Source organism: Dasypus novemcinctus, chromosome 7, assembly GCF_030445035.2.
Source record: "Dasypus novemcinctus isolate mDasNov1 chromosome 7, mDasNov1.1.hap2, whole genome shotgun sequence".
In the NCBI taxonomy this organism is placed as follows: Eukaryota; Metazoa; Chordata; class Mammalia; order Cingulata; family Dasypodidae; genus Dasypus; species Dasypus novemcinctus.
The window spans coordinates 4,378,906-4,921,999 of record NC_080679.1 but is presented as its reverse complement, the minus strand read 5'-3'; the positions used below and the strand labels follow the sequence as shown (position 1 = coordinate 4,921,999).

The 543,094-nt window shown below is 53.6% G+C and overlaps 2 protein-coding genes, 1 long non-coding RNA gene and 1 pseudogene across 9 annotated transcripts; 2 read left to right on the top strand and 2 right to left on the bottom strand.

Moving 5' to 3' along the window:
* Nucleotides 1-38,239: 38,239 nt before the first annotated feature.
* On the bottom strand, nt 38,240-63,059 carry LOC101426523 (glycoprotein endo-alpha-1,2-mannosidase-like; annotated as a pseudogene).
* A 54,740-nt stretch (nt 63,060-117,799) lies between these two features.
* LOC131279330 (proline-rich proteoglycan 2-like) lies at nt 117,800-125,918 on the top strand. Its single transcript, XM_058301296.1, has 3 exons — nt 117,800-117,892; nt 118,329-118,475; nt 125,484-125,918. The coding sequence occupies exons 1-3, from the start codon at nt 117,800-117,802 to the stop codon at nt 125,916-125,918; spliced, it is 675 nt and encodes a 224-aa protein (XP_058157279.1).
* Nucleotides 125,919-132,028: 6,110 nt separating this feature from the next.
* HDAC4 (histone deacetylase 4) lies at nt 132,029-457,588 on the bottom strand. 4 transcript variants are annotated; one of them, XM_058299783.2, is made up of 27 exons: nt 457,354-457,588; nt 415,111-415,358; nt 300,522-300,593; nt 254,918-255,162; nt 235,036-235,186; nt 221,044-221,164; nt 215,680-215,801; nt 204,559-204,690; nt 201,279-201,391; nt 194,666-194,782; nt 194,388-194,586; nt 186,593-186,816; nt 180,438-180,692; nt 177,128-177,314; nt 172,148-172,281; nt 168,568-168,688; nt 164,370-164,416; nt 160,866-160,973; nt 160,046-160,101; nt 158,316-158,403; nt 156,673-156,792; nt 155,768-155,865; nt 146,266-146,384; nt 144,767-144,900; nt 137,800-137,884; nt 136,325-136,466; nt 132,029-136,036 (listed from the first exon to the last, which is right to left on the bottom strand). In XM_058299783.2, exons 2-27 carry the CDS (start codon nt 415,130-415,132, stop codon nt 135,997-135,999), a joined length of 3,252 nt encoding a protein of 1,083 aa, XP_058155766.1. In that variant the 5' UTR covers nt 415,133-415,358; nt 457,354-457,588; the 3' UTR covers nt 132,029-135,996. The 4 variants fall into 4 exon arrangements, with proteins under 4 accessions (XP_058155766.1, XP_058155768.1, XP_058155767.1 ...); XM_058299785.2 differs by having other exon boundaries at nt 168,583-168,688; XM_058299784.2 differs by having other exon boundaries at nt 221,050-221,164.
* A 476-nt stretch (nt 457,589-458,064) lies between these two features.
* On the top strand, nt 458,065-466,383 carry LOC101424418 (uncharacterized). 4 transcript variants are annotated; one of them, XR_188084.4, is made up of 4 exons: nt 458,316-458,507; nt 459,732-459,779; nt 460,711-460,851; nt 462,848-466,383. It is a non-coding gene; the product is annotated as an uncharacterized lncRNA (long non-coding RNA). The 4 variants fall into 4 exon arrangements; XR_001118456.2 differs by lacking the exons at nt 458,316-458,507; nt 459,732-459,779 and adding an exon at nt 458,065-458,276; XR_009186421.1 differs by lacking the exon at nt 459,732-459,779 and having other exon boundaries at nt 458,352-458,965.
* Nucleotides 466,384-543,094: the final 76,711 nt, after the last annotated feature.

Here is a 543,094-nt window from a genome sequence, read left to right as displayed (position 1 = left end):
GGCTGTGCCTGTTCACCTTTTATAACACCTTTTTACTTTACTGTTTGTCTTGTTCCTGTTTAATGTGAAATGTAGAATCCTTTATTTTCCTTACATTAGAGTTTGAGTCGCCCAGTCTTATTTTGAATCATTCTTTGTCACTTTATGTTAAGCATGTCTTTAATAGAATAATTTGTTCTGCTGCATATTCACTTGTCCTTTCATTATTATCCTTATTTCTTGATTTTATATCTTTTAAATATACTTTTGGCTCCACAGATTTCAGTTTGATTTTTAAAATAAAGTTGCAAGGTGATGTTTCTCTTTAAAGGCGAATAAGCAGGTATTTAGTGGGTAATGTAAGCACAGACCTAATTTGCAGGACGGAAGTACTTTACTTGAGTGTTTCCGCTTTGTCCTCCTCCTTCCCCGCCTTCCCATGCCTGAAGGATTTAATTCGCAGCCTCGGAAGCCGGGTCCTGGTTCTGCATTTTGTCTGCTCCGGCGCGCACACCCACGAGCTTGCCGCTGGGGGCGCTCCGGGGCTGCCTCGGCGGCGCCCCCCTCCGTGCGAGGGCTGCCGGGAGCCGGCAGAGGGGGCCCGCTTCCCGGGGCCGCCCGCATCCAAGAACCAGGCCGCGCGGGGCGCAAGCCGGGCCCCTTGCCTCGCTTTGCCCCTGAAGGGGCTTCCAGACCCCCGCGCCGTCCCGCTGCCCGCGCGCCTCGAAGCGGGTCCCCAGCGGGCCACCTCCGCGCTCGCGCCGTCGCAGCCGCGGTCCCGGCCCCGGTGAGGGCTGGCCAGGGGTCCGGAAGCTGAGCCCCCGTGGGGCTGGCGCGCGCGCACCGGGATGTGTTACTGGTGGTGGGTGCAGGGCAGTTGCAGAAGCTTCCAGGCGTGGGGACCTGGGGTGGGGGCGCGCTGGCAGGCGCCGGTTCTCGGGGTTTGGGAAGGGGATTGGGAAGAGTCCGTGTAAGGATCTGGCATCCGCGGCCGGACGGCTCTGGGGGCGCAGGTAGACAGCGGCGGGCAGAGGCAGCGCGGGGGGTACACGTGCTTCGGGCACAGAGCCCCCGGCGGGCTGGGGCGCCCCGGCTCGTTGGTGGTAGGGAGGGCTTGCTCCCCAGACCTGGCTTCTCCACCAGGCCGGGCTTCTACCTGAAGGTCGGGGGAGCTCGGGGTGGGACCTTGGGACGGTGGAGGCAACGCCCTGGAAACCCAGAGACCGGCTGGAGGGGCCAGCGCCTCCCTGCTAAAAGGATGGCCCCAGCGGCTGTCCTCACATCACCCTGGCCCCCATCTGCCCCTGGGCTGGACTCCCACCCCACCCCCGATCCATCCCCCCAGGACCCCCCCCCCCACCTCCTGGCCTCCAGAGCACGACTGCGGGCAGGTGGCGGGGTCCCCCACCCCCGTCCTGCTGGGACCACAGGAGGAGCTGCCACGCAGCCAGGAGAGAAGGAGCAGGTGCATCCCGAGGACGCGGCCTCGAGGAGTGGACTGGCCAGTCGGTAGGGAGAACTCATCGCTCAGGGAGCACTCAGGAGGCGGTGGACGAGGCGTAGCCTTCCAGAAGCTTGGAGAACCCCTAGCCACACTGATTAAGAAGCAGCACCTCTGCTGTGGCAGGTGGCGCAAGAGGGGCCCAAAATCTCGAAGTGTGTCAGGCCAGCAGCCCGTAGAGAGGCCGCTGCGGTTGTCGTCGAGGTAAAGCAGCGGGCAGCCAAGGAAGGAGCTTCCCGATGAACTCACCGTCCTCACCTGGTGTCCTTGGTGCTCAACAAAGCTTCAGACAGGCGGAGAACTCGAAAGAGACAAAACGGAGCCCATGTGACCTGGCTTTGCAGCCTGTGCCTGCCTCTGCCACTTCCTGCTGGGGCAAACTCTGGCCCTCAGTTTCTTCATCAGAATACTAAGGTAGTAACAACAGCCACTTACCTTTCTCACACGGTCTTGTGAGACCCATATTCGGTAATCTATGAGACAGTGTGATGGTCAGGACCTGACCAAGCCCCACGAGGCCCTGCTGGCCCAATGCCCGCCTGTGTCCTTGGGCCCGGCAGCTCAGGGGCCTCACCTTCCCGGTGACAACAACCCCCTTGGCCTGTTGTCATCTTAACAGGAGGGCTGCCTGTTGGCTGGAATCGACCTCCCCCGCCCGCACCCCACTGCGTGGAGCAGGTTGCAGACTCGCAGAAGGAGGAGGCTGGGGTCCCACCTCCTGCCCTTCCTCCGTGCACACTTGGTTCTTGACCCACTCCTTCCTGGACATTAGCCTCGTGGAAGTCTCCAGAAGAACTCTCTTCCACCAAGCGCTAGTGCAAACTCTGGAAGATTTCGTAGGTAGAGACTTGCACGGCCTTCCTTGTGGTGAGTTCTCGGGTCCCTGTCCTGCCCTGCTCGCCAGGGTCCCCAGGTGGACCTTCTGTGCCTTCCCTCCTTGACCGAGGCCTGCAATTTCCATCATCGTGGAGTAGGTCCTGGCCTCCAACCTGCAAAACCCAGGGGCAGAATGAAAGCCCTGGAGTCAACGAAGCACTGCCTCCGAGACCTGGCGCGGCGGCTGGAAGGTGAGTTCGGGTATCAGCCTGGAAGGAGGAAGCAGCCCCCCGAGACTCTGCTCGGGGCAGTGAGAGTCACCAAAGGTGGGGGTTAAAGTGGGGGGCAGTGGGTCAGGAGAGCCCCACAAGGGAGAGCAAGGGCCCCTGATGACGTGTTCTAGTGGGGTGCAGGCGGTTCCGTTTGTTGGTCTAGCGTGTACCCCTAGCGATAAACACCCCCTTATCGACTCGCTAGTCCACTCCTTGGCGCCGCGTCCTCAGGACCCACCAGCTCCTTCTCTCCATGTGGGCGCTTCCTCCCACAGTCGGCCCTGCAGGGCCCTGGAGGGTGCTGCTGCCTGCCCGCAGTCTTGCCCTGGAGACCAGAGGGCAGCGGGGTGGGTGCTGGGGGGATGGATCCTGGGGGGTGGGAGGAGATCCTGGGGTGGATCGTGGCACTCACTGACCCCGAGTGAGGTCCCGGTGGGCTCCTTCTGCCCACCAGGGCTGAACTGAAACTCCCCTTCCTACCTGCCCTGCAAGTTCTCAGAGTTGGCACTTTGTTGTCACCTTAACTAGAAGCTTAACTCGGGGTCCCTGGTGCCACCACCCAGATGGTGTCCAGCAGTCCTTCTGCCAGGCTGCCCCCTCCCCAGCACTGCCCAGGAATGGCGGGACCCTGGGAATGGCTGGCCCCTGGGAATGGCCACGCCCTCTGGGATGCTTGAAAGCCTGGGGGTTTGAAAGGCTACCCGGTGAGTCAGGGACAGGAAAACTTCCAGGCCAGGGCTCCCCAGAGCAGCTCCCCAACAAGACGGCCACTTGCAGCTCCTCCCCTGGCAGTCTGGGTGGGGGTCTGCTGGCAAACGGTCTCGTTCCCCCTCCAAGGGCTCTAAGAGCACCCGGCCAGCTGGGGGGCCCAGGCAGGGCGGCTGCCGTTGCCGGGGTGCTTTCCCCTGCGATTTGGCTGACGTGACCCTGGTCGCAGCCCCCGGGTCGTTGGGTGTCTGCTGAGCACCTGGGCAACACCTGGGCGCTGGGGCTGCGAGTTGTGTGGAGCCCTCCTCCGGAAGCCACGCCTGTGGGGTGAGGGGGACCCTGGTTCAGAGAGGGGTGACGCCGGGCCGGCCCCTGGGGGCCCCTAGGCCCTCTGCCCTGGTTGACCTTCTAAGGTCAGCTCTGGCACTGAAATCCTGGCGGCCGCTGCTCTTGGGTCCATTTCCTGTCATAAAGACGTTTCTGTAGAGGACAAGCTTTGCTTCTTTTGTTTCCAGCTGACATGATGTTCAAAGAACACAATTTTTAAAAAGCACCTTCCTTGGGATGTGGCTCGAGAGTCTGAGTGCCCACCTCCCGCATAGGAGGTCCCAGGTTCAGATCCTCATGCCTCCTGGAAAAAACGAAAACAAACAACAAGCAAAACAAGCTGAAAAACCAACTCAGGGAAGCCAGTGTGGCTCAATGGTTGAGTGCCAGCTTCCCACATACAAGGTCCTGGAATCACTCCCCCGGCTCAATAAAAAAGTACCTTGCTTTTGATTTCACACATTTAACATCCATTTTCCCATCCCCTTGGTGCCCACAGGGGCAATCACCGGACATTGTAAGTCCTCCCAGGGCCCACTGGATGGAATGGGGGAGAGTGTGGGCTATGATGTGGACCAATGACCATGAGGTGCAGAGATACCCAGAGATGTATTTACCAAATGCAATGGATGTGTCATGATGATGGGAGTGAGTGTTGCTGGGGGGGAGGGGTGCGGTGGGGGTGGTGGGGTCGAATGGGACCTCATATTTTTTTAATGTAATATTTTTACAAAATCAATAAAAAAAAAAAAAGTACCTTGCTTTTGAAAATGAAAATCCAAAAGCAGCTCTGTAATTCCCTTGGGAGATAATGAGTCAGGCTCTTTTTGGCGCTGTTTCTACCCCCGCCTTTCCTCTCAGATTGGAAAAGTGTCCCCTCTGAAAGGGGCTACTGCTTAGAAAAGTGCAGGTGCCCAGACTGGATGTTTTCCTCGGTGGTTTCCATGACGTGGCCCTTGGAGACCCAGAGGCCCTGAGCCCAGCGTCCCCTCCCAGCGCGTCCAGCCTCCGGGACCCCGCCTGGTTCCGAGATGTCTTCGCTGGAGCAGCCGGGTGCGTGCCGGGGGTGGGGCGGGACGGGGTCCGTGCCCACCCGCTGGGCCGCCGGAAGGCGGGGTGCAGAGATGGGGGCCTCCGCAGCGGGGATCTACTTGCTTGCCAGCTCGCAGCTCTGAGCCATGCGCATGTCCACATCAAGGCTTCCCCAGGCCGTCTTTTCTCTCTGACGACCAGCTCCAGCGGCCCTGGGCGCTTCGCCCACGTGGCCAGGCGCTTGGCGAGTCTCCCTTCTCTTCGGGATTTCACTGCTCTGGCGTCCGGCTTCCTCTGGCCTTGTCCTCGGCGTCTGTGGCTTTCCTTCTGCACGTTCCTCCAGATTCATCCCTAGGATGGGCAAGCTATTGTGTCAACTCGGCCAGGTAACTGCGCAATTGTCTGGTCAAGCAAGCACTGGGCTAATTGTAATATAAGAGCATTTATGGACTTCAGTCACCATTGACTTTACTGCAGTAAATCATAGAGAGCTGGTTATAATTACATCAGGGAGATTGCCATCAGCAACAAGGGACACTTACCCCATTTAATCAGCTGAATCCCTTAAAAGGGGAAGTGATTCCAGCATTGAGGGTGAACTTCCCAGCTGGTCTCTGGACAGCCAACTTCTCCCAGCACTCGTCAAGAACCTTCACTGGACTTTCATCAGAGCCCCTGGCTGCAGCCTGCCTGCGGAACCTGGACTTGTGCATCCCCACGACTGCGGGAGAGACTCTTATCAAATCATGTACTGTTGATAGGTATCCCTTGTTGATTCTGTTTCCCTAGAGAACCCTGACTAATACAATCCCACTTATAAAGGACTCTCGTAAGAGGATTAAGATGCAAAGAGAAAAGAGTAAGTTGCTATAAAGTGGGTGGAAAATGCCCCTGTCTGAGGAATATTCCTGACCTACATGAGCCTGCGCAGACCTGTGGCCACAAGGACAGCCCCAAAGGACGGAGGAGGCAGCGCCGATCCACTGTCCCCACCTCTCCACAGAGCCTCCTGCGGGCGTCTGAGCACGCCCTCCCTCAGGCTGCCCCCTCCTCTGTCCATGCAGACACAGCACTGGACACACCTGGGCTGAGGAGCAGGGGTTGGATCCAAGCTCCTGGCCGCTCCTGACCTGAGGGAGGCCTTAGAGGCACCTGGAGGGAGAAGGTGTCAAAGGCTCCCACCTGGGAGAGGTGAGCTCTCATCTCCACACCACCACGATGCTCATGGGCTACCTGCTGTATTAGCCAAAGGGGTGCTGAGGCCAAATACCAGAAATTGGTTGGTTTTATTTGGGGTAGGAGCTTACAGATACCAGGCCATAAAGCATAAGTTACTTCCCTCACCAAAGTCTATTTCCACATCTTGGAGCAAGATGGCTGCCGACATCTGCGAGGGTTCAGGCTTCCTGGGTTCCTTCCTTCCAGGGTCTTGTTTCTCTCTGGGCTCAGGGTTCCTTTCTTCCCAGGGCTTGCTTCTTCCTGGGCTCAGGTTCCTCTCGTCCTGGGGCTGGCTTCTGTTTCCTCTGTGAACTTACTTCCTGGGGCTCCAGCTTAAGGCTTCAGCATCAAACTCCAACATCAAAACTCCAACATTAAGAAACTTCAACTCTGTCCTTTGGCATGTCTTTTATCTGTGAGTTCCCGCCCACCAAGGGGCCACGTCATTAGGGTGTTGAGTCTCCACCCCTTGGTGAGTGGGGACTCACAGATAAAGGGCTTGGCAAAGGACAGAGGGGTTTTCTTTTATTTTGTTTTTGTTTTTAGCATTTTTTAAAATTAAAGTTAATAGATCACAAAGAATGTTACATTAAAAACATAAGAGGTTCCCATATAACCCACTCCCTACCCACCACCCCCATCATTTTTGTAAATATATATACCTCTCAAAAAATGTTACATTGGGAAACAGACTTTGGCCCAGTGGTTAGGGCGTCCGTCTACCATATGGGAGGTCCGCGGTTCAAACCCCGGGCCTCCTTGACCCGTGTGGAGCTGGCCATGCGCAGTGCTGATGCGCGCAAGGAGTGCCGTGCCACGCAAGGGTGTCCCCCGCGTGGGGAAGCCCCACGTGCAAGGAGTGCGCCCGTGAGGAAAGCCGCCCAGCGTGAAAAGAAAGAGCAGCCTGCCCAGGAATGGCGCCGCCCACACTTCCCATGCCGCTGACGACAACAGAAGCGGACAAAGAAACAAGATGCAGCAAATAGACACCAAGAACAGACAACCAGGGGAGGGGGGGGAAATTAAATAAATAAATAAATCTAAAAAAAAAAAAATGTTACATTAAAAACATAAGAGAGCGAAACTGCCCCTGCAGTGCGAGCACCCCTGGCAGAAAGAAGTCCAGGAGAAAAAATCCCAATTCTATTGTGGACCACAGAGATGGGAAGGAAAGCTCCACACACACGGCCTGGAACCATAGGTGCTCAATATTTATTGATTGAATGAATGAAAAGAAAATGAAATCATAAAGAAAAACAAACTTGAGAAACTGCTTCCACTGAACAGGAGAACAGAGATAAGAATTATAAGAACACTAAACACTTAAGAGAAGATAAAGATCTAAATGACAAATAATAGAACTTGTCAGGAGAGTGCTTTTAAAATTCCCAAGGGCTTGTGCATTTTTCCGTCTTTTTTTCCCCTCCCCCATCCCCTCCTCTGCCCCTGCCCTGCCGTTTTTGCTGACTGTGTCCACTCGTTGTGTGATCTTCTGTATCTATTTCTCTTTTTTTGTCTGCTCTTCTTAACTTCCTTCTCTGGGATTCAGAGGAATTTGTTCCTGGGGACCTCTGACATGGAGAAAGGTTCCCTGTCACTTGTGCCACCTCAGTTCTTGGTTTCTGCTGCACTTCACCTTGACTCTCCCTTTCATTTCTCTTTTGTTGCGTCATCATCTTGCTGCGGGACTCACTTTTGCACGCACTGACTCACCGTGCAGGCACTTGACTGGCTGTGCGGGCACTCGGTCCGCCACACGAGCCCTAGCTCACCATGCGGGCACTGGCTCCCACGTGGACACTCACGCGGGCGCTCGGCTCACCACGTGGGCACCCACGTGGGCACTGACCCACCACGTGGGCACTCACGAGGGCACTCGGCTCGCTGTGGGAGCACTCGGCTCACCGCACAGGCACTCGGCTTGCCACATGGGCGCTGGCTGGCTGTGCAGGCACACTCTCTCTTCTTTTTCACCAGGAGGCCCCAGGGATCAAACCTGGGTCCTCCCACGTGGTAGGCAGAGGCCCCATCACTTGAGCCATATCCGCTTTGATTGTTTCTTTCTTTTTTTCTATTTTTCAAATTTATTTCTCTCCCCTTGCCCCCATCCCCTGTTGCCTGCTCTCTGTGTCCATTCTCTGTGTGTTCTTCTGTGTCCGCTTGTATTCTTGACAGTGGCACCCAGAATCTGTGCCTCTTTTTGTGGCGTCATCTTGCTGTGTCAGCTCTCTGTGTTTGTGGCGCCACTCCTGGGCAGGCTGCATTTTTGTGTGGGGCGGCTTTCCTTGCAGGGCGCACTCCTTGTGCGTGGGGCTCCCCTACTTGAGGGACACCCCTGTGTGGCACGGCACTCCTTGCATGCATCAGCACTGTACATGGGCCAGCTCAACATATGGGTCAGGAGGCCCGGGGTCTGAACCCTGGACCTCCCATGTGGTAGGCGGACGCTCTATCTGTTGAGCCAAATCCGCTTCCCTCGATTGTTTCTTTATTGCTAGTAATTTCTGATTTGCTGAGGTCTGGTGAAGAGTTTCACTGTAAAATCTTGTTTTTTGACATTCATTTAGTTTATTTTCCCTTGGTGTGTGAAAATTTTTGTGAATGTTGTATGGATGCTTGAAGAGAAAATCTGGGGTGCACAGTTAAGTGTCTATTAGTTAAGCCTTGCTAATACTGAGTATAATTTATTGACGTTGATTATGTGCTAGAAAAGACGTCCTCCACATCCATGCTTTCAGCAGATACCTGCACTGCCCCGTGTGCCTTGGGGGGCTGCAGTGAACCAGAAAGGACAGACCCTACGGCCTGCTGAAGGCTTCAAGAGGCCGCGCCTCCGTTTGTCACAACGACTCCACGAGGAAGACAGGTGGGAGCCGAGGTTCAGGTTAAAAGCTCGTCCAGTGACACACGAACTAAATGACAGAACCGGGATCTTCAGTCAGGCCGTCAGCCTGTGATGCCACGTGATTCCCTGCCCCTCAAGGCCCTGCTGACACCATCGGCAGAGTGCTGGACAGAAGTGTGTGCCTTCTTGTTTTTATCTACTTCGTCTGACATAATTGAAAATGTGTTAACGTTTATAATAAAAATTGAGCTTCTATTTCCTTTTGCATTCCTAAGAGGTTTTTTTTAATCTATGATGCTTTCCTGTTTAGCACAAAAAGTATAGGATGAGCATTCGTTAGGGGTTGCTGCAATTAGTAGGGATTTCCCCTTGGACCCTGTCTTAGTTTGCTAAAGGCTGTCAATACAATATAGCAGAAACGAGTGGGCTTTTATATGGGATTTATTAGGTTAGAAGCTTACTGTTCCAAGACTGAGAAAACTGTCCACATCACGGCATGATCAGAGACGCTTTCACACTGAGCCGCAGCTGGGGCCACCTTGCACCAGGGGGCATAATGGCGGCGGCGGTGCCTCTCTCCCCTCTCCTCCAAGCCTCGCTGCTCATTCTGCCGCAGGCTGCTCCATCTGTGGCTTTTCTCTTTCCCAGGTTTGTTGACTTCAATTTTTGGAGGCTTCTCTGTCTCTGAAGCTCTTTCCTCTGTGTCTGCAGCTTTTTATTCCTCCCTTAAAGGACTCCAGTAAGAGGATTAGGACCCACGCTGGATCACGCAATGTAATCAGAGGCCATTTAATCGAAAGGTCCCAGCTACAATAGGTTTACATGCATAGAAATGGAATGGCTCTGAGAACACGATCTTCTGGCGTCCACCCAGCTCAACCTGTCACAGACCCGTTTAATATTTTCTACCTCGAATTCCATTTCATTTTATATTATTTCTCAAATTCTTATTTGTTTGTCTGTACTGTGTTAGTTCCTTCTTGATATTTTATATTTTAAACAGCATTATTGAGTTATGATTTCTATGCAGTATTTTTTTAATATACAAATTTGGCTTTTATTAAGGCAGATGAGAGGTTTAATTTTTTTTAAGTTTTTAAAAATTTATTTCTCCCCCTCCCCCAGATGGTTCTCTCATCTGTCTGCTCATTGTTTGCTCACCTTCTCCAGGAGGCACTGGAAACTGAACCCGGGACCTCCTACATGGGAGGCAAGTGTCCAGTGACCTGTACCACATCCACTGGCCTGCTGGCTTGTGGCATCTGCTTGTTTAGGCATCTGCTCTTTGAGGTGGGTGTGGCATCTAGCTTGTTGCAGCATGTGCAGCATCTCCTCTTCTTCTTTAGGAGGCACAAGGACTGGCACCCAGGACCTCCCACATGGTAGGTGGGCACCCAACTGGCTGAGCCACATCTGCTTCCCTGTATGCAATACTTTTGAGTTATAATTTATATGCAATAACATTCACCAATTTTAGGTACACAATTGGGTGTTTTGGTAAATGTGTACAGATGTGTAGCCATGACCTTGATTGAGCTATAAAACATTTCTTTCATTCTAGAAAGGCTTTTGTACTCCTTTGCAGCAAATCACTTTCCATCCAACCCTGGCAACCACGGGTCTGCTGCCACCAGCATTTTGCCTTTTCTAGAATTTCAAAATGAAATCACTATGACTTCTTTCTGTTTGCTAATACCTGTGAGATTTATGGATATGGTTTCATGCATCAGTAGTTTGCTCATTTTGTTTCTGGATAGCATTCCATTGTATGAATGTTCCACAGTTTGTTTATCCATTCATTAATTGACACTTTGGTTGCTTCCAAGTTTTGGCTGTCATGGGTAAAGCTGCCATACACATTCACCTACAGGGTTTTTGTGGATATGTGCTTTCATTTCTCTTACGTACCTTGGAGTGAGGTTGCTACATCACTCAGTAAAAGTATTATTAACTAGGTAAGAAACTGCCAAACTCTTTTCCGAGTGGATGAACCATTTTGTCCTTCCACAAGCAACATTTGAAGGTCAAGCGCTCCATGTCCTTGTCAATTCTTGGTAATCTGTCATTTTATTTCTGGCCTTTCTGGTGGGACCATCATGGAATCCCATTATGGGTTGTTTTTTGTTTTCCCTTCACTAATGACTAACAACATTGAGGACTATTTCCATGTGCTTATTAAACATTAAAATACCTTCTTAAGTAAAATGTCCATTAAAATTTTTTGCCTATTTTTATATCAGGATGATTGCTTTCTGACTTTGAGTTGTAAGAGTTCTTTATATTCTGGATAATAGATTCTTAATCAGTTATACAGTGTGTAAATATTTTCTCTAAGTATATGTCATCCATCTTATGTTTTTAAATGTCTTTCTTAGAGCAAAACTGTTTAAATTTAATGAAGTCTAATTAATCAAATTTTTCTTTTAAGGTCCATGCTATTTTTTGTCCTACCTAAAAAAATCTCTGGCTAATTAGCTGTCACAAAGATTTCCTGTGTTATCTTTTAAGAATGTTATCTTTTTAGCTCTTATATATAGGTCTATTGCTTACTTAAAATTAATTTTTGTATATAATGTGAAGTAAGGATAGAGGTTCATTTTTTTCCAGCACCATTTTTTTTTAAAATGTCCTTTCTCCTAGTGAATTATCATGGCACTTTTGTTGAGAGTCAATCGACCATATACATGTGAGTCTATTTCTGGACTCTCTATTCTCCTCCCTGTACCTATCTATGTCTCCTTATGCCAATGTCACATGGTCTTGATTTCTAGCTGTACAAATAAATACTAAAAATCAGGTAGTATAATTCCTTTTACTTTTTCTCAAAATTATTTCACCTGTTCTAGGTGTATTGGTCAGTCAAAGGGGTGCTGATGTAAAATACCAGCAATCCGTTGGCTTTTATAAAGGGTGTTTATTTGGGGTAGAAGCTTACAGTGACAAGGCCTTAAAGAGTAAGTTACTTCCCTCACCACAGTCTGCTGCCACGTGTTGGAGCAACATGGCTGCTGGTCTCAGCGAGGGCTCAGCCCTCCTCTTCCTCCCGAGGCTCTGTGGTCTCAGCTTCCTCCGATCTCAGCTGGAGGCTGGCACAAGGCTTGTCTCTCTCCTTGGGGCTTGTTTCTTTCGAGGCTTTCTCAGCAGTTCAGAGCTCTGTTCTCTTCAGCTGCAAACTATCAGGTGAACGGCTCAGCCCTCTCCCCAGGGCTCCAGCATCCAAAACTAAACTCTCTGTGTTTTCCTTCTCTGTGTATTTACTTCTCAGTCTTTGATTGTGCATCTGTTTATATAGCCAACAAAGGAGGGGGAGTGTGTGTGGCAGGGACTCAAACCAAGTCACCCTATTGATGTGGTCAAATAAAAGCCCTAATCTTAATTTAATAAAGTAAAAGTGAAACCTCTGAATCTAATACAATCTAATATGCCCAGAGGAACAGACCAGTTTACAGACACAATCCAGTATCTATTTTTGGAATTCATACACAATACCAAACTGCCACAGTAGGTCCTTTGCATGTACATAAAAATATATAAAACCAGCACTGATCTTGCATATTTTTGTTAAACTTATTCCAAAGTATTTCATATTTTTATGCTACTGTACATGGAATTTTTATTTCAATTTCTATGATTTTATAGCATATACAACTGACTTCCGAACATTGACCTTGTGCTCTGCAACATTGCAAAGACACTTATTAATTCTAGTAGCCCTTTTGCAGATTCCTCAGGAATTTCTGTGTAGATGGTCTTGGTATCTGTGAATCAGGATGGTCTTACTTCTTTCTTTCCAATGCAAATTACAAGAATTTCATTGCTTTTCATTGCCTTATTGACCTGCCTGGGGTCTGCAGGACAACGATAAGTGGAAGTGGTGAGTGCCAACTTCCTTGCCTGGTCATAGACAGAAAGTGTTTGGGTCTTTACCATAAATTGCATTAGCTGTAGATTTCTAGTAGATGCAGTTCATCACGTTGAGAGGTTCCTTTCTATTCCTAGTTTGCTGGGAGTTTCTTATCTGGCTGAATTTTGCTGTTTCCTTTCCCTACATCTATGGAAATGTGCCTATTAGGTGCCCGGGCAACCCCTGCCTTCCCTCCTCTTGCTAACCTGCTCTTCTTCACTGCCCTACAACACTCCTCCCCTCTCCTGATTTGAAAGGAAGGGTCTGTGGAATGTGGGCCATTGTCTGACCTGAGGTACCCAAGCATGGAAAGGGCCCCATTTTCAAAGGGCAGGCATCCAGCTAGGAAGGACAGAAGGACAGCAGCTCTCAGGTGCTGAAGACTTCAGGGAGAAAACGTGGCCTTACTGATGACTCGCCTACAAAACCATGAGACGGTAAGTTCCTGCAGTAGGTCAGCCAGTGCATGGTATTTGTCACAGCAGCTCTGGCAAACTAAGACAAGCTCATCCCCAAATGGCGCCTGCTCTACAATTAATCCAGGAACCATAAAACCTTCATAAAGCGTTTCCCAGCCAGGTGCATGCTTCTGTGAAGGGTGATGCTTGGGTAGGAAGGCGCTCTTTAGGATGCTATGAATGGGGTGGCAGGGTGAAAATGATTTGTTTACTGACCTTGCTGCTTCCATTCCCCAGTCAAAGTCAAACGATACCTTGACACCAAGGAAGAATCCAAGGAAAGCAAATAGGACATCACTAAGAATACTGGAAGCTAAAACTAGCATTTATCCCATACACAGAAGCTAAAACAATTAAGTAGGAAATGTCGCTAGAAAGGAAGACATCTTTGAATAGCTGAATGAATATGAATTAGTCATGTTGATTCTTTAAAATGCAACTGGAAAGTTTTCCAGGTCGACAAAAGACATCTGTGGCATCTTCTGTTATCATGTGTAATTACTCACGCCCTCCTTCCTGGTAGGCAGACTAATTGGCAGACTGCTCTGTCAACTTCAGACGTGGTTGTGAAACTTGCTCTGGACACAGAGCAAAGAGTCAGCCTCCATGGAAATGAGCAAGAAATAAAAGGGCTGTGAGCTGTTAAAATTTTTAGCTTGCATGTTAAGTGGCATGAGCTAGCAAAAGCTGACTAATACAAACATTTAGAAGTGTCCATGGATAAACATTGAATGAGATTTCTTTCAGATGGGGAATTTATTCTGTAATGAGATAGTTAAAACTTATTTTTCACAGCCTATCTTCAAATATTTATCCCAACTTCAGTTGATCCTCATCTTATTCACGTTAGAAAATAGTTAAATTTTTCCGTTAACAATTTCATATTAACAAAAGATGATATAATATTCCAGATGCCAGACCAATTAGTTTTAGTAACATTTATCTTCCTTTTATTAAATATATAGAAAAAAGTCTGAGCAAAATTTGTAGTAAAATGTTTTTATGTTTAAGCATTATCAGTATTTGCAATATATCATTGTGATCATTAGCAACTGTTCGGGATTGAATCATGCCCCCCCACAAAAGGCACACTCAGGTCCCAAGCTCTGGTCCTGTGGGTGTGGCCCCTTTGGAAATAGGGCCTTTGACGGTGCTGTGAGTTGAGGTGTGTCCACTGAATGAGGATGGCCTTCATCCAATATGGCAGACGTCCTTGTAAGCAAAGGCAATGGGGCAGAGAAGAGGAACCCCTGGGGAGCAGCTGGAAGCTGGAAGTCAGTGGAATCCGGAAGAGCAAGGAGAGGACGCCACCATGAGCATTGCCATGTGACAGAAAAGCCAAGGTCAAAGAACCTCTAGCGCCTTTGGGGAGAAAGCATCACCTTACTGACTCCTCGGTTTTGGACTTCTCCCAGCCTCACAACCATGAGCCAATAAATTCCCATTGTTTAAACTAATCCATTGTATGGTATTTGTTTTAGCAGATGGGAAACCAATATAGTAACAAATATTATCTGTAATGATATCTAATCCAGAAGAAAAAAGTTTTAATACTTGGAGTTGGTCATAAGAAATAAAGCAAATTTTAAAATTAAAATTATATAAATGTATTTGTTGTTGATAAAGATAGTTGGGGGAATAATAGTATGATCTACAAGAGACTTTCAAGTATGAAAAGATACTGCATTAAGATAAAAATATGTGCAGGAAGTAGAATAGGATTAGGAGTTAAAAGGGAAAAAAGGAAACATGCAAAATTTCTGATAGTTAACGAGCAGTCATGTGTTTCCTAAGTTGATATTGGTAGGCATTGATTCATGAGGATACTTAAATTCTAGTGGGTACATTTATAAGAGTAAAGGAGCCATTTTACTTTGATGTCTTGTATTTATAATACCCTAGAAATTACAGACCTTGTAACATTTTACACATGAATAAATATTTAGATGTAAACTTAAAACATGTAAGGAGTATATCATTTTCCAAACTCTTTAAGAGAAAATCTTGAAGAGACTGATCCAAAGCATGCATGCCACATCAGAGGAAAAGGACTGCAGTGGGCCGACCTCTAACTTCTTTGAAAGCTTGGCCTCCTGAGTCAGAGTCCAGCCAAATGTCCTTGAATCTGGCCTCAGCCTTGGTGGATGACCTAAGGGTGATGAGGTGGAAGGAAGGAGCCTGGAGAAGTCCTCAGGATCCCTGGAGGCCATCACCTGCTCCTGGAAGACCACGGCTGGTGCCTCGGTCCCCACTGCCAGGCTTCCCCTCTGACCCCTCTTCAACCTGCATCCAGACATAAATGTGATGGTGCCAGGCCCTTGTTTAAAGCCCTTCACTGGTCTTCCCAAAGGGAAAACCTTCCCTTCCAAAAGGGGCGAGAAGCCCCTTTTGACTGTGCCCTGCCTGTCTCTTCAGATGGATCTCCTCCACCCCACCTAGTTGACATTAAGAGAAAGACAACAACAGGAGTCAACAAACACTACGAAGGTGAGAAAAATGTATACCTTGAGAGAAAGGTAGAAGGTGGGTAGGGACATTAGGGATAGAGGTGGGTGAAGGGAAGAGGCTGTGGGAAGAGAGAATGGACAAGGAGCTCCCTTCTGTTGTCTTTCCGCAGCCTGACCGCATGGTCATCCAATGCCCCATGAGGCTCTTCTTGCTTCCATATATTCCTTAAGCAAAACCCCTATTACTTGACGTGAAATAAGCCCTTGCAAAAAACCAAGCAAACAAAACAACAACAACAACAACAAAAAGCCATACTGCCTAACGAATTTTAGAACCATCAAATCTCACCCCCTTCCCAAGCCCATTTGGAATTAAATTCAAATGGAAAATCTGTTGGTTAACGTGGGCAAAATTTTTCATGTTTCAATACATTCTTCCCAGATAGGGACATGGTATGTCTCTCCACTGTTTAGATCTCCTTTTACCTCATAGTACAGTCATGAGGTTCTCTTCATAAAGGTTTCACACATTTGTTAATCATTTTGTTCTTGGCTTCTCTGTCTATTCCATTCTAAACAGATTCTTTCTTTATTAAATTTTTCCTCTTTGATTTACCAAATAAAAGGAAATGGTTTATGGTTTTTCTAATATTAAACCATCTGTATTAGTCAGCTAAAGAGGTGCTGATGCAAAATACCAGAAATCGGTTGGCTTTTATAAAGGATATTTATTTGGGGTAGAAGCATACAGATATCAGGCCATAACGCCTAAGTTACTTCCCTCACCAAAGTCTTTTGCCATGTGTTAGAGCAAGATGGCTCCTGGTCTCTGCAAGTGATCAGCCTCCCTCTTCCTCGTAAGGCTCTGCAGTCCCAGTTCCTTCAGGCTTTGTCTCTCTCCCTGGGGCTCAATTCTTTCCAGGCTCAGCTGCTGTGCTCCTTCCACAAGGCCAGTGTAGACTATCAGGTGAACAGCTCATCTCTCTTCCTGGGGCCTCTGCTGCATCTAAGGAAGCCTTCTCTCCTTCCTCACATACCTGCATCTCCAGGTATTTACTTCCTGGGGCTTCAGCATTAAAAAACTCCCTCCTCCCTTAAATGTCTACTGACGTGGCCCAGTCAAAGCCTCAATCATTATTTAATCAAGTGAAAGTGAAACCTCTGAATCCAATATAATATAACATGCCTGGAGGGACAGACCAGTTTACAAACCTAATCCAATATCTATTTTTGGAATTCACAAGCAATATCAAACTGCCACACCATCCTTGCAGTTCTGGATTAGATCCTTCTTGATGAGGATATAATATTCATGTAAGAGATGAACAGTTTGCTTTGCAAGTATTTATGTAGTAGTCATGGACTTCCCTCCAAAAGTGATAAAGTCTTTTTTACACTATCTTTGTCAGTTTTGAGAATTGAAATTATGTAAGCTTGTAAAATACATTGGGAAAACTTTAAAATTTTTTTCTATGTTTTAAATCATCTTATAAAATATAAGAATTTTATGTTCTATTAATGTTTGAAAATAATTCATACCAAATCCATCTAAACTTGGTACCTAATTTGGAGAGAACATTTTGACAATGTTTATAATTGTTAAATGCATTCTGGTTTATTTAGCTTTTCACTGTTTCTTAAGTCAATTTGAAATAATAAATGTTCCTTTAAAACTGTCCATTTCATTAAGATTTTACAATTTTAATATATCATTTTCCATTATTTTATCATAATTCACTGTCTCCTCCATTCCTAATTTTGCAGATCTGGATTTTTTTTTCACTCTTTAATAATACTTGGTTGGGAGGGAGTTTTCCAGGGCATGTATATAGGGTATATAAAAATGTTTGGATATTCATCGGGTGTTGTCATAGTAGGTAGAGTTACACATGACAATTGAGGGAGTGCTAAGTTCCTAACCAGGGGAGCTGTATTAGTCAGCCGAAGGGGTGCTGATGCAAAATACCAGAAATCAGCTTACTTCCCAGGGCTGCAGCTTAAGGCTTTAGCATCCAAACTCCAACATCAGAAACCCTCGCATCAAAAGCTCCAGCTCTGTTCTTTGCCATGCCTTTTATCTGTGAGTCCCCACCCACCAAGGGTTGGAGACTCAATGCCCTAATGACATGGCCCAATTAAAGCCCTAATCATAACTCAATCATTCCCAGAAATAGACCAGATTACAAACATAATCTCATATCTATTTTTGGAATTCATAACCATATCAAACTGCTGCAAGCACAAAAAATCTTACATTAAAAAATATAAGAGGTTCCCATATACCCCACACCCCACCTCTCACCACTTCTCCCACATAACCTCTTTCATCATTGTGGCACATTCATTGCATTTGGTGGATACATTTTGGAGCACTGCTGCACTGCATAGATTATAGTTTACATTGTAGTTTACACTCTTCCCCAGTCCATTCAGTGGGTTATGGCAGGATATATAATGTCCTGCATCTGTCACTGCAATATCATTTTGGATTGCTCCAAGTTCTAAAAATGGCCCCCATCACACCTCTTCTTCCTCTTTCTGCCCTCAGCAACTCCCATGGCCACTGTCTCCATACCAATGATACAATTTCTTCCATTGCTAGAGTCACAATAGTTCTATAGTAGAATACCAGTAAGTCTACTTTAATTCATATTTTATTCCTCCAGCCTGTGGACTCTGGGATGGTGATGTCCACTCCACCTCTATATAGAGAGGGGGCTTAGAGCCCACACAGCTGATATATGTGAGTCTCCTGCTTGCAATTATAGACACTCTTGGTGTGGTGGTTGACCATCTTCACCTTCTTGTTAGTTGATCTGGGTAAGTCCAATGAATCAGAGAGTAAATGTTGCAACTCTACTGAGGCTCAGGGTCCAGCTGGCACATGGATAGTCCAAAGATTCAAGTCTCCTGAGTATACACAAATCCCAGCACCAACCACAGGTTCAGTAAAAGAGACAGAAGAGGCATGTGTGGAAAGGTCACATCTGAGCCCAACTCCATCACACTCAGGAGCATAAATTCCAAAATAGGGCCCACTGGCAAGGCACTGAACTCCAGAGCCATCTGCCATGACCATAGAACCTGTGTGTCTCCATTGCCCTCAGGAGCACCTGGGGTTGTATCTTCTTTGGCTGTCTCTGGGATCCTGCTGAGATGTGTGTAAGAGTGACCCCTCTGATGACCTTCTGACTCATTTTGAAGTCTCTTAGCCATATAAACTCATTTGTCTTTACCATTTCCCCTTTTATTCAAGGTCTTTTTCTAGTTGTATCACCAGCTGGTGATTGGCAGTAATCCTTCGCTGCCAGGGAGGCTAATCCCCTGGAGTCATGTCCCATGCTGGGGGGGAGGTAATGTATTTACTTGTTGAGTTTGGCTTAGAGAGTGGCCATATTTGAGCAAGAAGGAGGCCCTCAGGAGGTAACTCTTAGGCACCCTTCAGCTGTAGGCCTAGTTGAAATTTCAAGTACACAGGCTCATAAGCAGTCATCAGTATCAAGAACTCATCATTGCACCATCCTTCTTTACTGGTCTTTGCCTTTGTATTTGCGGGATTGTTGCTGTTCCGTTGGGAAATGTGAGAGAGCTCCTGTAGCAGTTTGAACTGTACCTGGGCATGATTGAATTATGATTAGGGCATTGATTCCCCACCCCTTGGTGGGTGGGGACTCACAGATAAAAGTCATGGCAAAGAACAGCATTGAGGGTTTCTGAAGTTGGAGTTTTGATGTTGGAGTTTGATGCTGAAGACTTAAGCTAGAACCCTAGGAAGTCAGCAAGCAGAGGAAAGAGAAGCAAGCCCCAGGAAGAAAGGAACCTTGAGCCCAGAGAAAAGCAAGCCACAGGAATGTAGGGACCCAGGTAAGCCTGAACCCTAGCAGATGTCGGCAGCCATCTTGCTCAAAATAGACGTTGGTGAGGGAAGTAACTTATGCTTTATGGCCTGGTTATCTGTAAGCTCCTACCCCAAATAAATACCCTTTATAAAAGACAACTGATTTCTGTTATTTTGCATCAGCACCCCTTTGGCTGATTAATACAGTCCTCTATGTATCTTTTTAAGAAAAAGACAAATAAAAATTTAAATCTAGCCAATGATTTGTCAATTTTGCTGATTTTATTAAAAAATAACCAGCTCTTGAATTTATCTATCAATTCTTTTTTCAGTTTAGAACTCCTAAATCCTTAATTTTCTTTGCTTATTTTTCAAGTGTGGTTTTTTTCTTAGTACAATGTTCAGTTCCTTTATAGTAGGTCTTTCTTATTTACTAATTAAGTTATTTAAGCCTATGGATTTTCCTAAACTTACAGCTTTGATCTCAGCACCTAAATTATGGTATATACTGCACTCATTTTGTTATTTTTTTTTAAGTAGTCTACAATATAACACTTCCTCATTCTCACCAGGGACAAGAAAGCATTTCCCCTTCTCAACACCCAGAATGACTTTTCCATACACCACTGATCTATCTACCGCACTAAGCTCAGACCTCTAAAGGGAAGAGTACACATTCTGAGCATTGCTGAACCTTCAGTGCTTGGCACAGTGACTGGAATATATCGTCATCACCATCATCTTGTTCAGGCTTTACCAGGCACTGTGCTAAGATTTTACATGCATTATTAACACATGCATTGTTTAAGCTCCAAAACAGTCTTCAAAAATCAGAACTCTTATAGTCCCATTTTACAGGTGAGAAAATTGAGACTCAGAGCAGGTCAATTGCCCAAGGTCTAACCTGGTGAGTGGGGAAGGTGGTAGTAAGCCCAGGTGGGGTTCAGCTGCTTAACCAGTACCAGTTCATAGTGTTTAGTGAACCTGTGAAGGAGTTTATGGTCATAGTGCCTCCCTGCCACTGTGTATTCTCATGGAAAGATGCTGTTTCATCACTATAATCATTTAACCAATTCTTTCCCCATGTGCAATCACAGGATGTCATTTATCCTCACTCTATACAGTGCTTGATAGAAGACACAATTAAAGGTCTTTATTCTCTTCTGTTCCCAGCCTCAGATAAGATAAATAAAAGCCAACTATTTTTTAACCTGTGAACTTTTTTCCCTCGGTCTCTTTCAGTGCTTTCTTTCCTGGCTATTAGGAAGTAGATCTGCATCTTCTCCAGTGAGGCCTACACGCCGGGCATTCTTTCCAGGACCCCGGCCCTCTCAGACCGCCTCCTGACCTCCCTCCGCCGAGTGAGTTGCCCTCTGAACACAGAGGGGGCTGAGAACTCTCTCCACGTTCCAGCGGAAACCAGAAGGCCCAGGTATCTAAGAAGGAAAAAGGGACACCTCGCTGCAGCGGGTCTCCTTCTCCCCCACTTCCTGGGAAACCCCCTGCCCCCAGGAGGCAAGCGCCTTGCGCAGGCGGGTGCTCCGCGAAGTCGTTTGCTGGGCCTCTACGGGCTGACGACAGGCTTAGCCCAACGCGTCGGCCACGCTCGCCTGACGCCCCCCAGGTCCTCTTCACGCCGGGGTGGCCCGAGCCCCACCCCTGCCCCGCAGGCTGCCCGAGCCCCACCCCTGCCCCTCTCTCCAGGGTCACACCCACCGCCCCCGGCTCACTCTGCCCACGCCCCCAGCCCTGCAGGCCGCCCCCCCAGCCCTCCTGTGGTCCCAGCCCTCACCTCTGCTTTTCGCCCACAGACTCCACCGCCCACCCCGTCCCTCTCGCCATCCCACTCTCTCCTCCCTCCCCTCTCCCAACCACCACCTGATGGCGACAGCCCCGGCGCCTGGGCCTCCGCGAAGCCCCCGCAGCGCCACCCCCGGGCACCCGGCTCCCTCTCGCGGGCCTCTCCATCGCCGGCCTGGGGCCTGGGCCTCTGCTGGACGGGGCTGGACCTGCACCTGCTGGGAGCAAGGTGGGTGCTTGCCGGTTTGGAGGAAGACCTGAGTGAGCGGTCTCACCCACAGCAGCCCCCGGGTCCTCTGCGAGCAGAGCATGGCCTGCTCTGGGCAGCAACGGCCAGCAGCTGGCTCCTGGGCTCGCTTCGGGCCCGTCCAGCAGGGGTCCCGGGGGCAGTCCCCGCCGTAGGTCCAGGAGCCCCCCAGCCTGCCCATAACACCGCCGCGCGGACTCATGACCTGGAGAGCCCTTCCCAGGCCCTCCGCGGCCGTGCCCCCCCCCCCCCGCCGTCGCCCCCTCCCCTCGTGCCCCTCCCGCAGCCCCCGCCCTCCGACGGGCCTGACCTCTGCCCAGTCTCTGGAATGTTCCTCCCCAGAGGTTCACACGGCCGGCCCCCACCCCACCTAACAGGTCTCCACTCAAACGTCACCTTCCCGCCGAGCCCCGCCCTGCCCGCCCCGCCCCCGAATAGCAGACCCCCGGCCGCCCCTCTCCACCGCGCGCCCCATCTTCCCTGCACTCGTCGCCGCCCAGCACCCGAGCCAGCCGCCAACGGACGCCGCTCCTGAGCCCGGCCCCTGGCCCCGACGAGAGCCCTGCCGGCGCGGGCCCCTCCGTCCACTCCACGACGCCTCCGCGGCGCCCGGGCCGGCGGGCGCTCAGTGTGGATTTGGTGACGGAGCGACTGAGAAGTTGAAGGTCACCGAGCCGACCACCCTGACGGGGGCAGAAGGGGGAGAGGCGGCCGTGAGCAGGCAGCGCCGGGGAGGGGTCGGCCACACGTGCCCAGGGGCCAGCGGCCCGCGCGGGTGGCCTGCCCCGTGGCCAGCCGCCCCGTGTCTGCACGTGGACCGGTTGCTACTCAGCGCAAGAGCCGACGAGGAGGCTCGGGGCGTTTTCCCAGTGAAGGCCGAGCGGCGGGAGCGGGCGTCGTGCCCGCTGAGCTGCCGGGCCCGCCCGCTCTTCACGCTGGAACGACGCGCTGTGACCCGCTCGGGGTCTGGCGCTCTGTGACGCTCTCCCTGTCCCGTTACTTGCTTCAGCCGAGGGAGCGTGGTCAGGCTCGCACCGAGGGAGTTCCAGGCTCCTGGAAGGCGCTTTTCTCACCCAGCCATCACCTGTCTGGAGCCAAGAAATTCCTTTCAAGGGGAAGGAGGCGAAGGGCGCCGAGCGGGAGAGAAGCTGCGTCCGGAGGCGTCCCTGAGCCCCAGGCGAGGGGACACGCGGCGGCTGCCGGGACCCCTGGACTGCTCGGCGCCAGGTCCCGTGCGTGACATGACGGATGGGGGCTGGCAGAAGGGGGCGACGTGCCCGGGGCGTCCTGCCCACAGCGGCGGGCGCAGAGCCAGGCTGCGGCCCAGCGGACGCCACAGCGGGCACGGCCCGGGCCAGCGGCCAGCTCCGAAGCGCCACGCCGCGCTGCGCGGGCCCCGGGCCCTGGACGGGCGCCGCCCCCGGTTTGGGCTTCCGGGGCCGGCCTCGCTCCCGCCTGTGCCGGCTGGTCTTTGAGCCCTGGGACCCGCAGGGTCTGGCCGTCGGCGCGCAGTGACCCGGACGCCCACCCAGGGTGCCGCGAGCAGCATTCCCGGCCGCAGAGCAGCTGGAGACGACAGGACGCCCGCCCGGGCCGCGGCACCCCGCGTGTTTCCTGAGCGTGACTGTTGCCGCGCTGGGCCCGTCCCGCAGCCGAGCCCCCGTCCGAGGGCGTCGGCTGCCCATGCCGGGGCGCGGGGCGCGGGGCACGGGGTCCAGGGCCCGCCCTGGTGCTTGGTGCCCGCGCTGGGGCCGCGGGGCCAGGCCTCCCTTCCTGGGGGCCGCCCTGGTGCTTGGTGCCCGCGCTGGGGCCGCGGGGCCGGGCCTCCCTTCCTGGGGGCCGCCCTGGTGCTTGGTGCCCGCGCTGGGGCCGCGGGGCCGGGCCTCCCTTCCTGGGGGCCGCCCTGGTGCTCGGTGCCCGCGCTCCTGCGCCCTCGCCCCCTCCCCCGCCCACGCCCCGCTCCTTCCTCCCGTGGAACACGCCCCGAGGGCCCCCACTTTCTTCCCTGTATTTTCTTCCTCCGGGGCCTGAGTCCGCCCCTGTACCCCTCCTTGTGGCGGGTGCTAGGCCCCGAGCCAGCCGTGAAGACGGTAGAGTCTACGCCCTTCTCCTTTGCCTGCCCGTCCCCCGCCAGAACGACGAGAGCACCTGGACGGTTCCGTTGTCCAGGGGAGACGCTGCGCGACGACTGTCAGAGCCGCCCCTTGGCCTGTCCCCGCGGGCGCGGAGCCGCGGGAGCTTCCTTAAACCCGCTGGCCGCACTCTCCCGTCACGCAGCCACGCCTGAGAGGGTTGCAGCGGCGCCGCCAACACCCACAACCCTCCCCGGGCGCCGCCGTCGGCCTGGCCCTGGGTTCGCTGGCCGCCCCCACCTTGCTGCCCGCCTGGCTCCCGTGGCGCCTCCCCCGGGCAGCCCTCCTGGGATTCCACAGTCGCTCCGTCTCCCGCCGCTTCCCACCGCAGGGTCCTGCTCTGCCATCCTCATCCCCCGCTCGGGGGGCTCAGCTCCAGGGGTCCGGTCTCCTGGGCGGAAGTGGAGAAGAGCAGGGGGGCGCGTGGGCAGAGCTGACGTCTGAGCGAGGCGTGCTGCGCGGAGGCAGGGCCCGCAGACCCGGCGGCTCCCCGCCTGTGTCGGCACCCGGCACCCGAGGCGGAGCACGGGGGGCTGCGGGATGGAGTCGAAAGAGCCTGCGCCCTGGCTCTCAGTCCGGTGGGGTTTCCAGACCCTCGTGCTGACTACGTGCCCTCCAGCTTTGCTGGTCCCATTGTCTTCGGGGACCTTGCGGGGCCGTTGTACGGTTTCAGCTACAGCCGTGCCCTGTGGCCAAGGGCGGGCACCGAAGTCAGGACCTTCCTGCAAGACGGCCGGGGTGGGGAGTGAGACGCTGCCGGCGCCTCTCAGTCCTGTGCCCTCCGGAGTCCCCTTTGCCACTAAGGCCCAGTTGCCTCATCCCTAAAAAAGGGGACACTGGCTCCTGTCCTCTCAGTCTCGTGGAGGTCATGAGCAGCAAATATGATAAGGTGTGAAAGCTGCTTTTGAAATGGAAACGCAGATGAGGCACGTGCTTCTGAGTGTTGGTCTGCGGACCTTAGAGAGGACCCAAGGAAGTCCTCGTGGCCCTTCCTTCCATGAGGCTGGACACTGAGGGGACGCCTTCCAGGCCCCCGTAAGAGAACCACAGCAGCCACATCTGGGCCAGCTGGGCAGCCCCGGCCTGGGAACGCGGCAGCAGGAGCCCCGGGAGCGCCATGTCCAGGGTCCCACGGCTGGGGGCTCCCCGGTGCGCCACGCTGAGCTGTCACCAGCACGGCCGCTAAAGCGTGACCATCTGACCTCCCAAATCCTTCTCAAAATATCCCCGACAGTTCCCTGGATGGGAGCGCAGCGGCACTAAATGAAAATTTATGTGACGAGGCCTCCGAGGAAGGAATTGGGGGCTCGACGAGTTTGTTTAAAAGTGGAGCCGCCCGGGGGGCCCTGCAGCCACCTCTCCGACCCTGGCCTCCGGGTGGGGGGCAGTCAGGCCAGATCAGCAGGTCACAGGGGAGCCTCGGCGCTCGGCTTGGGTTACCCCAGCCTGCCCGGGGGTGGGAATGCCGACCCTGGCTGCCCCGCCAGCCCCCTGGGGAGCTGCTGGGCGAATTCCACCGGCCTGGAAAGCAGCTGGCAGTCCCGGCCTTTCCTTCCGGCTCCAGAACTTTCCCCACTCAAAGTTCCAGGGTTCTTCATGCCCAGAAGTGCACCTCGCCTGAGGCCCGGGGGCAGCCCTGAGACAGGCGCTTCTGGGACCCCGGCGGGGGCCACGGTCTCAGACGCCCCCTCACGACACGTCCCCAGCTGCTCGGCGCGATTGCCAAGCTGCCTCCCAGCAATCCAACGGGAAGGTGACACGGCCACCTGCAAACCAGGAAGGGTGCTGAGCGTGGACCTGACGTGCCCCACGCGCGTGCGCCACCCACACCGCTGGAAAACACGCGAATCGGCCGCTCCTGGAGAAGGACGAGCACAGCGTCGAATTGTCAGACTCGAAAGACGATGACTCCTAGCAAGCACAGTTCGTATCTTTTGTCACCTTCCGTTGATAGAATCTAAACGGCCGATGCCTTCCTTAGCGTAAGAGGGAGGAGCAGGAAAGGGCCCCCAGATCCCGGCGGCAGGAGAAGCCGCGCGGCCCTGCGCGGCCTGGGGGCGCCCCCGCAGCTCCTGGGGTCCTCTTCTGAGGGTTCTAGTGTTGGGGTTCTCCATCGGGCTCCTCTGCCCCTTGCCTCTGCTCGTTGTTCCCGCTGCTTCTCCAGGATCCCCCACGGTCCAGGCTTCCCTGAGCCGTTTGTTCATTCATTCATTCATTCATTCATATTCATTCATATTCATTCATTCACTCATTCATTCATTCATTCACCTGGCCCTTCCTCAGCACTTGCCTCTCCTGGTCACGCCTGGATGAGTCAGATGCCCCGGGTGTGCAAAGGGTCCCTCAGGGGGATGGCCCTGGTGGGTGGGTGGGCAGCAGCCGGGGCAGGTGGCAGAGGCTGGCGGGGGGGGGGTCTGGGGCCCCAGGCAGGTGGGGTCTCGGGTGGGGCTCTGATGGTCCAGGTGGGCGCAAGTCCCCGCAGAGGGAAGAGGAGTTTTGGGGTCAGCCAGAGCCGGAGCAGCAGGGACAAGGGGGAGGAGGGGGGCGAGGGGAAGAGGGGAAGGAGAGGACGAGGGGACAAAGGGCCGCGGGCCGGCGGGACGCCAGCGTGGGCGTCCCTGGCCCGGGAGGCGCTGTCTCTCAGGGCAGGTCCTGCCTTCTTTGCTTGGCCTTGTCCTGACGTGTCAAAAACATGTTCCACTTTCCTTGTGCTCAGTTGTATTCTAAGTGCCCTCGCTGGGCCTCCAATAGCAGTGAGTGGTGTGTGGTGTGTGTGTGTGATTGTGGGGTGATGGGAGGTGTGTGGTGTGCTTAAGTGTGTGGTGTGTGTGATTGTGGGACTATCAGAGGTGTGTGGTGTGTGTGTGATTGTGGGGTGATGGGAGGTGTGGTGTGTGTGTGGTTGTGGGCTTGTGGGAAGTGGGGAGCAGGGCCACACACGGGGGTCTCCCGGTCACCCTGCCCTGGGAGCACGGCCGCAGGCAGAGGCGGTCCGAGGGAAGAGGGGTCTCCTGGCAGGGGGAGGGGATCCTCCACAGTGTGAGGGCTGCTGGGGTGGCATGAGGGGCCCTAGGGACCCCGTGAGCACCCCTCACCAAGCAGCAAGAGCAGGGCCTGCGGGCGGAGGGTGGGGTGTGCTGGGGAGCCCCAGGGGGCAGCGAGGACCAGGCGGGGGGCTCAGGGTGCCTGGGGCCTTGGGAGGGCTGGGGTGGCAGCAAGGTGCCTGGGTGTGCCCCCGGCTCATCCTGGGCGCCGGCTGGCAGTGCAGGTGGAGCACCCTGACGTGCAGAGCTTCGCGGCAGTCCCCGGTCCAGGCAGAACAAGGACAGGCTGCAGGCGGGGGCGGAGGCGCAGGGTGCTGCCCGCCTGGGCCTGGGGTCCAGCGCCCGCCTGCTGGCACCCCCGCCGCCCCTGGCGCGTCGCCCCAGGGCCTGACCTGCCTGAGACCAGGGGCGGGCAGGGGGGTGGAGGACGGCGGCCCCCTGGGGGGGTGGCCCGGGCAGGCCCAGCCCCAGCTCTGACCTGCTGCACCCGCGCAGAGATGCCCGCAGAGGACACAGCCCCGAGCCGGGCGTGCTGGGCTCCGCTGCGCCACCCCGTGGCCACTGCCAGCAACTGCTGCCGGCCCCGCCCCGCGGCCCAGGGGCTGGCCACGGGGGTCCCCCAGGCAGGTGGACCAGGGCACCCCTGCTCACCCCAGCAAGGCAGCTGGCCCCCCACCCCTGGAGCTGCCCACAGTGGCCGCGCTGTCCTCTGCCAGGCTGAGCCCCCCAGGGTTCAGGGGTGGGGGAATGGAGGGGGCTGGGGAGAGGGCTGGCTTGTCCCTGGTGTCTGCCCAGAGATGCTCTTTCCAGCGTCTCGCACGGCCCCTGGGGTGCCCTCCTGCTCGGCAACCCCCCGTGGGGCGCGTAACCCTGAGTCCGGCTGGAGCACCCCGGAGCCCATACGTCCCCCAGGGCAGCAGTCCCCGGGCTCAGGTGTGCCCGTGCCCCTTGGCCCTGCAGCCGCTCGGAAAGCCCCAGATAGGGACCCCGTGTCAGCCTTGGGACCCCGTGTGTCCTCCAGGCCCAGCTAGTGCCCCGGGAACAGCGCCTGGAACACGCCCACGTGCCCCCATGGCTGCGCCGTCTGTGGGCCTCACCATGTCACCAGGGGTTCTTGTCCCGGGAGGCGAGTTCAAGTGCAGCCTCGTACAGCTGGTCAGCGAAGTCCTGAGTCCAGCCACCGGCAGCCCCTGCCCAGAGCCCGGGCGGCCCACGCCGTGCCTGTAGGGCCACTGAAGCAGATCTGGCGTCCCCATTCTGGCCCCCCATAGAACCCCGAGCTCTCACTGGCCACCTTGCCAGGCTGGGCGAGGGCCCCGGGACCCAGATCCCCGTGCTACGCCCAGGAGCCCGGCGGAGGTCAGCAGCTGCTGGAAAGACGCCCCCGCCTGGCTCAGAAGCCCTCGTCGCCCGCGGCTCCCACCCCAGGCTAGGCGGGGACGCCCGAGCCCCTGGACTGTGCTCCTTCCGAAGGGGCCACGAGCCTGTGCCAGGCTGTTTCCTGACCCTTGGAAACGTTTCCCCACAGCGGAGGGGCCCCCAACTCACAGGCCAGCCCGTGTCCCCGTCCTGCACGCTGGGGGGGGGGGCACCAGCCCCAGCCCCAGGAGCTTTCACACCCGTCATGCACCATCTCAGAGGACGGCAGGGAGAGCGCCTCGGTCGCCCCAGGAGCTCCTGGGGCCCCTCAACCCTGGGGGGCTGACTTCCGGTCCAGGAAGGGCCCTGCGCCCCAGTTTTGCCCCGGGTCCTGGGGCAGACGCCTGCCCCATCCCTCAAAGCCCCTGTGTGCCCCCGTGCCGTGGAAGCTCATGGGAGGGGTTGGCACGGCACTCCCCGGTGCTGGCTGCCGCCGGGGGGCCCCCGCCCGCTCCCCTTTGCAGCCCGGTGGGGGTGTCCTCTGTCCCTGCCCCAGCTGTGGGCGGGAAGACGAGCTGCTCGTAGGGGCCCAGCCGTGGGCTCCCTGCGCTGCTCTGCGGCCCCGCGTGAAGGCGGAGGGAGCCGGCCCTGAAGCGTGAGGGCCCGCGGGCACCCCCGGGGCCGTCCTGGGAGAGAGGGGCAGCGCGGGGCAGCCAGGCCTCTGCCCAGCCCCCCACCAGCCGGGGCCGTGCCCTTCCCCGAGCCTGATGGGCTGGCGGCCGGGACACGCTCCAGGGTTCACGGGCCCGAAACCACAGCCCTTCCAGCACCCCGCCGCGGGCCAGCACAGCCTTTCCCCTGCCTCAGGGCACCCCACCCCCGGGCAGGTCTCAGTCACCCGGCCCCTGAAAAGAGGGGAGTCAGGTCTTGACCTGATCCTTTCCAGAAGACCCCAGGCTCCCTGAGCACCTCTGCCGAAGTTTTCATCTCATATCCATGTTGATATGGATATCTCTGGGCATATTCCATATTAGCATGTAAAGGCCCTGACAAGTCCTGCTGCAAAAAGTTGTTTGACTTTGTTCAACGCAGTGTTTTGCCAACCTAGGAGGATCAAGGAAACGTTTTCGTGAAATCCTAACATCCTACTGAACTAGAGGCTCCTGGACCTTAACCAGCTTGCCCCAGTTCCCCAGGACTTGCCTGGTTTTAGCAGTGAAGGTTTTGCATCTTGGGAAACGCCTCCATTCCTGGCAAACCAGGACAGCTGGCCACCCTACATGGAGCCCACTTGGGGAACACTGCTCCGGCAAATGATTTCCAAAGCACATTCCTGTTAATACTTCTTTTCCTTTCTCAGACACTTAAAATAAGTCACAAAGCAGGAAAGAAAACCAGGATGAAAGCTGCTGGACATTGAGCCAAGCTAAAAGTCCCAAAATTCAGGGGGAGGGAGTGGAGTGGGCGTGGGGCTGAATGGGGTGGTCCCTTCCTTACCCTCAAGAAGGGAGTGGCCCCCTAGGGGAGACACGGGCATCCGGGAGAAACCTCTGTGACCCTGGCCAGACGCTGAAAGATTCCTGGATCCCAAAAGGGCCAAAAAATTCAGGAGGCTTATGTTTCGTTTTGAGACTTCACAGTTATTTATTGGAAAAACATCATCTCTATGAGGAGGGGAAGGGAAGAAAGCCTGCCTCCTCCTTTTCTTTTTCTCCTCCTCCCTGTCTCCAAGCACTTGGCAAGGAGCAGCATTCCATCTTCATCTCAGGTCCCCCGGGCCTGTCCCCAGAGCTGACAAGAGAGTTGCATCGGCAGGTCACTTCACAGAAGCATCGCCCGGGGCTCTTGCAGTCCCCACCACTGCTCACTCCTGACCTGTGCCAAGTCCAACATGTTTTTTCTCTCTTAGACATGCTGATCTATTTTTTAAACTTTCAATTGATTGCCCTGACCTTAGTATAACAATAAGAGGGCAAAAAATCTAATTTAAGAACACCCACAATTCTCTCCCGCTTAACAAACTGTTCCTTTTCGGTCTTCCCTCTCAGACGTTGTGCATGCACATAGAGAAGCATTTCAGAGTTAGAACCATGGTGCAAGTACACGTTTGTGTTTGGCTTTTCTCGATAAACACATCCTAAAAAGTTCTCCATGTTACTATTTCGTCTTCCTAGTGATTTCAGAGCACGGGTGCATACCATTCCAATGAGAAAAGGCAGAGTCGGCTAACTACCCTTTCCCCTAATTCAGAGGTTGGTTTTGACTTTTTGTTTTGTGACCAACATGGTAATGAGCATCTTTGTGAGCACAGCCTCTCCGTCTGGATGGGCAGAAGTCTCTAACAGTGACGTTTGCACCAGCTTTCCCAGGGCAGCTCAGGCTCGTAACGACGACGACGTCATGCACTCCAATGGCAGAAAGACACTACGTATTCATCGCTCTTGGGCACAAGAGGCCACGGCACTGATTGTGTTTTTATTTTTCTTTTTATAAATACAAATGTGTGTATGAACCGTATGTAAAATCAAGATAACTGCAGGGCGACATTAGTGGGGAGAGCTGAGAAAGGACTTCCCCAAGTCCCCTTCTATATGTGAGCAACGAGAGCACGGGCAGACATCGTCAAAACCAACATTTTCAGAACTTTGGAAATTAGTCAAAGACTTGCAGCCATCTGGGGAACGATAATCAAGGAAACGATTGGATCTTGGTAAGAGTGGCGAGCTTTGTGGCTTTCACCTGCCCCGCTCCCTCCTCCTCCCCCAGCTCAGTGGGGACCGGACCGTGGAAACCAGCCTTGAGATCGCCATGAACAGCAGCGCTGCAGCCCCTGGAGGGGGCAGAATGGGACCAGCCATCCTCCAAGGCCCCTTCCCAGGTAATTGTCATTACTTGACATGACTCAGCATTTCCCAGTATGAACAGCCTTTCCCCTGGGAGCATTTTTTTTTTAAAGATTTATTTATTTGTTTCTCTCCCTTTCCCACCGCCCCCCCACCCCGGTTGTCTGTTCTCTGTGTCTATTTGCTGCATCTTCTTTGTCCGCTTCTGTTGTTGTCAGCAGCATGGGAATCTGTGTTTCTTTTTGTTGCGTCATCTTGCTGTGTCAGCTCTCTGTGTGTGCGGCGCCATTCCTGGGCAGGCTGCACTTTCTTTCATGCTGGGCGGCTCTCCTTACGGGGCGCACTCCTTGCACGTGGGGCTCCCCTACGCGGGGGACACCCCTGCGTGGCAGGGCACTCCTTGCGCGCATCAGCACTGCGCATGGGCCAGCTGCACACGAGTCAAGGAGGCCCAGGGTTTGAACCATGGACCTCCCATGTCGTAGGTGGACGCCCTGACCACTGGGCCAATTTATTGACAACAGTCCATGGCAACTGCTTATCGCTGCTGCAGCCTGAGGCAGGGACAACAGTTGGCGCACCAAGGAGAAGACCAAAAAATTTAAAAGAGAAAACTGGGAATAAGACGTCCAGAGGGGACCTTTAAAACCTCCAACATATTCCTGAGACTCTAGAAGGCCATGCGTGCGCGTGAGGCCTGAGGTCACAGCACAGGCTGGTCTTGAGGTTCTGGGCAAGCAGATGGGGAGAGAACAGTCTTCAACAAATTGTGCTTGGGAAACTGGATAGACACATGCCAAAGGATAACATCGTACACCTAAATCACGTCCTCTACAGAAGTTAACTCAAAATCGACCAAAGACCTAAATGTAAAAGCTAAAACTATGAAATTCATAGGAAAAAACCAAAGGCGTAAACCTTCATGACCGATCACAGAGTTCCAAGACGGCGTCAGAGTCGCTTGGGCAGGGCACAGTTCTCTTGCAAAATAGGGGAGGAGGCATAGAAGTCATGCAAGAGAGCTGCTTTGGGGATCCCTGCAGGCCAGGAGAGTGCTGCATGCATCGTCCAGAGGGACTGGGGAAGGAGAAATGGAGACGCCAAAGGAAAACCGGGAGTTGATGCCCCCCTCCACCCTTGACTGGAACGCTACCCATCCCCCACCCGTGAGGCGAACGGTCTTGGTAAAATCTGTGTGAGCGGCCAACGGAGAGGGGAAAGGACAGATTCCTCCCAGGGAAGGGGGGTGTGGCACAGGGCTGACCAGCTTCTCTTTGGTGAATGTAGCTACCATGACATGCTGGATCAGAAGAGGTAGTGGAAATTGAAGGATTCATCTCCATGGAAGGGTTTTCTGAGGAGCACCATTTGCTGGCCAGCTGGGAAAGTGAAGTTTTCCCAGGACTCTCTTGATGTTTTTCCGGGAATGGTAGACCTGGTCGGGCCCCCTTAGTGACTCTCTGTCCCTGTTTTGTCTACTTAAACAGGGCAGTATAAACATTTTCAAAAAAACTAAACTAAAAATCAAAGAAAAGCTGTGAAAGAAAACCATTAGGCAAGAGAGAGAAACTGATCAACAGCACAAAATCACCAACATCAGCGGATGCTGAGGCATCAACCAATGATAAAAACTCACACTAAGAAACAGGAAGAGATGGCCCAATCAAAGGAACAAGTCGAGAATCTAGGTGAGATCAGGATTTAAGACAACTAGTAAATGATGTTTACACAAACCTCTTTAATCAGTTTAAGGAGATGAAGGAAAATATGACTGAAGTGATAAAAGATATTAAGATGACACTGTGTGAGAATGAAGAACAATTTCCAAGACTGCAAAAAAAAGTAACAGAGCTTATGGGAATGAGAGACATAATGGATGAGATTAAAAATACATTAGAGGCATATAATAGATTTGAAATGTTACAAGAATGATTAAATGATTTTGAAGACAAAATATTTGAACTTGAAAAGATAGAACAGAGCAAAGAAATGTAAAAATGTGAATAGGGTCTCAGGGAAGGGTTAAAAGAGAGACAATAAAAAAATATGACAAAGAAAACCAAGGGATTAAATGGACGAAGTAAGTAATGCCTTTATAGTAGGAAAACTGAATGTTAATGGCTTGAACTCCCCAATTAAAAGACATAATTGAGGGAGCGGGTGCAGCTTAGTTGGGTGAGTGTCTGCTTCCCGTGGTCTTGGGTTCAATCTCCAGTGCCTCCTTAAAAAAAACAAAAGACATAGATTGATAGAATGGATAAAAAAAAACATGAGCCATCTATTTGTTGTCTACAAGAGACTCACCTTAGATGCAAGAACACAAACATTGCCCTAATACCAAAGTCAAATAAAACATTAAAAAATTTAAAATTACAGATCAATTTCTTTAATGAATATAGATGCAAAAATCTTTAACAAATTATTTGCTAATTGAATCCAAAAGCACATACAAAATTATACATCATGATCAAGTGAGCTTTATACCAGGTATGCAAGGGTGATTAACATAAGACAATCAGTGTAACACTCTGCATTAATACATGGAAGAAGAGAAAGCACATGATCATTTCAATGATGCAAAAAAGGCATTTGACAAAATGCAACACTCTTTCTTGATAAAAAATGTTCTGAAAGGTAGGGATAGAAGGCAACTCTCTCAATATGATAAAGTACATATATGCAAAACCCACAGCTAACGTTGTTCTCAATGTAGAAAGAATGAAAAGCTGTCCCACTGAGATTGGGAACAAGACAAGGATGCCCACTCTCCCCACTGTTATTCAACATGGTGCTAGAATAGAGCAATTAGGCGAGAAAAAGAAATAAAAGACACCCAAATAGGAAAGGAAGAATGGAAAACTTCCATCACTCGCTGATGATATGATCCTATACTTAGAAAATCCTGAAAACGTCACAACAAAGCTATTAGAACTTATAGACAATTTCAGCAAAGTAACAGGATGCAAGATGAATATGGAAAAATCAATACTGTTTGTATACACTACAATGAGCAATCTGAGGAAGTCAGAAAAAAGTTCCATTTATAATAGTGACTAAAATAAACAAATATTTAGGAATAAAGTTAAACAAGGACCTGTATTCAGTAAACTATAAAACATTGCTAAAAGAAACCAATGATGTTCTAAATGAATGGAAAGATACTCTGTGCTCATCAGTTGGAAGACTAAATATCATTAAGGTGTCAATTCTACCCAAACTGATCTACAGATTTAATATGATAATGATAAAAATTGCAATATGCTTCTTTGTAGAATTGGAAAGGCCAATTATCAAATTAATCAGGAACAGTAAAGTCCCTCCCTGAATAGCCAAAATTATCTTTAAAAAGAAGAACGAAGTTGGAAGACTTTCACTTCCAGACTTCAGAGCACATGATCTAGCTACAGTGGTTAAAACAATAGCATGGTACTGGCAGGAAGATAGACAGACTGACCAATGGAATCAAATCGAGAGTTCAGAAATAGACCCTCACATCTATGGTCAAGCTATTTTTGACAAGGCTATCAAACCCCACTCAGCTGGGTCAGAACGGCTTGTTCAACAATAAAATTGGATATCCATGTCTAAAAGAAAGAAAGAGGACCTTTATCTCCCACCTTATACAAAAATTAATTCAAAATGGATCAAGGACCTAAGTATAAAAACTAGAACCATAAAACTTCCAGGAGAAAATGTAGGGAAACATCTTTAAGATCTTGTGGTTGGTATTGGTTTCTTGGACCTTACACCCAAAGCATGAGCAACAAAAGAAAAAATAGATAAAGGGACTGCCTCAAAATTAAAACACTTTTGTTCTTCAAAGGACTTTACCAAGAAACTAAAAAAGATAGCCTACTCAATGGGGAAAAAATCTTCAAATATATCTGATAAGGTATTGATCTCCATGTTATAGAAAGACATCACACAACTTATCGACAAAATGACAAGCAGTCCAATTTTAACTTGGGCAAATGAATTGAAAAGACATTTTTTTCTGAAGTAGAAATACTAATGGCCAAAAGACACATCACTATTAGGGAAATGCAGATCAAAATTACAGTGAGATATCACCTCACACCATACAGAATGGCCATTATTAAAACAGAAAACTACAACTGCTGGAGAGGATATGGAAAACTAGTAACAGTCCCTCATTGCTGGTGGGAGTATAAAATGGTGCCGCCTCTGTGGAAGATGATCCGGCAGTTCCTCAGGAAATTAAATATATAATTGCCGTATGACCCAGCAATCACCCTACTAGGAATATATTCAGAAGAACCGAAAGCAAGGACAAGATACTTGCACACCGACATTTAGAGCAGCATTATTCACTGTTGCTAAAAGATGGAAATAACCTAAGTGTCTGACAAATGAAGAATGGATAAAGAAGATGTAGTATATTCCTATGATGGGATATTACTTAGCTGCAAGAAGAAATCAATTGGGGAAGCATATGACAGCATGGAGGAACCTTGAGGATATTATGCTGAGCGAAATAAGCCAGATGCAAAAGGACAACTTTGTATGATCTCACTGATAGGAACTAAATACAATGAGTGGACTAATGGAGCTGGACTGGAAAGTGTAGGTTGGTGGGAGATGGAATGTGGAAGAAGAAGGTGGAGAAGATGCTGGGTGTATGTAGAAGGCTTAATAAGGTCAAATGTAAATATGTGGTAATGGTTGGACTTGGTAACACATTATAATGAATGTAACAAGCTGTTGATTTATGGATGTGATTGTGGCTGAAACGAGTAATCTAGGAAAATTAATTTTAGTTGGAGGACAGCTGGAGGATAATATTGGAATTGTATAACAATGATTTTGGCAGTAGATGAGGATTGTGGTTAATAATATAAATACAGGAATGTTCTTCTACAGGGTGTTAAGAATGTGGTGATACATGGGAAAAATATGACTAATATAATTTATGGACTATAGTTAACAACAACATTGTAATGTTTTTTGTAGCAAAAGCAAAACTGGTACTATATTAATGCTAAAGTTCAAAAAAATAATATGGTGTTTGGTTTTATGAGATTCGAACACGATTAAACATTTTTTTCTTTTTTCCATTTTTTTCATTAATGAAGAGACCTTGACTATGTTATTTAACTAATCTGTGTTCATCTGTGTATCTCTCTGAAATTAGAGGAACAACTGAGTTGGTTGTTGAATTAGGTGGCATAAAAGTACCTGGAGAGAACTTTTTTAGGAGTAATGTTTCCATAATTTGTTGAACTGCCTTTCCTATTATTTTATTTTTTGAATTTAAAATAAAGTTATTAAAAAACAATAAATCTTCATGACTTTACATTAGACAATGGTTTCTTAGATATGACACTGAAAGCACAAGCAACCAAAGAAAAAATTAGATAAATAGGATTTTATCAAAATCTAGACTTTTGTGTTCAAAGGACACTATCATGAAAGCAAAAAAACCACCCATGGAATGGGGGAAAATATTAGCAAACCTTATATCTTATAAAGGACTAGTATCTAGAATATATAAAGAATACTTACAATGAAACAATAAAAAGACAAATAAACCAATTTAAAAACTGGCAAAGGAATTGAACAGCCACTTCTCCAAAGAAATGTACGAAGGACCAATAAGCACATGAAAAGATGTTCAACTTCATTAGTTATTAAAGAAATACAAATCAAAACCACAATGAAATACCCCTTCCCACCTACCATGATGATATAAAAAAGATGGACAACAACAATATTGGCTGGGATGTGGGGAACTTAGAACCCTCATCCATTGTTGGTGGGAATATAAAATTGTATAGCCTCTGTGCAAAACAGTTTATTCATTCTTTAAACAGTTAAATGTTTGAACATTTAAAGCCATGTGATCCAGCAATTCCATGCCTAGGTACATACTCCAGAGAGATGAAAACAGGGACTCAAACAAATACTTGTATGTGCATTCGCTTAGCAGCACTCTGTCCAATAGCCAAAAGGTGGAAACAGCCCCATGGCCATCAAAGGATGAATGGTAAACAAAATGTGGTGTGCCCATATAGCAAATTAGTATTTGGCCATAGAAAGAATGAAGTACTGATACATGCTTACAACATGAACTTTGAAAACATTATGGCAAGTGAACAAAGCCAGATACAAAAGGCCATATATTGTATGATTCCATCTATGTGAAATGCCCAGAATAGAGAAATCCATTTAGGGCTAATAAAGGAGTTCTGCATTAGGATTTGTGCTTGCCAGAGGGAGAGGAATGGGGTGTGACTGCTAATGAGTAGGAGGCTCTTATGGGGCTGATGAAAATGTTCTGGAGTTAATAGAGGTGATGGTTACACAACTTTGTGCACATACTAAAAACCATGGAATTGTACATTTTAGTGAATAAAAACTTGATTTAAAGTATGGTCTCATTTTGGTAGAAAATGCATATATGTATCATGTTCTTAGAACAAGATCTGGAAGGACATATAATAAGCTGTTAACAATGGCAACTGCTGCATGATAGGAGCATCATGTTTCTGTTTGCTTTTTTTTGTTTGCTAATTTTCTACAACAAATGTACACTGCTTTATATAGGTTAAAAATTATTTCTCTGAACAGGATTTTTGAAAGGAATGCAGCCATAATTTGCTAAGCTGCCTTTTGTCTGTAATTTTGTTTTCTGAAGTTGAAATAAAGTATTTTTAAGAAAGTTATTTCTAATTAACAAAATGAAACAAGAAGAATTGCAAAGCTAATTCCTGTGCAACCAAGAATTGGATCATTGACAGCCTTCCCAAACCTTTCTGGGTTACAACTTTTTCCCACTCCTCCCCCTTTGAGTGGCTCAGTCCTCTCTCTTAGAGAATCCCTTGCTTTTCTTTATTCGAATCCTTGTATTCACCCCCAAAAGTGTGTAGTTTACCCTGGTTTTGAACTTTAGGCCAGTGGAATTGCAGTGTACGTCCACTTTTGGATCTTGCTTCTTTTTTTTTTTTTTTTATGGTTTAAGGTGTATACTTTTATTTTTCATTCAAATTTTATCATTGGAGAGTCATCCAAAGCTTGAACACTAATACAATAAGGATGACTGAGTCATTGGACAAAATATTAGAAATGAAATGTACACTATCACAAAATCATTCATCCTTTTAGGCCTTTATTCTCAATAGTTATACCAACTATACAAATAGTCCTATTTCTTTAGGCCCAGAACACAAGTAGGATTTAACTGTGTATAAATACAGACATTTAGCTACTGCAAAATCAAAGTTAATTTGACATCAGACTAGAATATCAATATCAGTCAGAAATGCAGCAAATTTTCCTCAGGGCAACATTGTGAAGGCTGACAATGACAGTAATATCCCTTCTAAAGAGTACGTACTTTATCGAGATAACGGTAACAGTACATACTGATTTGGACAGTGTTCTTTCCATAATGCAAAAGGGATGTATTAAAATTTATTGACATCAATAATTACTAATCTTTAATCAATGCATTAAGAAACAGGTGGCTGGTGAGCTAATGCATAAATTGCCTTTCCTTACTGTATTTTTCAGACCACTTGCGGGTCAGTTCTAGATAAAGACCTGGTTTGTGAGGCTGGTAGTCCAAGTACACTGTAGGACTGTTTCTTTTGGGAACAGCTTTTTCAGTCTGAGTTCCTTCGTGCCACTCATTAAAAGAGGTGATAGGAATTAAACTGGAATGGGCCTGCAGGGCAGCATTCAAAGCAGCTTCGTAACACTTCCCATTGACTCGGTTCCGAGTGTTGTGAGAATTCCATGGACGGATGCTGGTATCTATGTATCCTGGGCCCACACTTGGAATAAATATTAAGTTGTAGCTTTCACAAAAGTGTTTTAGGCCGGCCCAGTTCTGATGTGATGAACCATAAGTAAAGCCATTTGTGGCAAAGTATGTATAAATTCCATCAAAACCACTGTGAAGAATTTCATATTTATGTTTTTCTTCTACTAGAAGTGCAGTAAACAATCCATCATAAGGAGAATTGTGAACACTCCGAGACCCTGAGACGGTTAACAGATTGGCCCATTTTTCAGGCTTCATGACATGAGAATCATAGACATAAAACATAGGCACTGCCAGTGCTAGTCTTATAACTGTAAAAGGCTGGATGATTTCCTTATTTGTCTACGATGTATTTGACATTTTTATACATGTTTTGATCATCTCAATTACTGGATGGTTCTATGCAAAAAGTGACCTTCAGATTATATTTATGGGCTTTATCCAAAATAGTTGGTACCAGGTCATCAGTTGGGTCTCCGTTTTCATCATTCGAATCAGGTGGGTACCCAGGCAGGGCTAGGACACCTACTGAAGCTGAGCGCATTTGTCTCATGTGAGTTTGGATGACAGAGGATCCCGAGAGCTGCAACTTCCCAACTCAGGGTAAAAGCCGGAGCCAATGTCTTCAGTGGCACTGTGTCTTCCTTGTGGATGATTCTTGGCTATTCTAGGATCCCAATGCTCCAAGACTGGATGGTTCCAATGTACGTATTTACCATCAGCTTGTGGACTCCATACCAGCAAGGCCTGGAAGTGCTGGCCAGGAACTGGGGCTTGGTGGGCAGAGCAGCGAAGGCAGGGAGTGCTCTGCAGGCGGCCGACCACGCCGGGGACCCCAACCCCACCGCCTCCCGGAAGGGGCGCACGGGGCGCTCCCCGGATCTTGCTTCTTTAGCTCATCGTGTCTGGGCGACTCGTCTCTAGTCGGGGCAGGGACTGTAGGTCACTGGTTCTCAGTGCTGACCACTGCTCCGTCGGAAACGTATCTCCATTTTCCATCAAAGGGCACTTGGGGTGATTGTGAGGGCTGGAACATTCTAGCACCCCCAGCCTGGATGGCTGGCTCACACGCTGCATCTCCTCCACATTCCCAGGCCGTGCCGCACTTCCGGTGGTTAAACCTCGCGCTCCACAGCAGTTCCCAGCGGCCACGCCTTTGGCGACACTGGTGGGTGTGAGAGGGTTTCTCGTTGTCGTTTAATTTGCATTTCTCTGACCACTGGTGAGGTGGAGCACATTTTAACAGGTTCATGGGTCACTTGCTCATCTTTCTTTACGAAATGCTTCTTAAAAGTCTTTTGCCCATTTTTGTCTACTAGGTTTTCTGGTTTTTATTATTACTTTGTAGGAAGTCTTTATATATTCAATACATGTGTCTTTTGTGCGTTATGTGTGTGGCAAATGTTTTTCACTCTGTGGCTTATTTTTTTTGGTCCCTTAACAATATTTCTTTTTTTTTTAATGTACCAGGGGCTGGGGTTTGAACCACCAGTGCTCAACCTCTGAGCCACATGAGCTTCCCTGAGTTGTTTTTCCAGTTTGATTTGCTTGCTATTTGTTTTTGTTTCTTTCAGGAGGCACTGGGAACTGAACCCGGGACCTCCCATGTGGGAGGTGGGCGCTCAACCGCTCGAGCCACATTCACTCCCCAACAATATTTTTTGATGAACTAGAGCAAGGGTTCATAACAAGAGGTCCGTGAACTTGAATTGAAATTCCAAAAACATGATTCTTGTGGGGACGTGTTGGTGGTGTGGGTGTGATATGTTTATTAAATAATACACAGTACAGTGTGGACTTAGTAAGGGGTCCATGGTTTCCACCTGACAGGCAGAGGGGTCCATGGAACAAAGGTGAAGAGCGCCTGAACTAGAAGGTCCTCAGTTTATTGTGGGTTTGTATAAAAAACTCCCTTTTCCTTCATGCTTAATTCTTTCTCTGTCTTTTTTAAGAACTTCTTTTTTACACCGGGGGCATGAAGATAATTTCCTATATTATCTTCCGAAAGCTTTATACCTTGACTTTTGCTTTTAGCTCTTTGATCTGCCTGGAATTGATTTTGGGGTGTGACATGAATTCTTCTTGGTGGTATAAAACATCCATATATTATGCTCCCAGAGTTTTGTGGGCCAGTAGTTCAGAAAGGGCAGAGCAGGGGAGGTTTTTTAAATGTTCTGCATTGTTCTTGGTTTGGAGCTGGAATTGGTGGAGGCTGAGAGCTGGAACCCCGGGGCTGTTCCTCAAACACCCGCCGGTGTCTGACGCAGCCGAGCAGTGGGACCTCAGCTCCTCTTCGCGTGGGCCGGGCATTTCCCCACTACCTGGTTTGGGGTTCCTCTCCACGAGGAGGCTGGATTCCAGGCCCGAGTGTCCTGGGAAGGCAAGGCCCAGGTGGAAGCTGTGCCGCCCCTTCCGACCCAGCCTCAGCAGGTGGCCAGAGCCTCTGCTGCAGGGCTGCGGCACAAGGGGAGAGAATGTGGACCCCAGCTCTGGGGGGGTGGAATGCCAGCGTCACAGCGCACCGGCAGAAAAACACGTGCAGTGGGAGCTACTGGGCGGCCCTCGTAGGAAAACATAAGCCACCAAGGCGTCCAGGGTCATTTTTGCCCTGTGCATGTCCATTGCCCCAGGACTTTCTATGGACAAATTCATCCTTTTTGCACTGCTCTGAAATGCCGCACACCTCTGCAGGTGAGCTTGTGCTTCAAGATGTTTTATTCTGCTTCATTGCTCTATTTGTCATCTCCAGGCCAGTGTCACACTGTCCTCATTTTAGAGCTTTCTCGGAAGTGTGGATGTCTCATAGGCACAATAATGTGGTTCTTCTTCAAAAATGTCTTGAAACTTTTTGACTTTTCATGCTTTTATATAGATTTTAGAATTGGCTTACTAAATTCTACAAGAAAAGAAAAGAAAAGAAAAAGCTATGGACATTTTGATTGAGATTACACTCAATCTATATATCTACTTGGGAAGAATTTACATCTTTACATACTAAATTTTCCAACCCATGGACATAATGTTTCCTTCCATTTGTTTTTGTCTTTTTGAAGAATGCCTTTATAAAAGGTTTTCCCTCCTCAGGGTTTTTGTGAATTTTGCTTATTTATTCTTGAGTACTTCATTTTTTTGATGCTATTGCCAATGATGCTTTTCTATTCGTTTCTGATATATGTAAATGCAATCGATTTTTGCATATTGGTTTTGTATCCTGCAACTTTGTCAAGCTCAGAGGAACTGGAACCAGTTTCTCTTGACTCTTGCATGTGCTTTTCTATGTGCACAGTCCCAGTGCACCCTCTGTGCACAGCCCCAGCTGGCCTCTTGCTTTCCAACGCTGCTATTTTCCCTCTAGTTCTCCCTCTGCCCCACTGGCAGGGTGATACTGGCCCCGAGCGGTCTGGAGAGCCTTGCTGTCTTTTTCACAGACACAAGGAAGAAACTTTCACTTTTTCACAGTTAAGAGTGGTGTTTCAACATTGGTCCTCTTGCAAACATGTTTTGAAAAGTTTCCTTCTATTCCTAATTTGCTGAGAGTTTTAACATGGACAGAAGTTGGGTTTGACCACATGATTTTTTTGAGCTGGTCCTTTGATGCTCTCCTTCAATCTTATGATTAATTTTCTACATAAAAGCAACTCTGAGATAAGCCTGACTTGGTGTTCTCATCGCAGACAAGCAAATCATAATGAGACGTTCCCGGGGCTCTGTGTCTCTGGTCAAGATTTCCCCACGACTTCCTCAGCCCACCTGAGCGTGTTCTCAGGGCGGCCGTTTGCACTGGAATTCCCTTCTGACCTGTCGACTCTGCCCATACATGAGCCAAACGGTGCTGCCCTTTAGAGGCAATTCGCCCCTGCTTCCTCCCAGCCGGTGCTCTGCAGCAGGTGCCTCGAGAAAGCCTGGCACCCACTTAGGCTTCCAGCCTGGCTTGTGTCTGTTCTTTCCTTTTAAATGAAGGCAGGACGAGGCGTCTGACTCAGAGATGGAGCCATTATTATTAGATGATTCATGATTGCGCATGGTTTCCAAGAAAAGGGCTGAGTGGAGAGTGGCTTTTCTTTATTTTTTAAAAAAATTATTTTAAAATAATGCAGTTCAAAGTTTGAGGAAACCAAGCATTCAATGCCTTTTGCTTGATTGGATTACACTTGAACATGGTACATTTTTATGACACAAGCTTTCCCTTTTGTTAAAAACAAAACAACAAAAAAGCAGCTATTCCTAAGAATTAAAGTACGGGAAGCTCTGTGACTAGTACAATTCAGGTAAATGAGTACTTAGCCATAATTTTTTAAAATACATATTTTGATTTGAGCAAATACCTTTCCTCCTTAGGTCCTTTCTAACCATCACACAACATTTTCCGATGAATTAGGTGGGTTCATCCACATTAGCTTTCATTGACCTTTCCTGGTGTTTATCAGCCCAGAGAAGGTCCCCAGGTCCCCCGCAGGGCCCTGCAGAGCAGTGACCACATACTAGCTTGACTCGAGAGCGCCAGACCCCGAAGAACTGCTGGCAAGGCCGACTTCATCTCTTCTTCAGGCAAAAGAAACATTTCCAGAAGGGAGCTCGCCTGGCATCAGACCCTCCGCTACGTGGCGGCTGCGTGGGAGGTATTTATGTATACATATTGGAGGGGAAGAAGTTATAACGTACGTGGCACGTGGGGTGACAACTGGAACGAGGAGTGTTTGTAAGGACTAGTTTGAGTTGGTGTCTCTCTCTCTATAAAAACAGAGAGCATCCGCTTCCGAGCTCCGGCCTGCTCCTGTCCAGCCATCTCGTGAACCAGGCTGTGGGAGGCTGGAAACCGACTGGTGAAAGACAACCCAGGAGCTGACCTTGGGGCACAAGGTGACAAACCCAGAAACTGACCTTGGGCATGAGTCCCCCCCACGGGGCTGGAGCTCAGAGAGTGGGAGCCTTCGCCCACCAAGTTGTCCCCCTTAGGGCCTCTGCTCAGCCTCTGGGTCCCTGTGGGCTGGGGGCACCCAACACCCCAACACTGTAGTGGGTTATCGGGGGCCCGGGGAGGGGCAGGAGAACTCAGGGTCCATCACAGGTTGCGGGGGGCGGAGGCTGCTGCTCCAAAGGCAGTTTCTTAGTTTACCCCTCTGGGGGTGATGGAGAGAGCAGGGGCTGCTGGCGAGGTTCCCGGCGTCCAGCCTGCAGCGGGGTGATGGGAGGCCACCCCGCCCGGGACTCGAAAACTCACTGAACCTGGGCCAGGGCTCCCCAGCACGCCACACCCCTGTTGCAGGAGCGCAGCCCGAGGGTGACAGGGCCCCACCGAGCCTGCCTGCCCTGCTGCCCTGCTGGACTCCAGCCCACAGGCCTCGGGCCAGCTCTCCCGGGAGGCTCCTGGGACCCAGGGCAGGGTGCTCCCAGCGGGGGTGGGGGGTGGGGTGGGGTGTGGAAGGCCTGCCCCCAGGCCTCCTGGCCTATCCTGAACAGAAGCACCTGGGGGCAGGTAGCCTTGCAGCCCCTCCTCCTCTCCAGGTGAGGCCCTCCCCTGCCATCCTGCCCCTGCCTCCCCTCCCAGCTCACTCCCCCCTTTCCCCTCGACAGGCCCTCCCATCAGTCAACGGCTCCAACCTCTCCTGTTAATAAAAAGGCAGTGGGGGAGCAGCGGGGGGCGTGCCGTGCTTGGCTAAAGCCAAGCTCTGCCCGTCGTCACGGTCTCCTCCGCCGCAGGTGGCGACAGGAGGGGAGTCCTGCCCAGGGCACCCACCTCTATTCCAGCTCCCCTAAGGGACTGGGCCCCTGGGGACTCATGGGGCCATCTGGGCTGGTGGGAAGTGGCCTCCAGGCCCAGAAGCCCCCACGCCCCGGGGCTCGAGTGTGGGACCCTGCTCTGAGCCAGGAGCCGCCTGCCCTAGTCCCAGCGCCTCCGGGTGCTCATCTCCTCCACGGCCCGGGATGTGCCCAGGGTCCATCTTTCGGGTTATGAAAAGTCCCCAAAGTACAGCTATCCCAGAGGACTTGGGGAGAAGCGCTCTGGCTCCTCTTGGGTTCCAAGCTGAGGGTGCGGGTGTCAGGACGGGGCCTGGGGCAGGGGCAGAGCTGCAGTCCCAGCAGGGCGGGGACAGGGTCAAGGGGTCCATCAGGTCCGGGCAGGCTAGGCTGGGGTTAGGGTGGTGGCCGGGTCAGAGCCTTTAGCAGAGGAGCCTCATCAGGAGGGCGGGGTGGGTGGGCTGGAGCTGGGATCAAGGGTCAGTCAGGGTCAGGGCGGGGCCTGGGTCTGGGCAAATCGAAAGTCAAGGTTGGGGCGGGGCCTGGGTCTTGGTCTGGATGGGGCCTGGGTTAGGGCATAGTCTGGGGGGGGCCTGGGGCCTGGCGAGGCCTGGGTCTGGGAGGTCCTGGATCTGGGGGGACCTGGGTCTGGGGGACCTGGGTCTGGGCAGGGCCTGGATCTGGGGGGGCCTGGGTCTGGGTGGGGTCTGGGCGGGGTCCGGCTCTGGGCTCCCCAGGGGCAGAGTCAGGCCAGGAAGGTCCAGGCAGCCCGAAGAGCTGACTCAGGGCAGCACCGCGGCACCCCCCTTTGGGCACCTGTGGCTCTTCGGTGAAGGACAGGGTCGCCCCGCCCCGGGCACCCGCACCCGGGCTGGCCTGCGCAGGTGGAGGCCGGGGCTGAGGCTGGGGCGCAGCCGTCTTGCAGCTCGAGCCTGCTCTGCAGCCCATCTGCGGCCCGCAGGGGCACCTGCCGTCCTCCCAGGCTCACCTGCGGAGGTGCGCTACCTGGGAAGAGCATTTAGAGGCAAGCCAGGCTTCCGAGGCCCCGCCCCGGCGTGAGCCCCCCAGGCCAGCCCTGCCTTTTAGGGCTCAGAGTCCTCCTGAGCAGGCTCAGAAACCGGGGCGCCTCACCTGCCCCCTTCAGCGTGGAGGTCGGCGGGCCAGGGGCCCCGTGACCCCTGACCCTGAGGAGCGGGCGACCCTGGATGAGAAGAGCAAGTGCCCCGAGGGCGGTGGTGAAGCGGCACAGGCTGCTGAGACACAACCTTAAACCACACACGTAAAACAATTTGGGGTGCTTTCTCAGCATGCCGAGGGAGCGGAGAGAGGGTGAAACAAAACAAACAAAATCAGGCAAAACAGCTCTCCCCAGGGGAGGGGGACGCGGCTTCACGGCCCAGGGAGCTGCTAATTAGAGACTTCAGCAGGCCTTGTGCACAGGAATTATTTACTGTTCTTCAGCGGGAACTGATTATAATAACAACCTTTCGATTCCAAGATTAAGCTGATTATGCTCCTTCCTTCTGCCCTAGAAATGCTCCGAGGTCTGTCGTGCCGCAGAATTCAAGGGGCGCAGCCAGCCCCGGCTCGGGGTGCGCTGCGAGAAGGGCAACCAGCTGAGCGGCCCCATCTCCTTCCCTTCTGCCTTCTGTCACGTAAGGATGCCCTGCTCGGGTCAGGGTTGGAAAAGTGGTCGTGGCTCGGAGAAGAAACCAAAGCATCTCACCTTTTCCAAGGCAGACCCTGGAAGTGCCACATTTAAATAAAAGAAGTGGTTGCAGCGGCGAGAAAAGGGAGTCGGCCGTTAAGAAGGAGCCACCACCGAGGACCTGCAGCCGCCTGGCCCCTGGCCTGCCACTCGGAAACGAAGGGCCTGGGGGCCCAGGGGCGTTCGCTGCGCAGTCGCCCAGCAAAGGGGGCTCTAAACTGCCGCTTGATCCTGGCTCCTTCCAGCGGGATGCAGAGTGAGCCCCAGCCCCAAGGGGTCGCCGTGCCCCCAAAGGGCAAGCCTCGCCCTGCGCTCGGCAGCCCCGTGGGCTGTGCCTGCAGGCTGCTCACTTGGCCCTGGACGTGGGCTGGACAATCTCCTCCCTGCGCTCACTACGCCCCCCTCCAGGCACACCTGCGCCTGGTCATCATTTTACCATTTTACTCTGCTCCCCACCTGTTGGGTTGCATGCTGTGTCGTGTCCCCCACCCCAATATATGGCCCTGTCCTGGAACCTGTGAGCATAGCCTATTTGGGAAAAGGGTCTTTGGGGATGTAATTAAGCAAAGGATCTGGAGACGAGATTGTCTCGGGTTACCCAGAGAGCCCTATATCCCATGGCAGGTGTCCTTGCAAGAGACCCAGAGGAGAGACGGGAAGAGGGAGGCAGAGAATGGGCGGAGGGCGGGGGTGGTGTCCAGAGTGAATGCCTGGGGCCTCCAGCAGGGGCAGGAGGAGAGGAAGGGGCTGGGAGGAGCGGGCCCTGTGACCCGGGATTTCACACTCCTGTCCCCACCACGGAGCGGTCCATTCTGTCACTTTCACCCCCAGTCTGCGGCCATTCGTCGCAGCAGCCCCAGGACACATTAGACCTGGAGTGACCCCTCCTCTGCCCCTGCCACGTGCCCCTCGCCCCTAACAGCCCCCCCCCCCCCGCCGCCCCTTCGCTCCACATCCTCACTGCCCTCTCCCCGGGGGCTGGTTTGGGTCGGGACAGAACCAGCACCAGGCAGCTTCCGCACCAGGCACCCTTTACTGCCCGCACCCCAAAGGCAAGCAACCAGAGCTGGAGACACCTAGGGCCTCTCCCCAGCTCAAGCCAAGAAAGGGCGGGCAGGGTCTGCAGTGACCAGCTTGGGTCACACGCTCTGCCCTGGTGCCATACAGGAGGGGGCAATAGGGCTCTGTGAGCGGCCTGGTCGTACAGCAGGTGCACCCAGAAGAGGGAGTGGCAAAGACAGTGCTGGGGCTGCCTCCGGGGCCAGGCCCGGGCTCAGCCCTCCCCCCTCTGCCTTTTTCTGTTTTCTCCGTTTCCCTGCAGAATCGCCATCCCACCACCCACTCCCCATCTAAATCCCCATCCCCTCTCCCCTGCTCTCATGTCCTCTGGTCTCCCCCAGCCCCATTCACCCTGAGCAGACTTGGGGAGCAGACCTCCCTGAGCTCATACCCCGTGCCTCTCCATTGTGCTCGCTTGCTCTCTCTCTCTCCCCCCACTGCTGGCCTCCATACCTGCGTCTTCCTCTTGAGCAAACGTGTAGGCCATCCTGACTCAGAGACTCCAGTCCTGCAGCAGCAGCTCTTCCACACCTCTCCTTTGGGTTGGCTGCTGCGCCCCGAGAGGGCAGGGTTTTGAGGGACCCCTCCCCTTCCCCTCTCCTGTGCCTATTGGAACTGCTCCTCCTGGATGGCCCCACCTTCCCATTATCTCTTCGCAACACTGTCCCCAGGGGGTCTGAATTGTGACCAGAGAAGAGAAGCCCTGGCTTGAATCCAAATTGCCCTTCTGCAGAAGCCATTTGCGAGAGATACACGGGATGACCACCGTTGATAAAGGCTTGGGATAAGGGCGCAGTCAAAGAGTGGGAGATGAAATGGCACTTATACGGTGACCATGACCATCTGAAAACGATGCCCTCGTGTGGACGAGGATTGGTAGAAGACATGAAAAGAGTCAAGGGAGTGTTTTCCAGTTTGAATGCCTATTATTGTTGCTATAATGTTGTTAGTATAAAAATAAGGCTGAGCTCGTTTATTCCTTGGCTTTCCAGCTACGCAGCTGGCAGGGATTGCTCTCTCACATATCAACACCAAGCAGCTTGGCTTTGTGGCTTTGTTTTGTTTGAGTTTCTTCTTTTCTCTACAAGCCTCAGGTCTGCCAAAGGATACTCCGGAAAACTGGCACTAAGGAGATTAAGGCCAAAACCCAAAATGGCGGGAAGAACATGGAATCAACAGCTACAACCAGTGCTACGTCTACAGGAAAGCAGAGTGGGGGCCCTCCTCTGTTCTTCTAGAATGTTCTGCAATGGAGATGTGTTGTAAATCGCTGAGCTTCCCCCACTTTCAGAGTTAAAACTTTGATGCATTTGGTGGAGATCTTTCTTTGAAAGTGGATTACCACTGCTCCAGCCTCTTAAGGGAAGCCAACTCAACAATCTCCTTTTCTCTGAAGCCTCAAGTCATCAACACAAACACGAATCCTCTCTTGGGCTCAGACACACAGCGGACGGGGGGATGTTCGCTGGTGACCTCAGGGTCAGGACCCCTGACATTTAAAGTCTTCCCTCCATTGCAAAGTGCTGATGCTTATTTAAGCAGAGCAAGAATACCGGAGGCTGGTGGTATTCGCTACCCTTCTATATGTTTGAATAAGGAAAATCTCTATTTTCTGCTGTTCTATATAATTTTTCCTGCTCTTTGCAGAAAATCTTGGTGTCAGACTGGTCCAACGTCATGACCAGCTGTTTCTGGAGCACCCGCCTTCCAACCTGCTGCCTCTCGTCGGCTGGGAACCAGCCCTGTAGACACTTTGGCTGAGAGCATTCCAGAGAAAACACAAGTCCACAGGTGCTGCCTGAAGGGTGGAGGGGCTCCTTGTACTGCGTGGATTTGTGACATCTGCTCCAGGGCTTTCCCCAGTTCCAGAGGGTTCTGACTGGGTGAAGTGTCCTTCAAATTCCTTCTTTGGACTGGGAGGGAGGGTAGAAAAGAGGGAATGAAAAAAGCAAAAGTGTCCTGGAAAAAAATACTTGTGGCCTCCTTTGTACCTGTGGGTGGGGAAAAGCTTTCTAGCTGTGACTGAAAATCCAGATGGCAATTAAAGAAAAGAATCAATTCAATTAAAACAAAGTAAGGAAGATAAATGGCAAACTGAGAGAAACGATTGCAAGATATATCATAGATAATGTGATTTTAAAAGCTCTTAAAAATCCAGGGGGACTTTAGGAGTAGTCTTTTGTCCCACAGATCTGTCAGAAAAAGGGACAAAGACATGAAGAGATAATTCACAACAAAATAAATGGCCCTTAATCATGTGAAAAGATGTTTAGCTTCACTCAAAACAAGTGATAATTAAAGCAAGACTAGATACCATTTCTCATCTATCAGATTGGCAAAGATTCCAAACAATACACACTATTGGGAGGCTGAGGGGAAACAGACACACAGGCTTTGTTGGAGGGAAAGCAAAAGAGCACACCCTTTTAGAGGGAAGTATGGCAATATTAACAGAACCACAAGTCCATTTGCCCTTTGACCCAGCCATCGTCTTCTAGGAATTTACCCCCAAAATATACCTATGACAAAACAAAAATACATTTACACAATGTTATTCAATATGGCAGTGCTTTTGGGTCATTACAAACTACTGGAAATGACCTAAACGCTCACACATAGAAAATGTATTGAATGTCCATCTTCCCAGTGGAGAACAGCACAGCTGTGTAAAGAAAGACACAGTGCACCACAAACGAGCATGGGATGAGTGTCAAGATATGTGCAAAGAAGAATATATAATACGTAGACATTTGTGTGAGAAAAGAAAGGAAATAAGAAAAATAAACTTTTATTTGGAAAAAGTAAAGATAAGACAGAAACTAATTAAACTGCTTTCCATGGGCACGGGTGAAATTGGGAGGAATTGATACTTTGCTGAGTATACCATACTCTTTCGCAGAGTTTTTGAATTTTGGAACCAAGTTAATGTTTTACATATTCAAAGAAGTAAGTTAAATCAACAAAGAAGAAAGGGAAACCTCTAAACTAGATTCCAACATAAGCAAATGAAACTAACTGTATCTCAAACGGCTGATATAACCATGGCAGATGGCATTTTCCAAAGATGAGAACAACAGTATCTTGGATCCCACATGTTCTTCTGCTATGTGACCTTGACATGTCCCATCAAGAGGTCAAGACTATTTCTCTACTTCCCCTTGAATCTAAGAAGTTCCTGTGAGTACTTGGAGGGGTAGAACACGGCAGAAATGATGCCGAGCCATTTCTGGAATACTCCTTGATTGATCTGGCAGGCTGCACTTCCTCTGTGTAAGAAGTCCAGGCTCCTTTGCTGGGGGGAGAGGCTGTGGGTGCGTGAGTGGTGCGTGAGTGGTGCGTGAGTGGTGGTGCCAGCTTGACCATCAGCTCAGCTGGACCTCTGAGGGGTTTTCACCCAGCGCCATCTGACCACACCTGCATGAGACCCACACATAAGAACCACCCAGCTGGGCCAGTCAGCCCACATAACTCTGCAAGGTAAGAATAAATGGTTGTTTTGAGGCCCTAAATTTTGTCATTGTTTTTATGCAGTGATAGATAATTGGAACAGGTATTGATACCTAGGAGTGTCATCCAAACAAAACCCTAAAACATGCAAATGGCATTGACTTTGAAAACGGTGAGTGAACGCAGGGCAAAAGGGCCCAAGAAGGTGGTTGATGGAAGCTGGAAGGATAGTGATGAGATTATTGTTGGAGCTGGGAACAATCAGCCCAATTTAGCAAAACTCTGAGCTGTGGAGACATGAAAAACAGAAAATATACTAAATTAACTGGTGGATCTGGCTAGGGAGATTAAAAGCACTGAAGGGCTTCTTTTATCTGCATATGATAAGGTATTACTAGAAAGAGATCGCATGGGGAAGAAGCAGTTCAGTTTGTTAACAGAATTTAAAGAATTTAGGACCTGGGACTTCCTGGGTTTAAAAGTAGGACGTTTTTTACCCCTAGTTTGTCCAGCCAGCATACATTTCTAAAATGATGAAGTCCAGGGTTCTTCCCATAAAATGTGGCTTCAGGGTAAAGCTCAGATCAGGAGTCAGTTCTAAGACCCTTGGTTAATACTTCTATGGATTTTAAGGTTCTGCCCCAAACGAGCTTTAGAGTCTCTAAAGGGTCTCTAAGAACAGTAAAATCATTGGCCCACACTGCCCTAAATTGTGGCCAAAGTGCAGAGGTCTTGTTTTAAGGACATTTGTAGATTTCTAATGGAGTTAGCTCCAAAAAGATTCATAGAAAACCAATGATATTCAAAAACAGTTGTCACTGAAGAAGCATCACCAGCTTCAACAGAAAGGGACAGGACCATTCAAAATGGGAAGAAGCTTCTAGGCCACCAACATTCTGCAGGCAACAGAGAACACTACTCATTTCTTATGAACCAGAAAAGATGATCCAGACTCAGGGTAGGACCAAGCGTCAAGGGCACAGGACCAGAACTGAGTAGAACCACTCCCAAGGGGCAAAACTAGGTCCCATATACATCCATGCCCCTACAGAAGGAGGACTGGCAATGTGGATTTCAAAACTGCTATGGAGCAGTGAATGCTATGCCCCTCCCACCCCAATACCTTTTTACTGTGGCAAGATCATATAATATAAAATTTGCCATTTTAACCTTTCTTTAAAAGAGGTCCTGGGGATTGAAACTGGGACCTCATATATGTGAAGCAGGTGCTCAACCCCTGAGCTACACCTGCGCCTCCATTTTAACCAGATTTGAGTGTACAATTCAGTGGCATTAATTACATCTGCAAGGTTGTACAACCATCACCACTATCTATTTCCAGAATTTCTTATCACCTCAAACAAAAACTTTATCCAGGAAGAAATAGCTTCCATTCCTCCCTCATCTTAGCCCCAGGACACCTGTAATCTAGTTTCTGTCTTTGTGAGTTTGCCTAATCTGAGATATTTCATGTGGGTGGACGCATAACAATATTTGCCCTTTTGTGCCTGACTTACTAGCACAGAGTTTTCAAGTGTCATCCATGTTGCAGTGTTTCAGAACTTCATTCCTTTTTATGGCCAAGTGATATTCTGCAGTATGGATGTGCCCCATCACCTGTGGGTAGACGGGTTGCCCTCCCTGCCCCCTTTAGAATGACAACGCCACAGCGGTTCACCTCTCCCTGCCGCACCTTGTCTCAGGTGTGTGAGGTAAGAGAACGTGTCTCTTTAGCGCACAGTTCCCTGGCTGAGAAGAGTGATGCTGGAGCCACATCCACACCTGGGCGTGACTTGCACGAAAGGACCCTGGGATTCAAACTGAGGCCACGACGGAAGGAGAGTGTAGTGGTTCCAGGAGGGCGGACTAGCGCCTTCTGCATGTGGGACAAAAGTCAGTTGAGGCTCGAGGGAAGAGTCTAACAGACTGCGTTCTTGAAAGGTGGCCACAGTAATAACCCCTCCACATAGCCCTGTGCTGTGTGGTCTCGCTGGTCCAGCATCAAGCGTGTCATTTATTTCTCTACCCCCTTGAATCCTGGAAGTCCCTGTGGCTGATTAGTCCCATAGAATGTGGCAGAAGTGATGACTGATGTGCTCTGCTGGATGTAGCCTTCTACTTCCTCCCTGTTAGAGCCCAGAGCTGCTACATGAGAGCTCCTGGCTGGCCTGCTGCCCAGAGAGGCCAGCAGAGGGTAGACGTGCAGAGAAGCCACCAGGACCGGCAGCCCAGGTGAGACCCTGGGCGACTCTATCTGACTGCAGGCACACAAGAGGGCCCAAGCAAGAGCCACCCAGCCGAACACAGTCAACCCATGGAACTGCAAGGGAGAATAACACATTTTTTTTTTGCCTCTAAGTTTTGGGGTTAGTTTGTTATGCAGCAACAGACAACCAGAGCAATAACCAAAGAGAAGGGAAAAAACAAAACAAAACATTTTCAAGTAACTTTTGCAGATAACACTTTGGCTATACATTCTTAGTCTAAAGCAAAAGCGGTCATTTTGCTGGGTAGAAATCTTGATCTCTACTCACTACATGTGTGGATAGTAGTGATGTGGGTATAGCTGCTCTAAAGCTATTTAACGTGCGCTATATGATTATGTGAATGAGTAATTTACTTTACAGTGGGAGTAGGGAGAAACAAATACCGACTAGTGGAAGGAAGGAAAAACCCTCTGGTATTGGATTCACATAAGAAATGTCAGTATGAACCCATGATTTTAAAACTATACCTGGGAAGCGGCCTTGGCCCAGCGGTTAGGGCGTCCGTCTACCACATGGGAGGTCCGTGGTTCAAACCCCGGGCCTCCTTGATCCGTGTGGAGCTGGCTCATGCGCAGTGCTGATGTGCGCAAGGAGTGCCCTGCCACGCAGGTGTGTCCCCCGCGTAGGGGAGCCCCACGCGCAAGGAGTGCACCTGTAAGGAGAGCCGCCCAGCGTGAAAGAAAGTGCAGCCTGCCCAGGAATGGCGCCGCCCACCCTTCCCGTGCCACTGACAACAGAAGCGGACAAAGAAACAAGACGCAGCAAGTAGACACAGAGAACAGACAACCGGGGGAGGAGGGGGAATTAAATAAATAAATCTTTAAAAACAAAAACAAAAAAAAAGTACCTGTGTGTGTTCATATTTACGTAGTATCGTGTCCTGGCTCTGTCCACTGAAAGGTCCTCGAAGCTGGACGCCAGAAGCAGTGAGCACTCCTAATGGGCAGCCCTGGCCCCTAAGCACTCTTCTCCCCAAAAAAAGGAACCAGGGCTCTTTGGAGAAATTGTTGATTCCAGGGGTGAAGCAAGTAAGCAAGATGAGCCTAGAATGTCTTGTTTTACCAAAAAGTTAAAAAAAAAAAAAAAGTGCTCAAAACTGCTGAGAGCATATCAGAAGGAAGGGGCTTCCATTGGTCACACTAAGACAATTTGAGCATCGGAGTGAACAGCCACCACAATGGACTGCATTGCACTGACCTGGAAAAAAGTGACCTTGTGTCCATGTTGTTTTAGGAAGCCAACAGAGAGGAGGGGAAGGGAAAATTCTCCTTTACAGTCAAATATCAACTGAAAAATGTGAAAAGAAAAGAGTGAGAAAGTCATCATTTTCCCACCAACATAGTAATGAATGATTCAAGCAAGAACCACAGTAGGTGCTAAACCCAATGCGTCACAGCATATTGGAAAACAGCGTATTCCACAGGGCTAAAGCATCCCTGACAGAGGAGTGACTAGCTGCTAAGGGAGAAGGGCATTTTCACAGTGCAGAAATCGAGTCAATACCACCTTAGCCAAAACATCAAAATGGCATCACCAGCTGCAGGACAAACCGACTTCACGTGCCTCCTGGTGTGATGGACTGAGAAGGACACAGTGTCGGGCATCGTTTCATACGCCTGCCCAAACTGCGTAACATAAACGTACACCTACAGTGACCACCAGACAGACCCAGGTGAAGGGACGTTCTAAAAGCACCTGCCCTGCCCCCTTCAGACACGTCCGTGTCATAAAAGACAAAGAAAGGTTGAAGGAGACCGACTAGAGGGACGCGCAAGCATTGTGCAACCCCGGACCGGGGAATTTTAAAAAGACGCGGCAAAGGACAGTGTTAGGACAATTGGTGGCATTTGATTACCAGGCTGCCTTTTAGGTAATAGCATTACATCGTGTTAAATGTCCAAATTTGGTACGTTTATGGTGCCATGTTAGAAAATGTCCTCTTTCTTGGGAGATATGCACTGCAGTGTTTTGAGCTTATAGGGCACGAAGCCTGAAACTTGCTGTCAAGAGTTTCATCAAATGATGAAAATCCTAAGTGTGTGTAGATACATGTGTTTGTAGACACACATGTAACATGCACACACGCGCAGAGCAAATGTGGCAAAAGCATTAGCCATTGGTGAGTCTAGATGAATGGTACATACTTGCTTATTCCTGTGAGTTTTCAATTGTTGGCCTTTTTTTCCCAAAATAAACAGTTAAATGAAAAATAAATCAGAAAAGAGAGAGAAAGAAGACAAGGAGGGAGGGTGGGGAGGTAACCCCGCCTACTGTCGGTCCACGGCGTGCCGCTCCCTTGGCCTTCCCAGCCGGCCGGGCCAAAGCTGTGCCGCCTCGGCCACCAGGCCGCGGCCTCCTCCCAGCCTCCCTGGCCGGCTGAGCTGAGAGCTTTGCCCCAGGCCTGGCGGGCGCCCTCCCAGGTGGAGAGGGGCGTGCGTGAATCTCGGCTCCCACCACCGCCGACGGTGCACCTTGGCCTGGGTTTAGTTTCACAGCCTTGACTTGAGCATTCGCAGCCACCAGCGAGGCACTCGAGGCTGATTTCCTGGGGAACTTGCCCAGGTCTCATGTGGCCAGTGAGGGAGCCGCGGCGGAGCAGAGCCAGGGCCCACTCCACGGGGTGGCCACAGGCGCACTCCACGTCCCCCATGGGCCAGCGGGGCTGGCAGAGGCGAGCTGGAGGGCCACGGGAGGCCCCGGAGCAGATCCCGCGGGCTCGCAGGGCTGCAGGAGAAGGGACGTCAGACATTCCGGCCAGCTGGCCCAGACACCACCGTCCTGAGTGGAGCGTCTGTGGTGGGCAGCTCCTGAGGCAGAAGTGGCCCAGGCTTCCGTCATGAGCAGTGTGTGCCCGGGGTTTCTTCCTTACAACACCCCACCTCTGAGAAAGCCACCACCTGCCCTGAGCCTGTGTGTCTGCCAGCCTGCACTGCCTTCACCTGCCCTGCTCCCTCACCTGCCTTTGCCTGCCCTGCTCCCTCACCTGCCTTTGCCCGCCCTGCTCCCTCACCTGCCTTCACCTGCCCTGCTCTATCACCTGCCTTCACCTGCCCTGCTCTATCACCTGCCTTAGCCAGCCCTTTCGCTCACCTGCCTTCACCTGCCCTGCTCCCTCACCTGCCTTTGCCCGCCCTGCTCCCTCACCTGCCTTTACCTGCCCTGCTCCAGCACCTGCTCCCTCATCTGCCTTCGCCGCCCTTTCCCTCACCTGCCTTTGCCTGCCCTGCTCCGTCACCTGCCTTCACCTGCCCTGCTCTATCACCTGCCTTCGCCCGCCCTTTCGCTCACCTGCCTTCACCTGCCCTGCTCCCTCACCTGTGAGCACTCAGCTCCAGCTCTGGGCTGGCCCCGCCCTCAGCCCGCCGCCTGAAAACCTCAGCGTGGAGATTCCTCTCTCCCAGCCGGTGCCCCACTTCAGCCCGTTTTCATAAACAGTTCAGTGAGAGCTTATTTGTGGGGCACGAGGCTGACTTTCTCTGAAAGGACTGAAAGGGGAGAAAGGTAAGATAAAGACTTCGCAGGACCGAGTGCTGCCCCCAGCCCCCGTGGCTGCCTGTAAACACGGCTGACCAGCCTCGGCAGCCCGTGCAGGGGAGAAAAAAGGTTCAACCCCATTTAATAGTCAAACTCTCTGAATTCACGGAAGATCTCCTGGGGCCTGCCCCCCAAAGCAGGCTGTTGGGGGCTGGTCATGCACAACGAGGAGATTTCATAACAGTTTTATTGCTTTGGAAAGGACGAAGCTGACCTCTTGATGACCTATAATTAACACCAAGAAAGCTCTAACTCAAGCTCTTTAAAATATTGCTTTTCTCCCGCACCCCTGAAACCTTTGCCTGCTGCCAAGCACCACAGTGGACCTGGAGCGAACCGGGCTGCGCCTTTCCCGCAGGCGCGCGCCACCACCGCCACGGCCATGGCCCTTGCGGGCCGGGGAGGCCTGTGGGAGGAGCCTCCGTGGGCCGCGCTCGGTGCCTTTGCATTCCCTCCAGTGACACCGCAGCGATGAAAACTGAATCCCACCCTGGACCCAGCACTGTTGCTCTTGGCTCCGGGACGGCAGCAGGAGAGTAATTAATCAGGGGCCGGAGACGTAGGAAAACAACAGCGGGTTTAACCGGGCCAAGGGCCCCTTTACGAGCCCGGGGCCCCACCCACCTCGTCCTGCAGCGGGGTGGCGTGGGACCGCGTGCTGGACCCGGCCTGGTGAAGGGCAGGGCGGGGCCCGGCGCGCCCCCGGCCGTCAGCTTGGGGTCGTGCCCCAGGGACAGAGGCCCGCGGTCAGGGCTCGGGCAGCGTCTCCTTCTCGGCTCACCAGGCCAGAGTCAGCTCTCGGGAGGGACGGCAGGCCACCGCTGGGTGCTCCGTCCCCGAGAGGACGGCCTCTCTGCGCATCTGCCCGTCTCCCCCCGAGAAGCCAAACCCAGCTGGGAAACCCACGCTGCAGCCCCCCGCTTACCAGGACGCGGGGTTCTCCGCTAAGACGGGCCGTGTTAAACAGCAGCTTCTCCGCGGGCCACGTGGGCTGTGACTGTGGCTTGCTCAGCCAGAGCCGTGGCCCGAGGCGAGACCCCCTGCGAGCACCAGCCAGAAGGCAGGGGACCCGGCGGGCCCCGGAACCCAAACCCGCCCCGCGGGGCCTGGGCAGGGCCATCCGCACCCAGCCAGCAGGTCTCCCAGGCTCTCAGGCTGGGAATGTATTCTCTCTCTCTCTATTATTATTTTTTAATGTTACGTTCAAAGAATATTAGCGGTCCCCATATACCCCCCCCACCCCTCACTCCTTCCACATCAACAGCCTCTTTCATCATCGTGGCACATTCACTGCATTTGGTGAATACATTTTGGAGCACTGGGGCACCACATGGATAGTGGTTTACATTGCAGTTTATACTCTCCCCCCAGTCCACCCCGTGGGCCATGGCAGGACATACAGTGTCCAGCATCTATCCCTGCAGCACCAGCCAGGACAACCCCAAGTCCTGAAAACGCCCCCATATCACATCTCTTCTTCCCTCTCCCCGCCCTCAGCAGCTGCTGTGGCCACTTGCTCCACATCAGTGCTCCAGTTTCTTCCATTATTAATGGCTGTTCAAGGTCACAGGGCTAAAATCTCATGAGCAGCCACTTCTCCAAGCCCCGGCCCTGGGCTCTTCCTGCTGCAGTATTCGGGCTTCCAGGAATCTTCCACATACCAAGCAAAGGCCCTCCGAGCAGCTCAAATATCGGTCTAGGCACCCCCGCCCCGCGTTCCCAGAGGTGCGCTGAGTGTGACGCGCAGTGCCTGCGGGCAGGACGCTCCGTCTGTTTGCTCAAGGTAGCGGAGACAACGAGGGCCGACGCTGGAGAGACAAGGGGGGAGAGGATGGGGGTCCACCCAGAGGGCCCAGGACTCGCCGCGGTCCCTGCCCCGGCACCGGGCCCATCTGGGAGAGGCGGTGACAGGGCTTTGTGTCTAACGCGCCAGGGCGGGGCGCGATGGCCTTGCCGGGTGGGAGTCCAGCTGGGCAGGGCTTGCCTGCCAGCCAGCTCCGCCGTCCACGGGGCGGCCTTGGGTATGTTTCCCGTCCGTGGTCCCGGGTGATTCCGTTATGGGGGCAACTCACTCCGAAGGAAGCTTTGGGCAGGGTCAGCACGCAGACGGCACTCTCACCTGCCCATCACCTCTGGTCCCTGACCCCCGTTTGCTGAACGACCTCTGGCAGGCAGCAGAGGAGCAGGCGGTGGCTGCCGCCCGCGCCTGGCCCCTTCCAGGCACACAAGCTGACGCCAGGGAGCGCCACCCGGGGGCGCTTCCGGGCTTTGTCCACTCCTCGCGTGGCCGCTTCCTCTCCCAGGTGCAAGGGGCCCACCTGGTGAGTTCTGGGTGCCCGTGAGACTTGCTCTGAACCGTGCGAAGCCGTGCGATCACCTCCAGCAGGAGCAGAGGAGCCAACCGGGGGTACTGGCCTCCCCCTGACCCTCCACTGCACACCAGCCACGTCCGGGGTGGGGGCCACGGCAGGGTGGCCAGGAGCCGAGCTGCAGCCCACCGGGCGGGCACGCATGGAGCACTGGCGCCTGCTTGTTGCCTCGGCGTGACTCGGCCCGTCCCAGCCACGAAGCCGGTGAGCATTTTGGCCTTCTATTCAAACATTTTTATTAGCAAACACATCAGCATTCTTTTGTTTGTATTTGCTTTGCTCTACCTGTTCATCTTTTTTTCCTTCTTGTCCTGTCTCTGTCACTTGTTATGTGTACTTCAGAAGCAGCATTGAGCTGGATTTGGGGGATGCTGGTCTCATCCTCTGTTCTTTGTTGTTTTTGCTTGAGTTTAACCCCTTCATACTTGTGGTACATTCTAACATAGTTAAAATTACGCCTACTATCTTATGTCATATTTTATTTAACATGACTTTCCTTTGCTCCCTTTTATGTTTTCTGCCTCTCTAGGTTTGATAGTTGTTTTTTTTTTAAGGATTTTTCTATTTCTTTATTCTTTCATTTAAAACATTTAATTTAAGGCAAAAGTAATATAGTGTGGGATTTATAGCAAAAATGTAAAATTACATGATAAAATATCAAAATGACATGCAAGGAATGAAAACATAATGTAATATTTTTCATTAACTATAACGTGGCATTCTATTACTTGAGGAGAGACAGTGTAAAGTTAGAGAAGCATGTTGTATAACAGAACAAGCATTTTTTTTTTTTTTCCCTTTTCCCATTTGGGTCTTTTTTTTTTTTAATTTATTTTTTTTAATTATTTATTTATTTTTTAAAATTACATTATGAAAAATATGAGGTCCCATTCAACCCCACCGCCCCCGCCCCCCACTCCCCCCACAGCAACACTCTCTCCCATCATCATGACACATCCATTGCACCTGGTAAGTTCATCTCTGAGCATCACTGCACCCCATAGTCAATGGTCCACATCATAGCCCAGACTCTCTCACGTTCCATCCAGTGGGCCCTGGGGGGATCTATAATGTCCCGTAATTGTCCGTGAAGCACTATCCAGGACAACTCCACGTCCCGAAAACGCCTCCACATCTCATCTCTTCCTCCCGTTCCCCACACCCAGCAGCCACCATGGCTACCGTTCCCACACCCATTCCACATTTTCTCTGTGGACATAGGATTGGTTGTGTCCATTGCACATCTATGTCAAGTGAGGGCTTAGATTCCATATGGGTACTGGATGCACTCCTCCCGCTTCCAGTTGTAGACACTCTAGGCTCCATGTTGTGGTGGTTGACCTTCTTCAACTCCATGTTAGCTGAGTTGAGTAAGTCCAATAAATCAAAGTGTAGGAGCTGAAGTCTGTTGAGGCTCTGGGCCTGGGTGTCATATTATCAGTCCAGAGATTCAAATCCCCTACATATATCTTAAACCCAGCACCGACTACAATTCCAATAAAGTAGCATGCAAGTCTTATGAAAAGAGATCCCCTCTGAGTCCAATTCCATCATGCAGAAACACCAGCTCCAAAGAAGGGCTATCTGTCATGGCAGTGAACCCCTTCTGCCATGACCATAGAACCCGTGGGTCTCTTTATCCCTCAAAAGAACCAATACCTGGGGTTGTATCTACCTTATCTGTCTCTTAGACTCTGTTCAGTTGTACATAGGGGTATTCCTTCTGACAACCTCCAGACTCTTTTTTAGAGACTCACAGCCTTATAATCTTATTTCTCCTTTCCATTTCCCCCTTACATTAGGTCAAACAGCTTCCTGAAGTCATGTCATTATATGTAGACAGGTATATTCTGCTGTTCCGCATTGAATCTTTAATTCAAGGTCATTTTCTAGTTGCTTCTTCAGCTGGTATGTGGTAGTGATCCCTTGGTGCCAGGGAGGCTCATCCCCGTGTGTCATGTCCCACGCTGGGGGGAATGCATCGCATCTACACGCTGAGTTTGGCTGTGAGAGTGGCCACATTTGAGTAACATGCAGGCTGTCAGGAGGAAACCCCCAGGCACAATGCTACTCTAGGCCTTGTTCTTATTGCAGGTGTATAGGCTCAAAAGTGTAACCATTAGTATCACGAGCCCACTGTTGGGCCCTCCTTCCTTCCTGGTTCTTGCCGTTGCACCTGGAGGATTGCCGCTGCTCTCCCAGGGCCCACAACAGTGACCCCCCGGCCAGGAGCCCAGTACCCCCCCAGCTGTTGTTTTTGTTTCCACTATGAGTATATATAGACATTACCATATACCCTGGGCATATGCCCTGTATAACTCCCTGTCAACTATATATATCCTGTCAATAACATCCCATATCAGTATTCCTCCGCTGCCATTGTTGAACCACTCTGTGATCCAAAACTTCCAGTAAAGTGAATCCCAACATAATGTCAGCTTCAGAAGAGTCTTAGATCACCGAAATTCATATATACAATATACAGTATTTCCCCAGATCCACCATAAAACCTTTTCCCTTGCACAGCAATAATCTTTTAACTTATTCATATCATATTTCCTGAAACTGATGTACAGATTCCAACACTATAGTTTTCAAACAAGGTGACATTTGTGCTTACTATGTGGTCCATATTTTAGGCTGTACAGTTTTCTAAATTTTTTAGTTATCCTATGTTTTGTCTTATGGTTTTCATTATTAGTCTGTCGTCCCCTATATGTTTTTGGTGTAATATTAGCTGTTTTATATTCATCCTCATGTACTCTCACATAACTCCTCTTTTGCCCCCTTATTTACCTTTGTTCCATCCATTCCACATCCATTTTCCCCTCCCCTTAGGGCCCACAACGCCTGCCAATCTAATACCCTGGGAGCCGTCCTTTCTCACGAGAGATACAGTTCTCTCTATTCAACGGCATTAGTCTTCCGCAGGATATGGGTCCACCCCACCCAATGGTAGAACCCACCTTAGCAAAATGAGCCTTCAGCTGTTCCCTCCGGAGTCCGTCACGCATCAGACCATACCCCCTGAGCGTCCTAACCAGGTAACCCTCCTACTTATACTTTGATACGTTTTACTCAACATTTAGTTCTCAACGAACTTCTGACACTCTCCCATATTCGTATGTTGCCCCTCCCTCCCACCTATTTCTTGGACAATATTACCCCTCTTCCCATCCCCAGCCCCCCTTAAACCCAGAAAACCCCACCCGAAGGTAACCCCTTGCCCCCATTTTGTCCCTTCTTTGTGCTCATACTTACCGCCAGCTCATCACAGATTCCACCCCTGCAGACATTAACTCATATCCTTCCTCCACCCCCCGATTTCCTATAAGCCACTTTTCCAGACTCTAGCTCTCTGAGGCAGTTAACTTATTACATATCATTGAGGTCATATAGTATTTGTCCTTCAATGCCTGAGTTGCTTCACTCAACATAAGATTCTCAAGGTTCATCCATGTTATCACGTGCGATTGTAGTGTATTGGTTCTTACAGCTGAGTAGTATTCCATTGTGTGTATATACCACATTTTATTGATCCACTCATCTGTTGATGGACATTTGGATTGATTCCAACTTTTGGTGATAGTGAACAATGCTGCTATGAACATTGGTGTACATATATCGGTTTGTGTCCTTGTTTTCAGATCTGATGGGTATATGCCCAGCAGTGGTATTGCTGGGTCATATGGCAAATCTATGGATAATTTTTTGAGAAACCGCCAAACTGTCCTCCAGAATGGTTGGATCCTTCTGCATTCCCACCAGCAATGGATGAGTGTTCCCCTTTCTTCACATCCTCTCCAGCATTTGTATTCTACTGCTTTTTTCATGGCTGCCAATCTTATGGGAGTAAGATGGTATCTCATTGTAGTTTTGATTTGCATTTCCCTGATTGCTAGAGATTTGGAGCATTTTTTCATGTGCTTTCTAGCCATTTGTATTTCTTCTTTGGAGAAGTGTCTGTTTAAGTCTTTTTCCCATTTTTTAAATGGGTTGTTTATCTTTTTGTTTTCAAGATATATGAGTTCTTTATATATGCAAGTTATAAGTCTCTTATCAGATATATGGTTGCCAAATATTTTCTCCCATTGTGTGGGTTCCCTTTTTACTTTCTTGACAAACTCCTTTGAGGTGCAGAAGGCTTTAATTTTGAGGTAGTCCCATTTATCTATTTGTTCTTTTGCTGCTCGTGCTTTTGGTGTGATATTCATGAAGCCATTTCCTATTACAAGGTCCTGTAGATGTTTCCCTACACTGCTTTCTAAGGTCTTTATGGTCTTGGCTCTTATATTTAGGTCTTTGATCCATCTTTGTTCCCCCTTTCTCCCCCTTACCCTCCGCCATCTTCTTTGACCCTCTCTCCTTCTTGCCCTCCGCCATCTTCCGTGAGCCGCTCCGCACGTCTCCACCCTCTTCCTGTCCTTCTCCCCCACTCTCTCACCGCATCCTGTGCGATAAACAGCCCTTCATAAAGCACCCCTCTGCCGGCAACTGCTTACGGCATTAGTCCCGGGTCTGCCCATGCTCACGCAGCCAATCACCCACCCCAACGTCACCCCCACATCCTCCGCCCCCTCCCGGGCTCATATAAGCCCATTACTTCCTCAATAAAATCAGACCTGCGCATAGACCTGGTCTCCGTAGTTTCTTCCACCTAACCGTGCGTCCCACCAAACCTGAAGGCCGCCGGCTGCCGCCCCGACCTGGCCGTGGCGTAAGCTAAATCCCCGGCAGCCACCCTCAGCTCTCAGTGAGCTCGAGAGCGCCCTCAGCCGCGACACATCTTGAGTTGATCTTTGTATAAGGTGTGAGATGGTAATCCTCTTTCATTCTTCTACATATGGCTATCCAGTTCTCCAGGCACCATTTGTTGAATAGGCCATTCTCTCCCAGTTGAGAGGGTTTGGTGGCTTTATCGAATATTATATGGCTATATACATGAGGTTCTATATCTGAACTTTCAATTCGATTCCATTGGTCTGTGTGTCTCTCCTTATGCCAGTACCATGCTGTTTTCACTACTGTAGCTTTGTAGTATGTTTTGAAGTCAGGAAGTGTGATTCCTCCTATTTTGTTTTTCTTTTTCAATATGTCTTTGGCTATTCGGGGCCTCTTTTTATTCCAAATAAATTTCATAGTTAGTTTTTCTAGTTCCTTAAAGAAGGCTGTGTTGATTTTTATTGGGATTGCATTGAATGTGTAGATCAGTTTTGGTAGGATAGACATCTTAATAATATTCAGTCTTCCTATCCATGAACAGGGAATATTCTTCCATTTATTTAGGTCTTCTTTGATTTCCTTGAACAATCTTGCATAGTTCTCGATGTATAAGTTTTTTACCTCTTTAGTTAAATTTATTCCTAAGTATTTGATTTTTTTATTTACTATTATGAATGGTATTTGTTTCTTGATTTCCTCCTGATCTTGCTCATTATTGGTGTACAGAAATGCTACTGATTTTTGCGCATTGATCTTATAACCTGCGATTTTGCTAAACTCATTTATGAGTTCTAGGAGCTTTGTTGTAGATCTCTCAGGGTTTTCTATATATAGGATCATGTCATCTGCAAATAATGAAATTTTGACTTCTTCCCTTCCAATTTGAATGCCTTTTATATCTGGTTCTTGTCTCAGTGCTCGAGTAAGTACTTCCAAGACAATGTTAAATAGGAGCGGAGACAATGGGCATCCTTGTCTTGTTCCTGAGTTTAGAGGGAAGGATTTCAGGATTTCGCCATTGTAAACAATGTTGGCTTTCGGTTTTTCATATATACTCTTTATCATGTTCAAAAAGTTTCCTTGTATTCTGATCTTTTGGAGTGTTTTTATCAGGAAGAGGTGCTGTATTTTGTCAAATGCCTTTTCTGCACCTATAGATATAATCATGTGGTTTTTTTCTCTCAATCTGTTTATATGGTGTATTACATTGATTGATTTTCTTATGTTGAACCATCCTTGCATACCTGGAATAAATCCCACTTGGTCATGGTGTATAATTTGTTTAATGTGTTGTTGAATACGATTAGCAAGTATTTTGTTAAGTATTTTTGCGTCTAGGTTCATTAGAGAAATTGGTCTGTAATTTTCCTTTCTTGTGGTGTCTTTGTTTGGCTTTGGTACTAGGGTAATGTTGGCATCATAGAAGGAATTAGGCAGTGTTCCTTCTGTTTCGATTTTTTGGAATAGTTTCAACAGGATTGGTGTTAGTTCTTTCCAGAATGTTTTGTAGAATTCACCTGTGAAGCCGTCTGGCCCTGGGCTCTTCTTAGTTGGGAGATTTTTAATGACTGATTCTATCTCTTTGCTTGTGATTGGTTTGTTAAGATCATCAATTTCTTCTTTCGTCAGTATGGGCTGCTTATGAGTTTCTAGGAATTTGTCCATTTCCTCTAAATTGTCATTTTTGTTGGAATACAGTTTTTCAAAGTATCCTCTTATGATAGTCTTTATTTCTGTGGGGTCAGTGGTGATATCACCTTTCTCATTTCTTATTTTGTGTATTTGCATCTTTTCTCTTTTTTTCTTTGTTAGTCTCGCTAAAGGTTTGTCAATTTTGTTGATCTTCTCAAAAAACCAGCTCTTGGTCTTGTTTATTTTTTCAAGTGCTTTCTTAATTTCTATTTCATTTAGTTCTGCTCTTATCTTTGTTATTTCCTTCCTTCTTCTTCCTGTTGGGTTACTTTGTTGTTGTTTTTCTAATTCCGTCAAAAGTGCAGTTAGTTCTCCAATTTTTGCTCTTTCTTCTTTTTTGATATATGAATTTATGGCTATAAATTTCCCTCTCAGTACCGCTTTTGCTGCATCCCATAAATTTTGGTATGTTGTGTTATCATTATCATTTGTTTCAAGGTAGTCATTGATTTCTTTTGAGATTTCCTCTTTGACCCACTGTTTCTCTAAGAGTGTGCTGTTTAATTTCCAAATTGTCGTGTGGAGTCTGGGTCTCTGTCCCTTGCAAATTTTCAGCTTCACTCCACTGTGGTCAGAGATATTGTTTTGTATGATTTCGATCTTTCTGAATTCATTAAGCCTTTCTTTGTGGCCTAGCATATGGTCAATCTTGGAGAATGTTCCATGTGCGCTTGAGAAAAATGTATATCCTGCTGTGTTTGGGTGTAATGATCTATATATGTCTATTAGATCCAGCTCTTCTAATATACTGTTCAAATGTTTTGTTTCTTTAGTGATTCTCTTTTGAGATGTTCTGTCCAGAGTTGATAGTGGTGTATTAAAATCCCCCACTATAATTGTAGATGCATCTATTCTTTCACTTAGTTTTTCCAGCGTTTGCCTCACATATTTAGAGGCGCCCTTGTTAGGAGCATAAATATTTATGATTGTTCGATCTTCTTGACAGATTGTCCCTTTCACTAAAATATAGTATCCTTCTTTGTCTCTCACAATTGTTTCGCATTTAAAGTCTATTTTGTCTGATATTAATATAGCTACTCCTGCCTTTTTTTGGTTGTTGTTTGCTTGTATGATTGTTTTCCAGCCATTCACTTTCAACCTCCATGAGTCTCTGGGTCTAAGATGTGTCTCTTGTAGGCAGCATATAGATGGGTCATATTTCCTTATCCAGTGTCCCAGTCTGAATCTTTTGATAGGTGAGTTTAATCCGTTGACATTCAGTGTTATTACGTTTAGAGAGTTATTTATGGTAGCCATATTTTGGTTGGATTTGTGTTCGTTATATTTTGTTTGTATTATTTTATTTTCCCCTTCTATTTTTGTCTTTCTTGTTGCTTTTACACTCTCCTCCATCTCTGGCTGTCCTGTTTTTTCCTTTCTTCCTGCTGAACTCCCTTAAGAATTTCTTGAAGGGGAGGTTTCTTGTTGATATACTCTTTCAGTTTCTGTTTATCTGTGAATATTTTGAACTCTCCATCATTTTTGAATGCTAGTTTAGCTGGATAGAGTATTCTTGGTTGGAAATTTTTTTCCTTTAATACCTTGACTATATCATACCACTGCCTTCTTGCCTCCATCGTTTCAGATGAGAAATCAGCACTTAATCTTATGGAGTTTCCCTTGTATGTGATGGTTTTCTTTTCTCTTGCTGCTTTTAGAATTTTTTCTTTGTCTTGAGCATTGGATAATTTGACAAGTATATGTCTTGGGGTGGGCCTGTTGGGGTTTATGACCAGTGGAGTGCGCTGTGCTTCTTGGATATGTACATCTGTCTCTTTCAGTAGATTTGGGAAGTTTTCTTTCATTATTTCCTGCAACACTCCTTCTGACCCCTTTCCCTTCTCTTCTCCTTCTGGAATGCCTATAATACGTATGTTTGAGCATTTTGCGTTATCATTCAGGTCCCTAAGTCCTATCTGGATTTTTTCTACCTTTTTATTGACCACTTCTACTATCTGTTTGATTTCCAATGCACTGTCTTCCACATCACTAATTCTCTGCTCTGCCTCTTCTAGTCTGCTGATATTTGCTGCAAGTGTATTTTTGATTTCCTGAATTGTGGTGTTCATTTCCATCATATCTTTTATTTTTTTGCGCATGTCTGCAATTTCCCCTCCAAGTGTTGTCTTCATGCTGTTAACCTCTTTCATTACTTCATCAAATTTGTCGGTGATAAATGTTCTGAGATCTTTCATTGCTTGTGCGAAGTCCTGCCCCCCTTCCTGATTGGATTCAGCCATGTTTTCCTGATTACTGGTTTGGTTTGTAGATTTTTGTTGCTGTCTTGTCAACATTTTTTCTTGACGGGTTTAATCAGTTCCTTAGCTTCTTTGTCTAGTCTTGGAGATTAATTAGCTATTGTTTTTGCGTGTTATATCTTCTCTTTGTCACTTTGTTCTTCTTATTCCAATTTCTTATTGCTAGTTAAGCTCACTTTAAAGGAAAGTATTAGTGCCGGGGAAAGGCAATTGTGTAAGGGAGGAAAAAGTGTGAAGTAGTATTGGTGATATATGTTAACAAAGCAACAATATGAGTTCTGGGAGGATGGAGGTTAGATCATGTAAATTGTGTAGAGTTATAGTAGTAGGAAAGTACCTATAATGAAGTAGACGACTGAATATGAGAGGAATGTGGTACGTACTAAGAGGCTATTGTTTTCATGAGAGAGGGAAAGAGAAAAGAAAGGTAATAGTTTCAGGGACGAATACCAGATGGAAAACTAAACAAAGGTATTAGAAATTAAGAGTTAGACAGTTTGTGGATCAAAGAAAGGGAGATGGAATATAGGAGAGATAGCAGATGGTGGAGGATATCAAGTTGTAGGGGAAAGGGGATAGTGTAGATAGGTTAAATCTATTCACAGAGAAATGAGGCAGTGGAGGGTGAGGAAACCCAGCAAATGTGAGGTATTTCCTGTAGGACCTATTGTACTGTTAAGATAAAATAGTATAAGAAGAATAATGGGGACAGGAAAGAGAGGATTAAAAAACAACAACAACAACAACAAAAATAAAATAAAATAAAATAAATAAAAACAAAGAACAGAAACCCCGCCGCCAGGCTCGGCTGGGCTCAGCTGGGCTCGGCTGGGCTCCGGTCCCCCACCCTCCACGGCTCGGCTGGGCTTGGCTAGGCTCGGCTGGGCTCGGGTCCCCCACCCGTCGCTGCTCAGCTGGGTTCGGCTGGGCTTGGCTTTCCCGCCCGCCGCACGCCGCGGCACAGCGCGGCTCGGCTCTCCCGCCCGGCGCGGCGCGGCTGGGCTCGGCCAAGCTCGTCTGGGCTCGGCTCCCTCGCCCGCCGCGGCTCGGCTGGGCTCGGCTGGGCCCGGCCGGGCTCGGCTTCCCTGCCCGCCACCCGCAGCGGCGCAGCGCGACTCAGCTCTCCCGCCTGCCTCCCGCCGCCCGCCGCAGCTCGGCTGGGCTCGGCTCCCTCGCCCGCCGCCCGCCGCGGCACAGCGCGGCTCGGCTCTCCCGCCCGCCGCCCACCGCGGCGTGGCTCAATCCCCCGCCCGCTGCCCACCGCGGCCCAGCTAGGCTACCCTGGCCGCCGCCCGCCGGGGCTCGGCGGGGTGCTAGCTGCCTCGGCTCTGCCTACCCAAGGAGGGAATCCTTCACACGTAGCTGGGATCTCCGTGTATATTTCACAGACGGATCCTCTCTGTTACCTTCCCTCCAAATCGATGTCCAAACACCTTGGGACCAGGAAAAATCCCGAAACAGCCCGGTCCCAAAGAGTCTCCGACGCCTCCCAGCCGATTCCCTCCAGGAGCTAGTAACCGGGAAGTTCACTCAGCCGCCATCTTGCCTCCTGTTTCAGAACCAGTTTTTTTTTTTTTTAAGATTTATTTTATTTATTTATTTTTCTCCCCACCCACCCTGGTTGTCTGTTCTCTGTGTCTATTTGCTACGTCTTCTTTGTCCACTTCTGTTGTCAGTGGTACGGGAATCTGTGTCTCTTTTTGTTGCGTCTTCTTGTTGTGTCAGCTCTCCATGTGGGCGGCACCATTCCTGGGCAGGCTGCACTTTTCTTTCGCGCTGGGTGGCTTTCCTTATGGGGCGCACTCCTTGCACGTGGGGCTCCCCTACGCGGGGGACACCCCTGTGTGGCAGGGCACTCCTTGCGCGCATCAGCACTGCGCATGGGCCAGCTCCACACGGGTCAAGGAGGCCCGGGGTTTGAACTGCGGACCTCCCATGTGGTAGACACATGCCCTAACCACTGGGCCAAGTCTGCTTCCCTGATACAGTTTTTTAATCCTTCTTTTTACCCCTGCAGTAGTTCAAAAGGGACAGATTTTATGAGTATTCTTTTGTGGCTATCCATTTTTAACCTACTTTCCCAACTCTAAACTTTTCTATTGGCATCTGGAATATCTACAAGCTCCTTCTGAACAAGAAAAGATACTTAGCACATTTTACCTTATGTTGTTATTATTGCTTATAAACAAAAAATAAATGAACAGCGTTCTCACAGGCAAGTGTTACTTTCAAGGATATTCTACCCAGTGAAGAAGCCTGGAGAGGGGCTGACCCGCCTGCGCCAGGGGCTGGGGGCAGGCGTCCTGCCGGAGGGCTCGCGTCTCGCCTCGTTTCGGATCAGCCTTGGCCATCTTCTGTTCACGGCTCCACTCAGCCTTGCGCTGCTGTGCTCTGGACGCCTCTCAGAGGTCCACACGCCTCTGTGCTGCCCACTCTCTCCTCCACGTCTCTTAGCTGCTCTTTCACACGGGTTTGTTTTTAAGTCTCTATTCCTGGCTAATTCCTCACGTCCCTCTCCCAGTTCACCAAATACTCCTTTGGCTGCCTCTGTTCCAGGTGGCATTCCATCCAGCCACCTCCTTTCATTTCCTTCACGACCATTTTCATCTCCGGGATCTCTAATGCATATTTTTCATTTCCACCAGTTCTGACCTTCTTTCCTTTCTGCCCTTTTTTGCGTCATAAATTAATTGCTCTTCTTTGACTATTACTTGCCCTTTCTCTTTGAGATGTGTGTTAGTTTCTTTGGCCTGACATCACGAATTACCACAAACAGGCAGCTTCCAGGGACAGACCTTCATTATCTCACAGTGCTGGAGGCCAGAACCCCAAGACCCAGGTGAGAGCAGCGCTCCTTCTTTTCCAGGCTCTGAGGGGAGCCCTCCTGGGCTCTGAGCTCCTGGTAGTTTCCAGCAGTCGGTGGTGTTCCTGGTTTATAAATGCATCGCTCCTTCATCACATGGTGTTCATCCTGTCTCCACGGCTGGTGGGCCTGGCCAGGTAGGTGCCCACGGCTGGTGGGCCTGCTCAGGTAGGTGCCCACGGCTGGTGGGCCTGGCCAGGTAGGTGCCCACGGCTGGTGGGCCTGCTCAGGTAGGTGCCCACGGCTGGTGGGCCTACTCAGGTAGGTGCCCACGGCTGGTGGGCCTGCTCAGGTAGGTGCTCCGCAGCTGGTGGGCCTGGCCAGGTAGGTGCCCATGGCTGGTGGGCCTGGTCAGGTGCTCCCTGGTGGAGGTGCTCCAGGGCTGGTGGGTCTCATCAGGTGGTGCTCCACAGTAAGCCCCTCCCTGCCTGTTCCTCTCCACTCAACAGAAGCTGAGGCCCAGGAAGCACTCGCTCAGTTGGGACTTTCTCTTTGCCTCCTTTTTTGGGGGGTGGGCTGTATGAGCAGGGAGCAGGTGGGGCTCTTATGCTCACTGCTGCCACCTCTGGTGATCCAGACTGGGAACCCTGCGAGCCCCAGTTTTTACCACCCCCCCCAACGCTCCCAACCCCCTCAATTCCCCCAACCGCCCCCCCCATGCTTTGTTTCTGAGATGTGTATCTTGTTTTGCAGCTTGGCTGAGTTTCTAAGCCATGCCTTATCTGGTGTCACTAGATCTTTGGAGCAGAGAAGAGGCCTCAAGGCACGAATTTACAATGCCATGTTGACCAGAAATCCAGAAGGCTCATTTCTTTGTTTTCTTAAATCAACTTCAACCCAAGGTTGCTGGCAGAAGATGCACCCCACCCCACCCCCAGTCCGTCCAGCATCCAGGAACGTTCCCAGGGCCGTGAGAGCCCCAGGGCCTCGAGCCACCGTCCACCTTGGTGGCGTTCACTGACCTCGTCAGCAGCCCGCCGCCCTGGCAGCCCTGTTGGCCCCGCCTGGTGCTCCGGGACCCTCCCCAAAGAGCAGGGGGCCGGGCCCCAAGCGGTCAGCCCTCCAGCTCCTTCCTTCCTGGGTGGAGCCCAGATCCGGGCTCTGGGGACCCCCCCAGCCCTCTCCTCTCCCCAAGCTGGGGGAATGGCTCTCTCCCTCCCACTCACCCTGGGATAAGGGCTTTACGAAATGGGTTTAGGTTTTTACAAAAGGCAGAAAGAGCCTTTGGCTTCCAGCCACTTTGGCTTTCTGCCTAGAAGAAGAAAAAATCCCTGAGGCAAAAAAAATGTACAAAAAGCCAGTGATCTGCTTGAAACTGAACCAGGGAGAAATACCGAATGCCGAGGGGAGATGAACTCCCCCGCCCCTGCCCAACTATCCCAGCGCTGGTGCACATCCAAGAGGACGTGGCGAAGGAGGGGACGAGCTGCCCTTCCGAGGTCTTGGGGGACCGGTCCACTGCCGGCTCCAGCTGCCTGGGAATGGGGTGTATTTGGTGAGGCAGCGTGCAACCCAGAGGCGCCGCGTGAGCCCAGCTTACTTACCAGGACACAGAGCGATGACCTTGCATGGCCAGCAAAAGGTCGACAGATTTTTTTTATTACTTTCTGTCTAGTAAAGTGGGGTGTGGGTGGGGAGTGTTTATATGGATTCGAGTGCCTGCCATCAAAACAGGATTTTTAAAATATTGGTCTCTTAAAGAGCTGAGTGCCGATTAGCTGGAAAGCTCAGGGAAGCCCCCTGTTTTTGCAGCAAAGCCACATGAACGCGGAGCTGCTCTAGCCATCCTCTGCGTGGCGGAGGGGCCGGGGGCCCAGACACCAGGCCCTCCCTGCAGGATTTCCTCACAACTCGCCGGGGCCACCTGGGCCCAGCTCCCTGCACGTCCTTGTGTTCCTGGGTCAAGAAGGAGCTCTCCACGTTTGCTTATGAATCCACAGCCTGGAGCTAGGACACGGGGCACGTGGGCGCGGGCCCTGGAGGACACGAGCGCGCATCCTTGGGCTCATCGCCTCCACCGCACCTACAGGCTGCGCGGCGGGGAGCGGCTGCCCCTTCCCCGGGCTGCGCCAGGGGACCGAGCTGCTTCCTAGAAAGGGCTGCAGGATTCGAGGGTATGTAGCCCGGAAAAGAGAAGCTTCAGGGGGTCACGGTCAGCGCCCTCCCGTGGCCGAAGGCTTCTCATCTGGAAAAGGGCTTCGCCTTATCTTCTGGCGTTCCATGGGAAGCACGCACGGGGAGGAGGGCAGTTCAGCTCGGGTAATTCCGATGGTGCCGGCAGCAGGTGGGCAGCGAGAGGAGAGCCAGGGGCCAGGGAGCGGGCAGGGGGGTGCGGGTGGTGGGTCCAGATGGCCCCAAGGGCCCCTTTCTACCTGAGTTTCCCAGAGTCCAGTATTCCTTCAGCTCGTAAACCCCATTCACCCTAGTTCAATCCCACAGAGCAGAAATCGCTGCCCGCAGGGTCCAGGAATCTGCATTTTCACCCCGGAGCCCCAGGGCTGGTGGCCCGACAAGGGCCAAGGACCGGCCCAGCAGCGGAGCGCCTCGCCTCCCCCAGGCCCCTCCGTCCAGTAGACGCCCGTGGTGGCTGCGGCAATGGGCGGGTCTCTTCCTGATTCTGAATTTTGACCCGATTGGCAAGAGGCGACAAGGTCTTAGGCGTGCCCTGGCCTCCTCTCCCCATCTCTCCTGGAGCCCGCCTTCTTCAGGACCCTTTCCTGCCTGCCCCTGCTCTTCCCCAAGGTAGCATGCTGTGTCCTCCTTCGCTGATCCGTCGGCATCTGTGAGAGTGCTCGTTTGTCAGCTGGTCTTTATCTGCCCTCTGGGGCAGGAACCAGCTTGCCTCACTCATTTTTACGCCCCAATCCTTGGCATAGGCTCAGGTGCAGAGCAGGTGCTTATGTCCTTTAGGATTAGGTTTGGAGCAACTAACTGAGACCCCAAATTAGCTTAACCACACACAATTTTGTTTTCTCAGGTAAAAAAAAAAAATCCCAGTGATGTCACATGTGGGCTGTTGCGGCAACTCAGCTCCAGAGTCTCCAGCATCCAGGCTCCATCTGCTCGTGCTGCATCACTGGCCCCGAGTTCTCTACGTTCTCTAATGCGCTTGTCTGTATTCAGGCAGCGGGGAGGGGGAAAAGGTGATTTAGGACACAGCCTTTTCTCCCTGGGACACTTCTCCGAAGCAGCCCTTAACCCCCCTGCTTAGCCACACCTGGATGCTGGGCCGTGGCTCCCGGCAGCCACGCTGTGATTCCAAGAGGATTCCTTCTCTAGGAAATAAGGGGACAACTGGCAGCCTCTGCAGTGCTGCTCAGCAATTACTAGTGGAGTAAATAAACGAATCAGAGCCCGTGCCGGAGCCCGCGGGTTCTCCAGGTAGGGCAGATGCGCTGACGTTTCCTGTGGTCCGTCTCCCCGCACAGGTTTCTCTACCTGGCTGGAAAGCCCCTGGAGAACAGACACGCCCTCTTCTCCTCCCCCACTAGTTGCTCGTGGACCCCTCCTCCTCCTCCTGTCCCCGCAGCACTGGCCCAGTGCTTTGCACACGGCAGGTTGATGACATGGAGGAGGGGACGGCCGTGCTTTCCTCGGCCATGAAACGATTTCCAGACGGGCTTTTGCTGCATGGGGAAGTCCGGTACACATACTGGAGAGAAACAGGCAGGGCACTGGCGGGGTCCAGGCGGGGAGAGGACTTGCCTGCAGTGGCAGCAGTGATCCACTGTAATTGCTGGATCAGTAAACAGCCTGTGGGGCGCGGTGGGCCCTCCGCAACGCTGAATTATTTTTTGCTAAGTAAGGGGAACGTGGGCCCCGGGCCCCTGACAGCCCTCTCTGATTTCAGAATGCCTGCTCTTCCATCCTGGCTGGTGAGTGTGTCTTAGCCCCTGTCACAGCTATGCTTTTTATGAATCAAATCTTGTTTTGCAGCAGAATTAGTTATTTGCCCTGCAGTGGACTTATTTGTCCATTAGATGTGCTTGGGATGGGGGCACATTTGAATTTTTATTGACTATATAAATATCTATGTAAAGGCTTTTTGACGTCTTCAAGATGAGGGACGGCCTGCCGCTGACCAAGGCGGAAGGAGCCCTAGGTTGGGACGAGCCTTGGCCCTGGATGGCAGGTGTCCCTGCGCCGCTCCTGGAGCCTGCAGAAACTGCCCTCGCCCCACTGGGCGGGCCCGGGTTCTTTGGGCCTCTCTCCTCCTGGGTGCCCACACCAGGCGCTGGCCCTCCCACCATGCCCCTCTGCTAACTTCCTCCCAGCGTCCACCCTGACCCAAGCCAGCATTTGTCCCAGAATTCCTCCTTTGGGCAGCAAATAGTTTTTGAGCATCTGCTGGGGGTCAGGCAGGATGTCGGGCTCTGTGGGGCACAGCAGGAACATTCCAGAAATGGCCTCTGCCCTCCCGGGTCCCATGGTCCAGTGGGGAGGAAAATACACAGATAACCCAGCTGACCGTAAAGGGTGTCCGATGCATGCAAGGGAGCGGATTCTAAGGAGCAAGGAAGAGAGCGAGCACAGGATTTAGGTTGGGGTGTGTTCAAGAAAGGCCTCCCCGGGAAATGCCGTTGAAGCCAACACCCAAGTGTGACGACCAGGCAAGGCGGACTGTGGGGTGGGGCCTGATTCTCAGGACCCCTTCTGGGACCTGAAAGGTCACCCAGGCACTGGTGCTTGGCCATGGTGGGCAGGCACAGCCCGAGGTGGCCAGAGAGGTGGTCGGAGGCCCACTGGGCGGGACCTGTGGGTGATGGAGTCTTGAACGGGAGAGGGACAAGGTCCCTTGGCCAGTGACACTGCTCTGAGTGTTGTCACAAGGGGTCCAGGCTCCTGGCAGAACAGAGAGGAGTGGGTTACAGGAGCTCCAGGAGGGAAGGCCCTGCTCTGGGCTGCCCGAGGCCCCGCCATGCCCAAAAGTAGCCGTTAATCACGAAGGGAAATGAAGCACCTATTACATGATTTCGCCTGAAAACGGGCCTCCATGGCTCTCAGGGCCAGCTTGGCAGGACAGCCCGCGAGCATGTCTGATCTGCATCACTCCCTGGTGGTCCCAGGAGCTCTCCTGAAGTGTGTGTTAGGGATACCACGGGATGTAGGGTGCACTTGGAGGACTGGTTCATCGCCTTTGTACCTCATCCTCAGATGAGAGGGTCAAAGAGCAAAGACGACGAGAACGGCCACCAGCAAGTGCCCATTCCATACCTCCCCACAAGTCGGCTTATTTTTGGAAGGAATCTCAGCCACTTGAGAAGTGTAAAATAGCATTCCACTGCTTTCCTCTGCCAGCACTGACCAGGCGAGAGGATGTCAAGGCCCCACGGGCCCTGGGCCTTCCTGCTTTCTGACCAGCTGTGCTAAGGGCCTGGCCAGGGTGGATGGCTGCAAGTATTATTTGTTGACTTTGTCTGTTTTTGTTGGAGTGTGTTTTTAAATTAGCATTCTAAAGCTGATTATGGATTGCCTGTACTGCCTCTTTGTCGATCATAAATTTTACAAATAGTTAATTCCAGTTTTAAGCTTGACTTTTCATTTTGTTTAGGTGCTTTGAGAGCTATAAGAGATTTTTGTTTGTTTTCCTATAGTCAAATGTAACAATAGTTTCCTTTAGAAGAAGGCTGAAAACCTTATAAAGGCTTTTCTACCCTGACACCAGATAAACATTCACTTACATTTCCTTCTGGTTATTTCAGACTTTCAGAGTTGATGTTAAACTCTTTAATGGTCTCTGCACCATTTGTCGAATAAGCTAACCTTTTCATTAATTTATCAACAGCTAGATTCAGACAAGTTATGATCAATTTCAGAACTTTCTCTGGCATTCCAGAGGTACTTCTGTCTAGTTGTGCACCAGTACTACTAGCATTTATTGTTATCATTCCATAATATATTTTAACATGTAGATTTTCAATTACTATTCCTTAATTAACTTGACTTAAACAAGTTTAAATGCTGTGATTCCTGGGAAGCGGCCTTGGCCCAGTGGTTAGGGCATCCGTCTACCACACGGGAGGTTGGCGGTTCACACCCCGGGCCTCCTTGACTCGTGTGGAGCTGGCCCATGCGCAGTGCTGATGCGCGCAAGGAATGCCGTGCCACACAGGGGTGTCCCCTGCGTAGGGGAGCCCCACGCGCAAGGAGTGCGTCCCGTAGGAGAGCTGCCCAGCGCGAAAGAAAGTGCAGCCTGCCCAGGAATGGCGCCACACACACAGAGAGCTGACACAGCAAGATGACACAACAGAAAGAAACACAGATTCCCACGCCGCTGACAACAACAGAAGCAGGCAAAGAAGAAGACGCAGCAAATAGACACACAGAACAGACAACCGGGGTAGGGGGGAAGGGGAAAGAAATAAATCTTAAAAATAAATAAATAAATAAATGTTGTGATTCCTCACTCCAATTTTCAAGCCAGCTGTCATTGAGAATCATTCAGAAGTATTTTATAAGGTTCTCTGTAAAAAAAAAAGAATGAATTTGATAATGTTTTATTGATATTTAATCAAACACATACATTAAGAAAGGAGTTTTACATCTTTACAATAATGAGTTATCACATCAAGAACATGGGCTGATCAAATTTCTTTTGTATCCTTCTTAGACATTCTGTAATTTTCTTCAAGACCTACATTTTTCTAATGAAGCAAATTCCTATCTATTTTTTAATATTATCTTTGCTATTGCCAATAGAATTTTTCATTATATTTTATAAGTGTTTGTTTCCTGATGTAGAAAATCAAATAATTTTTGTTTATTTTTTTTCTAACATTCTAAACTAATCAGATTCTGCCCAGTACATATAATAAATTTTAAATAACTTTTTGGAATTCCTAATAGTTAAAGCAATATCAAATAGTGATTTTTTAATCTTCTATTTGTTACTATTTATACTGCTTCATTTTTCTTGTCTTGTTGCATTGGCTAAGATTTCAAAACATACCAAGAAATAGGCATTCATGTCTTGTTCTTGGCTTTAATAGGAAACCCCTACTAATGCCCTATCTTTAAATATGATGTCATTTGTGGATAGGAGATAGAGCTTCTTCATCAGATTAAGGAAAAATACATCTATCCCTAGTTTTCTGAGAATGTCTACATTGATAGTTGTATAAGTTCAGAATGCTTTCAGCTACAAGTAACAGAATATCTGAATAAAAGTTCCTTAGATAAATTGGAACTTATTTTCTCACATAACAAGAAGTCTAGGCATAGAAAGTCGGTGGTGTTGGATCAGTGCCTTAAAAACACCGAACAGGCACCTCTGTGATTCAGCCTTTCCTTGGGTTCACAGTTGGCTGTCCCAGCTCCAAGCACCATCTATATTCAGAGCAGGAGGAAGGAAGAAAGGACAGAGACAGAAATGTATTTCTCTCTTATCAAGAAAGCCAAAGCTTCCCAAAGCCCCCCAAAGAATTCTGCTCCCACCTCATTCTCCAGCACGGAGGCATAGGGCCACATCTGGCTGTAAGACCGTCTAGGAAAATAAGTATTTCATTTCTCCACTACCTGCAGTGGAGACAGACAGCAGAAGGGGCTCAGTCACGGCCTCGGGGTCTACCACTTCACTTCGGACAAATGCCCTCATAGGTCTTAGACTCTGTCCTGTCCAAACAACTACTTATGTGCACCACACACATGCCTGCCTGCCTCTAATCCGTTCACCGTAGCATGACCCACGGCAACCAGGTGCTTACTTCCGTCACCAGCTTCCACTGTTCTCTGATGCTTCTGCCACCTCTGAGTAAAAGCCAGTCCCTGAGTGACCACTGCCTCTCCAGCCTGGACCCCCAAAAGGGACACGTGGGCCTGAGCCCCCGCAGCCAGGACGCACTGTTCTAATTGCCCTCTGCTGCTCTGCAGAGGCCGAGCCTGTCAGAACACTTTCACATCCTCCAGGTTCATCACTCACCACCATGTCCTTTTCATTTTTCTTCATCTTGAGGTCCCTGTTTTTTTAGATATGTTGTTTAACTTGAGCCTCTCTCAAGGCTTTCCCTAGATGAAATACTTAGATGATAAACTGTGATTTTTTGTGTATCTTCAAATATCTTTCACTCTGACCATTGAGCAATATCATTTGTGGATCATGGTTCCTGGGTTGTGGTCTCTTTCCTCCAAGGTCTGTAGATACCAGTCATTATTTTCAGCACTCAGTATTGTAGATGAGAAGTCTGATACTATTCTGTTTTCCCACATATTTATTAATAATTTGCTTGAGAAGTTGTTGGATGTTTTTCTTTATAGAAAAACTGTAAAGTTTGTAAGATTTTATTCAACTGTATTCATGTTTGTACATAATATGTAAAGTTTACATACAATTAAATGGACTCATTTTAATTGTACATGTTAATGAATTTTAACAAATTTACATACCCATATATGCACCATTACAATTTCCATCACCATCCCAATGGTTAAAAATCTAAAAATAGGGAAGGAGATTTGGCTCAACTGATAGAGCATCCACCTACCACATGGGAGGTCCAGGGTTCAAACTGCAGGCCTCCTGACCCATGTGGTGAGTTGGCCCACACACAGTGCTGATGCACACAGAGTGCCCTGCCATGCAGGGGTGTTTCCTGCGTAGGGGAGCCCCACACACAAGGAGCGTACGCTGTAAGGAGAGCTGCCCTGTGTAAAAAAAGCACAGCCTGCCCAGGAGTGGTGCTGCACACATGGGGAGCTGACGCAGCAAGATGATGCAACAAAAAGAGACAGATTCCCAGTGGCACTGACAAGAATGCAAGCAGACACAGAAGAACACACAGCGAATGGACACAGAGAGCAGACAATGGAGGGGGGGGGAAGGGGAGAGAAATTTTAAAAAATTATTTAAAAAACCTGAAAAATATACCCATTTGTTTAAAATCATAAAATCTAAAAGAATATCCATTTGTTAAAACACTAAAAAGACAACTCCTCCTAATTAATTTGCAATATCATTTTTTAGTGTCAGGGAAGGTGGACATTTACTAGACAAAGTTTAAAAATCTGTACATACTTGGTAGATAGGTCTGAAAATTGAGTGCACGATTTACTGAGGAACTTAGAAAGAGACCTTCAAATCTCTAGATCACAAACAATTAAGCCAGGCATAATCGATAACGCTGCTCACACTCCGATATTTTTTTTTCCTGTTTTTGTGTGTTTCTAAAGTGCATTAGCACAGGAGTGTAGTCACATGGATATAGAATACCTGTATTTGCTGTGCATCAGTTTCCTGCCTCTCAGCTCCCAGTCCACACCGCTCCACCTGCTCGGTGGGGATAATGGAGCGGGACCCTGTCAAGTGTCTCCTCCGCCAGCTGGAGCGATGCGCGGCTTTGTCCGTAGAGGGCGCTGGAGGGACACTGGGGGGCCGGCAGGGCGGGGGGGGGGCTTCTTCTGGCTTCTTGCCTGCTCCTGCCCAGTGCTCCCGCGGTGGGGCAGCCCGCAGGCTCGGGGAGCCCAGGGGCCCTCGCCCCGTGCTGGCGGGTACCACCGTGCGGAGCTCCGCAGATCTCCAGCCGGCCTTCTGGGGCCCTCACTGGGGTCCCAGTGGGCAGCCTGAACTGGCCAGTACAGTCTATTCACCCAAGGACCGAGAGAGCAGGAAGCCCCGGAGAGCTGAATGTGGCCGCTGACCGCTTGTCTCACGGCGCTTTCCTGTTGTGCGCAGCGTACGGCTCTCGCCAGCACGTGCCTGCCCCCGGCGTCCTGGGGCCGCCCTCAGGTCTCCGTCTGGGGTCATCTCTTCGGTCGGGGGAAAGGCTCTTCCCTGACTCCTGATGGTTCCATGTTCTCGGCTCTTGCTGTTCCTCCCCAAGGCGTCTCGCGAGCTCCGTCTGGCTCCTTGGGTGGGATCCTGCCCACCTTCAGGTCCTCCCCCGTCCTCGGGGCGCGTGGCTCTTGCCCGGCAGCGGGCGCTACCGCGGCCAAGCAGCACCCTCCAGGCTCCTGACCTCCGCTCCAGGCAGGTACCACGTAGGACCCTACCAGCCGGGGTGCGCTGGCGCCCGGGCACCTGTTTCTGTCCCCCGAAGCACCCTGTAAAGCCTCCGTGCATGCCCTGGTCTTGGGGTGTTGCCTCTGGAATGGAGAAGGGAATGGGAGAGGGCAGGGGCACAGGCCTGCCTGCTGGGAGAGCAGGGCCAGGCTCAGCACAGGCCTGGGTCTCCGCCTCCGTCGGGAGCCTGCAGGAGCTGCCTGGGGAGGAAGTGGGCCTGCTCCTCGCCAGCCTCCTCTTCCAGCTGCCTCCACGCTGCAGCCACCCTGGTGTCCCCCTTGATGTGACATGGGCCCACCTGTCCCCTCTGCTGGAAGCGGCCGTCTTCCAGGTTCCATCCGGTGGCTCAGCTCTGAGTTCACCTCGCCCTCAGGTCTCTTCAGTGTGTCCTCACCCCTGACCACCAGATCGTCTTCTGCAAACTCACAGCCCTGAGTATCAGGGCACCTGGGTGCCTGGCCAGCAGGTGGCCTGAGGCAGGCCCCTGCCATTTTCCTGAGCCTCAGTTTCCTCAGGGGGAGGTTTGTGGTGGGGCCTGGCAGGTGGGGGTGCCACACAGAGGGGGGCTGGCCTCCCACTCCTCTCCAGGAGCAGGACCTGACTTCGCCGGCAAAGCCCAGCCAAGGAAAAGTTTTAGAACTGAGGGTGACCGTCGGAGCCGCTCCCGGAGGCCACAGCAGAAGCTCCCAGAAGCCCAGGCCGGCCTTCCCCGTGGAGGAGAGCTGCGGTGAAGACGTGGCCCCGAGGCCACCCCTTACTCGCCATGCGCAGATGGGAGCTCATTCTCGCTGATGCACGTTAATCTTGAATCATTTTGATCTGCTCAGCAAAGCGTTCCCACCTTTGGGATTTGGATGATTCATAAAAGAGACAGAATTCCCTCCTTTCAAAGGAGCGCTAGGCAGTTAGAATTCGACTTATGGAGGCAAAACAAATGGACCTAATTTTTCTGCTAGCATTGGGAGGTGAAGAAAGGTTATATGTGACCTCAAAACGGCTTCATTTCAGCCATCAAGAACAGAGGCGTAGATGGCCGTTTTTAAAGTCCTTTAAGAAAACAAACAACAAACAACAAAAATGGGGAAGCATGTAAGTACATTTATAATGCTTCAATAAAGTGTTCCAAAAACATAATGGGAAACTGGAAAACAACTTAAATTTTCAGCACTAAAAAATGCTTATACAAATGATGACATGTCTGTGCAAAGGAATATTACACAGCCCCTAATAATAAATATACTTAGTACAACTGGATAAATGCATTTTGAAATAACGCTACCCACAAGCACCGACAGTAACGTCTAGTGCTGGCTGTGGTCACGGCCACTGGCCACTGGCCTCAGTGTGGGTCAACGCCAGGCTGCTTTGTTTAGATGGTGAAAATTGAGTGAAACTTTTCTTTTTAATTTCCTTTTGCTTTTACTTTATTTATTTTCAGAGGTACCAGGGATTGAACCTGGAACCTCATATATGTGCAGCATGGGCTCAACCACTGAGCTACACCCTTCGCAATTTTTTTAGGCGGTGCCAGGAGACAAGCCCAGGACCTCGTACGTGGGAAGCAGGTGCTCGACCACTCGAGCTACATCAGCTCCCCTGCTTGTAATATTTAATTTGCTTTAATAGCAAATGAATGAATGGCTTTCCTTTTCCTTTTTTTTTTTTTCTTAAGAAAAAAAAGTAACATGGCGATGATCCACTGCAGCACCTCCATAATCAAAGTTGCTTCTGGTTGTGCAGCACAACTGGCTCTTGAGAGTAGGTTCCCACGGTGCAGCCCCCTCCAGCCTCGCCCGGGAGAGCCTCTGTGCGGAGTCGGGCGTGTGCACGGAGCAGCGGGCACACCCGTGGCCGTAACTGAGGGTCAGCGGAGGATGCACTTCCTGCTCCGGGAGGACGAGGCCGGCTGCTCTGCCTTCGCAGCCTGGGGCTTCTCGGAACAAGCTCCTCGGGCCCCTGCCCAGTCCGTGGGGCTATTTTGGGGATGTGAGCTAGGGACTGGGGCCCGTGGCCATGGGTGCCACTGCAGTCCCACTTAGCACCTCGTGCGTGGCGCGCTTTCCATCGAGGCTTCTTTCCGAGGAACGTGCTCGGGCTCTGCCGCTGGGAGGAAATCATTTCCGCACCTGCTGGAGTGGGAGGGAGAGGGCTTGGGGGCAAACACCCGAGCTGCCCCTGGCTTCGCGCTTGCAGCAGTTTGGCCTCGGGCTGGCCACTGCCCCCTTGGAGTCTGGCAGTGGCAGGTGGACACAGAGACGGGTGTCGGGCGCGTGGGTCCCCGTGCGTGAACACACTTTGAACCTGGGAAACTCCTCGCTGATGGCCTTTTGAGGAACTTGGGGTGGGGCCGCCAGGAGCAGTGGCGAGAGGGTGGGCCCTCCAATGGGAAAGCAAGCCCAGAAAAGGGGAGCCCCTGCCCTGAACAGCCAAGGGGCAAATCTGGTTGAAGCTACGAGGGGGACAAAGTTTTCTGGCGTTAAACAAACCCCGACAGCCTGCGTCTCGCAGTGAGAGGTGCTGGGGGGCCTCACGGTCCCGGCTGATGCCAGCTGGGGTGGGGGCCGGGGAGGTGGGTCCAGGCCCCCTGCCTCCGCCCCTGGCCTTGGCATTAACGTGTAACCGTGGAAACAACAGCCGAAGGAAAAGCCTCCTCCCGGGTTGGGGGCGGCCACAGGGGCCTTGGGAGCCCCAGCTCCAGCAGGCCTGGAGCCCACTCGCCCCGTCCCTGGAGAAAAGGAGGGCGCAGAGTGGCGGCCGGCGAGGGGAGGCGCCCACTTGGCAGCCGTCCACGGGGCCCCGGGAAGGGCGTCCCCCTGCTGCCCGGCCCCCGCCCGCCCCCCGCCCGCCCGCAGCTGCAGCCCGCGCTCGTCGAGGGTTTGATAGTGCCCCCTCCTTCCTCGTCCGGAGCCCAGGGTGGGCCCGGCGCCCCCGCTGCGGCCGCACACGCAGCCCCCAGGTGGTCCCGCGCCCTCCCGCCTCCCCCGCTCCCCCAGGAGGAGGGCCGCCTCCCCCCACGGCCGCTTTTCACCAGGATGTCAGAAAGCTGGCCCTGCGCGGCCGCCCGCCCGCACCCCGCATTCCACCGCGGGGCGGCTCGCCTGGCCGCGGCTCCTGGGCTCTTCCCGGAGGTGCTGCACGGGGAGGGCCCCACGCGGGTGCGTGAGGCCGCTGCCCACCTCCCAGGGCCCTGCGGCCGTGCCGGACGCAGGTGGAAGACAGACCTGCAGGCGGCTCCAGGGGGCTGCTCGGGCTGGGAGGTGATGGGGCGGCCAGGGCTCCCGGGAGCTGCTCCAGGACGGCCTGCAAGTGCACCGGCCTCAGCACCGCAGCCGGGAGCAGCCTGCAGGGGCCTCACCTTCCCAGGGCCCTCACCTCCGCTGGCCAATCTTACCTGTACAGGTGGCCTCACCTCCGCAGGGGCCTCACCTCCGCGGTCCAGTCTTACCTCTGCAGGCCAATCTTACCTCTGCAGGTCGCCTTCTTCACAAGGGTCTCACCTCTCCATGCAGATAGCCTCACCTCCACATGGGCCTCGCCTCTGGGGGTCAGTCTCATTTCTGCAGGCGGCCTCACCTCCACAGGCTGGTCTCACCCCTGCAGATTGCCTCACCTCTGCAGGGGCCTCACCTCTGCTGGCCAGTCTTACCTCCACAGGCCCCCACTCGGGAGGGCCGCCCTCACACGAGGGAACCCCACCCCCAGCCCACCTGTGGGCTGTCCACCTTCAAAGGCCCAGGGCCAGCAGGGGTGGCCCCGTGGGTGGGGGTGCCCAGGGAGCCCCCCACTCCCCCAGCTCCAGGGGGCGCTGACTAGCACACCTCCACCTGCACACGCGCTGCACACGCTACTCATGGTGCACACGGCGCACACGCTAATGCAGCTTGCACACACGTGTACGCGCACACAAACACGTGCCACAGACCACACACAGGCGCGTGCACACACTCGAGCACACACGTGTGTGCGCACACAGACACGTGCCACAGACCACACGCGTGTGTGCACACACTCGAGCACACACGTGTGTGCACACAGACACGTGCCACAGACCACACACACGCGCGTGCATACACTCGAGCACACACGCACACTCGCCTTCATCCGCAGCCGACAAGCCCCTTCCTGAGTCACAGACCACCCGCGCTCATGCCTGTCCCCCCTCCCGCCAACCACCCTCCCTCTTCCCTCTATCCCCCCTCCCACAGTCCTCCCCTTCGCAGTCACCGCCCCGGACGGTCCCCGAGAGTGAGGAGGCGCAGACTCTGCCTTCCCGGTGGCCTCACTTCCTAGCCAGGCAGGGGAGCCGGGGAGTCAGGTGCTGCCCCCCTCCCCAGGGTGCGCTGCCTCCTCCAGGCCCATCCTCGGGGGAGTCAGGCCTCACGGGGAGCCCGGCGGGCAGGGGACAGCCAGTCAGGGGGGCGGGGTGACAGGGTGCTGCTGAGGCGGCCTGCGCAGCCCGCCCAGGGGCCCCCCCGTCCCAGCGCAGGGCCGCGGGGAGGGCTGCGCAGGATGGCGTGGGCTCCAGGCCTGCGGACCTCCTGGGCGGTTGACCGGGCAATCTCATTGGGCCGGGCCGGGGCCCCGGGCCACGCCCACTCCCCTGCTGCGGGCGGCGCCGCCTCTGCACCCTAGGGGCACCCGGCTGTTCTGTCTCCCCCCAGAATGGCAGCCTCGTGGGGTGGCTGCACCCCTCAGCGCAGCCGCGCTAGGGGCCCGGGAGGCCTCAGCAAACCCCCGTTCCTGAGCGGAATTTTCTCGAGGAAAGCCCTTAGACTGCCCGAGCCCCCAGCCACGTGATGAGAGACCCTCACCCGCCGCTGCAGCTTTGGATTTTGCGTGTGAACTTGGTCAGGTCTTACTTGAGGTCAGGTCCCTGCTCTGACATTGACTTCTTGTTGAATTTTAAAATTAATGACCTTTTATTTCCTTGTTAAGAAACAATCCGCAGGGATTGCAAGAGGCATAATTGGATAAGCGAAAATGAGAACATTGAAAGAGACTCATCATCTTACCACACAGAGGTGGGCACTGGTCATGTTTTGGTGATTAAACTTTCAGATCTTCGTCAATTCATAAATCACTAATTATTTTCATATTCTCCCCAAATCTTATCATTCATTTTATTTAAGCTGCTTCTTGGTTTTTTTTGGTATTATGAACAGTGTTTTGATAAATATCCTTTGTATTAGTCAGAATTCTCTGGAGAAAGACCCTGCAGGATGTGTGTGTGCGTGTGAATGTTAAGAGGTGTCAATATAGGAACTGCGTCGCGGTGGTGGGTCTGGGCAAGTCCGAGTTCCGCAGGGCGGGCTGGGAACTCCGGTGAAGGTTTTGGTGAAGGCCCAGGAGAAGTGGCAGGCTGAAGGAGAGATGCAATCCCTCCTCGCCCGGCCGGAGCCCTCCGGGCTCCCCCTCCGGCTTCAGCTGATGGGATGACCCCTCTCACTGCTGAAGGCCACTCCACTGTTGTAGAGGTCATCAGCCACAGGTGCAGTCCACTGAGGACCCAAACCCATGGAATGCCCTCATGCTGACAGGCCAGCGCTTGCTTGACCAAACACTGGACACAAGGCGACGTGTGAACTTGGCGCTCAAGCCCTTCTGTGATGTGTTGTACAACTGCCCACAAGTAGAGTTGCTCTCTGCTTTCTTGCAAAGGGCGGGGTTTGCACCAGCTCCTCCTCCCCGTTCCCTCTGCCTTTCAAAGTGTCCCTTTCCATGAGATAAGACTGGAACGCTGCAAGAGGACGGACTTTTTAAAAAGTTTAGTAATATAGTCTAGCTAGCCTGCCATAAGCAAAACATTACGTGCAATTGGTGTAAAAATATTCATGAGATACTTGACATTCCTTTCTTCACACCAGGTCATTGAAATCTTGAGTGTGTTTTACACTTAGCAGCACTCTCAGGGCGGAAGCAAAGCTCATCAGAAAAGCTCACTCTGTAATTAGTTTCCATAAAATTTACAGTTGCAAAAGTAGAGTCACGTACCCACGTGGTCCCAAAATTACTTAAAAGGTCTTCAAGAGCTGCATCAAGCACCAGTGCTTAAGTTCAAATTTAGAAAAAATTTTAAAAATAAAAAAGAAACTGAACAAAAAAATAAAATTAATAAAGGAAAAAAAATAATTAAAATGAAGCAAAGTGAAGAATTCAGTTCTTCTGTCTTCCTAGCTGCATCGCGAGCGCGCAGAGGCCGCGAGCCGCGCAGCGCAGGGGCCGGCACAGCAGCCAGGGGCTGAGGTGAGGCCTTTGTAGGAACGGGGCCGCCAGCCGTCCGTCCGGGAAACACTCGATTACCCCCTCACACCGTCTGTTATCCTGTGGGGTTGGGATTTCCCTGATGACCTCCCAAACATCTTCTTCTGCAGGTGCAAGTCCTGAACCCGGGGCTCTTGACTTTCGGCAGGACCCAAAGGCTGCTGCAGAGCTGGCCCTGGTGGTTTCACGCAGGCCGGCCCAGGGCCACGAGGCCTCCGTGTTCAGGGACCCGGAGCTGAGCGGCGCTCGGTAGTCACAGCCGGAAATCTGCCGCCGCGACGGCGATCGAGACGGGGCTTCCCTCTTAGACGCTCTAATACGATTGGCTGGGATCTATTTAAGCACCGTGGGGAGTCACCTGGGAGCTGTTCTAAGTGCCTTCCGCAGACTTGACTCCACCGAATGCCACGACGGCCCGAGAGGTTGCCAGGCCTGAGCAGAGGTGTGGACACGCAGCCCCCGGGCTCGGCGGGCGGCCAGTGCACACCAGCGGGGGCCAGGCCCAGGCAACCCCCCTTCCCGGCCCCATCGCCACATCGCCTCCTCTTAGAAGCTGGGGGTCCAGGCCGAGTCGGGGGCCTTGCCCCAGGGGTGGTCCCCGGCCCCCTGTATTTCCCCCACCAGCCTGGAGCCCCTGGAGCTGGGCCCTGGTGGGCCCCCTGGACCTGCGCTCTGCCCGGCACATGGAGGGCCCCGAGGAGCTCCGGTCAGCTCATCCACCACCGGTCGCCTGAGGGCTCCAATGACCAGAGCACCGAGCCACCAACCCAGTCCTCAGAAGAACCTTCCGGAGTCAGTGTGGACGCCGCGCCCACAGGTGCTTCTCCGCACTGGGCCCTGGGAAGCCATTATCACAGCTGGACACAGGGGGTCCTGGGACCGCCTCCCAGGGTAGAGTCTTCCCATTCTGCAGGCGAGAAAGCTGAGGCCCCGGGAGGGCAACCGTCCTCTCCCTCCTCGGATCAGCCACTGCCATCTTCTCAAATTGAGCTTTAGGAAGCTCTTTCCAACTGCCTCTCGGGCAAGGCTCCAGGTGAACCACAACCGCCGGGATAGCACGTGTAGGGGGAGCAAAGGCCTCGCCTTGGACGTCGGGATCGGGACGCCGCACTGGTGGGACATGGGCGTGGGGTGGAGGGCAGCCTGACTCGTAGCCAAGGCCCGCTGAGAGGAGGAAGGATTCCTGGGCTATGGGGTGCTCTTTGGGGACCCCTCCCACTGCCTCCACTTTGGGGGTCCCCGCCCTTCTCTGTCCCTGCCCAGCCTCCCAACTCTGTCGTGGGTTTTCTCCCCGGTTGTTGGCCTTGTTTATTACAAAGTCATAAGCATTTCCTAGAATTTCTTGTGAATACAAAGATGTGCAGGAACAACTGGGCTGCTGGGCGCTGGCTCACCGCGGCTGGGTGAGTCACACGGACCGGCCTCGGCCACCCAGAAGGCAGGTACGCCTCCCAGAGGTGACACATCTCCTTGTCCTGGGCCCTTGGAATTGCTCACACAGAGCCCAGCTCTGAGGGTTAAACGCCTAAAAAACGCCCAGGATCCTTTGCTCTATTCCCTGGAAGTCAGTCCACGGGCAAGAGGAAAGGCTCACTTCTCATGGCCCGTTTGCTCTCTCTCGCTCTCGAAAATATTCTAAATATACTTGTTTCTACATTTGCATGGGTGCGTCACAAATATGAAAAGCGCTCACTTGGGAAGAGCTGGGCCATCTCCAGTTCAGGTTTCACTTCTCGCCGCAGACCTTGGCTGACGATCAGAACTTAGCAGCACCAAGTAAATGGAACGCACTGTAGCAGATGAGCGCGCCGTGAAACCACCAGATGACAGGAGGCCCGAGGGGGCCGGCATCCTCCAAGGGGGGCTCGACTGGTCAGCCAGCGCTCCACAGCCAGGCCCATCTCTCAGCAGCTCCCCAGTTCCTTCGTGAGACCAGATGCTCTCCGCCAGCTGGCAGCGCTCGCCAGAGGTGGCGAAGGGTCCAGGGGGGCCCCATGAAGACGCTTGCCCCCTATGTTCTCGCTGATTTGCGTTGTGAAACTTTGCCCGGAATTCTCCAAGTCACGATTAGATAGTGCCTCTCTTCGTCTTTGCAGTCATGATTTAGAAATGCAAACTTGACACAAAAAGTGATTTCAACATGTTAAGGAACAAGACGATGACAAATAAATAGATGTTGGATGCTGAAATGGGTCGGGCTCGTGGTGAGCCTCCTGCTGGCGCGGGATGGACCGGGGCGTCCCCTCCCGGCGGGCATGCGCCGTGGGCTGCTCGCCTCTTTCCCCCGTCGTGGGCAAAGCAGCTGTGGCAAGCTGTCGGGGCGGGGCTGACATACTTGACAGTTTGGAGTAAACAAATCATTGGGAAATTAATCACTCAGCAAATTGGCCGTCAGCGAGGGGACTGATGGCAGGATGACCCCGAGCGTGGGGGGTGCTGTCGAGAGCCAGGGAGACGGCAGTGGCCAGCCAGGCCTTGCTCTCAGGAGCTTGTGTTCCCTGGAAGCAGCGACGCACGTGTGAACGCACGAACGAGAGCAATCCTGTTGGGGAGGCGGTGAAGGAGGCGGGCGGTGGGGGGCGGCTCAGCTGAGACCTGCGAGGAACGAGGTGCAGCCACACACGACGTGGGGAAGTCACTGTCGCTGTGGGCAGATCCAAGCCCCAGGGCTGGAGAAGGCACGTGAGGGCAAGCGCAGAGACGGGGGCCAGCTAGGCTTTGGTGTAGCCATGTGGAGTACAGGGGACGCTGGCATGAACTAGGGCATGGCAGAGGACACGGCGAGAGGCCATTCACTTCCAAAAACATCCATCCATCCACCCCTGTTTTTGCAACACCGTGCCATGATACTGTGGGGTAAAAAATAATCAGGAAATGTTGCCTTTTCCCCAAAGTAGTTCATCTTGTTTCCAAGTTAAGTAACTTCTTCCCTTTCCCTGCCCTTATTTTACCAAAATCCAAAGGACAATAAGCCAAGACCTCAATGGGTCTCCCTGGAGGCTTCCAGTGAAATGGGGCAAAAACTTTGTTGTTATCTTAAAGTCAGGCTTATTGCCATCTTCACTCTAACTACTAGGAAGCTCAGAGTCTACTTTGCAACTCTACAGGATCTCATGATATGTACTTTGGATTCTTTCTTGATTCTTTGGCTTCATCTTGTTTTCCTCCTCTTCTTCCCTTTTGCCCCAATTTCATTCTTGGTCTCTGTCTTGGTGACTGGCAGGGCCAGTAAAGCCTGAGGCTGCAGACTGGACCTTGCCCAGGACCCTGCAGCTGCCTTGGAACCCCCCCTCCCCCACACAGGAGGACGTGGCCTCCCTGATGCTGGATTCAAATCAAGGACCAGGGACACACAGAGTTTGGTAACATTCCCCCAGTGGAAGTCTGCGGATTACCTGCCTACGCTCTTCCAAACGGTAAGCTGGTCGCACATTAAAGGGCAGGTGGGGTGGGAATGCCACCTTGCGCTGAGCTCCAGCAGCTCCTGCACGCTCTCCTGCCTGCGCAGCGGCGGCCGGTCTTGGCTGAACCATCGAGAACTTGGAACGGAGAGGGGCCGCGCTCCCTCCTCAACCCCAAGGTGCCCCAGCGACGCTGCACAGCCAAGTCTGGACCATTCCCGACCTGCAGGGCTGAGGTGGGCCTAACTGATGAGAATCCACTCCGTCTCTTGGCAGGGGTATCAGTCAGCCAAAGGGCTGCTGATGCAAAATACAGAAATGGGTTGGTATTTATAAAGCGTATTCAGTTGGGGTAGGAGCTTGCCGATACCAGGCCATAAAGCTAAGTTACTTCCCTCACCAAAGTCTATTTCCACGTGTTGGAGCAAGATGGCTGCCGACATCTGCGAGGGTTCAGGCTTCCTGGGTTCCTCCCTTCCTCAGGCTTCTCTCTGGGTTCAGGTTTCCTCTCTTCTTGGGGCTGGCTTCTGCTTCCTCTGTGAGCTTACTTCTCAGGACTCCAGCATCAAACTCCAACATCAAAACTCCAACATTAAGAACGCTTAACTCTGTCCTCTGCCATGTCTTTTATCTGTGAGTCCTCATCCACCAAGGGGCGGGGACTCAATGCCCTACTGACATTAAGTAATCGAGTAAACTTCTGAATCCAATATAATCTCATATGCCCAGAGGAAAAGACCAGTTTACAAACATAATTCAATATTTCTTTTTGGAATTCATCAATGATATCAAACTGCTAGACTCTACCCTCTGAAATCCAAAAAGAAGTTACAATATTCAAAAAAACCTTAAATCAGTTACAACGCAAGTACTAAATCAAATCACAATCAATTTAAAGAAATACGGTTTGTGCTAGGGCAAAGTCCTGTCTGCTAAAGACTTCTGAAATTTATAAAATAATTCATCTACTTCCAATACACAAATGAACAGACAAAGGATAAACATTTTCATTACAATAAGGAGAAATTGGGAAGGAAACTTGTGTCAGGGGTCCTCTACAGTTCAGTAAACCTGCAGGGCGTCCTCCATTCGATTTCAGTCTGAGAGTCATTCTTAAGATGATGGGTTCTTCTCCTTGGGGCCTAATGGGGCCCACCCTTTCCACAGGCTTGCCCAATGGCCATTTTCTTGGTTCCACCCTCATCAAGTGTCTGGGTGTTGACCAAGCTCCAGACCTCCCCCTCCAAGAGTGTTGGGGTGATTGCCACACCTTACCCCATCTTGGGTTAGTCTTGGGTTAGTCTTAACCCTACTTGTACTGTGATGTGAAGACAACATTCCCCCTAACATTCGGCAAACAGGCTAAACCCTCTCAGAGCAACAGGTTGGTCACCTGGCCTTCCCTAAACTTTGGGGGACAGGTCCACCCCTCTCAGACCTGTGGGGTGCTGACCTTAACTGCCCTAATCCTTGGGGAATGTGCCCCACCCTCTCTGCACCCTGGGGCAGCACAACTCTCCCAGAACGTCATACAGGAGCATCCACCCTCTTCAACTGCTGGTACAAACTCACCCTCTCTGTACACATGGTGGGGTTCCTCTCTTGGCCCAAGGTGATGTCCTAATTCCAGATCTCAGCTTCCATGGTTTTCCTCCTATAGCTGTTTCTCCTTCAATCTCTGCTTTCCATGTCCCTTTTAGTCCAAGCTGACAGTGGCTTTGTTCATACAACTCTCTCAAAAACCTTGTTGGTTGGTCAAGCCATCAGACAGTAAAGACTTTCCACAAGTCTTTCCTAGATTACTGCATGTTCAATCTTGATTTACCAGTTCCAAGTTTAGATAAGTTCTCCAATGGGGCAATTTCATCTGGGAGCTTGATTTCCAGAAGCTGGGAATTTCCAGAATCGGTTTCTGTTTTCTTTGTATCTGACAGTTCAGTCCTTAGCATGTCTCTCTTATCTAGCATTTTGCTATAAGCTGCAAGCAGAAGCCAAACTGCATTCTCCAGGTTTACCTTGCAAATTTCTTCAGCTAAATGCCCAGGCTCGCCGTTTTCAAATTCTTCCTTCCATAAAACACCAGGAATGAATATTTCTAAGTTCTCTGCAACTTTAAAACATGGATTGCCTTTCCTCCAGATTCCAATAATAGTTTCATCATTTACTTGTAAGGCATCTTAAAAAGTCTCTTTAGCATCCATATTGCTATCAATGTTCTCTTCAAAGCACTGTAGGTCTTTTCTTCTAAGCATCTCCCAATTCCTCCAAAAAATACCCCTTCCCATTTATAAAACCATTCCAGCATTTTGGTAATTGCAAAAGCACTTCCCCACTCCTCGGTACCCAATTCTGAACTAGTCAGCCAAAGGGGTACTGATGCAAAATACCAGAAATGGGTTGGTTTTTATAAAGGGTATTTATTTGGGGTAGGATCTTGCAGATACCAGGCCATAAAGCACAAGTTACTTCCCTCACCAAAGTCTATTTTCATGTGTTGGAGCAAGATGACTGTCGACATCCGTGAGGGCTCAGGCTTCCTGGGTTCCTCCCTTCCAGGGTCTTGCTTCTCTCTGGGCTCAGGGTTCCTCTCTTCCTGGGTTTGCTTCTCTTTCCTCTGTGAGCTTTCTTCCTGGGGCTCCAGCTTAAGGTTTCAGCATCAAACTCCAACATCAAAAACCCCTCAACTCTGTCCTTTGCCATGTCTTTTATCTGCGAGTCCCTGCCCACCAAGGGGGGTGTTTCCAACGCCCTACTGAATCCAATATAATCTCATATGCCCAGAGAGAAAGACCATTTTACAGTTTACAAACATAATCCAGTATTTCTTTTTGGAATTCATAAAAAATAGCCAACTGCTACAGCTGGTTAGGAATGGGGTCCTGAGATGAACCCCAGATTCTTCATCACCGGTGCAGTTCACAACTTGTCAGTCTGCAGAGAATCAATCAGGATGTTCTGAAATGCACCCACAGGCCGTGGAAAGGAGGCTTTGGAGTCTTACGGTGCTTGGTGAGGTTGGCCTGTCCGTGGTCCTTATTTTCTGGAATCATCCAGGTTCTGCTGCTTCTTTCCGGCTGGTTCCATGGAGGCCAGCAGAGAACTTACTACAGCCCCAGGGTTCCACAGAGGGACCCTGCAGCCCACAGCCCTTTTGTCTCTAAGCTGTGCACGTCTGCCTGGGGCCAGGGTGATGGAATGCGCCAGTCCCTGGTGCAGAGCCCAGGACTTCCCGGCCACTCAGGTCTGCTTGTTCTGGCCACAGGACGTGGCCACCGCTCCAGCCACGGGGTCTACTTCTGTCTGCCACAGGATCTGAGACAAGACTGTGCTGTAAATAAGTGCAAAGAGCGTTTGTAAAGCCTTCTTAATATCTGTTTTTTCATGTGCTGTTTTGGAAATCTGGTTTTTTTCCCCACCCCGAACCAGAGCTTCGTAAGCGCCCGTGAATTACTTTTGGATCTTCATGAGAGGCCGTGCCTGTGTGGGAGACGTGCAGATGTGCATTGCTGGGGACCCTGGCCTCAGAGCTGTTCATCCCCAAGCCCACGAGTGCACACTCTCTGAAAAGAAATGTGCCTTCAACTTTGGCACAAATCCCTAACTTATAGAAATAGAAGGAAACCCGTATCTCTAATTGCCGGTCATAAAACTGTGTCTTAACTTTATCAGCGGGCTTAAGAGTTATGTTTGTGACCCACTTTCACAATTATTCCAGATAAAGGCAGCAAGATTGATGCAAGGAGACGGAGCCTTTCGATGAGACAGTTAACGTTTCCCCCCTTTGCTACGAGACACTGAGTCATGAGATGACGAATCGAGTCAGGGGAACTTTGGCTCAGATACGATTCATCAGGATACAGCTCCGTCACCTCTTCAAGGCTTTTCCCCAACAGGCTTTTCTGGACAAATATAAAAAGGAGCCAGAAGGCCCTGCCTCTGCTTCCAGAATCATTAGCAATCAGTCTGGACCCGCGCCCGTGTGCGCTGCCGCGTCTCAGCGCCCAGCGACGTGGGGGCAGAACCCAGAGCCGGGGCTGCTCAGGGCCCGCAGGGAAGAGCTCGCGGCCAAGACGAGCCACACCCGGGGGCCCGGCGAGGAGACCCGGCCCCTGCGGGCAGCCGCCCCCACCCAGCCGGCCTCCGGCCTCCGCTGCCCGAGCTCCCGCTCCACCTGGCACACCCCTCACCTGGAGGCCTCACCTGCCTGCTCCGTGGCCTCGCCTCCATAGACAGACACGGAGCGCTGGGCTTTCCAGGCCTATGCAGACCCCGGCCGGGCCCCCCGGCTGACACTGAGTGGACGTGGGTCCCTGGCTGCTCGGGCACCTGAGGGGGGGGGGCTGGGGAGGGTGGAGGGCAGCGCAGCAGCTCCCTCTTGCTTCCTGTGCTTTCCATTGCAAAAAGAATCATCTTCATCTCCATCTGTTTTCTTTTCCAGATAAAATCTATTTTAGGACAGAAGTATGCGCTGCGCGTTGCCCATGCCGGCCTCCCCCAGACCCTGGAAGCGGCCTCCCTCCGTGGGTGGCTGCAGCTGCGGGCCCTTCGTCCCTGTGCACGCTCGGAACCAGGCGGGGGCAGCCCCCAGGGCCTCCGGCTCCCCACGGCCCCGGGAAGAGCCACGAGCACGAGCGGCCTGCCTCTCTCAGGTGGCCTTCGGGGGCGCCGGCCCCGCCCTCGTTGCTCCGGGACCCCCGGGTGCTGCCAGGCCAGCCTGCTGGGGGAGCGGCCTTAAAGGGTGCTGGCTGGGGGAGTGAGGACAGCCAGTGCTCTGGCCCCTCGGCCCCCGCGGCAGAGCTGGGTTCGAGTGTCCCGTGGACTGGACCTGGGTGTCGTGGAGCGGGCTCACTGTCTGGCTTCTCGGCCAGAGGAGCTGGATCTGCTGGCGCCCCCGGTCTACACTGGCCGGTCCTTCTGGAACACGCCCTCGGCCAGGGTCCCACAGCAGTGCACAGAGTCACCAGGCGAGCTGACGGGACCTCGGGTCACGCACGATTTTTCCGTAAGCCCGCACTCCTCCGAGGGGGCGGGCCAGGCGGGAGGCCGAGGTAAAGGGCTGTGTTTGCCCACTTCCGGGGCCGTCAGGGCGCATGGCGGCCCACCAGGAGGCCCCTCCGTTTGAGGCCCTGGCCCCCTCCCCAGCGCCCGGAGCCCTGGCAGCTCCACACACAGCACGTCTGGGCCCAGCAGGAGCCAAAGCCCGGCGCAGCCACCCCACCGCAGCCCCCCAGGTGGGCGTCACGGGGTCACAGCTTTAGGCTGCAGGAGGACACACGGCTGGTCGACGACACGCGCTCATCCCGGCCCGAGCAGCGCGGGGACGTGCACGTTTCCCCTGCCGGCTGGTCCAGCGCACTCCTGGGGGGCCCGACCCTGGAGGTCTCAGCCTCCAGGAACGTGGCGCTGGACGCAGCAGGGCCTCACGTTCCAAAGAGTGAAGCTGTGGGGACCAGGGCGTGGGGGGCTGCAAGCGCGGGCCGGCCAGCGCTCTCCCTCTTTCGTCCTTCCCCCGCTTTCCAGGGGCCTCGGGGAGCGCCTGACTCCCACCCGGCTGGTATGTTTTTGCACGCTGGCAGGATTTCTAGAACACTAAGAAAAATAAGGAGAAACAAAAAGAACAATGGGTTAGACAACAATAATAGAGGGAAAAATAACTGATCTGAGCGACTGGATTTGAGCGCTGGTCTGACGGCGGAGGGCAGCTCTGCAGAAAGTCCTGGAATGCCACGCCCTACAGACCCCTGGGCCCTGGCGTCTCTGTTTAGACACCAAGTACGGCCAAACGCGGAGTGTTTAGGAAACATCTTGGAATTTTCAGGATGACGCCCATGGAGGGGGGACAGCGCCCTCCCACCCGATGAGGCGCCCCTTGTCCCAGGAAACCTCAGCACGGCGCGCCCGCCGCCGGTCACGTCAGCACCGCCTCGGTGCTAAGTGTGTGGTGCGAGTTTGTGCGTCCGAATTGTTCAGACATCTGCTTGCACAGGCACTTCAGCGCCCACACTGCGGCTGAGGTCCTGCCAGAGGGGGCCGCCCGCGCCGTGTCCCCGCTGGTGGGCTTTGGCGGGCTGGAAGGCCCCATGGCCTGGGAGGGGCGGCCGGAGCCCCCGACCACCGAGTCCTGTGCCCCCACCCCACCCCCATCTCCCCCAAAGGCTTTTTATGTCCCGGGAGTGCAATCGGAACCAGATGTTCCCAGGCAGGGGACGGCCCCACACGTGCTCCCCAAGCTGCCGCTTTGTCGCAGCCTGCACCCCACGCAGGGCGGGGGCCCTGGGGCGGCCCCTCTGCCAATGCCTCGTCCTCTTCCTCGCCTGGCACCCAGGGGCACTCAGGCTGCCCCCAGGGCAAGGACGTTTGCAGGCACAAACGCCCTGGAGGGCCTGGGGCTTGGCCCCCAAGGGGGTGAGGGCCGGCGGCTCGCACCCCAGCCACCCCTCCTGGCGCCCCACCCTGCTCCCCAGCCCCTCCGTCCCCGGTCCCCTCGCCTGCCCGGTGCCTGCGGAACCTCCCAGCTCCAGCCAATCTCATGACCGCTCAGCTCAGCCCCCACGGCGCCTGACTCAGCTCTCGGTTTCCCAATTTCAAATTCCCAAGTCCAGCTAATCATTTTGAGCCAGGTCCCATAGCAGGCTGCCCTGGGAACTCGGGCCCGCGGTGGTGCAGGAGGGGTGGCTCCGGGTGCCACAGCTGCAGCAGCGGGTCCCTCGGGGCAGGCGGCAGGAGCGCAGAAACCGGCAGGTGTGTCCTTCTGCTCGAGTCTTGGCTGGAGCCAGAGCGCGGCCTGCCGGCACGCTGACCGCTCACCCCTGCGCAGCAGTGCAGGCCCCATCTTGCTTCATCCATACCCCGCAGGGCTCCCATGCCTTGGGGCACCGCTGACAAACCCCCGTGCCATGCCCACCCAGGTAAGACTCACAGTCCTGGAGAAACTCCCCTCTCCAGGGGAAAAGAGCCGTACACGGCCGGAGGGTAACGGCCGCTGCTTCAGCCCATGGGTGCAGGGGCGAATGGGTGTCCAGTCCACTCTGTTTCCAGCAGGGACAGCCCGGGGCCTTCCTGTGACAGTGCCCGGCTTCCGTCGGGGCTACAGCCACTAGCACGCAGGGACAGCCCGGGGCCTTCCTGTGACAGTGCCCGGCTTCCGTCGGGGCTGCAGCCACTAGCACACGCCGCCCGGAGCCAACAGGGTGAGGGCCCGGCTCTACGCTTCATTCATTTGAACTAACCTGGGTGTCAATCTAGCCATCGTGCACTGTGGCAACCGTGTGGGCAGAGCTGGCCCAGGGGACCAGGAGGGCCTCGCCCCAGAAAGATCAGCGTCCAGAAGCCTGAGAACATGTGGGGGGAAATATGCGCACCAGGGAGTGAAATCGATGTCTGGAGAATGATGTGGAAACACGCTGCCAACAAGACCAGGTCTAACCCGACCCCCTGAAAAAGGGCACAGAGTGGGAATCACATATACAGGTGCCTTGGGACCAAGCAGGCAAAATGCCCCGCTCTGCCCATCTGAGACGGAAGGGCTCTGAGGACTCATGCTATCCCTAGGATTTGAAAACCTAAGCACAGACCTGAAACCCCAGCGTCACCGAGGCCCCGGGGCCAGAGCTGCACAAGAGCTGTCCTCACAAAGATGAAATCATGAGGGACGCGTGGGCGCCGAGGGCTGGAGGCCGTTCTGTGCAGAGGTGTTTTTCAAATGAGCAAATGCGTGATGAATAAACTGTCATCCATGTCCTGCAGCGGCTGACAGCAAAGCTCTACGGCTGCACGCCCCGCTCAGAGGCTCCTCCCTGGAACGGCAGCCCAGCAGCGCCGCCGCCCGCCCTGCCGCGCTCCAGGTCCCCCCTCGCGAAGGGGGTCGTGCGCCGCGCGCGGGCTGCCTGGGAGCGGGGCCTGGGCGTTGGCAGGGCGCCCGGCTCTGCCCCTGGCGCGGCCAGCTGTCCCGAGCCTTCGTTGTGGGGGCTCGTGCGTGTGAGCGGGCTGGAACGGGGAAGGCACACGTAAATGCGGGACGTTTTGCCTGAGGCAGAGGCCACGTGCACCGGTCCTGTCACCGTCAACCCAGCGTCCTTCTCTTGGAAGAGGTGGGGATGCTAAAAGCCTCGTGCCCTGGCCTCTTGGGCACTGGTTGCAATTCCCTGCGAGGGGAGCACAGCTGTAGACATGTGCTGCAGCGGCTTGCAGTCCTTTCTCCAGCTTCCTGGGGTCGTGCCTTTCAGGGGGGTAGGGGGTGTCCGAGAGGGCAGGCGTGAGGTCCGGCGGGGTGCCTGCTGCTGTAGTCCTTCCGACAAGTACGAGCCCCAGACTCTTCCTGCTAAAATACCTAGAGCCCGGAGCTGTGACGCACCCTTCAGGAAAAGGAAGCGAGCTGTAAATTAGCCCACGCAAGCGTTCAGACTACAACAGGTTCGAGAATAACGAACACTGATTTTGTTTGGATTTTGACCTTACATGTATTAGAAAGATTCTCTAGGGAAGCAGGACCAACAGGAGTTATCTCTATGAGAGTTTATAAAATTGTCTTTTGCAACTGTGGGGGTGCACAAGTCCAAATTCCACAGGGCAGGCTGCAAGCCAGGGGCTCCAATGAAGGTCCAGGAGACACTGCCTCTCTGAGTAGAGCTAGGAATTCTCTCTCTGAATGCTGAAATCACTTCTCCTTTTAAGGCCTGCCGCTGACTGGTTGAGACATCACTCATTGCTGATGGCAGTCTCCTCGGTTGGTTGTAGATGTAAACAGCCATCAATGCAATCAACTCATGATGATTAAAGTCCATGAAATGCCCTTGCATTAGCCCAGTGCTTGCCTGACCAGACAACTGGGCATTCCCTGGCTGAGTTGGCACATTAGACTAACCAGCACAGTCCACCCTTTGTCAAGTTGGCAGCCATACAGATCACCTTAAACCATACTTAGTCTCCAAACACAAACACATATATTTTTTTTCTACCTAACAATACTCAGTTGTCCTGCATACAGAATAGGGGTGCAAGTCCTGGGATAATATTTGCTCTTAAATTTGACATCCTTAAATACTACACCATAAAATTAATACAACTTATGTCATCTGGTAGTGGGAAAGGATAGGGAAGAAAAGAAAGATATCATTTTATATACATGTGCAAACATAACAAAACAAGGAAGAAATATTCAAGACCGTTAGAGCCCTTGTTTCTGTAACTGGTCATGTGGTTGAAGTTCGAATTTATCACCACCTTCTTCCACTACCCATTCCATGTTCCTTTATCCTCAGTAAGCACTTCAGCTGGCGGTGATTCTCTGCCTGGTGGGGCGACCCAAATTCTCATTCCTGAAGATTCTGGGCCACTGTTAGTCCTACTTGAACTGAGTTGTTGCAATTTTCCATTGACTTTAATCACAGGACATGGCAGTACTGGGAGATGCCCAAGAGGATCTCCTGTATTCCAGGCAAACTCTTCTTTACCCCATCATGTCGATGCAGTCCTCTTCCCGCTTGATAATCAGGATCAATCACCCCAGCCAGTAGAGTAATTCCCTTCTTTACCTGTTGATATAGAGGTACGAGGAGCCCAAAGTGGCCAGGTGGCAGTCTTAACTTCCAGTTCAATGGAATCATTATTGTGTTCCCTGGTGACAGCACTCCTCCTTTTGGACCTAAGACCTGTAGACCAGCAGAGCTTAAGGGTGAAAGGACAGGAAGCAAAAATTTTCCTAGTGTATCACTAGGGGTAATAATGAGTGGGGCCACTCCCATTTCCACCACTTGATTCCTGGACCCATGAATCCTGGCTATGGGAGAAACAGCACCATAGAGTGGACGCTGATGTAGAGCACACACAGTGTCCTGGAGAACATTGCCCCAGCCCTGCTAGGTATTGCCACCTAGTTGGTGCCATAACTGACTCTTCAAAAGGCCATTCCATCATTATATCAATCCAGCTGCTTCAGGATGATGGGGAACATGGTAAGACCAGTGAATTCCATGGGCATGTGCCCATTCCTACATATTATTTGCTGTGAACTGGGTTCTTTGATGAGAAGCAATGCTATGTGGAGTGCCATGGCAGTAGATAAGACATTCAGTAAGGCAGTGGATGGTAGTTTTGGAAGAAGCATTGCATGCAGGGGAGGCAAACCCATATCCAGAGTACATGTGTTTTCCAGTTAGAACAAATCACGTTTTTTTGCTCGCTCAGAAAAGTCTATCCACATATGTCTTCCCCTGACCTCTCTGTCACCAGTTCTCAAATCACGTTCCTTTCAAGCCCCTGACATTCCAGCCAGACCATTGGCAACAGCCCATGAATCGGTAGAGAAATGCACCTTCAGCCATTTCTCCTTCCGAACAAAATGAACAACCAGGTGCACTGCTCGAAGTTCTGCCCACTGGGAGGATCTGCTCTCACTGTCCTTCAGTGGTGCTGGTATCCACTTTCAGGTGCTGAAAAATGCATATCAGGCAGAACTTTCTATAAACCAGGCCTCGAGTTTTCTCTTCCTCAGGCAACTATAGGAATTCCTCAAGAGGCCACAGCTATGGACTAGGAAAGAGAAGGTCATGTGCTGTAAGTGGTGACCATGGGCATTTGGGCCACTTCCTCATGTAACTCTTGTGCCTTTAGGACCTGCTTGTACCCTATCTCATACATACCACTTCAACTTTATGATGGGGAGCTGCTGTGCACACCCAACTTTATGGTTTGGTGGGTCAGACAATACCCAGTTCATGATAGACAACTCAGGTCTCATGGTAACTTGGTGGCCCATGGTTAAGCATTCAGTCTCTACTAAGACCCTGTAGCATGCCAAAAGCTGTTTCTTAAAAGAAGAGTAGTTATCTGCAGAGGATGGCAGGGTTTTGCTCCAAAATCCTATAGGTCTATGTTGTGATTCTCCTATAGGGGCCTGCCAAAGGCTCCAGGCTGCATCTCTATTTGCTGCTGGCACTTCCAGCACCTTGGATCTGCTGGATCATGTGGCCCAAGTGGCAGTGCAGCTTGCACGGCAGCCTGGACTTGTTGCAAAACCTCCTCTTGTTCCAGTCTCCACTCAAATGAGGAATATGTTTTCTCCAAAATCCAAAGAGAACAACTAAACATGATGCCTCTTTTTGTGATCCTAGAAGGGGCCAGATGCAACAGCTTATCCTTCACTTTGGAAGGGATATCTTGGGAGTTCTGGGAAAATGGAATTTGAGTAGACAGACAGGGCTCAACTCTCTCACAAAAACAAATGAGAAAGGGCCAAAAACTGTCTGAGGGACCTGCTTTGGGGGTCAGCAGACCAGGAGAGTGCTGTGCAACCCCCAAGAGGGCAAGGGACAGAGAAATGAAGAACTCAAACCAACAAATGCAAGTTACCAAACCCCTATGGCAGCTGGAAAGGGCTCCCATCCCCCACCCTCAAGACAGTAAGCCTGGATAAAACCCCTAGCTCACTGCATCCAACTGAGTGGGGAACAGACATCCCCCTTCCTTTCAGCTGTTCAGAGAGTAAGAGGGCTTCTCTTCAGTGAATTGGGCCAGCAGAGCCCATTTTGAATCTTGGCTCCAGCCAGACCAGAATCACAGGAAAGTGGAGGTTGAAAGAAACATTTCTATGGAAAGGTTCACCAATGAGCACCATCTGCTGGTCAGCCAGGAAATTGCAATGACAAAACTTTGTTTAGGACTCTCTTTAGCTTCAACCCTGAGAGAAAATCTGCAACCCATTAGTGAGTCCCTGGCCTGATTTTGATAACTTAAACTAGGAAAATTTAAAGACTTAGAATAAGTTGAACCAAAAACCAAAAAAGAACTGGGGAAAAAACACTAGTCAAGAGAGAGAAATTGACTATCAGTAAATTTACCAACATATTGAGAGGCCTAGACACCAGCAAAAAATTATAAGCTGCACTAAGAAACATGAAGAGATGACCAGCCAAAGGACAGCAATATTCTGAATAGATACAGGATTTAAGACAACTAATCAATGATAATCATGCAAGTCTCCTAAATCAACTCAAAGAATTGAAGAAAAATATGACTAAAGACATGAAGGATATTAAGAAGGCACTAGGAGAGCATAAAGAACAATCTGAAAGCCTGCAAGGAAAAGTAACAGACCTTGTGGCAACAAAAGCCATGATGGGTGAGATTAAAAATACATTACAAGCACAGAACAGCAGATTTGATTTGTTCAAAGACAGAATTAGTGATCTTGAGGACAGAACATCTGAACTGGAAAACACAGGAGAACAGAAAGGGAAAAGAATAGAAAAAAAATGGAGCAAGGTCTCAGGGAATTAAATGACAATGTGAAATGCACAAATATATGTGTTATCAGTGTCCCAGAAGGAGAAGAGAATGGAAAGGAGACAGGAAGAATATTTGCGGAAAATGTCTGAAAACTTCCCAGCACTTATCAAAGATATAAATATGAATCTCCAAGAAGTACAACACACCCCAATTAGAAGAAATCCAAATATACCTACTCTGAGACAACTACTAATCAGAATAACAAATACCATAGATAAAGAGAGAATTCTGAAAGTTGCAAGAGAAAAGCAGCAAAACATCATATACAAGGGAACCTCAAAAAGATTAAGAGCTGACCTCTCATCAGAAACGATAGAGGTGAGGAAAAAGTGGTATGATGTATTTGAGGTATTGAAAGAGAACAACTGTCAGCCAAGAATTCTGTATCCAACAAATTATGCTTAAAAAATGAGGATGGGTTTAAAGTCTTCCCAGACAGACAAAAAACTGAGAGAGTACGTTACCAAAAGGCCAGAATTGCAAGAGATACTAGAGGGAGTGCTACAGCCTGAAAGGGAAAAAAGGATGAGAGACTTGAAGAAGAATGTAGAAATGAATATTATTAGGAAGGGTAAATTCAAGGGTAAAAGGATAGATGATAGTAAGATATGACAACAGAAAGCCAAAGGATGAAATGGACAAGGTAAATAATGCCTTTAGAGTAATGGGCTCCAACTCTTTAATCAAAAGACATAGACTGATAGAATGGATCAAAAAAATTTATGAGCCATCTGTATACTGCCTGCAAGAGACTCACCTCAGGCATAAGGACACAACTAGCTGAAAGTGAAAGGTTGGAAAAAGATATCCAATGCAAATAGCAATCAAAATGGAGCTGGAGAGGCAATTCTATTATCAGACAAAATAGATTTTAAATGCAAAACTGTTAGACAAGGTGAAGAAGGTCATTATATATTAATAAAAGGAGAAATTCATGAAGAAGAAATAACTATAATAAATATTTACACATCTAACCTGGGTACCCCAAGATACACAACACACACATGGCAAAACTGAAGGGAGAAATGGAGGTCTCCACAATAATAGTTGGAGACTTCAATATATCACTCTCAGTATTGGATAGAACATCTGGACAGAGGATAAAGAAAATGAGAGCTTGAATAATATGATAAATGAACTAGACATCACAGATATTTATAGGACATTATACCACCAAACAGCAGGATATACATTCTTGGCCAGTGCTCAAGAGTCCTTCTCCAGGGTAGACCATATTTTGGGTCCCAAGACAGGTTTCAATAAATTTTAAAAGATTGAAATTATACAAAACAAACAAACAAACAAAAACAACCCTTCTCTGATCACAATGAAATGAAATTGGAAATCAATAATGGGTGGAAAAGGGGAAAATTTATAAATACATGGAGAATAACAATATACTTAATCTATGGGTCAAAGGAGAAATTGCAAGAAATTTCACTAAATATCCTGAGGTGAATGACAATGAAAACACAACATATCAAAACATATGGGACACCACAAAGCAGTGCTGAGAGGGAAATTTATAGCCCTCAATGCTTACATTAAAAGAGAAGAAAAAGCTAAAATTAAAGATCTAACTGCACACCTGGAGGAACTAGAAAAATAACAGCAAACTAATCCCAAACGAAACTGAAGGAAAGAAATAGTGAAGATCAGAGCAGAAATAAAAATAATTAAAAACAACAACCAAAAAAAAAAATCCAATCGAGAAAAACAACAAAATCAGAAGTTGGTTCTTTGTGAAAATCAACAAAATTGACAAACCTGTGGCTAGGCTGAGAAAGGAAAACACGGAGAAGATGCAAATAAATAAAATTAGAAGGGATACCTCTACATGACCCACATGGCTGGACACATAGACATTTCACCAAGGTGAAAGCTCCCTATTTTTTTTTTTTTTTTTTTTTGGGATATGTGTCTCCCATGCCCTCTCACACAGATGCCTTACCAACAAGTCAAGAGTAGTTGCTACTTCTTGCTCACTAGGTCCAATCAGTGATATTGTCAACATAATGGACCTGTGTGATGTCCTGTGGGAGGGAGACACAATCAAGATTCCTGTGGACAATATTATGAGCTAGAGCTGGAGAGTTTATATATCCCTGAGGTAAGACAGTGAAGGTATATTTCTCATCTTGCCGGCTGAAAGCAAACTGTTTCTGGTGATCCTTACTAATGGCAATTGAGAAAAAGCATTTGCCAGATCAATAGCTGAATACCAGGTACCAGCGGATGTGTTGATTTCCTCAAGCAAAGGTGCCACATCTGGAACAGCAGCTGCAATTGGAGTCACCTCCAGGTTAAATTTATGACAATCCACTGTCATCCTCCAAGAGCCATCTGTTTTCTGCACAGGCCAAATAGGAGAATTGTATGGGGATGTGGTGGGAATCACCACCCCTGCATCCTTCAAACCCTCGATGGTGGCACTGATCTCTGCAGTCCCTCTAGGAATCCAGTATTGCTTTTGGTTTACTTTCTTGCTAGGTATGGGCAGTTCTAGTGGATTCCACTTGGCCTTTCCCACCATAATATATCTCATTTCACAAGTCGGGGAAGCAATGTGGGGATTCTGCCAATTGCTGAGTATGTCTGTTCCAATTTTGCATACTGGAATTGGGGAAAGCACCATAGAATGAGTCTGGGGACCCACTGGACCCACTGTGAGAAGGACCATTGATCACCTGACCTCCATAAGCCCCTACTCTGACTGGTGGACCACAGGATGTTTTGGGTCTCCTGGAATTAATGTCACTTCTGAGCCAGTGTCTAATAATCCCTAAAATGTCTAATCATTTCCTTTTCCCCAATGCATGGTTATCCTTGTGAAAGGCCATAGGTCTCTTTGGGGAAAGCTGGGAGGAAGATTAACGGTATATTTTTGGAGTGTAACAGGATAATTCTCCAAGGGGATCTGGCCTTCCCTTCTTTCAAGGGGCTCTGGGTCTGTAAATGGCCTCAAGTCTGGGAATTGATTAATGGGTTGTGACTCTCTATTTCTATAACTCACATTAGGGTTTTGTTCACTCAAACTAGAACTCTTCTGCTTGTACATATCAAGTAGGAATTTAATAGACTGCCCATCGCTTTTACTTCTAGGTATCCCCTCATCTATTAGCCAACTGCATAGGTCTATGTGTCCATCATCTTCATCACAATCTAATTTTAAACCTTTCCCTAATTCCGGAAATGTTCCCTTGTCTCCATTTGCAGGCAATCTCTGCCTCTGCCTCCAGCTGCAGGCATCTACTGATGTGCTGTCTCCATAGATTTGCTGTTTCTAGACCATTTCATATAAATAGACTCATGCAATAGGAAATCTTTGCATCTGACTTCTTTCACTAAGCATAATGTTTCTGGAGTCCATCCACTTTGTAGCATGTATCAGTACTTTGTTCCTTTTTGTTGATGACTAGTATCGAATTGTATGGATAGACAACTTTTTGTTCATCCATTCATCAGTCATTGGACATTTGGATGGTTTCCAGTCTTTGGGGAATAATATTGCTATGAATATTCACATACAAGTCTTTGTGTGGGCATAGGTTTTCTTTCTCTTGGGTATATACTTCAGTGTGAAATTGCTGTCTCAAATGGGTAACACTACGTTAAACATTTTGAAAAACTGCCAAACTGTTTTCCAAAGTGACTGTACCATTTTCCATTCCTACCTGCAATGAAAGCAGCTTCTCATTTTGTAACATCCTTGCCAACACTAATTATGTGTGTCTCTTTGATTATAGCCATTCTAGTGGGTATAAAGTGGTATGTAGTAATTTTAATTCACATTATCCTTTGACTAATGATGTTGGACCATCTTTTCACGGGTTTATTGACCATCTGTACATCTTCTTTGGTGAAATATCTATTCATACTTTTTGCTCATTTTTAATTGGGTTGTCTTCTTATTGAGCTGTAAAGTTCTTATCCTGGTTGCAAGTCCCTTACCAGATACATGTGTAAATATTTTCTCCCAGTGTGTATCTTATCTCTTCCTTTTCTTAATGGTGTCCTTTGAGTTAATTTTTATGTATTTTGTGAGATAAGGGTCTAAAGTTACCTTTGTTGCCTGTGGATAGTCAAATGTCCCAGGTCCATTTGTTGAAAGGCATAACTTTTCCTCATTGATCAACCTTGGCAACTTTGTTGAAAACTGAGTGAACTTAAATGTGTGCATTTATTTCTGAGCTCCTAATTCTATTCCTTTAATCATTATGTCTTTCCTTATGCCAGCAACGCATTGCCTGATTACTGTAGCTTCATAGGAATTTTTAAAACTGGTAGTATAAGTTCTCCAAGTTTGCTTTTCTTTTTCAAAATTGTGTTGGCTATTCTGAATCCTTTGTATTTCCAAGTAAACTTTAGTCAGTTTGTCAATTTCTAGCAACCTCCCCCCCCCCCCCCAAAAAAAACAAAAGAGCCTGCAGGGATTTTTACAGGGATTGTTTTGACTCTATTAATCAATTTAGGGAGAATTGCAATCTTGACACTAGAGAATTTGTTAATCCATGAATCTGGAAGTCTTCTCCAATGATTTAAATTTTCTTTAAATATTCTTAGCAATGTGTTACAGTTCATAGGGCAAGAGCCTTGTACTTCTTTTGATACATTTATTCCTAAATCCTTTCTTCTTTTTGATGTTGTGAATGAAATTATTTTCCTAATTCCATTTTCTGATATTTTGTTGCTATTATATAAAAATACAATTGGTTTTTTTGTATTTTGACCTTGTATCTAACAACTTTGCTACTTATTAGACTTCGGAGTTTCTGTGTATTCCTTAAGATTTTCTATCATGTTATTGACAAATAAAGATAGTTTTTTGTTTCTTCTTTTCCTGTCTAGATACATTTTCTTTCTTTATTTCATTGGCTTTGACCCCAGTAAGTGTTCAATACAAACTGATAGTGTGGATGCTCTGGTCTTGTTTTCAATCCTAGCAGGAAAGTATTCAGTTTCTCACCATTAAGTACAATGTTAGTTATAGGGTTTTTGTAGATGCCCTTTATCATATTGAAGAAGTTCCCTGATATTCCTAGTTTAGGTTCACTTCTATTCCTAGTTTGTTGAGAATTTTTATAATGAAGAGGTTTTGCAAAATGATTTTTCTCTGTATATTGAGATGACCATGTGTCTTTTTCCTTTATTCTATCAATACAGCATATTACATGAATGATTTTCAAATGTTAAACCAACCTTGCATTCCTGGGATAAGTTCTACTTGGTCAGGGTATATATATACTCCTTTTTATATGTTGCTGAGATTCTGTTTGCTAATGTTTGGCTAAGGATATGGGGATCTGTGTTCATGCATGATATTAGTCTGTATTTTCTTTCCATATGGTATCTTTGCTTTCTTTTGTATCAGAGTAACATTGGCCTCACGGGATGAGTTGGGATATGTAGCACTTTGGTATTATTTATGAATTCCAAAAATAGATATTGGGTTATATTTGTAAACTAGCTTGTTTGCACATAAGATTGTATTGGATTCAGAGGTTTCACTTTTACTTGATTAAATAATGATTAAGGCTTTGACTGGGCCATGTCAGTGATAAAACTATACACCAGAGCAGAGGAGTTAGTAGGAGTTTTGATGCTGGAGCTTTTAAGTGGAGCCTGTGGAAGTAAAAACACAGAGGAGGAAACAAAGAAGTCTTTGAGCTGGAGCCTGGGAAGTAAACACACAGAGAAGTAAACATGGCAGAGGTCCCAGGAAGAGAGATGACTGTTCGCTGATAACCTATAGCTGGCCTTGTGGAGAGAACAAGCAGCTGAGCCTAGAGAGAAGCAAGCCCTGGGGAAGAGAGGAAACCAGGAAACCTGAATCCTAGCAGGTGTTGGCAGACATCTTGCTCCAACATGTGGCAATAGACTTTGCTGAGGGAGGTAACTTGTGCTTTACGGCCTGGTAACTGTAAGCTTCTACCCCTAATAAATTCCCTTTATTAAAACCAACCGATTCCTGGTATTTTTCATCAGCACCCCTTTGGCTGACAAATATAGGATGTGTTCTCTCTTCCTCTATTTTCTGAAAGAGTGTGTGAAGGAGTAGCATGTTTCTTCATTGAACATTTGATAGAATATACTGGTCAAATCATCTGTGCCCAGGCATTATGTATGATTATGGAAAGATTGTTAATCATTAATTCAGTTTTTTTTTCTCTTGTTATAAATCTAGTATAAGTTTAAATTTTTTTGGTAACTTCACTTAATGTTATTATATTCATGTTGTGAAAGAGGTTTTTGAGGGTTTTTTTTTTTTGGAGAAATTTTAAACATGTAAGTAAATACATAAATATAACAAATATTATTTCCCACCACTCAGAATATTCAACTGTTAACATTTACTTATATTTGTTTTCAATGTTTTCTTAAAATACATTATTGTTTTTATAAAAATAAAAATCAGAAATATGCAGATATGGGAATAAATGAAAAAAGCAGACCAAATAATACTGAGTCAAATGAACTGAACACTAAATAGCACATACCCAAATATTGGAAACCACTTAAAATATTGCATAACAGGTATTCCAAATAATATGGAGGAGTGCTACTCAACAAAGAGAAATCAAAAAACCCTCAGAGATTCTATGGAGCTGGTGTAACAATCTGAGAACTATAGGAACCTCATGATAAGGCAGCCACTCTCCCACATGCTGATTTGTTCAATCCCGAGGTTGTGGGAAGGGAGTTTCCAAAAGGTGCCCTGGAGTAGCCTATATCCTTGAAGTATTTGGAAACAAAGTCCCACTCAAGGAAAGAAGCCTGCCTCACACATGTGTCTGATCTGTTCCTCTCTGCCAAATTTTGGAAGCAGTGGGTGAGAGACTAAAGAGCACCGTTCCCAGCTGTTTGTGAAGAGGGTGGAGGGGCAGGTTCTCCATGGCTGAGGCCATCTCCTGGGCCACCTGCAGCCATCACGGCCAAACAGGAACTGTCAGGCCAGAGCATGGTTGTGCTCTGTGACGGCTTCAACATTTCTGGAAACTTCTATAGACAGGAGCTGAAGTACCTGGTCCTCCTCCACAGGCACACAAGCACCAACCCATCCCATGGCTCCAGCCACTCCCAGGTTCCCGGGCACATCTTTTAGTGGACTCTGCAAAGCATGCTGCTCCACAAGACCAAACGGGGCCAGGCTGCCCCGGCCCACCTCAAGGTGCTTGATCCTGCCCCCGACAAGAGAAAGCAGAGAAAGCAGGTGGTCACTCCCACGCAAGGCTGTGCATCTGAATTCCAGGTGGAAGTTTGCCCACCTGGGGCCCCTGGCTTCCAAGGTTGGTGAAAGTGCCAGGAGTGACAACCGCCTGGATCAGAAGAGGAAGGAGAAGACCAAGAGCCGTTACAGAAGAGGCAGCAGCTCACGAGCCTGTGGAAACAGGCTGAGAAGAACACGGAGAGGAAAACTCACCAATATGCAGAGGTCCTCAAGACCCAGGGACTCCTGGTCTGAGCCCAGTAAAGACTGTTTATTCCTCCCGGTGTCCTGGTGCTGCAGGAGCCTGGGGGCAGAGAGGGCTGGGGAGGGAGAAATGCCTTAGTGGGTTCTGTGTTCCTACTCCAAAGAGCAACAGCTAAGAGCTGCGAAGGCACGATGTGTCTCTGACATACTTGTTCTTGTGAGAATGTTTTAAAAATAGATAGTAAGGACAACCAATTAGATGGGTTTCAGTATTTTTGCCAAAGTCAACTGGAAAATTGTCCTAGCAGGGTGGACCCTAAACTGTGACTGGGCCTTTGGTACAGCACTCCTTACGGTTACGTGTGTGTGAGGTGACACACTGGGCTCTGCAGCTATTAGAATGTTATGAACTGTGTGTGTCCAGGGGCATCCTGCGGCTGTAGGAAGGCCACCTCTAAACGCACAGGCAGGGAAGGCACACGACCCTTGGGCTTACAGGTTCCACCCTAATTACTTCCCTGTACTTTGTGATCAGAAATGATTAAAGGAACCAATGAGGGACGAGAAAGCAAAACTCACAGCTATGGAAGGATAGACTGGGTTCCACCCCGACTCCTAAGCCTTCTAGGCAAGGAGTTAGAGGCCTGGCTGTTCTCATGATCAGAAGTCCAGAAGGGTCTCCCCTCAAAACACTGAAATCAGAGGTGAGCGGAAATTACCTAAAGCTGAAGCCCAGACCCGGCCCAGGTCACGTGCCGATAGATAAGGTGAACAGAGGAAAGAAGGCGCCCTCGGAGAGAAAGCCAGTGCCTGTCTTCCCGATTCTGTATATAATCACACTTTTAAAAAAAATTTCTCTCCCCTTCCCCCGCCCTGGTTGTCTGTCTCTGTGTCCATTTGCTGCGTGTTCTTTTGTCCGCTTCTGTTGTTGTCAGCGGCACGGGAATCTGTGTCACTTTTTTTTTGTTGCGTCATCTTGTTCTGTCAGCTCTCCGTGTGTGCGGCACCATTCCTGGGCAGGCTGCACTTTCTTTCATGCTGGGCGGCTCTCCTTACAGGGTGCACTCCTTGTACGTGGGGCTCCCCTATGCGGGGGACACCCCTGCGAGGCACGGCACCCCTTGCGCGCATCAGCACTGCGCATGGGCCAGCTCCACACGGGTCAAGGAGGCCCGGGGTTTGAACCGTGGACCTCCCATGTGGTAGGCGGACGCCCTAACCACTGCGCCAAGTCTGCTTCCTATAATCACACTTTTGACACAGATAAAGCTTCAGGAAGATGGAGCTCACAGTCAAGACAGGAAAAAAATGAGCCAACAGAAGACGACACTCTAATAATTTATAAACTTCATCATAACTATGTTAAAAAAAATAAAGGAAAAGATGAACAAAATGCATGACAATAGAATTTTAAGAGAGAAAGCTAACAGCTGTTTTCCAAAACTACACCAGGCTGGGAGGCAAGGCACGGCAAAGAGTCAGGGTAAAAGATTAAAGCAGGCCAACCCTTCCTTCTCCCTGGCCCTGCCCTGGGCCTCTGAGGCTCCCCCAGGCTGCTCAACGCCCCTCCTCCGGGCTCCAGGTGGGGTGAGGCCTGCTTTCACATTCCGAGGGCCGCCTGATGCCCAGGTGGCTAAAGGTAAGTGCTCATCCTCCCCATGTACCTGCTGGCCCTCCGGAGGTGCCCGCTCTGCCAGGGCTGGGACATCACTTGCCTGCTTCCCATTCTACAGCAATCCCCCTTCCTGCTCAGGTCAACGTCTCTTCCCCTTCCCCCGCTAGAAGCTCTTTTCACTGTGGATTTTTGGCCTTCCCTCTTCCTCTCTTTCCCCAGAGAATGTGAGCTTCCATTTCTCTACATGCCCAGACTGCATTTCTCATCTCAGCAGCATCTATCCTGGAAAACCACACTTCCCAGACTCCCTTGCAGCTGGAGCTCGGCATGCAATTTGATGGTGAGCACCAGGCTCGGTCTGGAAGCAGAGGTGAGGTGGCAGCCAAGGAGATACGTGGGGTACCCTGGTGGCCGGAGTCCACATTTTGGTGTGTGGGTGCACGAGGCAAACACGGTGGGGGGGTGGTAGCCCTGTGTTAGACCCCCGGGCGCCCTGTCGCTGGGAAGTGGCTGCAGGGGTGTGGTGCCTACACCAGCGCTGCAAGCAAGCCTCTGACTTTTGCTCTGTTAATTTTTCAATGGTGACTTTTAAAACCTAACTGTGTACACTAAATCCCCGTCTGCCTCGAATCACTGAAATGTTTTCTCTGGGCCCAAGGGGTCATTTTATCTCCCTTTAGAAAAAGCTTGGAAACACCCTGTCTTAGCCAGAGGGGTGCTGATGCAAAATACCAGAAATGGGTTGGTTCTTATACAGGGTATTTATTTGGGGTAGGAGCTTAGAGAAAGCAGGTCATAAAGCATAAGTCACTTCCCTCACCAAAGTCTGTTTCCACGTGTTGGAGCAAGATGGCTGCCGACATCTGCGAGGGTTCAGGCTTCCTGGGTTCCTCTCTTCCAGGTTCTTGCTTCTTTACAGGCTTAGGGCTCCTCTCTTCCTGGGCTCCAGCTTAAGGCTTCAGCATCAAACTCCAACATCAAAAACCCTCCAATCTGTTCTTTGCCATGCCTTTTATCTGTGAGTCCCCACCCACCAATAAACCTCTGAATCCAATATAATCTCAGGGCCAGAGGAAAAGACCAGTTTATAAACATAATCCAGTATTTCTTTTTGGAGTTCATCAGTAATATCCAACTGCTACACACGCCCTCCTGCTTTCATACCATTGGCCAGAACTAGTCGCGTGAGCACAGGGAGAGCTGGGAAATGAACCACGACCCTGAGTAAACAGAGGTTCTGTCAGTGCAGGAGGGGAGCAGCCTCGGCCCCCACTTCCCGGCCAGGGCCCGGAAGGGCACATCTGAGGTCCGCCCAGGGTTGCCCTTGCCCATTCTGTTCTTTAGCTTGTTTGCTTGTTTTTTAAGCTAAAAACATGATTTAAGACACTCAAAGGTTTCTTTTTCAAATGGCTAGGTGGCAGAGGTTGGTAACAGTTGGAAAATGAATTCAGATCCCAAAAGATCTCAATAGGCTGGAATGGAAGCCTGAAATAGAAAGCCAAAATGTCACAAGACGATGAGCAGATCCTGCACCTGGTATCCAAGGGAACAGCTCAGTTCTCCTCCCCTGGCTGCTTGAGGACCTCGATTCCTCCGGCTGAAAGGAGGGCTCAGGCGAGGGGCCGACTGTGCAGTGGAGAGGCACGCCTGGGTGGAGCCTGGCGGGTCGCCCTGCGTCTCTCCAGCTCCACGAAGATTCACTGAGCCTCACTCTTAGGCACCAGTGCGAGAAACTGCTGATTCTACTCTTTTAAGTGCAACACTTCAGAACATTCGTGAACATTTTGCTCCAAAGCTGCTGACGAGGCGTGCACCTCCCCAAATAGTGGTAGCACTGGGGCTGCAGCCACGCGGCTTGGAATCAGCAGGCCCCGAGGCTGCTGTGCTACGGAAAACCACTTTGTTAAACCTGGTCACATTCTTTACCTCTTGGAGCCTCAAGCCCTTCATGTATGAAAAGTCACACCTGCTTCCCAGGGCCATTGTCGGTTTAACAGAGTCCAACAGCTCCTTGTGGGACTCGGAGTCCCAGTCTCTTCCAATTACTCTCACTCCCTTATTGTGCCGTTTGGTTTCAGCAGCTGAGGACCGACACGCTCCAGAGCACAGCTCCAGCTGTGTCTATAGCGCACGAGCTCCAGATGGAAAATCCGATGATAAATAAAATCTCATAGGCCTAATAACATGGAGACGCCACGCCAAGTCCCACATCGGTGAAACCAAAACCTAAGCTAGCATCTATTTCCCGTACTGGCTGGCCCAGAAAACCAAATATAAATATAGCAGCTCGGTTCTCGCCGGTGAACTTCCTCGTTCCTGGCCACCACCTGCTCCCCAATTGCCAAGACCCCCAAGTGAAACGGAGGTCTCATGCCGGCCCACTGGAACATCTTCTCGCTGGCTCCCGTGTTCCCCCTATCAGCCTCCTGGGCCGCCCCCTTGGGGGGCTCGCCTCCACTATCTGAGTGGGCTGCTGCCCGACGTACAGACCCCTGAGGAAAGCCGTGAGCGGCCACTTAATATCTCCAATTGGAAACGAAACCCCTACTTCAGGCTCAAGACAGCCGGAGCCAGGTTCCGACCGCCCCACACCGGCACCTCCCGTCCTCCCGTCTTGGGGCCCGAGGAGTGGCCAGGCGAAGCCTCCAAGACTCCCGGTCCGAGTGGCCCCCGCTGTGGTCGGGACACACTAGGAGCCCCCGCCTGTTGCTTAGCTCCTCCACCTGCCCGTTCTCCACCTAGGAAGCTCAGGGATCCCTCTCGACCAGGGGTCAGCTCGGCCTGACCCCCCAGTGCCCTCCCATCGCTGCCCCTCGCATCCTCTCCAGCCTCACCCTGCGGCAGGTGGGCCCCGCCCAGCCACCCATGCCTCCAGCACCACGCCCTCCTCCACGAGCCTCCAGCATCGCTTGGTGCTGCTGATGGCCCCGCCGACTCCCAGCCAGCTGACGCTGCTTGGCATTTTGGCTTGGCCTCTCCCCTTCTAGCACATTCTAGGCATTACTCTCGTTCTGCTAGAGTCTGCCTTCCCACCCCATCTGGAGGGGAGCCCCTTGGCCTGCCCAGCTCATCCGATGGCGCCTGGCGCCAGGGCTCGGTGGGCACTCGATGAGCACACACTCAGCGGGGAAGGTCAGCGGCCCTGTGTGCCCGTGGGGGCAGCTGGGAGGTGCAGGGGCGTGAAGATGGGGCAGGTGAGCTAGAACTCAGACAAAGGGCCCCGAGGCTGCTCCCTTAAGTGGGGCCACTCTCTTCCCCCAGGAATCTGGACCTCGTCTGAGACGCCCGGCACTTGCACCCCACCCTAAAGCCACCCTGTAACCCGTGCCTGCTAGTCAAGGACCAGGGCTTGGGACCCCCCTGGGCAGGGGGCCTGCGTGTGGGGCTGCAGTTCTCAGCAACACCACCAGGTGGCAAGGGACTGCACGAGCCGCCCAGGAAGGACCTGGGCAGGGTGGGGAGTGCCAGAAGAAGGGGTGAGACTTCTGGGGAGCACAGACTCTGCACCCCTCCCCCCCAACCCCTTCTCCTGCGGCGCCCTCTGGTGGGTGAATGGCCCCAAGTCTAACCACCCAGGGAGTTAAGGCGTCCAGTGTCCAGCTCACAGCTGCCCTCTTGCTATTTGGAGAGAAGGAAGAGGGGTTTGATGAGCCCTAACCCAACCCAAACCCAACCTTAACCCAACCCTAACTCAATCCTAACCAAACCCAAGCTCAACCTTAACCCAACCCTAACTCAATCCTAACCGAACCCAAGCCCAACCTTAACCCAACCCTAACTCAATCCTAACCGAACCCAAGCCCAACCTTAACCCAACCCTAACTCAATCCTAACCAAACCCAAGCCCAACACTGACGGAACCCTAAATCCAAACCGAACCCTAACTCAACCTAACGCAGCCTTAACCCAACCCCAACCCTTAATGCCCCACCCCCAGCAGAGAAACCTGGAGAAAACACGCATCCGCTCATGGCAGTGACTTGTGAAAGTCCCTTTGATGAAGTATATGTGTACAAGTATTTCACGTGTGATCAAAAGGAACGGGAGAGGGAAGTGGATGTGGCTCAGGCGATTGGACTTCTGCCACCGGCCTGGTCCATCCCGGGTTCAGCTCCTGGTCCCTCCTGGAGAAGGTGAGTTGGTGAGGTGGGCAGGTGCGGTGGGCTGATGCAACAAGATGACACAATGGAAGAGACACAAAGAGGAAGGACAATGAGAGACACAACAAAGCAGGGAGCTGAGGAGGACTCAGGTGAGTGAGTGCCTCTCTTCCTCATGGAAGGTCCTGGGTTCAGTTCCCAGTGCCTCCTAAAGCGAAGATGAGTGGACACAGAGAGCAGACAGCAAATGGACACAGAGAGCACACAGTGAATGGACACAGAGAGCAGGCAGCAACTGCAAACAACGAGGGGGGGATAAATAAAATAAATCTTCCAAAAAAGAAAAAAAAGGAACTGGCCAGGTAATGACAATAAAGGGTGTACTTCCCCAGAGCCTCATTAGCACTTCTCTTCACAGCTGCTGTTCAGGGTGACCAGGTGGGACCCAGAGGGGAGCAGAGCCCAGTCCAGGGAGGGGTCTGGCTCTGGGGAGGCTCAAGCCCAGGGCAGAGGCAGCCAGAGGCCGAGGTGCCTAGAGACGGGGGACGGGGACGGGTCCAGGACGTGTCCTAGTGGTGGCCTCCTCTGCCCGGGGCCTCTAGTTTCAGAAATGGAAGAGGACAAAGCGTGGTTCTGCCAGGCTGGCCCCACGCCCACGGTTTCTGTAGGTCCCTCAGAAAGGCCCTCGGCAGGTGTCCTGGCTTGGGGAGGGCCATGAGGGGTGCAGCTGCCTTCTCTTGGCAGGGACGGTCCAGATGGGCCTCAGGCCCCCCGGGGGGCTGGCAGCATCGAGGTCCCAGCTCCTCCCCTGGTTCCAGGCTGGCTTGAAGGACCGGGGGCCACTCAACGTGGCTCAGGGGACCTGCAGCAGGGGCTCAGGGCGCCACGAGCAGGGAAGGAGGCACGTGGGTCCTGAGGAGGGGTCTGCCCCCCACTGACCGCCCTGCTGCCTCCCATGGTGCCTCCTGGGCTCCAGCCCTGCCCCTCGATCCTTCCTCAGATCCCGTGGGGACAGGGCCCAGCCTCGCCCGGTGGCACCTGAGCTCACGCTCCCCTGTGGCCTGAGCACCGAGCCCGCGGGAGAGCGCGGCCTGCCCCCGGGCGCACGTCCAGCCAGGCCACAGAACCCCCGCCACACCGCGTGCCCGTGCTGGCCGCACCCTAGCCCCAGCCCTCACCCCGCGTGTAGCCCCACCCAACGCTAAGCCTAAGCAGGTTTGTAGCAGCATCACTCATTACAGCCAAGGCCTGGGAACGACCCAGACGTCCGTTGGCCAGCAGACGGTGTCCCAAACCTGGCGCACCCAGCCACGGAGCAGGACGCGGCCACGGGAAGGCAGGGACCCGTCGCGTAGCCCGGCTGGGTCCACGGGGCCTGGCGCCGGGGGAGAAGAGCCAACCCCGCTTGGGCCTCGTTCCTGAAGTGACGACGCCGTGGACGTGGAGAACAAAGCGGGGGCTGCGGGCTGGGGGCAGGAGGGAAGAGGCGTGGCCGTCGGGGCCACGCGAGGACGCCCCACCTCGTGGGAGCCCAGGGCCGGCTTCGAGATGTGCCGCGGGGGCCGTGAAGGTGTGTGGAGCCTCCGTGCGTTCACACCACCGCGTGTTCCCTCAAAACAAACCAATTTAATTCAAAGAACATGGCAAAACACTAGCAATGGGGAGCATGTTTCAATTTTTAAAAATCAATGCAGTGACTTTTCAAAATAGGGGAAGGAAGGAAGAGGGGGCAGGCAGGGGAAGGCTGGCCGCGGCGCTAGCGTGGCCGCCTCGCGCCTGCCGTGTCCTTCTCCACCTCTAAGGAGACGGCGGGGTGCGGCCACTGTTGAAGGACACCCCCCCGGTCACACCTGGCCCCTGACCGCAGGGCAGGCCACTGCAGCCGCGCTGACCCTGGCGCAGCCAGTCGCGCAGGGGCGGGAGGGCGGTGTGCTTCCCGGCCTGGCCGCCTCGCCACCCGCCCTGCAAGGCCCCCCTCCAGGCCCTCCTGGGTTCCGGTCTGGGCTCAGAGGTCAGCAGGCCGCCCCGTCGCGCCCTCCCTCGTGGCCGCGTGATCTGCGCCGCGCAGCCCTCCTGAGATCCCGCGCCCCCCTGGCGTCTGCGTCAGTCCTCTGTTCTCACACTAAGCATCCGTGTCCCCCCTGGAAAGGCAGCCCCCCGGGGGTCAGGCCCCATCTCCTCCCCCTCTGTGTCCCCAGCCCTGTCTCCCGGCTGCAGGATCCTGCTTAACACACACCATACATTTAACGAGTCAAGCAGAAAGGCTGGCGACGGGGTGAGGAAGGAAGGTGGTTTGCAGCCAGGAAGCGGCGGACGTGCCTGGAAGAGGAGACGCGTGATAACCGGGACCAAGTGCGAGGGCTGGCCGTCCAGCAGCCGGGACCCTGGGGGCACCTGCGACCAGAAGGCCCCAGGCCCGTCCCGAGAGCCGCCCGTCTGCGCTCTCCGTTCCCCGCTCTCCCGTCTCCCCGCGTCCACGTGCGCCTACGTGTAACACGGGAACCGCGCCCGAGCTGGGATAATGTGCCCTCCCGTGGCAGCAGCTCGAGGCCGCCCCTCACCTGCCCCGGCAGTGACCGAGCAGCGGTGGACCGAGCAGCTGGACCGAGCAGCGGTGCGCGGGGGGCGAGAACTCCTGCTCAGCACCCCCCGCCCAAACAGGAGGCCCTGGCGCCCGACGGACAGAGGAGAAGGCGGGTCTCAGAGCAGAGGAGGGGTGGGGGGCAGCTCCCTGGACTCTGAGTTGGGGTCCCCCAGTACAGCAGAGCTGCCCCCGTGTGCTCAGGGGCTGGGGGCACAGGGCGGGCAGCAGGGCCCATGTGTGGGGGCCCAGGGCCCACGGGCTGGACTCTCCCCGGACCCCACGGCCATCTCCAGAGCCTCTGCTGACGTGGCTCTGGCCGGGGCCACGAGGACCCAGGGCAGGGCGGGAGCTGGGGGGTACCACGCCCAGCCCCCTCCCCAGGCCCTGCATCCCAGCCACGTGCCACGGGGGGTGGGGACACCCTGGCTGCAGCCACCCTGACCCCTGCCCCCCTCCCACGCTCCAGAAGCTGGGACTTGCCCACAGCCCCAAAGGCCCCCGGAGAGCCCCGGGTTCAAATCCCAACCTCACCTGGCACGCGCCCGTGCTGCCCCCTCTGCGACCCCCTGCCAGCTGCCCCGGGGGGCCAGGACGCGGGGAGCCGTGGCATCCGGTGCGTCTGGGCAGGCCTGAGCCAAGGCCGGTCTGCCCCCTCTGCGCTGAGCCTGGCTCGACGCTGCCGTGTGGGCCTGCCCCCCTCCCCAGGGCGTGCGGGGTACGGGCGCCTGCTTCGGGTCTGCTGGCAGGCGGCGCGGCCCTCGGGCTCCCCAGGAGGCAGCTGCAGCCTCAACAGCCGCTGAGTTTAAGCCAAACCCGCGAGACCCCGGAAGGAGGCGGCGGGGCCCGTCCCAGGAAGGCTGCGCCAAGGGAAGCTTGGAAAGGGGGGCGGGTGACCATCCCCTGAGGCCCGGGGCTCCCCTGGGGCCTGGAGTGAGCTCAGGTGCGGGGCGCAGACAGGGCCCCGGTTAGCAAAGCTGCCCCGGCAGCCTGAGCCCTGCCCGGGGTCTCCCCAGCAGAGCCGTCCCCCAGGGACCCCGAGGCTGGGATCCCCAAGTGTGACCCGCTGGCTGCCATCAGGGCCACCAAGAACTCGTTACAGACGCGGATCCTCGCCCCCGGCCAGACAAGCTGCCCCTGAAGCCTGGGGAGCAGCCTGCAGGTGACCCCAACGCTGGGGATGGGGGGCCCGGGGAGCAGCCTGCAGGTGACCCCAACGCTGGGGATGGGAGGCCCAGGGACCTGCCTGCTGTGCACGTCCTCCCACGGCCCCGGGTGACCAGCCGGGAAGGGGGGCGAGCCCACCCAGCCCAGGACCCCGGCCCAGAGCCCTTCCGGCACCTGTGGACGCCCCTCCCGTTTGACCCGCGTCCTGGGGCGGGCAGGTGGCGCACGCCTGGAGGCACCCTATAGACGGGGAGGCCGCCGAGCTGGCCAGACCCGCACGCTCGCCCACGCCGCTGTCCTCCTGGTCAGCCCTGAACCCAGCGCTGGCCTGGCCTTAGCACCCCAGAAGGAAGGGGGCAGGACCGGGCTTCCTTCCTTTCCCATCTCCGGCTGCCCCCATGGTCCAGACCCGAGTCCCACAGCAAGGGGGGTGGTGAGTGGCCCCAGGGCCTGGCTGCCGAGTCGGGGTCTGCAGAGCCAGCTGGAGACGGGGCGAGAAGGTCTCAGGCACACACGGGCAGCTGCTGCCCCCCAGGAAAGAGGGGTCTTGCCTGGGTGCCTTAGCGCGGGGTCCCCTCCGTGCTCGTTCTGCATGCAGGAAACCGGGGACACCGCTGACCTCTTGGGCTCGGGGCAGAGAGCGGGGGGGAATGTTCTAGAAAGTAGTTTCCCTGCATCTAACGTTTTTCTTCGGAATAACTATTAAATACCTTGCAAAAACTGTTCTGTTGGATGGGGCCTGGGAAAGGTGGTTTTAAAGTAAATCTTCACTCATGTTGAGAAGACTATTAATAATGTACATTATAAAATAATGCATATGACTTTTATCACAGAAGGAAAACGCAACTATCCACAGTCTATCAGGTGAAGACTGCAAATGCTTTGGATGTTTTCTTCGCGGCATTCTTGCTTTCCCATCCTACAGATTCCACGGAGCCGCGAGCCCTCCACGAATCTCATTTCTCGTGGCTGGTGATGGCTCGCCTCTCCATTTCTCAGGGGCTAAGTAGCTCCAGGTGTTTCCAAGTTTTCATTAAATAATGCTGAAATGAGCGTCTCTGTACATAAAACGTTTTCTGTAATTAGATTTATGTCCTTGGAATAGAATCCCAGAAGTGTAATTACCAGATCAAGGAACAGTCATTTGTAGGGTTCTTAGTAAATATTCTCAAATCTGCCTCTAGCAGTGACTTTCCTACCGAGGAGTTTGAGAGTCACACGTTTTGACACGTACTCACCAGCATTTAGGGGATGATTCGTTTAAACACCGATAGGTCCAAAACGGTGTTTCTTTTTAAGTTCTTCTTAGAATTTTTTTCGATTCCTCACAAGGTTTAATAGCTTCCCATGTTTATTAAACATATCATGTAACTTAACTGTTCATGATTTTTTAAAAAATTTGCATGAGCTTTATATAGGTTGTAGTCATTGACATTTTGTTGGATCGGCTTCCCAGTGTGTTGGGTAATTTCAGTTTATTTAGGTTAGGGTTAGACATATTTCTATTTCTATTTAGTCAACATTTGTCAAGTTCTTCCTCTTTGATTTCCTATATCTATGACTTCCTTTTAACTTTTCATTATGGAAAATTTCAAAAATACACATAAGCAGGTAGAGAATAAAATGAAACCCCATACACCTATCTCCCAATTTCAACAGTTACCAACTGCTGACCAATCTCATCTCATGGAACCTCACCCGTCCCTCCCGCCCCCCTCCCACCTGGATACTTAGTGGAAGGAAATCCCAGTCATCAAGCTTCCCACTGGCTGAAACAGCTTCCTTCTTTCCAGTTTAATTTTCCTACTACCCCACCACCAAGTACCATTATTTCTTCGTTACTTGTAACCCATTTTCAGCTCTGCCATCACAGGAGAGATGAAAACCACATACCTCCACCGTCTTTCAGAAAATATTTATGATTTCATCTGATGTATTTAATCCATCTGGAACTTATTTTGGTATATGGTGTTGTGGTCGTGTATTAGGGTTCTCTAGGGAAACAGAACTGACAGGAGATACCTGTAAATAGTATGAGATTGACTGTGGGGAGGCACAAGTCCAAATTCCATCAGGCGGGCTGTAAGCCAGGGGCTCTGATGAAGGTCCTTGCTGAGTTCCCAGGAGATGCTGTCAGAAGCAGAGCTGGGAATTCTCTCTCTCTGAATGCTGAAATCACTTCTTCTAAGATCTTAACTGATTGAAAGAGACATCACTCATTGTTGATAACGATTTCCTCGGTTGATTGTTGATGTAACAAGCCATCTGTGCAGTCAACTCACTGATGATTAAAGTCTATGAAATGCCCTTGCATTACAATTAGCCCAGTGCTTGCTTGACCAAACAACTGGACACCATTACCTGGCTAAATTGATACAGCAGATTAACCATCACAGGTGGTCTGGTAGTATGTACCCCAGAAAAAGACATGTTCATAAATCTAATCCATTCCTGTAGGTGTGAACCTATTGTAAGTAGGACCTTTTGATGAGGTTTCTACAGTTAAGGTATGGCCCAACCCAATCAGGATGGGTCTTAAACCCATTACAGGAGACTTTTATAAGAGGAATGAAATTCAGACAGAGAGAGAGAGAGTCACAGAAAGCAAGAAACTGAAGGTCAATGGCATCTGGAAGAAAGGGAGAGGCCACCATGTGCAGTGCCATGTAACCAAAGAGCTAAGGGCCGTGGATCATCAGCAGCCAACCCCGCAACGTCAGTCTTCCAGGAGAAAGCATTGCTTGATGACATCTTGAGTTCTCCTCGCCTCAAAACCATGTGTATTAGTCAGCCAAAGGAGTGCTGATGTAAAATACCAGAATTTGGTTGGTTTTTATAAAGGGTATTTATTTGGGGTAGAAGCTTACGTTTCCAGACCATAAAGCATAAGTTACTTCCTTAACCAAAATCTGTTGCCATGTGTTGGAGTAAGATGGCTGCTGACATCTGCCAGTGTTCAGGATTCCCCCCGGTTCCTCTCTTTCCAGGACTTGCTTCTCTTTCCTCACAGCCAAGCTCCTCTGTGTGCTTATTTCAAGGCTCCAGCTCAAGACTCCAGCATCAAAAACTCCAACAGCAAAACTCCAACTCTCTTCTTTTGCCATGTCTTTTATCTCTGAGTTCCCACCGACCAAGGGGTGGGGACTCAACGCTCTACTGACATGGTCCAATCAAACCCTAATCATAATTTAATCACACTCAGGTACAGACCAGTTTACAAATGTAATCCATTATCTATTTTTGGAATTCATAACTATATCAAACTGCTATAGCATAGGACAAAACAATTCCCGTTGTTTAAGCCAGCCCACTGCATGGTATCCATGTTAGCTGCCAGGCAACAAAAACACCACGATACACAATGAAGGAAAAAACACGTGATCATCTCATGGATGCAGAAAAGGCATTTAACAAAATCCAGCACTCCTTCTTTATAAAAACACTTAGAAAACTAGGAATAGAAGAAACTTCCTTAAAATGATAAAGGGGATATATGAAAAGCCCACAACCAACATCATAATTATTGGTGAAAGACAAAGTTTTCTCCCAAGATTTGTGAGATGACAAGGATGCCCACTGTCACCACCGTTGTTCAACATTGTCCTGGAAGTCCCCGCCGGAACAATTCGGCTAAGAAAAAGAAATAAAAGGTTTCAAATTGGGAAGGAAGAAGTAAAACTTTTCCTGTTTTCAGATGACACTGGAAATCTTGAAAAATCCACAACAAAGATACGACAGCATATAAACAAATTCGGCAAAGTGGCAGGGTACAAGTTCAACATGCAAACTCGGTGGTGTTTCTATACATTAGTAATGAACATCTGAAAAGGAAATCAAGAAAAAGAATTCCATTTATAATAGCAACTAAAAAAATCAAATATCTAGGAATAGATTTAACCAAGGATGTAAAGGACCGTACACAGACAACTCTAAAGCTTTACTGAAAGAAATTAAAGAAGACCTAAATAAAGGGAAGGATACTCTGTGTTCATGGATTGGAAGACTAAATATTGTTAAGATGTCAGTTCTACTCAAAGCGATGTACAGATTTACTGCAATCTCCATCAAAATTCCAATGGCCTTCTTTGCAGAAATAGAAAAGCTAATCATAAAATTCATGAGTAAGTGGCCCCCAATAGCCAAAAACATGTTGAAAAAGAAGAAAAATGTTGGAGGACTTACAATGCCTGATTTTAAAACTTACTACAAACCTACAGTTACCAAAAGTGCATGGTACTGGCACAATGACAGAAATGTAGACCACTGGAATAGAACTGAGAGTTCAGAAATAGACCCTCATATCTATGGTCAACTGATAGTTTACAAAACTGCCAAGACCACTCAATAAGGAAAGAACAGTCTCTTCAACAAATGGTGCTGGGAAACTAGATACCAGCGTACAAAGGAATGAAAGTGGACCCCTACTTCACACCATATATCAAAAATGAATTAAAAATGGACCAAAGGCCTAAATAAACATATGAAAATTATAAAAGTTCTGGAAGAAAACAAAGGGAACATCTCCTGGGTCTTGTGTTAGGCAATGGATTCTTAAACTTTACACCGAAAGCATGAGCAACGAAGAAAAAATAAATCAATGGACTTCATCAAAATTAAATACTTTTGTGTATCAAAGGACATAATCAAGAAAGTAAAAAGACAACCTACAGGAAGGGAGAATATTTGGAAAACCATGTGTCTGATAAGCATTGAATGTCCAGAATAAATAAAGAATACCTACAACTCAACAGCAAAAAGAGAAACAACACAATCATGAAATAGACAATGGACTCATATAGTATTTCTCCAAAGAAGATGTACAAATGGCCAAAGAGCACATGAAAGATGCTCAATGTCATTAGCCATTAGGGAAATGCAAATCAAAACCACAAGATATTATTTTACACCCCCTAGAATGGCTACTATTTTTTAAAAAATTGAAACATGGAGAAATGGGAACACTTGTCATTTTTTATGGGAATGCAAAATGGTGCAGCTGCTGTGGAAAAGTTTGGCTGTTCCTCAGAAATTAAATATAGAATTATCATATGACCTGGCAATCCCACTTCTAGGTATATACTCCCCAAATTGAAATGGGGACTAGAACAGATCTTTGCACACCAATGTTTAAAGTGACAACATTCATAATTATCAAAAGGTGGAAGCAACTTGTGTCCATCAACATATGAAAATTAATTAAAATGTGGCACATACATACAATGGAGTACTATTCGGCCGTAAGAAGAAATGAAGTTCTGATACACATGACAACATGGGTGAAACTTGAAGACATTAGGTTGAGTGAAACAAGTCAGACACAAAAGGACAAATATCAGCTGCCTGAAATAGCTCAGTTGGGATAGCATTAGACTGAAAAGGACAAATAGTGTATGATCTCATTTAAATGAAATCATTAGAATATGCACATTCAGAGAGTCAGAAATTAAAATACAGGTTACCAGGGGCGGGGGCTGGGGGTAGGGAATGGCGAGTTAATGCTTAATCAATGCAGGGCTTCTGCTTGGGGCATGGAGGAAGTTTTGGTAATGGCTGGTGGTGATGGTGGCACGATGTGGTGAATTTATTTATCACCACTGAGTTGTACACTTGACAGAGATTAAATGATTAATCCTAGGCTTGTATAGATGTTGCTAGAATAAAAGTAAAACAAGGCAGAAGAACCACAATATGCACAGTATGAAAAGAGAAGCCTAGTGTAAACAGTGGACAATGTCAAGAACACATGGCAGCAATTAAGTGCCACATGAATACCAGACATCTCTAACAGGGAAGAGAGTTGGGTGGGGTGTTATGTGGGAACTCTGCTTTCTGCATTTGTTTTTCTGTGAACCTACAACTGCTCTAATAACTTAAAAACAAGTTTATCTGTAACAAATTGTTCCTCTCCCAGGATGCGCCTGCCCCCCTGCAGGGGCCGTCGAGGCACGTGGTCTTTGAACAGGTATCTAACGTTTTTCGGAAGGCGGCTGCTGTTACTGTCGATGAACTGAGGCGCTCTCTGTGCCCCCGCCCTGCCCCTCTGAGCCCGCCTGGCTTCTCCCTGAGTCCCTGGACAGATCCAGGCCGAGCTGGGTCTTCCCAGCAGGCTCCAGGCTTCCTCGAGGTAACTGGACCTGTCACCAGCAGCTCTTCTCCCCGAGCGGAGTGCTGCCTGCCCCACTGCAGGCAGGGGTGGGGGCGAGGGGAGCGGGCGCAGGAGGAGCAATGCTGGGGGGTGTTAGTGGGGAGGTGGAGGGAGGGAGGGGGAAGGAGGGGTGGGAAGGAGGGGCGCCTGTGACCTTGGCCCTGGCGGAGCCCCCTCGCTGGCGGCACAGGCCCACCCACCCACTGGGAGGGCCTGGCTCAGGGCCGAGCCCTGCGAGCCTGGGAAACAGCCCAGCTTGGGAACCCCCGCCCCTTTCGGGGCAGAGCCCCGCCTTCCTGGTGGCTCCCACAGACCACGGAGACGCTGTTTGCCATGAGGCCGGCCCAGACCCGGCCCCAGACCCCCACCCTGTGGGGACGGGTGGGCACCAGCGCAGAGGGGCTGCTCCTTCCTCCAGATGTAGCGCAGGACACGGGAGCCTCGCCCGGATCCCCTCAGAGCCCAGATCCCCCCAGAGCCCGGATCCCCCCAGAGACCAGATACCCCTGGAGCCTGGATCCCCCCAGAGCCCGGATACCCCCGGAGCCCGGATCCCCCCGGAGCCCGGATCCCCCCAGAGCCCGGATACCCCCAGAGACCAGATACCCCCGGAGCCCGGATCCCCCCAGAGCCCGGATCCCCCCAGAGCCCGGATCCCCCCAGAGACCAGATACCCCCATAGACCAGATACCCCCGGAGCCCGGATCCCCCCAGAGGGATGCCCCCGCCCCTGCCCCCCCCCCATAATCCCGGAACTGAAGTCTGTCCTCGTCATGCCTGGATTTGCTTTTTATTCGAGTTTACTTGGTGGAGGGAGGGGGTGGGGGGAGGCCTGGTCCCCGCTTCGTCCCGCTCCCCCCACTAAGGTCACGAGCGCAAGAAGCGGGGCCGGGGTCTTGGTGCAAGGCCAGAAGCCTCCCCGCCCACCCCCCCCCACCCCTGCTCGTGCCCGCAGCCTGGACCCCCCTCCTCGCTGCCACTGGAGCCCCCAGTGGCGGCCCCCGCGCCCCTGTCCCCGTCCACTCCCTAAGCCCCCAGCCTCAGCCCCGGGGCAGCCCCTTGACAGCCAGGGGCCGGCAGTTCTGCAGAGCCCCCCCTCTTGCCCCCGCCTGCTCCCAGGGGACCCCCCCCCGGCCCCTCAGCCCGGCGGCCCTTTTCCTCTGCCATAGGAGCCTGCAGTTCTCACCCCTGCCTTGGCCTGCGAGCCCCTAAGCGCACCCCGGCTGCACTCGGGGAGCTGGAGGGGGCCCGGCAGGCGGGCGCGGAGCCCGCCACTTTCCCGGCGTGCTGGGAGGCGGCCTTGGAGACGGCCGCTGCCCGCTGCCTCCTTCACAAACGAGGAAACTGAGGCCGGGGAGGTGGAGGGATGCTCAGAGCCTCTGGGTGGGGAACCGCAGGCGCAGGTGCTGCTCGGCCCACCTGTGCAGCAAGGGAGCCTGGAAGCTTTGTCTGGGAAGGAGGAGCCTGAGAGGAAATGAAAACACGAGGTTCACAAGGGGGGTTTTGTGGGAGGAATGGTGGGCTTTGCTCCGTGCAGCCAGAGGTCCCGGAGGGCTGCAGGCCTCACACACCTCCTGCACCTGGCCCTACCTGCCTACACCTGGCCTCACCTGCCCACATCTGGCCTCACCTGCCCACACCTGGTCTCACCTGCCCACACCTGGCCTCACCTGCCCACACTTGGCCCTACCTGTCCACACTTGACCTCACCTGCACCTGGCCTCACCTGCCCACACCTGACCTCACCTGGCCTCACCTGCCCACACCTGACCTCACCTGGCCTCACCTGTATGCCTGCTGGGGCTCCACACCGTGCTCCTGAATGGACGACGGAGCCCACCTGGCCCCGCGGGGAAGGAAGGGAATTCTCCTGGCTGGGCTTGTCCAGTGATGAAATGAGCCCCGTGTGGTAGTGAGACCCTTGGCCCCCCAGGGCTTCAGAGGCTGGACCCCCGACTCCCAGGTGAGGGGCATCTCGCTCTGAACGGGAGCTGGGAGGGACAACTCCGGGAGGGACGGTTTTCCTGATTGGGTTTAACAAGGTGGGGACGGGCTGGGCAGGAGAGAAGGGACGTCCTCGTTCACCTGGACCGGACCCCAGAGCTGCGGCCGGGAAGAGCCAGCTCCACCCCACCCAGCGCCTCCATCCTCCTGGAGGCCCCCCCGCCAGCACCCACCCCCACCCCCTTCGTGCTCAGTGCTACCAGGGTCCCAGGCCGAGCAGCCCAGAGCGTGCACAAGTGTGGGGGCCTCGTGTGACCCCGGGGGAGGCGGGCAGCTGTGCTGTGGGGTGCAGCAGTGAGGCACCCAGAGGGGCCCCGGGGGGCCGCCTCAGCCACGGCCAGTCCCCAGGTCTCCTCCAGCCCCCCCCAACCCCCGCTGCTCCTCGGGGTCCGCGCCTGGCTCGGGAACCCCTGGAGGCTGCGACCTGATCCGCCACCCACCCTCAGCCTCGCCTGCCAGGGACGAGACCGCCCCCCGCCCAGAGGAGGCCCAGCTAGAGTGAGCCCCATCCTGCAGGAAACCGGGGGGGGCTCCCAGGTGGGGGCTCTGACCCCAGGGGTCGCTGGGCAACATCTGGGGACATTTGTGATGGTCACTCCTGGAGGTGCTGCTGGCAGCCAGTGGGCGGGTCCAGGGAGGCCACCCCACCCGCAGTGTCCAGGATGGCGCCCCAGGGACTCAGTGGCCCCTGGGCCATGGTCTCTGCTAAGCGGCCCAGTGGACCGGCTGGGGGGCCCGTCTCTGCTGGGGGGCCTGTCCCTGCTGGGGGGCCCGGTGGACTGGCCGGGGGTCCGTCCTGCTCCGGCAGCACCCGGGGTTCACAATGCCAAGTGCTGGCTTGGGAAGAAGTAAAGAGCAATTCAAAAGGAGGGACCCTGGGGTCAAAACGTCCCGATTCAGAGCCCTGTTCTGCCGCCCCGCGCACGGCTCCTGCTCCTGGGGTGTCGGGGGGTCAGCAGTGCAGGCCTGCTTGGTGGGAGGCTCGCTGCAGGGGGCGGGGCGCGGTGGGCCTTGTCGCTGTGGCGGCTCCTGCGTCCTGCCGTCTCCGGGTTCAGGGGTTTCCGTTTGTCCCTCCAAATGTCCCTCCCCGTGGGCACACGGGTGGCCCTGGCTGGCCCACTCCGCTTGGGACTCGTCATGACAAGCACGTCCACAAAGACACGGCTTCCGAATCGGGTCCCACTCACAGGTCTGGGGTTAGGGGTTGCCCTTTTGGGGGACAGCGGGTCTTTAGGAAAGGGTATTTGCCAGGGTTGGGGGCAGCTTGCTTTTCCGCACTTTGCTAACCTGATGCAAAACTTCTAAGCGCCTTGGCCACGGGGGCCTCCACCGGCGCTTCTGCCCGGCCCAGCGGGGCCCTGTCCCCCACGGCCCGTCTTCATGTTTCGCTGCCGACTGCGGGGGGCTGTCCGAAGCCCTGAAGCTCAAGGGCACGTTGTCGGTTCCTTCGTTTCTCTGTTAGTCACAAGCCCCAGCAGCCCCCAGGGACCACACAGGCTTCAACAGGCAGCCGCACCGCTGCCAGGTCAAGGGCACGGCCGGGAGGGGATTCCCCAGACCCTCCCCGAGAGCTGGGCGGGGAACAGCTTTCTGGGTCTTCACAATGTGCAATATTTTGCGTTTTCACCAGAACTGGATTTAAAAGACATTAAACAGTGAAATCGTAACACAACCCAATCGCAAACCCAAGCCTACAATTTCCTACGCTCAGCTGTCAGATAAAGGGCTTTGACACAGCATAAGGAATTTAGTGTTGTGCATAAATCCAAACACTCGTGTGAATTAAAACGCCACCCTTTTGACCATGTTTTCCAAATCAGAACCTTGCACTATCATGGGAGAACGAGAATGTGTTATTTTAAAATTCAAACCAACAAAATGGTTCAATCTGCCAAAGTGTTTATTCCAAGTAGTAATATTAAGTGCATTTAAAAATAAAAATTTGACTTGCATGTATTTATTTAAACCATATAATATTACCACTCTTTGATTCTTGGTTAGAAAAGTCCAGTTTCAATGGGATACTGAACAGGAAGCCTTTCCCATTTTTGACCATAACCTTTAAGTGCTTGTTTTTCCCTAAAAGGTGTTGGCTGGCCGAGGAGCTTGGCTGCACCTGCTGACCTGTCGACTTAGAGTTTAAGCACCTACTGTGTGAAGGAGGGGGTCTGCGGAAGCATCGCCGCCTCCGAGCCCTGATGGTCATGGGTCTGGGGGCAGCAGCATCGGGCAAAGGCTCGGGCCAGCCTCCTGGACCTCGGAGGGAAGGGTCCCGCAACGTGGAAGCTCCTTGTGGGCCAGAGCTCCCGCCTCAGAGCCTCCGCAGGTGGGTTGGGGGCAGAGCGCTGCAGCGAAGGGCCTTTGATTAGACGGCAGGGCCGGCGGTCCCGGGGGGCTCGAGGGAGCCTTCTGTAAGCGGAGAGCTAAAACACTGCGGACACACGGGAAACGGCGCGGCCAGAGGACCCCCGAGAGGCTGAGCGTGGTGCTGGGGCCCCGAGGCTGGGGTCAGCGGCGTGGAGGGCATGGAAGGAGGCCCCGGGCGGCTGAGGGAGAGCCTGGAGGACAGAGAGGGGCGGCCCGGCGCTGAGCGCTGCCACGTGCCTGTTGCCGTGGCTGCGCTTGGGGAGTGGGCTTGGAGCCCACTGCATCTCACTAGGAGGGCAGGATCGCCAGCCGCCAGCTGAAGGCACAGCCCGAGCATGGGGGAGTGGTACACACACCCCCGTGCTGGCTGTTACCTGCTCAAGCTTTCTACTGTCAGCCTGTTCTAGAGATGAGGACCCCTGTAGAGTAAGGTCCTTTCATTTTGGGTAAATTGATAAACAGCCTCATAAATAGTAACTAGTAATAGTAAGCATGGAAAGGCTCTGCTTAGATTCTTCAAATTGTCTGCATCAGTCAGCTACTGCTGCAATGATGCTGCATAACAAATCACCCCAAACCTCTGAATCCCTCGCCTTTCTCCTTGTACTCATAGGCTTGTGGGCTGATGGGCAGCCCTGCTTTGGGCCATCTGGGGGTCAGTTGGGATGGCCTCAATCTGGGGATCATGCAAGGGACAGTGGCCACCTAGGTTTCCTGGGAGTTTGGTGTGTAAGATGCTCATTAAAGAGTGTCCTGGGGCGTGGCCACTGTGGGAGGCAGAGGAGGGACCTGAGCTGTGCAGCAGGCCCGACCACAGCCTCAAACTCACGGAGAGTTCTGGAGCTGTAGTGGTGGTGGAGAGCTGTGCTGAGTTGGCTGCGGTGGCCACATCTTACGCCCTCCCGACAGACTGGTCCCCGGGTGTGGGATGTGGGAATACACCTTCGCAGCCGTGCTGTGCTGAAGGTGCTGACAGCTGAGCCGTGGCTTCAGACCCACCCAGCCCTCCCCTTGGGCCTCTTGGATCCCTTGTTCTAGGTGCTTGCTGGAAAGTATCAACTCTGGTGCCTGCCAGGGACTTGAACCCAAGACACTGGGGCCAAGGGCCTCGGCGCTGTCCCCTGAGCCAGCAGATGAGTATGGACGTTTTCTTGGGAAGGATCATGTGTTAGGATGGACGTGTTAGATGCTGCAGGGCCGACCCACTGGGCAGGCAAGTGGCTTCCTTGGGTGGCCCACAGTGTCCTCGCTTAGTGGGGGGTCCTTGATAAGTGGGGGCCCAACAGATGGCCAACGGGGGGGCCAGGAGCTGAGACCCAGTGGGCTCCACCCAGTCAGGCAGAACAGAGTGTGGGAGGGGAGGAGGAGCCCTGAAAGCGGTGGGTGACTCCCACCCACCCAGCACCCACCGCCCTGGACTCTGCCGGAAGTAAGCTCAGCAGCTTGAGCCCGGGACCCTTCCTCTAGGGGAGCCGTGTCTCAGCCACACAGCAGGCGAGAAAAGGGGACGTGCTGGGACTTGTTAAATTCTTCAGGAAGCTCAAGTCCACCCCCAGCCCCACACATGCCCAGCCACACGCCCGGTGGTGGCCGAGTGTCCCCGCAGGCTGTGACGGGAGCTGGTGCAGTGAGGGCACGGATGCCTGTGCCCTAGAAGGCGGGTGCTCGGGAAGCCCGGGGGACCCCCTTGGGCCTGTGTAGGTGCCCCAAGCCCTTGAGGCGAGGCCATGCCGGGGCTCACCGGCCCCTTTGCGAGTGACAGCCATGCACAGGTGCCACCTGCTGCCGCCTTCGGGAGGCACACGGGCTCAGGCCACCCTGCAATCCTGCAGGTGAGCACGCGGGGGCCCCACAGCTGCCGGGCGACCGGGCGCGCCCCCTCCTACCGGGGCCTGCTGAGGGGAGGGGCGCGTGAGGTTGCGTGTCCGCACACTTAAAGCGAGCACGCTCGTCCCACGGAGGGTGATGGGGCCACCCTCTTGGTTCAAGCCCCTCAAATGTGGAAGTCGGGGACCTGGCGGAGCTGGCGGGCCCGGCACCGGGGGCGAGGCTGAGTGCACAGCAGGGGTGCAGAGCTGGGGCCATCGGGCAGGGTCTGCTACGCCCGGGAACCAGGCCTTGACATGGCACCAGGCAGGGCAGGGTGGCGCTCCAGGGCCGGGGAGACGGCCTGGGGAACGGGTGGGGAAGTCAACCCCAAGCCCGCAGTGCCCCCAGCCCGGAAGGAGGCCCCGGGGGGCCCGGCCAGCCTGGGGGAGGCCGTCTAGTCGAGGAGGAACGCGGCGGCGGCCGCCAGCGTGGATGTGGACAGCACGGGGCCGACCGCGGGGGGCTCTCGCGGCGCCCCAGCAGGTGCTGCGGGGCCAGGCGCGTTTCAGCCCGCCCACACACACCGCATCCACGCGGACGGAAGCCCGTCCCAGCGGGCCTCCACGGCGGAGCGCACGCCCCGACGCCACGCAACAAACCAAGAAGGGCTCGACGGCTTCTTTCAATAGGAGACTTTTAATCAATGTCAGAGACAAAGCGAGGCCGAGCTCGGGGCTAGCGTGGCTTTGTCACAAGGAAGAAATGGTTTCCTTTCAATGCCAAGGAGAAGTTTAAACCACAGTGCTCGTACAGTACACGACTGCTCAGTTGAAAGTGAAATCTTAGCCATACGTCATCGAAAAGTAATTAAAAAGTCAACACGGCTGGGCCGGGAAGGGGCTCTCTGGGGCCGAGTCCGCTTCCCGGGCTGGAGCGGCTACCCGTGGCTGCCGCCGCGCTCGCCGTGCCCTGTGAAAGGAAATAAAAGGAAACAGAAGAGAACAGAAGAAAACAGAATCCTCCGCATCATCCCAAGTGAGACAGGCAGTTTACGCTGAATTCTGCGTAGTTTCCCTAAAACACTGTTTCCACATAAATACAATAAACTCTATTATTGGTATGTCACAAGTGCTAGATAAACTTTTTTTTTTAATATGACAAATGTTTAAGTAGTCCTTTTTATTTTTCTTACAATAAAAAGTACAATTTCTTAAGAATAAGTTCAATAAGATGCAAACCTCCCCCCCACTCTCCTTCAAGGTTTTGTTTTACAGAAAACTTCCATCTTTCGTATCTGCAAAAGTCATGAGAGGGGAAAGGAAAAGGCATTTTTTTTTCCTTCCCCAAAGCTGCCAAGTGTGGCGTGCAGACTCTGTATACAATATAAAGACATGCCGACCGTACGCCCATGCAACCTCCAGGTGTAGGAAACTTAAAAAAATATATTCATATGTATTTATATATATATTTATAGATATATCAATGCCCATAAAACACGCGGGCCCAAAAGTTTACAAAAAGAAGAATGGAATGAGTACATGACTGTGACCAATAAAAAAGGAATGTTCTGGTCAAAAATAAAAACAATAAACTCCATCGTTAGTGCTGCAAAAGATCAGGCTTGCTGTTAGGTCAGACCAGGTTAAAACGGTCCTTCTTCTCAAAACAGATTTTTTTTAAAAAGTAAAGAAAAACTGAAACATGTTGACAAAAGTGGCCCTTCCAGACTGGGGCCACGTTAGGCCAGGGAGGGGCCCCAGGGATGGGCTGCTGTCCCAGCCCGGGGCAGGGCACCGTGCCCCTCGGCGCGCCGGGCAGGGCACCGTGCCGCCTGCCTGCTGGTGGGCGTGGGCTGGCGTGGCGCAGCGGGGACCGGGAGGGCAGAGTCCCTCATGGGACGTAAAGTGCTCGCTGGCTGGCTCCCGGGCCGGTGCCCTGAAGGCCTTTGCAAAAGGAAAAGGCTAAAGGTCCGAGGCCCGCGGGGGCCCATGGGAAGGGCCCGGGGAGCCCCGGATCTGCCCTGTGGCGCCGGCCGTGCAGAGGGACGAGGGACTTCAGAGAAAGAGCGCAAAGGCCGGGGCACATGGCACCCCGTGACGCTGGCGCGGGCCAGCGAAAACCGCTCCCAGGGCCTGGCACTGCCCACGCCCTGAGCCCCTGCTGGCAGTAAGAGGAGGCGGGCGGCAGGGGCCCGGCCTGCGGGGACGGGCTGGGGTGGCCGGGCACGGGCGGCAGGAGAGCCAAGCGCGCTCCCGGCCGGCCCCTGCTCTCAGCCGCCGCCTACGGCACCCGGTGGCGGCAAACCCAGGGCTGGCGCCCTGCGGTCAGGCCGGGCCGAGCTGCCCTGTAAACGCTGCCCACCCGGCTCTGCTCGGCCTCCCGCAGGCCTGGGCTCAACGCGCTGTGGAAGGGATGGGTGGCTTCCACGCTGGAGACTAAGGTGCCAGTAGAAAAGGAGCTCTGTCAGTGGTGGTCAAGGGAGGCAAAGGGCACTGACCGCTGTCTCGGTTGGGAAATTCCGTCTTGCCAGGTTCACGGGGGGGCAGGAGCCCAGCGCCCGCCCAGCGGCTGTGCCAGAAAGACCTGGAGTGGGGGCGAGCCTGCTCCGGCCTGCGCACTGCGGCGTGCTGGGTGATGCTAAAACTCTACCCGGGCTCGCGGTCAGGGACATGGAAACGCGAGCCCCCTGCGGTGTCCCCGAGCCGGGTGTGACCCCGCGGCCCTGCTGGGCAGGAGGTAAAACGCTGCCGGGCGTGCAAGTGCCACGAGCGTGTCAGGAAGCCCCCGCGCCCGTGCGCGGCGGCAAGGCAGAGCTCAGGAAAGGTGCAACTGCAGGAACCGCTGCGCGGACCCCCGGCCCCTCCTGTCATTCCATCCCCACTTTCTGAAAATAAACTGACGGCAACTGTTCTGGACGCCCCCAGAAGGCTGCTCATGTACAAAAATAAAACCAAAGTAAGAAAAACAACCAAACAAACATCTTTGAAAGTTAAAAAAAAAAATGTACAAGCAAGAATTTAGAAAAGAAAAAAGGTTTCGACATCATGACCATTCAGAAAACTGCCGAATGGTAAGGAAAAATGTAAAACCCACAAAACAAGGCTTATTCGGGATCTTTTTTTGTGAAAAAATTCATACAAAAATCAACAGCAAATTTATATTCTTTGCTATAAAAACTCATTAGGTACATATGTGCATGGAGGTTTGGAAGGCGAAAGGGTTCCGTTAGAAAATAATTAAAATTAAAGTAGAAACCTGTAGGGTAGTTGCCCAGTGGTGAATGCGTTGGCCATCTGAAAACGATCCAGTCAAAAGTTCAAAAATCCATGAGTTTCAAACTAGATTCCTTTCCATAAGCACCTTTTATATTCTAATTCACAAGTGGATCATTCTGCAGGGACCTTTACAATCTGCATTTATTTTATATATATATATATATACTTTTTCTATAAATGCATTATAAATATTTTTATCAAGATTTCATAAGAATCAAGTTTCTTAGCTTGGAATACATTGGAATATATATTATACATATATATATATATTTATACCTAAAATTGAAGCAATACTTCATGCTACTTGCTTTTAATAAAAAGCATTCCGATCGTAACACTGCAAGTGCGCCGAGGACATGCTTTACGACCAAATGGAGACGCTCAATTGTTCTATGACGTATGAGAAAAGAACACTTTGGATTCATTTAAAATTTGTTGGACTTCAAAACCCCCAACAGTACTTGCCACTTTTTTGGCAACTACCTCCATTTTTCTTAAACAGCACTAAAGCCAACAAGGCGAGGTGGGCGCGGCCCTCTCCGGGCGTCCGGCCGCCCGCTCTCCGGAGGCCGCGCCAGCTGGCCCGGGCCGCTCCTCGGCTCGGCGGCCAGGGGTCACGGTCCCACCCATTCCTGCTGTTCATTTATTCTTAAGGCATTGTTCCTTAGACTTCAGAAAACCCAGCCACACAACTCCATCAGAGCAGTAAAAAAAAGGCACAAACTCGCATCTTCCGATGGCTTCGAGAAGCTCAAGCCGGCCCCCCGGGCTCACACTTCTGGTTTTGTCCAGATGGTTCTGCAAGGTCCGTCCACTCCGGCCCTGCCCGGCTGCAGGCCTGCCGCCGCTCTGGCTTAGTGGGCAGGCCAGAGCCAGAGGGAGCTTCCTCTTCAAAAACAAAAAAGCTACAAGATGAGCTGAGTGGTTTGCACGGAGATCGTGGAATTGTGGGTGATGATCAAACTTTAAGCACCAGTTTTGTCAAGTCTGTTTTGTATTATTAGATCTTTGATTTTGTGTCCTTTCTCTCGTGTCAGCGGAGCGGGGCGACTCTGCGCCAGCTGCCCCAGCTTCTTTCTCTCGATGCTCTCCCACTTGGGAGCCGAGTGGGCGCTCAGCCTCTGTGTCTGTGTCCGCCCGCTGCGGCGTCTGTGCCGTGTCTGTGCAATGCTGCCACACCTCGGTGTGCACGTGCGCCTCGAGACCGCGGGGCCGGAGGCAAAGAGGCTCCTGCGAGCTGCTCGTCGCCCGGCCGCACCTCTTGTCCTGGAAGGGCACCCCTAGGACGCAGGAGCAACGTGGGCAATTTTCTCGGCTGAGCTTCAAGACAGAGACAGACAAACAAGAGAACAGCAGCTTCCGGAGAAAGGCTACAGGGGTGGCTCCTCTTCCATCGGCTCCTCGTCTGGCCTGCGGGAGGATCCGGGGGGATCCCAGGAGGGGCCGTGCGCCGCAGAGGGGGGGAGACAGGGGCGAGCAGGGTTAGAGGAGACCGCTGGGTGCATGGCCTCAGGCCCCGCCGCCCGTGCCCGCATGCCCCAGGGCCGTCGGGGCGGGAGAAGAGGCCCCGTAGAGTGGGCAGGGTGACCGTCCAGCCCCCGGCACCACAAAGAGGCCGAGGCCCCAGGAAGGAGCGCCAGACGCGCGGGGCGGGTGCCAGGGCCCCCGTGCCCTGCGGGGGGAGGAAGGGGCGCTCACCTCTTCTCGGCGGGCTTGACGCCGACTGACAGTGATGCCATGGCCGTGACCGTCTCGGCCTCCTCGTTCTCGCACTTCTGCGCCTCGACCAGGGAGTAGCCGGCCGTGGCGGCCGAGCGCTGCAGGGAGCGCCAGTACTTGCCTGGGGGAGGGGGACGCGTGGTCAGCTTGGGTGCTGGACGCTCGCTGACGAGGCGCCTGAGCGTATCCTGTCTGCAGCGGGAAGAGCGCGGCGGGCACGGCTGCCCCCAGGAGCCGGCTGCCCTGCACACTGTTGTGTGCAGGCCACGGGTGGCGTACCTCGGCGTCGGAGCCCGGGGCCCAGCAGAGCGCCGAGGAGCCGCCTGCACAGAGGGGCTTGGTCCGGACCCTCCGGAGCTCAGGCCCACACGGGCTGCGCAGGGTGGGACTGCATACGGGGTGGGGCACCCCCTCGTACTGGGCCCTTCTCGCCAGGGGACCAGAGCAGAGCCCTGCCTGCCCGGGGACCCTGAGGTCCCTGTGCTGCACTCTGGCAGGCGTGGGTCACCCAAGCGGCCGTGGCCCGTGGGCGGCCCGTGGCCCGAGGGCGGCCTGGACCTCCACAGGGGGCCCCAGGGTGGCCTGTCGCTGCCCCTGCGCCATGCCCGGGGGCCGCCTGGACGCCGCTCCAGGCCACTCCTCTGCAGCGAGGGGCCTCCAGGTGCCCCAGCGCCACCAGGGCTGCCCCTGCGGCTGCCTCGGAGCCTCACTTCACTGGCCACTGCCTTGAGGACTATTTGCACACAAGGTGCAGGCGGCCTAAGAACGGGTGGAGCAAAACTCATACTGGGGGCAGAAGGAGGCCGCCCGGCGGCCGAGGGTCCCAAGCGGCTGTGTGCGCTGACGGAGCTCCCCACTGCTCCCGTCACACAGGTGGACCGCCAGGGGGCTGCGAGTGGGCAGCCCGCGCGCAGAGGCTCCTAGGGTCCCCTCCATGACCGTGCTGGCCTCCTGGAGCCTCCCGGCCCCGGCCTGGCCCGAGCCGCCCTTGCCCGCTGCGGGGGGCGGGCATGGCCGGCTGCCTCCCCTCGGGTCTCGGTGCCTGTCCTGGGGCTCAGAACAGGCTGACAAATCCCCAGTGCTCCAGAGACACCTGCAGGGCTGTGCCCACGACGAGCACCCGGGGTGGGGCTAGGGGTGCCCCGAGGGGCTGCCGGGGGGCTCTGTGCTCACAGGGAGGGCTGTCACGGGGCCCCCAGCGGGGTGGGATTCCAGGGTCCAGGGCAGGGACCTGCGCACACCCAAGCCCCACCCGTGGGGGGCTGGGGGACCTGGGCTGGGTCCATCGGCCCGTGGGGAAGCCACTTGGCAGGGGCTAAGGAGATCCCCGCCAGCTGTCGAACGCTGACAGCCAGGACTGGCTCTGGACACCGGGGGGGCAGGAGCAGGGGCCTGAGGAAGGCGCCGGGGGGCTGGAGGGGCGGAGGGTCCCGCGACGTGGTCCGGTGACTTACTATGGATTTCGATGACTTTCTCCATGGACCGGACAGCGTTGGCGTTTGGTCTCTGCTGTAAAACCTTTTCCGGGAGAGGATCAAGCTGGAAGAGAAGCAGCAGGTAAAGGAATCAGCGCAAGGCCCGCGCGGGTGGCAGACGGCAGCTGTCGCGCGCGTGGAGAGCCGTGTGTTGAGTTGTCTTGCTAAAGCCAAGTGAAAACCATACAGAAAGCCCACCTCGACGTCAACCCACAGACCCAAACGTGCTCAAAATGGGTCAAGGCCCTACACGTAAGAGTTAAAGCCAAACAACTCCCAGACGGAAACAGAGGGAAACCTTCGTCCTTGGATTTGGCAGGGAATTCTCAGATACGACACCAACAGAAGAGCAACAAAGACAAAACACGGGAACTGGCCTCACCACAATCAACAGCTCCGTGCACCCAAGGACCCCGGCACGACAGTAGAAGGAGCAGCTCCGCAGTGGGAAGGTCGCTGCAAGTCATACTTGTGCGTATCTGCTCCGGGTTTAACGTCCAGGGTGGACAGAGAACTACAACGCAGTGACCAGGCAAAGGGCAGCCGAGCCGCCCACCATCATGCCCAGGCCCGGCAGGCAGGACGTTCCGGCCGTGTGACCACAGGGACGGACCCTGAAGGCTTCATGCTGAGCAAAATAAGCTGGCGCAAAGGACGGGGCCTGCGTGGCCTCACGAGCATGAAACACCTTAGGCCGGTGACAAAAGACATGCTGGAAACCCAAGAGGAAGCTGAAGGTCAAGGAGGAGGAAGGAAGCGCCAGCAGCCCTGGCAGATGGGGCCAGAAAGGCTCCTGAACCACAGCAGGCTCAGGCAGAAGCCGTAACTGGACCTAAAGGCCACCGCACCACGATGAAAACGTCAATCCAAGTGATATAATGATTTTAAATCTGTATAGACGTAGTGAAATGGTTTAACAATGCACAAGGTAAAAATGAACAACTGGAAGGAGAGATGGCTCACAGTAGATATGGGCACATCTTTCTTAGATCCAACGGACAAGCAAAAAAAATCAGGAACGAAAAATCAAAACGAGGCCCCTTGGCAGCTTGTGGACAGGCCCAGGGCCTGCGGGGCAGATGGAGACGGCGGGTCGTTTCAAACCCGAGGGACGTCTGTGCAGGCTGAGCATGCGCCAGCCCGAGACGCGGTCTCCACGGGGCCACGGTGCCAGGTGGGCTTCCGTCTCTACCACAGTGAGATTTGTTAGAATCAGTGGCAGAGAGAGAACCAAGAGACTTCATGTTCTGAAATAAAACTAACAGACACGCCAGCTCAGGGGTCAAAGATGCAATCACGATGGAAATAAGAAAATGTTTAGAACCAAAGAAATAATGCAAATGTACACATCACCCCACGTGGGATGCAGCTAACACGGGCTGGGGCACAATTACTGCCTTAAACGCACGTGTTAGGAAGTAAGACTAAGTAGGAGGCATTTTATTTAAGGTGGCAGAGAAGAGATCGTTAGGCCTGATTCTGATCCGACGTACGGGCAGGGGGCAGAGCTGGACACAGGGGCCCAGGGGGCAGGAAAGGTGGCTGCTGGGAGCTGTTGCCACACCTGGGCACTGAAGGCCATGACGGGATGATGTCCCCGAGGGAGCCGGAGCAAGCGGGCGTTCCCATGAGTTGACCACTGGTGGAGCCCACGGAGCCCTGGGGGGTCTGGGAACCCCCAAAGCTGTCCGGGTTGGGGGTGAGGCGAAGCCTGCCAGGCGAGGGATCGAGAAGCCCCGGGCGAGGGGCGCAAACAGCAATTCCCGAGTTCAGCCTTAGCACAGAGCGGAAGTGGGGGACGGCACCCCCTCAGAAGAGCAGCCTGAAGGAAGAGAGCTCGCCCAGGGCTGGCCACGAAGAGCCGACGCAGAGGTGGCAGAAGCATCTTCAAGAACCGGAGACCACTGTGGCCACAGCACCGCAGCTCTCGCCCTGCCAGGAGCAGCTGGGCTCCGGCACAGGGTCCTGGAGGGCGTGACGGGGAGACAAACCCAGTTAAGCAGCCCCCAGGGCTGTGCCTGGCCTCCGTTTCTTTTTTTTTTTTTTTAAAGATTTATTTTTATTTATTTCTCTCCCCTTTCCCCTCACTGGCTGCTGTCTGTCCATTTGCTGTGTGTTCTTCTGTGTCCGCTTGTGGCACCAGGAATCTGTGTTTCTTTTTGTTGCATCATCTTGCTGCGTCAGCTGTGTGTGTGTGAGGCCACTCCTGGGCGGGCTGCGCTTTTTACACATGGGGCAGCTCTCCTTACGGGGTGCACTCCTTGCACGCGGCAGCACTGCGCATGGGCCAGCTCACCACACAGGTCAGGGGGCCCCGGGTTTGAACCCTGGACCCTCCAAATGGTAGGCAGGCACTCTATCAGCTGAGCCACGTCTGTTTCCTGGGCCTCCTTTTCTGTGGGAAGGGGCAGCCTGTCTCTGGAAGGGGCCTCCGAGGCCGCCTTGGTTGCCAGTGTTTGCCTCCTCACGGTCCTGTCAGACTTTGAATCCACATCAGAAGCGACACTAAACTTAAACACACCCTGTAAAAAGGTCGCCTTGGCAAAAGGATCCGGAAATACCCCGGGAAGGACCTCGGACTTCCACGAAGAGAAGGCTCTGGACCGTGGCGCTCGCCTTTCCCGAGTGCAGTCTCGGCGCGCCTGCTCCGTCACGGGTGGAGGCAGCAGCTCTCCTGGAGTGGAGTTCTCACCCGTCGATGGAGGAGAACAAGAGGTTACAGCGCCCGAAGGACACAGCCCCCTGGTGGGAGGGCCGCGTGTGCGTGCTCTTGGAATATCTAAAGCTGCTGGTGGGCACGGGAGCACACGCCCTCCACCCGCTCCACTCCCGGGGGCATGAGCCCCTCGGGCACAGGAAGGTGTGTCCTCTGGGTCAGCACCTGCCATTGACCGCGGCCGGAGCGGCCAGGCCCACAGGCCCTGCCGGGGACCCTGTGCCCCTCTCTGCTCCCCTCCATGCGGACCCTAGCCCACCTCTCCCGTGGCCGTCACCTGCTCTTCCTCCGGAGCTGGGCAGGAAAAGGAAAGGCTCCTTTAAGGACGCGGGCCGGGCCGGGTCCTGGGCCGCGCCTCCCGGGAGAGGCCCCTCCTGCCCGTGGGCCACGGCCCACGCGAGCAGGGGCCCGCTCCACTCTCTTCCTCCCTCGAGGCAGAGCGCTGCAGGGCCGTGGTGGAGACCTGGCAGGCCAGACACGGCGGTTCCGCGGCAGTGCTGGGGCGCGTCGGTGGGCGGCGCGGGTAGGCCGCCAGCTCCCGGTCGCTGAAGGCCCACACTGTCCCTTCTGCTTCTGCCCTTGCTGGACGTCTGCCAAGGCCCACCAGCCGCCGTCCTCCCTGATGCAGTGCCCCTGCGGCACAGAGGCCATGCCACTCGTATTCCCCGAAACGCCGTCGGGCCGTGCCACTGCGCCTCTCTCCCCGTTTCATGTCCTCATTCCCAGAGGGCCGAGTCCTGCGGCAGAGCCCGGCTGGGGTCCCCGTGATGCTGCAGTCCTCTGGAACGGGAAGTGGTGTTCAAAAACAAACAAGCGGCCCTGAAGCCGAGCACTGTGTGTGAACCGGGGGTTTTGTTGTCGACTGGTCACCGCTGCGTGAGCCAGGACATCCCGGAGGAGTGGGTGGGAGGACTCCTGCTCCACGGGGGAGCTGGGGGGCGAGTCCCTCGCTTCCTCCAGGGGAGCCTCAGCGCCGGCGAGCCAGCGGGGACGCGCACTCGGCGCCACTCCTCTCCGGCCCCGCGTGACTGCGGTGGGAGCCCGACGGGCTGCGCGGCACCGCCTCAGGCCTGGGGCCCGGTCCCCCAACGCCGCAGAGCCGGGGCGGGCAGCCTGGAGGCAGCGATGCCCCCTCGCCGCAGCCCCTGCGTGGCCCAGAAGCGGCGGCACGCAGGTGGGCGGCTGTGGCCGGAGGTGGGCACACATGTGAGAGACAGAGGGACAGAGAGACAGAGCCCAGGGGTGCGGGGAGGCGGCGAGGGGCCAGGCTGGCAGCTGAGGGGCCGTTCCCCCACGCTCTCTCAAGGACACACACTCAGGAACGTGTCTTGCTGTCCCTTCGTGCCTTTCCCCAAGAGCTCAACTCCAATAAATCTTTTATTTTTCAGCAGCCGGGGCAGCCACGTCCTCCGTGAGTGTCCTCTCTGGGCCTGACGTGGGCTCGGCCCTAACGAACAGGTTCCCATCTTCAGGAAGTTCCCGAACAAAACAGGCCTCCAGGAGATGCTGGGGGCGAGACCCCCAGCCGGCCCAGGGCTCCTCTCCAGGGAGGGCACAACGGCCCGGGGCCCCCAGCCGCTCGCCTCGTCCCGGTTTCAAACTATTTCCGCCGCCACCTAGAGCTGCAAATACCTCGGCGTTGCGGCCTGAAGCAGGATGGTCTGGGGGGCGCTGCCGCCCTCGGACCCACCCGTGTTGAAGGTGGAGCCTTCACTCGGGCTCGGGGTCCCATGCTCTGCCCTCCGCTCCCCCCGGCACCGGCTGTCATGGCGCCCTGGGGCAGCGCAGCCCCCTGGCGTGTGCTGTCCACACCGTGCTGCCCACGGGCCTGAGCGCCAGCGCCCCACACGGGCCTCGCTTGTTGCCTTGTCGCTGGTTCCTCGGGAGCCAGTGCCCCCCACGCCTGCTGCCTGGGGCGGGAGCCCCGTTGCTGACACGGCCCACCCCGAGCCTCCGCGCCCCTCGACTCACCCCAGGAACCGGCCCCTCGCGAAGGCATCAGGAGCCACTCCCGCCTCGCCCGGGTCGGGCAACATGGTGGGCCGGAGGGGACGGGCACAGCACTCCAGCTCTGAGGCTCAGCCGGGCGTGTGTCCATCACTACCTCCTTCCCGGCTTGTCGCACGACTCTGCTGCCCCTTCGGGCGGCCGGACGCTCCTGCCCGAGGTGTCCTCTGCTTCCTTGCATGTCACGTCCTGCCTCCTCCTCTCTGGGGGCACGGGCAGCTCTGTCCCCGAGGGTGCCAGGCGCCCCGAGTCCTCTCCACTCAGCACGGGGCACCTGTGGCAGCCCCCCCAGCCACCTGCCCCCCGACCCCAGTCCGGTGACGGACTGCGGGGCAGCCCCCAGAGGGCCTTGTCGGCTGAGCGCGGCCACCCAGCGGTCACTGCAAGGGGGTGACTGCAGCTGTCAACCACGGCTTCACCCACGGCCCCTGATCTAGAGTCACCAGGCAGAAACCAGAGGTCTCTGGGGACACCCACGAGTCTGTTTTGGGTGTTCGCCGGGTGGTCTGGGGCACAGGCTGGAGCTCCTGGACGTGCCTGAGCACCAAGGACCCGGCAGCCCGGCCAGGGTGGGGCAGGCTTGTTCCAGACATGACCCCTGGAGGTCAGGTGGCGAGGGGTGGCTGTGCTGCAGTGGGCAGGGCGGGCCTGGGCCCATGCTGAGGCGGCTGGTCCTTGCCAGCTCCTTGGCCCAGCCCCAGCCCAGTCGCCCTCCCTGGCCTGCACCCATGGCAAGAGCCCTGCCAGCCTGGGCGTGGGCCAGAGCCTGCAGCGGACGGCGCCCTACGCTGCTTTCAGGAGCAGCCCCGCCTCCCATTGAGGGTTGACCGCAGCGTGTGGAACCCCCGAGAAAGGAGCCTGCGCCCATGCGCTGGAAGGGAGCCAGGCTGGGAGGGCTCCTCCTGCACCCTGTGCAGGCCCGAGACGAAGGCGTGCTACGGCCCCAGGGCACGGAGGTTCTGCCCGACGCCAGGGCAGGCGAACCACGGGGGGCCCTGTGCGTGCTGGGTAGCGAGTGTTCATGGGGACCTGGGGTCTCAGGCGCCGGCCCCGCCTCGCTTTTCCAGACCCCTGTGGGCCACCCCCGAGCACAGTGGAGCCCGTGTGGCCTGACTGGGGGGTGGGGAAGGGCGAATCTCCGGGGACCGTCCTGCCGTCCGGCAGTGGGATCCTGTGCCTCCAGACCAGACGCCGTGTCCAGCTGCTCCCAGGCCACGTGGCCACGTGGCCACGTGGGCTCCTCACCCTTCCCTGCTCACTGGCTTGGCCACTTCAAGTTGAAGCCAAAGTCCACAGTGAGTGGGAGAGGGCTTTGTCGTGTAGCCAGAGCCCCTGTCCCTGCCCCGTGATGGAGCCAGGAGACGAGGACCTGAGGCAGGGGCCTCTGGATGGATTTAAATTGGAGAAAAAGCACATCCTGCAAAGTCAAAACGAAACTTGCAAACCAGGTTTGTGTTGTGCACGTTAGGTGCCCGGGCTGGACACTTGGACGTTTCCAGCTCCCCCGGCCCCAGCCTGGCCCGACGGGTCCACAGTGCTCTCTCTGCTAGCAGCACCCAGAGCCCTGACGCCACGCTGGGGGAAAGCTCCGGTCTTGGCTCCAGCTCTCCTGCCCCTTCAACTACCCCTCCTGCCGCTGCCCGCTGAGGCAGGCGGCCCAGGCCCCAGCGTCTCTGCTGCCCCATGGCGTCCGGGGCGCCGTGGCGCTGAGCCTGGCCCCTGGCATGAGCCCGGGGGCTCAGGACGCCAGAGCGGCTGCAGAACAGGGGGGCTGTGGGCTGAGTGGCCGGTGTGGGCAGGCCCACGCCCCCTGGTCTGCTCAGGTGTCACCCCCACCTGCTGACTGTGTGAAATTTGTGTCAACTCCATGCATAAGATCCATTTTAAAACTTTCTATAGAAACTTACTGTCAACAAGAGATCAAGAGATTAAAAATAGGAGTAAGGCCCTTCCGTCATGATGCCCCTCGAGCAGCCGCTTGCTCTAGGTGCAACGGCCCCGTGGGAAAGCAGCGCACCCAGCCGGCTTTCCAGGACACGGGGCTTCTGGCCAGTCCTGTCCCAGCTTCCTCCAGCCACAACCCATGAGTTCTGCCCAGTTCCTAACGGCCCTGTGGCTTGGGACGGCCGAGAATGTCAAACGCGGAACGCAGAACAATGCGGAGCAGGGTCTGCCGAGAGCGCAGGCTGCCCGGGACTGCCTGGCGGCCACGGGGTCAGGTACCTCGTTGCCCAGCAGCGCAGAAACACACGCCTCGGAGGCGTCGCAGATGGCGGTCAGGTCGTGGCCTCCCTCGAGGGCCAGCACAATCCGCCCGCCGGCCAGGCCCATCAGCTGCTTCGTCAGGTACCCGAAACCTGCAGGAGGACAGAAGGGCAGCGGGTCATGGTGGTGGCAGGGCCCGCGCCTGCAGGGGTGAAGCACGCGGTGCTGCTGCGGCACCTGAGATGGGGCCGGGCTGGCTACACGTGTGCCGGGGGCCAGGCCCTCAAACAACTCCCTCTGAGCTCAGTTTTAGATTCTGTGTTTGATCTGTATCAAGGGAAGATTCACAGGTTCAATGCTGCAAATTTCAAATGCTCCAAATAGCGCACTTGGTGGATGGGGCAGGGATCCAAGCAGGACGCCTTGTTCTCAGGCCGAGACCACAGGAGCGCCGCAGGAAAGGCACCATGGCGTGGGCCTCCGCCTGTCAGCTCCCCAGGGGACCCACGGCTGCACCCACCCCCAGGGGTGGGCATCTGGCGTGTTCTGAGCGCCGAGGCCCACGCGCACACTGCACACAGGCTCATGTGAACAGGCTCCCGCGCACATGCTGTGTGCACACACTCACGCACACGCTCTGCGTGCACACCTGCACACATCCCGCACGTGTGGGCACACACACTACTTTCCGCTCGAGGACCAGCACGGTTCTTGCTCGCTTGCAGTTCGTGCACCCCAGGCTGCTCTGACCAAGAGCCGCAGCCGCCCCCTCTCCCTACCCCCCACCCCCCACGGCAGGTGGGGTGACCGCCCTTAGCGGGAAGGGCCTGACACTCCTGAGTGGCTGGACAGGCAGGCTGGGGGCGCAGCAGCGTGGACGCTGGGGCCCCTCCACGCCCGGCTCCTCTGTGACGGGAACAGCTCTGCCCTGGAGACTCCGCAAAGCCCGGGACAGGGCAGCCCTCGGCCGTGCTCCCCGTCAGCCACATGGCCACGGGCTGCGCCTCCGTGCGGCCGCTCTGGGGCGGGGCCACTGCCAGGCGCGCTTCCTTCCGGATTGGAAACACAGTTGCACCCTCGGTAAACCTCGGGCGCACACACAGGATCTGGCTCTCCTCAATGCCGAGGGGAGCCTCGGTCTCGTCTCCCTCTTCCGGGGTTGGAGGGTCTGCTCCTCCCCGCCAATGCAAGATGACGGGGAACAAAGGAGCGGTGCAAAGCGTGCACCCGCTCCAGAGCAGGCTCTGCCTCCTGGGGCTGACCTGGCAGCCCGCGGGCAGCGGGCTGTGGGAGCGCCGGCCTTGGCGTGGCGCGGGCTGGGGCAGAGGCTCCTCGAGTCCTCTCAGGCCGTAGGCCCGGCTGCCAGCACTGCTGGGGCTTCAGGGCGAACGCGGGAGCGTTTCCTTCCCTTGCTGCTTAGAGGGGACCTGAGCGCGGTTTAGAGAGCAGACGACAGGAAACACGAGCAGCACGTCGAGGCGGGGGGTGGCCCCTCGGTGACGCCCAGCCCCACTTACATTTGGCGGAGAGGGTGTAGCCTCCGAGGGGTGTGGGGTGGCCCTCCACGGCGTCGAAGCCTGACGACACCAGTACGACGTCCGGCGCAAACTCGTGGGCGACTGGCATGACCACGGCCCTGCAGGGCAGGAGAGGGTGCGTGGGTCAGGGCCACGGCCAGGGGGCAGAGGCGGGCCCGGGGTCAGAGGCGCAGCCCACGGCCCTGGCCCTCTCGAGGGCTGTTGGCTGAGAGCTGGGCGCAGGCGCCTCGTCACAAAGCCAGCCCAGGTTTGATCCGGCTGAGTTCAACAAGCCCCGACACGAAGATGTGGCCAAAGCTGGAACTGCAGGGGTTCCTCGCCCACACTGGGGCCCGCTTCTCAGGGACCCGGCCCCCACCCGTCAGCTACACTGGCTGGGGGGTCCTCACTGCCCCCTCCGCTCCGCCGTCAGGCCTGGACTCTCAGCTGGCAGGTCCTTCGAACAAGTACCACGGGCACGGTCCACTGGCCACGGTCACTGTCAGATGTGTGGACAGCGCAGCGGGGGGCCAAGGCCAGCCCTTGCCACGGGGAGCCACAGCCCCCCACCCCAAGGTCCACATGTGGGAGAGGGACGCCTCGGGTTAAAGAGAAACGCTCGTAAGAGGAGTTAGAGACGGGCTCACTCCGTAGTGAGTAAAGGTGAGACGGAACCCAACTCGACCGATCCTTAAGAAAGTGCAGACGCAGCGGCGCGGTGACGCCCCTCTCCAGCTCCTCGGGAGGGGCCAAAGCTGGCGGTGGGCCCTCTCTGGGCATTTCGGGTTGCCAAAGGGCAAAATGATGACCGCATTCAAGACAGAATTAACTGGGGCAAGGAACAGGTTAAAACACGGAGAGCAGGAGAGAGGCCCGGTGGTCCCTCCTCAGGGTGACGTCCTCCTGGGGAAGTGGAATGGACGCTGCGTAACACAAGCGCACCTAGCGGTTCAGAGCTGGCTGGCGCGTTGCACCCGCGCGCCCTAGAGACAGACGCTTCAGGGAGAGGCTGAGTCGTTCTAAAACGCCCAACGTTCAGCAGCTTCGCTTGACGTTAAGAGCACTTTACTGCGTCGTGAGTGAACACTGTGCCACCGCGGTGGGGGAGCAGCATGTGCCCTCCATGGCCCCGGGGGACGGGGGTGGGTGGACGCCAGTGACCAGAGGACGGGCTGACACCTCCCGCTCTGGGCACCGGCGCCCGAGCAGCCTGCAGGGACGGGCGTGAGGCTGCACGTTCCACTTCCAGCCCGCGGAACAGGTAACACTGTCACTCACGCTGTGGGCCCCTGATGGCCTCGCCGCCCGGCCCTGCCCAGGGTGTGCAGCTTTGCCTGCCCGTTAGGGAGCCTCCGAGCTCCTCAGCCGCTCTGCGAAGGCCCCCCACGCCAGCCTGCTACCACCCAGCTCCCGCCGTCTGCACCCGTGCGCAACGCACCCTGTGAGGCCCCGGGGCCCTGCCAGGGGGCGCCGACAGCTCCTCCCTGGCCTCCTCCCCGGCTGTGGTGCTCCAAGAATCCCACGGCGGAGCCGGGGCAGGCCGAGCAGGCCCCCACCCTCCTCACGCAGCCCCCGTCCCAGCTGGGAGTTCACCACCGAAGTCAGCGAAGGAAGCTCGTACGAACGTTGGACTTGGCCAAATGAAACCAGACTGAGGTGTTCAAAACAAATGGTCCCTGTGCGGCTTGGGAGCTGCTGAAGTGCTGCTCGCCTCGGTGGGGGCCTGACAGAAACCCCAGAGCTGGGCTCGCTGGCCTGGGAGCCTGCGGGGGGGCTGGGGGCTCGAACGCCTGCGCCCTGCCACGAGACAAAGCACAGCCGTGCTGCCTCGGCCTCTCCATGCGTCAGGCCGCGCAGAGCCTTCCACGACACGACCGCCTTCCACACTCGGCTCTGCGCCGGCTGGGGCCTCGACATGGGAGGCCACTGTGGGCCGTGGGTGGGCATGCGAGCACGGCACCGCTTCCTGCTGATGGCATGCCCAGTTCACACGGTCTCCTCTGCAGCTGCCTTGTGCAACAGGATGAAGACAGGAACTCTGGGTGGCCGGGGCAGCAGTCAGGGGCCGAGGGCCGTGGCCTGGGACTCCAGGCCAGGGGAGGCGAGCCTGCTCTGTAAAGGGCCCAAGAGAAGCATCTGGGCTCTGTGGGCTGTCATACTGCCCAGCAGCCAGCATGTAAACAGATGCGGTGTGTTCCAATAAAACTTTATTTACAAAACCCAGGCGGCGGGCGCTCTGGCCGGCGGCTGGGCGGGGTTTGCCAAGCCCTGCTCAGGATTTCCCTACGCCCTTGAAGGCGAGGTACCGCTCTCGGCTCAGCACTTCCCGGTGCCCCCCGAGCCTCTGCAACAGAACTACACCGGCTTTGTCGATGCTGTCACTGAAGACAGGGCCTTCGTGCTGGCGCACACGCTGCACTGTGCTTTCCTAATCCGGCACGAGGGCCAGAGGTTGGCAAGTCTTCGCCTAGTCGGGGCAGGGGATGTGAGCCTCGCTTTTGTCTGCACAAGGCCACGCTCCGCCCTGCGCTTCAGGTAAGGCAAACATGGCCTGTCTCCCCAAGTGCCAGCTTCAGGCACTAAAAACTTACCTGAGGATGTTTTGTTGGGATTTTAGCAGCAAAAAATATGTAAGGTAGAAACTAACTAGAGACCTCACCTTTAGCACGTTCGTTGTACCTTCCCAGGCAGCCTGGAGGCAGGTTCCTGGGGGCCCTTGGGTGTGGGGCCGTGAGCCTGCCCTCTCTGCCAGCTGCTCTCGTCGTTCTAGGGAGACCGTTTCTTAGTTATGTTAATGAAGTTCTTGCCACATAAGCTTCTTCAGGCAGAATAACAGTTTCTGCCACATTTTTGGTACAGATTCCAAAGCCGAGACGCCTCTCAATGGAAGCCGCAGGCATTTCATGTAGACACCGTCTCCCTCACCAAACGCTCGCGGCAGGAGAGCCCGTGCGTGTTGTGGATGTCTTCCTCCGCTTTGAAGTACGGCTGAGCTATTTAATCTTTAATTCCTCCCAAAAGGAAAAAAATAAAATCATCCTGGAAAACCTTTACCACCAAGCGCTTCCCTGGTATCTGTGTTTGATGGGTGGCATCGCCCCCAACCCCAGCAGGGCATGGCCCCAGCCCGGGGGCAGAGGGCGCCGGGCAGGCCGGCGAACAGACACGCTCTCATTTGCGCGTCGCCAGGCCTGGCCCCTGGGCACTAACCGCGAAGGCCCTGAGTCTGCCCGGAGCGCAGCGTGAGCTGGAGCGCCTCGCGGCATTGGCCCGTGCCACCTGGAGCGTCACCCCCTCGGTGGGCCTTGGTCTCGTCACCTGTTAAAGCAGAGGCCGAGTGAGGCGAGCCGGCAGGCCACCGAGCCAGCCCGGACCGAGCGGCCGTGATGACAAGTCCGGCCACTGAGTGGGCGTCCGAGAAAACGGGAATTCACGTTTCATCTCCAGGACTAAATTCTTTTAATAACGGGCTTTGTCTCTGAACACAGTCAAGTCTAAATGCTTATTCGTCATAGGCCTCTTCTTAAATCATCACTTCCAAGCGCGAGCCCCTGTGAGGCCGCCTCTGACCTGCAGGGCCACCTGAGGGCGGTTCCCATGACAGCAAACCAGCCCGCTGTCTGCTTGGAGGTGAGAGAAGCCACAGCACCGGGCGGCTTTCCGGGGGAGAACTCCAGGACGGCCCCCTTCCAGCATGCCCTGGGAAGTAGGACGGAGCACGCCAGGTCCTGGAGTGGTCCTACGCCCCCGCGGCCACAGGGCGGGCAGTGCGCACAGCCCACACAGCACAGCAGAGCAGCAGCAGGGAAGGGCCAGGATGGGCCACGGCTGCCGCCGCAATTCCCAAGTGGTTGCACGGGGAAGCCACGGAACACTGCGCTTTGGGTGCCGGGGCCTCCTCAGGGCAGGCTCCTGCCACTGCCCAGTCCCAGACTCGGCGACACACTCACGTCCCATCCTCGCGTTTCTGCTGGGAAAAAGCCGGGTCGTAGCTTCCAGGCTGGTCAAAGCCGGAGCGGCAGGTCAGGGTCGTTTGGGCTCAGTTTCCTAGCTTCCAGACCAGTGCTGTTCACCTGGCGCCCCTGCCCACCGAGCTGGCCCGTGGTAGAAGATGCTGGGCCACGTACGGGCACCGGCAGCTGACAGAACCATTTTGTCTTTTTCCAAGTAAACTCTTTATAACCACAGATCATAGGGAAAGGACCAGATGTGTGATCTCCACAGCCCACAAGTGGCCCTAAATGCAGTAACTTACACAACAGCTGGCCCTGACATCTGAAAAGAAATGACATTTCAGTTCAGCCCCAAACAAAACCACGGGCAATGCGAGCTGGAGAGCACACCCAGCCGGCACCCCAGCGAGCCCCCGGCGCTGTCACCCAGCGGAGCCGTGGCCACCCCGGGCCGTGCCCGCGCCTGGGATCTCACCTGGACCTTCCCGGCCCCTGCACGCCTGGGGCAGGTGTCCACAGAAGGCCCCACGAGCTCCCGGTCATTAGGTGCCTTGGCCCTAACGTGGGTCCTCACGTGGCCTGCCTCCCTTCTCACCAAAACCTCTCCCGTGGCCTAATGGTCCAACGTGGCAGCCGCGAGGCTCCGTGGAGCCGGGCCTGCAGGGAGGGCCAGCAGCACACCCAGCTTTCAGGGGTGGCTGGGTACCCAGCAACCACGCTTCTGGTCGTAGCATTCCATAAGCTTCAAAACTCCTCACGCGCCACTTGGGCTCACGCCTGGAGGACAAGGAAGGGCCTGGGTGTGTCCTCCGAGGACCGCCGGAGCCTGGCCTCTGCGGGCCCAGGACCACAGGCAGCTGAGCAGTGGTGCTGCGGGGGTCCTACCCGCATTCTCTCGAGAGTCCCCAAGGCCCGTCCACTCCCCCTGCTGGCCTGGCCAGGCTGTGGCACCAGACCCACTTGCTCCGCTGCCCACCCTCCAGCCCGGGCACTGGCTCCCAGGAGGGCCCCTAGCTGGGGCCGCGTCCAACAGCTGAGGTGGGCCACCCCCTTCCTGCAGCCCTTCAGGGCCAGGGCAGAGACCTGCCCCACTGGCCCAGCCCACCCCTCAGCCGCTCAGAGAGGGGCGGAGGGCACTGTCCTGGAGAGCGGGTGGGGGGCGCCGGTCCTGGAGAGTGGGCAGGGGGCACTGCCCCTGGGGAGCGGGCGGTGGGGGCACTGTCCTGGACCACAGCCCCCACCTCCCGAGGAGCCCACACTCCACCTGTAACTCCCGGCTGCGCCTGTTGGTTATCTGCGCAGCCACAGGGTGCAGGCACCAGCTCTGCGGCTTCTCCAGGCCCCCAGACTCCCCGCCCTGGGCCTCTGTCCACCGCTGGGCTGCCCTGTCTCCTCGCCAGCATGGATGCGCTGACTTTCAAGTGTCCTCAGGCCACGTACAGGCTGGAGGCTGCAGGAGCCCACGGCTCCCCACCCCAGAGGCTCCTGTCTCCCACCAGCACCCTTCCCTCTCATCTGCCCCCTGGGAGCCCACTGAGCCTGTGGGGCACCCCTGGGCCTGCAGGGGTCTGGGGAGCGGCCTCTGCTGGGCCTGGCCTGGCTGTTCCCCCACCCCCCGCAGGGCACGTGCTCCTTCCAGCTGCCCTTTGTCACTTGCAGTCTTCCTGCTCTGCCCATGACCTCTGCATCCGCCTGTGACCCCTGCATCCACCTGTGATGCCTGCACCTGCCCGTCCCCGCCCCACAGCCTCCCCTGCTGTCCCACCGGACACTTGCCTCTAGGGCTCCCGTGTCTCCACCGGCCCCGCTCCCCCTTCCCGCCTCCCCACAGGCCCTCAGATGCCACTCCGCACCTCCTCACTTCCTCCCAGCTCAGAACTTTCCGCCCTTACATCCACTGGTGCGTCCCTGCAGGCCCACGGCCTCCTCCCGCCAGAGCAGATGACACTCCAGCCCAGCTGGAAGGCGAGGCACGAGGGCTGAGACGTGCCTGTGCCCACGCCCACCCTGTGCCTCCCGGGCTCTTGGTCTTGGGGTGCAGTGCCACCCCCCGGACCTCACTGGATGTCCCCCTTCCGCCCATGCCCAGGGGTCCCCATCTCTGTCACCTGGCTCACTGGAAAACTGTTCCTGAAACGCCCCTGTCCCAGCCACCACTGTCCTGCCTGCGCCCTGTCACCGCTCCTGGGTTCGCCCCAGGGACCACCCAGCCACCTGGCTCTGGACATGTCGGTGGCTTCGCTGCCATGGGACAGACCGTCCACAGTGCAGACCCAGCCTGCGGGCTTGCCCAGCAAAGCTCCTCCACTGTGCGCTCGCTCCTGCACGGCCAGGTAAGGCCGTGTCCCCCGCTGCTGGCCGGTGCTCGCTGCGGCTGTCCTTCTCCGCTCCTCCTGCCAGTGGCACCTCTGGGACAAGCGCTGGGTGCTTACCACCTGTATATCCTCAAGTACTTGCCCAGGATGGTACAATGAACGTGCTAAAGATGAGGTTTCTAACTAGTTCTTAGCTTATTTTTTGTTGCTAAAATCCCAACAAAACGTCCTCAGTTAAGTTTTTATATTTCGCATATTTGGATACTCTTAAGAGACAGATTTGCCTTTAGGAAAGAGAATCCGACACTTTCAAATTCGGATCGCCTGCCTTTATGATGACTCCTTAAGTATAAAAACCTTTGAAGGGCACCTGGGCACTCGCTTGGCTGCAAGGGTCACGTCCAGGTGCTCAGTTTATGTGCCAACGTCGGTTCCCTCAGGTGAGTCACCGCTGCTCCGGCACAGCCAGCGTCACGAAGGCTCTCATACTTTATCATGCCACATTTACATCTAAACTGCATTTTGAACGTAAACAAGTTTCGTTTTCAGGGCTGCTCACAGGTGGACACTCCGACCCGAAACAGCAGGTAAACGAGCGGTTTCAGGAAAGCAGCCTTACCTCCAGGCCGCCCGCGCCCCCAGCTCCTCCGCGCACTTCAAAGCCTGGTGGGCGCTGGGTCTGCCTTGAATTAAGGCCCTTCCCCTCCTGTCTCCAGGCCCGGGGAGAAAGTGCCTGCTGCTCCTGGGTTTCATTAGGGACAGTTTTCTTATCTCGGCTTCATCTTAGGCTTGATCCCCTGAGAATGCAACGTGGCAGGCCACGGGTCGCGAGACACGGTGCCGCCTGCAGGCGGGCATGGTCCCAGGAGCCCCCACGAGGGGGAGAACACACAAGGAAGGGGGAAAAAGACCCGTGACCCTGCGCCCCCCTGCCCAGGGAACCATAAATTGTAAACTTCAAAGTGCTATTTTACATTAAGATCAATAAAAACAACCCCGGAACAATTTCTCTTTTCAAAGAGACTATTTAAGCTTTGAAAAGTCAGCTTGATAAGGTATCATCGTGTAGTTGCCTGGCAGCAGATTAAAAGAAAGTTTCCAGAGCAACTTGGAAAGGAAGGTTCACCGTAAAGGCGGCGCAGCAGGAATGCGGCGGGTGGGGAAGGAGGGACAGTGCCGGCGGGCAGATGCGCTCCACGCGGCCTCCCCTGCTCCGCCCCTGCTCCGCCCCTGCCCCTGCCCTGCCCCTGGTCCTGCCTCTGCCCCGCCCCTGTCCCTGGGACTGGAGGTGCGGGCACACTCGCCTCGGGACCTGAGAACTGAAGGCACAATTGAGAAATGCCCCGAGGTGAGGACTGACGCAGGTACAGGCTGGCGAGTGCCTGGGAAATGAGCGAAGAAGGGAGGACCCACTGTCTATCTGCTTCAAGCCACCTGGGAGACAAGTTCTGTTTCCTCGTTGACTTCAGAGCGCTGTGTCCAGTCATCTGTGTCCTGCGCAGCGTTGAGCTACTTTAGAAGTCACCTGGGAAGGTTTGTCTGGGACGTCCTTTCCAGGGACACCTCTTAGGCTGGGGCACTGGCCTGGCCATGCCGGCCAGGGAAGCCCCTGCCGGGCGCAGAGTGGCTGTTTGTGCCCATTGGCAAAGTTTCAGATGTGCGTATCTGGGCAAGGAGAAGCCCTTAGGTGGGGCAGTTGTCAAAATTACCTTGTATCTGACCAAAAGTAAGAGGAAACATCAAAGTCAAACCAACGAGATCAAGGGAGAAAGCGATTCCAGTAAGAACCCCTGGGAGCCTTGGTCCAGGCTGACAAAGCCCCAGGGGCATAACCGCTTGCCCTGTCTGAACGGCTGACATTCGGAAGGGGATTTATTTTCACTGAGTGTCGAACCCTTCCAGGGGGAGGGCTGAGAGCCCCGTTTCTGAGTTAAGCAAACATGCTGCCAGCGGTTGACTTATCCAGGGTCCCCGAGAGCCAAGGGCAGAGTCTGGATCAAAACCAGGAATGCTAGCCAAGTGTGAGCACACTGATGCACACAAGGCACGTGTGTGTACTCAGATGCACATCCGTACAGACCCGCACAGGCAAGAGCGCACAAGCTCACACGGAGAAAAGTGCACACACGCATCTGCCCAACACCCCCACACGTGTCCTGCCAGAGACGTGCACACAGGCACACCTGTGCAGGGACACCCACCCACGCACTGACAAGTGCACACCCATGCAGGCACAAGCCCATACGTGGACACATGTGCACGCACACAGCCGTGAGCACACGCCGCTGGAGAATAGTGCACTTGCACACACGTATGTGCATGTCCCTCACATTTAAGCCAGGGCACGGGACATGCTGCCGGAGAATGAGGTGGGCCCTAAAAGCCCCGGAGGCGCGCCAGGGCTCGAGTCCCCTGTCACCGGGAGTCTGACCTGGGCCCACGGCCCGAAGGCTCCGCGGCACCGCGCTGGCTCTCCTCACCCGGCCCGCGGGAACGTGGGGGGTGGCAGGACCACTCTCCAGGAGCCCCCCGACCCCACCAAGGCCGGCGGGAGCTGCCGCTTTACAGCCACCACAGCCACTGCCGCCGCTGCCTGGACCCTGCCCTGCCTAGCACCCATTTCTGGTTGCAGGAACGAATTCAGGGTGAGCAAGTCCTAAAGAGAAATAACCACGAGATGACCAGAGCCAACACGGCGTTTCGGCAAGCGGCTGCGGCTCTTTCTATGGCACTGAGGAAGGCCGAGGACGCGCTATGGACGTTGACAGCGGCTGCTCGATTTCTACGTAATAAAGGAGGAACAGTTCCTGCTCCTTCACGTCCTCTCACAAAGGGTTTGTGAAAGAAAAACGATAGTTAGAGAAGCTTTACGAACCCGGCCTTCACTTTCCACTGCCATGACGCTGGCGCTTCCACAAGCCCTGCCTCTCCCCGCAGGACCGAGCTGCACGCCTGGCCCGCTGCGCGCACGAGAGGGGGCGCTGGAAGGCCAGAGGCTGGGCCCGACCCGAGCCCCCCACGTGTGAGGAGGCAGCAGCCTGGCCTCCGCGACGCGCCCCCCGCAGGGCTGTCCGCCGGGCTTGGTGGGAGACGCGTCTGCCCTGCGCATCAGGACGTGCCGAGGAAGGAAAACACGGGTGAAAGTGGAGAGGAGCACCAGCAGAGGCTGGGGATGCGGCGCGGGCGCCCTGGCCGCGCCGTGCAGGGGACGCCGCCCGCCGTCGGGAGCCTCACCTGAAAGCTGTCAGGTACTCTGCGTCCCCCATGGGGGGGTCGAGGCCGCCAGTGAACGCCATGTTGACGTTGAAGCCCACGCCTGGCCCCGTGCCAACCTGCGGCCAAAGAGAAAGGGGTGTCACGGGCTGCCCGGAGCCTGCCGAGTCGGAGCCCCGGGCCCCGGGAGAACTTGCGGGACATCAGTGTCCCCCGCAGGACCGGCTGGGGCACGGAGCTATGAATCCAGATGGACACAGGTGTGAACGGAAAGCCGCGGGCTGCAGGTGGCTCTGGCCCTGCGGGGCCTTTTCCCTCGGCCAAACTGAGGGGGCTCGACGGGCCTCTCTGTGTTTGTCATAAACTAACAGGGGGCCACCAGATTTGGGTTCCTTTTCGGCAGAAAACGTCTATGAGTGATTCTGGCATCTCCGACGTCCTCTGCAGAACTAAGCCAGGCGCAGAGACTGGCGGGAGGGGGCTGCTGTCGCTGGTCCTTCCGGGGAGCCCCCTCCGCTGGTGTGAACGAGCCCACTGGAGGCGCGGCAGCTGGGCCCCAGGGCCACCACAAGCTGGGGGGTTGGGGGCAGCACAGCCCCTGGCCCGTGAGCCTCTCCTGAAGGGACGAGGCATTCCGAGCACTCTGTCGTCAACAGTCCCGTTGGCCGGATTAAATCCAGACGCCACCTTGGCCGCTCATTTGCACTTCAGACAGGATTGGAGCACGTGTGCCCCCACCGGATGGGGCCAGCCCTCACGTCTGGCAGAGATTTCAGCGAGCACAGAGCCCTTGCCTCTCCCTGGGTGCTGATGCCCCCTGCATGGCCCTGGGAGTGCTGCCCCAAGCCTGCCCCCCAAGGCTGCACCCCTGTAGGGAGGTGTGCACGGGGGCCCCGGGCCCAGGGGCGTCCCCAGTGGCCTCTTACCTCATCCGGGGCCCCACTGCCCGGGAAGAAGTTGCCATCGTCATAGCGGTGCAGCGAGATGTAGAGGACGTTGGGGTCGCTGTAGAAGGCCTGCTGGGTCCCGTTTCCGTGGTGCACGTCCTTGAAGAACAAAGAGCAGGCCTCATCCCAGGGCAGGGCCTGACACAGCGGTGGGGAGAGGTAGGGGAGGTCTGGGCTGTCCCCAGCACTGCCGCGGGCCCACGGTCCGGCAGTGGGGAGGGGGCTGGCTTTTCCGGTCCCTGGAGGCCATTTGTTCAGCTTCCTGCACCTGCCTGGCCTCTGTGGCAAGCGGACCGTGTCCTCGGCCTCCAGGGACGGAGGCTACTGAGCGGCCCATTCACCTGCTGGCACCTACCCGGGCCGACTCTGGGCCAGACCTCGTGAGATGGCTGGAGACGGCTCCCCGCGGCTGGAGACGAGGGAGGCAGTCGCAGCCCGGGGGATCAGGCCCCAGGTGAGGGCCAGGTGTTAAAGGCAGGGGGCACCTGGGCCTTTCTCTCCCTGCTCCCGCCGCGGGCGGGCACAGTCCTGTCACACAGCAGGCAGGTCTGGGAAAAGCGCCGTGCCGGCCTGTGGTGTCAAATGCTCGGGGAACATGCAACTCAGGATCTTTTTCTTTTTCCTAGAAGTTACCTGGGCTCATTTAGAAACCGGAAGTTCAGCAATATGTAAATAGTGAGAAGGCCTGCGGCCCCGGCTGCGGGCACAGGGGGCTCTTGGCTGCGTGCCTGCAGATGTGAGTCGACGCTGGCCGCTGTAAACCGTCCGCAGGAGGAGCTCGGCCGCGCCTAAACTGCCCGGGCCAGCACCGAGAAGCGCGGCCTGCTGACCCCAGGGCTTCCGACCAGCCTTACTGCCTCTAAAACGCAGAGGTGCTTTCCGGTGTTAGGCACCGCGGCCAGGCCGGGACCACCCTGGTGGCACTTGCTTACGGTGTGCAGGAGGCGCTCAGCAGCGGCGCATGAGCCCCTCGGCCGGGTCACCCCAGGCCCGGGCCCTCCCTCTTTCTCCTAAGCCGAGGTGGACGTGTGCAATTCAAGTCGTAGCCCTGAGTTACCTATTTTCCCCTTAAAAGTCGTGAAATAAACATGAAATAAATAAACATCAAATAAATAAACACCAATGGATACATGGCTCAAAGAACTTCCGCCTCTGGGTTAAGAATCAGCGCCCGTGTTTTTGGGATTTAGGTACCACAGAGCACTGTTTAAAAAGAGAATGTGCCTTTTGGGCAGTAGCATTTTGAGCAGGGGTACCTCGGATAGGAAGATGGAGGAAGGGGTGACGTCGCCTCTGCTCCCCGAGCAGCAGGGGAGGGACCCCCAGTTGCCTGCGGAGCTCCCCCAGGGGCCTGGAGCTCCGGGGGAGCCGAGACGGTCTCCTGAACTTGGCCCCCCCAGCAAGCCGTTGCCACGGTTGCCCTTCGGCCGCCCTCCACAAAGGCACATTTCCCAACGTGCCTTCGGGGGTCAAGGGGCTAGAGCTTCGCTGCCCCTTTCAGAGGGTCTCCAGAAGTTCAGACTCCAAAATCCGAATGTCAGCGGAGGCGAAACCCCTCTGCCTCTCCCCAGACTCGGCCGGCTGCTCGGGCCGCTGTGGGCCGTCGGGCCTCGGCCACTCACCCAGTCCACGATGAGGACCTTGCTGACGTTGAGCCTCTGCTGGAGGAGCTTGGCCGCGATGGCCACGGAGTTGAAGTAGCAAAAGCCCCTGCGGTGAGAGGGGGAGAAACGGGCACGGTGGGTCCCTGGGTCCCACGGGACGAGTGGGGCCACCAACCAGAGGCCCCGGGGTCCCAAGGGGTTTGGCGACACCACAGCTCCTGGCCGAGCAGGTTGGAAATCATGTCCACACTGCACGACCCACTTACACTCGCGAGTGCACACACCCCACCTCCTGCTTGGAGACTTCCAGTGCTCCCATTTTAATTAACTACTGCTTATCTTTCCATATTTGAAGGTCAACATTAAACGATTTAAATAATCCCTCTATTGATAAAACTGTAATTCTTAGAATTTCACTCAAAAGACTGATAAAACAAGATGAGCACTCATACCTTTTTTTATCAGTCTTCTGAGAACTGTGACTCACAAAACAAGCCAGGAAAGTGGCTTAAGTAAAAATGAAAACTCCCCTGACTCCATTTCCTTTCTCCTGACTTCCCATGAGAACTGAGCCCCTGGCTGTCCTGGCTTTAGAGCCCTGGCAGACGCAGAGCCCAGTTTCCGGGGCGCTCAGAAGCTCTGCGCTCTGGCCCAGCCCTGCAGGGAACTCGTCCGAGATGCAGGGAAGCAGGAGCGTCGGCAGAAAGCACGGCCTGTGGTCCACCTGGAGCCCACTCAGGTTTCTTATCTAAACATGCAACACCTAGAAGCCAACTAGACATGGAACTTCAGCGACACGAAGCACACAAAACCCCGCGTGGCGTGGGAAAGCTGGGGGCGGGCAGCCGCCGCCAGCCCTGCAGTGCAGCTGCACGTCCTGACTTAACCCACCGAGGCTCCTGCTGGCCTGGGGGCTGAGCCCAGCGCCTCCCGGAGCCCCTTCCAGGGCTTGGCCACGGTCCAGCCGTCCGGGCAGCTCTGGGCCCTGCCACGTCACCCCACACACCTGCCTCTCCCCAAGGTGCTCTGTGCTCCTGCCGGCTGTCCGACTGACATGCTGCCACCTCCCTCCAGCACCCTGCCATGGGCGGCCCCTCCCAGTGGCACAGCCTGCTTCCACGGCCACGATGGTGTTACTTGGGCGTGTTTCTCCCATCCCACGTGGCAGCACATGCTTCGAGGAGGGCATGTCCAATTCACCCCGGCAGCAGCAGTTGCCTACAGGTTTCCATGTGCTGACACCTGCTCGTGCCCTCGCCCAGAGCCGGCAGCGTCCGGGGAGCTGGCAGTGTGGGGCTGCCCGTGGCCTGCCTCGTGGGCATCGAGCGCCATGGCTCGGCTGGAAGGGTGTCTGCGAGGCCGCAGGGCTGGGCTGGGGCTTGGATACGGGCAGGTCAGGCTCCTCTCCCAGGTGTGTTCTGCCAGCTTAGCCCCTGGAACGCCTGTTCACACTGACTTCCTAACTTCCCTCACTGCGGGCTGCTGTCGTGACGCTCGTCCCGGGGACAGATTGGCCTCTGCGCTCAGTGGCCACCCGTGGGGCTGCGGGGTCTGGCCCACGCCCGGCCGGTCAAGCAAGGGGGCCGAAGCACAGCCAAGGCACCGTGCACACCCGGCAGGGCCAGCGAGGGCAGCCATGGCTACCATGTGTTCCCGGGGCCACGGGCCCTGCAGGAGGAGATTCAGAAACCAGCGCCTCCTGGCCGCGAGGGATGGCGGGGCCGAAGCACACCGCGCCGTCCACTTACATGGGCGTGCTCTCCTCGGCGTGATGTCCTGGGGGGCGCACCACCGCAAAGCCGTTCTGCAGGGGGCGCCGAGTGGGGAGACAAGGACCAAGACGGGTTAGAGCACCGTGCACGAGCGCTGGAGCAGCTCGGGGCAGACTCCAGACACGCGAGGACACTGCCCGGGGCGTGCAGGGGCTGGCTGCAGGGGCCAGGGGAGCACTGCCCCTTCTGACGGGGCCAGGGACCACCCGGTGGGGCGCAGCACGGAGCAGTTCTGTTCCCAGTTGCGGGGGCAGGCTTGGACTGCTCGGCCGGGCACCCAGGGGTGGTCTCCCACCTGGACCCTGAGCCTGGCATGGGGGCTCTAAGGGCTCTCAGGCTGGAAGCCCCTTCCTGGGAACCTGCTGCCACCCGAAGGAAAGACTCCTACAGGTAACTGGGGAACGGGGCTCAAACATCAGAGGGCACCTGCCACTCTCAGGGAAGCAGCAGTGACAAACTTGAGGTCTGGGTGAAAAGTGAAAGCCTGGAAACCTCACACCTGCCGCTGCGGGCCGGCCAGCTCTTTCCGTCATGGGCCCTGCTGGCGGCCGGCGCCACGCTGCCAAGTGTGGCAGAGTGCGCGGCACGGGGAAGGCCTGTGGACTCAGCCACCCGTGCGCGAGGAGCCCGAGCGCGGGGCAGCGTGGCGCAGCACGGCGCAGCTGCAAGGACGGGAGGGAGTTGAGCAGCGCGGCTGTCCACTCCAGGCCGCACCTGCCCGTCCACTACCTCCTGTGGCTGGGGCGAGGCGTGGGCGGAACCAGCGCTGGCTGTAGGGGCTGCGCGAGCCACTGACCTTCAGCTCCCCCGTGGCCACCTTGAAGACCAGCTCCAGCACGCAGCCCACAGCCAGGCGGGTGGCTCCCGACGAGTGCACCTCGTTCCAGACTGTGTCGCTGTCCACCTGCGGAGACAACGCCCGCGTCACGCCCGCCTCCGCGCTGCCCCAGCCCCGCTGCGCCTCATCAGTGTTTGCTTTCTTTAAAAAAAAAAAGATATGCCCAAAAACGGGAAAGGAAAAGCGCGTGTGCCAGAAGTAGCATGAGCTGCTCCCTGGGTGCCACGTCTGCAGCTCCTCAGCTGCTCCCGTGGACGCGCAGCCAGGGTGGGAGGCGGGGGGGGCAGCAGCTCTTCTCTTCCCCTCTTCTCCTTCCTTTCGGCAGCAGCAGTCACGCTGACGCTTCACGAGATGGGACGTAAGGGCGACTGAATCGTAACCACGGCTCACCCTGTGCTGAGTCTAATCAGACACGCCCGTATCTGATGGGGGTTAAACAGGAACGGGTGCGTGGGGCAGGGACGAGGGCACCGTCCCTGCAAATCACGGCGTGAGCCACGCCCCAAGACGCTGCGGCAGGGGACGAGTCTGTGTGTCTGCTGTTACCACTCCCAGCAAGAGAGCGGTTCACGCAAATGTGTCCAGCAACATTGGTTTGCATGTCCGTTTATTTATTTTGACCACACAGACTAAAAAAGCAAACAAACTGGCTAATGTAGGGGAGAAAGCCACAGGCCCTGGGGGCCGATTCCGGAAGAGGAGGCGTTCTCTGGCCAGAGCAGAGGTCAAAAAGGCCCCTCGTCCTTCAGCCCAGGCCCCGGGGCAGACTCGGGGTTCCTGCCCCCTTTCGGTGTGCCTGTGCCTGGTGAAGGTTCTGAGGGGCTGTGCCCCAGCAGCGAATTTAGCCTCAACACAGTGTACCCTATCTGAGAAGCCCCTTCCCAGGGCCCGGGGGATGCTGGGAGCACACCTGCACCTGGCCGACCCCTGCTCACGAGGACACTTCTCCCCACACGGAGCTGGGTTTCTTTAAGAAACCCTGACGCCTCGTCTTCAAAGCAAGATGATTTAAAGTAAATCTGCGAGGGGCTCAATCCATTTCCTGACGAGTGTGATTCCACATGGTTATTTTTTCCAATGACCAGATTGTGATTTTCTTTAAATAGTTTCCAAATGTCAGAAGAACTTTCCCCCTCCCCTCCGCTGCGCAGCACCAGTATTCGACTTCGTGAAACTGGCTCCCATTCTGAGGGTACTACGTGGCTTCTCGCTGAAGCAGCCAGACGCGAATGGCGCTGGGCCACGGAGGAGGAAGTCCTGTCCCACTCGCGCAGTTCCTTAGGCGGGGAGAAGCGAGTTGCTGACTCCAGGAGCCCGAGGGTGGCGGGAGGTGCCCCTGCTGCCCTGAGACCTCCGGGGGGTCGGTGTCCTCGGGAGGCTGCGCCCACAGGCTGCACCGCGGGGCTGGAGGGTGGCGTGGGCAGGGCCGCTCAGCGGCGCTTCTCTTCACAGTGCGCGGCCCGGGGTTTCAGGGGCGAGTGAGCGGCATGAGGAGGGAGCCGCAGGGCAGCACTCATCGCCTGGCTGGGGGCGTGGGCTTACCTTCCCTGGGGGACCTTGGGCTCCGAGGCTCCCATTGCCTGCAGCTCAGAGTGGGGGATAGGCCCCAGCTCCTGCCCAGCTGCAGGACCCCTGCTCCTTCCGGGTCCCGTGCTCCAGCCGCTGGCTGGCAATCCCCGTGAGGTGGGCTGTGTGAGGGTGAGGAGGGGGTTCCGGGAGAAGCATGGGGCTCCAGCTCGCACGCTGTGCTGGTGACGGGCAGCCCTGCACAGAACCGGGTGGCCATGACACCATGGAGAGGGGAGCTGGACGAGTGCAGGAAGGGGAGCATGGCTGCCCCTGGAGGGGCCTGGCCAGAGGCCCGAGGTAGCTGGGGAGGCCTGGCCTGGGCGCTGAAAGGCACTGGGTCAGCAGGGAAGTGCAGGGGTGCTGACGCCTCACCGTTGGAAACTTGTCATCATCAGGTGAGTAAAGAAGTCGCTCTTTTATGTGGTTTGAAAAGAAGGTAAAAACAAGTTAATGTCCCTCTTCAGCAGAGTTAAGGGAAAACGAGTTCGGAGCCTTAAACGAATCAGCTGTAGAACTTAGATGCCAACTCAAGGTAACCTTCAGGACAAGCTGGTCCCGCCACCACGACGGCCACTCTCTGACCCACATCTGGTCCATGTCTGATTTGCTCCTCGTGGCACCCCAGGGGCGGGGCCTTGCACCCCAGCTCGGCCCCCTGCTGTGGTGGGAGTGGCGACAGTGGAAAGTTGTACCCCGGGCCTGGGCCACGCTGCCCACGGGGCTCGGTCAGCGAGGGCACGTGTGTGTGCGGTCGGCCCCCCTGCAGGCGCAGGGCTGGCTGGGCGGCTGGGCCGCTGGGCCTCGGCACCGGGCGCCCGCAACAGGGAGGCCGAGCTTGCCCCACGTCTGACTTCCCATCCAGCTCGCACGTGCAAAGCAGAGAGCCTGCGGGGAATGCACCCTACTGCAGGCAGGGCAGGTCCAGCCTTTCGAGTTGGACAAGAGTTTGCCACGAATTAAGAGACTGAGGCCCATTTTCAGTAGAAAACGAGACAACTCCAGGAAGGCTCGGCGGTGGCGCGGATAAAGGCTGCTGATTCTCATTCCGATGGGATAGTTTTCAAGGCGGCACTTTTTCTGAGGCCTCAGGAAGCAAACAATTTTGTCTCATTTCCATAACAGAATCCAGATGTTCAGCTTTGCCTGCAGCCTGTAATAACGTGCACACACTATCGCGGGCGGCTTCAAGCGCTGGCATCCACGGGTTGCACGCCCCGGCCAGGCGCACCTCTCCCGGGGGCCCCATAGCAGTCTCTCCTTCAAACTGCGTCCTCTGCATTCTTGCCCACAGTTCGCCCGTCTCCTCGAAGACAAGGTGAGCGGAGCCAAGGCCTCTGTGAGTTCCAGGAAGGCTGCGCTCTTCGGGTGGAGGGCCGGGTCCAGGAGGGCGGCGTTCCCGGCGACAGCTCTCCCGAGGTGCTCAACTGCTCACGGAGAGCTGCCGATGCAGCTCAGCTCGCAGCTTTAGCACTGCCCACACTGTCAACGCCACGCTCGCCGCATGAGAGCCTCCCCTGCAACCCGGGCTGGAAACTGGATTCAGGGTGAATACACGCCATGCTGGATGGTGGGTTCACGGCCTGAGGAGGCCAGAGCACGGCTCGGTATACCTGGAGGGACACCCTGGCCTGCAAACAAGGCCCCGTTTCTTACGGCGAGGGCTGCCACCCACCGGGGCCCGAGCCGCCTGCAGAACGACCTTCTCCAGAGAACGGAGCACAGGTTGCAAGGACCAGGATGGTTTCGGCTCCCACAGGCCTTTGAAGCAGCACGTGACGCTGCCGGCAGCCCCTGCCCCAGACCCTGCTCGTGGAAAACACCTGGTAGCAGTTACGCCCCCTGTGAGCGACTTGAGACCAACAGGATGTCATTTAACGAGAAAGAGATACTTACCCCGACACCACCGCAAGGGAGCCTGACGAAGACCGACGTGAGGGAACCTGCGGGCGGGAGGAGGCCAGTCAGAGGCGCAAGGCCACCCGCGAGCCCGGCCACGCGGCGGCTCCCGGCACGGCCAGTGCTGAAGTGCTTGCTCTGCGGTGCTCATCTGGAGCGCGCACGCGAGGGCAAACCAGTTCCAAAGCTGCGCCTGCCCCTCCCACGCGCCAGCAGGGAAGGCCTCTCCTTCCAGCGCCAGGGACCAGCCTCCCCAAGTGTGGAAGGGGACAAGTCACGCCTGGGTGCCGGGAGGGGGCACCTCAGAGGGGGCGGGGAGGGCACCGTGGTGATGCTGGCGCCCGCTGGGACAATCCCGCTCTGGCCAGCTTGCCTCGGCTCCTCCAAGCCCCGCCTACTAGCTCTGGCCCAAGGCCCCCAACAGCCCCCGCTGGCCACGCACTGCAGCGTCCAGGCTCAAACACCTGCGGCACGGGCCCTGGCACCCACCTGGCCTCCCGCCCCACTCGTGTCCATTCTAAGTTCCTTTGGACAATGCACGCGGGAAAACAGCCGGGGGCAGCCCTCCGCGTCTCTTCCCGAAGAGCCTGCCCTTGCCCACAGCTCATGCTTGTCTCCAAAGGCCGGACTGAACTCTGCCTCGCTGTGACCCGGTGCTGGCCGAATACAGGTGAGGCCCACCCCAGCTCAGTGCCCGCCCCTCACAATTGGGCCTCCAGGAGCTTTGCTGAGCTGCCGTGGCCCCCAGATGGGGTGCTGGACCTGGGCTGCATGCTGGGATGCCAGACCCTCCAGCGGGACTCGGGCCGTGCGTGCTCGCTGCTCAGCGGCGCCCTGGACCAGCTCGGGCCCAGCTTTCTGGATCTGGCCAGGCTGTGTCCACTGCTAGGGGCCCCGCTCGAGGCAAAGTCCTCTGCTGGACCTGGAGCCCTTGCTCCCGGCTGGAGAGCCTGGGGCTGGCGGCCCGGCCTGCTCTGCCTCCGCTGCGCACTCTGCCTCCGCTGCCCGTTGCCGTGGCTTGGTGGGGACTGTAGCATCTTCTCTGGATGTGTCACAGGGTGGAACAGCCGTGACGGCGGAGCCCTCGAGTGTCCCGCAGACGGCATTCTCTTCCTGAGCCCCCGCAGTGTCCCGATGGGTCCTGCTCCAGGGCGGAGGCCATGGGGTGCTGGGCCTGGGGCTGCTCTCTCCAGGCCCTGAGGGGCTGTGCCGGCAGGGCAGGGGGCAGAAGGGGCTCGGAGTCCCCAGACACACCTTGCAAAGGAAAGCCCTTCCTGCAGCCTGCAGGCAGGCGGGGTCATTCGGGCCCTGCTCCTCTGCTGTCGGGGGTCGGCCTGTGCACCCCGACACTCCCTGTGCGGACAGCACCCGCCGCAGCCTCCCTGCCTCTGCTGCCTCCCTGGTGCTGGGTGACCCTCAGCTGTAGCCTCCCGTCCTGCCTCCTCGTCCACAGCAGCAGCGACAGGGAAGGAGGGGGCAGAAGCAGCTGCCACGGGGCTTGGGGCGCATCAGGGCCGTCAGCTGCCTGGGCACAGAGGGTGGGGGGCTGGGGGAGCCAGGGCAGGGCAAGGAGGAGGCTGCGCCCACCCACCGCCTGGTGACAGACTTGTCAAATGGTGTGTTTCCTGCGAACCACAGCGAGCTCCGTTCCTGCAGCTTCTGGATGGGAGTTGGCCTTGGAAAAGCGGCTGCTGGCCAAGATGGCCAGCAGGGGCCCTGGAGGGTTCATGGCCAGTTCTCACGTCACAACTTCTCCAGCCCATGGGGAGACCCGCGATGGCCCGACAAAGCCCTCTCTTCCCGACAGCCCTTGCGTCGGTGCATGGGGTCCCGTCCATGCAAGCGTGGACCTGGAGATGGTGGGCTCGGCCTGGGGGAGACCAGCCTTTCAGCACAGAGCCAGTGCTGTCCAGTGGAAACACATCCTGATTACTTGACTGCTGGTGTCCGACGAGCACGGCCCGAAACCACGGAAGAGGGAGGTTGTCCATGTCCATACGCACTGCCAGGGGCTGGGGTGGCAGTGGGGTCCAGAACAGGGAGGCGGGCCCTGGTGGAGCCTGCCCTGGCGGGGGGGCGGCAGCCCCTCTGCTCGCACCTGGCACCAGCTGGGCCCCAGCAGGGGTGGCCTGTGCTTGGCCCACACCCACTGGACCAGGCAACAGGCCCAGCCGCTGCCCCAGCCTCCCGACTTGGGCAGGCTTTGTGGCACATGCCCGAGGACGGGCTGGGGAAGAGGCTGTCTTCCTGACACACTCGTGAGCGCAGCGGGATGACCCTGTGGTGTGCCCCCCGCCCTCACTGGGGGTCCCACCCAGGTCTTGCCATTGTCTGCTGCCGTCAGGGGACGTGCGGCCCCAGACTTTGGGCAGCAGCCGGCGTGCTCTGCCAGCCCTCGAGGGCTGGAGGCCCCTGCAGCGGCTGTGCGTGCTCATGACCCCATCAGCCACCGCCAAGGCCTGTGCGTGTCGCTTAAATAGCTTTAAAATCCACGGCTGCAGTTAAGAGGAAGGGACGTCACTCAGCAGTGTCTAAACACCTCAACAGGGCTGGGCCTGAGCTGGAGATCACCAGCCCCCGTCGCTCTATCCGAGGCGTGTATCCGAGGGTACCCTAGTTTCTTGGCTCGGGCAGTCGCCAGGATGTTACAAATACGCCTCGAACAGACAGAAGGCCATGGATCGGCGTCCCGGGAGCCATTGGGGAGCGTGCCCACCCGGCGCCACCCAAGGCTTCTTCCCGGGTTCTCGGCTCTTCTTTTTCCTTTCTCGCCTCCCAGCGACGGCTCTTTTGCAGTACCACCAGACCAACCCCAGGGGCTGTCCTCTGCGCTGTATGGCTCGGCCTCGCTTGTGTCCTGCCTCCCGCAGGAGCTCTCCTCTGGTCCTGATAACCCCACGTGCCCATGCGGGCGGGCTGGGGGCTCTTCACTGGGGGCCCACGGAGGCCTCCGGGGGCTGGTGCCACCTTCTGCCTGGAGGGTGCAGGTTGGCGTGCTGGAGCCCAGAGGGAAGGGGGCAGGGCGGGAACAGGGCCCACCCTGCCCCCATCAGGGCCTCTCAGTACCAGGGTCTGGCTTGCCTGGGCCCTTCCCCCAGCCCAGGCCTCTGTTGCCGCCTGCCCGTGCGCGCTGGAATCGAGGGGTGCAGGGGTCTCCAGGGGCTCCTGCTACATTCCGGCCGTCCACAGCTCCACTGGTGCTCGCCCAGCTCGTCCTCCCCAAGCGTGTGGGGTTACGTCTTTCTATGAAGCCCCGTGACTACAGGGTGCTGGGGACGCTGGAAGCAGCCGGCGCACCCCCGGCCCGGAGCCCACGGGGCCTCCTCGTGGCCCACACAAGCTGGGGTCCCCCACGCTGCTGGGAGTCGGCACAGAAGACCTCAGTGCGTGAGGCACGCAGGCCACGGCCCCCGGATGGTCAGACCTCGGTCCAGAGCAGGGCGCGGTGTGGGGCAGCCCCTGGTGGTGCCCGCCTGGTGGGATGGCCGCAAGCGAAGGAGCCGGCCCCCCTCCCACGGCCCTGGCGAGTGTGGGTGCCGGCCCCCTCTACCTCTGCTGGCTGGTGCTGGGCACAGCCGTGTGGGCAGAGGCCAGGAAGGTGCCCGTGGCTGCAGCCGGCCCAGGTCAAGGCCAGGGCTGACCCTGGCTAGCGGAAGCCGGCAGGCCGCTGCGCCCCAGTGCCTGTGCGGGGTGCGCGGGTGGCCCCTCCACACCCTGTCCTGTGGGGAGACTCACCACCCTGGGGCAGGAAGGGCCCTGCTGGAAAGCCACCCACTCCCCGGGGCTGCCTTCTGCCCTGAAGCCAAGACCCTCCTCCAGGAGGGTGCGGGGTCCCTGTGGGCCACCTGTCTTGGACCTCCTCCTGGCCTCGCCCCTAGGCCTTGAAGGGGCCCAGGCAGGAGGCCCCGTGGGGAGCGGCGCCCTGGGCTGTCTCCCCGCTTGCCCTCCGGCACCCAAAGCGCAGGCCAGGACTCTCCTAGGCCACGGCCGCCCGGTGGCCTCTGCAGCGGCCCTCGCCCGCCCCTGCCTTGACTGGGGAGGGCTGGGCTGCCCTCGCCGGCCGGGCAGCGCCTGGCTGTGGCCACAGAGCCCCCGTGGAGCCTGAGGCCGTCTTCTCCCAGGGTCGAGGGTGACCTGTGTGCCCGCCGGCGCAGGGCGCACGGACCCCGAGCCGGGTGGAGAAGCTGTGGAATACCTAGAAGTTTCTTACTGTCCAGTTTCTGCCTGTTGAGGGGGTTGGTGCCGTAGAGCAGCGCGTGGGCCTCCGAGTGCACGGCCTGCAGCTCCTCCAGGGTGGCCTTGCGCCCGCGGATGCACTGCAAGAGACCAGGAGTCAGGCACGCCACAGAGGGCGGCGCGCGGGCACGAGGGCGTGTGCTTCCCGCCGGGTCGCAGGATGTCACCTGACGCTGAAAAAGGACCCCAGAGGGCCTTCCTCTAACTGTGGAGGGCCTGACTAACTGTAGAGAGTCTTCCTCTAACTGTAGAGAGCCTTACTCTAACTGTGAAGGGTCTTACTAACTGTAGAGGGCCTTACTCTAACTGTAGAGGGTCCTACTAACTGTAACTCTAACATTGGAAAAGACCCTGCAGCCCCCCTTTCACCACATGGTCACACAGACGATTTGACTCGAGCCAGGACTTCCCGGTGACTTCAGGGTCTGCTCTGAAAGCAGAGAGGAAGGCCACAGGCGGTGGGGGCTGCTGTGCCGGGCGCTGCCCCGCGAGGCCTGCGGCCTGAGCTGCTCCCACGCGGCGGCCTCGGCGGCCACCCGAGAGCCCTTTCGCACTTGCTTGGATTGGCAGTAATCCAGATCACGACTCCTGGGCTGTCTGCAGGTTTCTGCTAGAAAGGAGCGTCAGAGGTCCCACTCCTTAGCTGACCTACGTTTATTCCACCTTCTAACAGCGCAGTGGCTTGAGAAGGAAGACGGGGCCAGCGTCTGCTCTAAGGGCCTCTGTGGTCGTCAGCACGCCGTCCCTCGGGGACACTCAGCGCACCTCCCACCTGGCGCTCGTGCCCCGGGGACACCTGGCACGTGAGCACACGCACGGGCACGCACGGGAGGGAGAGGCCCGGCCTGGCGGGGCGGCCTGCCCTGGGGTCAGGGCCAAACGTGGTCCCCACCAGCTGCGGGTCGGGCGTCCTGCCCTCCTCTGAGTGTGACGGCCCCTGCCTCGTCTGGGTGGGCTGCCCCGGGATGGCGCTGGGAGCAGGGCTGCGCGGCCTGCGCGGGCTGCGGTCGGGGCCTGCCGTGGGGCAGCCGCAGGGCTGGGGGTCTAAGGCCCGAGGGCCTGTGGGCGGGGAAGCACCGGCCGGCTTAGGAGGGGCCTCTTCAGGGTCACTGCAGCCGGTGCCGTGTTGGTCGGGAAAAGGTGGACAGAGGGCGCGTGGGAGGGCGGCGCGGGGCGCCAGGGGTGCCCCCACAGAAGCCAGGCTGCAGGGCTGGCGCCAGCACTGCAGCGAGAGGGTTACGGTTTGGCCAAAGGAAGAATTTCTAAGTCAAGGTGGTGTCAGAAAAGGCCAGGTGAGGCGAGGGCCATCTACCCTCCTCGGACGGGCGACGCGAGGGTGGGGGCTGCATGGGCCGTGGGCGCGCGAGGACGGCAGTTCCCACTGGAGCCCCGGAGCCCAAGCGACAGCCACCCCTGTCCTGGGCCCAGGCCCCTCCCCCCTCGGCTCCCTCCGATTTCCGGGTGAGCGCTGGGTGGCTCCTCATGGCAGCAGCACATGGCCGAGGCAGTGAACGCCCCCCGGCCACGCCCCTCCCCCTGTGCCCCTTCCGATGGCCGCAGCAGAGGCCCCGTGGGGCAGAGTGGCCGCAGTGCAAGGGCCTCCGGTGCCACGGCCGTCTGCAGCCCACCCCTGGGCGCCCAGGTTCCCGCGTGCTGGCCGGAGGAGCCCTGTGCGCCTTCCCAAGCAAGGCTGACCGGCTCAGGGCTGCGTCAGGGCTGCCTGGCCCATCGCCCTTCCAGCTGGAGAGGCCCGAGTGCCCAGAGAAGATGCCTGCCTGCCTCCCCCTGCCCCGCCCTGACATGCCGGGCCCTCTGCCCTCTGCTCTGTCCCCGGGCCCTTGCTCAGCTGCCTGAACTCCTCGGGAGGCACGAGGTTGCCAGATGGGGCGTCCCCACCCTGCGCAGCTGCTCCGGGGGGCCTTGGTGGGCCGGGGGGCAGCAGGACCAGCCACTCTGCGCTAACACGCCACCCCCAAAGCAGGCCCTCCGCAGTGCTGCCATCACGGGGTCCCCTGGTCGACAGACCCACCATCCCGTGGGCCTCCGCCTCTCCACATCCTGGGGACCCTGTGCTGGTCATGGGCCCCGTCTCCTTCCTCCTGGACAAGGGGCCTCTGGGACCCCCGCCCCCGCACCTGAAGACGGCAGGGTATGTCACCTGTGCTACTCCCCTGCTTGCTTTTCACCTCTTCCTTCCACTCTTCCTGTTTGCTGACAACTACCCCAAGGGCCCTGGGCTGAGAGGATACTCGGGGGAGGTGAGAGGGCACCGGGCGAGGGGGCGGGTGCTGCCCCGGTGGGGAAGCTGGCAGACCCTGAGCCTCTGGCCATCTGTGGCCAAAGATGTCCAAGCAAAGGGCTCTTCAGGAGAAGGCTCTGGACCTGGCTTTTGTGCCCCTCCCCCTAAAAGCTGCCCACCGCAGTCCGGAAAAGGGAACTGCGCCGTCCTCGATGGTGAGCAGCAGCGCCCGCGGCAGAGGCGGCCCCCCGGGCCAGGACTGCCCCCAGACACGGCCCCCGGCCACCCGCATCGCCCAGGCCCGGCCCGGGGGGCGCCCAGCCACTGTCCGAGGAGTGGGTGTGGGCAGCTCAGCTGACCTCAGGGTCTGCTTCCCCAGGTCCCTTGGCCGAGCAGAGCACGACTGCCGCCGGCCTCCAACCCGTCCTGTGGGATTCCCAGCGGGGAGGGGGCCCTGCACAGGTCCCCACGCGGGGGGCACTCAGCACCGCCTCCAGCGGAGGAGGCCGGGGCCGCAGGTGCCCGTGTACCCGGGCAAGGCCGCCTGCCCCCAGGGTGGACCGCTGCCCCTCCCCTGGCGCGCTGCCGGGCCTCCTCACACGGGCACAAGCCCCTGTGGGCGCTCAGACCCCCGTGGCTGCCGGGCTCCAGGCAGGGAGGTGGGGTGAGCGCTGTGTCCTGAGGACGCGGCTGCCTGGGGCAGGGGCTCGGTTGCGTCCTGCCTGCCCCAGCACTCCACGGCCAGGACCGGAGCCCAGCGTGCCTGAGGGCACCTGCGGCAGTTACCAGCGCTGGGGGGCCGGGCACCTCCCAGGAGGGCAGGGCAGGGCAGACGGAGGCCGCTGCGTCCAGGCACCAACTTCAAGCCAAGCCCAGACTCCCGCCAGGCTCGGCCCTGGCCCTGGCCCCAGCCCTCCCGCCTCCCTGGAGCTCGGGTACTGCGAGGCGCCCCAAAGGCGGCAGGGCGCCCCCATGTTCTCGGGGAATGCTCTGAATATTAAAGTAAAGAAACAAGCAGCCAAGAGCCACCCGAAGAGGCCTGGGGGCCGTCCCCGGGCCTGCGAACCCTGCGTGCGGGGGTCAGGGCGACAGGGAGGCCGGAAAGAGGCGAGGGGCCCGGCCACAGCAGGCCGGACAGAGGCCGCGGCATACGCACCCAGGCAGGGCGGCGGCCCTGGGGGCGACAGGCTGCGGGGCCGCCTGGGGCTGCGCCAGCACCTGCCCGGCCCGGCCTGCCGATGGCCCTGAGCCGGGGAGCGGGAGCGGGAGCGGGGCAGGTCCACGCCCGGGGCGGCGTTACCTCGCACTTGCCACGGAGCCCGGTCTCCTGCAGGCGGGACCAGATGCTCTGGATCCTCCCGGCATGCTCGGGGTGGCTGTTGGTGTTCCCGCAGGCGCACTGGTGCTTCAGCATCAGCGTGTCGTACACGAGGCCTGCGGGCGCAGGGCGCGGGGCGTGGGTTGAGGTGGCAGCTGGCCATGCCAGCCAGGCCACCTGCACCCCAGGTCACCCGCACCCCAGGCCCACCTCCCACCACCTGCACCCCAGGCTCAGCAAGCCACCAGCACCCCAGGCCCACCTCTACCCGCACCCCCAGACCCGCCTCCCACCACCCGCACCTCAGGCCCACCTCCCACCACCTGTACCCCAGGCCCAGCAAGCCATCAGCACCCCATGCCACCCCCACCACCCACACCCCCAGGCCCACCTCCCACCACCTGCACCCCCAGGTCCACCCCCTGGAGACGCCTGGAGCCTGGGCACGGCTGCTTGCTCAGAAGCTGCCCTGAGTTGAGGCAGAATGGCCACTTCCCTACAAGTGGAGGCTCCCATCTGGTCAAGACACGTCTTTTAAAAACTGAAAAGTTTGCCAATAGCCACGTGACAACTGAGATTACTTTATGAATCCCAAAAAGAGAAAGATCACGTCTGTAAACGTGTCTGCTCCTCTGGGTGGGACGCTCCTTGACTGCATTAAATGCGGCTGAGGGCTCCTGCTCTCATTACTTGCCAAGTCTCAGGGCTTCTGCCTGGCCTGTGTCAGGGAGGGGAGACCCAGCTGAGTGCCCGTCCCCTTGCTGGGTCTGATACCAACGGACTGAGACAGGCCCAGGATGGGGGAGCTGCCGTGTGCACGAGGACCCCAGTTCTGTCCCCAGCTAAGATGCGAGAAGCCCCAAGAACCAAGCCCTCTGCCGAGAGAAGGACTGTGGGGTTGCTCAGGCAGAGGCCCCGAGAGGCGGGGCCACGGAGCAGCTCAGGGGGCCCCGGTGAGCCCGAGGGGGACTCGCAGGGATGGTGCATCCTGCTTCACCCCCTCCCAGGCAGCGGGTAGCCAGGAGCAGAGTCTAGCGAGGAAGCAGCGCTGATGGGGCCCTGCTCTGGACCTTTTGTGGCCTTGGAAACCTAAGCATCTCCCCCCAGTAAGCCCCCTTTATAAAGCCCGCACCTTTCTGGCATCTTGCACTGGCAGCACTTTGGCACACTAGAATACCCGACTGCTGGGGGCAGAGAGCACAGGCAGAGGAAGGTGAGGTTTGGCGGGGGGCTGGTGGGCCACCCACTCCCAGCCTTGCCCACGGGCAGGACCCACGCGGGGCCCAGGTGCCACGGAAGCAGACGCCGGGAAGGGCAGGCCCACGGCCGTGCGGGCCGCGCCTGGGGCTCTGGGAAGGGTCCTGGTGGACCAGGCGCTCGCCAGGTGCTGCGGGGTTCAAGACCATGAGACCTGGCTGCTCCTTAGAAACCATCAGGCGGGACATGCGCCTGAGCCCACACACGCACCTGAGCCCATACATGCGTGAACATGGAAGGAGAGGCCAAACCGCGTGCTCACCACCCCGTGTGGGCACGTGTACTCTGGCACCGACGGTGCCCGGCCAGGGGTCGCCTCGGGGGGCTGCAGCCATGAGACCGCCCTCGGAGGGGAAGACCCCGCAGGCGGGAGAGACCCCAACGGAGCAGGGCAGCCGGGGTCAGCATCCCAGGCTGAAGATGGGGGCTGCTGTGAGGAGGGAAACGGGTCTGTCCGGGGCGAGGCTTGAGAAGGGGGCAGGGGGCTCTGAGACACTTCCCCCACGGCTTGGCCCAGGGCCCCGCGCCCCTCTTCCACGGACCCTCTGCCTGCCTGACCTGTTGCTGTGAAGGGATGGGCTGGGGGTCTCCACCCCGGGGTGACACCTGCTGGGAGGGCCCCCGCTGTCCCCACCGTGACACTCTCTGTGCTCCTAGGGCGGTGGACACCCTGGCAGGCAGGTTGTGGCCGTGTGCTCATTCAGGTTGAGCAGGTGGGCACTACGGAAGGAGCAGGGGCTCCCGAGGCAACACCCTGGGCCAGCCAACTGGTAGTCCAAGTCACCCATCACAGGACGTGCTCGAGTGACAAGGAAACAGCACCATCTCCCGCTCAGCCCCTCGTGAGGCGGGCTAGTAGGAGTCAGCCCCTGTCACCTGAAGAATCCTGGGGGCACTAGCAAGACTGAGTTCAAGGGTACAGGACTTAAAAGAACAAGGAAAGAGACAGATGAGAGGCAAGTTTTGGGGAAGTGCACAACTAGCACACTAAGGCGTGTGGCCAAGAGGATGCATTTGAGTTTTTAACAGCAAAACTGTAAGACATACACTGTAAAAATTATACACACACATGCATGTACATGAATAAACAACCCAACTGCCCATCAGTACACAAGTGATAGTCTCCCCACCCAGTGGGGGCCGAGCACTGGCTTGGGGCTAAAGGGAGGACACTCCACGGGTGCCCTTCCAGGTGGGCGGATGCACAGGCACAAAGAGGTCACGGTGGTCTGCGTGGCTGATCAGGGCAGTCAGCCAGGATGCTGTGCAGCTGAGAGGTGTAAACAAAGAGCCACACCTCTGCACAGAGGGAAGACACCATGATGGTGTGAAATGTGTGTCCCAGAAGGTGGTATGAAGCCGTGTGCCCCAGGAGGTGGTGCGAAGCCATGACTCCACAAGGTGGTGTGAAGCTATGTGCCCCAGAAGGTGGTGTGCAGCTGTGTAATCCAGGAGGTGGTGTGAAGCCATGGGCCCTCGAGAAGGTAGTGTGAAGTCATGTGACTCCACAAGGTGGTGTGAAGCTGTGTGCCCCAGGAAGTGGTGTGAAGCTGTGTATCCAGGAGGTGGTATGAAGCCGTGTGCCCTTCAGAAGGTGGTGTGAAGCTGCGTGTACTCTAGAAAGTGGTGTGAAGCCATGTGCTCCAGAAGGTGGTGTGAAGCCATGTGTAATCCAGAAGGTGGTGTGAAGCTATGTAATCCAGAAAGTGGTATGAAGCTGTGTGCCCCAGAAGGCAGTGTGAAGCTGTGTGCCCCAGGAGGTAGTGTGAAGCTGTGTATACCCCAGAAGGTGGTGTGAAGCCATGTGTACCCCTGAAAAACAGGCTCTTAGAGTCAACCCTCTCCTGTGGGCATGGACCAGGGTAAGCAGGACCTTGGGGTGAGGCCACCGCTTCATGAAGGGGTGGTACCCCTCAATCCGGGTGGGTCTTAATCTCAAGTCCTTTAAAAGAGAAAGAAATTCATAGAGAGAAAGCAAGCAAGCCCCGGAAGCAAAAAGCTGGACTCAGCAGAGTCCACAGGAGGGGCCGGCAGATGTGCCCTGTGCCTTGCTGTGGGGCAGAGGAGCCAGGACTGCCAGCAGCCATGGTCTGAAATGGAGCATCGCCTTGACGATGCCTTATTGGGACATTTTTCTCTGTCAAAACTGTAAGCTAATAAATTCCCATTGCTTAAGCTAAACCATTTTATGGTATTTGCTTAATTGGCCAAAGAAACTGAAATGCCACCCGAGGTAGAGGGTGACGTAGGAGAGAGAAAAGCACATTTGAGCACCATACCACCATTTTTGTAAAGTAAATGCCACCCGCGTCTGTCTGTGTGTAGAAGGAAACCTAGAAGATTTACATCAAAATGCTGGCAGTGGCTCCCTGGGAAGAGTGGGATTGCGGAAGCTTTTACTTCCTGTCTCTATCTTTTAGTTTGTTTTGTTTGCTTTATAAGTGTGCGCTCTTTCATAAATTGAGAAATAAAACAAAGTAGAATGAAACTAAGGGCATGAATGAAATAAGAACTGCTGGTGGGGCCTTCCTAGGGACCTCAGGCTGACATTGAGATGGCCTTTGACCTTCAGTGCTAGGCACACTTTTGGGGCAGAATTGTGGCAGCTGGAGCCAGGCTCTCCACATCTTTAAGAACATTCACTTCAATAAACGACCCTCTACATTCTGGAAAGGGCCACTGGACTGATTTGGTTTGTGACCCTTTACAGTTCCCTGGTTTTCTTTCTGAAAAGCAACAATTTAGTTTCTGAATGACTGCCACTTAACTTTTTCTCTGAATCTGAATAGTCCTTCTAAGACCTTAAAAAGAGAACCTAATCTTCAATGTACAAAACAATAAGATGAGTCATAAGATGCGAAAAGACGGCGCCAGTCTGTACTCAGGTAACTTTTCTTGACCTGTCATTACAAAGAAACAGTAACCCCAAGAGGCTTAAGAGCCATCCGCTGGTGCCCCCAGGCAACTCCCCCTGCCCATCCATGCCTTCCTCCTTAGTGCTGGGCAGCTCGGGCGAGGGGGCCTCAGGCTGGCCAGTGCTCCTCAGCTGGGTGGGCCCCTGCCCATCCACTGGGCCCTTGTTTCTGCCTCTGGGAGGTGCCCTCTACCCAAATGTAAATGTGCTGCCAGCAGATTCTTGTGTGGCCCGAGTGGAGAGAGGCGGAGGGGAGGGGTAGGTGGTGGGGAGGGGAGGCGGTGGGGAGGGGTAGGCGGTGGGGAGGGGCAGCGGAGGAGGGTGGCGACAGCACGGGTGGAGCAGGGTCCCTTGCACCCAGGACCCAGGGACGAAGAAAGACAGGAAGGCTCCCTAAGCTCCGCCTATCATTTTTGTTTGTACGTAAGTTCCTGGTCCTCAGGTCACTGGCCCCGCCTCGACCTCAGGTCCAGGAGAGGAAGAGAAGAGCACGTGCCCAGGCACTGCTGCGTGGCACAAAGGCCGCCCCGCCCCTGTGCCTCGCTGGTATGCGAGGTAGGCTGCTCTCTGTAGGAGACGAGTCTCCGGGCTTTTGACCCCAAGACAGACCCAAGCACCGGGGGTGGAGTGAGCCCCCGGGGTCCAGCACTGCCCCGGCTCCCGGCCTCAGCCAGGTGCAGCGCTCCTCCGCTGCTGCGCTCAGCCGGGCCCCGGGCGCCTCCGGACCGTGCAGCCCTGGGCCTGGCCCCGCATGCGCCCCCGCGCGCCCATCACGGCGAGGCCGCCGGTACCTGTGGTGAACCTCGGCTTCGCGGGCGGCTCCTGCACGGACATAGGGAAGGTGGCCGACGCCGGGGAGGACTGCGCCCGCGACAGGGGCCGGTGGCTGCCGAACGACACGGGGATGCCAGCCGCCTCCATCGACGCCTGGTAGTTCCTCAGCTGGTGGATCCGCTGCTGCTCCAGCAGGAGGGCTTGCTGCAGGGGACAGGTCAGCGGTCACGGGAGAGTCATGGCGGGGTCAGGGGTCAGGGCAGGCCCATCACAGGGCACCCCAGAGCCACGCCCACGCCAGAACACTGGCCCTTGGCTCTGGGGCTGCCGGGTGCCTGCGAGGGGCCCTGCCCAGCCGCCTGGCCCGCTCCACGCTGCTCCGTTGAGGGGCTTCCTCCAAGGGGGCAGTGGACACACCTGCTCCCTGTACCGGGCCCAGGTGGGGTCACAGCAGGGACCCTGCCTCCAAGGACGCCACGTGCCGCCGGGAAGACGGACCTTAACGGGGTTCTTGAGCAAACCCAAACTGCGCGACAGCACTCCTGAGTCCTGAGTCAGGATTTAACAGGAAGGCCTGCGCCAGGTCGGGCATCCGGGGGGCTTCTTGGAGGAGGGGTGGGATCTGGAGGAGCAGGGCAGCCAGGACGAGGGCGCAGGCCTGGGAAGCGTGCAGGCAGGACCTGGGCCTCAGGGCCCACGGGACCAGGAGCTCAGGCTGCAATGTCGCGAGCTGGAGCCAGTGGGCAGGGTCGACGCGGGGAGCCCGCCTGGCCCGGGGCCCACCAGCAGCACGCGGTGTGCGGGGCAGGGGGCGGAAGCGCAAGCCCTAAGCCTAGCTCACTTCAACTGCCGCCTCTCGGCACTCTCCAGCCCCAGGCTAGGCGGAAAGAGCTGGCGGACAGAGAAACAGCCCCTTGGTCCCGGGGCTCGAGGCCAGGCTCGGGAGCCAGGCAACCAGGTGGGCTCGCCCCGTGGCCCCAGCCAGAAGTGCCAGGGGAAAGACAGGGCAATAAGGGAAACAAATGCTTCCACAACAGCTCGGTTCCCAAGTGCAGGCTCTCGGGAGGGCACCGCGCGGCGGCCTCAGGCGTGGGCACTGAACGCCAGGCTGCACGTGGTACCATGGCCCGTGCTCAGCAGGGACGAGGACTGCTGGCGCGGCCACGGAGGGCGGGCAGTGCGAACGGCTCGCTGCTCTCTGCTGGGGCCCAGATCAAGGGAGGAAGATGCAGAGCAAGTTTCGGGAGGGCTGATGTATGGCACCTTCCGGAATGCCGCAGAGGCAGGTGGGAGAGAGGGGCCTGGCCAGGGCCAGGGCGAGGAGGAAGGCAGAGGCTGTGTAGCGTGGGCCCCTGGGCAGGGCTGGAGGCTGGGGGCCTGGCCGGGCAGGACCCACGGGTCCAGGTACCTGACCCTGGGGCGGGGGGCGGGGGGAGTGGCAGGCTGCAGAGGAGCCAAGCCTTCTTCCCTAGGTGCCCCGACGGCGTGGCGGGCAGTGGGCCATGCCCCACCCTCCGTGCCTACAGAGCCACCTTGTCCAGGACTCAGGTCTCATGGACACTTTGCACTTGGGAAGATGAAGCCCATGGGGGTCCAGTTACTGGATGACCAGCGGGGGCTCGGCAGGAGCTGGGGACAGGCCGGAGCCCGGGAGAGCGCCTCTCTGTGCAGACTCCAGACCTGCGCCGTGAACAGAGCGGCACTAGGAGTGTCAGGCCACCTCCTTCCAGGAGAGCCCAGGTCAGGCAAGGGCACCGCGGCACCAAGGCCACCCTGCTCCGGAGTCGGCCACCCTGCTCTGGAGTCCACTGCTCTGGAGTCCCCTGCCCTGCTCTGGAGTGGCCGCCCTCCACCCTCGCACCCAGCTTAGTGAGAACCTAGAAGTCAACTGTAACTCTCCTGATACAAGCAGTTTAAAAAAGGGGGGTGCTGCGTCTTACGTTCACCTCTGCCAAAGGCTAAACAAAGCACTAAGATTCACTGGGGTACAATTCATTTATCGTTCTTAAAAAAAGGCAGAAAATGACTATTTTAAGTAACTTTTTCATGCTTGGAACACAAGGCTAATTTGCCAAGAACTGAGGATGGCTGTGCCTTCTACCAGACACCAGTCCTAACAATCACCCCGTGAATACCCTGCGCTCTCCACTCAGTGTGACAGCAGCGTTTAGTGATGATCTAGCGAGGACGAGGTGGCTTCCTACAGCTCCTCTCGAGGCCGGGCGTGGCACAGGAGATGGTGCCCCGGGCCTCATCGGGATATGCCAATAGGTACGTGCCACTCAGGGTCCCAGGAGTCCGTGGAAGGCTGCCGGGGTCTAGAAACGTGGGTCTATAGCGGGCCAGTGGGAAAGACCGGCCGCCTGTGGAAGACAAGCAGGAAGAGGGGGCCTGCTGGCGAGAGCAGCCTGGGGGGGCAGCGCGGTCTGTGTCTGAGCAGATGGTCCCAAGGAGCACGAGACGGGAGCCAGGGGCCTCGGCGACGGCCCTCCTGAGGGCTGAGCACAGGCCTGCTTTGGGTCAGCGCCCTCGGAGGCGAGCACCGACGTGGAGGCGAGCACCGACGTGGAGGTGGGCACGCAAGGCAACGCTGCCCATTTCCCAGGGCCCTCCCATCCATCTTTAGCAGGGTCACATGCCTGGACAGTCACTGAGCAAGTCCAGGGAGAAGGGAGTGGGACGGGCAGGGGCCCCTGACCCTGGATCGAGCTGCCGCTGCCCGAGGAGGCGTCGGATCCCGCCCCTCAGCCCCCTCGGCTCGTTCCTGCCGCGCAGCTGCCAGCGGCGTCCTGGCGCCCGGGGCTTCTAGGACAGGGTTTCCTGCTGGCACCTGCCGACCCGGGGCCTCTCCTCTCACTGTAAACTATTAAGGTGTTCGTCCGAGTTATGCCTCTGGCTCTCCTGAGCTCGGCTGGGGTGGCCACTGCTCTGGGAGCTGCCAGCTCTGAGTAGCCACGTGGTGCCGCTGGCACCACGGGACCCATGGGGAGCTGGAGCCTCACCCGCTCCCTCTCAGGTCAGCTAACGATCAGCGCCCTCCCACCACCCTCGGCGGTTATGCCGCGTTCTCCCACCCTGGATTTTGTGTTAATCTGCAGGCTGCACACCTGCAAGGAAAACCACCTGCAGGGCACAGGCGCTCGAGTTGGGCAGGAGGACAGGTGAGGAAGCTGCACGGGGACCAGCGCCCGCACCCGTTGGGCATGGCCAGTGGGGGACAGAGGTCCCACCGCGTCTGCCCCCCTCCCCGGGCACGCCTGGCAGGAGGCAGGCCCAGAGGCCGCTGTGGGGCCCGCCGCCCGGCCCGAGCCCCTGCCGCAGGCGCACCTGCCGGAAGAGCAGCTCCTGCTCCGTGGCCTGGCGCGGGCCCAGCTCCCCCTCTCGCAGGGGCTCCGCCACCTCCTCGTCGCTCTCGACGGGCTCCTGCTTGACCTGCACGCCCAGCGCGTGCGCCTCCTTCTGCCCGGGGAGCCGGTCCAGGTAGGGCTCATCCAGGAGCGCCTGGTGCTCGCGCAGCTCCTCCTCCGTCTCCTCGGGGTGGCTCTCGGGCTGCCGCGTGGGCTCGCTGGCTTTGGGCATCATCTGCGGAGGCAGAGCGGGCGGAGGGGCCAGTCATGCGCGCTCGCTTTGGAAAGCAAGGGGGGAGGACGCAGCCGGTGGTGGGCTTACCCCTCCCAGGCTGCTGGGTCGGGAAAAGAGATGGCCTGGTGCTCTGCGCCCATTTATTATGCTCCCACTGTGTGCATGCACAGAGGAGGGCAAGTCATGGGTGTCCCAATCCCAGGTGGCACAGGCCAGGGTGGGGCACGGTCTGCGTGCCCCCTGCTCAGGCGAAGCTCTTGGAAGAAACGTCCTGGGCCACTGCTCAAGACGCCACCTCGGCCTCCCACTGGCCCAGCGGCCAGCGCGCAGCCATGGCACCTGGTGCCAGCCCCGACGGACGCCTGGTGCTCCTCTACTGGCCTTGCGGCCGATAGCCGGTCCTCTGGCGCCTCCTCCCAACCTGCGCACCGTGCCCGCCAACCCCCGGGCCCTCCTTGGCTCACCGCCGTCTCTGGGGCACCCTTGCCCCTTCTGAAGATTTTGAGAACCAACGGCTTCAAAGCCGGGTGGCCGGCCGGACCTCCCTCCATCTTGACCCGAGGCCTGCCTGGCGATGACATGTCGCTGCCATGCTGCTTGGGACGGCGTCCTCCACAGCCCGCCCTCCTCTGGGACTCGCAGCTGATGGGACCCCCGCTCCGACGTCCCCAGTAGCCCAGCCTGGCCCACATACTGTAAAAGCCCCAATGCCTCTGCGGTTCGCCCCACGGCTCCAGCAGCACCTCCGCACCCCCGGCTGCCTCTCTTGCCCAGTGGGCACCACGGCCCTGCAGCCAGGTGAGGGGGGCGCCCATCCCAAGCCCTGCACGGCTCCCCTGCCCTCCTGAAGCCACGCACGGGCTCCCCCAGGATCCTGCTCACCCCAGCCCCTCCCACCCCCATCAGCCACATCGCCCGCTCAGCGCTGCGCCACTCGCCTGCCCCTTGTGCTCTGCACTTGGGGCTCCCTTGACGAGCTCCCGCCCCGGCCCCTGCGCTCTCTTCCAGCACCCTCGTCCTTCAGGTTCCGCTGAGTTCTGCCTCTCCCGGGAAGGCTACTTTGGCCTTCCAAATGGGGGTCAGGGCGTCCTCTCGAGGCCTCGTGCCACGCGGCTTGAAAGCACCACGTACCGTGGGTCCTGCCTACAGCCCGGGACCCGCGAGAGGCCAGGGACTGTCTGACCCACCAACTCGGCACACGGTTAGTGGCCTTAGATTTTTTTAAGAGGACAGGGCAGGTGGGACAGGGACTTGCTCATTCCTGGAGGAGCCCGAAGCTTCTAGAAGCGTGCCTCTGCAGGAGGCCGGCCGCCCAGCCCAGTGGTGAGATGAGGGGCCAGCCCAGGCCACAACTGTAGGGTGGGAGGACGGAGGGCGATGGGAGGCGGTGCAGAGGGTGGCACCTGTGGTCCAGGCTCGGGGCTGCCACCCTCGTGCCTGGGGCTCAGGAGAGGGACAGACCCGGGGGAGGGCGTGAAGACAGATGGAGGACAAAGGCTGAGAGGAGGGAGAGCAGAGAGACGGGGACATGCCACGCGGGCTCCCCATGCAGCTTAGAACCTGGCTGAACCAGGGAGGGCCTGGAGGCCCTGCTCAGAGCCCAGGCCCACGAGCGCTCTGCGGCCTGCGGGCTGTGGAAAGGCGCCCCACGCCCTCGTCTGAGGAGCTGGCGGGGCAGGCGCCCTTGGGGCCTCCCGTGGCAGGGGCAGGCTCCACCGTGAGGGAACTGTTCCTGGATGGCAAGAGACCCAGATGGTGGCAGACGGCCAGAGACAGAGGACTGACAGATGACAAGTGACAGACAGACGAGGGGTGGACGGATGGATTGTGAGAGATACAAACGACAAGCAGACTGACAGGGATAGAGGACTGACAGACGACAGGTGACAGGTGACGGATGGACGGATTGTGAGAGATACAGACAGATGATCGGGAAGACAGGGAGCCAGGCCTGCCTGTAGACCGCGGCTCCCTCCTCCTGCGGGTGAGCTGTAGCCGCCGGGCACGCCCAGTGCCCGCGTGAAGCCGGCTCCCGGCAAGGGCTGCCTCTGACTGCACTCGGGCACCCGCCACCCCTGGCAGCTCTGGCATTGTTACATTTAACGACTCAGTCTACCACGTGGCACATGCAAACGTCCCCAGTGGTTCCCTAACATTGTTCAAAGTCCCTTTAAGACGCAATTCGGGGTGACTAAGGAGCGGGCCGGCGTTCAGGTGAGGAGCCGTCACGTCTCCTTTAACCTGCAGCAGCTCCCGGGGGCTCTGGCGAGTTTTTGCCTCTGTGAGGTTGTGCTTGTTGAAGGGTCCAGCCAGTTGTTACATAAAACGTGCCCCGGTGGGGACAAGTGACCATTTCCTCCCGAGCCATCCAGCAGGTCAAACTGCGTCTGTCTGGCGTGGTGCGTGCCGAGGGGCTGCCCGCAGGGTGTGGGCGAAGCTGCCAGCCCAGCGTCCAGGGGCTCTCCTTCCCGTGACTGATGCCGGGGGCTTCAGGGCTGAACTTGGAGGGCCTCTGCCCAGGTCGGCCGCGGTCCTCTTAACTTCATGCTCTCAGGGAGCCCCCCGAAGCCTGCTATCCTCTGAGGGTGCTGGGTGGGAGGCGCTGGGTGGTCAGAAGAGAGGAGCGGCTGGCACGGCAGGGTGCGCAGAGGGGACCTGCCGAGTGGGACAGCTGCACAACCCTGCTCCCACCACCCCAGCTCCCGCGGGAGACGGGGGACGCTGTGGCATTCTGGACTTCCCTGAGGGCATCGCCATGGGAGCAGGGCCACCGCGCGGGCCCATGGCAGGCGCTCCAGCTCCACTGACGCAGGCAGCTTGTGCGAGCAGCCTCCTGGGGCTAGGGCCTCGCCGCAGGACCTGTCTTTCTTCTCCCTCTTCCCTTTGAAATCCAGCTTTGCTTTTCACTAGCGAGGCTGTGGGCTCTGGCGACGAGCAGAGCTGGCTTCAGATGGCGGCATTCACGCAGGGGACTGGGACAGTGAAAGCGCTGGCAGCGAAACAGCGGCAGTGCTGACCAACAAGTCTTCCCACGGCCTTTTGGACATTCAAGGACCCTTCTCACCAGTTAACAAATGCACCTCCCTATCTGGAACAAGAAATTTTTTAAAAGACTAGCGTTCAGGCCAAGCCAACTTGTAAACATCTCAGTATTTAAAGCCTGGGACACACTCGAGGTTGGACCACCCAAATAAACGAGTCCGCATTTTCATACTCAAAACGGGAACGAAAGTTAAGAGGAAACACACCCAACGCCCAGGGATGCGGGCCAAGCCTGGAGCTCCGCGGGGTCCAGATGACCGGGCGGTGCTCAGAAACCCCGCGAGGACTGACGTCCAAGCCGCACCACCTCAACCACAAGGCCCTGCCACGCAGACGCCCCAGCTCTTTGCTTCTCACGGAAGGCCCTGCCTCGGTGCACGTCACCACCACACGCAGACCAGGCCGCCCTGCGGTCACACCCGACGCCCAGCCGATGCAGACCGGGGCTCTGTGGCCACAGTGCAACGCTCCCCTCCTCTGTGCAAGGCACGGATTTTCCAGAATGTTCCCCCACCCTGCAAACCGTGACCGAGCGCTGCTGCCTGAAAGGCTGCACTCTAGTGTGCGCGGACAAGCTCCTGGGCGGCCCTGGCTCCGGCACGGCAACCCCTGGCCCCTTGGCCTGGGGTGGTCTCTCGGCTATAGGGTCAGTGCATGTGGCTGCCGTGGTGAGTCACCACCCCTGGGCAGAGGCTGTGTCCCACGGCGCTGGAGGCTGGTCTGAATTAAGTTGGGGGCCGTGCTCCCTTGGGGGCCCAGGGGCTCTGTCTCGCCTCCTCCAGCTCCTGGGGCCGTGCGGCTTGGCCTTGCCCGCTGCTGCGTGGCCTCCTCTTCTCATCTTTGGTGCCTCTTCTCATCTTAGGATGCCAGGCGCACTGGACGAGGGCCCGCCCCAAAGCATGCCCATCTGCCAAGGCCCTACAACAAACAAGGCCACGTCCTGGGGAGGACATGGACGTGTCTTCTTGGGGACGTGAGTCAGACCCTCCCAGCCGTGGGCCTCGGGGACAGGTGCGGGCTAGGGAGGGGCTGGGGAGATGGGCACCGGCCCGGGGGCTGAGGCGGAGCCGGAGGAGCAGGAAGCCGAGCAGGCACAGCTGCAGCCCCAGAGCGGGCGGGGCGGAGCCTCTCGGCCAGGAAGGGCGGCTGACATGCGGCCATCCGTCTGTCCGCTCTCCCAGGCACCCGAGGAACACTGGGAAGCATCAGTGACTCATTTGTTGCCCTGAGTCCATCTTGTGGCAAAATGCAGGGAGACTCCGCAGCTGCCAGGTCGTTCCTTCCGCAGGCCGCCCGCCAACGGGGGTTCCGCTCCCTCAAGCTTGGCCTCTCAGACAGGGACACGCGCGTCCACAATCTGTGCCGGCTGCGGAGGCAAGTGTGAGGGTTTCGGCGGCACTGGGAGTAAAGACTCTTGACAGTGCCTCACCTGTGGCCAGACGATGGCCGGGCCGAAGGAGCTGGGGCTGCCAGCCGCTCCCGAAGGCCGCGCTGAGGCCGCGGGGGCTGAGAGGGGCCTGGGCTCGGTCTCTGCCGGGTCGGGGTGGGAGCCGGTGACGAGCAGGTGGAGCGCAGAGCTGAGCGTGGCGGGGACGAGGGAAGGCAGCGACGGGCTTCCACGCCGACCAAGACCTAACAAGGAATCACGCATCGCCAGAGCTGCAAGTTCTTGAAAAGGCTCCTTCGGAAAATCGCCACCAAAGCTGCCTTCCACCGTATCCTCTCGCTTTCATAGCGACTTTATTGAGGTGTTACTCACGCACCATAGAAGTTGCCCTTTTAAAGCGCACGACCCAGCAGGTCACGGCCCGCGGAGCTGTGCGGCCGCCACCTGCTCCGCGTCCAGCTTCCTCACCTCCTCAGCCCTGCCGGCCGGCCCCTGGCAGCCGTGCACTTTCTGGCTCCTCGGAGGTGCCGATTCTGGATATTCCGTATCAACGGAGGAGACGAGTTGCAGCCTTCGGAGCCTGGCTTCCCTCACCCGGCACCTCACCAGGCTCAGCGGGCGGCGGTCCTTTCTTCCGGGCTGTGGCTGAATCACTGCTCATCTGGCTGGACCCCTGCCACTCTCTGCTTGGCCTCAGGGGGCACCTGGGGGGTTACCCTTGTGGGGAGTGTGAGTGACGCTGCTCTGAGCGCTTGGACAGGTGTGTCGTCTCGTGGAACGGACGGCTGGGTCACACGGCCAGTCTCTGTGTGGCCTGCCGAGGGGCTGCCAGCTGCGTTCGGGGCTCCTCCTTCCACGGAGATGCTGCCAAGCCCTTGTCTGGACAAGCAGCACCAGGAGGCCCCTTCTGACACCTTCCTCCTGGCATCACACCTGAGCACCTGTGAAGACGGTGCAGGCGTGGACACCTCCAAGCCGGCCTGGCTCAGAACCTCCTTTGATGCTTCATGAACAAGTTGGCAACTGCGAGTCCCGGCGACCTGGAAAACGGGCCTTCGGGGCTCCATGCTAGTGGAAAGGGGTGCTTCCTGCTGCGTCCACTTGACCAGGACAGACTTTGGGACAGACCTTGGGGCTCCACACTAGTGGAAAGGGTGCTTCCTGCTGCACCCGGGACAGACCTGGTCAGTGTCCTTCTAAGAAATCCCCGGGCCAAGCAGCCACTGGACAGAACCACGTGCGTGCTGGCACCATTGCTCCTGCGCTGCCTGGGCCTGACCCGGGCTGCAAGCCTGCCCAGTACCCGGGCCTGGGGCAGCACTACCTCCTGCCCCTTCACCTGCGCTAACTTGGCGCTGTGCCAGCGCCGTGCCCCTGCGGCTTCCTGGCCTCTCTAGGTTAGGAGGGGCTGGTGCTGGAGGGAGGCGGCATGGAAACCTGGGCACCCTGCCACACCGTGTTCGCAACCTACCTTGTTGAGGTGCAGCTGCTGCTGCTGGAACTGCTGCTTGTGCTTCTCCAGGAACTGCTGGTGCTGCTGCTGGATGACCAGGTGCTGCAGCGCCTGTGCGTTCTGGGGCAGGGGGGCCGACTGGGTCCGCCCCAGCGGGCGGTGCTGCCGCAGCTTGTGGATGGATGGGGACACACGGTCGGCCCCGACCAGAGGCTGCGTGTGCAGAGGCAGCGCGCCCAGGCCTGGAAGACACGAGCGGGGCGGTGGCAGAGGAAGGGGCAGTGGGGCGGGGTGGAGGGCTGCTCAGTCACAGGGGAGGCAGCGGGGGCCCACCTGCAGCCCCTTCTCCCTGGGCTCCTGAGGGGCCCCTGCTCTCCTGGAGGCCTGAGGCTGCCGCAACGGCTCCGGGCGCGGGAACTCGGGGTTGGGGTTTCTAGAGCTCCGACCTGGAGGTCACCGTCTGCTGGAAGGCAGCTCGGCAGGGTCATCTGGGCCAGGCCCCAGGAGCAGGCTTGCCTGCGCCAGGAGCGGCCCCACTACAAGGGCCCTCAAAGGCGTGCGACCTGAACAGCTCTGTGGGGCTGGGCGGGCGCTACTCTGCACTGAGGACGGCATGGCAGCTCTGGGGGTCTCTGGGGTGCCCCAGAAGAACATCGAGACGGGGGTTCCCTGACTGCCGCAGAAGGGACAGAGTGGGAAAATATGTCCTTGGGGTTCCAGTCCCCGGGCCCTTTGCAGGGCACTGCCCTATGTGCCCAGGGGGCACGGACGCTCCCGAGGGCCCCGGTGCTCCGACAGCCTGGCTTTCCGAGGCGGCTCTGCTGGCCGCCAGGGCACAGAGCACCAGCTTTACCATGCCTTGCTGGCTGGGGGGTGAAATGAGACCCCCTCTCCTGATAGGAGAGGACCCTGCTTTAATTGGCATTTGCATCTTCTTTTAAAACACAATCTATCCATGAAAATGACTTCATGTGAACTCAGCGGTCAAATGTTTTTCCTCCTCTATGCCCTTCATCCACCTGCATTTTGCTCCTTTACAAATTGTTAGCTGAGGTAGTTGGCCGTTTTTCCACGGTTCTGGGGGAAAGGCGTCGAGCAAGACCCCTTCCCACGAGTCGAGGGTGGGCCTGGCAGCCCGAGGGGATGAGCCTGAGCAGCGGCAGACACTGGAAGGAACGCTGCCTGGGTGGACGCAGCAGGTCCTGGCGGCCCTGGGGGCCGCTCTTGTCACCTGTGCACCCCTTGTGGGCTCCAGAAGCCCCTCTGTTCTGAGACATCGGTCCCCACGATGCACGGGACGCTGTGGCCGGGAGCCCCACACCTGCTGCGACAGCCACCGCAGGGGGCTGGCCCGGGGCTGCTCCCGCCCCTGCTCTCCCTGGGACCTGAGCTCAGGGGACCCGAGGCAGCTGTGAGGCTCTAATGCTGGGTGGTGCCTCGGCAGCGCCCGGGCACTACGAGGTCCCATGCCTTTCCTGTCCTCGGCGGGTGCGACCTCTAAAACAAAACCGATGTGCTGTGCAAGTAGGGAGAGCGCGCAGGAGAGAAGACTCCCCGCTAGGAAACGGTGCCCTGCTCCCTCTTCAAAATGCGCATCGACGTCAGCTCCCTAAAGCCCCACCACGCTTCAGCCAACCCCACAGTTCTCTGAAGGAGAAGTTGCCCTAATAGTACCAGCTACCACTTCAAAGTAAAGCCTCGAAACTAGAATCAACTTCCCCAGAAGAAATGTAACAATCCTCAGAGGGACCTCGGCGCTCATCCACGTTGACCTGGGGCAGGGGCTCTTAACCGGGGGCCCTGGACCCCCACAGGGCCCGTGGAAATATTTCAGGGGGCCCGTGAGCTTGGGTTTTAAAAGATCAACCTCTAATCGTCACCTCCTCTGGCCGCCCCTGGAAGTCGGCATTTCCTTCACTTAAGAACGTGTGCCGCGAAGTACAGGAACGTTCGTTTCATACCACGTTACAAGACGTGAGGCTGCGATCTCGAGAAACCACTTGGGTTCACCACACTTTGGAACGCCGGCAGCTGTTGGACCCACCGCTGGTTGGGAGCCCCTGCTCTGCGCCGCTGCGCCGAGGCGGGGCCTGCAGTGAGCACCTGCCTGGCAGGGGCTGGGGGAGGTTCGCAGCCCTGCGGGGGGGGCCTGTGGCGCAAAGCCCACCCGCTACTGCGGAGACCCCTCCTCAGGACACGGGCGCGGCCGGCGGCGGCTCCCGGGCTCATGTGGCGAGCACACGGCGTGAGGGCCGGAGGGCGGCCTGCGCCAGGCCTGACATGCCACAGAGACGGGTCTGGGCCCCGGGGGGCGACGTGCTAACTCCACAGAGGTTCGGAGTCCGGGCTTGACAAAGGAGCCTCGGTTACAGACGCACAAGCCTGACTGTGACCTCCGACCCCACCCTCCTGGGCAGGAGCGGTTTCCAGACCACCAGCCTTCACCCCAAGGGGCACCCCTGGGGACACTGTGGGCAGGGACGAAGGGGCTGGACGTCAGGCCGCAGCCTCTCAGGGGCCCCTGCCCCCACCGGGTGGCCTGGGACGTGAAGGTCCCCGCGGGCCGATGCCCGGCGGCTCCACCCCTGCCGCCCGTGGGCGCCGCCCCAGCTCGCCCCCCCACTGTCCCAGGGCCGACGAGGGACGGGCCGAAGGGTCAGTGTGCTGCTGGGAGGAACTTCCCGGGCCCTCAGCAGACGCGAGACGAGCCCTCAGCCCCAGGTCAGGAGAGAATTGGGCGGTGGACACCACGTGGTTCAGGTACGCATCGCGGACACTTTTCAGCATAAATCCCCAGTACTTTAGAACAGCTTCTGGGGAGGAAATGGTGAAAAAAGCCCAAGAAAAAAAGGCAACAATACAAATTTTGGACTGATAAGTATCTTGTTCTTATGTTTTTAAGGGATAACACTGCGTGTCAAATTGCTACTATCTCATTTCCACTGGCTAAGTTTAAAAGAGCAGTATGACTGCTGTGAAGTACCAATAAAAACACACGAGAAGATACAGCCTCTGCTGTGACACGTAAACTTGGAGTGGGAATTGCAGATATCTGTTTAAAATGGAAGGGGACACGGGGTTTTGAACCACATGTAAGGGCGTGAAGACTGCTGGGGGGTGGTGTCCAGAAGGACGGCCACTGGTCAACAAGGCTTCCGAGCGCCTGAAAAGCGGCCAGCACGATGGGTGAAAGCCATTTTACCTTGTTTTAATTTTAATTACTGAACAGCCACAGGGGCCAGTGGCCCTGTATGGCCAGCACAGGACTCAGTGATGACGCCGTGGCTCCCAGGGGGCTGGAGAGCCGGAGGCCTCGGCTGAGCAGGCGCCCAGTGGGCAGGGTGAGCATGGCGCTCCTGGGGCACGGGCCGAGGTAGGGACGCCACCGTGGCTTACACAGCGGAGGAGAGAAACACACACGTTCTCATCCGTAGAGAGGTCTAAAGGAACGCGCTGAGTGGATGTCTCGGCTTTTTGATCTTCTGAGACCCAGATACAAAAACAGGGCTCTCGAGGCGGCGGGAGGTGCCCAGCCGGCCCCGCTCAACACCCACCTGTGTGTCCCGTGGTGTGGGGCCACCTGCTGACATGCGCATCTCTGGGGAAGGACGCCACAGCCCCCGTCTTAGGGCCACGCTGCGTGTCCTGGGCCGGGGCTCGCTGGGGGGGGGCCGTGCCTTCCTCCAGCAGCCAGGGTGACCCAGCTGCCCGCAGCAGCGGCGGGAGCCAGAGCAGGGACTGAAGGCTCCTCCCAGGGGTGGGTGCGGGCTGGGCATGCTCCGCACCGTCGCCCTCACCGGCGCCTAGGCCAGCACTCCCCGGGCTGGGCGGGCCACCTGCTGGGGCCCCCTGGCACCCTGAGCAGCCCCTCCGTCCTCGGGGGCGGGCGCAGCCCTGGGCTGGTGGAGGAGACTGTGTGTGCGCTCCACAGCTCTCGCTCCCCGTGGCGGGACAGAGCGCGGGCGCGCACTGCGCTCCGGCGGCTTCCGGGGCACCCCAGGGCCTGCTGCGCGCTCTGGAATTCACTCAGCAATCCAGACTTGGAGTCTGACTGTGCCCAGTGCTAACGGATGGGCCTGCAAACACAGCGTCACTAAGACGCACCCCGCGAGATGTGGGGGTGAAAAAAGGAGGTGAAAAGCGGGAGCGTGCTAGCGGTCCAGCCCCGCCCTGCGAGGCGTCCCTCCCGGCCTGACTCCAACTCGGCGTGGGGGAGTTCACGCGAGACGAGCAACCTCCGCCCAAGCCCGTGAAAACCCGCTCGCTCCCTCCCAGGGCCCTCCTGCTGCGGTGAAATTCTTCCCGAGCCTCAGGTGAGAACTGAGCCAGACACGAGGCAGGTCGGCACAGGGGCTGTCAGCCTGGCTGCACAGGGGATGTGGGGAGCTGGCAAGCCTCTGGCAGCCTCTGGGAGGCCTCCCAGTGGGACGGGACGCCGGGGACAGGCCAAGGGCAGCTCCAGGACAGCAGCTCGCAAGTCACGCCAAGTCATGCCAAGACACGTCAAAACATGTGTCATGCTGAGACACGCCAAGTCACGCAGAGACACACAAATCACGCCAAGTCACGTGAGTCACGCAGAGACACATGAGTCACACCGAGACATGCCCCGCCCCACTGGGGACTTGTCTTTGGGAGACAGTGGTCGCCTCCTCAGTGAGTGCAGCGGCTGTGGGACAGACGGACTCACGTCCACACGAGCAGGCTCGCACTGCCTGCACCATCCTCACGAGGCAACGCCCACGCCTCCCCCCTCTCCCTGGGTGCCACCCCGTGTGGCGGCCGCTGCACTGCAGAGGCTACGGGCGGGCGCAGGCCTGCCAGGCCACGGCTGTGCACTGTGCTGCTGTAGCAGCTCAGAGCTCTGTGCAGACAACGTCTTCCTTGTTTGCAAAATGGCAGCCTGCGCTCCAGTCCTGCTGTGGCAGGCCTCACAGGTGGACTGTGGGCCCAGGAGATGTGCTCAGGGCTTGACCCCAGAACCCAAGAGAGGGCCCTTCTTTGGAAACAGGAATGCGACAGGTGGAGCTAGTAGTCAAGATGGGGGCACGTGGAGCAGGGCGACATCCTCCAATACGACCTTGGAAGAGGACACGGAGACACGCACGAGGGCAGGGTGCCGGGCGACGACGGGGGCAGGAAACCCCGTGGACCGCCAGGTCCAGGTGGGAGGCGCGGGGCGGAAACACCCACGGGCTCGAGGGAGCTGCCAGCCCTGCGCTGAGCTGCGAGATAACCACTTCCTGCTGTTGGGAGCCCCCAGAGGGCAAAGCAGCTGCTCAGAGACACAGTCCCTGGGACCATCACAGCACTCTGCCCTTCCCAGGAAGAGGTTCTAGAAAAGAAGCACTTTGTATGGGGCCACTCATGGGGTAGCGCATGAGCTCAGGCCTCCACGAACCCCTGCGACGGCGTCTCGGGGGCTCGTGGGGTGGAGCCCAGGGGAAGCTGCCGTGCTCGCCACAGGCCTCCTACTCTCCCGGGGCCTCTGCTGCCTTCGCCCGCGAGGGCGCGGGTCCAGCGCTAACCTTCGCACACCGAGGTGTGGGGAGAAACCACCAGCACACCGCCCGCAAGCCTTCCCCGTCATGGCCGGACACCAGGACAGCTCGGGAGCCTGACCCCAGGCTCTGACGTGTCCCTCCCCGGTGAACACAGCAGGGGGCTGGAGCGAGGGAGGACTGCAGCCTTGTCGGAACTGCAGGAGCCTGTGGGAGACGGAGGCGCACACTGAAGCAGCAGGTGCAGCAGGCCGAGGCGGCAGGTGCGGCCAGTCCCCGCAGGGGCAGCGGGAGGAGCCGACGGCCAGCCACCTCGGGGCGGGCACGGCTGGGCTCGTTGAAGCGAAAGGGCCTTGAGGAAGGGCATCCGCTCCGTAACTCGGGGCAGTGGCCTGGCAGCAGGCGGCGAGGGCCAGCCCGCCGGCACACGGGCGGAGCAGAGGGCACCTGGCCCGAGAGCGGGCCTCGTTTCTGTGCCGAGGGCTGGGCCCTGCTCTGCTCTGGGCGGCCCCGGCCATGGGGCACGTGGGGCGCTGTGCCAGGGCTGCGGAGCAGAGTTGTACTTTGCGCCTTTGTTTCAATGTAACTGCCCCTTGGGAGTCAGGGCTCCCACATCGGGCAGCACAGCCGCCAACGATGGAAAAGTCTTGAGGCTCGGCAGGGAGAGCACGGGGGTCAGCGGGAGGCCAGCATCCGGGACTTTGTCCACAGGAGAAGTGGGACCAGGCCCTGGGATGCTGGGAAGAACCTGCGGGTGCCGGCTGGGAGCGGGGGAAGTGAAGGGCAGGAGAACACCCAAGCACGGAGACAGACCCCAAGGCGCACCGACCAGAACCTGGACCAACGGCCCTGAGGGCTCCCTGGGGCCGGGCGCCAGCGTGGACCCAAGCAGCCCAGGACACGCTATAAAGGTCTTCTCACCCCACTGCAGATGGGGAAACTGAGGCACAGGAGAACATGATCCGGGGCCGAGCTGCCTGGGCCCTGCCTTCCTCCCAGACCAAGGGCTGCGGCTTGTGCCATCGTGGAAGTCGGGGTGACGGCTGTGTTAGCTGCCGGGTGGGGGGCAGTGGCCACCCTCCCCACCTCTGCCAGGGGCAGCGATTTTACTCTCAGCATCTTGGGAAGCCAGCAGACACCCTCCAAAGACCCCATGAGGAAGGTCACCCCCAAGCAAAGACGGCTTCCGTGCCGACCACTCCGAGGCTGCGGGCATCCCAGCAGCAGGACCCCGGAGACGCTGCTGCTGAGGGCACGGCCTGAATCAGGAGGCTGAAGCCCCAAGTCAGAGCCCGCCCCAGGGGACAGCGAGGACGTTGCCGCAGCGGAGGACGGTGGCACCATGTCTGCCACGTGTGGGAAGGCGCAGGGCCTTGCTGGCACGCGGAGGGCAGACCTGCAGGCTGCAAACCCGAGGCAGCAGGCGCTCGCTGTCTAAACCAGCCCACTGTGGGCGTCCGTCCCAGCAGTTCCGGCAAACTGAGACCCGAGTGGGGAGAAGCTGGCCCGCATGTGCCTGCAGTTCAACACCGTTTGCTGGGCCTCACCACGGAGGGAGCCCTCTGCGTCAAATCCAGCCCAGACGGCGACGAGAGTGCAGGCGTGCTCCTGCCCGGCCTGGCGTGGCGACTCGAACTAGCTGAGTACTCAGAGATGAGCCCAAACAGCACAACAAAGCCCCAAGACCACACGGCCCGGCCAAACCACAGCGAAGCCCCCCGTGCCAGCCCTGCCAAGGTGTACCTGTACACACCTTTTGATGAGTTAACGTCAGAACATTCAGAACAGGTACACAGCGCGGAGGCTAATTTAGCTTTTAATTCTGAACAAATAAATATGGTTTCCAGGAAGCCAAACACAAATTCAGGATTGTGCACAGAGATAAAACGGTCTAAAGAATGGAACTCTTCCTCCATCAACAGCCAATGCCACGAGTTCTGCCATCCCTGAAATAACACTTTTTGACTGCTGTCGCCCTTTAGTAAAACTAAAATTCCCAATTCTTCCCCGAATTACATTTTTCTAAATATAGCCACCCCTCACAGACAGTGCAGTTTCTTTTTTCGATGCTGCTGCCAACAACTTGACTATTCCCCCGTCAATTCCCCATGTCTGTTTTATGTTCAACATAATCCAAACCAACATGCAAATTAGGAGGGCCAGAAATCCTTTCCCCGAGAGTTCAGCAAAGGGTCTAAGTGGCCTCCCCTTCCAGGCTGTCCCCCTCGCCTGGCAGGTTAGCGCCGTGGAGGCTGCAGGTGCGTGTGGGAGGGCTGGCCCTCCTTCCCGCCCTCGAGCCCGGCCAAGCTCACCTGTGACCAAGGGCGCCTGCGCGGCCGGCTGCTCCAGGAGGACCATGTGCTGCAGGAGGGGGCTGTGCGCCGCTCCGCCGTCCCGCTCCAGGGGCGCGGTGCTCAGGTAGGGGGCGAGGTGGGTGCCGGGGAACAGGGAGAGCCGCTGCTGGAGGGCCGGGAGCGCCAGCCGCTCGGCTTCCTGCTGGCCCGCTGTCCCCTGGGGAGGCACAGCCCGTGAGCCAAGGCCTGAGGGCGGGGACGGCCACCCCAGGCCACGGAGCGCGAGGCCTACTCACCGCGGGCGGGCCGGCGGCAGGGAGCCCTAAGGTGATGTTGGGCAGGGAAGGCGAAGTGTAGAGGGGCAGAGGGGCCACCGAGCCTTCACGGGCCGCGAGTCTGTGCGCCAAACTGGCCTGCAGGTGGAGAACAAAGGGAAGAGAAAGTCAACCGTGGCCAAACAGAGGGGGGAGAGAAACGCCCAAACACACACACTTAAGGGCACAGGGTGCTGCGTTGTGGACATCCTAGCACACAGGCAGATCTGACCAACTGTAGCACACGTGGGAGCGTAACATCTCAGCACACGCCCCGCACAGAGGAGCTGCTTCAAAATGCTGGATTCGCAATCCACCAAGCTCGGGCGTGATTTTACTTGAATTTCTTATTCGTCATGAAAGTACCAGAAGTTGTTCTAGAATATATTCTTGGAATTGGGAATGTCTTTCCAAACATGATATCTAAGGCAGAAACCAAAGAGGCAAATATTTGAAAAAAACCTCCCCAAACAGAAAAGGTAAGCAGCATGAAAACAATCTGGGTAACGCACATGGGGGAGAGGTGACGATACAAAGAGCTCTCAAACTGACGGCAGTTAAAATTGAGAAAAGCACACAGCAAAGGCATGTGACAAATGGGGACAAAAACTCCTGGAAGAAAGATTCACCATCAGTGGAAACCTAAAAACTTATCTAAAATCTACCGAATAGGCAGAGACTTATAAAAACTGATAGTACCACCTTGGTTCAAACAAACACAGAAGCACATTCTTGGGAGGATGACAAACTGGTGGGCGCTTTCTCAAGACAGTCTGGCAACCCATGTCGAAAGCTTTCAAACCTGATCTAACTCTGACCCTCAACTCCACTTTTGGGAATTCATCTTAGGGAAACTCTACAGAACTCACCTTAGATACACACAAGGCCATAGGTCCAGGATGGTGGATGGTTAAACAAATGAAGGTGTGCTGAGCCACCAGGACACTCGGGGGACCGGGAAAAACCTTGTCAATGATTCCTTGGAAACTTGTTTATGACAGATCATTAAGTCTGAAATTCTACTTACAGAATCATATGTTTGAATGCCAAGAATAAGGACTAAAAGGACAGCCAGAAAGGGCTGGAGGTGGCAGTCCCTGAGGACAGGAACTGCAGTGATATTTACTTTTTTTTTTTGCATCTAGACTCGACCTTGTTGTATCTTTCACACAGTAAACCCTCAGTATATATGTGCAGAAGGAATAAATAAATAAACGAAGGACAGATGAACCCACGACAGTGAATGAAGCCTTAGCTAATAGGGTTTTGGCAGAGAGAATGCTGGTGAACAGAAAGCAACGCTAATAATGGAAGACATGAATTGATTTCTCCTAGCTCTTCTCATAGTGCATGATATAATTAAGGATGAGAAGAACATAACTGCGGTAAAATTTCATTTCCAAGAAATGAATTCAGAAGCTGAATGTTAGTAAACAACAGAACACCGTCTGCAGCCCTGGCTAGGTGGTGGAGGGCAGAGTGAGCAGGGAGTGATTACAATCTTGTGGCTTATGTTTGCATATTCTATATCCCGCACAATTCCTTAGGCACAGATCTTATCCAGTGTCATATTTCAGAGTCACCTGGAAACACATACCATACCTCCCACAAACATTTATCTGCACACCGAGAGGGCAAAACAGAGAGAGACAGTTTTCATTTCTTATGAGGAAACAGTACATCTTGTCCCAGAGAATTTCCTCCTACTACCTTTAGGTAGTGCATGTTAATTGCACAGTAAGGATTAAAGGGCTGCTGGGAAGACAAAAGTTGACAATTTTCCTAGACCACATTCTTTTTTGGGGGTCAAAAGTAAAAGCAATTATCAGCAAGTTATCCATTAGAAAAGAAGATAAGAGAATGGCAAGTGAAGCATGACTCTACGGTATTATAATTATCTGGAAACAAAACACATAGACAATTTAAATGTCTACAAAGTTCTAATTTCCTCCTTAAAAATCAACACTAACGTTCACTGTATTTGGAAAGAAAGCAGCCTTTTGACAATTACTTGGTCAGGTCAATTTGCCCATGTGAAGGGGAAGCGTGGGCTGTGGTTTTGCCCTCCGTGGGCAGAGCCTGGGGGAAGCTGCCCCGGGGCAGGAGCCCGTTCTGGGACCCAACCGCCCCTGCCATGGCCAGGGGCCTCCTGCGGGGGCCTGAGGTCAGAGCGCGTGGACGGCCGTGGATGACGGTGTTTGAGACCAGCAGAGGACACCGTGCAGGGCACGTGCAGACCGCCTCGGCCTAGCACGATACACGTCTGGTGTAGGGCATGAGCTGCACTCTACAGCTCCTGGGGATCCTTTTCATGTGTTCTATTAATTTACAGAAGTTTAGTTTACAGAAAGTGAGATTTGTAAAGCTTAAATGCATAATTTAAATCTGTGCCACGTAATCTAACAGAAATAACGCATCCCTATAATGTTAACTGTTAAGCAGATAACTGCCCATGTGCAATAAAAATAAGTCTCTATGACCGTGCTCAACAAGATATAACTAGCAGGAAGTAATTTCTAGGCCAAATTCTAAGGCTAAGTAAAGGTAGAGCTCAGATATGACCTCGGTCTTTCAGAAAAGGGCTGTTAAAACTTTCAGTAATCTAAGTAAGTACTCAAACTGGTAGGATGAAAAGCAGGATATTAGTCAAAAGGGGTGCTGATGCAAAGTACCAGACTCTGCTGGCTTTTATAAAGGGTATTGATTTGGGGCTTACAGTCACAAGGCCCTCAAGAGTCCAACTCGAGGTACCGTAAGAGGTACTTTCTCACCAAAGTCATTTGCCATGTGTTGAGCAAGATGGCGGGCAACGTCTGTGAGGGTTCAGGCGCCCTCTTCCTTGTAAGGCTCGTGGTCCCTGCTTCTTCTGACCTCAACTGTCGGCTGGGATAAGGCTCATCTCTCAGGGCTTCTCAGCTGCTCTGTTCTCTTTAGTGCAAACACTCAGGCTCATCTCTCTCCCTGGGCCTCTGCTGTGTCTATGGCGCTGTCTCTCCTCCTCCCTGCTCTTCTTCTCTGTGTACCAACTTCCGTGTGAGTCTGCTTTATCAGCCACCAAGGCAGTGGGGGCTCAACCCTGCATGCCCTAATAATGTGGTTGAATCAAAGCCCTAATCTTGATTTAATAAAGTAAAAGTGAAACCTCTGAATCTAATTCAATCAAAGGGGTATCACGTCCAATGGAACAGGCCAGTTTACAAACATAATCAATATATTTTGGGAATTCATAAATAATATCAAACTGCCACACTCCACCCTCTGAATTCCAAAAAGACATTACAATATTAAAAAAAAAAACACCAAAAAACCTTAAATCAGTAACAATGCTAAGTACAAAAATCATATCACAGTCAGTTTATAGAAATAGTTTGTCTTGGGGCCAAGTCCCCTCTGGCTGTAGACCTGTGAAACCAACAAAACCATTTACGTGCTTCCAATATACAGAAGTACAGAGATAGGATAAACATTTGCATTACCACAAGGAGAAACTGGGAGAGAAACATGAGCCACTGGTCTCCTACAGTTCTGAAAACCAGCAGTGCACACTTCATCAGCTTCCAAAGTCTGAGAGTCCTTCTGAAGATGACGGTTTCTTCTCATCCTTGGGGCCTCATGGGGGCCCACCCCTTCCCACAGGCTTGCCCAATGGCCATTTTCTTGCGCCTGAATAGTGGGCTGGAACATCCACCCTCTTCAACTGTGGGGCAAACTCACCCTCTCTGCACACATGGGTGGGGATCCTCTCTTGGCCCAAAGCGATGTCTTAATTCCAGACCTCAGCTTCCATGGCTTTTCTCCTAAAGTCATTTCCCTTCCATCTCTCTCCATGTCCCTTTTAGTCCGGGGCATCGATGACTTTGTTCACACAGTTCTCTCATGAAGCCTGCTGGGTTAGCATGCAGGAAGCAGGGCTCCAACCCATCACACAGTAAGACTGTCCACAACCCCTTCCTGGATAAGTGCATTTTCAATCCTGACTTAAAAAGCCCTAAGTTTAGTTAAGTTCTCAAATGGGGCACTAGTGTCTGGGGGCTTGATTTCCAGAAGCTTGGAATTTCCAGAATGAGTTTCTGTTTTCTTTGTGCCCAACAATTCAGTTATCAGCTTATCTCTTCCCTCTAACATTTTGCTATTAGCTGCAAGGAGAAGCCAAACGACATCCTCCAAGACTCTGGAAAGTTCTTCAACTAAACGCCCGGACTTGCCATTTTCAAATTCTGCCTTCCATAAAACATCAGGAGTTAATCGTGCTAAGTTCTCTGCAATTAGGAAACACGGACTGCCTTTCCTCCAGTTTCCAATAATAGTTTCATCATTTACTTCTAGGGCCTCATAAAAAGTCCCTTTAGCACCCACATTGCTATCAACAGTCTCTACAAAGCAATCTAAGCATTCTATCAAGTACCTCATAATTCCTCCAAAAAGTACCCTTTACCCATTTATAAAACTGTTCCAGCATTTTGGTATTTGCAAAAGCACCACCCCACTTCTTGGTACCAAATTCTGTATGAGTCAGCCAAAGGGGTGCTGATGCAAAGTCCCAGAACTCTGTTGGCTTTTCTAAAGGGTATTTATTTGAGGTAGAAGCTTATAGTCACAAGGCCCTAAAGAGTCCAACTCAAGGTACCATAAGAGGTACTTTCTCACCGGTCATTTGCCGTGTACTGAAGCAAGATGGCCAGTCTTGCCTCAAGGCGGCAGCGTCTGAGGATTCGGCCTTCCCTTCCTCTTAAGGCTCCCTGGGCCCAGCTTCTTCCTACCTCAGCTGTCGGCTGCGCAGGGCTGTCTCTCAGGACTTCCCAGCTGCTCTGTTCTCTTTGGCTGTAAACCATTAGGCTCATCTCTCTTCCCAGGACCTCTGCTGTATCACTGGAGCCATCTCTTCCTCTGTGTTCTTCTTCTCTGTATTATCTACTTCCATGTGAGAGTCTGCTTTCCAGCCCCCTAACGTGGTGGGGGACTCAACACTGCACGCCCTAAGGACATGGTCAAATCAAAGCCCTAATCTTGATTTAATAAAGTGAAAGTAAAATCCTCTGAATCTAATTCAATCAAAGGGGTATAATGCCCAGAGGAACAGACCAGTTTATAAACATTATCAATATCTCTTTTTGGAATTTGTAAGTAATATCAAACTGCCACAAGCAGTAATAAAAAATATGTAGGTATAAACTAAAAAGAATAAGAGTAAATGGAATGAAAGAACCCAGATGCAGCAGCACAGAACTCTCTCCTGGCCATAATATTCATCTTTAATCTTTTTACTCGTAAAGGATCTAGCCATTTGTAATGAAAATGCTACGCACTTGTACTGGGTACCCAAATTAAGGTCTGTCAACTCTTGGAAGGGCAAGAATTTCTAAATGTTTAAGAAGGGAAGTAAGTAATGATTTAAATTATGGTTTCTTATAGGGTAGAAAGAACGCAAACAGAACTCGGCTGAGCCTCCTGCTCTGGAGCTCTCAGTCACGTGAATGGCCAGCCTCTCTGCGGTCACTGAGCCCATCACATCACTCGACAAGCACAAGGGTCAGTTGCCTCTCTCCTGAGGGTCGTTCGGTGCTAGCCTCTCCTCACTGGCACGAAGGGGCCTGGAAGCACGTTCTCGATGGCCCCAAGCTCATTTACTGGGGGCTGGCCCAAGGGCTGGCTCAGGCAGGAGCTAGAGCAACACCTGCCTGGTCAGCAAAGGGCATGGACAGGGCAGGGCTGAGCCCTGGGGTCAAGGCCCTGCAGCTCACTGTCCTAAAGTCACCCTGAACATGGTCTAGTCAAAGGGTGGGCACCCAGCCGGCCCTGGTACCACCCACCCTGGATGCCAGGAGCCCCCTCTTCTCAGCTGAACTTCAGTGTCTTTGAAATCATTCCTGCCAAATGCTTTCTGGAATCTTCTCTGCCCTGGCAGCCCCTATGAACCCATTCCCATTTGTCAAAGTCCCTCTCAATGAATGAATGAAACTCTAGCCAGCATGACTTGCGGCCTGAGGGGACTGGGGGCAAGTGGTGCCAAGGCCTGTGGTCTGAGGCTTCCGATACCTGTGCCACCGTGGAGGCAGCCCTGCCCTCTGTGTTGGCAGCCAGTGGCACTGCTGACCACTCTCACTCCAACCTGACCGGTGGCCTGGTGGTCCCGCCTCTCCTCCCAGCAAGGACGAGGTACAGGGTCAGCTGGTTGGCCAACATGGAGCCAGAGTTCCTTAAGCACAGCGGATACCTCCTTTCTTATCTGCACCTGTTCCTACGTGCCAGCTTTCTCCCAGACCCTGCGGGGAGCAGCGGGACTTTGGGAGCTCGCGAGCACACGGGCTCTGTGCTGATGCGGCCTGCGGAGACGGGGCTGGGCTTGGTGCACTGGCACGGACCCTCGTGCCTCGAGGTAACAGGCTCACGTTTAGAGTGTGTGCAGCGAGCGGGCAGAGGAGGAGGAAGTCCACAACAGTGACCTTTTTAGGGGTAACTCCCCTCTCCCCCCAGCTTGGAAAGTCAGGATGGGGAGGGCAAGAGCAAACGCGGGACATTCCAAACAAATCACGGGCCCGAGTCGGATCCTTGGGACTGGGGAACAGACATGGGGAGCGGACGGCTTGGCACTGACCTCGGCGGGCACGCTGGGGACCGCGGGCGCGATCCCGTTCTCGGTGCTGACGTTGCTGGAGCTGTTGTTGGGTGAGCTGGGCCCCGAGCCTGGAGCACTGCTGCACGCGGAGTCTGGGGAGGCGGGAGAACGGCTGTTGTGAGCACGAGCCTGCGTGGAGGCAGCGGGCAGAGAGGGAGGCACCCCCGGCCCAAACAAGGGGTGCCTGCCAGGGATCTCGGCCGACTGGCAGAAACCCAGCAGGGAAGGGCACAGCCGCGGGCCCATGCCAGGGAGCGTGACGCAATGCCCCGCTTTCTGTTTTGCACTGACTTCCACGTAAGCCCACAAGACGGAGAGCTCTGTGCATGGCCCGCCTCAGCCTAAGATGCATGTTATTGATTTTATGCCTCTTTTGAACTTCAAGGTGACCTTCAATGCCCGAAAAGCAAGCCCACTAATAGGTGCTGATATTTTAACAACAAAAGACTAGAGTGCACAGAGGCCAAATGCTCTCGAAGCCGGCGCTCACACAGAAAGCAGGCAGGGCGGCCGCAGCCGCTCTGAATGGGTCTTGGTCTCCGCCGCGCGAGCAAACGTCCTGTGGTCGATGAGTGTGACTTCAACACCCCGAGATATTCTCAAAGCGCCTCCAGGTGCGGCAGGGACTCCACTCCGCAGGGAGCCAGGCTCCCTCTGACCCGAACTGACGGAGGAGAGGAACTGTCCAGGGCTCAGGTCCCCTTCCAGAAGTACCAGTGATGCTGTTTCATACACACGCTTGGCCGTCTCTACGGGCTAGTGTAGCTTCCTGTCACCTTACCTTCCAAAGAAAACCCCGCGTGGCCCATTTGCCACTGGAAGTCAACGCGTCTCTTCGGTCCTAACTCTGAGAAGCAGCGCCCTGCCCCAAAGCCACACTCACACGCGGGCCAGCAAGAGCGGCCCTGGCAAGGACGCGCGAGGGGGGGCCCAGACGCCAGCAGCCCCAGGTCTCAGGGCACGCTGGGCCTGGGTGAACACATCTCCCCGCAGTAACCCGGGAGAAAGGCACAGAAAGGGAGACTGAGGCTCAGAGTGGCGATGTCACTAGCCCCAGGCCCCTCGGCTTCAGGGAGATGTAAAGGGCAAACGCAGACCTAAGTTAGCTCGGCCCAACGGTGCCACTTGGCCCCCAGCTGACCCCCAGCCGCCCAGCTGCAGGCTGGCCCGGCCCTGGTCCTCGGGCAGCGGGGGAGCCTGCTGGGTGCAGCTGGCCTGTCCCTCAGCGAGCCCCCTCACTGCGTCCCCCGCCCCTTCATCTCACTCGCTCACCCGTCACAAACAGCAAACCCAGACCCGGGCTTCCGGTTGGGCCAAATCTCGCTGACTGGCGGCCACTAACTGGAACTGGGCCGAGCACGCGCTCCCGGTTTACAGGGCTAAAGGCGGCTCTCTGTCTCCAGCCCCTGCCCTCCCCGCCGCCCCCCTCCCCTCCCCTCCTGCTCCCCTCCACTCCCTTCCTCTCTCTTCCCTCCCCTCCCCTCCTACTCTCCTCTCCTCTCCTCCTGCTCCCTTCCCCTCCCCTCCACTACACTCCCCTCCTGCTCCCCTCCCCTCCCCTCCTGGCCCCTCCTGCTCCCCTTCTCTCCCTTCCCCTCCCCTTCACTCTCCTCCTGCTCTCCTCTGTTCCCCCCTCCCCTCCCCTCGTCTCCCTTCCCCTCCTCTCCCCTCCCCTCTGCTCCCCTGCTCTGGCAGTGAGCCCATCACCTGCTGGAGGGCAGTACAACGTAGCCCTGACCCGGGGCCTTCTTGGCCACCTGCCCAGCCCCTCCCGCTCCCTGGACTGCCTGTCCCCGAGGGTGCCCCAGAGGAGCCGCACAGCAGGGCGTGGGGACCCAGCACGTCTCTGCGGGACCAAAAAGCCCCAGCACAGCCGCCCTGCACCCGCTCCTCACCCCCGCGCTGCGCCTGCTCCTCGTCCCCCTCTAGGAACCCAGCCTAAGGGAGAAAGACGTTCTTCACATCGGCACGGCGCCCGGCTGACAGCAGGTGGCGAGAGGAGAGCCCCTGCGCACGTGGACGGGGGGACGGGGCTCGTCTGAGGAGCGAGCAGGACGGCACCTGGACGGGGACACCTGCAGCGTGCGCAGGTGGGGAGAATGGGGGCCGCGCGCGTCTTCTCTCAACTCCATGCCAGTCACGCACCTCATCAGCGCCCGGGAAGGAATGGAGCGCGCCAAGCTCATTTCCCTGAGCCTCACTGCACAGCTGTCTGGCCAGGGCAGCCCTCGCCTTCTCCCTGCACGCACTCAAGAGCCTGGCTTCCTCAAGGCCCTCTCCCCTCTTCTGCTCAAGAACCCTCACTGCCTCCCCAGTACCTCGGGCCCAAGGTGCTGGGCTTTGAGAGCCAGGCTCAGCATCACGGCCAGCTCGCAGCCCTTGCCGCACCTCTGTGTGCCAGAACGCAGCCCTTACCGTACCTCTGCAGCCAGCTTGCCGCCTCTGCTGCACCTCTGCGTGTCAGCTCACAGCCCTTGCCACACCTCTGCAGCCAGTTTGCAGCCCTTGCTGCACCTCTGCAGCCAGCTCGCAGCCCTGGCCACACCTCTGTGTGTCAGCTCGCAGCCCCTGCCGCACCTCTGCAGCCAGCTTGCCGCCCCTGCCGCACCTCTGCGTGCCAGCTCGCCGCCCCTGCCGCACCTCTGCGTGCCAGCTCGCAGCCCCTGCCGCACCTCTGCGTGCCAGCTCGCAGCCCTTGCCGCACCTCTGTGTGTGTCAGCTCGCAGCCCTGGCTGCACCTCTGCAGCCAGCTTGCAGCCCTGGCCGCACCTCTGCAGCCAGCTCGCAGCCCTTGCTGCACCTCTGCGTGCCCGCCACCAGGTGGGGGTCGAGTGCAGCGCGGGGACTGGGAGGCGGAACAGCTGTGCGGCTTCCCTTGGCTCCTCTCTGCCCGAGTGTGGACGCTCTGGCCGGGAGCTATGACCACAGCAGCAGCTCAGGGCTGGGGGAGCCGACCAGACCTGCCCCTGACCACTGAGAGGGGGGCGGGTGGGGTCAGTCTTCCGAGAAACCTCAACCCCAGTCCCTCGTCGACCTCTCCCTGCTTCGGACCACGCCTGTGTCCAGCGCACATGGTTCTCGGGCCTCGCTGGGGTGTAGACGGGCTGCCAGGCCCCGAGCGGAGCCTCCCCGGCCCCACAGGAGCAAGGCCACGCTGGCTCCCGGCAGCGTCGGGGACGTGCAGAGACAGGCTTCCGTGCTGCTGGGGAGAAGAGCCTCCTGGAGAAGGTGGCAGCTTTGGTCTGCTTGACTACTGTACCTGTGACGTCCAACGGGCGCTTCTTCAGAGCCGTGACCACGGGCCCATCTTTCCTGCGTAACAGGGGGCTGCTCCGTCTTTCAGCCACTTTCTGTTTTAGCCGGGACCGTAATTTCAGATTGGGTTCAGAAGCTGCACAGAAAGAAGACACCACGTCACTACAGCCACACAGACACGATGTGGTTCACGACGCTCTTACTGGCGTTAAAAGTGGGTACACGAGGTGAACAGTCACGGAACGCTGACGTGCCGCTTAGGGGAGGCACGAGGGCAGAAGTCTTTCGGCCCCACCCATCAGTGCCGCCCGGTGACAGCAGCCGGGGCCTTGGCGGGTTCCTGTGGGCACGAGGCTCCGTGCGTGCTAGAGGAGGCCTCGGAAATCAACACCGCCGCTCCCGCGTGCTGCCAACACCAGGCAACGAGACTCAGTGATCTACTGCGCGTGGCAGAAAACGGAGAGGTGTGAGGTCTGCACAGTGGTGAGGGTGGCCGTTCTAAGTCAGTCACTGGTGCCCTTTACGGCTGTGTCGTTCTTAAGGCAAACAGGGATGGTGGCTCTGTGCGGTGACAGTCACGGGCGCCACCCTGTGCATCCCAATCCCTCGTCTCCAGGGCGAACTCCAGGAGCCACCTGCCCACGCAGCCCTGGGAGTCCTCCCTCACGGAGCCGGAAAACCCAGAGGGGCCACGGGAGACCCTGAGAGGCCCGCAGGGCTCCCTCGGCGCGCCGAGCACCAGGTGGCACCGTCTCCTCCCGCGTTCACCTGGCCGCGGGCAGGCGCTCGGGGACACTCCGCTGGGTGGGCGGGACCGCCACACGCCTGCAGGCTGTACCCACCTGGTTCCCGAGCGGATCGCCCCACCCAAGACCATCTAAGTCAACCTCCAGGGGTGGCAGGGACAGCCCCCGAAGCGCAGCTCAGGGGCTCCCTTCCTGGGAGCGCAGGGGGCCCTCCGCCTGGGGTAAAGCGCGACCTGCGCACAGGGATGTCCACGATGTGGCTCCACCTCCGTGGCACATGCTCCGCTCGAGCCTTCGGGACTGAGGCTCGCCCCAGTATTTCTGAGACCACTTATAGAGTTCAAGTCAGTAAATCTGATTTATTTTTTTATCAACAATTCTGCTGTTTTCAATCCTTCTGGAACGACAAGTTCACTGCACTCCACAGCAACAGGCGATATAAATGATTTTTCCCCTGGAATCGGACCCAGATCGGTTTGGGTTGTAAGAAGCGGGCCGCTGCCTGTCGGGGCTCGTACGACACCGTGGCTGCACAGCTGGCTGCTCCAGCCCCTGCGCAGGGCCAGCTCCTGGGGACGCCTTGCTCCGAAGGCGGCTCTGAGGCCAGCACAGTTGTTCTGAGGCCCCCAAAGGACCTAAACTAGAACTGCCACAGAGATCGAGGACAAGCTTCAGAAAGGGCCAGAATTCCCCTGATGCTCAGCCGAGCTGGAGGGCACCGACCCGGGGGCAGCTGCCCCTTCTACTGCGCAGCACTCAGCACCCACGCCGAAAGTGCTGGTTCACTCGCAAGACGTCGGCGACGTGGGATGCAAAGGGTTCAGTTACAAGGGCCTTCTCCAGGGTCTACAGGAGAGCATCCGCTTGTATTTTTTAAAAGCTGTTACTTTGAGAAAAGCATAAATTCACATGCTCCACTTGTATTTTTAAAACAGGTTTCTTACTGTTACGTAAAAACAACAAAAAACCGAAGCCAAGGCAAATAAAAAACCTGGTCAAGAGAAACAGGCCAGAGGACACACCTGTCCTGCCGAGAACTCATCCCAGAGCAGACGTCCCCACGGAACCCCCAGGTGCCAGCCCTGTCTGTCAGAAGCGGGTGCCGCATGCTGTGCCTTCCTGAGCCTGGGGGAGGCCCCGCTGGGCGGCTGCCCCGATGCCCACCAGACACCATGGAGGCGTCAGATGCGGCGGGTGGGGCGCTGGTGACGGCCGCTGATGGCCAGGCTGTGGACCGGCACCTGGCCCTGTCCGTTCTGCCAGGTGAACTGAAGGGTGCTTCCCATGCGGGCACCCAGCCCCGTGCGGGCCGACAGGTCCTGTCTTAGATGGCCAGGGGACTCTGACACATGGCCAGGTCCTGCCCACCACTGCCTGGAGACACCAGGCCCTGGTGTGCCTGGCGGGCTGCACCCTGCTGCCCTCTGCCTTCCACTCCAGACCTGGCCTCACGCGCTGGCTCCTTCTTGACCCCAGGTCTCACCTCCGAGCCCCCGCAGGCCTCCCCCCCCCGCCCTGTCCCTTCCACGCCCGTGTCTCTGAGTCCAGAAGAACTGGAGCTCCGCCCCTCGCCGGGCCTAGGGGAGCTCTTCAAGGCTCTCCTGGAGGCAGCCCCCAGCCCCTCGTCCTGCCAGGGTGGCCGAGGCAGGACGTGCCCCCGTTCCCTTGGCTGTCCCCAGTCTGTCCCCAGGACCGGCCACATCACTGGCAGGAACCAGTGCAAAATTGAAACAAGGGGCCTCTTGTCCCAAAATTATTTCAAGACGCAGAATCTCAAACTGCAGAGCGTGGAGCCCGGCGTGGGGCCCGCTCGTGCGGGGGCGCTTTGTGACGGACGACACAGGCCCAGGCGCTGCTTGCCTGGGACGCCGCGGCATAAAACCACGAGGAGGAAGAGTGTGACGGAACCAGCTGACGTGTCATGAGAACGGCCCGAGAAGGAAGCTGGGACAATCTTCAAAAATGAGCCTAAGAGTGGGAAAGCAGGAAAGCTGGGAGGAAAAAGCCAACATGAGATTTTATAAATCTCAGAAAGGGACTAGAAAGTCAGGGGAGGCCAGAGCACTGACAACCCGGCGCAGGGCCCCTCCACGGGGCCACGGGCAGACCCGCCACGCCGCAGGGCTCTAGGGACAGGGCTGTGCCCTCAAGGTCCCAACGAGGCGCTTTCTAACCCAGGACCGACCCCAGCCGAGCGACTGACCGAGTGTGCGCCAAGAACGACCCCTGCTGGCACGCGCGCTTCCACGGCCTGATGCTCCCCCAGCAGCGTGCCAGGACGCGGCCGGAGGTGTGCAGGCAAGATGCAGTGGGGGGACCGCAGCAGGAGCACATGGGCCCAGGCCAAAGTGCCGCCTGGCAAGGCAGGGGCCTGGGGGTGGGCAGGGAGAGCCCGGGCTGTGGGGGGGTCTGGAGGGAGGGCCGGTGCGGAGGAGAGCCGGAAGAGACCCCACGGGAAGCACCATGGCTCGGCCAGATCAGGCCAGGACCCGGAAAGGGCACGCAGCAAGGCGAGCAGAGGAGAAAAGATCCACGTCGGGAAAGTGGGCGTGCAGCTCGACGGGAAGCGCCGCCACGCTTCTCCCTGCGGCTGAGCTGTGGCCACCAACACCGTCACAGGCAGGCGCGTGGGCCGGATCCCCCCTGCCATAAGCCTGTGGGGCTCTGATTGGATGGACACACATTTATTGACTTGGAGAAAAGTCAACAGGAAGTTGTAAAGAAGACAACGGATTGGACACAGCCTTGTCCCACACGCGCCAGACGCAGGACTGTCCAGGCTCCAGGAGCGCCCGGCAGGCAGCAGGCGAGAGCTCAGCAGAGGACGGCATCTGGCCCGTGCCCAGCGGTCCCCACACAGCGTGGGCAGACCCGCTTCCAGACGCCGGGCCGTGTTGGGGAGGACGGCCGTCACGTGAGGCAGTGGTGTCCAAGGATGGTGACCTGTGGTGCTGCGGCACGGCCGCCCATGTCCCTGCGTCACAGCGCTTATGTTCTAGCAGAGCAGACCAAGTAAGCAGGAGAGACGGCGACGGAAGCGCTCCAGCAGCATAGCGGTCCTCGGCCAGCCCCACCACCATTAGTGGGCATGGGGAATGGGGGTGAGCTGCTCGGCCTTTATCAAGTGTGCCCTCTGATGGCACCCATTGTTGGGGTCCTGTCCTACAGGTGCACGAGCACAAGGGAGCCAACATGCTGACCACAGACAGTATGCTGTGGGCTTGAATACAGAAATTGAATGACGGCCGCGACAAAACAAGACCCAAAGTGAAGTTTCAGGACAAACTGCAAAGCAAGCGCTTCTGTTACAAAAAGACGACTACACATGCACGTCACACACACACACACAGATACACAGGGTGGAGAGTGTCTGGAAGATGCGTGCTGGCCCAGCCACAGCAGCTTCGTGGGGGACGCAGGTACACACGCAGGCCATTAACTTAGTAGGAACTTACAGGCAGGTGTTACTTCTGTGTTTAGGTTTTTAATCAAGGACATAAGCTTTCCGTACAATGCTTAAAGATGGTGGGTTTTCTATGTCCTCTTCCTGCCGGGTCGGTTCTCTCAACAGCGCACATTCCACTTGTCCCCCAGTCTTAGGTGCTTTTACCATTTGAGCACAGGAAGACTGTGAACTTGAGAAAGACCAGTTCATGACCCCACTGGGCACTTTTCATATTAGAAGGAGCTCAAGCTTGAAATACGTCTAAGTTAGCAGGATGCGACACCCAAAACATGTGAACAGTCCTTGATGGGTAAGCTGCCTAATTTTCAATCCTACTTCCCGTCTCTCTAAATTTCTTACAGAGAGCAAACAGAAGTTTTTTTTCAAAAGCGCATGTGCATTCTTAAGATGAAGTCAGGAGGACCCCCAGCCAGCCCCGATGCCCTACTCCAGGGCTGGCTGCTGGGGAGGGGGGCGGTGTGGCTGGCCCAGTGCCGGAGCCACCTCCACTCCGTTCACAGGCAGCTCATGTGAGCAGCTGACAGGCCCAGGTGACAACAAACACAGAACTACCTCCATGTGACACTGCCGGCCGCAGGGCAGTGGGCACCCATCTGTGGGTACACCAGCACACAGAGGTAAAGGCAGGCTGCCGCCCACATGCTGCTCACACAGGTGTGCACACGTGTGATCTGATGCAAACCTAAGAGGCTGTGCACATGTGTGCCTGTATCCACACCTAGGAGGCTGTGCATATATGTGCCTGGATGCACACCTAGGAGGCCGTGCACACATGTACTGACGCACGTCTAAGAGGCTGTGCACTCATGTGCCCGGATGTACACCTAGGAGGCTATGTACACATGCTTTGATGCACACCTAAGAGGCTCTGCACGCATGTGCCTGGATGCACATCTAAGAGGCTGTACACACATGTACCTGGATGCACACCTAGGAGGGTGTGCACACGTGTGCCTGGTCGCACACCTAGGAGGCTGTGCACACGTGTACTGATGCACATCTAAGAGACTGTGCACATGTGTGCCCAGACATACACCTAAGAGGCTGTGCATGCGTGTGCTCTAAGGCACACTTAAGAGGCTGTGCACGCGTGTGCTCTGACACACACCTAAGAGGCTGTGCACATGTGGGCTTGGATGCACACCTAGGAGGCTGTGCATGGGTGTGCCTGGAGACACACTGGCTCCATTTTGCAGTGCTGCAGGTGGCCCCACACACTGGCAGCAGCACTGGTTCCTTTGCTCCTAGATGTCCTGCAGCTCCTGACGAGAAGTCATGTGCGCGGGGCTGTGCCCGGCTCCTGCCCGCCATACCTCCTCTCCGGTGAACACCGCCTATGGCCGAGGCGGGGGTGCGGAGCCGGGAAGCAGCTACAGGACAAGACCCTGGTTGCCATGGAGACTCTCAGAGCAGGCTGGAGGGAAGTGACGGGGCCTCAACCCACCTCATTCACACTTGGTGCAAAAGCCAGCCTCGCCTTCCACGTGCCCAGGCAGCCACTCTCTCTCCTCCCGACACTCCCCCAGGTGTGTCTGGGCCCACTGGGTTCACCTCGATCCCACGCCACAGCAAGCTGCTGTGAATCGTACCCTGCCTACCACCCAGCAAGCCAGTTCAGGGCCCAGCGCACAGGGCACTCTTCATGGTCACGGAGCCCATGGGACAACAGGAACCGATGGGAAGTACCACGGAACGCATGGCACGATGGGACAGTGACGCGTCACAAAGTGCCTGCTATGGTGGGAACTCACAGCAAAGCACACTAGGAAATGCACACTGTGATGGGAACAGATGACGACACACCACAAAGTGCACACCGTGACTGGAACACATGGGAAAGCACACCACAAAGCATACTCCACAACAGGAACAGTGACATGGCAAAGCACACCACGAAGTGCATGCCACGACGGGAAGAGATGGCGACATGCCAAGAAGTGCACGCCGTGATGGGAACACATAGCAAAGCATACCACGAAGTATACGCCACAATAGGGACAGTGACATGCCACAAAGTGAATGCCATGACGGGAACACATAGGAAAGCACACCATGCAGTGCATGCCGTGACGGGAAGAGATGGCGACACGTCACAAAGTGCACACCATGAAGGGAACACATAGCAAAGCATACCACGAAGTTTACACCACGACAGGAACAGATAGTGGCACGCCATGAAGTGCACGCCGCAAGGGGAACACACAGGAAAGCACACCACAAAGTGCACGCTGTGACGGGAACAGCCAGCGACAACACAGAGTGGACGCCATGATGGGAGGAGACGGCCACGCACAGCCTTGCAGCCCAGCACAGCCCGGATCCAAACACACTGTGGTCAACCCCAACTGCACCCCCGGGCTAAGGGCGGGAAGCTGGAGCTGCACTTGAGCCTGCATCTCAACTTCCTGCCGTGTGACGTTAGCCCGTTCCCAGCTCTGTAAGTGGCCGCCCCATGTCCACCACAAGGAGCCCGGGGAGCTCCGAGGAGCTGGCAACGCTGCTCCTTCAGAAGTCCACCTGGGGCTGCGGACGGGCCTGGCTGCACGCCGTGCCCCACTGGCGGCAGCTGAGGAGGCACTGAATTAAGGCGGGTCCATGCCCCCAGCACCCCATTGGGAGCAGGAGGGGTGCAGGTGAAGGGGGTTCTGCCCACCTCCCGGCTCACAGGCACACGCGGGCGAGTCGCCAACAGCGGCCAGCTGGAGCCGGCCCTCCCCGCGCAGGCCCCGAGAGGCAGCGGGCGCTCTTCTCTCTCCTGAGCACGGCGGCCTTGACCTCTGCCCTCTCCACAGAGGTAGCAGCAGCGGCAACAGCAGCAGAGCTGATGGGGCTAAACTCTCCCATGAAGACAAGCACTTGGCACCCGCTTCACGGGTGAGCTCGTTTTGCCCAGGAACGTGGCAGGGAGCGGCAGAGGCGCCGTACTGTGCATGTTGATGGCGGCCAGGGCCTGCCCTGCCAGTGGCGTGCCGGGGTGGTGCGAGGAGGGGCAGGGCGCGAGGTGCGGCTGCACGGCCGGCTCCAGGAGGAGCTCGAGGACCCTGTGACAGCAGAAGCCGACCCGGGGCGGGGGCCGAGAGCCTCCCGCCAGCAGCCCAGGTCACGGGGCGGGGGGCACCAGCACCGGTTCCCAGGCCCTGCCTGGCTCTCTCCAGCTCCCAGCCCCGAGGAGCCGGGCCTAACGCCAGCTCAACCATCCTGGACAAGGCCGAGGCCTGCAGCTTCTCTCCGAGGGGCAGCCCTGGAGCTTGCTTAGAATGGGTGATGAGTGTCACCCGGCCAGGCTGGGGCTGGTGGCATGCGGGGACCACTGATCAGGGACCTGCCCGGGCACTGGCAGGGGCGCAGGGCGGTGCACCCCGAGGCTGCTGGGCGCGTGACAACCATTGGGTTTGTTTAGGTCTCTTCCACTGACTGGAAGTCACAGAAGGGGACGGCCTCCGGGTCACTATTGACAGCTACATGGCGGCTAATACCTTTGAGAAAACCAAGATGAAGACTCTACAGGAGGAAAAGCAAAATCCCTAAAAAGCCTCAACAGGCTAGAATGCAGCTTTGCTTCCTGAAGTCTCGGGGTGAGCAGAAGTGAACACCCGGCTTTGGGGGGTTGCCGGTGAAGCCCTCTGGTGCCGCGCGCGCCCCAGGGAGGGCCTGGGGGAGGTGGAGGCGCAGGAAGCGTAGGACGTCTTATGTCAATCACCCAGGGAAGGGTGGGCAGCAGGCAGGAAGCTGGCACTGGGAACTGGGGCCCTGGGCTGCGGTGAGCCCAGAGCCCGGGTGGGGGAGCCCCCAGGATGGGGACGCTTGGCCAGGGTGAGGAGACACGTGTGCGGCCAGGCCGGGGGTGGTCCACTCAGGCGTTCTGACCACGGTCTCTCCCCAGTGGAGCTGCGTGGCGGGGCCTGCGGGGAAGGGTGGGGGCACATGCCGAGGCAGGCGGGAAGGGTCCAGAGGTGAGGGCAGCGCCAAGGGCCCTAACGGCGTTGAGAATGGGAACGGGCGCTCACCCCATGCCCAGGCCAACACGGCAGTCCCCCGAAGTGGCGCCTCAGAAACAAGGCACCAACAGCTTCAACGAGATCTCCTGAAACCCTGCATCGCTGGCAAGGCTGCCGCCCGTCGCCGCTACCCTTCACGTGCCTAGTGTCACTCTTTCATGAGGACATAAGCCCCCTGGGGTGGTACGGGTGGTCCCACCACCCAGTGCCACGAGAGACAAGCAAATGCCGGGCCCGTGGAGTAACCGCAGAGGAGGGCTACTCTCCTCTACCCTTGGCCCTCATGTGACTGCCCCAAAGGCCGGGGGGCCAGCAGGCCTCAGGCCAGGCCGTGGAAACCAGCGCATGGGACGGCTGAGTGCACCGCGGTCAGTGGAGCTTCCCATTAATTCATCCAGGCCCCGGTAACAGAAGCTTCATTTGGTGAAGACCTGCACGTTACTGATTCCTGCGGATATAATTTATTTAGAATTAGCCACATCCAGTGATTAAAACTAGATACTTCTAGAAAGGATAACACAGGACATCGAACTACACTAACCTTTTAAGAGCTTTAAATACTTCCTATGAATTCTTCTCAGTCACATGCTAACAATGCTTTCTAAAAGACTGATAACACGATGAAACCTGGAGCTGTGCTGGAGCATCTCTGCGTGGAAGGAGGCGGAGGGTATGGCTAACAGCAGGTTTAAAGGCAAACTTCAGAGCCGGGCACTCTGCTTCCTTCAACCCTGAAAAGCCCGGCTCAGCGCAGCAAGGCGGCGAGCGGGAGGCACACTGAGCTCACCTGGCCACGGCTGCAGGGCCCCGGCCTGGCACCATGCCCGCCCTTCTGCATCCTGAGAGGCGCCCGGGGAGCCCCGTTCCGGGCTAGTCCTGCAGAGGCTGCTCTCCAAGCTTGGGGGAGGTGGCCGGCGCCCGAGGAGGCCATCTGTGGACCATTGAGCTGGGGACTGAGCACATGGGGGGTGGGGGTGGGCCCTGGAACTGCTCAGGGGAAGCTCCAGGCCAGTGTGGCAGGGGACGCCTGCTGTCCCTTCCTGTGGACCTCAAATGTGGTGCTGTCAGCAAAGGCTCGGGGCGGGGGCGGGGGGGACACACAACTACGGGCAGCCAGGCTCTTCTGACCCAGGACAGGCAGGGCCCCCTTCTGGGCTTACATCACACCTTCTAGGTCCTTCCACCAGTCTAAACTGGGAGGATGGGAGTGTGTTTGGCTCCATTTCACTGATGTGATGGAACTGAGGCCGGGTGGCCTGAAGTGACTCCAGAGACCCAGCCCAGGGTGTCCGCCAGGCCCACGACGTCTGCCGGCCAGGCCCACGACCACCCCCGCACGGAGGCTGTGTGTTCACCCACAGCGCGAGCGCCACCACCACCAACTCCAACTGGGCAGCCTTGAGCCCGTTTAGAACGGTGTCAGCACTCAGAAAACGGGCTGAGGGGCACCTGGTAAGAAGAGACCCGCGGCTTCAGCCTGATATAAATGGGCACGTACTTCTGGAAAATGCACCTGAACCCGTTCCTTCTGCGAGGTCCTGGGCTTGCTCTTGGTGACACTCAGCACACGCTCAGGAGGCTGATGAGCGAGTGCCATGAGCTAGAGAGGAAGTGACGCGCAAGCGCCACGCGCTAGGGCGCTTAGAGAGGAAGTGACGCGCGAGCGCCACACGCTAGGGCGCTTAGCGGCAAGGACAGAAGCTGTGCATTTGTCTCTTCCAGGAAGGCTGACGCCCAGCATGAACATCTGCCCGCGCAGGCGGGAGCCGGGAGCTCCGACTCAGCAGGGCTCCGCCAGCCCCCCTCGACCTCCTGGAGATGTCCTCCTCCTGACGTGGCCCACTCCCTTTCACGGGCCTCAGAACATCAGTGAAGTCCTACTTCGAGCTAAAATCACCCACCCTCTGACCTGGAGCATGTGATCCTGGTGTCGGCCCCAGTATGCCACCTCATACCTGGCACCCCTTTGGGGCCCACCACACCTGCCCGATGACCTTGCAAGGGTGCTCCCCGCCATGCTGTCCCTGGCATATGGCAGCAGTGGCCCCGGCACTGCCCCTCCATGCCTGGTCTGTGATTGTGCAAAAGCAGTTCCATGCAGACTTGCCCCAAATCCTTTGGCCAACGTGGAATTTGTGTTTACCCAGTTGCAAGGGCCGCCCCATTCAGCAGGTGCTGCTGGAAGGTGGCGCTGGCCTGCAGTCGTGGGCTATGCCCTGCGCGCGCTGGCACAGCTGCCCGTCCTCGGCAGCCTGGAGTGGTCCGGGCTCACCTGCAAGCCTCCGAGGGCAGGGCCCTCTCCAGGCGCCCACGCGCTGCTTGCCACCCACCTTTCTAAAAAGCCACAGCCTCCCTTAAGCCATCGCCTCCGGATCAAGTCTGAGAGAGCCTAGACTTTCATGTCAGGTTCAGCACAATCCGCCTTCCCCTGCTCCTGGAATGTTCCACGCACTCTGCTCGCACCTTCATGCCCTTCATCCCGGGCTGTACCAGGACCGCAGCACAGGATTCCAGGCCACCGGAGATGTTCCCTGCAGGCCACCGCGGGCCTCCCCCCTGCACTGGGCATGGCTCCACCGCCACACTGCGCAGAGTGCAGCGCGGGCCGGCACCAAGGCCCAAACGCACCCTCGGAACCGCTTTGTGTCTCGTAGCCCCCGGCGAGGCTCTGCACTGTGGCCAGCCAAACAAGTCACCAAAAGAAAGGCCACCTGAATGTTTTTCAAAAACGAGCCAGTGCTTCTGCAAATAAAAAGCAGTTGTCCATACGGGAAGTTCACTTCCTTGTGGTCAGAGCCATAAAGGGGGCTTAGGAGCATCTTAGCAAAATGAGGGTCTAAGGAAAGAGCAAATGGTTAGGGACACAGGGGCCGCGGGGGCCCAGTGGCGGGTGGGCGGGCAGCCCCGGCACTGACCTGTTTTCCTCAGGGGGAAGTCATCTTTGGCGTCGTACATCCCCAGGACCGGGTGGGTGCAGGCGGCCGACAGCCCGCTCTGGGGCGGGGAGCTCTGCTCCAGGGAGCTGTGCTGCGTTTTCCTAGAGGCAAGAGGGCAAGGACAGCGGGTTAGCGTCCCCTCCCGGGCCACCTCCGTTCTCAGCCAGCAGCGTGGCCTCTTCTCCAGGGAGAAGGCGCCTTAACAGAATGCTCTCAAGGGGCACGCAGGCAAACCGCCTCCCCGCGCCGACCCCCTGGCTGCCGGCGCTGCGCCTGAGCGCCCAGGGGTGACAGGACACTTGGCTGCCCTAAGTTGTGCCTGCCCTCGGGGTGGAGAAGCAGAGGGGGACGTGGGGGCTGCAGGGGCAAGGAAGCAAGGAAGGGGTTCCTTGGGCACACAGCCCCCGACTCGGCTGCCCCTGGGCGTCCCTCCAGCAGGGGACATGCAGCAGCTGCCAGGTGCCGTCGCCAGGACAAAATCGCCCGGGGCTGCTCCCTCCTTGGAAGGTGCCAGCTGGCAGCCAGCGCCACCTTCTCTCCTGGGGGGGGTCTCGCTCTGAACTTTAACCCTTTATCATCAGCCAGGCGCTGTTCAAAGCCCCGGAAGGCTGAGGCGGCAGCAGCTGCCCCGGAACGCTCAGGAGGGCAGGGGGCCCGCTGGGTGGCCCCGCACGTGGGGCTGGGGGTGCTGCAGCCACTCACGGGGAGCCCCAGCGAGGCCTTGAGGGAAGGGTCCCCCAGCAAGGTCTCGCTCGGAGCACCGGGGACGTGACGGACTCTGCGAGTCTCTGAGCTGGGTAACGCGCCTAACGACTTGAAACAAGTTTCCTACTTGCTTATTTGGAACTTGTGAGGCCATTTACCTGACTACACAGCGCTGCATGTCCATGCACCTGCAGTGATTGGAATGGAGAACGTGAGCTCTTAAATGCTGACAGGTGTGTCACGGAGCACAGGCTAGTGCAGAGAAAAGCCAGGGAGCGCTGCGCAGGCCCTGGCAGCTTTGAGAAGCTGAGTGCTGCCCGGCTCCGACGACAGCCGAAACCCGGCCCCCAGGACACAGTGCCGGGGGGCACCTGGCCACGACCTTGTCAGGGCACCCCTGGCTCAGGACAATGCCCTCCGTGGGTTGGAGTTCCACCTAAACGGCCCTCGGTCTCGTCCTGGGAGGTCAGGGTCACGTGGGGTCACGAGCACAAGATTCCGCCCCCATGCCTCGTTTCCAGACTGTTCCTATGGGGACAAGGCTTGCGCCGCCTCCGGCTTGTCCTTCAGTGTCTACTCATGACCTGGAACTTCTTCGGCTTTCACCTCTCCTTCCTAGGAAGCACGGGTTGGCCCGGGCACTGCACTGACCACTGGAACGGTGCTGCACGGCAGTCATCATCACCGTGATGCTCCCTGCCAGCGGGCCCCCGAGGGGCCGGCGCTCGCGCTGTCATCAGGCCGCAGCTGCAGCAGCAATGCCCTTCTCGGACCCACAGCCCTCCTCGCCTGTTCTCAGCTCCTCAGACGCCGTCAGTACCAGCTGCTCCCGCCCCGCCCGGCCCCGAGGCTCCCGTGGGGAGGCCTGCACTGCCCCGTGGGCCCAGCCCAGCTTTGCCACCTTGTGAGGAGTCGAGCCTCCGCGAGGGTGTGGGTGGCACAGGTGCCTTAGCGCAACACGCCCGGAGATGCCTGCCCCCGACACTGCACGCCTGATGCCAGTCAAGCCAGCACCAGGGCTGCCCGTGGGCAGAGGCCAGCAGGCAGCTGAGCGACCCGAGGCCCCGTCACTGGCTACACCCCAAGCCCTCCAGACAGCCTCCATCCCCAGGATCGGGAATTATCTTCTACGTTTGCAACCTTGACTTTTCAGCCTGGGGATGGAGTGGCCAGGGACGGGAGCAGCTCTGGGCCTCCCCACCCGGGACCGTGGGAGATGAACCTGGCACTTAATGGCAAAGGCCATCCCTGTCCTGCTGGTGAAGACATGGACACAAACAGCACTTTGTTTTCTTTCTGAACAGTACCTTTGTTACAGCACAGAATAGGGCTAAACACAAATTCAACCATGGACACTTTATCAACAAATGGCCTTTCTCATTACATCAGATTTACGCAAGTGGCCTGAAGTAAATAAAACCCTTAATCGCTTCTACCAGCACCATCCAACAGAAATTCAAAGTGAGCCACATGTGTAATTTGAAATTTTCTGGTAGCCACATTAAAATGAGGAAAAAGTAATAGGTGAGATTATTTTTAATATTCTATTTAAGCTGGTACTTGTGAAATATTATCATTTTAACATGTAACCAATATAAAAATAACTAATGAGAAACTACACATTCTGTTTCTCTTTCTATGAAGTCTGTGAGATCTGCTGTACCTGTTACATTTATTTTTCTACTGTAAACTTTTTTATTTACTTATTTTTTTCCTTTATTTTTTAAATATTACGTTAAAAAAATATGAGGTCCCCATATACCCCTCAACCCCCTCACCCCACTCCTGCCACATCAACAACCTCTTTCATCATCGTGGCACAGTCATTACAAGCACGTCAGTTTGGACCGGCCGCATTTCAAGTACCCCCTGACCACAGCGTGGCTTGTGGCTCCTGCCCTGGAGAGCACAGCTCGGCACACAGTGGCAGCTTGATGGTTTTCCCTGCTGAGCAGTATTACACGGTACGGCTGTACCGCAGCTGAGGGAAGAACCCCCACTGACGGGCATTTTGGTTGCTTATACTTTTTGACTCTTGAATAAAGAGTTCTGTTCTGAAGAGTTGAGTAAAAGTGTTGCTGTGGACAATGGTTTGATTTCTCTTTGGGCAATTCTAGAAGTAGAATCGCTGGGTCATAGGGCAGGTATCTATTTAACTTTATTAAAAACTGCCAAATTGGCCCATTTAAATTCCCAACAGCACTGTATGGAAGTCCAGGCTCTCCCCAGCTTTGCCAACGCTCGGTGCTTCTGATTTCAGCCCTCCTGGTGGGTGTAAAGTGGTGTCTTGTGGTTTTAATTTGCATTTCCCTGATGACTAGTGATGCTGAACATCTTTTCCTGTACTTACTGCTTACTTCCCTATTTTTATATCTCATTTGATGAAACACTATTCATGTCTTTGCCCATTTTTTTCCCTAACAGACTGCTTATCTTTTTTTTTTGTCCTTTTTATTGAGTTGTAAGAGCTCTTTATATATTCTGGGTACAGGTACTTTGTCAGATACATGCACTTTGAGTACCTTTTCTCAGCCTGTGGTTTGCCTTTTCTTTTTCTCAATGGTGTCTTTCAAAGAGCACAAGTCTTCAATTTAGTCTAATTTATCAAGTTTTTTTATAGCTTATGATTGTCATAATTAACAGCACTGAATTATATATTTGAATGTGCTAAAAAGGGAAATGGGAAAATTTTAGGTAGTGTATGTTTTAAATATTAAAAAAAAAAAACTCTTTGCCCACCCCAAGGCTGTGAAAGGTTTTTCATGTTTTCTTCTGAAGTTTTAGGTTTTCGTTTTTGTGTTTAGCTCACGACCCCTTTCTGACTAGTCAAGGGCACGCTGTGGGTAAGGGCAAGGCCCGCTCCTTCCTGACAGTGCCCGGCTCCTGGCGAAGCTCCCGCTGTCACTCAGCAGGTGGCGTGGCTGTTCACTTGAGTGACATCTGCCTGGGGGTCCTGCCTGGACAGAGCAGCAGACCCGTCCCTGGTTGACTGCCTCAAGGTCAAGTCCTCCCCTCCCCCGGCACGCACACCCCCAAACCACCCCGAACGAGGGAACCACCCGCCAAGCCTGTGACCCTGCGCAAGCCAGCCTCCTCCAGACTGGGGACCTGGGCCCTCGGCCAGCTGGGAGCAAAGCAGCCTGCCTCTCCACCTCGGCGCCTGCAGGTGAGGAGCCAACTACCTGCTCACCAGCCAATCCTGGGGAGTCGGCCTCTCCCCAAGAGCAGCCGCCTTCCTCCTGCTCGAGCCTGGCTCTGCCCAGAGGCCGCTGCACCCTGCAGCCTCCCGCCCCGGCCAGGTACCCTGAGTGCCTCCGTGCCACCATCACTCCGCCCCTCTCTCCACCCCTCCACCCTGGCACCCTCTGCACCCATCTTCCTCCATGCCACTCTCTTCCTCATCCACAACACTCAACGCAAACAACCACAACTTCCCCGGGCCTGCGGTCTTGGTACCGCTGCCCCCAGACCCCTTACTAGGCCCTGGCTCCCCCAGAACTGCTCGTCTCCGGAAAGCATTCGTGGCCTCCACACTCCGAATCTTCTAAACGTGCCAGCCTCCCTCCCAGGCAGCAATGGCTGACCCCATGGGGTCTTCCGATCCCAGAGCACCTCCCACCCCGACTTCTCTTCCTGCCCTTTCTGGCTTGAACCCATCTGAACGACAATCCTCTGCTGTACCTGCCTGGCAAAACCCCACTCCAGCCCAGTGGGACAAGGGGCTTTGACACTCCAAAGCCAGGTGACTGAGCACCACGGTGGGGAGAGGAGCACCTCCTCGTCCAACTGGCCACCAGAACCTCCAAGGACTCCCTCTGTTCTCATAGGTTTGCCTTTGGTTCGTAGCTATTGTCTGCCTGATTTTCATGGTCCATCGCGGCCTTTAGTCTTCTGAGTTTTTGTGTCACTGGTTGCATTCCCAAAGCACAGTGAACACGACAGGATTTGGTGTGAGCACAGCTGAGCTGTACACACACTGTGCAGGAGCTACAGAAGGGTTTTTCAAAACTGAAATTGCTCTTGAAAGCAGCTGAAAACTATAGTTCAGAGCAAACATGCCGTATGTCCTTGATAAACGTGCAGAGCCGCCCGACTCGGCCACTCTGTTCTCACCCTAGGGGCCAGCTCATGTGCGAAAGCAAGTGCGTGGGAAAGATCTCCCTGGACACAAGACTTGGCCCTGAAAAGTCCCGAGACCCAGGCGGTGGTCCGTGCCCACGGGCCTCTCCTGTTCTTAGCATGAATGAGATTCTTTCCTGGTTGCCAATTGCACGGGCTCTGGTGAGGAAGTCTTAGCATAAAAAGTCATGAAGATGCCCCTGGCACTCACTGAGTTTCTAATGACCGGTAAGCGCTGGGCAGGGCGTGGTGCACACGGGCCACCCAGGGCAGAGCTTGCTCCAGCCCCTTCTCTGTGGCTGGAAAGGGGGTACGAAGCCACAGGCCGCAAGCCCACGAGCACTGCCCGCGGCCAGGCCGCCCCGCTGCCCCAGGCTGGGTGACTGCTGTGCCGCTGTCCCCAAGGCCACTCGCTGGCAGTTCCTCTTCTAGGCCACAGGTGAGTTTGAATCCCAGTGGGCCCCCCCACCCCGCTCCATGGCACCCCCGGGTGAAGGCTTGATGGCACCCGCCACGTACCCGTACCAGTAGCGGGGGTCGCTGGACATGCAGTGGTTCAGGTTCCGGTGGGCCAGGGCCTTCTTCTTGTTGAGGACGAACTCCTGCAGCTTCATCTTCACCTCCGTGCTGGCCACCGCACCTGCCGGGCGAGAGAGCAGAGAGGCGGCTGATTCCCGGCCCCGCGGAGGGGGCAGGGGGACGGCGGAGCCGCGCGCTGCGGGAGGGAAGGAGGGCGGAGGCGGGCTCCTCAGGCCGCTGCCAGCCAGGAGGGCTCCCTCCAAGAGGGGCAGGACGGGGGCTTCCAGGGGCGCCCTCCTGCCACAGCCTCTGTAACGGCAACCTGCCTAAAACGCAGACCTCGTTGCCACACAGACTCACTGTCACCTAGCACGGAGCCACCTCTGGAGGAAGGCGGGGCATCCTTACCTAAAGGGCATTTGAACTAGCCACTTGGGTGGGTTCATTCTTGATAGAGCAAAAGAAGCAAAACCTAAGGGCGGGGGCTTCGTGCACATTGAAGCATCCCACCACAATGGAAGGCGGACAGGACAAAGCTCCCGTGGTGGGCTGGCCAGGAACATTCTCAGACAACGCAGCCCCCTTCCTTGCCAGCGGCCTCAGAGCTTCTGTACTTGTCACCCTGCGGCAACTTACGTGAGCAGAACGGGTTCTACCTGGTCGGGCTAGAGGTGTCCTGGCATGCTGGGGGGCTCTCAAAGCCCCCTAAAGAAAATCGGCACATTGGAGCCACACACACACACCTAAACGCACCACCCTCACACGGCTGTTGGCATCTGATGTGTTCCCCACAGAGCTGCCATCGCATCACTCAGCTCCTCAATACGCACAGCTCTACCTGGAAGTACCACCAGAACCCTGTTACTACACAGTAACCAAACAGCTCTTTTAATGTTGCACAGCCTTTCAACAAGTGACAGAAACGTAGTTTTGGGCGCTTCTGGTGATTCCTCTCTCGCTCTGAGCTGCTGTGCGCCTTGCTGCTTGCTTGGCGTGCGCGGCTGACCTCTTCCATGCGGAGGATGACCGCCTAGGAATGTCAAGGTGACCGGCTCTAACGCAGTGGCATTCCCCATAGCGCCTCTGAGTTCGCCCTCCCCCTCGCAGCGCACCTGAGGGCAGGCACCAGCATCTTGACCCCACCCAGGATCCCCGCTGGGGACAAGCCCGCAGGCCCGGCGGCGCTGCGCGGCCACACTTCCCGGACGGCCACTGTGGCACACGCCTGCTTCCTCTCATGATGCACTGTCCTGTCCCGTAGGGGCCACGTGGCGGGGGCAGAGCTGTGAGCCTGGGCGCGTGTGCATTCCCTCCCACGCAGCTTTGTGGCTTTTTATCATCATACACCGACTGGCACGAGCGAGCCTCGCAGTGCACGGGTGAGCAGGAGCCCCGGGCCCTGGGTCAGAGGTGGAGGCCGTGGGGGCCTCAGAGCCAGTCCCCGGCCCTCGCACCGCTGCTGGGGCGAACGTCTTAGCCCCTTCATTTCCCTTTAAGTCTGGATTTTATCCTGATGTTCAAATGCTTTGTTTTCCCGTTCCAAGGTCTTTCCTATTTCCTTGAAGCTTTGAAGCTGGTCTTCCTTCCAGTGGTTTGATAAACAGCCAGTTTCCGTTCTCCCCTGGCCGCCTTTGGTCTACTTATCTGCTCTGGTCACCCGCCCGCAGGCCAGTCGAAAGCATATGAGATGCCTCTGGGGTAGGCGGCAAGCTGAGGCTCAAGGCCCTTCGACCAGGTGCTGATAAATTCTTAACGTCATTAGAGGAACCAGCTTTCCCCATCACCCCTCACACACCAACACGCGGGCTGTCCACCCCAGGCGGCGCTTCTGTGGGGCCACGACTCCCGAGTGATTCAGGGTAGAGCACGTGTGCGGCCGCCTCAGCGCGGACTTCAGACTTGGCGTGTTGGGGACAGGCCCCCACGAGCACTGACGGTGCCCAGGCTGCACCGGCGTCAGGAGAACACGAAGTCTCACGGCTGCGCTGACAGAGAGCGGGCGGCCCCAGAGGGCCCCGTGAGGCCCGCTCTGACCGCGGTGCCCCCATGGGGTCGAGGGAGCAGCCAGGCTTCAGGGGAGAGAGCACAGAGACCCCTGAGCTCGGCCGCTGCCCTGCACACTGCGGGGCCTGGCGGCGGTGCCCTACACGACCACGCAGGACAGGCCATGCTGCAGACGTGGCGGAGCAGGGCCGGGAGGGTGGGCTCCCGACAGCACCTCACGCCTCCCCTCAGACGGGGCAGACTGAGCGCCTGGACGGCGCTGCCTCGCTGGCTTTCCGTCTGTGAGGACCGGTCAGAAAACTAGTGAAGTCCACTCTAAGCCCCAGACCCATGGTCACGTGCGTTCCTAGAAGCCTGTCCACCCAGGAGGCCAGCTCCGGAAGGACCACAGCCGGGCACGAACCTGCCCAAGGGCTGCCATGAAAAGTGGAGAAAGCGGCCAAATCTGGAATAAGAAGGTGCAATGCAAGGGCGGGGAGCGCATGTGGCTCAAGCGACTGAGCGCCAGCTTCCCACGCGGGAGGTCCTGGGCTCCGTCCCCAGTGCCTCCTGAAAACAGGAACAAAAACAAGCAACAAACAAGCAAATGAAAAAACCAGCCCAGGGGAGCTGGTGCGGCTCAGTGGTCGCGTGCTGGCTTCCCAAGGACAGGTCCCAGGTTCACTTACCCGCCCAAGTACCTCAAAAAAATAAATAAATAAAAGCAGCAGCGCTGGGAACATGAGAGAGGGAGTGAGTAAAGGACACAGAAGAACAACTGAAAAAAGGGAAATGCAAACTCGCCACTACACATCCCATGAGTTTAACTCCACTGATAAGAGGTAAAATGCAAGGAGCTGCTGGGATTTTCCTGCCCCTCACTGAGGAGGGTGCAAGGCCAGAGCTGCTGGCAGTGGAGAGGAATGGCAGCGCCGGTGGGGCCGACGGACGGTGCGGGGGCACCAGGCTGAGGCGAGCCCTGCAGGGTCCTCCGAGGCGGCAGTCCTGGTGCAGTAAGCGCACCCAGGGACCGGGCAGGTACTGGCTAACCTCACCTCCTCAAGACGTTTCCTCTGAAAACTGAGATGAGAGCCCTGAAGGGGCTGCACTGTCCCCGTGGGCAGGGGTGACCCCAGTTGCCTGTGGGCGCTCGGGGGCCGGGGGCACGCAGGCTCGGGCGCTGACCCCTCCTTCTCAGCCGGGCGGCGGTGCCTGGCCCAGAGGGATGGGATGGACACCCCCTCATAGCCGGAAGGATGAGAGGAGCCAGGGCCAGGCCTGGCCGCGAGGCGTGGGGTGGGTGGCCACGCGCCCCAGGGAGCGCTGGCCCTGTCACCGGTCGGGCTGCGGCCTTTCGAGCCGTCCACTGGGCCGGGGACACGGAGGGCATCCTGTCCTTTCTGAGCTGCTGCAGGTGGCTCAGGGACAGCAGAGGGTCTTACCAGGCTCCCACGGAACCAAAGGAAAACAGCCCGCCTCCCCGCAGCTGGGGCGACTTCATCTTTAGGTCTGGAAGGGTCTGTCCAGACATCAAGGACCATCGGCGCCTCCTTAAGTGTCCGAAAAGTCCACTTGCCCTGAGGTGGCTGGCAGGGACGCGGCCATCACCGGCCCTCCCTAGGGAGGCGGGGAGAAGTGGCGGAGGCGCACTCGCCCGCACACCTCACGGGCCTGGCCCTCGGGAAACCCCAGACCCGAGCCGGAGGCAGAGCCTTGGCCCGAGTGCAAAGGGAAGGCCTCTGCTTTGGACTTTAGAGGAGAGCATCTAAAAGGCAGGAGTTTCTCTGAGCCCCACCCCGTCCCCTCAGCTCTGGCTATGTTCTTGTCCATCACCAGATTTCTCCAATTCAAATGAAATTTCCAGCAATGGTAGAACACACTCAATAAATGAACACCACTGTTCTCTCGCTGTTCCTTTTTTCCCTTAGCTCACGCTGGTTTTTCATGCACTCGGGTTTTTACAGAGCCCTCCCGTGCCCAGCCCTGCTTCAGCCGGCGGGCTTCAAGAGGCGAGTAAGAGACCACGTCCCTCACGTGCAGGGGAGAGAGGGTTGAGGGGCAAGCCGGGAGCGAGAACGGGCAGGGAAAGCGGGATCGCTGGCAGGGGGCGGCAGAGGCCGCGGCGGCTCGAGCCGAGCTGGCCACAGCCCGAGGTCCTGCGGCCTGGGCCTTGGAGCAAGGCCGCCTGCTTCGCGGCGTTTGGCCTCTTCCTGAGTTTCGCTCCTTCCTCTCGTCCCCGCTCTGGGAAGGCAGGGCTTCTCCATTCCCGCCCTCCTCTCAGCACTGGCCTTTGGGGGCCAGCTCATGCGGCGTGGACGGTTTTCCTCCAGTGGCGCCCTGGATTCTCAGCCCGCTGCGTGGGGAGGCAAGCGTGAAAACAAACATAACCGCACACTGGGCAGTGCTCCCAGACTTGCCTGCCTTTTGGATTTTTTCCTGTGATTTTACTTTACAAGACAGTGTACCTTAGATTCCCAAACACGGTTAACCTAAATAAAAATGTATCTGAATAGAGAACGTGTTCATGCTAAATGAGATTACACCTGCAAATTCTAAGAATTTACTCTCATATCAAATTAAGAGCATTACTGATGTCAATAAGGAAAACGGCAGAAGCATTTAAAATAAAAAATACTTTAAATATATACAATCATAATAAAACTTTTCATTAAATATTTAATAAGAAGTTCATTTTAAAAAAACTAAGACATTAAATAAGACATGTTTCACACTGAACTTTAAATGTCTAAAAACTGGCCATGCTCAATGCCATCTGCATTTCCCCCCCGACGCCCCTCAGGTGGGAGCGCACGTAGGCCCTTGGGGGCAGCGCAGGGGCGGGAGCCCTGCCAGCCTGCCCTAGCACCATGGAGCCCACACAATGAGCCACAGTTGATTGGTCATAACCACACGACCACCCAAACCCTCAGTGGGAAAACCACGGGGCCTGCAGCGAGGCCACGCTGGGGGCAGCGGAGGCCCAAGCCCCAGCAAGGTAGGCCAGGCCGCTCCCAACCCTGGCTGCACCACCACATCACCCAGGAGCTTGAGAAGTGAGGATGCAGACACCAGGCCAGTCCAGGTGCTCGGTGGCTCGGCTGCAGCCATGTGACAGGACCACCGCACCGCTGGCCGCTGGCCGGAGCCCGGGTCTTAGAAGTCTATTCTCCATCACACGTGGTCAGCACCCAGATCTAACATAGGTACAAATGGGGTATCACATGGAGAGGAAGGAGCAACTGAGCAGAAGCAAAAGCTTTTGAAATGAAGGCTGAGAATAATCAGTTCTGAGAATTTATAAAAGTATAAATTTATGGACTATGAATCTCAAAGAGAATAAATGACAATAGGGAAAGAGAAACGAACAAAAAGCAAAAGTTCTGAACACCGAAGAAAAAAGAGCATTAAAAGTAGCCAAAGAAACGGTATTATCTCCAAAGAAATGAACATAGGACTGATAGCTGACTTTTTTAGAGATTAATGATGGAAGCCAGAAGACAATGGAATGGTATCTTGAAAGTACTGAAAGAAAATATATACAAACCTAGAATTCTGTACCTCAGGGAAGATATCCTTCAAAGACTGTTGTGAACTAAATTACATTTCAGAAAAAAAAAGGAGATAATCCATCACCCATGGCCTGCATTAAAATGAATAATGAAAGAAAACCATACTAGATGAAACTTCAGACATGCTGAAAGCAATATAAGAATTAGAGGGAAAAAATGTGTGAATAAATCTAAAGGAATACTAACTATATAAAATAGTAACAACAATGTCTGTGAGTTTTAAATGTAAATATGGAGTTAAATATAGGTCGAAGTAATTTGTAAATTGAGAGTTAACATTCTCTGGGATTAGGAAGAAGTACTAATTTAGATTAAATTTTACTTAAATAAAGATGCTGGTTGTAAGCCCAAGGGTAAGCACTAAAAGAATGATAAAGTAATGATTAACTACCAAGATGGTAGAAAGGGAAACATAAATCATTAAGAAAATAAATCTAAAGGAAGAAAGGCAAGAAAGGGAAACTAGAAGAGCTGGGATAATTAGAATGCATATAGTACAACATATATATAAGATATAGCAATAATTTTATTTATATTAAATGTAAACAGACTAAACACTCCAATTAGAAGACAAAGATTGTCAGACTACATATCGAAATGTTGGGATGCAGTTAAAGTTGTAATTAGAGGGAAATGTAGAGCTATAAATGTATTAGAAATAAGCTTGAAAATCAATGATCTAAGTATCTGTCTCAAAAAGCTAGAAATAACCCACAAATCAAACCTAAGGAAAACAGAAGATAGACATTAACAAAACAGGAAAAAAAAAAAAAATCAATAGAGCTCACCAATAAAGCCCAAAGCTAGTTCTTTGAAAAACATATTAAAATTGATAAACCTCGGAAGAGACTGACAATGAAAACCAAGAACATTCTGAAAAGGCACAAATAACTAATATCAAGAATGAAAAATAGGATAACACCATAAATCAGAGACATCAGAAAGACAAAAAAATGATATGCCAAAAAAACTATGCCAATTAATTGTATTAAAAACTAGTAAGTTTCTAGAAAAATATAACTTACCTAAATTTAACTTGGAAAACAAATATTCCTGTAAATGATTTTAAAAGTTAAATCTGTAGTTAAAAACCTCGGGCCCAGATGGCTTTACCAGTACATTTCCCAAAGCATATAAGGAAGAAATATACCAGTGTTTAATAGCCACGATACCAAAACCTGATACAGACATTACAAGAAAGGGAAATTATAAGACAATCTCTCTCATGACCATAGATGCAAATATACAAAGTAAATATTAGAAAAATAAAGCCTACACAACATAAAAAGCCTGATTCATGACCAAGTTTGTTGGAATTATTCTAGAAATGCAAGTTAGAATTTATATTCAAATAAATAGATGTAATTCGCCACATTAACAGAACAGAAAAATTAGATCACCATTTCAATAAAAGCTGAAACAGTACCTGATAAAAATGAATATCCATGCTATTGAAACTATCGGCAAACCAGAAATATAAAATAAACTTCTATAATCTGATAGAGGGTATCTAACAACGATAAATAGGCAAAGTACAAACAAAATCACTACTGCAAACATCATACTTACCAGGAAACCGGGAATCAAACAAATATGCCTGTTACAGCTCCTTTATCTCTGTGCTAGAAACCTAGCCAGTTCAATAAACCAAGACAAGAAAAAGAAATAAAAGGGATAATGATTAGGAAGCAAGAAAAAGTTTTCATTATTTATAGATGATGTGATTACATATGTTGAAAATCCAAATTATTTTCTGCAGATAAATTACTAGAATATGTGAGTTGGGCAAGGTTGCTGGACACAAAGTCAATAGTCAAAAAAATCAACTGCTTTTCTACATACCAGCAACGTACACTTTGAAAGTGACATTTTAAAAAACAAGCCATTCACAATAGCATCAAAATCACCACATGACTTTGTGGGGGATTGAATCATGTCTCCCCCACTAGGCACGCTCAGGTCCCGACCCCTGGTCTGTGGCTCTGAACCCGTTTGTCAATGGGACCTTTGAAGATGCTATTAGTTAAGATGTGCCCAGACTGGAGGAGGGTGAGCCTTCATCCAATACGGTGAAGTCCTTATACGCAAAGGACACTGGATACGGAAGGAGGAGCCATGGGGAGCAACCAGACACTGGATGTCAATGGAACCCAGAGAAGAAAGACGACACCGCCACGTGAACAGAAGAGCCAAGGACCGAGGGTCGCCAGCAGCCAGCCACAGAATGCAAGTCTTTGGGGAGAAAGCACCGCCTTGCTGATGCCTCAGTTTTGGACCTTCTCTAGCCTCAAAACCATTAGCCCAAAAGTCCCATTGTTTAAGCCACCCCATTGTATGGTATTTGTTTTAGCAGCTAGAAAATTAGAACAGGCCTGAAATAGATCTAATAAATAAAAGAATGGCTTTTGCACATAAAATTATAATACATTATTGGTAAAAATTAAAAGAAGATGTAAATAAATATTTAAGATTAGGAATAAGTGATGTAAAAATTTCAAGTCTTCCCACTTTGATCCATTAAGTCAATACAATAATGAACAAAACCCCCATAATATTTGTGGAATTTCACAACTGATTCTAAAGTTTAAAGGAAAATACGAAGGGCCAAGAATTGCCAAGGCAATCATGAAGAACAGTAAAGTGGAAGGATTTACACTTTGGGGGCATAAGACTTATTTGAAAGCTTTGGTAATGAAGCCATGTTGTACTGTACAAGGAAAACAAAGACAAATACAACAGAATGGAGCGAAACAGGCACACGCAGTACAGACCCTTGACAGGCTGCGCCCTGGAGGTGCATGTGGAGACCAGGCACACACAGGTGCAGGCTGAGCACTGGGGGTGCCGTGGAGACCAGGCACACACAGGTGCAGGCTGAGCACTGGGGGTGCCGTGGAGACCAGGCACACACAGGTGCAGGCTGAGCACTGGAGGTGCACGTGGAGACCAGGCACACACAGGTGCAGGCTGAGCACTGGAGGTGCCGTGGAGACCAGGCACACACAGGTGCAGGCTGAGCACTGGGGGTGCCGTGGAGACCAGGCACACACAGGTGCAGGCTGAGCACTGGAGGTGCACGTGGAGACCAGGCAGACACAGGTGCAGGCTGAGCACTGGAGGTGCCGTGGAGACCAGGCACACACAGGTGCAGGCTGTGCACTGGGGGTGCCGTGGAGACCAGGCACACACAGGAGCAGGCTGAGCACTGGAGGTGCCGTGGAGACCAGGCACACACAGGTGCAGGCTGAGCACTGGGGGTGCCGTGGAGACCAGGCACACACAGGTGCAGGCTGAGCACTGGGGGTGCCGTGGAGACCAGGCACACACAGGTGCAGGCTGAGCACTGGGGGTGCCGTGGAGACCAGGCAGACACAGGTGCAGGCTGAGCACTGGAGGTGCCGTGGAGACCAGGCACACACAGGTGCAGGCTGTGCACTGGGGGTGCCGTGGAGACCAGGCACACACAGGAGCAGGCTGAGCACTGGAGGTGCCGTGGAGACCAGGCACACACAGGTGCAAGCTGAGCACTGGGGGTGCCGTGGAGACCAGGCAGACACAGGTGCAGGCTGAGCACTGGAGGTGCCGTGGCGACCAGGCACACACAGGTGCAGGCTGCGCACTGGGGGTGCCGTGGAGACCAGGCAGACACAGGAGCAGGCTGAGCACTGGAGGTGCCGTGGAGACCAGGCAGACACAGGTGCAGGCTGAGCACTGGGGGTGCCGTGGAGACCAGGCAGACACAGGTGCAGGCTGAGCACTGGGGGTGCCGTGGAGACCAGGCAGACACAGGTGCAGGCTGAGCACTGGGGGTGCCGTGGAGACCAGGCAGACACAGGTGCAGGCTGAGCACTGGGGGTGCCGTGGAGACCAGGCAGACACAGGTGCAGGCTGAGCACTGGAGGTGCCGTGGAGACCAGGCACACACAGGTGCAGGCTGCGCACTGGAGGTGCCGTGGAGACCAGGCAGACACAGGAGCAGGCTGAGCACTGGAGGTGCACGTGGAGACCAGGCACACACAGGTGCAGGCTGAGCACTGGGGGTGCCGTGGAGACCAGGCACACACAGGTGCAGGCTGAGCACTGGGGGTGCCGTGGAGACTGGCTGAAACCCGTGCTTCAGGCCATTCACAAACCACCTCCAGGCAAATGTAAATCTCAATGTGAAAGGGAAACAACTTAGCTTTTAGAAGATAGTAAAGGAGAATATATTCAAGGTTTTAGAGTAGGGAACACAAAAAGCATATAAAAGACTGACCAATTATACTACACAAGAACTGGGCACTTCTGTTCTTTAAGAGACACCACTGGAGAGTGAAAAGGCAAGGTACAGAGTAGAAGATATCCGTGACACAGAGAAGTGACGGAAGGCTTGAGTCCAGAACACAATTTCAAATCAAGAAAAATACAATTTCAAATCAGAAAATTGAGCAAGGGACCTGAAAGAGCACTTCACCAAAAGAAGTATCCATTTGGCCAAGAAATATAGGAAAATGTGCTGAATCTCAATGGTAACTGTAGAAATGCAGCTGAAGTCACAGGAGCTACCACGACATAGCTGAATTTAAACCTCTGACAGTAGCAAGTGCTGGTGCGGCTATGGAGCCGCAGGAATGCGCGGACACAGCGGGGAAACCTAGGTTGCTTCACTACCTTGGAAACTCGTCGGCAGCACGCATTAAGGTCGCACACAAGCATGCCCCAAAGACCCAGTAATTCCACTGTGCATATGCCACAGACACCAGGAGACAGACAAGAACGCAGCATTATTTGTAACAGCTTCGATTAGGAAACGATCCAAATATCAACCCTAAAATGGATTCAATAAAGTTGTACATTCACAGATGGAACACCATTTAGCAATGAAAATGGACAAGGTCCTGCTATGTAAAACAACAGGATGAACTTCACAAAGATAATGTAGAACGAAAGATGCAAAATGCAATTATATATTAATGGTTCCATTTATATATTTTAAATATATAAATAATTTCCATTATATATTTAAGATCTTTGGAGTTAGAGCTTTTAAGACGAATCTTTGGGAAGGAGGAAGGGAGTAGAGACTGGAGAGGAGCAAATGGTTCCTGGCTGCTGGTGCCAGCCTCGTCCCAGAGGCCCAGCTGGGAGGTCACACGTGGCTACACTGCAGAGCACGCACTTCGTGTAGGGACGCCGTAAGGACAATACGCAAATTGTGCTTCTAGGAACAGGCTCTACAAGGGTGCTTTAAGAATACATCTTGTGCTGCTGTGCACATGTAGATATCAATTTTAAGAAGCGTTAAGATCAGGAGCTGAAGATAAAGGACTTCCTGCGTTCGTCCACGTTCTGGACCTTGAGCATGCAGTAGAGGGAGAAGCTCTTCCCTGCATTATTTGCCAGTTCTGCTCTGAAAGCCTGGGGCTCTCCCACGGCAGCCGAAGGAAGTAGCAGCTCACGCTCGTCGCACGAGCATCGATGTGACTGCAGGAGCAACACAGCAGCTCACAACACTAAGTCAAACATTTTGGACAGAAAATATACAAAAGTCTTTATTCTGCTCCTTCCACGGACTTTTCCTTTCAAAGACACCAGCACTGCCTCCCCGGGGACATGGGGTCGGCCCATGCCGGGGCTCAGGCCTCCTGCGAGTCAGCGTGCTCCCAGCCACCTGTCTACCCCATGGATGGCAGGGCCCCCCAGCAGAGCTGCCACGGGGTGCCCTCAGAAGCGTCAGACCCCGCTCGCCGCCCTCGCTCCTCCCCAGCTCTTGCCAGGGCTGCAGGGCCACTCCACACTGGCCCTCCCAGGCATTCCTGGACAGGGCCAGGCACGGCCTTCCTCCCTTCCTCTGCTTTCCACTCCCTTCTCTGCATGGAACGCTCTTCTCCCAAGCATGTGCCTGCCAGGCCCTCACCCCTGCTTCCTGAGAAGCACCCACACCGGGCTCATCCGCCAACACTCTGGAGAACAACACGGCATTACCTCCTGTGACGGCCTTCTGCTCTGCCCCCTGGCGAGGCTGCAGCCCCCAACTAGCCAATCACAACAAAGCCGGGGCTGAGATGCAGGTATTTTGCAGGTGTACTCAAGGCCATGCTCAGCTGACCTGAAGGAAGGGTGACAGCCCAGGCGGCCTGGGGGCCTGGTCCCATCAGCTGAAAGGCCCAAGGGCAGGGCTGAGGCCCTGCGGGGAGGAGGACGCGTTACTTCTGGGGAGTGCGGGCGCAGCCAACCTCTATCCCTGGGGCCGGAGCCCTCCGGCTTCAGGCTCGCCTGACCAGGCCCACAGTCACGAAGCCAGGTCTCCACAACGAATCTCCTGAACGCTGCCTGCCACTGGTTCTGCCTGCCTGGCCCCTGATGGGCACATCTAATGTGCTGGCAGTGCACACATCTCGCGGCCTTGCCCTCCCAGAGCTGGGGGATGCGTTACCAAGAGACACCGGGGTAGACTCTGCATGGTGCCTGCTGATCACATACTGGGAACAAACCAAACAGGAAACAGCACTAGAAGAAATCAACAGATTGTGAAAACAAATGAATCATATTACATTCAGCCACGTTACAATATTGATGAATATCAGAAACAAAAACTGAGCTAAAAAACAAGCTACAAAAGAAGACATGTTGTATAAATAAAGAGCATATGAAAGTAAGCAATACTGTTTTAAGAGTCAAAGTCAATAAAAGCAGAATGAAATATAGTAGGAGGAGCCACAAGATGTGGCTAGTGGCCACCTCCACGGGGAGGGCAGAGGTCAAGATCAAGGACAGCACGTGCCAAGAACCACACAAGTCGTCGGAACATCCTTCTTGAATGATGAGTAGGGACCGGAGTATTCTGTTTCATGATCCTGTAGGCCTTACAGATATTTTGTGAATCTTTTATATCTACTCGATATTAAGAATTTTAAAGAATGAAGTTTTCTGAAACACTGTAAGCGTGAGTTGAGAATATTTTCCTGGGATGGACTGGAGGTCACAGGTGAGGACACGCCGTCTTCTCACGGAGCGACGCAGAGGGATCTAGGGGCAGCAGAGCCCACGTCCCCCGAGGCAGAGGAGTAAGTGAGCAGCCTGCACGGATTGCGGTGTGGCAGCTGCCGAGGGGGCTGCAGAGTGGCTGAGTGCCCGGTGCCTGCAGGCCCCCTCCCTCGGCAGAAGGGTGCGTGAGCGCCTGAGCAGGACGAGAGCGAGTGGCCCCGTGCTCATCTGGACCAACTCCAGTTACCTGACTGAGAGCCACGCCTTGACTTATTTTCAGTGTTACCAATGAACAGATCATTTCAACCAAATCCTGAAGCCTTTGGCAGAAACTACCAGAAGAGAATCAGCTATGCATGGACACAGGGCCCGTGAGGGTCCATTCGTTCTGTTCATCATTTAAAACAAGGTGTCAAAACAAAACAAAAAAGAAAAAGATAAAATAAAACCAGCTGTCAGCAGGAAGGAGCACAACCACCCAGCCAAGTGTCCTTTTGCGTCAAAACCTGCAGGAATGAAGCCTCACGTAAACCGCACAGCAGCACGTTCAGAACAGCATTCGTTGACCAACTACAACAAACGTACTGCACAAACACGAGGTATTAAGAATGGGGGATATGTGGGAACTCAATATTCTGTGCATGGCGTTTCTTCTCTAATTTATAACAAACAAACACAAAACCACAAAACCTGGGAGGGAGGCGTGGAGCGGCCGGGGCAGCCCCGCCCAGCACCGGGTGGAGGGCCCGCCGGGGCCACTGTCCTTCCTGCGCCTGCCCCAGTGCGCCCCCACCCCCAGCTCAGCCGGCAGAGGAGGCCCTGCCGCCTCTTCCCACAGACTCTCCTCTAGTTGGCCAAAGGGGAAAAGGAGCAGATGGCACAGGCTCCTGGCTAATGCCAAGTCAGGCCATTCCTTAGAAGGTACCAGATGGGCCTGGTGGTCAGAGACACAAGCACGGCCACTAGGTGAGCAAAAACTGAGGTCAAAAGAGCAAACATGAAAACCCAGCTCTCAGCTGGCAGGAGCGGCGCCACCCTTGCAGCTCCGGGCTGGTGCTCCAAGCTAACTCCAGGTTTCTACAAAATGCTCTAAAAGAAAAGGACTCCGAAAACATTAGGAGACCACTCAGGTGAAATTTGCCATGCATCCAGTATGCTTTATCCTTTTTAAAATAGTTTTAAATCCATTAGGAATGCTGCCAAATATTCCCTAAAATCCTTAAATCTAACCGGGAGTCGCCGTGTCCTTGTTTACTGCTCACGTGGCGCCCCGCAGGCCTCAAAGGCACATCGCGCCGAGGACGGGCGTCCGCTTCGGGAGCGAGGGCAGCTTCGTGGCGTCCCTCGCTGCGGGGCTACCGGCTGGCACACCAGGGAGGCCCGCTCCCGGCTGCTGCTTCTGGGAAGCCCCCAGGGAAGGCCCCCCGCGAGGCGCCCCCCGTGCACGCCAGGCCGGCCCCCCGCGCCCACTTACTCTCCTTGCCCTTCTCCTTGTTCTTGAGCTGCTGGAGCTTCTGCTCTCGGTGCTGCTTCTCCAGCTCCTGCTCCTGGCGGTGCCGCTCCAGCTTCCGCTGATGCTCCAGCAGCTCCTGCTGATGCTTCATGGCCAGCAGCTCCTGCTGTTGCTGCGAGCAGGAAGGGGAGACAGAGAAGGTCAGCGCCTGGCCCCACAGCAGAGGCCACAAGGGCCGCGCGAGCAGGCCAGCCCAGGCCGGCGCCTCCCCGCCCGCAGCGGCGCCCCTGCCCGCGCGGCGGCGGTGCCTGGGAGAGCGCGAGGCTAGGAGTGGACCCGTGCACATGCTCAGGCTGAAGATAAAAGCCGTTCCAGTCGGTAGGCAGAAAACACACTGGGTATGTACGTGACCTTGCAATCTGGGAACACCTTTCTAGAACCACACAAAAGAAGGTGTGAAATGGCACATTTTGGAAAACTATTTGACGCTTTTTTATAAAGTCAAACACACACCCACCCTAAGGCCCAGCAATTCCACCCCAGTATATTTACCCAAGAGAAAGGAAAAACATTTGTCCACACAAAGAACTGCACGAGAACGTGCACGACAGCTTTACCACCAACGGCCCAGGGGGACACAACGCTGACGTCCCTCAGCAGGTGACCACGTGAACAGGCCGTGGTATATCCACTCAACAGCTGGCGCCTCAGCCACAAAACAAGCTGTTGATGAGGTGTGTGGGAGAGCGTACAGTACGGAGGCAAAGTGTGGGGTTCTACTTGTACCAAGTCCTACCTAAGATGAGAAACACCAGGAGGCTCCCTCTTAGGGCAGGGCAGGAGGAAACTTTCTGGGGTGATCAACTTATTTGGTTCCTTGGCGGGTAGTGTTTAACATGGTGCACACAACGTCGAAACACACTGAATGGCACACGTACTATCTCTACACTTTGCTGTGCATAAATTATCTCAAATTTTCAAATATGACAGTTAACTACATTAAAAAATTTTTTAATGTCTTTATTACTGCTAATACTATAAATGAAATTAAAATGTAAAAGTTACGGAGATAAAGACTTTCAACCTTATATCATATACACTTTATGTACAAATGGTTGTTATAAAATAATAAGACCATGATAAAGAGTCCAATAAAAAAGATGAGCGAAGAACAAAAGATTCAGATAAGTGGCTAAAAATAAATGGGAAAGGGAAGCAGATGTGGGTCAAGCAATTGGGCTCCTGCCTACCACATGGGAGGTCCCTGGTTCAGTTCCTGGTGCCTCTGCAAGAAGAGAGAGAGCTAGTGCAATGGGCAGGTGTGGCAAGCTGACACACACACAAAGAAACATAACAAGAGACACAACAAAGCAGGGAACAGAGGTGGCTTAAGTGATTAGGTGCCTCCCTCCCACATCAGAAGTCCCGGGTTCGATTTCTGGTGCCTCCTAAAGAAACAAGGAAGATGAACAGACACAGCAAGAGCAAACAACAAGGGGTTGGGGAGAAATGAAAATGAAAATGAAATGAAATGAAATAAAATAAAATAAAATGTTTGTCCTCACTTGTAGTCAAACACCATTTTGACCTTTTGTTTTGGAAAAGATGGAAAAGAAACAAGCGTTCTGGTGCTGACAAGGCTGTGTGGGAAAGGATACAATTAATGCGACATGCCGAGAGTGATTCTCCTCACACGCAGGTCAGTCCTGGGCTCCTCCCCAGACTCCCCTCCCGCCAGGCCACCTCCAGGGGTCGGAACGCCGGTCCACCACGTGGACCCTGCCCCAAGGGTTCTGTCCGTCACACTTGGAATTCAGTCATGGTTTCCCTGGCTGCGTCACTGATTTTGTTTGCCTCTCCCACCAAGGGACGACAGGAACCCGCTCTAGCACTGTGGTGGCCCCGCGTGGGCCTCAAATACGTGTGGAAGGAAGGGGGGGTGAGAGGAGAGTGGGCCAGCAGGCGATCCGGCAAGAAGAGCCGCTGTCGCCACAGAATTTCCACGGATAAAACTTAATATATAAGCATCATACCCCATGCCCCAAATGTAAATAATCAAAATATCCAATGAGGAGACTGAAAAAGCCTCATTTCCACCACACTCAGACAGGCATTGCCAAGAACAATGGGGTGACGACCATGACGCTGTAAGTACTACATTTCCAAGAGAGAAACTGAGGCACAGAGAGACTAAGGAACCTTCCAGGGCTCAGATGGGAATGGGAGGGCAGAGTGCTCACCCAGACAGACCAGCTCCAGAGCTGAGCTTTCAACTGTGGGCTGGGCCGCTCAGACAAGGCTCAGGTGATGAGCTGGCGCAGGGGGAGCAAGGGAGGGGTGTGACATGCCGACATGAGGCACCCACCCAGCATGCGCTTGTGCTGGATGTGACCTAGCACGAGCACGCACGCCACCACCTGAGGGGTACCGTACACACGCCACCACCTCAGGTGTACCATACGTACACCCCGCACCTGAGGGGCACCACACACGCCCGCCCCTCAGGGGCACCACACGCACGTCCTCCACCTCAGGGGTACCACACGCACGCCCTGCACCTGAGGGGCACCACACGTGCTCAGTACCTCTGGGGCACCACACACGCCCACCCCTCAGGGGCACCACATGCACGCCCCCCACCTCAGGGGTACCACACGCACGCCCTGCACCTGAGGGGCACCACACATGCTCAGTACCTCAGGTGTACCACACACGCCCACCCCTCAGGGGCACCACACGCACACCCCCCACCTCAGGGGTACCACACGCACGCCCCCCACCTCAGGGGTACCACACGCACGCCCCCCACCTCAGGGGCACCACACATGCTCAATACCTCAGGTGTACCACACGCACGCCCAGTACCTCAGGTACACCACATGCACACACCCCCACCTCAGGGGTACCAGATGCACGCCCCCCACCTGAGGGGCACCACACATGCTCAGTACCTCAGGTGTACCACACGCACGCCCAGTACCTCAGGTACACCACATGCACACACCCCCACCTCAGGGGTACCACACGCACGCCCCCCACCTGAGGGGCACCACACATGTTCAGTACCTCTGGGGCACCACACACGCCCACCCCTCAGGGGTACCACACGCATGCCCTGCACCTGAGGGGCACCACACATGCTCAGTACCTCTGGGGCACCACACACGCCCAGTACCTCAGGGGCACCACACGCTCGCCCTCCACCTCAGGGGCACCACACGCACACCCACCCCTCAGGGGTACCACACGCACGCCATGCTAATCAGGAGGACATGGGAACTTGTCAGAAATGGCACACATGGAAATGTTCACATTTTTAAATTGTTGCATAACAAACATTTTTCTTTTATGGCAGGAACAAGAGATTCACCAAAGGAACATAGAAGTGGCTTGAGGTAAATAAGAAGGGAGCAGGAGTGAGTTAAAGGCATTTGGAAATTGGGTCAGGGGCCAGAGGCAGTGGTCCCACAGCACTGCTGCACGCACTGCCCACCTGCCCGCGGAGATACTGATGTCAACCCAGCGAGAGAGCCCGCTGACTCGCCCAGCGCATGCGGGCATGCGATGGGGCCGCCCTCCTGTGGGCACTGACCCTCGTGGTGGCACCTGGCTGAACAACCGAGGGGCAGTAAGGGAGCAGGGCCCCAGGGAGGGCAGTGTGTTTTCAGGACCCGTTCCCGAATCTAGCGGGTCCCCTCTTCAAGAGCAGGGCCTCAGCCAAGCGCCAGCACTGGGCCTCCCGATGAGCACCCCAGTTCCAGGAGCCCCCCCTCCCCCAGCCCAGCCCCCAGTGCCGGGAGCTCACGCAGGCCTCGCACACACCCCGCTTCCAGAAGTGGCTGCGGCCCCTCTGGGCATGTCCTCAGTGATGTCACCTGAGGCTCACCATCCATGTGAACAGGCTGGGCAGCCACCCAGGAAGGTTCTGGAAGGGTCCAGGCTGTAAAGAAGGCCTGGCTCTTCTCTGGCCGGAGACCCTTTGCTGGAAAAGAACATGGTCCCCACTGCAGTTGCCACAGTGTACCTCAAGCCTGATTTCCCAAGATAGCCTTTCGATCTTGATCACTGGAAAGCGCAAACCTTCCATTATCAACTAAAGCAACGTGTAAATTAACCTAACAGGATTACAGATTGCTTAGAGCTTTTGCTGGCTAAAGACGCAATATTCACTTAGACATGTCATGTCTGTGACTTCTGTGAAATGCAAATCATACCATATAAAAATGTTAAAGAAAAGTACTACCCATGATGTTCCTTTTTTTCCCCATAATATAATTTTAAAATACAAAGTTCTCATTCTACCATTCTCTAAGTAAAGCCGACAACCCAGGTGTGGGAGCACATAAGCTGTCCAATAAAAATAACACTGAATGCAAGAGTAACACGAGGGCCATGGCAATGGGTGCACCAAAGGAACCTAACCACCACCCTGCAGATGCCCTCTGCGTGTGGAAGGACGAGACGATGCCCCTTCCAAGTCAGGGACTCCATGGAAGGAGGCCCCAGGCCCCCCGCCTCCGCCTTCACCAGGTGACTGTCCAGCCGCTGTGCTGAGGCCTGTAGCCACAAAGACCCAGAGGCCACAGCTCTGGCCCCCAGCAGAGGCCCTGGGCTGGGCCGCGGCAGCCAGGGCGCCGGCCATCCCCACCGCACGCACCTGAGCTGGCTCCGGGGAAGAGGCCTGGGACCGCGGGATCACACGGGCGTCACACGGACGCCAGCGCTCACCGCGCGCAGCAGACCTGCCGGCCCTGTCCACCAAGGGCTTGTCTGCCCTTCAGGAAGAGGACAAGCAAGCGCTCACGACCACACTCAGCTGCCGCCCTTCACCAAGGAGGACGACTCCTTCCCGCTGGGAACACGGGCAGGAAGCTCCGGAGGTGGGCAGAGCCAGGCCCCGAAGCCACGCAGGAGGCGGTGGCGGGAGGGGGTGGGTGAGAGGGAGCTGGCTGGGTCTGCACCCCTGGGAGGCGGCTGGGTCCAGGTGGCCGAGGGTGCCGCAAGCTGGGTCAAGAAGCCCAGGCATCTGCTGTGGTGGCGGCGGCGCGGTGGCGATGGCGCAGGCTGGGGGGGGCCAGAGGGGCCCACAGACGCCGAGCCCTGCGCTCGGTGCTTACCTGAGGGGGCATGGACTTCTGGGGACAGGTGGGTTGGAAGGAAGCAAGCACTCTCCACAGCCGTCTTCATCGTCACACCCTCGTTCGCGAGGTGGGCAATGATTCAGGGGACTTTCTGAGCAGCACGGTGGTTGGGGGGCAAACACTGATGGCGAGGCCCACGCTGGGGCCCTGGCCCTGGCACTCCCACACTTGAGCCACCCTGGGGCTTGAATACGCAACTTCTCTGTGCCTCAGTAGTAGCAGTATCAGGGCTCCCATGAGGACTAAATGAGATGATACTATGAAACAAAGGACATGTGCAAAACATGCCTGGCACCGAGAGTCATACTTGTGTGCCTTCACCTTCCTCATCGTTGTTGCCATTATCACCGCCACCAACCTCCACCAATCCTGCCACCCTCGTTATCGTCATCGTCATCACAACCACCGTCATCATTGCCATCCTCATCATTATTGTCACCACCACCACTGTCATCAGCCTTATCGTCATCACTACTGTCACGGCCATCATCACCATCATTATGTCACTGTCGCCATCACCACCGTCACCGTCACCGTCACCGTCATCGTGAGACCCTCCCTTTGGATGGACGGCAGCCAGACATTACAATGTTTAGGAGTAAATGTCACACAATGAACTATGGAGAGACAATACAGATTAAATATAACACAGGAATGAATTCCAAGAATATTACATCTTAAAACTGGCTTCCTAATTTTGTTTGATGTGTTGCCACCAGCTTTTTTTTTTTTTTAAAGATTGATTTATTTATTTAAATCCCCTCCCTCCCCTGGTTGTCTGTTTTCTGTGTCTATTTGCTGCGTCTTGTTTCTTTGTCCGCTTCTGCTGTCGTCAGCGGCACGGGAAGTGTGGGCAGCGCCATTCCTGGGCAGGCTGCACTTTCTTTCGCGCTGGGCGGCTCTCCTTACGGGTGCACTCCTTGTGCGTGGGGCTCCCCTACGCGGGGGACACCCCTGCGTGGCAGGGCACTCCTTGCGCGCATCAGCACTGCGCATGGGCCAGCTCCACACGGGTCAAGGAGGCCCGGGGTTTGAACCGCGGACCTCCCATGTGGTAGACGGACGCCCTAACCACTGGGTCAAGTCCGTTTCCCTGCCACCAGCTTTATAGGTGAAGGTTCCTAATGTCTGTACAGTTCATTTCCACCACCAGCAGGACTTCTATTACCTCCAAACTGGTATAACCACACATGTATGTAAGTTCAGCCCAAGAACTCTGCTAACATTTCAAAATAGTGGTTTCTTAACTTTTAGGAGGAAAAACAAATGACCCCACCGAGACCAAAGAACAAATGAAGTGGGGTAAGAGAACGTGCCTTGAATTATTCAGGGGGTCCCTCCGGGGGGCTCTGCACACAGAGCTGGGTCGTGAGGAATTTGTTCTCGCTTGCTGCGGAGAGGGCCACACACTTCAGTACGTATTTTTGCAGAACACACGTTTGTTGATCTGCACAGATTCAGAGAAGGCCACATCAGGGTGCGGCACGGGGGTGTCCACCAAGAGGCACCTGAGAGCCTCCTGGCCGCTGCCCGCAGCTCCAGGCCTCCACGTGCTTTGCTCATCTCAGGACTCGGGCACCCGAGAGGCCTCCTGGCGTGGCACAGTGCAGAAGACAAATACCCTAAGGGTGCCCAGCGGAGGCCATGGTGACTGTCCTCGACGGCTCAGCATCCACACACACGCACACAGGAAACGCACTTCACGCAGTCTCACAACATTTACTTTTCAGCCTGAAGGAAGGAATGATCTTTCAAGGACTGTTACAAAAAGACTCGGAACACCAACCCCGGACCCTGGAGATGAAAATTAGCAGCACAACTAAATTCCCAGGAAAACATTACCATGGAGTTTAAATGAAACTAGCAATCACAAGCACCCTGAGGCCCCCAAATGCCCCCAGAGTAACACTGCAGGAGCTGGCTCTTCTCTGACTTTAGAAGCGCTGACACATCACATTCACGTGAGATGGCAGCGGGTACCCAGCTCTCACTCGTGCTGCCCCACCCCACGCAGGTCTGCTCCGGAGCCTAGAACCAAAGGCTCTGGAAACTGAGATGGGCGATGACTTAAAGAAGGCCTCCTTTATTTTTCCTCACTCCCTCCTCACTGCAGCATCTTCAATGCCTGCTTGTTCGCTGCACAGCCACTGCCTCACCCCAGTCACAGCGCCTGGGCAGCTTCCCCTGGGTCTCAGATGGTGAATGAATGAATGAATGAATGAATGAATGAATGAATGAATGGGCTATGAATGAATGGGCCTTCAGGGTGTGCAGTGTGGAGGCTATAAAAAGCAGTATTGGGAAATGTGCTGATGTGTACATGAGGCAAAGCCACAATGGAATTTGCAACTAAAACCTCACTACACCTGTAAGGAACAACAATATTGTATGTGGGAAGAACCCTTGAGAAGCTATTTTTTGCATTCTGAAACTGTAACAAGCAATTTAAAATGAAACAACTATTCTCTAATTTTTCTGAGAAGCAAAAATAACAACAGACCCCATTACTCTAAACAGAGTTTAACATTAAATTTACTTTTAAGCCGCTGTTGGGATTTGAATCAAGTATTAGAACCCCTAAATCTAGCTTTTTGAACTCTTCTATTGAGGCTTAATATACAAATGTTCGGGGGGTGGGGGGCAACGAAACCAGATTTTAACCTGAAAAGAGTAAATTAAACACCCCGCTCTACTGAAACGGCGGGGGCTGGCGGGGGAGGGAGGGGTGTTCTGCCACCACTGCAGGTGTCCCCACCGGCTCCAGGCCTCTCCACTCATCCCAGTAGTTAACGGCCAGCAGGCTCAGTGCAAACACACTCAGGCCACCTCCCACTAAATGACGACAGGAGGGGACTCTGCGAGCTCCTCTGCAAGCTCCGCGCCCAGGGCGCTGGCCTTTGCAGAAGTCAAGGCCCCTGGAGCCCTGGGAGCACCCGGGGCAGCCCCCTGCACGTGACAGGGTACAGGAGACATAGGCCGCCTCCCGCCTCTGCATGGGTGACTGATGGCCGTGCAGGATTTTCAAGGAAGATCGTGTTTCCGATAAATGAACCATCAGCTCATGGGAGAAAACGTGAAAATGAGAACCGTGTGGGAAAAACCACCACCAACCCCCTCACTAGAAAGATACCATGGGAGCTGGGTGCTTTCCTACTGGGCGAGGCGTACGGCTGAATCTTGAGTTCACAAAGCCAAACATAACATAACAAATATAAGCGTTTTTCCACCTCTCTTATGGTAAGTGGTCTCAACAGAATGACTTTTTTTTTTTTTAACCCAATCTAAGCCCTAAAACCTTAAGAATTTTTCATTTGGAGACACTATTAAAACTCAGCCACGGTGGTAGTCTTTCTTGGTGCCATAAATCTATTCAATAAACTCAGCTTTGCTTGATCGAGAGCTTACAGGATGGTCTTTTGGGGGCCCCACTTGACAGTGCACTTTAAGGGTGTCACTTCCCTCGGCCACTGACAGCACTGGATGCTTTTGCAGTGTGTGAAATTCTGTAAGACAGGCAACAAGTGACATATTGTTCTTTTTATTTGCAATTATCTGATTATTAATGGTATTTAATAACTAGAAATGCCATTTTTATCTTATGTAACAGAAGCATAAAACCACAACTAAATCATCATCGTTGTCAGAAACTGGAGAGGTCTGTCCACGTCTAAGGACTTAATTCATAATGCTACGCGGGGCAGCAAGCACGCTCCAGCTGGGACTTTCTAGGTGAAGTGGTAGCCTTTAAAGAAAGAAATTGTTCTGTACTGAGCCCATTTATTATAATTTTTTTTTTTAATTTCAAGATTTCTAGAATTTACGAACACTGTATCCACCAAGGAACAACTCTCCTTTCCCCACCCCGGTAGCCTCTAACCCACTTCGTTTTCAGCGTATGCATTTGTTAACCCTAGATCTTTCAGCTAAGTGGCCTCTGGCTTCTTTCACTTAGCATGTCTTCCAGGCCTGCCCACGGCACAGCAGGGGTCACACCCGTGTCCCTTTTGAGGGCGGGACGCCTCCACCACGTGGGCAGACCACACGCTGTCTGCTCACCCACCGTGGCTGGACACTCGGCTGTTTTCACCGTGTGATGACTGAGTAAGGCCACTCCGAACATCAGCATGCCAGGACCTGTTTGAGTCCCTGTTTCCTTAAACTGGATTTTTATTGAGCATTACAATTCCAACGTTTCTCGTGGACACTCCCTCAACGTTAACTAATTCTGAAATGAAACTCTTACCCTCCCTCCCGGGTGACAAGCGGCCCTGCTCAGGAATTCCACGACCTCCTGCCCCAACAGCCAAATCCCCAGAGAGTCTCATTTCAGCCCCGGCTCGACATGGCACCAGATCAGAGAGCAAAGGCTGCGGCGAGCGAGGAGTGGAAAGGGCTCTTGCCTCGCTGTGGTTCCCCTCCTGCACTGGCCAGCAGAAGAGCCTGAGGGGGGCTAGGACTTACACAAACGTCACGGGCAGGGACAGGGAGGAGGCGGCCAGAGGAGCTGAGGCAGCCAAGGGGTAACCTGCTGCTGGCGGAGGGGGAGCTGCCCTCGAGCCCCCCCAGGTCACCAGGCTGGGCAAGGGACCCCTCGGGAGCCAGGCCGTCTCGCCCCACTGGCCATGGGACCCACATCCAAGCTCAGGGAACGAAGCACGGGTGGGCCCCTCTAGTCCATTTCTAACAATTCACGTGAACTTTCCAAAGAGGAACCTTTCAAACAAAGGGGGTGCAGGGAAGGTGGGGGCTGGCATCTGTCCCTACAGGTGCTCCTGCCCTGACAGGGGCCTGCCTGTCCCCACGCACAAGGGCTCCTGGCCTGTTGTCACTCGGTTGGGAGAAGAGACAGGCAACAATGGCTTTGCCATGTCACCTGGAGAAGGTTAAGCTGAAAGTCAAACAAGCAGATCCTAAGTGCCTTCTTAGAGAAGAGGCGCCATCTTAAAGGCCTGCTGAGGTCCGAGCAGATGACAGGAGCCCGTTACGCTGTGCCAGGCCATGGCCAGGAGAAGGGCTTCTGCCTAGAGCTGGCCTTGGTGCTCTGTGGGCGAGCCTGCATGGGCCTGCGGACTCTGGTGTGCAGCACTTTTCAGAGGCGCTCCAGGAGCTCTGAAGGCCATAGCCCACTCACCTCCTGAAGTTCATCCCACCACACCCAACACGCTGCAGGGACAGGAGGCGTCTCACTCTCCAGGGCAGGCAGCAGTGCAGCTGAGGGGGCTGCAGCAGCGCTTGGGCTGGAAGCCAGCTCCTGCAAGCCAGCGAGGCCCTCGGGTGACATGGGATGCCAGAGGCCCCAGGCAATGTGCCTTGAGCCACCTGGGACAGGTAATAAAAAGAAAGCAAACACCGAGCCCCAGGCTCTCGCTGCCATAAACCAGCTTTCGTTTTAATTTTAGCCTCTCCCTGGAAGGAATCCAGCCACACTATTAATTAAATGGCTCTTAATCTCTACCCAGGCAAACAGCTCAGATCCCACTAACAAATGCATGTATACACGAAGTTCAGCTTTTCTAATAACAAAAGGCACGCAAATTAAAGCCACGTGAAGTCCCTTTTGTTTTTTTCACCCACTGGCTCTAGGAACGGCAGAGGGGCCTGGACCACTCCCAGTACCTGGCTAGTGGAAGCGGAAGGCGTCTTAAACTGCGGGCACACGTTCAGAGTTTTTCACACGGGGGGAGTTTAATCTTGGAGAACAATCGGACGCGTGCGCTGTGACCCCCAGTGGGGAGTGCAGTCTACGTGCAAAGCCACGGGGAGAGGCAGGTGCTGCCAGGACAGCCCCCGCTGGACAGACGGACAGACGGGAGCCTCCCAGGGTCTCTGCGCCTGGGGGTAGGAGGACGATGCAGCCCCAGCTGCTGCCCCCGCGGCCTCTGGGAGGGCCGAGGGCCCCGGCCAGCTCCTGGGGTCACAGGTTCAGCCCCAACTCTGGCCACTCCTGCTGCCATCAGACGCCAGAGTGCGGGGGTCTCGGCCGGCCCCCACCCTGGCATTCCCAGATCCTCGCCCTCAGCCCGGTGGCCGCTGCGGTGCTGGTGCTGGCGGGACAGGGCCTGCATGGCAGACAGTAGGACGAACGCCACGGGCAGGGCTGAGAGCATGCCCTTGACTCAATGGTCACGTGCTTCCTACCTGGACCGTGGACCCGCCGCACAGCAAATATCCACCAGTAACCGCTGCAAGGGAGAAGAACGAACTGAGGGTCCACTTAGTAAGTGGAAGAAGGGCTGAGCAGAGCTGCCGAGCACAGGATAGGTGTGCGGGGGTCCAGGGGCTGATGGCCACGGGCGAGCCCCCTGTGTGTGCGGGGCGGCCCTGTGCTTGGACTGGGCCTACCTGCACCCAAGACCAGGCAGAGCCAGGGCCGGCGCTGAGGCCGCCCGCGCCCCCACACCCTGCGCATGCACAGGAGAAGCTCGAGCTCCTGCTCCTGCGCAGCCTGTCACCAGGAGCAGGGCAGAGGCAGGAGGGAAGCTTCCAGAGCCGCCCAGGGCCTGCCACCAGCTGACACCAGACCCCCTGACCCAGGCTAGAGAGGGGGAGAGTTGCCTGGCGGCGCTGGGAGGGGCCCGCGCAGCCACGGCGCACTTCGGCCTGCCCCAGCGCTCGCCTGTGCGTGGCGCCCTGCTTCCAGCGGCAGGTGGGACGAGGTTTCTAACGCCCAGCCCGCACCCCCCACCTGGGCTGCTGGCGGGCCTGAGGCAGTTCACTACCCCAGCTCACTTGTGCCTCTTTTATTAAAAACACCACAGAATGACTCATGCCTAATTACAGGTCAATTGTTTCTGTGCTCATGTTTAACCACCGGTTTACTTATCAAGACAGCTTCCATCTGTATTTTTAGAAATGCCCCGAAACGGGGTTGTTCTGCGGGTGACTCCTGAACAGAGCGCCCGGGAATTAACGGCGCCCACCGGTTCCCTCTCTTAGAGGGCCTTGCCCGGCAGGTCCCGACCCCAACACAGGTGCAGTGCTCCTGGCCAGTCCTCGGACTCCGAAGATGCCACGTGTCAATACGTAACCAACTAGTTATCGGCGAGACAAAAGCAAGCATGTTCTGGGGTCCCTGGGGCCAGCTGGTGGCCGGTCCTGGGAGGGCGGGTGCAGCCCCGAGGCTCTGGAAGCTTCTCGCCAGCCCCTGCGCTCTGCTTCCCGGGGAAGGGGAGCACAGGCAGTGACTCTGCCGAGACGTTTATGGGCACACGAGAACACCTGCTGCTGACGGAGGACTCTACCTTTCTCTCCGGGCCCCTCCCGGGTGAGCGTGGGTGGTCGGGGCCTGCCCTGGGGTGGCACGGCGCTGAGCCCCTTCCCAGGACAGGCTCACGGAACCCTCAGGACCACGCAGCCACGGTGGGAGTGAGGGCGAAGCAGGGCAGGGCCCACGTTCTCAACCACGGGTGCTGACAGCCCAGGGGCAGCAGGCGGCCGTGCTGTCGCCGAAACAGAAAGCTGCCCCGCGCGGGAGGCTGGTGAGGAGCGCGACAGCACCGGACAGCTCCAGGATGGCTCGGAGGAGAAACTGTTCACCATTGCAGCAGCAGCCACTCTGTGCACAAGCTCTTTAAGAGATGAAGGCAGGCTCTCCACAGAGAGGAGCCAGGAGGCGCTCTCTGCACCTGGACAGCCACCTGTGCCACCTGTGTTTACCTGCTCACGGGGATGCCTGCTGCAGGATCACGCAGGAACAGGGCAGGCACTGTGGGTGGGAGGCTCCCCCTGTGGATGCCAAGAAAGGCCCGAGTTTCCTTCTTCAAGTCGCGAGGCCAGCAGACGAGCACGGGCCCTTCAGGGGAGGTAGCTCAGGGGCAGCTGAAGACGGGGCACCTCAGCCAATGGGCTGTGGTGTCAGATCAGCACATCCGGGCAGTGAGCCCTGCACCCCCAGGGCTCAGACACCTCATGGCAGGAGCTCCCAGAGAGGCATGCACAGATAACCATGCAATGACCTCGGTGTGGTTAGAGGAGACAGTGATTATCTGCAAGTGACATCACTGTCTACCCATTAAAGAATTAATTTGAAAGTGATTAGAATTACTAAAAAATTCTATACATTGATTGGTTAGCAAATAATGAAATCAAGAGCTTTCCTGTATACTGACATAGTAGAAAATAAAATGAAGAAACAGCTTCCATTCATTATAGAAACAAAAATATAAAATACCCAGGAACAGTTAGATATAAAATCTATAAGATACATGGAAAGAAATAAAAAGTACTACTTTTGGAAGGATATAAAAAGCCTCAAACAGTCAAACAGTAGCACCATGTTCCTAAATAGGAAACTTAATACTAACAACTTATTGGTAGACCCCATGCTAATTTATTAATTTGATGCAATTCCAATAAATGCCCCCAAACAATTCTGGGATCTTTATGAAAAATGATTCTGAAATTTATCTGGCAGAATAAACAGGCAAGACTAGAAAAATTGAGGCAGAGTGTTTGGAGAGAGAAGGCGTGTTCCCAGAGACTACAACAGGCTGACCACTGCATGGAGTGACCATTCCGTGAAGTGAGAAAACAAGGGGAGGACTTTGACACAGGGAGGTGCTGATTAGGGGTCAAGTGGGCATTTCTTGTTACTTAAGAGAGGATGCTTTCATTCACGAATGAGGACAGGGCAAGCTGATAATAAGCTGATTACAAACAGAATTAACTGCCAAATGCCAAAATATGGTGGACAGTGAAACAATGCTGTTAATTTACAAAGAACACTGCCATATTAGAAAGCGACCAGCATTACAATAGAAAGACAGCAAAGAAAATGATGGTTAGAAAAAATGCAAAGAGCAAATTAGCTTATAAAATCATGATTAACTGCTAGCAACCAAGGATGGGCAGAAACACAGGGACACGGAGAGAAAGTGCTGTCATGGAGACGTGGAAGTCCGGCCGGGATCTGCGGGCGTGGGTGTGAATCCACCTCCACCTGCACAGGCCCCGGGGACAGCCCGTGCCCGTGCCTGGCTGCCCCTCTTGCCCGCCAGAGCCCACAGTCTCGTCCCCCTCACAGGGCTGGGTTGAATGCCAACGTGGCCACGCTGTGGGGCGCCAGCAGGGCGGCCGCTGCTCAGGAAGGCTGGGGATCGACTGTCACGTCGCCACTATTTGCTGTTCTGCCTGAGGTCTAGCAAGGGTGTGTGACAGGTACACACGTGGTCCAGACCGTGGCGACGGGTAACAAGAACCAGGGAGAAGCACAGCCCTTGGGTGGGCCGCAGCACGCGAGCCACGCATGAGGAAGCTCAGACGGACCGAGCGCTGGACATGGTTTTGACGTTCAGCTCCTCGTGGTTGTTAAATGCACTGCGGTTCATCCGTAAGGCTAAAGGTACAAGCCGATTAAGCTCTCACTTAATGGTAAAGGGAAATGTCAGCAGTACAGTGAGTAAAAACACGCCAGAGCATGACCCCAACTTTAACAGTACACACACAAGAGACATACACAGGGGCACACCATTTACATAATACTAGATCACGAGAATAAAATTCAGTGTAACTTCCCGGAGGAAGAGCACTGCAGTAACTCTTCCTTTTAACGTCCAATTACTCAGGAATTACATTAATGATTTTTGTAATCAGAAAGGAACATCTATGGAAATGAAACAATCCATGTGAAATAAGTCTGCCTGGACTGAGAGGCTCGCCCCTGAATCTCGCCTAGACACCCAACTGCAGAGCCCCGGGCCCCGCAGCCTCCTCCCTCTGACAGTGGATGCTGAGGCCATCTGGCTAGAGGCTGGCTCCTGGGAACGGTGGCTTCACCCCTTTGCAGGGCCTGAAAAAGGCTCTGCGGGAATGGCACCACAAAGGCTGACTTCTACTTAGACACGGCAGTCTGGACAAAGACATTGACCTTGATGCTTCCCTAAAAACCACTGAAAGGACAGTAAAACCATGTTTTTAAAAAGCTGCAAATCCACAAGAACAGACTGCAAGAAAGGCTGGACAGCAAATTTGACTTCAGAATTTTGGAAGATGAAGAGCAAGTGGGTGATGGGAATGGATTTTATAGAGGAGGCCATGGCTACACAGCAGGGGACAATGAATAAGCACCTTATGTTCTGGGGTATAGGCCTTGAGGTTTGCTTTCGCCAGATGGACAACAGCAAACGTAACCTAAGCTGAGCCTTAAAAACTGAGTGTGAAGCTCTGAAACCAGCAGGTAATGCCCCTTGTGAAAAGAACGCTAACCACCAGCCAGGACAGGAAGGCCAGTCTAGGTCACCCATCGCCTGGGAGATGGTCCAGACCTGCAGAAATGCAGAACAACCCAGCAATAAGCACGTATCAGTTGTTTTAAGCAGCATATTTGTGGTGATTTGTTATGCAGCAAAAACTAACTGAGACACTCCTGTACCAGGGCTTTGCGGTCCCATAAAACGGCTGCCATCTGCCACCCAAAGCATGAGGGGCCTTCTCCAGTCTGGTACACTATAACGCTTTCCTTTTTACAAAAATGAATGCTAAATCATTGATCCCGAACTAAATACGTGAAGGCTTCAGATTTCAGACACTTTGAAACACATAGCTTACATTAGTACGTCATATACTTGAAATAGTTTGCAGTGCAGGAATACTAGAAGACTGAAAACCACTGGCACAAGACCAGCACTTGACCACTTGAGGAGCGCACATTAGCCGACCAGAGGGCTGAGACTAGCTCTTTCTCGAGCACAGGAAGCTAAGCAAATGGCAAAGAGGAACTTATTAACTCTAGGTGTGGCAGTTTGCTATTATTTATGAATCCCCGAAAGGCAGGCTATGTTTGTAAACTGATCTATCCCTCTGGGTGTGAAACCTTTTGATTGTCTTAGATTCGGCTGAGAGGTGTTTGATTAAATTATGTGAGGATCAGGGCTTTGATTGGCCACATCGGTAGAGCATGGCTCTGGTGGAGTCCTGCCCCCTTGATGGACTATATAAACGGGCACTCACTCAAGAAGACACAGAAAAAGATCCACAGGAAGAGAGAGAGCACCACAGAAGCCAGAGGAAGAACTCCATCAGCTAAACCCGAGAGAGGATCCATTCGCCTGACAGTTCTCAGCTGGAGATGAGAGCCCTGAGGAGCTGGGAAGCCCTGAGAGAGGAGCCCTGTGCCAGCCTACAGCTGCGATCAGAAGAAGCTGGGCCCACGGAGCCTTAAGAGGAAGAAGGAGAGACCCGGAGAGGTCGCCCGCCACCTTGCTTCAACACGTGGCAACAGACTTTGGTGAGAAAGCACTCTTGAGTTGGATTCTTGAGGGCCTTGTCACTACAAGCTTTTAACCCAAGTAAATAAATACCCTTTATAAAAGCCAACAGAGTTCTGGTACTTTGCATCAGCACCCTTTGGCTGACTTACACATTAGGGAAAACAAAGAGCTGTACAAGAAAGGATATACGTGGTCATTTAATGCTCTGAAACTCCGGGGTAAGCGACCTGTACACAGAGCTAAGAACGAAGACTGTGAGTACTCCTTTGTCAAGTGGCCACGTAAGGGCACCAGGAATTGGCAGTGCATGTCTGAGTGTGTGGGGGGGGGGGGAGAGAGAGCTCAATCATCACTGTGCAGAGTGGAAAACTCGACATGAAGTCTTAAATGCCGAGACAGCGCTGGCGGTCAAGAGCGGCCATCAAGGCAGGCCGAGCACAGCAGGGGAGAAGGGCTGGCCTGGGAACTGGGCGGAGGCGGGAGGAGGGCGGGCCTCTGCTGCCTTGTGCTCCTCGCATGCTACTACTGGACTTGTGAAAGAGCAATGTGGATTTTTTGGATAAAATTAGAAAAACACTGCACAGCAAACCCGAAAGGCATTGCCTTTCAATCCCCGTGCTACCCCGACTGGCTGAACAAGCAACGACATTCTGGGTCCAAGCCCCTCGCCCGCCCGACGCCTGGTCCCTCACTGCTGCGGCCCTCTGCCTCGCCGAGGGATGCTCGCCTGGGCCCACTTCACGGGAGCAGAGAAGCGTCAGGAAGGGGAGAGGCGAGGCGCTCCCTGAGGTAGTCACAGACAGGAGACTGAGGAGCAGGCTAAGCAAACACCTCCTCACGGAAGGTCGTATGTATTGACCCAAAATTCACAATTTACCTCAGACACTACAATTAGTTTTTAATTGTAAAATTCTATTCTAATCCACTGATGATTTAATGACACTAATTAGATTGCGTGCCCAAGAAATCTGTCTGACAAACACCACCGCCAAATGTCAGCAGCAATATGGTGACTCACGCAGAGAACCAAAATCATCCAAACAAAAGCTGACTAATGGCATGATACAACTGCACAGTTTAAACAGTTTTTATGTTCTCCATTTTGAATGAAAAAAGAAAACAAACGACTAAAATGGAAAGTGAAAACGTAGCCTTCCTGAGGCCAGACCCTCAGCCACCCCGCAGGGGCTCCCCCGCACGGCCACCTGGTGCCCGCTCCACGCTGCAGGGGCCGGGGTGAAAGCCCCGGAGGGACAGCACCCTCCCCCAAAGCAGGGAGACGCCGCGGAAGGCGGGGGGGGGGAGGCCCAGCGGGCTCCAGCGAGCAGCCCGTGCCCGCGCAGGCTGCCCGGCCTTGCCTGGAGGTGCCCGGCCCACCACGAGGGTCTCCGTCTCCTGCTTCCCAGCGCAGTGCCAATGACACCTCCAAGACCTGCTCGATTCTCAATGGCGTCCACACTTGTCTTTTCTGGTAAAGGCTGAAGTTCAACTTACACATCTGCAAGATCATAGGAAATGCAGCCGTTCACCTGCAGACACCCACCAGACACCCACCACTGCACGCGGGGGGGGAGGGGGGGTCTTTCCTCACCCCCGGATGCGGAAGCGAGCGCCGCCTTGACAGGGCCAGTGGAAATCCAGGTGGAGTTCGGCAGAAGGTGCCGGGCGCTCTCTCCAGCAGGCACAAGCGGCGCAGAGCCCAAAGCGAGAGGGCCCCGCGTCACGGGACAGGCGGGCACAGGGCGTGGGTGCTGGCAGGACAGAGAACAGGGGCTGGGGTCTCCCAGTCCCCAGGGGCTGCTCTAGAGGAGGGAAACCTCCTCAGGATTTCTAAAGTGAGACAAGATGAGGGCCGGTGGCATCAAACGTTCAAAAAATCCCAATGAGGAGAGAACCGCACACTCCACCTGGGCTAGCCACGCACACTGGACCAGAGTGCACAGGGGCGAGTTCTTTAAAAAGCACGTTGTGGAGAAAAGGGTCAACTCAGACCAGCAGAATCTCTCAGCCTACATGTTGGATCAAGTGTTAGAAACTGCTCTTTGACCTTGAATAAAAGGGGGAAATGGCAAAGACAAATGAGTTGATATGGCTAAGAGTCTTCCAAAAAGTGTCGGAAGGTCATCAGAAGGGTCGTGCTTACGCCTCATCAGGACCCCAGAAAAAGCCAAAGTAGATACAACCCTAGGTACTGGTTCTCCTGAAGGCTACGGAGATCCACACGGTATGTGGTCATGGCAGATGGATTTGGAGCTCTGTGCCATGTCAGAGGGCCCACTTAGGAATTTGTGCTCCTGAGTGTGATGGAGCTAGACTCAGATATGACCTCTCCACACATGGCTCTTTTGTCACTTTTACTGAACCTGTGGTTGGCGCTGGGGATGGTCCATACTGAGACTTGACTCTCTGGACTGCCATGTGTGTGCCAGCTGGGCCGTGAGTCTCAGCAGAGTGGTGGCTCCTACTCTCTGGTTCGTTGGACTTGCCCCACTCAGCTAACATGGAGGTGAAGAAGGTCAACCACCACACCAGGGAGCCAAGCGTACCTACAACTACAAGCAGAATTGCATCCAGCATCCATGTGAGATCTAAGCCCCTCCTGATCTAGAGGTGGAGGGGACATCACCCTGCCAGGGTCCACAGGATGGAGGAATAAAATATGGACTAGAGTGGACTTAACTGATATCCTACTATAAAACTATTGTGACGAGTAATAGAAGAAATTTTAGCATCGAGGTGGAGAAAGTGGCCATAGTAGTTGCTGAGGGCAGGGAGAGGGAAGAAGAGATGTGATCTGGGGGTATTTTGGGGATTTTGAGTTGTCCTTAATGATATTGCAGGGTCAGATGCTGGACTTTACATATCCTCCATAACGCACTGAATGTACTGGGGGAGTGTGAACTACAGGGTAAACTATTACCTGTGTAGCAGCAGTGCCCCAAAATGTGTTCACCAAGTGTGATGGGTGTGCCATAGTGATGAGGGAGGTTGTTGGTGTGGGAGGGGTGGGGGGTGGGGTGGGAGGTATACAGGAACCTCTTATACTTTTTAGTGTAACTTATTTTTTTATAATGTATATAACTTCAAAAAAATACAATTTACAAAAATGATGTGGTGGGCGTGGGGAGTGGGTTATATGAGAACCTCTTATGTTTTTTGTTTTTTTATGTTTTTTAATGCAACATTTCTTGTGATCCATTAATATTACAAAAAAAAACAACACGTGGTGGTGTCACAGAGATGGCAGGCTAGAGGTTCGGAGCAAAGCAGGCAGCCTGCTGAGGCCCCGCCGGTGAGGGCCGCTCTGGGGGTGGCTCCCTGGAACAGCGCACGTGCACACCCTGTGCCGTCCCCCAGGCCAGAGCCACGGCCCATGCCTTCCCCCGCCACGCTGCCGTGCTCGTGGCCAACCGTGACGCCCTCGGCTGGGCGCGCCACCCAAGGCTCCGGGGCCACGTCCATGGCACCGGTGCATGACTGGGGCGTCGAGGGGACGGCGTGCCCTGAAAGGCCCCTCGGTGCCCCAACTGCCCGTGCCCCCGGCCGGCGCCTCACCTTGATGTGCTCGTGGAGCTGGGCCTCGTGCTGCCGGGACAGCTGCTCGTGCTGCCTCTGGAACTCGGCTATGAGGATCTGCCGCTGGATCTGCTGTTTCTGCTTGAGGGCCAGGAGCTCCTGCTGCAGCTGCTGCTCGCGCAGGCTGGGCTCCGCCACGGGCAGCGGGAACGGGTGGTCCAGGCGGAGGTCCATGGGCACCGCCGAGGGCGGCACCTGCAGAGGCAGCGCCGCGGCCACGTCCACTGGGGAGAGAGCACAGCACAGGAGAGCGGGTCACTGCCAGCACACGCGCCCCGGCTCCCGCCACCCTCCCAAGGGGCCCGGGGACTCTGCATGTCCCAGGCCACTTTCCCCTCTGGGGCCCCGCTCCACACGACGGCACCCTCAGGCCAGACGCAGAGGCCACCGCAGGGCCCCATTTCTCAGGTACAAAACCCCCAACGCGTGGGACGGCCACTCCAGGTCACGCCAGGACACAGGTGCTCGGACCCTCTTCCCTGCGCCTCCCAGCCCCCAGGAGGGAGGCCCTGCTCTCTCCAAGGACCAGCGCAGCTCAACGGCCTTCCTGACATCATTTCTTAAAGTTAATAGAAAAAATAGAGGAAAAGGCTCCATTTAACCAAGCGAAAGAGCCAGAGGCCAGCGGAAAGCCACGCCACCCAGCCTGGCCTCTTCTTAACGAAACCCCTGGAGTGCTGTGCGCCTTAACTGTCAGGACAGCGCGTGGCACAGACGTGGCCGGGTGGACGCGGGCCCCAGAGCCTGTGGCCGTGGTGAAATCAGTCCTCTTGGAGAACGTGTTCACCCGACTGCCACAGCACCACGCACCACGGCCAGCGCGGACCGCTCCCCGGGGCCCCAGCGCTTCGCGGAGGAGGGGTTTCTGCACCGCACGGCGGACCAGCCAGACCACTCCCCAGCGTTCTGATGAGCAGCCAGCCAGGCCAACCCCAGTGCTCCCGGATCACCCCCAAAGCCAAGTGAGAAAGCCGCTGCAGGAAGAAAGGCACGTTTCAAACCCTGAACTCACAACCGAACCCCCGCACGCAGCGCTGAGGACAGGTGCGCTCTTTGGAAAGTGAACAAGCGCCCGCAGGCTCTCGCGCAGGCAGCGCACTGCTCGCAGGGCCCACGGCGCCTCCACGGTGCGCTGCTGCCAGACCCACTCCAAGGCCTCGGGGCTGGCGCAGCCCCTGCTCCCCAGCAGGTCCCAGCAGGGCCGAGAGGCCCGGCCCTTCCAGGAATCCTCCCGCCTTCCTGTCTCTTGGGCAGACCTGGGGGCTGTGGAAGGTGGCTGCGTGCCTTCCCTCGACGTGGCTCCGGCTCGGGGCGGCAGGGCCCGGGAGGAGGGAAGGGAAGACGGGCGCCTCCTGGCCGGGACCGCTATCGAGCTCGCCCACAGCTGGTCGTGCTGTGCTTCACCCTGCCCTGAGAGTGGCCCCACAGCCCTGGACCTGACCCTGAACAGCTCCGCCCACCCCGTAAAGGGCACCTGTAGGTCACCACTCAGCGCAGGAGTCGGCGTTCTCCCAACCAGGCAAGTCTGGCGGGAGCCGGCTGAGGGCAGCAGGCACCGGCCGTGACCCAGCGCCGGGGTTCCACCTCCAGGGCTATGCTGGGGAGCTGCGAGCTACCGGCACAGCCCCCAGACCCTCTTCATGTCAGCGCTGCCGGCTGAAACACGATCAGGCGGCCCGCGGGCATGGCTCCTGTCGGTAGTGCCCAGCATGGAGTGGGAGGTTGAGCACAGCGGCCCTCACGCCCAGGACAGAGCAGGTGGCCGGGCATGGTGGTCCTCACACCCAGGACGGAGCGGGTGGCTGGGCATGGTGGCCCTCACACCCAGGATGGAGCGGGTGGCCAGGTACAGTGGCCCTCACGCCCAGGATGGAGCGGGTGGCCGGGCATGGTGGTCCTCACACCCAGGACGGAGCGGGTGGCTGGGCATGGTGGCCCTCACACCCAGGATGGAGCGGGTGGCCAGGTACAGTGGCCCTCACGCCCAGGATGGAGCGGGTGGCCGGGCATGGTGGTCCTCACACCCAGGACGGAGCGGGTGGCTGGGCATGGTGGCCCTCACACCCAGGATGGAGCGGGTGGCCAGGTACAGTGGCCCTCACGCCCAGGATGGAGCGGGTGGCCGGGCATGGTGGCCCTCACGCCCAGGATGGAGCGGGTGGCCGGGCACAGTGGCTCTCATGCCCAGGACGGAGCGGGTGGCTGGGCATGGTGGCCCTCACACCCAGGAAGGAGCGGGTGGCCGGGCATGGTGGCCCTCACACCCAGGAAGGAGCGGGTGGCCGGGCACAGTGGCTCTCACGCCCAGGACGGAGCGGGTGGCTGGGCATGGTGGCCCTCACACCCAGGATGGAGCGGGTGGCCAGGTACAGTGGCCCTCACGCCCAGGATGGAGCGGGTGGCCGGGCATGGTGGTCCTCACACCCAGGACGGAGCGGGTGGCTGGGCATGGTGGCCCTCACACCCAGGATGGAGCGGGTGGCCAGGTACAGTGGCCCTCACGCCCAGGATGGAGCGGGTGGCCGGGCATGGTGGTCCTCACACCCAGGACAGAGCGGGTGGCTGGGCATGGTGGCCCTCACACCCAGGATGGAGCGGGTGGCCAGGTACAGTGGCCCTCACGCCCAGGATGGAGCGGGTGGCCGGGCATGGTGGCCCTCACGCCCAGGATGGAGCGGGTGGCCGGGCACAGTGGCTCTCACGCCCAGGACGGAGCGGGTGGCTGGGCATGGTGGCCCTCACACCCAGGAAGGAGCGGGTGGCCGGGCATGGTGGCCCTCACACCCAGGAAGGAGCGGGTGGCCGGGCACAGTGGCTCTCACGCCCAGGACGGAGCGGGTGGCTGGGCATGGTGGCCCTCACACCCAGGAAGGAGCGGGTGGCCGGGCACAGTGGCCCTCACGTCTGGGACGGAGCGGGTGGCCAGGCACAGCAGCCCTCACGTCTGGGACGGAGCGGGTGGCCAGGCACAGCAGCCCTCACGTCTGGGACGGAGCGGGTGGCCAGGCACAGCGGCCCTCACGTCTGGGACGGAGCGGGTGGCCAGGCACAGCGGCCCTCACGTCTGGGACGGAGCGGGTGGCCAGGCACAGTGGCCCTCACGTCCGGGACGGAGCGGGTGGCCAGGCACAGTGGCCCTCACGTCCAGGACGGAGCAGGTGGCCGGGCTAAAGGGGTGCCTCGACGCAGCAGCTCTCGGGTCCTGGACTGAACTCTGTCTTCCCCACATCCCTGGCCCCTGCGGGGAGCCCTGGCTTCTAACCACAGGCTGCCCCACCTGCCACTCCTGCTAAGGCCGAGGTTTCTCTAGCTAAGTCGACAAAGGTGAAGGCAGAGGAAAGGTGACTCGACTGGTGAGGAGATGCAGCCCCGCCTGCCCGTCTCAAGGTGGTGGACGTTACGCTTCCTGCTCTCACAAATACGACGATGCGAAGTGTGTAAAATAAATTACTGTGTGCGTTTGTTGGCTTTACCCTCTCCTGCATCTGCTGGTGCCATCAGGTCGTTTTCCTCCTTTCCCCCTTCAACGTGTTTAGCTACTTACAGACAGCAGGCAAGTTCCTGAGGCGCTCATCTTGGGGGAGCCTGCGTCCTCTCCCCAGGAGAAGCCCACCTTTACCCGCAAGGCCACGTGCACACACGCTCTGCCGCCACCCTTCCGCTCAGGATGCCTGCGTCCCTCCTCACAGGTGAGACCGGCCCACCACGTCCTCACACTCTTCTTGTCTCGTTAAGTCATGTCATTTCAGCTTAAATAAACACGCACGGAAACCCAGGGAATAACCGCACGGCCTCGCACTTTCCCACGTATCCATCCTCTGGCTCTGTGAGGAGGGATGTCACCCGTGTCACAGGTGAGAAATCTGGGACTGAAGCACCATTAGAAGACGCGCCAAGGCCGGTTTCTCACAAAGTCGGGTGAAGAGGCACCTACCAGATGCCCTGTGGGTCCATGGGGCAGTTTGAATTTGATGAATCCCCGAAAGAGAAGGGTTATGCTTGAGCCCATGCCCGCGGCCGTGAGCCCTTTCAACGGGACGTCAGTGAGGTGTGACCCAGGCTGAGTCTCCTCCCGCTGCTGGGTCTGGTGAAAACGGGGACCCGGGGAGAGACCCGCACTGACACAGAGGAGGCGGCCGCCGTTCTGTCCTGCGAGTGAGGCACCAGAGCACGGCTTCATCACCACGCCCCAGGGGCTGGGCCATGGCGCAGCTCTGGAGGAGGCGTGCCCTGCTCTCCGCCTGCTAGCTCACGGCTGAGCTCAGGAAGAAAGCGGAGCAGCCGAGCCTGGCGGAGGAGGCTGGGAGGAGGCAAGCCCTGCGCCTGGGTGCTCAGAGCTGAGCTCGGGGAGCTGCGCCTGGGGAGACAGCAAGCGCCAAGGCGAGGCTGAGACCTCGCCGAGACGGGCAGCCGTCGGGCGCTGCCACGCGGCAGCTGACGTTGGTGAGAAAGCATCTCTCACGGTGCCTTGATTTGGACTTTTCACAGTGCTGGGAACTGCAAGCTTTTACCCCAAATAAACGTCCTTTAGAAAAGTCAACCCACTTCTGGATCTTCGCCTCAGCAGCCCTTTGGCATCTGGACCAGCACAGAACCAAAAGAAGTGAAAGCAGGGCTCACACAGTTATTTGCGCAGTTATGTGGCGCTCAAAGCAGTGCCATTCACAATCGCCGGAAGATGGAAACGACCCAAGTGTTGTAACTGGTCCATGGATAAAGGAAGCGTGGCATATGCATACAACGGCCCATTATCTGGCATAAAAATGAATGAAGTCTGATGCACGCAACAGCATGGATGAAACTTGAAGACAGCGTGTGGGGTGAAATAAGCCAGATGCAGAAGGACAGATAGTGTATGATTTCACCGATACAAAATAAACAAATTCATCGAGTCGGAAACCAGAATGCAGGTTCCCAGGTGCCGGGGTGGGGTGGGGAATGGGGAGCTAACGCCTCACTGGAATGGAGTTTCTGTTTGGGGTGATGGTAGTGGATGGGGGTGAAGGTAGCACAACATTGTGGATGTAATTCACACCACTGAACTGTATATTTGAATACAGTTAAGGGGGAAGTTTTAGGTTTTTCGTATCCATATATATATATGATATATATAATGAACACACACAGGAAAAATTTTTAGAAAGACCCCATAGGACTGCACCACACAGTGAACCCTAATGTAAGCATGGCCTGTAGTTAATGGTACAATCATGACATCCTCTTTCATCAGGTGTAACAAAGGTGCCGCACTAACGGAAGGTGCTGTAACAGGGGAGCTTTAGGGGAACTCTATCTTCTGCAGGATTTTTCTGTAAAAGGACAACTTCTCTAACAAACCACATCGTGAGGCAGCACGACCGCAGCGTGACCTGCTCTGGGCAGTGCCGGGGCCATGGCGCAGGCAGGCACAGCCGCCTCCGCTGCTCCTAGCGTGGTCCTTGTTCCTCCCGGTGCGGGCGTGGGGAGCACCTCGGGAGCCTGCGCACGGCGTAACTCCCACAGGCTCCTCCGCAGGAGCCTCACAGCGTGTGGGGCCAGGGTGCCTGGCTCGCTGCTGGCTGCGGGCGCTCCGGGGCACTGGGGGGCGTCGGGGAGGCTCCGGCGGGGGTGAGGGGCAGTGGGACGGGGAGGAGCCCCTGGAGCAGGCCCAGGGCCCCCTGCCAGGAGTGAGTGTGGGCGGATGGTGGAGGGGCTGGGGCTGAGGACACGCTGGCTCTCCTACTCGGGGGGCACTGGGCCTTGGGGGCAGGGGCGGTGACGTGAAGGGCCCCAGACGCCAGGGTGTGCGGGCAGAGGTGCCAGGAAGCGCCGGGCAGCGCCTGCGGGCAGAGGCAGCAGCACCGGGCCAGGCGGCTGAGGCGAGGTGGGCTGGAGCAGTGCAGCGCCAGGGCTCAGCCTCCAGCACTCTACAGGGCAATGGGGAACGCGGCTACCACTGTCAAACTCAGAGCGCCCCGGAGCATCTCGGAGTCAGAGGCTAAACCCAGCCCCTGACCTCCTCAGGCCTCACCCCCCCCCAACGAGGGCCATGCTGGGGGCCTGCAGACGGGCCCTCCCCACCAAACTCCACAGCTGGGGGGAAACAGGCCCCCCGCGCCCCAAGCCCCCACCTGAGAGTTCCCCAGAGCATAAAGTGACGACAAGCTTCTCCAAAGATGTCCCCCCACGTTTATCACCGAGTGTGGCTAAGACATACTCAGTGGACAAAAATACAAGGAAGGAAAAGCACGTTAAAGGCTATTATCAATTTATCACTGGACGTAACCTCATCTCACAAAACTAAGCTTTTGTGGTCGGATGAAGGGGAGGTAAAGAGGATTTTACTGCTTGATTTGCTTTCATTTTTTTTCCATTTGACAATGCCCCTTTTCTTCCAGTCCACTCAAGCTATTAGTGCTTTAATTCCCAGCACATGACTTTGTAAGCTGTTTTCTCGCAGATTTGTAAAGTTTCCCCAAATCGATGCAGTGAGGGAAGGCGGGCAGTTCAGGGCGGCACACCTGCCTTGCTGCTGGAGGCCAAGGCGTGGGCCCCTGCGCCCACCCTGGGGGTCTGCCAGCCCTCCCTGGGCGCGCACCTGAACTGCTGGGAAAGGTGCCGCCTGCTGGGAAGGCCACAGTCCGCAGGGGTCTTCTCCTAAGCTCTGGCCGCACACGAAGTTGCAGGGGGACCTGGGTCCAGCCCGGCCTGACCCCTCACCAGCCCTCAGTGACCTCCGCACGGCCCGGCAGCTCCTGGGGGCCGGTGAGAGGCAGCCGTTCCCGGGCGGCTCCTGCGGGTCACAGGGCAGGACGGGCCAGCTAAGAGCGCCCGGGCCGGGAGGCGGCGTGGACGCGCCTCTCCTCCGCCACGCAAGGAGAGGCAGGCCTGCAGCTGGCTGGGGCAGTCCACGTCTGGCTTTAGCAGAACATCCTGGCCGGCCTCAAGGCAACGCTTCCTCTGCACGGACTGAAACGCGCATGGAGTGCTGCCTCGGTTTACCGTTTTGAGGTAACACATAGAACTTGGTTCTTCTGCCAGAGGAAGTTAAAAAGCAAAGTAAGGAAAATTGGAAACAAAATGTTACCCAGAGCGAATGCACCACAACCAGCTTCACCACTAAAAACAGAGCTGCATTTACAGCGAAACACAAATGGGAACATTCACACTTTCTTAGGGCAAGGAGACCCCCCGGGGCTCCTGGGTTCCGCCTTCTCTCTCATGCCCTCCGCGGTCGGAGCCAGGTGGGGTGAGGGGCTGAGGCTGCCCCAGCTGCGGAGCCCGGCCCCACGACCCCCATTCATTCCGGGCGGTGGGGTGCGTCAGACGTGACTCGCACTATTTCTGTATCAAAAACTGTTTGAAATGCCATGAGCCCCCCACAGAAGCTGCTAGCGCTTTTGACCCAAGGGGCCTTGAAGAAAACAATAAAACTCTCTACTTAAAGAATGTGGCATCAAAACAAAAAGGCCTGTATTCTCATGAATATTTTATGGTAGAGTAGGAAATTGCCTTTATAGGTTGTGCCTTGAGAAACATATTAATACAACCGGCCTCATGACGTTAGTAAAGGCACAAAGGCCACATTCAGAGTTTCAGTGAGAAATGGCAAGTCTGTGTGGTGGACTGGAGGCTCTCAATCACTAGCAGAAAAATCTGCTATCTTTTTAGAAAATTTTATTCAATTAAATGATCACAGAGAAGCACTGTAATTTTCCATTAGAGGGCTGGGGTAGGTCCTCTTTGCATGCCACCATTCCATGCCATCATATAGATATGGAATAAAAGCAAACACTAGTCTTTACAAAACACAGCCAAATTTGGGGGCTCTTCAAGTGAAGAACAACTTTTTCAAATCTAGGGGAAAAATAATAGAAATTTCAACTATTTAACCATGATTCCCTCTTATTTAGGAAATGCTCAGTTTATTTTACATTTTTTCATTTTTTTATTGTGAGATGCCTCATACATACTGAAGACATACGCTAAGTTGTAGGAATGGAACGTTTCCAGGTGTATAAGGACCTGGGGACTCCCCGTTAAGCCCCTCCCCAACCACCTGCAGCCCCAACCCCAGGTAAACAGCATTCGGAATTGGTTAAGCATCCTCCTGATTTTTCCTAATGGTTGTAAGGTTGACATAAAACTCTTAAAATTTTTTCCTTTTACTTTTCTAAAGCAGCACACAAAGTAGCCTATAAGGAAAAGGAAAACACAATGGCCTGAAATTGTCATGATTGCTAGATAAAAGCTCCCGGGAAAGCTGGAGTCTGGAGGCCGAGCATGCCAGAAGCTCCACGCGGGTCGGTCAGGAGCAGCCTCAGGAGACCGAGGGCCCCTCTCCCTCGGCTCCTGGTGGGCCATCGGCGGCATAGGGCTGGCCGGCCAGAAGACGTGGCCTGCGAGCCAGCTACCCCGGATTCCTGCTGCTCTGCTCACTGGCCCACCGCCAGCAGGTGAGCCAAGCAGAAGACGCCTACCGCGGGCGAGCAAAGCAGGCAAGGAGGGGAGAGCAGGAGCGTCACAGTCAAGATGGGGCTGCCAAACGGGCACCAGGTCCTCGGGTTAAGGCCACGGGGAAGGAACAGCAGGCCGCTGGGGAGGCCAGCCGTTGACACACCTGCCCTGGGGACAGAAGCGTGCATGGTGACCCCGGCTTCCTCTGCGCAGCCACCCTGGGGCCCCTCCTCCTCCTCTGGGGACTCCCTGCGCGCGCTCTTGGACTCAGTGCCTGCTTCCTGTATTCCACTCTTTCTCTTTCTCCGCAAAGTCTCTTGTTTTGCTGGAAGTCAAACTCCAGTTATGTATTGAGGAGGAGGGAGGGGAAGTAAATTCTGCATGTCTGAAAAACATATTTATTTTACTCAGTGTATTAGGATTTGGGGCATGGAACTCTGGTCTGAAAAGCGTGTCCCTCGGAATTGTGCTTCCAGTGCTGACGCTGAGGCCATTCTTATGCCTGATCCTTTGTATGTGACATCACTTTTCTCTCTGGAAATTTATCAAAACTTCTTGTTCACAATATTCTGAAATTTCGAAATTATGTGACTTGGTGAGGATCTGCTTTGTTTTCCATTCACTGTCCAGGGCACTCAGCTGGCCCTTTCGATCTGGCAGCTCAGACCTTCAGTTCTGGGAAATGTCCTTGGGTATTTCATAGATGATTTTCTTCTATTTTCTTCTTCTAGAACTTCTAATCTTTTGATGTTGGAGCTCCTCGAATGGTCCTCCTTCTTTTATATTCACTCCCACCGTCCTTTCTTTTGTCTATGGTCAACTTTATTTGAGATTTCCTTAAATGTATAACACTGTCCTTTTCATCAAGTTTTTCATATTTTGTTATAGGATTTTTTTTACCTTTAAAAAAATTTATTTATTTTTAATTGTGGCAAAATACACAAAAAATCATTTTGGCCATTTAAAGTAGACAATTCTTTGATATTAAGTACACTGACAACATTTTATAACTTTACCACCATCTACTTCCAGACAATTTCCATCAGGCCAAAGCAACACTCTTACTCAGTGAGCTGTAACTCCCACCCCGCCCCCTTCTTCCCTCCCCGATAATCATTATTCTACTTTCATCTCTAAGAATTTGCTTATTCTAAATATTTCATATAAGAGAAACCACACAGTATTTGCCCATTTCTGTCTGTCTGGCTTCGGGCTTATTTCATTCAGTGGCATCTTCACGGCGCACCCAACTTGTAGCATGGACCAGTACTTCATTCTCTTTAAGGCTGAATAATAGTTCACTGTATGGTATAACACATTTCCTTTATCCATTCTTCTGCTGATAGACACTTGGGCGCTTCCACCTTCTGGCTATTGTGAAAAAGGCTGCGATGAGCACTGGTGTACAGTATTATTCTGAGTCCCTGCTTTCATTTCTTTGGAGTACACTTAGGAGTGGAATTGTCAAATGGTAATTTTATGCTTAACTTTCTGAGGACCACCGAACTGTCTTCCACAGTGGCTGCACCATTGTACCTTTCCACCACCAATGTACAAGGGCTCTTATTCCTCTGCACCTTCTCCAACATGGGTTATTTTCAGTTTTTTTTTCCCCCCCAATAACAGCCATGTTAGTGAATGTGACATGGTATCTCACTGTAATTTTAATTTGCCTTTCTCTAATGGCTAACGATGTTGAACATCTTTTCATATACTTACTAGCAATTTGATTATCTTTGGAGAAGTATCTGTTGGAATCCTTGGCCCATTTTTAAATTGGGTTGTCTTTCTCTTGATACATTATTGGAATTCTTCATATATTCTGGGTGTAAAAGCCTTATCAGATATATGGTTTCCAAATATTTTCTACTATTCTGCATGTTGTCTTTTCACTTTAGGAGGGAAAGATTTACTTGTGACATTTAGCTATTTGTTTTCTGTGTCTTATATGTTTTTGTTTCTCACATAGTCATTACTTTTTTTTTGTAGTATCCCACCATTTTGATTCCCTTTTACTTTCCTATTTTTTATTTTCTTAGTGGTTACCTTTTGTAATTCCAGTTAACATCTTAAGCCAGTAACAACTCAGTTTGAATAGTACCAATCCAGCTACAAAAGTATACACACACCCTATTCTAGGTATCTGCCCCTCCCCTTTATGCTGTTCTTATCTCAGATTGCATCTTTTTGTCTTTTTACTTAGCACCAGGGACTGAACCCAGGACCTTGTACGTGGGAAGCAGGCTCTCAACCACTTAGCCAAATCCACTCCCCTCAGATTACATCTTTATACATCGTATTTCCATTCAACCAAAGTGGTGCTGATGCAAAGTACCAGAAATCTGTTGGCTTTTATAAAGGGTATTTACTTGGGGTAAAAGCTTACAGTTATAAGGCCATAAAGAGTCCAACTCAAGGTTGATTTCTCACCAGAAGTCATTTCCCACCTGTTGAAGCAAGATGGTGGGCAATCTGAGAGGGTTCAGCCTTCCTCCTCCCCCTAAGGCTCTGTAGGCCCAGTTTCTTTCCATCTCAGCTGTAGGCTGGAGGGCTCATTTCTTTCCGGCTCAGCTGCTCTGTGCACTATCAGGCCAATGGCTCATCTCTCTCCAGGGTGCAGGATCAAAGCTCTCTTCTCTGCTGTGCCTATGGAGCTCTCTTCCTTTGTGTATTTCTTTTTTGTGTGTGTTCTTGATTGAGTACCCATTTATATAGCCCATCAAGGGGCAGTAACTCAACCCTGCCCACTCTAATGACCTGGTCAAATCAAAGCCCTAATCTTGATTTAATCAAGTAAACATAAAGCCTTTGAATTTAAATCAATCAAAGGGTATCACGCCCAGAGGAACAGACCAGTTTACAAACATAATATCTCTTTTTGGAATTCATAAATAATATCATACTGCCACATCCACATAAATTTTAAATGTTATTTTACACATTTACCTGTTAAAGTCACATAGAGGCAAAAGCAGCTATGAACCCGAAGTGCAATAATACCAAATTTTACATTTACCTCAGCGGTTTCCTTTCCCAGGGTTCCTTCTTTCTCCTTAAAGTTGAGTCACTGGACAGTGTCCTTCTACTGCGCCTGCAGGACTCCCTTTAGCATTTCTTGAAGGACTGGCCTTCTGGTAAGAACTCTTCCTGTTTTTTGTTTTTTAATCTGTAAATGTCTTCATTTCTCTTTCCTTTTTGAAAGATCATTTTATCTGATATAAAATTTTTTATTGACAGCCTTTTCTTTAAGGACTTTAACTATGTCATCCCACTGTCTCCCGGTCTCCATGGTTTCTGATAAGAAATCTGCTGTTAATATTACAGGCACCTTTACATGTGACAAGTTGCTTCTCACTTGCTGCTTTCAAAATCCTCTGTCTTTGGATTTTGACAATTTCACAATGTCTTGGTGTGGATCTCCTAAAAGTCTATCCCTGTGAGGAGTTCACTGAGCTTCCTGGATATGTGTATCCATGTTTTTCAGCAGATTTGGGAAGTTTTCGGTCATTATTCCTCCTAGCACTTCCTCTGCCCCTTTCTCTCTCTCCTGCCCTTCTGGGTCTCCAATGCTGTCCCATAGGCCCCTCGGGCTCTTTATAACTTTTTGTTTCTGCTCCTAAGGTTGGATAATTTCAATTGTCTTGTCTTCAAATTTGTTGATCCTTTCCTCTGCGTATTCAAATCTGCTACCGAATCTCTCTAGTTTTTCATTCCAATTGTTCCAAAATTTGTTTCATTCTTTTTATAATTTCTATCTCTTTATTCTATTCAGACAATGTTTTCCTGATTTGTTAGTTCTTCCTATATGATTTCCTTTAGCTCACCAAACATATTTAAGAGAGTTGATTTAAAGTCTTTAATTAATGTATGATCTTTCTCAGGGATGGTTTCTGGAAATTCTTTTCCTCCTGTAAATGGGCCATACTTTCATATGTCTTTGTGTGTTTGGTAACTTGGTCGAGAACTAGACATTCCAAGTTCTATCTCACTATAACTGAAGACGCAGCTCCCCTCTGGGACGGTTAAGATCCCTGTTGCTGCTGTTGAGGGGCAGAGGTCTGAAGGAGACACTGAAAAGCAGTGACCTGCAGTTAGAGGACGCCTCCGTCCCCATCCCCAGGTTCTAGAGGACTGACGACCTGCTCGGCACCCGCTGCAGCGGGAGCGCAGGCTGCAGGCACCACTGCTGCCGGCCGTGAGACTGTGCAACAGGAAATGGTGGCTGCAGCTTGGACGGTGAAAGTCACTGGTATTTGCTACAAGTTTCCAGCCTCTTCCTCAAGTTCTACCCTGGATGCTGCACAGTATTCCACTAGAGTCCAGAGTTTTAGAAAGAGTGGATTCGGACAGCTCCAGCCAGCTCAGGGCGTGTTCTGGTGGAGGACCTGATTCCTGGAGCTTCCTGCTTGGCTGGCTCCATCAACGTCTGTCTGCTACGGGATTTTCATCAGCAAATCCAAAAGCCACATTCAGAGAACATGCCTCTTCTGTAAGCCATCCCGTTGTCATTTAATGGATGCAGGATCTTCTCTAACCTGAGAATAGCCATGTGAACTCCTTACACGTTTCTTTTCTCTGCATAGTCTGCTTCCTTCAAGCGTCTTCCCCGCTGGACCTTCCTCAGTGCTGGCAATCCCTGGTATATGTGCTCCCGACCGAGCGGGACAAAGAAGAAGCTGGCTTGAAGCTTGATGCACAGTGAGGCTCCTCAACTTTGAGCTTCACTGCAGGGGTGTGAAGCAAGGCCCACAGGCAGAGCTTACAGAACTGTGCCTGCAGGCTGGCCTCATTTCCAGAGAAGAGCCTTCTCATCTCCTGCCTGGAGGGTAGAGGCTACGCCTCCAGAGTGCGGAGCGAGGGCACTCTGCACTTGGCGTTCATCCCGGGCACGGGAACGTGGGCCCTGCTCGTTACCACGCCCATGCCCTCCGCTGGCTCATGATCCCAAGGTCAGAGGCCCTCTGGTTTACGCGCTTCAGAGAATCAGCCTGCAGTCTGCGACCCCTGGCTGGAGAGAGGCTCAGTCCCCAGCGAGTGCGAGAGGGAGGGGGCTAGAGACCTAAGGGCTTCTCCTTTGCCCCCACTCTCCTTTCACTGCCAGTTTCACAGGGAAACGGTGCTCACTGATGCTACGGCCTCGACCCAGGCCTTCTTAGCTGTGCCCACGACTGGCTTGGAATCTGGTCTGTGACATCATTTGCCACTTAATCTCCTGCCTTCCAAAGAACCACCTGTTGCTGATGATGCTTTGTTGTTCATGTTTCCTTTTCTTTTCTCCCCATTTGCTTTCCTCTGGAATATATATATAAACTTCAAAATCACGCACAAGCAGATGGGACAGTACAAGTGTCCCATGCATCCATCACCCAGGTGAATAGTGAACAATTACCAGCACACGGCCCATCTCATTTCTTCCACATATCCTAGGTTATACTGAAGCAAATCCTAGCCATTACAGCATTTCATTCATTAATACTTCAGTGTCTTTAAAAGAAAATATCTTTCAAAGATCATAATCAAATATCATCAACATACCCATATAAATGAACATTCCCCTCATATTATCAAGTATGGAAAGTGTTCACATGTTTTAGATAGTCTCATAAAGGTTTTTATAAACTTCGCTCAAATCAAAATCCAAATAAGGTCCATGCATTGTAATTGGCTGGCTTGTTTCTTACGTTCTTTTTCATCTAGAGGTCCCCTCCCTTCCCTGCCTCAGTTTACCTACTGCAGACACCTGTGCTGTGGAGTCGGCCACAGCCTGTGTTCTGCAGTCACACCCCACGGAGTGCAGTGGCGTGGCTCCCCTGTCCCTGTGGGGCCTGGAAACGAAGTTGACCTGGAGTCCGGGCGGGATGCAGCTCTGGTTGTCCAGCAAGACTACCTCCACAGGAGAGCTTTGTACTTCCAAGGGGAGCCCACGACAGGCCCGGCATTCAGCAGCTGGAGGTGTCCAAGCAGCTGCAGGTACCCTGCCGAGGCTGAGTCATCAGGGTTGTAAGAAGCACAGACTAGCTCTCCCATGCCCTCTCCATTTGCTGGCTGGACTATGTCTCTAAGGAGGAAGATTCCCAAATCACCTATTTTGGTATTCTGGCAATTTTTGTAAGACAGGCAAGGTAAAGGTTTGATCGCTTTCTTTTACTTTCAAGTTTGAAACAATGAGTTGGTCCCCTAGCCACCCCAAATTTGAGCGTTGGTTTGTTTTTTCAGCATCTTAAGGAACTCAGTCCTCCACAGTTACTGCGCAAAACGTCTGCCCCTGTGGGCAGCGGGAGGCCCCGGGCTGGCTCCCAGGCCCCCTGGGCGCCCATGGGCGGTCTCCAAGAGCCCCTGCCCCGCTGCCCGGTCAGGTACTTGGCTCCTGCTCCACGGAATGCTTGAGAGAAACTGGGTTCCCTCAAGTGGAGAGTAATCTGGGTGTTGGGGTGAGCATTTCTTCTGGATTGGGCTTGTGATGTTTCTATCTTGACTGTGTTTTTTGTAAATTTCAGAAGTGAGTGAAATTAGATGCCTGTGTTCAATCTGCCACCGTGCCTTGGAACTTGAGAATGCATAACTGACAAAAAACGTCATTTAAAAGGACTTAACAGTCACAATCAATTTCCATTCAAAACACCAACTCAGATGCGATATCATTTTTCCAATGTTGTTTTTAATTGAACTACAATATTCTACTTAACATCTTGGGGGGGCCTCTTGTGTGTGTGTGCACATGTGCATGCGTAGGTAAGGAGATGAGGTGGAGAAGACAGAAGTACTTTTTAACATAAGACTGCATACAGGTAGCACCTACCTTGGCCTCATATATAAATAAGTATAAACTATTGAAATGAATAATCTTTTCCCTTCGCCACATTCAGATCTATATAAGCAATACCGAAGAAATAAGGTTTTGTTAACAATTCAGTATAATTTAGGTCATGCTTGAAATAATTTAAAATAAGGTCTAAAACCCTTTTGAAATAGTAATTATTACCCAAGTGCAGCTTTCCTTTTAAATGGGTTTTCTAACGAGTTCTTGGTCATTTGGGGGTAGCCTGAGAGATGAGGGCAGGAAATACACCATGGCAAGAAGATGCTGGTTTGTTTTTGTTTTCAACCGTGATGAAACGTAGAGGAATAAACGTAAGTGTAATCCAGGAAGCTGCCCCAGGGTCTCCTGGAACGCACCGTGGGCAGGGAGAGGCTTGTCTCCCTGAGGGCCTGGCTCCAGCCGCTGTTCAGAACAGTGAGTGCCACCCTAAGCTGTGTTTTGTATTTTTAGTGATTTCTATGCACAGTACTAGAAATCAGAAAAGCAGCAGCACGTGATCTGAGGGCCTACTGTACCCCACACTGTTGTGAGTTTTCCCTGTTTAATAATCAAATTATTTCTAGCAAAACCGACTTTAGATTCATGGGCACACAGGGTAAAAGCATCATTGCCCGTGCTCAGGTTCTGGAAAATCCCATTTTGCCCTCAATTAGAAAGTACAATAACGAGTGATACGTTTTCAGGGTACCAAAAAGAAACTGAAGGACCAGCATATCTTCCCTCTCCTGGAATCACGAGACGTTGCACATTGTTTGCTCTTAGGTAGCATTTGAGGCCAAGTCTTGAAGCGAAAGACTTGGAGTTTTACAAGCATCAGACTGGGGGTCTCAGAAGCACAGGCTGCAGCTGCCCCTCGGAGGAACGCGGGCACTGAGCCAGCGCGGAAGGGGAAGAAGGCGGCCTCCACGCCAGGGGGCACCCGGCCCGGTCCTGACCCGCGCCGCCGTGATGCCCCTCCCCGCCCCTCGGACCCCACCCCCGCACTGCCTCCGGGCCTCGCCCCTGGGCCCAAACCTCTGCAGAACTTTCTCTGTTGAAATAGCACAGGAAAGGGACCCCACGTACGAACCAACTCGCAACCCAACTGGAGTTCTCGGCTTCAGGTGGCAGCAGGAACACCAACAGCACCAAAGAAGTGACAGTCAACTCATTTTCTAAGGCAGGGGGTGAGGGGCACCCAGTCCAGACCTTCACTTCCCGGGTGCTGCGTGTGGCACCACGGCACCCGGCTGCAGTTAGATCAGACGCCCACTCTCTCGCCTTGTCTCTCTTCTCGTGAAGGAAGGGAAAAGCTCTTCCATAAGAATTACAGAAATCCTAAGCAGACTTCAAGTGGCCCAAGCACAGCCCAGGGCTCTGCGACGGCCTGGGATTCGCAGGGGTCATTGGGCCCAGCCCCGCAGAGCCCACGCCTCGGGCCTGCAGCTCACTGCTGTGCGCAGGGACTGCGGCAACAGCCCACAACCCAGGCCACCCCTGCACAGCCCACTCCCCAGGCCTGCGACCCACTGCTACATGCGGGGACTGCAGCAACAGCCCACCGCCTGGGCCATCCCTGCACAGCCCACTCCCCAGGCCTGCGACCCACTGCTGCACGCGGGGACTGCAGCAACAGCCCACCGCCTGGGCCATCCCTGTACAGCCTACTCCCCAGGCCTGCGACCCACTGCTGCACGCAGGGACTGCAGCAACAGCCCCCTGCTGGGCCACCCCCGCAGAGCCTGTGGAGCCAAGGCCAAGGCCTCGGGGCTGAGGAGCAGGGCCTGGCCAGGGCGGGCGGTCTCCGGGCAGCAGATGGCACCAGACATGGACTCCTGAAGGTACCGCCTTCACCGGAAGCGTGTGTACCCGAAGGAGATTCTGAAACAGACTGACACCTTCGGGATGAGCCTGGAACAGCAGGCAGAGAGAGGCAGGCGGCTCCGAAGGGCCCTCGTCACCTAAGGGACACCCCTGACGCCACCCAGCAAGATGCCGACGCTGATGTATGAGTGCCCACCTTCAGGGCAGGGAAGGGTTCAGCACCCTCCCCACCCTGACTTGTGCTCAGGAGGGGCCGGAGGACGGAGCAGCCCACCTGGTCCAGTCCTTCAAACACCAGGGACTGAGAAACGTCTAGCTCCCAACTTGCGAGTGACCCCCCAAGACAGACAGCACCCCAACTCTGCCCTCTGGAAACCACTGGGCAGGTGCCGGGCTGTCATGGGCCCCGCGTCCCCAGCGCAGCCCGCCTCTGCTGCCCTCTTCACACAATCCACCACGTGGCGGCCCAAAGTCCTCCTCCAAGTGCACTGCGCCAGCTCCTGGGCTGCCCGCCTGCCCAGCTACCTGTGGCTTCAGCCATGCCTGCTGCAGGCTGCGCCCCACCTGGCCTTCCAGCTCAGGCCCCGCTGCACACTGTGCAGGCCAGGGCACCCCTGGGGGACAGCACACCACGCAGCACCTTTCGGGGCCATCTGCCAATATCTATGGTAACTTAGAAGCATGCCTACCTATTTGACCTGGAGGGCTCTATCCAAAAGAGACACTCACTCAAAACCACCAAGAAATACATTTAAGAATATTTTCACAGGATTGTTTGAAAAGCTCCAAACTGGAAACGCCATCCCCAGGGACAGTTGGATGCTCCGTGGACGCTGCAGGATGGCCTGCAAGGCAGCTGTCCTTGCGGGAATGCTGGAGGGACATGTCTCCTGGAAGTGGGAAGGAGCAGCAGAGGAAACAGCGCCTACCGCCGATCCACTTTGGGGCGCGTGCTTACACCAGCAGACGCTTCCCACTAAACAATCAGCCCAGTAGCTTCAACAGATAAACTGCAAGAGTTTAAGAAAGGAAAAAAAAAAAAAAATAGGGAGGGGAAACCTATAAAGTAACTGGAGACTAGTAAGAGCCAAACAATCACATTTGACAACATGTTGTCAAAAAACAACAACAAAAATCAAATAAGCAAAAAACCCCAGACTAAAAAATATTTTGTTTTAAGCACCATCAGGATCACATAGCACTGGGTGAATATCTGAAAATATCAAAGGATTACTCTTAATATTCATTAACACTTGCCCAGAGGAGCTGGCTGAGGACACAACGGCACAAGCCAAAGGGCCCAAGCTAAACGGTCATGGCCAAGTCTGTCCTTGCCACTATGGAAGCCCCTCACCCCTACAATCAAAGAACTACAGAAAGTTAATAGAATTGACGAGGAAATTTAACAAGGTGGTGTTCAAGAGCAACAGTAAAAATCAACTGCATGTCAGTGTAATTTAACAAAGAGAAAACCTAACTTTTTTTTTTTAAATACAAGGTCCCTGCACTTGGATCCAACAAAAGATGCTGGAGACTTTCCTGGATAAGGATGATAAGGTACTGCTGGAAGGTGTTTTACATGGCCTAAGAAAACGGAAGGACAGCCGTGTTCAAGGGCAAGGAGACGTACTAGCATAGATATTAGTCCTCTCCAAACTGACCTTCAGAACCCATGAAAAGCACAAAGCACGTTGTGAATTTAACACGCTGACTCTAAAACTGCCTAAGAGAAGAAAACCCCAGATAGCCAAGATACTCGAAGGAGCCAGCAGGGGGTCCTTTGCAGATTACCATGGACAAGATAAACTTGTGAATAAATCTTGCAAATAAATGTTCATTTCTGGGGAAAGAAGACAGAATTCATCCTTATTCTTACCATGAGCCAATATCAACTCCACACGGATTAAGAATAAAATGTGAAAGGCAAAATTTTAAAACTTTTAGAGGGCAATGTCGGAAAATATCCTCATAACCTTGGGAAGAGGAAAACTCTCTTAAGCAAGATGTAAAAGTGTTTACCACAAAAGACAAAGGTGATACATTCCACTACATTTAAATTGAACATTTCTGTTTATTCAGCACCATTAGAAAGTGAAAAGCCTAGATCTAGAAGATAGTCAATATAACTGCTTTACTTGACAAGGGATTTGTACCTGGAAGGTGTAACTCCTATAAAGAAAAAGATAAACAATTCAAAAGAAACACATCAGGATGTGAAAGGCTGGCAGGGAAGGCCGGTGGTGGAGGGAAAGCACGGCTGCCCCGGGCCAGCACCCAGAGGAGGGCAGGGGGCCGGGGAGGGCACACCAGCTCACCTGACGCTGGCCCTCTGGCACGGGGCAACGAAGCCGCGCCTGCGTCGGGGCAGCATAAGGAGAAGGAAGGCTCTGGAAAAGCTGCCGCCTGGTCTGCAGGCCTGCCCAGCACTTCCACTCCCAGGTCCACCTGGACGGAGAGGGGAGAGTGAGTGCCTACACGGAGGCCGCAGGTGCGTGCGCAGCCCAGAGGCCCTCCAACGCAGCAGCAGACACTCCAGGTGAGGCTGGCTGTGCGACTGCACTCAGCGGTGAAAATTAACCACTCCTATACCGCAGACACTGATCCATCTTAGACATGACATTGTGAGGGGGGAAAAAGCAAGCAAGAGACTAGAGCAGTAAGACGTCACTCACTGACAGTATTAGTCAAAGGGGTGCTGATGAAAATACCAGAAATCGGTTGGTTTTCATAAAGGGCATTTATTTAGGGTAGGAGCCTACAGTCACCAGGCCATAAAACGTGTCTGTCTTCCCTCACCAAGTCTGTTGCCATGTGTTGGAGCAAGATGGCTGCCGACGCCTGCAGGGTTCAGGCTTCCTGGGCTCCTCTCTTCCCTGGCTCAGCTCCTCTGTTTTCTCCACAAAGTCAGCTGAAGAGTGTCAGGTGACCAGCTCGGTCTGTCTCCCCAGGGCTAGATTCTCTCCAGGCTCAGCTGCTCTGCTCCTCTATGTGCTTACTTCCCAGGCTCCAGCCCAAGACTCCAGCTCTGCCCCTTGCCATGCCTTTTACCTGAGAGTCCTCACCCACCAAGGAGCGGGGACTCAACACCCTACTGACAGGGCCCAATCAAAGCCCTAATCATAATTTAATTACGTAAAAGTGAAGCTTCAGACAGATTGGTTTACAAATCCAATATCTATTTCTTTAATTCATAAACACTATCAAACTGCTACACAGACTAACCGATATGCTGTGCTTGAGGAATAGATGACAAAACTGGTTTTTAAGAGAAAGTAAACCAGTGATAAACACAATACAGAGAAGCAGGTTTACTGCCACGGTAACTGGCTGCCCTGGAAATTCATGGGATACAGGGCCTGGGGACAGACAGCCTGGAGGAGCTCGGCCCTGGTTAAATAACCGAGGACAACGTCCTACTCCACTTTCCACCAAGAGCGATGCCTTTGGGATCATAAACAAGGAACGACAGTCTAGAGGGACAGGATGAGTTCAAAATTCCACTGTCTTAACTGGCAACGCAAGGTTAAAACAAATCAAAAAAGCCCTAGTAAGTGGAAGAACATTCCATGCTCATGAATTGGAAGACTAAATATCATTAAGATGTCAATTCTACTCAAATTGATTTACAGATTTAATGCAATCCTGATAAAAATTCCACCAGCATTAAAGAAAAAACTGAAAACATGATCATTATATTTATTTGGAAGGGTAAACAGTCCTGAATAGCTAGAAACATCATAAAAAGGAAAAGTGAACCCTCATCTCCAGACTTTAAATCATAATACCTACCTATAGTGTTAAAAATAGCATGGTACTGGCCTAAAGACACAATAGACCAATGGAACCAAATTTATGGTTCAGAAACAGACCCTCACAGGTATGATCAAGTGATTTTAGACCAGCCTATCACACTCAAACAGCTCAGGCAGAACAATCCATTCAACAAATGGTGCTGAAAGAATTGGACTTCCATAGCTGAAAGAAGGAAAGAGGACCCCTATCTCTCTCACACCTTATCCAAAAATTAACTAAAAATGGATAAAAAAACTAAAAATAAAAACAAGAACCATAAAACTTCTAGAAGAAATTATTGGAAAATAACTTCAAGACCTGGTGGTAGGTGGTGGATTCTTAAAGGAGATAAGAGGAGGACAGAGTGGACTACTGATGGTTAACGTATGTAGAAGTTTTAATTAGCTTTACTGTAAAACTATGGAAACGTACAGAGTGGATGGTAACACACAGTGAATAACAGCTAGTTTATAAATGGGGATGTGACTGAAAATGGTAGTCTAGGTATGTAAATGCCAATTGACAGAATGCTTGAGAATAACCTAGGAGTTGGATAGCACAGTAAACCAAGAGGTGGGTGAGAATTGTGGGTGATGGTACAGATGCAAGAGTGTCCTTTGTTAGCTAGAACAAATGTATATCACTACTGCAGGGTGTTGGAAATGTGGGGAAGCATGGGAAAATACAGCTGGAGTGACCTATGGACTGTGGTTAGTAGTAATAATATGATACTCTTGCATCTATGTGAAAGATGTACTGTGTTGATACTGAGGCAGAATGGACAATGTGAGCCAAATGTACACTATGGACATGGTAATAATCAGATGATATTATTTTATCTGTAGCAAATGATACACCACATTGTGGTTTGTTGTTTGAGAATTCTGCACGTGACTGATTGTTTTATAAGTTTACAACTTCTGTCATAAAAATATATTTAAAAAATATTAATAGGGTGGGTTGGGGGAAAAACACACCAAATGTAAGATAAGGACAATGATTAGTTGTAAGATTTTGACAGTGTTCCTTCATAGTTTGTAACAAACGTCTCATGACAATGCAAGGTATTGGTGGAGGGTTGATGTATGGGGCCCCTGTATGATGTTATGCATGTTTGCTTTATAAGTTCACAACTTTTACTATACACTTGTTTATGTATGTTCATATATAAATGATATAAAGATAATAATAGGATTGGTTGGGAGAAAATATCTTGCTTAGTAATAATATTTTGACAATGCTCTTTAATCATTAGTTAAAAAGGTTTAACAACAGTGCCAAGTTATTGGTGGTAGGGTGAGTTATGTGAGTCTTGTGTGATGTTATATATATTTGTTTTGTAAGTTCACAACTATTATTATACACTTGTTTATGTATGCTTATGTATGAGCGATATACTTTAATAAACTAAAAAAAAAATTCTACTGTCTTGACTTCTTATCAATACAGTACGTGCAACATGTACAAGCAGAACAAAATGCACACGAGCACACAGAGAGCAGCGAGCCACAGGGAAGGAGGCTGGGGTGTAGCCCCAGGAAAAGCCAAGGAAGCAGAGGGGAATGAGAGTAGGGAACACTCCATTACCATCTGGCCATAAAGAGGATCCGCGGACCTTTAAACAGGCTCCCCGGATGCTAAAGGCCTTTTCTATATACAAGTGTAGTCAAAAAGAGGGCTGGCAGTGGCTTGTCGTCACCTATTTATAAGACATTTCTTGAAAGGCTAGATGAAAATTCCTCAGTGCGACATAATTAGCAATTATAAGCACTATTATCTGATGGAATCACCGAGTTTTAATGCTCTAAAACCACTTTCTTGCAAAAAAAAAATTTAATTCCAATCTGAATTTACCTATTTGGAATGAACTTTAAATGAAAACTTCTGACAGGAGGACATGACTATATTGTTTCGTCCATCTCACTCCAAGTGGCAGGAAAGCAGGGCTGCCCTGGCCACCCACAGCAGGTTCGGGTCGGCGTCCCTGCGGGCCCAGGGCTCTGGGAGCAGCCCCCCGCGGCTGGGCTGGGTGGTACCTGGGGACAGAGCAGCAGTGGCACACAGAGCAGCTCCGCTGGGGTCTGCCTGCTCTGCGGGCCTTGAGCTGTGGCTCCAGCCAACCAGCAGGCTGGCGAGTCTAAGGAAGGCCGCCACGGGACATCAAGCGCACAGCAGTGCCGGGCCTCCACAAGCCCTGAACCCAGGCAACGACTTCCCACTTCACTTTCACTCCTAAGCCACGTAACACCTTCTCCATCAGCGACACCTTAAAATAACTTCAAGATTTTCACAAGCATGCCTTTTCTTTAAACAAACAAAGCATTCATCATGGAGAGACCCAGCAGAGAGTGCAGACTCACCGTGAAGCTAAAATGCAGTCCATTCTCTTTACTAATATTTAATACAAATCACTTAGCAGAGTAATCTAAAAACTAGGGTCATCTAAAAAAAGATCTCCTTTATAAATGAAAACTGTCCTTAGTCTTCTAAAAACTGGTAAAGGGAATCAAGGACAACATATGGGAAAAATTCTTGTTTGTTTCATAGAGATTTTAATTTTGAAGCCCAAAAGAAATGGATGGGATGTTTTAAATTTCTAGAGTAATATTAGAGTCAAAGTAATCTTTGAACTTAAGTTGTGAAGGTTTGAAGGGTCTTTGCACATCACTGCCTCCGAGCTATGCAATTCTGCCTGTTAGCTCCCACCTCCTGTGTGAACTCCCCCTCCTGTGAGCTCCCCCTCCCCTACATGAGCTCCCCCTGCCAAGTAAGCTCCCCCTACCATGTGAGCTCCCCCCTTGTAAGCTCCCTCTCCCATGTGAGCTCCCCCTCCCCTGTGTGAGCTCCCCCTCCCCTGTGTGAACTCCCTCTCCCCTGTGTGAACTCCCTCTCCCCTGCATGAGCTCCCCCTCCCCTGTGTGAGCTCCCCCTGCCCTGTGTGAGCTCCCCCTGCCCTGTGTGAACTCCTCCTCTCCAGGTGTGACTCCTCCTGCTTCGGGGATAAGTGGACTGAGTGGCGCCTGCACAGAAGTACAGAAAGTGCAGTGTGTAGGGCCCCTTTCTTTCAGAACATTACAGAACTGCCTCTTGTAAAGGACACAGGCTAATGGAACTTACACCCACCCCTCTAAAATTCCATTCTAATGGCCATAAAAAAGGACAAACTTTTTCTAAAAAATAAATCAAGCAAGCAAACAACAGCCAGAGTGGTGGAAGCTGGCAAGTGGCCTGGCAGGCGAGAACACTCCAGCGGTGCTGGGAGATGGGAGGCCCGGTCCCTTGGGGCCATGGGTGCAGGGAAGGCCACACCACTGCCAGCGGGCAGACCCCAGGACCCTGCTGCATCCCTCCAGGCACTGGGACCTCTGGCTGAGGTGCTGGCCTGCAAACAGACGCTGGTACAGTGAGGTTAGGATTCTGGGAGCCCCGCCTGTATCCCCAGGAAGGAGCTGAGAGGGCCCTCTCCAGGGAAACTGTAAGGGCCAAGGGAAAAGAACAACGGGTGAGGCACTGGGACCCCCTGAAGAGGCAGGCGTCTGCCCCCACCCCGCCCGGCAGGGCTCACTCTTAGACTTCATCGGCTACCTAGGATCACCAAACGCTTAGGAAAACCTCCAACTGAAAAATCAAGAGAAATGCTCTCCTCGGAGCCTCTTCACTTGCTTACCACCTGTCTACCACCCCTGGGTGTCCTGCAAAGATGCTAGGGTTGGTGGAGGCCCAGCCTTCGTGCCGCTCTCCTTGGTCGCCCCAGAGCCCAGCCGGTGCCGGAACACACTGGGGGCCACGCGGCCCGGAGGACGGGGCAGGGGTCTGTACCAGCACGCCCCGCAGACGCTGCTCTCAGCAGGCATGCTGCAGCCCCCCACGGCACAAGTGGACGGCGAGCACGGCAGGTGCAGCCCGAGCAGGTGCACCACGGGGACAGGACAGGCCCAGTGCCCCACGCTGCCTGCTGAAGACGTGCAGGAATTCAGCCTCTCCCTGGGCTCCGCTGCCCGCCTGCCACACGCCTGCTGCTGACCTCGGTCCTGGAGAGCCACCTACTCTGCTCCAAAGGGCCTCCTGCACCTGTGCCTTCAGTTCCGTCAGCGCCCGGAGCCGTCTTCCAACTCCAGCAACAAAAGAGCTGGCGCACACGCAGGAGAAAACCCAGCGTCAGGGCTTAGGAGAAAAGCCGAGGGTCCAGCACAGACACTGCTCAGCCGGCGTCTGTGTACCTGCTGAAGCAGAAACCCAGAGCGAGCAGGACTCTGGTACTGGGCGTTCTTCCAGAGCCTTTCCAGACAGTGTGCGAGCAAAGAGGAAGAGCCTTACGGACTAGAGCAGGGGTTCTTAGCCAGGGGTCTGTGAGCTTGAACTGAAATTCAAAAAAGCATTATTCTTGTGGGGATGCATTCGTGCAGGTAGATATATTAAGTAGCACATGGTACAGTGAGGACTTAGGAAGGGGCCCGTGGTTTTCACCTGCCTGGCAAAGGGCTCTGTGGAACAAAAAAGGTTAGGAGCCCCTGGTCTAAGGGGAGGGCATCTACAATGAAGGAGATGAGTAAGTCAGCCACACGGAAAAGACGATGGAAAAATCAGACAGGTAAACCTGATGCAGGGCTTGCTGATCCCCATTTATAGCTGTGGGAAAGCAAGCCAAAGAGAGGTAGAGAAACCTGCCTGAGGTCACACTGGCAGGAAGTGGGCGAGCAGAGCCTACTGGGCACCCCACGCTAAGAGGACTGCTCTGACGGCTGTGCCAGGCCTGGCCTGAATCAGCAAGGACAAAAGCAAGAGCCGAGCAAGGGGGCACCTCATGGTCTGGACTGGGTGACAACGGCAGACGTAGGAGGAAGTGGCCAGAGTCAGCATGTGGTGGAATAACTCTAATGAGCCATATTTTGCACACCACATAACTCAGCCTTTTCAAATGTTTTAGTGAATTCAAAAGTTGTGCAGTCCTCACTATGGACCAGTTTTCAACTGTTTCCATCGCTGCGATGTGATCCCTCCTGCACATATTCAAAAGGCATGCCTGATGAACAGGCTGCAAGGCTACAGGTGAGGCTACAGGTGGGATCTGAGAGCAGGAGGGTCAGGCGAGTCAGCACAGCCCAGGTTGAGGGAGGAGCAGGGGTCTGCGCCTGGACCTCTGACGCTGGAGATGCCAGCTGAGAGACTTGAGATGGGAGCAAGCGCCAAGCTGGCGAACGGGGCCGGGGAGGTCGGAGGAGACGTGGCCTGGAGATGGACACTGGAGCAGCATCAGTACCCACAGCGGCTTCCGGCTGTGATTCCACAGGATGAGACGAGTGCGATCACCAAGGAAGGGGCCAGGAAAAAGGAGAAGTGCCTCCAAGGACGGGCCCCGGGGATGAGAGGAGGGGCCTGCACAGGAGCCCAGGACAGGCGAGGGCAGTGGTGAGCACAGCAGGGAGTAGCGTGTCCAGGAGAGGGCGGGGTGGTGTCCAGGAGGCGCGGGGGCGCGGCCGGGGCCTGGTGAATGTACACACGGGAACAGCTGTCCCCAGGGACAGCGGTCGAGGTCTGAAACTTGGGCTCTCTGTAAGAGCCAGGACCCCCAGCACGGCATCCAGAGCCCGCCGCATGCCCTCCTGTCCCACCCAGGCGCCACCCTCCTTCTCTGGACCAACAAAGCTGAAGAGCGCAACATGGGAGACACCCCCACAGCAGAGAAAACCAGAGCAGACCCCAAGGGCCCACCTGGCCACCACCCACGAGGAAGGCTGGCTCGGCCGTCGGCCAGCGCTGCGGCTCACGGGAGGCGGTGCGCCCACGCAGGTGGACCCAGCTCAGCTCACGCCCACGAGCGCCTGCTGAGACGGGGCCAAACGCTCGTCACTCGGCTCATCAAAAATCCCCATGCACAAATACTAGGGGGCAGGCTCTCTCGGCGAGGCCGTCCCTTAGGGTGCCTGAAAACCCTCGGGAGACCTTCACACTGTGACTCGACTCGCACAAGTCACTGTATAGTCAGAGGAGACGATCATGCGCCAAAATTGATTTTTAAAATACGTTCTAGCACATTAAACTCGAATTTGTTTTAAAAATGGAATATATAAATTCTTATGTAGATACGTTTGTGTTTTATAGTTTATGTACACATACTTATGTTTCATATCGTCTATACATTTTAATTAGGATCAAACTGCACAGTTTTTTTCCTAGTAATGCACCTAGCTAAATATAAAAGCACGTGTCTATGGAAACACACACACATACATACGTATTGTAGCTATATATAACCATGACGAAAACTCTGTTGAAGAGCAAAAATGGAATGCTCCCATTCAACTTCGTCTAGAAAGAACGTGAAAGGCAGAGTCTCCAGGTACTGGCTTTACGCACCTAGGAGTCTTCCTTCCCCTGTAAGGGACACGTAGCACTCACGACCGCGGTGGCAGCGCTGGTGCTGGGAGCCCTGAGTCGAGGTGTCCGTGGACTACCCTGCCCTCAAGGCAGCTCAAGCCCACAGCCGCGGCCCCAGCCTTGTCCTCAAATGAGGGGCCCTCAAAATCAAGACTTCATCAAGTAGTGGAGACTTCAATTAAGCTCGTTTTTAATGCACTTTGTGCTGAATATTTACCATACGAATACTCAGACGGTTTCTCTTTTGAATAAAGGCCTTTTACAGGGTCCCCCCCATGTCCTTCCCTGGGCATGGAACGCCCGCCCTGGAGTGACCCTCCTGGCCCCGCGCTGTCCACCTGAGACGCTGCCCTGCTGGGGAACTGAGGCTGGGAAGGGTGTGTGCCACCCCTTCCCACACCGTGCTGGGGGCCACAGGGAGCGCCAGTTCCCCGGGAGCACCCCCAGAAGGCAGACCCTGTGGGGACCCAGCGCCCCGTGGGGACCTGGCACCCCATGGGGACCCGGTGCTGTTACGTGCTGCCGCTGCGCCTCGGCCGCCTTTCTCAGCAGCTCTGGGGCCTGCCTGAGACGGAGGGTCCCTCTGGGTCACCGCTGGCCTCGGCACTTCCTGAACGACACCACCCCTGGTGTGAAAAAGGTGCAAACGACAATTCACAAAGGCATCCCGTTCCGCGCCTTTTCCCTTCTGCCCTAATCTGCAGCCCTGGCCCCCGAGGACAGGTCCCTGGTGGCAACCCTGGAAGCGGAGCCTGCGTGGCCACACCAGGCCCCCGGCAGCTGCCACGCGGTCCCGACCCCAGACAGGGCAGGGTGGCGGCTGTCCCTGGGCACGGTCATAGGCCTGGCTGTGGGGGACCCCGAGGGCGGGCAAGAGGGCTCCCAGGAGCCTGCGGCTCCAGTGCCGCCGCGGGGCGAGCAGGAGGCCCTGGTCCTGGGCAAAGAGCCAACGACCACGCCTTAGACCTGACGGTTCTGGCCTCCGAGCGTGACTGAGGAATCCTGGCGTTTAAAAAGAAAAGGGCAGAACAGACATCATCCACTCGGCAGGAGCAGGGGCTTGACCGGGAACCCCCGAGGGACCAGCAGGGCGCAGCAGTGCCCCCAGGATGGAGGCGGGCACGGGGAGCCAGCTCACGCCGCGTCAGGGCCAGGAGCTGGAATCACCCAGGAAGCCGGGGACCAGTCCCAGCTCAAGCCAGCCGGGCTAAGCACCTGCCTTTTCACCAGGAAAAAAAGAAATGAGCGTGGGAGCGGCTTTTGAGTTCCTGCCACCATCTCTGCCGGAAGCCCCCACCCCCAGAAAGGCAGCTCAAACCTATCTCTGTGACCCCCGTAACCTGGCAGCCCCCAGTGCGTGCCGCAGGGCTGAGTGCGGCTCAGCAGGTGCTCCGTGAACAGCCTCCACCTGCGCCGCGCCCCCCTTGGAGGAGCCTCTGGAAGCTCCGGGCTCAGGAACGGGACCCCCCACATGTCATGTCAACATTCCTAGGGCTTTTTTTTTAAGATTCATTTTTTATTTCTCTCCCCTTCCTGCCCCCCCACTCCCCACCCCCCACCCCAGTTGTCTGCTCTCTTTATCCATTCACTGTGTGTTCTTCTGTGTCCGCTTGGGTTCCTGTCAGCGGCACCAGGAATCTGTGTCTCTTTTTGTTGCATCATCTTGCTGCATCAGCTCTCTGTGCATACAGCACCACTCCCGGGCAGGCTGCGCTTTTTCACGCGGGGCAGCTCTCCATACAGAGCGCACACCTTGTGCATGAGGCTTCCCTACACGGGGAGACACCCCTGCATGGCATGGCATTCCTTGCGTGCATCAGCGCTGCGCATGGGCCGGCTCATCACATGGGTCAGGAGGCCCTGGGTTTGAACCCTGGACCTCCCATGTGGTAGGCGGACGCTCTATCAGTTGAGCCAATTCTGCTATCCTCTTAGGGATTTCTTGAAACGTGTGACAGATTCAACAATCCCAGGCTTTGGTCCAAGTCTTCACGGAGGAAGCGCCTTTGTTATAGGGTACTCACAGCTTGGTCTGGTTCTCTTGTGCAGCGGAGGGAGTGGCAAGCTGAAATTCCTGGACTTATTAGGGGCTTTAAACAAAGTGTTTCTTAATAGATCACTTAAAGGGCTTTCCTCTTTACAGTAACATGCTCTATCAAGAACACGGTCAGTTTTATACAGAGATAAACCCCAATCTGATTCTAAGGGAGGGTAGCAGTCGCCCTTCCTACCCAAGGGTGGCCCTACAGCAGCTACCACGGAGGCGCTGCAGGCGCTCCTGCCCAGGGCCCTGAGCCAGGCACCTGGGCACAGCAGAGGTCCATCAGAAACCCTGTGGCACCTCCTCTCCATCTTCTGGGCTTCTGTGGGGTACCCGTCATGCTATTTTAGTAGTTTTCGGCAAGCTCAGGCTCTTTCCCCCTGCTCTCTATTTCAGAACTTTCCTTAGAGCTGTGTGAAAATTGTTTTAATGTTTATCATTTGTTCTATATTTCCCAAGAAGATAAACCATCTTTTGGAAATATCTGCAAGCCCAAACTGAGCAAGAGCTGTAAATAAAAACCCCGGCATGGAGCTGGTAACTTGGCTTTCAAGAAGTGTACAAATGTGCTTCCTGGAACTATAAATAGAATCTGGCCTTTCCCCAGGCAGAAATGGTGAAACATAATTTAAGTTCTCATATATAAATGGAGTTGCTAAAGACAAATTTAACTACTCAAAATAACTGACAGAAAAAATAATAATAATCGATAGATAAAGCAATCCTCTCAAGACTGTTACAGCAATGTTGTAAACCAGGACCTATTAGAAAAGAAATCTAAGGCTATGTAACTACAACACAAAGACAATATAATAGAACAATAACAAAAAACGAACATTTTATTACTGTGCACTTATTAAAACTGCTTTGCTCAAACCGTCTCCCTCAGTTCTCACAACAACCTGCGCGGCAGGTCCCAGTGGTGACAGGAAATCCAAGACGGGCTCAGTGGAGACCTGCCCAGGTGGCTCAGCCAGGAAAAGCTGACAAGTGGATTCAGATCCGGACTGCAGGGCTCAAACGCCCACCACCCGCTGTAGCCCCACAACTGGTCAGCGGCTGTGCTCGCCAGCAGCCCAGGGTGGGAGCTGCTCCCTGAAGGCTGCTTTGATTATGCTGAAACTGGATAGATGAAAGGCAAGCTATCACTGGTTGAGCACCTGCTTCCCACGTACAAGGTAGATTTCTGGAAAATTAAAAATAGTTTAAGTGGTCTAGGAAGGCTAAGAATCCCATCTGCAACTGCCCTTGTCCTTTCAGTTACATCAGGTCAAGTTTACATAATACAGGGAAGAATGTGTTTCAGAATTTCCTTCTTAGCAACTTCAAAACGTTTGCTTCGGTTTTTCACCTACAAGCTGGGCTGCAGTAGGAACCAGGATTGCTTAACAGGAACAGCTGAAATATTTAAAAATAGAACCTGGCCCTTCCACTTGGCAGGAGGAGGAGGAGGGAGGGCAGCCGAGGGGCGGCGTGAAGCCTGCCCGTGCTCTCCGGAGGAAGCTGGCCTCCTCCAGCTGGGGACCCTGCCGGCCAGGTGCCATGAGCACTCCTCCGGCCTTCTGGAAACCAAGTGCTCCAACTGGACTCCCAGAGGCCAAGCAGGAAGGCGTCGCCTTTCCAGGTGCTTGGTCCCCATGGGCGGTGGGGTTCAGGAGAATCACCTGGGGTGCTAGCTTAATAATTTAAATTACAAGTTTGGAGAAACAGCAAAAAAAAAAAACAACAACAATAAAAACTTTCAGCCCCTTAACATACGTGTAACTTTGGGTAAGGAATTGCGCTTCTCGGTTCTTGTTTCCTAACCTGTATCTGCTACTTCAGTGTCCTTGGGGAAATTAAATGCCCATGACCACAAAGTACTTTGATGAATAATGGAAGGGCAATGTGGGAAAGTTAGTTGTTACTCTCATGACCATGATTATTACTGCTGTAATGATCAGCAACCCAGTGTGGCTGCTGCCTGATGAGCATGCCCCACTTCAAGCAGCAAGTGGGATATACACTCACTCCTACTACGCAGCAACTAGATCCTGGAGAAAATAACTCTCTTGAGAGACATTAACACTTTACAAAGGATGACTTGGGGGAAAATACACTGGTAACTCTAAGCAAGCATTATCTGTCAAAAATACCAGAAACCATGTCCCCTTTGTGCATTTCCTTTTGAAGTCAACCCTAGCCAACGACTCCCGGTTTTAAATCCCCAGCCCAGCCCTCCTCTGCGCTCAGGCTCACGGCCCCAGCGGCCGACTCGGCAGCTCCATCGGGACATGTGTCATGTCCACACTCTACTGCCCACACGAAACCCTCCTCGCCCCAAGGCGGCCCCAGCCACATGTCCTGGCTCAGTTAATGGCAACTCCTCCGGCCCAAACACTGAAGCCCCAAGTCTCAGGGTCGCCCAGATCCTCTCCCCGCTCAGTAAGGCCCAGGCCCTCCCACTGCACGGCTAGCGTCTGGACGCTGCTCTCCACGCCCGCAGTTGGCCCCTGCCTGGCTCACTGCAGCGGCCTCCTAATGGGGCTGCCGGCACCCGCCTGCCCACCCAGCCACCACCGTCACCCCGTGAGCACGAGGGGGGCGCTGGCCCTCCCTGGCTCAGAGCCCCACGACAGCGCCCCGTTTCCCTCAAAGGCAAAGCTGATGCCACCACGACCTTGGAGGCCCTGCAGGACGAGCGGCTGCCCGCCCCAGTGACTCTCCCACAGCATGGCCCGACTCCTCCTCCCCTCCGCCCTCCGGCTCCCGGCTGGTCCAGGACGCTCCTGCCTCCAGGCCCCCGCCCTGCCGCTCTCGCCCTGGAACACCCCTCGCCCGGGTCCTCCGTAAAGCGTTAGCTCAAACCACACCACGCCCACCACAAGGCCAACCAGGCCACCCTACACAGCCCCAGGCCTCCCCGCCCCCGAAGCCCCGGTCCACTGCACCACCATAAACACCCCACACCCCCTGGCTGCCCTCTGCTCCCCGCGCAACACAGAGCCGCACGGATCCCAGGTGTGCGTATCCCGGGGGCTCTGGGCAGCGGCCTGCACCCGGAAGGTCCACACGGGGCGTGAGCAGACGGACAGACGGAGCGGAACGTCTTGAGGAGGTCGTCCTCGATCTCCCTATTTAAAAGTGCAGAACCCCCAGGAATTCCCTCTCTCCTTGCCTGTTCATTCCCCCCAGCACAATATTGTTTTCTAACATTTTCTAATGTTCTAGATAATTTACAACAACAACTTTGATTTAATAAGTGTATTGAGAATTCGGCACACATCAACTACAGAATACAAATTCTCAAGTACATATTGAACGTTCATCAAAACTGACCATACAAAAAGCAAGCCTCGACAAAATTCAAAGACAGCAATTTTAACTATAATGCAATGAACTAGAAAAACAGTAACAGAAAGATTACTAGATGCAGTGTGTATAGGTTAAATTAATAAAAAAGGATTACTTGAAAAACCCATACTTTTAGAAATAAAACACTTCTAAATATCTCTTTTTTTTCCAAAGAAAAAGACCCTCAAAGTTTAAAGAGACTACACGTTAAATGCTACAAATTAAAACTTACCAACTCTAACTACATCTGGGCTCAGTCGAGCACAGACCGTTAGGTGCTTAGACCAACAAGAGGAAATGCGGAGAATTAACAGGCTGGAGTCTAGTCTAAGAAGTCAGAACAAGACCCTGTGACTAAGCCCCGGAAGCAGGATGCACGCAGGGAGAGGGATGGAGTCTACAGAAAGCAGACATGCAGCAGCTAACTCCACAGGCAGGGCGGCTCCTGGAAGACAGACCGCGGAGCAGGGGTGAGATGAAAGGCTCGGCGACCAACCGGCCCCCGGCGGCCCCTCCACGACCCTCCCCATGAACAGGGAGGGGTGGGCACAGGGGGCAGGGAGCTACTGCAGGCCCCTCCTTGGCAGGCCTCCCCTGGGGACGTCTGGGGACTGAACGCCCCTCCCCTCAGGCTGGAGACTGGAGGCCCAGCTGGAGCTCAGGCTCCCTTCCTCGGGCCCCAGGCGGGCACCGAGCCTGCTCGGCCACGGGCTCCAGGCGAGCCAGGGCTGCTCGGCCACGGGCTCCAGGCGAGCCAGGGCTGCTCGGCCACGGGCTCCACGCGAGCCAGGGCTGCTCGGCCACGGGCTCCACGCGAGCCAGGGCTGCTCGGCCACGGGCTCCACGCGAGCCAGGGCTGCTCGGCCACGGGCTCCACGCGAGCCAGGGCTGGGCGTTTCGGGAAATGGAGATGTATCTTAAGAGAGGGCACTTTACTCCCCTGGAGGACGGGCTGTGATGACTGAAGCATTTTGCTACTTCCCAGCGCGATCACTAAAACCCTCGACTACTCTGGCTTGAGCCACAGGGAAACACAGGCCGGAGTTGACGGAACCGTCTCGGCTCTCGTGGCTGAATGCACTTCCAGACACCATTTAAGGGTTTCACAGACTCTTCTGGGCTCCATAACCTTAAAGGCAATCAGACAAAACTGGTAAAAACAATAAAAGAAATAGATAAAAACAAAATCTCTAACTACAAATGAGGCCGTGACATGGAAGTGATTTCTCCAGCGTCTCTGGCCCTTGGTGACAGCCGTGATGCATAAATAAAATCCTGACTCGGGAGAACCAAGTCCTTTCTTCTGCCCGATAATCACTTTGGCCTTTCAAACACCCCGTGAAGATGTGAAGGGCAGAGCTCTATTTTCCACATCAACTGGCAACAGCCCCCCGCTTTTCCCTGTAAGATCGATGAACAACCAACTCGCTCACCTCGGCTGTGGCACACTGAGACACCTGAAGCCACCCCAAGTCTCGTGCCAATAAATGTGTTTTCTCACCACTCACATTCCTTTCTTCAGGTCTGACAAAAGCTCTATGACTGTCACCTACAGCCACAAGACAGCAAGTGGCTTCTGGGGGAGCACCTTGTGATCAACGTAAAGAACCCAGCAATCCGATTTCCACCCCGGCTGGGAGGCGCCTTCAGCCCCCACCCTCCAGCCCTGGGACCAAGGCCGGCGGCAGGGCAGGAGTCCTTGGTGAGCTGGGGCCAGCCCATCAGAAGGACAGGGCGCAGCATTTCCAGCTAACGATGGCACTTGTCCCCCGCCCCGAGAAGATGGTGCCATATCTGGATTTTATCAAAGACAAAACCAACAGAAAAACCAAAACAAGGAGCACACGAGCAGGAGCTACAGCAGCCACAGTCCAAGCCCGGAGACCAGAGAGGGCATGGATGAAGGACGGGGATATCCTTCCAGCTGGGAGCAATCAGGCTGCGGCCGTGATGGGCGCGAGGGCAGCACCTGCTGAGGAGGTGGCACGAGGAGGCCACCAGCAGGGACGAGGACCGCTCTTAAGGCCGACGGGCCTCCAGACACCTCCGTGCCCTTTCTGGAGAGGGTGAGGGCTGCAGACCCCTATGCGCTCTTCCTGGAGAGGGTGAGGGCACTGCCCAGAAGCGGGGACCGGATGAGGTTGGCATGCGAGCGAGGCACCCTGACCGCCTGCCTGATCACCAGCAGCTCGCTCGCACACCCCCCACCTGGGGTTAGAAGGGTCTCCTGGCCCACGGGAGGGCACTGGCAGCAGGACCCTTGGCCCTGGCACTCACATCACACCACCAGCAGCAGTCAGCACCCTGCTGGAAGAACCACGGTCCAGAGGGCTGCCATGACCGGCAGCGCCAGCGCTGCAGAGGCCTCTGCAGAGAGAGGCAGACAGAACTCTCCTGCAGAGGACAGGGGGTTCCCGGGGAGAGCAGGGGGAAGAGGGCCTTGAGGGGTGACAGGAGGGTCCTGGGGGAGTGGGGGGTCCTGGGAGGGCAGGGGTGTGCTGGGGAGGGGAGGGCAAGAGGGTTCTGGGAGGGCAGGGGGACCCTGGAGGAGGAGGGGGGTCCTGGAAGGGCAGGGGAGCGCTGGGGAGGGGAGGGCAAGAGGGTCCTGGGAGGGCAGGGGGACCCTGGGGAAGGAAGGGGGCCTTGGGGGAGAGGCAGGAGGGTCCTGGGAAGAAATGGGGGCCCTGGGGGTGGCAGGAGGGTCCTGAGAGGACAGGGGTCCTGGGAAGGCAGGGGAGTCTGGGGAGGGCAGGAGGGCGCAGGGGTCACAGCAGTCAGCGGCTGGGGGCGGGGGTGGCGCCTCCTCACGCCCCCTGCCGAGGCAAATCCAGCTCCCTCCCCACCGGGCCCTCGGCGCCTCGGCCCTCCCCTGCTGCTGACCAACCCTCAGTCCAAGGAAGGGAACGTGGCTCTGCTGCCCGCGCGGCCGTGGAAAGGGATTTCTGCCACACACGGCCACGTGCCCTCACCACCTGCGCCCCTCTCTTGGGCTCAGGCTCTCCTCAGTGGATCACTGCCGACCCTGATGTGGTGAGAGATCAGAGAAAAAGGGAGACACAGAAAGAAAAGAGAAAAACGCAGAGAGATCAAGAAGTGGGCCCAGCAGCAGCTGACAGTGGACAAGGGGGTCTGCTCTCCTCGTTGCCAACGCGCAGCGCCTTGGCAGCCCTGCCCACGCGGGCCGCGGGGCCGAGGCCGGTTTCTCCCACGCCCGGGCGCTCTGCCCCACATGTGTGCGAGGCACCCTCGGTCTCCTGACCGGCAGGCGCGGAGGCTGCGGGCCTGCAGGTCTCCTGGACGCTGCTGGGGGCCCAGGGCTTCTCCCATTGCCACCCAAGTCACTGATGCGCGTGCCAGAGGGACGGGTCAGGCTAACGTGACAGGCAGGAGCGAGAGCAGCACTTGGCTTCGTTCTGGAAATGACACCTGCGGGTGCAAAAGCAGGAAACGCAACTTTCTCTCATAAAGGACAGTATTTGGAGAATGACCTCTTTCCTGTTTTGTGAATTCACCCAAAAGTGAGCCCACCAGGCTTGAGAGTTACCAACACGTGCGTCAGCTGTGCCCGGCAACGGGGTGGACCGTGCTGGCGGCCCTGCGCCGTGCTGGGAGTCGGGCTCCCCTCATCTTCAAAGGTGTGCGTGGGGGAGAGCGTCTGCCAGGAGACGGGTGGGCCTTGGAGAGCAAGTCCTTTCCAAAAATTCCTGGGGGTTTAAGCCTCTGGCTGTCCAGGGGACGAGGCGGGAGGGTGCGGCTTCTGCCCAAGACTATCCTCGGCTATGAAGTAAGGGAGGGGACGCGCCTGAATCCCGCAGTGACTCGAGGCACCTCTAACCGGCTCGCATGTGTGCTCGGCACGCGTGTGGCCACGTGCACGGAGCTGTGACTGTCCTCAGACTGAAGTCACACCGGCTACAGAGTCCTAGCACAGTCTTTAGGTCACGTCTGCCCAGCCATCGGGCCAGTTTGCTGGAGGGATGCAGAAATGTTCTCAGCATGTGTCAACTAAGGAAAGCCAACAGGTGGCAACTGCTGTCCATTTTCCAAACTGGCTTTTACCTTGACATGTCTGTAGTCTACACTGCACTGTTCTTCCAAACATGAAAACATGCAAACAGATGAGCCAAGCAGGCCGTGCACCTGCTGGTGGCAATGCACGCCCACGCAGGCCTGGGGGCCAGACCGGGAGGTGGCACGGAGGAGCTCGTCCTAAACGGCAGTCCCCCCCGCCTGGGGAAGAAGTGAGAATTCAGGGTCAAGGCTGCCACTACGCTGAGGAGGACAGAGCCCACCTGTCCCCAGCACCCCGCCCTGCATCCCAGCAGGGGCCACACTGGGCACGCCCGAGGCAGCCCTGATCCTCCAAGGCCCCCCCCAGAGAGAGAAAAACCAGCTGCGTGTCAGAAACGCAGGAAGGAGCCTGGCGCCCGAGGAGTCCCAGCCAGGGCTGTGTGACCAGGGCGGCGCTGGCCCCGTGCGGCGGAAGCAGAGCTGTCGCAGCCTTCCCCGAGGTCGCGTGTGTCCTCAGACGCACATGTGCTCCGTTTCCCTCGCCAGGCCAGAGCGAGCCACAGTGAGCACGACACACACGCTCGGGCTCCCGGGGCCGCTGACCACGGCAGTTCGCACTCCTAAACTCGGGTGTCAAGACATCCCACCATCCTGGGACAGGGGGGTGGAAGCTTACCCTTGAGATTTGGAAAGCCAGAGCTGAAGTCAAACATCAATCGTTTTTATTATGTTGCAGAAGATCTCTAGAATTTTATACCTTTTCCCCTTCAAGAGTCCAGAAATTTCTTTTGAAAACGTCCTCTTGCTATGTAGCCTTGAAAAGAAACGCTCTCGACTCTGAGGGAAGCGCGTTTCTCGGGGGCAGGGAAGGACAGCACGACGTCTTAACCGCGGTCTGCGCAGCACACCGTGGCCGCCAGAGGCTCTGGGCATTCTGAGGCTGCCCTTCTGAGAGCGGACACGGGCCCCGCCCCACGGCCCACGCACCACGTGCATCTGGGAAAGTGGCCACGTCCCCGAGCCCCGTCCTCCTTCTGTGCAAGGCAGTGGTGTGCCAGGACCAGGGTGCCAGGGTGGAGAGAGGTGCTGTGGGGGCCTCGGCAGGTGCTGAGGGCACGGTTGGCACTGGAGACCCGGCCTACCGCCACCAGGTGTTGTCGTCCACCCTCTTGTGGCGTGGAGTTAGGCACCCAGGAAATCAGACCCGTAATCTTAATCCTTTCCTCTGTGTGTGAACCCACTAGACAGGGCCCTTTGAGGAGGTGACTGCGGTCACCCGGGGCCCCTGGGGTCGGCCGGGCTTGCCTTGTCACGAAGCCCTTCACCAGCAGGGGAGAGCCCAGGGGAGGGACAGGCAGGAGCTGGCAGCGGGGGCCCACAGAGCCCAGACAAGAAAGGAGAAGACACAGTCAAGAGCGTCGCCGCATGACCAAGAGCCAAGGGCCCAGGACCACCAGCCGGCAGCCCCGCAAGGCCAAGTCTCCCGGGAGAGCAGCGCCCCGAGGACACCTGCTCTGGGACGTCTCCCAGCCTAGCCCTGCGATCCAGGCCGTGCTCGCGGCCTAAGCCAGCCCCGAGCGGCACTGTGTAGCAGCTACCCTGCGCTCTTGGGCAGCAGAGGCAAAGCCCCGCAGCCCTGCAGCCCTCGCGGCGGGCGGAGCCCCGCGGCCACCCAGCAGTGGGAGAGCACACCCGCCAACTCTGGGGACAGTACAAGGCCACTCGGCTGCACTAAACACTCATTGCTTTTATAAGCTAAGAGTCTACTTTAAAACAAGAAAACGGCACCCATTACCGACCTCCAAAGTGTTACGGCCCTGTCAACCAGCCCCGTCTCCCGGTGGGCTCACTGCAGGGCACCGCCCCGTGCCTGCCGCCTGCGCTCCTTGCTGAGGGCCCCACCCCTCCGCCTCCCTCCTGGAATCCCTGCCCCCCCCCAAACTCCATACTGGTGACACAGCTTCCTGAATATGGGGGGAAATACAGGCTCCCGGAAGGGCCACCATCCACCTGGCCACCCTGGCTGCCTGGGCCCGCAGGCTCTGCTCGGCGCCCGCGTCCCCATCCCGGCCAGCTGCAGGCACCCGTCCACTCTTGCCCCAGCATAGCTGGACATTCTCCCTCCCGGCCGGATCACTGAAGGGCAGCAAACGCGCTGTGGTTTCTCCAGTCTTAAAAACGTGCTCTCTCGACCCTGTCTCTCCCTCTCTCTGCTCTGCTCCTCACGAAGCCCCTTCAAGGGCTGCCTGGACCACCCGCCTCCCACTCCTTGCCTGCGGCCCCTCTGAGAGCCACCGCGGCCATCCCTGCCTCCACGGCTTCTCCAGGCGGCTCGCGTGGAGCGGCCATGGCCCCACACGGTGAGGCCGGCACACACGGCTCCCACCCACCTCTCGGAGCTGCGGGCAGCACCCTCGTCCCCTGGTCCCCGTCCACCTCGCTGGCCACCCCTGCTGCGCTCCCTAGCCTCCCAATGTCCTGGTGCCCCTTTCTCTCTGGCTAGCTGCTCTTGTCCCTCGGTCCCCATCTGTATTCTCCCAGACTTCTTCCCTCAGCACTCTCCTGCCTGAACTCTCTTCTCCCATCCAGTGCCCTCCTCTAGACCTCCACTCTCCATTTCAACGTCCAAACGGGACCCCCGACTTTGCCCCAGACCTGCTCTACCTGCACGCTCCCCAGCTCAGAGACAGCTCGTCCATCCTGCCAGTCACTCGGGTAAGACGGTCTCTCCACTCACCTCGACTCCTCTCTTCAGCTCAGAAGTCACCTGCACTCTTGAAGGCTCCACCTCCCATTCCCGCCCTATCTGCCCCCCAGCACCTCCCCCATTACGCCATCTCCTTGGGTCGATCTCCCTGGCGGTGTCCTCTAGCCCCTCCCAAAGCCGGAGCCTAAACAGTCCCGGGAACATGAAGCAGCCACCAGCAGCACGCTTCTCAGTGTCCCCGTGGCTGTTCCCTGTACAGAGTCGACATTCATAAAGTCACCCCAGTTCCGACAGAACCTGCCTTCCCATCCTTCTCTCCTCTTGACTCATCCATCCCACCCATGATGTTCTCCATCAGGTCCTCCAGAATACCAGGTGCAGACCTGCCCCCGGCCTTGGCACTGGGCTCTCCAAATCCTGCAGGGATCATCCCCCACTTGACTCTGATCAAATGTCCCTGGAAGGAGGCCCTCCTCGACACCCTCTGAGAAGTACAATCCAAGCCCCCCCGCACTGGCCGCGCCAGCCTCGTCCCCTGGGGTTTTCACTAAGTGCACACCCAGAGCTCGTACACAAACGTGCTCACTTGCAGGTCTGATAACTGTCCCTCCTCACTAGCATAGAGGACCTTCAAGGAAGAACTTTTTCTAAGCTTTCTTCACTGCTGCGCTCTATCTAAACAGATTTTGGCAGATAGTAAGTGTCCAATAAGTATTAGTTAAATGACGAATGAATTTAAACATGATAATTTAAACAGATTAAGTGCCTACTTAAAGACCCATGACTCATTCGTACATACTACATTCTCATCTGCCATCACATTAAAAAGTGAACAGGAACTTTTAGATTAATCAAATGCTAACTTATGAAAAACTGGATAGCGTAAGTCTATCATACTCTGTATTTTCTTATCTTGTGACAAAAAATAAGACATGCTTGTTCTTCTAACTCCAAATACTATAGAAATAAGTAATCTGACATGAGTCCCTAAACAGGTGTTTTTTCCTGCATATATTAATATGTATTGTGATTTTAATAGGTAAAAATGTCATGGCACTTTATATACTGCTTGGCAACTTGCTTATTTCACTTTATATGGGACATATTTACATAAAGGTCCCACAGTCATTTCAAAGGCTGCAGAGGTTTTCGTTAATATAGACCTGAACAAAACCGGGCCCAACGACTCCTGCTAAGGCTAGTTTGGCTACTGGGTCCACTGTATTAGAAAAGTTTTGGGGGAATTCTTGGGTTTTCCAAAAATACATCCTACCAAAGCAGAAAACCAGGCCTATACAGCTTGAAGGTGATCAGGTGTAGAAAAAAGATCCTAGAGCATGCCACGGGTACACAAGAATTCTGTCTACCGAAGAGGAGTCCCTGCTGGTCGGTTAGGAAGCACGACTGCCCACTGCCCTGTAAAGGTGCTGAGACCAGGAGCTGTCCTCACAGCATGAGGGGAGAGCCATATCTCATGCCATCCCCGTAAGTAAACTCCAAACTAAATCTAAAAAGCAGAACTTTAAAATGCTCAGAATGAAATACAGGGAAGCACTTTGTGTTTAGGTTTTTAAGTCAGGCTTCCTGAGATGGACTTGACCCTCAGTGAAATTACACTTTGCAGCATGCACCTCGATGGGTCTGGACACATGTATACCTGGAAGGGGGGGCAGTCCCAAAGATCTGTCAGTGCTCCTGCAACACACATGTGGTTTCCATCCCCGTAGATATACCTTTCCAGAGACTAACCGTATGACTTTACGAAGGAGTTCTCACTACAAGCACAAGACTAATAAGTTTGATTACTTTAAAATTTAAAATTATACCAAAACCAAAACCATTTTAAAATAAAGCAGCCAGCATACATAAAGAGGGGTGGGGGTGGGGGTGGGGGAACAAGGCATCTCCCTGGAGAAAACCCCTGCAATGGCACAACCAAGAAAGGTCAGCACATGGACGTCATCCAGGATGTACCAGGATCAGAAACGCGCCCCAGGAACTGCCTGGGAGGCACAAGGCACGGCGCAGAAGAGCAGACCCTGGAGGCAAGAGGCAAATGAAAAGATGCTCAAGTCCCCGGGAGCAGGGGCGGCTGCTTCCCACCGTGTGCCCCTTTTCTTCCTGCGAGCCCCTCCTGGGGACAGCCCCCCCAGGTGATGTTCCCCACATGATGTGGATCTTGGGGAGGGCAGGCGGCACCTCCGCCGGGCGGAGGGGTGAGCAGAGGTCAGGAGCGGGGCTGCTGGGGCCGGCACGGAGCCCAGATGCCCTGCACCGCCTGGCTCCATGATCAGGTCACCGTCTTCGGATTCCATCCACCTCGCCCTCTGCTGTTATTTGCTTGTAATCTGTTTTGTTTTGTAAACCGCTCATAGCCTGGGTAAAAAACAAGGATTTTGTTCAACAGGCAAAGGCGGATTCAAACTAGAATTGGACATCACTCATACTGGGGAGGCTGGGAATGTTTTTTGTAAGACTGTATCATCAAATGTTGGCCACAATGTAATTAACGTTACCTCTTTAGGTGACGGCTAATAGCGCTGAAGACGTGCATCTTTTTGACCCAAAATTTAATTTCTAGATACCTGCCCCAGAAAAACTCTCACATTAAAAAAAAAAAAAAAAAAAGTAAAATAGAAAACAAAACAAACAAAAACATTACCACAGCTCAGTAACTTTTATGTGTCTCAGTGGGGGAAAGAATAAATACTTTGTGGTTTATTCATTGAGAAATACTATACAACAACATAAATTTAGAACGACACATATCGACACGAATAAATCTCAAAAAAATGCTGACTATAAAAGCTGATTACAAAAGAATATGTTCTGCATGATGGCATGTACAAATTTAAAACCACCAGGCAATGCTTTATGTAAAAGATAACGGATACTTAGGGACTGATAGCATAAAAAACATACGGGGGTTATGTAAAATGGATGACAGCAGGTTGAGTTATGTCCCCCAGAAATGACATGCCGGTCATCTTAACTCACATTCCTGGGTGTGAGCCCCTTGTCAACAGGACCAGGTGAAGATGTTCTCTTTAGTTAAGGACTGGCCAAGGGATCAGGTGGGGGCGGGATCCCATGACTGGAAGCTTCTAGAGAGAAAGCCACGGGGAGGAGCTGAAAGCAGGAAGTAAGTGCGAACCGGACCTCCTCGGGTGACAGGGAAGCTGAGGAACCAGCCAGAGCGATGCCACTGGAGGAAGTCAGCCTGCCAGCCCTGAAACAGGGGACGACACACTCCCGCTGACGCCAGCCCACTGCGTGAGGTTTGTCACCACAGCTGGAGGCGAACACAGAATCTAACAACTTTGACTCCGGAAATGACAACCTCTGGAAAGAGAGAATGGGTAAAGCTTCATCCACTTTTGAAAAAAAAAAAAAAAAACACTAAAGGAATGTGAAGTTAATATGGAATAATATTAACAGAGTCCATGCTACATCTTAGTGGCATGGACATGGTTTTGTGTGTTGTCTTTTACAACAGAAATATTTTAGAATCAAATTTTTTAAAGCAAGGAAGAAAATACAGAAAGAAGGAAAGGCTTGTTTACATATAAGATATTAAGGGGGAAGTTGAAGAAATCAGAATTAATCCTAAACAAATAGAATTTTGGCTCTTTACGATAAAACTTTTCCAGCAAAAGTGAGATTCTAACATAAACCATCTAAGTCTCAATTTGAGATGGCAAACAAATAAAAGGTATGAATGGTAGTTTTTTTTAAAGTATGAATTTATAAGGACTAAGTATATTTCAAAAGACCGATAATCAGAAAAACTGCATTGTGTACTCCACCATTCATGACAAGGATGGCCAGGAAATAACGAGATCGACAGTGGGAAAGCAGTCTGTGCACTTTAACTGCTCAAAGGAAAGCTTTTGTGTTCAAAGGAAGCAAGTTCCCATGGTGAATGTTGGAGTAATTCTTGCAAATTACATATATCAGCTTGTTTTCCTACCACTAAGCGTCAAAGACTGCTTGAGATTAAGTTCAATTGTTAGAAAATGTGCAATGGAAAACTGGGATTGACGTAAAAATACATGTGAAACTGTTTCTATTCCAATATCATAAAAATGTGGCTTTGCAGAAATTTTCGTATTAATTTTCAAAATTTTATATAACCTGAGATTGATATTTCTTCATAGAATGTGAGTTTAGAGTGGGGTGAAATGACCAGGACGGAGTTTCACAGACCCCTCTACCTGAGCAGCTTCTCACACACACCCCAGCAGTGCCAGCTCCAGGACCCCACATCTGCGGCTGCCCCGCTCCGTGCAGGGCTCTCGGGCGCCACCACCCACGCTGCACACAGTGTGGCAGCCAGGGCTCAAAGTGTGCCCCCACACTGGAAGCCCGGCGACATCGCTCCCCACCGACCAACGGGCCCCTGGCTATGAGCAAGTCTGAACACTGGCTTCAGTTCCACGGAAGCCACGCAGACCTCAGCCCATTCTCTTCCCAAGGGACATCTCTCAAAAGGGGTGGCGTCCCCCAAAGGGAGAGAGCAGGTGCGCCGGGCCGGAGGGGGCACGCGCGCCCGAGCTGGCGCTGTGAGCTCACAGCATGCTGCCTTCAGCACAGGGCAGCGGGACAGGAGGCGGCCTGAATGGACAGCCGTTCAGGGGCCCTTCCTGAGGACCCTGCGGGGAAGGCATGGGAGGACACAAGCTGGGAGCGCCGGGGCCCTGCCTGAGACGACACAGCCGGAGTCCAGATGGGCGCCGCCGCGACTGAAGTCCACTAAGACGCCAGGCACATCCAGGGCCCCACAGCAGGGTGGCCTGCCCAGGCCAGAGGACTAATCTGATCCCACCCTCTTTCTGGCTCACATGTTTACCATCCTCCCACAGCCCACAGCACACCGGGCTAGCTGGAAAATGTCCCTGCCTAGGGTCACACCTGGGCCAGCACCAGGAAACGCTCTCCCAATGCCAAAGCTGCACAAGCAGGCAGTGTTTAAACAAAAAATAACACTGGCAAAGCCAGCTCAAGAGAAAGAAAATTAAAACTGTTTACTTTACACGAGCCTAAATTAAAAAATTAGCGTCTCTGTCATGCTATTTAAAAGCTCCCCCCATCACTGTCCCCTCCAGGCACAGCCCTCTGCTCGCGTGTCCTCAGGGTGAAAAGGAAATTGCTGGACAGGTAGGGATGGAGCCTGCAGAAAAGGTGTGAAAAATAGAAGGCCATAAATGAGCCCTGTGTGCATCCCCTGCAGGAAGCCGGAGCCTTCTAGGAGCATTGCAAACAACCCAGGCTGGGGTTTGGGCAAACGCCAGAAATGAGCCTTGGCAGACCTCTGAGAAGCACTGTGTGAGAAAAGAAATCTCTTCTTGGAAGAGGCCAGCTTTGCTCCAGGCTCGCTTCTTCCTAAGGGAGCCCGGGGAGGTCCAAGGGGCCAAGTAAGGCCTCCAGGCAGCGACCCCCAGGCCTGCTGCAGGGCTTGCAGGGGCCCACTGGGCATGGCAGCAAACACCACGGTGTCTTCCAGGTGCCAGCTGACCAGGGCAGGGAGAGCACGTCCCCTCCACAGAGGCCCCCAGGAGAGGCCGGTGCATTCTCAGTAAGAGCGAGCGGCCTGTGCAGTATGAGATTCCCGTCCTGGGATGAAGCTCTGGGTGGTCCCCACACTATGTGGGGACAAGATGCTTTACAAAAAAGGAAAGGGGCAGGAAAAGTTTTCATGGTCATACAGACTTGGAAAACAATGTTTGAAATGTAACATTTAGAAATATTACCTAGGGAATATACGGACTGAGCTATACCGTACAAGAAATTCAATGCAAGATTGATAACCACAGTTGATTTTTTAAAATTAAAGAACTGGAAGGAGCCTGGACGACAGCCGACCCACTTACCCTGTTAATCACAGAGATCCAGAGGCCCATGGGCGAGGCGGGCTCCCCCGTGCTCCGGGGCTGCCGGTAGCCCGCTCACACCACCGCGACGCCTCCGGCCCAGCCCCAGCCCAGCGCTCGGGGCCACAGGCTCTCCTGTGGACCAGGGCCCAGTGCCGTGACTGAAGCAGGCCGTGGGCGCCGCTGGGAAAGGCGCGGCCTCTTGAGCTCACCCGAGAAATTACCAGCATTTCTCCGCTTTGTGCACTTTGCTCCAGGAACTGAGCACCTAATTCCTGAATCTGACAGCCCACTGCCTCACCCTTTCCCTCTACACCTCCCCAAAAAGGCAGGCCTTGGAAACAGCCCTCGTGCTCAGCCCAGCGCCAGACAGGGCAGGAGGGCCGACTTACCCGCGCTCGACATGTGGTTCACGCGGGCGGGGTTCAGCAGCTCCACTGGCTGGTCTCGGCCAGAAAGTCCATCTGGAGAACAGAAAAAGCATTTGGCTTCAGGAACTGCTTGCATTTCATCGAAAATCCTAGAGTCTACAAGAGCAACACTTAGCAAACAATGGGAACACATAGTGCGTCCTACCTATTTTTACAGGACAGCTATAACTCCATTGGGGATTACTGGCCAATCGGGAAACAGGAGGCCCTCCGTACACTAATCAACACGGCCCCCAGTGGAGAGAGAGCAGGCGCCAATTGCTAGAAGGGCATCCGGCTCAGCTATTTTGGCTTGCTTCTGCCTCGCGCCACACTGCAACTCCAGCACGTGGGCTCTTCTGCAGAGGCCACAGCTCTAAGGACAAAAGCTCGATACTGGCCACCTAGCCCGGGTGCCGGCAGATACGGCCCTGTGGAGTGTGCGCAAGGGGCAGCCCAGGAAGAGGACCCAGCACTCGACAGTCATGACGCACTTCCAGAAAAATGCTCCGCCAGATGCTTAGGACTCAAGAACCATTTCTTTTAGAGCCACTTTTAGACGGTATCCAGAAAGTGTTTCCCTCTCCCTGTTCTGACCAACCCAAAAATGAAACTGGAACCCATCCACCGCCTAAACCTGGCACGGGCTTGCTTAGACTGCTTGTCTTTGCTCTTGCTAATGGCAAGGAAAGACAACTTTGGCAAAACTTCCAGGAATCACACTCTTCTTTTAAAATTAGCTTCAGACAAATACGTACAGGCCTTGCAGCAGCACGTCTGTTAGCATGTGCTTCTGACACTGAGATAATCCTCACTGCTAACTCAAGGAGGACAGCAACAGGTTCACGGGGCACTCACGCATGACACAAACAGCTTCAGGTCCAGTGACCAGTGAAACCTCGCTCACCCCACAAGTCTGTAACACCTGGGAGAGCCTTCAAGTTGAGTGTTACACCTCCTGAATGCTGTTCAAATCCCAAGGAGAAAACCAGTGACCCCGACACCATTCAGAAGCCAGATATGGAAATCTGGACCATCCCAGGAAGTGATGGGGCCTGCGGGTCGGCCGGCCAGGCGCAGCCTCCGTGGCCCTAGGTGAGTGCTGTGTGTCCAATGGGGAAGGGCCGCCCGGGCTGAACGCCTGCTGCGGCGGCTCACGTATGCTCCCCAGAGGGCCTCACGCTGCCACCGGCCTGTCTCTGCTCCTACAAGCCCTCGCCCCGATTCTGGCACCTGTGGGGCATCAAAACACAGCTGTAAGGAAGACACGAGGCCTAGCGGGGCTAAGAGCATGCAGGCTCCCGGAGGCAGGAAAGGAGCGCAGGGCGCGCTACGCTTCGGAAGCGGCCAGCAGACCCGCAGAAACGACCCCAGCGGCGGCAGGTTAGGGGCTTCTCAAGGGCTAGGACGGCCGGCATTCTCACGCAAATCACGCACGATTCATTCTGGACACCGAGTGGAGGCATTTGGACCCCGTGTCCTCCAGGGATTTGCAAATAACTCAGAAAGAGACCTTACGACGGTGGGGGAAAAGGCCACGCACCGTTTGTTCCTGACATAAACAGATAAATAATGTGTCTTTTACAAAACTTGAAAAACAGTGAAAAGAGTAAGCATATTTTTAAAAATTCAGATCTCACTGTAAACACTTTCAAAAACCCCAAAAGCCACTTCTGAAAACCCCCATCGATCTGTGGTTCTCTGACTGGAAGGGGTCAGGCGGGAGGTGCCAGGCAGACTTGGGTCCTGAGCAGGGATGGAGTGTCCTTCGGGGCCCCAGTGGCCAGTGTGGGCCACCCCACCCTTGCAGGGGCACCTCCTCAACACCCCCCAGGTGAAAGCGCGAGAGCCAGGGGCGGTTTGGAAGCGCAGGCTCCCGGGGCGGTAAATGGACAGAAGAGGGCCAGCAGTGTCCCGACCCAGCACCCTCTCCTCGAGTTTGGGACTCAGCTGCTGAGGTCTGCTCCAGGCTCTGAGGGTCAGTTTACTCCAAAGCCATATTACCTAACTGCTGCCTCACACACCTTACTTTATCCCAGCTAACACTGGAAGATGCAGCAAAACCCAACACCCGCCATTCAAACCCGAAGTCGTTTGTGCTCAGTGCATCCAGACGCAGCGCCCGTGTGTTTTAAATCAGTGTATGGCGTGGCTGGGTCTGACCTCATGCACAAAATCTCTGAGCGCTGGACTCATACGTGGAACACTAGGTCTTCAGGGAAAAAATCACGATGACGTCCAGCTGACTCCCGAGAAAGTGCTGTAGTTGGGTAAGAGTCCAGGGCATTCTACATGCAAACGAGACATGAAGCAGAACCTATCACTTCCCCGTTCGTGGCTGGGAAGCTGCTCGTTCTTGCTGCACAGAGTGGGACTAGCTGGCATCATCATAATCAAGAATTCAAAGCCCCAAATGCTGCCATTTCACATCCTGACGGGATGATGGCAGGTGTAGAAATAGCGGGCGTGAGCACCGTCTTGCCTCAGCATCAGCTCATATTAATCACCTGCTTCTAAATCAAGTGAGAGTGTCTGGCTAGAGAAAGCACCTGTCGGATCAGCACCCGCACCCACTCTCGTCGTGGAGACAGCGCTGCCGCATGGCAGGATGGTGCCTTGGGCTCTTGTCCCTAGTCACATTCAAGAAGCTGTTCTTCACCTGGACACGAGAGGGCTCCAAGGCAAGGGCCCTGAGCAAGGGGCCAACAAACAAAGGTGCTGCAGGCGGGCCCCACTCTCCACTCCAGGACGTGCCTCCACAGTTGCCCAGAGGTGGGCAGTGCCCAGAGTGACGGGAACCTTTGTCCAGTCGCCCAAAGGACAGAGGCATGGACAGAGGAACGGATCCCCTGATTCGCAGACAAGTGCCCGGTGCTCGCAGCACTGGCTCCTGCGTCCCCCCATTACCCGGCCCAGCCAAGGGTGCCGGGGTGGAAGCCCGGGCTGCGAGTCCCGGCACCCCAGTCCCAGCAGCCCGGCAGGGAAGGAACAGTCCTCACAGGTGAGGGCACTGTGGCATGCGAGCGCAGACAGGCTCAGGGCCCACCTCCTGCCTCCAGAGTTTAAAAACGAAAGATGCACCGACACGCGTCCTGACTCCCAGTGGCGCCCAAGCTGCTTTAGGGAAAGGAGTCTGCCGAGCTGATCCAAGTGGCGTGGCATCGCCGACCTGCCCAACAGGGTGCAGATGTGGCAGTCGTCCCACTGGGGAGCCTAGGAGTCCAGCTCAATACATCAACAGTCACAACACAAATTTCAGGATGTGGCACCAGATAAAGTCCCGGCTGCTGGAGCAAAGCAGGAAATACAGGAGTGCAGGTTAGAGGGTGAGAAAGGCAGCTTTGGAGCACAGACCAAAATGCCCCAACGCAGGGCACCAGGCAGGCCACGCGGCCGAGCGCGCCCTTCACCAGGAGCAGAGGGACAAAGCCACGTGGAAGGCCTGGCCTTGGTGCCCACGGAGACCCCTCGCCCGTGAGCGCTGCCAGGACAGCTGCGTCGTGCTCACTTTGTTCAGGACCCTTCCTCCAGAGTGAGTCAAAAGGAAATGAGTCCTGAGAGGGCGATTTCCACATTTCTCGGCCTCTGCTGAAATTCCCAAAGGTGGAAAAAGCAATGGGAAGAAGCTAAACATTTCTAAGCAGGACAACAACTCCCATGGGACTCAGAGGCCCACCTCCTCTGCGCAAACCCCACGGCAGGCAGGCTCCTCCCGAGCCCACCTCGGCCCCACTGGCCCGGCCTAAGGTCCTGCACGCTCCAGCAGCGTGGGGGCGTCCAGGAGGCGGGCTGGAGGGACGTGCCAAGTGCCCGGCACAGCGACGCCACACACACCAACACACCCCATCGAGGCTGGCCCAAGACCTGCGTGGAAAGGCTAGTGCAGGCAGCTGCAGGTCACAGGATTCAGCTTAAATCACCACCTGCTATGATCAAGCCTCTCCCTATTGGAGAAGAGGGAGCTTAGTAAGACCCAACAGCTAGGTGGTCAGGGGTAGGAAGGGGGAGTGACAGCTTAATGCGTGAGCAGTTGCTGAAAAAGGTGAGTTAGCAGTGTCAGTGGTACAACAGTAGCACGATACTGTGAACAGAGTTACTACTACTGAATTGCACACTTGAATGTGGTTTAAAGGGGAAGTTTTAGGCTCTGTGTCAGTTACGACAACAAAAAGATTAAAATTGGGGCTCACAGCTTTAGGCTGCCATGCTGGGCTTCACAATTCCGCCTCGCACCAGGCACAGGTCGGTTTTTCTAATCCACCTCCCCACTCAGCTGGCCCAAGCCCTCGTCTTCACAGGAAGAGACGGCACCAGGGTCGAGGCCACATGCCCAAGCTCAGAGTGCCCCCTCGGGGCGCAGACCCCAGTGCTTTCTGGACCAGACCAGACGCAATCTGAAACTGGACCTCAGGTGAAGCTGTCCCACCCGGGGCTGTGAATCACAGACACCAAATTCTCAATCCCTGGGTATTTTCTCTAACCAGGATTAAGGGACAGAGAGGGGAAGGAAGGCGGGAGGAAAGGAGATAGGCCAGCAAGAGGAAACCAGGGACACCGCACCGCAGATACAGTTCAGTCCTCACTAACCTTCCAGGTCTAAGTTGTCAAATTCCAGAGAACCGAAAAAGAGGCCACAGGGTTCTCTAGAGTACTCCACTGCAGCCCCAGGGGTCCCCAGGGCACCACTGAGCCACTCCAAGGCTCTCCCCGAAAGGTGCCTGGGTCCAGCCACAGCGCAGCTGTGCTCGCACTGCAGGGGCACCCTAAGTGTTTTCTAGGGAACCCAGCACAGAATCAACAAGGCCATGAGATAAACAAAGAAAGCTTCAGCCACTGAATAAAAGGCCCAACTCCTTCCCTGATTTGCATAGTTAAAGAGAACCCCTGCAACAGGAAGTTATACTTCTTGGACCAATAAAGATAGTGCCTGAAAAATCTCACACAGAGGTTTCCTAATGAGAGAGGAAAGAGGAGGGAAGGGGAAGGAGGCAGGCACTGGTGCCGTTTCCACATCTAGTTGCCCATCGCCAGGCCTAAGGGGCAGCCTTTCCCCAGTAACAGAGTCTTCTCACAGTCTCACGTCTTTTCAGTTTCAGCCCTTTTGTTCTTTTTTTTTTCAATTGGGTTGTTCCATTTTACTTACTGATTCCAAGGAATCTTAGAAATATTCTGGCCATTTATCGTCTGTCAATTGCAAAACTGTGACTTATCTTTCTTTGAGGTCACAGTTATTATGAACTTCTCCTTTCAGGCCTTATGCTTGTTTGTGTCTGGTTCAAGATATCCTTCCCAAACTGAAGGCTGCCAGGACACTCTACCGCCCTGCCACCTAAAAGCCATCGTTTCCTTTCCCTTTACATGTTAAGTCCTCAGCGTGGCTGTACGGCCCGTTCTTCCTGTGAACACAGCCGACTGCCCAGCACCGCGGCTGAGAAGGCCCAGCTCTCCCCAGGGCTCTGCTCGGACTCGCTGTCCCCTCAGCCGCTCTGCCTTCCCCTGGGGCCCTGGCAGCATGTTTGGGCCCCTGCAGAGGAGCCGCCTTCCCTCTTTCCCTCTTTCTTCAGAAGCACCTTGGGCTTACGGACCCTTGTGGGCCACATGCACCCTAGAATCCGCTTCTCAAGTTCCACCAAAATGAACACACACTCACGCCGCTGACGTGGGCGTGGGAGGCAGGCACCGACGTCCCCAAGGGAAGAGGCCCGAAGAACAGCCAGTCTTCCCCGTGAGCATGAGACCACTGCACTGGGTCTCTCTCAGAAATGTTTTCGTTCCCAGCCTCGAGGTCTTGAACATCTTCAGGTAGACTTAGTCCTCGGTATTCGATATCCTAATTAAAATATGGTACATGACTGAGATTCCAACTTGTTTGCTGTTATACAGAAATCCAATTAATGTTTTATTATATTGAATCTGCGTCCTAAAATCTTGCTCATATTCACTTTAATCATTTACCTGGAATTATTTTGAATTTTCTACCTACATAATCAGGTCACCTGTGAATAATGAAAGCTTTGCTTTGTCCCTTCCGAGTGTTGTGCATTTTTACGTCTTTTACTTGCCTTATTACACTGCTGAATACAAATAGTGATAGGGTGCTTGGTCTTGTTTCTGATCTTACTGGGAATGTTTCCAATGTTTCAACAGGAAATACAACGTTTGCTGTGGGTTTTTGATAGATTACTTTATCAGGTCAAGGAAATTCCCTTCTGTTTATCGGTTTGTCGTGGTATATATTTTAAGCTTTAATATATCAATTTGCATTAGTAAATGCTATTCCTCTTTCATCTAGTAATGTGGTGAAATTCACATATCCACTTTCTAATGTTAAACCAACTCTGTATTCATTCTTCCGTACACTGAAGTGCCCTGGCTCTGAGATTAGAAAGTTCATGACTTCCACAAGCTCTCCTAATTCCCGGCTCTTGCAGCCGTAGTACCCACAGGTGTGCGCTCAGCACTCCCCACTCATCTCTAAGGGGGCCTGCCCCAAGTGGGACCCGCCCTGCCGCCCGCCCACCCTGCTCTGCTCCCTCCACTCCCTCGTGTGCTGAATGGCCACCCCTCCCCCGAGAGCACCCCCGGCCCCCCCTATCCCCCCTCCCCAGCAGGTCCCACATCCAGACACGCCCCAGGGCGCTCACTAAAACGAGCCAACCGGACACACACTTCCCTGTCCGGGTTTGGCTAATAGCCTCGGGCGTAAGAATCCATTAATTTTCTTTTCCTCACCATGCAAGTTACTGGAAAATACCAACATTCTATATTAAAGCTTGTATCTGCCCATTAATACAAATTAAATTTTAATGAATTCCTCTGGCATGTCCAAGCCAGTGTATGTGTGTTTATTACAGAAAATGAAAATGGAAGAAACAGTCTTTCTTTCTCTGCTCTATTTTTTCCTTCAGGATAGGCAGGCAGACTCTTAAAATGTCGAGGCTAAGCTGTGGAGCAGCCTGGTGCCCGCCCCTAAAAGTCAAATCCAGCGCTAGTCACTAGCCTATAGGAACTATGGATGAAGGGAGCATGTCCATTTGACACCAGGAGGCTGCGATCTGCCAAGCCCTGAGGAGAAAACTGGCAGGACAATGACGCAGCTTCTTCAGGGCACAGGGGATAGGCCGGGGTGCAGGCGAAGATCCCCACCGCAGGGATCAGAGAGACGCCGGGGAGCTCAGGCCGCCCCTTGGCCTGGACCCTGATGTGAACAGTTGTTGGGACAGGAAGAAATTCAGCAGAGCTTGGGAATATGATGATATTGAGGAATGATGAGCCATTTTGTTGGGTGTGATGATGGGACTGTGTCTGTTGGAAATACAGGCTGAACACTGATGGGAAAACATCAGAGCATCTGGGACTTGCTTTAAATTCTCCAGAAAGTAAAGGTGGGGGAAGGGACCACTGCTGGGGGAAGGGTGGAAAGCTGGGGGCTGCTGGGGGTGGGAGGCAGATGCCAGGCTCTCTTCTTGATGGGTGTGAGATGTTTCATAACAGAAGTTTCCGAGAGCTGTCAAGAATGAAGATAAGCCCTCACTTTCACTAGCTGTCATTTCTTCCAGGTTACTGTCTACTGGGTAACCCAGCCCACTTGTCCTTTCACTACTAGTCCTTGGCAGTTACCGGCGTCCTTTCGGTCTCCCTCTGCTCAAGCTATGAAATGCTCCAATGACCCAGTGCCAGAGGAGGTGACAATGACAGAGCACCCGCCAGGCCGCCCAGCGCCAGCCAAGCTGTTCTTGGGCAGACCCAGCATGCGTGTCTGTGCTGGGGGCAGGCGGAGACCCTGGTGGCGTCACACGACCAGCAAGCCTGCGTCAGGCCAGAGAGGACCAAAGGACAGTGCACGGCAACGAGGCGCAGCCTGGAGATGCGGCGCAGAGAGCCGAGGCTCGGCGACAGGGGGGCAGGGTCCCCGAGACCCGACCTCGAGGGGGCGAGGAGCGGCCGAATGCTCAGGAACGTTCCTTGGGAAAATTTAAAAGTAGAGAAATGGCACCTCGCCCACACCTGTTTGAGCTACGGGCCACAAAACCAGACGCTCTGGTAATGAGGAAGCTGCACACGGCGAGGCCCGACCACAGACCACAGGAGGGCTGCCGGGGGGGAGGTGCGCTCGCACCCGGCCGGGCTGCTTGGGCGGGGACCCCATCCCGCCCCCCAGGCTCCGGGCCCTGAGCACGTCGCGGGCACGTCGCGGGGGCTCGGCAGCGCCGAATGAGCGAGTGAGTGGGCGACGTGGGGACGCGAGGGGATGACTACGAGGAAACGACCCAAGTCAGGGCACTGGGGTTCCGAGGACCAGACAAGCGTGGGTCTGTTCTCCGCGGCTGGCGGGGGCGACTGCTGCTCGAGCGGTTTCTCCACAGTCCTCCAGGGCGGGCCGGGACAGTCCCCTCTCCCCGAGTCAGGCAGTACCCAGGGTGCAGCTCTTGGCCGGGCCCTGACGAGCGGCACGGCGTGCTCCACCGTCGAGAAATACCGTCCAGGGAAGGGGCGAGCGCCCGGCTGCCTCGGAGAGCAGCGGCCGTCTTGGCCCCCACGGGGTGCCCGCCTGTCCTGCGCAGAGGACAGCACCGGTGAGTCAGGGCAAAGCTTTCTGTAGAGGGCCGCGGCGTAGGAGGGGAAAGAGCCTCTGTTGGAAAATGTGTACATGTCTCGGAGTCTTTATAAGAAACTTAATACAGCAGAAGGTAAATAGGAACATTCCAGAAGAACACAGAAAATAAATCCTTCAGCATCTTGATGACTAGACAGTTTTCCGTACAGGTACCCTTTGACTAAATTAGTAGCCACGAAAGCAATACAGTTGTGGACCAAGATAGAAAGAGGCCTGTAAATAATAACCCCTTCTTCCTCACTGCTCAGACCCCACCTGCGAGCTTGTGAAAACTTAAAGTTGTATCGATCACTTTTAATTTTCTGCAGGCATCCCAATTTCTGAACTTAGGCCTCTGACCTGCCAGGCCACCTAATGAACAAAGCGCCCGGCTGATTCCAGCCATCACCCACCGGGCACAGGCGGGAGTGGGAGGAGGCCGTGTCCGGGAGGCCTGGCGGCCCGTGGGACTCGGGGGCGGACAAGTCTGGCTTCTGCCTGCTTCCAGCTTCGTTATACTTAACCCTGGTGCCCAATTCCCCACCAAAGTGACGATGGCGATAGAAGCAAATAAAATCTTCTACCTAAAGGACAGGGCACCGAGCATTCGGTCACACGTGAGGCTGTCGCACCTCCACTACAACCGCACTTCAGGGCGCAGCCAGTGCCACGCAGGACGCCAGGGCCGGGCACGTGGGCAGGGCAGACGCCCCTGCCGAAAATGTGAGACAGCCCCAAAACCACCCCGCGACGAGCCGCACCCCAGCCCACCTGCCCCAGTGCCGAGTTCTAAAAACCAGCTCAGAGAGGTGTGTGGTGCCGGGACAGGAAGCACGAACACAGTGCCTATTAAGCAGCTCATGAGAAAGGAGTCGCTAATTCACAACCATAAACCAAAAGCGCCCATCTGCGAAGAGTCCGCACGAGGCTGGAGCAAGATGGACAACAGAGCCCGGCCCGCCACACTAATGCACGTCTCGTTCTCGGCACAGGAACCGGCTTCTCTGCCCTCCCCCTTCAAGCACCACCGTGTGGTCAACTGCCAGTGAGGAGGGGCGCGGGCCGTGGCTGCCCCAGCACCCAGCGAACCCCCGCGCCAGGCCCAGAACCTTGTGGCAACAAGGAGCACACGACACACACCAGCAGTGCGCACGCTTAGCTCAGCCGGCTGTGCTGCGCGCTGGTTCCCGCTCTCCTTGCCCGCCAGGGGCTGCCCTCCACTCAGGGGGCGCGGCGCCCACACGGCTGTGGCTGAGCCCCGCGGGGGCAAGGCGGTGGCGGTGGCGGGCCCAGCGCACACCCCTCCCGTGAGGAAGCCAAGGAGGCACACGGGTGCTCCCGCGGGGCTCCCCATCATGCACAGGTGTCTTCTGGGTAATGAAAGCCACGGGGTGTGATCACATCTATTCAACCAACACTTCTCAGGGGCCAGCAGGCTCCAGGCATCCATTAGTGCTGGGAATGCCACCTGGACAAGGGCGCCACGTCCGGCCTCTGAGCCCAAGGCCCACGGGGGACACCCACAGCCTCAAGCCCCCGAGATCCCAGGCGTCCTCACCCGAGCCGGCGGGGAAGGTATGAGGGACCTGTGGCCCGGGCCCATCTCTAGAAACCAGGGTCACGAGGTGCCCCGAGGCCTTACCACCCCAGCCCCAGAGGCTGCTCTGCCTCTGTCCCCCGGCCTGCCAGGGAGGCAGGCTCACTGCCCGGGCTCCAGCTGGCACAGCCCAGCCTGCGAGGACCGCTGTCTCCCTGCAGCCTGCCCCCCACCTCCCGGCCTCGCGCTTACCAGGGATCCCCGCTCTACGCCCTGGCAGGTGTCAGTGTGCCCCAAGGTACCTGCCTCGCCATTCACCGCGAGAACGCCACCGCACGCCCGCTTCCACCAACAAAGCCAACTCCCCAGGTCCTCGGGGGAGCAGGCACCCAATCTGGAGGAATCGCGGTTGTGCATCTGTTACCAACAATGTGGAATGGATATACTCCATAAATCACAACTTCCCCAAATCTAGATTAACCAAACCTTATCATTATTCCTTTTATGACTGTTTTTATACCACAAACTTCAGTTTCTAAAAATACGGCGACTACCCTGTGGAGTGTTCTATTTTAATCGTCTAAAAATAGAGCTGCCGACAGCAGAAGCAGTTGCTGTGGATGTGAGCTGAGCTTCATGCCGCTGGCACGACAGGGATGTCTGCTCTTCTGGGCTCGAGCCGGCGTCTCTGCCGAGTGCGGGGTGGCCTGGGCATTGGAGCCTGAGGGACCCAGCGCCCTGCTTCTCAGCCCAAATGCTCCTGGAGCACCCCTTGCCTCCCACACACGACCCAACCAGCCTGGGCCTCAATTTTCACAGCTACAGAACGAGTGACATCACCACCCACCTCCCAGGGCTAAGAGGATCCAGCTGGCTCCCACGGAGGTCGCCGGCCCCCACCGGGCACGGAGCGTGGGTTCACACGCCCTGCCACGGCACCGGAGGCCACGCTGGGAGCCGTCGCCCACCTCCCACTGCCATGGTCAGCGTGTCTCAGCATGGAGCGGAAAGTTAAAGAGGAGGAGCTCGACAGGCACCAGGGAAAGAGCAGAAGGAAGAGGGCGCTTCCACCCCAAGAGCCCCGATAACCGCACGGCCTGCGGAAACTCCCTCTCACCAGTGGCGGACGGGGCCGCCTCGGTCACGCCCGGAGGATTGGATCTCGTGTTCACGCCAAACTGGAAAGCAGCAGGCGACGCCCTAATGACCCATTTGTTAAAATGTGGTTTTGTGAAACAAATGTTTTCAAGTCCATCACTATGAGAACACGAATATAAAAAATTGTAGACTAAAATCCCTATTTTTCCTAAACCGTGGTCTCCTTTTTGTCGTGGAGTTACGTGTTAGTTCCTAGCAGCGATCACACCAGTTCTCCGCTCACCCCCTCGAGTGCACACACAAGCCACGCCCCTCCCCGTCAGGCTCTGCACGAGCACACCACCACCCAATGCTTCCCTTCCTCCTCAAGCACGAGGAAGCACCCCCATGCAAACTTCCCAGCAAGCCTTGTGAATGCAGAGCTGGAGCACCCCGGGCGCCTCCGTCCCAAAGATTTACCTACTTCTTAGATGACACTAAATCCTTGGCATACCTTCACCTTCCCACGAGCTAGTACAGTTCCTGGAACAAATTCATTTCTTATTATTCGACATACAACTCGGATTACAAATCATGGACCACTGGGTGAGACTGCCAATAAGACATAAAATCAAGTGGCAAGGGAAATCTGCAGAAATCACATCGAAACAAAACAGGAAAGCAATTTTTCTTAGTCTAAAGCCAATGTATTTGGTTTTACACCTCTCTGGAGAGATCACATCCGCCTACTTGGGCACGAAAGGCACTCTGTGATTAAAGTGAGTGCGCACAGCCTGGGTACCACATGAGGATGGATGGAGCATTTAAACATTCTCAGCTAGAAGGAAGGGCAGGCTTTTAACTCAACCGCAACGACAAAAAAAGAGAAACTGAACAACACCAGTCACCCAGTATGTGCCCCTCACGTTGATGCTCTGAACTGACAGGGACACCAGGAGCAAAAACCAGTTTCCTATGGTAGAGAACACAGACGCTACTGCTGCAGAGTTCATTAGAACTGTAGGTTCCTCAAAGCCGTTGGCCTGAATTAACAAGGACCACCCCCCACCTCTCACTCCAAGAATACAAAAACTATGGTTAGAAAAGAGAACAGAGTCCCACCCCAATTTTAGACACAGAGGTCAGCTCAAAAGAGAGAGCAGATTCTACTCACCAGTGGGCATGCCAAGCAAGACTCAGGTTCAGCTGATGTCCCTGGGCCTTTACCATCCAGGTGGGCGGATGTGGCCATAGGTCCGCCCTGGGCGAAGAGCTGAACCTGAGAGCTCCCAGGGGCACCCAGTCTTTGAGAGGAGCTAGAATACTCCACCAGTCAGGCCAGAGAAGCAGCTGGGAAGAGTCTGCTAGGAAGAAGGGAACCCTAAGCCTGTGCCTTTGTGGAGAGAGCCTCCAAACCCTTCATTATGGGAGCAGTGTTGGAACCCCAGGTCTAGAAATGAAGCCAAAAACTAGTCCAGCACTTGGGAAACCTTGGGTCTCCAGGAAAAACAAAAACAAAGGGGTGGGGGACACACTCAACAAACCAGATTACCAACAATTCCAGGGCACATGAAACACCTAAGAAGGAGAAAAAGAAAGTCTGGGGGGGTGGGGCGGGGGAGAAGAAAGCTTCCTTTAAAGACAAACTTACAATAAAAGTTGAAAATTACAAATGACACACGGCAACAATCAACTACAAGAGAATCAGCAAACACAACAAAACAGAGAAAGGACTCTAAAATATCCACAAAAACAAAACAATATGGAAAAGACTATAAAACATGCATATTTTTACAAAGCAAGAAGTGAAGCAAAGAAATTATAATGAAAGAAAGGAGCCTTGGAAAAAGTAAAAAAGGACAATTTAGAAAGAATTTTCTAGAATTGAAAAATAGAGCCACTGAAAAAACAGATTAGATCAGGGAGAGACAAAGAATGCACTGGTTGATTGACCTAAATAACCAGATACAGCATGAAAAGATAGAGGAAAGAGGCGTGAATGAAAGAACGAGATGGTCCAGCACATATCCAGGATGAGCTCAGGGTGAAAAATGAAGATGATGCAAATAAGTAATATTCAAGGAGATAATGAATAAAAATATTCTGTAATTGAAGTGATAAGAGTTCGATTTACAAAGCCCACTAAGTCCCCAGCAGGATAGACCAGTACAAATCCGTAGGTAGACACATCCCAGGAAAATACCAGATACCACACATGGAAAAGCATCTTAAAACCTGCAAGATTGAAAAGCCAGATTCCCTAGAAGAAACAAGTGCACTGAAAGTTATCTTTTTGTGATGTGGGGGCATTTTCAGGACTTGGAGTTGTCCTGGGTGGTACTGCAGGGACAGTTACTGGACACTGTATGTCCTGCCATGGCCCACTGGGTGGACTGGGGGAGAGCGTAAACTATAATGTGGACCATTGACCATGTGGTGCAGCAGTGCTCAGAGATGTAATCACCAAGTGCAATGAAGGTCCCACGATGATGGAGGAGGTTGTTGTTATGGGAGGAGTGGGATGAGGGGGGGTGGGGGTATATGAGGACCTCATATTTTTTTAATGTAACATTATAAAAAAAAAGAGAAAGTTATCTTTTCATTAGCAATAACAACACACAAGGCCAGAGGACAACAAAAGATCTTCAAACTGAGGGAAGAAATACATGTCCTCCTACAATTCTACACACACTACACTATCATTCAAGAGAAAGGGAGGAAAAAAGACATTTTCAGACAAAAGAAAAACTGATAATGTTTACCACTCACAAACCACTGCTGAAATAACAACTAAAGGATTCTTTCAGAAAGAAGAAAATCAAGTCCAAAGTGAAGGAGACAGATGAGTGAAGCAACGGCCAGCCTAAACACTGGAAGCATCAAGCACTGAACGCCAAGCTCCTCAAAGGTTTCAATAGATACTAAGGTAACTTTCACCATGAATGCTAGTTTCCCAAAACTTTTGTTTCACATGTATGTGTGTGTGTAAAACATTTATCATGTCTCATAATGAAACAAAATAAATGAATAAAAAGTCACTGTCTAAAACACGGCATTGGTTTTCTCTTAAGATCAATGTAAATACTCAAAATGAGCAAGCTTCCCTCTGCACTTTGACAGCTAGGAAATTTGGGGCCAAATTAGTAGTTCATTTTGAAATAATTTTACAGGACTTACGACATGCATTCCTAAGGCACCCCTTCTTTCTAAAAGACCATTATTTTCCCTTTGCTGCTAATTCCTTATTTTCACTCTTAGGTGAAGCTCATCAGTGAAATAAGAATTAAGTATAGTTGTCCTTGAAACTGTACTCCAAAGGTGCCGAAACACTGGACACGCTAACCAGCCGTTTGATCCAGTCTGAGTAACTCTGCAAGACCAGGAGCTGAATTTATTACCACTGCGGGCAGGTCCACAGCTCATCAGGCCCACTTTTAAGCATAGAAAGACACTACAAAAATGACTGCCAGCCATCCCACAGTGCACAGGAGCTATTCTCAGTGTGCTCCACTTGACATCACATTTGCATGTCAGAGGGCCCTTCTTCACAATCAGCAACACTTGTGCAAAAGCAACTCTGAGAGAAATAATCAGCCAAAGCTTGTTTATCCTTTGCTATGCTGAGAAATTGGTTAAAAGTAACCAGCTTTTGGAAAAGGATAAACCATTTTATGCAAATACTTTCCCAAGGCTCTCTATTAATGCAAATATTATGTTTGTCTTTTATTTTAATGCAAACAGCATCTGTGTTGCACAGTAATGCCATCACTTTGTAGTTTGTGCTGAAGACTCAAGTGTGTTCCAGCTGCTTTTTAGAGTTTTAAACAGATTTCCAGAGAGCTAGAGTCACAAAAAAAGAAGTTCACTGAAAAGAACAGAAGGCAGGAAGTTTGGTGGAGTTCCTAAGGAGGATTCTTCACTTTTAAGGCAAGACAGAAACAAATCCAAAAACAAATTCCAGAATTTACTTCTGGAGAGGTTTGGCTTTGCAGAGACTTTTCTTTAATAATTTTGACTAAAGAGAGAAAATTAGGATTGCTTTATATAAATTCTCTTTGCTGGGAAAATATAATCAGAACATACACATGTTGAAAAGGAAAAGCCAGGCAGCATGAGGCTGCCCTCAAGAGAACTGGATGCAGACCCGAGGCCGGCCTGGCTCCCCTTGGAAAGCTCGGGCCTGCCCCCACTCCTTCTGCGATTACTGCGGTGCGGGTGGTGACCCACGGCTCCTGTCAGCACTGACAGCCCAGCCTCACTTGGTGCCATGCTTTCCTCTGCCTCTGCCACTAGACTGAGAGTTCCCAAAAACAGGGACATACTCTTGTTAGTGTTTTTTATCCATGACCCAAAAATAATGATGAGCTTGGTAACAGTGGGGATGGGGGGATGGCTGGGTGAATAAATTAACCACGCTACATCTGGGGGAAAAGGTACTACGAAAAAAACTGGCCTGAGGTCCTTCAGATTTCAAATATATTTAAGGTCCAAATCTTTACTTCTGCAAGAGTACTTGGCAACAGTTAGATCTCAAACCGCTGAACATACTAATTTTGCCATTCCACTGGCATGGATAGCAGATGGACCACAAATCAGGCCCACGTGACCAAGTACCCCAGAGGACGTACTATGGGAAAGGAGCAGAATCTGGATACTCTTAGGCATCCCTAAAAAGAAATAGCTACTCTACATAAACCTACTTTCAGAACTCCAAAATACCTATTTGCACACAAAAAAATTTAGGTAAGCAGACTAAACTTTGTGATACATCCTTAATAATTCAAATGGACTAATTTTCCCATGCACATTGCTAATCATTTCATGCTACTCCTCTCTTTCTCTACCTCACACAAGAAGGAATTTTGTTTTTGACAAGAAACACTCTGAAAATCAATATTCAATCAGTAAACATGATTGCAAAAAACCCAAATGCAGGATAAAGATGCAAAAGGTAATCTGGCCTGGTCCTACTACAGAGGACAACCAAAAAGGCTGGATAAAATAGACACATCCTCTGATGGCAGAGCTAAGTTAATAAAACAGTGAAGAATTACAGGACTAGACAAGAGGCCAGGGATTTAAATTCCCACAGCTCACCAGCCGCCTCATCAGAATCTTAGTGCTTTGTGCAGTCTCTTAAAGATAGAAGGCTCAGGGATGGAAATTCGGGCACAGAACAGAGAGATGTAGAATGTGGAATGATCAATTTAGCTTGGTATGTTGAAGGAATCCCAAAGAATTAAGAAAAAAAAATTAAGGGAAATTCGACATCCATAGCTGAAAGAAGGAAAGAGGACCCCTATCTCACACCTTATCCAAAAACTAACACGAAATGGATCAAAAAACTAAAAATAAAAGCAAGAACCATAAAGCTTCTAGAAGAAATTATTGGAAAATATCTTGAAGACCTGGTGGTAGGTGGTGGATTCTTAAAGGAGATAAGAGAAGGACTGAGTGGACTGATATTTAATGTATGTAGACGTTTTAATTAGCTTTACTGTAAAACTGTGGAAATTACGGAGTGGATGGTAACACACAGCGAGTAACAGCTGGTTTATAAATGGGGATGTGACTGAAAATGGTAGTCTAGTTATGTAAATGCCAACTGACAGAATGCTTGAGAATAATCTAGGAACTGGATAGCACTAAACCAAGAGGTGGGTGAGAATTGTGGGTGATGGAACAGATGCAAGAGTGTCCTTTGTGAGCTAGAGCAAATGTACTTCACTACTGCAGAGTGATGGGAATGTGGAGAAGCAGGGGAAAAATACAGCTGGAGTGACCTATGGACTGTGGTTACCAGGAATAATATCATATTCTTGCATCTATGTGAAAGATGTACTGTGTTGATACTGAGGCGGTATGGAAAATGTGAGCCCAATGTACACTATGGACATAGCAATAATCAAATGATATTATTTGATCTGCAGCAAATGACACACCACATTGTGGTGTGTCGATAGAGGGGTGTTGTTTGGGAATTCTGCACATGTGCATGATTGTTTTATAAGTTTACAACTTCTGTCATGAAAAATATATTTAAAAAATAATAATAGGGTGGGTTGGGGGAAAAACACACCAAATATAAGATAAGGACTATGATTAGTAGTAAGATTTTGACAGTGTTCCTCCATAGTTTGTAACAAACGTCTCAAAACAATGCAAGGTGTTGGTGGAGGGTTGATGTATGGGGCCCCTGTATGATGTTATGCATGTTTGCTTTGTAAGTTCACAACTTTTACTATACACTTGTTTATGTATGTTCCTATATAAATGATATAAAGATGATAATCGGATAGGTTAGGGGAAAAATGCTTTAGTGGTAATATTTTGACAATACTTTTTAATCATTAGTTTAATAGGTTTAAAAACAATGCAAGTTGTTGGTGATAGGGTGAGATATTATATATGTTTGATGTTATATGTTTATTTTGTAAGTTCACGACTATTATACATTTATTGTTTATGTATTTTTATGTATGAGTGATATATTTCAGTAAATTTAAAAAATAATAATAATGTAAAAAGAAATTCTACTCTGATTGAAATGAGTAAGGAAGGGGTCCTGGAAGCAGGGACAATTTTTTTTTTCCTTACAAAACAGCCTTAAATCCCCTTCAACAAAGAGATAAAAGGGTGACCTTGGTGGCAGCAATATTTTTAGTCTGAATATTTTTAAGGCAGGTAAATCCAGTTGTCTGTTTTAGGCAGGAAACAACAAAAAATCATTGACCCTTAAAAAAACACACAGAGAACAACCAGCTTTAAGCAATACTACTTCTGGTTGCATGATTCTAGGTAAACCATGTGAATACAATGTACTTTTAGGTAACTCAAGGACAGCTTTTTTAGGATTGTTATTTTTAATTTGTTCAGTATTGAGAAAGCCTACAAAAATGATTATGTTCCAGATTAGTTCATCTACAGTACTACTGTTATGGGCAGTAGTAACTAGGGAAGCAGGGTCAGTTGTAAAGGTGCTCTTGACTTTCCATGATAAAATCAGTGTCTGCACGTAAAAGAATGCTTATCTTTCTTTTATCTGTTACATTTAGCTCACCCAAAAATGGCAGACTCATTAAAAACAAGTTGAAAAGCAACCGTGCCTTATTCTATTGCGAAAATTTAGCCATCTGGCAATAGACCAGTTCTTGAGTTATATCTTGCAGAAGTACGAAATGAAGTAGGTTCTTCAATAGGGCTAGGTAGGATGTGCATGCAGCTGACCTAGGATCAATTTTTGCCTGTAGAATCATAAGCCAGGGAATACAGATAAACAACACAGTCTAATGTTATCCTTGGAGATTCTCTTCAAGGTAGTAAAGTGTATAACAGAGATCTGAGATTCAATAGTCATTATATCTAAAAGCCACCTGCTTTTCAGGAGGACCATCAAACACTGCCATGGAAAGAAAAAAATAAAATTTTGATCTCTTCAAATATTTTCTGGAGTTAAAATCTTTGCCAATTGAACTCTGTTAAGTAAACCCACTGGAAAAAACACTCAGGTAACAACCCTGATGCAGTAAACTCTTTGATTCTTTTTCCTGTTAAAATTTTAGAAAGGTTAAAACATTCCTAATTTAAAAACCTAAAATAAATGTTCATTTTGCCAATTTTATAAGATTTTAAGGTTTTTAAGATTCTTCTAAAAATTCTCTTTGGTTTTCAGGATTTTCATATCCTGCATTTGAGATCCAACATTTTCTACTATTTATGAAGACTACAGGGGGTATTCATATAATGTGCTGTGAAGTAATAAAGAGCAGGATAGATAGATAGATAGATTAGATAGAGATAGATAGATAGATAGATAGATAGATAGATAGATAGATAGACCCTGAAAAGAACTGTTGCTCAGTCCCTGAAATCAAATTGGTGAAGCAATCCCAGGCACCTGTCAGCAAGAATGTGAAATCTACTCTAGAGAAGATGCTGCCATCCTAGGCCTCAAATTATTTCAAAAAGCTATGCAAATAATATATCCAATAAACACACACGTACACAGGCACAGGAAAACACAATACAACAAGACAAAAACCAAGAGAAACAATAAACAAGAGAAAAAGACCCTCAGATGCTCCAGGTAATGAAATTAAGAGCCTTTATTATTTCTTTGCTCCAGCCAATGATTTATAAATGATAAAAATACCAATGGCATTTTTGTAACAATAAAATAGCTGAATACAATTTAAGATTCTGTTGTGCTTTTAGACACAGACTGTAAAGGAACCATGCTTTCTATGTTTAAGAAGATAAAAGATTGAGAATTTTAGCAAGGAAGTAGGAACTTGAAAAATGGAAATCAAGACAAAAAATACAATAAGCTAAGGTAAGAACTCTTAAGTGATTTAACAGATTAGACATAGCTAGCGTGAATTAGTGAATAGAAGGACTGGTCAGAAGAAGGAAGGAGGGATGGGTTAAAAGAAACAAGACACAGGAAGATGATGTAACATACATAATATTTATGGGGGAGTGGAAGTAGCTCAGTGGTTGAGCACCTGCTTCCCATGTAGGAGGTCCTGGGTTCAATCCTCAGTATGTCAGTACATCCCAAAAGAAAAGGAGAAAAAAAAAAAAGACAATGGCGGAGAACTTTCCAAAATTGATGAAAGACACAAAGTAAAACTGTTGAAAAGCAAAACAGAACTGGGAAGGGGAGGGGGAGATTACCTTCAAAGGAGCAACAATTAGAGACACTGGTAATTTTTCAGCAGAAACAATATTAAGCAGGAAACAACAAAATGACGTCTTTCACAGTACAGAGAGACGGCCTGAAAGTGCTGAAAGAACGAGACTCTCAGACCAGAGTTCTAGTCCGAGCATGTCTACTCTTAAAAATAAATCTTGATGTTCAGGCAAAGCCTCCCACTAAATAAATCTAATCTGCAAGTGGGGCCAGGTATTAGAAGTCTTTAGAGCTCCCTAGTAAGCTCTAATATACCTTCAAAGTTCAAAACCTCTGCTTTGAGACAAAAAGTATTCTCTTGAGATGAAAAATACATTATAAAAGATTCAACAGGAATATATAACGATTCTAAATGCATATGCACCTAATAGCAATACCGCAAAATATATAAAGCAAAACAATGGTTAGAAATTAAGAATTACATCATTTCAAACATACATGGAACATCTGCAAAAACTGACTATAAGCCATGTCATACAGCATACTCAAAAAATTCCAAAAAGTATACTCAAACATCTAATGGCCATAATACAATTAAGCTACTTGTAAACCTTAAAATACATTTATAAATAATGCACACATCAAAGAAGAAAGTAACTGAATGATAATGAAAATATGGCACATCAACATTTCTGGGAGGCAGCTAATGCCTTTCTCAGAGATGAAAAAATGCTTTAATATCATTCATTAGGGTATCATTTTGGCAAATTAAACTCAAAGAAGAGAAACTCAAAGGAAATAAGAAATTAATGAAATAGAAAACAGGCATAAACAGGATCAAAACCAAAAGTTCTTTAAAAAGACCAATAAAATGGAAAGATCTCCTATGTAAACAAGAAAGGAGAAGATACAAGACCTCAATTGCCAATACACCAGTGACTCTCAACCAGGGGTAGGATCCCCACAAAGCGGGGCCCAAGCGGGAGACCCCAGGCTGCCCTGACTCTGTGGTCACGGCAAGGCCTGAGGGGTCGGGGCTGGCAGAGGCCAGGTCATGGGACCCACACACCTGCTGCCGTCACAATGTCACAGGCAGAGCTGCGCCTCCCCCACCAGGGCCCCGGGGGAAGACTTGCACCCCAGCCGCCAGGGGCAGCCGCAGAGGACCACTACCCGCAGCCCGGCCCAGGGACGGAGGCCAGGCCCAAGGGGCCTCCCAGGAAGCACTCCGCTCGCACCCCATCTCTCATGACCAGCCCAGGTGGGTCATTTCAAATGATGTTCAAAAGACACTGCGAGTCCCTCTGTGACCGTGTCCAGGCCCGCTTGCCATGCCTGGGGACAGTGCCCACCCACACACCACTCAGGCACTCATGTACACACTTAGGCACTTGTGTGCACGCTCAAGCACTTGCATGTATGCTCAGGTGCACACATGCACACTCGGGTGCACACGTGCACACTCAGGCACTTGTGTACATGCTCAGGCACTCGCATTCATGCTCAGGTGCACACATTCATGCTCAGGCACACATGTACACACTCAGGCACTTGTGTTCATGCTCAGGCACTCGCATGCATACTCAGGTGCACACATGCACGCTCAGGTGCACATGTGCACACTCAGGCACTTGTGTACACACTCAGGCACTCGCATTCATGCTCAGGTGCACACATGCATGCTCAGGCACTTGTGTACACACTCAGGCACTCGCATTCATGCTCAGGTGCACACATGCATGCTCAGGCACACATGTACACACTCAGGCACTTGTGTGCACACTCAGGCACTTATGTTCACGCTCAGGCACTCGCATGCATACTCAGGTGCACACATGCACGCTCAGGCACACACGTGCATGCTCAGGCACTCGTGTGCACCCTCAGGCACACACATACACGCTCAGGCACTCGTGTGCATGCTCAGGTGCACACACACACTCAGGCACTTGTGTGCATGTTCAGGTACTTGTGTGCACATTCAGGCACTCATATGCATGCTCAGGCACACACATGCACTCGTGTGCATGCTCAGGTGCACATGCACACACTTAGGCACTCATGCACGCTCAGGAACTCGTGTGCATGCTCAGGTGCACATGCACACACTCAGGCACTTGTGCACACTCAGGCACTCGTCTGCATGCTCAGGTGCACATGCACACTCAGGCACTCGTGTGCATACTCAGGCACACACGTGCATGCTCAGGCACTCACGTGCACCCTCAGGGGCACGCACACACTCAGGCACACACGTGCCAGTGGAATCCTGCAGCAGCTGAGAGCTTGGCCGGGGTCTCAAACAGCCTTCCCCCCAGGAGCTGTCTGATTTCAGCAAGTTCATTACCATCCACGTGTCACCATTTCTTGATGGTAAAACAGGGAGAAGGACACTTAGATCTGACAGTGCCGCTGGGAGGGGTGGCAGTCAGCGCAGACTGCACATCCCAAACAGGACCTGGCTACTGCCACGTAAGCGCATTCCCCTCTAGCATCTTCAACACGGCCTCATCTCTCCTCTAAGGACCCCCACGCTGGGTTCAGAACTGCCCCTGTAGCATGCATGTCATGTAAATATCGCGCTTCTGAACAACGTTTTCAAGGGCTCCTGAGCACCTGATGGATGGGTCAAGGCCCCCTGGCCCAGCTCCTCAGCCCACCCAGGCCGAGTGCAGGTGCGCCCCTCACACTGCCACCCCCACCCGTGCAGCCCCCATGGTCTCACGCCCAGGCCCCTGCAGGTGGCCTGCACCTCCTCCTTGTGCTGGGGAACAGGTCCCCCAGCGTGAAGGGTCTGCTTTCCCATGGGGGGCTCCCGCGCTGGACCCAAGTGGCCATGGGAAGCCCCTGCCCTGCAGCCGCCGGTGCCCCGCTGCTTTCTGCGGGGAGGTGGCAGGGTACGCCCTCCAGCTGGCATCATGCTTCCAGCCCTGCGGGGGCCGGGTCTCCTGTGAACTGAGCCCGTGTCCCCGCGTCTCACGCCAGGTGTGCTGGGGGCAGGAGGATGCAGGAAAGAGTCCCACCAGTCAGCCCACCCTAAAGGGCCGCCGACAGCACACGCACCGACTGACTGTCACGGGCCAGTGCCAAGTCCACTTAGCAATTTATTCTTGGGCACACATTAAGGCCCACATAATCAGCTAGGTATCAGTGGGCGGGGGGAGATGGAGAGAGGGAAAAAAACAGGCCAAAATTCTGAAGAAGGCCCATAGCCCAAAAGTACAACCTGAGCGGCCGAGCACGCACCGGAGGCACGCTACCTGTGGCAGCTCCTGAGGGCCAGCCCACGTGCCGCCAGGACGGGCAACCCGGGCAGCTGGCGCCAGCGCGGCGGGAGTCCTGGGGGCTGTTTACACACTGCCAGCTGCTGGGCGTCCCGGGACACTGCTGGGGAAGAAGCGTCGCGGACCCCCACGAAAGCCTGGCCCTTCGCGGGTTTGCTCCGCGCAGTGGAAACGCCGAGAACCTCGGGAGGGGGAGCCGGGTGAGGGCGCCCAGGGCCAGGCGAGTGGCTGGCAGCCTCCCCGTGGCCCGACCACGCCAGAACCTCCCCTCTCTTCCTGGGTAACAACGGGGGCCCACAAGGAAGGAGCACCCACCGCCCTGCCTGCCAGCCAGGGTCATAGACGCCCCCCAGCACAGCACAATGGCTAGTCAACGACCTGCGGGAAAATCCGGGCCTCCCGGGCCTCACAGCCCTCCCGGTCGAGGGCCTGGGGTCCAGGGAGCAAGGCCCCAGAGCCTTCCTGCCAACCTCTGGCTTCTAAGCTCCTGGGCAGGAGCCCTCAGGCCATTCGTGAGTGTGGCTTCAAAACAAAGAACAAATCACTCCCCCCAAGAAGCTCAGGGCTCACACCCAGCAGCGGTCCTTCCAAATCCAGGGTCCACCGCCCACATTGCCCCTGGGGGCCAAGCGGCTGCCGGCAGCTCCCCCAACCACACCCCCAGCCCGGGCAGCAGGAGCGCGAGGCCCCCACAGGGAGCTGCTCCCACCGAGGCTGCCCTGGGCGGGAGGCACGACACAGGGCGGGCGGCAGGCGTTACCACTCGAGCAGTGGCCGAAGGACCCAAGGGTGGGCTAGTACGGCCCCCAGCCCCACCGCGGGCTCGGGATGCCACCTACAAGATACCCCACCCTTCCTGCCTGACACTGAGCCAATCCCTGAGGGAGGCTGTGCTCAGTGCCCCCAGCCTGTCCCTGGTTCGCGGCTCGCAGTGACAGGGGCAGCTTTAATCCTCCCACAGAGCAGAAAGCTGCGAGTGCAGAAGTGGGGGCTCCAGGGGGGCTGCAGGGAGAGGCCAGGCCCCTGTGCCCTCCAACGCCCCCAGCAGGGCTCCAAGTGTAGGGTGCAGGAACGGCACGCCTGCAGGGGTACGCGGGACCCCAGAAGCGGCCCTCCTGTAGCAACAAGGAAGGCGTGCCTCGGAGGCGGGGGACACATGCCCAGGGGGACGCATGGCATGCTCATGGCCCTGCACCACAAAGCACAGGCCTCTGGCCCCTGCACCCAGGCCCCTGCAGCCCGTGAGCCCGCGGGGCCCCCTGCCCACCTGTGCTGGCCACATCCTGTGTTCGAGGGGTCCACAGCGCGGCAGCCCTAAGGGAAGGCGTGCTGTTTCCTGGCACGCGGCTTGCTCCCTTTGAGAGAGTATAAACCATCTGGTATAAGAGATGGCTCTGGGCTCCAGAAGCTTCCCAGGAAGCACCCAGAGCTTGCCCTGCCCCTTCACATCCCAACCCCATCCTCAGGGCCCCCAGTGCCACCAGTGCCAGGCAGCTCTCCCCGTGAACTTCCCAGGTGGAGGCAACCCTTCCTTCACACCACGGCCCAGGGCCCGTCCACAGCCTTATGGACCCACAAGGAGTGACGAGAGCCTGGCTCACCTCCTCTGGTCTCACTGTGAAGACCCTAAACTGCCGGGCCACCAAAGGTACCCCCAGTCACCCCTATGCATCTTGGGGCTGTACAGCAGCCAGACCCAGCAAACTCTTGGGGAGGGGCTGAGAAAGGGACAGTGACTGCAGGGTCCTGAGAACTGCCCTGTCCACCTCCACCTGCATGACCTCGGGCACCCACCTGACCTTTTTCGGGCTAAGCCTTGGGGTTCCCATCTAGGAGGGAGCAGAGACCTCGAGGCCGGCCTCCCAGGGTGGGGCAGGGCAACGAGTGCTGGGGGTGGGACCAGCCACGCCGAGCCCATCCAGGCACCAAGAATCACGCTCTGCAGCAGCGATTCACCGTCCCCAGCCACCACGCTGCTCTGTGCCGCCAAGGGCGACCAGCACAAATCGAGTCACCTCACACTCGACCTCCAGCAGGGGCCCGACCAAGTGCAAAGACGAGCCAGAGGCCGTGTCGGCCACACCCCAAGACGCAGGCCAGCCGGGAAGACGCCCCACGCCCCCAGACGCAGCACGAGGAGGGAAGACGCTCCATGCCCCGAGATGCCGGGAAGACGCCCCACGCCCCGAGACACAGCCCCACCCCGGGGAAGACGCCCTCCCGGACATCACATGAGCAGCGAAATTCATCCAGCCTTTCCTGGAAGGTTTCCACGCCTGCAGCAGCTACAGAGAGCTGTACCCCTACAAGACACTAGCCACAAACCGGAAATACCAAACCACAACTGCAGAGCATGGAAGGTGGAAGCAACAAAGCAAGACGAAACCCAGGGAGGCCAAGGCGACTGTAAGGGCTCCTACTGTAAAAGGCCGGCACGCCAGCAGCCCTTTGCCTCTGTGTGACCGCAACACAGCGACAAGGAACAAAAACGAAATGAAGAAGCCACCTGGCACCCCAAGCAGCCTTCTTGCCTCTTCCCCCACCAGGGAAGTGTAGACGAGTCATGGGTCATAGGTCAGTTTTCAAAACTATACTGTGACTCACTGTTTCTAAATTATGAAGTTTTAGAGAGTAATTTCACACATTCCTAAGGGATAATCTTTCAAACACCACTTCACCTAATGAAGGTGTTTTCCTAAGAAGCTACAACTGAACTTGCATAAATCAGAATTTCCTCTAACTCATCTAAATTAAGTCAAAGGTTTATTAAACATTCAGGAAATATCTGAAGAGGGGTCATGTTCATTCACCTGTAATTTTTTTATTTGCTCAATTCTCCCACCACCTCCCCTGCGAGCACCTGCTCCTCACCAGGTACAGGTGCGCGCTGTGGGAAGGCGCTGCGCTGCGGCTCCCAGGCACCGCTGGCGGCGGAGCCGTCAGGAGAAGCAGGGCTTGCTCTTCGTTTGGGAAAAGAGCGAGGAGCCGGGGGTGGCGGGAGGACGGCGAACTAGCACGTCCCAGGGCGAAGGTGCCGAGTAAATGGGGCCGATGTTGAGGGGAAGGGGCACCAGGAAGGACGGAGCCCCCCGCTCCCCCTCACCACAACAGAGACGCGAGCGCTTCCTCCTGGCCTCCTCTGAGCAGGCCTCGACACAGCCCTGCGGATGCTGGGGCCTCCCACCCGTGCCGAGGGAGGCCCCTCCGAGGAAAAGGAGCGAGGTCCCAGGAAACTGCAGAGCCAGGGGTGGGAACCGGACCGCTTTCTGCCTTTTCATCCGTCCCTAACCAAGATCGAGATCAAGCTCTGGCTCAGCCAAAGAGCAGGCAGGACGTGAAAGGTTCGGGGCAATAAGCAGCCCGCGTTTTCGCAGAGAGGCCTGCCAGGGGACCAGGCTACTCCCGGAGCCATACTTGCAGGCTCAGGCCGGGCGGCCCCAAAAGAAGTGCCAGCCAGGTGCGCAGGGCGCTGGGGCCTCCCAGGCGGGTGGGTGCTGCAGCCGGAGCCCACCGGCGTGAGCACTGATGCCGCCTCTCATCCCCGGACCTGGGCCCCGTATCAACACAGGTGAGCTCCCCGCACTGACAGGACACAGCTCTGTGCCAGGAGGGGGCTGCGCGCCTGCTCCACGTGAGAGCACCCGCAAGGCGAGTCCCAGACCCTCCCGCACCCCAGCCTGTGCGCCTCTTCTTTGAGCTTCTCATGACTTGTTTCCTTTCACTGTAACAAAGCTATAATCCCAGGTCCAGGGCTTGCAGTGCGAACTGTGAGTTGTTGCAGCAAATTACTGAACCTAAGCAGGTGGCAGGAACCCCCAAATTTGTATCCAACTGGTCAGAAATGTGATGGCCCAGGTCCCCTCAAATTACAAACGGTGCCTACAGGGTGGTCGTGCAGTGATTGCCCTGAGCGGGGTCCGGCCTGGCTCCAGGTGGCAAGAGAACTGATTCGACCGAGTTACAGAGCTCGTTACAGCTGGTGACTGAACTGTGTACCCCACGGCCGGGGTGAGAAGTTGCTGGAAGCTGCAGGTTTTGAAATCCGACTCAAACCATTTCAACTTACATCTGGGTGCAGCCTCAGAGCAGACTGCAGAGGAGCAAGTGCAGACAGCTCACAGGTCACAGAGTGGAGCATGCCCCAGCGGCGGGGGCTGCTCCTCCCCACACTTCCGGGACCACTGGCCATCACCTGTGCCGTGGCATGCACTCGTGTACACCTGCAGCTTGGAGGGCGGTGGCGGCCCCCCTTGCCCGCCCTTCCCCTTCAAAGATGCCTTTACAGCAAATCACAGCAGGCGACGCCAGCACAAGAGCCAGCTGAGTGCCAGCAGTGCCCCACGTGGCAGAAACCCCCTCCAGGGTACTGGGGTCCGACGCCTACATCCCCAGAGCAGCGGATGAGAACGTGGGCACCCCGGGGGCGTCGCAGCCAAGCTGGCTCTGGGTGGGCAGTGTCCTCAGCTCTGCCGGGATAGCTGCGCTGGTCCAGTGTCCGAGCGTGGTCCCACCTTCCGCCACGTCACTATGTGTGACAATTAATGGCTGAAGCAAGAGGCCCGTGCCCACGCCGGGGATGACGCACCTAAGACCTGGAGGAAACTCAGGTGCCGACAGCCCGAGTCTGTAGCCTCTGTGGGCTCAACCCAACACCACGCGAGAAGTCAGAGAACACTGCAGTGAGCAGGGCCAAGTGCAGATGAAGGGGAGGGCCCTTCACAAATGGGAAGGGGAGACATGACTACACAGTGAGGGGCTAAGAAACACTGACGCCGTGCCCTAAGTCCAGGGCTGCACTATAGGTTTAAACCTCCTGGGAATTAACCACTGCCACCCCTTCCTATCAACACCCTGAGTTCATTACGTACACGGACAGTGAACACCAGGATTTTAAAAACCATTAAGCTGCCCAATTAATGGACGAGTTAAGACAACCTGCTGCTGGTGGAAATTCAGCCACCAATTTCTCAATGGCCTGAAGTGGGTCTCAGCTCAGAAGACCACAGGCCTGGGAAAAACCAGAGCAAACCGGAAGCTGGTGAGCCGCTTTTGGCAAGGAAAACGCAGAGCACCCTTCCTCTCCCAGTGCCAGCCAGTAAATACTAGTTACGTTCTAATAGCTGCTTGCCCCAAAATGTACTTGCAATTTAAAGGACAAAGAAATGCAGTTGTTCCCTTTTCTCAAACTGTAGCTTATGGTAACCGGTAATAAAAGACTCAGAATTTAAAACCAGCAAAAAGATGGGTGTTTGGTGTACTTTGTCTTGAATGGTAGAAGAGAGCAGTAGCGTACATGAAGGTCATCCACATTTTGCAAGTTACAGTCTAAAGTTTTAAACTTCGTCAATTTGGAAAAGTCTGGGGTACCCGACAGTCTGGAAAACACCTCTTTGTTCTTGGCGACGGTTTGCCAGGACTGGCGTCACAGCAGGCATCTCCTGAGGGCTTTCTGTCACCAGCCGGAGCCCTCACCCCCTTGGGAGGCCGCTGCCAGGTCCCACTGCGTGGACGCACAGGCTGGCGCTGGGGGTGCATGGCGGGCTGCTGGCACTGCTAGAGCCCCCTCGGGTGGGCCCGTGTGCTCCATGGAGGCCACAGGCACGGCAGGCTGTGCTGTCGCGGGAAACAACTTCTATAACCACGCGGAGATGTGGGGACGTCTTGACGCTTTTGTTTCAAGGAGGAAGAAACCTCTCTACTGCTGCAATTTTCAACAAGTAAAGACCAGCAACACCAATCTCAATAAAAGTTCACACCACGCCGCCGCCGCATTCCAACGAACTGCACAATCACCATGAAGAAGCGTGGTAATAGTAATGTTTTAAATCCAGCAAAGAACTGCTGTTCTCTCTGTGAAACCTTCCATTTACATGGCCATTTTCCCATGGACAGTCAATTAAAAACAACGGTGGGAAGCAGCTCCAGGAGAGGGAGCACTGCAGAAGCCGCAACATTTACAATCAGCACAGTTCGAACGCCGAGCGGAGGTCTGCATGTTCTCGAAAACCCACATCGTCATTTTCAAACCAGTTTGAGTTCAGTATGTCTCTAATATGACACCAAAGCACTAGCAACAAAAGAAAACACAGATAAGCTGGACTTCATCCACTTTTTTTTTAAGGGAAAAGACAAACCCATTGAATTAGTCAGCCAAAGGGGTGCTGATGCAAAGTACCAGAATTCTGCTAGCTTTTATAAAGAGTATTTACTTGGGGTAAAAGCTTACAGGTACAAGGCCCTAAAGAGTCCAACTCAAGGTCGATCTCTCACCCAAGTCAGCTGCCACGTGTTGGAGCAAGATGGCGGATTCTCCTGGTCTCTCTCCTTCTTCCTCTTACGACTCTGTGGCTCAGTCTCTTCCTAACTCAGCAGTAGGCTGGTGTTAGGTTCAGCTGCTCTGTTCTCTTCAGCTGCAGACTAGCCGGCAAACGGCTCCGCTCTCTTCTGGGGGCCACAGGACCCTCTTCATGTCTACGGAGCACCCTCCCTCTGTGTGAGTGTCCATTTATACAGCCCACTGAGGGGGTAGGGACTCAACCCAAGCCGCCCTAATGACGGGGTAGAATCAGAGCCCTAATCTTGATTTAATCAAGTGAACATAAAACCTCCGAATTTAACACAATCAAAGGGTATCATGCCCAGAGGAACAGACCAGTTTAGAAACATAATCTCTCCCTTTGCAATTCATAAATAATCTCAAACTGCCACCCCCATAGAATAGGACAGAATCTGACAAGGGACTTGTATCCAGAATATATAAAGAGCTGTTAAGACTCAACAATGAAAAGAAAATACGGGTAAAGAATCTGGACAGACATCTCTCCAAAGAAGATATGCAAATGGCCAATAAGCACATGAAAAGATGGTCAAAGTCATTAATCATCAGGGAAACACAAATCAAAAACATAGTGAGATCCTGCTTCACGCCTGCCAGGATGGGGGTCTAATTGAAGTGTTGGTGAGCAGGCAGAGACCTCATGGCCCACTGGCAGGAGCGTAAGAGCACTGTGGCTTGGGAAAAGGGGGAGTTTCTCGAAAGGTTAAATGCAGAGTTGAAGTGTAATTCAGCAATTCCACTCCTGGGGGCAGACCCAAGAAAAATGAAAATGCAAGTCCCCCCAGGATGTGCACGAACGTTCACAGCAGCTTTATGCCTAACAGCCCAAATGCAAAAACAAGTGTCCCTCAACAGATGAGCGGTAAATAAAATGTGGTAGAGCACACAAGGGAGTATGACGCGGGCATCAAAAAGAATGAAGCATTGGCGCATGCTACGGCACAGGCAAACTCTGGAAACCTGGTGCTAAGTGAAAGCAGCCAGTCACAGAAAACCCCCGCATGAGTCTACTTCTATGAAATGCCCAGAATGGCAAACGTGCAGAGACCGAAAGCAGACGAGCGGCTGCCGAGCGCAGAGGGGAGAGGGAAGGCTGGAGGGGGGAGGCGCAGGCTAACGGGTTCGGGCTTTCCTCATGGGGTAATGAAACGTCTGTGGTGCTGGATGCACAGCTCTGTGGATAACCACGGACTTGTACGCTTGGAACGGAGCCTGGGTGGCATGTGAATTATGTCCCAAAGAAGCTGCCACCAAAAGCAAAGAAACGTCTCAGGGCCCTCGTTCTGTGAGGAGGAAAGAGCCGCCACCTACTCGAGGCCCACGAGCCCCTTCCTCCTGCACACACCTGGAAGACTGCGGATATGGAGAGCCCAGGGCACCCAGACACTGCCAGCGCCGGGGCCCGGTCCTGCGTTCCAGCCTCAGTTTCCCTGTACAAGGCCTGCCCTGGACAGTGAGGAGACTGAAGCAGGAATGCCGGGCCCACGCCCCGCCGAGCCCCTGGTGCGGTGGCTCCTCAGCATCAACCCGGGGGCAACAGAGGCGCGAAGAGGCCTGTGAGCCACTCGGCTCGCCGGGGAGCGCCCGCCCCAGCCCCGCACCCTGAGCCGGCGCCTGCGCCAGTGCTCTGTGCTGCACCCGCCATCCTGAAACCAGCACAGCGCCAGCACGCGGGACACAGACTCAAGAGAGGGCGCCTCGTCGTCACTTCTCAGCCCCTTCTCACCTCGGCGTGGGCTGCCTTCAGGCACACGCAGAACTGAGGAAGACACGGGCTGGCATGGCAGGAGAGCCAGTGAGCAGAGGAGCCGGCCAGGAGGAAAACCGGGCTTGCCCCAAGACTCCAAAAGACTGACCCCTGGCCGGTCAATGCCTGAGGGAAGTACAAGGAAAGGAAGGCGCCTGGTCAGGAGCGCCCAGCTCCTCTCCTTAGGAGATGGGGAAGGGCAGTGCCTGTCACCACCTCGAGCAGTAGGGAAGCAGGCAGGGTGACAGGGGGTGTGGAGCAGACCCCAGAAAAGCTCACCCTCTTTAGGCCAATCCATTCCTGTGGGTGCGGGGCCCTTTGATTGCATCCGGTTAAGTGACCTTTGATTAGATCACTCAATTAGGTCACTTTGGAGCCTTTGAGTGGAACACAGTAGGTTGGGTCTTCATCTTCTTACAGAGATCTTACATTAACTGAGAATTGGAAGCAGAAACACCCAGAGAAAGGCAGGCACCATTTTACCCTGCCATGTGAGAGAGGACTAGGGAAGTCTGGAGGTGGTGAGAGAGAGGCTGGAGGCTGGTATTAGTGGGGCATAGAGGCACAGAAAGAGGAACCCAAGAAGCTAAGTCCACTGAGCAGCTCAAAGCTGAAGAGAGAGCGCTGCCGTGCACTTGATCACCCACAGCTGAGCTTGAGAAGAAAGCAGCCTGGAGAAGGCAGAGACCCAGATGGAGAGCCACCGTTTTTGCTTTGCCACATGGCATGATTCTGGGGTCACCAGAAGCTGATCCTGGTGAAGTAGCATCTCTGATGGTGCCTTTATTTGAATATTTTCACAGCCTTCAAACTGTAAGCTTTTCCCCTAATAAATGCCCATGATAAAAGCCAACCCATTCTGAGATATTGCATTGGCAGTGTTCAGCAAACTGAAACAGAGGCTGGGGCCAGCAGAGTGCACAAACAGGATGGAAACAGCCAGCACCTCCAGTGCTAAGAGCCCTGTCCCAGGAGCCCCGGGGCTGGTGGGGGGCAGGGGCACAGTCCAGGCCCCAAGGTGCTACCTTACCTGCCCGAAGTCAACAGGAGAAGCATACAAGTCGACAGAGTGCCCGGAAACAAGCTGTTCTCTCAAAATAGTACACAGAGAAAAAAACTGGGGATGATGGCCTCTTCTAGACCAAAGGAGTGCCATGAGACTAGCCGTAAGCACACACTAGCAGAGTCTTCGCTAGACTCTGCGCCCCCAAAATGTCCTGTACTGTCGGAACTCCAGCCCCAGAGCGCCTCCCAGCACTGGTCCCGCAGGCATGTGGGCTGCTCTCAGTAAGCCAGAACTGGTGCTCGCCGACCTCAGGGGAGATGGGGTGGGCAGGCAGCTGCAGGAGACAGGCGCGAGAGGGTCCGAGGTGGGCATCCGCAGCCGGAACTTGCCTTGCTCTCTCAGCCACCTGCACCTCCCTTCCTGAATGGCATGCTCCATCCCTGGTGTCCTGGCGCAAGAGCCGCCTGAGGGTGGCTGATGCCTGCACAGGGCAGGACGGGGTATCTGAAGCCTGGGCACGGGGCAGGCTGAACACCAGGCTTCCTAAGCCATCCCCGTGCCAGTCCCCAGAGCCTGCGAGTGTGTCACCATGCGTGGCGAAAGGGACTCTGTGGAAGTCAAGGACTGTGAGCTGAGGGGAGGACTTGGGATCATTCTGGTGGCCCAATGCCACCACCAGGTCCTGATAAGGGCAGCAGCAGGTACAGGCGCCCGGAGAGGTGGACACAGAGGTCGGGGGCAGAGCCCTGAGCCGGGAAGGCAGGAGGCCTCCAGACACTGGAGGAGGCAAGTGCAGATTCACCCCGGAGCTTCCAGGTAGACCCAGCTCTGCTCACAGCTTGATTTCGCCCTCCAGAATGACAGGGTAAGAGATCTGTGTTGTTTAAGCCACTAAGTTTGGGGCAATGTGCTATAGCAATGATAGGAAATAATGCAGGGAGAACAGAGCAGATGTTTTCCAGAAAGACAGGAAAGCCTCCAGACCCGGCCCTGCCCAGCCTTGCCCAGCCCTGCCCAGCACTCCCCGGCCCCGTGCAGTCCCTCCATCGGCCCTCTCCCAACACAGCCCACCACACCTATACAGAAGCAGCTGTGGGCAAGTGGATGTGGCTCAACAACAGAGTGTCTGCCTACCATATAGGAGGTCCAGGGTTCGAACCCAGGGCCTCCTGACCCGGGTGATGAGCTGGCCCACGTGCAGTGCTGCTGCGCGTAAGGAGTGCCACGCCACACAGGGGAGTCCCCATGTAGGGGAGCCCCACGCACAAGGAGTGTGCCCCACAAGGAGAGCCGCTCACTTGAAAAAAGCACAGCCTGCCCAGTAGTGGTGCTGCACACAAGGAGAGCTGACACAGCAAGATGACGCAACAGGAAGAGACACAGATTCCCGGTGCTGCTGACAAGAATGCAAGCAGACAGAGAAGAACACACAGCGAACGGACGAATGGACACAAGAGAGCAGACAACGGGGGCGGGGGAGGAGAGAAATAAATAAATCTTTTAAAAAAACTATTTAAAAAAGCAAATGTGGCCACACAAATCTCCCAAGCAATCCCCAAGCAAAAGACACCAACACCCCCATCTCCTCCAGGCCAGAGGCAGGGTCGGCCCAGGAGGCTCTTTCATGGGCACACAGGTAGGTATTTCTCATGTCCTATTTGATTTTTTTACAAGAAACTGATAATATCTGAATTCCACTTCCCACCAAAAGGAACCAAAACTCCCAGGATAAATGGCCAGTTCTAGATCAGGGGTCGCGGGTAGGGGTGGGGGTGCAGGGACTACCCAAGGCATCGTAGGGAGTGCCGTGATGCTCTCCAACAACGCGGAGTAGAAGGGCTCAGGGGCCAGCTCAAAGGGGCTCCCGCTAGCCAAAGAGAGGACAGCTTGAATACCAGTAAGAACAGCAATGGCAAAGGAGCAAAGTGCACGGGCCACACGTAAATCTATGGGCTCACAACTATACTACAAAGTAAGTGAGCTCCCACCCCCAGGTATACACCCGAGAGGCATGAAAGCAGGGACTCCGAGAGATTTGTACACAGATGTCCACAGAAACAAGCCAAGAGTCTGCCAGTGATGAATGAGAAACAAAATGCAGTCTACTGTATGGGAGAATATCACTCAGCTGTAAAAAGGAAGGAAGTTCTGATACGTGCAACCTTGAAGACATCACATCGAGTGAAATAAGCCTGGCGCAAAAGGACAAATATGGTGTGAGCTCTCTTATATAGAATAGCTAGAATAAGCAAACTCGCCAAGTCAGAGTCTAGTATCCAGGTCACCAGGGGTGGAAGTGTGGCTGGGGAAGGATGAGATAGTGCTGATTGGTACAGAGTGGGTGATGGAAAGTTTTGGTAATGAGTAGCAGTGATGGTAATTAACACCAATCACTTGTATATTTGAAAGTGGTTAATCTGGGAAGTTTTAGGTTGTAACGTCACCAGAATAAAACTTAAAAAAAAAAACACAGAACTGTACAACACAAAGAGATGAGCCCTAGTGTAAGCTATGGACTAGAGAGAACAGGGATTATAGTAACACTTCCATCAGTGGGAGCCAAGGCACTACACCCACACCAAGTGTTAACAGGGAAAATTGTGTGTGGGGCAGAGGGGAGATGTGGAACTCCGTACTTTCTGCATGGTTTTCCTGTAAATCTACAACTGCTCTAATAAGGAAAAGGGGAAAACTGCATAAACAAACATGAAACTCACTGGTTCTCTTTAGATGAGACAAGGAAGCCAGGTTGTTATTCTGAAAATGGTAAAGAAAGGAAACCTTTCCTCTCTGAAGCTAAGGCTGACGAGGGGCAGCCCCTCTTTACAGAGGTGCTCTGCCTGATACCAGAGGAGGAGATCAGAATGTCCCACTGCGACCCGAAAAAGGGGGTGACTGGTGCTGGGCGGGGCAACCGGCAGCTGCTCCACCCCAGGGAATGCCCGCGCCACCTCGGGAGGGTCTCGCCAGCCCGCCCAGCCTGACTCCGACCGAGCCCTGCGCTGAACTGCCAAGTCACCAGAAGCGCCAGGAAAAGGATGTGCGCAAGCACCGCCGCTGGGCACCCGCCGCCCCCGCGCCTCAAGCCGTGAGGTCCCAGCGCAGGCCCTGGCAGGACAGCCAGCCCACGCACCCTGACAGGTGAACTGCAAAGAGAAGGTGAGAGGGGGCGAGAGCCAGAGCCAGAAGGGGAGGCTGCAGATCGGGCTGAGTATTGGACAGTGTAAAGTACCGTTGGGTACTCGAGTATTAAAATTTGAGGCTTGCGAATGAAATTACAGCTACTCTAAAGAGCCCTTATCTTTTGGAGATAGGGTATGACAGCTGGAATTTGCTTCCAAATAATCCAGGGAGGGAGACAGGTCCAGCTGGGCAGGCCTGGCCAGGCTGACCGCTCCTGAAGCTGCCTCCTGCTCTCGGGAAGTGTGGTGCTTTCCATGATCGAACCTAGGAGCACGGCTAAGGAAAGAGCGGAGTGCAGCTGGCAGCAGCCCTGGTGAGTGCGCTCGGCCGTCCTGGGGCTTCCTGGCCCACCTGCTGGGGCCAGCACCCGCCTGGGTTTCCTGGTACAGAGGGCCACACTCTCGGCACTGAGTCCAAAGGAACTGCCAAAAAATGAAACAATCGATGAATGCTTTTGTTTCTATTATTCTCTGCAATAGTCACAGCTAGACACATTTTCAATAACTACCAAAGGGAGATTAAAAACTAGGATAAACTGGGGGGTGGGGGCGGTGGGGTTGAATGGGACCTCATATTTTTTTAATGTAATTTTTAAAAATAAATAAATAATTTAAATAAAAAAAAAAAACTTGGATAAACTAAATGTGCCATAAAGCTCCTCCCTTATTTTATGTGTGTGTGGGGGGGAGGGGATAACTATAAGATTACAGTGCTGACTCTGGGGAGAGGGGGGTTCTAAGATTCCAGCAAGAGCACAATTAACCAGGTAATTAGGCCATGAGCTACTACTTAAACTACAATAATTATAGAAGGAACCTTTAAAGGAAAAAGGAAAAGCCAATTTGCCTACTCCAGAAAAAGAAAACACCACTAACTGGCAGAGGTCCCTGGAGGCTCCTGACCCCGCTGGCCCCCAAACTGGCCCCCTCGGCCAGCCCAGCGCAGAGGCGGGCCCGCGGCTCCACTGGGGCACACCAGAACCCGAAGGCTGCTCCAAACAGCAGCAAGAGGTTCAGAAGAACCACCTGGAAATCCTCCCCTCAGCAGGCACACAGCGGCATGCCTTTACAATGAAGCCGTTCTTACAAGGAACCTTTTCATAGAGGCCCGTCCTGGAACTGCTTTGTGTGACGGAGAAGAAAACCTCAGTGCATCTGCTCTAAGTGGTAAACACACCCCAGCTGTAAACACGTCCCGCTCGCCACAGGGTTACCCGTAGGAAACCAGTCGACAGCAGGGAGAGCTATAATTACCACTGCAGCCACCTCCTGCTCGGGAGCCCAGGTTCCAGGCGGGGAAAGAGGGGGGCAGAGGGCCGGCCAGAAGCCCGTGGGGGCCCCGCGGCCACCCAGGCCCACGGCCCAGGCCGCCAGGCCAAGTGGGAGGCTGGCCGTCGAGGCGTCCCTGGCGGGCGGCCCCCGCGGGGTGCCAGGCTGCCGGCAGCCGCCTCGCTGCTGCTTTCCTCACATGTGGTTTGACTGACGCAAATCAAGAGGCAAGCGGGTGATTCACAGCCCGTCCCGGCACAGGGCTGACACAGAAATGACACGAACACAAACTTGCTGATTCGCCAAGAAACCCCGCCCACGTACCGGGAGGCTCCGCGGATCTGAGCTCTCACGGGATCCACCCACCAGCGGAGGGGGCGGCCGCAGCGGCACAAAGGAAGCAGCGTGGGGATTCTCCCCGGGGCAGCGGGACGGGGGCGCCGAGGGGCACGCCTGGGCCCCGAGCACCCGTGCCCTCCCCGCAGCCCCAGGCGCAGGCCCAGCTCGCTGAGCGCACAGCGCAGGGCCCTGAGCGTCTAGGCCAGCGCGCCGGAGGGAAGCCCTGAGCCCGCCTTCCTGGAGCACAGGGTGGGGGACAAGGTTCCCAGGAAGCCCCCACCCCCACGTGGCCGCAAGTGCTACTCCGAGGCAGGGGCTGTGTGGCCTTGGGCTGGGAAAGCTGCCCACAGGAAGGGAGGCCCTGAGGAGTGTGGGGGTCCCTGCTGGAAGGGCATGGCGAGCCGAGCCGGGAGCGGGAGGAGGCTGGGGACCTCCTGGGGCCAGGAGGGGCCCTGGAGTAGGAGAGCAGAGCCCTGCCCCAGGTGGCAGGCGCCACAGAAGGGGCTGGCCGGGAAGGGCGCACTGGTGAGCGCAGGGCGGCGCTGCACAGGTCCCGTGCAGATGGGCGAGGGCCGGAGCCGGGTGCTGGTGAGGCCCCCGAGGGGAGGGGGCTGGCGGGATCCTCGCAGGCTGGTGGTGCAGAGGGCACCTGCCCACCCTGGCACAGCCACCAAGGCGCCCCCAGTGGGAGGGCAGGGGCCGCACGCAGCCACGGGCGGGAAGTGCGCTGAGTGGCGCAGCGGGAGGGGAGGCGGCACCCCGAGGCCCGGGCGGAGCAGCCGGCACAGGACTGCGTGCCCTCTCCCGCCTCTAACTGCCTTCCCTGCCCCCAAAGCCCCCCAGCGGGCCCCGTGGCCTCCAGGCCGGAAGCCTCCGGTGCTCTTCTCTCACCCGGTGCCCAGCGCTACCCCCAGCCCGCCGGGTCCCCCCCCCCCCCCCCCCCCGCCTCCAACTGCTGAAGTTTGAGCTAAGAAGCAAAAACAGGATTTCACCGGCCTCTGGGGGACCAGCCAAGCTCGAGCAGGGGAGGCTAGGGCTGGAACCCAGGCTTTGGAGCTTTCCTAGTAGGCCCTGGGGGGAGGGGGGCTGGGGGAAAGGGGCAGAGGGGCACCAAGGGCAACGGCGCCCCTGCAGGAGGGTAGAAGAGGGGGGCTCAAGGGGCTCAGAGCAAGCTCCGGGTGCAGGCCCAAGAGGGCTCCCCTGGGTCACAGTCCCACCCTGAGACAGGGTTGGGTGAGGGGCTGGTGGAAAGGAAAGGAGCAGTTAGGGTCCCCGCAGTGTCAACGGCAGCACGGCAGGAACCATCCCTGACCCCGCCCCGTGGCCAAGGCCCACCGCACGGCCCCCCTGCTCTGCCAGCCTGCTGATGCCGGGCATTTCTATCTGCTCACCAGGCGCTTGCCACGGAGGGAAGCTCGAGCTGCTGGAAAACAAGCAGCCGCGGGGTCCAGTCCCTCTGCAAGAACCCTGGCCAGACGCGGTGGCTGGGGCGGGAGCAGGACCGCGCGGGCCTGGCTGCTGCTTTCCCCAGCGGCCGCCCCCGGCCTGGGCAGCTCTCAGGCCGCGGCTGGCGTGGGGAGGCCGCGGGCGGGGAGAGAACAAAGCAGAGAAGGAACCACAGCGTGTCCGCAGGCCTCACTCCGCACCGAGCTCCCCGCTGACTAAGGCCGCCCGGGGACAGAGGATTTCTGCCAACGGGAAATGAAAGCATGCCAACCACTGAGGCAGGCCAGGGCTGGGGCAGAAGGAAAAAAGGACCCGCGGACCTGCGAGTGCCCTACTAATGCTGGTGCCTCCTCCACTGACAGTCTTTTGAAAGGAGATTTCTCAGTCAACCAGCACTGCCTGCACGTCTACTGGAAGTATTTCAGGCAGTCGTAAAAATACTCCACCATCTACTTGTAAAGAAAATTTTAAAAGTATAAAGACATAATTCACACCATGTATTGGTTGGAATAACTTGGTAAGGGTTTGGTTTGCTTAAAACCTACGAAGGTTCTAGATTCTCCCTCAAAAATGACGACCCATCCACACGCTCTCCTCTTTTCAATCCTGACGACTAGGATCCAGCGAGGGGCAGTGGGGCAGGAGGGCCCGGCATCCCCGAGGCAGGAAGCACGTCTTGAGATTCCTCAGGAAACGCCGTGGCAGCCAGCGCTCCATCGCTCTTCACGCTGATTCCTGCCACCTTCTGAGTCACGTCTAACAGCTCCCCGGGCCTGCGGGAGCAAAGCTCGGGCCTATCCGCCTCCCTGGGCCTGCAGGCTCCGGACAGGAGCTGGTGGTCTGCACTGCAGCTGGAGGCTCCCTGCTGTGTGCTGAGAAGAGTCCGAGTCCGTGACTGCGAACCACCGGCTCCCGACACCCGCAGATGAGCCTCACACCTGTCCCACAGCAGCCCGGCAGCGCTCCAGCAGGGAGGCAGCCACCCGCCGAACAGGCCCCGCCCGCAGACAGCAGGTGTCAGGGCTGGGACCAGAGCGCTGGGCCCCAAAGACCAGGCCCTGCAGGGGAGGCGGAGCACGCCGCGGTGGCATGGCGCCCACACCAAGCCTCAGCAGGATGGAGAGGTGGCGGCGAGAACCTTACCTGGAGGTAGGCCCCTGGGGAAAGGAGGAACGCCCACCCTCACAGGGCTTCTCCGCGGCCTCAGGGAAGCAGTCTGCAGGTTCCCACCCTACATGCAGAATAAGCCGTGGGACCCTCACCAGCCTACCTGGAGAAGGACCCTCGGACCCTCTCTATAAACTGTTTCCAAGAACTCTGGGATTTCAGGACCTGTCGCCTATGAAACTGGGCAAATGATGATAAAAGTTTCTGACAATCGCCTGCGACATAGAATGGTTCTTTTCCATCACCCTCCGAAAATGTTACCCCTTTCCTACCTCCCCCAAATGCTACCTGGCAATTCATGTTTCACACTCTATTAGCTGCAATTATGCCAGTGACCCAAGAGACAAGGAAATAAATCGAGCTGCCAGCAGGCCTTGTATTTCTGCCATGCCGACTCACAGAAGGCAAACCACACCCCTTAGAGAAGCTTTTCATCGCAAACCTCATTTATGTTAACACCCACCAAGAACGTAGACGTACTACACTGCACTAAACATTCCTGGTCCACATGGCCAAGCTGTGCCCACCGGTCCCTCCAACAGTCACAGTGGGCCACAGAATCCCTGACAGGTGAAATAGGGGTGCTGCTGCCGGGGCCCAAATACTGAAGCCTTCAAGGCATCATAAAAAAGGAGGAAAGGACACTCAACCCTGCGCCCGAGCCATACACTGCCATCCTTCCTGCCCTTCACTAGGAAAGCAGCAGACATGACCGAAACAACGTGATGCAGAATGCCAATGCCCCCGACGCGCCAGCTTCGAGAACTGCCAGCTGCTAACAGCTGACTACAAGACCCTTCAAATATCCACCCTCTGTGTGTGCATACGCATATGCGTTCATAGATAGATCTGCATACACAGGCATACACGTGCGTAACTATTCATACATATGCACACATACCTGGACATGCCATTTTAAACTATTTTTTAAAAAGTTTTAGATTATATAAATGTTACATAGAAACCAGGGGATTCCCATATACCTCTCCCCTCCCCCTCACACACTTTTGCCCATTAATGACATCTTTCATTAGTATGGTACATTTGTGAAAATTGATGATCACATATTAAAGCACTGCCACTAACCATGGTCTAGAGTTTACATTATGGTTACACTTTGTACTGTATAACTTTATAAGTTTTGACAAAACGTCTAATGGCTCATACCTGTCTTTGCAATGTCATGCAGAACAATTTCATTGTCTTCAAAAATGTCCCATGTTACACCTATTCTTTCCTCTCTCTCCCCTGAGAAACTCTGGGGACCACTGCCTTTATGTCAATAATACAAGTTCTTCCATTACTAGAATACTAATAAGTCTACTTTAGTTCCTAGCTGCATTCCACCCTTATTTTGGTCATTCCTCAATCTTGAGGATATCAGGATAGTGATACCCACTCTGCTTCTGATTAGATCCCAAGGCGCAGATGGGTGGAACTGTATTGCATGCACATGTAAATACTGTTTTTTGGGATGGATGTTATCAACCATCATCCTTTTGTTAGTTGTCCTGGGTGAGTCTGATGAATGGGGGATAGGTGTCCCTGCAATTCTGTTGAGATTCAGGGCTCAATTGACATTTGAACAGCTGGAAGATTTAAGTCTCTGGGACAAATATTTAATGGGTATAGTGCTAATTATAAGTTCAAATAAAAGGGGCATAAGAATCATGTGTAGGAAAACTATAAATGAGTCCAACTTTGATACACTGGGGGGATTGATTATCATATATTCCAAGGTAAGGCCCACTGCCAGAGTGCTGAATTTCTGGGTTTGTCTGCCCTTCCTATGGTGTCCAGATGTCTCTAAAGCCCTAGGGAGTCTTGCTGCTTGAGGCACTGTTTACTGCAGCAGTCAGCGAGAGCCTCCTAAGACATGCATAAGTTCTGGAATGACCTCTTGAGACTCACTTTGAAATCTCTTAGCCATAAAAACTCATTTGCACTTAATATTTCCCCCTTTTGGTCAAGGTGTTTTTACAAAGGCATTGGTAGCTGATGCTTGGCAATAACCTCCTTAGTGCCAGGGAGGCTCATCCCTGGGAGTCATGTCCCACACTGTGGGGAAGGTAGTGAGTTTATATGCTGAGTTTGGCTTAGAAAGAGGTCACGTTTGAGTAACAAGGACATTTTTCAGGAGGCAGTATATAACAGTAGGCTAAGTTTCAATTTCACAAGAACAAAGTTCATAAGTACAAGAATCAATATCAAGGGCCTGGCATGTTGGTCTGCGCTCCTTTGCTAGGCACTGCCCATGTATTCCAGAGATTCTTGCCACTCTATTAGAGAATGTATCAGGACTCCCCAGGATAGGAATGCAATATAAGTTACTGTGCAGGTCTCCACCTACCAAGACATTTTAAAAACAAAGCATTCCATCCTTCTAGTATCTAGCCCTTCTTTCATTCCATAAAATAGTCCTAACACACACCAGCCGCTCTGCCAGCTGCTGAGAGTACAAGGTGAGAACAACATACCAAAGCCCTGCTCTCAGGAAGACAAATCCCAGTAGTGAGATGCAGATAATAAACTAATGAATCAATGAATCAAGAAGAGTGATAGTGGGCACGTGCCCCGTAGAGGGCTGGTAAGAGAGTGTGGTCAGCTCTAACTTTGACTGGAAGAGCTTCCCTGAGGCCGCCCAGTACAAGCCCCACCTTGAGGGGCAATGGGACCCCCCAGCCAGGAGAGAGAGTTCCAGGCAGAGGGAGTGGCCAATGCAAAGGCACTGAGCCAGGAGCTCCAGGTGTTCCCAAAAGAGCAGGAAGTCTGATGGGGGAGGGGAGTCGGAAATGTGGGAGGGAGAGAGGGGCAGGAGGAGCCCATGAAAGCTGGGCCCATCTGCAGGCACCAGGACAAGGGGCCTGAGAGGCCACCTCAGGGTCTAGGCCAAAAAGGAACCTCCTCACTATACAGACACAGAGATGGGACTCACAATAAGAGCACAGATAAAAGAAAAATGTAGTAAAATACGAAGGTAGGGGCAAGTTTTTAAAACGCATTACCTTTGTTTTTAATATAATCTATCACACTGTAAGTTTACCTAATTTAATCTTTATTAATGGCTGTGCTCTGTGTTAGGAGCCAGTAGATGCAGTGCCAGCCCATCATTGGGGGCGGTGGGAAAACAGGGCAAAACAGGTACAGTTATGGAGAGAGAGGAATCAGAGACCAATGACGGAGTGGATGTGGGACATCCGTAAAGGAGAATGGAAATGTTTCCCAGATTTTGGCTTGAACGTCTGGGTTGGCTGGTGGCCTGGAGAAGGCCGAGATGGACGGAAGAGCTTGGGCCACTGGATGGAGGTGCGTTTGAACATCCAAGGGGAATGACAGGTACACAGTCCTACCAGAACTGCTACCCCACAGGATGAGTGCTCCCGTGACAGAAGAGGGCCACAGCCCCCAGCAAGGCTCCTCCACGGCCTGTGGGGAAGGACAGCTGCCATTCTAGTTCCAATCTGCTGGACCCCAGCACTCCGTGAAACAGGAAACCACATGCCACAGCCTCAACATCCTCACTGGACCAGTAACAGGGGGTACCTTGGAAGACCCCCTAAAGCAGGTCTCTACGTTCAGTGGCACAATGGACTCAGCACAGGACCGTCGTGAGCCACAGCGAATGGAGACAGGATCGACAGGAGCGGGCTGCAGTGTAGACAAGCTGGGCTCTAAGGTCTGAGCCAGGTGCATCAGAGAGCACACTTCCACTCTAACGCTCGGGTGTAAGTAGTAGCTGGGCAGGGGTGAGCCAGGAGGTGAGCCAGGGCAGGGGTGAGCCAGGGCAGGGGTGAGCCAGGAGGTGAGCCAGGGCAGGGGTGAGCCAGAGAAGAGGGGAGCCAGGGCAGGGGTGAGCCAGGGAAGAGGGGAGCCAGGGCAGGAGGTGAGCCAGGGCAGGGGTGAGCCAGGGCAGGGGTGAGCCAGGAGGTGAGCCAGGGCAGGGGTGAGCCAGGGCAGGGGTGAGCCAGGGCAGGGGTGAGCCAGGGCAGAGGTGAGCCAGGGCAGGGGTGAGCCAGGGCAGGGGTGAGCCAGGAGGTGAGCCAGGGCAGGGGTGAGCCAGGGAAGAGGGGAGCCAGGGCAGGGGTGAGCCAGGGAAGAGGGGAGCCAGGGCAGGGGTGAGCCAGGGCAGAGGTGAGCCAGGAGGTGAGCCAGGGCAGGGGTGAGCCAGGGCAGGGGTGAGCCAGGAGGTGAGCCAGGGCAGGGGTGAGCCAGGGCAGAGGTGAGCCAGGGCAGGGGTGAGCCAGGAGGTGAGCCAGGGCAGGGGTGAGCCAGGGCAGGGGTGAGCCAGGGCAGGGGTGAGCCAGGAGGTGAGCCAGGGCAGGGGTGAGCCAGGGAAGAGGGGAGCCAGGGCAGGGGTGAGCCAGGGCAGGGGTGAGCCAGGGCAGAGGTGAGCCAGGGCAGAGGTGAGCCAGGGCAGGGGTGAGCCAGGGCAGAGGTGAGCCAGAGCAGAGGTGAGCCAGGAGGTGAGCCAGGGCAGGGGTGAGCCAGGAGGTGAGCCAGGGCAGGGGTGAGCCAGGGCAGGGGTGAGCCAGGGCAGGGGTGAGCCAGGGCAGAGGTGAGCCAGGAGGTGAGCCAGGGCAGGGGTGAGCCAGGGCAGGAGGTGAGCCAGGAGGAGGTGAGCCAGGGCAGAGGTGAGCCAGGAGGTGAGCCAGGGCGGAGGTGAGCCAGGAGGTGAGCCAGGGCAGGGGTGAGCCAGGGCAGGAGGTGAGCCAGGAGGAGGTGAGCCAGGGCAGAGGTGAGCCAGGAGGTGAGCCAGGGCAGAGGTGAGCCAGGGCAGGGGTGAGCCAGGAGGTGAGCCAGGGCAGGGGTGAGCCAGGAGGTGAGCCAGGGCAGGGGTGAGCCAGGGCAGGGGTAAGCCAGGAGGTGAGCCAGGGCAGAGGTGAGCCAGGGAAGAGGTGAGCCAGGGCAGGGGTGAGCCAGAGCAGAGGTGAGCCAGGGCAGGGGTGAGCCAGGGCAGAGGCAGGCCAGGAGGAGGTGAGCCAGGGCAGAGGTGAGTCAGGGCAGAGGTGAGCCAGGAGGAGGTGAACCAGGGTGGAGGTGACCCAGGGTGGAAATGAGCCAGGGAGGATGGGAGCCAGAAGGAGGTGAGCCAGGAGGTGGCAAGTCAGGAGAAGGTGAGCCAGGATGAAGGAAAGCCAGAGTGAAGGGACTGAGCAGGCAAGGAGGTGAGATCTAGGGTGGAGGGCAGCCAGGACCAAAGTAAGCCAGGAGGAAGTGAACATGGGTAGAGGTGAGCCAGGGAGGAGGTGACCCAGGGCAGAGGAGAGCCAGGGAGCAGGGGAGCCAGGGAGCAGGGGAGCCAGCACAAGGCTGTGCTGTCGAGTGGCTGCTGCTTGGGCCAGTTTGGTCACCTGAGAGTTCGATCAAGCACCCTGTAGGAGCAGCCTTGCGTGAGCCTTTCAGGACTGCCTCCCTGGGGAAAGAAAGGGAGAAGAACCCCTCCCCTGGCCCCTGCGCCTGGAGGCCGAGGGTGGCCCGTGGGAACAGCCCCACACTCGCATGAAAGCCAACCAGCTTCCACGGGCATCCCGCGCAGGGAGAAGCCGAGGCAGGAAGCCTGTGGCAGGTGAGAGCCCCGTCGCCCCTGGGTGAAGCTGCTGGGAGCACACAGGCCCCGCAGCAGTGCCTGGAGGTCTGCCAGGTGCACAGGACAGAGCCGACACACTGGGGACCCGGGTCGTCCTAAAGCAGCTCCTTGCTGACAGTGACGCCCAGGCCACGTCCTAACCACATCTCAGAGAGGGAGGGAGAGATTCAGGGGAGGAGGTGCAGGGAGGGCTGAGACGGAGGAGCTGTATTTTTGTTTTTTAATGTACAGGCTTAGAGCATATTTATAGGTTGAAGAGAAAAAGCCAGAGAACTGTGACTGAAAATATCAGGAAACTAAGAGGACATTTGGGGAGGGAGGATGGGATCAAGTGCATATCTCGTGCATCTGTATTTATCTCTCACTGTTCCGTGAAAGGTGTCCCACCCTCCCATCCTGATGAGTCTACCTTCACAGGATCTAAAAGGCCAGGGTCAAGGTCAGAGGCAGGAGATGGTCTAAAGTCAGTGTTCTGGAGTGGGAACACAGAAACACTGGCCAAGGGTGCTGCAGGTGGGGAGTGCCCACCCGGCATTCAGGATCATGATTCTAAGATGAGGTCAGAGAGAAGAGCTTGTGCTTTCTCCAACAACATAAACCTGGGGAAGGAACATAAACCTGGGGAAGGAAAAGGCCAAAGGTAACCAGACAAGGGATTTAACCAAGGGTGGAACTTTGCTAGGACACTGTGGGCGGAGGGGGGAGGGCCAAGGTGCTGGCCCAGGAATGTTTATGTAGCTGGTCCTGGAATTTTAGCTGGGGAGAGAAAGGTGGAGGTGGGCGGAAGGACGTAGGAGAGTCTGGAGGAACTGACAGAAACACTGGAAACTTCCGCCTCTGACAATGTGGCCCCACTCTGTGGAAAAATTAAGACTCTGCACAAAGTACACTTTCTGTGGTATTTCTGGCTCCTGGGCTGTGAAGGGATTCTCCAAGGAGCCAGAAATAAAGAGCTAAAAGAAATGGAAGCCACGTGCCTAGAGCAGACAGCAGAGCCAAGAGCAGCGAGCACGTGGGCTGTGCCCAGGCCAGAGGTCCACCAGGGAGCCTCTGCAGGGCCACAGCACCCCGGGGGGCACAACAATGGGTTCCCGTCTGCAGGTGATGCCCTCAGGCCAAATCCCTCACCCTCCCACATTTTTGGGCCGATCCGGCACAAGCTCCCAAAGGCAAGCGAACATGCAAAGGAAATACTGAAAGGAGTTTTAGTCTTCAGAGCTTCCCTGCTGGACACGTCAAGTGCGGTATCACGATTTGCTGCTGCAGGAACTGAGTGCATTCTGAGTGGCTCCCCAGGAAGAGGGCCCTCGGAAGCTGGTACAGTTTCCCCCTCACAGTGTTCTGTGAACTTTTTCCCTTTGCTGGTATCATTTTGAATCTTTTTACTACAATAAACCACAGGTGTATTAAAAAAAAAATGACAATTTTAAAAAAGAAAAAATAGAACTTCTAAAAATAAAAAATATATACATGATGAAATTTTTAAAAAACAACCCGATGGATGCTTTAAGCATTAGACACCACACAACTAAAGGGAACACTAAGCTTTAGAGGATAGCTATGTGCAAATAAGTTGAACGGAGGAAGGGCAAAAAGCAGTTGAGGGACCTGCTGGGAACTCTGCAGATGAGGAGAGAGCTGAGCAGGCGAGGAACAGAGAGATGACGGAGCTAAGACGAAAGCCGTGAGTAACTCACCCTTTCAGCCGGGAAGGACACCCGTCCCCCACCTTCAAGGCAAACAGCAAGAGAAGACCCACGGCTCACTGCAGCCAGCTGAGCGCCTCCCGCCATGGAAGAGGGAGGTGTGCAGAGGCGGAAGGTGGTTTCTCTTCAGTGAGTTTGGCAGCAGAGCCCACTTTGAATCTCAGCGCTGGCCAGACCAGAATCATGGGCAAGTGGAGGTCAAAGTTTTGCCAATAAGGGTCATTTGCTTGTCCGTCAGGAAAATGCAAGGAGAAAAACCACTTTTAGGCGTCTCTCCTTCTAGACCCTTTGGAGCAGATCTGTGTCCAATTAGTGAGAACTTGGCCCTATTCTGATAAATTAAACTGGGTAGTGTTAAACACATAGAATAAATTGAACCAAAAATCAAAGAAGTAGGAAGAGGATGTGACTCAGGCGACTAAGCTCCTGCCTACCACATGGGAAGTCCCTGGTTCAGTTCCCAGTGCCTCCTAAAGAAGACAGTGAGCTGAAGAGACAGGTAGGCGCAGCAAGCTCACACAAGATGACACGAGACGCAAGAAGGAAAGCATGATGCAAGACACAACAAAGCAGGGAAAAGAGGTTCCCGATGCCTCCTAGAGGAGACAGGCAGGACAGCAAGTGGGCACAATGGGCAGGCGTGGCAAGCTGATGCAACAAGAGACACAGGAGGAAGAACATAATGAGAGACACAACAAAGCACAGAACGGAGTGGCTCAAGTGGCTAGGTACCTCCTTCCCACATTGGAGGTCCTGGGTTCTGTAATGAAGAAGATAGACATACACAGCAAGTGCAAAACAATGAAGGGGTGGGGGGGTCAATCAAAAAATCTTGGGGAAAAAAATCAAAGAAGAGCTGCAAAACAAAACCACATGGAGAGAGAAACTGACTATCAGAGTAAATTCACCAAATATTCAGATGCCTAGGCATCAGAAAAAAATTACAAGCCATACAAAGGAACAGGAAGAGATGGCCCGGCCCAGGAACCAACCAAAAATCCTGACAAGACACAGGATTGAAGACAATTCATCAAAGATAATCACTACACAAATCTCCAAACCAATTCAAGAAGCTGAAGGAAAATATGAGTAAAGAGATAAAAGATATTAAGAAGCTAGATGAGCATAAAGAACAACCTAAAAGCTTGCAAAGCAAAGTAACGGAGCTTATGGGAATGAAAGACAGAATGAATGAGACTAAAAATGCATTAGGTGCATATAACAGCAGATTTGAATTGATGGAGGACAGAATTAGTGAAATCAAAGATAGAACATCTGAACTTGAAAAGAAAAGAGAAAAAGAAAAAAATGGAAAAAATGAATCAGGCTCCCAGAGAATTTAATAACAACATGAAATGCACAAACAAATGCATTCTCGGTGTCCCAGAAGGGAAGGAGAACTGCAAAGGGGCAGAAAGAATATCTGAGGAAATAATGATTAAAAACTTCTCAACACTTACAAAAGACACATATATCAATATCCAAGGACAACAGACCCCAAAAGAACAAGTCCAAATAGACCTACTCTGAGACACCTACTATTCAGAATGAGAAATAACAAGAACAGAGGATTCTGAAAGCAGAAAGAGAAAAGCAATGCATCACACACAAGGCAACCTCAGTAAGTACCAATCTCTCATCAGAAACCATGGAGGCAAGAAAAGAAATAGATAGGATGTATTTAAGGTACTGAAAGAGAAAAACTGCCAACCAAGAATTCTTTATCTGGCAAAATTGTCCTTGAGAAATGAGGGTGAGTTTAAAACAGATAAACAAAAACTGAGAGAGTATGTTACCGAAAGACCATATCTGTAAGAGTGCTACAGCCTGAAAATAAAAAACAAGGGCAAGGGTCTTGGAGAAGAATGTAGAAATGGAAGGTTTGTTTTTTTTTTAATTACCCCCTCCCCCATGGCTCCCTCATCTGTTTGCTCCTTGTTTTTGCTCGTTGTCTGCTTGCTTTTTTTCTTTAGGAGGCACCAGGAATGGAAACTGGGACCTCTCGTGTGGGAGGCAGGCATCCAACCACTTGAGCTACATCTGCTCCCAAAATGAAAAATTTTTTTAAGGGTAACTAAAAGTGTAAAAAACATAGACAATAGTAAGGTATGACAACAGAAAGCCAAAGGATAAAAATTAAGTAATGCTTTTATAGTAACAACAGTGAATGTTTTTTTGTGTGTGTGTTTTTAAAGATTTATTTATTTATTTTAATTTCCCCCCCTCCCCCGGTTGTCTGTTCTCTGTGTCTGTTTGCTGCGTCTTGTTTCTTTGTCCGCTTCTGTTGTCGTCAGTGGCACGGGAAGTGTGGGCGGCGCCATTCCTGGGCAGGCTGCACTTTCTTTCGCACTGGGCGGCTCTCCTTACGGGTGCACTCCTTGCGTGTGGGGCTCCCCTACGCGGGGGACACCCCTGCGTGGTAGGGCACTCCTTGTGCGCATCAGCACTGTGCATGGGCCAGCTCCACACGGATCAAGGAGGCCCGGGGTTTGAACCGGGGACCTCCCATGTGGTAGACGGACGCCCTAACCACTGGGCCAAGTCCGCTTCCCAACAGTGAATGTTAATGGATTGAATTCCCCAAAATACATAGACTGAAAGAATATATTTTAAAAACTGAGCCATTTATATGCTGTCTACAACAGACTCATCTCAGATGTAGGGACACAACTAGATTGAGAGTGAAATGCTGGAAAAAGTTATTCCACACAAATAGTAATCAAATACCCGAGAAGTGATACTAATTTACACAAAATAGATTTTAAGTGCAAAAATGTTATACAAGATCAGGAAGGTCATTATATATTAATAAAAGGGGAAATTCACCAAGAAGAAATAAGTCTAATAGATATTTATGCACCTAACCTGGGCCCCCCAAGATACCTGAGGCACACACTCGCAAAACTAAAGGGAGAAATAGATGTCTCTACAACAACAGTTTGAGACTCTAATACATCATTCTCAACATTAGATAGAACATCTGCACAGAGGATAAATAAGGAAATGAAGAGCTTGAATAATATGATAAATGGGCTAGACATAACAGACATTTTAAGAGCCTTATACATCAAAACAGCAGAATATATACACTCTTCTCAAGTGCTTGTGAATCTTTCTCCAGAGTAAACTAAATGTTGGGTCTCACGACAGGTCTCAATAAATTTTAAAAAGATTGAGATTATATAAAACACTTTCTCTGATCATAATGGAATGAAGCTGGAATCAGTCATAGATGGAAAAAGGTGGAAATTCACATGTTTTCAGAAAGGGAATACAAATGGCCAAAAAGCACATGGGAAAAAAAAAGTTGACCATCACTAGCTGTTACAGAAATGCAGATCAAAACTACAATGAGATACCATTTCACACCTTATGGAAATGGCCATCATCAAAAAACAAACAAACAAACAAACAAAAAACAGAAAACTGCAAGTGCTGGAGAAGATGTGGAGAAAGAGGAACCCTCCTTCACTATTGATGGGAATGTAGAATGGTGGGCCTCTGAGAGACAAGATTTGGCAATACCTCAAGTAATTGAATACAGAACTGCCATATGATCCAGAAATTCCATCACTAAGAATATATTCACTAAGAATATATTCAGAAGAACTGAAAGCAAGGGCGCAAACATCAATTTGCATTTGCATACTCATGTTCATAGAAGCATTACTCACAATTGCTAAAATATGGAACTAGCCCAAGTGTCCATCAACAGATTAATAAGTAAACAAAGTGTAGTATATACACACAATGGAATACTATTCAGCTGTAAGAAGAAATAAAATTGGGATGTATATGACAACACAAATGAACCTCGAGCATATTATATTGAGTGAAATAAGCCAGACACAAAAGGAAAATATTGTCTGTTCTCACTAATATGAACTAAATATAAAAAGTAAACTGACAGAGGTAAACTCTAAAGTATAGGTTAGTGGGAAATAGAATACGGGTTGGGAATGGGAGCTGATGCTCCACATATGTAGAATTTTTAATAAGGTTTATTGTAAAAGTGCAGAAATGAATAGTTGAGGGTATCACACTATAGTGAGTATAACTAAAACTAATTCATTAATATAAATGAGATTGTGGCTGAAAGGGGCAGTCTGTGGACATAAATGTTCATTGAAAGGAAACTACAGCATAATCTAGAGTAGGTGTAACAGTGATTTCAGGGGGGATGAAGACTGTGGTTAATAGTAAAAAACATAAGAATGGTCTTTTAAAAAGTGTTAAGAATATGGTGAGAGATGGGGAAATTACAACTAACGTAACTTATGGACAATAGTTAACAGTAATTAATATTTTTGCAGCAATGGCAAAGAAGATATATTGATTCTAAGAGACAACTAGAGGGAACAGAAGTGGGTATGGGGTTTTTCTTTTTGGAGTCGTGGAAACTTTCTAAAATTGACTGAGGTGATGACAGCATAACTCTTATGAAAATGTGAGCCACTGCGTGTACATTTTAAATGGATTGTACAAAACATTAGGCTTTATAACACAGGGAATACAGGGGTAGAAGACAGCCTAGTTAACAGGACAAATATGAATAAATTCTCACATGAACTATAACAAATATATAATACTAAAACAGGGTATTAACAATCAGGTGGGTTGGGGGAAATACACCAAATGTAAGATATGGGCTACAGTTAGTAATATTTTGACAATGCTATTTCATATCACAACAATGCAAGGTGTTGGTTGATTTATTGGAACCCTGTATGATAATTTGCAGGTTTGTTTAGTAAGGATTCACAACTTATACTATACACTTATTATTTACGTATGTTCACGTATAAATGATAAGCTTCAATAAAATTTTACTTTAAAAAACGAAAAATAAACCAAAATTTTAGAAAGGTAGCAGAAACAAATGCAAATACATCGGTAAATAAAACAAATGTAAATGGATTAAGAACACTAGTTAAAAGGATGAGATTGTCATATTGGAGCTTTGAAAATTCAGGTACATTCAGTTTACGAGAAACAAAAGGAACACATGAAAACACAAAAAATTGAAAAGAAGTAAGATTTTTAAAAGGCAAATACCAACCAAGACAAAGCAAGGTTAGGCACATTAATATCAGACAAAATACACCTTAGACAAAAAGTATCACTAAAGATAAGGAGGATCACTATATAATAAAGAACATTTTAGTTCACTAGGAAGATATAACGATTTGAAACTTTATGTACCTAATATGTACCCTCAATACATAGCTACATACTATATGATTCCAACTATGACACTCTGGAAAAGGGAAAACTATAGGCACAATAAAAAGATCAGTGCTTGCTAGGGGTCCTGGAGAAGGGATGAACAGGTGGAATGACCCAGGGTGTTTTTAGGGCAGGGAGACTATTCTGTATGATCACGTGACAGGATGAATTTGTCAAAACCCACAGAACTGTACAGCATGAAGAGTGAATCTTCATGTAAACTCTGGGCTTCAGTTAATAATCTTGTCACAGTATTACCAAGGTGTTATTAATAGGAGAAACTGGGTATGTATGTACATGCACATGCACATGTGGGTGTTGTGGCAGTAGTGAGAACTCTGTACTTCCTGCAAATTTTTCCATAAACCTAATACTACGCTAAAAATTAAAATCCACTAAAAATGAGTATGACCACATAAAATAAAAATTGAGAAGCTGACTTGTTCTCAGAGATTTTTTTAATAAGCTTTTTATTTTACAATAGATTTTGATTTACAGAGTTATTGCAAAGATCCAACAGAGAGTTCCCATAAACACTACGCCCAGGTCCCCCTATTATCATCTTATATCAGTATGGTCCAATTTGTCTCAATTTGTGAACCAGTACTTATACATCATTAGAAACCAAAGGCCATAGTTTATTCATATTTCCTCAGTTTTCCTCTAATGCCCCTTTTCTGTCCCGAGAGCCCACGTTTCACTTAGGCGTCACATCTCCACAGGCTCTTCTTGGCTGTGACGGTTTCTAGACTGTCTTTCTTTGTGATGACTTTGGCAGCTTTGGGGACTGGTCAGTTACTTCATAGTAAGTATAGATGGCCCTCACTTGGGGTTCATCAAATGTACGTCTCAGGCTTAGGTTGGGGTGACGGGTTTGGTTGAGGCAGGCCACGGCAGCAGGACTCCTTGCCCAGCACATGGCACGGAGGGCACACAGCAGCAACGTGGCCCACGCTGAGAACGCTGGCCACAGCCACCTGCCTGCAGGGAGTTTGTCCAGCTTCTCTGTGTCGCGCTCTCTCCACCCTCGACACCATGCTCCCACCCCACCCTCCAATTTAAGCTCTCCCTCTCCAAAGGAAGCTTGTGTGTGTGGCCCACACCTGAGGAGTGGGCATGCAGCACCATGTTCCTGAGGATGGCATCGCTAATAAATCATTTGAAATCTGCACTGGGGAATTTTAATGCTCCTCTAACTCTCAGTAATTGATAAGCCAAGAGGAGAAACCTTAATAAAAATATATAAACTGTGAAAATCTTACACACTGTGACAGTCTGAAGTTCTTTTATGAATCCCAAAAAGAGAAGGATTATGCTTTTGAACTAATCCACTTCTGCTGGAGTAGGGGGCCTTTGGATTGGGCCATGTCAGTGAGGCGTGATCCAGCTTGGGTCTCCACGTCTTGCTGGGTGAAACACAAAGAGACTAACACATAGGACAAGGACACTACCGTGTTTGACCCTGCCATGGGGAAGACAGGACTCCAGTTTCACCCACAGCTGAGCGACAAGGAGAGAAGCTCCTGAAAGGCTCAAAGAGCTGATGCAGGAAGAGAGAGCCACACACCTGACAGCTGGCAGCTGAGCTCAAGAAGAAAGCGAAGCAGCCAGGACTGAGAGAGGAGGCCCAGAGAGAGACAAGCCCAGGGCCTGGGTGCCCAGAGCTGGGCTCCGGGAGATCCTGGACCGTGGCAGACACCGGCGGCCAGCTTGCTTTGCCAGGCGGTGAGACAACAGGACGGTGCCTGGGTATGGATCTCACCGCCTTGGAACTGTGAGCTCTTACCCGAATAAATCTCCTATTAGAAAAGCCAACCCATTTCTGGTACTTTGCACCAGCAGCCCTGTAGCAAACCAAGGCACAGGTCGAATGTGGCTCTTTGGCAGTACGGAGAGCCAGGCAGTCACCCTTCAGAGCTGCAGGGGCCCTGGGCCAGGAGGGGGCTCAGAGCCTGCCCCAGCCGTCAGGATGCTTCCAAACACAGCCCAGTTCAGGCAGGGCAACTGAAGAGGAAACTCAGAGACCCTCCCACATTTTAAAAGTTAAAAAACATGCTCCTAAACTATCACAGGTCCAAGAAAAGCTCATCTTTTAAAAACATAAAATTTTAAAAATACTTAGAATGACAATTGAAACACTAAGTGTCAAAGCCTGTTGGCTACGCCTCACATTGAACTTCAAGGGAAATCTGTCGCTCCTAACAGAAGAGAAGAAAGGCTAAGAATTAATGGGCTGCACAACTGATTTTAGGAAAAGAATACCAAAATACAACCAAAGAAAATAGAAAGAAGACAAGGGAAGAAATTTAAAAACAGAAATCAAACACATAGATGAGAGGATCAACAAAGCCAAAAGTGGTTCTTAAAAATATAGACAAAAGTTGATCCAGAAAAAGACAATAAATCACATTAGAAACAGGGTACATAACTACAGATCCATTCGATATTTAATATAAGAAAAATATCATGAACAACTCCATGCCAATAAATTTGAAAATTTAGATGAAATTCCAAATTCTTAAAAAATTAAATTAAAATGAAACAAGAATTTGAAATCAGGTATTAAAAGCCATTAAAGATATTAAATCAGTAGTTAAAAATAAAGACACCAATAAAACATGAATCCCAGATAATTTTCTAGGTAAATTTTTCCAAACTTTCAAGGAGAAGGTCATTGTAATCTTGAATTAACTCTCCAAGAAAACAGAAAAAGTTCTGATATCAAAAAAGGAAAATTACATGCCAATGAGACTCAAGAAAAGAGATGAAAAACCCTAAAGTATGCCAAACCTAATCTAGCCAAGTGTTAAAAAGATAGCAAGCATATCACAAGCAATCTGGATTTACTGCAAGAAATCAAGGGAGGCTTAACAGTGGAAAATCCCTAAGTGTAACCCATCACACTGAAAAATTAAAGGGAAAACCACATGATCTTCACAGTAGATGCAGTACATGCATTTAGCCAATGAAATACACTCATCGATGCACTTACCCTGAAAAGGGGAAATCTACAGAAACATACAGCAAATATCCCTCTGACCCTGGGAAATATTAGAAGCTGCCCTTGAATATCAAGGACAAAACAAGGATGCCCACTGTTCCACTCTGGACTGAAGTCCTACAGGCACAGTGAGCCAAAAGACAAAAATACAGAAATCGGAAAGAAGCAAAACTATCATGGCTACAATTAATGTTCTTTGTCTGAGAAAATCCAAAGACTCTACAGACAGATTTTCAGTAAAGTGATTGGCGATAAAAAGAAAATACAAAAATTCTACTGCATTAAGAAAATTTAAAAATAAAAAATACATAGTCTCCTGTACTTTAGACAATGTATTTTTTATTTTTAAATTTTCTTAATGCAGTAGAATTTTTGTATTTTCTTTTTATCGCAAACACTTTACTAAAAATCTGTAGAGCCTTTGGATTTTCTCAGACACATGGCCCACTGGGTGGACTGTGGGAGAGTGTGGGCTATGATGTGGACCATTGACCATGAGGTGCAGTGGTGCTCAGAGATGTATTCAGCAAGTGCAATGACTGTCTCATGATGATGGAGGAGGTGGTTGTTGTGGGGGGAGGAGTGGAGAAAGGGGGGTGGGAGGTATATGGGGACCTCTTATTTTTTTAATGTAACATTAAAAAATAAAGACAAAAAAAAATACATTGTCTAAAACAGCAAAAAGAAACAGAGACTCTACCAAAGAATACATCTAGCAGTTACATGTGCAAGACGTTTACGGAGAAAATTATGAAAATCTACTGAAAGACCTTAGTGAAGACCCAAAGTGAAGCCAGGCAAACACCAGGGCCCACGCTGAGACGCCGCTAATTCAGCCTCGCTCTCGGCAATGCCCATCAAAGCTCCAGCAGAGTTTCCTAAAGGCCCTTGCCCAGAGTGTTCTGAAATGCAGCCAGAGGAAAGGTCTGTTTTCTGGCTTAGTTAAGTTGTAATTCAGGAGCAAAGATTTTTACATATGACCTTTTTTGTGTTAAGGTGGGTGTGTGTGTGACTGTGTATTTCCAGATCAAGTAAGCTGAGTATAATGTTTTAAAATAGCATTTTACTTCTCCTCTTCACTCATTAAGCATTTACTGAATTCTGATCGTGTGCTGGTATAAAAATGAAACAAGGGTTCAAGGATCTTTCCTCGAGGCAGTGAAATTCGGGAGGGGAGGCAGCACAGCAGCAGCCCACAGACAAGGCCCTGCCTGACCCCGCTCCAGAAAGCAGAGGCCCTGGGAGCTGAAAGGGCCGCAAGGTCACCGGGGCGGCTCCTGCCTCCACCTTCCCCTGCCCTGCCTTTGGGAATACCCTTTTCATAGCACTCAGCTCCCCAAATCACCAGTGCACCAATCTGGAGGAGTCCTCCAGAGATCATCACTCCCTGGTGAAAAAAGCACCATAATCGTGAGTCACCGTTTTAGCTTCAGGCCACATGAATGAGACAGTGAAATAAGCAGGGCTCTAGCAACTGCAAATTGATGTGATTTTCTCATCAGAGCACCCCAAACAGGAAAAAGCCATCGAGAGGTAAAACCCATGTATGCTACATTTAATTAGCTTTATCAACAGGAACTTTTGTAAACATCCCTAACCTTGGCATTAACCAAGAAAAATCTATTCGAGTCTCATTTCAAACCTCCCGTTTATCAAGCATTTTTCCTGAATTTAATTCATTATTTCTTTTCAAATGTGAGCTAGCAGCTCCCATACTCTGAAATCTCACTAGTAACTGGTTCACTGCCCTGAGTCAGTAATTTCTTGACTACTAAGAAATAAGGAGCCCACCCCTACGGAGGGGGCTGCGGCCTCCAGGAGAGGCCCACTGACAGGGCGACAGGGGGCATCCAAGATGCAGGGCCTTGCGGCGCCCACCGCCAGCAGGGGAGAGTAGGGAGGGCCGGGGATTTGGGGCCTCACCCTTCAACGGGGCTACAGGGTGGGGCGGCGCACGTGCACCCAGAAAGCAGCCGTCCCGGTACCCACCATGCTGGTGGATCGGCCCATCAGCGGTGGGATGGGGTGCAGTGGGGTTTGCGCCATCCTTTGGCAATGCTGCCCAGGGAGATGGGGGGCACTATTACCCAAAAAGTTTTATCCATTATGACCAACTGGCAGAACAAGTGAGCCACACCACCTGCCAACTGGAAAATTTAAAAAGCAACTGCAGCGCAGGCGCCCGCCCCACCTGGCACGACGCGCTGGGCTTGAAACTGGGGGTGCTTCCCTGGGGTGTGCCGTGGAAGACCCCGAGGTGGTGCGCTTCCCACCAAGTTTCTAACCCAGCCAGCACCAGGCCAGGCAGGGCGCAGGGGCCCATCCTCCCCGCTGGGGCGTGTGGCCCCGCCATCTTTATGGTGAGGTCGGCCGCAGGGAGGGGTGTCAGGAGAACCTCCCGAGGAGCCGCTGGCCGCCAGGGCTGGCCCCAGCAGCTGTGACACCAACTGGCTGCAGATGGAAAACAGCCAGCGATGGTTTAGGCCGCCTCTGCGGAGAGGGGGCTGGGGGACAGGGGGCCCAGGGGGGCACATGCAGCCAACTGCAACTGGAAGGAGAGCACGGCCCCTTTCTGGAGCTCAAGGAAGGGGCACAGTGCCTGCGCAGGAAGCCACCAGGGCCCAAAGCCAGCCTGCTTGCTGCTCAGGCCGCCAGCAGAGAGGCAGCCTTAAAGACAACCCGCAATTAACAGGGGAACAATTATCTTCCTAATTTAGGTTAATTTCTACTTTGCAGCCTTACTTGGCAGGTGGGGGGGGCGCTGGAGACAGCTATGTGGGTGTTTGTTATTTTGTTTTTCTACGTCCACACATTTTAAATAGCGTGAAAGGGAGCTGAGGTGGTACAAGAGAATAAATAGTGTGAGGCTTTAAAATGCCCACCAGCACTTTCTAGAAAAGGGGCCTTATCTCTAGAAAGCCTCTATTGTGTGGACCCTTTCCAGGGCCCCCTTGGAGTGCCCGCTCTATCTGCATGAAAAGGGAGCCTTTGTGAAGAGGCACAGCCCTGCAAGCTTCCTGGCCTCACAATGGAGAGCCCCAGGGATCGGGATGGGGTGGGGGCAGCAGGGAGCCAGGGCCAGGCCCAGACAAGGCCCATGACCCTGGAGGTCAGGGGTGTCCTGCCAGGGTGCGGGGTCAGCAGCCCCTGCGAGCTGCACTGGGCAAGAGCCTTGCCACGAAACCCTGTGCCCGCCTCTGGGGTCCGCGGGAGTGGACAGAGCTGCAAGGAAGCAGGGGGTCTCTGCATAGCAAACACAGCGCTGTCGGCCTGCCCAGTCCCCGGTGTCAGCTCCGTGGGCGAGGCTGAGGCCTCTCCAGAGGCTGCGAGAACGGCAACGGACAGCGGCCCTGGCGGGCAGCAGGGGCCCTGACCAAGCCACCCGGCATGGACCGGCACGCTGCGGCCAGCTGCTGGGCAGTGAGGAGCTGCTGAGCCTGCTTGAGAACTCGTCTCTTCTAATCCCAGAAGACAAAGGAAAGGATGCTGTAGTAGTATCCTATCTGGTCAATAATGCCAAGACAGTGAGTCCCAAATTCATGAACACCCCAAATGTCCCCAAATGTCCACTGCTAGAGCTGGGTGGGCGGGTGGTGGATGAGACGCCCATGGCTCTTTACTGTCCTCTTTGGGGAGAGGGGGTGGGGTGGACACAAGCTACCAGGAGCCAAGAAGCTGTTTTTCACGTGGATTTTTCAGCGAACAGCCCCCCTACTATGACCAAGTGGGCGTCACGAGGGCATTGGGTCTGGAGGGCAGAGGCAGGCAGCAACGCTCAAGGCGAGCCCGCCAGGTTGGCTCTGGGAAGGGCGTTGCCTAGCTTAATGGTCATCCAAAACAAAACTCCACCAGGAGCACTTTTATTTAAAACAAAACAAGCAACAGAGCCACCAGCATGCAGCTGCAAGGAGCGCGTGGTCCGAGCTCCGGCCCACCCTGCGCCCCGCAGACCCTCTGCTCGGAGCCCTTGGGACCACCAGTCTGACTTGGAAACAAGCCTGCTTTTCCCAGAGTGCCTCTTGAGAAGCCCAGGAGGTGCATGTGGCCCTGAAAAGAGGACCTGGAAAAGCCCACTGGAAAAGGCTCTCGGCAGAGCCCTCTCCTGGGACCCCCCAGAGCCCTTAGAGCTGGAAATCGAGCACCTTCTGGACGTCCTTGAGCTTCACCCAGAGCAGCTGGCCCGGGCTCCTGCAAGTCCCCGGGTTCCAGAGAACGCCGTTCCAAAGCGGCCCAGACGCCCGCGTGTGGGAACACACAACCCCGGGTCCAGTGCCAAGCCAGAGGGCAGCTCAAGCTCCAGCGGGAGGGGTGGGTAGGGTCCCCACATGGGCAGTGCCCAGGCTCAGAACAAAGAGCACAGGAGGCAAGCAGTGGCAGGAAAGTGGGACTGACGGGGACCTCTGACTCCAGGCGAGTCCCCAGGCAAGGGACTTCACCTGTGCCACCCCACCTCTCTGACCTAATGACACCAGAGCGCATGGAAGGGTGGCTGGGGAAAGGTCAAGCGCTCCTGCTGGGGGGAGGAGCCTGTGCGCTGCTCAAGAGCCCCCGCGGCTCCCAAGGCCCCTGAGCCTGGCTGGCTGCCCCCGCCCCAGCGCGCCCCTCCCCGGCACTGAGCAGCTGGCCTGCGGGGGCCCGGGCGGTTCAGGTGCCAGAAAGGACGACTGGAAGCCATAAGGCAGGAACACTGGGCTCTGTCCTTAGAAAATCTTTTTAGGGGAAAGATATTTTTAAAAGATGAGTATTTGCTAAGCACCTGCTCGGTCCCTGGGATGCTAAAACAAGAGGAGGACTTTGAATACATCCACTTGCAGTAAGCAAAAAAGAGAACTTCCCAGAATTCATTTCTAGAGAGCTGGCCATTCAGATCGCCACCCCTCTTCCTGCCCACCCCACGCCCCTCTCCTTTCAAACCAAACATCCGAACCAAACCCAAGGCGCCGCCAAGGTCCGCTGTGGTTCAGGCCGCCCCGGGCCCAGCATTCTCCCTCCTAGGCTGTGCTGGCCCCGGGGGGGGGGCTGGGCGAGGGGCTCTAACTGCCCTCCTGCAGGCACTTCAGAGAACTCGAGGGAGCAGGGCTGTGGCGCACGTGGCGGGAGGGAGGGAGGCCGGAGGGCCAGCCAGGGGAGCAGCCTCGTGGCGGGGACTCAACCTGGGCCGCGGCAGCCGTGCAGGGCTTCAGCAGAGGATCTGCGCCACAGGAAGGGTCTTCTGGGGAGACCGGCGGGAAGTCTGAGGTCCACTCGGCTTCCAAGGGAGACGTGGAGGCAGTGGGACAAGCAAGCGGGTGGGTGAAGCAGGTTTTCTGAGCGGGAGCAACTCTACGTGGATTAAGTGTTGAGGATGGAGAAAGGAGGAGAGTCCTGTTGGCCCCCCAGTTCCTGGGGGGGTGGGCTGCCTTTTCCAGAGAACAGTGGTGGGGAGAGTTACACAGAGCAGCCCCACGGGGGCGAGGCAGTGCTGCAGCAGATGGGTCACACCCCAGGAGGGCGGCAGGAGGGAGGAGGTGACCGCCAGGCCTCCGGGCAGCTCATCGGCCCGACAACAGGACCACAACCACCCAGTAACACGTGCACTGCCCCCAGACATTTGCAAAGGGTTTTCAAAAATAATACGGACAGGTGATTACAGTAAAACAGCAAGTGTGAAAAGCAAAGTTTATATGCATCAAGGGCTGGGCTATGTGAAATCCAAGCATCCACACGGACACAGGAAAAAGGGCTGGAACGAAACACACCAAGTGTCACAGGGGTGACGCCAGCACACTGCCGTGGAGAGGAGCGGGGGGCGGTGTGCCCTCTTCGTGCTCTTGTTCTCTTACAGAAGCACACCTCTGTAGCTGGGAGCAAGCGCTGCTAGCTGACAGTAGGCTCGACAGCTTTCTCTGCACCCAAAGCTTTCCATGCTGTTCTGGGTCCGGTTTACTGTTCCTGGGGAGCTTAATTTTATTTAGGAAGTAACATGCCCTCACCAAAACCAGCAGCAGCAGCGGCCTACAAGTGCCCAGAGGGCAGGCAGCGCGGGGGCTTCCTGCAAGCCCAGCTCGCTCCCAGGGCCCAGCCTGCTCTCGCCCAAGACCCCAGCACCGCTCCACGGCGCGCTCCATTCCACCTGGGCCGCTTCGCACAGGCAGGGCGCTGCGCCAGGCGAGGCCATGGGCCCTCACCCGCCATCTTCACGGACGCCCTTGAAAACCAAGAATGCCGTCACCCTGCTCTACAGGGACACGGAGGCACAGGGAGGCCGCCCAGCAGGAAGAGGGCCGTGCCCAAACCAGAGCCCACGCAGATGACGCCAGAGCCATGCCCACGGTCAGAAGGTGGCACTGGCAAAGCCCTCAGGTGTGGTTCTGGAGTGTGCCCGGGCCATGGGCGCCACTGCACTGTCGCGGGAGAGCTTTCAACATGGAACCAGTGCCAGCCTCGGCCCCACAGCCCTCCAGGAGGGTCCGCCCCCGTGGCTTCTGTCTTCCTGTTACTGTCTGTGGTTCTTTCTGTCCTTATATCCCTCTCCCTCTCGCTCTCCCTCTCGCTCTCCCTCTCCCTCTCCTCCACTTCCCTCTTCTCCCTCTCCCTCCCTTCTCTTGCTCCACCCCTCTCTTTCAGGGCAATGGCCAGAGCCTGCTGGCCCTCTGGCCCCAGAGCACCCATGCCATTCCCAAGGGCCTCCAGCACCTTGCAGGGCTTGCTCAGAGCTGGCATCCAAGAGCTGGCTGTTTTAGACTTAGCATGTATCTGGTAATTTCTGGCTCTTTTACCTTGAAAATAAGTCCTTAAATAACAATCTGCTGTAGTGCTCCTCAAAGCTGCCTGCAGGTAGCAATGAAACGGGATGCCTGTCAAACACCAGAGTTTTCTGGAGATTTGCTTCATTCAGGTCCAGGGTAGAAAATGGAAACCAGGAGTTAAATCTGTGCTCAGGAGATTAACAGATAAATTCAGAAAACTCTGGATTAGTAATTAAACTCACCAAGCCTAAGCCATACAATCTTGGAAGTATCTGCTCTAATTTCCCTTGACTTTCAATATTTGATTGCTTTGCCAAAGAAATGAAACAGGGATCTAGATGGTCTCCACAAGATGTTCCCTGAGCACAGAGAACAACTAATTGGACCTGCACCTGCACTATTTTTTAAATAGGTTCTCCCCGAGATGGCTCCCTTGGCTCTCTGCTCATTGTTTTTGCTCTTTGTCTGCTCACTGTTTGCTCATCTTCTTTAGGAGGCACCAGGAACCGAACCTGGGACCTCCCGTGTGGGAGACAGGTGCTCAACGACTTGAGCCACATCTGCTCCACTGATATTTCTGTATAAAAAGGGAATCAAGCTTTCCAGCTATTTAACACAGGGACAGACCTGCACTGCCACTCTGGTCCATGCCCGGGAAACAGGGAGGCCCCACAGAAGCCGGGACGGGCGTCAGAGGACCCTGCCCTATGGGGTGGGGACTGATGTTGTTCTGGGGAGGCTGTGACAGCAGCAGGGACTGGGGGGTCAAGCAGCCAGGGATGGCTGAGCCCTCCGACTGGCGTGGAGCAGAAGGTGCTCTCTCCAACCCGAGACAGAGGGCCCGGGCGAGGCAGACCCCAACCCAGTCCAGGTGCCCGCGCCTTCCGTGAGCATCCCATGCCTCCCAAATGCCCTGGCCACCCCCTGCCTGGATCAGGGAGGCCTGGGCCAGGCTGCTGTAGCACACCCAGGGCTTAGGAGCCACAGCCTGGCAGTCCAGAGGGACCTGGACAGCTGCCCAGCCCACTGCCCCGGGGGCCTCCCAGGCCTGGCTGCCCACAGCCGCAGGGCCCACCCTGGACTCTGGCAGCTAGAGCTCTGCAGCCAGCCGCCGAGGCTGGCGGAGACAAGAGCCAGCTCAGGGCAAGCCAGGCGCGGGGCAGGCGGGGGGACTGGCACTCGTCTAGACACGGAGAGGGCTGCTTTCTGGTGTGGACTCCAGCGTCTGTCCCCCTGCGGCCTCGCACTCAGCCTGAGGACAAGAGCAGGGCTCCTGCGCAGCAGAGCTCTGGACCAGTGGTAGAGGACAACAGCGTAGAGGCGAAAGCTCAGCACAAGCTGCTCGGCTCACCAGAGCTTAGCCAAAGCCCCCAGGGACCCAGAGGGGCTTCCTTCCCTTCCACGTCACACATTCCTCAAAAGAAGGGCCGGCTCCTTGCCCCAGCAGCCTGCTGGCTGCTCTCGAACAACCACCAGGTTTGCAACAGGTGTGGGCATCCCTGGCCACACACACATCAGATGTGCTGCTTGCAGGCAAGGCAGCGTCCAGGCCACGGGCCTGAAACCAGGCACCAGTGCCCTCCCTGTCCAGAGGGCCTGGGGCCACTCGGACCCCCTCTCTCCACTACCCACTGATGAGACCAGAACATGGAAGTCTTCCTTCTGCCTCCGTAGCCCTACGCCAAGCTAAGAGCTGCCCTCGTTTGCGCCCATCAGAGCCGCTTAGAGACGGAAGCAGGACCAAGCTTGAAAACCCAGCACACCTAACGAGCATGGGCTGAGCGTCCACCCGGCTAACAGAGCAATGCGCGGGTTCCGCAGGGATGGCAAGTGCAGCAACGGTGACTGTGCTGTCGCCACAAAGCGCTCCTGCCGCCACACTGCACACGGTCAGCAGAGCAGCAGGCAGACACCTGGGCACTAGGGCCCTGCACCTGCTGAAAACATAACGGGGCCGATATTTCCCACAATACAAACTTAAGGGGCTAACGCATAAACAAGAAACACCGACCAAATACCTGCCCTGGCCCAACGAGGAGGCACACAGGGCTGGGAGCAAATCCATGCTGCTCCACCTGGAGGGTCCCTGGGCAGGCTGTGGCTCTCAGAGGCTGGCAGACCACCTGGGCCTCCCAGAAAGAAGATGCTTCCAGAACCTGCACAAGGCAGGGACCATCAGCACCAGCGCCCTGGCACCTCAGGGGACACGTGGGGCAGGCTTAGGTCGTGTGTGCACGCGGCAAACACCCACGGCCTGGCTACCCAAGGGTCACCACCCCTGCACCCCAGGCACCAAGGCGCAACTCAGGACTCCTCCCATAATCTCAGGACACCCACTGCAGCCTCGTTCTAGCTCTGCTGCACCTAAGCCCCAGGGACCGAATCACGTGACCAACAGACCACGGACGTCTTGCCACTTTTTACAGAGCATAAAAGGACAGTTCAGTCTCACCTACCCAGAACCAGCCGTGTGGAAGTCCTTACACTTCCCCACAGGGCTGTTTACCTTCATCAGACAGAACATTTTAGAATTACTTTCACCAAAGTATTAATGATCTTTTAGACTCCACGGTTCATGATGAATGATGAATGATGAATGAATGATTTCCTCAAAATGCACTGTGTCAGAAACGGCCGCCTCCTCGTCCCCTCTACGGCTCATTCCAAGTATTAACCACGGGAGGCGGAGAGCAGTGGGCCTCCGCGGGTGAGCTCCAAAGCCAGCACATGGCAGCGGAATTCCTGCGAGGGCCCAGCCTGGGTCCAGGCTCAGGAGGAGACTTCTGCTGATTGGGAAAGGCCACCCGAGGCCGGGCACCCCATGACGGGCACCCCAGGATGGGCAGACAGCAGCGCGCTGGCCAGGACGAAAGGTCCTGGCGACCTGAACACTTTAAAGGGGCACTTACAGACACTCCTGCCCATTGTGCGACAGGGGCGCGGGAGGCGGGCCCAGGAGCCCCTGTGCCCATGAGGGGGGCATGAGGGGCGGCGCGGGGCACAGTGCGGGGCTGCAGCGCACGCTTGCCTTATCGAGTCGCAGGCTAACGAGTAGCGTGGCCTTACTGCCCAGCCATCCTTAACGTGCACGCGGAGCCAGCACGGCTCCCTGGGAGAAGGGCAGCTCTCCTGGGGCAGCCTCAAGGCGAGAAGCACGATGCGCGAGCAGCGCGCAGGAAGGCACCCGCACCGAACAGAGGGCATGCTGGGAAGAAGCCCCGAGGACGCCAAGCCCCCCGTTAAGAGCGCCTTCTTGCCACCATCGCTCCGGCCTGTGAGAAACAGGCGCTGTAACTCCTGCAAGCTTCACCTGAAAGCCCAGAACGCTCTTCTTAGAGAAAGTCTGCCCCAAGCAGGACATGGACGATCCGCGAGGACCCAGCAGGCAGAGGCCAAAGCCCAGCAGCCCATCGGCCAAAGGAACTGCCAAGAGCAAATTTTCCAGGCCTGGGCAAAGGTCAGCGAGGATAGGCTACACGCTCACCTCACCTCGGCCCTCCCAGGCCACGGCGGCGCTCCTTTTCGGGGGAGGGCCGCCCGCCTGGCCCGCGTGGGCCCGCAGCATGGGACAGCAGGAGAAAGCCTCCCACCCGGAGGCAGGGCACCACCAAGCGCTCCAGGCAGCTCCAGGGGCTTCCCTTCTTCCGGTCGTGCAGTGCAAGCTACCAAGCACCCAGGCAACACCGGAGGGGACGGCCAGGTCTGGCCATGCTCAGGCCCCCCTGCCGGGGGAAGCGCCCTCGACTTTCTCCCATGGCGTGACACGCAGCTGGCTCCGCATCCTCCAGAGCCCCCGCAGGAGCACCTGCACTCAGGTTAACCTAAAACAGCTCACCTTGCAGAGAGGTACGTCGTCCCGCTCCTCCCCCGAGTCCCTGGAGTTGAGTCTTACCCACCAGGGCCCCGCACGGGCGTCAGGAGCCCGGATGTCGACGCTCCCGAGCAGGAGGGCGAGGGCGCAGCGGCTGCGGGCAGCTAAGGCCCAGCCACAGCCCCGGGTGTGCCAGGTGCTCCACGCCACCACCCCGCCTCCAGGATCTCCAAGCAAGCCTGTGGAGCGGATGGCATCACCGCCGCCACGCAGAGCATGACGGGACGTGCACTTCCAGCGCCACCAAGCCGGAACTCGGAGCCCAGGCCCCGAGACCCCCACGCGCCCAGCTCCGGGGAAACCACGCCCGGCTTATCTGGCCTGGCAGTGGGGGCGGGGGACAGGGGTCCCTGGAGGCCTCCAGGGTACAGCCGTCTGAAATAGTGGGACTCCCTTGCTTCTCATCGTCACGGCCCCATCACCACCCACTCTCCTTTCTCGTGTCTAGCTGAAACTGCACCATCTCGCCTCAGGAAGTCCTGCCGTAGACTGTGAAGGACAGCGGCGTCAGCCTTTTGCAGTCCCCGCGGTGCCCGGGCTTCGGCCGCTGTAACAGGGATGAACAACAGTCCGTTTCCCTTCGTCTCCCTGTTTATTCCCTCAGTCCAGCTGTTCTGCTTTGTCCTCCTCTTCAAACCTTAGCATAATGTCTTCAGCTTTTTTTCCTTTAACTCACACAAACCAGTTGAGCTGTTACCTCAACGATTCACTCATCAAGTAAGAAACGCCCGTCGGCCTGAGCGCTGCCCCTGTCTTCTGTAGGGATGGCTCATCTGAACTCGCCAGGCAGCTAGTGGGCCCCCAGGCCTCAGCAGGTTCAGCAACTGCTTCTCCTACCCTGCCCGTCTTGGGAAGGCCACCTCCCAAGAACCCTTCCCAGGGGCCCAAGACCCCTGCTAAATTCCAAAGACCCCAGTCGCCTCAAGTCCAAGTTAATGTTCAAAACCAAAGTACAGTCCCCCCCATCAGCACCTACAGGGCCGTGTGCTCAACCCCGAGGACCAAGCACCCATCAGCACCTACAGGGCCACGTGCTCAACCCCGAGGACCAAGCACCCATCAGCACCTACAGGGCCACGTGCTCAACCCCGAGGACCCAGCACCCATCAGCACCTACAGGGCCGCGTGCTCAACCCCGAGGACCCAGCCCCCATCAGCACCTACAGGGCCACGTGCTCAACCCCGAGGACCCAGCCCCCATCAGCACCTACAGGGCCGCGTGCTCAACCCCGAGGACCCAGCCCCCATCAGTACCTACAGGGCCGCGTGCTCAACCCCGAGGACCCAGCCCCCACCAGCACCTACAGGGCCACATGGCTCTACCCCGAGGACCCAGCCCCCACCAGCACCTACAGGGCCACATGGCTCTACCCCAAGGACCCAGCCCCCACCAGCACCTACAGGGCCACATGGCTCTACCCCGAGGATCCAGCACCCATCAGCACCTACAGGGCCGCGTGCTCAACCCCGAGGACCCAGCCCCCACCAGCACCTACTGGGCCACATGGCTCTACCCCGAGGACCCAGCCCCCACCAGCACCTACAGGACCACATGGCTCTACCCCGAGGACCCAGCACCCATCAGCACCTACAGGGCCGCGTGCTCAACCCCGAGGACCCAGCCCCTACCAGCACCTACAGGGCCACATGGCTCTACCCCGAGGACCCAGCACCCATCAGCACCTACAGGGCCGCGTGCTCAACCCCGAGGACCCAGCCCCCATCAGCACCTACAGGGCCACATGGCTCTACCCCGAGGACCCAGCACCCATCAGCACCTACAGGGCCGCGTGCTCAACACCGAGGACCCAGCCCCCACCAGCACCTACAGGGCCACATGGCTCTACCCCGAGGACCCAGCACCCATCAGCACCTACAGGGCCACATGGCTCACCCCCGAGGACCAAGCACCCATCAGCACCTACAGGGCCACATACTCAACCCCGAGGACCCAGCCCCCATCAGCACCTACAGGGCCGCGTGGCTCACCCCCGAGGACCCAGCCCCCATCAGCACCTACAGGGCCACGTGCTCAACCCCGAGGACCCAGCACCCATCAGCACCTACAGGGCCGCGTGGCTCACCCCCGAGGACCCAGCCCCCACCAGCACCTCCAGGGCCACATACTCAACCCCGAGGACCCAGCCCCCATCAGCACCTACAGGGCCACATGGCTCAACCCCGAGGACCAAGCACCCATCAGCACCTACAGGGCCACGTGCTCAACCCCGAGGACCCAGCACCCATCAGCACCTACAGGGCCACATGGCTCAACCCCGAGGACCCAGCCCCCCATCAGCACCTAAAGGCTGCATAGCTCAACCCCGATCCCCAGCCCCCATCAGCACGTACAGGGCCACGTGCTCAACCCTGATACCCAGTCCCCCCATCAGCACCTAACTAAGAAAGAGCTGGTACTTTCTTTACCCAGAGCCACCTGGGAGGCCCCCATGCTCTTCCTCTCAACCTGCAAGGCCTGTGAAGGCCCCTTCCCCTTTGAGCCTGCCTGGCTTCCAAGCCCAGACTATCCATCTATAATGAATGACCTCACTGTGACTCAGTTTCCCCACCCAGACAGCAGGACAAGTGTAAGCAATGCACAAACCCAGAGCTGGGAAAGGCCAGTCGACATGTGTCCGGGCAGGAGTAAGTACAGGCACAGCATTTGCTGCAAGTATTGTTTTATTATCTGAATAAAATACGGATAGAATAAGCTAATCCTCACAGGCACTTGGCCCAGGGAAGCGTGGAATAACACCAGGCGGAGGGAAGGCGAGTTCCCTCGTACGAAACAGACCAACGAGCCAGGCCCACTCAGCACGCGGGGCTCTGTGAGGGCTGGACAGTGCGGCACAGCAGGCACGAGAGTCCTCAAAACCGCGTGCAGAGTCACCGCAGCTCCATGTCAACTGCTGTTCCTTCACGGGCGTGCTGTTTCAAGAGGGGACCAGGCCGAGGAAGACGTCTGCACAGGTGACAGCTTTTGCCCTTTGCCAGGCTCCATCACCATCGCCTGGTTCTGGGAAAGGCTCTGGAGGTCAGGAACCTCATGGAAGGACCCCAGCCCCAGGCTGCCACGCACTTGCCTGAGGACACTGCCGTTAACTATTTGTTTCCCGACCTATTTAACAGGATGACTAGCAGCATAGCACGGTGACTTTCAAGCAGAACTCCATTCTCTAAAGTTAACACAAATCTGCATGAAAGTGCAAATGGCCTGGAGCCCAAGATCTTCCCAAGGATCCACTTGCCCAGTAAAGCTAGACACGGCCCCTTTCCCAGGTGGACCCAGAGGGCCCGGCTCTTTCCTCCGGCCAGCCGGGATGTCTGCCATGAGGCCGGGGCTGTACGTACGGGCCGTTCTCAGCAAAGCCTTCCATGGCCAGGTCCACGGCACGAGCAGCCAGGGAAGGGTAAGAATTTCTTCACTTTGAGTACAACAGGAGAATTGGTTTAACACAGCAGAGTGCAGCCAGTCACCCGGTGCGTGTGTGATGTTTTCTAACTGGATTATAACCACTGAGCTGCCAGTTTCCATGCATGGAAGTGGCCTGTGGATTCTCGGGGGGCAGCAGGTAGCGGAGCCTGCACCAGGTCCCCATCACCGGGCAGTGGTCTGGGACCATCCCCACCCCGTGGCAGGCAGCTCTGCCAAGTGGCACCAGCCAGGCACTGGGTCCCTCTCTCCTTTACTCTGGCTTTCTGGATCTCCCTGAAGGCCACTCTGATGGCACCCCTGAGCTCACTTTTTGTGGGCGCTACTCTGCTGGGACCAGAAGGGAAATGTTTTGTATTTTTGTATATATAACACTATTTCTACACGGACTCTTTTCAAAAGAGAAAGCCAAAGCAAGTTCTACAGGTTTCCAGATTCCTAGGGGGAATGGATAAGAACTGAGTTTGGTTTTCAATCATGTTTAAACATTTTGCATATGTGCACCTCAGCTGCATTTAGTTACGAACTTCTAGCCAGCCCTAGACTAATGGACCAACGAAACCTGCATTTCTAGTTTAAATATATTCACACACTTACACACAATTAAATTCATATAGATGAATCTTAAGCCAAAACCCTTTTGTAACACCCTTACCCAAAATGCCATAAGGAAGGCGGCCGTGCGCCAGAAGATGGCTCGGGATGCCAGGTGGGCAGCAAATCCACGACCTCGCCAGCCCCAGAGTTCCAGAGTAACGGCTGGGGACAAAGCTATGCCACGGCTTGGAGCACCAACCAGAAGCACCAGCGTCCCCTCACAGGGGAAGTGGTACAAGTGCTCTGGACTGCTCAGCTTAACACAGGAGAACCAGCATGCTCAAGTAATTGATGGCTCAAGAGCGCAGAGATTGCTGTAAGCCCCAGTCAGACTTGCTTCTAGAAACTAATCTGGATTTATGGTGACCCAGGCTCTTTCAGAGGAAGTCCCTTTCCTAAATAAATCCCATCTCTTCCCATCAGCTCTCATCTCCTCATAAACTGGGGGGATGAGAGTTCGGCTCTCTGGGCAACTCCCACCATTTCGGGTGAGAGGCCCCCACGCCAGGCCCAATGGGTCAGTGACTACAGCAGGTGACTCCACGCCCCGATCAACAGGAGGACCTCCAAGCAGGGCCCAGGTCGCTGTGGGGTCCCCTTCAAATACCAGATTCAAAGTCAAGGGATCTGAGCCCACACATTTGTCCCCAGGCTCAGCTTCACCACTGAGGACACTCCAGTTTCACGGCTTTCACAATCTTAAAGCAAACAGAAGCTGAAAAGGATGCTCTTCATTTAAAACAAGCCAGAAAACAACCTGCTCACCCTCAGGGCCAGCTGCCTAGGGTGGGGTGCCCAGTCCCCCCCACCCCATCACTGCCTAGAGCAGCCTGGCCCGCTGGGGGATAAAGGGGGTAAGGGGGACAACGAGAGCCAAGGTAAACCCTGCCCCCTCCCGCCCTCCCCACCGAGAACCCCACCCAGAGGGGAAGGCAGAGACCAGCCAGAGGTCGCCCCTGTGATGGTCAGGCTGTTGTGTCAACTCGGCCAGGTAACTGCGCAATTGTCTGGTCAACCAAGCACTGGGAAACTGTAATATAAGAGCATTTATGGACTTTAGTCACCATTGACTTTACTGCAGTAAATCATATACTGCTGGTTATAATTACATCAGTCAGGGAGACTGCCATCAGCAGTGAGTGATGCTTACCCCAATCAGCTGAATCCCTAACAGGGGAAGTGATTCCAGAATTGAGAGAGAATTTCCCAGCTGGTCTCTGGACAGCCAACGTCTCCCAGCACTTATCAAGAACCTTCACTGCCCTTGCATCGGAGCCCCTGGCTGCAGCCTGCCTGCGGAACCTGGACTTGTGCATCCCCACGGCTGCATGAGAGATTCTTACAGGACCGCATAATATCGACAGGTATCTCATTGACTCTGTTTCTCTAGAGAACCTGACTAATACACCCACCATCTTGCTTCATCACGTCGCAGCTGACCTCGGTGAGAGAACAGCTCTCAGGGTGCCCTGAGCTGGACTTTTCACAGCCTTGGGACTGAAGCTTCTACCCCAGATACGCCCCCTTCGAAAAGCAGCAGGGCCTGGTGTGCTGTGTCAGCAGCCCTTTGGTGGACTCGGCATCTGCTACACCTTCGGGGCGGCTGAGCTGGGGGAGCAGCAGTGCAGCCTGGCCTCTGGACGCTCTAGAATCTCTGCTCTCCTGGCCACCGAAGGCGGTCTCTGGCCCACACCTGACGATGCCCAAGGGGAGGCCAGGGGTTGAGGCTAAAGGGGAGCGGTGGGAAGAAGCTGCTCGGCCTTGGCTTCCCTGTGCCTCGAGAGGCCAGGAGGTGGAAGGTGAGGAGGCTGGGCCCGTAACTGCCTCTCGGACGCCCCTCCCCGCCCCCCCCCCCCCCGCTCCCCCCCGCCAGGTGCCCTGCTTGGCCCAGCCTGGTTCTGCTTGAACGGGGCTCCTCTTTTTCAATATACTCTTACAGGGAAACCACAGGGCACATACAAAACCAGTTTGCATAAATGGCCCTGCAGCAGCAGAGATGACCTCAGATCACAAAGAAGGTTCTTGGGGCACAGACCCGGGAGAGGGTCTGAGCAGTCAGTGCTCTGCACTGGAGAGGGCTACAGAGCTGGACTAGAACCATCCACCTGCTGGGCCTCGTCCAAAGCGCAGAGACAGGAAGAGCCTGGGCGCTCCGCGAGCCCCGCAGCCCTCCACGTCCTCCAGAGACACCGCCTCGGGCCCTCAGCATCCGCTGGGCTGGACCTCAGGCAGCCAGAGCACCCTTGTCGTGAGAACAGCCCCCTTTGAAGGAGGCTGCAGCCCTGCGGCGCAAGTGCAGACACAGACACCGGGTCTCTCTGAATCTTCAGGTGCACGAGCTGAGTTGGCAGGAGAGTAAGCCATGGGGATCCACAGGAGAGGGGAAGGCAAGGCAGGGCGTCCAGCGGCGCAGGCCCGCACAGGGGAGCTGAGCGGGCAGAGGCTACAGGCCCCGCGGCAGGAAACAAAGCTGGCCCTAGCCAGACAGTACGGAGAAAACCAGCCTCCAGGGGGGCGTGGCCATGCCCGGGCTTCACCTGGACGGAGGGGCCGAAGCAGGAACGGAGATTTCCGGGAATGCAGCACCCACCGGAGACCCTCGTCACAGCAGTGGGAGCAGGGAAGAATTCAACGACCTACGACCCCAGCAGCCGGCCGCAGAAGCGCACTCTGAAGGCTGCGCGGGGCGGCGTGCCAGGCCCTGCGAGGAGCAGACAGAAGCCCTCGCTGAACGGGCACGCTGCCAACCGAAACATCACGGGAACTGGAGGGACGTCAAGTCACAGTCCAAGTGCAAGGCGAGAGAGAAGCCGGGGAGGGAGGCCAGGCCAGGAAAGGCCTCGGTTTTGGGAAACTCAAAACCCACACGACCGGCACAGCGACACACCTGGTCACTCACGGGCCAGCCTGAGTGAGCGACGTTCTGGTCCTGTTGGTTAGCAACTGGCAGCCCTGGGCAGTCCCGAATTGCTCCGTGCCCTGGTCCTCCTCTCCCAAAGGGTGCAATCACAGGCCACGCCTGCCCCACGGGAGCATGCAGGGATAAAAGGGACATACGTATCAGGCACGATGAGCACGAGCGTCAAAAATGAACAGGCAGAGGCAAAAAACAATTAAAATTTAAAGCCAAATGAATGTGTTAAATAACCCATTAGATCGAGCTGAAGAGAAAATTGGTGAATGGTAGAAGAGCACCGCTTTAGTTCACTAAAAGGTGCTGGGAGCAATATACCAGAATGGGTTGGATTTTCTAATGGGAATTTATTAGGGAAAAAGCTTTCAGTTCAGAAGCCAGCAAAGTGTCCAAATCAAGGCATAGTGGAGATACTGTGCTGCAGCCAAGGGCCACTGGGCACACGGCAGCCTCGTCGGCAGAGGCCTCTTCTCGGACACACCCGAGGTGAGCAGGCCCTGGCAGGCTCTCCTCTGCCCTCCCGGCTCGTCCCACTCAGCTTCTCGGGCCCGCTTCCTCCTCCTGTGGCCCTGTGCTGCAACGCCAGCCTCCGGCCCCAGGACCTCTCTCGGCCTCTGGGGGTTTCTCCGTGCCTGGAGCTTTTATCCTATGTATCCAGCTTTTTAGTCCTCCGTTTATAAAAGACTCCAGTGAGAGGATCGATACCCACTCGGGGGTTCACCTTCTGGCCAAAGGCCGTCAGCAGAAGTAACTGAGTCAAGAGGTCCCACCACAACAGGTGTTCCACACAGGGTGGCTCAGTTCCCAGGAAACTACCTTTCCTGCATCCACAAAAAGCTTCACCTGCCAAACACAGTGAAGAAAGATCCCAGAACGCAGGGCAGAGGAGTAAAGAGATAAAAACCTAAGGGGTCGAGCGACTTCAAGGACAGAGGGAGATATCTAACATACAGCTGCCCAGAACTCCAGAAAGAAAGAAAAGAGAGGAGAGAGGGAAACTACTCAGATACAGAGGGGCTAGAAAACCCCAGAAAGGAAGAGCAATGACAGGCGCTGGCACGTGAGCCAGGCCCCAGCACGTGACTGCTCAGCTCAGGACAGAACCCCAAGGTCAGGGTGGGCTCAAGAGCAGAGGGCAAGTCCATGCAGGACAGAAGCTGTGTCGCAAATCCCCGGAGCAGAGATGGATTTTATGTAAATGGTGCTGGCATAACTGGGTAGTCATTTGGAAAATAAAAGTAGATCTGTATCTAGCACCATACACAAGGGTAAACTCCAGATAGGCCAGGGTCCAAACGTAAAAAATGAAACCACACAAGTATCAGAAGAAAGCATGGAGAAGTCTTCTTTGGCTGAGACGTGGCCAAAAAAAAGCACTATATACAACATTAAGACCAAAAAGGAAAATCAATTTAAAAATGGGCAAAGGACTGGAATAGACATTTCTTCAACAAAGACATGCAAATGGACAATAAGCACATGAGAAGTTCAACATCATTAGACATTAGGGAAAAGCAAATCAAAATTACGAGACACCACTTCACACCCACTAGAACGGCTGCTATTTAAAAAACAGAAAGCAACAAGTGTTGGAGAAGAAGTGGAGAAAGAGAAAGCACATAAGAATATAAAATGGTACAGCCTCTGTGAAAAAGTTTGGCAGTTGCTCAGAAAGTTAAACATAGAATTACCGCATGACCCAGGAAACCCAATTCTAGATATATATCCAAAAGAATTGTAAGCAGGGACTTGAACAGATATTGGCACACCAACATACATTTGCAGCACTGCTTGCTATTCATGACAGCCAAAAGACAGAGGCAACTCAAGTGTCCATCAACAGGTAAATGGATAAACAAACATGACTATACATACAATGAAATATTATTCAGCCACAAAAAGGAAAAAGTTCTGGTTCATGCGAAAACACGGATGAACCTTGAGGACATATGTTGAATGAAATAAACTAGACACAAATGGAAAAACACTGTATGGTGTTACTTACATGAAATAATTAGAATAAGCAAAATCTTAGCTCACAGGTTGTTCCCGGCAGATACGCCACGGCAGCCGCGCTGGGAAACGGCCACGCCACAGGAAGCTGGGCACCTGCTTTGACATGAGTTGGCGCTCCCCTTCCCAGGCAGGGACCCTGGAGAGCCCCACATACATGTGTGCCAGAGGCACGCACACACATGTTCCAAGCACCATGTTTCCCATTAGGAAAAGCTGAAAACAATCCACATGGCCAGCCACAAGAGAAGTTGTGAAAATCAACAGTCCAAATACTAAACAGAAGTGAAAATCAGTCAACTACAGCTACATGCATAAACACGAATGATGCTTGAAAACAGCTTTCTCTAAAAAAAAAATCACCAAAGAAAAAACAGGGTATATTTCATTTACATAAAGTTCAAAAACATAAAACTAAAATCATATTGTTTAGGAACACGTGCTTATATGATATTTTTTTGTTTTTTTTTTAGCAATAATCAGCAAAACCCCTCCTGATGAGCTCTACCGTACGAAGGCACCGTGAGCGCCCTGCTGACTTTATCTTTCCTCTTTAGGTGGTCTATGTAAGGGCTGCATAATCTTTAGTAGATACAATATTTCAAAATTAAAACTGAAAATAAGTATGGAGGAAAACAAAACAGAATGAGAGAAGGAGGCTGAGAGTGATGAGCCTTCACCCAGAGCGGACGTGTTCAGAGCAGCCCGGGAAGGCGTGCTGAACCGCCTGGCTCTGACGTTGACAGGGGGAAGGCCAAATGCTAGTGCAGCGTGGCTACCGGGAAGGCCAACTCAAGACCCTTTTGTTACGCAGAAATCTTCAGTTTTATGTCATCAAAACCATCTTTCTTTTTGACCTTTTCTAGCTATTAACCATTAGCAAGTGAGAAATTGATTATAGTGAGTTCTTTATAATCTGTGAATTTCCTGACCCTTACTTTTTATCTTAGTCCATTTTGATTTTTCACTTCTTAATGAAATTGTTGATATCTCAAACTATAGGCAACAGACATGACGATCATGCCTCTGGAGTTTCCCAACTATGAAAAATGTTTGCTTCTGCTTTCAAATAATCCTGAATCTATTATTTAAATACATATATACACATAGACACACACTTCCCAATTTGGACACTTTTAAAATTAATTATAAAAACTGGAATACTTGGATGTAGTTTTTTTTCTTTTTCTTTTTTAAACATTCTCTGTATTTCAATGGCTTAAATGGTTTTCCTGGTACAAAATTTCTGTAATAAAACTTTTGGTAATGAGTAAGTATATAATGTGCCATTATAATGTCTTTCCCAATACACTATATTTCGAAATATATTTAGGGTTTTATTCAAAAATAAAAATGGCTTATACTTTTTGTTTTAGTATTGTCTCTAACAGGCTCTAGAATTAGGGCACTATCAGCTTCCTGAAGTTGGATAACATTTTTGTATTTTTAGCAGCAATCCACTAAGGTCAAAACTGAGTAAACTTTGGGAAATACTGAGCAATACCCTAAGGCGTACGTGCTTTTCTTTTAAGACATATTTGGTTGGGTCCCTTACCAAGAAGAGTTCCAAGTCCAGAGAAGCTCTTGGTGACAACGAATGCATGTTTCCTCCTGGCAGGCTGAAGTCGGCCTTTCTTGTGCGCAAAGTGGAGACGTGTTATTAACTACATGCATTCTGGCAGGCCTGGGCTCCGCTTCTAGCTGAGACCAGCCGACAACAGTCTATCGACATGCTCAGAGCCCCCTCGGAAGGAGAAATTCTTCTCCAAGTTTTTCCTCCAGTATCTTTTACGGTTACTATCTTTTCCTACTCCTTTAGTAGCCCCAGCCATTATCCTGTGGGTCACCATCTGCTTTGTCCATGATCACCTCTGAACTGGGCGCAAAGGTTAACAGGTGCTGCACTCCCAGAGGCAGACCAGATGTTTCTATCCCTCGCCTTTGGACCCTTCTGCAGATCATGGACACCCTTTCATCAGGTGCGTGCAGTTCAGGAAGGCTGGAGGTAACTTTTTAAGAATGTGCATTCTCACTTTCATGGTGAATGTTTCTACTGAAATCTCGGATTGGATGGATTTTCTTCTTTGTATTATATTTCTTCTGGCTCGACCTGTGTGTAATGTGTGACTACATTTATTCTGACAGTATGGGTCCAGAAGAAACATTTTACAGATACACAGAGCTTACCATCTTTCCTTAAGTTTACCTTTTTGTAAAACGGTAAATAAAAACATAAATTATAGCACATTTCTTCTTCACAAACTAGAATTTAAATAGTAAACCGTAATAACTTACAATTAAATAACTGTAAAATAAGCACAACTAATATATAAGATAATCATTTTAAGAAATAGCAACTCCTGGTTAGCGGTGCACATGGGCTGGCAGCAGTGACACTGACTCCACCTGGCCCTCTGCCACCTTGGCACCTGCTGCCTACCCGCCGTGGCAGCAAACAAAACAACACAGCACCGTTGTCTTGCTTCTGGCCCTGGAAAAGCCCTGCTCTCCAGGGTCTGGCTCATCAGCCCAAACCAGATACACACACACCCTTCACACAGGTGCACACATGCCCTTCACACTGGTGCACATGCTCTCTTCACACAGGGGCACGCTCCCTTCACACAGGTGCACACATGCCCTTCACACTGGTGTGCATGCAGTTCACATTGGTGCACACACCCTTCACACGTGAGGTGCACACGCACCCTTCATACACGTGCACATGCCCTTCACACTGGTGCACATGCCCTTCACACGGGTACACAGGCAGACATCACACTGGTGTGCACCCCCTTCACACAGTTGCACACATGTCCTTCAAACAGCGCACACATGCTCTTCACAGGTGCACACACCCTTCACACAGGTGTACACGTGCTCTTCACAGGAGCACATGTCCTTCACACAGGTGTATACAAGTCCCTCACAGGTGCACACTCCCTTCACACAGGTGCACATGAGCTCTTCTCAGGTGCACACACCCTTCACACGGGTTCACTCAAGCTCTTCACAGATGCACACACCCTTCACACGGGTGCACTCGAGCTCTTCACAGATGCACACGCCCTTCACACGGGTGCACACGAGCTCTTCACAGATGCACACACCCCCTTCACAACACTTTGCACCTCCCTGGCTTGGCGCCCAGAACACCAAGGACTCAGTAAGTTCAAGTGCAATTTTCAAGCATCTCTGGGTCAACAGGAGATGACTTAGAAGAGCAATTCCTACAAGCTTTGGTCTCAGGATTTCTTTCCCCTCTTAAGAGTTACTGAGGACACCAGAGAGCTTTTGTTTGTGACTTCTATTAATATTTACCATAGTAAAAGTTAAAACTTAGAATTTGCTAAAATTTTACTGATTTCTTTTAAAATTACAGTAATGACCCACTGCATTTTAACACAAACTGCCTATTTTATGAAGACTTTGGAACAATTAGTGAGAAATGTGTCAGCAATTCAAGGTTTGCAAATCTCTTCCATGTGTGGTATCATCAAAGTCAGCTGGATTCTCTCACCTGCCTCTGCAGCCAGTCTGCTGTGACATGCTGTGTCGGGTCAAGTGTGAAGAAACTCTGGCCTCGCTCAGCCAGGTGGTTGTAAAAGGAAGGAGTACTTTAACAGCATTCTTAGTTAATTGTGCATATTCTTCTTGATACTATACGCAAACTCACCCACTGGTAGTTTGGTTAGGTGCAACATGCAACTTGAATCCATCTCAATGAACTTCCTGGACTTGTCCCCATGTTAACCTTGTACTACAACTAGACCTTTTACCCACAAGTGATTCTGGAACATCAGGCATGGATGTTTGGAAAAAACTTGTTCACTGGGATACGGGGATCTCCCTGTCAGCACATCAAGTCTCAGAAAATCTCATTCGCCATCAACACCCATCTCATCAGAAAAGTCTTCAAGGACCAGAAACTATGAGGGCCTCTGTAGGAGACACAAACTTCTCGTTTTCAAATGAAAGCTCAAATTGTATCACTGGCAACAAATACTAGTCAGTTGTTTTCTTTGAAATGCCAGCCTTACTTAAGTTTTGAGAAAACGTCTACCAAGTTATCTGTATATAAGTCATTCTTTCAAATAAAACTGGTGTTCCTGGGAAAAAGCAGCTAGTTGAGCTCACCACTCATTCACCCAAGTGCTTCTTCTCAAGACAACATCATACGTCACTTGGCAGAAAGGAGTGATGTGTACTGCTCATTTTGTCACAATATTAGAAGACATGTGCCTCAAGGATCAAGAGTTATAAAGGAATCATTTTACTTCCTCACCAAGAGCACTGTATTTTCAGTGCGAGTGCCTGGCAGCAGAGCACCCACCAGCGCCTCGTGGGTGCCCTGCTGGGCTTGGCCCCAGCCCTTTCACCCACCCTAGGTTTGGCACCACCAGTGCAAACGGCCACACAGTGAAAAAGGAAAGTTAACGCCTTAGCATAAGCACACTTTTGACCTCAGAGACCACCCGAAAGGGTCTCACGACCTCCCAGGGGTCTGCAGACACCCTTTGAGAATGGTTCACTTAGAAGAAAGACAATCAAAAATAGTATTTATTTGCGAATATACCCTAAAAGAAGAAAAACTTCGTAAATCTTGGAATGGGGTTAAAACTTTACAAAACAAAAATACACTTGCTAAAGCAAAGTATTGTCTATAAAAGAAAATGTACAGCTTTTCAATGATTACTGCCTAGAGGATGAAACAAGTTCAAGATCAAGGTTTTTCCAAATAGTTACTCAACGAAGTCCCTGAACTTTAATCACAAGCTCTGCAGCTGCGCTTCTCTCCCCAGCCCCAGGCTTCGCGGCAGTCGCCAGCTCCCCTGTCCTGCCGAGGAAGCCAGGAGGGGGAGGAGGCTTGCCCCGGACCCCGGCTGTCGGCGGCGAGAAGAGCCACGAAGCCAGGTCCCGGCCTGTCTGTTCGGCCTGTCCCTTCGCTTCCCCCACTCGCCTGCCCTCGGGGGCCTCGGGCCCAGGCTTCCCAGCTGGGGAAGGGCTGCCCTGGTGGCCTGGCTGTCCGAGCCAAAGCTGGGCAGTGAGGGGCGACGCCGCTCCTTCCCACACACCCCCGACTGCTGTCGGTCCCGTCGGCTCCCCCCTCAAGCCACTGCTCAGCACTGGCCAACGCCCACGGGTCATGCCGGGGGTCTCACCTCACGGGCCCACCTCGCTGCTGCCACCCGAGCCCCGCCTGTGGTCTGAACACACAGAGCGGCCTCGAGTGGAGTTTAAAGTCACGAGCTGAGGTCACCCCGATGAGCCCCCCAAAGCCTTCCCAAACACTTGGTCACACCCTGTGCTCTGCCGGTGTCCCCTCTTGATTTAACCCCGCTTCATCACGCTCGGCAGCACCAGCCACACCTGAACGCACGCTACGTGGCACGTTCAGAGGCAGGCAAGCACTGTGCCAGCAGCACAGACTTGCTGGTGAAGACGCAAACTGTTTACTCCGTGAGCACCTGGCCTCCCTTTTCAACGCCTCAGTTTTCTCATCTGTGAAATGGAAATACAGCGGTACTTGGTAATCGCCATTAACTGGTTTTGGGAGACATGGCGAGTACCAAAAATGACAAGTACCAAAAACGACAAGTACCAAACAAATTTTTCCCATAAGGAATAATGTAAATAAACAATGCTTTCCCAAACCAAAGAGAATGCACATTTAAAGGCAATATATAAAAAGATAAAGTTGTATATCATTACTTTACATGAGAAATAAACCTAAAAATTAATAAATACTTAGATTAAATAAAAACTTCACTTTATCAGCACTGAGAAGAGTCCATGGCCTGATGGGGAGGTGGGAGGAGACTGGAGAGGAGGGAGGTCACATGGAGGGTTGCTGGGAAGGAGAGTCCCCTCAACAGAACATCGGGCACTTGCACTACAGGTGCTCTTTCTCTTTATTGCCCTTTTTCAACTGCACCACAGGCTCCGACACACTCTTTGTCTTCACTAAAAAGAAGACTGCTTCTGTCTTCTTTCCAGAATTCCTTGAAAGTGTGAAACTGTTTGGTCATTCAGTAAATTCACACTTCTGCTTGTCAGAGTTTTGTCCGGATGGTACTTCTCCACAAAGTTTTGAGCTTCTGCCCATTTTGTACACACTTCTTTTATCAAGGCACTGAGGACATGTTCCCTCACCACCCCCTCACCTGAAGGGCTCTCTTCAGCACCTCTAGATGCTCCTTCTGTAGCTCCTGCAGCCCCTGAGGGCTGAGCTCTCACAAGGTCCCTCCACTAGCTCCTCTGCATCAGCAGCATTGGCCTCCAGACCCACGGACTGGCCCAAAGAGTCAGTACCTGCACAGCTGCACCCTCCGCACCTGCGGGCTTGGGTCAGCCTCAAACCCTTCCAAGGCTCTCAGAGTCACAGCCTCCTGGGGAGGCCTGATGTCCTCAAACAGAGGAGAGGGTGTCTCTTGAGAGCGTGGGTGGCTCCCAACGTGGGAGGACAGACTACAGTGTCAAGCCCTCGGCACTGCTGTACGTATCTATGAATCATGTCCGTCAAGCAGTGAAGCTCGGTTGTCACTGTGGTCTTGAGGGGAGGGGGAGAGAGGAATAGAATAGATGGAAAAGGGGGAACTGGGGGGGGGATGGAAGTGTGCCACAAGATTGTGCAATGATGGATATAAGCCATGCTAAATTGCACCAAAAATTTATAAAAGTGCACGGTCTAACTATAAACCACCATGTAAGCCATAGTGAAACCATGGTTGGTAGCTATGTTTCAGTATCCGTACATCAGCTGTAGCAAATGTAACATCCACATGTAAAAAATTCATTGCTGGGGAAGAGGGAAAAGGATTTGATGTTGGGTATATGGGAGTCCCCTATACTGTATATGTAACTCTACTGCGATCTAAAATTTTTTAGAAGACAAAATTAAAAATTAAAAAAAAAAGGGGATGCAGACACTGAGGAAGGAATGGAGGAGATTGCCTTGCCACTGTACATGCAGGGCAACAACTATTACTGTGATGAAAGGCAAAATGTCAAAAACAAAGTTTTATGATATTTTTCATTTTTTAATACCAATTTATTTTTTATTTTAGTTTTTCTAAATTATTATGTATTCTATTTCTAATCTTTAAATCTGCCAATACTATTTCATTTTTCTACTAATTGAATTTGACAATATATTAGGCTTCATTTGTGAAGAAGTTTTGGATCACAGAGGGGTTCAACTAAGGCAGGGGAGGAGCACTGGTGTGGGGTGTCCTTGATGGGGGATGCATGGGTGGGAGGGAGTTCTCCAGGGCATGCATACAGGCCATATAGATATGTTCACATGCTTGTTGGGTATTGACATAGTGGACAGAGTTACACATGACAACTGAGGGAGTGCTGAGTTCCCATCTGGGGGAGCTCTGTCACATTCCCCAATGGAAGAGCAACAATCCCCCCGAGTGCAAGGACAAATACCAGTGAAGGACGGTCCAATGATGGGCTCTTGATATTTACTATGCTTATGAGTCTGTGTGCTTGAAATTTCAACTAGGTCTAGAGCTGCAGGTGCCTAAGAGTTACCTCTTGAGAGCCTCCATGTTGCTCAAATGTGGCCACTCTCTAAGCCACACTCAGCATGTAAAGGTGTTACCTTCACCCCAGCATGGGGCCTGACTCCTGGGGATGAGCCTCCCTGGCACCAAGGGATCACTACCATCACTAGCTTGTGATGCAACTAGAGAAAGACCTTGAAAGAAAGGGGGAAATAGTAAAGACAAATGAGTTTACATGGCTAAGGGACTTCAAAATGAATCAGGAGGTCATCAGAGGCTCGTGCTTATGCATGTCTCAGCAGGATCCCAGAGAAAGTCAAAGTAGGTACAACCCCAGGTACCAGTGCTCCTGAGGGCTATGGAGACACACAAGTTCTGCAGTCATGACAGATGGTTCTGGAGCTCATTGCCTTGCCAGTGGGCCCATTTTGGAATTTGTGCTTTTGAGTGTGATGGAGTTGAACTCAGATGTGACCTCTCTATACATTCCTCTTCTGTCACTTTTACTGAACCTGTGATTGGCACTGAGGTCTGTGTATGCTCAGGACACTTGAATCTCTGAACTGTCCATGTGCCAGTTAGGTCCTGAGGCTAAGGAGAGTTGCAACATCTACTCTCCGGTTCACTGGACACACACAGGTCAGCTGACGAGGAGGTGAAAATGGGCAACCATCACACCAGGGAACCACAGTGTCCACAACTGAAGGCAGGAGAATCACATCCATCAGCCATGTGGGATCTAAGCCCCTTCTCAATTTAGAGGTGGAGTGGACATTGCCATCCCAGGGTCCACGGGATGGAGAAATATAATATGGATTGGAGTGGACTTGCTGGTATTCAACTATAGAATTGTTGTGACTCTAACCATGGAAGAAATTGTATAATTGATGTGGAGACAGTGGCCATGGGAGTTGCTGAGGGCAGGGAGAGGAAAGAAGAGGGAAGAAGAGGTGTGGTATGGGGCATTTTCATGACTTGGAGTTGTCCTGAGTGATACTGCAGGGACACATGCCAGGACATTGTATATCCACTGGATGGACTCGGGGAGATAGTGAACTACAATGTAAACTATGGTCAATGTGGAGTGACAGTGCTTCAGGGTGTATTCACCAAATGCAATGAATGTGCCTCACTGATGAAAGGGGATGTTGATGTGGGAGAAGCAGGGGTGCGGTGGGGAGTGGGGATATGGGAACCTCTTATGGTTTTTAATGTAATGTTTTATGCGATCTAATTATCTTCAAATAAAATTAAAACAAAAAAGAAAGAAAAAAGAAAATTAAGTCAATGCAGGATATTGAAATGCTCCCTTGAGAATTCTGTGAGGGTCAACTGGTGTCAGAGGTGATCTCAAAGCACCTCGGGAAAAGCGACTTGGGGTACAAACTTTTTGAAGTTTGGAATGACCGTCTGGTCCAGGGGCTGGAGGAGAGGAGTCGTGTGGGGGGCAGGAGCCTTAGAGTGATGACGCCGACCTGCTCCAGCAAGTCATCCTCCAAGCCAGGAGGGTGGGCAGGCGCATTGTCCAAAAGTAGGAGAGCTTTCAGAGGCAAGTCTTTCTCCAGGAAGTATTTTTTTCAATGAGGAACCAAACACTTCATTTGTCCACTCTGTGAAAAACTGCCTCATGACCCAAACTTTGTTGTTTACCTTTCACATGACCTGAAGTTTGCTTTTTATGATATCATGCTTCTTGAAAATTCGTGGGTTTCCACTATGCTAGACTAGGAGAAGCTTGAGTTTTAAGTCCCCACCAGCGTTCCACACAACAATAGTGAGTGTCTCCTCACTGGTTTGCAGCCTGGTAATGTCCTCTTTTGTCATGTAGGTTCTACTCGGCATTTTTATCAAAAAAACCCCAGTCTCATCACAGTTAAAAACTTGCTGGGGAATAAAACCCTCAGCTTCTACATAGTCTTGAAATTCACCGACAGATTCATCAGCAGCCTTTTCATCAGAACTTGCTGCCCATGACATTGTGGATGCTGGTCCTCTTTTTAAAATTATCAAACCAGCCATGGCTGGCCTTAAAAATGTCAACATTCTCATCACTTGGTTCTGGTTTGTTTTTCAAAGATCGCATGCAACACTTTCACTCTTTCACATATCATGGCTTCCGGATGCACTGTTGCCTGCTAACTGGTTCTCATTTACCCATTTTCTTAGGACCCATGATGAGGAAAAAAATGCAAAAATACACAAAATGACCACAGAAGCTAAGACAAGACCGCAATGGGCAAGAGCTACTGTGTGCCTAATAGATGACCCTCCGTTTTGGCTGGAAGGGTAGCAAGTCACAAGATAACCGACACCGGCAAATTCTAGCTTGCACATTGAGTACCAAACAAATGACGGGTACAGGGACAAAACTTTAATCTAGAAACAGGCAGGGCGTAAATACTTAAGCACAGTGCCCAGCACAGACGCCCCTAGCGTCGGCCCTCCGTCCTGTTTTTACTACTACACAGTTACTTGTCGATTGCTTGACTTCCACCCAGACGTGGACACCTCTCCTTTGCCGCTCGCCAGTGCTTCGAACAGGCCTGGCACACGGGAGGTGCGCAGTGTCCCCTGACGGAGCACGCCCGCCGCAGGCGCGGCACCAACTCCCCTGCCGCCTCTGTGCAGGTACCGCCCCTTCTCACCAGCTGGCCCAGCTCTGTGTCCTGGCTCCAGGCTCCATCGCCAATAGCCCACTGGTGGGCTGGACAAGTGACAGAAGCAATCTCTGCCCCGAGTGCCTGAGCATTACCGGGCAGGACCCACGGGAAGGATACGCTCGGGCCAGTGGCTGCTCACCACAGGGCCGTGCTGGGAAGAGGCCCCCGACGGAGCAGGCAAAGGAGGGCCAGGGGCTGCCTCTGCCCCCGGCAAGCAGCTCTGAGGGTTTCACCGGCCACCCCTGAAGCCCACCCCTTCTGGCCCAGCTGCAAGTGTGAAGGCTGAGGGGCCCAGACCACCCACCAGCAGGGGCGCTGAGAGACCCAGGGGTGGAGCCTGCAGCCTCAGGCAGCTGTGGCACCCGGGCACCTGCTTGCCAAGCCCACTCCGAGGCTCACCTAAGGTCAGGAAGCAATGCTCAGGGGTCCAGCTCCTCAAGTGGGACACACCAAGTGAAGAGCCTAACGCCGCGGGTCCGTGTCCACTCTGCACTGAGCTTGCACCCGTGGTCCCTACCGCTGTGTCCAGGTAGGCAGGCCCTCGAGCTTGGACCCCGCTGGGCTTGTGTCCTTCTACCCACAGTGCTTCCTGCAGGTAAAACTGGGCCTTGGTCACAGAGTGGGCCGAGAGCACAGGCCCCAAGGCAGTGCCACAAAGCGCATCCTCCTGGAGCCCAAGCCCCCAAACCGTCCTGCCTCCCGCATCACCAGGGCCTGGTGATCCTCCCACTGTGTGCCCCACTCCCCCCACGCTGCACCTGCCCGTCGCCCTCCAGGGAGCCAGGGCTGCTGGAATCTCTTCTCCACCTCAGGTCTCCATCCCCGAGGCCCCTGGCCCTGTGCCCGCCGCTACTGCCAGGGGCAGAGGTCCCACAGGTGCCTCGGAATGGAGCTCTCTGAAGACACCCTGGAAGCCAGGGGCCTCCGCTGCCCCCCAGAGCAGGGCCTCAGGGAACACCTGCCGGCTGCCTGGCACCCTGGGGAGGACGCTCGCGCCTGGCGCGGGCCCGGGCAGGCTGACTCACAGACTGAGGAGCGGGACATCAGCGTGTCTCCGGCCTCTTCTGATGACGAGGGTGCCTTGGGTCAAAGCTGTTCTGAGAAACAGGAGGAGGGCAAAGGCAGGCCTGTGGATTTCGGAGGACCCGGAGTGCTGCTGGCAAGCGCCGGAGTGGGTTCCACAGTGGACACGCCAAGCCCTGGGGCCAGGAAAGCGAGGAACACGCTGCGCAGACTCTCAGTCTCCAGACACTAAGCAGGGAGAGCAGCTTCCGGAACGGGCACGCAACACGGCCGGGAGGAGGCACGTGTTCCCAGGCATCTTGTCAGTAGGACAGGACGATCGCCGGGAGGGAAAACAAGCACCGGAGGTTTGCAGAAACGAGGCACGTCTGCTCCCAGCACCCTCCCCCAGCTGGCACAACCGAGTCGGGCCAAACCTGGGCCTCAGGGAAGGGCTGTGTCGTGCGCAGAGGGTCGGCGCAGGCTGGCGGCCGGCCCCGCTGCCTTCCTTATCTGCAGGACCGTCCTGGCGCTCAGCGGCGGCCAGCCCTGGCCGGCAATCAGAACAGAGGAGCTGGCCTTTGTGCTTATGCCTGAGCCAGACACGCAGCGGCTCGTGACGATTCACTGACGCAAGAGCTCCCCGTGCTGCGTGCCAGGAGCTGGCCGGGAGCAGGAGCTCCTCAGAAAGCACTGCGTGGTGGCGGCCCTGGCAGAGGCTGACTGCAGGCCGCCCCCTCCCAGCCTGGGGGGGGGCCCTCCAGCCTCCTGCAGGCCCCCACGGCTCAGGGAAGCCTTGTGGGGATGGGGTCCAAGGGCCCACTGCCAGCTGACCTCTGGAGACAGACGGGAACCTCCTGACCACTGCCACCTGTGGTTAAAAACCCAGCAATGGGCTGGATTTTACGTTCTAACGTCTCTAACCACCAAAAAAGAAATTTAAAGAAAAGCAGCTAAACTCCAAGTGTGCTCCAGACTCTCCAGGCCGTGAGGAGGGCAGGGGCCCCTGGCCTGCTGCAGACCTTCCCCTCTACTCCCCCCCCCGACTGCCCCGCCTCTGTTCCAGCAACCTCTCTGGGCAGCCTGGCCCTGGCAGTGGCACGTACAGGGCAAAATCAGATGGCAGAGGCTGGCACACCGAGGTGACCACAAACACCCTTGGACCGATTTGTACTGAGAAATTTCTTCTGAACTTTCAAACCTTCGAAGGCAGATGTGGGTTATTTACGATCGAGGTGGGCCTGAGCTTGACGAGGCTACGCTGAAACCTGCGGATGCCAGGGTCTGGGACGATGGCGGCACCCACAGCCCTGGCACTGGGGACGCCGCTCAGTCTTTTCAGATAAGGGGCCCTGAGCCCAGAGGAGTCGAGGAGGAGGAGAGAAGAGTCCAAGGTCACGTGGAGGGGGAGACCGGAGTCATATGGGGAGAGAGGGCGAGAGCAAGGCCACGTGGGCCCGGAGTTCTGGTCCTGTGGGGGGGCGTCCACTGCCCCTGGGGGAGGAGCTGGGGCCTGAGCCCTGCCTGCCTTCCGGAGGCCACGCGCTTCAGAGCTGGGGTGCACAGGCTTCGTAGAGAGCGAGGGGTGCAGAGGAGGAAGGCTGCCAGGGACCCCGAGGCCAGCAACGCGACTGCGCCCTGCTGAGGAGCGGGCGCCCTGCCGTCCGTCCCCGCGCGCTGCCACCGGTGCCAACGGCCTCGGGCAGCGGGCCATGCTCCTGCAGGCGGCCTGCGCGAACTCCAGACGGCCACGGCGCGAGGCTCGAGAGAGGGGCCCCGCTGCACCACGGCCCGGGAGCAGCGGGGGCTTGCTGAGCTTGGCCTGGGGGCCCTGTGAGACCGCAGGGTGACCCCGGATGGGGAGACTGTGGGGCGTGCCACGAGGGCAGCCCACATCGGGAGAGGAGGCGACTGGGCAGGAGGAAGGGACACCGGTTCTGCCTCATCCAAAGGAGCCAACAAGGACCCTGGGGCCCCCCGGGCCTGCGGGAGGGCGGCAGGAAGACGTGGGCTTGGGGGGGCAGGCAGGGAAGGCCTGGAAATGGCCCTCTGGGGCCGCTGCTGTCACTCAAGGCTCAGGAGCCCGCCACCAGCTAGAAAAAGCCCGCAGCTGCGGCGCGGCGGGGCTCCCTCCGGCTAGCCTCCCACCGGGCGCCTTCTCGTCTCGGCGAGGACGTGGAGTCCAAGCACCAGAGCAACGGAGCCGCCCTCGTCTTCCGGTCAGAAAGCCCTGCCTCCTCCAGGAGGAAAACACCAGACAGCCCGTAATTCAAAGTGTAAATACAACCATATTCATGTTACATGGTTTAAATTTGCAATTTTCTGAGTAAAGCGCACTTTAAATGACACACACCAAGCACAGTATTCAGAACCCAGCAATTACAGGAAACACATGGGTTACTAAACGGAAGAGGTAAATTTCACGGTGGAGAAGTGACTGCCACCTCCACTCCCGTCCCGAGCACAGCTGGCGCGGCAGAAGCTGTCCTGCCTGCACTCGGGAGCCGCGGGCGCCAGGGCCGACTCCGGCTTCGTGTCCTCGGCAGGCGCCAGGCCCCCGGGCTCTCAGAGAACCGCGCCCCTGGCTGGACAGACGACGGAGACGTGCCAACGCGGCCCCCGGGGGAAGCCCGGCTACTCCCGCGCCCCATCGGAACCCATGTGGCAGCGTCCTACCAGCTCTTTCTCAAACTAAATCCTGAATGAATCCTTCATTCACGCTGGAGGAAAAAACCTGGTAAAAACCAAGGGACGGAGGTGGTGGGGGCGGGCAGGCGAGGGAGGGGCAGGCAAGCCCACACTCTGCACCCGATGGGGAGATTTCAGACCGTTTATAAGGTGCTGCCTAAATCACCTCCTAAAAAGCGTGAATGCGTGTGCTGTTAAGAGCAGCTCAGGCAGCAGATGCACCCGGTCCGCTACAAAATCCCCAGCAGCAACTTCGCCGCCACCCGAAGCTCCGTGCGGACGGTGCGGTCGTCCTGGGACCTGCGCAAGAGAGGCCCTTACACAACCCTCTGCGAGGGACACATCAAACAAGAATGGCACCGACGGGGCCGAGCCAGCTGGAATGACCCTTCTCCAGCGACTGACGGGATGTACGTGATCCGGCATCGATGGGGAAACCTCAGCTCTGCCGTGGGCAACAGCGACCTGGCTTCCATCCGACTAACGAGCCAAGGCCAGGCGTCTGGACGTCCGCATGAAGGCCTGGAATTCAAGCACTACCAAGGCAGCCAGAACTTAAGGGGCCAGACTATGAGAGAGAAGGAAAGCGAAAAGAGGCCACATTTTAAGCCCATTTTCCGCCCAGGGGCATCTGCTCACTGGCCACAGCTGCCCGGAAGTGAAGAGTCCTGGATTCCCAGGACCCCGGGAAGGGACGGCAGGCTGAGGCCCGCCGTGGCGGTCCACATCAACGCCCGGGCGCAGCATCAGGACGCTGGAGAGCTGCACGCTCGGAGCAAGGCCAGTGGGAACAAGACTCTCAGGAAAAGAGAAGTCAAGCTTTGCACATGAGGTCACAAGAGCGAAAGATGGACATTTCAAAGTAATAAAGGGCTATTTCAACAAGAATGTGTAAAGTTCTAAATCTGCTATACTTAATATAGCTTCAAAATGTTAAAAAACAAAAATGGGCAGAATTGAAACGAGAAATAGCTTCAATCATTACAGCAGAGCTTATCCACAACTGCTGCAGAACAATTAAAAATAAATTCTCAGGGAAGCGGATATGGCTCGAGCTGTTGGGCGCACACCTACTTGTAACATGGGAGATCCCGGGTTTGGTTCTCAGCACCTGCTAAAGAAGACAAGTATGAAAGTAAGCTGACGTGACAGGCTGGCGCAGCGAGTGATGCAACAAGATAATGCAGCCAAGAGACACAAGGAGGAAAACTCAGTGAGAGACACAAAAAGCAGGGAGTGGAGGTGGCTCAAGCCATTAGGTGCCTCTCTCTCACAAGGTCCTGGATTTGTAAGGAAAGGGTCAAGTTTAGCTTTCACATGAAGGTGAAGCTAAAGCCAGCTCTGCAGTTGAAGGAGGGAGGGAAAGGGGCTCTAGCGGCTTTCCCGCCAAGTGAAGGGCAGAGCCAAATTCAAAAGTGGCACCAACTCCAAAATGAAGGGGATTGGGAGTTGCAATTCGGGGAGGGGGCAGGAGCTCTAACGGAAGCAGGAAAACTAGCGCCAATTTTGAAATTGGCACCAACTACCAAGCTGCCGGAAGGGGATGGGAGTGGCAACTAAGAGCGGGAACCCATGTAAGTTAGTTAGACCCCTGGGATGGACTGTATCCCTCGGATAGGGAAGAACCCAATCAGAGGGGAGCAGGGGAGGGACCCGCGTGTTAGGTTTAGGGGATAAATGTTGCTGTTTCTTGCTGTTTGGCACGCTGGCCATTTTACCCAGGTCGCTCGCCCATTCTTGCAAGGTCATTAATAAAATTTTTTCTCCTCCACAATCAGGTGAGCTTTTGTTCTCTTATAGGTACAGTTGTCTTTCTAACAGGTTCGGTTCCCAGTGCCTCCTAAAAAGAAAACTAGCACACAACAAACATACAGAGAGCAGACAGCAAGAGCAAAACAACAAGGGGGTAGGGGGATAAAATAAATCTTTAAAAGAAATTTTTTTCAATAACTGATAGGCAGAGTAGACAATAAATTCAGTAAAGTAACAGAAGGTCTAAGCATACAAAGAAGTGACAAATCTCCCCAATGGACATATTCCCTTCAAATGTTACATAAAACATTTATAAAATGGGCCATATAGACAGCCATAAAGCAAAACCTAATATTAGAAATTGAAATTATATTCAGTAAATTCAGCAACCACAATGAAATTAAACTAGAATTCAATGAACAAAAGCAAAAAAATATGTAATTCATAAATGGTTGAAATTGAGAAATACATTTCTAAATAACCTATAGGTCAAAGAAGAAATCAAAAATTAAATTAGATAATATTCTAAACTGAATGATAATGAAAATAATGTTAAAAAAATACTTACACAATGCAGCTAAAGCCATATAAAGGTAAAAATATTTATGGCCTTAAGTGCATATTGTAGAAAGGAAGAAAAGCTTAACAAAAAAACCTCTAAACATCTATCTACTTATCTTGATTGATAAAGTAACAAATAAAATCCAAAAAAGAAAAAGAAAGGAAATTATACTAGTAAGAGCAGAAATTTATGAGTAAGAAAACAAATGTAGTAGAGAATATGACAGGTAAGTTCACACATAAACTTATGCACCTTTCCTGTGAGGGGAGAGTAGAGTCAAATCATCAGCCAGTTACGTGCCCCTGTGGCAGATGACATCGACAATCAACAGGCACGGAGCCGAAGTCTCTGCAAGGAGAAGCCTCATCCGGGGCTGAAGGTGTCAAGGGAGAACTGATCCCTTCAGCCGTGAGAAGGGAAGACTGTTCTCTCTACTTCAGCTCCTCCAGGGCAATTCCTCAAAACCTTCACAGGAGTTCCCAACTCGTGGCCTGCGCTAAGGAACTCAGACTTGTCAATCCCCATAGTCACAAGAGCCAGTCCTATAATAAATCTCTTAATATTTACATATATATAATAATTATATCTATTTATGTGTGTGTGTGTATCCCCCGTCAGTTCTGTTCTCTGGCTAATACAGAGAAAATCAAGAAAACCAAAGGTGGTTCTTTAACACAGTAATAGAATTAAGAAACCCTTAGCAAGTAAAATGAGGGAAAAAAGATAAAGAACAAACAAATAAGCAATGTCAGGAATGAAAAAAAGGATGCAACTACAAATCCAACAGACAGTATAAAGACAACGGGAGGGTGTTTAAACAGCTTTATATCAATACTTCTCAAAATTTAGATGAAATGAAAAATTTCTAATAAAACTAAACAAAGCCAAACTGCCACAATACAAAAAAGAAAATCTGAATAGTCCTATATCAGTTGCAAGTACAATTTAGAAATTTCCCCACAAAGAAAACGCCAAGATCGGTTCCCCATGATTCACTGCAAGCATTAAAGAAAGAATATCAGCCTTACGTACATAAACTCTTCAGGAGAACAGATGGCGGGAAGCCAGAGCCCACCGGCCAAATATGGCCCATGGCCTGATTTTGCACAACTTACAAACTACGAATGGTTTTTACATTCTTAAATAAAGGGTTGTTAAAAAGAAGACGACTCATTAGGAGGAGAAGCAGGAGGAAGAGGAGGGGAAAAAACAAAAAGGAAGCATTAGAGACCATATATGGCCCAGCAGTACCTAACATGTATACTGTCTCTTTAAAGAAAAAGCTTGCCAATCCCAGAAACAGAAAAAGAGGGCACCTTCATCACATTTTAAGAGGCTAGAATAATCTAATAAAGATATTTCAAGAAAAGATAATTCAAGAATCACCCATGAATTTAGACCAAAAAATTAAACTAAATATAAGCAAAACAAATCCAACAATATATAAAAAATAATAATATATTGCAATCAAATTGGGTTTATTACAGCAATGTAAGGTCAGTTTAACACCCAAAAATCAACCAATAAAATTAATCATATTAACAGAAAAAAGAGAAATCACATGATAAAATCAAATAGAGAAAAAAAAGCATTTACTATATTAAGCCGAACTAGAAAAAAGGACCATATTGAAGATCAAAAAAGGTCAAATACCTGCAATTTCATATGGTTCAAACCTAATACTTTAACATCTATTCATAAGAAAAACTCTTAGCAAACTAAAAATAGAACTGCATTAAATTGACAAAGATTACTTTCACAAAACCTACAACAAATTTCATAGAGATGAAATGCTGGGAATGGAGGTGGCTCGAGCAGTTGAGCACCTGCCTCCCAAATGGATTCAGTTCCTGGTGCCTCCTGAAAAAAGGAAAACAAACCATGAGCAAAACAACCCAAAAACCAACTCAGGGAATCCAATGTGACTCAGTGGTTGCGCACCAGCTCCCCACATATGAGGTCATGGGTTCGATCCCCGGCCCCTAGGACCTCAGGAAAAAAAAAAAAAGGGAAAGAAAAGGTGAAATATTGAAAAATATTCCCTTGATATTCGAACCAGACAAAGATGCCTACTATCACCAATTCTGTTAAACATTTAAGCAGACATTACAACATTAGACATTACAACAAAGCAAGAAAGAGAGGTAAGAGGTTTAAAGGTTTAAAGATTAGTAAAGAAGAAAGAAGACATTCACTATTCACTGACCAAATGTATCAATAAGACCCTAAAAGAAGCGACAGATAAATCAGTATAATAAATGAACTATGCAAGGTACCTGCAGACAAGGCGACTACAGAAATATTAGTACTGTTTCTAAACATCACGCACAAAAAATGAAATGTTAAAAAAATAGCATCAATTAAACAAGCACCTAGATGCACCTCCAACAAACGAGATGCAAGACCTCAACAGAGAAGACTATAAAATTTCCTTGGAAGAAATTTTAAAGGACTCACATGAATAGAGAGATACACTATCTTCATGGACTGTAAGCTTTAATTATGCCGAATTATAAAGCTACAGTAGTTAAGACCCAAAGAGAGACAACTAGACCAAAGGGCCAGATCAAAGTCCAAAAAGAGATCCACACATATTCAGACACTTGTCATACACCAAGGAGGCACTGTCGAGCACTGTCAAAAGGATAATCCCTACCTCATACCATATTTTTAAAACACCTAGGGAACTGAGGTGGCGCAAGAGAATGATCACCTCTCTCCCACTCCAGAAGGTCCCAGGATTGGTTCCTGGAGCCGCCTAGTGAGAATAGAAGACACAGAAGAACACACAGCGAATGTACACAGAAAGCAGACAATGGAGGGAGGATGGAGAAATAAATAAATCTAAAATATCAATTCTAGGCAGATTGTGGATCTAAACGTGAGTGATAAGACAATGAACATTCTGGAAAATAATATAACAAAAAGGTATACATAACAATTAGATGGAATGCCTCCATGATTTAAGTAGGCATAAAGGAAATGACTAATAAATTGAACTACATTAAAATTAAGAGCATCTCCTATTTAACATTGTCTTGGAAGTACTTGCTCAAGCACTGAGGCAAGAACCAGACATAAAACGCATTCAAATTGGAAGGGAAGAAGTCAAAATTTCATTATTTGCAGATGACATGATCCTATATGTAGAAAACCCTGAGAGATCTTCAACAAAGCTCCTAGAACTCATAAATGAGTTTAGCAAAGTCGCAGGTTATAAGATCAATGCGCAAAAATCAGTAGCATTTCTGTACACCAATAATGAGCAAGATCAGGAGGAAATCAAGAAACAAATACCATTCACAATAGTAAATAAAAAAATCAAATACTTAGGAATAAATTTAACTAAAGAGGTAAAAAACTTATACATCGAGAACTATACAAGATTGTTCAAGGAAATCAAAGAAGACCTAAATAAATGGAAGAATATTCCCTGTTCATGGATAGGAAGACTGAATATTATTAAGATGTCTATCCTACCAAAACTGATCTACACATTCAATGCAATCCCAATAAAAATCAACACAGCCTTCTTTAAGGAACTAGAAAAACTAACTATGAAATTTATTTGGAATAGAAAGAGGCCCCGAATAGCCGAAGACATATTGAAAAAGAAAAACGAAATAGGAGGAATCACACTTCCTGACTTCAAAACATACTACAAAGCTACAGTAGTGAAAACAGCATGGTACTGGCATAAGGAGAGACACACAGACCAATGGAATCGAATTGAAAGTTCAGATATAGAACCTCATGTATATAGCCATATAATATTCGATAAAGCCACCAAACCCTCTCAACTGGGAGAGAATGGCCTATTCAACAAATGGTGCCTGGAGAACTGGATAGCCATATGTAGAAGAATGAAAGAGGATTACCATCTCACACCTTATACAAAGATCAACTCAAGATGGATCAAAGACCTAAATATAAGAGCCAAGACCATAAAGACCTTAGAAAGCAGTGTAGGGAAACATCTACAGGACCTTGTAATAGGAAATGGCTTCATGAATATCACACCAAAAGCACGAGCAGCAAAAGAACAAATAGATAAATGGGACTACCTCAGAATTAAAGCCTTCTGCACCTCAAAGGAGTTTGTCAAGAAAGTAAAAAGGGAACCCACACAATGGGAGAAAATATTTGGCAACTATATATCTGATAAGAGACTTATAACTTGCATATATAAAGAACTCATATATCTTGAAAACAAAAAGATAAACAACCCATTTAAAAAATGGGAAAAAGAATTAAACAGACACTTCTCCAAAGAAGAAATACAAATGGCTAAAAAGCACATGAAAAAATGCTCCAAATCTCTAGCTATCAGGGAAATGCAAATCAAAACTACAATGAGATACCATCTTACTCCCATAAGATTGGCAGCCATGAAAAAAACAGTAGAATACAAATGCTGGAGAGGATGTGAAGAAAGGGGAACACTCATCCATTGCTGGTGGGAATGCAGAAGGATCCAACCATTCTGGAGGACAGTTTGGCGGTTTCTCAAAAAATTATCCATAGATTTGCCATATGACCCAGCAATACCACTGCTGGGTATATACCCATCAGATCTGAAAACAAGGACACAAACCGATATATGTACACCAATGTTCATAGCAGCATTGTTCACTATCGCCAAAAGTTGGAATCAATCCAAATGTCCATCAACAGATGAGTGGATCAATAAAATGTGGTATATACACACAATGGAATACTACTCAGCTGTAAGAACCAATACACTACAATCGCACATGATAACATGGATGAACCTTGAGAATCTTATGTTGAGTGAAGCAACCCAGGCATTGAAGGACAAATACTATATGACCTCAATGATATGAAATAAGTTAACTGCCTCAGAGAGCTAGAGTCTGGAAAAGTGGCTTACAGGAAATCGGGGGGTGGAGGAAGGATGTGAGTTAATGTCTGCAGGGGTGGAATCTGTGATGAGCTGGCGGTAAGTATAAGCACAAAGAAGGGACAAAATGGGGGCAAGGGGTTACCTTCGGGTGGGGTTTTCTGGGTTTGAGGGGGGCTGGGGATGGGAAGAGGGGTAATATTGTCCAAGAAATAGGTGGGAGGGAGGGGCAACATACGAATATGGGAGAGTGTCAGAAGTTCGTTAAGAACTAAATGTTGAGTAAAACGTATCAAAGTATAAGTAGGAGGGTCACCTGGTTAGGACGCTCAGGGGGTATGGTCTGATGCGGGATGGACTCCGGAGGGAATAGCTGAAGGCTCATTTTGCCAAGGTGGGTTCTACCATTGGGTGGGGTGGACCCATATCCTGGGGAAGACTAATGCCGTCGAATAGAGAGAACTGTATCTCTCGTGAGAAAGGACGGCTCCCAGGGCATTAGATTGGCAGGCATTGTGGGCCCTAAGGGGAGGGGAAAATGGATGTGGAATGGATGGAACAAAGGTAAATAAGGGGGCAAAAGAGGAGTTATGTGAGAGTACATGAGGATGAATATAAAACAGCTAATATTACACCAAAAACATATAGGGGACGACAGACTAATAATGAAAACCATAAGACAAAACATAGGATAACTAAAAAATTTAGAAAACTGTACAGCCTAAAATATGGACCACATAGTAAGCACAAATGTCACCTTGTTTGAAAACTATAGTGTTGGAATCTGTACATCAGTTTCAGGAAATATGATATGAATAAGTTAAAAGATTATTGCTGTGCAAGGGAAAAGGTTTTATGGTGGATCTGGGGAAATACTGTATATTGTATATATGAATTTCAGTGATCTAAGACTCTTCTGAAGCTGACATTATGTTGGGATTCACTTTACGGGAAGTTTTGGATCACAGAGTGGTTCAACAATGGCAGCGGAGGAATACTGATATGGGATGTTATTGACAGGATATATATGGTTGACAGGGAGTTATACAGGGCATATGCCCAGGGTATATGGTAATGTCTATATATACTCATAGTGGAAACAAAAACAACAGCTGGGGGGGTACTGGGCTCCTGGCCGGGGGGTCACTGTTGTGGGCCCTGGGAGAGCAGCGGCAATCCTCCAGGTGCAACAGCAAGAACCAGGAAGGAAGGAGGGCCCAACAGTGGGCTCATGATACTAATGGTTACACTTTTGAGCCTATACACCTGCAATAAGAACAAGGCCTAGAGTAGCATTGTGCCTGGGGTTTTCCTCCTGACAGCCTGCATGTTACTCAAATGTGGCCACTCTCACAGCCAAACTCAGCGTGTAGATGCGATGCATTCCCCCCAGCGTGGGACATGACACCCGGGGATGAGCCTCCCTGGCACCGAGGGATCACTACCACATACCAGCTGAAGAAGCAACTAGAAAATGACCTTGAATTAAAGATTCAATGCGGAACAGCAGAATATACCTGTCTATATATAATAACATGACTTCGGGAAGCTGTTTGACCTAATGTAAGGGGGAAATGGAAAGGAGAAATGAGATTATAAGACTGTGAGTCTCTAAAAAAGAGTCTGGAGGTTGTCAGAAGGAACACCCCTATGTACAACTGAACAGAGTCTAAGAGACAGATAAGGTAGATACAACCCCAGGTATTGGTTCTTTTGAAGGATAAAGAGACCCACAGGTTCTATGGTCATGGCAGAAAGGGTTCACTGCCATGACAGATAGCCCTTCTTTGGACCTGGTGTTTCTGCGTGATGGAATTGGACTCAGAGGGGATCTCTTTTCACAAGACTTGCATGCTACCTTATTGGAATTGTAGTCGGTGCTGGGTTTAAGATATATGTAGGGGATTTGAATCTCTGGACTGATAATATGACACCCAGGCCCAGAGCCTCAACAGACTTCAGCTCCTACACTTTGATTTATTGGACTTACTCCACTCAGCTAACATGGAGTTGAAGAAGGTCAACCACCACAACATGGAGCCTAGAGTGTCTACAACTGGAAGCGGGAGGAGTGCATCCAGTACCCATATGGAATCTAAGCCCTCACTTGACATAGATGTGCAATGGACACAACCAATCCAATGTCCACAGAGAAAATGTGGAATGGGTGTGGGAACGGTAGCCATGGTGGCTGCTGGGTGTGGGGAACGGGAGGAAGAGATGAGATGTGGAGGCGTTTTCGGGACGTGGAGTTGTCCTGGATAGTGCTTCACGGACAATTACGGGACATTATAGATCCCCCCAGGGCCCACTGGATGGAACGTGAGAGAGTCTGGGCTATGATGTGGACCATTGACTATGGGATGCAGTGATGCTCAGAGATGAACTTACCAGGTGCAATGGATGTGTCATGATGATGGGAGAGAGTGTTGCTGTGGGGGGAGTGGGGGGTGGGGGCGGTGGGGTTGAATGGGACCTCATATTTTTCATAATGTAATTTTAAAAAATAAATAAATAATTTAAAAAAAAAAATTAAGAGCATCTGTTCATCAAAAGATAGCATTAAGAAAGTGAAAGGCAACCCACAGACCCAGTAGGAAATAGCAACAGAAGTACCTTACAGAGGACCCATATCAAGTATATATAAATAACTCCTCCAGATCAGTAAGAAAAAGACACACAGCCAACATTTCAGCAAAGAGGACATCTAGCTGGTCAATAAAAACTTGAAAAAGTGCCCTATATAGTTAGTCATCAGGGGAATACAAATTAAAAACACAATGCTAAAATGAAAAACTTGGTTCAGTTGGAAAAACTGGCAAAGACATATCCCATAACCCAGAAAATATTTATTTAAAAATGCAGACTTTCATGTACCAAGAGATATATGCAAAAATGTTATGGAAGTATTTTATGTAACAACCCCAAACTGGAAGCAACCCAGAAGCCATCAACCGTGGAACGGGTAAATAAGCTGTGACGTGCTCACACGATGGCACACTCTGCATCTTTGGAAATGAACAGACTACTACTATAAGGCAAAACCAAAAGAAATCTCTCAAACATACTGTTTAGTAAGGAAAGAAGAACAAAAAGAGTAAATATTATATGAGTCCATTAATGTAAAGTTCAAAATCATGAAAAGCTAATCTAAGATGTAAAAAGCTGAAAGGCGATGCCCACAGGGCAGGCTGGTACGAGGACTGAGGACAGACACATAAGGGGCTTCTGGGGTGCTACAAATGCCCACTGCTTGATCTGCAGAGCAAAAACATGAAAAGCTCATGGAGCGAAACACTCGTGGTCTGTGTACTTTTCTGAATGTGGGCAATGCTTTCATAAGCTCCCTAAAACAGGAAAATCTTCACAGCACTGTTTATAACAGCATCAAGGAAAAGACTGAAAACCAACTAAATGCTCGTTGATAGCAACATCTTAAATTAATGGCGTCAAATCCACTGAGAGCCATAAAAACAGGATAAGGAAACTAGTTTTGTCCTAATTAAGAACAATCCCGAAGGAAGAAATATATAAAATAAAGATGCTGAAATATCTACAGTATACAGTATACTACCATTCATAAACAAATTGGTGGGCCGAAGAGATTACCAACAAATTTATTTCCTTTTTTGTTTTAGCTCAGATTTTATTAACCGACCTTTTTTTAGAAGTTTCAGATCTACAGAAAAATTGAGCAGAGCACAGAGTTCCCACCTAGCCCCATCTGTTCCCATCTTCCATTAACATGGCACTTTGCTTATGGTTCATGAACCAATCCAGAATTATCTACTGACCGCAGTCCCTCCTTCACTCGATTGCTCAGCTTTCCCCTCATGTCCTTCTGACTAGGACCCACCCGAGGCCCCACGTGGCACATGGGCATCAGGTCTCCGCAGGCTCCTCTGGGCCGACACCATTTCTCAGACCGTGCTGGCCAGTGTTGGCCTGGACAGCCTGAGGTCAGGGGTTGGCGGATGGCCCTCTACTGGGCTCTGCCTGGGGCTTTCCTCGTGATTCGACTGGGGCTACAGGACATTGGGAGGAGGATCACAGAGGTCAGGGGCCGTTTTCATCACAAGAATGTATTACTGAATGTATAAAATATCCCTAGAAGAATCCACAGGGAACATAGCATTTGTTGACACTGGGCAGCTCGGGATGGAGGAGGAGGAGACTTGGCCTTTTGTGCATTTTAATCATGAGCCCTGCGACACAATGATCTACTGAAACACATAAAATAAAACGTTAAAAAAAAGGAGTGGGAAAATGGTAAGTGTGTGCCAGGATGCTCCCTCATGCCCGGCCTCCTCGGGCAGAGGCCGCAGAGGGCCCAGCAGCACGGCAGGGGCGCGGAGGGCGCTGCAGGAAGCAGGGCGCCCACGGGCCAGGAGCAGAGGGCCCAGAATCGGGAGGGAGGGCCCGAGGGGGCGTCGGCATGCCGGTCAGGGCTTTTTTCCTTTCCTTTTCACTTAAAGACTTCTTAACTTTTCCTCCGAAATCACAGGGCTTTCCGACGTCTCGGCTTCCACCCTTTTCCGCGTACATCCGGCCCCTGATAAATACATCGCAAACACTACTCCCGAAGAAGCCAATCCCACCAGAACCCTTCCACCCCCTCCCAAGTACTGGTGGGCTGCGAAAGAAAAAGAAATCGCCCTTCAAAGGCTGGCACCAGCGGGGAACCTCTCCTGGAAGGCACGCCCGCCCTAAGCGCTCACTGCCCTTACGGCGCCAACCGCCTGAGAGGGGCAAGAGGGGGAAGCCCTGGGTCGCGCTCCACCTGCCCCGGGCCTGGCCGCGCCCTCCCCAGGTCAGCACCAGACTCCAGCTGCTTAAGCCCCTTTCTACATTTTTTTTTTAAAGATTTATTTATTTATTTAAATCCACCCCCCTCCCTCCCCGGTTGTCTGTTCTCTGTGTCTGTTTGCTGCGTCTTGTTTCTTTGTCCGCTTCTGTTGTCCTCAGCGGCACGGGAAGTGTGGGCGGCGCCATTCCTGGGCAGGCTGCACTTTCTTTTCACGCTGGGCGGCTCTCCTTACGGGATGCACTCCTTGCGCGTGGGGCTCCCCTACGCGGGGGACACCCCTGCGTGGCAGGGCACTCCTTGCGCGCATCAGCACTGCACATGGGCCAGCTCCACAAGGGTCAAGGAGGCCCGGGGTTTGAACCGCGGACCTCCCATGTGGTAGACGGACGCCCTAACCACTGGGCCATGTCTGTTTTCCCCCTTTCTACTTTTTTTGTTACGGCCTTTAAGTGAAAGGTGCTCCGTCTACAGGGGCCTGAAAGCCAAGAAGCATAATGCCTATTCAAAGAGAGCTCAAAGGAAAAACCCCGAAGGCCTGGGCTTCATTTCTTATTGGAACATCCATTAATGACGCCAGGGACATCCTGATTAGACCGACAAATGGTTACAGTCTTAAACCCGATTTAGGCACAAGCAAGCCCAGTAAATGAAATGGGAAGCCACCCTGGCGAAGCCCCTTCCTCGAGTCACAGAGCAGAAGCAGCACTCCACCGACTGTCAAACAAACAGCCTGGAAGGCTGGGGAAACGGCAGGTCCCGAGACCCCGCCGCCAGGGGCACGAGGCAGCGCCGCTTTCCTCGGCAGCTCGGAGGACGGCAGGTCTGGAAGGCGGAGGTGTCGCGCGTGCGGGCAGCTCAGGCCCGCCGGGGCACCCCAATCCCCAGGTCAACAGGAGACTCACCAAAAACTGCGACTTCTGGAAACTTTTGCCTTCTAACATGAAGAACTCAGACTCACGAGAGTAAACAAAATGAGGCCTATGTTCGGCAAAGGCGGAAGGGCGGTCCAGGGCTTCCCTCTTAACTGCATGCTGTGGCAGCTGGCAACAGGTCGGGCGGCCGCGGCGGGGTAGCCATCTCCTGGCTCTTACAGCCCTCTGCGCCCCCTCCGCCCCCAAGAACCAGGATGAGTTCACAGCACAGCCGCGCCTCTGTCCAGACGCGGCTTCTGCTCCCCAATGTACGGCGACGGAGGAGACAGGAAGCACCCAAAGCGGCCCTGCTCATGAGCGACAAAGCTGTCCAGGAACAGAGAGCCTGGTGGAGACAAGCGGCTTCGGCCCAGGGCCACAGAGCAGGCCGCGGGAGAATCCAAGAGCAGACGGGACCATTCCAGGTCCGGACAAGTTACAAATAACCGGGAGAGTCGAGCATGCTGGCCTGCAGCCAGACACCCTGCTTCCGTGAGGGGGGACGGGAGAGCCCCTCCGATGCCCCACCCGAGGCCAGGCTTGAAGAGAAGACGCGCCTGCCGGGTACATATTCAGTTTACATAAAACTGGAAATCATAAAACATGACTGTTTTCATTTCCCAGCTGCTGTAACAAATACCACACAATGGGCTGGTTTAACAACAAGAACTTAGTAGCGCAGGGTTTCAGAGGTGAGGCCGCTTTCCCCTGGGTGGGGTCTAGGCTGCTTTCCCCCGGGTGGGGTCTGGGCCGCTTTCCCCCGGAGCGGGGTCAGCAACAGTCTCTGGGATTCCCTGGGCTCTTTCCATCACAGGCGAGCCACGGGCGGCCTCTCCCGGCTTCTCCAGTCTGTTGGCTTCCAGAGCTCTCGGTGGCCTTCTCTCTGTGGCCCTCCCTAGAAGGCCTCCAGCCAAAGCATTAGGACCCATGCTGACTGGGGCTGGCCACACCTAACTGAGGTCACCTCGTCAGAAGGTCCTTCTCACAATGGGTTCACACCCATAGGAATGGATTAAGATTAAAAGCCTGTTTTCTGAGATGCATAATTCCAAGCTGTGGGAAAGGGATAAATTTAATTTTCACAAAGGGGCAGCTGGAGCTGGCTCTACTCTATGAGCAGGTAGCATAAGAGTTCTAGTGGCTTTGGCACACTGTTGGAGATTTGGACCGGAAGGGTATCAGGAATGAAAGAAAGAGAAAAAGAAGAGTGGGGGGGGGGGTGAGGAAGGGAAGGAGAGGGAGAGAGGGAGAGAGGGAGAGAGGGAGAGAGGGAGAGAGGGAGAGAGGGAGAGAGGGAGAGAGGGAGGGAGAGAGGCGGGGAGAGAGAGAGCGCCAACGAGAGCCAGAGTGAGCTGGGATCAGGGGTCTTCCAGGAGAGACTCATCAGAGAGTTTTAATGTTTACAAGGGGTTCTATATATATACCCCAGTCCACGTGGGTAGAAGCAGCAGCATGCAGTTAACCATCAACATTACTCATAGTCTAAGGAATTCAAAAAATCTTATCTCAAGGTACAAAGTTTAAGTGTTCGGTTTACTACACAAATGTTATCTGCGGTGCCAAGAATTTAAAAAGTGGCGCTGAAACAAGGGAGGACCAATGGGGAGAAGTGGGGGTGGGGCTAGAGTGGGGAGAGCCAATGGTGAGAGCTGGGGGCGGGGCCTGTAGTGAAAGCACTTGCAATTGGAAAACGGGGCCAGGAGTGAAGGCAGCGCCCGCCCAGCCAGGGGGAGTGGCGGGGGGATTGCAGCGGGAACTGCTTAAGTTAGTTAGATCTCTCAGGTTGTAACCCCTGAAGTACCCAATCGATGGCGAACAGGGGCGGGACCTGCAAGTTAGGATTAGGTTATAAATATCACTCTTTCTTGTGTTTGGCATGTGCGCCATTTTATCCAGGTCATGCGCCTGTTCTTGCAAGATCCTTAATAAAATTCTTTTCTCCTTCACAATTGGGTGAGCTTTTGTTCTCTTACGGGTGCCACTATTCTAAGACAAGCCACCAAAAATAAGAATAAAGATGTTATCTTAATGAGTGATTTTAACCATATTCCCAAATAAAAATACCCAATTCAGATGCATCAGCTGTCTCCCTGTCTGTTCCTGCCCCTGAAGAGACCACTGCCCTCTTCTACCCAAACTTGTCCAGGCCCCAGCCCGTGGTCCCAGGGCAGCCTCCCTGAGCTGGCCCCTGCCTGCACGACAGCCACAGTCCCTCCCTTTCCACACCACCACAAGAAGCCGTGTTTTACAAAATGCTCCTGAGGAATGGGGAATAAAAGAAAAGAGCCAAATCCCATAAGATGGGCACCAGACAATCTGACTGTTCTCAGCAGCCGCAGAGTTCCGACCTCTGAGCTGCCACCGAAGTGCCCATAGGCCCTTGGGAGACGAAGGCATGAGGGCGTTTTAGCACCCCCTCCCCAGACGGGCTTGTGTCCCCCCAGCCATCACACAGCCTCACCCTTCATGTTTCCCTGGTAACTGCCTGGGAATGGAGACAAACACCTCCTCTCCAAAACAGCCTCTGGGGACACGAATGCTAGACGCACATCTAGAAAAGCACCCCTTCTAGAGAAGAGCCCTCTGCAAACATCAAGGGCCCTGGGATGATGACGTGGACTGCCGTCCAGCCTCTGCCCTGCAGCTGGTGAGCAGCTCCGCGAGGGCCTGCTGGCCCCTTCCTGGGGCTCTGGAGACAGCTGGAGATGAAGGCCACTGAAGGCCGTGCCCCTTGCCAGCCATTGAGCCTACCTGGCTCCCAGCACCCCAAGTTCACTGCCACTGGGCCAGAGAAGGCAGACACCCCTTACATACCCATGAGGGGTGCCCTGAACTCCTCCCTCTGCCCTCCACAAAGCACCAGGCACTGCAGAAAATAAGCCCTACTGCTAAAACTTCCCAAAGAAAAGCGCTGCTTTCCAGGTCTCCAGTTTCCCACAGCACCTTCTCGAAATTTCCAAAAGTTCACTGCCACTGGGCCAGAGAAGGCAGACACCCCTTACATACCCATGAGGGGTGCCCTGAACTCCTCCCTCTGCCCTCCACAAAGCACCAGGCACTGCAGAAAATAAGCCCTACTGCTAAAACTTCCCAAAGAAAAGCGCTGCTTTCCAGGTCTCCAGTTTCCCACAGCACCTTCTTGAAATTTCCAAAACGCCTTTTTATCCACTAGCACCAAAGAAAAAAAATTAACTCCACCCTCCACCCCTTACTGGCAACCCCCAAAGAGACTAAAATAAGGCAGCACTATGGAGGCGCACGCGCAGGCACCTTCGCTCCCGCACAGCCACGTCCAGGCCGCGCAGGCGTTCCAGCCAAGATGGCGCTGGCCGGCGCCTCCGCGAGCGCAGAAAGGGCAGCGAGTAGTTCGTGCCCGTGCGTCCCTGCACCGGGCGGGCCCGGCTCTGAGCACCCGCCCACCGGCCCCTGATGTGGAATAGAGCCACCTGCACGTGAACTGAGGGGCGTTGAGAATTCAGATCGAGCATTCGGCACTAGAGGGGTCCCTCTCCTAACGCACCCTGGCTCTAACGGAGGTGACAAGCCTGGCACAGTTTCCTCAGAGGACGTCTAGCAAGTCCCAGTGTGCAGAAACCTGCCTCGAGGGGCCTTCCCTGTAGCCCCAGCAGCATTTCACGAACCCCACTGAATCAACAAGATGGTGAGAAACGCAGTCACAATGAAAACCCAGTTGCAGCAGAGGGAGGCCCAGGAAAAATTCACGTGTAATTCAGAAAGTAATAAAACCATGAAAATGAAAGCAAGAACACCAAGAGGCACCCTTTAGCTCCTGTAATGTATTCTCTAGGCTTTAGTGCCAAAACAACCACATCTTAGAGAGCAATCTTCTGAAAACGTGACCCAGGACTTTAAGGGAAAAACTGTCGCCAATCATTAAAACTTCTTTCTCTGCAGAGCTCTGAAGGCAGTGGCCTAACAATGACTCTCTTCCCAAAAGAAAGCGAATGCTGAGTCATAGCTAACTGGAACCTTATGAGAACGTGGCATGGGAAAACAAACTCCCCCAGTTAGTGGCCACGGACTAAAGACACTAAAACCAACTTTCACATAATTCTTTAAAAATGTTATTTCAAATGCAACACAAATGTTTAAGTCATCTGTATACTTTATTTTTAAAATATATATCACTTCGAAGCAAACTTTATTACTACCTTTCAAAAGTATACAGTATTAATAATTTGAAACATTTTTTTCATGTTACAATTCCAAAAGCCCTTAACTTGTACTGCAGCGTGGAACCTTCTACTTCCAAGTGAGGTTTACTGTGTTTGAGCAGTGAGAGCGCGCCGGGCAGAGAGGGCAGAGAGGGCAGAGGGGAGAACGAGGGGGGCTGGCGGGAGAGAGACAGCCTCAGTCCATCAGGACAGCCACTGGAGGGTGGCTGGGCACATGGTCCTAGCGGGCGATGGGCAGCGGAGGGGCACAGGCCGCCCCGGCGGGGACCGCCATCCCAGCGCACTGAAGCACTAGATCTGCTGGAGCCTATTCCCTTTTGTAGAACAGGGGAAAGAGACGGGGCAGATAAGAAAATGATACTGTAAGGTTTCCGTTCAACCTTTCACTCACTGTTTATTACACCTTTTTAAAGGCCAATATTCCTAATGTCTTACTGATCGAGTGGCTAAAAGCAAAACAAATTAAAACCAGAAAGCCAGAAAAAAGTTTAGTTGTCTCAATTTTTCCTAATCTCGATTTTCCTACGAGTGTCCAGTTTTTAAACATCTTCTCATGAAATAAGCAAATAGAAGGTTATGTGTAAGTAAACATGAGTTTGAACCCAAATTCACCTGGTACAAGTCACCCAGTTGGCTCCTGCAACCCCAACTAAGAAAAGTTCATAAATAACGCAAGACTCGTTCCAGGCAATGCAAAAGCCAAGAATCCCACGACAGCAACCACCACACTGGCTTAAACAGACCGTACCAGAAAGCACACGTCCCCAGAGAGGCAGGCAGGGGGCAGAGAGGCCCCTGGGGCCTTTCTCCAACCTGCGGCCAGGCCTGTGAGCCAGCAGGTGACAGGATCCCAGCGGCACAGGCCCGAAACCCACCCGCAGCCCCATCACACTCCACCCTCAGGCTCCCTCCTGCCCCCCTGGGCGGGCAGGACTCCGCTCACAGGTCCTTCCGGTGGCAAAGCCTCCCCTGACCTCACATCCTCCGGGGACTGCCAGGGCTCCCTGCCTTCCCCCTCTCACAGGGCACGAACCCTACACCACGCGGGAGCACCATGCCAGCCGCGTGCGTGCCCAGTGTCCTGCCGGCAAAGGCTCCTGTTCCCCAAAGCACGATGACCAGTCCTCGTTCCAGGGTGGCCTCTGACTGGCTGCCTGAGCGCAGGCCAGCCAACTGACAGCAGTTAAGTCTTGGTTTTCTCATCTTTAAAATGGAAACAATGCCTTCCAGCTCACTTCCAGGGAGCTCAGGCAAAACCAGCGAAATAACCGCAAGATCCAAAGCCAGTCTGTTCACTTTGGTCTCTTCGAGGTACTGGACGGTTCGATCTGAAGTAAGCAAGTAATCAATGTTGACTTCTTATGACAAGCTGAAAACATGGACGGTAAATAGAGCCAGATCTTCTTTATACCATGCCGAGTCTTTCTATCCCTCAAGGAAATACCAAGAACCGATGCGTCCGGGAGGCGGCTGCACACCTGTCCACCTGCACACCTGCCCACAACCAGCTCCGCCCACCGGCTCCTCAATTACGGCCCTTCTGTGCCACACGCCGAGCTCTCTCAATGGTGGCTGACGATCCTCCCAGCAGGTTTTCTATGCCAAATTCATACCGGTAGTTCATTCGGAAATTTCAATATCAGTAATCATCCAACATTCAGCGCCACAGAACTCAGAAATTTGCATTCCTACAATGGTAGTTTTGAAAAAAAGGACACGAATGCAAATGTTCCACAAACTGTATAAGAATTTTCGGAAAATTGCCAAAACAAACTATCAATGCTTCATTGACAGTGAATTTTCTGAGCTCTTCATAAGGACTGCGCCTTCGTGATTTTAAAAGACAAAACGCAATTTGAGTATTTAAAAAAAAAAAAAAAACGTAGGTTGAAAAACAAGTCGTTATGTCTACATGATTTCCAGAACAAACCTTGGCTGATTAAGATGGCAGATAATGATGGCGTGCAGAATCGGGGACAGCAGAAATTCAAAAGCCGCGAAGGCGTCTGCGCCGGGGCGCCGGGGCGCAGGAGAAGCCCGGGAGCAGCAGGCCTGGAAAGCCGCAGGCAGGGGCTGGGAAGCCTTCCTCTGAACAGCGCCGGCTGGCCCTCGGCCCCCTAAAGCCCCGCACGGGACGGGCTCCCTCCCACCCTTCCTCGGGGCTCAGCCTGGCTTCCTGCTGCCCAGGCCCCCCAAAAGTGGGCAGGCCCCTCGGTGGCTTCTCATAAGTGGCGAAGGCTCCTGAAGAAGTGCGCCTCCAGCCTGGCCTCCCCTGGAGGCGCCCCCCCGCCCCGGGCTCTGCCGTTCCCCTGCCCAGGCCGGCCCCGCGGCCTGCACCCTGCCTGTCCCAGCAGCCGGGAATCAGCACCCTCTTTTTGTTCCCTGTCTACCTGTTCTGGGGCCTCAGGATTCAGTTTCTCCCCTTAAAACTGGGAAGCTCCTGAAATATTCATTCATTGTAGGGGGCGATTTAAATGCCATAAACATGTTCCTTTCAGAGACACTTTCCACCTGAAAATGCAATAGCCTTGGCAGTTAAATGTCGAAACCGACTCCATAATCAAACAGCCCGAGGCTGGGGTATGGAGGACACAGGCCCCCCAGCGCGGCCACCTGGCCACAGAGAGCCTTCTCCTGGAGACGTACAGCATTCAGAGCTGACCTGGCTTCCGAAAGGCACAAATCGCCAGTGACCACACACACAGCAGACGGTCCACTTGCCTTTAGGGGGAGCATCTCAGCCTGAACAGAATATTAAGAAAACCAAGAGCTTAAAAGGAAAGTCTCCCTCAAAACAGTCGTCCTATTTTTAACTAAACGCCACGCGTGCTCCCCCCAATGCGGAGGGAGCCTGGGACCCACGGCTTTCCTGAGCAGGTCCTGTCACGCAGGCTTCTATGCCGACCAGCAGAATCCCTTAGCTAGGGAGCTCACTCCCGCAGAGTAGAACGTTCTGGTCAAAACTTCTCTAGAGGGAAGCGGATGTGGCTCAAGAAGTTGGGCACCCCCCTGCCACACGGGAGGCCCCGGTTCAGTTCCAGGGCCTCCTGAACAAGATGCGCAAGACGGCGAGCTGATACAACAGGCTGGCGGGGTGGAGCTGATACAGATGATGCAACAAAGGCGAGGCCAGGAAAAACACGAGAGACACAACAAGCAGGGAGTGGAGGTGGTTGAAGCAACTGGGCATCTTTCTCCTACATGGGAGGGCCTGGGTTCAGTTCCCAGTGCCTCCTAAAAAAAAAAAGAAGTGCACAATGAACAGACACAGAGAGCAGACAGCAAGCGCAAACAACAAGGAGGGCAGGGAGAAATACATAAATAAAAATAAATCTAAAAAAAAAACTTCTCTAGGCAGAAATGCGACTGCACAGAAGGCAAGCTGCACGGGAGGGCTGGGGAGGTGCTAAAAGGGTGGCCTAGCGACAGCTCCTGGTTTCCACGTGAGGCACCAAGCCACCGCACACGGGCCACGGAGGCATGGGAAGCCCGCAGGCTGCCGTCAGAGAGGACAGGCTCTTCCTTGTCTGCTCCTAGGCCACGAGGGGAGTCCACAGTCCTTCGGTTGCACCATGGACAACTCCTTCAAAGCAGAGGCCCTGAGTCCTAATAAACTCACCACACCGGTCTCTGCACATCCCAGCAGGGCTTGGCAAGAAGCATAATATCCCAGAACCTCTCTGCACTCTCCCTATCGAGGAGGGGCCCTTTAGGCTAAGTCGGCGGCCCTGGTCCTTTCCAGGGGCTGCTCCCATCATTAGGAACAGTTATTCAGAGCAATAAAATCCCAACAGTTAGGCACTTTGACGTCAGAGGACCAGGGCCTGGTGCTGGCACGGGGCAGAAGGAACGGCAATAAAATCATAATGCATACCTCACCCAGCGTCAGGGAGTTTTAAAGCCGAACAGCAAATAAAAGGTCATTCTATCACCAGGCAAAGCCAAATTACACTGTGAATGTGAGGGGCCCGGAGCGGCCGAAGCCCGCCTGGGGCCTGGCAGAGCCCGGAGCAGGGGCACCAGGAGCACACCCCGCCAGGCCCCATGGGCGAGGCCGAGCAGCTGAGCCAGGCCACCCGGCGGGCCAAAGAAAAGGCCAGAACAGCCCCGGGCAGGAGAGGCTGATGAGACCCAGAACAGGGCAGGCCAGCGGCCAGGAGAGCAGGAGGCCGCGGGATCTGAGCAAGCGGAGGGGGACCGGGAAAGGGGAAGGAACGTCAGCCTCACTGCCCAAGCACAGCCAGAAGCTTCCAGCTCAGAGCAGCAAATCATGCCTATGCCTTCAGCTCTTCTCCTCCCCCAACCCCTGACCATGGCAGAAGCACGTTAGAAACGGGCATCTTAGCGCAGTGGTCACCAGCAGGAGGAGAGTCACATCGACCGATAAGAAACTCGGAGGAACGTCCCAGAAATTAAAAACTGACAGGATCAACAGGCAGGAGAATCCACCGCGAGGGAGCAGTGAGCCGGGAAGCAGCACAGCCCAATCCCCCGCAGAGCCAGAACCGGGGGGAGCGGGGCGGCAGGTGGCAGCTGCCCGAGGGGCCGCCCCGAGGAAGGGCAGAGCCCTGAGAGGCCCTGAGCAGGCGCAGGAGAAGCGGGGCCGGGCACACCGGGCAGAGCCCTCGGGCCGCCCGCGCAGACCCTGCCTGCTGGGGGGCAGGGGCATGGAGCCGGGGAGGCCAGCAGTACACACGACCCAAACCAGGGGCCTGTCCGGCCAGGCGAGCCTGAGGCACAGTGAACGCCAACGGGTGAAATTCCCCAAGTAAAAGGCAAGAACTCCCAGCAGAAAAAGAAAAACCCAGTCCTCTACTGTTAAGCCCTAAAAAAAAAAAAAAAACCTTGGAAAGGTTAAAGATAAATGAATGGAGAAATGTTTCTTAGCCAGAAGAAACCCAGGGCAGAAATACTCTTATGAGACAAAATAACTTTTAGGTCAAAGAAATCAACAGCGTTTTGATAAAACATACCAAGAAAATACAGTCATTAATTTTTAGACAATGAAATATATAAACAAAAATTCTCACCAATGTAAAGGAACTTACAAAACTATCATCTTAATAGAAAATTTTACACCATTCCCAGATACCAAGCAGACAAAAATATGAATAAATCTATACTGATTCAGAGAACTTAAATGAGTTAATGCATATTAAGTAAGACATAAAGCGGTAATTGAAAATATGGTACCTGCATATGTAGAGCTTCTTTAGACCACAAAAGTAAGAGCGCACGTTCTCTTCAAATGCCCGGGTGGGATCTGCAAGGTCTGATTACGTTTGCTCCAGGTCATACAAAAGGTGTGCGCCCATTTACGCAGTAACGTGAACTCAAACAAAAATTTCCTCCTTCTACATTGACAAGAATAAATAAATTAATCTCCCTACTGCTGGTACAGACCAAGGAACACGTGCATCCTCATGAACTATAATTGGCAAAATAAACGGAGACAAAGTTTTGGAGCAATTTTTCCAGTAAACCTAACAACGTTTTAAACATGCATGCCCACTGACCCAGCAATTCTACGTCTTGGAATTTATCCAAGGAGATACTCAGAAAGTGTACAAAGTATATGTAAATAATTGTTTGATGCCAACTTGGGGCTGTTATAAATAGTTCTGCAACGATATAAATATCTATCTACAAGCCATCAAAAAAGAGGGGGATCCACATACATACTGACATCAAAAGATGCTCATAATACGTTATTAAAATGAAAAACAGCAGAACTCAGAACCGCACGCATGGAATGATGGTGCGCCACTCAGGTGTTTGCAGGACTCCCCCGTGTGCTTACACCCAGAAAAGATGTGCTCCGCGCTCAGCAGCGGCTGGCTGGGGAGGAGACGGGCAAGCTGGTGCCGTTCGGCGACCACGCCACGCTTCAGTGACCTCTCACACCCACCGCTTAGCACCTCTTCACATTGACCGGTGCGGCAACAACGCAGCTCGTCAACCCTCGTGTCGAAGCGCAAGCCCAGCCCTGCCCTGCACAGCCTCCGATCCCTCCTCCCTCCGGTGCAGGCCGAGTCGGTCCGGCACCCTGGGGCGCTCGGGGCCACCTAAGCCTCCGCCTCCTCCCCACGGAGCCTGAGTGTACCCTCCGGGCCTGCACCCGGAGCCAAGGCCGGGCACTGGGGAGCCCCAGGGAAGCGCAGCCGACACTGACCTCCGGGTGCCCAGGGCCACGGGCCTCTGGGGCGGTGGGGGCACCTGCGGTGCTCCACAGAGGCTGAGGCCAAGGGGGCAGGGGAGGGCAAGCCCTGCAGGGCTCCCGCTCAGCTGGGCAGCAGGTCCTCACTTGGTCTGGCCAGATGCACCTGTGCAGCCAGAGCACAACCAATGAGGCTTCCAGCCTCGTGCGGCCCGTTGCTAGGTCCGCAGCGGCGCAGGAGCCACTTCTGACCCCAGGCCTTGGCCATCCAGGGCTAACGTGGAGACTGACTGGCCAGGAAGGGCTCGGCCCAGCACCTCGTAAATCGCACTCGAGCCCAGGAGCGAACCCTGGGCCGCCACCGCCGGGCAGCAAACCGTGGGGGCCTTCTCAGACTCAGCCCAGACACCCGGCCCAGGGCACCCCCTGCGGCGGAAGCGGGGGACTGGGCGGCCCGCTGGGGGTCTCAGATGCCACCCCGGCCTCCTAGGACGAGGAGAGACAAGGGAGGTGGGAGAGGAAGGAGCCCCGAGACGCCCGTGGAGCCAGCGCCACCACCCCACCCCTGCTGCACCGCACAGAGAGCCGGCCCTCCCAGATGCGGGCTCAGGCCTCGGGGCCCTGGGAGGAAGATGCTGAGCGGCTCCTGCCCCCCCAAGTGTCGCCTCTGCCAAGTGAAGACCACGCGAGAAGGGACGCAAGAGCACCCCGGATCTCCAAGTCACATCAATGGGGAAATGAGAACACAAGGACAGAGTCAATTCTGAAAGAACTTTCCAGAAACACATTCTGAACAATGAATGGCACCGATAACGGGATGAAAAGGTAAGAAAACGTGTCAGTCTCTTCTGGGTGTGTCTGCACGTAGTAGGGCTTAATAAATATTTACTGAAGGAAGACTGTGGGGCATTTCGGGCTACAAAATGTCAACCATTTCAGGGCCATTTTAGGAAAATTTTAACTTAGTTTTATATCACTCTGGGACGAAGAACTGACCAGGCTTTTGTTCCCCTTTCACGCCTTCAAATAGTAACTCTGCTCACATCTTGTGCCACCTTTTTACAAAGCGGCACCCCAGAGCCCGCCACCTCGCAAATGGCAACACGCTCCTTGCATTTATTCTAAAACGTCAGTCCCTCCCGTTGCCCCTACTGAGGAAAATGACCCTTGAGCGGCCGTGGGGTGTCAGCCATCCCGCGGGGCCTGCCGGGATAAAATGAAGGTCGATTCCTAGGAAGCCGCCTTTCAGGCTCTCCTTAGAACGGCAGATCCAAGAGCCTGCAATCTAGAGAACAGATGACAGCTTTTATTTAAAAGAAAAAATGGGGAGTAAGGCCGTAAGCAAAACCGCAGAGGGTGACTGACGGGGAGCCGGGGTGCTCTTGGGAGGCCTGGGGTGGCCACGCTCCACCCTGCGCCAGCCCCCACCCCTCGGAACCTTCCGGCGGGGGTAGGCCTGTGGTAAGGAGCGGGCCCGGCGCAGGCGCAGATGAGGGCGGCCCTTCTTTCTTGGCCTCTGCTTTCACCAGGTGCTGGGTCTTCAACGAGGCCGAAAATGCCCCAGCCCGGGCAGCGCCATGCTCCACGGGTGTGAGCATCATGGCCTGTGCTCTCCACGCTGAGCGGTACCCAGAGCCCGCGGCCCTCATGCCACCCTGCTGGGTGCGCCTGAGGAGGGCGGCTGGCCCCGCGCACACGGCCACCAACAGGGCACCAGCACCGACGGGCAGCTGTGTGCCAGGAACCTGCCCTGAGAGGCGCAGGCAGATCAACCTTCTGGATGCCTGCTAGGAAGGGGTGAGGAGCATCCCGCGGCTGCAGGTGGGAAACCCAGGCACAAGAGGACACACCGGCCGAGGACCTGCTCCTCCCGGCTGGCCGCTGGCTGCAGGCCTCGTGGCACGCCTGCGCTGAAGCACCTCCTCGGCAGGGGGGGCTGCTGCTCACCCACCACACCCAGCCACCTTCCGCTCGCAGCTCTGACCACCACCTCTGGGCATCTCCACTGGGCACCCTGCAGCAGGCCTGAAGCCATCAACCTCCTTAACCGGCTCAAAGGCCCAGAGATACTCCCAGCCCCCCAAGAGCTTCCCGGCACCGGGCAGTGGCGAGCAGAGGGGCCTGTGATGTGGCCCGCGGAGCACCCCTCCCAGCCCACCCGGCTCTGCGGGAGGCTCAGCCAGCACTCCTTCCATCTGCGCCCACCCTGCTCCAGGAGAGAAAGGCTAGTTATCAAGATTTTACTAAAGAAACCTAGATGAGAGCAGGTGAAAGCAGAAAGAAGGGAACATCTCTGTAGATACTAAAAGCGCAGCGTGAAGTCGCGGGCCCCTGACTCACCGCAGGCCGGAGGCGGGCAGTGCCCTGCAGAGCGGGGCCCAGGCCCAAGCTTGCCGTGGCTCCAGTGGCCGGACGACCAAAAGGCCATCCTTACAAACAAACCAACTGGGTGAAATTTACTCTCTGAATCACAAACTGACCTTTAAATACCACCCTCGCTAAAGAGCAATTCTGTTCTCCTGGCACCAAAGAACCAGCGGCTGCTACTCGAGCCTACACCCAAGCCTTCACCCCAGATGCCAGAAGGCAGTTTTTCTTGCACCTAGGGAAGAACAACCAACCTGCAGCTGGCAAGGTCACAAAACAATGGGGACCATTGTTAAGGAAAACAAAACCCAGGTAGCAAGCTACAGCCACAAGTGCTTCTCTCCCTGCAGAGGCAGGGTCAGCCCCTTGTCAGGAGAAGGAAGGCAAAGGTCTCACCTGGGTGGCTTTGAGAGCTCATTGCTGGCAGCTCTACGCCTTGAAGCGATTCAGAAGGGCTTGATACTTCCGCATAAACGATAGCTCCAAAGAGCTCCAAAGTTCCACCAACACATGCAAGTACAGGAAGGGGGAGGTGAGGCCACGACCTCGCACACTCCGAGTCCCACAGGCCACGTCTCGTAAACCACGTAACGCAACAGCAGAGCGGAGTCTTCCACTGGCTCTCAAAAGATGAATCTGATGGGCTGAAAAAGAAAAGGAGCATGAGTTACAATGTGGAGTTTTTACCTGAACAGCAACAATGAACATCTAGAGAGAGAGGAATTTTGTTCTGTACTCTCATTTTACCCCAGACTGGTAAAACAATTCACATGGAATCATTCCAACGGATAGGAACTGCTTGGGATCTTTGTCAGTGAGTGACACATACGTGTAAAAATCTATCTGTAGGGAAAACGGACTTTGGCCCAGTGGTTAGGGCGTCTGTCTACCATATGGGAGGTCCAGGGTTCAAACCCCGGGCCTCCTTGACCCGTGTGGAGCTGGCCATGCGCAGTGCTGATGCGCGCAAGGAGTGCCGTGCCACGCAAGGGTGTCCCCCGCGTGGGGGAGCCCCACGTGCAAGGAGTGCGCCCGTGAGGAGAGCCGCCCAGCGTGAAAAGAAAGTGCAGCCTGCCCAGGAATGGCGCCGCCCACACTTCCTGTGCCGCTGACGACAACAGAAGCGGACAAAGAAACAAGACGCAGCAAATAGATACCAAGAACAGACAACCAGGGGAGGGGGGGAAATTAAATAAATAAATCTTAAAAAAAAAAAAATCTATCTGTAGAGGAGGGTTCTCAGCCTCTGCACTACTGACATTTTGGGGTGACTATTTTGTCGGGGGGACTGCCTTGTGCACTGCACGGTGGCTAACAGCACCCTTGGCCTCCACCCAAATGATGTCAGTAGCACCCGCCAGCCAGGACAACCACAAATGTCCCCGGAGATTTCCAAATGTCCTGGGGGGGGGCCAGTATCGCCACCCCCCAGTTGAAAACTCTCAGCAATAGAGCTATCACCCTCACTCAAGTTTCCTAACCATTAGCTTCCAGGGTCTGGGACCAGCAGACCATTCTCCAACTAAAATCACTATATTCTAGTCAAGTGACATTATTTCATAAAATGAATATGAATGACAATGCTTTAAAAGAAAAATCACCTTAACCCCACGCCCACCCCACCTTTTTTTTTCATTTCTGCATAGTCCCTTTCCACCTGTGTGCTCGACATACATATTTCACACGGCTGCAATCACAGACCTGAATTTTAAATTCCATTTTCCTCAATTAACATTACAGTTCAAAAATGTTTCCATCTTCCTAACGACCATTTTCTCAGTTTATTCTCTAATTATGAAAGCGATACCCACTGACCACAGGAAAGCACATACGCTGCTGCCGTCAAGCCAGCCCTGGGCCAGTGCGTGCCAGTCATCTGCCCGAGGCTTTGCTGCCTTTTGCCCACACAAGCAGCCGGCTCGGAGTCTACCTTAGCCTCTGCTGACCCCGCAGCCAGGGGTCTCCAGCGCCCTGACCGCCTCCGGGCGCCATCGTTCCGAAGGGCTGCCGCGCTCCGCCGGGACAGACCTCCGCCCCGCAGCCCCCTTGGAGGAGCTAACCCACTTCAGGCTGTTCCCACGAACCTGCCTGTCCCAGGGCACCACCCCAGGCCAAGGGGTGCCTGAGACCCACGCCGAGCGCGTCCGTTCTGGTCTTCAGGAGGTGACGCGGGGACAGAGGGCACCTGGCACAAGAGCCCCCACCATGGCCAAGAGCAGTGGCACGAGATGCTCTCAACATCCGGGACAGGACTTTCTGCGTTCCCTAATTAAATTAGCCATGAGTTTTAGCTGCTCCTATTATTCCAAATAGGCAAAGACCCCTAACCAGGGCGCTAGTTAAAGGATTACTCTCCTAAGGCTGTCTATATGGGGGGTTTCCAACTATGCATTTTCTAGAATTCTGTGATCGCTGTCTTCACCAATATTGTTCTGTATCTCGTTATTTCTTTAGAAAACACAATGACGTACATTCAGGTTAAGAACTTGGATATTTCACCTAGCAAGAAAATATTTTCTTGAAGGGAATAGATGGCATATTTTTGCAAACTCTGGGAAATCTCAGACGACTCCGTATCCTTCAATGCAAAAACCACATCGTGGCTTAATATAAAAGTCTTGGATCACGAGCATTTTTCCCTGAAAATCTTCAGACTTGGCACCCCTCAGCACTGTCGAGAAACCCAAGTCCAACTGAACTGTGTTCCTTCCAGATTCACTTTTGTGGGAGAGGGGACTGGGCTTTGTTGTTGTCATCGTTTCCTTCTGAAGGGATTCTGCTCCGATTTTTTTTCTTGATTCCTGAAATTTAAAAATGTTTTCAGAAGACACACAGAAGACAGTCTCATTTCCTTTATCTGGCTCAAAACACGACCCTTTCAGCACACAGAAGTATTCTTTCTGTTCAGAGAAATGTTTTTCAATTGTGTTTTTGATTGTTCTTTCTGTGAAAACGTGGTCTAGCTTCCTTCTTCAGGGACTCCTACACCACTTGGCTAGAAGGCCCCCTTCAGAGCGGGCCGTCTCGTCGCTGGCACAGCCGTTGTGGACTCTGCGTTCCTCGGCATCTTGTAGATAGGCTCTCTTACTCCTGCTAGTATTTTCTACAATACCTGTTATACTCTCTCTGGCTCCCTCAAACTCTGTAGTCTCACCGTCTCTCTTCACGGTCAAGGCATTATTGTTTCCTCACAACCTACCCACCTTCAGAACCTTCTCCTCCTGTTTGTAAGTCATGTCCTCCCCTAGCCAGCACCTTTGGAAAATAATTTCTGATTTCCAGTGTAGCCCGTTCTCAGAGGCCTCTTCTTCTACATCTCAGTGTAATTCCTTCTTCTCCACATTCTGTAGCACTTTTCACCAGGCCCCGTGGTGGGGGGTATTTTAGCGCTAATCCAGACCTGGCTTTGCCAAGGGGCCGTGCTCCTACCCTGGGCTCAGTCTGTTCCAATGCTGGCCACAGACCCTTCTGAGGACCAGCTCTGGCCGACTCCCAGGCCTGGCAGGCTTCCCCTGGGCCTGGCCACAAGACAGACACGGCTCCCCTCCTACCCCAGCTGCCTCATTTATCAGAATACAGGGGCTTCTGCCCTAAGAAGATGCAGACGTTCCCAAAGAACCTCACACACAGCAAGACTCTGTACTAAAAATATCAGGGCTTATGGAAAAAAATTGGGTTGGAACAGGCTTTTCAAAGCTATGCCATTTTATAACCAGGGCACTAAAAAACACTAATAAAAACACTACCATGGATTAAAAAAAAAAAAGAAAGGGCACATTGAAATCCTAATAAATAAAAAGTCCAGCTGATACAGAATTCTACCTTAAAAAACAACAACAAAAAAAAGTGATAGAGTTTGATAAAAGGGAATAAAAGGAAAGATGGACACTTGGGAATTACACAATCTGGGACAACACATCAAGACAGAGAAAACCACTCAATGGTTTTGGCCAGAAAGAACCTGTGACCAAAAAGAGCCAGAGAGGGCGGTGGTGGGGCGCGGGTGGGCATCGCGGACAGCACCGGGTACCTCCATGGGTACACGCCTTGCTCTGCTGGTTTCTCAATGCCAAGTTCAAATCCTAGAAACCACTAACACACGGAGCGCCGGGCGGCCCGGCCTCCCCCTGGCACGGCGTCACACCCCACATATCGGCAGCACGTGAGCTGAGCACATCACATGTTCCGCTGCAGGACAGAACATACATGAATTAAATGGCAATCCCAGCACACGCTGCACCCAGGGTTCAGCCTGACGACACCCCGAGCAGCCGAACATGCCGCGTGTATGGACTGCAAGTGCCCCCGTCATTTCCCATCCTCGCCACCATGCCTGGACCCACGGGTAAGCAGACCAGCTCTGTCCCGCAAAGGAGGAAGGTCAGAGGAGGCAGAGCGCCAGGGGAGCTGAAAAGCGGCCCACGCGGCAAGGGAGAGCCACCCAGTTCTCTCCGTGGCTCAGATGAAGTAGCGAGTCCGAGGAGAAACCCAGTGGGGAGAAAAGATGGAGTTTCCAAACTGCCGCGAACAGAGCCACTGCTCGCACTGTTGAGCCCAGTTTCCCTGCCCTCATCCGCACGGAGTTTATCAGTGGAATCTGAGCTCTGGGTCTTTCAGTGGAACCAGAAGGGCCTTTTCAGAAACTCCAGTCAGTTGGTGTTTGGCAATACAGACCAACAGTCGTGAGCACAGGACTACAATGAAGCTGGTAGTGTTCTGGGTTGAGAATTGAATCCCAGCTCGCCACTAAGTGGGGCCCTGAGCAAGTCCCTCGGCCCTCACTGCCCCCCTTCCTAGTTGACGGGAGGAGGGCAAGGAGGGGGAGAGCAGTGCCGCCAAGGCCACTGGGGGCTGCCACGGAGAAGCTCCCAAGCCAGTGTGAGCCCAGGGTGAGGGTTCCAATGTCAGCTGCCCGTGCTGTGGGTGTTAATGGTTAACCAAGAGCTCTTAATAAAGTTGTGACAATTAAACACATCCCTTGGGACAATCAGACTGCTGCTTCTAGCTAAGACACAATAACAGGGACCAGATTTACTCTCCCACATGAAACGTCTAAAACAGAGTACAAAATATGTGACACTCAGATTCTTCAGACATTGGACACCAGACAGCACAGAATGGTGACTCCTGAGAGAAACAAACAAAATGAACCACAACTGCCCTGCTGGCTTCCTAGAGTGTTTCAGGCAGCAGTGCAAGGAGAAAACAAAGTATTTGAGGAAATAATGGCTTAAAAATTTCCATACCTGATGCAAACTATAAACTCATAGGTCCAAAAGCCCAACAAATTCCAAACACAAAACACACGAAGAGCACAACACCAAGGCACATTATAATCAAATTGTTTAAAATCAATGTTAAAGTCATTATCTTAAAAGCAGATCAAAAAAGAAAAACACATCACATACAGGAAAAAAAGTAAGAATGACGGCAGATTTCTCATTGGAAAGAACACAAGCCATGAGACAGTGGAGAAACATTTTTCAAAGTACAGAAAAGTTATTTTAAAAAACAAAACTATCAGTCTGGAATTCTGTACACTATAAAAAATTCTTTGAGAAACAAAACTGATGATGTTTTCAGAGTACCAACACTGAAAGAAATCATCACCAGCAGACCCACGCTATGTGACATATTAGAGAAAACTCTTGAGGAGGAAGGAGAATATGCCAGAGGGAGACACAGACAGACCTAAAGGAATTATGAGTACCAAAAACAAGAAATACGTGGCAAATCGATAAAGCCAAAAAGAATAATATATGAAGAAGTTCATAACATATGTACTAATAAAATGTGTGACAAAATTAACACCAAGGCTGGGAGGAGGAAAATGGAAGTGCGCTGCTGAAAGAGTCTTATTTTGTACATGAAGTGGGTGGGTAGTTTGAGGCTTCTATGGACCCCAGGAAATCATGTCCTCAGGGGTAATCCACTCCTGGGGGTGTGAAGCTCTTGTAAGTGGGACCTTGTGATTAGACACTTGTCGATAAAAGGGCGTGGCCCAGGGTGGGTCTTAATCCTCCCACTGGAGTCCTTTATGCGTGGGATGAATATGCAGAGAGTGATGGAGAGGAACTTACAGAAGCTGAGAGAGGAAGCCAGAGGAAGCCAGACGCTGAAGCAATGAAACCTGGAAGAGAAGGGAGACCAGCATATGCCACCATGTGTCTTGCCATTTGACAAAGGAGTCCAGGATCACTGGCAGCCAGTCTTGGGGGAGAAAAGCATCCCCTGATGAAGGGTAGATTTGGACATTTTCTTGGCCTCAGAACTGTAAACTTGATAAGTTAATAAATCTCCATTGTAAAAGGCAACTCATTTCTGATATAGTGCATGGTGGCAGCCTAGCAGATGAAAACAAAGTGGTATAACATAACTTGAAGACAATCTGTGATAAATTGAAGAAAACCCTAAGGTAACCTCTCAGAAAAATAAAAAAGAAAGAAAAAGAAACAGCTAGAGCTAACAAAACAATAACAGATATAATGGAATCTAGAAATACTCTACCCAAACAAAGATAGAAAAAAGAAAAAGAGAACAAAGAAGAGGTGTGTCAAAAAGAAAACAAATAATAAGATGGAAGATATAAACCCAACCATATCAATACCATATTAAATGTCTAAACACTGCAACCAAAAGGGAAAGGATAGATTAGATAAAAAAAAAAAGACCCATCTCTATGCTACCTACAAGGAACCCATTTTAAATACAAAGACTCAAAGAGCTTAAAAGTGAAAGGAGGGAAAAAGATATATCATGTAAATACTAATCTAAAAAGGAATGTGGTATGGCTATATCAGTATCAGACAAAGTAAATTTTATAGCAAAGAATACCACAAGGACTAAAGAAGGCTATTTCATAATGATAAGGGGGTCAATTCATCAAGAGGGCATCCAATCCTAACATTTAAGCACCTAATAACAGAGCTTCCAAGCAAAAATTACTAGAGGTATAAGGAGATATGGATGAATCTACAATTAGAGCTGGATGTTTCCATTTTTCCCAATTACTTTCAGAATAAATAAACAGAAAATTAGTAAGGACACAGAATCGTGGAACACCACTCTCACCCAACGTGACTGAAATGACATTTATAGAGTACACTACTAAACCACAGCAGAATATGCATTCTTCACATTCCTTTCAAATATACACACAACACTCACCAAGATAGACCGTCTTCTGGGCAAGAAAACAAGTCTCAATAAATTTTAAAGGATTCAAGTCACACAAAGTATGTTCTCTGACTAAATTGAAAGTAAATTAGAAATGAATAACAGAAAGATATCTGGAAAAATTCCAAATATCTGCAAAGTAAATAATATATTCCATGGGTCAAGGGAGATATCAAATTGGAAATTAGAAAGTATTCTGAAGTGAATGCAAATGAAAATACAGGAAACTAAATGTGCAGTGCTTAGAGAGAAATTCATAGCACTGAATGCCTATATTAGAAAAGGAAGTCTCACATCAGTGACCTCAGGTTCCACCATAGGAAACCAAGAGCAAATAAAACCTAAATTAAGCAGGAAAAAAAAAAAAAAGTAAAGATCAAAAATCTGTGTCAGAGAAGAGTAACAACCAGCGAAACTAAAAGCTGATTCTTCAAGAAAAATCAATAAAATTGATAAACCTCCAGCCAGGCTGACGATGAAAGAAACCAGAGGGGGAGGGAAAGAGACACAACCTCAAGAATGAAGAGGGGACTAACCATTGGCCATGAAGATATTAAAAGGATAAAAAAGACTATCATGAACAACTTTATGCAATTAATTCAACAATTTAGATGAAATGAACACATGCCTTGAAAGGCCCAAACTACCAAAGCTGACCCAAGAAGAAAGAGAGACCACAACAAGTGCCCTGGGGTGTGCAAGGCCACTGGATTCGCCGCTGGGTCCCAGCTGCACCCATCACCATAGTGGTGTTTGCCGTAGCTTGACTTTTCAACTTCCACTCTTCCTTTCACATTTATTAATTAGAATTCTACTGCACAGGAGAGCTATTACTTTTCCATTGTTCATTTTAACCAATTATCTAGATCAGTATGGACGACCTGAATTGTTCTTTTATTCTATGGGTTATAATCCTATACTCACATTATGTCGTTGCTCAAGCTTTTGCCATCAGCAGCTCCTACAGGTCAGCCCTTGTGCTTTTCTAGTAAGTCCCTTCTCAGCATCTCTCTTCCCTTTTTTTATTTAGCACTTTCTTATTCCTGGTTCCTCAGTCCTGGAAGCAACCATTTTTCCAAGGATCCCTAGTTCCTTTTTTGGAGCACTGTCTTTAGAATACAATACAATACCAAGATCTAGGTGCTAGACCGATCCAGTACTACTGGCTGCCATGGTTTCTAGGCCCTCTCAGCACACAGTAGATATGTGTTAACTCGCACATTCATAGCTTTATATTTACTTATCTGTTTATATTTCTAAAATCATGATTTCACACTTATACCTCAGATTCTAATCCAACATTACAAGGTTCAGTTTAGTCTCCTCCTTCCCTTATTTTTTAACTACTTTCTCCAACAGTGAGAAACCCAGTTCTTACCATCTAAAACATGTTTACTTACTTATTTGTTCAATTCTAGTGGACACATAGAATAGTTTCAGAATTGCTAACCCGTACATATGAGCAACGCATTTACCCTCTAGATTACAGCATTTATGTGTACATCTTGCCTGTCTTCGGCCTTACAGGATCAGTCAAGACCCTATTTCCTAGTTACTTAGGTTAGTTCTTTTCTTCCCCGGGCCCTTCATGTGGTTGGGCAATTCGTCTGGACAGAGTTAGGTTCGAGGAATAGAATGTGTAGGCCATTTTTGTTCCCCTACATCCTGGTTGGTTCGAGCTGTTTGTTGATTTGGAATACATGAGGAAGAGTAAGAAATACAAATTTTCTAAGTGGGGGAAAAAAAATACAACAGAAAAAAATGAGTTCATACTGATATTTTAAATTTATGATTTTACAGGGTTTCTAATGTGGTTTTTCTCTTGCTTAAAAAAAGAAGCTTTTGCTTTATGGAAATTTTGAAATACACACAAAGTAAACTAAATTGTATAATAAACCCATATAATCCGGCTTTAACAATGATCAACATTCTGCCATATCTAGATCTCCTTCCATGCCCTGAAATGCCCAAAAGTTAACTGTACAATTTTGAAAATGGACATACCTTTTGAGAGTGGACACACTATCATGATATGATTTTTTTCTTACTTTTAAATGCATTGCCAGGCTCTAAGAAACATCTTTGATAAAATTTATCCAGAAACTTATTGTTACAAGAAAGAAGGCTTTTCAGAGTATCATGTTACCCACACTGTGGGGGACACGAAAGCCCAGTAAAATTTTGAGCAGTTCAGAGGATTTGGGGCAGGAACTGGACAACCCAAAACGTATCCTTGGATACTGTGTCCGTCCCCACTGTGGGGCCCCGTTCCCAGAGCAGGTAAGTGGGGCCCAGGCCCCTAAGGACTGCTGTGAGGAAAGCATTCCTTTCCGTGCACCCTATGCCCAGCCTCAAGAGCCCCTTCATGGCCGTCCATGGGTTCCCGATAGCTCAGAAATGGCAAGTCCTTAGAGCCAACATCATTCCGAGACAAATGCAGGGGGAGCTTGGATTTACAAAAGCAGAAGACAAGAGAATCTGGAAGATGGTAGATCTGGAACTAGGAGGCTCAAGAACCTAGAACACTAGAACCTGGAGAAGCAGAACTCGAACACCGACCTCCTGTGAATCCTTCTTTCAAGAAGCAGGGGATTAACCTAAGAGTGCTTAAAGCAAAGGAAGTAAGAACTTGGATTCTAGAATGCAGATGTATTAGAACCAAGGTGTATCTCTTAGCGGTTCTCATTCCCAGCAGCAGAAAGAGACTGGATAATCTGGGCAAACAGAAGAACCTCCTAGGAGGATACTAGGTAGCTGAAGAACCAGCTCTTGGGATCGAGAGGCAGGAAGTAATGGGCAGTCTTCCAAAGAGACCACATCTGATGGATCTATGCTGATCACACCTCTTGGCCAACCCAGGAGGGGGGCGCTGCAGACAAGGTCACCAACAACTATGCTTAGCTGGGCTGAGCCAGCAGCTCCCCCGCAGCCACAGACAGCTCCCTGACAGCTGCCCTGACTTCCTGTTGCCAGGCTCCAACCTGTTTGGGCTCTGGCTGGGTTTGCAATGACACATCTGTTGGCTTATCAGATTAACGTTTGCCTCCCATACAAGGCTCCATGAGAACAAACAGGAACCACGTCTGTTTCTTCTCATTTTTGTACCCCAGTTTTGGGAAAGAATACTGGGCAGGGGGTGCCACAGCCCGAGCTTGATCTAGTTCCAGTGTCACCATGCCCTTTCTAAAACTCCTTATCGGCCTAGCCTCCTGATTCACACATCCACCTTCCTCCAACTTGACCTCTACAGAGAAGAAATGCTGAAGTTCCTGGAGTCTTTAAACCTCAGAATCCCCAAAGCCTCACAGGAGACGACAGAGGGCTGTGATTAGAAAATCAAAGCAGCATATAACTCAAAGAACTATTTTTAACCCTCAGAATATCGAGATTAAAAATAAAGAACTAATGTATCTCCATGAAATTCACGGGACCGAAAGGGAAAAATTAACAAATACCTAAGAACAGACTATTTTATAGCTGACAAATTAAACTCTGGACACAGAAAGCAATACTATCTGAATCCCACAATGAAACCAACAGCCTTTGTATTCAATTTAAGACGAGAGCCCATCAATAAAGTTGACTGCCTAGTTTAATTTTATTTCTCCTCTTTTCTTCCAATTCTATCAGTATCTCTTTAGAGGGCAGGTCTTTGAATAATCAAGGAAGTATTCTCATATAAAAATATACTAGGAGTTTCACAGTTTAATGAAATAAAGTTCAAGGGTGGCAATTTTTCCTTTTATCTTGATGCAATCATTTAATGTCACTTTACCAATCAATATATTATTGCTTCTCTCAGAAAATTAAGATCTTGGGAATTACAGGAGTTTAACACTTCTGGAAACCTATTCATGAGTACATTTGGAATTTTTATCAGCACATCTCTAGTAAAAACAGATACTTTTGATAAATATCAAGCAAATGTTGAATATACTATGACTTTCAAAACACAACTGCTTTTATAACTGTGCTCTTTCCTGATTCACCACATAAATTAAAATTTCACATTTGGGTGGGTGAGCAGTAGAGAGAGGAATCTGTAATTTAGATTTACAACCACCTTTAGAAAGGCAGTCTCTGACACTGAGTGTATGTTTATATATAGGCATCTTCTTTCTTTATTTTTATTTCTGCTGTGCAGAATAAGTGAAAAGAAATGCGTCACCACAGTTTAAGTGTGTGCTAACATTTCCTTTACCAAACACTTCTGTGTCTAGTATTACCTAAGGCCCTTCCCTCCTGCAGCCGCCCTAGGAAATTTTAATTGCCTAGCATTGACCTAATTTCATGGAATAAGCCGTAAATGTTCTCTAGGAGTAAACGTCTTAGAAACCTTAAATCCTTAAGAGAGCGTTCTTTTAAAAATCATATTAAGCTACCACAGAGCAATGTGGCAGAGCAAGGAGGATGTTTTTTCCACTCATCTCAATCCTCCCCATCATCCCATGGGCAAAGAATGGCTCAAAGTTCATGGCCTCAGCCGCCAGGCTGCAGACATACAACAAGCTGTTAATGAAGCTAAAAAGAGAACCAAGAATAGCAACAGCACAGCGAAGGGGCCTATGGCACAGCAGTGCAGGGTGGGGTGGACAAACCATCGGGTCAGTCAACAGAGAGCACTGTGCACTGGACATAGCCTAGGCAATGCAACAAGGCAAGCGCAGATATAGAAGGGACCAGGATCGGAAAGAACAAAATTGGCATTATTCACAATGTATTATGTACATAGAAAACCCAAAACAATCAACTGATGGCTACCATAACTCCTAAGTGAATTTAGTAATGTCACTGCACAAAAGGTGAATACGTCCTTCTATACACCAGCAACAAAGAAACAGAAAATAAGCCTTTAAAAAATGATGCCATTTACAATAGCATCCAATATCAGCAAATATCCAGAAATAATTCTATCAAAAGATGTATACAAGCTTTACACAGAATACTATTAGACATTCAAATATAAAAACATCTAAATACATGGAGGAACATACTATGTTCATGGATTCTAAGACCCAATATTGTTACGTGTCAATTTTTCCAAAATTAATCTATAGATTCAATGCAATCTCAATCAAAAGTCCAGCTGAAATTTTTTGAAAACTGACAAGTTAAAATTTACATGGAAGCACAAAGGACCAAGAGCAGCAATCTTAGAGAAAAACAAACATAAAGGCTTACGTTATCAGGTATGAGATTTACTATGAAGTTGTGTAATTAAGACAAGATGTTAGGGTGAGAACAAACAGACCAAGGAAGAGAATATTCTAGCATGAGACCCACAAAAATTGGCGAAGGTCTCCCTCAACTTCATAGGGAAAAGTCATTTCAATAAATGGTGCTTGGGTCAAAACTGCTGTCTCGATGGAAAAAGAAATGAGCCACGGCCCCCAGCACACCACAGGAACGTCAGGAAGAGATTCCCCAGACACCTAAGTGAGAAAGGTAAAAAACAAAGCCTAGTCTGGGAGGCAATATAGGAAGGATCTCTAGGCCAGCAAATTTCTTAAATAGATTTTTTTTAAAAAACACTAGCCATTTAGGAAAGAAAACGGTGAATTTTTAGACTACATTAAAATTAAGAACTTCAATTTATCAAATGACCCATTGCTCTTTAAGACATACGAACTTCTTGGTTAAGTATCCCCATGGAGAAAGCCTCCAGATAAAACAATACTGATTTTCTTTTTGCTACTTAATAAAATTATTTTAGAAGAAAAGATTCAGGCAGGCAAGGGGTCCATGACTTGTCTTGTGAATTCAAACCCTGGACTCACTGGGTCATTTCGCATTACGCCACCATGAACCCACGTGGGACAACGAAAGGCCAAGGGTGTCCCAGAGAGATGGATGCAACTCCCACCAGGAAAATGAGATTTAGCTCAGTGTTGTACAGAGAATACTGAGAATGCCCCAGAGCAGGTGATCGATGGCCTCATACGCTAGCAAGGGATGTTTTCTTCCACACCTGGAACCCTAAACTCACAACTAGAATGGAAGATGACTCACTGACAATAGACTCCATCGGGCACATGACTGATCAACTCTGGTTAATAAAGGTTAAACCTCTTCTTTATCCTTCTCCCAACCATGCAGAAACTACCAAGACCTTTTCAGGAAGCCTGAGAGGTCAGATTTTTCCCTGCTATCATCTGTCCTTTTCACTCTCATTCTCCCCTGACTGTATGGTGGAGTTTTCCAGGACCTACCTGTGTGATCTTTGAGAACACACCAGGCTAAATGGAAAGCAGGTGTGAGAATCCAGCCATCTTCCACTGAGCAGACATCGAAAAGATTTTCAAAAATATAAAAATATCCCACTAGAAGAGTGGGAACCACTCAGTTTTTTGTTTTACAAAATAATTATTCTCATTAAAAATATCTGTATTAACATCTTAAAGGTTTATTGTTAATAGCTTTAACTGAATAAAAATATTTTTTAAATTCCATGCTAAGTGCTACTATGGTACAAAAGATTTAAGCCACTTAAGTGAAAGCTCTCTGGGCCCTCAATAACTTCTTAGCATGCCAAGGGATCTTTAAGTCTTCGAGTTTGAACACCGACCACTTCTGCTCTACAGAAGTATTTCCACCACTAACCCTTAGGAGACACCGTTTGACATCTCTGAATTTCAGAAGCAGGGATCTGAAGACAGAAGAGCTAAAGAAACGCAATCATGAGCAATTCAAGAAACAGTGATCTGGGAACCTGAAACGATCCTGAAAGAAACTGAGATCCAAAGTATAACCTTATCAGATGCGTAAACTCTTATCACAGACGCCGTTTTATTTTTTCATTCTTCACACATAGGTGGCTTCATTGATGCAACCAAACAGCATCTTGGAAATATTCAGGACTAGCAGAAGTCAATCAAAGGAAGCCCTGGAGAGCTAGACACCTGCCTGCTTGCTTGTTCCTGAAGGGACTGGTTCACCCACCTGCCCCCACCCGGCTTCCTTTTCGGCAGGTGGGGGGCCTCCTGGGGAAGACAGAGGGAAGGGGCCAGGACCCCTGCACGTGCCATCAGGCCTCAACAGCCCGCTCCTCCCCTTCCTACGCACAGCACCCGGCCCTCCCCAGCACCCACGATATGGCGCCCGCCGGGGCCCCGGGCGGAGCCTGGACACCGTTCCCTGGTCTGGCACCCCGCCCTGCTTCCCACAAGGGGGGTGCGTGCAGCTGGACCTTCCCAAATCCTGAATTCTCTGAATCAAAGCAATTAAATTGATTTTTATTCAGGTGCAGTGCAGTCCAAAGGACAGAATTCTAGTCACCCGAGTTCTTCCCCCAAATCTGTTTCAAACCATCAGTGGCTGTCCTTGCAACCAGTTGCATCTTGCTGAATCTTGAAACTAGAAAATTGCTGTGCCCTGCCTGGTATTGGCACAGTGCTATTCTCAGAATGCCACAGAGCCCTCTAACCCTAAGACCCCACTGCACAGAGACAGCAGGTCGGACACGACTCGTCTGTGCCAAGGCGCCCTAGCCAGGGTGCTGCTGGAGAAGCAGCTTGAAAGCGACACGAGGACACCCACACACCGGGGAAAGGAGGCACCCGCGCTGGCCAGGCAAGGAACGTCGGTGACTCCTTCCCGGCAGAAACAGGCCCAGGAAGACCCTCCCAAGTGAGCGGGGTCCCCTGGGAAGGGGCGGGAGGGCAGGGAGGAACGAGCCCGCTGCCTGGGGTGCAGCAGGCCCGACAGCAGGTGGCACACCAGGCACAGCAGCGCTGGCAGCCCCACACCCACCCGCGGCCTGGGGTGCCGGAGGGCCCATCCGTCAGAGCGGCGGGGAGGCGGGGTGGGGGCTTCCCCGCGGGGGCACACTCGTCGCATGGGCTCGAACGCTGCCACGGGGTGCAGGGCCAGCACGGCTATGGAGGCACGCAAGGGTCTCCACGGAGCACGCCCCAGGGGAGCGGGAAGCACAAGACAGCACAGGAACCGGGCAGCGCCAGGAGCACGGCCAGCCTTGCACGCCTGTACAGGAGCTGGCCTGACCAACCTCAGGGTCCAAAAAGCACTGTGTAAAGCTAAGGCACCCGGGGCGGGGGCTGGGGAGGGGTGGAGAAGCCAGGTAAGGATGACCCGCTGCACCCCTGGGCGCCTCGTGGGCCGGTGTCAGGCCCCGCCAGTGTGCGGTGGCCCAGGGACACCATGCAAGGCCTTCCCCTGCACCGCCGGTCAGCTGCAGCTGGGCACTGCCCCAGTGGGCACCGCATCCCCTGCAGCCTTGGTGCCCGGCAAGCGGGGGCAGAAATAAGGCAGCTATGTGGCCGTGGCGAGCCCGGAGCACAGAGCCGGCCTGAGAGGAGCCTTGCCAGGGCTGCGGCCCGGGAGCCCGGGGCCTGAAAAGTGGCCATGTGGGCCGCACCATCCCTAATCGCCTGACCAGTTTCCTACAGGACGAGTGGAAATCTGGGATTCCTTAAAATTTCTACTCTGCAAATTTACTTACTGTTTAAATTCACAAGGAGCATTTCTATTATAATGAAAGAAGCAGGCTATTTCTATTTTTTTAAAGGACACAAAAGATGCTGCAGATAATCAAGCAGCTGGACAACAGTCCGCCCCTGCTTCCTCCCACCCCAGGGGGCGAGAGGCCTGGGAAACCGGGGCAGGGGGCGGCGAGGTACAGCAGCTCCCACCTCATTTCCTAGCAGATCCAGCAAAGAACCGCAGTGCCCCTTCACAACAAACTCCGTAAGGTATGAACTTAGAAGAGAGGAAAGTGTTGGGGTCAGAGAAGGCAGCTGGTCGCGAAGGCACCTGGGGTGGCGTTTCCGAATCCCTCTAGCATTAATTCATACTTGTACCTGGGAAACCGGAAGAACACGGGAGACCACGTCGCCTCACTGCCCCTTCTTCGCTTTCTCTTAAAAAACAGACAAGGTGGGGAGCAGACAAGGCCTGGTGGTTGAGCGCCTGCCTCCCACACACGAGGCACGAGGTCCTGGGTTCGGTCCCTGGACCCACGCAGACAAACTGCGGTGCGGTCGCCTCTGCCCTTCACGGGATGGGAGCGCTCTCGGCCGTGTCCCAGCCACCGGCCTCGGCACCCCTCTGGCCTCCCACTGGCCTCCCCGTGGGCTCCACAGCTGGGCAGGCCAGGCAAGCACAGTCTCCTGGCTTCCAGCCCGTGGCCTGGCGCCGGTCGGGGCCCACGGCCGTGCTGGAGAGGCGGGGCTGAGCTGATGCGCCTCCTCCTGGCTAATTCCTGCATCACACTGTTTCTAAGTAATATTTTAAAGCCGTCCTTAGGATAAATTACAGACAGCTAAATAAATTATTAGCGTTGAGCGTGAAGTGTCAACACGGGCCTCGTCTCCTAATTTGATAATTGACAACAGCTGTCATTTGTGACAGTTGCTCTAACCTTCTGCCGTTTGGAGCCACCAACAAACCAAAAGACGCTGCTGCGTGCCCCGGGCCTGCACCACCCCAGTCCCAGCAGCCTCGCTTGCACCTGCTGCGCCTCGCAGCCCCCGGTACACAGCTCTGGAAACCGCTGCGGGGACCACCCAGTCTCGCCCAGCACCCCACCGTGGGAGGTCACTGACGGGCACGCGCACTGAGATGGTGAGGTGGGCTCACGGCTTCCCCCTCCCACAGCTGGCGAACTGCAGCCGTGAACCAGTATAAAGGCACAGGTGTGAAAAGCCGCGAGAGGGGACAGGGCATCGGGCACCTCAACAAGCGCTCGGCAGGCACCCGGAAGGTGCGGGCCAGGGGAAGCTACGTGGCCCCCCTACTCCCTCATTCCTCGAAGAAGCACTTCCTCACAGAAGCTCTGCCCACGCCGTGAGCGCGGCAACACAAAGACGCACAGGAGCGAGCTGACCAGCTCCCCAGCCGCCACCCCTCAAGGCCACCCGCGTGACGTGTGGGATGGCGAGACACGACGGTCGCTGCGCCTGCAGACGCAAGCGCCACGGACACTGACAACTTGGGACTCTGCGCTACCCAAAGGAACCCCAACACATCACCACCTGCACCTCACTTCCACTGTGTGTACCCACTTCCTCCAGAAGCCCGCAGCGCCCACGGCAGCTTCTGTCAGCATTACAGGGGCCTCGGTGCACTCAGGCCCACGTTTCACCAAGTGGCGCACACACAGGGTTTAACTTCTCTTCCCTTCTTTTTTCCTTCTCCCCCCGCCCTGACCCACCCGGCAGGCTTCTGTGTGTCTACTCTCCATTCCTTTCTCCGTTTTCATACAAGCGTGCACACACCCCCAGGCTGTCACTACTGGCCTTACAGAATGAGAGGACCTCACACCCACTCTCAGCAATGCCTCCGCAACATCCCGGTGGTTGGCTGCACCACAGTGGAGCCAACCACTCTCCCAGCAGTGCGCAGAAACTTCCTAACATTCTTCTACCTCGGTGACACTGCCCGAGACCTCTCGGTGCCAGTGCTCCTGGGAGTGGGTGCTGAGTCACAGGATCTGTTTTTCTCACGGATTCCAGAGCCCCTGCGGCAATTGTCAGCTCCACTCCGCGCGGGGCCGACTCCCCCCCACGGCCCTCCGCAGCGAGCCGTCCCTACCTCTCTCTGCTCACTTGGGGCGGTGCACCTTTCCACCTGCTTCTGCATCTCCCTAAGCACGGGGAGCGTTGCCGACCATCGCATTGGCTCTTCTGCCCCTCGCGGTCTTTGTTTTTCTTAAAGCTTGTCTTTCCCCCTATTTGGCAAAGGATCTTGGTATAATAGAAATACTGTTCTTTAGAATGTCAAATGTCACACATAACTGCCCCAAACCTCATTTATTTATTGCTTTTATCCACTGAAAAGTTTTGAATTTCTACCTAGTCCAACATATCTGTGTTTTCTTTCAGCTTCTGGGGATCCTGAGTCAGGAAGGAGGGGCTCCTCGGAATCTGGATTCTAACTGCGACTGCCCAGATCACCGTTAGAGATCTCTATTGGTTTACTTTACTCATTTAAGCCCTTACCTTTTTTTAGGAGGTACCAGGGATTGAACCCAGGACCTCATATATGGGAATCAGGCACTCTTCCCATATGAATGTCCTCTTCTCATATGAGTTACATCCACTCCCCATTGAGAATTGGTTTTCACATTTGTTTTTATTTTAGGAGGTACTAGGGATTGAACCTGGGACCTCGTATATGGGAAGCAGGCGCTCACCACGAAGCTAAACCTGCTCACCTATTTAAGCCTTTAATTCATCTGGAATTTACCTTCGCATACTAAAATATGAACAAACAGTTTACCAGCCATTTAAGGAAAAGTTACTAAAAAAACAAACTGGAAAGCGGACTTGGCCCAGTGATTTGGGCGTCCGTCTACCACATGGGAGGACCGCGGTTCAAACCCCAGGCCTCCTCGACCCGTGTGGAGTTGGCCCATGTGCAGTGCTGATGCATGCAAGGAGTGCCGTGCCCTGCGCAGGGGAGCCCCACGCGCAAGGGGTGCACCCCATAAGGAGAGCCGCCCAGCGCGAAAGAAAGTGCAGCCTGCCCAGGAATGGTGCTGCACACATGGAGAGCTGACACAACAAGATGACGCAACAAAGAAAAACACAGATTCCCGTGCCGTTGACAACAACAGAAGCGGACAAAGAAGACACAGAGAACAGACAACGGGGGCAGGGAGGAGGGAGGGAAGAGAAATAAATAAATCTGTAAAAAAAAAAATCAAACTAAATTTAAGAATTGACACCAGAAGAAACAGGTAATTCTAGTACCCCCAAGGAGTAACAGATTCGAGACACTACTGCATCCACAAAAGGGCACTGAACACTGCGAACGAGGCGTATGCAGGGAAGAAGGAAAGCTCTGGGAACTGAGGCCGGGAGAGTCAGCCCAAACTGCCCCAGAGGCAGAGCCGGTCAGGGACAGTTAGAGAACAAAGGTCGACGGGAATTCCCGCAAAGGGGACACAGGAGAGGGGCCCGTAATACCAATGGGAGGAGGAGAGGAGGCGGGGACCCCCTGGGATGCACAGAAAACCAGACCCCAAAATAAAGGGTGCACTGTGTGCCATCTGGGATCAATAATCTAAAAAGACCCACATTGTGAAATTCAGAAAACCAAAGAGGGGAGGAGCCTAAAGTTCCAGAGAAAATCGAAACAAGCCACCTAAAAAGAAATGCCTTACTGCACTAGCTTCCAAGCACTGAATCACTTTGAACCTAGAATTCTGTGCCACCATCAAAGCTATTTCCATCACGCAAGAACTTACAAGGTTTCCATTCCAGACAAGCTTTTCGAGTGAAAATGGGGATACACACTAAGAAGGCACAGGCTGGGCCTGTAAAACTTCCTGGGCCCGCGCTCGAGTCCCGCGGTAAGCAGCCCCACCCCCGGGAGGCTCAGCCCCAGGACGGGGGCGCGTCGGCAGGCCAGGGCGCCCCAGCGGGACGCAGCGCCGGGCGGCACCCGCGCACGACGGCACCCGCCCAGCTCGGGGTCAGCGGGCCTTCCCAGGGGAAGCAGCTGCCAAGCGGGCCAGGCGGGCGGGCGCGCCAGGCCCAGGGAGCTGTGAATGCGCGGGGCCGAGGGCGCGGCGCGAGGGGGCCAAAGCAGGGTGGGCCCAGGCCCTGGCAGGCGCGGGGGCGTGCCGAGGAGCTGGCTGTGCCTGTGGACAGCTGGGGTCACTGTGAAGTTGGGGCGCAGGATGGCCAGCGGGCCTTGGAGGCTGCTCCCGTCGCCCCGGCCTGGCCGAGGACAAGGACAGCAGAGCCAGAGAAGGCAGGCGGAAGCCGAGGGACGGTGAGGGCGGCCCCGAAGGACACAGCGAGACATGGCCACGGAAGCAGCAGCTGGGGGACACACAGGGTGGGGCCCCGAAGGACGGTGGGAGGGGGAGCAGTCTGAGGGTGAGAGGGGCACAGGAAGACAAGGGGTGCAGGAGGACGACTCCGGGGAGGGGCCTGCGGACACGGGGGCCTCTGCCGGGCTGCGGCTTCAGGCTGCAGGGCTAGGCCGACCAGAGGAGCGTGGGCTTCCCACGGCCCGTGCTTCAGGGGGACCCGCGGGAACAGGTGGCCAGGAAGTGAGGGCTCCTGGGAAGGAGAAGGGGCTGCAGAGGGGAGGGCTGGGCAGCGGCCGCGGCAGTGCACCCAGGAGCTCTCCCCCAGGGCCCGTGCCCCCGCCTGGTGCCTGGGGCCAGGGCTGAGACTGGACCCCGCACCAGGGACCCCCCACCCGGCCTCCCCGGACGCCCCGCTGCTGCCGCCCACCACGCGCTCCCAGCAGACACGGCTCTGACGCACCAGACACCTGCCGCGACAGTGTAACCACCTCCGGGAAACGATACCTCGCGCCACCCCGCACACAGCAGCAAGACGGCGCTTACGCTGCCTGCCAACCTCGCCTTGCCACCAACACACACGGCAATGCCAAACTACAAACTAACACGCCGTCTTCTCAGTCCACGGCAGACGTGGACTTGTCTCAGTCCAGCCCGAGACTGGCAGCGTGCACAGAGGACGCTGAACTGGGCAATTCCTCAAAGCACCCGGGAGGCTGCCCCAGGAGCCTGGGTGCCCAAGGGGAGACGGGCTGCTCTCGCCTCCGCTCAGGCTGGCTGGCACCGCCGCCCAGGGTCAATGTGTCAGAGAAGAGGGCTGAGTGCCTGGCGCTCCCGCCGGCCCAGCCCATCCAGCCTGCTGCCTCGGGGCCGTCACCGCCATCACGGCCACGCCGCCCCAGGGGCGCTCCCACCCTGGTCTCGCACTGTGACAGTCCCACAGCACCAACGTGCACTCCAGGGGTCCCTAGGCAGGGTGGCCAACTCCGGGCAACAGTCTTCCACCCACCTGCTCCTGAGAAGCCCCTGGCGGCACCTCTGGACAGTGCCCAGCCTCACCACCATGCCCTCCCGGGGGGCAGGAGACCAACCGGACCACCTGGCCAGGCCCCAGAGCCGTGCCCACCGCCATCAGCCACGTGGCCCTCCACCGCCCCAGAACCGCCCGCCTCACACGGGCACCGGCCGTGCCCAGGCCTGCCTAGGCCCACTACCCAGTAGCACGTTCCAAAGCCCGGGGGACGCTCGCCACACATGGGAGACCAGGGGCCACCTCCGTTTGCCTCATCTCCTGGTGTTTCTTAGCGCCTCCCATGCCCTCAAATGGACCCCAGCTGAACAACAGTTGAAAAGCAGAGGGCAGGGGGCTACAACACTACAGCCGCAGATCATAAGGATGCAAACGTGCAGCTCAGGGGGATGCTCCCTGCAGAAAAGGGCTCTGTGAACGACCACGGCATAAACGTCCCAACACGCTGACCGCAGCAAGCAGCAGGCTACACAACGAAAGCCCAGCAAAGGCCTTTACTGTTACCCGAGCCGGCGCCTCCTAGGCGGGGAGCTGCACACCCTCCGACCAGCGTGGCTCAGACACACCCGGCTCTGAATACGGAGGCCAAGGCCATGGCCTTGTGCCTGGACCTGTCCTGCTCCACCAAGTGGCCAAGCAGCCAAGCCACCTGTGCACGGGCAGCACCCCAGGTCTGCCCTCTGCGGCAGCCGAATGACCTGGGGTCTTAGTTGCTATCAATTATTTCTCCAAATGCATAGGCTGCACAGCCCAGGAAAGCCATCCATGATTCCAGAACATTCACTGTCACCTGAAACAGGCATCGCAGACATGGCTCAGTGCAGGGGCCCATTGACAGGCCAATCTCAGTCATCTGCTGCCCCTACCCATACCGTCAGGCTGCCCACTGGGACGAGACCACCAAGCGCCACCCCGAGAGCACGCGCCTGCTTACCATCACCTCAAGGCCCTCTAATTTTCTCTGGAAGTAGAAGTCCTATAAAGCCAAAATGTCTCCTTTCAAAACTTCCTTTTCAGAGCGACTGGGGAGGAGGCACACAGAGGAAGGCAGAGGCCAGTCTCGGGCAAGAAACTGGCCTAAGGGAGGCTGCCACAGGGCGGCCCTCCGTCCCAGACGCGGTGTCCAGGCACCGTTCTCAGCACAGGGCCAAGTCCCCGGCCGCACGGAGCCGGGGTGGGCTGCGGCCCCTTGCAGAGGCACAGGCTGTGTCCACATCAGCGTGGGGCAGCAGCCCCCTGGCCCGCCACGCGGCTCTGAAGGAGCGAAGTGAGCCGACACGCACTGCGGAGGGGCGACGGGGGCTCAAGAGGACCAGAGCAGACCGAGGGTCAGAGCAGCGGCACGGGGTGGGCTGGGGGCTGGACTCTGCCACGGGACTGGCCTGGACGGCGAGGGCCGAGCTGCGGGCCTGGGGTGACGGCAGCTGCCCCGCGCCCAGGCCTGGCACTCACGACCCCCTCCCCATGAGCGGGGGTCCCAATGGCCCCTGCAGCGAGCAGGGCAGGGCTGGAGCGCGGCCAGCCCTCCCTACCTGCCTCCCACGCCGACCGCCCCTCCCCTGTCCAGAGGTGTCCTCGGGCTCCCCCGCTCCCAGCAGCCACCGGGCTGCACCCCAGGTGATGGCTCCGTCCCCAAGGCCCTGACGACAGCCTGGGGGAATCCCACCCTCGCTCTCCTTTCAGGTAAAACTATCTTTTAAAAACAATCATGGAACAAACTTCTCTGCAGGCTTCCGACTTCTGTCTAGTGACTGCAGGAACCATCTCTTCTCCCCCTTTCAGTTCAGAAGCCATCGACCCTACCCTGGGCGCCCTCGCCCCACTCAGCAGGCATCCGAGGCTGCAGCAGGGCCAGCTCAGCACCGCGGGCCTAAGGAGACGTGCAGGAGACGTGCACGAGACGTGCGCGAGACGTGCACAAGGACAAGTGCCCTGTGACGCATCACTGAAGCGGGGAGGGGGAGCCCAGGCGGGGGAGTGTAGGGGAGACAGGCTCGTGCCGTGGCAGGGAAAGAAAGGACCACGCGGCCGGGGGGCCACTGCGTGGCAGGCCAGCAGCAGCACGACGCCATGCCCAGGACGGCGAGGGGGTGGGCAGGCCGTGAAGACGGACGGCAGGCTGTGCGCAGTGGCCTGGACTCGGCTCATGAAGTGTGGGTCCCGGGGTTCCCTAAGACGTGTGGGCGCCTGACACCCCGACCAGGGCCTCCACGCAGGACCCGGAACTGCTTCCCGGCCAAGCCGCCGCTCCCCGCCACACAGAAACAGAAACCCCCAGGCTTGCCCCCTGCTGCCCCAGTGAGGCCTCCTGGGAGAGGGCCCCTGACCCCAGCGCTCCCAACCACCCTCAGAACATCTGCTCCACCCCAGGACCCCCCCGACTCCTGCTCAGCACCAAGGACACGTTCCTCCCCATCGTCACCTGGAAACGACAAGCCCGGAACCTCAGACGGCCGAGGAGGAGCATCTGTCACTTTCTCCAGAAAGGTTTGCCGAGGAGGACAGAGTTGACCCCTGAAGGGAGGTCAACGGGTGGGGGGAGCAGAGACCCACTCCTCAGGACGCAGCTTCAGGTAGCCCGGGAGGGAGCAGGCGGGTTCGAGAGGGACGGCGCTCACTTCCCTTGGGCTGGAGGACCAGGTATGGGGAGGAGCAGGGAAACGCCAGCACCACCAGGCGGGACCAAGTGTGACCCGGATGGGGCTGGAGGCGCTGAGAGAAGGAGCAGCATGCCAGACCCAGTGGTGGAACGGTCCCACAGCACGCCTGGGTGCCACCGCCATGGCTGCCACATCCGAGGCTTCTCCAAGGCACCCACGCAAGTCACCATAATGCGACTGCTCGTCTCTTCCCACCTTTTCCTTTAGAGCTGCCCAGTGCTGGTGCTCAACGTGAGACTGGTGCCTTGGGGTTTCACAGGGCCACCTTTAACGACCTGCTCAACTGCCAAGACTGCCTGTGCCCACAGGTCAGCTCCCTTCCCTGGCATGTCCTGGTCGCCAGGCTGCTCTGACCGTACTGCATGCTGGGCCGCTTGACAACAGGAATGTACTGGCTCATGATGTTGGAGGCCGGAGGCCTGAAACCAAGGCACCAGCAAGCCCGCACTTCCTCTGGCGCCTGCAGCATCCTGGGGCCAGCTCGCCGCCATCCTTGGGCTCCCACCACACGGCCCTCTTCCTGCTGGTGTCTGCTCCTCAGGCTCTTAGCCTCGGGCTCCGCTCCCCTCCCTGGAGCTCCTGCTCCTCAGGCTCATGTCTTCAGGCTCCGCTCCCCTCCCTGGAGCTCCCGCTCCTCAGGCTCATGTCTTCAGGCTCCGCTCCCCTCCCTGGAGCTCCCGCTCCTCAGGCTCATGTCTTCAGGCTCCGCTCCCCTCCCTGGAGCTCCTGCTCCTCAGGCTCTGTCTTTGGGCTCTGCTCCCCTCCCTGGAGCTCCTGCTCCTCAGGCTCATGTCTTCAGGCTCTGCTCCCCTCCCTGGAGCTCCTGCTCCTCAGGCTCTGTCTTTGGGCTCCGCTCCCCACCCTGGAGCTCCTGCTCCTCAGGCTCTTAGCCTCGGGCTCCGCTCCCCTCCCTGGAGCTCCTGCTCCTCAGGCTCTGTCTTTGGGCTCCGCTCCCCACCCTGGAGCTCCTGCTCCTCAGGCTCTTAGCCTCGGGCTCCGCTCCCCTCCCTGGAGCTCCTGCTCCTCAGGCTCGCTGACTTCAGGCTCCGCTCCCCATCCTGGAGCTCTCTCCCTGTAAGGACTCCAGTAACAGGGTGAAAGCCCACCCTGCCTCAGTAGGCACCCTAACCACCAACACCTTCCAATGGTCTACCGCACACGTGGGGTCGCCCCACAGGAAGCAGGCCACCTTCTCTTGGGGTACAGGAGTCCACCCACCACAGCACCACTTGGCAGAGGCTGCCGAGTGTCAGTCTCCACTCAGCCTCCAGGACCCGCTTCAGGACTCAGGCAATGCGCAAACTTCAACTTCCAAGTGCACGGCAGATGGTCACTACTAAGCCGAGCTGACTGCTGGCAGCGGCCCCAAGACACGAGCGGAGCAAACCAAAAGCCCGGGCCCTGAGAGCTCACTGATGACTGGTGGTGTCGGACACAGCAGCGCCCACACACAAGTCTCACACATGGGGCAGAGCACATTTACGTACGTGAGCTGTCACCTGAACAGGGATTAACATGCCAGCTTAGGGTGAAGAAGAAGAAATGTCCCAACAATCAGATGAATGGCCACTGCTTCCCATGCCTGCCTTTTTGATCACACAATGAACACATACAGCTGGTTCAGCCATAGCGTGGAAGACAACGACTGCTGCATTTCAGCGTATTCCAAAAATGCAATTACAACTAGCAAGCTCCTTTCTTTTTACTCCATCTCCCTCCTCCTTAAGCCGCTGCCACAGCGCAAACAGGACCCCTCCTCCTTACTCTGAACCACGGCGCCGAGAGGATCCCTCCTCACACTGCTGCCACCACACAGACAAGCACCCCGGCCACATCGACTCCATCTGCATGCACAGCACGCCCAAGCCAGGAAAATGGAAGTTCTGTGGGTAGAAACCTGTTTTCCAAACTTGAAAGAGATGGAGAAATGAAAAGAAAGAAAAGGGAAGGATAAAGGAACATTCTATTCACATGCAAAATACTGTAAATGAAAGCTGACTACATTTCCTCACCTCCAAACTGGTGAAGAATGTAACTCGTCCCCAAGGGGTTTCAATATTACTGCTGAAGTTACCTACCGGAGCGTGCAGTGGAACCAAATCCCACTCGGGCCACGGGTGGCGTCTTTCCTTCTCATTCTGAACAGAACGCTCGAATTTCAGACGCCACGGCAGGCGCACGGCTCAGCCTTGGATAAGTGACACTGGCTCAGGTAATTCCAGATACTCCTTCGTCACGGGGGCTGCCCTGCCCGTTGTCAGCGCTCAGCAGCATCCCTGGCCTCGAGGTGCTGGGGCCAGCGGCACGCCCCCAGTGACAACCAAGACTGTCTCCAGGCATCGCCTGTGACTCCCGGGGCCGAGGGCACAGAATCGCGCCCGGCAGGAACACTGAAGGAGACTCACTGCGCGGCTCGGAAAGGGGACACCTGTGCTCCACCGCTAAGACCACCTGCAGCTCCTGCTTGCCCGGCCCCCCTCACCTGGCAGGGGGCAAGCCCCACAGGGCCCCCTGGGGGCAGGCGCTGTGGCCACTTGTGGTCAGCGCTCTCTGTGCTCCTCTTGGAAACCAACTCCAGCCAGAACCACACGGATAGGAGCTGGTTTCCCAAGCCAGGAGGGCACGCACCCACACACCAGATTAAAATTAGGCACCCTGATTATTAAGTTGTCACTGGGAAAAACAGGAATACCATTTTTTAAAGAAATGAATAAGAGAATTAATGAATTTCTTCATTCGCTTGCATTTGTGATACGCGGCCTGTCTTTTATTATGAAAGCAGGCATTAAAAAAAATACTGCTTCTGCCACATATGCAAATTAAGTCATTAGTATTTTTCCCAATTACAGTAACTGCTTATTTGTATTGCTGATCTATTCTCTCAATTTAGTTCCCTTAATATTAACGATACTGGAAAGCTTTAATACACAAACACTTCCAGGCAGCACCAGAGAAACCTCTCGCCGGCAAGCCTCCCCTGCCCCGTACCCGCAGGCCGGCGCCTTCCCATGTCACCCCACAGGGCTGAGCGGCCCGGGGGCAGAACAGCAGGCAAGCAGCGGGCTCGCCCCCACTGCTCCCCAGAGCCCCACGAGCAAGGAGAAGCCGCCCGGCGCTCCTGGGGTGGGGGCAGAGCCCAGGAAGAACAAGCCCACCCGGCGGAACTTTCTTTAACATCTCACATTTAACCTAAAAACTCAGGAGGACCGGGTCGTCCTGCAGCGCGGCGCGCCCATGTCAGCTGAGTGTCCCCGCTGCGCCTTTTGGAGCCTCGGGCTCACAGATTCCACCCCAGGGCCCCGGGAAGGTGCGCACCTCCTCTGGCCGCCCCCGCCCCCAGGGCTGTGCCTGAGCAGCAGGGCACATGTGCCCCTGGCCCTCTGGGAGGCCCCGCACATGAAGCGTGTGGCCACTGCCAAGACCCTTGTCATTCAGACGTGCACTTGGAGATGTGACAGCTTGCGAACCAGTGTCCAAGAGCTAGCAATCCCAAAGGAGAGTGACCGTGTGGCCTGCTGGATCTGGAGACCAGCTCAAGGAGCAGCCCCCAAGGGGCAGGGGCGGGGCAGGGCCAAGGGCAGAGCCAGGGTAGGGGGCAGGGGCAGGGGTAGAGCAGGGCCAGGCTGGGGGCAGGGGCAGGGTGAGGCAGGGCCAGGGCTAGGGGCAGGGGTCAGGGGCAGGGGCAGGGCAGGGCCAAGGCCAGGGGCAGGGCCAGCGCTAGGGTTGAGGCAGGGAAAGGGCCACAGCCAGGGACATGGACGTGGGCTGGGGCCGGGGCGGGGGCTTCTTAACCACTCAGCCAGACACAGGTCCCTCCTGCCCTGACTTCTCTGAGAATCACAGAGATCCACGCCAGGTGCAAGGTCAACAGGGAAGCAACAAAGATGAGTTCCTTTCCAAACCCAGTAAGCCCCAGGTGGCCTCACTCAATCAGGAGGTAGCCAGTCACTCCTTTCTGTTCCAAAGGAGAAAGAGCACTGCAAGGAAGCCAGACCCCCAGGGAAAACCGAGTCCAGCCAGTGCGGGCAGCGTGCTGGCCCGCGTCAGGCCTGGGGTGCCCTCCCTCAGCACCTGGGGGCGGGTGGGTGGCCACATCGCCTGGACAGTGGAACACTCCAGAAACTGGGTGGGAAGTGGAAGGAAGAGGAGCGAATGGAGCTGTGTCTGCACTGTTCTGCTGGAGCCCGTGCCGAGAAGAGCCTGCCCAACAGGAGAGGAGCAGCAGTGGCGCGAAGGCCCAGGCGCCCGCTCTGAACTGGCGCCGGGCGCGCACTCGGTCCTGGGCACGGCCGCCTAGGCTGGGCTGCGCCTGGGAGCCGAGAAGCGCAGCGCGGGGTCCTCCCACTTCACACCCCAGAGGCAAGGGAAAGGCAGGGCAGCATGGCCACCCCCGGCCCACCACGACAGAAGGCGGAGCACCAGGGGGCCCACCGTGCCGGGGGACCCCAGGTCTGCTCCTCGGGGTGAGCCGTCTCCTCTGGAGGAGGGTCCTTAACCGGGGCCATCTGCCTGGTTGAGAGATGCAAGACTCCCTAAACCTGCAGCGAAATGGCATCTGTGAAAACACCTAACCGGCAGATGTTTAACAAAAAAGACAAGAGGTGCCCTGCCTCAAAAGGGGTGGGCCAGCACTGTGAAGAAGGGTCTGGCCAGCTGAAGGCCCCGTCTTGGCGGAAGGGGCTACAGCACTGTGGATGCCCAGGCTCCACCCATTTTTGGCCTCTAAGGTGTCAGTTTGAATTGACATATGTGCAGAGATAATAGCTGAGCAGTAAAAAACGCCTTGCACAAAGCAGATGTGGCTCAAGCGACTGGGCTCCCGTCTACTATAAGGGAGATGCAGGGTTCAATTCCCAGAGCCGCCTGGTGAAGGCAGACTGGCCCGCACAGTAGAGCTGGTCCACATGGAGTGCTGGCCGGGGCAGGAGAGCTGCGCCGCCAGATGACACAATAAAGAGAGACACAGGGGAGAGACAGTAAGAGACGCAGCAGACCAGGGAGCTGAGGTGGTGCAAGAGACAGAGCACCTCTCTCCCAGTCCAGAAGGTCCCAGGATGAGTTCCTGGTGCCACCTAGAGAGAAGACAAGCAGACACAGAACACACAGCAAATGGACACAGAGAGCAGACAGCGAGCGCTTCAATATACCAATAATTATTTTTAAAAAAAGACGGCCTGCATCACCAAGAAGGCAGACCACAGACAGGCCTGAGGGGGCATGGAGCCCAAGGCCCCTCGCGGCCCTGAGGCTGCAGACTGCAGGTGTGCTCAGGTGAACGTGCAGGCAGAGGGACCACGGCCCTGGCTGCACGGGCAGGCCCCACTGCGTGTTCTCAGAGCCTCGCGTGCTCAGGCATCCTGGGGTGTGCTGCTCAGGGCCTCCCGTGTGGCTGCCGTGGCGAAAGGCCCCGGGGCCCCTCCTGCACGGGGAGGATGCCCTCGCCCCAGCTGCAGGATGAAAACCCTGACCTTATCTTCCCTGAGTCCAAGGCCTCCCGACCTTTTCCACCATGGCACGGACAGAAAACGGCCTTTCTGTCCGTAAGAAACTAGTGGCGTAAGAAACTAGTGGCTGCTCTCCGCTGGAGGAGGCAGCTGGCCAGGGTGCCAGGGGCCCCAGGGCCGGACCAGTCATCCCCGGGGCTGAAGGGAACAGGCTCCTGGCCCAGTGCCATGGCACAGCACGGTGGTGAGGAGGCGCTGCCTTAGCCCCTCTCCCCAGCGGGGCTAGGAAGAGCTGGGGGCAGAGATGGAGTAAGGAGACGGGGGGCCACAGAGGCCAGCCCTTCTCTGTGTAGCCTGCCCTTGGCCTACCAGTGGCCAGTGCAAAGGCAGGCCCGGCACCCCTAGCCCATGGCACAGTCTTCCACAGAGCCGTGGTCCCCAGGCACACCCCCCACAACCTCGGAAGGCAGGGCAGGCCTCCGAGACGCTACCTGCTGCCTCACTCAAGAGTCACAACTAAGAGGGCAGCAGCACAGGCGCCGCCCGCATGCCCAGGGAGCCACCCATGCCGTCAGAACGCCACAGCCCGCACGCTCCGCCAGCTCTGCCCTGGCAGTGCCACCTGTGCCCCCGGGGCAGGAGCAAGAGCCCCCGGGCCGCAGAGCCCTGGAGTCCAGGACACGGGCTGTGGGGGCCTGACCGTGAGGCAAGGGCCTGGGGTTGATTCCAGACAGGGCCACCGCCAGGCGGGACCAGAGGAAGAAACAGGGGGACTCGAGGACGGAGGCGGGGATGCGGAAGGAAAACGTCCAAGTCGGGTATCATCGGCGGATGGGGGGGAGAGTACGGTCCCGGGGTCCCGTGGGCTCAAGGTGGCGGGCGTGGAGAGAGCTAGAGCAGCTGGAAGAAGGGGAGGCAGAGGGACCAGGCCGCTGCCGGAACAGACGGCACCGAGGGAGAGCGAGGGGCGCACAGTGAGCGGGCGGGGCCTTGGGGGCCGTGGGGGTGTCCTCGAGGCGGGGAGCAGGCCAGCCTGGGGTTCAACCACCTTCTCGGAGCTGGGGTGGGGGCGTACAGTGGAAGAAGGTGAGAGACCCCCCGGGGAGGGCTGGCGGAGGAGCACCCACTTGGGGAGAGCCAGGAGGGTGCGGCCCGGAGGGCAGTTCCGTGGGTGCCCGGGGAGCGAGAGGGGGCCCAAAGGCCTGAGCGACTGGGCGGCATCCGGAGCTACAGGAAGCAGCCCAGGGCGGTGCCCCAGCCCTGAGTGGGCCCTGGGGTTGAGGACAGGAGCCACCACACAGAGGAGACAACTCCCTAAAGGACGTCCCCAGGCACGGCGGCGCGGGAGGAACCGCCCGGGTTGGCAAGAGAAGCAGGTCCCAGGCTGCCGGAGCGGCAGGGCGTGGCCCCCGGGGACGGGCCTCAGCCGCCCACGTGAGGAGCTGCCATCCCCGACCCACTGCCTCCTTCCAGACACCGCGTCCCTGCGCCTGGCGAGGAGGAACTGGCAGGGTTGCACTCAGCGGAGGGAGCGTTTCATCACCCAACCGCCGTCGGTGCACGGTCGCGGTTCCTCATTGGGCGGCGCGGCCGGGGGCTCCCCCAGGACCCTGGAGACCAGGCGGGCTGCGCCTCTCACCCCTGCTCCAGCCTGAGCACGCCTGTGCGTGCAGGTGTGAATGCGGGTGGGGGTGCTCGGTGTGCACGGGCGCGGGCGTGTCCCTTTTGCACATGAGCGTGCGCGCGTAGGGGAAGGGGACACACTTGCCGGGGCTGTGTACATCCCAGAACTGCACTGTGAGCTGGAGAGGAGAGGGCAGGGAGGGGGCTGGCAGCACGGGCCGCAGGGGCTCGCAAGCACCACAGTGTGGCCGCAGGCGGGGGCGGCCAAGGGGGCTGGCCAGGGGCCACCCCAGTGGAGCCGCCTCCAGCCTCAGTCCCTCCACGGGGCGCTGGCTCCCACCCCCTCCGTCCCTGCCCAGGACTGCAGGGCCAGTCGCTGCCGACCAGAGGCCCCAGCTCGCCCCGGGGGAGCCCGCCTCAGGAGGAGGGTGCAGGAGGAAGGTCCTCTGCCCCTTTCGGCCCGGGCGCCTTCCATGCCCAGAGACGTGACAAGGGTCCAGCACTGTGTCAGGAGAAGCAGCCGCTGCCTCTCTTGGCTCGCGCGCCGATGCCAGGCCTGTGACTGGATGTTGGGACGGCCCACGTAACCCTTGTGACAGCTCGGCCAGGCCAGGGCTGCTGTCACTCCGCTTGTGCAGAAAAGCAACCCAAGCCTGGAGAGGTCGGCCAACCCGGGGACGTGCACGCGGGCCCATCTCTAAAGCCAAGACCCTCACCACTCTGCTTTTCCCACCCGGAAACGTACCCCCAAAGGAGCCCTGCACTGCTGATCCCAGGGGGCAGCTTTCTCCTCGGCGTGTTTACGGTGCGTCCCCATGTTTTCACCAGAAGAGAGCCGCAGGCTGCTAGCCCAAACCCACGTCCCTCCACTGACAAGCCCCGTGCACGCCGGGGCTTCCACTTCCTTACCAGTTCAGGGGGAGGCGAGATGTCCAGGCCAGAGGGCTGCTGAAGGACTAGCATGGGACTCAGTAATCACGCGGCACCTGGCACATAGTCGACGCCCGCCGAAGAGCCACTGGGAGGCGGCTGGCCCAGGCCCATCCTGCCCCACAAGGCGGGGAGCTGAGGGACGGCAGTGGCCTCTCTCCAGCCCGTGCCCGGCGGCAGGGCGAGCAGTGGGCTGCTGGCATCCTCTTTCTCCTGATCCTGACCCAACCCTACAAGGTACAGACCCCACCCCACTTTGTAGACTGGAAGCCCAGGCCCGGGGAGGCTGGGTAAATGGATAACTGGCATGGCCAGTGAGTCGCCAAGCCAAGACTGGGAAGTCTCCCCGTCAGATCCCAAAGCCCACGCTTCTTCCAGGGGCCTACAGAGGGGTGGACGTGACCAGAGAAGCTTCCAGAACTCTGTCCAGCGCAAGCCACATTTTGGCTGGCAGGACTTGAACTCTGTCTTCTCAGGACACACTGGGCACTCACTCTCTCTACGTGGGCAGGAGCTGATAGGGGTCTTGGCTCCTCCAGAGCACCTTCAACGACGGAGACTGCTCTGGGCACCTCCAGCAAGCAGCCGCACTGGAGGCTTGGGGCTCCCTGGGCAGCGTGGCCCCGGCCCTCCCTCCACCTGTCCTGCCTGCTCAGAACCTCAGCTCTCCACCTCGGCCTCCCAGGGGCTCGAGGCACGGCTGTTTGGAGACTCCCCACCCCACTGCTCCCCCATCCCCACTCCAAGGGCTCAGGCTCCTGTGAGGTCACCTGGATCCAGCCAGGCGGCAGGCAGAGGGCAAGAGGAGGGGGTCACCAACATTTTACAGGCCAAAGCCAGTAAGCTTCAACCACCTCTGTCCCCCTTCCAAACTAGCCATGACGGCCACCGGGCCCCAACTTCCAGGCGCTGGGGTACCCCTAGACAAGAGGAGCCCCAGGATCCTGGTTGCAGCAGCGCTCACACAGAGTCCTGGTCAAGACCCCACTCCCAGTCCTGGAGAGCCCTTTTCCTCCTCTGTAAAGGGGCCTGATATCCTTCCAGAGAGGGTGGCTGCAGGATCCAGGAGACGGGGCATGAGGGGCACAACGGGGCACGGGACGGTGCCTGGACACAGTGCGCTCAGTCAAAGGCTGCTCCGGAACTGCTGCTGGGGTTGTCGCAAGGAGCTTCACAGAGGGGGCCGCCAGCTAGTTCCCTCCCCAGCCTCAGTTCCCTTGCCCCTTCCTTCCCAGCAGCACAGCTCCCACGGGAAGGGAGCTGGCTCTCTGGTCAGCCTCTGGAGGAGGTGAGTCCAGCACCCAGGCCGGGCCACACAGCGCTTTCCTCACCCAAGGCCACAGTGATCAGTTCAGAGGTGGACATGTGACCTAAGCCAGACCAAGCAGAACAAATCTAAGACTTCTGTTGACACAAAAGATGTTCTCTTTTCTGATGGCCATGAAGCAGCAAATGTGCGGCCTGGGAGTAGCTGGCCAGACCCCCTTTGGACCAGGAAGCTGACTTGCCCAAGAGAGGAAAATGAAACAAGCCCCTTCGTGACACAGTGGAGGAGCTGGATCAAGCCCTGCCTGAAGCCTGTCCCACCTGCACTTTCGGGGGAATGAGCCAATTAATTTCCATAGTGAGCTGTGCTGTCACCTGCCACAGGCAGCTTCTATATGACAGAGCGCTTCCTGCTTGATACTGAGAGCCAGCCACAAAACCTTCTTAAAGTGCTTTTCCCATAATCAAAGAGACGACTCAATCTGGTCTCTGCCTCCATGCTCCTCCATTCACCAAGGATGCCACCCACTCCAACAACGTGGTCATACCTGCCACTTCCACAGCCATCCTCAGATTCACCGGCAGAGGGCCTGTGCCCAGGGGGCACCGCAAAGTGCCAGCCTCTTCCCTGGCTCCAATCGTCCCTCCTGCCCCTCCCCAGGGGGCACTGCCCACTTGCCATGCAACCAGGAGCCAGCTGCACGTCTGCAACTTCGTTCCAGGAGCTCATCTGCCCAGCACTGGATCACACCGGCCGCGCAGGATCACTCGACCACTGCGGCCTGGGCAAGCAGACCCGGCGGAGATGGCAGCAGGTGAGCTGCCAGGCTCACTGCACGTGGTCAGAACGGGGAAGGGAAGAGACAGAAACAACAACGAGTGATAACCCCCCGGGGCTGGAGTGCAGCCTGTGTCCGCCTCGTCCTGGCATAGCGCCACCTTCCGGAAACCAGGAAGGGGTGCACACAGTCAGGATGCGTGACGCCCAAGGCACTGGGTGCACGTGCCACCCTGAGCCCGGGACCCCCGCACCTCAGGCCTCGGTCTGGATCACCCTGTAGCCAAGGTGCCACCAACGTGCGCTGGCAAGGACAGCCCATCTGATCTTCGACCCGCCCGGCAGCACCCTGGGAGGCAGACGGCATTCCACAATGAGACTGAAGCAGGTGCTGCTGCGCCTTCCGAACATGACCTCTGGGAGCAGCAGGACTGTGCCTGCAAGGGCATGGCAAGCAGCCTCTTCACTCGGGGCATGGGGTCCCCCAAGGAGGTGGCACCTGCCAGGGCTTTGGGAAACGCCGCGATGCCCGGGCCCACGCGGGCTTGGAGGGCACCTGCAGCTCCCCAGCGGGCGTCACGGCTCTCTCAGCACTCTCCACCTCCTGCTCCCGTCTGAGAAGAACAGGCTCTGAGCGAAGAGCCCTTCTTGTCCCACACGAGGACACGGGGTTCCCAGTGGGGAGGCGGCCTGGCCAGGCCACCAGGTCAGGACCGACGAGGCCAGGGCTTCATCTCAGGCCTGCCTCAACCTCCCAAAGCTGTAAATTAAAAAGTCTCAATCCAAGGAAACCCTTCTTGCACACTAGAGACAAATCAGTGCAAGATAAATCAAATTTAGCACAGGCACACATCAAGACACCTAGCCCCAAACATATCAAACCACCCTAAGAGCCCATAAGGAGAAAGTCCCTGAACCAAAAGCTATGCCAGCTCTGTTCCTCTACCTCATTAGAAAATTCTGCAGGAAAAAACCAGGCCTCGTGGAAAGGCAGCCCACACCTAGAATGCACACCAGCACTGTATCACACGGGAAAGACACTCTTGTTTGGAGAAAGACTTGGGAAGCATTTTACATTGTTGTTTGCTGGCCTGTTTTGTTAAAAAAGAAAACCTCCAAATGCCAAACAGCCAACTTTCCCTGCAGCTCCAGAAGGGTGGGCTGGCGGCTCATGGCCCGGGGCCCCTTGCGGCTGGGAGCCCACCGCACTGCTGCCCACCCTGCAGCCACCGCCAGCTTCCCCAGGGCAGAGGGGGAGCCAGCCAGCCCCAGCCTCCAGGGCTGTCCGTGTCTGCAGGCCGGCCGCTGGCCTACACTGGCAGCCTGGGGACCTGCTAGGCTGCTGTGACAATGCCAGACAACACAGGCCACAGGAGACGAGGGTGCAGGTGAGTGCCCCGCTCTGCCAGTGCATCCTGTGTCCTCGAGAGCCAGGGCAAAGAACCACAACAGGCAGTGCCACTGCTGGCAGAGACGGGCTCTCCAAAGAGCATGGCTGTAACCACCTACCGTCACCTTTGCAGTGAAAAATTGTACACCGGGTTTAGAGCAGAGAGGGTTCGACTGAATGCAGTCCTCCTGACTGATTTCCTTGTGACTCCTCTGACAGGTCCTAACTGCTGTGTCCCTGCTTTGGGAGTGGTCACCCTTCCATGATTCCTTGCCTGAGACCACCCCCGGCCCGCTGGAGCTGCAGCCCTGGGAGACACTTCCCCCGTCCACCTCCCAAAGCGAAGGCTCTAAGCCCAGTTCAGGGGGGGAAGTCCCCGTCAACCCGAAGAACACCAGGCCAGGCTGGGCCGCGGGGTGCGCTGGCCGCCCGCTGGCCCTGGGGTCGTGTGCCACCCGCCCAGCAGGGTTGCTGGCCACTCGGGCACACGGTGCAGGCGGGGGCCCTGCAGAGGCGCGGAGCTGGGATGCGGTGTCAGTGCTGGCCTCTTAACGTACACAACCCAACAGCTGTCCCTTCCGGAATGTTTGCTCCACACCCACTCCCACAGAGCTTCAATCCTGAACAGAAAACAGCTCCTCCCTGCAGGCCCGTGCTCAAGGGGCCTGACGCAGAGGAGGCGCTCATGGCCCAGCTGGAGGGGAGGGACGGAAATGGCCAGCCCAGTGCAGGCTGGCCCTGCAGGGGACCCGGGCCGCCCTCACCACCCCACCCCCATCCCCACCCACGCCCACCCCAAGCCCCCGCTCCAGAGGTGCTGGCTGTGCACGGGGCGCCTGGGGGCCTCCTTGGCCACACCACGCAGCCCACTTGCCCAGAAGTCACGCCGACGGAGGGCAGGGCCATGCCCACGTCGCGGCCTAGCGCCACATGCCAAGCGAAGGCCGGCCCAACAGCCCCTGCGAGGAGGCTGCACGCTGGCCCGGCTCGGCCCTCACCGGGGGTCCTCCGAGCCAGCACTGGCCACACCAGCCTCAGTGCCACCAGGCCCGCCGCCCATGGCCCCACCACGCCCACTAGCCTCCCCGGGCGCCGTACGGTACTGCAGCCCACGTGCTTCCCTGCAGTCCCCCGGGCGCCACCCCTCCCCGGCCACCAATATGTAAGCTCCCTGCCGGCAGTTGCAGGGCCCTCCTGGGGGGTGCTGCCAGGGCCTGCCTCTGCAGCTGGCACACCTCACGTAAAGCTTACGACTTGGTCTTGGGTGCAGAATTAGTATCTACAAAACTATAACCCAGCAACAATTAGAAATGCTGAGAAAGCACACCCGACCACCCCCACATCCCAAAAAAATGGGGGGGGGGACCTCAAGAATAACTTCTGAAGTTTAAAAGAGAACCGCTCCAGCAAACAGCAACACATAAACCAGAGGAGTGGGTCGTGCCCATGAGAAAATGCAATCCCATCACTGTCTGAACGACACACCCACTTGGATGCGGGTTCAGGCTTTCCTGCCCCAAGAACTGATTTATTGTTTCAAGCTTAGACATCAATCCAACAAAAGCACTTGACTCACAGAGAGACAGAGCACTTCATAAACAGTAGTAAATTAGCAAAGCCTAACACTCCCATTTAACTAAGCAGACTCCAAAACGTCTATGTGCACATCCACATTAAGGTAACAGGTTAAAATGAGGTTAAATAAGAAATGATTAAATAATGCCGTTAATCCCAGTGTAAAACAAACAGGGAAAATGCCTTTAATAAATGCAGCAGCTTGCCTCCCAAAGGCCGGAGCCCCGGAGCCACCGGGCAGGGGCAGGCTGCACAGGCTGCCTTGGCCCCGGCACAGAGGTTCCAGTTGCCCCGTGACAGCTGCTTCGAAGGCCGCTCCCTCTGCTTCCTCCCGCTTCTCAGAATCCAGTCTATTTGTGTTTACGGCATCTCCTTAAAAGCGTGTCAGCTCCCAAATCAGGACCAGGAAGTTCCCGGATCTGGGGGAAGCGGGATCAGGCAACCCCAGAGCACAAGCACAACCAGGGCACAGGTCTCACCTTCAAAGGCCAGGGCGGGTCCTGCCCCGGGGTCCCACCGGAGACCCACGCTGTGCCACTCATTCAGAGAGTCCACTCACTGGTCAACCCACTCACTGGTCAACCACCTACACGGCCAGACACTGGCCGAAAACAGGCATGAGGCCTTCAGAATCCCCTCAAGCCCGTGGAGCTCCCAGTTAGGAGAAGTGATGCTGAACAACTGATGTCACAATGAGCTATTGAGGTTTCACAACTGGAACACGTTCGGAAGAGGGAGTAAAAAGGGTAACAGGCTTATCAAGGGACCAAAGGATGAGTATGACCTGAAGGGTGAAGGAAGAGGGGGGAGAAGGGGGCTGCATGTGCAAAGGCCCAGGGACACACAGGGGGAGAGCACAGGAAGCACAGCAAGTGTGGAGGCTGAAGCTCGCCAGCAGGGCAAGGGCTACCAGGCAAGGCCGGTGAAACAGGCCGCGGAAAGATGGTGGGCTGGGCCTGGAGCCCGAGGACAGGGGTGCCCGGCAGGGCTTCGGGCACGGGAGCGGTCAGGACATACCTGCTATGGGCAGAGATAGCTTAGGGTCCCCTGTGCGGCATGCACTGGACCAGAGCGGGCAGACCCAGGGGGCCAGCTCCCACCCTGGGGTGCTCAGAAGTGAGCCAGAGAAACAAACACCCTAAAATTCTCCTAATGCTAAGCCTTCCCCAGGGCTTAGTTTCTTTTTTTTGGTAAAAAAAAATGGGGCTAAGCAGCATTTTTCCCCCATGGAAACATCAAAATGTGTGTGTACATTTTTTAGTGTTAGAAAGTAATACATGCTTATTGCAGAATTTCCTACGACACCAACACGTACAAAAAAAAACATGTGAATGACCTCACCCATTTCCCTGACACCCCAGAGGGTGCCACTAGCACCTTAGAGACCCAGGAACTTAGGAAACTGAAGGGCTTGCCTGAGCACTGCCCTGGGCTCTGGGTTCAGGTCATTCCGCAGCCCAGAAATTCCAGAACAGACGTCATGACGTGTAGGTATCGCCGTTACAAGCAAGGTAGCGGCAGGAGCCTTGTATGGACCTGCATCTCCATACACTTAGCATACTCCTCCTTAGGACGAATTCCAGTAAGTGGGATTGCTGGTACAAGGGGAATGACCACTTAAAAGTCTAACACATAAAACTCTTCTGGAGAGCAACTAAATAATTATTTAATACTAGTAATTATTTACAGAGGATATAATTATAATAACCGACACTATCATTGTGCTTACAACGTGCTAGGCCCTGTTCTAAGAACTTTCTATACATTACCTTAGTTAAACTTCACAAAAACTCTGTGAGATAGGAATTCCTTTCACCAGTAACGGGCATTACTAAACCTTGAACTCTTTGCTAATATGATGCTCACAGGTGGAATCTCCTTCAAGCTGAATTTCTTTATGAGCGTTGGTGTTACAACAAGAATAGATTAAATCAATGGTTTTCAAAGTTCTTGGTCCTTGACGGTTTTCTTCCAGTATCTCCCAAGATAACCCAACAGCAGCGAAAGCCAAGCTGTGCCGGTTGCAATGGCTCTGGAGCGCCAGGCACTTACTGCCCGCCACCACCCCCAAGGGCCCCAGTGCCCAGACAGCCCGCTCCGTGCACAACTGTCAAAATCCCTTCTCGCTCTCCAGCACTGCACACATAACGTGAGAAAGCACAGGCCGGCCAGGGTCCCTCCCAGCCCGCTGCAGCCCGGTGACAGCCCTGACAGCTCCCCTGGCAGTCAACGATGAGCCCGGGAGGCTTTCGAGAGCCTTCTCAGAGGCTGTGCTCTCCCGAACAAGCCCACGCTGCCCGAAACAGAGGCCGGAACGAGGGGGAAGCACGGCTCGGACTGGAGAGCACGCCACTCGCGTGTCCACTCGGGTCCCGCCTCCGTAATGCAGGTGGGGCAGCGCCTGCCTCGTCCAGCCATGGAGGGAGAAATGGGACACGCATGGCAAGTGCTGCCAGCAGCACGGGGCCCCGAGCCAGGCTCATTAAATGTCAGCCACCGGCTCCTGCCGTAATGACTAGCATTGTCGTCTCCTTGCTAGGACAGTCATGCTGATTTGTGCTCCGCTTACGGGGGCATGCTGGTCTTCCACCCCCAGCCCCAGACCTTCCTTCCAGGGGGAGAGGCGGGGGCGTGTCGGGGAAGGCCTGCCGGGGGACCCTGCAGCCCACTGTCTACCCTCAACAGTCTGACCCCTCCTCACTCACACGTGCCCCAGGGAAGAAATCTGTCCTGAAGGAAAGAACTGCCTGACCTCCGTCCAGTGATCATTTTTTTGCACAAGAAACGCTCTGTAAAAATACCTCCTCCAGGCCCATGAAAACGCAGCATCGCTTTGACTTGGGGTGCCTCAGCCGAAGGGAGCCCCGAGGTGCTGGACCTTCCTCTGAAGCCGAGACCCGAACCCACAGCCCTCTGCACAGCACAGCGGAGGCGGATTAGAACAACACCGCTCCAAAACCGCTTAGCTGGGTCCTTGCCCGGCCCCCACCTCGAGCCTGTGGGCGAGGACTCTCCCGAAGCCCCGGGAGGCCGGGTCCACTGCCCTCCCGGCTCCACGGCCCTCACTCCTGGGCCTGGGGCCGGAGGCTGCCGCGTCCTTCCGTCACCCCCATCAGGTATTAATATGGTACTCGTGGCAGCTTCTGAGCAGCCAATGCCCAGCCGTTTTCAATAGAGAACGGTAAGGCCGAATTCTCCAGGAGTGATGAAATGCTCCTTCTCCTCTGGCAATTAAGACGGCACAAAGTTGCGTTTCCTCGGGTGCCACCCCCCTAACATCAAAGGATCAGAATTCAAAGCCATTCACGCTGCATTGAAGTCTCACAATGAGGCTGGAAAATGGAAGTGGATTACTGGGCATAAATATGCAGTAGTTAAAAGGAAAGAGTTATAACGAATTTAAACTGCAGCATCCCTACAATGTGTGGAAACTTCCAGAACTCAAGTCCTTCTGGTAAACATCAAGAGGGGCATCCATCTGAAGCAGGTTTCAGGCCAATGAGAGCGGCGGTCGGCCGCCCCGGCCACACGTGGTCAGGGTGCCATGGTGCTTTGTTGAGCTTGCTAGACACGGCCCCCGGCCTGCACCCCCGCCTCTCGGAACATGGCATGGGGAGGGTTTTATTTTGCACAGCTCTGCAGCTGCTGTCAACAGAACGTTCTCTCTGGCTCCGGGCTTCTTGGCCACCTCAGTCCCTGGTCCCTAGTCCACCTTCCTCAGTCCTCTCTACTTCCCCCAGGAGCCCCGGGTCTCACCTGGGGGGAGCGTTCCCATGGCCTTCTCCCCCTGCAGGGGGAAAGACGAACCCTAAAGAGAACAGAGTGATTTGGGTCTGCCCAGGAAAGTCCTGCTTCCTTTCTGATTCATTGCGCTCCTCTTAGGAAGGGATCAGATCTTTAAATAAAAGCCTAGAACAGAGAAAGCCATAGAGGTCTTATAATGTGTCGGGGAGGGGGAGAGGGTTTAAGGCATGAAAATACTTCCCTCCCACACAAATGCGAGTTCTTCTCTGGAAAGATGCCACAGATCCATGGCAGGAGAATATCTGGGAAAGCTCAATAAGTCTTAAAAATAGATAATTGAACAAAGATTTCTAAATTCTCATGAGCTACCTGAAAAAATCCAATCTCCTATTTTTGATATCCCCAAATCCATTCTCACGGAACTTCTAACTGGGTGGCATTTTGCATTTCCAATTATAATAGAGTAATTGTGTTGCCATAGCTACTGCAAAATTCTGCAATAACTTTTGTTGCTTTGTAATTGCCATAGTGTATATCTGTGTACAAGAAACTGAGTTTTCTTAATGTAATCTCTCCCTCCCCCAACCACCAGCCACGGCCACCACCACCTTTCCTAGCTGAATGCTGAAGACACCACAGCAGCTTTCACTTGAGAGTCCCTGAAATAATGAACAGACTTATCAGAAACAATTACAACTCCAAACAACCGACAACCAAAGAGGCCCGCCGTGTTACAAAAGAAAAAGTGAAACCAAGCCAAGGTGTGAACCCTCCAGCAGTCCCCCAGGCTCTCCCGGCTGGGCTAGGGCTGTTTACAAGTCTACTCCCAGGCCTTCCCTGCTTTAAGTGGGTTCTGGAATAAACAGAAAAGAAAAAAAAAACAAACCCTGAGCCATAGAGAAAGCAGGCAAAGTAACTGTACAGGCCTTCTCCTCCCTTCTGAGGAGCAGGCAGGGCTGCTCTCAGCAAGCAATTAGGAAGGTCTCTACAGTAATGCAATTAGGATTTAGTTAAGAAAGTCATTAGTTTTAAAATAACTTAAGTTTAATTTCTGCAACGCTTTATTTGAAAATTGTGTCACAGCAGGTCAATTTACAACATGCAATAAAGAAAACACTCATATCAGCGGCTGCAAGTTATTACAAATTTCTGATGTGCATTAAATGAGTACACTGGGTTCCACCCCCGGCCTTTCCGACTGATACGCACAGCCTCCTGCTATAACAGTGTCAAATAATTCAACGCTAAATGTAAATACGAGATAAAGTGCTTATAATTCCACGGTGTGTTTTTGCAATGCCGGGGAAATGCGGGTAAGATCTGGGCAGGACCGAGCCACATCTCCGGCCTGTGGAAATCACGTGGGCAAACCCACTCGGGGCGGGGGGCCGCATCTCCCCCACCCCTCCCGCTGCAAAGCCGACACCCGCACCACCACGACGGCAGGCACCGGCGCCAAGAACCACAGGGAGGGACGTTTTTCTGCAAACTCACAGCCTTCGACAAAGTTACATAAACGGCTCCCCGCCTCGGGTCTGGGAACCCTCTGCCCACTCCCCGGGGCCCCTCACTTCCCATCGGATCCCACCTGTTCGTGGGGCAACTGGCTCTTGGATGCTGCCCAAACCTGGCACGGGAGCTGCAGGCGTCACTGAGCCCGGCGCCCCCCGCGGCCACGGCCCCCCGGGCGGCCCGCGGGGTCACCCCGAGCACCCGCGGAGGGGCGCCTCCCGGCCCCCTCGCCCCCTCGCAGGTCCGCGCCGCCCGGCCCCCCGGGGACGCCCCGGGTCGTCCCGGCCCGGGCACTGGCCCGCAGCCGCTGGTCAATCCCCGGCTTCTATTTCTTTCTTATTTTTCTGGGGTTGCGGAGGAAAGGTCCAGAATGTGGTTGAGCTCTCCTTCCCCTCCAGGAAAAAAAAATAGGGGATCCGGGCCTCGCCGCTGCTGACTCGGGCACCCCCAGGCTGGCGGGGCTCCGGGCCGGGCGAGCAGTCCGCGCCCCGCAACTCCGCCGCCCCCCGCGGCCCGGCCTCGCGCCCACGGGCCCCGCGTTCACCTGCCGCGGGGCGGGCGCGGCGGGGCCCAGGCGCAGCCCTCGGGGCGGGCGCGAGGGCGCAGCCGCGGGCTCCGGCGGGGCCCGGCCCGGGGCCGAGCGCGGCCGGGGGCCTGGCGGCGGGCGGGCGGCCTGCGGGGCGCGGCGGCGGCCCGGACAATGGCCCGCCGCGGGGCCGGCGGCGGCTGCGCTTACCGCGGCGGCGGCGGGGCGGGCGGCTCCGGGCGTGTGCGGGCGGGCGGCGGCCGCGCTAGCCCTGCCCGGGCGCTCCGCGCCGCATCTCCTCAGCCGGCGCCGCGTCCGCCCGGCGGCTGGGGCTCGGGCTCGGGCGGCGGCGGGAGCCGAGACGCGGCCGAGGCGGCGCCGGGGGCTGGGGCGCGGAGACGGCGGCAGCGCGGGCGGGCGCGCGGCGCGGGCTCGGGCGGCGGCTGGGACGGTGCACCGCGGCGGCGGCCCCACAACCTCCCCTCCTCATTCACAAAAAATTGACCCACGTTGAACCATGATGCTTCTGCCCCCCTCCGGCGGCGAGCCGGGCGCAGATAGGCCCCTGCGGACGCCAGTCAGCCGCTTCGGCCCCGCCCCCCCGCCGGCGGCGCGCCCGCGATTGGCCCGGGCAGCCTTGCATCACCTCCTCTCCCGGGCCCCTCCCGCTCGCCTGGTCGCTAATGAAGAGCTCGTCAATTACGGCTCAGCCCCGCCCCCCGCCCGCCTCCTTGAGCGCCCAGACGCCCTTCCATTGGACCGCTGGGAGACTTGAGTCCAGCCCCGTTTGCTCCCACCTCGCATCTAGCCAGCGGCCCAACCACCAGGCCAGCTGAGCCTATGAACTGCAGAGAAACTCCAGCTCCGCCCTCCTTCCCGCGCAAATCTTGAGCCTCATTGGCTCCCGGGCCTGCCAATCTCGAGGGGCGGGGCGACACTAAGGCCCCGCCAGGCGCAAGCCCTCTGGTGCTTCGCCACTGAGAAAGCGCTGGGAGCTGGGGTGCGCGGTGACTGTAAACAGGGACCCTTGGCAGCACCGAAGAGCTGCCCGGCGCAGGCCCAGCGATCAGGGCTGTGCGCCCGCCTCGCGCCTGGCGGGGGCAGGCCGGGCCTCCCTGCGGCCGGCATCTTGGGTACTGGCAGCGAGTCACGTGGTGCTGCGTGCTCGCGGAGACGCTGAGGGCGGCCTGGGGAGCGAGTGCGCAGGCGCGGCGGGCCTCGCCCTGCCCCGCGGCGGGAACGCTGCTGGTGGCGGGTTTGCCAGGCCTGTGAGGCGGGTCCCCAGGCGGGACCGCGGGGCGTCGTGGGCGCGGGCCGAGGGTCGTGGGGGTCCACTCCGCCGCCGCTAGGGCTTCGCGCTCCTGGCAAGTCCCCAGGCCCAGTCCACGCGCGGTGGGGTCGCCGCGAAAACAACGGGTGCCCCCGCGGCCGGACTGCGTCCACGCGCGGGGGGAGGCTCGCTCGCCCGCGTTTTACCCCGAGCGCGCAGTTTCACGGCTGCTGGCTTTGGGGTGTCACGCGGCCCCTAGTCCTCAGCGAGGCTCTACTGGGTATCCATGCAGCGGTTGCGGGGGCCCGTCTCGTAGAGGCCGCCCTTGCGGCCGTGGGAATGCCGTTTACGTTCCACAGGGGCTTGACGCTTTTCCACTTCAGGGCCCGTAATATGGTTTAGAATCCCATGTTGAAATGACAAAACCGGTTATGAAAAAGGATGCCAAAACGTGATAGCTACAGATCTTGTGATTTCCTACCAGAAAGTTCCAGAAACTAAATTTTGCTGATGGTTACATGTGTTCAAACCTGCAATAAGAATAGCACCCTTGTGAGTTCCTCAGAGATTAAATCTTAGAGAGAATAAAGGGCTAACACAAGGATATTCAAGTTGCGGCACTTTATAATTGCTTCGTTTGTATAAAGTACTTTCCTTAGCAAAAGGGCTGTGCAGAATCTGTATTTTAAATGAAAAGGGTCCCACAATGAATGGGCTTCCACAGAATGTACCACATTGCAGAATCCTTGAAGCCTCTATTCCACAACCAAAAATGCTACTACTACTCGAAAGGACTTGAGATTTTAGTCAAATTTTGTTAGGTATATTGGCTCTTCGTTAAAGCAACTTTTTTCATTTAGTTTCCCTGCTCCAGGGTTGTTGCTGAGTTGTCTTAAACAACAGAAACTGTCTCACTGCCTGGGGCTAGAAGGCTCGTTTCCTCCCCACGGTGGGTAGGGTGCTGTGGGTTCCTCGGCTTTCCCATCACACGCCCAGGTCCCCTGTTCTCTTCCAGGGCCGTGGCCTCCACTCCTCCCCTTGGCTCTCTCCTCATAAAGCTTCCAGTAACTGGATTAAATTCAGCCTCCTGCAGTTGGGCCACTCCTTAACTAAAAATAACATCTTCAAAAGTCCCTGCTTAGGATGGGTTAACAGGCACAGAAATGGATTCAGATTAAGAACATGAGCATAATTCACAGAATGGTCTGTGATCCTCCAATTAGTTTACTTATTTCAAAACTATTTCCAATGATAAGGATTTCTTTTAAAATTTTTTTTTTTTTATTTCACCTGTGGATGCCTATAACTTGATCCTCAGTATGTTCCCAAATTTGTGCTGGCATTGAAAGGACAAAACATTATACTGGTGGGTTTTTCTCCTTTTTTTTTTTTTTTTTACTAGAAACAATTGTTTTTTTTTTTAAGGACATTCTGGAGAATGAACTCAGGACCTGACCTTGTACATGGGAAGCAGGCGCTCAACCACTGAGCTATAGCCACACCCCACTAACTATTTTTCTAAGTGTTATTTTCCCAACACAAGAGCTTTTCTATCTCAGTATATCAAATTGAAATCTTATGTGTATTGAGTAGTAAATAGACATATTTTATTTTTTATTTCCGCTTGAAGAGTTACATTTCATATAAAAGTTTACAAATAACAGTTATTTATATTTCTTTCAGTATAAAAAAAGTTCCCTTGATGGCATATTATGATGTAATGCTTATTTCTTGTGGAATAGTTAAATGTCAGTATAGAAATTTAACTTTTGTTGCCATCTTGTAGATACAAATGAATGTCCACCAAGCATGTATTTTGTATTTTATTGCACTGTGCACTGCAACTAATAAGCCAAGGAATTGGCAAATATTAGGTGTGTGTACTGTTTCTGAAAACCACAAACTAAGAATGATAAATTATCAATATAGTTTAGTATTTGCTAATTTTACTAGTCTTATGTGTGTAGGGAAGACACAAAAATTATAAATTCAATTTGAATAAAATTTGAAAGCCATATATTTTGTGATAGAGGACTTTTAACTTAAGAAGGCCAAAGCACTGATATATTTGCTGTAAAGAGAATTACAAGAATTTTATTTTTCTGATATAAAAAGTTACTTAATAAAGACTTGTTCCCATCAAAATAAAAATGTTGGGTTTATTTTGTTTTTGCTTTTGCTTTTCCTTTTCTGGGATACATAATTCAATCAGGGAAAGAATATACGTGGATCATTTAAGAACTTTTTGCAAGGGTTTTTTTCCTCCCCTCCAGTACCAAAATATCTGTACTTTTCAGGCTCACGTAAGAGAACCCGGAGAGCTGCATTAAATAGAATTGCTGGTGGCCATGCACGAGCAGGTACAATTGAGATGAAACAGAACCTATGCTGAGGACTTCGCCACCAAAGAGGAAAAGTCCACGTAGTGATTGCCACAGGTCAGTGCTGGATTAAAGCAAGAGAGAAGAGGCTTGGGCACCCCAATAATAGAACTACTCATACTCATTGTTACATTCAAGTAAAAAAGATCCCAAAAAAGAAAATGATAAACCTTCACCATTCTCTAACTTCAATTCGGGCTTTCCCAAATTTTATGACCCAAAATGCTTTTTCAGGAGGGATAAGTAGAAACATTTATGCTTTAATGACAATCACTGCTTTGTTTTGTTTTGTTTCTTTTATTTTGTAACAAGAGGAGAGTTTGAGTTTTTTTCTTTAAACTCCCTAGAACTTAAGATAAGAAATCAAATCTCTTTAATTATCTTTCTTAGGAAAGTCCTAGAGGCATATGAAGCTGAAACCTAATGGATATCTGTGACAAAGTCTGTCAGTGCCTTTGCCAGCAGTGACAGGTTTTATTTCATTTATAGGCCTTTGCTTTTGGCAAAGCAGAGATTAGCTCTAGTATCAGTCATAATGGATGATTCTTGGGGGGTAAATATAGGTTAGTGGATAAAAATAAAGTAATAATTAGAAAACTTTGCTATTCTAACTAGAAATGCTTATTCTGAGATAGCTCATCTTGGAAGCAATAGATGAGAATTACAGAAGAGATAGGTGAAGAAAATGACCACAGTTAGGGAGTACTAGTGACCTGAGCAGGTGATGAAAATGGTACTCTTCAAATTTTCATATAACAGGAGACGGGATCAGTGGCCACTAACATCTAGATGACGTGGTGGTTTGAAATTATTTTATGAATCCCCAAAACAGAAAGGTTATGTTCTTGAACTAATCTATTCCTCTGGGTATGGTACCTTTTGATTGCATTAAACTCGGTTGAGGGGCCTTTGATTAGCTTCCTTGATAAACTTGACTCAGGGCTTTTGATTGGATGGCATCTGTGAGGCATGACTCAGGTTCAGGGTCCACCCTCCTGCTGGGGTTGATATAATCAGAGACGCAGAGAGAGACATACGGGGGGAAAAGGACGCTGCCATATTTGATCCTGCCAAATGACAGAGGACCCAGTTCACCCACAGCTGAGCTACAAGGACAGACTCCTCTGTGAGGCTCAAAGAGCTGAGGCCCAGGGAGGGAGGAGCCATATGCCTGAGAACTCACAGCTGAACTTGGGAGGAAGGCAGAGCAGCCAAGACTGAGAGAGGCTCAGCCTCTCTGGGAAGAGACCAGCCATAGGCCTGGCTGCCCACAGCTGGGCTTCCGAGACGGGGGATTGTGAGGGGAAGGCAGGCGCCTGGGCAGAGGCCGGAGGCCGTCTTGCTTCCCCGCATGGCAGCTGACTTTCGTGAGGACGCCGCCCGATTCCACAGCCTCAGAACTGCAAGCTTTTGCTCCAAATACATTCCCTTTATAAAAGCCAGCCTATTTCTGGTACTTTACATCGGCAGCCCTTTGGCAAACTAAAACATGATAAATATCGAGGTTCAAAATTATTTCGCAGGATTATTAGCAACATTCAATAACCAAGAGAAAATATAAAATCCTGCATGTAAGTCTACTCAAATTAATTTTACAAGAACAAAGTGAGGGAGACGGGCGTTGACATACTTTTAGGCAGAATTCATGGAAAAGGTAGAATTCTATTCAAAGGAAGGCACGGCCAGTGAGACCTCAGCTAGCACCCCCAGGGCCCCTCCACTGTAAATGTCGGGCGAAATGGGTGCAAGAACCTTGGGGAAGAGGAACTCGGGGTCTGGCCGTCTGGCCCAGGGCTCTGTAGGTTTCCGTGGAAGGAGACTCGTTCAAGGTGAGCAGTAGAGCTCAGTGGGGTGTGGGCGTGCCTTGGTTGGCCCAGCTGCTGAGACAAAAGCTGCACCCTTGGGTGCCTCACAGTCTAGAAGCCCAAGACCAAGGCATTGGCAAGACGGTCCCCTTTCCCCAGAGCCTGGGGCCCTCCGCAGCCGGCTCTCGCGATCCCGGGGAGCCCTGCTTGGTGTCTGCCCCTGGACCCACTTCTGTCTGCTTTTCCAGGTTTCCGCTGACTTCTGGCTTCCGGCTCCTCTTGATAAGCCTCCTGTAATGCGGACCAAGACCCGCCCCGATTCCGTTGACGACAGGATAACTACTAATAACTCTTCAGAAGGTCCTGTGGAGGAGCTGAGGCAGCTCGAATGGTCGAGCGCCTGCTTCCCATATGGAAGGTCCTGGGTTCCATCCCCAGCCCTGCTTACACCCGCAGGAACGCAGGGCCAGGTGAAGACCTTGCCTTTCGTTGGGTAGATAATTTGATCCACCCCAGCTGGGAAAGGTGGAGAGATGACCCAGATCACAGATGTCAGTTGAGGGCTGCAGATAAAGGCATTTGCAACCCCACAGGCGTGCGTGGCAGAAGGAAAATGAAGCCCAGTGCTGAGAGAAAGAAACCCATCTTTAGAAACAAAGACAGCCCCAAAGACTCGAATTTTAAAATCTAGAACTAGCAGAAGTTCAGTTAGGTGGCCAGTTATAAAATAAACATGCAAAGAAAGTAGCTTTCAGATACATTGGCAATATTCAATGAATCATAAGTACTAACATGTATTGAGCATTTTCTGTGTGGCAGGCATTTTGCTAAGTGCTTTATATGTACTGGAAAACAGTGAAAAATTCCCAATCATATTAGCAAAAGAAAATTTTAAATACTTAGGAATAAACTTAGAAATGTATACATTATCTGTGAAGAAAACTACAAAACGTCATTGAGGAACGTAAAGGACGCAGGAATAAACAGAAACAGCTGAGCTATGTCTTTAGCTGGGAATACTCTGCAGGGTACAGATACCAAGTATTCCCTAAATCATCTGTGAATGTAACATTAAATCCCAGTGGGACGCCTTGGGAATTGACACGTAGACGAATCATTTACCTGAAAAAGTAAATATTTGGGAAGAGTCAAAAAGAAGAGTAATGAAGGAGAAACATGTGGTTCCAGAAAATATAGCATGTTATCTAGGTTTGGAAACAATGTGGCCCAGATCAATGGAAAATAATAGAAAGAGCTCCAGGTGAATGTAACTGTGGCCTCACACCCGGCCAGCCTGGAGTGTCTGTTCCAGGTGGCGGGAGTCCTTCCCGCTGGTCAGTGCCTGGCCATGATAATTGTTAAGTATTTCGAATATCACCCCTGAAATGGTTGAAAATATAGTAGAGGTGGCTTTCTAAATCAGCGAGAAAAGATTGTGGTATGACGCCTGAGTGTCACAGAGAAAAGAATAAAGCTGGATTCCTTCTTCATCAAATGAACTAAAGACTTAATCTTTTTTTTTTAAAGGGCCACAAAAGGAAGAAAAAACTGTTTGCTAATATTTCTATAGGGTTGTGGAATGGGAGAATGCCATCAACAACCATAAAGGGGAGTAGTAATAAACTTTACGACATTAAAATTAAAATTGGGGGTACAGTCAACAGGAAAACAGAGAAACCCAAATTGTTGCATATCATGTGAGGGTATTTTACTCCGCAATAGAAAAGAAAGACCTGCTTGCACAGATGGGTAAATCCCAAAACCATTGCATCAGGTAAAAGAAGTCAGAAGAGAACGTATGCTATGACTCCATTTATCTGGAATTCCGGAACCAGCCTAAGGAAGCTGTGGGGCTAGAAGTCAGAACAGTGGCTCTCTCTGAGGGCTGGGAAAGGGCATTAGAGAGCTTTCCTGGGGGATAGAAATGATGGGGGCAGTTTGCACAGATGTGAACATCTCCCTCGAAGCTCGTTAGACGTAAGAGTTGTGCCTTTCACAAAGGGATTTTTTGCCTCAAAAGAAAAAACACTGGAGGGAGTAGCTGCCCCAATTGGGAGGCAAAAACCTGTTGGTGGATCAAAAGCATAAAAAGCTTTAAAAGATAAATGAGTGGGAAAATTGTTTGCATCATATTCCATGAAGGCTCCAACCTGAAAGACAAAGATGAGCCCTCCAAAAAGCAGAATGGGCAGAGACACAAACAAGCCACTACAAAAGAAGAAATGCCTGATAAACATGACAAAACGTTCCATCACCAGCAGTAATGGAAATGCAGCGCTTCGTCTATCTACTGGATAAAAGCAAATGTGAGAAAATAAACACAGTTGCACACCAAAGATAACTTTTTGACAGATATTTCACTAAATAAACTTTGCATATTCTTTCACCTAGAGATTCCACTTGTAGAACTTTATTCTAGTGAAATAAATATGGCTTTTGATAAAGATTTAGCTGAAAGGTTCACAGCAACATTTTTTTTTTCTATTGAAAAGCCTAAGTCTCCAAAATAGGGGATTTAATATTGTGGAAAGAAATTCACAGTGTGGTTTTAAGTGAAAAAGCCAGCATTACAGCATGGTATATTTTTTATAAATGAAAATATTTATAGATGCAAAAAAGATGGGAAAAGATACACATCAAAATGTTTCTGATGAGAGGGTCTCATTTCCTTGTTGATCATCTCAGCCTTTTAAATTTCTCAGCGAACAAGGATGACTTCTGTAACTAAAGAATATCCAAAAAGCACATGAACTTCAACAATGGACTGGAGGGTCAGCTCCAGGACGGGAGGCCGTGAAGGCTGCATGGCAGAAAGCAGAGACGGGATGTGGGCAGTGACGGGAGAGGGGCCAGTCAAAGCTCACCCCCCGGCCCTGAGACATCTGTCTCTTCCGGACACAAGACAGCCACCCTGCGGCTGCTTGCCCCAGACCCACACTGGACTGGCAGGATGCAGCCAGGTCACCGAGGGCAGTAGTGGAGGGAGTCCTGCCGGCCCCAGCCAGGTTCGACGGTGGGGCCTTTTCTCGGCAGACCCAGCAGAAAGCTGCTGAGGGCTGCGATGCTTTGGGTTGGTTACGTTTTCATTACTGTGCCTTTTGAGATCACTTTTGGCACCATCAGCACGTGGGCATCACTCGGTCCCATGTGAGCCCAGGGGGGAGCCCATGGGGCCGGAGGATGCAAGACCATGGCGGCACCTGCGTGGCCCCAGACCTAGGCATCGGACAAGCGCTAGGACGGGAGGGGGTGGGCCCCTGGGCCCAGAGGGGGACTCACCCGGAACTGTCACTGCAGTGTAAGGAAAGGTTAAGTTTAGCTTTCACATAAAAGTGACATGGAATCAGGGAAGTGGTGTCTCAGTCCGATTTAAAACCAGCTCAAACTGACTCTGCAAGGCAAAGGCTGAAACGGCTTGGCGCCAAGTTTGAAAGTGGTGCCAACTCCAAAATGAAGGGGTTTGGGAGTGTAATCAGGAAGAGGGGAGGAGCGCTAACATAAGAGGGAAAACTAATGCCAAGTTTGAAATTGGCACCAACTACCAAGGCGCCGGAGTGTAGGGAGCAGGGGCGGCAAGAAGAGTGGGAACCCGTGTCCGTCAGTTAGACTGCTCGCACAGGCTGTAACCCCTGAAGTGCCTGGTCGATGGGGAGCAGGGGAGGCACCTGCGAGTCAGGCTTAGGGATAAATGTCCGTGTTTCTTGCTGTTTGGCACACTGGCATTGTTATCCAGGTCGCGCGCCCGTTCTTGCAAGACCGCTAATAAATTCTTTCCTCTTCCTCAGTCGGGGGAGCCTTTGTTCTCCCAGCCCACCCTGTACTTCGGCCTCCCCCTGCGCCCTCCCAGGCGGCCGGGCTGGAGGAGAGCTGGGGCAGGGAGCTGGCTGGGACCGCCAGGGGCTTAGTTTACTTTTCAGCGGAGTCTTGAGTGTGTGACTGCTGAGGAAGAGGAGCGGGACGTGGCCCCCGAGGAGGGCCCGGGGACAACCCCAGGCCCTTCCCCGTGGGGGTCCAAGTGGAGGCCGCACACACGGGCCTCAGTATGTAAAAGGCCAGGTCAGGCTGACATGACCGGTCAGATAACTCCATCCTCCCCCTGGGAGACCCTGGCCGCTGTAACTCTGGAATTTAGCATCCTCGGCTCCCAGCCCACCCTGCCCCTGACCCTGTGGACACCCCAACCCCTGGGCCAGGCTCTGTCCTCCCCCAGCCCCACTCAGACCCGCATGTGTGGTGCCGCCCGCCCTGGGGAGGACATGCCCGGAGAGGAGACCCCCGCAGGCCCCAGCAACGGGCTCAGGTCACTTGTCGTGGGTTTCTGGGGCCCCGCTTACCTGAAGCATCACCTAAAAGGGGAGCATGGGCCCCACAGACTTCCCACCTCAGGAGAAAGGTGTGCTGCGGGGGCAGAGGAGGTCCTCTAGTCAGGTCTAGAAGCTCTGAGAATCCAGAGCAGCACGTCCTTGCAGGGAAGGGGCGCTATGCGGAAAGAGGAGAGGTACGTGCGCACAGGGATGTGTTTGCAGCTGTGGGCAGGCAGTCGGGGGGGACAACCTTAATTTGGGGGGCAGGTCCCATCACAGGCTGAGAAGCAGGAGTAGGCACCAGTGGTCATGGCGACGGCCAGTGCAGGTGCTCGCCGTGAGCCGGCACCGCGGGCTGCACCTCGGCGGGGAATCGAGGAGGAGCTGAAAGTCCTGAGGACGGTGCTGCGGGCAACGCAGCTCGTTGGGGACGGCACCAAGGCCGACTGGTATTTCCTTCTGGTAACCCTCAGACACTGGTCTGCGTGGATGGGTGCAAGGTACAAAGGAATGAGGACGCATGGGTGCCAGCCACAAGGGTGGACTGATATCCTTTGGGACGCCGGATGGGAGAGGAAAGGGTGACGGGGGGGGGGCGAGAAAAGGGCAGACGAGGACCTGGAAGTTTCAAGGAGAGGGAGCTACAGGCAACCTCCACGGCAGGTTGCGAAGGATGCCACGGTTTGCGGTTTGCGACTTCAGTGAGGGGGGAAGGGGACAGAGTTCAGGATTGGGACAGTGTGGCGGGCCAGTTTATCTGAAAACGTCCTCCTTGAGGAAGATCTAGGAATGCCTAAAAGATAGCATTTTCTGAGATCACAAGGCTAAGTGCATAAGAAAGTAAGGGATGTGCCCAGAGGCCAACATCGAAGAGGGAACTGAAGATTAGAAATGTGCTAAAAGGGTGTTTTGGTTAAGGAGGGGCTCCACCACCTCTCTAACCCGAGGCTTTGGGTTTCAGGGCCCACTGGGGATTTGGAAGGCAGCCTCCTGAATGACACTCGGAAGCCCTACATCCTCAAAGAAAGGGCAGGCTAGAAACAAATCTGCCCGCTGGCTACAGGAAAGAGAATCTCTTTCTGCCTGGCTATGGGTAGGGAAAAATGTACCCTGAGAATTTGTAGCAGGGCCGATCCCCCCTGGAGTTTGAATTCATACTACCTGCATAATCTGGGGACCCTGCGGCCAAGAAAGTAACATAAAAAGGAGCCCAGGCCTGGGATTCTCTTGGGGCTTCGGGCAGCAGCTGGCAGCTCTAAGGAGGGTAATACCCGCAAACCGGGTGGCACAGGAGTCCCACAGACAAGCCTCCCGCAAAATGAGCTCTTAATAGGAAATTATAAAACCCTAAGGGGTCGGTTCAGCAACAAGCAGGAGTCAGCACCTAAACATCTGGATCCTAACCCCACCCGAGAAATCGAGGTAAGACCGTTGAAAGGAAGTATGTGAGAGATTATTAAAGAAGTTAAGGAAGAATTTAGTATGTGATCAAATCATAAGACAGTAAGAAGAAAAAGTCGATGGCTCTTAGAAAGAACCAAATAAAACTTCTAGGCATGAAGAAAGTAGTCATTGAAATAAAAAATTCAGTAGGGAAGATAAAAAGCTCATCAGAAAGAACAGAAGACGTTATTAGCAACCTAGAAGACAGATCTGAGGATGCTATCCAAATGCAGGCCATAAAGAAAAAGACATGGAAGGGGGAGCAGATGTAGCTCAAGTGGTTGAGCGCCTGCTTCCCTTGTAAGAGGTCCTGGGTTCAATCCCCAGAAGAAAAGAAAATCCCCTGAAGAAAAGAAAAAGCAAGAGAGAGAAAGAGACGGAAGCACACGCCTGGTGTGGCAGCAGGTGCACCATCCCCTAGCTGTCTGCTGCTGGCACACAGCTGCATCTCCAAACAAGTGACTCTGGGTGGAGGGAGCCACTCACCTGGGGTGCTTGGGGACCAGCGCTGTCCCCTCACAAGGCGGCCGTCCGTCCTCCTGTGGTGGGAAGGACAGGCTGCCCGTGTGGGAGGGCGCGTGCCGAGCTCCCTGGGGGCTTGGCGGAGCCGGTGCTCGGCTTGCTGCTCCCCTGCCCTGTCCACGTCCCCAGCTCTCAGAGGTTCTTCCTGGAGTAATTCCTCTAGTGATTTGCACAAGAATCCCCACCTCCAGCCCTTCTTCTAGGGAGAGCAGGCGTTCCAGGGGGGCAGAGGACAGGAAAGGAGGAAGGGCACGGTAATGGCCGAGAATTTCCTAGAAGCAATGGGTCCTCTGGTTCAGGAAGTCCTACACGTCCTGAGGATGAAAAGTGAAAACAGAGGAGTGACTCTGCACAATGCAACGGGAAGGCAGCCGGAGACGCGGCGGGCACAAGGGGACTTATCGTAGAAATCTCAGTAACAGCAGCGGAAGCCGAGCGTTAAATCTCCAGTGTGCTCGGAGAAGGCATTGGTTAGCCCAGAATTCTGCCGCAGCAAACTGTCGTTCAGATGAAAGCACAGTAACGGCATTTTCAGACAAGCAAAAACGGTGAGACTTGACCTCTTCAGAGACAACCAGCCAAGGATAGACTTGGAGAGGAAGGAAATGACACCAGACGGCTGGTGCCCCCGAGTCCCCCTGGTGCTCCCTGTCCCTTAGCTGAGGGCCCAGCAGCTCCTCCGGCCGCACCTGCAGCCTTTGCCCGAGGGCGTTCTCTGGCCTCAAGCGGTGGGCTTGACCTGGACACCGGCAGGCCGGAAGTGGGAGTGATAAGACCCCACAACAGCCGTCCCCTGACGACCTGAAGAGGGTGGTGGGCGAGCACCCCGGCTGCCTCTCCCTTCGCGGGGAGCCTCTGCAGCGCTCCGGCCGCTTTCTGAGGTCCCTTCAGGAGGGACCCCAGTGCCCAGAGCGGTGGCCTCCCCGTTAACGCCCCCCGCGGGGTTGCCTTCCCTTCACGGCCTGGGGTCACCTCCCAAAGCAGCGACGTGGGTTCAAATCCTCGTCTTAGGGCCTGCCCAGGCGTGGCCCCGACCTCAGACACGGCACCAGAACTCGTCCTGGGGTGGGTCCCAGCAGATGGCCACAGGCCCCGCTGCTGGTGGCGCGTGGGCAGTGACAGCCTTGGAGTGCGACCACGTCACAGTTACCAGGATGGCTGGCTGGGACAGCGGGGCGGGAGCCCGCCTGGGCGGAGTTCCAGGGCTTGGGAGACGCGGAGGAAACGGCGACTGCGAGGGCGTGGAGGCGACATAGCCGGAGCTGACAGCAGCCGAAGCCCTGAAGGGTGAAAACAGGCTGTCTGCCCGCCGGCCCCTCGGGGCCTCGCGGTAAGGCCAGGGGTGGCATCCGCAGACGCCCTCGCTTCGTGGTTGGGGGCAGCCCGTGCTGGAGATCAGGCCCGGGAGCTGATGGGAAGGTGGCAGAGCTACGAGGAGGCTGATGCCCCCTCCCAGCAAGGTTCTGTGGTGAAGTCGAGGACCTCATGGGACAGGAGTGGATTCCCAAGAGAATGGGAGGGTCGGAGACGTGCTGGAGCACCCACCCCTCCAGGTTCTCCCAAAGGCTCGGGCGGCCGGATGTCGCTAGGGAGAGCTATGCCCACTGTCCGGAGATGCGTAAGGAGCTGAGGCCTGCCCAGCCCCAGACCTGTCCCCCTTCCCTCTGGCCTCGAGAGGACAGGTCAAGTCCAAGCGTGGGCCGGGAAGTGAAAGCACGGATCCTGCTGCAGGAAGGAAGGGCTGGTTTAGAGAAGGGGCTGCAGGACCTGCCTGACGCTGATGCACAGGAGCCAGGACAGTGGGCCTGGAGATGGCCCTCGAGGGCGTTGGCCAGTGGGGGAGAACGTGAGCTGGGCGGGGAGAATTTACAGATGTGGGACCCTCTTCTGGGACTGAGGACTAATACGATGCCAGGACGTCCCCTTGACTTGGAGCAAACACCTGTCAGTGGAGGAGGGAGATGTGCTAGCTGCCTCTTCTGCATTTCGAGGAAAGCTTTAGGGGGCCTCCGAGAAGCCAGCGGGCTGGAAGGATTTACGTGTGACCAGAGCAGCCCCTGCTGACCCGTCCCACAAGGGCGCACAGACGCTCCCTGAACTCAGTGACACGGGCAGTCCCCGAGGGGAGGCTTTGGCATCATCGAGGAGCCCACAGGCGCCTGTCTTCGTATGTCCGGGCAGAATGGGAGGAGAGGCCTGGGGTCCCGGGGTCCCGGGGTGGGGGGGCAAGGTGCCCATTATTACCGTAACAGGCAGCAAGGCAAGAAAGCAAGCCAGGTCCCGGGTCCCCAAGTACTGGGGGTGACAGCTGCAGCCAGGTGGAGAGAGAGGGCAGCCAGCGAGGGTACGACTTCACAGACCCCTGATCAGTCAACCTGACGAACGGACAGAGGCTACTGCCGGCTGTAGCCCTGGACAGCACGACCCCCCGCCCAGGGTCCCAGCCAGTTCTCCACGCGGAGTCCAACAAAGGCAGGCCAGGCCAGGTCTCCTGCAGGACCCAGCAAGTTTAAAGAGTAGCTCCTCTGCCCCTCCCCTCCCCCAGCCTCCTCCAGTCATTTAAGGAGTGGCCCCTGGGAAAGGGGGTCCCAGGCCTTTGGAGGACCCCTGGGTGCAGGCTCGGCACTGAGCTCCAAATCGCCGTGACAGCCCGTGGGACAGAGGAGCCTGTGGACACAGGCACAGACGGGTCCCAGGTGCGTGATGGGTCGCCTACTGCTGCGTCACAGATGACCGCAAACTTCGCAGCTTGAAGCAGCGTGTGCTCTTCAGTGCTCGGCTTCTGTGGGCCCAACGCCTGGCCCGCTTCCGGGGTCCCCTCTGTTCTGAGGCTCGTCGTGCTGAGAACAGCGAGGCAGCCGGGGCTGGACTCCAGCTGAGGTGCGGGTCCTCTTCCTGCTCACGGCGGTCGGCTGAGCTCAGCTCTTGGCAGCCGGAGCCTGGAGCCCCCGCTTTCTCCCTGTCTGCCTACCGGGGGCCGCCGAGCTCTGACGGTCCACTCGCCGCGCTCGGCCAGGTGGCCCCTCCACACGTGGCAGTTCACGCCTTGAAGGAGAGCCAGAAACGCTCTCGCCCAGCCCCTCTTGAACGCCTTCTGAACCCCCACCTGATTAGGCCAGGCCCTCCCAGGAGACTCTCTTTTGATCAGTTCAAAGCCAAATGCCGGAATCCTTCTATAACACACGTGGTCACGAGAGCAGTGTCCCAGCCCATCTGTGATCCCCACCAGGCTCTATACAGGGCGTGCACATCGGGGGCAGGGGTCTTGGAGCTGTCTTGGAATTCTGACTCATGATGGTTCCGATGGGTTTACAGACCCGCCCCAGGTCCCTCCCCCAGTCCCCTAGTGCATGAGGGGACAGATGTACTTGGCCAGGGCAGAGCCCTCACCTTGGTTCACTGACCCTTGGAGCCAGAGTTATCATTGTAGGAATGGCCAGGCAGGGTCCCCTGAAACTACCGCCTGCCCTTCTGCTTCCCCACCCCGGCCAAGACAGAAAATCTGTTGCAAGAAAGTGGGGTGCAAACAAACTGGCAAATGCACGGGTAAACCTAAGCAAGCATGAGCAACAGCCAACAGTGACATAAAGTAAGAATGATAGAGGGAAGCGGATGTGGCTCAGTGATAAGGCCTCTGCCTACCATTTGGGAGGACCTGGGTTCCATCCCTGGGGCCTCCTGTTGAAGAAGAGAACGCGTGCCCGTGTAGTGAGCCAGCAGTGAGTCACACAGCAAGCGAGTCACACAGCAAGATGATGACCCATCAAAAGAGAGAAAGAGGAGAGTCAAGGTGAAGGGCAGCAGAACCCAGGAACTGAGGTGGTGCAATCGACAGGGAACATCTCCCCATCAGGGGTCTCCAGGATCAAATTCCGGTGAATCCTAGAGGAGAGAAAATGAGAAAAGAAGACAACACAGACAGCAAAAACAGCAGGACAGGAGGAGGGGAAGGGGGGTAAATAAATAAATAAATCTTTTTTTTTTTTTAAAGAATGATAGATAATTTCTGGTGTATAATAACGAAGTAGAGCTTTTCATAAGATAGGGCAGGGGACATTGGAGTTTAAGCATTTTAAGATCCTTTCACTGGTTAGCAGGTTTTAACTTAGTGAAATGTGCTTGTTAAAATTTTTAAAGAACACACTAAAAGATCTGAAATAGAATGTACAACTTCCAAAGCAGTAGAAGGAAGGGGCAGGGAGAATGGAGAAAAAGAGGAAAAAAGAAGTGAATCAGCCTAGTAGATGATAAGGAAAGTTCAGGCAAACAGAAAACACAACACAGAGTGGGAAATAAGCCCAAATATATCAGGAATCACAATGAACTCATGAAGATTCAACTTGCCAGTAAAAGAGAGATTGAGTGGGTTTAAAAATTTAATTCCTCTCCTGCTGTTTACAAATGATCCCCCTAAAGATGAGAATAGTGAGGGTTGAAAGTCAAAGGGGCAGAAAAATTATGTTCTAAGCCAACATTCATCAAAAGAAGTCACTGTTGCTATATCAGAAAGCCTTCTTTGAGGTAAAGATGGCTGCCATGGAATGGTGAGAGGGACGATTTGCTAGGAAGATAAATCAATTTTAAACTTTTTTGTACCTGGTAATTTGGCCTCAAGTTTTTTTAAGTTTGAAGGAGAAATTTATTAACTTACAGCAATTATGGAGAATACCATTCTTACAATAACTGATAACTCAAACAAGCAAAAAAAATTATATAGATAGATACACAAGATTAGAATAATAAAATTAACAAGCTTAAACTAGTAGTCACATATCAAAAGAGCTCTGCACTCCTAAACCAGGAAACCCATACTTTTCAGGCTCATCTGGAACATTTACAAATGCTGACCATGGCTACATACCAGGCCAAAAAGCAAATCTCAGCACATACCAACAAATCAGTACCTCACAGAAAACCTTCTTTTACTAAGATGTGATTGAGTTAGAAATCAATTACAAAAGGGTAACTCCAAGAAAATCTATAGGCAAACAGAACGAATAAGAGAGCTCAGCAAGAGTGCTGGATATAAGATCCAATACCAAAATCCATTGTGTTCCTCCACACCAGTTAGAAACACTCAGAAATAGAATTTTTAAAAATGACGTCAATTACAAGACAAAAATCTTCATGATACCTAGAGATAAGTCTAACAAAAGCTGTATATTAGTTGAAAGATATTTTTTAAAAAACTGAATAACTGGAGTTATACACCAAATTTCGTTGACTGAGACATGCATTTTTTTACATTTTTAACATCGCAGAAATCAGATATGTCTTACAGTAGAGGGTGTCTCCGCTTTGTATCATAGATCAACTGGTAGCACTTTTTCTTTTGTCACAACATGTAAAATAATGGTGCATCTTTTAATTGGTGGCATTTAGATTCAATTAAATGAATACTATGTCCATGGATGGATATATTCAAACTGCCAAGAATGACTGTTCTCTCCAATGCTATTTCATAATAGCTTTCCATTTTTTTGGCAAGCTCTTTCTAAAATTCACTGAATAGCAAACAAATAGGCAAGAGAAGAGGCAAGGCCATTTTGATAAATCACGTGATGGTGGAGGGAAGTCTCTTGATCAGATATGAATCTATGCTAAGCTTTAGGAATTCAGACCAGGTGGTGTTGGCACAGGGTTAGACAGACACACAGAGATGGACAGGATCTAAAACAAAGATTGTATTACAGAAGTGGAGAGAGACCTCTAAACAGCCGATGCTCTGACAGTTGGTTATCCATATGGAAAAATATAAAATCCTTATCTCACACCAAACACATCAACTTGGCAATAAAAAATCTTTATGCGAAAAGCAAATTTTAACATTTTAAAAGGAAAGGTAAGAGCAATAGATTTATGAGCCTTGGGAGAACTCCTTTCCTAAAACTCAAAGAGCATCAACCGTAAAGGAAGATAGTAGCAAATCTGATGTCAGAGCACAACCTCATTAGCCATGAGGAAAATGCAACTGAAACCCACCATGAGATACCACTGTGCCCCTCTCAGGATGGCTCACATAAAAAGTAGCAAAGGTGTCAAGTGTTGGCAAAGATGCAGAGCAAGAGCAACTACCAAACGTTACCAGTGGGAATGCAAAATGGTACAGCCACTCTGAAAAACAGTTTAGCAGGCTTTCCTCAAATTAAACATTCACCTGTTATATGACTCGGCAATCTCTAAAGAAATGAAAACATGGCCACATAAAAACCTACGTGTAAGTGTATAGCAGCTCCAGCCATCATCACCCCAAACTGGAAGCATCCCAAGGGCCCTTCACAGGTGGAAGGTTGAATGAGTAAAGAAACAGCGCCGATGCATACCGTGGAACACTACTCAGCAACGGAAAAGCTGCGCGCTGTTACTGGACGACTCCGCAAGCTGTCCAAATGCACATGTGCTCTCTAACCATTCTCTCTACTTTTCTGTATGCTTGAAAGATTAACAGTGATACACAAAATAAAATAAATGCATCCTTAATAAAATTATGGAGGGCCATTTAAAGCACAGATTGCACTGGTACTTAAGCCCCCAGTGGTAACTACATCTCTGGCTCATTGCTGTACTTTTTCCACCTCACACAGCGCCTGGCCCTCAATAACTATGTTTTAAATGAACAAATAATGGAATTATTTTTAAAGTAAATAAAACAGTAAGCGGGAGGCTAATCAATGCCCACGATCCAGAAAAGACAGGAATTATACATTATTTCTTATTCCTGTTTAGGAGCATTGCCAGTTGCCTCAATGGGAACTCATCAAATTTCATTGGTTATAGTCTTAAGACTTACATTTTATGGTCGCTACTAAAATCAATTATTTCTATAGGAAAATTAAAATTACATTCTCATTAGCAAGTATTCTCTACTCGTAGACACAAAAGAAATTCCAAATATCACTAATGATCATTCAAATAAACATAGAAGTGTGGTCAAACAGTTGATTTTTCAGGTGACCACGATGCTTTGAATTATTTTTGTTAAGAAGGAAGGAACTAAAAAAAAAAAAAAAGGAAGAAACTTAATATCAAAAATGGCATTTTGCCATAGTTTTCATTTTAAATGGAAATAGTCTTTATGATTCTGCAAAACTTTCTGGCATTTGACCCCCAAAACATTGCCCTGACTCAGAATGTAGACTGATTAAAAGAGTGGTGTGATCACAATCTAAACGTCGTGATCACAATCTAAACGTCGTGATCACAATCTAAACGTCGGAGCAGTTGTAAGCGCGAGGGCAGGGGTGTGTGTGTGTGAGCCCTCTTAGGTCTCTTCTCGTTTAATCTCACATGCACCTTGTTGTTCCCACTGTAGGGAGGGCAAGGACCGCCTGGGGGACGCCAGGAGCCTGCCCAAGGCCACACGCTAGACTCCGAAGTCCGTGGGGGCACCATCTGGCTTCAGTTCCCTCCATCCCCAGCAGGCAGAAGGCACACGGGGAGCACCTGCCGCGGGGCGCCCCCAGGCTCTCCTAGTAGTGATGGCCGTTCAGAGCAGGGACCCAGGTCTCCAGGTATCGAGGGAGGTGCTTTGATGGGCACATAGATTGTATCTCTCTTTCTTCAGTTTCGACCCACTGGACCTTTTCTTCCTAAAAATTTAGTCGAATAGGACTCATTAAATACTCTGTCCTTTATTAAAATGGAAAACCACTTTCTGCTCCATAATACCCAAAGAGAATCATTTAGAAACAGTTTCCCCTCAGGCTTATGGAAGGCTTTGACTCTATCTTGGGGAGATTCAAGTTGAGTCTTTAGCACTGGATATGTTTCATTAAACAAAGCATTCTCTAGCCCAAAACTTGAGGGGTGACAGCCCTAAACCGTGGCTGGGCTTGCCAGCTACCCAGGAGTGCTCTGAGGCAACCCCCGGAAGTATTCTATAGACACAATAATATGGCATCTGTTTTTTTGTGTTTTTTTTCCAATTTATTTTTTTCCCACTAAAATATTCAAGTGAGAAACATTTGGAGATTTATATTCAGGGCACAAGACCAAATGGCATCCGCAGCATTTCTCTGTTAAATAGAATTAATTTTCCTTGGCATTTTTCTCCCACCATGACAAAGCTGTATCTGTACCACTTGTCCTACCTATAAGTGACGGTCCTCGGCGAGCACCGCTGACACACAAGCAGCTACATGGCCAGTCTCCTTCCTCTCCTGTCCTTGTACTGCAAAAATAGAGAAAGAATGTGAGCCATGCCCTTTCAGTTACTGACTTTAATTTTTTAAAGCAGACAACAACAAAGTCCCAACTCACTTTCATCTTGCCTAAAGCAAGGTGGCTGAGCTCATTCTGTTTCCTTTTGAATGGGCGAGGGAAAGCAGCACCCAGCAGCTGGGAAAGACGTGTGGGCGGGAGGGATGAGTGTGTAGGGGGGAGACAAAGCAAATATTGCTCCCTCCCCGTTTCTTTCCAGGAGGAAGAAAAGGCCTTTTTGTAATATACACATACATATACACAACACAATTAGACAATCTCAAGCACTGCAGAAAGGAAAATTACACAGAGAATGTTATTTTTCCAATAAAAAATATATGTGCTCTGGCCCCTGGGTGCTGGTTTTAAGTGGAGATATTGACTTCCAGCTGAATGATGAGGGAGCATCCTTCTCTTGAAATATTGATAGTAGATTACACGAAACCACAAACTCTCTCCATAAAGCACATCATTTCTAATCCTAATGGTGTTTTCTTCCCTCAGGATGACTGCTACATTCATGATATGATGACTTTATTCTATCTTGGGGAAAAACTTTTTACCATGCTGCTAAATTAACTTGTCAAAAGGCTTCAAACTTCGGAAGCTTTTACAGCTCGATTCAGTGCTATTATTCCAGATTGAATGGGAAGGCCACAGACTGTAAAAGCTTGCAAAAAATAAATTTCACAGGCTTTCACAGACTGAGTGAAATACTTACCTTTTGTTCAGGTTGTATATCTTTATTGAAGAGTCTCAGAATAGCTGCATTTTGCTTATCCGTCCTCAACGCTCACATGTTTTGTCTGCTGCCCTTTACAGTCCTCTCCGACGCCTGCCCTCTTGATAACAATTCATTCCCACCCAGCACAATGCCGCCGAAGCACTCTCCAAAACAGGGGGCGGGAGGGGGGACAGAGGCTCCCAGCTCCCCGAACAAACCTTTATTTTCTTGAGTTCTTTTATTCTTGAAACAGATTCACAAGGGATTTGATAGCCAATTACTGCTCATAAATGCGAGCATGCTGTCGTGGCTGTGGTTACGTCTGTGGACCAGAGAGGAAAGAAAATAAAGAGAAGGCTGCAATGAACGTCAGTGCTAGAACCAGACTGGCCGAGTGTGAACCTGCGGCGGGAAATGGTCGGGCCTGCTTCTCGAGAAGGCCACGCCAACGGGAGAGCTAGGTCGGAGTCACGAACCAGGAGCTGGTCCGCTGGTGGGGAAAGCGGGGCACGCAGGACCGACGGGCAACCCCTGCCCGTACACCTGGGCATTGAAAGAACCCCGCCGGTGGGGGGGCAAGCACCGAAGACGTGCCTTTTCCTTGCACACGTAGCTTCTCCGTTCACAGGATTGTTTCTGAAGTGAAAACCATTCGTAGATGTTGGAGTTTTCTTAGGCTGGCAAAGTGGTGAGGAAACTCTGGCTGGTAGAACTGTGATCTGAGGTTTTGAAGATCTTTCTTCAGTCACTGAGAACTTACTTCAACGCCTAAGATAGTCATCAAAAATGTTGAGCCTTTTGGGTGCCCGTCCCCCAAGGAGCTGACGCTAGGCTTTGGAAGTCGGGGTGTATACGCATGTGTTCCCGTATTTCTCCTGCTTAGAGGCAGCCTTCCACAAACCTTTCTTGGTCTCCTGGAAGAAATCTTTGTTCCCGAAGTCGTTGGGAACACAGCGGTGATTTTCCTCCAACGCTCAGCAATTTCCGTCTTGTGTAGTGGTTGTCGTGAGCATGCACTTTTTCCCCATCAGCCTGCAAACCTCTTGAGGGTTGGGTGGTGTCTTCTTTGTCCTCCCCTTCCCCCAGCCCCCCCGGCCCAATAGGGAAGGGCTGCCAAGGTGGAGAGCAAGCGTTCTGGGTGCCAGGGAAGACGGAACCCTCACTCCCCCCGGCTGCTGGGAAGGGTGAGGGAAAGCTTCACCCAAGACTGGGGACTGGGCTGGGCTCCAGAGCACCCGAGTGACTCCAACACCGCCCCAGAGCGCCAGGGCAAGGCGAGGCGAGGGTGTGGACCAGCCATTCCGGGGCCCGCTCCCTCTGAGACCGAACTAGATTTCCGGTCCAAGGAAGCGCTGGGCTCTGCCTGCCCGACGACCCCAGGGGCCTGTAGCTGTGCCCAGACCCCTCGCCTGGTGCCCTGCTCCCTCCCCAAGAGCGGAGGGGCCAGGCCCGGCTCAGATGCAGCCCCTGGGCTCCAGCTTCTGCTCGGACATCTTCTTTGAGTGCTCAGTTCCGCTTTGAAAGTCGAGCTAAACAGGATGTGATCAGTTCCCAGTTAGAGGACAGTGGGAGAGAGAAGACCGGAGGTTTTTGGGAAGGGGAGGGTCACACTGAATATTTTGGAAAGTCTCCTTTAAGGTATCCTTTTACTACACCCATTAAGATTCTTATTTTTTACTCTGCGTAGGTTAAGGGAAATGGGCAAGGGAAACTGTATTTACGTGAGCATCTTCTCTTTGCCTGGCACTTAAGTATGGGGCCTACTGACCCTTTGCTACAACCACAAATCTCTCTACTATTGTTCCTCTTTCCCGGAGAGGGCTATGAATGCTCAGAGAATCTGACCAACCTCCCAACGTCACAGCCAATTAGTGACACAGCCAGGGGTGGACCTGCCACCGGCCAGCTCCCCACGGCTTTTCCCATTACACCAACCTACCGTCTAGGGTTATGCGTGGGTGGAAAAGCTCCGTTAGAGGGGCCATCACGCTGACCTTGAGCAGGCAGGTCACGCGCTCCGCCTATGAAAATCCAGACTTTCGCCAAGGTCAGAGGTTAATTATTCATATTCATGATGGACTTCTTGATTTACCAGAGATTCTTTTAAATACTGAAGATTTATTTTCCATCGCGCTTTCCTGGTAAATTAAACTGTAATTGGGAACTTAGAAACGTGACTCGTCAAGCCATCTTTGTAAGAGAACTGGTTGTGGCCAAGTGCCCTTTGTGTACATTAAGCCAGCAGGAGCAAATAGATGGCCTCGGGGACACTGCGTTGTAGCCATAGCGACTGCATCTGGGTGACCAGCCCTCAAGCTGTCGTCTTCGGGCAGGAACACGTCGTGAGCAATTCCAGGAAGCGAGCTGAAGGCGGGAGGTGTGGTGGCGAAAGGGGCTCCTAATGCCGAGAAGAGGAGGTGCCGTCCTCGGGGGCAGCGAAAGCAGAACCAACTCAGGAGAGGGGACAATGGGAGAAAACATCAAAGAAGGAAAAACGGCCAGTACAAAGGTCTAGGGTCACACACACATGCTGTACGCACACGTCCACAGAGAGCGTACGCACGCACGAGCACACAGCATTCACACGTTCACATATATAGCCATGAACATGGTACACATGTGTCCATGCACGTGTGGACACAAACCACTCACATGTGCACACATGTGCACAGACATGCACTCATGCACTCACACACATGCACACATGCGTACTTTGTGGAGAAGGCTGCAGCCCGGTTCTGAATTTCACTGGTACCTTGTACCCGTTCACGCCTTCCACCCCCTCTGACAACCCAGGGCCCCTAGTGCCAGGGGCCCTTGACGGGGAGTGTGGGGCACCCCGGTGTGCCGCCCTAAGAGCCACCTGCCAGGAAGGGCTCACCCCTCTTTTTCTCGAGGACGGCCAGCCCTGAGATAGTTCCTTCGGAGGTCTTATTAACAGCGACGGTGCCACGGTCGCCCTTGCCTCCTCCAGGGGTGCTTGCTCAGGGTGCCGAGTAGCCTCCCCAAACCTCAGCAGCCCAAGCCCCCTGCAGTCATCAAGGGGCCCTGCACCTCGAGTCCATCCGGACCTGGGAGGGGGCACTCCATCGCCACGCCCACCTCCAAGCTGTGCACCCAAGGGTGTACCTTGGCATGTGGTTCTGGACACCCCGAATCCTGGGGGGGGCACTGGGTGGCTAGTATGTGCCAGAGCCAGAGAACCCCAGGTGCCTACACCTGCACCCTGACCTCCCGGCCAGGCCCCGCGAGGGGCTGAATGGGTGAAAGAGGGCAGGGGAGCGAGACCAGACCCCAGAAGTAAACGAGACTGAAGACCATGTCTTCCAGGTGTCTTTAAAACAGTAGTCGGAAACAAAAACAAAAACAAAAACAAAAAAACAGTAGTCGGTTTTATGTGATCTATTAATTAAAAAAAAAAAAAGATAATTAAAAAAAAATAAAAATATAAATTAAAAAAATAAAACAGTAGCCAGGGAGTGGATGTAGCCCTAGTGGTCGAGCACCGGCTTCCCATGTCCAACGCCCCAGGTTGGATCACTGGCACCTCCTAAAAACAATCAACACACAAATGAGTAAAAGCCCAGCTCTCACTGGGGAGCAGATGTAGCCCAGGTTGTGCAGCGCCTGCTTCCCGTGTACGAGGTCCCAGGTTCGATCCCTGGCACCTCCTAAACCAACAACAAAAGTGAATGAGACTCAGAAGTGTCATCTGGGAGAAAGACACAGACTGAGGTCTAGAGAGAGAAATTTTTTATGCCGTAGAAGTAATTTTAGAGGAAGGCCAGAGGAAGCTGGTTTTGAGTGCACTAAGCCTCACGTTTACTTAGAGGAGGATTTCCTGACAGGCACCAGGCACCGGGGAATGGGCGAGGCCTGAGCACGACTTACCGGAAAGAATCTGCAGAAGGAAAAAGAAGAGCTCACCGGAAGGGGATGCGGGCTGCTGCGAGCGGACAGTTGGCGCGTGTGCCCCTCACGTCCCCCTTTCTAAGCGAGTGCGAAGGCCACTGCGCTGGCGGCTCACGCAGGGCAGCCTGCTCCGGAAGAGAGCCGGCCTGACTGGCACCAAACGTCCACGCGCCTGGGCTGGCTCCTCGGGCACTCACTGGCTTCTTGAAAGGAGCCATCTCTGTGCCATCGCAGCGCCCCGAATGTGGCCGCTACCGAGGGCAACGCCGGGGCCTCCGGGCATTTGCTGGGGCCTTGCTGGGCCACACCTGGAGGTTGGCGGAGCGCTGAACGCGGCTGTCAGGGACGTCTGTCCAGTGCTGCGCACTGCTGCTGGCTGATGGAGGAGGGGGAGTCAGTCGGGACTCCCGGCCGCACACGCCTCCTCACCCGTGACTTGCACGTGAATGCTGGTTCCGGGGCCCCCCGCCGGCCCACGCGCTCCCAGCGTCCCCTCCCGGAGCCTGTGGCCCGCCGGGGCATGCCCCATGGCCGCTTTTGCCTGCGCTCCCTGGACACGGGTGCCCGGGCCATATGGCATCTTTCCTTTTGGATCCCAAAGGCTTGGGGCAGAGCGCGAGAGGCCCCGCTCTCAGAGTGGAGGGGAACTTCCGAGCAGGGGGCCGGGGGCCGGGGGCCAGCCGGCCTGGGCGTGTCACTTGCATGCCCGTGGGCCGAGCCCATGTCTTCTGCGGCAGCCAGGTCCCACGGGGTTCTTCAGCAAAATCCGCTTCCCCTGGCCCTGGCCGCCCCGGTGCGCCCCTCCACCCGGTCCTGAGCTGGGCGTGACCCGGGGCCAGCTGGAGGCGGGCTGGCGTGGGCTGGCCACCCGTGACGAAGGGGCAAGTCCACGCCCTCGGAGCCTGAGCGCCGGCCTCTCTCCCCTCTTCTCACGCCCTCAGGTCCTCCCCCGCCTTCGCCTGTTTCCACTCGAGCAGCCTGCGAGCTGTGGATCTTCAGGCAGTACCCGGAGCCGGTGGGAGACACCGCGGAGGGCGCGCGGGCACCCTCCTGCCGCCACCCCACGCTCCTTCTCCGTCTCCTGCGGCAAGGCCCGGGCTCGGGCTGGCGCTGAGGCCATCGGCCTCTCAGGGCCCCGTGGACCCCCTGGGGGACTGGGGAAGAGCTCTGCACCAGGCAGGCTTGCTGCAAGGGCTGGGCGAACCTGCGTGGGGACGGCGGCACAGCACCCTGTGATATCACCTCTCCCGCATGCTCCTGCCCTCCAGGGGAACAGCCCTTCCGCTTCCCTCATGCCCCACCTAAGCCCACCGCTGACAAATACAGTTCCATTCTGTTAGCCAGCCAAAGGGGTGCTGATGCAAATACCAGAAATGGTTGTTTTCTATAAAGCATATTTATTTGGGGTAGGAGCTTACAGACACCAGGCCATAAAGCATAAGTTACTTCCCTCACCAAAGTCCATTTGGAGCGAGATGGCTGCCGACGTCTGTGAGGGATCAGGCTTCCTGGGTTCCTATGTTCTTGGTTTTTTCTGGGTTCAAGGTTCCTTTCTTCCTGGCGCCAGCTTCTCTTTCCTCTGTGAGCTTACCTCCCTGGTCTTCAGCATCAAACTCCAACATCAAAACTCCAACATCAGAATCCCTCAACTCTGTCCTTTGCCATGCCCTAATGATGTGGCCCAATCAAAGCCTTAATCATAACTCAATCACACCCAGGTACAGATCAGGTTACAAGCATAATCCAATATCTATTTTTGGAATTCATAACCATATCAAACTGCTACACCTTCCTAAGAGGAATTCTGGTCGATATGACTTTCTACCTCTCTTAAAGTTGATTTTAAGTTCTTGTACAATTGACTCATCTTGTTTGAGAGTCATCCCACCCCGGGTCCCTTCTGAGCAACGAGCAACGTTCTGCAGGGTCCGTGAGAAAATGCCGTCTGTTTCCCCTTCTCCCTATGAAGAGATGCCACTTTGTTCAGACCTTGGGGAGAGTCCGGTCTTAACTTAACCCTGGGTTCAAATTATGGTGGAGCTCACTGTGATGCTCTCAGCTAGCTTGGCCAGTAATTGGGCTGGGGTGCCTGGGCATCCTGGAACCTTCTAGATCAGGTACCAGGGAGGCCTGTGCTTTTGGAGAAACAAGAGAGAGACTTGCATGGCAGCCTGCCTTTGCACTTCCCTCTTCTCCAGTTTTCTTTACTGGAACTTGGATGTGATGTTGGGAGTGCAAAAGCCTGCTGTAGCCAGGAGACAACAGGCATGTGGACAAATGCTCAGTTGCTAAGGGCAAGAAAATCAGGAGGCACCTCGGCTGTTTATGGCACCAAGGAGGAGACTAAACCCCAATCAGCTGAAAGCTGCTGAGGTTGGGCCTCCTGTTACTTGCAGCCTAAAGCATTCCTAACTGATAGAAAGTGAAATTTACAATCCCCCCCCAATACACTCAGGGGCAAGATGATGGTTATGATATTATCCGGTTCTCCATAATCTGGAAAGGGCCCTCTGCATGCAGCCATATCCTCATCGGGCTTCAGAAACACCTTCCACCAACATTAACTCTGTATCTCAGGAGCAAATTCAGATCCAACTCTCAGAACCGGCATTTCCAAGGGGCAAGGCTCGGCGTTCTGAAGGGTACGCTTGGGGGAAAAGCCATGCACACGTTTAGGTGAAGCTGGGATCGCTGCTCCTCTAATCCCTCGGAAGACAGTGGAGCGTAGTGGACCGGGCACAGCCGCAGACCTCTCTTTGCTTAGTGCCTCGCCACGCTCTCCAGTTGGCGCCCGCTTTGTTTCCAGCCTCCCAGCTGAGCACTGCCCTTCTCGCCGCCCATCTGCCCGCCTCCAGCAAAGCAGAGCTGGGGCTGGAGCACGTCTCACACTCCCTCTTCCTCTAAGGCTCCTGCAGGTCCCGTTTCTCTCCCCTTTGATGCGTTTCAGTTTCAGGGGCCGGAAAGCAAGCACAAATCACTTTTTTTGGGTCATTACCTCCGAAAACAACTGTGCCGCTGAGATCCCCTTTATCTTGGAAACAGATATTTTAATACAACATATTTTTATAAGTAGTTCCTTCTTCATAGAGTGGTTTCAATTACAATAAAAAGGGAAACACTGTCAGGAACTGTAATTTCATTCTCTCAGATTGGGACACAAAAGCCAACATTTCCAATTTAATTATTTTAGCATTTTTCTCTTAAAATAAGAATTTTTCCTATCTGAAATCTTCTTTACATTCTAAACAAAGAGTTATAAAAAGGAAATGAAATGCTGTGAGTTCATAAACAGTGCACATTATCATATGAGCACATTGAAAATGATGGTCCCTTAGTCTGTCCTTTGCTATCATTTTCCTCTTTTGATTTTTGGTTTATAAAAGTATAAAGGTTTTTAACTAATTTATTATTATTATTTTTTAAAGATTTATTTTTTTATTGGTTTCTCTCCCCTTTCCCCGTGCCCCGATGTTGTCTGCTCTCTGTGTCCATTCGCTGTGTGTTCTTCTGTGTCTGCTTGTATTCTTGTCAGCGGCACTGGGAATCCGTGTCTCTCTTTGTTGCGTCATCTTGCTGCATCAGCTCTCCATGTGTGTGGCTCCACTCCTAGGCAGGCTGATTTTTTTGGGTGTGGGGCGGCTCTCCTTACAGGGAGCCCTCTTTGTGCGTGGGGCTCCCCTACGTGGGGGACATCCCTGCGTGGCACGGTACTCCTTGCGCACATCAGCACTGCGCATGGGCCAGCTCACCACATGGGTCAGGACCCCCCATGTGGTAGGCAGATGCCCTATCGATTGAGCCAAATCCACTTCCCTATTTACCCTGATTTAAGTAAAGCATATTCAGATATGTGACTAAGTTTAATGAATTCAATGAAATTGATGAGTATTGAAACTTTTTATAGCATTTATCATTACCTGAAATTCTATTATGTATTGGTTTTCTTGTCGATTTTGGTTTTCCTATGATAAAGGAATTTTGACTTCATTTGTTGTCACAGGGTCCTCAGGACTGAGTACAGTGCCCGGCACGTAGTAAGTGCTCAGTAAATGTCAGTATACATTTATCATTCATGGGCTGACTGTGTTGGGCTGTTAGGGCTCCTCCGTAGCTCCACATTGATTTGCATTCTACATTCAGTTGTTTTCTTTTTGGCTTTCACCTGAATTGGAAGATTCAAGAATCCTTGATTCTGATTGGACTTTTCAAAAAACATTTCTGCTTTTGGGTATTGTCAGGACAAAAGCCCGGGATTATTTATTTGACCGTTGACACGGCGACTGTGAGCCAGTGGCCTCCCGGGGCTGGGCCGGCCCGCGCTCACTTACCCATGCGAGCTGCAGCTGCCAGTGTGTTTATTTTGGTCGTGTATTTCAAAGGACCATTTCTCCCCTAAAGTAAACAAACATAATGGAACAGCTGTGACTGATAAAAACTTCCAGGCATAATCATCACCCTCTTGTACATATCCTGCGGTTTCAGATTTAATTTTAAAAATTCCCCTTAACTCTTGATTCACGGCTGGTACTGGGGACTAAATGGAAAACGGATGCACAACTGTTCTCTTTCGTGGGATGGGAACCGAGGAGGGAGAGCAATCAAGGCAGCAACTTTCCTGCTCCACCAGCCGAGATGAGCGAGGGCAAGGCTGGGCCTCGACTGGAGGAAAGGAGCGGGGGAGCAGGCGGGGTGGGGGCTGCAGGTGCCTCCAGGCGGTGGGCCCCATGGGTGGCAATGGGTGCGTGGGCTGATCCCAAAGATCCACTGTGGGGTGGGCTCTGAGGCCGCACTGCTCAGGCCACTGGAAGGACCATGGTGGCCCAACCCTGGACTGAGCCAGAAGACTGCCCACGTGTGGCGGAGTGATGGGAAGGCGTGGCCAGCCCCACGGCCTTCTGTCCATCCACCACCCCATGCAAGTGTCAGCTTCATGGGGTGCAAACCATCCGTATTAGGCAGGAAGTTTGAGATGCCCAAGCATTTTGTTTGGTCTACGGATATGGTTACACCATTTTGTTTGTTCTACGGCTGTTGTCACACCTCATATTGGGGAGAGAAGGCTCCTTTCCAAAACCATCCAGGAGCTTTGGGAATCTTTCAAAACCACATGCCCTGCTTTTTAGGATGGAACCAGCACATTATAGGGAATCAGCAGTACAATTAGCAATGCAGCGAAGTGAGGCAAGAGAGCCTCCAGAAAACTCAGAGGGTGAGTGACCGTCATGTCCTGATTAGTCCATTCTGTTTTAAGAGTGTTTCTGTTTGCTAAATAAGGCCAATGCAGTAGACCAGAAATGGGCTGGCCTTTGTACTGGGAATTTATTAGGTTAAAAGCCTGCATTACAAGGCTGAGGAAAATGCCTAAAGGAAGGCATCAGGAGAAATTCTCCCCATGGAGGCTGGCGGCTGGCCGTGCGGCAGGACACAGGGGCGGCCCTGCCGGCCCCTGCCTCTCCTCCGGGCGTTGCTCGTAGCTTCCTGCTCTCATGGCGTTCTCTCTGCTTACTTGGTTTCTCCCTGTCTCTGCACCTTTGTTCCTGTGTCTGTGGCTTCACATCCCTTTGTTTATAAAAGACTCCTGAAAGAGGATCAAAACCCACCCTGGGCTATGCCCTGCCAGAGCAACCTAACAAACGGCCCTTAACTGACCTAATCTAACCGAAGTTTCACAATAGATTCAATTTAAGAACATAATGTTTGGGTCCATAAAAGACTCCAACCATGAGGACTGGATGTGGCTCAAGCAGATGAGCGCCAACGTCCCATGTGGGAGGTCCTGGGTTTGGTTCCCAGGGCCTCCTACAAACAACAAAAACACAAGCAACAAGCAATCAGACAAAAAAACCAACTCAGGGGAGCCAATGTGGCTCAGTGGTTGAGGGCTGACTTCACACATACCGGGTTCAGTCCACAGCCCTGGTACCTAAAAAAACAAAAACAAAAATCCAAAAACAAACAAAAAACAACATAGAGGGTCACACACATCTTGCATAACTTTTTAAAAATTCAAATAAAAAAAAAATGATCATGCATCCCTTACAGGATTCCCAGAACCAACACCTTACACTGTTGTGGAACATTTCTTACAAATGATGAAAAAACATCATCATAATATTATTCTATCTATAGTCCATAGCTTATATTTGGTGTATTTTCCCCACAAGCCATCCTATTACTAACACCATAACATTAGCATTGTATATTTGCTGTGTCATAAGAGAATGTTCTCCTATTTGTACTGTTAACCACAGTCCATCATTCACCATGTGGTTTGCTGTGTTTTATGTTTCTCTGTGTTGCACAGTCCATCCAGAGTGTACACGCAGTGGCTCTCAGTTTCATCACAGAGTTGTGCTGTCATCAGCTCAGTCCATTTCTGAACGGTTTCGTTATTCCAAAAGGAAAAATCCCATACCTCCTTAGATGCCCATTATTGACCCTTAGCATTGGTATAGTGCCTTCTCAGCCATTGCTGTAAAACTACTACAACATTACTGTTAACTACAGTCAGTATGTTACAGTCATAGCATTTTCTCCATGTGTCTCCATATTCTTAACACCTGATAATAGAGGAACATTCCATTAACCACAATCTTCTTCCACCACCAAAATCACTATGTTGTGCTGTCCCTAGATTATCCTCTAGCCCTCTTTCGATTGACACCAACCTCCTTAGGCTACCTCTTTGAGCCACAGCCTCATTTATAGATCAGCAGTGTTAGTTATACTCACTATAATGTGTTACCATCAACTCTCTCTGGTTCCCACGTTTGCAATCTGCCTTATTAAACATTCCGCACACATTCAACACCAGCTCCTCCTTCTCAACCCACATACCTTGCGTTCCTTTTAAGGGCAGGTCCGGGTGGGTGCAGGCTCCATGTCAGCTGGGAGCCTCATGCCCCTTGCAGTGTGCAAGGAAGTTTCCTTAAAGCACCCATTCTCCCACTCCCCCGTTGCATGTTCTGGTAAAATCCGAAGTCCTCATTGAGAGTTTTGAAGGCACCTGCAGACTTGCAGGTACAGGGACCCCCGCGGCTGCCCACAAGGCACCTGCTCTGTCTCCTCTGCCCCCTGCCTCTGATGCCTGTCTCCGTGGCTGTAGGAGCCGGTAGCCCCTGGGTTTTCACTGGCAGCATCCTGGACACCAGCTGTGGGTCCTGTGCTGAGTGCACACCACTTTGGTTCTCATGGCTGTGTAACGTCCTTTGACGCCTGACAGCCAAGTGTCGCATGCTGTTCTTTTTCCAAATCATTCTGGCTCTTTATGCGTCTCATATGTATATAGGAATTTTAGGAACAGCTGGTGAGGAGCCATGTCAAATTTTGTGGGGATTTTTATTAGCAGCTCATTGAATTTATTGATAAAGTTGGTGGTGAGTCGCTTTCTCTCTGTATGATTTGAGTCTTCTCACCAGTGAATGCGGTATTTTCTCTATCTCTTTAGGTGCATTTGCAAAACAATCCTTCAGTGTAATTTTATAGTTTTCTTCCTAAAAGCAAAGCAATTTCCCATAGTTTTGATTAAATTTTGATGAAGTCTCATTTTATCTGGTTTCTCTTCTGTTGCTTGTGTTTTTGGTGTAAAATCTAAAAATCCATTACCTGCTTCCAGGTCCTGAAGATAGCTGCAAAAAACGACACCATTGCCTCTTCCCTTTGAATTTTTATTCTTTGTGTTCCTTTTTCTTACCATTGCATCAGCTGAGACTTCTGGTCAAAGGATGTATACATCAAGGCAAGTACTTTACTTTTTTTCTGATTTTAGTGAAAATGCTTCTACTACTTCACCATTTTTTGTCAAGCCTACAGATTGCTGGTAGAGGCTTTGAATCAAGCAAAGGAAGTGTCTTTGATTCTTGCTTTCCTAGGAGTTTTATTTTCAATAATGCACATGTGTTTTTAATTCACTGAAGCTTTTTCATTTGGCAAATGTTGAGAATCTTTTCTCCATTAATCTATTGTTACAGAGAAGTACACTGATCAAGTTTTCAAATGTTGAATCATCTCTGGATTACTGGGATAAAGACTAGCTGGACATGATATAGTATTTTAAACTTTTTTTCTGTGTGAAATATAACAACACAAGTAGAAAATGCATAAGACGAGGATGTAAATTTGACGAATTGCTATGCCACAACGTCTGAGCCACCAACGCCCAGGGTATGGCAGTTGGAGATTATTTTATGACTCCAAAAAGAGTAAAGGAATGTCTGTAAACTAATCTGTTCCTCTGGGTGTGATATCCTTTGATTGCACTAAATTCGCCTAGGTGCCTTTGATTAGATTATTTGATAAGATTGCTTTTGGGCTTTTGATTTGACTAGTCAGGGGGCATGACTCAGACTGAGTTCCCTCCACCCTCCACCTCCCTTGCCAGGACTGATAAAATAGACACTCACTCAGACAGAAAGAAAGAGAGAGCTCTGTCCTTTTTGGTCCTGCCTGTGGCAGAAGGAGAAGGCTCAAAGAGCCGAGGCCCTGGAGAGAGGAGCCACGTGCCCGAAGCTTGCAGCTGAGACTGGGAAGTGGGAGGAGTCCCCGGAAGCTCAGGCTCTGCTTTGAGCCAAGCAGCGCTAGGGGAGTCCTCCCTGGAGAGACACGTTGGAGGGGGCTAGGCATGAGGGGCCCCTGGGGAGGGAGTGTGTGTGCAAACCTGGGGAAAAGGGCTTGGGGGCATCTGCTTTTAGGCCTGCTGCGTCCCACTGCATACCTGGTCTGAGTCCCCCTTTTCTTAAAGCTGTACTTATCCCTCCTCCCTGCAGATGTTCCTGTGTCTGTCTGCTCATTGATTGTTCACCTTCTCCAGGAGGCACGGGGACCGAACCTGGAACCTCCCACATGAGAGGTGAGGGCCCAACGGCCTGAGCCACACCCACTCCTCTGGGTCCCTTTTTATCTTCTTCTGCATGAATTATGTTTGTTATTCTGTTCTCCTCTGTTTGAAAGCCCTGTACTCTTTCACCAGCCTTAATCCTTCCCTCGACATGACGTGGTAGACCAGAGTCCCTGTGGACTGGTCCTTTCTGTCCAGGACCTCAGAGCACTTGAGCCCTCCCCTACCTGATGCAGGTGCGTCTGTCCCACCTCTCCTCGGCCCACTTCCGCGGCCACCTGCACCGTCACCTCTCAGGCCTGCTGGCTTTTCCCGGGGCCCCGAGTTGGTCTTTCAGGGGAGGGAGGAGGGATGGGATTGTCGCTTTCCGCAGAGGCTGGGCGTGCTGGCCATGGCACACGGTGGGGCACCCTCCGCTGCTCGGGGATGGAGGTGGCAGAGAGAGCCCCTGGCCATCCTTCCCCACACCGGCACAAATTTGAGGGCCACACCGCGTACCCCCTCGTTCCCTCGCAGGTCCCAGCGGGGTCGAGCCGACTTGCCCGGAGGCTCAGTTATCAGTGCATTCCTCGTTGGTTGGCTTCTGCGCCCGCTGCCTTCCGTGCCTGCGGGATCACCTCCAAGAGAGCCCACCTCGAAAACAGGACACCTGGCCTCAGAGCCTGCTTTGGGTGAGACCTCAGACCCCAGCACCGCTCTCAGCTCTCCCTAGACGCCTTCACCTGGTGGAAAATGTTAAGTTTGGCTTTTGTGGCCATGGGCACATCAAGCCACGCTGTTTGGGTCACCTGGCCACCCCACGACCTGGGCGCCGGAGGGCATGTTGCACTTGGGCTGCTTGGGCTGGTTCTCGCTCACGTGCTCTTGTTCACCTCACTGCCTGGTTATTATGACTCCTGGGCTGAACAGTGTGTCCTCAACCCCCACCGCCGCCAAGGAAAAAAGTGAATTTGAGACCCGAGGTATGTCTCCTTCTTTCAGATGGGATTTGCCTTTATTCGTGAGTCACCCATGAGGTCCCTATGAGTCACTGGCACTCTAGGATCACTGTAATCCAGTTTTCTGCACTGTCTGGATGCTTCAGAGCTTGCCTGCCAGAGCTGGCTGACACTGGCGCGTCCCCGCGCCCGCGGCTGGAGGCAGTCCGCCCTGGCCAATGTGCCCATCTCTTCCCTGTTCCGTGTTCAGCAACATCACGCTAGGGGCATGAAATTGGCCGTGGCGGGAGGATTGAAATGGAGATTAGCAAATGCTACATACCAGGGCTTTTAACCTTGGGGATCTAGTTATTAAAAATTTCTTACTATACTACGGTTCTAGGGTTCAGCTCTTTGGGGTCTCCAGTTAGAATGTGTGGCTGTTGACTAGCTCCCCTGCCCTCATAGGGCCCCACACTGCCATTTTCGTCCCCTCAGCCTGGCAAGGCTGTTGAATGTGCAGCCCTGACTCTCGACCCCTTAGCTCTGAGGAATGAAGCCCGTGTGTGTAAAAAGTGCTGCTCAAAGGGCGGGAGAGGCCTGAGGGTTACACACCAGCCGGTGGTGCGATGGCTTCCAGGAAGATGGCGGGGGACGGCGGCCAAGGCTGTCCGTGGCTCCTTCAGGAATGCCCGACGTCTTCACAAAAGGAAAGTTTCTGAAAAATTTGCTGAACCAAAAAATGCATGAATAGATGAGTGCAATGTACTATCTACTGTCCCCAGCATGTCCCTTAGACATCCTAGAGAGAAAGGAAGTCAACTACTAGTTCAGTGTCCCCGCTGCCCCTGAGAATTGACCTATACTTTGCATTTCCTATAGCAAAGGCAGACTAGTGAGAGGGGGCTGGGCTGGGTGCTGAGGGTCCCACCCTCCCAGGACCTGCTGGACGGGGGGAGTGGGAGGTTGAGGAGAGAAGTTCACTTTGCCCACCCGCAGATTGTGCATTTCACTCGCATTTTCTTCCTTCCCGCTCGCCACTCAGAGGCAAGTCATTTCTTCTTCTTGCCTTGTGCAGAAGAGTTTTTCTCACTTTCTTCCAGACTGTAAATGGGGTTTTATACTAGAAACGTTTGATAACCATTTATGTGGGGGAGCAGATGTAGCTTAAGTGGTTGAGCACCTGCTTCGCATGTACGAGGTCCTGTCTTCAACCTCCGGTACCTCCTGAAAAAAAAGCATTTATGTTAAAAAAAAATACATCTGCATTTAAAAGGCAAAAGATTTCACATAAACATCCAGCATCTTGGATTTTTTTTAAAAAGAAAATTGGAAGAACTGTCAAGTTTCCCGCCAACCTGATGGGGGCGGAAGGGCTGCCCTCCCCTTTGACGTTACCCAGTTCTCTAAGGTGACACCGACCCTGGGTGTCCCCTGCATTGTGCCACCTGACTGGCCCTCCCGGGCCTCTGGGCTCCTGCCCAGCCTCTCCCTGAAGCCATCACCGTCTGCAGGAAAGTGGACCCTGCCCTGAAAGCAGCTCCGACCCAGCTGTTGAGGGAAGCACGGCCCCCTGTTGCTCCGCACGCTTATGGCCTGCACCTAGTTTTCTTGAAAGCGATTTTAAGGAGTCTGTTAAAAAAAAAATGAAACAATGTAGTTTTGATTTAGTTCCAGAAGAACAGGTCAGATTCTATGAAGGACGTTATGAGGTCACTGTCTGGACCAGTTCATTCATTCCCTTAAATGCAACATCTTCATTCACGAATTCACAACTGATTATCAGTTTCCGTGTGTGCCTGTGAAAGAGCACTCATTCTGATTTGTTTAACAGGACTTGTAATATTACTGTTTCCTATTTATGGTTATTTATTTCAAGGGGACAAACCTAATAGAGTGTAGAGGATGGATTTTGTCATGTTGAAAACCATTAGATGAACCTATGCAGTCGAAAAAGGAGGGTTTCAATGTGAGTTGACAAGTACAATGATGGCCAGAGAATTTGCCTCTTGGTCTCTCATTCTTTTGTATTTATTTTGAGATTCAGAATAAATATAAAAACGCAATATTTTCAGTTTTTCTCCATTTACCTTTGCTTTCTCGGCTCTTCTCAAAATAAGTGAAAGACTCCACTATTTAGTAAGAGGGAAGATGGCTGTGGCTCAATCAGTTGGGCTCCCGTCTGCTATATGGGAGGCCTGGGTTCATGTCTGGGGCCTCCTTGTGAAGGCAAAGGTGGCCCATGCGCTGCAGAGAGCTGACAGCCTGTGCCGCGGAGAGCTGGCACAGCAATATGACCCAACAAAAGGGAGACAAGCAGATACAGAAAAAACATGCAGCGAATGGACACAGAGAAGAGGCAGCAAAGAAAAGGAACAAGCTGCAAGGGGGGAATGAATGAATGAATAAATGAATGAATGAATAAATGAATGAATAAATGAATGAATGAATCTTTTAAAAAATGTATTTGACAAATTACTGATTGACAAAGATCCACTTAAAATTATTTCTAAACTGCACTAAAGTATTTTCCATACCTGTGTTAAAATTCACCGTCAATTTTCTATGTGCTAATTTAGAAATAAGAAGTATATTTTACATAAATGGACACCTGACACCAAAATAATGGCAGTATTTTTAGGTAGCGTCTTATGAGGTTTATGTGACTAAGTCTTATAGAAAAACCTTTCCTGGTTCACGGGCACAGGTCAAATTGTGTCCTAATGAACTCCATACTGCAGTGTGACAAACACTGTTCTTTCAGAAGAACCATGAAGTGTACAGAATTATTAAAATTATCATCTCACACAACTACACAATCTGACTATGCAGTAACTTCCCATAATTATATTTCAGTTGTTCTAGGATAGTTAATTGAAGTAAGATACTATATTATCCTAATCTGTCTTCACGTATACATACGTACGTGAAATGTCCTCTCTTATGTAATTACTGAGGGTGTTTAATATTGAGCTAGCAAGCATGGTATATACTCTTTTCATCTGAGATGGAGCAAGAGTATGTGATTTTAGAAATTAATGAATGCAGGAATGTTAAGTTTATAAGGTCATTTATTGTGATGACGATTTATGTAATCTTTTAAGCTTTTAAGCAATGTTCAAGAATGTGATGCCATCTATGCAAATTCTGATTGAGACAAGGAAAGAAACCAAGGCCCTGTAACCGAGCACTTCGAGCCCTTTCCTGCCCGCCCTGACGCTTTGGCTGTTGATACACTGAAGTTACTGGAAATTTTAGTGTTTTCATTCATAAAAATTTCATGAGTAAAGGAGTAGCTTTGGGCAGATTGAGAGCAGGGAGAGAAACTATAGCAGCTCCTCATTTCATTCTGAATAATTTCCCCCGGAAAGTTTCCAGTGTTTCTGTATATGTGGAACTAACTGGCTTAATTCAAAATTTTCTGGGGAATTGGGTATTGAAAGTCAGAACTCCTGTGATATCTCAACAGAGCATTCAGCGTTCCATTTCCTTAGGGATCTACTTTAATGACTGTGTTTTTAAAAAGCGAGAAAAAGCGAAGAGAAAAGGAACAAGGGAAAGAAAGGAGACCTCAGCTCGGGGAGAGCGCACGCCGCTCGTCGCTGTGCCTTCCTGAGGCTTTCATTTGCAGCCGCTCTAGGCAGAGTGCTGAGCGCCTGCAATCCAGAACCTTCTGAAGAGCGTCGCAGGTGCAAAAGTGCTTCGTTGTCACATCTCTCTTCGGGGCTGAGCTTGCATAGCGCCGGGAGGGTGGTGTGGGGAGGCGTGCTTTGGGGCGGACCTCCGGTTCTGGGACACCGTAAGTGCGGCTGAGCGGGCGCATCAGGTGTGCTGCAGGTGGGTGCTGCGCCCCCGGAAGGGCCTCCCTGGGTGCCGGGGCTCCTCCCTCTTGGAATCTGGGGGTGGCATGCCAGGAGGGGTTTGCAGCCCTGGTGGAGCGGGGAGAGCTGCCCGAAAGATGGGCAGGGCCAGAAGGAGGAAAGGAGGCTGGAGGCAGGGAGGCCTCCAGGGAGAGGCAGGGCAGAGGCGGCAGGTGCGCAGAGCAAGGCGCCCACGTCCGCAGGCCCAGGCCTTCCCAGCTCAGCCGAGCGCTGCCTTCTCTGTGCAGCCTGGGAGCTGCAGGCGCTGACGTCAGGACCTGCTCGAGCTCTCTGCAGGGAACAGTCCAGGGCTCTGGCCCTCTTTTCATCTCCCATGGACCCAGCTCTTGCAGTCACCCAGGGAGATGCGGGGGGCTCCGAGGGGCTCTGGGGCTCTCCACACCCTCTGCCCACAGCTGGAGAAGCAAGATCCTGCCCTGGGAAGCGCCTGAGGACCAGGCACTGCTTCTCCAACCTGGGGTCATGGCCTCCTCCAGGCCACGATGCTTACTTAATACACCAATGGCATGGAAATGTGTTGGGGAGGCACCAGAACCTGCAGGTCCCATATCAGGTATGTGACGTGATTGTCATCCTTATGTAGCTGTGCATAGGTGAAGCAGAGACTACAGGCTGGCAGAATGGGGCACCCCAAGGATGGAAATAGGAAGTGCTTTGCAGAGCCAAGAAGTGCAGAGCACCAGGCAGGGGTGGGTGAGGGGGCGGCACTCCAAGGTGGGGGAGGCAGCTGGGGTGGCCTTGGCTGCACCCTCAACTTGCCCAGATGGGCTGCCCTGGATGTTCCTCCTGGGTTCATCAGTACCACTGGGCTAAAGTTAGCATCCCAAAGGCCCAGATTTCCTGGGAAAGCCACTCATGGGCAAAAACGACTATGCCTCATACCCATCCCATGGGCACTTCCAAGTCTTTTGGGTCCTACAGGAAGAAACGGTTATGAAAGAGTAGCAGGCAGGGTGGAGCTCAGATTTTGGGGGTTTACAAAAGAAATGAAGTTTAAAATCCCGGGCATGAAATCCCCAAGGCAGTCATTCGCAAATGCTGAATGTGAAGGAGAATTAGCTACATCCCAGCTAAGTTTAATCCCAAGGAACTGGGGTATTTGGGGCAAATGTGGGCTCCCTGAAGCCTCTGACCATCCTGGGTTGAACTTTTGGAGGTTGCTACTGACTCAAGGGAGGTAGGCACCAACCAGGCTGTAAAACCGCCAGCCAGGCTCCAAATAGAATTTCTGCAGAACTGTAACTGAGACCTATCAGCCTCCAGGTCCTGCCGCCAGCCCTTTCCTGACGTTAGCCATGCTTGGCGAGGGGAGCAGCTGTCTCTGTCCCTTGGAGCTCTGTCTGGGGAGCGAGGTCCGCATTACTTGTGCCGCCCACTGCAGTGCATGCCAGCAGCTGCCTCTGCTGTTGTGGACAGAGGCAAAGTTGCCAAAATGAAAATGGGAGGGGCAGGGCGAGGGCAGTCCTCCTGAGATGGCTACTCCAGGGGCCCTCCTGTGGTTTTCCTTTGTTTTAAAAATTTATCTTGACAAACCAGCTTTAAAACCTGTTGCAAAACAATAGGATCATGAGTGTGACTCACCTAGTTATACTCTTGCAGTTCATGCCTTGGACTGCGTACTTTCCTCATTGTATTGTTTCTTAATAAACTCTTTACTCCCTTGTCTACCCTGTGGCATGTCCTTAAATTCTTTTATGAGACATAAGCCAAGAACCTTGAAGCCCAGAACCCAGAGCCTTCTGCCAACATATTTGGTGAGCCAGCCAGGAGACAAGGAGGCAAGTAACACCCTTACCACACTGAAGACAGGTGAGTTTTTAACTAAAGACTATCTGTTCCCTCTTTTGTTTTATTAGTGAGGCCCTGAGGTTACCTCCAGGGACCCTGGGGCTATTTGCCTGTAAGCTGCAGAACAGTTTCTGCTTTTTAAGGTGCCTCTTAATGGGTTTAACTGTGGAACTCAGTCCCTGGGAGTGGCCATGTGATGAGCTCATACATGGAGATTTCCTAAGACTTTTGCAAAGTAGGCAAAAGAAAGGTCCCTAACAAGTCCCTTTCTTAGCAGGAAAGCCTAACGTAGGAGTTAAGGTCTGAGAACCTGGCCCAGATGTCTCCCAAGACACCTAAGGCTCTGGGGATGCCCAGAGATATAAGGGTCCCAGTCCCCAGGATGCGGGGGCAGTGAGCAGGGCTCACAACCCCAAGATGCTGGCTTGGTGAGCAGTCCATTCAACCAGGTCTAGTAGAGGCACACCGTGAAGACTGACACATGTGTCTCTCCTTCCCTATGATAATGGATGGCTTCTAATTGGGACAGCCTGCCTACTGATGGTCTAAAAAGGAAGAGGCTAATCTTTTCCTGCCACACCATGTGGCTGCAGTATGACCGAGAGTGGCCTTTGCATGGGACCCAGTATTTTCTTTTTTTTTTTTTTTTTTAATGAGAAATGATTTATTGATATCAAGGAATATCGGATATAGTAAAAGACAAGAAAAAATGCAATATATTCTAAGTATGAAAACGGAGTCCTGTGCAAATGCTTTTGTCATATAGGTGTGCCTCCTCAAGGACACAGCAATGTTTAAGGATTTATTGCTATAGTTCAGAAGAATGAGAAAACCTGTACCATTTAATAGGGCCGTTAGTTGCAGGCACAAAATTAGATTTTGACTAACTTAAGGGAAAAAAAAAAAAAAGAATTAAGTTGGCAAGATGCCAGACTCAGGTTATGTGCCAAGTGTTAGAGTTAGATAATTCATGATCTGTTAGTCCACCAACACACCTTAAGGAATTAGCCTGTGCAAACCTCACCCCCTTTCTACACCCCAAAAAACCAAGTTCTAACTTGTCTATTATACATGTAAATGGCTATCAGTAAGGAACTGCTAAAAATTAAAGTACAGATATACAATAGATTACTAGGCAGCTGTTAATAAGAATGGTGGCATTTAATTGTTCACTATAAAATAATTGTCTTCCACCTCAACTAAAAGAATTAATGATGTGTGACATGAAAATATTCAAATCATATTTAAAATGAAAAAGAATTAAGTGTCAGTTGAAGTATAGCATATACGGTACCGACCATGTTTTGTGAAATATGCAATATATTATTAAGGGCTTCCTTGCCTGAAATCACAAAACTAAGTGTAAATTATTTTTTTAAAACCCCGTTTTTCCTGTTCCATCCTTTTTTTTTTTTTTTTTAATTTTTTTATTTTTTATTGACTTTGTAATAATATTACATTAAAAATATATATGTGAGGTCCCATTCAACCCCACCCCCCCACCCCCCCTCTCTGCCCCCCCAACAACACTCGTTCCCATCATCATGACACATCCATTGGATTTGGTAAGTACATCTTTGGGCACCTCTGCACCTCATATACATTGGTTCACATCATGGCCCATACTCTCCTCTATTCCATCATGTAGGCCCTGTGAGGATTTACAATGTCCGGTGATTACCTCTGAAGCACCATCCAGGGCAGCTCCATGTCCCGAAGACGCCTCCACCTCTCATCTCTTCCTGCCTTTCCCCATACCCTTTGTCCATTATGTCCACTTTTCCCAATCCAATGCCACCTCTTCTATGTGGACACTGGATTGGTTGTGTCCATTGCACCTTTATGTCAAGAGGAGGCTCAGATTCCACCTGGATGCTGGATGCAATCCTCCCATTTTCAGTTGTAATCACTCTAGGCTCCATGGTGTGGTGGTTGTCCTTCTTCACCTCCATCTTAGCTGAGTGTGGTAAGTCCAATAAATCAGATTGTAGGTGCTGGAGTCTGTTGAGGCTCAGGATCTGGCTATCACATTGTCAGTCCAGAGATTCAAATCCCCTAAATATATCTTAAACCCCAACATTAACTGCACCTCCAGCACATTAGCATGAAAGTCTTATGAAGGGAGATCCCATCTGAGTCCAGATTCATCACACATAAACACCATTTCCAAAGAGGGGCCATCTGCCCTGGTAGTTAACCCCATCGGCCATGACCATAATTCCCATGGGTCTCTTTAGCCCTCAAAGGAACCAATATCTGGGGGTTGTATCTGCTTTATCTGTCTCTCTGACTCTGCTCAGTTGTGCATGAGGGCAAACCTTCTGCCAGCCTCCAGACTCTTTTTTAGAAACTCGTAGCCATATAAACTCATTTCTCCTTTCCATTTCCCCCTTACTTTAGGTCAAACAGCATTTTAAAGTCATGGTATTTTATGTAGACATGGATATTCTGCTGATCCGCATTGAACCTTCCGTATAAGGTCATTTTCCAGTTGCATCATCAGTTGGTAGTTGATAGTGGTCCCTCGTTGCCAGGGAGGCTCATCCCCGGGTGTCATGTCCCACGCTGGGGGGAAGGCATTGCATTTACATGCCAGTATTTTCAACTCTCTTGTGCATTCAAACCAGTCCCAAATAGCCTGCATCGTGCCTCTCCATTTGAGTTATTGGCTAAGTCAATCACTATGACCCCTAAAACAATAAAAGTATCTACCATATCTGGACATGCTCCTGAAGTGGATGGAGAGTATGTTGGAGTTTTGGACTTCAGCAGCAGATGGAAATGACTCAAAATGTCCAGATTTACAGTGGCTGGCTCTGTTTCATAGTGCTCAAGGGCACTATGCCCCAGGCTAGTGAAAAACTGGATCCTACCTTCTTAGCCTCTCTCTGGGAGCAATGGTTCTGCAGCATGCTGGCTGTGTAAAGGACATACCAAATGGAACGATAATTACCGGAGCAATGTGAGTGAAACAAACTCAGTTGGCATTATGGCCTGCTCGCTTTAGAGACAGCACGTGTGGTGTTGCAAACCTGGAGCTCAGATCTGATAACTGCAGGTCAAAGGGGAACTTGTGCATTGATTAGTATTAAGCGCTGTACCTATATACCCGATGAATGTAATAGTATCTCTTCTATTCTAGATCAGATGCAGAGAGGAACTGAACTGTTAAAATCCTGGTAAATTTAATTCACTTTCTAAGTAGTTAATGAACATGCCTATATGATAAAGGAAGGGCTCTCTTAAGTACTGTCTTTATTTTGCTTGCCAGATGCTTTCCTAGTTTTTGCCTGTATTATCTTTGTGATTTTATGTCTAAGGCACTGCCTCTCTTCATACCTCTCTTAGCATAGTTGGTTATCCTAGGCCTAAGTACCACCATGGGAACTGGAGTTGGCAATTTATACCAAACCCAGCAAGGCTACCACACTGTCTCCTTAGAGGTAACCAACAGCATGAGCGAACTCAGGGAAGAACGCTGTTTCCCATCAGCTTGGGGAGGAGGCAGCCTCTGAAGGCTCCTGGCTTTTCTCATGCTTGTGGTCCAGCATGTCGTGGCTGGCCCCTTTTTGGGCCCACTTACCACCTTCTTCTTTATCCTTTTAGTAGGACAGCATACCTTAGATTCTAAGTTTATTTCTTCCAGGAGCAACACCTTCCAGAATAAGGTATTAGTTACGTGGGGATTTCATCCAGTTCCGATCATGGTGCCAGATCTGTCTCCCCTCAACTGCAGGAGAATAGCCAGAGGGCTTTGCACCCTGTCAGACAGGGCCTCCTCCTCGTAACCAGAAGGAAGCAGCTGCAGAAGAAAGGCCATCACACTTCAGTGCCCCTGTAAGAGTATGGGTGTAAACTCTCTGAGGGGATGACTGAGGCAGGTTAATATAGGGAAAAGAGAAGACCTGGCAGACCTGGCAGCAGACCTGGCCAGGAGACACGAGGTGGTGGAACTCTACCTGGAAACCCCCTGAGGGAAAGGCCACCACCAAGAAGAAGGCCAGAAAGACTTGTGGTAGGGGCTCCATATTATCATCACCCTACAGAGGGTAAACTGAGGCACTGGGACATTAAGTAAACCTCTTCCAATCTCCGGCTCGGAAATGCCCGGGCAAGGAGGTGAACCCAGGCAGTGTTTTGGACACTCTCCAGGTAAGTCAGTGTGGTTGCCTTGCAGAGGGAAGAAGGGAGAAAGAGACTGAGAGGGATGGGCAGTAGTGAGAGAGAGAGAAGGAGAGGGACAGGAGGGGTGATGAAGGCAGGAGAGGGGAGGGAGCAGGATAGGGAGGGGGGAAAAGAGAGGGAGGGAGGAGGAAGAGAGAGGGAGGAGGAGAAAGGGAGGAGGAGGAGAGAGAGAGGGAGGGCGCTCTGGAGTCCACAGGCCTGTCTGGTGTGAGGACAGGCTCAGATAGAAGTCCCACTCAGTCTCTCCTCCTCCTTCCTTCTGGTCAACACAGAAGGAGGATACAAATGCGGCCACTCCCCACCTCCTCCGCTGCACTCATGGCCCGTGAACTTGGGTGGGAAGACTCCCACATCTTTATTTTCACTACTTCTACTCAAATGTAGCTTATGAGTCTGGACCACAAGCTGCGGACTCTTCACAGAACTAGGGGGCCTCAAGGCCAGTAAGAATTCCAGTGCTCCCATGTCATAGCAGGACTGTGGCTGATACTTCAAAATAGCAATTATTCTCCTTTCTATATCACAGTTACAATAGTTATTAGATCTTCCACCAGATTCTTTGATTTAGCACATTGGTAAGGAAGCACATACATCGCCATAGCAGATTTGCTTCTTTAATTTTCTGTTCATTGCATTTATTCCTATGGCAGGAACAAACATACAGCATAAAGTTGGCTGTTTTGACTATTTTTGAGTATACAATTCAGGGGCGTTAATTACTTTCCCAATTTTGTGCAACCATCGCCATTATCTATTTCCAAAAATTTCTCATCGCCCCAAATAGAAACTCTGCACTTGTTAAGTATTAACGCCCCAATCTTCCCTTCCCTGAGCCCCCGGTAACTTTTTTTTTTTTTAAGATTTATTTATTTATTTAATTTCGCCCCCTCCCCTGGTTGTCTGTTCTCAAGTCTGTTTCCCTCCCCTGTAACTTCTAATCTACCTTCTGTCTCTATGAATTTGCTTAGTCTAGATATTCCATGTAAGTGGATCGTATAGTATCTGTCCTTTGTGTTGGGATTCTTTCACTTAGCATTATGCTTTCAAGGTTCATCCATGTCGTAGCTTGTATTAGAACTTTGTTCCCTTATATGGCTGAATAGCAACCCGTTGTACGGATATGCCACATTTTATTTACCCACTCATCTCTGGATGGACATGTGGTTTCTTTCCACATTCTAACTATCGTTACTAATGTTGTGATACACACTGGCATAGAAGTATCTGAGTACCTGTTTCCAAATATTTTGAGTATATACCCAGGAGTGGAATTGCTGGATCATGTGGTAATTCTGTATTTATCCTTTTGAGTAACTGCCAAACTGATTTTCCCAGCAGCTGCCCCATTTTACATTCCCACTAGTGGTGGATGGGGATTCCAATTTCTCCACTTCCTCATCAACACCAGTCATTTCCTTTTTAAAAAATTATAACTATCTTAGTAGGTGTGAACTGGTATCTCATTGTGGTTTTGACTTGCATGTCCCTAATGACTAATCATGTTGAGCTTCTTTTTATTTGACCATTTGTGTTTCTTCTTGAAGAAATATCTATTCAAGTCCTTTACCCATTTTTAAATGGGATTGTTTGTCTTTTTATTATCAAATTGTAGGAGTTCTTTATATATTCTAGAGATTAAACCCATGTCACATGTGTGACAAGCAATTATTTTCTCCCATTCTGTAGGTTATCTTTTCACTGTCTTAATAGTATCCCTTGAAGTACAAAAGTTTTAAATTTTGATGAAGTCCAATTTATTTTTTCTTTTGTTGCCTGTGCTTTTGGTATCATATTTAAGAGACCATTGACAAGTCATGAAGATTTGCTCCTGTGTTTTCTTCTAAGCATTTCATAGTTTTAGCTCTTAAATTTAGGTCTTCAATCCACTTTGACTTAATTTTTATATATGATGTAAGGTAAAGGCCCATTTTCATTCTTTTGTGTAGTTTGTTGAAGAAACTGTATTTCCCCACATTGAATAGTTTGGCACCTTTGCCAAAAATCAATTGACCATAGACATGAGAGTTTATTTTTGGACTTTTTATAGCATTCCATTGGTCTATTCATCTATCCTTATACCAGTATCACATTGTTTTGATTTCTGTAAATTCTAGAAAGTCTTGAAACTGGGAAGAGTGAGTCCTCCAACTTTGTTCTTTCTTTTCAAGATGGTTTTGTCTATTCAGAGTCTCTTCAAATTCCATATGCATTTTAGAATGGATATTCCGTTTCTGAAAAACAAACCAACCAACCACCAAACATCATTGGGATTTTGATAGGATTTGTATTGAATTTGTAAATTACTTTGGGTAGTATTCTCATCTTAACAATATTAATCTTCCAATCCATTATCATGTATGTCTTTTCATTTATTTAGATCTTTAATTTCTTTCAGCAATGTTTTGTAGTTTTCAGTGTACAAGTTTTGTGCTTCCTTGGTTAATTTATTACCATCTTATTCTTTTGGATGCTATTGCAAATGAAATTATTTTCTTAATTTTCTTTTGGGGCTGTTCATTGCTAGTATGAAATATAACTGATTTTTGTGTGTTGGATTTGTATCCTGCAACTTTATTGCATTTATGTATTAGCTCTTAAAGTTTTTGTGTGTGGATATTTCAGGGTTTTCTATATAAAAGACTATGTCATCTGTGAGTAAAGATAATTTTACTCCTTCCTTTCCAATTTGAATAACTTATTTTTTTTCTTGCCTAATTTCTCTCACTAGAAGTCCAGTACTGTGTTGGAGAGAAATGATAAAAACAGGCATCTTTGTCTTGTTCCTAACCTTAGGGAAAAGTTTCCAGTCTTTCACCATTGAGTATGATGTCAGTTGTGAAATTTTCATATATAACCTTAATTTTGTTGAGATTTTATTTCTATTTTTTAAAAGATTTATTATTTATTTCTTTCTCTCCCCTCCCCCAACCCTCCAGCTGTCTGCTCTCTGTGTCCATTCTCTGTGTGTTCTTCCGTGTTCACTTGTATTCTTGTCAGGGGCACTCAGAATCTGGGTCTTGCTTTTTTGTTGTTGCTCTCTCATCATCTTGCTGCGTCAGCGCTCTGTGTGTGCAGTGCCACTCCTGGGCAAGCTGCACTTTTTTTTTTCCCCACTGGGCGGCTCTCTTTACGGGACACGCTCCTTGCGCGTGGGGCTCCCCTACGTGGGGGACACTCCTGCGTGGCAGGGCACTCCTTGTGTGCATCAGCACTGCGCATGGGCAGCTCATCACACGGGTCAGGAGGCCCTGGCTTTGAACCCTGGACCTCCCATGTGGTAGGCGGATGCCCTATCCATTGGGTCAAATCTGCTTCCCAAGAGAAGGTTTTCTTTATATTCCTAGTTTATTGAGTGTTTTATCGTGAAAGAGTTTTGGATTTTGTCAAATGCTTTGTCTGCCTTCTTGAGATGATCATATGTTCCTTTTCTTCATCCTGTTAATGTGGTATACTGCATTGGTTGATTTAATATGTAGACCTACCCTTGGTTTCCTGGGATAAATTTGACTTGGTTATGGTGAATAATCTTTTTAATATGCTGCTGAATTCAGTCTGTTAGCATTTAGTTGAAGAATTTTGTATCTTATAGTCATACAAGATACTGGCCTTTTTTTTCTTTTTTTCTTTTTTCTGTAGAATTTTCATCTGGTTTCAGTATCAGGATAATGCTAGCCTCATAGAATGAGTTAGGAAGTATTTCCTCCTCATCATTTCTTTTTCCTTTGGAGAATTTGAAAAGATTGGTGTTAATTCTTCTTTAAATATTTGAATTCAGTGAAGCCATCTGGCCATGAGCTTTTCTTTGTTGGGAAGTTTTTGATGACAAATTCAATCTCCTTACTTGTTATAGATCTACTCAGATTTTCTATTTCTTCTTGGGTCAGTACTGTTAGATACTGCATTTCTAGGAATTTGTCCATTTCATCTGTTATCCAGTTTGTTGGTGTACAGTTGTTGTTAATATTCTCTTATAATCCTTTTAATTTCTGTAAAGTGGTAGTAATGGTCCCTTTTATTTCTGATTTTGTTAATTTAAGTTTTCTCTCCACTTATGGGTAATTTTTTCCAGTTTTCCTTCTTTTCCTGACTTCTATTTTAATTCTATATGGTTGAAAAAGATACTTTGGATGGTATCTATCTTTTTAAATTTATTAAGACTCGTTTTGTGACCTAACATATGCAATTACCTTTACTGGTGTGCTTTTTTCTTCATACGTCTTAGAACTACTGTCTAGTGTCCTTTTCTTTCAGTCTGAAAGACTCCTTTGAGTAATTCTACTATTAATGAATTCCTCAGCTTTTGTTTTTCTGGAAATGTCTTCATTTATCTTTCATTCTTAAAGGATAGTTTCGACAGATATGCTGTTCTTTGTTGGCAATTTCTTTTTTTAAGCATTTAAATGATGAGTTGCTTCTTTCTTGCTGCTTTCAAGTTTCTTCCTTCATCTTTTTCATTCTACAATTTGGCTATAATGCTTCTTGGTGTGGATCTTTCTAAGATTATTCTTCTTGGAGTTCTTTGAGATTCTTGGATGTGTATTCATTTCTTTCATAAAAACTTGAGAAGTTTTTGGTTATTATTTTTTTCAAAAAATTTCCAGCCACCTTGTCTCTTTTCTCCTTCTGAGACTTCCAAAATGCATATATTCATATGCTTGATTGTGTCCCACAGTTATTCATACTCTATTCTTTTTTTCCTTTTTCTTTTTAATTTCTATTCCTCAGACTGGATGATTTCAATAGTTTTATCTTCAAGTTTACTGATTCTTCTGCCAGCTCATGTCTGCTATTAAACCCCACTAGTGGAATTCTTTTTAACTATTGCACTTTTCTACTTGGAGATGGGGTTTTGAACCAGAGTTGATTGAATTACCTTCAACTGGTAAGATTAAGTTTCCTTACAGTAGTGGAGACTCCAAAACTAAGTTAAATTCAATTATAATGAAATATTGTCTCTCCCTAAACCAGAGTTTAAATGAAAAACATATAGCCCTACGCTAACGTGGGTGGTGGGCTGCCAGTGCCTCCGCTCCTGCAGGTGTGTGTTTGACCTGATGCGGTGGCCTCTCAACCATTGCTCTGACCCCTTGTTGGAGAGGCGTGCTCAGCACTGGAGTCTGCATTTTAAGAAGGTTAGGGGAAAGAAGGGAGGACCGGTGAAAGAGTAAGAGAGAGAAGGTAATGAATAAGTGAATACGATGGTAGGGAACTGTGGTGGGGGCCGCTGGCAAAGATTGGGCAGACGGGCTCATCACGTGAAATGTGGCCCAAGCTGGGGTGGAGAGGTGCAGGCAAAAGCAACGTGTGTGATGGCCGATGAGACATAACATTTATTTTTCCATTTGGAGTAGAAGATTCCAGTCAATTGAATAAATATTACACATGCGCTCTGTGGCTGGTGTTTGGTTAGTGCTGGGGATACAAAGACCAAATCTCAGTCCCTGCTTTGAAGGAACTGCTGGCCTGAGAGGCCAGAAGATGCATAAGATCAGCTTACCCTCAGGCTGTGGGTATTGTGTGGCCAGAGTTGGGGAGTTTCCACCACCTCAGGGGGCTGGAAAGGACCCCTGGGTGAGGAGACCTGGGGGTGAAGGATGACAGAGAACAAAGTGTTCGTCAGGCAGATCAAGATGGAAGGGAATCTTAGGAGAAAATGCACGAAGCAAGTTCTGGGCACTTCCAGCAGCTTGGGAACCCACCTAGCAGAGGGGTGGGCAGAGCGAGGCAGAAGGCTGGAGAGGGGGTGCCATATCAGTCTAACAGGGTTCATTTAAGGAGTGCCAAAGAAAGCCGGTGTCACAGACGACATTTGTTTTCTTTTTTTAAAAAATTTATTATTTATTTATTTATTTCCCTATCCCCCCTCTCCCACCCCAGTTGTCTGTTCTCTGTGTCTTTTGGCTATATGTTCTTCTTTGTCCGCTTCTTCTGTTGTCAGTGGCACGGGAATCTGTGTTTTTTTTTTGTTGCGTCATCTTGTTGTGTCAGCTCTCCGTGAGTACGGCACGCTTCCTGGGCAGGCTGCACTTTCTTTCGCACTGGGCAGCTCTCCTTACGGGGTGCACTCCTTGCACGTGGGGCTCCCCTATGCTGGGGACACCCCTGCGTGGCAGGGCACTCCTTGCACGCATCAGCACTGCGCGTGGTCCAGCTCCACACGGGTCAAGGAGGCCCGGGGCTTGAACCGTGGACCTCCCATGTGGTAGACGGACGCCCTAACCACTGGGCCAAGTCCACTTCCCTCGTTTTCAAGTAGATTTGTCCTGAGGTGGAAAGAGCGCTGGTCTCCAGGCAGCCTGGCTCCACCTCCCTTTAAATGCGGGTCTGCGGCAGCTGACCCACGCCCTCTGCTTCTCTTTCGTGAGAAGGTCATGGTGGAAAGGCTGTGGGTGGGCCCACACCATCCTGGTCTAGAATCACACCTTCAGGGTACCTCGGGCTCCTTTGGAAAAATCCGGTTGGTGTTCCTGGGACACACACCCAGTCACACCTTTTCATCATCTTGCAGTTGTGCTCTCCCCCATTTTGACAGTCATTCCTGGAGGACAGGCCCAAGTCATCTCTGCCCCTCTCACAGCTCAGGCACAGGGATGGTGGAGTTGCAAGAATATTTGCTGACTTTCTGGAGTTTACTTGGACTCTCTCTGGCCTGGGGCTGGGCCACCTCTCATGACACATTTTGGGTCCTTTCGTCCCATCATCAACCCATGTCTCCTTTCCTTGAGCTTGGGACCAAAGTTGTTCACTTATGCATTCACTTATGCATTCACTCACTCACTCACTCATTCATTCCTTTGGCAAATAGGTATTGTGCACAGATGTAGAGAGGAATAAAACAGGCATGGCCCTGCCCACGTGGAGCTGATATTCCAGGGAAGAGTCGGATGGTGACGGCCTAACTCCCCGTGCTCAGTGCCATCAGGGGTGTGGAGGTGGGAGGCAGCCCTCCCACTTGTTAACTTTTGGACCTATCCCAGCTCTGGCGGGCGCCCCATCCCTCGGCCTCCTCGGTGTGAGTCTGTGGGTAAATGCTCCTCCTCAGTGTCTGTGTTCACAGAGACCATGAACGCAGCAGGAACTCGTGAAGTGTGCTGGGCAGTCTAGAGGTGCAAAGCTCTGGGGTAAGCTCCTCTTGGCATGCAAGGGGCTGGCGTTGTTGGGGGGGGGGGCAGCAGGCTGTGCTGGGAAGGGGCTGTTTCAGGAGCAGAAGCTCTGGGCGTGGTCACGTTTGGCCATTTCCCATCAGGAAAACGTTGGCAGATTGCTGACTTCCCAGAGCCCCCGTTTCCACCTCTCTGAAACGGAGGCGCCATCTCCTTCCCGGCTCAGGGTAGGGAGGTGCTGCTGGTGAGGGGGTGCTGCGGGGCGGGGGGGAGGGTAGCTCCACAGAGACCTGAAGCCATGGCACCTCGGCTTCCCCAGTGTCATAGAAACATCGGCCGTGGATTAGCCAGGTTTCGGACGCACTTTGATGTCTGTGCTGTGCGCCATCCCTAACGTCCACCCTACTGCCATGCCGTCCACCCTAATGCCACGCCGTCCACTCTAACCCTGTGCTGTCCACCCTAATGGCATGCCATCCACCCTAAACCCCACTGTCCATCTAACACTGCACCATTCACCACTAACACCTCGTCCTCCAACCCTAATGTCACGCCGACTACCCTAACACCCCACTGTCCATCCTAACGTCGCTCCATCCACCCTAATGTGGTACCGTCCACCCTAATGCCTCTCCCGGCAACCCTAATGCCATGCCATCTATCCTAACACAGCGTCATCCCCCCTAACACCCCACCATCCACCCTAACACCCCACCATCCCCCCTAACACCCCACCATCCACCTTAACACCCCACCATCCCCCCTAACACCTCACCATCCACCCTAACACCCCACCATCCACCCTAACACCCCACCATCCACCCTAACATCCCACCATCACCCCTAACACCCCACCATCCCCCCTAACACCCCACCATCCACCTTAACATCCCACCATCCCCCCAATACCCCACCATCCACCTTAACACCCCACCATCCCCCCTAACACCCCACCATCCACCCTAACATCCCACCATCCACCTTAACATCCCACCATCCCCCCTAACACCCCACCATCCACCCTAACATCCCATCATCCACCTTAACATCCCACCATCCCCCCAACACCCCACCATCCACCTTAACACCCCACCATCCCCCCTAACACCCCACCATCACCCCTAACACCCCACCATCCACCTTAATACCCCACCATCCACCTTAACATCCCACCATCCCCCAACACCCCACCATCCACCTTAACACCCCACCATCCCCCCTAACACCCCACCATCCACCCTAACACCCCACCATCCCCCCTAACACCCCACCATCCCCCCAATACCCCACCATCCCCCCTAACACCCCACCATCCACCTTAACATCCCACCATCCCCCAACACCCCACCATCCACCTTAACACCCCACCATCCCCCCTAACACCCCACCATCCAGCCTAACGCCATGCCATCCACCCTAACTCCCCGTTGTCCATCCTAGCACTGCACCATCACCCTAATGCCGCACCTTGGCACCTGCCATCTACCACCATGGGTTCTGGGTGGGGTGCTGCCCCAGGAAGCCCCCTGCCCCTCCCCTGCCTTCCTCACACCTTCGAGCTCCTGGCGGTCCTTGAGTGCAGTCTCTCTGGGTCCCTGGATCCCAGCGCCGTGGTGAGCAGAGAGGAGGGGTGTCTCAGTGCTGCGTAATCAACGAGAGGATGCCCCAATCGCTTTCTCTGGGCTCAGACCCTTGGCTGCTTATCGCATGACCCCCAAGCCCTCTCCCAAGGAGCTGGCGGACAAAACTCCTCCAGGGTTAGCAGTGTCCTCTCCAGCTGGGGTAGCAGCTCCTCAAGGAAGTTGCCTGGATCCTGACGCAGCTATTGTTCTGGAAAATAACCGAATCGCACATCAAATGTGCCTCCAAATCCCCAAGGCCCCTCCCCGCCGGCCAGCGGCCCAGTGGAGAGAGACGGAGGAGGGCAGCGTGCGGGGCGAGTCGCAGCCTGGGAGCCGCTGGGCTGGCGTCCGCGTCCACCGCAGGCTCGCTCGGGCGCTTTCATCTGGAAGCAGCAGGTGTTGTTTTTAAACTGCTGCCCTTGCCTGCAGGGACCGAGGGTGACGTGCATGCTGAACGACAGTCAGAGGGACTCTGGCCCCAGGAGGCCGGGGCGCCGGCTTTGACGCTGCGCGCGGGGCCCGGGGGAGCAAAGCCTGGTCCCCATGCCCACCCCCGGCCCTGCCCAGCTGCCCGACTCCAAAGCTGAATGTTGGCAGTGCTGATGGCTCCGCGGGCAAAAGTGGGCGGCAGGTGCCCAGGGGCTGAGCTGCTGTCTGCCACCCGGGCGGGGGCCGTCCCCTCCTCCTCGGACACGGGCTGCTGGAAACCTGCCAGCTTGGACTCGGGGCGGGGCCCCCGATGGCAGACTCCTACATCAGACCCCCGGGACGGGTGGTGGGCTGGGCTCCGCCTGGTTGGTTGACAAGGCACAAACCAGCAGAGAACGTCTGGAAGCTTCTCTTCACGGGAACCAGGAATCGGCTTTCCTTAGCATCCCCCTCCCCGGGGAGGGAAAACCTATTTTTAAGGCTCCAGGGGAAATGTCTCCTCGCAGCTGTGGAAACCCTCGGAGGGGTCCGGTCTCCTCTTGGCCGTGCGCAGAAGCTCCACGGACGCCGTGGAGAGGCGGGCTGGTCCACGGAGCCCACGCGGCCGGGCCGGGCTTGGAAAAGACGGTCTGGCATCTGCTCCCACTTCCCGGGAGACGAAGGTGGGAAAATTCCCTTGCGGCCGAAACGGGGAGGGGCGTTCACCTCCTCAGTGGGCTGAGCACGCTCCGGCCGAAAGCACGTTCCCCTTGGCCTTTTTCAAAGCGTTTAGCGCCATCGAGTCTCCAGATTTCCGTGGTGTCAATACCGCTGTTGTGGCAGATTTCGAGCAACCAACACGACGTCCCTAAGATCCGTTGGCTTTTGGGGGCCCAGGAGGGCTCCGGGGCACCCCTCAAGAGCCACCTGACGCCCAGGACAGCAGCCGGGGAGTAAAGTCTCATGAGCTCCTTGTCTGTTCTCCCACGGAAGCCTCTTAGAAGACGGGCTCTCGAGAGCGGGGCCACCGGGGGCCTGCATGCCCTTCCTGGACTGCACCCATGTTCGGGTGTCGGCAGGGCCAGAGCTGGAGCCTGCTTGGCACCTGCCCGGCTCCCACTCCCCGCGGCACCAGCAACTCTCAGATGCCATCGTGGGATCTTGGCCTGGAAGGAACCGTGGGCGCCATTTTGTTTCATTTCTTGGTCGAAGCAGGAATCCCTTTTCAAAGAGATTTCTCCTTTCGGGAGGTGGCCCTCCTGCCCCCTACCTGGCATAGGAGCCCTGGCATTGCTGGACAGCCAAGTTCATTGGAGAAATATCTTTTTGTTGAGCTGTCGTTGGCTCTTTACTTTCCTTCCTCCCGCTGTTGTTTTGTCTTCCGCAGCTACAGCAAATAAGTCTCCTCCACTGTCTACACACAAAGCCCATGGTATCTGACAGTAGCTCTCATGGCCCAGAGATTTCTCTCCTCTAGCTAAATATTCCCAATCGGCCGAGAGCCACAGTCCCCACCTCTTCCCTGCTGCAATCCCAGGAATCTCCTTAGAACAGCACCTTAAGTAAATAGAGTCATCAAGATCAGGAAGAAGGCGTCTTTGGGGGAACTGTTACTTAACATCCAAAATCATATTCCAAACCAAAACGCATTCCTCTACCCAAAAGGCCAAATGACCTAGGAAATTAAAAAGAAACCCCTTCCAAATTAGGCCTTGAGTTTGAAATAAAACAGCTGCAGGCATTGCCTCTCAGTCCCCGGGCCAGGTCTGTCCCCTGTACCACTGCTTGGTCTGGTCCCATCCCTGAGGGTGAGGCTACAGGGTCCTTGTCACCAGCATCCTCTTGCCTGGTTGTCGTCACGCCTCTTGTGTTTTCACTCGCCGTTCCCCTAACTGAAGCCTTCCGCCCACGTGTTCTGCACTTCGGGCCTGTCTTAGTGCCGTAAAAAGGCTGCTCTCTTGGTTGGAAATTCTCCTTTTTGGCATCCTTCAAGGCCTGGTCCAGGTGCCAGCTCTTGTAGAAATTGTCCCCGTTCGCGCCGACCTCTGGCAGCCTCTGACCACCGACCTGCACTTACCGTGACCGCTCGGTGGCCTCTGGGTTACGGCCTTCTTGCATCACGTCATGTGGGGAGCCGGTCTCCCCGACGAGGCTGGCCACCTTGGACCGTGGGGACGGTACCTTGTTTTCCGCCCGTCACTTGGAACCTGGTGGCTCGGCAGTCCTGGCGTTTGCTGCAGGGCTGGGGTCCCTGCTCCACTGTGACAAGAGCGGTCTCTCTGCTCCCTGAGCGGAACCGGTCTCGCCATCACCCACCTCTGGGTGCAGGCGACGTGTGTGTGTCTCTCCTTCCCAATGGCTGTCTGCTCTGTAGTCTATTCCGGTATGTTCCTGGTGGTGCAGTGACAACGAAGGGCAGGAAGACTGGTTGCCCCCCCATCTGTGCATTCTTGACTGGCCGTGGAGGTGAAGGGCGGGCGCTTTGGAGGCGCTGGGCCGGGCTCGAGTCCCGAGGCCTCTCACTAGCTGTGTGCTGAAACCTTCTCTACGATGACAAACAACACGTGTGGCGAGAAAAGAGTAGCACCCAGCCTTACCGCATGCTGGACCTGTGGACCGAACCCCCAGCCGAGCCCCGGAGCCCCAGGCGGCAGACGTCAAGGGACGACACGCGCGAGCGAGGGGCTTCTCCTGGCCGGCGCTGGTGACAGCCGGGCTCGCCTCGGGGATGCCAGTTCCACGGCGCAGCCTCCGTTTTCTCATAGGCAGGCGCAGGTGACAGCCCTTGCTTGCTGCTTCTTGGCGATGACGGGCCACTTGCCTCCCTCCAGGGATGCAAACGCCTGGTGTGAGCGCCAGAGCTTTGCCGACGGAGGAGCCCGGTGGGAAAGCCATCCTCAGGGCCCATCCTCCGGATCAGGGGACTCTCCGTTTCTAGTTTCCAGAGTCCTGGAAGGGCCCTGCCCTGTCGTAACACAGAAGCCTCTGGCTTTGTGAAATCCAGCTCGAACCCGCAGGCTCCCGGAGTGACTCACCAACGACCTTAGCCATCCTTCGTTCCAGGGAGAAGGCATTTCTGCTGCGTGATGATCTATTTATAGGTGACTGCGTTTTCTTAGCCATGACTTTCTCTTCCACCGATGCTTACACTTTAATAACATTTTCAGGAAGTGAATTTAGTAGGGGTGGCAGGAGATGAAGGAAAACGTTTTTCCTGGCTGACCTTGAAGGCATCTGCTGGGAAGGGTTCGTTCTCCGGAATGCCTAAAGCGTGGGACCGGGAGACCCCCTCCCTGGCTGGCAGGTCCCGACGTGCCGCCTGGTGGACACGGCCAGTGCCTTTTGCCCATTTGGGCACGGTGCGGGGAAGGCTTAATCCAGCCTGGCTGCCAGGCGGTCCCCGGCTTTGAAAGCGCTCCGTGCCAGCGAAGGTTGGTGTTTGCATAGCAATTAGTGTGTATTCCTACAAAAATTTTCGTGGATTCAAGTTCCTCATAGAGAGAATGAACCAGAGGGTAAACTGAACCACAGATTAGAGGGCCCGTGTCAGGCAATTCTTTGAACAGTTTTTTATGGTTTTGAACCATCATTATTTGTAATATTCTCTGAAAAGCCAGAAAATAATTGTTTTCCCCCGACTGATTTTGTTCTTCTCCTCTGAGCAAATATTGATTCTCTCCCCCCTCCAAACTCTGTGCTGAATGGCACTGAAATTAACAGGGCTGCTTTTGTTTAATACAATGAACAAAAACTTGTGTTTGGAAGGTTCTCGTCCTGCCAAAACATCTGTGCAAGGCCCAGATGGCAACTGGGCTCCAGGCTCTGGAAATAGGGCCTGCAGCTAATCGCTTCTGCTGAGCTAGCAGAGGGAGGGAAAACGCTGAATTTTTATGGGTCCTACAAAAATAGTAACTTCTGAAAACTTCTTGGCAACAGAGGGTGTTTTTTTTTTTTAATGTGCTAAGAATATGGGACTTCCCCATTAGATAACTAAGTTGAAGAAAGCTCAATTTATAACCAGAAAATCTGCTCCTCAGTACTGCTAAAACATTTTATATCTTTAACATATATTAAAGTGAATTAGGTCATGATATAAGAGGTATTGATATTTCCTGGTTATTGATGGCAGAGCTGTTCCAATCTCTAGAATGTTCTTGTCCCACTAAAATGACATAATAAAGAGGGAGTACATTTGAGTTTTTTTTTTGAAACAGGTGTTTGCCGAGGCTTTCTCGAGTTGTGGCTTGCAAGCGTTTGTCTTCTTTAGTCTCAGCAGCTCCCTGTGTGCTAAGGCTTCCAGCACCTTTGCTAGGGCCTGGAACCTCTCATGTCTGAGAAGAGGGACGAGGTCCCGATGGATTTTCTTCAACCAGCAGCATTTATTGAGTGCTTACTGTGTACCAGGCGTGGACACAGTCCATGGCAAATGGTAAAGGGTAAGAAGGGGGGGTATAAACTCATTATTTTTGTGCAGTTCAGTTTTTCAGACAATTTCAGGGCCTGGAATTCATCTCGTGATTTATTTCTGAAGAAGGTGAAGTTACTTACTGCCACCCTGGCTGTGGGGAGTGAGCCTGCCCTCCTTCTCAGCGCCAAGTGTCTCTGAATCCATCCTGGTGGAGGATGCTAGTCTTAGCAACCCGATTGTAAACCAATTACAGTGTTACCTGACATGAACCACAGGAAGAGGACCTGGAGCTAAGTGCTACAAAATATCCACTGAGAAAATATAGAATGTGAGAGAAAACATGCAATATTTTCTTATGGGTCCTTTTTTTTTGAGGTACCAGGGGCCAAAGATTGAACCCAGGACCTTGTCTGTGGGAAGCCAGTGCGCAACCGAGGCACATCGGCTCCCCTGAATTGATTTTTTTTCTTTTTGCTTGTTGTTGTTAGTTTTTGTTTGTTTGTTTGTTTTTAGGAGGCACTGGGCACCGAACCCAGGACCTCCCTTGTGGGAAGCAGGTGCTCAACTGCTTGAGCCACATCTGCTCCCTTAGATGTTTGTACTTTTCATGTGAGCTGTATCTTACCACATGGAACATGTACAGACGTTCTGAAGAATTGTAACATGACACTCAACAACCTCCACGAGGCTGAGCAATGTCAGGCCGCCAGTGTGCCCAAAGTAGCCCTTCCCATGGCACAGCCCCTCACCTCTGCCCAGCTGTGGCCGTCAGTATTTTATTGCTTTCTTTATTGTTTTATAACCTATGCATAAGCTCCAAACAACATAGTTTGGTCTACCTGGTCTTGAGATTTAAATCAATGCACTTTCGTTCTTTGCTTCTTTTGCTCCAAATTGTATCTGTGGCTTTTATCCAAATGCAACTGTGGCTTCTTTGCTTTGATTACTGCACAATATCCCTCTGTACGAGATTGACTATAATTTATCTGTTCCATTGTCGATGGGCATTAGTTTGAACAGTTTGTCTCAGGTTTATTGGCCATTTGGATATTTTCTGAAGCGTTTGTTGGAGTCTTTTGTCTTCGTTTCTATTTGATTGTCTATTCTTTTAAATGTTGATTTGTAGGAGTTTAAAAAAAATTTGACCTGAAAGCCAATCACTGTTGGCTCCCCAAGCTGCAGGTGCCTCCTCCTACGTCGAGTCCCCACCTCTGGGGGATGTTTTTGGTGAAGGGAGATTACTAAGTTTAGTGAAGCCAAATTTATCAGTCTTTTTACGAATTATGTTTCTTTGTGTCTGGTTAGGGAATTTTTTTCCCGTCTGGAGTTTTTGAAGGTATTCCCATTTTAATATTTTCTAAGTCCATATTGTTTCACCTCTCCAATTTAGACCTTTTAAGGTGGACAACTCACCTTGGTTTGCACAGGACTGTCCTACTTTCAAAACTAAGATATCTGCATCTCAGACATCCCTCAGTCCCAAGAAGACTGGGGTGATTGGTATATGAGTTGGCTAAAGGGCTGCTGATGCAAAGCACCAGAACTCTGTTGGCTTTTATAAAGGGTGTTTATTTGGGGTAGAAGCTTACAGTTACCAGACCCTAAAGAGACCAACTCAAGGTACCATAAGAGGTACTTCCTCACCCAAAGTCTATTGCTGCGTGTTGACGCAAGATGGTGGGCCACGTCTGTGTGGGGGTTCAGCCTTCCTCCTTCCTCTTGAGGCTCCATGGCTCCAGTGTCTTCCGATCTCAGCTGTAGCCTGGCATTAGGCTGGTTTCTCTTCCCAGGGCTCAGCTTTTTCCGGGCTCAGCTGCTCTGCTCTCTTCACAAGGCCAGCTGTGAACTATCAGGCAAACTGATTGGCTCTTTTCTGGACCTCTGCCGTATTTATGAAGCCATCTCTATTCCTGTGTTTTCCTTTTCCATGTATTCACTTCCCTGTGAGACTCTGTTTCACCCCTGCCAAGGCTCAATCCTGCATGCCCAAAAGATGTGGTCAAATGAAAAGCCCTAATCTTGATTTAATAAAGTAAAAGTGATACCTCTGAATCTAATACAATCTAATATGCCCAGAGAAACAGACCAGTTTACAAACACAATTCAATACCTATTTCTGGAATTCATAAACATATCAAACTGCTAAAATTAGTAACTCTACTTCTAATCTACTTGGAATTAATTTTTTGTTGTGGGGTGAAGTGAGGATCCAATTTAATGTATTTTTTATCCCCAAACAGTCAATTGTTCTGCACTATTTATTATAAGTCCCATCTTTTAATCAGTTTATGTACATGTTTCTAGGGTCTCTTTTTAGCCTTAAAGGTCTATCTACCCCTTTTGCTTTGGGGAGATCCTGATAATCTAGGAAAGCTAGTCTCTCACTTCATTTTCCTTTGAGTGTCTTGACTCTTTATGACCCTTTATATTTTTATGTAAAGTTTAGAATCAACCTGTCAAGTCCCAAAGATCTTGAGGCTTTGATTGGGATTACATGGATCTATACATAAATTTAGGAAGAATTGATATATTTATGATATTGAATCTTCCAATCCATGAGCAAGTATCCCCTCATTCACTAAGGTCTTCTTAAATTTTGCTCAATATATTTTATTACCCTTTCCATAGAGGTCATGTACATCTTTTGTTAGATACATGATTGGGCATTCTGTGGCTCTGGATACTTTTGTAGATGGCAGTTAAAAATACTTTGTTTTGTAACTACCTGTTAATATTATGTAGAAATTCAATTGAGATCTGTATATCAATTTAGTATCTAGCAATTTTTTAAAATATATTTTTTATTGAAGTATATCATTCATACATGAAATGCATAAACAATAAGTGTATAGTAAAGATTATCAACTTACAAAATAAACATGCATGACATCATAGAGGGATCGCATACATCACCTTCCACCAACACATTGCATTGTTGTGAAACATTTATTACAAACTATGCAAGAGCATTATCAAAATATTACTACTAACTATAGTTCCTGTCTTACATTTGGTGTATTTTTCCCCCAACCCACCCTAATTTTTAAAAATATATTTTTGTTACAAAGGTTGTGAACTTGCATGTTCACATGTGTAGAATTCCCACATAACACCCTTCACCAACACACCACACTGGAACATTTGTTACCGATTACAAGATAATTTCGTCAGATTATTACCACCAACCATGGTCCATAGCATACATTTGGCACACTTTTTCCATATACCTCCTTATCAACACAGTACATCTTTGGCAATGATGCAAGAATATTATAGCATTGCTGTTAACCACAGTCTATAGGTCACACCAATTGTAATTTTCCCATGCTTGTCCTCATTCCTACCACCTGCAATAGTGATGTACATCTGCTCTAGCTCACAGAAGGACACTCTAGCATTTGTACCCTCAACCACAATTCTCATCCATCTCTGGGTTCACTATGTTGTTCAGTCCCTAGATTATTCTTTTGCTTTCTTTCTATTGACATTTACTTCCCCAGACTACCCTTTCTTCCACAATCCCATTTATAAACCAGTTGCTACTCAATATAATGTTTTACCATCAACTGTATCCATTTCCACACTCTTACAGTCAAGTTAATTAAAACTTATGCACACATTAAGCATCGGTAGTTCTTCTCAACCCTCCCCTTATCTCTTAATAACCTATATTCTAGGTTTTAACTCCATGTGTTTTTTCTTTATATTTAGTTCATGTTAATGAGACCACACAATATTTGTCCTTCTGTGTCTGGCTTACTTCACTTAGTATAATGTCTTCAAGATTTATCTATGTTGTCATATATGTACAAGTTTCATTTCTTCTTACTGCAGCATAGTATTCCATTGTATGTATATATCACATTTTCTTTATCCATTCATTGGTTGATGGATACTTGGGTTGTTTCTATCTTCTGGCAATTGTGAGTAATGCCAGCAGTATCTAGCAATTTCGCAGAACTTTTATTAAAAATCCATGAGTAATGGTAACTTTATTTTTTCCTTTCTAATTCTTATAACTTTTAATCCTTTTCTTGTCACACTGTGCTGGTTAGGACATACTTTTCCACTTTGAATGAAAGTGTGGAAGTAGATATTCTTACCTTGTTCCTGATCTCAGGTGCAAATATCTCAGTGTTTTACCATTGTATGTACTGTTTTCTGTGTGGATTTTGAAATACCCTTTATCAGGTTAAGGGAGTTCCTGAGTTCAGAATGGTTTTTTATTTGTAGATTTTTAAAATAATGAAAAACACTGAATTTAATCAAATATGTTTCCTTTCTTCTATTGAGATGGTCAGATGATTTTTCTATTTTGCTTGTTGATTGATAAGTCATTCATTTTCTAATGTGAAAACCACTTTTCATTCTTGGTGTAAATCCAATTTGGTCATGATGTATTATCCTTTTTATATAATTCTGTCTTTGTCTTGATACTATTTTGTTGGGATTTTCTTCATCTGTGTTGATGAATGGGAATTGTATATATGTTTCCCTTCTCCTAATGTCCTTAGAAGGCTTTGCTGTCAATTATATAATAGTCTTTTAAAATGAGTTAGGAACTGCTCTCTCTTTTTTTTTTTTTTTTTTTTCCAGAAGAGCTTTTATAAGGCTGGACTTATTTCTTACTTGCATATTTGATTGAATTTTCCAGTGGAGTGATTTAGACCTGGAGTTTTCTTTGAGGGAAAAATATTCACTAGTAAGTCCATTTTAAAAAATTGTTATAATACTCTTTGGTCTTTCTATTTCTTCTTAAGTTTTGATAAGTTTTTAGAAACTTCCTATTTTATCTAAAATTTCAAATTTGTTTGCACAAATTATTGGCATTTTTCACAAAATCCACTTACTGCCTTTTCTATATCTGTAGGCTCTATGGTGATGTTCCTTTTCTCATTTTTGATATTGTTTACTTATATCTTCTGTCTCTACTTTTAGTAGAATACTGTCATGAATATTAGCTTTAGCAAATTATCAACCTGTTTATCTGCTCTAATAAATGTTTCTTTTTTTATTATTTTACACTGTTATCAATATTATTTTTTCATGACATTTTTTTTGGGTTTATTTTGGTGTTCTTTGCCAAATGTCCTGGGATGGATGCTTACCTCATTAATTTTAAGCCTTTCCCCCACCACATTTCTTTTCTTTTCTTTTTTACAAATATAGACATTTATAAAGATATAGTTTTTCCTTTACTACAGTATTACCTGCATTTCACAAGTTCTGCTATTGGCCTTATTTGCCAGGCTGTTATGACAAATATCACACAGTGGATTTCCTGAGTCAAAAAGAATTTAGTCATTCATGGTTTTGAGGCTAGAAAAAGTTCAAAATCAAGATTTCATCAAGTCTTGCTTTCTCTCAGAGTCTGTGGAGTTCTGATGCTGGCTGCTGGATCCTTGGGGTTACTCGGCTTGGATCTCACCTCCTGTCACATGGGGATGTCCTCTCCTTTCTGACTTTTGTGACTTCTCAGTTCTTTTTATAAGGCTTCAAGTAGTATGGATTAAGACCCACACTGATTTAGTTCGGCTACATTGTTGAGGCGCATGATTCACTCTACCACGATACGTGATATTTGTTATTGTTAAATATTTTCTGTCTATTTGAACCATGGGGGTATTCAGAAGCATATGTATTAATTTCCAAATATTTGGGGACTTTTAGTTATCTTTTCATCATTAATTTCTACCTTAATTTCACTGTAGTGAGAGAACATGCCATCAGTGATTAGGTTTTTGTTTTATGGCCCAGAACATGGGCAACTGTTTTTGTTAATATTCTGTATACATTTGAAAAGAATGCATTTTCTGCAGTTAATGGACACAGTGTTCCAGATGTGTTCTTTAGGTTAAATTTGTTGCAAAAATTTGTATCTTCACTGATCATTTATCTGCTTTATTTAACTATTACTGAGAGAAGTATGTTGAAATCTCCTATTACAACTATGTGTTTTTCTATTTCTCCTTTGTTAAAATCTCCTTTGTACATTTTTATGCCATGTTATGAGGTACATATAAGTGCAATATTTTGCCCTCATGTATTTTAATTCTCTTTTTTATCCCCACAGTGCACTTTTACAATTGCTTAGTCTGTTAAAATTTACCCCAGTTATGATTTTTATTCCTTCTTGCAGATTAGATCTACATCTAAGAATCCTTTCTTTTCTCTTTAATATGTCATTTAGTGAGGGTATGCTGGCGGGAAATTCTCTGTTGTGTTTCGTTTGTTTGCTTGTTTATCTGAAAAAATGTCTTTGTTTCATACTCTTTCTTAAAAGATATATTTTCTGAGTATAGAATTCCAGAGTGCTAGGTTGCCATTTTTTTCTCAATACATTAAAGATTTCATTACAATGTGACCTGACTTTGATTGTTAAGAAGTTAGGTAACCAGTATTCCTTTGAATAAACCAGGTTTTTTCCCCCCATACTACTGCTTTTAGATTTTCTTTGTCTTTAGTGAAATGCAATTTTCCTAAAGAGTGTGTCTAGTTGTGATTTTTTCAAGGTATTTTTCTTGAGATTCATTAGGCTGTTGGAATCAGTAGATTGGTGTCTTTCAACCATTCTGAATAGTTTCTGGCCATTAGCTCTTTAATATCTCTGTCCAATTCTTTTCCTAGTGTCAGAGACATTGATGCAGTAGAGAGTTAGAATTTTTCACACCATTTTTTCATGCATAAACCTCTCTTTTACATTTTTTATATCTATTTTTCAGTATATTCTGATAATTTCTTCTGAGATTTTACCCCATTTCATTTATTCTCTCTTCATTTGTACCTAATTAGATGTTAATTCTATCCCTTGCATATTTTGATTATTGTATTTTTAATTTGAGTCTTTTTCAAATCTTCCAGGTCTCATGTAATAGTTTCCTGTGCTGTATAGATATTTCAAGCTTGTGTTTTATTTCTTACACACAAAACACAGACTTGTTTTTAAATTTTTGATTAAAAATGACAATGTCTTGAGTTTTTCAGGTCTGGTTCTGTTACTTTTGTTTCTGGTGGTCTCAGTCATGGTGACTTGATTTGTTGTTAGCTGGATTCTCTTTCCTTGGTAAGTGGTCTTTTCTTAAAAACTTATATATGGATATTCTTTGAGACTTGAGGTGAAGGTGTACTCCTTCAGAGAGAATATGTATCTGTTTCTGCCCAGTATTTAGGGAACTTACAGTACAGGAACACTTTAAAATAAATTTACAACTTGAAAAAAATTTAAACCACACAGGTGATATAACTTTGAGCTGCAAATCCTGTAAGGCCTGGTATTGTCACAACTTCTCTGGCACTCTCTTTCCACTGCTGCTCAGGACCAGTGAAATTTTGCTGGTACTCCCTATTGGTTTTTCCTTACCCGGGAGGATCTAGCCATTTGTGACTCAAACTTTTGGGACAGGGAGGGTGGGAATTTCCAATCCTTTTCTCCACCATCACTGGGGATGGTCTTTTTTTTTAATGTTTTTTCAAAAAGATTTATTTTTTAATTTATTTCTCTCCCCTTCCCTGTTGTCTGCTCTCTGTGTCCATTCACTGTGTGTTCTTCTGTGACCGCTTCTATCCTTGTCAGTGGCACTGGGAATCTGTGTTTCTTTTTGTTGCGCCATCTTGTTGTGTCAGCTCTCCGTGTGTGTGGCGCCATTCCTGGGCAGGCTGCACTTTCTTTCGCGCTGGGCGGCTCTCCTTATGGGGTGCACTCCTTGCACATGGGGCTCCCCTATGCCGGGAATTCTCCTGTGTGGCACAGCACTCCCTGCACGCATCAGCACTGCGCATGGGTCAGCTCCACTTGGGTCAAGGAAGCCCGGGGTTTGAACCGCAGACCTCCCATGTGGTAGACGGACGCCCTAACCACTGGGCCAAGTCCGCTTCCCTGGGAATGGTCTTTGAATTTACCTTTCCCATTTGTCCCCTCTGAACATGATGCCCTTATTCGTAAATGTTTGATTTTCTACATTTTAAACCCCATTCATTCCATATGACTATTCTCCCAGCCAACGTTTATTTAGATTTATCCACATATTTAATTTGACTTTTAATTCCTTTCTGCAGCGTCAGTTTTCTACTGAAACCACTTTCCTTCTTCTTGAAGATCACCTTTGAAATTTCATTTAGTCAGAGTCTGATGGTTAAGAATCTCCTTTTTATCTGAGAGTGTTCTTTATTTTATTTTTGTTCTTAAAGGATATTTTCACATGAAATAGAATTCTAGTTTGGTAGGTATTTTCTTTTAGTATCTTAAAGATGTAATTCCTTTCTTTTCTGACTTCCAGTTTCTATTTAGAGAGGTAATCTCGTTTTCCCCTATAGTTCCTTTTTAACATTTTTTTGGGTCTTTTTTTCCCTGAAATTTAATTTTTATGTGCCTTGGTGTGATTTGATTTTTATTTATCTGGGTTGGAGTTCTTGTATCATCTTTACATTGAGGTCTTTCATCAGTTATGGGACGTTCTCAGTCATTCTTTTTTCAAATGTTGTCTCTGCCCTATTCTCTCCTCTTTTTTGGTACTTAAATTTCATGTATATTTAAATTTCTAACTCTAATCCCATCTTTTCTCATCTCTTTTATTTTTCTCCTTTTTAACTTTATAATTCGTTTTAGAGATTTCCTTCTTACTTATCTCCTAGTTCATCAACTTCCTCTTCAGCTATGTTTTTTAAAAAAATTTTCATTGATTTTTTGAAGCTACATAGATCACAAAAAATGTTACATTAAAAAATATAAGAGGTTCCCATATGCCCCACACCCCACACCCCCACTCCTCCCACATCAACAACTTTTTTTCATCATTGTAGCACATTCATTGCATTAGGTGAATACATTTTGGAGTACTGCTGCACTGCATGGATTATAGTTTACATTGTAGTTTACACTCTCCCCCAGTCCATTTAGTGGGTTATGGCAGGGTATATAATGTCCTGCATCTGTCCCTGTAATATCATTTAGGACAACTCCAAGTCCCAAAAATGCCCCTACATCACATCTTTTCTTCCCTCTCCCTGCCCTCAGCAACTACCATGGCCACTGACTCCATATCAATGCTACAGTTTCTTCCATCAACTAGTCACAATAGTTCTATAGTACAATTCCAATACGTCCACTCTAATCCATATTTTATTCCTCCATCCTGTGGACCCTGGGATGGTGATGTCCACTCTGCCTCCATATCGAGAGGGGGCTTAGGTCCCACATGGATGATGGATGGGATTCTCCTGCCTGGAGTGGTAGGCACTCTCGGTTCCCTGGTGTGGTGGGCTATGTTTTTAATTACTGTTAAACCCATCCATCAAGTTTTTCTTGAAATTCAGTTAATTTATTTTTCAATTCTTTTTAAAATTTTCATGTTCTTTTACAAAATATTTTCCATTTCTTTGCCGAAATTCTGAGTATTGTTTTTAGCCTTTTTGAACACAGCCATTATTACAGGAACTGTGTCTTTACATCTCAGTATTTGAGCACATACTATCTGTTTATGTATTTTGACGGGTTTGTTTATGTTGTCTGGTCTCCCATGCCTGGTTATGTTTATTTTCTGCTGGATATTTTATGCTGGTTGTTTGAAAAATTGTTGTAGCCCTGGGGGCTCAGCCTGGACACCTCAGCCAGGCCCAGGCCCAGAACCCCTTTGGAGAAACTCCAGAAGAGACACATTCCCTGGGAGCCTTGCCCCTCGTGGGCTGTGCTGGAGTGCCGGCCACCATCGCTGACAGGGGAAAAATGAGTTCCTGCCTGGGCCACCTGCCCCTGGGCCCCAGCAGGTCACACCCACCTCCTCCCGCTCAGTCCTTGCCGCTCTCGCCCTAGCTGTGCCTGCCAGGCCCAGAACTCTGTCTCCAGCCACCCATCTCCAGGAACACAGCCTCTGGCTCCATCTTTCCGCTGTTCGCACCTCGGCTTTCTTTCCTAAAGGATTTTGTGGACACCTGAATCATGCCTGCTACAGATGTCACATTCATCTTACTCTGTGGTCCCATGGGTGAGAGCCCATTGGCAAACAGGACCTTGGAAGACGCTCTTATCAGTGAAGGCGAGAACTCATTTGTGGGTAGGGTCTTTGAAGGCTCCTCTTAGATCAGGGTGGGCCTTACTCTTTGTGACAGGCGGCCCCATAAGGAGAGGAGATTCCAGAGGGGCACTGAAGACTGCCACATGGTGGAGGGCGGTCGTCCCAGAACGCCGCTCACTCGGGAGATCTTGGTAGTGGACTTTTGGCCTTGGGACAAGGAGACAGCAAATTTCTGTTGTGTGAGCCAACCTGCGGAGTGGTATTTGTCATAGCAGCCCTGGCAAACGCAGACCTCCTTTGGCAGTCCACCCGGCCCTCAGCTCCCCCACATCCCTGTAGCGCCAGTTGGGTGGACTGTCCAGCTCTGTGACCACCAAAGCTGCTGCACGGGCGTCCAAGATGAGACGTGTCTCCCTTGGAGCTTCCTAAGTGCAAGGGTGCTCTGAACACAGCTCGAAGAGACGAGTGGGAGCCCCTGTTTTGCAGCTCTAATGAATTATTCTCCCCAGCAAATCACATCCCGTTTCTAGTAGATTCAGTGAAGGTTTTCTGCCCTGACTCCCAGTACGAAGCATCAGATCCACTGATCATCACATGCGGCAGCCCAAGGGGCATGGGAGGGGGGCCTGAGACTGCCCCCCCAGCCTCTAGGAGTGTAAGAGCCCCAGGGGCACGCTGGCCATGCATTTCTCAAAGAGAGAGAAACAGAAAGCTTTTCACAAATTACACTGCACTGTGGGCTAAATTTTGCTCCTTCTGCACCCTAGGGAGTGCATGTCCCTCCCTGGAAGAAACAGATAATTGCACCCCCTCCCTCTCTCCAGGGAGCCTCTGCCTGACCCAAGGGCGGGGGTCTCCCTGGGAAGTCATGGGGGAAGTCAGCAGCCTCCCCTTTCGTCCGTGTGCCTGTAGCTATGCCCTCTTGACCCCTCAACCCTGCACCCCTGTTATCTCAGGAGACCCGTGAGGCGTGAGGAGGGGCCGAGCCCCGTGGGGCACCCGAGTGGGCGATGCGTAGTCCTGGCCCCAGCGTGCCAGGCGCGCAGTTGCGCAGCCTTTCTGGGGAAGTGCAAAGTGTCGTAACAGCACATGCTCCAAGTCACCTTTCAAGGAGGGGGGGGCTGTCCCAGGTGCTCACAGTTGGTGCCAAGTCACTCCAGAGACGATGCTATGGCCGGAAGCTGGGGGGTTCGGAGGTGGGGTGTGCCGCTCCCCTGGAGTAATGCGCCTCGGGGCTACCTGGGGGTCAGAGGACACCAAAGCACCCAGGCAGAGAAGCCCACGGCTCCACCCTCCCTGCAGAGCCCCCTGGGCCGGCCCTGGCCCAGCCACACCGCATCTCACCAGGATGGTGGCTCCAACTTGTCAGGGGCTCTAACCCTCAGTCTGCTCCCAGAAAGCAGCCGAGGGCCCTTCTAGTGCAGGCCAGCGCAGCCTGCGTCCTGTCCCCGTCCCTGGGCTGGCGCATCTCGCACTCCCCCTCCGGCCACTCGATCCCCTCGCTCACCCTCGCGCTCTCCGTATGCGCCGTCCCCAGCTGCTCCGCTGTCCCCAGCCATCGCCCCCTTGAGTCCTGACTTGTGTCGCGTTCTCGGCGAGGGCCCTCCGGGCAGCCCACCGACTTCACCACCTCCTGCGGCTTCCCATCTCTCTCTTCTGCTTCAGCCAGCCTCCCTCGCCTTCACTGCCACCTGCCACGCCACGCGCCTGATGGCTGCTTGCGTCCGATCTGCTGTGCAGCCCCTGAGATGCCGCAAGCCGCGTGGCAGCTCTGCGCCCCTGCCGCGCCCCCAGGGCTTAGGACAGTGCCGAGCTCATAGAGGGCACTCGAGAAGTATTTGCTGAGGAACGAATAAAAACAAAGTGGGGGAGCGGATGTGGCTCAAGCAGTTGGGCACCTGCCTCCCCCACGGGAGGTTTGGTTCCCGGTGCCTCCTAAAAAGGATGAGCAGATGCAGAAATGGGCAGGCGCTGCAGTCAGTAGATGCCGCAACTGCTGCAATGAGCAGACGCTGACAACACAGAGGACGCAGCCGGCAGGGAGCGGATGTGGCTCAGGCTGTTGGGCACGTGCCTCCCTCGTGGGGAGTCCCGGGTTCGGTTCCTGGTGCCTCCTAGAGAAGACGAGCAGCGCAGCGAGCAGACGGACGAGAGAACCATCTCAGGTGGGGTGGGGAGGGATTAAAAAAATGTTTGAAAGCAAAAAAACAACAAAAAAACAAGACTAAGTGGTGAGAGAGAAAATGAGCACCACGTGTGGCTCGGGAGGGAGCCGCTGTCTTCTCAGTGACGAGCTGCAGCGTAAAAGATGCAAACCTCAGGAGGAGCAGAGGCAGCGGCAGTGCCTGGAGAAGGGCCTTCCACTCCTCCATTTGGGGGGACAAGCGGCGAGCGTGGTGGCCCCCCGAGCTGGCCCCGGGCTCGGTGTTGACACTGGGCGTGCCCTCGGGCTGGCAGTGCTGAAGCCCCGCTGGGCCTGGCGAAGGGGAAATCAGCAGCTTTTACTTTCTCAGAATGTAGCTGCGAGCCACCCACCTGTCATTGCATGCGGTCACAGGCGGCTCCCGCGGGGACCGCAGCCGCCCAGTGGTTTGACAGATGGGGACCGGCTGCTGTTTCCCACACTGCTGAGAGCGGCAAGGCTGCGCTTCCACACCGGGCCCGGGGGCTCTGGAAGAGACAGGAGAACACACCTGGCCCCTCGCCTGTGGCAGCCCACCGGCGCTGGTGGCCCGGGCTGCTGTTCCAGGTGTTCAGGCACGCAGGGCCCTGGCTGTGACTGGGGAGGGGCTGTGGCTGTGGCTAGCACCGGCAGCCAGCTGCTGTGAGGTCAAGGGGCCCCCTCGGGCAGCGCGCGGGCCTCATCCAGCCGCTGGAAGGGCGCAGAGCGACACCGGGGCTTCTGGAGAAGTCCTGCGGCCAGCGCCTGCACGTCCAGCCCACCTGCTGCCCGGCGGGCTCCGGACGAGCCAGCCCCAGGTCCTTAAAATTCACCTCTTTCTACACACCCGCCCCTGATGGCTTCTCTGGGCAACGCCGACCCCTCGGCTCCTTCCTGGGGATGTCACAGCTGGACGTGAGGCTGCTCCACACACGTGGGTGGTCACACAGCAGCCCCACGGGCGACACCAGGCAGCGTCCAAGGGAAAAGAAATCCCTGCCTCGGGCAGGCCCCGGGCCGCAGGGTGACGCTGCGGCCTTAGCGGAGCCGACGGGGACCGCCTTGCCCCCAGGCGCGTCCTCCTCCCTCCCTCCTGCCCCTCGGCGGAGGCCGCGTGGCCAGGCCGGGCCCGTCTGCCATCTGCTCGCTCGGGCCACCGTGGCCCGCTCGGGCCTCTGATGGAGCAGCTCTCGCGGGAGCTTGCTGGGCAGATGGGCCTTCTGCGGAAGACGCCGGGGCAGATGTCGTGGGCGCCGGCAGGGTGGGTGGTGCTGGAGGCTCTGGGGCGAGTGGGCGGTCCCTCCTCCAGCTTCCGGTCTTCCCAGGGGCCCTGGGTCGTCCTGGGCTTGTCGGTGCGTCCCCCCGTCGCGGCCTCCACATTCCCGCGCTGTCGTTTTGCATCTCTGGGTGTCCTTGTCCAGTGGTTGTAAGGGCCTTTGCTTGGATTTGGGGGACTCTTCCCGAGGGGAGACTTCATCTTGAATCTTACCCTAATGACATCTGCAAAAAACTTCTTTTTTTTTTTGCAAAAAACTTCTTTTTCAAATAAGGTGACATTCTGAGGTTTGGGGTAGACATGGATTTGGGGGAGCCCTCTGCACCCCACGATGGCAGGCATGATCTAAATAAGCTGCGGGCTTTGAAGTACAGCATACGAAGGGCTCACCAAAACAGGTGCTCGGGCCGAGCCCGAGATGCACTTGCAGGGCCCTTTCCTCCTTCCCCGGGACCCCCCGGCTTCTGACCACCGCTCCCCGGCGCTGGAGCATCCCAGCCAGAGGGGCCTAGGCCCACCTCCCACCACGGACTGGCCTCCCCTGGCCCAGGACAGCTGCTCGGCTCAGACACGCCTGCCCGGGCTTTGGGCTGGGAACCAGCCGGGCAGGAAGCCAGGGCTTTGCTGCTGGGGTGGGGGCCGTGGCCGTGGCCGTGGCTGTCGTCAGCCGTCCGGGCTGAGGCGGTTGTGGTGGAGAACACGAGCGCCGCATCTCGTAGATACAGAGGCTGAGCAGGCGTCTGCTGGGGGCAGCTCCCGGGCTGATTCCGTGACCGTGTGGCGGGCGGCTCTGTGCCTGGACCCCCGGCTCCCTGGGGGCTCGGGGAGCAAAGTCACCCTTTAGGACGGGAAGCTAAAACTCACCAAGGGAAGGAGCCCAAGCAGGACAACGCCACAGGAAGAACACGTGCGGGGATTTGTTTCTTCCTTTTTTTCTTTCTTTTTTTTAGCAATTGCTTTGCATACCAGTTTGGGAAAGAGCACATCTGTTTGTGGCTAATTCTAGTTAGGGACAGTTGTGGCCCAGAACTCTGCAAAGCAGCACAGTGGCCTGAAAACAAAGCAGAGGAGGTGCATGGCTGGGTGGGCACAGCCAAGGCCCTTTTGCCACGCTGCAGCAGCAGCACGGGGTCTCCTGCCAGGGCAGCGGGTGACGCAGGAGGCAGCTGAGGCTTCTTGCTCGCTGGTCACTGATGGAAACTGAAGTTCACCTGCAGTTACCATGACAACGGTGGACCGTCCTACCTGGCAAGACGCTTGGCTCGTGATGGTCTCCACAAACCCAAGTCCCCACTGTGGAATGACGATTTGCCCTCTGTGCAGCTAGTTAGCAGAATGTGTGCAGGGTAGAGAAGCAATTTTCAGGGACGACTTCCAAGAGAGCTTTCAGAAGAGGCAGAGCCGCTTAGTGAGACTTCCTCCCAAGGTCCCGGCATCGAAAAGTGACGGGGTACCTTTCATCGTCACGGCGGCCCCAGCGTTTCTAGAGGGCTGCCTTATGTCCCCAAGTCCCTACAGCCAGCTGGTCCTTGAAGTGGGTGCTTACACTGTCATATCACAGTGACATGCATATATGTGTATTTGCTTGAAAACAGTCTTATTGCTTTTATTTTTTTATTTTTATTTTTTTTAAAGATTTATTTATTTATTTTAATTCCCCCCCCTCCCCCAGTTGTCTGTTCTCTGTGTCTATTTGCTGCGTCTTGTTTCTTTGTCCGCTTCTGTTGTTGTCAGCTGCACGGGAAGTGTGGGCGGTGCCATTCCTGGGCAGGCTGCACTTTCTTTTGCGCTGGGCGGCTCTCCTTACGGGGCGTACTCCTTGCGCGTGGGGCTCCCCTACACGGGGGACACCCCTACAAGGAGGCACGGCACTCCTTGCGTGCATCAGCACTGCACATGGGCCAGCTCCACACGGGTCAAGGAGGCCCGGGGTTTGAACCGCGGACCTCCCATGTGGTAGACGGACGCCCTAACCACTGGGCCAAGTCCGTTTCCCTTGCTTTTATATCATGCTTATTTTTTAGCTAAAATTGCTTGTGGCTTTTCTCTGGACTTTTTATTATCGTTGGATTATTCCAGTTAATGCTGCTGCACTGGTGTATTCTTGGAAATGACTCATCTTCAGAGTAACAGCAGATAATTCGAAGCACGCGTGTGCCTGCCCCTGGGTCCCCGCTGGCCTCACACATCGCTCCTGGCCATTAGCTGGAGATAATAATCGCAAGATTAGGATCCCCAAAGCTTAGGGGGGAGCCAGGGGCTATCGATTCCTCTCCATCCCTTGAATTTACTTGGTGCTTTTCATCTTTGCAAACAGGAGACCACGAGAAAGAGCGAGTCTGCCCTTCCAAGGTAACGGAAGCCGAGACCCTGTGCTGCCTCTGCTGGGGTTGACCGCTGAGGACGCTCGCAGCTCGGCCGTTCAAATCCGGTTATCTGTCCCCAAGGATTCCTGGGTCACAGAACACCCCTCCCCGTCCTGGAGCTTGCCCAATCGTAAAACCACCCTACGTGGCCTTCTTCGAGACTGTTCCCCAAGTTATTTTGGTTGTTACAGAAGTGCTTTTTAGGATTCTTCTACAAACTTCCCACCAAGAAAAGAGAAGGGCGGGCGCCCGGCTCACATCCACGGCCGGCCGAGGCCCTCGGCGTGGGGCCGCTTCCTCAGGAAAGGCCAGCTTCGGAGGCGTCTCGTGCTGAGTCAGCAGCTTCCGGAAGGCAGAAGGCTCCGTGCCCTTGAACTTGGGGACTCCAGAGGCGATGTCTTCTCTTGCCCCTTATTTCAGTAGATCGCTCGTTTTCTGCTTGCTTTCATTTGCCGGTTGTCTTTTCTGGGTCTCGCTGGAAATAAAGAATGGGGAGCAAGTGGGCAGCGGAGGGCCCGGCCCCCTGGAGTGCCTGCCCAGGTGGGCGCCGCCCCGGGGTCTGCGGGGCCCGCAGTGACCCGAAGCTGCCTGGGCTCTGCCAGGGGTCTCAGGGACGAGGCTTGGATGGACCCTTCGATCCGGGATGGTCTGACCACAGCCAAGCCCCTTCCCTGTGGCACCCTAGACCCTCTCCTGGTGCACACCTCGGGAAAGCTGGGGAACCAGCTCCCGACGGGGGAGAGCTCTGCCCTGGTCTGCAGGGCTGCTGTGGCCAATCCCACTTGCTGCCCACAGTTTAGGGGGCGAGACGTCCAACATCAGGGTGTCGGCCGGACAGGCCTTCTCCAAGCCCGCGGTGCTCGGGCGGTGGCTGGCCGGGATCCACCACTCAGGCCATGCCTCAGCCACGTGCCGGCCCTGCCACTCGTCCCCCCGGCTGTGCACACGTCCTTGCCTGTGAGGACTGCAGGCATGTTAAATTGAATTTGGGCTCAACTACCAGGATCTTCGAAGATCCTCTTTAGACGTGAGTTCCCGGGACACGTCTGAGTGGGGGCTTGACGCAGCCCCTCACGGCCATTTAGCAAGCAGAGGAGAGGAGCCTGCGCTGTCCTCTAGGGCCGCAGGGCAGGCTGGGTGGGGGGCCGGGCAGGGGTGGAGGGCGGGGGGGAGTTCCAGGGGGGTGAGGTTAGCCCTCTGGGGGCATCTTGGGCTCTGTGCAGGAGACCCCACCCAAGGGTCTCGCTTAGCTGGAGGAGCAGGCATGGGGGTGCGAGCCACAGAAGCCCGCCCGGCTCAAAGCCCAGACCAGAAGGGCCCTGGGGCGGCCGCATCTCGGGCCGCGACACTGTGGGGGGGCAGCCGGGTCGGCGCTTGTCCCACGCCACGTCCAGTCAGGCCAGGCGGCTCCACAGCCAAAATCCTGCTCCTGCGAAAATGCCAGGAGCAGCTTCCCTTCCTCTTCAGCTTCTCTCGCCAGGCCAAGGGCCTTTCCTTCCCTGTCACCCACCCCCACCGACACCACTGTTCCTCCCATCGAGGGAAACTGAGGCAGAAGAGGGGTTGGGGCCCACAGGCTCACTGGTGTCCTGTCAGAGGGAAGGTTTCGAGCCACTGCCTTAGCCGGCTGCTTGCAGTTTTGAAATATCTCACAGGCTTTCCACCAAGGTGACAGAAGGCGGCAGGGAGATTGTCATTGCACTCACTCGGCCAGCGGGGAAACTGAGGCACGGTGGGATCGGCGTCTTCTTGAAGACAGGTGGCGAGGCTGGAGTGAGCACGGGGTTTCCTGGTGCCAGCAGTGCTGGGCAAGCACCCCATCCCGGGGGGGCAGGCTGAATCCGTGTAGTCCCCGTCATGTCCCCTGGGGGCCGTGGTCGTGGACAGGCCACCGAAGAGGGGCTGCCGGGTCCCCGAGGCTCCCTGTGCTCCAGGCTCGGTTACGAGCCCGCTTCTCCACCAGCTGCTCCAGGACCCCGGGACAAGGGGCCCTGGGATGGTGGCTGAGAGCCCCCTGGGTGTCACTAGCGCCCTGCCTCCCGCGCTGGGCCCACTCCCAACGGCGACTCTCCACCCAGCCGCGGCCCCCAGTCCTGGCGACACGGGCTGCGTCTGCAGACCCCCGGGCTGATGCGCTGCTCTGCGCCGTCTGCGCAGCCCAGAGGAGACGGTCCTTCCGGCCGGCTGGTCCCGGGGCCGCGGGGACCCGCCTGGCTGTCACGGGCACGGCACCCGAAGCCGAGAACAAGAGCGCGGCGGGGGCTGCCCCGGCCCTGAGGCTCATGTCGCTGTGCGTCTTTGTTTTAAATTACCTTGCACCGCTCGGTGGTGGTTGATTCCCACTCTAAGTGCTGTTGGCAGATGTGTTAATTCATGTGTTTAAACAGATATTTAGCAACCGGCAGAGGAGTCGGCTAAAAATAGGCGCTCGCTCCACCCGCAGCAGGCCGCGCCGCGCTCCGGGCATGAGGCAGGGTCACTCGTGTCTGTCAGGGACAGAGCCTGTGAGACGGGCGCCCTGGCACGGGTGCGGTTCGCTGCTGGCCTGGCGTGTCGGGTGGACGGTGGGGTCCTCAGCGCCCCGCGGCCCCTCCCTCCCCGTCCCGGGAAGACAAAGGGGCTCCAGGGACGCGTGGGGCGGGGGCAGCCTCCGGGGTGCTCAGCCAGGACGGGGCACTTGTGGTGTGGGGCCTTCCTTTGTGGGACTTGCCAGCTCTCCAGGAGGGGCCCGGTGAGCTCGGGGTGGGGGTGGGGGGAGGGCGGGCATGGGGTCGCCTGCTCGTGGGTCCCGGTGGAGGCCGAGCCGCAGGAGGTCAGTGAGGGGCAGGGTCATGCCCACGCGCTGATGGGCGCCTCGTCTGCCGGGTGGGGAGCAGGAAGGCGGGGCAGGGACAGTGATGGGGACAGAGGCGCGGGGGGCAGGCGGGGCAGAGGGTGGAATGGGCGGCCCCGGCAGCTCTCCCCCGCTTGCCGAGCCTCTCGCAGCACCCCCTGACCGCCCCGGCCCCCCCCACACCCCGAGGCCCTCCGCCATGTGTCATCTGGCCTTCCCTGGCTGACGGCCACTCTTGGGCTCCTCTAGTTGGCAAGTGGCAGGGGTGCCCCCGCCCGCGGACCCCCCTCACCTGGGCGTCTCCTGGGCCTCCTGCTTCCCCGTCTCGGAAAATGACCATCGGGGCGCGTTTCCCTTGGCCTAGCAAAGCAGGGAAGAGGCCTTTTAAACGGCCTGAGGAACGGCCCAAATGGTCAGAGCTGATCCTGAACCCTGCGCGCTTCCTGCGGCCGTGCACTCAGGGCGTCCTGCATGGCATGTGGAGCCCTGGTCCCACTGTGCGGGGGGAAACTGAGGCTCGGGGGTGGCCCCAGCCGGCCTGGTCCTTGAGCTGGAGCCATGTCTCCAGAGCGGCACCTCCCAGGCTCGAAGGAGCCCGGCCCCCCCACATCTCGTGCCGGTGCAGGTGGGGATCCAGCAGGTCTGGGTGGGGCCCGGGTTCTGCATTCTCAGAGGCTCCCAGGTGCCACTGAACTGCCCGTGGAGGGCCACGCTGGGAGGAGAAGGCCCTGGGCTGCAGCTTTGCGCTGTGACTGGGCCAGCAACAGGCTCTGGGGCAGGAGGCGGCAGGACAGAGGCTGAGTATGGGCGCTGGGCGGGCACCTGGCCACAGCAGGTGGCACCTGCCCAGCACCTGCCTGGTCCTCTCAACCCCAGCCCCACCCACCGGTGCCTTTGGGAGCGCAGGAGGCAGCCACCTCTTGCCTCTCTTGCTAAACAAGCAGATTAGGCCTCAAGTCCCGATGTTTCGGGTTTGTCGCAAAGGCTTGCAAACGCCCACAGTGGGGCTGGTTTGGGCGCAGCCGCCCCTTTATGGACCTTTTATGGTGGTTTCCCTGGGGGTCCGTCCCACTCAGGGACTTCTGGCCCCTCCCCGCTGAGGTGCTCTGTCCTGGCCAGCGGGACGATCAACGGGAGCTCCGGATCCTAGGAGGGAAAGAATGGTATGGGACAAGAGAGACACAAGGAACGACAGCAAGACAGTGTTCTGATCAAGCTGCAAAGCTTTATTGAGGGGACTGAGCATATATACTCTAGGGAGGAGGGGGGGTGGTGGGTAAGGATAGGTGGCCGTCTGGGATTGGCCGCTGCTGTTGCTAGGGCGGGAGGCAGATTTGAGGTAAGGACTTTTGGTGGGAACTGGTTCTGTAAAGAAGGGGGGAGGGTGACCTAAGCTCTTGTTGTATCAGCTCGGGCGGCCGTGTTACCGGCATTGCTGGAAGGTAGATTCTGTGCATGCTGCCTTAATCGCCCACAACAGTGCTCAGCCTTCGCCATGCGCCTGGTGGCCCTGAGCGCGGCTCAAGAGGAGCGCGGCGTGTCCTGTGCAGGGGTGAGGACGGGGCTGGACTGGGGCATTCCTTCCGTGACACTGGCCAGCTGGGGCCCTGGCCACACTGTCCCCTGCCCCATGCCCACCTGCCGGAGCTCATGGGCCTGGTGCAGCGCCACCTGCCCTCTCCCTCGTCCGAGTGTGGCAGGGATCAGCTGGGTGCTGGATGAGCTAGAGAGGGACAAATCCCCCAGGAGCCCCCAGGGACAGTTAGCTCAGCGGACACCCCCAGGGCCAGCTCGGGCGGCTCAGACCGCTTGCCTCCCCGGCAGCCCCCGGCCGCCCCACGCCGCACTCAGGACCCTTCTGCGCTGCTCCTCAGGGTGCAGGGCGGGGAGGGCGCAGGGGAGGCCTCCTCGGGGAGCAGGGTGTCGGGGCCCGCACTGCCCAGGGCCGCAGGGTCCAGGGCTTCGTCCTGAGCCAGGCCTCCATCCCTGTCGTCCCTGTCCCCATGCGGGCTCCTCTCCTGAACCCCTTTCACCAGTGCCCCTTATCGGGGACACACTGCGCGCCCCCAGGTCTTTCTAGGGCACGTGGCTAGCTGGCACCCTTCCGTGCGCCCACTTCTCTGGCCTTTGGACCCTTCTCTCCACCGTCTCCCATGGTGGCTCTGGCTTCTTTTGGGGGGGGTCACTGTTTTTCCCAAACCTTCAAGAGCCCCCCAGTAGCACGTCGGCCCCGCCTCTGGGGGACCCCATCGTCCGGTCCCCAGCGGGGTGGCCTCTGGGGGGAGCCTGGGCCGTGAGCTGTGGCCGCCAACGCTCCCGGCAGCTCGGCCGACGACTGTCTTGGGAAAGTCCTGGGGGACGGCCTCGTGGCCTGCGCGGCAGCAAGGCGAGCCGTGCTCCTGTGACCCGCCTGGCGGGGGTCTCAAGCCCACCCCCTCCCGGTCCCTGGGCTTTTCCCTGGTGGTTTTCCAGGCCAGTTCCTACGCCAGCCCCGCCCCTGTCCTGCGCCACCGTGGCCACCACATGCTCTGGGGAATGGCTGCCTTGGACCTCATGGGCACAGATTCGGGGGCCAGTGAGTGGACTCAGCACACCACTGCTGCGCCTGCAGGCACTGCCCAGGGACTCCCGGGGTGGTTGCCGGGGGCTGCCGGCCCCCCACCGTGCATCCTCAGGCGCCCGCAGTCTGTGGGACAAGGAGACCTCTTCTCTCTCGTGTCGGTCACACGTCCTGGGACTTGCAGCAGGAGAAGAGAAGGTCGGAACTGCGCGATGCAAGATTCTTTTTTTTTTTTTTTACCCTGGTTTATACTCAAAAGAAAATGAACATGGGGACACAGATAACGTGCCCAGCGGAGTTCACAGCGGCATTCTCAGTGACAGAGAGGACGTGGCGGCTGCTCGCCAGGTGAGCGGATAAAACAGAGCCAGTCCCTCTGCACAGGGCAGGGCCGAGCAGCTCTAAGGAGAGAAGACTGCGGCGGGCACCCCGAGGGGAACCCAAAGATCGCTGGTTGAGGGAACTCAGCGAGGCGTGTGGGGACGAGCGCAGCCTGATTCTGCTCACAGGAAGCAACTAGAGGGAAGTGGATGTGACTCGAAGGATAGAGCGTCCGCCTACCACATGGGAGGTCCAAGGTTCAAACCTGACGCGTGTGGAGCTGGCCCATGCGCAGTGCTGATGCCACACAAGGGTGTCCCCCGCGTAGGGGAACCCCACGCACAATGAGTGCACCCCATAAGGAGAGCTGCCCCATGCAAAAAAAGCACAGCCTGCCCAGGAGTGGCACCACACACATGGAGAGCTGATGCAGCAAGGGGACACAACAAAAAGAGACACAGATTCCGGGGGCCACTGACAAGAATGCAAGCGGACACACAAGAACATACAGCGAATGGACAGAGCAGACAACGGGGGAGGAGGGGCAGAGGGGAAATAAATTAAAAAAAAAGAACTAGAAATAACACCTCCACGGGGGCAGTGGGAGGGGAGGCTCGTTGTTTGGTGGGTAGAGAGTGTTGGTAGACTTTGGAAAATTTTAAAAGAAAAAAAAGCACGGATCCTGAGGCAGCCTGGGCTCGTTGCTGGCAGGGTGAGCTCAGGGACAGGTAGACCCCTCTGTCCCTCACTGCTTCGCTGACCACACTGGAGGACGAGGAGTCAGTACACGCAAAGGGTTTGGCGTGGTGTCTGACCCCACGGAAAGCAGCGTGCCGGTGTCAGCTCCCGATGAAAATAGGAAGAGGCTTCCCCCGGGCACGAGAGGGTCCCCGCCAGGCCTTGGCTGGGGTCTGGAACGTGCCCTTCTCTTTGAAACTGAAGGCCCGAAGGGGCCACCAAATTCCAGTAGAGCCCCCCACGCGTGGCTGGCGCTTGACCGTGCACAAGGCGCTCCCGCCCGGGGCGCCGGCTCCTCCCCGCAGGGCTTCCTGGCCGGCTTTCCCCGGGTTGCCGACCTGTCTCCCTGCCTGCCCCACGCCTGTGGAATGGCTGTTTGCCCCAGCACCCCCTTTCCCCGAGGGTCCTTGCGCTCTGCCCCTCGTGGGCTTTGTATATGCCGGCCAACTGGTTTCCACTCAGAGCTTTGCAAGTAAAGTCGGATTGTGGGGCTGTTGGAGCGACAGACACGAGCAGTGCCAGCTGTGTGTTTCCGTGGTAACCGCTGGCCACTTAATTGCGTGGCTAACTCCACAGCAGCCGTCGGGGCTTCTGCGGCGAGGCCGTGTCATTAGCCCGGCCGCGTGTGCCTGCCCGCGTGCAGGGAGGCGCAGGCTACTTGCGGTTGGGCCTGCCGGCTGCGCTTGTGACGAATCCACAGCCCCCTGTAATTATTAAGGACGTAGGTGACATTTATCAAGGCAGCAAACACAGAGGGTGGCCCCAGATAAAGCGAGCACGGGAAACCCCCCAGGGGCAGCCGTCCTCGCAGCCCCCACTTTCCCGTGGCTCCTTTATTCCTAAGGAACGTCGTACCAGCGTTCGAAGCCCCCGTCTGTATTATGGGGTGCTGGCTGCGGTCCTCACTGTGCTGCGCTCTGAATGTGGAAACTGGGGAGAAGACAGTCTATGACTATGGCTGCTGGGCTCCTGCCTCGTGGAGCACCAGAGGTTCGGGCCTTTGGCAGCGAGGGCCTGCCCGGCTGAGCGCCTGGCCCCTTGTCCACGTGGCCTGGCAATGGGCAGGGGCATCGCCTTGACGCGGAACGCCATGTGCTCGACTCACTGGGGGGGAGGGGGAGGGGGGAGTGGCCCCGAGCAGTCTGCTCTCCCAGAGGTCAGTGGGCTTGGGAAGATGGAAGGATGAAGCTGCGCAGAGGACTGCCCTGGGAATGTGAGTTGGCTACCGAGGCCAAAAAGCACTGCCAGGGTCGGCGCAGGATGGCTGAAGGTCAGCGGGGCTCGAGGTCAGGGTCGGCAGGGGACAGCCATAGGGTCAGTGGGGAGAGAGAGGGCCAAGGGCAGCAGGGGATAGGCCTGGGGTCAGTGGGGCTCCAGGCCAAGGTTGGTAGGGGTCAGGTTTAAGGTCAGCAGGGCACAGGCCCGTGGCCAGCAGAAAATCAAAGGAAGCAGAGCAGGGCCAGGGAGCAGGCCTGGAGCCTTGAGCGAAGAAGGGGATGCTGGAGGGGGTGCCAGGCGGGGAGGAAGAGGGGCCCCACGGGAGGCGGCACTGAAGGTGGACACAAGGGCTGGTGGGATGGGTGGGCTGACGTGGGGACGGGCCCAGGAAGCTGTGTCGGGGAGCAGGTGGGGTGCAGGCTCAGGGAGGGGGCGCTGCGTGCAAAGACTGCTGGGTGAGCCGGGGCCAGCCACAGGAGTTCTTGCTTTGGAGCCTGGATTTGGTTCGGAAGGTAGCAGGGAGCCAGCGAAGTTTGTAGAGAAGGGGAGTGGCGTGGTTGGACTTTGCCTTTGGAAGGCGCCCAGCACTTGCCCAAGTGCACACTGGGAGCCTGTCCCCTGCCTTTGCGTCACCCTGCCCCGTGGAGGCCTCTCTCCGTCCTGCCTGAAGGAACAGGCCCCTCTCAGAAGCACCCTCAACCTAATTGTTGCCTGTTGGGCACGGTGGCATACGCAGCTTTCAAGAATAAACCGTTCGTGGCTATTTCCCTAGTTTTCAAGTAGAACAGTGTTTAGATCACCTTTTCCTGCAGAAAAATGGGGACACAGCTTTCTGGCTTAATTCCCAGGCCACCCCCTTGCTCGTCCCTCCACCTCCCCTCCTGGCCTGGTCTGGGCTGGTGGAGGGCGGCAGCCTGTGGAGGAGATGCGCCGTGGAGGAGACGGTGGGGGCCTGGGCAACTGCGGGAGGCAGGGGCAGTCCCGCCCCACAGGTGCGGCCGCGGTGGGGCTCCTCATTGGCCATGACCTTCTACGTTGAAATGAGCCTGGAAGGAGCCAACCAGGAAAAAGAAGAAATCACGTTAAAAATGGAACCCGAGGGCCCTCAACTGGCTTCTAGACCCATTATTTGTTCCCTGGAAGTCAGGGATGTGGCGTCAAGCCTTCTGACGGGCGGGGACCCCGTGGCGCTCCACGCCCAGCCACATGTGCACGCCCGTGGCCTCACGGCAGGCGTGTGCTCTTTGGGGGGCAGCTGCAGGTGACTGCCCGGCTCGGTTGTGCTCAGCCCTGCAGGGGGAGGCACTCAGGTCAAGCGGCTGCCCTTGGTGAGGTCACCCTCAGGGGTCTGGGCAGGGTCTCCTAAGACCCAGGCCACGGCCAGCCCCCGCCTGGTGCCGGCACGCACCACTCCAGCGGGCCTCGGCGCCCAGGGAAATCTGCATGTTTGGGACTGACTCTCCCGGCAGGTGAAGGCCGGGGCATGGGGGCCTTTCCAAGCAGGACTTTAAGGACCCGAGAAAACTAACAGGTAGACTGGGTCAACTGCAGCCAAGGTCAGCGCTGACACTTAACATTCGTTTTGGATCAAGGAAAATGTTTTGCCTGAAAGTTTTCCAGAAGCAGTGCGTTAGAACATGGAGGCAGCCCTAACCTCAAGGAAGATTTTAGAGGAAGGTGCCATTTATTTTAAAACAGAGTATGGGGGATCGGACTTGGCCCAATGGACAGGGTGTCCGCCTACCACATGGGAGGTCCGCGGTTCAAACCCCGGGCCTCCTTGACCTGTGTGGAGCTGACCCACGCGCAGTGCTGATGCATGCAAGGAGTGCCCTGCCACGCAGGGGTGTCCCCGCTTAGGGGAGCCCCACGTGCAAGGAGTGCACCCCGTTAAGGAGAGCCGCCCAGTGTGAAAGAAAGTGCAGCCTGCCCAGGAATGGCGCCGCACGCACAGAGAGCTGACACAACAAGATGACGCAACAAAAAGAGACACAGATTCCCATGCCACTGATAAGGATAGAAGTGGTCACAGAAGAACACACAGCGAATAGACACAGAGAGCAGACAACTGCAGGGGGGGAAGGGGAGAGAAATAAATAAAAAATAAATCTTTAAAAAAAACCCAGAAACAAAAATAAAGAGTGGACTTACTGATATATTCTACTATGGAACTATTGTGACTAGTAATGGAAGAAATTGCAACATTGATGTGGAGAAAGTGGCCACGGGAGCTGCTGAGGGTGGGGAGAGGGAAGAAGAGATATGATGTGGGGGCATTTTCAGGACTTGGAATGGTCCTGGGTGGTGCTGCAGGGACAGATGCTGGACACTGTATGTCCTGCCATGGCCCACTGGGTGGACTGGAGGAGAGTGTAAACTACACTGTAAACTATAATCCGTGTGGTATAGCAGTGCTCCAAAATCTGTTCACCAAATGCAATGACTGTGCCACGATGATGGAAGAGGCTGTTGATGTGGGAGGAGTGGGGTGAGGGGGTGGGGGGTAAGTGGGGAGCTCTTATTTTTTGAATGTAACATTTAAAAAAAATAAAGAGAAGGAAAAAAAAGCAATGGAAGAGCATCTTGTACTGCTGAACGGCAGCAGGCCTGGACCAAAAGGGGACCTCGAGTGAGTCATCTCAGGCGTCAAGCTCTGTGTCGGAAGCATAAAAACCAGAACGGATGGGCCAAGAATTCAATCTGTGAAACAAAAGATAAACTTAGGCGATGGATCCAGCACAAAAAGGAACAAAAATAAATTTAAAGGAGCAAGAATTTGAAGAGCACGGCAACTAGAGCCTAGAGAGGCACCCTGGCCATGAGAGCTGCTCCTTCTGGAACTGCAGAAATGACTAGTGCTGGGGGCGGCCTCGCTCGCTGCCGGCTGAGATGAGGCTGCAGCGGCTGTGGGACAGGCCCCGGCCCCGTGAAATGGTTATGCTCCGAGGACATTCAACCCGGGAGCCACGCAACGCCCCACACGCCGGTGCCCGCGGGTGTTAGTGGGAGGAAAGGAGGGGCTCGTGGGCCAGGCCTGGCAGGTCCTGGTGAAGCCAGGGGAGCAGGAGGTGGGGGGCTGGTGTCAGCGGAGAAAGAAGGGTCTGCGTCCACTGTGGAGGCCACGGCCCCGGAGGCCACGCCACCAGGGCCCTCTTCTGGGCATGCACCGTAATCCGTGGGCAGGGCTGCTGCGCTGGTGAGAGAGAGGGTGCGGCCATGCCCACCCACGCTGGCGAAACAAACGAGACCCCAAAGACAACGATGGGGGAGGTTGTTGGTGTGGGAGAAGTGGGGTGGGGGGTATATGGGAACCTCTTATGTTTTTTAATGTAACGTTTTTTGTGAGGTATATATCTTCAAAAAATATGATTGACAAAAATGATGGGGGTGGGGGTGGGGAGTGGTTTATATGTTTTTCAATGTGTCGTTCTTTGTGATCTATTCACTTTAGTAAAAAAAGTGTAAAAACATATACTTGAATATTCATGAACTATGGTGATTAGTAATCAAAGAAAATGTGGCATTGGTGTGGAGAAAGTGGCCATGGTGGCTGCTGGGGGTAGGGAGTGGGAGGAAGAGATGTGATGTGGGGATGTTTTTGGGAGTTGGAGTTGTCCTGGGTGGTGCTGCGGGGACAGTTACCGGACATTGTATGTCCTCCCATGGCCCACTGCATGGACTGTGGGAGAGTGTGGGCTATGGTGTGGACCATTGACCATGAGGTGTAGCGATGCTCAGAGATGTATTCACCAAATGCAATGAATGTCTCATGATGATGGAGAGGGTTGTTGTTATGGGGGGAGGAGTGGGGTGAGGGGGGTGGGGGTAGATGGGGACCTCATATTTTTTGAATGTAACATTAAAAAAATGAATAAAGACAAAAAAAGAGAGACTTGAACACAGAGAGTAAAACCAAAAATAAAAAATAAAATAAAATAAAAGGTTAAAAAAATATATATACTTGCTGAAAAAAGAAATAAATAAAAATTAGATACTCCTAGAGAGAAGTGTTTGGTATTAGCACCAGTAGAGTTACAAACTGTGTTATTTCCTAAACGCACGCCCAAGTTCAAAGGGCGCTAAGGCCCTGGAAGACTAAATGGGAAGGCGGAAGCAGGGCCAAGCTAAGGGCTATCCGAGGAGGCGTGCAAAGGCAGCGGGGAGCGGGCGTGGTGAGGAGAGGGTCAGGACACGGGGTGCACTGGTGGCCGCCTGCTTGGCGCCTCGCACCGGCCCCTGCTGGGCAGCACCGGCCCGGCTGGCGGGTGGTGGAGCTGGGAGCCGGTCTCTGTAGGTGCTCGACAGTCTCCATGATAAGATGTTAAAACAAGCATCATCCAGGAAACAGCGCAGGCCCCGGTTAAGACGGCAAGGGACAAGCCGACCCCAGGGAGCCGCCTGGGGGGCTCTTGGGGCGGGGATCAAGAGTCAGCCCTGGCCGGTCCTGGCCGGCGCCAGGCCCCGCTTCTCGGGGGGGTGAGGAGCCTTTGGGCACCCGTGCTTGCTCGCCCAGGCCTTGACCTGGAGCCTCAAAGGCGGCTGCTTCTCTGCACGCCCCATGGCGAGAGCCTCGTTCCTCCTTCTCTATGTTGCTTTTCCAGCCTGCTTTCCAAACCAGAGGTTGCCAGAAGGTTTATTTTTCTGCAGAAAGGTATAAAATAAATAGGAAATATTATTTCAGAGACCTTTCCCAAGGCAATTGTTCTGGATGTATTACCTGCCACGTGGTTCCCACACTGGCTCTTAGGATCACCTGGGTT

Excerpts from the sequence above, each read along its gene's own strand:
- LOC131279330 (XM_058301296.1), top strand. The coding sequence starts at position 117,800 with ATGTGCCCTCCCGTGGCAGCAGCTCGAGGCCGCCCCTCACCTGCCCCG. Across the intron at positions 117,893-118,328 it reads AGCAGCTGGACCGAGCAGCG|AAGCTGGGACTTGCCCACAG; the intron begins GTGCGCGGGGGG and ends CCCACGCTCCAG. Across the intron at positions 118,476-125,483 it reads GCGGGGAGCCGTGGCATCCG|ACCACGGAGACGCTGTTTGC; the intron begins GTGCGTCTGGGC and ends TGGCTCCCACAG.
- HDAC4 (XM_058299783.2), bottom strand. The coding sequence starts at position 415,132 with ATGAGCTCTCAAAGCCACCCAG. Across the intron at positions 235,187-254,917 it reads AGCTCCACGAGCACATCAAG|CAACAGCAGGAGCTGCTGGC; the intron begins GTGAGGCGCCGG and ends TCCTGCTCGCAG. Across the intron at positions 201,392-204,558 it reads GCGCCCGTTGGACGTCACAG|ACTCCGCGTGCAGCAGTGCT; the intron begins GTACAGTAGTCA and ends CCGCCTCCCCAG.